Below are 576,716 nucleotides of genomic sequence, written 5' to 3' on the forward strand. Positions count from 1 at the left end.
AACGTCAGTTTGGGCCCTCTGAAGTGATTTTTAACATTGCAACTTGAAACTTTAAGAGAACATCAAAATTTTTAAGTATGGCCTAAAACAGCTTCAACACGCTGAGAAAACGTCAGTTTGGGCCCTCTGAAGTGATTTTTAACATTGCAACTTGAAACTTTAAGAGAACATCAAAATTTTTAAGTATGGCCTAAAACAGCTTCAACACGCTGAGAAAACGTCAGTTTGGGCCCTCTGAAGTGATTTTTAACATTGCAACTTGAAACTTTAAGAGAACAACAAAAATTTTTAGTATGGCCTAAAACAGCTTCAACACGCTGAGAAAACGTCAGTTTGGGCCCTCTGAAGTGATTTTTAACATTGCAACTTGAAACTTTAAGAGAACATCAAAATTTTTAAGTATGGCCTAAAACAGCTTCAACACGCTGAGAAAACGTCAGTTTGGGCCCTCTGAAGTGATTTTTAACATTGCAACTTGAAACTTTAAGAGAACATCAAAATTTTTAAGTATGGCCTAAAACAGCTTCAACACGCTGAGAAAACGTCAGTTTGGGCCCTCTGAAGTGATTTTTAACATTGCAACTTGAAACTTTAAGAGAACAACTACATTTGTTAGTATGGCCTAAAACAGCTTCAACACGCTGAGAAAACGTCAGTTTGGGCCCTCTGAAGTGATTTTTAACATTGCAACTTGAAACTTTAAGAGAACATCAAAATTTTTAAGTATGGCCTAAAACAGCTTCAACACGCTGAGAAAACGTCAGTTTGGGCCCTCTGAAGTGATTTTTAACATTGCAACTTGAAACTTTAAGAGAACAACTAAATTTTTTAGTATGGCCTAAAACAGCTTCAACACGCTGAGAAAACGTCAGTTTGGGCCCTCTGAAGTGATTTTTAACATTGCAACTTGAAACTTTAAGAGAACATCAAAATTTTTAAGTATGGCCTAAAACAGCTTCAACACGCTGAGAAAACGTCAGTTTGGGCCCTCTGAAGTGATTTTTAACATTGCAACTTGAAACTTTAAGAGAACAATCAAATTTTTAAGTATGGCCTAAAACAGCTTCAACACGCTGAGAAAACGTCAGTTTGGGCCCTCTGAAGTGATTTTTAACATTGCAACTTGAAACTTTAAGAGAACATCAAAATTTTTAAGTATGGCCTAAAACAGCTTCAACACGCTGAGAAAACGTCAGTTTGGGCCCTCTGAAGTGATTTTTAACATTGCAACTTGAAACTTTAAGAGAACATCAAAATTTTTAAGTATGGCCTAAAACAGCTTCAACACGCTGAGAAAACGTCAGTTTGGGCCCTCTGAAGTGATTTTTAACATTGCAACTTGAAACTTTCAGAGAACAACTACATTTGTTAGTATGGCCTAAAACAGCTTCAACACGCTGAGAAAACGTCAGTTTGGGCCCTCTGAAGTGATTTTTAACGTTGCAACTTGAAACTTTAAGAGAACATCAAAATTTTTAAGTATGGCCTAAAACAGCTTCAACACGCTGAGAAAACGTCAGTTTGGGCCCTCTGAAGTGATTTTTAACATTGCAACTTGAAACTTTAAGAAAACAACTTAATTTGTTAGTATGGCCTAAAACAGCTTCAACACGCTGAGAAAACATCAGTTTTCGCCATCTGAAGTGATTCTTAACATTGCTACTTGAAACGTTAGGAGAACAACTTAATTTTTTAATCTGGCCTAAAACAGCTTCAACACGCTGAGAAAACGTCAGTTTGGTCCCTCTGAAGTGATTTTTAACATTGCAACTTCAAACTTTAAGAGAACAACTTCATTTTTTAATATGGCTTAAAACAGCTTCAACACGCTGAGAAAATGTCAGTTTGGGCCCTCTGAAGTGATTTTTAACATTGCAACTTGAAACTTTAAGAGAACAACTTAATTTTTTAATGTGGCCTAAAACAGCTTCAACACACTGAGAAACCATCAGTTTGCGCCCTCTGAAGCGATTTTTAACATTGCAACTTGAAACTTTAAGTGAACAATTTGTTTTTTAAATATGGCCTAAAATTGCTTCCACACGCTGAGAAAACATCAGTTTGGGCCCTCTGAATTGATTTTTGACATTGCAACTTGAAATTTTAAGAGAACTTAAATTTTTACTTTCACCTAAAACAGCTTCAGCACGCTGAGAAAACATCAGTTTGGGACCCCTGAAGTGTTTTTTTTTATTATTGCAACTTGAAACTTTATGAGAACAACTTCATTGTTTCATATGGCCGAAAACAGCTTCTAGAGGCCGAGAAAACATCAGTTTGTGCCCCCTGAAGTTATTTTTAACATTGCAGCTTGAAAATTTAAGAGAACAACTTAATTTTTTTACTATGGCCTAAAACAGCTTTTAGAGGCTGAGAAAACATCAGTTTGTGCCCCCTGAAGTGATTTTTAAAATTGCTGCTTGAAACGTTAGGAGAACAACTTAATTTTTTAATGTGGCCTAAAACAGCTTCAACACGCTGAGAAAACATCAGTTTGGGCCCTCTGAAGTGATTTTTAACATTGCAACTTGAAACTTTAAGAAAACAACTTAATTTTTTAGTATGGCCTAAAATAGCTTCAACACGCTGAGAAAATGTCAGTTTGGGCCCTCTGAAGTGATTTTTAACATTGCAACTTGAAACTTTAAGAAAACAACTTAATTTTTTAGTATGGCCTAAAACAGCTTCAACACACTGAGAAAACATCAGTTTGGGCCATCTGAAGTGATTCTTAACATTGCTACTTGAAACGTTAGGAGAACAACTTAATTTTTTAATGTGGCCTAAAACAGCTTCAAAACGCTGAGAAAACATCAGTTTGGGCCCTCTGAAGTGATTTTTAACATTGCAACTTGAAACTTTAAGAAAACAACTTAATTTTTTAGTATGGCCTAAAATAGCTTCAACACGCTGAGAAAACGTCAGTTTGGGCCCTCTGAAGTGATTTTCAACATTGCAACTTGAAACTTTAAGAAAACAACTTAATTTTTAAATATGGCCTAAAATTGCTTCCACACGCTGAGAAAACATCAGTTTGGGCCCTCTGAAATGATTTTTGAGATTGCAACTTGAAATTTTAAGAGAACTTAAATTTTTACTTTCGCCTAAAACAGCTTCAGCACACTGAGAAAACATCAGTTTGGGACCACTGAAGTGTTTTTTAGCATTGCAACTTGAAACGTTATGAGAACAACTTCATTGTTTCATATGGCCGAAAACAGCTTCTAGAGGCCGAGAAAACATCAGTTTGTGCCCCCTGAAGTTATTTTTAACATTGCAGCTTGAAAATTTAAGAGAACAACTTAATTTTTTTACTATGGCCTAAAACAGCTTTTAGAGGCTGAGAAAACATCAGTTTGTGCCCCCTGAAGTGATTTTTAACATTGCTACTTGAAACGTTAGGAGAACAACTTAATTTTTTAATGTGGCCTAAAACAGCTTCAACACGCTGAGAAAACATCAGTTTGGGCCCTCTGAAGTGATTTTTAACATTGCAACTTGAAACTTTAAGAAAACAACTTAATTTTTTAGTATGGCCTAAAATAGCTTCAACACGCTGAGAAAACGTCAGTTTGGGCCATCTGAAGTGATTTTTAACATTGCAACTTGAAACTTTTAGAGAACAACTTAATTTTTTAGTATGGCCTAAAACAGCTTCAACACGCTGAGAAAATGTCAGTTTGGGCCCTCTGAAGTGATTTTTAACATTGCAACTTGAAACTTTAAGAAAACAACTTAATTTTTTAATGTGGCCTAAAACAGCTTCAACACGCTGAGAAAACATCAGTTTGGGCCCTCTGAAGTGATTTTTAACATTGCAACTTGAAACTTTAAGAAAACAACTTAATTCTTTAATGTGGCCTAAAACAGCTTCAACACGCTGAGAAAACGTCAGTTTGGGCCCTCTGAAGTGATTTTTAACATTGCAACTTGAAACTTTAAGAAAACAACTTAATTTTTTATTATGGCCTAAAACAGCTTCAACACGCTGAGAAAACATCAGTTTGGGCCCTCTGAAGTCATTTTTAACATTGCAACTTGAAACTTTAAGAGAACAACTTAATTTTTTAATATGGCCTAAAACAGCTTCAACACGCTGAGAAAACGTCAGTTTGGGCCCTCTGAAATGATATTTGACATTGCAACTTGAAATTTTAAGAGAACTTAAATTTTTATTTTCGCCTAAAACAGCTTCAGCACGTTGAGAAAACATCAGTTTGGGACCCCTGAAGTGTTTTTTAGCATTGCAACTTGAAACTTTATGAGAACAACTTCATTGTTTCATATGGCCTAAAACAGCTTCTAGAGGCCGAGAAAACATCAGTTTGTGCCCCCTGAAGTGATTTTTAACATTGCAGCTTGAAAGTTTAAGAGAACAACTTAATTTTTTTACTATGGCCTAAAACAGCTTTTAGAGGCTGAGAAAACATCAGTTTGTGCCCCCTGAAGTGATTTTTACCACTGCAGATTGAAAGTTTAAGAGAACAACTTTAATTTTTAATATGTTCTAAAACCGCTTCAACACGCTTCGAAAACATCAGTTTGGGCCCTCTAAAGTGATTTTTAACATTGCAGTTGGAAACTTTACAAGAACAATCTCATTTTTAGTATGGCCTAAAACAGCTTCAACACGGTGACATATTCTTTCAAAGGTAATTCAATATAGATTGCGAATATGCTTCGCAAAATTCGATTAGGTGCTGGGGACCCACTGCCATTTTTTCACCAAATTTCCATTAAAGTCGTTTTCTCATTTATTTGTGAGTCACTCCTGTACCATTCTCCTGATTGATACAGACCGATGAGCTATATATGAAAATTTGGAAGCTCTTTGTGGACTTTTGCCGGAGGATGGAACTAAGGGATAACCTTGGTTAAAGAATTGACAGACATCCCAGACTTGTTTTTAGGACAGTTTATTACAATGGTGAAAGTTTGCATCTACTCTTATTAAACAGGTTAAAACATTGAAATAAATCAAATCAGTATATACAAACATGTTCACACACTCAAGAAATTATTCAGAATTTATCCTTGCACAGTCTGCTCTGCATAACCAAATGTATACATATTAGAGTTATATTTTCTTAGTTTGTCTTTAGCATCAAGCCATAACTTTAATCTCAGTTGCCAGTATCCAGCAAACCCTCTGCTCACAGTCAGCCAATTCTTTAAGTATGCAACATTATTTCCGCAAACTTCAATGAGACAGGTAAGGAAATTGACCTGCAAGAAGAAAAGCCCTGAAAACACTATTTCCTTTTTTGCTATTTTGGTCCCTGATAAGTACTGGTACCAGACCATACTTTCCAAATGTGTTGGCAATATTTGACTGGGTGACTGACAAACTAGAAGCTTGTTGGCATTTTAGAATAACAAGTACCATCTGTACTAAGGCTGTGTTAAGACTGAGCAGTTGTTCTCAATCAAGAACAACGGAGCTCACATTTCTTACACCTACATAATCTTTCGCTCGGAAAGGAACAGTGAGAGGCTTTAACAAAATGTCTTTGAAATAGCACAATTAACACCTTGAGTCCATTATTGGGACTGTAAAATGAGCACTTTTACAAACTTCTAACACACTTGTAAAAATTTACTAAAAATGGAAAGACTGATCCATGATTTAAGACAGTAATTAAGAGAATAGACCTCAACAACAGAAAAAACACATTGATAAATGGGCTCTGCGTCACTTCTGATTTTCTGTTCAGGAACCTTTGCTTTACTTGTATAAACTGGGAAAACTATATGGGCACATCAATAATTTTTTTTTTAAACACAAAAACAAAAATGTCATAATAAATGTCCAAAATAGGTTAGACGACAAGTTTGCTAAATGTGGAGCATGTGAGTGTGGACAGTCAGTGTGGCCATGTGCCTCTTGTGAGAGAAGCGTAGTAGATTGAGGTACAGAGTAGCAATGACAATTGTTTTCATTCCAACTGCTGTACAAAAAGTATACACTGCTGCTTTTCTATTGCTCACCTCTTCATCTCTGTCACAGTGATCCCAAGATTTTACAGGATATAACATTTACAGCTCAAGTTAAAATTAAAATGAGCAAAATTAGTGTAAAAAAAATGCACTAAGCTTATAAATATTTGATAAGGTGCCTGACTAAGGATTAATACACCATTTAGGAAGCAGTTAAGTTTCAAAGGCAGAGCCTCTGCACTATAAAGACTCAATATAGTTTCAGTGGAATAGCTTGCTGTAACATTAAACGTAATGTTATAAAAGGATTAAATGGCGATAAGAGACAAAACATGGAGGCAGCTGCAGGAACCAGGATGGTAGTAGAGAAACTTAGTTTGTAGTGCATAAATACAAATCAGCATATGAAAGCCAACAGTATGACCCTTAAGGGAAAACAAAGCAATATAAACTTCTTAAAATACCCATAAAGTTTGTTGCAGTATTTAACATTACTTCCTTGTTATTGTGTTTAGTTTTTTTTTTAAGCTACTCAATGAGATCTGCTGTTTAAACACCTCTCCCAAGAAGACATATCCTACAATTCATGTATATGCAAACAGTAAGATTGGCAATGCATCATCAACAAGTGCACATCTTCATGGGGTGTCATTTTATTATAGCATTGCCAGTAGGGAAACAGGAGATTCAAAGTCCTGTCAGACTTTCGGTTAAGGTTGGCTGTGGAGTCTGAGAAATCAACCCTTGTTTTGGGCCAAAGAAACACTTCAGGGCGACCGTGGCTCAGGTGGTAGTGGGTCGTCTTCTGATCGAGAGGTTGGGGGTTCGATCCCAGTACCTGACTATGTGTCGAAGTGTCCTTGGGCAAGACACTGAACCCTAAGTTGCTCCCAGTGGTCGACTAGCGCCTTGCATGGCAGTCCTGTCCCACTGGTGTGTGAATGTGAGAGTGATTGTGTGAATGAGCTGTTATGTAAAAGCGTATTGACACTGCTTCAGTGTGGTGATAAAGCGCTATATAAAATCAAGTCCATTTACCATTCAGGTGAGTCTTTACTCTGGGTTTTGGGCTGCTGGGTTTCCTCACACCCTAATGCCTCTCAGTTACACAGAGAAACACAAACTTGCTTGCAGCCTTAATTCAGTCAATCCATCACTCCCATGCTATTATTCAATTTAGGAGGATTTCAATTAGTATTTCTTCATTCACCTCTCTCTAGCCAGCCATCACTAATACCTGTGTACTTTGTCACAAGTCAGTGACTTTATTTTCCACAGCTGCAGCAATCTGCTGCAGCCTGTATCCTAGTTGCATCTTCTGGGCGGTGGTGTCTTCCTCCAGCGCTGTGATGATCTATTGTCAAAATGGAAAGAAAGAACAGAAATATACTGTACATCAGTGACGTGCAGTCAGGGTAGGCAAGGTAGGCAGTGCCTACCCAAGGATGAATTGATATTTTGATAATTTGTTTTAATGATAATATAATTATAAATTATTTATTTTTCCATTTCCGATAGCCTACAGTACCCATAAGTTTGAAAATGTGAACATTTTGTGCTTTTCATAGCCCAACACAGCATAACGTGGATGGCTGTTCATCATAGGAATGGGATCCACACAAAGGTTCCTGCTGCTTAACAGAAGGTTTTCCTTGCCGCCATGATGAATTCATGTTGGGTGTGGGATACATATGTATGTGTATATACGTATATATGCATATGTGTGTATCCATAAAATGAAGAGTCCGTCCTTAAGACTGCTCTACTGTAAAGTGTCTTGAGATACCATTGGTTATGATTTGGCGCTATACAAATAAAGATTGATTGATTGATTGAAATGACTAATGTAGGGAACTAAACCCCCAAGTTGACCTGACTTAGAACACCGGCTTCACCAGTCCGTGGAGTCAGAGTGTCTACCTCTTGCTGTGAAATGCAAACGTGCCCCAAGGGGGGTCTTCTTCCCTTCCTGCCGAACAAAAAGATAGAAGGATCCCAGACCAGTCGTCTCCTGTTATCATCTCCCTGCTACATTACAATCAAAAGAAGAACACCCCTCTCCTTCCCCCTTTTTCAAACAGATACCTCTGGATGCTGTAACATCAAAGAACTGTCCCAATGACCCCTTTGACCCCCTGCAGATGTTGTCACCTCCCGAAACCAAACCAATGGTTACACAGGACAATGGAATAACCCCAGTTCTCCTGCTCAAATGAGAACAAAGGACATGTGCTGGACTGAAAAGTTACAAATGAAAACATTTTTGGAATGATTTCTACTATAATTGAAATTGCAAATGTGTCTGCACTCGTGTCATGTAATTTAACAACAACAGAATGCTATTTTAAAGTGTTTATCATTTAAAAGTGCTTAAAAATACCAGAAAACATCACAAAAGTTAGTTTGAGGTATTTACTGCAATCATATAGTTAAGAGGAGGCATAACATGATTTTTGACATTTATGTTTATGAATAATTACAGGTAAAATGCATTAATTAATTCCTAAAGTGATTCTAGGATATTTTCCAGTCATGTTTGGTATCAAACAATTTCGTAATTCATGATATTTCAGGATATGATGTTGAAAAGATGTTTTGAAATATGTGGAATTAATTATTAGGCATTCTTTTATGTTTAGAATCATCCCTTGTCGTCTGTCTCTGTCTTACACTCACACACACCCACAAGCTGAAAGCAGTGGCAGTGACCAATCACCGACATGATCACAGAATGATCACCCTAGACGCCTCCTCCAAAAGGCGTCGCAAAACTTCCTTTAAAAAAAAGACGCGCGTTCCTAACTTCAGTTTTGGACGCGGGCGTTCATGCTCACCCGTCTTCCCTCATGTTTCCAGTCTTTCATTTCATTTTTATTTTTAGTTGAAACAGTTAGATTTTGTAATCAACAGCTGCTTGGTTCGGACGAATTCCGCACCCAGTGACGTGCGTAACAGCCGAAAGGAAGCCCGGCCCGCGACCCATTGTGGTTAGCCAAGAGCCATTATCGAAGCCAGCTGCGAAGGCCTAACCGCCCGGATCGGCTGAAGGGGCTAAATTCTGTGGAACCGAAACAGAACCAACGGTGGCACGTCCTGCTACATTGCTTCAACAGCACCTCCAGGTCCAGCCTGACCTCACCTCCAAGGTACAAGAATGAACTCTCATCAGCAACTTTCATCTACAATAGATCACATACATATTTCCATAACTACAAACTTACACGCATTAACAACATGCTACACACACAGTACATCTCATTCATGTTTGTTCGTCTCCCCCTTGTCCGTCCTCCTCTCTTTGTTATGAGCTCTCTTTATTTTATTCTTTGATTTTATGATTTTATTATTGAATATGTATCCTGCATTTTTATTCAATATTTAGTAGATTAGCATCCTCCTAGATTAGTGATTTCACTTTATTACATATAATCCTCACTTTTATTAGCCTAGAAATGCATTTTATCATGATTTAATTATCCCATTTCAATTGATATTTTGACTGTGTTAATTGTTGACTTTTGAATAAAAGGTTAAACATAATATTTGATTCCTCTGATTCATTAAAGCTGTGACTATGGTGTAGATGTCTGGTAGAATTCACTTTTCCCTGGTTTCACATTGATGAGTTTAGTCTAAAAACTTAGACATATTTCTCCTGTTAAAAGGAGTGGCACCCCGCAAATTTGAAGTAATATTAATTATCATAATTAATATTCTTAGTTCTATAACCCATTAATAATAACTCATCTCATCTTCCTACATTATTTCTGGCACCCCAGATGGGACCAGCTGAAGCCATAAACACAGCGTTAATGAATAATCATTGGAATCAAAAGCCGGTCTAAAAACTGAACACTCGTGTTGCCAGATTGGTTCGGAAGCCGCCGTGCCCCGACCAATGTTTTATTCTAAGCAAAGCCGCCGCGCTAATGCTTAGAAACTGAATAAATAAGACCGCCGTGTCTCTGTGTTTAAAGCGCTAATGTTATGAAAGGCCGCCGCGCCAAAAGAAAAAGTTAAAATTAATCACTGCGCCGTCAGTGACTGTGACGTCAGAGGTAAACAGTAAGTTGCCAGAACCGGGAAAACCCCGTATAAAAGGAAAAGATACGCAGACAGCGCAAACTAGGACTTTGCTACCCCGAAGAGCTCTGAAACTCTGGTATCTACCGACGCAAACAAAGAGTAAGTCGTCTGAATCTTCCGTTCCTTAAAACGGACAAGCTATCGTTGTATTAGCTCATGTTAGCTCATTGTGGTTGGAACACATGTGTGTAGCTCCGGAAACCGGAAGCAAGTGTGTCAAGCCCTCGCTCATACACAAAGACAGGGCTTCCTGTCCCTTTTTGAGACGCGACTGCCCCTCGTGGCGAGCTCGCGAATAACAGGCTAACGAGAGCCTCAGCCTAGCAGCAGCAGCCTGCTACTAAGCGGTTAGCATCAAGCTAACCTATCGTGCCCAGTGAGACTTTAAACACATCTAAGTTACAGCGTGTCTTTAGACACGTTTTGCTTGACAACTGTGCATCGATACAGCTGTCTTTACTGTCACTTTGCTGAAATCGTGTGGTTTTAAATGTGCTCGATTTGATTTTGTCATCTCTCAGAAAAGCACGCGCACGCACACACAAGGCCCATAACTAAACGGAAGTTAAGCCATTAAAAGGGTAATCTTATTAAAACTAAGGTAACTCATTTAAATACAAGTGACGCACTAAAATCAAGGTTTAACAAGATTTAAACCAATTTGAAAAATAATTAAACTAAAACAGTTTAAATAAATAAACTAATGATTAAAGTAAAATACACATTTTACTAAATGATTAATCCAGTGTGATTAAAATCAAATCAATTTGATTAAAAACAATTAAATTGAATAGGAAGTTAATTAAATGAAAGCAACTAATTTAAGAAGGATTTATTAATTAAAATAAGTTTAATAAAGTTAAACCAGTTTTAATTAAGGTAATTAAATTCAACACAACCGAATTTAAACACAAACCATTCTTAAAAATCAACCTAAAGAAAATTACAACTGAAATAAAAACTGATAAATTAAAACAGAATTTAATTAATTAAAAATAACATTTATTGATTACAATAAATTCATTAAGATTTGAATTTAATTTCAAAAAAAAAAAAAAAAAAAAAAAATTTTTTTTTTTTTTTTTTTTTTCTTTTTCCAATTGATTAAAAACACCTGATTAATCTAAGGAAACTGAATCAAGGTAAAGCTAATTTAAACGAAAGTTTAAATTAATTGAGGAAAAACATTTATTGATTAAAATAAATTCAATAAGATTTGAATTTAATTTCAATAAAAACATTTTTTTAATTGATTAAAAATACCTGTTGATTAATTCAACGAAGTTGAATTAAAGTAAGGTTAATTTAAATAAAAGTCTTAAATCAGTAAGAACAAGTCTTAAATGAGTAAGAACAATTGTTTAAATTAAACAAACCACACCAAACTTTTTCAAGTTTACCACTCAGTTTTTATTTACCAAACAGTGAATTGCTAAGAACAAACAAAATAAGATAAAACAATTTACTATCATTGTAATTTTTAAACTTTGTTTGAAAAATTATTTGAAATTTTGAAATCCTTTAGATTTCTTCGTACGATTTTGACCCACAACAAATCAACATGTCGGTCTCCTCTGAAGACCATCCAGCCGAGAACTTAGAATTCCTCCTAACAGAAATCTTAGGGGATGGAAAATCCACAATTGATGCCAAAATCCGAGAATCTCCCCCTCAAGAATTAGGAGACCTTGTGGCCGATTGCGTCACTGCAGCCGTTTACAAAAAACTGAAGGATAAAGAGCTGGTTAAACAGCTTGGCTGTGTAATATCAGCATTCTCCGCCCAGTTAAAATACGAACAGAATCGGGTTAAAACCCTCGAGAGCGAACGCGACGCTCAACTCAAAGCCATCGAGGAACGCGAAGCCCGCTGCGCGAACCTCACGGTCCAGTATGAAGAAACACGTGAAGAAAATGGACTGCTCCAAATGCGTGTGAGTTACCTAGAAGAAGCGGAAGATCAAGTTAATCAATTAATCACTGAGAATAAAGAATTAGTAAAATGCAAAGTGCTACTCGGAGACAAAATACGCGTTCTCGAACATGAGTTCGACACCACAACCCGAGAATTAGACGCCCAACTACACGAGTCAAATGATGGGAAGAAACTCCTCCTTGAGGCAGAAGAGGCGATCAAAGCCTCAAGGGCCAAAACTAAACTGCTTTCTAAGGAATTAGACGCAAAACGAGAGAGGGTTAATGATTTATTACAACAAGTAGCTGACGGTAAAGTAGCTACTGCTAAGGTTCAACGACAATTGAACCTCACCAGGAGAGAGCTCCGAGACGCAAGACGTGAGCTCGGGCATGCTCTCTCATCATTGTCAATGTCGGAGGCCGATGGCGATCTTGACTCCGACGGCGAAGACGCCACTCGACAAGTCCTGCGCACAACCGACCCACCGGTACGTCCGCGTCACTTAAGGAGACCCAGGGATGCCTCCGCGGACCCTCCTATTGACGGCGGACCGACGCCCGCCAAGCCCTCTAATAGCAATCGACCGTCCAACCGCGACCTGGATAAAATCGCCAGAAACATTCCGAGATTTGAACCAAAGTTCGACGAACCCCAAAATGCTAGAGCATTTTTGAGAGACATTGATTTTTATCTAAAAAGTTATCCAATGGCTAATGTTGAAGATAAAATCTACCTAATCAAAGCAACCTCGAGCAGGCTTGTCAATGATTTCATTGAACGTCAACTACCTCAGATCAGAAATGATTACACAACACTGTGCCGCCTCCTGGTGGATGAATTTTCTGACGCACTTCACCAAACAGGTTTCGACTATGCCCACACCGTTAAACAGGGGAAAAACGAATCACCCCAACAATATTACCACACCTTGCTACAGGCATACTTTGGTAATCGCAACGACCCTGGTATGGAGGAAGAAGAGCAGTTCAAACAACTGTTCCTCAGAAACCTTCACCACAGCACGAGCACCCATCTCGGCGTCGCGGCAGATCCCTATACCATGTCCAGTAAGAAACTTCGCGATCTTGCAATCAGAGGCTTCCTCTTGTACAAACAAAATTCGGCAAAATCCACACCTCGCGAAATGTTCCCGATAAAGAATAACTCTCACTCGCTGCAATTGGAAAGCACAAAAAGGACACCCAACAGTCCTCCAATGCCTCCACCGCAAGCACCACAGACCCCTCCGCGGTACAACCAGCAACCGTACCATGGAATAAAGCCAAAACGATACCAAGACAACACCGATTATCGAGATTATGCGCCAAAACAAAACTTTCGGCACCAAAATTCTCGCCCTAACTCACACCACCAAGATCGCCGACCGCGACCACCGTGGTATGATTACAACCGTTCTGACCAGTGGAAAAGACACGACAACGACCGCCGAACACCTCCACCCAGAAACGAACACTCAAAACCTCGGTATCACAAAAATAACCAAAGGTCATACGACCAGCAGCCAAACAGATCAAGATCAGACGATGAATCTAATGAAATAGAAAGTTTAGAAATTAGGTTAGCTAACCAAATCACTAAAGAAATGGCATCCATCAAGAAAATGTTCGAACAAATGATAGATCACAAAACCTATGATAAACCAAGACAATCAAAATGCAAAGATGACGATGATTCGCCTAGTGCTGTCTTGCTGGTGCAAACACATGCACCAAACCACCGTTTTTCCAATGGACATCAGTCCATTGAGGGTGAACCACCAATTCACCAATTCTTGTGTGACCTCTACGAAAGAGGAATCGCCCGAAAGTTTTATATATCAGCCACTTTTGAAGGTGTGCTTACCAATGAAGCCTTACTTGACACTGGAGCAGACATATCCCTCATGTCCGCCCAACTGTTCAATGAGCTGCGCAGCCTAGCCAAGGAGACCAACCTAAGTTTGATACTCCAAGACTGCCACATGGACATTGAACCTTATGGCGACAACGCCACCGTTATCACGAAGAAGGCTCTCGTACAAGTCACCATAGGGCACCTGACCCTGGTGCACCCGTTTTACATCTCAGACCACAACCAGATTCCTCTTCTCATAGGTATCGATCTGCTCAACCGATTTGAGCCCCTGATCGACTTTCAAAACCTGAAAATCTGGGCACAAGTCAGGCAACCACTGCCGCTGCAGCATGACTCACTCGACGGAGTTCAGTGCTACCAACTGAACCACTCTCGGGCTCTAAAGGAGACCCCCAGCCGGTCTCCGGCCCAAATGCGTCCGGCTACTAAAACCGTAGACCGTACTCTAACGACCAAAAGTACCTCCCTGTGCGCGTTAACCAACAACCCCCTCGCTACCGATGGTCTTGCGTTTCAGAACCGACACATCAACGATGCTCTCGCCAAAGAAAGGGCGCTATCAGGAACACCCTGGTCCTTTGACCCCACCCAGCTCGCTGAGCCCCACCCGTTGTCAGTGAATGCTATTACGCGCTCTCGTGCAGCTGCCGAGACCGACACCCCAATGTCCTCGCAGGTCATCGCACCGGTAAAACCCGCTTTCACCGACAATGACCCAATAACGTTAAAAGTCTCCTCGGACTTTGCCTCCACATCCAGCCATCTGTTCGCTGCCCGTCGCTCATTACAGATAGTCAAGGGCACCTTGGTCCATGTTTCTGCGGACTCCCAAACGCATGCGTTCGTTGTCCCACAGAACCAAAGGGGGGTGATATTGGCACATGCCCATGACATGCCCTACGCCAGACACAGAGGAGTCAAAACCAAAACCAAGCTAACACCGCTACCGCTTACACCACCCACCAATACACGACCGATCTTGAGAACCACCTCCGAGCTACGTTCGCGTTCGCTCAAAAACATCTCAAAGAGAGTGCGAAAGGCCGTAAAACCTACTACGACCAAAAAGCCTCACAAGAGGAACTACAGGTGGGAGACCGCGTCTGGTATTATAGCGTTGCTCCGCCCGCCGGCAAAACCAATCATCATGCAACCAAACTGAAAAAATAAATAAATAAATAGAAGAAATTTCTTCCCAAATGAACAGGACCCTACCTGGTCACCGATAAACTGTCTCCAGTGGTGTACCAAATAAAGATTCCGAGCACAAAAACCGAATCAAAGCTCAAATGGGTCCACCGAAAACCAAATTAAGCTATACAGAACACTAAAATCAACAGACAAGCCATCAACTGCGAGCTGAATAAACCCTACGAACCGAGAGATAGCATTCCTAATTAACCTACCAGTCGTCACGTTCAATAACATCTACCACCTCAAGGACGACATAAACTCAGACCTAGGAACTAGAATCCACTACGCTATCTGGTCCCACCGAGGACACACCCGAGGGTCAGGACTTAACCGTGCTGGTTGATCCGTAAACTTCCAATCAGCCATCCCATTGATCAGGCCCCAAACATTAGCATATCTAACACCCTGCTACCGAGACCACAACGCGTCTCATTATATAGGCACAGGCCAAATTTAGCCAGAGCAAAAGAAAGCCCTTCTTTTGCTCTCATTTAGTTTAAGATCCCTTAGGGACTTCTTTTGTGTGTTTAGATGTGATTCTTTTATACCCTGCATGCTTTGTCTTTGTCTTACTGATATGCACCAGGAGTAACTGACCGATACCACGCTGTCTATGTGTTATGTGTACACTTTTATGTTACCCCATCCTGCTGATCCCAAATTACATGTTCGCACCGAGCATTGTTGAGGGACACATAGCAACATATAGTACACACACCTAGTCTGCCTTCCTGGTCTACGGGTGCCCACTGCCAAGCGGCACCTCAGAATCGACTCCATGGTCGCCCAACTCCTACCTCCATGGCCCACGGGCATTAACACCAGGCAATGCTCCAACGCCAGCCACCAGGGGCTCCAGGCTTCAACCTCCGGGGCTCCAGCCTTCAACCTCCCGGGCTCCAGCCTTCAACCTCCAGGGGCTCCAGCCTTCAACCTCCAGGGGCTCCAGTCTTCAACCACCAGGGCTCCAGTCTTCAACCTCCAGGGGCTCCAGTCTTCAACCGCCAGGGCTACAGTCTTCAACCTCCGGGGCTCCATCCTCAACCACCAGGGGCTCTAGCTTCAACCTCCCAGCGTTGCCTCCAGTATTGACTTCCTGGCAATGCTGCTCATCTCAACGTCAAGGTGAGAGTGATTTCCCTACCCTACAGGGGGAAACACCTCCAAGTTCCAACAAGGACGCTGGACTTTTGTCACTCCTGAACTTTCGTCAGGGTGTGTGAGGACCTCAACACACCTTTACCTGTTTCCAGTTTTCTTCAACTTGAAGGTTCGTTCCCTCTTTTGTTTCCTCAAAAGAACTTTTTGATAAGAGCTTCAAAGCATTGAAACCTTATCAACAGGGGGATTATGTAGGGAACTAAACCCCCAAGTTGACCTGACTTAGAACACCGGCTTCACCAGTCCGTGGAGTCAGAGTGTCTACCTCTTGCTGTGAAATGCAAACGTGCCCCAAGGGGGGTCTTCTTCCCTTCCTGCCGAACAAAAAGATAGAAGGATCCCAGACCAGTCGTCTCCTGTTATCATCTCCCTGCTACATTACAATCAAAAGAAGAACACCCCTCTCCTTCCCCCTTTTTCAAACAGATACCTCTGGATGCTGTAACATCAAAGAACTGTCCCAATGACCCCTTTGACCCCCTGCAGATGTTGTCACCTCCCGAAACCAAACCAATGGTTACACAGGACAATGGAATAACCCCAGTTCTCCTGCTCAAATGAGAACAAAGGACATGTGCTGGACTGAAAAGTTACAAATGAAAACATTTTTGGAATGATTTCTACTATAATTGAAATTGCAAATGTGTCTGCACTCGTGTCATGTAATTTAACAACAACAGAATGCTATTTTAAAGTGTTTATCATTTAAAAGTGCTTAAAAATACCAGAAAACATCACAAAAGTTAGTTTGAGGTATTTACTGCAATCATATAGTTAAGAGGAGGCATAACATGATTTTTGACATTTATGTTTATGAATAATTACAGGTAAAATGCATTAATTAATTCCTAAAGTGATTCTAGGATATTTTCCAGTCATGTTTGGTATCAAACAATTTCGTAATTCATGATATTTCAGGATATGATGTTGAAAAGATGTTTTGAAATATGTGGAATTAATTATTAGGCATTCTTTTATGTTTAGAATCATCCCTTGTCGTCTGTCTCTGTCTTACACTCACACACACCCACAAGCTGAAAGCAGTGGCAGTGACCAATCACCGACATGATCACAGAATGATCACCCTAGACGCCTCCTCCAAAAGGCGTCGCAAAACTTCCTTTAAAAAAAAGACGCGCGTTCCTAACTTCAGTTTTGGACGCGGGCGTTCATGCTCACCCGTCTTCCCTCATGTTTCCAGTCTTTCATTTCATTTTTATTTTTAGTTGAAACAGTTAGATTTTGTAATCAACAGCTGCTTGGTTCGGACGAATTCCGCACCCAGTGACGTGCGTAACAGCCGAAAGGAAGCCCGGCCCGCGACCCATTGTGGTTAGCCAAGAGCCATTATCGAAGCCAGCTGCGAAGGCCTAACCGCCCGGATCGGCTGAAGGGGCTAAATTCTGTGGAACCGAAACAGAACCAACGGTGGCACGTCCTGCTACATTGCTTCAACAGCACCTCCAGGTCCAGCCTGACCTCACCTCCAAGGTACAAGAATGAACTCTCATCAGCAACTTTCATCTACAATAGATCACATACATATTTCCATAACTACAAACTTACACGCATTAACAACATGCTACACACACAGTACATCTCATTCATGTTTGTTCGTCTCCCCCTTGTCCGTCCTCCTCTCTTTGTTATGAGCTCTCTTTATTTTATTCTTTGATTTTATGATTTTATTATTGAATATGTATCCTGCATTTTTATTCAATATTTAGTAGATTAGCATCCTCCTAGATTAGTGATTTCACTTTATTACATATAATCCTCACTTTTATTAGCCTAGAAATGCATTTTATCATGATTTAATTATCCCATTTCAATTGATATTTTGACTGTGTTAATTGTTGACTTTTGAATAAAAGGTTAAACATAATATTTGATTCCTCTGATTCATTAAAGCTGTGACTATGGTGTAGATGTCTGGTAGAATTCACTTTTCCCTGGTTTCACATTGATGAGTTTAGTCTAAAAACTTAGACATATTTCTCCTGTTAAAAGGAGTGGCACCCCGCAAATTTGAAGTAATATTAATTATCATAATTAATATTCTTAGTTCTATAACCCATTAATAATAACTCATCTCATCTTCCTACACTAAACATCACTATTTCCTGGTACGGCAGAGATGCTGCACAGTCTCACTTCTCTGTAAGGCAGGAGGAGGACACACCCTCTACCAAAAACACTTTGCTGCACTGCCTCTGTTCCCATAGCGTGTTTGCGCATACACAGTCAGTTCCCCAAGAATAAAACCATTTACGTAAAAAGGCAGCTCTCTATGCTGCCTTTGGACGAAACCGTGCTATGCTAAATGCTATACGTACCTACAGTGCATTAGTGAAGTGATACAAGGTGGCTGTTGCTAGCTCTCTAGCAAGTGAGCGGGATAACACTATTGGCAGGATGACAGCGCTAGAGATGATAAACAAACCTTTTTTTTGAGGAAAAACGACAGCTCAGCTACCAGACCTTCAGCAAAGGTAAGGTCAGAAAATTGTTTGTATTTTTTACAGTGAATGGTAGGATTGGCTTTGTGGATGCGCTTCACCGAGGCTGTTCCGAGTTGTTGTTTCATTTTCTCCGTGTTTCTGTGTTTCCAACAAAAACAATACATGCGCTGTCGTGTCATGAGATATATTTTGTTGGGAGAGTATGGAGGCTGCTATCGAATAATTGTTTATGTTTCTTTAATAGTGTTTTACAATCTTGATTTTGTGAGATGGCTTGTTGGTTTTTTTCTTTCTTATTATAAATTTTATATTTTGATAAGCGCATTGAGATGACTTTCTTGTAAATTGTGCTATACAAATAAAGTTGAATTGAATTGAATTAACACTTGCCAGCAGAAACATATGGAATTGTCATTGGTGTTGACATTGGTGGTCTCGATTTGCAATGCCCTGCCTAGCCAACCCTAGTGCTCAGGGCACGTCACTGAACATGGGCTAAAGCTAACCGCTGCCAGTACTTGTACTTGTGTGTAGGAACGTGCAGATTAAGGCACAACTCTTACCATGTGTACACGTATATACAAAACCTAGTGGCAGAAAAATGCAGAACAAAGAGGGTGCGGTGCATTCAATTAGTTTTGTTCAGCAATCTCAAACCTCACACGTTCTGTTTCTTCTAATCATAAAAGTTCTCAAATATTAATTTAGTGCACAATGGGAAAAAATGGGCTTATAAAGCACAGCTTTGACAAGACAAGCTGAAAAGAAAATTTGTAATGTGCGTTCTGTGGCTTTTCTTGCTCTATTGAGAAATTTGCAACTTCAAAGATGGTCTGTTCAGTGGTTCAGAGTGGCTTCTTGGCAGATACCACTTCGTCAAAAATATACTGATTAATTTATGCCATATTTTTCAACACATGTTGGAGCGAGAGACAAAATGCACCAAAGACATATTGCTCGTTTTTACAAGGATTTTACGGCATTGCTGTATTCCCAAACGATAATTGGAGCCATAGTACGTACCCACTCTGTGGGTGTATATCTGCAAGGAGGAGCTGTTGAGGATCGCTGGCTGATTGGCGAGTGTTATGAAATTTCAAAATAATTTTCTGGGCTTTGTATAGTTTATTACAACATCTTTATATGAGATAAGGGATAGTCACTGCAGCTGTAACCTTCTCCCAATCCGAATTTTGTTTATTTGCAGGTAGCAAATGAATTGTGAGCATTTCAAATCAGTGTTTTCTAGTTTTTTTTGTACTTCTACAAGTACAAACATGCTCAGTATCAGTGCTGGAGAAATTCCTCCTTTGCTCTCTTTGCCCTGATTCGGAGAGGAGAAAAGTACATTTATGCATTCCTAATAGGATTGCTGCTATTACATATGGTCAGTTGGAGGTGTATCTGAATACAAACAAGCCTGAACATTTGTGCATACGACTGGTGTCCATACATTTGATAAATAGTTGTGGGGTTTTTTTCACACATTCTACACTTCAGTTGCATGAAAGAATTTAATATCTTTTCTACACACATGTTGATAAATTAAGCCCCTGGTCCCTGGGGAACCGGTTCCGTGGCACTCTTCCGCTCTTTATCATTTCAAATGTTGATGCTTTAACCATTTACACTATATCTCCCTTTTTGCAGTCTGTTCCTTCAACTCTCTCTTCTCTTCCTTACTCTTACTTCTGGAGTTGGAGGTGACAGTTCCCAATGTGTATTTTATAGTTTAACCAGCGTGTGATAGTCTGATTTTCTTTCACTCTTAAATTTAAATTGTAAAAGAATATAAATATCTTGACTGTTTTCTCTTTCTGTCTTCTAACCCCAACCAGTCCAGGAGATGGCTGCACCTCTGAGTCTAGTTCTGCTGGTATTTTAAAAGGAATGCTAATTGCCAATGCATGCTCATGTAGAAACATTTTTTTTTCCATTAAAACAAAACTTCAATGTTTGTGAGAGACTAGTTGTATTTAGGGCTATATAATTATAGTTGAATTGAATTCACAAGCCAGACTACAAAAATGACTGAAGTTTGTTTAAACAATGGGAATAGACTGTGTTTTTGTTCTCTAATCACATGTCTACAATTAAATGCAACATATAGGTATATCCTGCTTGAAACTTCATGTTTGAATTGTGGTGTTGTATTTCTGCTGAATGCAGTCGGAGCTGGACATACCTGGTCGTAGTACTTGTTGATGTATTTGTAGAGTTCGTGCAGAGCTACCAGATAGTTGAGCTCCCCAGAGTAGTTCTGTGAAACAACCAATGAAATGAGATGCGACTGTGTGTTTCTACTTGTCACTAATCTTTTTCAAGGTTCCTGCACAGTTTACATGTACATGTACATACCCTGGAAAGCTCAGCCAAAGCAGAGTTCATCTCCTGATCACTGGCAGATATTGTCTGCCTGATGTCGGCATAGTACCTGAAACAGCCCCCAACAGTTTTTTAACTTTCAGAAAAGCCAATGAAACTCTTTGTAAGGGAAAAAAATATTATAAAGTTGAGCCCACCTTTCTACCATCTGTTTGTAACGAGGGATGTCTCGAGCATACAGCAGCTTGTTGATGGGTGAATCCTTGTCCAAAACCAAAATAGTATTAAACAAACACACAGAAAATACCAACTAGCTATCTCTCTCATTTTAACTGTCCTTCACAAATGTTTCATCTTCTATAAAACATTAAAGCAAATGCTCTGCTCCATACCCGCCCTAACTTGTGCTCTGCAATTGTGCAAGAGTCCATGAAGGTCTGTGCGATGACAGACAGCACAGCATCCACATGGTCCGATGCCTGGACATCAAAGATGAATTGAGGATTCTTCACGATGTTGATCCAGAAACGAAGCGGAAGGCTAGAGCAACAAAGGACATTTAACTAATTCTACCAACCCAATAGGTCCTCTAAAGTCTCTAAAATATCCTATTATGACTGGGTTTACCTGTTGGTCTTCCAAATATGGATTGTTTCTGGATCAGAGATGCCGCGCTGCCCTGCCTGGTCATCCAGCAGGTCAAAAAAGTATTTGACAGCAAGTGGTATGGGACGGCTGGTACTGAGGATCGCTGTAAACAGGTCATCTACAAACTTCTGTAGCGTCCCCTAAAGCCAAGAATAGAAAGAATTTTTAAGTTTGTCAACACATTATGGAAAAATGTATGATCATAGAAACAGTTCATGAAACACAGTGATTCCCCATTGCTGTTTTTTTTAGGTGCATCTTTATTTGTGTTTCAACAGCAAAACTAATCAGAATGTTGCCATTTCAACCCAATAAAAGAAGTACACAGGAACAAAGGGAAATATTCTTTTGAGCAGGAATGAAAAGAAAAATGGAGGTGGCGTCAGAGGCTTTAAACCAGTTTCTGTTCTGGTTCTCTTTCATTCGTACATTCGTTTCCCTGCTCTCACGCTCAGAATTACACACTTTCCACGGCTGTTGAAAGCTGACCGCTGACACCGCTGTCTTCGTCCCGGCTCACCGCTAACACTCGACACCCCTCACGGCTGTCGAACATCGGACCCAACACCCCAGTTGGTCGCCCTCGCCGCACGCTGTCACCAGGCGCAGGTTGTCGGCCCCCGTTAGCAGCTACAACCAGTGCTTTCCCTGTCCCCATGCTCGGGAATACACTGTCTCAACGCCCTCCACAGCTGTCGAAAGCCGACCACTGACACCCGTCTTTGGCTGGAACACGCCCATCGGGCCCCTGAGGACCCCAGCTCCTGCCAATACAACATTGTTTAATGGTAAAGCGCCTCAGTGGACGGCTAACGGGGGGGGGGAGATGATGATGTCGAATCTGAGGAGGGAGAGGGCACCCAGCTCCCCCTCTTGGACATGCTTGACGTGTGTGTATGTGCTGCTGCACGGCTGGTCCTCCTTAGGCCCGTTCCCCCCGTATTTCCAGAGCTGCTCGAAAACTTCCCCATCTGCAGCAGGAGCTCAGTGTCTCATCCATCGGATGCGAGGCAATGGAGAGCCTGGGTCTGCTCCTCTTGCCTCCAGTAGAGTCACTTGTCGCGGCGCACTCCATCTCCAGTCAATCCTGACTGAGAAGGCCTGCAAGGTCTGGAGGCTGTGCTGTGTGAGGTTTTTGGGCCGACTCAGGACACGGCCACATGGTTGGAGATGTCGGTCGTCACCGACCTGTGTCTGTGTCCAACGCTTCGGGGTCCAGGCCACAGGAAGAGTGATGGGGACTAAAAAGAAGGACAACAAGGCTCTCCGCCTCTGTCTCCCTCGTAAAGTCCCACCTCCATCCCCACCTGCGAGGCGCCAGGAGAAAATCGTTTTTATTACGTCACTTGTCTGACAATGTGTTTCGTGATAAACTCAGAATCAAATTGCCCTCAGCAGGATGTAACCCCCCAGGGGCTCTCCCTGTGCTTGATGCTCAGTAAGACGAAGGAGATGGTGATCGACTTCCGAAGGAGGTCTCTACCACACACCGGTGAACATCCAGGCCTCGGACATTGAGCAGGTGGACAGCTTTAAGTACCTGGATTTTCACCTCAACAATAAACTTGACCGGTCTCACAACATCGCCGCCGTGTACAGGAAGGGCCAGAGACACCTCCACCTCCTCAGGAGACTGAGGTTGTTTGGGGTCAGCAGACTCCTCCTTCGGACATTCTATGACTCTATGGTAGCCTCTTCTATCCGTTACACTGTGGTCTGCTGGTAAGCGGGCAGCACTGATCGGGACAGGAAGAGACTGAACAAACTGATCAAGAGGGGCAGTGATGTCCTGGGCTGCTCCCTGGAGGAGGTGGTTGAGAGGAAGATACTAGCAAAGCTGAAATCCATCATGGACAACACCTATCACCCCCTGCATCAGACTGTGGAAGGTCTGAGCAGCTCCTTCTGTGGCAGACTGAAACACCCACAGTGTAGGACTGAGCTCTACCAAATATTATCTCCACAGCTGTACGACTGTACAATAAAACAGTCTGAGGCATTGTACTGCCTGTAAATATGTATATACTGTCTCCTTGCCCCCGCCTGTTAATATGTATATATCTGTATCATTATTATTATTAATTAAATTATTATTATTATTATAATTATTAATATTAATATTATCGCCTGTTAATATGTATATATCTCTATCCTTTATTCTTTTTAGATGAATTTTTCTATCTATATTTCTATTTATGTATAGCTTCTATTATTGTTTTCTTTATTTCATTTTATCATCATTGCACTATTTTTCTGTTGTGTTTTTATTGAGCTGTCACGTCAGTAAATAAGAATCTCTATGCTGGAATTGGTCAAAGGTTGATAAATGAGGGCCATTCTGATTGGTAAGAGCACATATGGGTCTCTTGTAATTTAGATCAATCAGCTGCTACAAAAGTGCATATAACGTGATTAACAGAAAACCTGGCAAGGTAATGTTACTTTCAGCTCATCATCACCCCAACACGTTAGGCCTCTAAACTCACGAGGCCCCTCGGCTTCAGCCCAGGTAAACCCGTGTATTAAAGTGGCCTTGGTCGCAGTTAATCGAACATGTTTGAATTTTCTTGCTGGATCTAAATTCAGCTCGGTAAGATGGAAGTGATTTCAGTTAGATTGCAGTGATTACAGGCCTGAATGAAAACAAAAAACACCAAAGCCAATACTAATGGGTGATTGGGACACATTAACCGGTTTTCATTACCTTGATGTTGTGAGAGGCTGCTGATTTGCCGTACCTTCATTGAGAGCAGACGTGTCAGATAGATTTCTGGGATTGCCTTGGCTCTCTCTCTCTCCCTCAGACTGCCCCGGCGATGTTTGGGTAGATCTGGCTCCTCACTAGCCTTCACCAGGTGCCAAAGCCTAACACCACCTTCATCGGCATCCTCCAGCATTGGGGTTTCTGCAAACACAAGTTTATCTCTGATCTTTGAACAACACCAATCTGTTTTGGTCTCAGTAGTAACTCAGACATGTCTCCTGGCTTTTTCCGAGTGATGCTAAAAACATACTCAATATTTATATAAAACTTATACAAAACTTGTTTTTCTTCTGTAATGCAGCTCTTGGTTTTTATTTTCTCCTTATTCAGCTGAGCTGATCTGAATAAAGGCAGAAACATTGTTGTCATCTATACATTTCTTCAGTTGTGTGAAATATACTCCTTTCTGATTAAAGTGAAATAAATAGCTATATTGAGTTATTAGAGTGGAACTCACTTTCCCCAGCCACGTAGTCTTGGTTGTCTTGGTGAAGGTGTTTAGTGTGGCGAGGTACTAATGCGACTGTCGCACCATCAGGGACCTGATAAGCAAATTAGGGCACGTAATATTAATCTTGAACAGCCAGTCTTTTATTGACCATTTTATAGACTATGTTATTTCACAAAGCATCTGGCAACATGTCTTACTTTGTAATGCTGCAGGGTGTTGAGGCGCTTCCAGCTGCCCTGCACCACTGAAGTTAGGTCCTCATCTGACAGAACGAGATGTCCGGCCACTCCAGATCTCCACTCTAAATAGGAAACAAGACATTGTCCCAATGTGAACACTCTTTTATTCAATGTTTTCTTGCACCTTTCACCATGCAACAGATCATTGAATTGCCTTGTGTATTAAATACACTATACAAATAAATTTGCCTTGCCTCTATAGAACACCACTTTTCTGGTCTATTCAAGATTACCAAGGTCATGGTTATCTCGTTGAGCCCTCTCCGCTCTCCGACGGGGACGGATCCCCCTCACCCCCAGCATGGACTGTCCTCAATGCACCCCAACACATGGATCGGATCACAACAGTTGGCGCAAGGGGTCGGTGGCAATGTCTGCCACCCACCCAACCTGACCCGTCTAGAAACACGGACCGCTGTGTAACTGAACAGCAAAGCACAGTAAATGGATGCATGTTGATCAGCTCCGAGTCTACATCATGATGCCAGTTAACTCCGAGCATGGAAACTCCACCACAGTCAGCTGTGATCCACCCACAGGACGTTCCCGGTCATTATAATCGGCGCGCGCACACTCCTACCACTCTCTTCCCGCAAACTACACTCATCGGCAATAAAATAACGAGGAATATTAGATTATTTAATGCCATCACACATTGTATTCCAGGTGCTACAGTTCACACTATCTTAAACGTACTTAATTAAATGCTACCCATTCTGCCAGCAACTGTCACTAAAATAGTGTTACATATACAGATGAACTATACCACCCAATGTGAATTGATATGGACCACAATGAGTTTAACCTTCTCTTTAAAGTTCTAAAGGCATGTGGGAAATCAATATTCATTTCTGGTCCTCTTCCTACATCAAAGAGGGGTATAGGGGTATATATCGATTTAGCCGCCTATTACAGTAGCACAATTTCTTACAATCCTGCAGCAAACTCCATAATTTCAAGTTTATTGATAACGTATCTCTTTTGGAAACGTGCTGAACTACAAACAGAACACAAACAATATAAAAAACCATGAAATGTGGAGTATTAAATATCAGATCGCTTTCGTCTAAATATCTCTTTGTGAGTGATCTTATAACTGACCATCAATTAGTTTTATTATGCCTCACCACGACCTTCATCAAAAATTAAGATTTTGTTGCTCTTAATGAAGCTAGCCCTCCCAACTATGGTAATCACCAACCATTCCCCGTGAGAGTAGTCAGGGAAGGGGAGTTGCAGCAGTTTTTCACTCCAGCTTATCAGTTACCACAAAAACTAAACTTGACAAAAATTAATTCGAAAGCCTCTCACTTGAAATGTGTAATCCTAAAAAGAAAATAGAAAAACCCACTTTATTGGTTATAGTTTACCATCGTCCTGGTCCATATTCGGAGTTTCTCTCTGAATTCTCTGACTTTCTCCCTGATCTGGTGCTGAGCACTGACAAAGTTATCATAGTAGGTGACTAACATTCATGTTGATGATGAAAACAGCCTAAACAAATTATTTACCTCACTATTAGATTCAATTGGCTTCACACATGTAAACAAACCAACCATTATCTTAATCATGCCCTGGACCTTGTTCTAATATATGGTCTAGATATTGATCACTTGACAATATATATGATTAAAAAGAAGATGTTATGTCATAAAAGGGTTGCTTCCTGGGATAATTCTGAAATGGGTCTTTTAAAATTGGCATCACAAAAACTGGAAAGGAAGTGGCTCTCCTCAAACATGGTAGAAGTTCATATAGCCAGGAGAAAGAGTTTGCTAGCTTATAAAAAAGCTCTTCACAAAGCTAGAACTTCCAATTACTCAACTTTAATAGAGGAAAACAAGAATGATCCTCGGTTTCAATTCAGCACTATTGCCAGGCTAACTAAAAGCCACAGCTCTGTTGAACCCTCGCCCAGAGTGATGCTGAAAAACTAATCCATGCATTTGTTACATCTAACTTGGATTATTGTAACTCCCTACTGTCAGGGTGTCCTAGTAACTCACCAAAAAGTCTCCAGTTAATTCACACTGCTGTAGCCAGAATACTAACGGGTAAAAACAGGAGAGAGCATACAGTATTTCTCCAGTATTGGCTTCCCTTCATTGGCTTCCTGTAAAATGTAGAATAGAGTTTAAAATCCTCCTGTTAACCTACAAAGCTCTACATGATCAAGCTCCTTTATATCTTAGAGACCTGTTAGTGCCCTTTTGTCAGGGCAGAACACTCCGCTCTCAGTCTGCTGGTCTATTTGAAGTTCCTAAAGTGTCCAGAAGTAGAACAGAAGGCAGAGCTTTCCAGGCTCCTTGCCTTTGGAACCAGCTCCCAATCTTAGTACGGGAGGCCGCTACTGTCTCCACCTTTAAAAATAAACTCAAAACCCAATTATTTACTAAAGCATATATTGTATAGTAATAACCTAAAACGGACATGGTCCCGCTGTTTGGTCACAATCACAGGCCATTACACGTAAAGGGTTAACATCTCGGACAATTGCGAGAGACCATTACAATCATAACCTACTCATTTACTAAAGCGTACATCGTATAGTTGTGATAATTTAATGCAGGCAAGTGTCCCTACTGTAGTGATCGCTGAGATCACTGCGTGCGCCCATTACAAAACACAATTTCGTCTGTAATGGCTGCATACTCAGAGCATGGTGGATGGCCGTTAGACGTTTAAAATTAATATTAACCTAACCACTAGGAACGAGTGTATCATAGTGTATCATGTTTTTCCAGCAGTCTGTGCCTTCTCCTTGCCCTCCACTCTTTGTTCTGTTTCAGGTGTTTTGATGTTGGTGCTGGCGGTTCCTGAGCGATGGTTTGTGGCTCAACTAGTCTGAGACACTCAGATGGACTGATCAATGGTTCGCAGCTCAACTCGTCTGAGAAACTCAGATGGACTGATCATTGGTTCACGGCTCAACTTGCCTGGGACACTATGATGGACTGATCATTGGTTCACAGCTCAACTAGTCTAGGACATTTGATGGCCTATCCTTCTATCCCATTCTGTTCGCCCTTCTGTCTACTAACCCAACCATTGAACCACCTCTGAACCTGGTTCCGCTGGAGATTTCTTCCCATAAAAAGAGGGAGTTTTTTCTTCCCACTGTCGCTAAATGCTTGTTCATGTGAGTCTTGTTGGGTTCTTTCTTTCTTACTATGGACCATATATTTTGTTAAGCATGCTGAGATGACTTTGTAATTTGCGCTATATAAATAAAGTTGAGTTGAGTCTTCTTACAGGATTGTTTCAAAATGAAGACAGCAACAATGATGAGTAGCTGCACATTTGTCTCAGCACATACAGTCCCTGGCATTAATAATTCATTGTGTTTTTTATCCATTCACCTTTCATTTAAAAACCAAATTCCACAAGTGTTATGAGAGCTGATATTGTAGGTTTTATATGTTTTTAAAGCTGCTTTGATTGTGCACAAAAAAATGCTTAGTTTCTTGGGGGATTTATGATGCTCATTTAAGTTTTGTTTGGAAGTCTTTATTTTTACTGAATACGATTGTGTGTCAGATTGAATTAGCTGAACAAAGTAATTTTTTAGTTATTTCTAAATATATGTATTGGTGTTGTAATATGATTACTGTTGGATTTGGTGATTTTATATAAATGAAGATATAATGATACATTTGTTTAGTTACTTTATTGAATGGATACCGACACTTTTATACCTTGTTTAAAAGTATGAAATAGCCACAAAGTGAGGAAAAGAAAAAAGATGCATAAAAAATTGTGATAATCGTTAACATCATAGTAATTGTTTATTAATCGAATCGTAGCACCCTGAATCAAAATCCAATCGTGAGATGGCACACCCCTAAAAGTAAGGCAGTAACAAAGCTTTACTTCACTAATTTTGGCTCTCAAAGAGTTATAAATTTCAAAATTTTCCGCGCTGGCAACGCTCGCGCCACACCCCCCTATGCTGTGAAAAATTCCTGGTGAGAACCCTGAGATTACAGTTTTCCATTGTGTCTGTGGTAACAATTCAGAACATCCTTCAAATACTACTCAATCCAGCCTGTCATCATGGAATATCAGAGAGAAAACAAAGTACACCCTGAGGTCACAAATGTATTCTGATCTTAACACGTATACTTATGACCAAGTTACCGCAGGTAACATTGAGATGCTCTGATTGTCACATGTGTAATATAGTATGGGTGTACGTGTGGCATGTTTGTAATCTGACCTAGGTCCAGTGACTCTGCGTGGGGCCGGTGGGAGAAAGAGGTGCCTTTATGAACTTGATCCAGCAGTTTCTCTTTCACCTGTGTAATGGTGTCACAGTCCAGCACTTTAGAGGGCTGCAGCTGGGTCTCAATAACCACCCCATCCTGCACCAACACGTTCAGTGTCTACCGGAAGATAATAGATGAGAGAGTATATGATGCTCTATATGAATATGAGAACATTTTAGGCAGTGAAGTCCAGGCAGTGAAATTCACCAGGGTCTTGTACTCTACATCCTCCCGCAGCAGTCGGTTGTCATTAAGGGTGTACTTAGCCTTGCCTGTGACAGCATCTACTGGTCCTTTGTCTACCTGGTGTTTTATGGCTTTAAACAGCATGTACAGAGATTCCCCAGCTGAGTCCTGATCAAAAACAGAAAAGGAAACATCACACTTAAACAGGAGTTTCTGTATTTCATTGTGGAGCTTTAAATGTTCTTTGCGACTTTTTATCTGACCCTGAGAAATGCATAGAGGCAGATGGACATCCAGTTGGTTAGCAGCTTCTCAACAACTGTCTCAGTCCTAAAGACAAACAGCCGGACAGAGCTGAATTAATACACAAGATTTTTCAGTAACTAGACTTAATGAGTCCCATTTTTCATTCTTTACTCACCTCCTTAGCATCAGTTTCGGGTTCTTAGCCACATACTGATCTACCAGGTCATTTAGGAGAGTCTTGAGGATGTCTGTAAAATATTCCAATTTGCCATGAAGTGACACTGTCAGCAGGGAGGCAACATAGGCCCGGTCTCGCGGTGAAAAGGTTCGCTGGCTCTCCAGTGTGTGGATGAACTAAGAGGTAGATAGACAGTTAGTGAGAGTAAACATTTTATTTGTAAAGCTTTATTGTGAACCTGATGTTAGTGGTGATGGAAACTACCGTGGTAAGAAATAGTTTGCTGTTGAGCAGGTTGGACAGCTGCACTAGACCCTGTTCTACTGTACTGCGACGACACTCCTGGACATCAAGGTCCCGCCTGAGGGGAGACTCCCGGTGGCCAGGGAAGAAAATGCGCTCAGCATACATTTTGTAGTTCAGGAAGGGAATGCCTGAGCCTACCAGGTCACTGGACATATCCATCATCTCTGTCATCAGGTCTGTGTTGAAAGAAGAAATGTAGGGTGAAAGCTCAAAGAACACTTTATAATGACTTGTGAGGAACTGTGATTTCTCAGCATCTGCTGAGAGGAGAGTTTGTTGGTGAGTGAATGAAGTTTTTTCCCGGAAACTTTTAGTTTTTTAGTATTTTTCTCACGGGAGGTTTTTTCACAGTTTCCTACTGTTTGTCACAACTAGTGTAAGCACTGTGGGATTCACAGGGTTTATGTGCGGCAGCAGTCGGTGTTTGGCAGGGTGCCAGGGTATCAGTTCTCGTAGGTTTGAACGTCTTTTCCCGGAGACATGGCATCAAGGTCCCCGTAGATGCGGGTTAAGTGCGGGTTTGGCAGTAGGAAAGGTGATTGGGAATGGTGCCGTGAAAGCAGCAACCTGCATGAACGCGGTGGTTTTGTTTTTGGACTCCATTGATAAAGTTATTGAGAGAATAGTAGTGCTGAGGAGTACTCATGTTCGAGTTGTCCCACTTTTGAATCCTGCTCCTAGCAGAAGTAGGAGCAGTCCAGGGGCTCCTGGACAGCGGCCCGGAATGCAGGTGGGGCAGGGGCCCAGGAATCAGGCAAAGAGACTCCCAGCAGCTCTGCAGAAGCGCCCACAGAATCCAGTTAGACCAGTATGGTCAGTCAGATGACTGTGATGTTGAGCAGGAGGAGATAGAGATTTCTGTTTAATATATGAAGACGAAAAAATGTTTTAAAGTTCTAAAAGCAAATTAAAAAAAAACAGAAAAGAAGGGAAGCGTTCAAGACCCCAAAAAATGGTGGCACTGGGAAAAGCCGATCTGCTTTGATAACAATGATTAGTTATCTACATCGGGCAGTGAGTACAGAAGGTCAAAAGAAAAATGGCTACAGCCTGGAGCAGATATGGAGGTTTCTACAGTCAATGAAAGGGAAAAAGGAAGTAAATGTCGAGGATTTATGCCCAAATTGCATTATACGTTGGTTGTGTCAGCAGATTGGAAATCATGGGGGGTTGGCAAGAATAGAGTCTGATAGAGGTCTATCAGAGCACAACTCAATGAGGAATGAAAGAAAGTCTCAACAGATTAAAATGTGTTCCTTACTTTTTTACTTCTTTTTTTGTCGCATTTGTTTTTGATGAGTAGTTTTAGAATTTCATCTTTAATGAAGCAAGAAATGTTTAAAAAGATAGATTATTGCCTTTAAAAACAAAGAACATTGACATTGCTTTTGCTCAGGAAACCCAACATTGATAATGTGGAGTGGGATGGACACATTGGGGCAGATTCACTAAGATCTTGCAACAATTATTAGGGCACGTGCAGAAGTAGTGGAGAGTGCCCTATTTAAATGAGCATTTTGCTCGTTCAATGTGGAAACATGAGTGCACAGAAGCACACAATGACATTTAAAGAAGTTCAATTGAAGACAGATGGACTTTTCTCTGTCTGTTGCACAAGTATTTTACAATGTATAAAACTGAATAAACAAATAAAAACATTTAAAAAAAAAAAAAAAAAACCTAATGACATTTTTCTCCCTAATTTAATGTGGCTGCTCTGTCAGGTCCTGTAACTTTGCTCTGATCAGTCCATAAAAAATAGGCAGATTTGGACAGAAACCGTCCTATTGATCTACCATTGGTCTGAGTTAATACAGCAACACAGTCTGCACCATTGAAAGATGATCTACTGACCATCCTCCAGCAGATCTGAGCTCCAAATAGCGCTGTGTTACCACACTCTCATATGTGAACATCTGATCAGCTAATTCTGGCCTGATGCTCCTTCCATCAATGCGACATCAAAGATTGATGTTCTAAACATCACTATAGCATTGCGACCTTAGCTCGCAGAGCATTCTCTCTCCACCACAGCAGCACCAGACTATACATACTTTGCATGCACCTGCATGTCAGTCGTACTATTTTCCGGTGCTAAAAAAAATCATCGCAAACAGTTCCAGATTTGATGAATTGCATAGTGCCCTCTGCATTCATTTATTTGCATGTCGTCCTCCTATTTTTTTGCACCCCTTAAGAGATCCGACTACTTTACATATTCATCAGAGAGAAACGTGCTAAATGAATTGAGGGCGCATTCTGGCGAGTTGAAGACGTGCAGTCCCGATTCCCTTGTACTCCTTATTAGCGCGTGGAATGACGTTTACACACGTTTTAATACCCCTAACCTTTATTGAATCTGCTCCATTGTCTTCAGTCACAAGAGCACAGTGAGTGCAGGAGCAGCAATTCTCTTATCATAACCCTTTCTGCTGTTGTCCTCTGAGGTTAAGGAAGTTCTAGAAGGGATATTACTGAAAGTGAAAAAATCTACTTTTACTGTGTTGAATTTTTATGCTCCTGTTAACCCCAGTGAATGGTGCTTTTTTTTTTTTTTCTTTTAGCACCGGCAGCCTTTGCTTTAACAGACTTATTCACAAGTGGAGATGATTTAAATTTTACTGTAGGTGAGTTGGACAGGAATCATCTGGATCCCAATAATCAGTCAAGGAAGAAATTAAAGCGTATTATCAAGACCTTTGAGTTGTCCGATGTGACAAATCAGACAACTTCAAGTATGATGACAGCAGATAGTACTCATGGGCTTATACGTAAGACAATCAGATCTGAGCCACCGCTGCTGAATCTAGTTTATTTTATATCTGATAATGAATTACATAAAGTTATGGTTGATAAATATTTCACTGATTTACTATAATTAAACTAGATCAGACTGGATGATTTAATTATTAATATACTGAGAGCAGTACTAATGGGATATTCTGGTGTGATAATCACAATAGTTACATTACTGTCTATTGGGACCAGCTTTGTTTGTGAACACGTGAAATATAATTAAAAATATTGCTTTTCACAAGCCTGGACGGATGAATAGCGAGGATACTTTGATGCCAAAATGTATTTCACATGACGTGTGACATGTTAGCTTTTATCCTTCCATAACAGTGTTAAATCTGACCATTAATAAATCTGTGGCTCTTTGTGGTTTAATGTAAGATGTGGACATTTTACTAGTTTCTTCCTTTCATTAGGTGGTTAGCATTAACTCTTAGCTCAGTCTGTTAGCTTAGTTTAGTTAGCTTTTGTCCTGTTTCCAGTTGATCGGTGTTGCTGCAAGTTCATCTGTTCATATGTCACATTGTTTGTGGGAACTTTGGGTGGATCTGATGGAGGGATGTAGACTGATTCACTTTATTGGGTGTGTGTCTAGTCTTAGCCAAGTAGCGGTGCATGATGCATCACTGCTCGTCACAGCTTCAGGTAGACTGTGACGAGCAGCAACACAGGTAGACTGTGATGAGCAGAGCTACGTGCGTGAGCGGCGTCGACAGCGCTGAGCTCTCGACCAGTGGGAATGTTTTTGACAATATATCTCCCTCTAATCACATTCATAACATGCAAACAACTCTGAGCACAGATATATAGACGATGGGATGAGCCACTCCTCGTGAAAAAACAATGTCCAGCTGCATCCACAGCTTGAAGAAGACGGTGATGCCGTAACCGACGATTGTCGACAAATATATTTGTCGGTGACTAATTCTGTTATCAATTTTTGTCAACAATGTCGACTAATCGTTGCACCCTTACACTACAACAGTGCGTTGATTTGGCAATATGTGTATTGTAGACATATTGTTACTCATGTTTCTTCTTTTGTCTTGTCTTTGTTGTATCAACCCTAAAAGATGATCCAGAGTTTTCCAAGAAGAAGTCAGCCTTGGACCAGATAATGGGAGGTTTCCTAAGTCCTAGAGCACCAAAGAAGACCATGAGGGAGAGACCTAAGGAGGAAATAGCCAAATACAGGTGGGGGGATAGTTTAGCTCTTAATGGTAATGTGTTGCAGTGGTGGAAATAACAAGTGGATCTTCCACTGCTTTCAAAATTGTCCAGGAGCTACTTGTCCATCCCTGCAACAAGTGTTCCCTCTGAACAAGTGGTGATATTGAGAGCAGTGAAAGTGGCGTTTACAGACAGATCTGTTTTCAAAATAGTATTTTGTTTTTATTTATTTATTTTTTGTGTTATTTACATTGAATGACTCAGTAAGAGTCAGACACTCAGTGAGAGGGGACTGTTTACAGCAGTTCCGACTACCAAATATTAGTTTGCATTTTTATTTATTTTTTATTTTATTTTATTTTTTGCACAAACAGTTGTGAAAGACCTACCGTAATTGTGAAAGGTTATAATTTATTGTATTATTCATATTTTAACTCTTAGTTTAGTTTAGTTTAGACAGGAATATGAACATTGCACTATTTAAAGTGTCAATTTAAGCTACTCATCAAGAGTGATTGTTGTTGTTGTCTTTTTCTAAATCCCAACACTCTGAAAAGAATGAAAATGTCTGTTTTTTGTGTTGCAAAATGTGTACTTTTTGTTAAATATGCTGGTTATGAGAATTGGAACAAAGAATTAATCATCTGCCTCTCGTACTATACTGAATTGCAGCTTCTTATTTTGTATTTAATAAGTTGTAACGTATCACACCAAATCGTGTTGTATCACATTGTGTAGAATTGAATCGCCATCAAATCAATATCAAATCATATTGAATCGGGAACGGGGTGAATCGTATCGCCAGGGGATCCAATAAATTGCTAATGTATGGTATTGCTGGTAGTGAATCGAGATACTCTACGTACAAGCTTCCTTCGTTGGGTCCTTTAGAAATAGAGTGAGAATCAAAGAGGGGCTTGGAGTTTAAACTTCCCCTCCTTCCTCACTTTCTCTACCTCCTTGGCTTCTTGTGTCAGGTTCTCTACACAGGAATTTTTGGTGTTGGCAGACTTTGTACAAAAGCAGAGTGGAAATTCACTGACTCCGCCCCCAGCATCACAGGTTCTCACCGAAGCGACTGAAGCGAACATTCAGAACAATGCTTTCCACGCTTGGTAAGTCATTTTAATTTGAGATGTTTTTATTTGTCATTATTATTTTGGGCTGAGACCAACCTGTGTGACAGGCATTAGCCACATTGCTTGGTGATATCTGGTTTAGCACACCGAAGTTCATTGTTTGCGGGGAAAACTATAGTTTTAAAAAAAAGTGCAGGTGAACGTTCACATTTTTGGCTAATTTAAATACAGTAGTCCCTCATTTATCGCGGGGGTTACGTTCTAAAAATAACCCGCAACAGGCGAAATAGTCAGCTTTATTTTTTTTATATTTTTATACATATTTTAAGGCCGTAAAACCACATTTCTCTCTTGTTTAAACACTCTCACAGTTCAAAACTTTGTAGATTTTAAAACATAAACCTGTTTTCAAACATACAGCACTTCAGAGTCACACTGTTAGTGATCAGACATTGATGCTGAATTCAGAGTCTTTTTTGACGATGACGTCAGGCCATCAACACGGACACTGGTCTGTTCACCCATTCAACCATAGAGTAGAAGCTGTGTGTGACCACCTGGAGCTGTATGACACGGCGTTTATAATCATGACCGGACTAGGAAGGATTAGGTCTGGAGGAGAATCAGCGCGGAGGTGGTAAAAGCAGGTAAAAGTTCTCTCTGTAGCACTGAGCTAGCATAGCATTAGCCGCTAATCACACCGGCTTTTTTCACTGGTGGTTTATGAGAGGAGAAAAAGTAGCACAGCTCCTCACTACAGCAGACAGTGAAACTTACAGAGTTGGATGTGTCGCTGGTGGGTGAACGCAGCATTAGCCAATCAGGACACAGAACACAATGCGCGTTCAAACACTGTAAAAAAAAATGCATCCAAAATTGCACTGTAAAAAAATCAGTGAAACAGCGAGGGACTACTGTACACCTAAAGTAATTTTCAGATCGTGAAAGGTTGACATACAGTTATGCCACGACTTGAAGACAGATGTTCTGATTGGGTTCTACGTTAACATTTAGACCCCTTCAGATCTTTGTGCACACGGTTTAGGTAAAAATAAAAAGGGGTGAGGTTTTGTTTTTAATTCGGCACTAACTATTGTCTGTGTGCGTTCATTAAGAGAGCACAATTTTAACAAACAACTTCTGTTCTCTGTATTTGTTAAGCACTTTGTGATTTTTATCTGCGAAAAACACTATAAATAAATGTTATTTACTTACTTTTGAATATAAAATTGCCTTTAAAGATGGACGATAATATCTACAATTGTCTTCTTGTAAAATGCTTGGGCTTACACAACTTCTGGTTCATAATGGTTCTATTTTTTAATCTCCACGCAGGAGATGCAAAGGTGGAATATGGGGGAGTGCAGAAGTACATTAAAGTTCCACAAAGTGATGAATGCTTCCATTTCCTCCTGTTTCTTCAAGAGTGTTTGTATTTATGTGCTATTTAAATTGGTATAGACTAATTACCTGTAAGTGAACAACTTGAATTGGTGGTTTTAATAGTTAATGACATTTTAATTCTCCTAATTTCTTTCAGTTATGGAGAAATTCAGCTTTCAGTCTCAACTCTTCACAGAGGGTGTACTTATCCTGATCAACACTTCCATGCATAATGTATTGAAAAAATAATAACAATGAAAATGCTGTTATTTGCTTTTACCAGCTCACATATGACAGATAAACAATATTCTAATGAAAGTGAGAGCATGTACATTGTTCCACATTGTTACATGTTTTAGAAATTGTTTTCTAATTATGATGCATGTTTTGAAATAAATGTATTTCAGAAAATCATTGCCTCTTGAATATTTATTTCCCAAGGAAATTCTAAAAGTTAAAAACAAAATGTATACCTTTTTTTAGTATTATTTACAAATAACCCTTATGTAGTTAAAAGAAAAAAACTCTTGGAGAGTTAATATTTAGACTCTAACACTGAGTTAGTGTTAAATTATTAACTCCAGACAGATTTAGTATTTGACACTTAATTAGAGTTAAGGTACCAACTCTCCAAAAAGAGTTAAATTAACACTCTTTGGGGTGCACCCATATAGACACTTTAAAAGTGTTGAAATCAAATCTGACAGTGTTAATTTGGGCATGCTGGATTTGCTGTGTAGGATCTTTATTCTCTTCTTCTTGAGGAAGTAGGAGGTTCTGGAATTCCTCAAGATCTTATCCCGATGAGATTGAGACAGAAAACATACTATGATGAAGTGACTGAAGCGCTCGTTACCAGAGCATGACATCCACCGTAAGAGCCAACTAGTTCACAATGTCGAGGGAGATCTAGCCATGTAGGTCAATGATGATTTTCTTAATATTCTAATTATCTACTTAGGTATCCAAGCCACTCAGAGATTCCATGATCTCAGATAGACATCCATGTCATTGTATTTGTGCCAAAGCACTGTGTTTCTTCTCAACAGGGTTGCAGCTTTGGCCTCCACCCGTCCCCACAGAGCCTCCAAAGAATCTGTGACGCTTTTCATTGTTTCTGTGTTTTTCTTTAACTGTATCCACCAGGGACTGGAGCCCATGGAGATATTCAACTTCTTCTCAATTACATATCCGCAGTATGCTTAACGACTCCAGGTCAGAGTCCTCAGGTTCATCACTCACCATTTTTTTGATTTTCTTTGATTTTGGCTTTTTAAGAGCCTCAGTCACTTCACTTCCCTCATTAATGAGGTTGTCTATGACATTAATTTGGTAGTCCAGGCAGTCACATGCATAAGAGTACGATGTATCTATAAACTTTTTGTATATTTCCTTCAGAGAAATGTATCTCATTAACCCCGTTATCCCTCCGGTTCCCCAGCCCAAAGCAAAAAGTTGGTATCACATGTGGAGAAGGCGTTCCTCTACGATTAGTTCTTTGTCTTATGGAGGTCTATTACAACTTCTTTAACTAATTCCTACCCCTGGGCAGGTATATAGAAGCCTCACCCCCTATTTCCACTGGATGCATAATTAAAAAAATTATGGACTGTGTAATTAAAAAAAATCGGCGGGTAATAGGAGTGCAATTTCAAGGTGAAAAAGCACAAACAGAATTCCAACTAGGAAGAAGCATTTTGAAAAAGGCAGGCGTGCTGAGCCTAGGTGGCTGAGTGAATTTCCACCATCTACAAATCATTACGGCTCCAGCGCCCTCTGCAACACATACGCAGAGCGCATCAACTAGACAAGAATTTGTGCACAAAATAAAACATCCAGAATATTTTCAAAATAAAATACTTTGTGTTCAAGGCAAATCGTCCACCCTTTCATCAATTTCCTGACCCACTCCAGCTTTCTATGGGCACTAGGCAAGGGTACACCATGGACAGGGTGGCAGTGGATCATATCATATAAATTAGGGCATCAGGGCGCATGCTCATGCAGCGACCAATAGCAGACATGAGTGCAGCAGACTTGAGTATGTAGCTTACCTTCAAGCTTTTGACACGTCCTGTTTTATAGTGTGTTGGTGTGATCAGTTAAAAACTGAAAGCGCTCATGTGAATCGGTTTACCTCGTACACAAGATCAGAGCCACATTGCAAGCAGCAAGCCGTCCTCTTGTGACTTCAACCCCGTACGGAAGCTGGCAAGGGCAAAACCTAAATGCTAAAAACAAACCGCTCAGCTAAATGTTAACAGCAACTTCTAGGCATCTAGTTGCCCATCAACAAGACTTTGAACTCCCTTACGCACCAGGTGAGGCTAGTACCTTTCTGTGAGGTTGGACCCAACAAGGTACTCTATTTTTAAAGAGCATTTATGGATTTTTAAGGCGAATTTCTGACATGGCTAGTGTTCCACCTAGCCTGGTCCCTCGGACATACCTCCTGTCTCCTAATCTCGAATCCAGTATGGAAGAGAACAGCTTTTACAGTGGAACACCCATGACCCTCCAGCCAACCTCCAACCGGTGCGCTTAGACAGGTTCCAGACGCCCACCTCCTGAGGACTTCCCAGCGACCGAGCTCGTAGGACAAGGAAACGAGGCAGAAGAAGCGGCGCTCATCTGAGGCTGAAAAATCAATGACTTTCTCGAATCCCTCTACCATCGATAATGCTCTCTAACATCCAGTCCCTGTGGAATAAAACCGATGAGCTCCAAGCTCAAGCTCGCTACAGCCACGACATCCGGGATGCCTGCATCAAAGCCTTCACTGAGACCTGGTTGTCTGACAGGGATACAGAGAGACACCTGGTTATGGATGGATTTGGTGCTCCTATACAGCTGGAACAGGCAAGTCATCTGGCGGAAATGTGTGTTTATATATTAATCAGCGTTGGTGTAAATCTGTCACTGTCCAGGAGAAACTGTACTGCTGATGTTCCCCAGATATTTGTGACTCTTGTGTATATACACCCGAGGGCTAATGAAAGTAACACATGTGAGCTTATCCTTCAAGTAATGCAGAAGCTGTAATCAATTTCCCCTGATGCTTCTCACATCATCCTCTGTGACATGAACCACTGTACCCTGAAAACCATGCTGAGACTTCCATCAATACATCACATGCCCCACCAGACACAACAAAACCCTCGACCTCTGTTATGGCAACATTAAAGGTGCATACAAATCCATCCCCCTCCCACCTTTGGGCTCCTCGGATCACAACTGCATCCAGACTGGGAAATGTTCAAGAACTCCTCGAGGGACATCGACGACTTAACTGATGTTGTGAGCAGCTGGATCTCATACTTTGAAAACACGGTCATACCTGAAAAAACCTATCCCAATAATAAGCCATGGGTTATAAAGACTGTTAACTCATTCAGTGCCAGCCATTTTCAGATTTTCTAACCCCCTCTGTGCTAGCCGTTTTGAGCATTTTGACTGATTTTAAAGATCCACAGAATATTTTCTACTATGACTATCTGAAATCTGACAATTCTGAAAGATTGAAGCCTCTACTTTCATCAAAACAAAAGAATTTGTTTCTGGCTTGTTTCGTTCTTTTCTAATCAGCCGTTGAATAGAGCAAGTTTTACACAAATCTTCAGTTTCAGAGCAAACAGCTGAGAAGTATTTTTCTAAAAAAAAAACCCTGTCGGTGACTTTAAAGCTATTTTTTTTTTTTTTTTTGCTTTAGTGACAACTCCAACATCTGAACATTGTTTCCTTATATAAAACAAAAAAAAACACAGACCGGGCTTTTGATGGCAAAATTATTATTATTTATCTATCTGGGTCAGAGTTGAATGGATTTCTTACTGTATTTTGGCGTTCCTCCAAGTTTCTCTCCCGTCAGTCTGCACACACACAACTTCCTCTTCCTCCCGGACATGTAGTTTCACTGCAATTCCCCTTTTTTTTTTTTTGGTTTTATCTCACCATTGCCACACTATCCATGAGTTCCACACATGCTCTGGTCGAGTGCGCGCTGCTGGGAACGTCAACTCTCATATGTAGTGCCATTTTCTGTCTCGTAAATGAGAAATGAGTTTCCTCCTCTCCCTCTGAGCTCTGCTGAGCATTGATGATCTCTCATCCAAAGGTGCGCTGTTACCTCCTACATGTCACCACTTTTAACATGTCTATACTCGACAGATGGACTTATCTCACCTCCTGTTGGTCTTCAGCATGAATCAGGACCACCAGCCTCCAAACATCTCTTCATGTCGGTGGCGGCAGGCATGTTCCTCTGACGAGCCCTGGCGATGAAGGGGGCGGGAATGGCAGAACAGGTCCTGACATCCCCGTCTCAAACTCCGTCCTCTCAGAGCATGGAGTGCCGTCCAGGCCATGTCTTCAGCCTTGAGGCCTCTCCCCTTTTGGTGACACCCCAGTCGGGTGAACAAGTTCGGTCTTGCCAGCTCACTCCATTCTGTCCAGTGCTTGTCGACTTCACCTGTGCCAAGTGTAGCCCTTGAAGTCAGTCCTGAGCATGTCAGCCGGAGTGCACCGTCCCTCACACTCATCACGCCGTGGGGTCTCGAGCTCTTCTTGGCCATTTTTTTTACAGGCCAATCAACTTCAGGCCATCCATGAAACTTTGGGCCTTGTTGCCACCCTGACCCTTTGTTGAGCTCTTTCGGTGTTGCTTCCTTTATAACAATGTCTGATATATCGGGACTGACCTCAACTCCAGTCTTCTACTGGCCCAGCCTTCTGGATCTTGCCAACAAGGTTGGCAAGGAAGGTCTGGTAGCCATAACTGTCCTCACGGATTGCCCCATTCTGTCTAGCAGGTGTAGCAAGGCCAATGGGGCCGTAAAATCCAGCATTCTCGCTCAGTGGTACCCGACGGGTCAAAGGGTTTGGAGTGTTACTCCTGACTTCCCCTTCGTGCAAATCCAGTCCTGTCCACATCTTTCCTCTCATTTTGGAGAAATGTATTGGTGTCATCACGCGAAGTTGGTCTGTCTCTGATTCGCAATTGACTCCTAGAGCTTTGCTTTTCTCGTCTCGCATCCACTTGGGTAACACCAGAGTCTTCGGTCCAGGCTCAATTTTCAGACTGGTTGTAGCCTCTGATAGGGCCCACAGTTTAAGGGAGAAGCCTCCCGCCTTCGAGAGGCTTTCTACCTCTCTGGGGGGCAAACTGGCCGTGGCCTCAGCTTCCGCTTCAGGCCTCTCACTTTGGTCTGACAGGACGCAGGAAGCTCAACTGGGAGCCTCGGCAACTTAAAGGCTGTCTCATCTATCACCTAGTGTTATGCAGAGAGACGTTTCGTCCGTTTCTGAACTGGATCAATTCAAGGTCGTCACACGTTATCTGAATCTGACTGTTTTAAGAAATGGAGCGAGGGGATTATATTTATATCGTTGGCCGTCTTTCCGCCCTCCCTCCCCCTAAGCTATAGGAAAGGCGAGTGAAGTGCCCACAAGAGGCTGCGTGCGCGCCCCGCAGCGGCTAGCAATCCTTTTCTCTTCTCCGCCCTGGAAATTGTGCTACTCTGTAACATGTGCAATGACAAAAAAAAGTTTATTCTGGTCAAAACATCAAACGTTAGCTTCTGCATGTCATAACAACGAAAATGTCCATCTGTCTGGCCTTTCTTCCCCCGGTCTTTTTTTTTTTTTTTTTTTTTTTTTTACTTGTCTGCACATGCTGTCAAAGGTCAACACCACAGGAAGTGCAATCATTATGAGACAGCAATGCATATTTTGTTATTGCAATAAAATACATTGATTTATTGTATTGCTTAATTGTGACCATCACCAGCCCTTCCTAAGGAAGGGTAAGAAATCTTTTATTATAGGGAGGATATAAAAAGGGAGAGCAGTGTTACACCAAAGTGGAGGGGGAGGGGGAAGGGGAGGGGAGGGGAAAGGGAGCAGGGAGGAGAGACTCAAGGCAGGAAATAGAAAAGGTGGGGAAGAATAGACTGTTTTGCAGTGAGGGTGAGATGTGAGGTTGTAGAATATATTGTGCTTATTATGTTGTGTAATCCAGCCAGTATGGTGACAAGTGTGAAGCTTAGCTATAATGGTGGTGGCTGTGAACAGGGGGAATGAGTGAATGGTAGTACCTAAAGCAGGTATTTGGGAATAACGTGTCTAAGGTTAAGCCCAGTATGAGTTTTATCCCACATCCCAAGGCGTGCCAGTGCATCGTATACCAGTATATGTGCAAAAAAAAAAATCGCTACTGCAAGCCCAGCAGAGGAGCCAAGGCCCCCGCCCAGCAGACGGCCAGAGCCGCGCGGAACGGGCAGCCGGCGGACGCCCGCCGGTGGGCCCAGAACCAGCAGGGTCCGGACCCCAGGCCAGAAAGACCCGGAACGGAAGCAGCACCGAGAGCAGCGCCCCCAGGGACGACAACCACGCCCATAGTTGCCGAGGGCACCAAGGGGATGCTGCAAGCCGCCCCGCCGGCCCCCAGGCGCACCGACCAGGCACCCCAGAGCGCGCCAGATCGCCTTTCCTTGATGCTTCCCCCGGTCTTTATCCATAACATTGCACTGTTCCCGCTCTTACCAGTGAATTCTTTCTTGCAGCGGTCTCTCACACTGGTTTCAAGGTTTTCCAGTTGGATCTGGACCTTCTTGTAGTCCTTAAGGGCCTGCTTACTCTTTCTTCTACAAGAGAGCCATGCAGACAGGAGGTAAGTCATAGCCCACAGGGTAACAAAAAGCTGTATTTAATTAATGTCCACATTTAAAGATAACAATGTGATCCCGTTCTATGAATAGCATTCACACATGCAGATATCCATCAATATAGTAAGCACATGCACATCCACTGACCTATATATGAGTACAATGATAAGAACAATTAGTGCCACAATGGAGGCTCCCACACCAACTCCAATCTGAGCCTCCAGTGGAAAGGTAGACAAACTCAGGTTATCATAATGGACCTTCCCAAGAGAAAAGTTCAGGTTGCCCATTTGTACCTGAAACACATAAACATAGACCTTCACATAGCTTTCAAGCAGGCCCCCAAAAAGAAAATCATTAAAACGTATAGTAAGCCAAAAGGTACAAATACATTCTAAAATAATTCTAAGAAATCAAAGAACAAATCTTAAAAATTTCATCAATATTATGCCTACATTTAGTTGCTTGCAAACACTTACAGAACACAGTGGACTAGACAAATGGTGAAATGTAGGTCAAGTTAAACAATTAAGTATTTTAATTATCAGTTTGCATTATTGTAGATTTGCATGCATTTTTCCTTCAACATAGTAGTTGCAAATTGTTCCATGTGGGCTTGTAATCTTTTTTAAGGGGTCTTAGTAGATGGGAAAAAAGATCCTGATATTTTTTTTTTTCAATAAGAATACATTCATTATACTAATTAATGGCATTAAATATGAGCATTTTTTTTTAAAGAAAATGTATACATTTATTTTCACACACAAGCAGCAAATTATGATATTTTGCATGTTTTTTTAGCAGTATGCATTTTCTGAAAAGGATATCAAAAATTAATCTTCTTTAATCAAATCATAATCCTTTTTTAAAAAAACAAAAAACAACAACAACAATTTCAAAAACTACTGAACTGAATTTTTAGATGCAAAAAATCTAATAAATCAACAGCTAAAAGCATTTATTTCTCAGTAGCTGTGCCTTTTAACTTTTTGTTCGTAAGTGAAAGTGCTGTTGAGTATTGTTTTAAACCAAATTTCTTTAAGTCCGTCTTGCTATGTATTTTATGTTTGTTTTATAAAGTTAATAATGTTGAAAAGATACGGTATTTTCTTCTCTGGCATCCCAACATGCTAATTTTTGCTATTCAAAACAAAACGTTAATGAAACAATCCGAGAGCCTCTAGACTACATAGTGTTACCTTTACACAGTTCAGTAAAGGTATGCAAAACGGTGTAAGGTTGAAATGATAGAGCTTGTTGTCTCACTGTGAATTCGGGCAGATTGTCTGATTTTTCGTGTGTCTTTCCATTGGGTCCTGCTGCAGGTTGGTATGGGGGAGGCTCACAGTAAACATGGTTTCTGGTCACAGTCTTTACCGCACACACACCTTCTCCAACTAGCACCATCAGCTCATCTTTAGAGAAAGCCAGATCAAGGTTTTCCCCCTTAGAAAGAATAAAGAAACAAAATTTTCTGCATATGTACTTTCTGACAGGCTGGAAATAAGACACTTGAACGTAAAAACACAACACTTTTAGAACACTTCTCTAACCTCTAATTGGATGAAGCTGCCAGGATTGTAGCGGTAGGGCTTGAATGGGTCCTGTTGATTCAGGGGCTGCAGGACTGGGTTGGGCTCATAAGTGAAGACGTGGGGATTCAATCTGCTGAAGTCAAAGCGCAGGTTGTCCAGCAGAAACTCAACGGTAACCTTCGATCTCCAGACAGAGGAGTCCACCATGGGGGAGCGGCAGAGTATCAGGGAGGAGGAGTTCACCTCACAACGTTCAGTAAACTGATAAACAAAAATAACTTGTTTTGTTGCCAGAAAGGAAAGCTTTCTTGTTTAGTCGTAGTCCACTGGTGAGACAGACGCATGCACACACACCTGTTTGTTAAAGCAGTAAGTGTCTTCAGGGCAGGTGTGGTTGGAAAGCATCCTGGGCAGCCTTGCAGTTGTCTTCTTTTTCCCCCTCTGCTTGACGCTCCTCTTTTTTCTCCTGTTTTGGCTGACGGGCTCAAAAAAAGTGACTGTCACCACCATTCTTGGTTCCTGCACTACATCAAGGTTGTAGCCTGATACATAAATAAGTCGTCCACCACTGCAAAAAAAATAAAAAAATAAAAAAAATAACAGTGACAGGAAATCTGTTATTTATTCTTTCTTCGATTGGCAAAACCGCTTTTATTCCATAGCCTTAGGTTCACTGTTTTCTGTTACTACCAGTTGTTAAGGTATAAAGGCGATGGTAACTTACGCTAGGAAGCTCTTTGCTGGTGTGACAAAGGTGATGTTCGGGTTACGTGTGTAGCGAAAGGTCGAGGTGTGGAGGTGACGCTGACTAAGGCCATAATGTAGGGTGACACGATGGTTTCCTGTCTTATTACTACTGCCAGTCACACACTGAACAATGGATCTCTGTACCTTTGAAGCACTATAAACACATGACACACACACATACAGGTCAGTGTGACTAGAATTAGATAAATACTGCAAGAAGAAGACTCATAATTGCTTCATCACATCGAGCCTAAACTCAACCATGCCTCAACAGACCAGAGGGGTATTCCATGAAGGAGGGTCAACAAACTCTGAGTCTATCCATAAACTCTGGGTCAACATACCCCGCGATGGGAAACTCTGGGTATCGGATTCCATTACAGCTGGTATGAAGTGGGTTAATCAACCCTGAGTATGTAAACCTTGGGTTACTTACGTGCACGCGCGCGATAAAAAGCCATCATCAATGGATCGAAGATGAGTCGAGCTGCCATGACAACTACCCGGAAAATAGTGATTTATTCACCGTAATGGGTGAAATAAGCCGGTGTTTGAGGAATATGAGCCTGTTCTAAAGGTGCGTTCAGTCTTCAGTGATTATAGTGGCTTACATCGCCCGTAATTAGTCCCACTTTTTGGTCGCTTCATCATTTTATCGCTTCAGTGGCGTGACGAGCGGTGAATAATATGAATAAAATGTGTCAGAGGAGACCTGTCAGCAGAATAGGATGTCTGCATAGAGAGCCCTCCTGTTACACTGGATATAAAGACAGTAAATGCCGCTTGATATTGCATCATTTATATTGATTTTTAATGTAATATTGAGGCCAGAGTCATCTCGACGTCCTAAAAAATGTCATAAAAGAACACTGATGCGGGACGCGAACCCACGACCCGTCACTTTCAAGAGCAGCGTCACAATTCACTATGCCATCATATCTTCAAAGAGACATGAGTTACAATATAACAAACAATATAACAATATAAAAAAAACAATCGAGCCTTAAAAATGTATTCATTTAAATTGTCATCTCCTCTTTTATATTATCCACAGGTTAGTATTCAGTGAACTTTACTACAGACGTCAGTAAATGTTTTAATGCAGCTCAACCTCTCAGTGTCTGTCACTTAATGATCTGTATCCACAATGTTATAAAGAAAACTACCGTTTGCACAAAACAAACAAACAAAAAAAACGTAAAGCAACACAACAGTAATGATGTGAACACGTCTGTGGTGTGTGATGTGACTAATGTGTTTCAGAGAAGAGTATTAAGGTTAATTAAAGTGTTAAGAAACGGTGTTTAGGTGGGCGGAGCCAGGTAGAAACCCAGGGTTTCTTTGATAAAACCTGCCAGCGACCAGGTTTAGTTCATGGACAATGTTGCCATGGTAACATAATCAGAGAAGAACATACCTCGCGTTAAAGAATGGGATACTCAGAGTTTCCCTCATTTGAGCCTGAACATACTCAGAGTTTGAACATAACCCACTTTATGGAATACCCCTCAGGCATCATAACACCAATACAATCTGATTAATTGTTAATGTGTCTGTCTTACATGGCACAGGAAACCCCCCCGACAGTTATGGCAAGGTCAGCTTCACGACCAATTAGCAGGTGTCTGCCAGTGATGGTCAGGGATGTTCCCCCAGCTTTAGGGCCCTTTTCAGGTGACACCCCCATCACAAATGGGTCCTAGGTGGAGATTAGCACACAGAAGTTGAAAAAAACAATGGTAATGGTAAAGTAACTGTTACACGGTTTTGAATTGTGTAAGGTTGGTACTGCAGACCACTTACACAAATATATCCTTATTATCTGAATCACATGATGCTAGACTAATAATAAAGATAAATACATGAATAATTAAAGAAAAGAGTTTATCGGTCTGTGTTGTGTTGTTGTCTTTGTTCTTGTTCCTGTGATGGCCATTGTCTGATTGTTTTTGTGATGTTGAGAGAAAATAAGGAACATAATTGAAAAAAGGCAAATGGGAAAATAATTAGTTAAGAGCAGTGATGATGTCAGCATAAAAATTCATTAATAAATTTATTAGGAAAATATTGAACAAGACCCTGTTAACTGTGGAAATACCGTTTACTCTGTAAAATAATTATTATAACTAGCTACCATTAGTTAGAGTTTACTTTGGACATGAAAAATAAATAACTGTAGGGCTGTAGGTCTGGGGCCTGGTGTAGGGTTTTTATCAAAAACAAAACCAAACACGCTCACAGAGGTGAAAGTGTTTCTCTAGTAATCCAATAGCGATCCAAATACAGTTCCAAGTAATATTCAGTTCTTAGAAGTTGGAAGCCTAAGATAATGAATGTAACACAAGTAGACAAAATATTAAAAAAAACAAGAAATATGAATTAAAATAATAAGGAAAACAGTCTGACAAAATTTGGAAAATGCCACTGTTGAGGAGAAAAGAAAAGAAAAAAACAAAGATAAACACTCAACAGATTTAATAAATGGTTAGATGAAAAAAAAAAAGTTTCAGGTATAGAAATAGAAAAATATACTGTTAAAAAATGTTAAATATAGTTTTAGAAGCATTACAAGGTGAATTGGTGGGTAATTTATCAACAGAATGAGCAGTCGTAGGATGATTGTTAAGCAGATGCACTTCCATACATCACATTGAAATGTGGACGCTAAAATACTGTTTAAAACTGACTACTTTTTGTCCTGCTGTTCAAAGGCGAACTGAGACGGAGGACTAATAAGATGCTCGGAAAACACCTGTGAATTCTGTGCTGTTGGACTGTATGGAAAAAACACAAGTCACTGTGCTGAGAAAGAGGCAAACCAACTGAAAAGGAGTGAGTGGCTTAAAAGGCCAGTGATTTCAGAAAACACTGAGCCAACAGTTTTTTTTTCAACAAAGATGAACTAAGGCATTCTTATCCTTATGTTCCACTGACGATTTTAATTCATTTTGAATATAGCTGGGCTATTCTGAAATTCATGCCATTTCAACTGTAATACTTGATCAAAATCTGATTATAAATAGATCACAAACACGCCACTTTAGACTGAATGGGTAAATATATATATATATATATATATATATATATATATATTCATGGTTTCTATCCTAAAGAATCCTGGGAAACATCCGAGAAATTCCTCAGAGGGACGCAGTACTGTTAGATTTTTTGTGTGAATTTGAACAGTAAAAGTTTTTCTCGGGAAAAGATTATTCCTGTAACTATAGGTTGCAATATAACATCTAAAATAAAACTGATGTTTGGATTTAATTTATGAACTTTTGTCACAATGAATTGTAGCTGAGAGCAGCACAAGAGTCAAGGATTAAACAACAAAAGATTTTGACACAAAGATAATATTTAGACTATAGAGATTAGATCAGATGTTTTGCATCTGCAGTAAATAAGTGTGTGATAGCAGAAAGGGACAACTTGACAATTGGTTTGAGGAGGAGGAAAGGGAAAATAGAAGGCAAACATACTGTTTAGAGGGAGAATAAAGAGAAAAGAGAGAAGAAAAAATAGGAACGAGAGCGAAAAGGAAAAAGAGAAGAGGAAAGGGAAGAAGAAGGCATTATCAGTAGAGCTAAAGGTTTAAAACTCCTAGGGTAGTGTTGTCTAACCTGTAGATCTCCTGATAAGATGGTGTGGTGCAAAGATAAAAAATAAAAAAGAAGAGGGGAGGATTAAAGAAAGAGGAAAAATAAGATAAATGGGGGATTTAAAAGGATACAGTATTAGAATATTGATTGGGATATGAGTTTTTCCTCTTTTGTTTTTTCTTCTTTAAGTTTCTGGATCAGCAGAGACTTCACAGACGGTTCTCGTGTTCACATCACCAGCTCATGGCAAGGTCACTGCAGGACTAAGGGAAGTGTGGTGAAAACTGATTGAATAGAAATTTGAAACATTGTGATGTTGTAAAATTCATGCATATGTTTTCAGAGAAATGGGAAATTCCGAACTGGCGAAGACAAAGGAATCAATGGAAAAGACACTTTGGAGATACATTGCTGTATATCCCCCGCCCAGGCGCCCCTCATACATATTTTTTTGACGCTGGCGTACAACTAAAATCCAAGTCCAATCCTCCAATTTTTTGGACATTTCAACTCCATCTCTGCCCATACGAACACTCATACCTGTGGTGTTGCTTTGAAAGCAAGCTCCAGCTGAGATGGAAGAATGATCGACCAGGGTCTCAGTTTAAGGACTGAACTTTGCGAATGTCCAAACACAGGATACTTAGGTTAAAATGGGAAATGGAACAGACTATTACAGTATTGGGATTGATTGGAAGTAAGTGTGAGTGTTCAGTGTCTCTCTGGTGATTCTATAATTCATATATATATATATATATATATATATATATATATATATATATATATATATATATATATATATATACATATATATGACTGTATGTGTTAAAAACAATAGTTTTAACACATACATTGATTGATATGTGGTTACAGAGTCTCTCCTGGTCCTGGTCACACTGCCCTAAGCAGATGGCACATACCATCGTACACTGATAACATTTGCCAACGTCTCTTCTCAGCTACTCTGTCATTGTTATGCTTAGCACTATCAGCAACATACAAAACCCTAAGAGCACAGAACAACTGCAGATTCACTGGGACACATGAAAACCTCTGAATCCCAGACCGGTCTGCCTCTAAAACCCTTTGACCAAATAAATAGTATAGACTAGAGTGTACATACATGCTGAACTTGTGACTATTCAATAGCAAATAATAATAATTTTTAAAAAAAAACTGCACTATTCTTTATAATTTTAAACAAAGTTATTTCAGTACATTAAACAAACAGTACTTGAGTCTGTCCATTCTGTCCATGTGTGAACCTCTCTTAAGCCCCTTGAATACCTTACCCAAACTCAACTAACTTCACAAAGTGGAAACAGCAGCAGCAGCACACATTTGTGTGGCCTCTGTGACGGAGCGGCCTTTAGGCAGATTTTTCTTGTAAAATTGAAAAATTCTTGAAAAGCGGACAATTTCGCAGTGCGACCTATAGCCCAGAAAATACAGTATATATAAATTATGTCTTACTTTTAAAAAAAAAAAAAATATATATATATATATATATATATATATATATATATATATATATATATATATATATATGTTTTTAACTTATTCTTTTTAAATAGATAATTAACAGAACTTTCAAGCTTTGAAATAGTGACTGTGAAAAAAAATCTATTTTTTTAGTATGGATTCTTCTTTTTCTTATTTTACGCCACATTACTTTGATGTTTGAGGCCCTTCCCGGGGATGCAATTTCATGAAATTTGGCAGGGCAGTATAGTTTGGTGAAACATTTAAAGTGTATTGATCCAATTTCAGGACGTGTTAGCACCACCTAGTGTTTGGAACTTTTCACTGGTTTGAACTAGCTAAATGGCATTTGGTAGGTCAATGCATTATTGCAATTAATGCAAATTAACTTAGACCTACAACCTAAATTGCACACAAAATATTTAATTTAGCGGGCAATATTTTGCACTTTTTCTCAGTTTTTGACCAAACCACACTGTTTAAAAATGAGCTCCTCCTGGACCAAGTGTGTTCATAATTTCCTCTTTAAACTTTGGATTTATGTTCTTGACAAGTTGGACACCTGCTATTGTTGTTAAATCTGTCAGTTTTTAGCACATTGCCTGGCTTACAGGGGATGCTAACATTGCATCTATTGAAAAACTGGACATTTTTGGAATAACTCCTGGTGGTGATAGAAAAGCACTTTTTTTATTCTACTATGCATTGTGGTGACAGTTTTCAACACATACTTCCCTAATGTGTTCAGAAATGCTCTGGACAAGTGGATGATGAGCTTTTACGGAAAGCACTTCTTGTGGCAGAGCACCATTTGCCAAAAAACAGAATGTCTCAATTGAAGTACCGGTACTTGGAAATTTTTGAAAGTGACAGAACCTGCCTGTATGTTAAGGGGACTAAAACTTCAAATTTTATAAAAAACTTTTTAATTTGTTTTTCAAAATTAACTGTAGCATCTCTTAAACTTTTCAAATAAGCAGCTCTTTGCACACATTTGCATCCTAACATAAGCTTATAAAATGCACAAAAGGTATCTTGAAGCCAAATTCTAAAATCCAAAGGAAGTCTGCTGCTTTTGATTCCTGTACACAACTTGTACACATGTATTTCCATATCTCTAACAGTGTGGGCGTGGCAAGCCTTCAACTCTGGTCAAGATCGTCATTTTAACCCCTGAAACAGTAAATATGCAATATCTTTGCGGTACATCATAGAAAGGTCCGAGGATGCTGCAACCTGCCTCTCCTTAATCAGCATTCCATGGCTGACATTTTGACACACTGCAACCTATGGTCTACAAAGACATCAGAGGCCAAGAACAAACACATATAACATGTCACTGCCTTATGCAGGAACCACGCCATTTTTCCTGCTTATGGTACTGATTATGCTCTTACCAACAACATTCAAACAGTCCAGATTGGACCAACTGTTGAATTTATATGAATATTTTACTAAATCATATGCGATCAGCTCCCATCTTCTTATCGCGTGTAACAGATACATACAAAGTCATGATGAAAATACCATTAATCCGAGGCATAACAGAACCAATAACACGAGCAATCAGGAAGTACAAAATAAGCCTGCCCGTAAAACCATACACAGTGTCTTAGATCACTTAAATAGCTATCAATACCTTGTGATGTGTGAATTCTTGTCAAACTGTCTACTTTCCAATAACAAACCATGTTATTTTGCATGAACCACAGACAAATAGTAAAAGTAAATCAAACAAGCTAAACCTATTTACACAATAACCTAAAAGAGTGCTATGCTCACTAAGCTATGGATAAATGCTTGAGTATATAAAATATAAAAGTAAAAACCTTAGTAGAAGAAAGACAGAGAAATTGAACTCCACAGAGCATGATTTCATTGTCTGAATGTGTGCGTGTGTGTGAGAGAACTGTGATGAGATCAGTATGGAAATTAAAACCATCTGAGTGTAAGTACTTTTATGCCCAATTTCAATTTGAGATCCAGAGTGTACCTCAAATTTCGATAGAAAAGTCTGTAGTGTGCCTCTTTGGAAGACGGGTTGGTGAAGAGAGTTTGAGGCCGCAAGGCACGGTTCTGGACGTGGTCGACCTTTCGCTGGTTTCACGGCTGGTTTTAAGCCGGCAGGTTCAACACTGCTTCTAGGCTTGTAATTCACCACTGGTTGAAAAGTGACTTTGAGTAGACTTCTTCCAGGTCCAGCGTGCTTTGCTCTCGTGAAGACTTCAGTTGCTCAGCTCACAGCAGTGAAACCGGAGGTTTTTCTCTGAAGCGCGCAAGTTTAGTTAAAGTCTAATAAAACAAAACACTGTGATGTTACAAAGAAAATATAAAAGTAAAAAGTACCACAAAACATCATACACATCAAACATCAAAATCCAACGATTTTAGATTTGGCGGTAGCTTTTATCGTGATTGAAGCGTTCCTATTGGTCGGTTTTTGCGACAGCCAATCAGCTTGTTTTTAGCTGGTTCATGGGCTTGTGGCTTGTTCGTGGGTGTGTTCTATGAGTGGATGAAAAAGGTTCTTTGGAAAAAGAAATTTGAATATAACTCAGAACACAGTTAGATTATAACCTTCAAAGCAAGATGAGAGCAGAGATAATTTTTTTCTGGTCAGTTTAACATTAAACATGATATGTTACTTGCAAGGTTACTGAGGAATAATAAATAGGAACACTTAAACTGTAACTTTACTGCATGTAACCTTGTCCTAAGAATGTCCTGGTTTCCTGTGAATAAAAGAGTTAATGACACAGTGTAGGAATAATACATTTCAAAATTGTATCAAAACCTGTGTCCACTTTTTAAAGCATGTTCATTGTTAATTCTGGAGAAAAGCAGAGTGTCTCTGCCTTAGTTCTTAACAGGCAGGGGGAAGCACACAGGTTGTAAATCCCTGCAAGCACCCTTGTTCTCAGTCTGTGATAGCAAGGAGGGGGAAAGACAAATTATTCAATTCACTGTTACTGTAGTTGAAAAGGTGTGCTGTGGTATCTGTGATAGGACACAGGCATAGTCACCTACACTTGTTTACCCCAAAGATAAAACAGAAAAAGACAAAAAATAAAAAAATGAAACATCATACATGAATTGCTCATTTGCTGTTAAGCAAACATGTAAAGCACACCATTTTGAAGCTGAGAGAACAGGGAAAATTAATCAGAGCTACTGCACAAACATTGGGTATAGCCAATACAAAAATTTGGAATGTCCTGAAAATGAAAGAAACTACTTGTGTACTGAGCAACAGACATCGCTTCTGGAGCAGGCTCAATAGTCTTTATTGATGATGTAACTCATGATGGTAGCAGCAGAATGAATTCTGATGTCTACAAAACCATTTTGTCTGGGACTTCATCTGGAGGAAAAATTGGAAGGCCTTCAACTGGCCAAGTCAATCACTGGACCCAGTAGAGCATGCATTGAAAAGGTGACTGAAGGGAGAACCCCAAAAACAATTGAACTGCAGTGTTTTCTAGTAAGGCCTGGAAAAGCATTTTAAATGAAGAATGCAACAGTCTGGTGAAGTCAATGGGTCGCAGGCTCGATGCAGTAATTGCAAGTAAGGGTTATGCTACCAAATATATATATATATATATATATGGTTTTTTTTATTGCTCATTCAGTTCAGTTTTGTTACTACTGCAGCAGTAAAAAGGTAAATGACATGTGTGTGAACTTAATGTAACTACATGTGTACATATATACCCACATACACATAATAATAATAATACATTTTATTTGTAATTCAGCGCCTTTCATGTCACCCAAGGTCACTTAACAGTACATGATAAAACCACAACAGCAGATTATAAAACCACAGTAAAAATTTAAGCTAAACAGTGTAAAAACAACAGTAAGAATGAAGCTAAAACACAGGGACAGAGCAGGGGAGGGCTCGTCAGGTAGGAAATGCTGTTGTGAATAAGTGTGTTTTGAGTCCAGCTTTGAACTGTGTGAATGAGTCTATGTTCCTAAGATCTAGAGGTAGTGAGTTCCAGAGCCGGGGAGCAGAGTGGCTGAAAGCTCTGCTCCCCATGGTAAATGGTAAATGGAATGGTAAATGGACTTGATTTTATATAGTGCTTTATAACCACACTGAAGCAGTCTCAAAGCGCTTTACATATCAGCTCATTCACCCATTCACTCTCACATTCACACACCAGTGGGACAGGACTGCCATGCAAGGCGCTAGTCGACCACTGGGAGCAACTTAGGGTTCAGTGTCTTGCCCAAGGACACTTCGACACATAGTCAGGTACTGGGATCGAACCCCCAACCTCTCGATCAGAAGACGACCCTCTACCACCTGAGCCACGGTCGCCCATGGTGGTAAGGCGGGCTGCTGGAGTGGACAGATGAATGGAAGAAGATGATCTGAGGGAGCGAGATGGAGTGTAGACGTGGATGAGATCAGTCAGGTAAAGGCTGTGATACACTGTGCAATTTTTTCAATCATTGCACTCAGCTCCAGCTCAAACTGTGCGACACAGACGCAGAGCCTGAATGTGCGCAGCTCACGATGCATGTTCTCACACTGTACGGTCCGACACTCTGATACGATCTGACTGCTCACACTGTACGTTCATACACGACACGTCGGGGTCTTGTTTCTGGAAATGCAACATACAAATTAGAAGAAGAAGAAGAACACTAAAGCGTCACCATTAAAACAGACGAAGAAGAAAAACCCGGAAGTGGAGAGATGCTCGCAAATCTCAGCAAAAAGAGCTTTAAAAAAGAAAAGACGGTGATGTGATGGACCATGAGCTGGCTGGACAGATGTGGGCAGTACAGTCCGTCAATTTTACAGCGGTCCTACGGTGTTCACACATACACAGTGTGAGCGTTTACGGTAAGCCGGTCTGTGGCACTGCTTCAACTGTGCGATACCCTCACGAGGAGTGACTGGATTTCAAACATGTTTGAAATCAATCAATCAATCAATCAATCAATCAATCAATCTTTTATTTGTATAGCGCCAAATCATAACCAATGGTATCTCAAGACACTTTACAGTAGAGCAGTCTTAAGGACGGACTCTTCATTTTATGGATACACACACATGCATATATACGTATATACACATACATATGTATCCCACACCCAACATGAATTCATCATGGCGGCAAGGAAAACCTTCTGTTAAGCAGCAGGAACCTTGTGTGGATTCCCATTGAAATCCTTACAACCTACGATTGCTGATTGGGAGCTGGTCGTGAGGTGTTAATCGCTTCTCGTGACCCAATGTATACTATATGATGATGCAGGCAGCTGAGTTCTGGACTAACCGGAGTTTTGGAGGGATTTGCTGGGCAGACCAAAGAGAAGGGAATTGCAATAATCAAGCCGGGAAGTGACGAGACTGTGGACAAGGATAGCAGCAGTGTGAAGAGTGAGAGAGGGGCGGAGGCGATTAATGTTGCGGAGGAGGAAATATGCAGACCGGGTGATATTATTGATGTGGGATTTGTACGATAGAGTGCTGTCGAGGATAACACCCAGACTCTTAACCTGTGGGGAGGGGGAGACAGCGGAGTTGTCAAGTTGGATGCAGAGACTATTGGATTTGGAGAGTGTTGATTTTGTACCAATGAGGAGAACCTGTTTTGTCACTGTTGAGTTTTAGGAGATTATGATTAAGCCATGATTTAACCTCTGTGATACAGTTAGTAAGGGAAGGGGGTGGGAGTGTAGAAGATGGTTTACTGGTGAGGTAGAGCTGGGTGTCATCCGCGTAACAGTGAAAATGAATGGCAAATTTACAGAAGACATTGCCAAGGGGGAGAAGGTAAATAATGAAGAGAAGGAGCCTCCCCCGTAAAGGTATTGAGCTGGATGAACTGCTCACATATATACCGGTACATATACTTATAAGACATCTACCTACAGTATCTATACCTATATACCTGCATACATTTCACCATACCCCTCTTTCCCGCCATCTTCCCGTATTAGTATTTTCCCGTAAATATCCCGTATTTTAATGTAATAACAATTAAAAGATGCCTTACTAAACTGAACACCGTCACTAGCCTCGTGAGAACTGCCACCTGAAATGGCCTGAGTGGCAGTTCCGACAGCGGCAACAAACCCGGAAACAACTCAGAAAAGAGATGATGAATGAAGACGTTCCAGCGAAAAAAACGAAGAACTGGTGTAAATACATTGTGAAATGTGACATAGAGTTTACCTTCCTAAAAAGCAGCAGGATGGGACACAGTTACATGTTTTGTTAGGTTAGTAACTGAGATTTTAGCGTCTACCATGGGGAACAAACGACGTACATCACCATGAAAAATCAGCAAATCACAAGCGCCACAAATATACACTGCTTTCATAAAGTGCTAAAGGATGTAAAGTCTTTAATAAATGTGTCTAATAAGTCATTAGTGAATACCAGAGAACCACATGAGTGAGCATGAGAAATTATAAGAAAATATGTAATGAAAATAAAATGTGAATGTCTAACTTAAAGACAAGCAACGTGAAATAAACAGTAAATATGCAACTTGTTGACTTGTATATAAACTGTAAGTATATTAAATAAACACATGTGCTTCATATACACATTTATGTTTTTGTTTGGGCTGTTTTATAATTTAGAAATTAGGGCTGGGCAATATATTGGGATTCAAGATGTATCGAGTTTCCTATTTTGGTGATATAGAAAACTACAATATTTCATATATCAATACGTATGTATATATTACAGCTTATTATGTATCAAATACTAGTTTTAGGAATCGCTGCTTTTACTTCTCAGAACAACATGTAAAGCTCAGATAGATGGATTTCTGAGTGCACATATTTTGTTAATAAATCTGTTTGTTAATAAATGTCCCTGTGTAGCATTTTGCATCAGCAAATTTAACCAAGAATTGTCTTTCTGGTCAGACTTTATTTGATAAAATTAACTAGATTTATATCGTATATCACCATTTTGAGAAAAAAATATTGAGATATGAGTTTTGGTCCATATTGCCCAGTCCTAGTAGGAATGTTCACAGCATTTCAATGTTAATAAAGGTCGGCCTACCAGATTCTAATCACATAATTGTATTTAGTAAGTGGTTGATACATGGGTATTTTCGATTTCTTGTACACCTATCTTAAAATATAAGAGATACTGGAGCTTGGTTGGGCAGGTGGGACGGCTCGTAGTGGGCGTCAGAAAATTTCCCTTATTTTCAAATCTAAAACTTGACAGGTATGCATTTCACACATACATTAGAGCTGTCAAAAGCATTGACATCAGACATCGGTCAGTAGCATCAAAGTCAGACACAATTCAACAAACAATTCCAAAGCACTAGGATAAATAAAAATAAAAAAAAATCGTGACCACACAAAAAAGCTCAGAAGGGAGCATATCAAAAATCAGTATGATATCAAAATTATCATCATTTCCATTCATTAGCATCAAAACCAAGTCTGCAACTCCTGTACCAAGACAACTCCAGCATACATAAAAACATACTAGTGGGTCTAATTAAGAAAAAATAAACAAATAACTAAATAAAAAACATAAAAATAAAAAGTTAAATTGAAAAAAAAATAGATAAAATAAAAAACAATACAGCGTTACTGTAATATTATAATCGTCGAGACACCTAAACATTGGTTTTCCCATTTGTGATAATCTAAACTACAAGAAACGTATGATACAGTATTAAAAGTGTTACTGTGTTAACTTATAACTTATAACTGACTGACATGAGTTTTTTTGTTTATCTTCCCCCAATGTGCATCCACCCCACCCCTATAGTAACTCCACCAAGGCAGTCTAGAGCAAATACATTGTATTGAAATTGTTATATTAGGGATATTATTCAGTTTGTTTAAGGAAAGGCTTCCAAATATCATTAAATAATGTTAGCTTTCCATTTATCTTTTAAATAAGCCTCTCATAGGAAGCAGTCGTGTTGTGAACCACTCTGTGTATGTAGGACTCTGATGACTTCCAGTATTTCAGAATATCTAATATTTATCAAAATCTTAATGTTATGAGCATTTTCTCCATTCAACTTAATTTGCTTCACGATGCATATTGTTGGTGTAGGGTGAATTCCATCCTCTAAAGTGTTGATCAGTTTAGATGTAACTTGTTCCCAATAAGTTTTAATAAGTGGGCATAAAAATAGCATGTGTATTAAACTTCCACTTTCTGCATTGCATCTCCAGCATAAATTTGAATTTGAACAAGTTTAGATCTGGCATCCCTCATCGGAGTCAGCATATTTTTAACCAATGTGGTCCATTCTTTCCATTCAAAAATTTTGAGAGGAGTCCAGCTGCAGCTCCTCTACGCTCAGCTCCTCTTGTGAATTTTTTTGTAAATCGTTTTCATAGGCCTTCATTGAAGTTATTTACTTCTTCCATCAAAAAATATAGAAGGACCCCACTGAATGTGGCAGTGATTTATTTTTTGAAAAATTGATTTGAATAAATGCCTCAGCAGGGAAGGATGTATTTCACCTGGAAACTTTCTGCAAGCAATTTCTAATTTGTAAAAATGTCCAAAAGTCTTTGTTATTTAAGCCAAATTGTTGTTTTAAATCTTCAAATGATTTAAGTATTCCATTAGAATAGAGAACTTCTTTATTATTATGCTTTATTCCTTGAGAGAGCCAGACTTTCCAATAAAAGGTTCTTTCTCCAATCTTAAAAAGTGGGTTATGCCACACAGTTTCAGTTCTTGTTAAACATGAGGATATTCCTTTCATTTTATAGAGTTGTTGCCAACACTCAATTGTATGAGTAATGATTGGATTCTTAGTATAGAGAGCTGGACATTGACTTAGATATTCGGTTGGATCGAATGGTGTACAAATTTCTGCCTCCAGATTTACCCATGCCGGTCTATTTGTTTTTTCACTTAAAATAGATGCAATTTGGGGGCATGTAAATGATTGTTTTTATAATTGTGTATTTGAAACAGTCTGAAACAGTGAAGGGTACTTGAACTTTTGCTTTAGAGCTGATTAGAAAGAGTATGCTTTTTGACAGATTAATTTTATATCCCAATACTTTACTGAATTCCTATAGCATGATCATAATTTTTGTTAGAGACAAAGATGGATCTGAAATGTATAAAAGCAGATCGTCCGCATACAAGGATACTTTATGTTCTGGACCCTTTCTTACAATCCCCCCGCAGGAAAATAGCAAGACATTCTATGACCAGCGCAAACAACAAGGGAGACAGAGGGCAACCCTGTTATATTGAACGGTGGAGAGGGAACGAGCAGGAGTCCATATTATTTATGTGAACACACGCTTTAGGCTGAGCATAAAGTAACTGAATTAAAGAAGTATAGTAGGGGCCAAATCCGAACCTCGGCAGGGCCGAGAAGAGAAAATCCCACTCGACCATGTCGAAGGCCTTCTCGGCATCTAGTGAGAGCAATATTTCCGTTACTTCCTTATTTGGGTTTTGAGTGTAGATACTATTGAACAGTCGTCTGATGTTATAAAACAACTGCCTGTCTTTAACAAATCCTGTTTGGTCTGGTGACACAACGGTTGGAAGGACCTTTTCCAAACGCATGGCGAAGATCTTTGCCAATATTTTGTTGTCTACATTCAAGAGACTTATGGGTCTATATGAACCTGGTTCTAGTGGATCCTTGCCAGATTTATGGATTAAAGAAATGCATGCATCGTATAGTGTAGGAGGTAGAGAATCTATAGTCAGTGCTTCATTAAAAACACTTAAAAGAAGTGGTGAAATTTGATTTATAAAAGCCTTGTGAAATTCTACACTGTAACCGTCAGGTCCAGGGCATTTGGAGTTTTGCATACACTATATGGCTTGTTTTATTTCTAAGTTTGATATAGGTTGTTCTAATAACTTTTTGTTTTCCATACTTATAGTAGGTATCTGAATGTTACCAAAATGTGTTCTATTAAGTTTGGATCATTATTGAATTCTGAAGAGTACAATTTAGTATAGAAGTTCTTGAATGTATCATTTATTATTTTGGGATTTGTTGTTGTCTGACCAGTATCTATTTGTATCTCTGTTATTAACCTTGATGCTGCTGCTTCTTTAATTTGCTGGGCTAATAGTTTACCCGCTTTTTTCCCCCGTATTCAAAATTTTTGTCCTAATTGTGTCAAGAATTTAGTAGTTTCTGCTGTGTATAGTAAATTGAGTTCAGTTTGCACTGACTGATTTTTTTTTTATAAAGATCAGGTGTAGGAAAGTTAGCATAAACACTGTCAATTTCTTTAAGTTCTTGGGTCATTTTCAACTCCTTTTCCCTCCGTTGTTTATTTTTTAAGCTACTCTGGCAAATAATCTGGCCTCTCATATATGCCTTAAATGTTTCCCACAAAGTAGATCTTTTTATATCTGGATCATCATTTTTGTGAAAAAAATATCAATTTGTTTCTGCAATCCTTCGATTACTTCATCAAATAATAATCAAATAATTTATAGGTATTCATGAGTCTATGAAAGGTTTTAGCAGATTTTGATAAGTTAGATTGTTTTGTGATGATTTATCAATTGTTGGGTCTAACACCAGATTAAAATCCCCTCCAATAATTAATTTATGGGAGCCCATAATAGGTAATGCTGTAAAGAACGTACTAAAAAAAAGCCTCGTCATCAACATTGGGGGCGTATACACTAGCTAGAATAACTGATTTATTGTACAATTTTCCTGTAACAATAACATATTTTCGTCGAGGATCTTAATTTTGATGCTGAAAAGGGAATTGTCTCTTTAATAGTTATAGCTGCGCCTCTGTTTTTTACTGGGAAATTAGAATGATACACCTGTCCATTCCCTTTAGTTCGCAACCATTTATGATCCTGATCTCTCAAGTGTGTTTCTTGTAAAAACCCGATATCCATATCCAATTTTTTAAAGTGAGTCAATATATTCCCCCATTTAACAGGTACATTGAGTCATTTACAATTCGAGGAGATAATATTGACCAAGTTTTTCTGCGCAGATAAATACAAAATAATACTTTTTAGAAAAATTAAAAATTACCCAGTTGAATTTCCATATTTGAAATTCATTCTTAGAGCAGAGATTTGAAAGTGGCATTATTTCACATTTGTCCCAAATCATCATGTATCCAGATATGCTGGGAAATGAGTTAACTAATTCCAAGAGTGGTGGAACAGATTTTTTTTGGATCCGACAGTAAAACCAGCACATCGTCTGCAAATATTGACAATTTGTTTTCTATTCCTGCCATGTTAATACCTTGTATTTCATTTTTGGCCCTTATTGGTATGGCAAAGGGTTCCAGCACAATAATAAAAAGCGGGGGTGACAAAGGGTCCCCTTGTTGTGTACCAAGTTCAATTTAGAAGGGAGATAATCGGAGGCCATTTGTTGTAGCAATGGACTTTGAGTTATTATATAAGGAATGGATCATTTTCAGAAAAATAGTCCGAAAACCAAACCTGCCTAGCACATTGTGCAAATATCCCCAGCCAACCTGATCAAAGGCTTTCTGGGCATCGATAGAGCTCACCACAGTCAGGCTATCCAGATCTTTGGCCTTCCAAAATAGATGTAATCTCATGCTATCAAACAATTTCCTCCCTTTTATATACGGTCGGAGTGAATAAGTTCTGGTAAAATTTAGTCTATTTGCTAAATTTTTGTGAAAGGATTCCCATCACAGCACAATAGGCTGATTGGTCTGTAGTTGCTACATTCCAGAAGGTCTTTATCCTTTATTGGGATGAGCATGATTACATTTTCAGACATTGAATTAGGGAGCTGGCCAGAGGCTATACTGTTGTTAAATGTTGTAAGAAGTTCTGGTGCCGCGCCGCCTTGGGCGGGGTGTGGCTGGTGGCTGGGGCCCGCTGTCCTCCGGGCTGTGCTGGCATTGGGGGTGTCTCATGTCGGCGCGTGGGTGACCTCCGTGGGAGGGGGGTGCTCTGCTGGCGACGGTGTGGGGTTGCGGTGCCTGGCTGGGGGTGCATGGGTTCGCCTGCCTGTCGGTCCGTGGCTGGCGGGGTGGCCCTGCCTGGGTGGTTGGTGGCATCCTCTCTCGTCGGGGGGGCCGGGGCTGCCCACCTGTGGAGGGTGCTATGTCGTGGTGTCGTGCGGGCCTGCGCTGGCCCTGGTGTGTGGGCTGGCCTCTCTCCTGCTCGGCCGCCACTGCTTTGGCGGGGCGGGCCGCTCCGGGCCGGCTGGCGGCGGGGGTCGCCTCCTGGGCTGCTGGGGGATGTGGCTGGTGCCTGGCTCCGCCTGGGGGGGGGGGGGCGCCGTGCTCCATATGGCCGGCATGGTTTGGGGGGGTGCCGCGGGGGGTCTCCGGTTGTGCTGCTCGGCGCGTCCCTGTCTGCGCCATCTACCTTCTCCGGTGGCTCACCATGCGGACGGGCCGGTCTCCTACCAGACAGGCCTCCTACATGAGCACTTCACATCACTCACTCCCAGCTGGTCTGGCTCACCCACTTGTTGCACCACACTCTCATAGCCAACCCTTGGGGGGCTGGATGGTGGGGCTAGGGGTGGAGGGGGCCGCCGCCTGTGCTACTAAGTAGTGGCACGGGGGCGGCACTCCCACCTCTGGCTGCCCTACTAATCCCTCCAATTTTAATTACACCTCAACACACCACCCCCCGGAGGGTGGGACCACCACTTCCACCCTCCAGAGCTATTGCACCACATACACATATATACACCAAGGCTGGATGGGGAGCACTTCATACATTCACGAAACACATACATTCACTCAGGGGATAGGGAAGTGCCTCTCCATCGGCGATTATGGGCGTGGTAGCAGTCCCTGGGGGCGCTGCTCTTGGTGCTGCTTCCGTTCCGGGTCCTTCTGGCCTGGGGTCTGGTCCCTGCTGGCTCTGGGCCCGCCGGCGGGCGCCCGCTGGCTGCCTGTTCGGCGCGGCTCTGGCCGTCTGCTGGGCGTGAGCCTTGGCTCCGTTGCTGGGGTTTTGGGCGGGGGGCTCTCTGGGCCCTCCCCTCGGGGGTTGGGTGCTTGGGTGTGGGTGGGTGGGGATGATGGCGGGGGGGCCTTGGGGTTGGGGTCGGTGGCGGGATGCGCTGGGTGCTCGGCTGCTTAGGGCTTCTTCGGATGTGTGTGTGGGAGGCGGTGGCTGCCTCTCAGCCTGGGATCTTGGGGGCATCTGAGGGGTTGCTCGGCCGTGGGGGGGTGGCCTGGGGCTCCCTGGCCCCCACTCTTTCTGCTGGCCTGGCTGCATCTGCAGGCCCGGGGCAGTTCTTGGGTTTGCGGTCGCGGTTTTTTGCACATATACTGGTATACGATGCACTGGCACACCTTGGGATGTGGGATAAAACTCATACTGGGCTTAACCTTAGACACGTTATTCCCAAATACCTGCTTTAGGTACTACCATTCACTCATTCCCCCTGTCCACAGCCACCACCATTATAGCTAAGCTTCACACTTGTCACTATACTGGCTTGATTACGCAACATAATAAGCACAATATATTCTACTACTTCACAACTCACCCTCACTGTAAAACAATCTATTCTTCCCCACCCTTTCTATTTCCTACCTTGACTCTCTCCTCCCTGCTCCCTTTCCCCTCCCCCTCCCTCCCCACTTAGGTGTAACACTGCTCTCCCTTTTTATATCCTCCCTATAATAAAAGATTTCTTACCCTTCCTTAGGGAGGGCTGGTGAAGGTCACAATTAAGCAATAAAATAAATCAATGTATTTTATTGCAATAACAAAACATGCATTGCTGTCTCATAATGATTGTACTTCTTGTAGTGTTGACCTTTGACAGCATGTGCAGAGAAGAGAATAAAAAAAACAAAGAAAAGAAGTTCTGGACTCTGCTCTTCTATAAGTTTCCTGTCAAATTTGTTACTTATACCGTCAAAGCCTCACGATTTTCCTGTAGGCGAAGCAAGGATGTTTTTTTTTTACTTCTTCTAATGTCATTGGTCTTTCCAACTGAAAGTTTAGGGAGATTTAGTGTTTCTCTTCACTGTATAGGTGATTATAGAAATCACTGAAAATATTATTAATGTTCTTTAAATCAGTGACTATTTTGCCATCCTTGTCTCGTATTTCACTTTTTTTGTTAAGCTGATTGTTTTGATTTTTTTAATTGACTTGCAAAAAGCTAACTAGCTTTGTTACCTGACTCATACCACTTTTGTTTTAACCTATAGAAGGAATATTCAGCTTCTTGGGAGAATATACTATTTACTTCATATTTTGCAATGACTAGTCTGTTAAAAATTGTGTTATTAGGGCTCTTCCTGTATTCCTTTTTCAGGTGTTTTATTTCAGATTAATATCTATATATAAGATAAGACTCTTCTTCTTTTTTTTTAATTTTTTACAGTAAATGTGTTCAGTATACATATACAGTACCTTGAATAAATGGCTTAAACCCGTCCCAGACATGAACGTGCGCTGCGGTTCCATTATTATTTTTAAATAAGAAATGTATTTGATCATTAAAGGTCCCATGTCATGTTATTTTTCACCCTCTCCATTTGTTCTAAGAACCTCAAAAACATAGTATTTGAGGTTTTTTTTCCCCAAACTCGCCTGTTTTCCAGAGTTTTAGCCCTCTGAAAAGTCACTTTCTAAGCAACTCTATACAGGCTGATTTGCCACGTGTCTATAGACGGGACACTGACTGAGCATATCACCCTCTAACTTGAGGGAATCAATGAAAAATTGGGCATGTGTATGAAGCCCAAATAGCACTTTTATGATGTTTAAAGCACAGAAAAGTTGATTTAGCATTACATGGGCAATTTAAGATATCAAGAGAAATACTCCCTATTCAATAGGCTAATGTTCATTCTCCAAAAAGTATCTTTTTCTCTTTTCGATTCCAATGAAATGCATAGTTCAATTGAAGCATGGTCTGTGATACCTAACCCTAACCTAATTATGTCAATATTAGCCATAAATTCCAAAATGTATTTGGTTGACAAAACTGGCTCCTATATGTTCCCTATTAAAATGTATCCCTAGAAGCAAAAAAGGACTGGCTTGGCCTCTGTACCCCCCTCACTTCGGGGGGTACAGAATACTAGTGATTTCTACCATAATCGTTGTGATGTGCTTTTCTTGGGCTTGTCAGTAGGTGCCTCAGCATTGTTTAAATAAAAATATATATTTAAAAAAAACGATCTTTTCTGGAAAAAAAAAAAATATATATATATATATTAAAGATAGCAATAACATTTCAAATAAAGCCACGCCGCCTTCGCCGCATCGCCATTGCTGTGCAGCTTTTGCCGTGCTGTCTTCACTGTACTGCCTTCACCAAATTGCACAGCCTTTGGCAATCTGCGCTGCCGTTGCCATGCCGCCTTTGCTGTGCCTTCGATGCACTATATATATACAAAGACATAATATAACAGTGAATTTTATACTATCAGTGCATTATTATTGATTTGTTTAAACAGAAATGTACTATTGAGATATAAACTTTTACATATTTATGATTTTTGTTGTACAAACATATCCAAGAACAATGCTGGAGTTGTGATGGAAGTTATAGCTATCATATTTTGTTCAAGAAGATGATGACATTTGCCTTTAGACAATCATACAATCATTATTTTTTTCAATTGCGTTATGATACAGCCCAAACCCAATACACTATAGTCCTTTACAAACAGCGTATATGGAGCGGACACGGATAGGATCCGGCTACCCCAGCCACATCTTACACAGAGTTTTCCGTACAAACACCCAAGTTCAGGAGCAAGTTTGCCGTCATTTCCTGGGGTTACCCTTTCATTCACAACACAACATTTGTAGTAGTAGTAACAGTAATAGTACTTTTTGAGTACCATGAACTATACATTTTTGGAAAGCACGGGGGCATGCCTACGATGTGACAAGAGTTTCTGGTCACTGACGGGCACGTGGCGTTCGCATAGGCTCCGTCCCTTCCCTCGTAGAGTGGCCACTATGAGAACAAGAAGAACTCTGCCAGCTTGTGGCGTTCGGGCCTAAAAATAAATTAATAAACTGAATGAATCGGTAAAGAAAAAAAAGAGGGGTTATATGAATTCTTGATGTTTAAAAAGACAAAGAAAGAATATAATATACTGTATATATATATATATATGGCCTACCTCGACAACAATAACAAATATCAGTCAATTTTATTATGATAATGATTTGGTTCGATGAACTATGAGTCTTTTGACCATCATATTAAAATATGCAAAATTTCACTTACAGAGGTTAGTCCAGCTTTTATTTGTTGCTTTCCCCCTGCTGGTCTTTTACCGCTTTTTTCACAGTTAGGGGGTCTTCAAAGCGTTGGCGCTGTCCTCCCATGTTGATCCACAGTGCAGTAGGGAATTGCATTGAGTAGCACAGTTCTTTCTCCACACAGGCCCGTTTGACCTCAGTGAAGAGTCTTCTTTTCACTTGCACTTCTCTCGTGAAGTCGGGGAAAAGTCATGGTATTCCAGCGTGATAGTGAGATTTTGGAAAAAAAGATGTGAACTTGAAGGCAAACATGCTACCTGCTCAGCACGCTTCTGCTACCCGCGTCATCACCGGAAGTCCAATTATGCCACGAAATATTAAATGTTATTCACTTTAAGTTAATTCAATAATGCCAGTTCCAATACTTTTGCTCACTTGAAAATTGGGTGGGTTCAAACAAAAGGCACGCTGTCCTAAATTGTTTAACAAATCTAGATGTAAATACCATGAAATAAAAGCTGGAATTCAAAACTTTGTCTCATATTCATGTTTTGATCTGAAACCCAAATATCTTCAGTATACAACAAAAACAAAGAAAATTACCTTGCCGTTCCAATACTTTTGGAGGGGACTGTATGCAACTACCCCACTAAAACACAAGGACGCTTTCAGAATATAAGCATTATGTCAAACACAATACAAGGCAGGTTTTGGTTTTAGTGTTTGGAAGAGCACATCTTTGTACATTTAGTTTTCAGTAACAAAACTTACAGTTTCATTTAGGAGATGCTTTTGTCTAAAGCGATGTACAACACAGATAGGGTTAAGGAACTTGCTCAACATTCAATTACAAACTCGCTTGCCAGCCTAATGTCATTTAAAAGCTTCATATTCTGTGAGGTTCTAAAGAACAGGCATGTTGTCGTGCCCTCCATCAAGGAGATTATGCATTGCAAGCATTATTTAATATAATTCATTTGTCTGTGAACAGTCTAAAAAACTCTTTTTTAGTAACATGTTAATCAAGTACAAAACAAGTGCAAATGAGAGAGGAACATTTCTGATGTAGTTTGTCAACAAAACCCAGCACCCTCCCCCTCACAAGCCACATCTCAAATGAGGAAAATAAAAAAGTTTATATCAAGGTTAGCATATTTTACAAGTCAAAGCAAACTGATCCCTGCCTTTGATGCTCTCTGCTGCTGTCCCCCTAGCAGGGGATCCTTCTATCTGTCTACTGCCAGTCTGCGCTGGCTGCTGAGCAGCGAGAAACCAAAACTGCAACCGACAGCGTCGGTATGTGTGCAGCTCATCATGCGCTGATTGTTTGCAATATTTGTTTAATAATTTCAAAATTATGACAGAGAATAGTGGCTTTAGATGCCAAGCTATTGTTTGATCTTTTGTTTACTCTAAGCAGCACGTGTTAGGGAATTTTTCATTGTTAATATGCACTGGGCAGGGCTCTACACTAACTTTTTCCAGTGGTAGCACTGGTGCGACTAAACTTTCTCAGTTGGTCGCACCAGCACAGAATTTGGTCGCATCTTTTTTTTTTCCTTTTTTTTGAGTTGGGGTGGGGGGTGTACAGCATAGCCATGCATGCTGATGAATAGTTGACTGGCGTACCGTTGTTTTGTCTGAAGAAAAGATTGACAATGAATCGAGATATATTTGCTAAATATTTTAATGTTTTTGTGTCAATATTAAGTTTTTCTGCAACAAGCAGTGGCTGAAATAACAGGTAATTTATTTAATATAATTTTAAAAGAAGATATAACTTTTTTTTTTTAAATAACAGCAAAGCAAAACAACAGGTTTCATTTATTCTGTTTTTTTATTTTGCAGAAATGCTGTACTTAAATTAACTTAACAGTATCATAACCAACTTAGGATCTGCATTGCTTCACCCCATGGAATTAAATTCAGAGGATTCAGCTCTGATAGTCTCCTAACCCGCTTCCCCTGGTCAGCGGTCTGCAACCTTTACTGTACAAGGAGCCATTTAACCTCATCTTACATGGATTAAAATCCTCCTGGAGCCAAAAAATACCTTCTCAATTAAGACAATACAGTGCATTAAATTATATACAATTAAAATTATATAGAATAATGTTTGATTTCATTTGATGTAATTTATATTGATCATGTAAATGGAAACTTAAAAAAAGTTTAAAATAAAATAAATTGACATCAAGAAATACAACAGTATCTTGCATCTTCAAGTTCTTACACATCTCAATTTACATGAATACAATGTTATATACAGAGGTTTTTTTTTGTTTATGTATTTGAAAGGCTACAAAAAGTAACTTGAATTTGATAACACATGATCATGTGGTCAACACATGCTAATTGCTCATTCCTTGCCACACATAAAACATGCATATTTAACTGGCACATTGGTGGTTAAGTTAATCTGTTCTCACACAATTAAAATATCTATTTTCTTCCAGAATAGTGTTTTTGTTGGTTTAGTTATTTTACCAGGAATTTAAAACTCAGTCATTGCACAACGGTATTTTATTTTAGGTTAACAAATTGTTGTATCTTGATTTTATTTGTCATTAATCATTAATAGCCTCCGTAAAAAAGAACTTTATTTCAATAGTTTTTTTTAAGTTATAGAGAGCCATTGCAAAAGAGTCAAAGGGCCACATTAGGCCCCGGAGCCGCAAGTTGCAGACCCCTGCTCTGAGAGAACCACAGCTGAACATCTGGCCTGGCATCATAGTCCATCAGTTCTGGTCCCTCCATGATGATTCTGATGAGCGTGTACATTCTATCACTGAGCTCAGCACATTTTTCCTTTTTACTGCTGCTCTCAATGTGAGCGTACACTCAGTGTAGGACTTGTTATTCCTGGCTCCGTTTGCGGACCACGCGCACTCCAAAGGAGCACATTGGTGTTTATAGTTGGTGCATTTACCGTTGCATTACCCACAGCAAAGATGCGTGAGCGTGCACCATCTCCTCACCTGCAGCACTGCGGTCAAGCCAGCCTCCACTTCAAAATCCTCGGTCAACCTAGCCGCCAGCCAATTTGCAGTGCCTGTTTATAGATGGTTTTACAGTAATCCCGCAGCGCGAAGAAAGAGAGAAAGAGAAGTGTACTCTGTGGGACATGACAAAGTGCTCAGCTGCTACGAACTCGCACGGAGGCGACCAGATAAAATTTTCACAAGCACACATTGAAAATACACTCGCATATGCAACCATTTTGGTCACAGTCTCGAGCCCTGCTGGGTCAAACTAGGCTTTGCAGTCATGGCAAGGCCACACCAAACCTTGGGTTTAGAAGATCCTGAGTGGCATTGAATCAATGTTTTGTCAATAGACCAGTAGACTAAATTCTGTATATTGTAAATGTGTTGGTCCAACTCACAGCCTGGGAGTCCTTCAGGTGTGTTTTTGAAAACCCTATCCTGCCTTTCATGTGGTCTGAAACTTTCTCCATCTCCTCACAGGATCTATGGAGCTCAGTCAGTCATCTTTAGGTTCTTAGTTACCTCTCTCACCAAGGCCCTTCTCCCCAGCTGTTCAGATTGTTTGGACGGTCAGCTGTAGGAAGAGTCCTGGTTGACCCATATCAAAATTATGGAGACCACTGAGCTCTTAGAAAAAACACCAACAAACTGCCTTGTCCAGATCTGTGTCTTGCTACAGCAGTCTCCAAGCTCTTTTTCAGTTCTTTTGACCCCATGGATCTAATTTTTGTTCTGACATGAGCTGTAAGGCCATATTTATGATTACACGAACATCGAAACTGATGGCTCCATAGTAGAAACATGGGTCATATGCAGTGTTAACGTTACTTTTGACAGTAACTAATACTCTAATGCAATGTTTTCAAAAGAAATAATGCAGTTACCGTTACAATATGGTGAGTTTGCCCGTTGCTTTGCTAGCTGCAGTGTACTTCCTGTTTACAGTTGCACTACATTTTTTTGCGGGATGCCATGCCAACCACGGTAAAACAGAAAAAGAAGAAGTATTTTTGGCGTGTCTCTGTTTACATCTGTTTGCACCAATCATGGTGAGTCAATGCGAGAGCAGGAACAGCTTCTCAGAGTAGAAATACGCCCATCATTTTACCAATTTGTCTCCAAAAGATACATCAGTGAAGCTCTAAGCCCACGCTGCGTTGGTGGACGTGAGGGAAGCCTTTGGACCAAAACAACAGCGGCTGGATTTTAATGGACTGTGACTGTTATCCAGGGACAGATCAGCAAAGCTATTGCATGATAATGTTGTTGTAAATAAGCAGTCTGTCGCTACTGCTGAGTCACCGCTAACAGCAGCTCCTTAGACTGATATGTTTAACATTGTGTAGCTGAGAAAAATGCTGTGAATTAGTTTTTCCACATTTATTTTATTTTAATAATATTCAGGTTGTTTTGTGTTTTATTTATTTCACAATTCCTTGTAACATTTTCAATTTCTGCTGGTCTCAGGTAAATAAACTGGTATTGAAAGAATACTTAGTGTTTCAGTCAGATTGGTGTTTGTAAAGACTAATACTGAGCAGAGTTTAGTACTGTGAATGTAAATGATTAGAAACTGTAGGGTTGGATACAATAACATTTCATTTATCAGAGGCACTGATACGAAGCTGTACAGACACCAATAACCAAGTAACTCAAAAGTTACTTGTTCCAGTAGCGCATTACTTTTTGGTGTAAGTAATCAAAAATAGTAACTGAGTTACTTTGTGAATGAAGTAACTAGTAACGGTAACTAGTTAAATTTTTTCATAGCACAACACTGGTCATTCGTGGTTTGGCTTTTGATCAAGAATAACATCCTGCAATTCATCTTACTAACCAATTATCCGTTCCTTTATATTTGAAGATGTACAGTATGTAAACTCATTCCATGCTGCAGTCTTCTCCAAAATGAATGAGGCTTTATTAATTGGCTCCAATGCAAACACACCTCTTCCTATCAATAAATAAATAAATAACAGTTAATGAAAACGAGCATAATAAAAAAGTAAAATTATTAGATGAAAAATTTGAATTATGATAAAAATGACAATCATGAGGTGAAATTCCTAAGATCTGTTAACTCACTCATCAAATATCATCTCAACATTACTGTACAGATTCACAATATTTACTGTATTTCCTCAATTAAAAAATACATTCCTTTGTAAAAACATGGTGAAATTTGATCCTAAAACTGCTTTTGTCATGCCAATATTTAAAATCATGTAAAACTGTGATGTGACATACTGTATTTTACTGTATGACCTTGTATGTTTCACTCTGTCCTTATAAACCATAACTGGGCCACACACACACACAAGTATTTGTACTAAAGTATTGGTTCACACTGACTGTGTGTGACTGTCCTCATATGCCAAATACTGGTCTCATACACCATGATCATGTAAACACAAAAAACACACAAGCCATAGTGAATCTTAGTCATACACAGAAGCAGTGAGTCAGCATTGTTTCAGGTCATTTTAAAGCACTTCCTGTGTTTTAATCTTCACTGACACAGTGTACTGACAAACCTCTTTGAGTAAGACTGTGGTACCCGCAAAAAGTAGTTTATTCAAGTGTACTACAAGTATACCTATTTTATACTAAAACTGAGGCAGTAAACATGAAGTATACTTTTTATATACTATGTTTTATACACTTAAGAAAAGTATAGTGAAGTATACTTAGCTTATACTGAAAAGTATAAAGAATAGACTAAGACTAAGTACATTAATACTTAGACTTTAATACTAAAGCTTATACTTGTACTATAAGGTTATTTTATACTAAAACTGACACAGTATACTTGAAATATACTTTTTTATATACTATGTTTTATATAATTAAGAAAAGTATAATGAAGTATACTTAGACTATTCTTTATGCTTTTCAGTATAAGCTAAGACTAAGTACATTGAACTTAGACTTACAGTTGTATTTTAATACAAAAGCTTAAACTTTTACATTAGTATACTTTTTTTTTTAACTTCTATCTTGATCCAAGTACAGAATAAGGTCAAGTCATTTTGCTTATATTTCATTTAGCAGAATAAAAAAGTTTTTCACTACACACATTTACTTTGAGGTATTTCCCCTGTTATAAACTTACATGTTCAACATCATATAGTGGTGGAGTTTAAAAGTTTACAGTAAATAGTTTGTGTGCTCAACTGCATTGACTTTATGTACCTTAAAAACAGACTCAAAAACAGAGAAACATTTGACGTGACAATATTGATCAAGTTCATTGCAGTCGAGTGAACGTACAGTAAGTAGACTGCAATGAGTCAACTTTAAGAAGCATATTTCAAGTATATAGATAGTATGCTACAAATAATATGTTAAGCAAACTTATAAGTATGCTTAAAGTATAACAACAAGTAAACTAGTACAAAAATTCGTAGTTCATAAAAGTATACTTTAATAAACTAAAATGTGGACAAAAAAGATATGCTTAGTACACTAGTAGTATATAGATGAGTGTACTTGTCAACAGATGTACGCAGAGGCATGTGCACAGGTCTTGCAGTAAACAGTCACATGAACGACGAGTAAATAAATAATATTTACAGTTATAGTGTGGACCACATTTTCTTGTCCAAGTCTGACCCAACAGTAAAGAGCAGATTTTTTTTCTTAAAGAAATGACATAAGTACAGACCCTTTCCAAAAAATTAGAATATCATGGAAAAGTATTTTAGTTTCCAAAAACCCATTCAAAAAGTTAAACTTTCATATATTATAGATTCAGGGCCCACAATTTCAAGTATTTATTTGTTTATTTTTACATAATTTGGGCTTCCAGCTCATAAAATCCAAAAAAACAGGATTTCAAAAAATTAGAGTACTGTGAAGAAATCACCATTTATTTCTCAGTTTTTGCAGAAAAAAGAGGAAAAGAAGGACTGAACTGTTGGCCAGTCCTCTTTTCTGATGAAAGTAAAGTGTGCCTTTTATTCCGGTATCAAGGTCCAAGTGTTTGGAGGAAGACGGGTGAGGAACAGAACAGAACATTGCACCCAAAATCATGACTGACTGTGGATATTTCAGACTGGACCTGAAGCAGCTTGGGTTCTGTTTTTGTGTTTTTGTTTTTGAAGGGTCTGCACGTTTGCTAACTCATTCATCAAATGACTACTATTATACTATACAGATTCACAATATTTACTTTTTTTCATCAATGGCAAAAGGCATAACTTGATGAAAACATTTTGACGCACGGTCAAATTTTATACATCCACCAAAGTAAATGTATACAAAACAGTAATACACAAAATTACTCAGAAAAATATACAAAAATACAGAAAATGAGAAATAAATTACACAAAAATACTAGAAAAACACAAAAAATTACTCTGCAAACCCACAGTACTAACAAATAAGCAAAACGACAACAGAAATAAACAAAAATTACTCCAAAAAACACAAAATTATAGCACACAGACAATATGACTTAAAAAAAAAACATATAATAGATACAAAATATATTTTACAGGAAAAATACACAAAAGGATTACAGAAATGCACAAAATGCCTCAAAACGAGTATGCTAACAACAAACATACACTGGATGACATAAAAACACACAAACTTTATGTAAACAGTCTTTGTTCTTTCCTGTATTAATGCTCAGATTGCTCATTATACTAAATGCTGACATGAATGTTGATCATGTGGCCCTCCGATCAAACAAACACATTTTTGTGGCTCCGCTGTGATAAAAGTTGCCTACTTTTGTTATGCATCAATCGAATCAGCCAGACCTGGTCTAAAATACAGCTCAAATTAAAGCTGCGAGCGGCGTCTTAGGGTTCAAAGAAGTCGCCTGGATTGGTAACCCAGGGTCGCGTATCCGAATGTTAGGAATCGAGGTTCGGTCTGATCAAATTTGGTGCAAATTGGTAGAAAAACAGCTCATATATTGCATTCAAAATGTTTTAGCATTAGCATTAACCTAGCAATAGCATTAGCGTGACAATAGCATTAGACAGCAATAGCTTTGCATTAGCATAAATCTAGCATTAACATTAAGGTAGCATTAGCATTAACCTAACATTAACATTAATCTAGCATGAGACTTCCGGGAAGATGGCGTAATGGAGTAGAGGTGGTTGCTCACGTTCCCTGGACTTTATGACTTCTACTTGGTCTTCCACTCATTAACGCCGCTTTTGTGTGGTCACTTCTGATTCTGAACTATATTGGGTTCATTTCGTCCAGAAATAACCATGTCTAAGTCAACTAAAAGGAGTCACGAGCGAGATGAGGCGGCTAACATTAGCGCATTCACCGCGGTGCTAACTGATAAGCTAGCAGAGATGAAAGCAGAGCTGTTGGCGGAGATTAAGGACACATTCATGAGATAAGAGGCCAATTTGAACGCTGTCCAGGCCACTGTTGATGACTATACTACACGCATTGCCGGCCTAGAGTGGTTTTCAGATGCTACCACCACTGACGTAACGGAGATTCAGGACATGCTCTCGGCCCTGGTCGCAGACAATGCTAAACTAAATGCTAAGGTAATGGATTTTGAAGGCAGGAGTCGTCGTAACAATATCAGAATCGTCTGTCTGCCGGAAGATATTGAAGGCTCCAAGCCAACGGTCTTCTTTTCCCAACTACTGTTTGAGATGCTTGGTGCTGATACTTTGTTGTCGCCACCGAGGTTGGATAGGGCCCATCGCACACTAGCCGCTAAGCCGGGGCCCCTGGGTAGGCCATGGCCTGTCGTGGTATGCTTTCACCACTTTGAAATCCGGGAGCTGGTTGTGCGGGCGTCACGAAAACTACGGGGCAAGTTAAAATACAAGGACACTGTCATCCACATCTTTGAGGATTACATTCCCGAGGTTTTGGAGCAACGCACCCGATACAGAGACGTCATGAAGAAGCTTTACGAGTTGGGATTCAAGCCTGCTCTGAGGTACCCTGCTAAGCTAATTTGTTGTGCTTGAGGACGGCTCAAGGAAGCATCTCTCTTCCGTGAAAGAAGCGACTGACTTTGTCTCTCGTCGTCGACGGGATGCACAATCGGAGGCTGAATAGCTCATTTAACACGTACATGTTTGGCTGTAATGCTATGTTTCCAGGTTGGCCCACTTTGTGGTGTGGTTTTTGGTGCTACACACACTATTTGCGTGTCGAGCTTTTCATAATCGTGACTTTACATGTGTATCATAATATATTATTCTATGATGTGAACACTTGACACAAATTTTGTGTTAGTCCTTTTACACGTGATACATACTTTTAACGAAGCCATTGTTTGGATTTGTTATCTTTGTACGAGGCGTTAGTTTATTTTGTTGATATGGTTAAAAGAAAATTGAAATTTATATTCTGACATTTTTTCCTAAAAGCTTTTTACATTTAAACATTTACGCTTGTTTTAATTTAAATTTTAACTAAAGAGAGCTGTTATATGTGTATATATTGTATATGTATGTATATATATATATATATATATATAGATTTTTTTTTGTTGCTCTAAAAATATTTAAATATATTTTTTCAGTTTTAAGCGTGTAGTGCCAGATGGTTACTCTGGGCCAATTGCTAGTTTACCTGATGCATATTCAGGTGGTCCTAAATTTCTTTTTGGTCTATATTTTTGTTTTTTTTTCACCAAAAATTTTATTCATTCACCATTATTGTGTGCCTTCGCTCTTGGGGAATTGGTGCATTTAGGAGAAACGGAAGTTCTTTTTTTTTGGTTAGTTATTATAGGAGTGTTAGGTCTGGTTTTTTCAGGTCTTCTCCTGATTTTAGGTTTGTATTATTGTATTTCTTAATTTTTCTTTGTTCTTATGTGTGTTTGTTGCTCAGGTCCAGGGCATATGTTTTCTTTCTAAGAATTTTGTCCCTTAATGTAGGTGGATTGAATAGCCCAATAAAGAGGTCTGCCATTTTAAGTTATCTCCGGAGTCAAAAGATCCAAATCGCACTGCTATAAGAAACTCATTTAGTGAAACGTGATATAAACCGTTTTGCCAATAAGTTATTTAAGGTTGTTGCTTTCTCCTCTGCAACCAATAAATCCAAGGGTGTTGCAATTCTTACCCGCCGTAATCTGCAGTTGAAGCAATTGGATAGTTGGTCCGATGATAAAGGCAGGATTGTGGTTTTTAAATTGAACATAGAGAGGACAAATTTGGCTTTGATATCTTTGTTTTAGAGAAAGAATTTTATGATCAAATTACAAAAACAATACTTGAACTCTCCAGTTTTAAACTAATTGTGGGTGCGGATTTTAATGCCGTGATGAATCCTGCGCTTGACAGAACCAATTCCTCTCAAAATTATAATCAAACATGTGCGACAGAGGCACTCAACCGCTGGGCTAATGAGACCGGAGTTATTGATTTATGGCGTATGATGAATCCTGGTAGTCGAGATTATACACACAGATCAGCCAGACATAAATCATTTTCTAGAATCCGGGGGTTGCTTTCAGGGCATTTCTAAAGTTTTTCATAATATTGTTACCCTTTCTGACCACAAAGCGGTGATTGTGGATGCCTCATTGACATTTTTCCCTCCACGTGCTCCTCGCTGGCGCTTCAATACCACTTTACTAGATAATGACAATTTTAAATCTCAATTAATTTCAAGAGCTGAATGAATTTGTGATCATTAATAAGGGCTCTGTCGATGATGCCAGAATATTGTGGGAGGCAACTAAATGTTTTATTCGCAGCAATACTATTCGATATGCTTCACATGTTAAAAAATCCAGGACATCTACACTGCATATACTGCAAAGCAAACTGAAAGTGTATGATAATTTACTGCAATTATGTTTCGATGAAAAACTCTCGATTCAGTATGATTTGGTGAAGAAGGAAATTAACGATATTCTTAAGCGTCGTGCAGAATTTTTAATACATAAAACAAGACAATGCTATTATTTTAATGGGGCTAGACCAAGCCATTTACTTGCTCTTTAGCTTAAGGCTGATGAGCAATTCTCTGAAATCTCCTCTGTTAAAGATACCAATGGACAAGTTTTGGTTGAACCAACAAAGGTTAACTCTGCTTTTTCTTAATTTTATTCCAAATTATATAGTTCGGAGTTGGCACACACCGAACATGATTGCCAAAACTTTTTAGATGCTGCTCATTTACCCAAACTATCGGAAGACGATTTGATTAAACTTAATTGTCCCATTACGCGGATTGAACTTAAAGAAGCGGTTCAGGAAATGCGTGGAGGTAAAGCTCCTGGTGCTGATGGGATCCCACCTGAATTTTATGCTGCTTTTTGGGATCATCATGGCTCTTTGTTGTTTGACATGATTCAGGCATCCCTAGAGACTGGATCCTTTTTGAGAGACGTTAATGTTGCAATAATTTCATTATTACTCAAAAAAGATAAGGACCCACAGGAATCCTCCAGTTATAGGCCCCTCTCTCTGATGAACGCTGATCTGAAAGTCTTTGCTAAACTATTAGCCCGCAGACTCTAGCCTTTTATGACAAAATTAGTAAATTGCGACCAAACGGGTTTTATAAAGTCAAGGTCTGCTGCTGACAATATGAGGAGGTTACTGCATATAATTGATGGCACCTCAACAACTAAATTACAGGGAGGGTTTTTTTCACTCGATGCCATGAAGGCTGGAGTGGCAGTACCTGTGGTCTTTATTCAAATCTTTTGGCATAGGTACAAATTTCATAAAAATCGTTAAAACTAATTATGACGGTGCTTTCTCTAAAATTATGGCTGACCTTGAGAGGTGGTCTTCGCTACAAAATTCTCTTCGTTCTCGTGTTTCAACAGTTAAGATGAACTTGCTACCCCGCATATATTTTCTCAGTTTTATGATTCCACTTCCACCTCCAGCACGCTATTGGGACAGGCTTCACAGTGCTGTCACTAAATTTATCTGGAAGGGCAAACGCCCACGCCTTAAACTGTCCACAGTGCAACGTAACAGAGCTGCAGGCGGACTGTCACTTCCAAATTTTAAATCACTACGAACACCAATTTCTGGACAGAAATTTGTTGTAATACTTTTAAGATGACTAAAAACACAAATCTTCAGCTAATTCAATACAAGGTCCTCCACAGATCCCACATTACCCAACAGAAGATGTATAAAATGGGCTTCTCCCCAACAGACACCTGCTTTCAGTGCACCCAGGGAACAGCTGATTCATATTTACATGCCGTATGGTTTTGTTCGCCAGTTCAACTGTTTTGGTTTCTAATCACTGAAAAACTGTCCTCCATTTTGGACTGCAGGGTTCCTCTATCTCCAAATCTATGTCTGTTAGGAGACCTGACTATGCTTGATATTCCAGTAAACCAATCACAATCCATCCTTGCGGCACTCGCCATAGCAAAAAAAACAATATTACTGAATTGGAAAGACAAAAAATGGTTAAGCATAAAACCAATGGCGAAATCTCCTCACAGAATTTATTTCCATGAAAAAGATGTCTGCTCTCAGAAAAAATGTGTTAGTGTAAAATTACACCTTAACCCCACAGTGGAGCTGCTATGTTCAAGCTTCCCGCCACTTTTGGGCAACCATTAAATAAAAGTACAAAGCATGATATACAACACATGAAGTGCCTTTTTTCTATGAGGCAAAAGCAGCAACAACATACCAGGTAGCTGAATGTCTGGCGGGACAAGCCAAACTCTCCCCCATTCACTTTCACAGATACCTGGCCTGTCTTCTCTCCTCCACTGGCATTGGTTCTGCACACAATTCTGTCGGACAGATTTAAACTCCTCAATAATATTGTATCCTGCTAATTCTGCATAAACGTGCATACAAAATGCAAAACAAAGGGAGTTATTACCTGGATGAGACTTCGTACAAGCTGGGAAGGACAGAGCAGGGAACTCCAGCAACCAATACAGAGTAGAGGATGTCTGCAGGTTTTTGACCAAGGTTGGAGCCTGAGATAGTCACCAAGGTGCCTCCTTCCAACAATCCTGAGGTGGGCTCAATCTGAGGATAAGACAATCACCAAGTAGAAAAATTAATAAAGCTCAGCTCACAAGAATACTTCAAACAAAAAAGAAAATAAGAAGTTTTAATTTACAGATGATTATGATCTGACCCAGTGGTTCTAAGCATATTAGTGTTTGAAACCCAATTCTTTTCAATTTAAATTATTTCATTTATACAAACGGGCAGATTTACTAAAGGTTTGTGGCAGTAAAAACGTGTGCAATCAGGATTGCATCTGTCAAACACACAGCATAGTGTGCATGGTCCTTTCAGCGCATTTGTCTCTACTGAATATGTAATGTGGGCAAATCAGCTGTGGGGAGCCAAAAAATGGGAGGAGAAAAGCTAAATACATTAATGCAGTGCATAAATTAAATAAAACTATCAACAGCCACCAAAGAAACAGCAGAGTAAACTGTGTGAGGTACAGAAACAGAGCTGAACAGATGAGCTGGCCCATCGTGGCATCTGGTGGACACTCCGGTGCACGAAGAAGGAAAGGAGGACTGAGCACGAAGCGCACAGAGGATCATCACCTTTGCGCGCTCCTCTACTCTTCCGTGCGCTCTGGGGCATAAGTCGAGAGGTGCAAAAACTTCAACAAGCTCAGTTGGTCTGTTGACATTGCCAACCAAACAGTGTTTGTCATTTTAGTCCAGAAATCTTTAGTGCTTTAATAGTGTTTATATTATTCATATTATTTGTGCTGAGACCCCTTTCGGCTTGTTTCGAGCACATTTGAAAACTGATAGGAGCAGCAGTATTGAAGCAAGGGCCCTTGCTTCCACACTCCTTATCCCATTGATGGGACTTATTCTCTGAGCGACAAGCCCCAACTTCCAAGGGAAACAGCCGATCTGTTTCTGTTTCTATCCGGGAATGATGCCCATATTCGGACTTGGGGGTACCGGGGCATTCAGCTAATACCACTGTTACGACCCGAAAGGAATGAACATATTTATAAAGGACACGGGAAAACCAGGATACACAATTTTATCATTTTTATTTATGCATTGCCAGGATTGCTGGGTTTCCACTGTGTCCTGAAGAAAAAGGACAAACAAAGCCCTAAATCCCATGTCCCAAAACTAACAAAAAAAAAAACCAAAGAAAGACAAGGTAACAATTTACAAAGTAAGAACTGAAAGTTGGACCTGAGGAGTCAGCTAAACAGAACAAAAAGGTGCAGTTCAAGGTTAACCCTGTACAGGGCCACACCCAAACTAAGAAACAAAAACCTACCCCGTCTAAACCACCCAAAGAAAACATGAAAACAGTACTACCGATCCCGCCAGGTCTAAACCCAAAACATAACCTTGGAATCAAAAGGATCCAGCAGTGTCCAGCCAGTCAAGGCACGGCTGTGCCTGCGGCTGTCAAACTCTGAACAGACGAGCACGCACCCACAGATGAGGCGCGCCGCCGGCAGCTGAGTGGCTATCTGAAGATGGGGAGGGGCGAGTTACCCTACAGCCAGCCTATTTATGGGTAGGATAGGTGCGCTGTGCGTAACACCCCCACCCAGAGTTACTGGGTGGGTGTTTTTTGAACAGTGGCTCAAAAAAAACCCCACAAAAAGCCAAAAGCCACATACCTCCTCCTCAGTCTCCTGGTCCATATCACAGACGTGACAGCACATCAGCAATCACATTGTCCTTTCCCCGGATATGTTTGATAACAATATTAAACTGCTGTAATCTTAGGGACCAGTTCATAAGCCTCCGATTTCGATTGCACATGCGGTGCAAAAAAATCAGTGGATTATGATCGGTATAAACAATCACCGGCACACTGGAACCACCCACGTAAACCTCAAAGTGCTTCAAGGCCATAACCAAAGCCAGGGCCTCCTTCTCAATGACAGAATACCATCGCTGGTGCCTGTCCAATTTCTTTGAATAAAATGACACAGGATGTTCAATCCCCTCAGGATCATCCTGCAGGAGCACGGCACCCACCCCATAGTCCACGGCTACTTTAAAAGAACGCTCAAAACATGGGGCTGCAAGCACGGGAGCTTTAACAAGAAGCGCCTTTGTGGTCTCAAAGGCCAATTGGCACGTGTGAGACCAATAGAAATCCACGTTTGGACTCAGCAGTCCAGTCAGAGGGGCAACCACGGCTGAGAAATTCTTACAGAATCCCCTATAGTAGCCGACCATGCCCAAAAATCGGCGAAGCTCAATACGGTTGGTGGGGGGCAAAACAGCTAAGATTGACTCCACCTTAGCGTGAACTGGACGCACTTGGCCTCCTCCCACCTGCTTCCCCAAGTAGGTCACAGTCACTTTGCTAAACTCACACTTTGACAGGTTCACTGTCAAACTGGCTTCCTGCAGATGTGCAAAAACCGTGGTTACATGATTCACATGCTCTACCCATGATGACGAACAAATCACCAAATCATCAAGGTAGGCTTCACAAAAAGGTAACCCAGACATCACTATATTCATTAACCGTTGAAAGGTAGCTGGTGCGTTGCACATGCCAAAAGCCATTACCTTGTATTGCAGGAAGTCATCAGGGGTGACAAAGGCGGAGATTTCTTTTGTGCGCTCCGTTAATGGGACCTGCCAGTATCCTTTGAGCAGATCCAGTTTTGAAACGTACTTGGCTGCGTCCACGTAATCCACACAATCTTCCAGCCTGGGTAGTGGATAACAATCTGGTGTGGTCACCCTATTGACTTTCCTGAAATCGGTACAAAAACGATCTTCGCCATTGGCTTTAATTATTAAAAGGCATGGAGAGCTCCAAGCACTACAACTCCTTTATCCCATTTTGGACCATGTAATCCACTTGTCGTTTCAGAAGCTCACGTTTATCTGGGTTACAGCTACAGAGACACTGTCCTCCTCTGTGAATGTTGAATTGGACAGCTCCAGTACATTTGTCAACAAACTAACGTGCGACAGGGAGCATTCAGCACTAGGACCACTGGACAGGTCCTCAGGTGCAACAACAGGGACAGCTGATTCCACTGGAATGCAATCGGTACGCACATGATACGGCTTTAACATGTTAACATGGCACAGACGTGATGCACGTCGACGATCAGGGGTGGATATAAAATAATCTCTATCCCCACTTTTACTTTTAACCACATACGGAACACTGAACTGCGCCTGTAAACTAGAGCCAAGAATAGGCGATAAAACCAACACTTTCTCCCCAGATTTAAATTCTCTGGATTTGGCATTTCTATCAAACCAAGATTTCATTCTGGCTTGAGCTACACCAAGATTATCTCTAGCAATCGCACACGCTCTGTGCAGTTTGTGTCTAAATCGACACACAAAGTCCAATAAATTAAGCTCGTTCTTCCCACCCAGCCACTTATCTTTCAGTAGGTTCAACGGGCCTCGCACATTATGTGCAAAAACCAACCAAGCAGGATTGAATCCCAGCGACTCTTGCACTACTTCCCGTATGGCAAACATCTGGAAAAAGACCTCGTCATCCCAGTCCCTCTCAAACTCCAGACAGTACGTCCGTAAAATTGTTTTCAGTGTTTGATGAAAACGTTAAAGGGCACCCTGACTCTGAGGATGATATGCACTGGAATGAACATGCTCAATTTTCAGTTGTTTCAAAACCTGGGCAAACACTTTTGACATAAAATTCGAACCCTGGTCAGTTTGCACCACCCGAGGAAGCCCAAACAGTGAAAAAAACTTAATCAATGCTCGCACAACGACTGGAGTAGTGATTTTACGCACTGGGAAAACTTCAGGAAATCGGGTGGCTGCACACATCACAGGTATTAGAAATTTATTTCCCGATTTTGTACGCAACAGTGGGCCCACGCAGTCAACCAGAACTCATTCAAAACACTCACCAACAGCAGGTATCGGAAGCAAGGGAGCTGGTGGGATGGCCTGATTGGGTTTACCAGAAATCTGGCACCAATGACACGTATTACAGTGACGTACCACATCGCTTTTTAACCCGGGCCAAAAAAAATTACGCAGAACCCGATCATATGTTTTTTTAATTCCAAGATGACCGGAAAACGGGTTATCATGAGCGAGTTTCAGTATTTCGTTCCGATATCGAGTGGGAATAACAATTTGCGTAACGCCACTCCAATCCTCCACCGGAGAAACATTCAGTGGTCCAGTTACGCATCAACAACCCGTCACTAATATAGTAACCAGTAGACATGGATTTTCCTTTGTCCCCAGTCACGGCGTCATCAAACAAATATGTCAAACTCTCATCAGCCTTTTGATCAGCGATCATTTGCTGTCTAGACAGTGACATGCCACTCACCTCGGGCATGCTCGCTCTGACTTTCCCAGCTAGTGTGGAGCCAATATCAGACTTAGCGTCAAGGTTGCCCATAAAACTTTCACTCAAATCTACGTATATAAGGTTCTTTCTGCTCGAGTTTACGTATTGCAGCAGCCCACGTGACGGTACATGATGTAAAAACGCTTGGGTAAATATGTGCAAGGTTGTCAGGATGAGAACACTCAACAGGGACAAGTGTCACCTCCGGCGTTACAAACACTTTACCCCCTGCTAGATCATTCCCCATTATCATAGAAATCCCTTTTATAGGGAAATCAGGACGCACTCAATACATATTCATCAACAAGCATCGCCGCTTTAGACACCTCATTAACTTCAGATTCATTTAAATATGTGGTTACTTTTTCTGGAAGATTGTTCTTAAAGTCCTCCATTATTATTAACTGTTTGAGTTGAACAAACTCCGTAACATTCTGAGAAGAGCACCACCTGTCAAAAATAACTTCTTTCTCCCTCACATATTCCACATATGAAAAAAAGACTTTTTCAGTTTACGAAACCTCTGCCTATAAGCTTCCGGAACCAGCTCATAAGCTTGCATAACAGCTGCTTTAACTTTATCAAAGTCTTGGCACTCCTCCGGGGACAAGGATGCATAAGCTTCCTGTGCTTTCCCTACCAGTGAGCACTGCAACAACATGGGCCACGCGTCCTTTGGCCACCTAAGAGACAACATCCCTTTCATTGAATTGGGGGACAAGACGAATATTCTTACCGATATCAAACCGTGTCTCTAACTACAGTTGATTTTGCATGGCCAGCTCCAACTCCTGGAGACGAATCTGAGTTGCCTGCTCAACTTTTTTCTGTTCCAGAGAAAGTCGTTGAAAATAAAATAAAAAATATTTCGGCCCGGAAATTGTGTTTTTTGCCTCCAGTGGGCGCAATTCGGACTCTACTCAGGAATGATGCACTTATTCTGAATCGGGGGGACCATACCTTTCCGCTGATATTACTTTCTGCTCGACCCGAGCACATTTGAAAAACGATTGGAAAAGCAGTTTCAAAGCAAGAGACTCCTTCTCTCATTGATGGGCAAGTCCTCCTTTCCGCCTTACTGGTTTGTTTGAGTCCTAAGTGTTTTCCTTTGTTTAATTCAGCTTTTGGTGAGTTTTCCAGATGTTACTTCGCCGTTGTATAAATAGCAGCCTCTCAGAAAACACAAGATTTGGGTTTAATGCAGACAAAGTATTTGTGTGTTCTGATTCATTGCAAAGATTCGATTCTCTGAGCGACAATGCCCGACTTCCAGTGTTTAGTGTTTCCACACGCGAGATCTGGAGGAGAACAAGATTTCTGAGAGTGTGAAATTATGGCTGGGTGATTAATTGAATTTCGATTTCGATTTCGTTTTTGGCTGCCCTCGATCACAAAAACAAGATAATCGCTATAAAACGATCATTCTGCCGCCCGCACGGCGCGCCTTGTGTGGTAAATGCAGCGACCCTTCCAACTGTGCACTCCGCCCCGCCCCTTCCCAGTCTCCGGTGATAGTGAGTGTTTAGAAAAAACTTGTGGAAGGAGACGGTAGAAGATGGCAGAAAGGGAGCCTTTGGTCGTGAAGAAAGGAAAAGTGAATTCTGTGGTGTGGAAACACTTCGGTTTCGAGGAGTCTGACTCGGAACAAACTAAGCTATTGTGCAAGATACTGTATGTCACGCGACCGTGTCTGCACCTCAAGGAAACACAACCAATTTATTTAACCATTTAAAGTCCACACACAGAATAATATATGACCAAGCAGCGAAGGAACAAAACTCAAAAATGAAAAGCTCCTCGACTCCTGCCACCGCCACGCAGTCCTCAATTAAGGACACGCTTTATGATGCCACCGCATATCCACCCAGCTCCGGCAGGCATAAAGAAATAACTGATGCAGTCACATACATGATTGCCAAAGACATGAGCCCTATCAACACCGTTAACGACCCGGGGTTCATTAAACTGATGAACACAATGGACAAGCGGTATGTGTTACCATCACACCCAACACAGCATAACGTGGATGGCTGTTCATCATAGGAATGGGATCCACACAAGGTTCCTGCTGCTTAACAGAAGGTATTCCTTGCCGCCATGATGAATTCATGTTGGGTGTGGGATACATATGTATGTGTATATACGTATATATGCATATGTGTGTATCCATAACATGAAGAGTCCGTCCTTAAGACTGCTCTACTGTAATGTGCCTTGAGATACCATTGGTTATGATTTGGCGCTATACAAATAAAGATTGATTGATTGATTGATTGATTGATTGATTGATTGATTGATTGATTGATTGATCACGTCACCATTTTAGCAGAATTGTGCTGCCTGCACTTTATGACGAATGTCATGGAAAAGTTGCAAAAGAAGTGTCAACAGCAGTATATTTTGCCACCATGGAGCCATATATTAGCCTCACTTCATTGCATCAATGCGGGTTTCACCATAAAGGCGAATTGTCTCCAAACGGATTTTTTCCCCGAAGACCACACAGGGCAAAATATAGCCGATGGCCTGAGGCAAGCAATGGCTGCATGGGACTTGAACGAAGAGAAACTCGTCTGTATCACAACAGACAATGCCTCAAATATGAAGCTGGCAGCTGAACTCAATGGCTGGATGAGGCTGCAGTACTTCGGGCACAGACTCCACTTGGCCATAGGTGAGTAGTAGGTTTCCTTCTCCTGATTGTGTAATGCAATTTATTAATAGCTAAACAAATCATGTACAACAGTGGTTCTCAAACTTTTCACAGTCACAGACATGTAATCTTAAGCCATGTAGCCCCTACTTCTGCACACTTAAAAATTATAATAATGAAATGCAGTTTTTTTTCCAACCTTGGGGTCAGGACCCCATGTGGGGTCACCTGGAATTCAAATGGGGTCCCCTGAAAAGTCTAATAGTTTATAATAATAAAAAAAACAAAGATAATAATAATTTTCAAAAATGTTTTAATTAGTATTTTTCAAATTTTAACATCACACAACAATCTTATACTGTATTCTATACTTTCACTTCTCAAATATAAATCTAGTTCAAAATAAATTGCAGAATAAAAAACAAACAACAAAGATTATCAAAAGCTAATTCTAGAAAGAAAGAAAAAAGTCTCTGGAGATTAAAATGGGGTCACAACCCAAAAAAGTTGGGAACCACTGATGTAATGTCGTAAACAATGTAGCCCTACAGTGAAATGTGTCTCTGAATAATATATAATAATAATAATAATAATAATAATAATAATAACAATAATAATAATAATAATAAATTAAATAATAATAATATTCTGTAACCATGGGTTGTCTTACATCAGCTAATGTGTAATTTGTGGCAAAGCATGGAGGCTCCTGACTGCTGGTCGATTTATATTCTAGTTTCCATTTTTTTTTTTATTCACATACCCCCTATGACAATTTGCGTTCCCCACTTTGGGAACCTAGGATGTAGAATATATCATGTTAGCTATCTATCTATCCATCTATCACACACACATGATAATGTATTTAATTCCTAATAATAATTCATATTTCTCAGCCTACTGATACATTGATGAAGATTATGATGATGGTAATGATGATAAATGTTTATATTTATCGGACTTTTAGAGAATGCAATGAAGAACCACAGGATTGGCCGTGCAATGGGGGTCTGCAAAAAACTGGTCAGTGCCTTCTCCTACAGTTGGAAAAAAAGAGGGAGCTGACAGATGTACAGAAGAGGCTGAATTTGCCTGAACACTCTCTTACGACGGAGTGTCCAACGAGGTGGGGGTCTCGGCAGGCTATGATTGGCAGGGTCCTAGAGCAGCAGAAGGCCATTGCAGAGGTCCTCTACAACGACACAAGAAACAGACACCTCACCCCCTCATGGCAGGACATCGATGTACTGGAGGCCATCAACAAGTCACTAAGCCCTCTCGTTGAATTTACAGATGCACTTTCTGGGGAGCAATATGTGAGTGTGTCTTTTGTCAAGCCAACTCTCCACCTTTTCAACACATCCATATTGGCTGTGCAGGAGGATGACACAGACCTTGCAAAGTGCATCAAGAAGATCGTGGGCTATCTCAATGAGAAATATGATGATGCACCAACACAAGAGCTGTTGGACATGGCTTCAGCCCTGGACCCAAGGTTCAAGCTCACACATGTAAGTGAAGACAAGCATGGGTCAAATGAAGAAAGACTGTCATCTGAGATGAAGGCTGTCATGGTAATTATAATTATAATAATAATAACAATGCTATGGTACTAATAACCAGTAAATACAATGTAATTTAATGTAAACAAAAGTTGTTTAAGTTATACTTTATTATTTCTAGTTGTGAATAGCCATAACCATTTAGTCAGATTAAACATTTTAATCATTTCTCTTCACAATATTCTCCTCCTCCTTTTCCCAGGAGAAGGCCCCTGAGAGAGCAGTGACTCCTGCTGATGACACTGATGCCACCGCTGCTGGTGGTGCACGAAAGAAGAAAGCCCTGGGCAGCTTCTTCAAGCCGGTCATTGAAGGCACAGTTCCAAGATCCGCTGCTTTGCAACCGGACCAGGACCAGGACAAGGCCATAGCTTTTGAGCTACAGTCCTACCTTCAGGCAGGGACACTGGACACTGAAGCGGACCCACTAGAGTGGTGGAAGGTATCCCAGAAGTTCTACCCACGGCTCTCCAACCTGGCAAGGAAATATCTTTGTATTCCAGCCACAAGTGCCTCGTCAGAGAGGGTTTTCAGTACAGGTGGTAATGTCGTCACCTGCCTGCGCTCATCCTTGAAACCAGACCAAGTTAACAGACTGGTGTTCCTGGCTAAAAACCTTTAAGAGGTTGTAGGTGTCAGATTGCAGGGAGCCTGGATGAGGGAGTATGGGACTAGGTGTCAACTACTTTTGTTTTGTTTTTAAAAAGAGTTTAAAGTTCAATAAATACTTTTTCTCAAATCAATGAATAATCGTCTTTAATAATCGTGATTACAATATCAATCAAAATAATCGTGATTATGATTTTTGCCATAATCGAGCAGCCATATGTGAAATGGCTTATTCTGCTCTTTCACCCACACAGCTCTCCTCCATGTTGAACGTGCAAAATGCTCATTTAAATAGGACGTCCCAACCACTTCTGCAAGTGCACTGATTTGTTTTGCAATCTTAGTAAATTCCACACAATGGGTAAGGAAACAGCGCCACCAAAGTATTCAGGCATGGAAGTGGTTTAGCACCCTTTATTTGCGATCTTAGTAAATCTGCCCCATAGTCGGCCAGTCAGAAAATTAAAAAAAACAAAAAAAGAGAGAGAAGAAAATAACCAAAAAACAAATGAATGTTTTAACAATCTAGCCTCAGAATCTTTCTTCATGCATATCCAAATAAATGGAACTAATAGAGTAACCAGGGGCATGGCAAAAGGTACCTGTAAAATAGCACATTGTAAAACTACATTTAGGAACCCCGCTTTCTCCATAAAATGCTGTGAACCAAGAGTTTATCAGTATATACTGTTGGGCGGTAACACGTTACTTGTAATACGTTACATTTGACAGTAACTAGTACTCTAATGCAATATTATTTGAAGAAAAAGCAGTTACCATTACAATATGGTGCATTTGTCCATTACTTTACTAGCTGCACTGTACTTCCTGTTTACAGTGGCACTACATATTTTTGCGGGATGCCGTGCCAACCTCCGTAAAACAGCAGAGGAAGAAGCATTGTTGGCGTGTCTCTGTTTACAACACGTGCGCCAATCATGGCGAGTCACTGCGAGAGCAGAGTGGAAATACGCGCATTATTTAACCAATCTGCCTCCAAAAAATACATGCATCAGTGAAGCTCTAAGCTAATGCTGCATTGGTGGACGTGAAGGAAGCCTCTGCACCAAAACGACAACGGCTAAATTTTAACGGACTCTGACTGTTATCCAGAGACAGGTCAGCAAAGTTATTGCACGGTAGGTTGAAAAATTGCAGTTTTAATTTTTGAGCAGCTGTTTTGTTATATGCACATAATTTATAGCTGTTTCATAGCAGTTTTTGTAAAGCAGAGTTGGTCAAAATGTATTCCGAGTATTACTTCAGATTGCTTTCATTTATTTATTTTAGAAGGTTTTGTGTGTTTATGTTGTACATTGTTGCTAGTTTTTGTACTAAAGCAGTAAGGGAACATTCTAAGGGCTAAACACAACTGTTTTTATGAAGCTGAAGTCACTTTAAATTTTGATCTTTGATTCTGAATAAGATTCAGGTTGTTTTGTGTTATTTGTTTCAGAATTCCTTGTAACATTTTCAGTTTCTGCTGGTCTCAGGTAAATAAACTGGCATTAAAAAAATATTTAGTGTTTCAGTCAGATTTGTGTTTATAAAGACTAATACTGAGCAGAGTTTAGTACTGTGAATGTAAATGATTAGAAACTGTAGGATTGGATAGAATCACATTTCATTAATCAGAAGCTTTTATCCAAAGCAATGTTCATACAGGATCAGTAGGGGTAGGAGGGATTCAAACCACTGACCCTCTGATTACAAGCCAGCTTCCTAAACCACTATTCCTCCACCGCAAAGTTGATCAACAGTGGACTATTGTCTGATACAGCACTGATATGAAGCTGTACGGACACTAATGACCCAAAAAAATAATACATTCTTTAATTCTAAGTAACTCAAAAGTTACTTTTTCCAGTAACACATTACTTTTTGGTGTAAGTAATCAAAATAGTAACTGAGTTACTTTGTGAATGAAGTAACTAGTAATGGTAACTAGTTGCACTAATATTATACAGTACATAATGAATTCTTTGTTTTACTATTAGCGTGCAGAATCAAGTCCTCTTTGAACAGCAGACCGAATTAATCTTTAAAATGGAGACTGTCAAATGTTTTGCAGGCTTAAGTTTGCTCAGGAGTTTCAAATCAGGTTTTTCACATTGTAAAATTCATTCTGTAATAGCTAAAGGTGGTGTCCGCAATCCTGTTCAAAAACACTTCTTATTATACTGGGTGAAATGGTCATATATCCTAAGAGTGATCATTACATTATTTATACAGAACAATTAAACAAAAAGCAGCTGCAATCCTGTAAAAACCTTGACCAATCCCTGTCATTTGGTACATGTCTCATCCCACCTACATCCCCCTCTGTTGCTCCTTTTTTCTGCTTGCACACATCACGTGACACAGTTACCGGAAATATGAAGCACAAATGAGCCATCTGAAGGGCCTGAAATGTGATGCAGAGGTTGTTGTCTTTCTGTTGGCCTGGTAATTATTTGTTTTGTTTCAGGGGATTTGTTATTTTCATATCAGATGCGAGTTCAAGCTTCTGGGGGCAGAGCCCCAAGCGGCGCATACAGGAGGAGGAGGAGCTTAGAGAAGGTCTTGCTAGCTCAAATCTTGCTGGCTTTCCAACATTACAAACTGTACCTTTAAATGCTCTAAAAGTGAGAACAGGATTTATCTAGAAAATAAATATTTTCAGATTTCAGTGCTTAAGAAGTCAGGGGTTAGTACTCACAGAATGAATTACTGGGGCAGGGCAAGTCTCCTCTATAGTTTCACTGCATGAGTTGGAATACGAGCAGTGAGCCAGCAAACCACCACACCACACACAGCCGTATTTATGGTCAGCTGTGTGGCAGCGACTGCAGTCAGAACGTCCGACAGAGCAGTTGTATAAGGTCACTGAGGGTAGAGAACAGAGTTCACAAGTCATACCTCCTGCCTATCAGAAGGCTTAATTCAAAGCACACAATGAAGCAGACACCTCTGGCAGGTCTGCTCCTTATTGGAGCAATTATTTTACTTGTTTCCCCTTCTCTAAGGTCAGCTGACCAGGTGCCTAAACCTCCTTGACTTTGTATGTGATGTATTTTTAAACTTGCATAGGCACTTGAATTTAGTTGACAAATTATATTTTGTTTTATTTTATTAAATAAGAAACAACTATATAAATTATTTGAAAAATAATTCTAAATTACTTACTGCTCTCATGTTTGCATAAAGTGCATTATAAATAAAGCTGGATTGCATTGGCAATACTAATAATTCTGCCTATGTAGGATTGATTTCTTTAATGCATCATATCTTAGTGCGAAGGGGAATCAAATCTGTTACCATGAAAGAAAAAAGTAAAGCCCAGTTACTCTCACCATACAGATCAGGTGAACTATCTACATGGAAGGTGTCTCTCCTCTTCACATACACCATGGCATGGTATTCCTCTACTGGAGCAGAGTATGTATACTGCATAAAAAAAATAATGAAATTACAAAAAGAAATGAGACATCTGTCACCCTGTTTGAATTTCATTAAAAAATAAATTAATAAAATATATCTTTTGCTGTTAAACAAGAAACAAGCATGTCCAATGTGTCAAAAATGAGGGACACAAACAGTTTGCCGGGTCAGGAGGAAACCCAGCACCTCTACAGTCCCCTGTACAATCCTGTAAGTATGTGTAAAAGTCTTTGACTAGACTGTGGATTTTCTTGCAGGTAGTACATGGATAACAATTCTATTTTGCTAGAAAAAGAATGTCTCATTAATTTTAAATAAAAAGATAAAAAAATTGCTCATTTGCGATTAATTTTAATATTCAAAAAACAATGCAATACCTATTCCATAATCAATCTGACTCACTTACAAGCTGCTGCAGTACAAGTGCAACACCATGGTATCTTCTATGTTTCATGGAATCATACACAATGAAATGTAAAGAGTGTAGCATGGTGAGCAATCGCTTTGCATTGAATAAATGCTTAGTTTCAGACCTGGTGTAATTGGCATGTGATGTCATAGTAGAATGGGACTATGTCATCAATCTCCACGTACGCATCCACCACCACTGTTTGGCCCTCGATAACCAGCACACACTCGTAGTTCAGCTCTGTGTCCTAAACATATCACATAGTAAGTGTTAATTTGCAAGAATTTTAAAAAAAAAAAAGGAAAGAGGAGGCTGAGACAGGCTGTGTTTTACCTGGTAAAGGTGCAGGTTTCGTGCCAGTAAAGTAATTTTCCTTTCTACTTTGACAGGAAACAGTGATGAACCCTCAACCTTTTCCACACAGGGACAAGCAGAGGAGCCCCAACTGATGAAGGAACTTTCATCCTGCTGTAATTTCACACAAAGATAAACACACAGACATTTCACCATACTGGTTTCTCCGGCATCCCTTATGTATAGGTGTATAGTGAGGTGTATAGTAAAAATGATTTGTTTCTGCACCTTGTTAGAAATGAAACTTTAATATGCAAACTTACTGCCTAATGTTACTACTATAATATGATAGGACAGAGCTATAATGAGGCTGCAAAGAGCAGTTGTGTTGGTATTATGCAAACTCAGATTTGTGTACAAGACTACATATGTGTATTGTGGTTTTCAAATGCTATACTCAGGATTTCCCCCAGAAAACTTGCTAAGCCTGGTGGTAGAGAAGCCCAACGGTGGCCTACTGTGTTTTTGTAAAAAAATAAAAATAAAAGTTGAGAGGAATTTTGAAATTATGGCTATTATGTGTTATTATAAGCCATTTATTAACAATAATTAAATGTAGAGTCTTATGAAAAGGCAAACATGGCCAAGGGGTAAAACCAGGGAACTTGGAGGCTTCAGCGATTGACAAGCCTACAGCATGAAAAACTTAAAAGCTTTTAGTTATTTTCATAATAAATATTTCATTTTAGTCAGTGAACTGTATTTACATTATTTATTGGTTACTTTTGCTTGCTGCTAGTGTGATGGAGTAGAGTCTAAGGCTGCAACTAACAACTATTTTAATAGTCGACTAGTCATCGATTATTGAAACAATTAACCGACTAATCTGATGACAAATTGTATAATTATTTGCTCTATGTTGCAACAATATTATAAATTTGGCTACTTCAGGTGTAAACAGGTTAAACACAAATTAAATGGAAGACAATGACACTAGAAGTCTATCTGTGCTTGTCTTCTTAGCATTCTTTTTTATTTACGGTAGCGGGCCGCCTCTTCAAGACATTGAGAACGTGCACCAGCGTAATTTGACATCACGAACTGAACTCCTGTTCGTACCCGTAACAACAGTACAAAATGTATCACACAATCTTTTCAAGGCAATAGGTAGAAATATGTGTGGACTTTCTGTCTTTGGTTTTGAGGGCATTAAAAAAACGTAAAATTAATGTTTATTTTTTCTCAAATCCTGCCCTATGCTCCTTTAAGTTGAAGTAGAAAAAGAAAAAGGAAGCAGAGGAAATGTGAGAAGCAGTAAGACTAGGTGGTAGACGGCGGCAGCTGAACTCACCGAGAGAAATATCTCAGCTGGATCATATTGGTAGTCCAATTCCAAGTCAGTACCCAGCAGATGAGAATATCTTGGATAGTCTCTATTGACCTCTCCATCACCCGAGAGCACAGTAGCAGATGAGAAGGAAGCTGTATCATTTTCTAACAGGATACTATTCTCTGTGTGGTTGAATTCCTCTTCAGGGCTAAGGAGCAGCTCGTGTTTTATATCTAGGCTTTCTTCCTCAAAGTGGGCACTAAGTGTGGTGGGCAGAGAGGCAGTTTGGGGGAAGTCCAGGTGAAGAGGTGGCTCAGAGTCTGCCGTATCACCTTGAGAGAAAGCTGTGGGCAAGGGAAAGCCATATGAAGATATAGTGGGGGGCTCTATGAGGCCTGAAGCTCCTTCCATCTCATAAGTACTGGTGATGAGTGATTCCGTGTGAACCTCTTGGGGGTAGGAGTCCGGAATTATTAAAGGCGTTACAGGTTTTATGTCTTCACCTGGACCACTAGATGCTGTAACAGGTACCAGTGCTGGTGCTGTCATTAAAACACTGGAAGTGACCACATTTTTTTCAGAGTGTTCTTGAGTGAGTGCAAGCTCGCTTGCTTTACTTTCTATTGTACCTTCAACTGTGAGATACTGGGGTGAAGCAGTAGTCAATGACAATATGCTGGTGGGCTCAGGGTGAAGTGGAATGAGGGGAACACTAGGCTCAAGGCTGATGAAAGTTGTGGGGGGAGTTGAAGGTGGAAGAGGGGAAAGCATCTGAATTGATGCTACAGTTGGAGTTGGAGTTGGAGTTGAGGTTGCTGGTGGAGTAGAGGTGATTATTGTGGTAGAATGAGTTGTGATGGCTGTCACTGTTGTGAGTGTGGTAGTTGTGGCAGGCTTTGTAGAAGTTCCAATTGTCATGACTTTTACTGCCTTAATAGTGGGTTGAGAGGATATGGGCAGTTTAAACTGAAGAGGAGGGAGAAGGGGATATGGAGTGGTGGAAAAAAAACAAAAAAAGGCCAAAGTCTTTAGTCTTGAGTTAGTCGAGTACATTTCTGTCATTATAGCATATTAACAGACTTTAGTCACATTGTAGACATGTATGGGAATGTAGGCAGACCAATGCTTTAAACACTTTGTTTAGGGGCTGAATTATTTCTGAAAGTAAAATATTGATCATTTTTTGCTAACCAAATATTTATTAGTAAAAACCTATCCTAGGAAAGCTGCAACAATGTTGTGTAGGCGCAATAAAATCAGTCTTTACAAAAATATACAACAAGGACATGCTTACGTTAAAGGTACGTAATAGATGTCAATGTGTTGTGCCTGCAATTTTAACAGTATATTTACCAAAACATACATCACAAAGCTCTGGGTAAAAATTTACATATTTTCACCAGAATTATCACTTATTTGCCTAGTGCTGAGAGTTAACAACATGGTAATAATTAACCAGATGTCACTTTTAATTCTAAAAACAATAATTTACGGAAAAAAAACGATATTTCTTATATGACTTAGAGACACCGTACTTTGATATTGGAGGTCTACTCTACTTTCTCTTATAATTATGAGTGATGCAGCATATATTTCTTTTGCAATATAAAGCAAAACAAGGGCAATTTTTATGACATACATAAGCTGAGGATAATCTGTTCCATAGCAGGCCCTCTGCGTCTTGTCTCAGGATGGTGAGTTGTCAGATCCTAACCATTTACATTGTCATATTAATATATTACTAGTTTGTACAAATGTGAATGTCCAGTAGCAAAATAATCAACAGAGTATACAGTATATTGCATCAGTGTTTTCTCAATTAATTAAAACAAACATCAGCAAAATGAACAGTGACGTTTTAAAACACATAAAATATACTGTAACTGAGTAATTGCTGTCACTGCTCCAAGACTGAACTCTTGACTTACAACTTACTTTTTTGTCAGTCTTGTGTACAGTCACAGAATGATCGTTTTTAACAGCCACAAATTGCTCAGTATTTTACAGTTGGCGCTGTTGATCTGGTTTTTCTGGTTTACATTAATTAAAACCTTGGGAATTTTATATGTTTTTTTTAAAGATTACAAATTAGGTTGAAATGATTAAGTTCTATTTCATCCTTACTGACCGCCAGAGACAGTGCTTAAAGCTGGGGTTTGTAAAATTGTAAGGTGCTCTACACTCCCTCTCCCCTCCTGAATGAAACTCGAGTGCACGCGCACACTGTGGAACTCTTTGTGGCTGTTTACGTCATAGAGTTCTTTCCACCATAGATCATTTTTAATAAGCTATTTATTCTGTCTGTTCTCATTCTCTGACTCGGGGCGGACTGCGCTGACTGAAAGCGGATTGCTCGCAGTTTGCTGCACACACCGGCTCCATTTGCACGTCTTGGGTTGAATGAAGCTCCGGCCCCTACCTGAACAGCAAATGCTTTTTTTAGGCAGACCCCCAACCCCTCGGGCTTTGTTGTGCCTCCCTCTGACCCCTACATTGCGGAGCTCCGCAGATGCTGGCTGGACTTGAGGGTTCTCTCCTATCACACAATTTTTTGACTCGCAGTTAACATTGCTGCCCATATGGGACATCTAGGTAATTCCCTGACACACCTGGTACTGGCTTTGTCGAGTACCTTGCAGGATTCCAGGTCAGAGCCTGCGGCCCATTGCAGACATTTGCATTCATGACCAGGGAGCTGGGCAGGCTAATGTCGATGATAAAACTGACACATCGCCAGGTCGGGCTGGCACAGTCCCCTCTATCTGAGCCATGTTGCAGAACACTGTGTTCTCTTCCAGTTGTGCCGAGCCAGACCCATGACCCAGCAGCATTTCAGGCCTTGGAGCGTAGCATGCAAGGCCAAGCAAGGCAGCAGTTTGCCAGTCATGCCAGGCACCCCATGCCCCTCCTAGGCAAGGACATGTGGCAGGAGTGACTGACTGCTCGCCTGTCTGGGCGTTCTGGACCAAGTTGCCGCCCTTCCAGAACCCCAAGGGGCAAGGAGGGCGACAGGATGCCCTGGCGCATACCTGGCCAGACTGCGTATTTTATGCATTCCCTCCACTCCGTGGCGTCTTCAAATGTTTCATTTTTTCCCAAGTAGTCACCCCCTCATCATGTGAACCAGCCTATCAAGTTGGTTGCCTCAGTCCTCTGGGCTCCTCAGGGGGGAAGGGCAAGCCATCAACGCTGTTGCGCCCAGTGCGGATGCTTAAGGCTTACATGGATGAGACAGCTAGCCTACAAACAACAAACAGCCTTTTCGTCTGTCATTGAGGCTGTAGAAGAGGGGCCACACTTTCTAAACAGAGACTCTCTCACTGGGTAGTGGAGGTCGTTCAGTATGCCTATCGTGCACTAAGCATTCCGGTGCCTCAGGGCATAAAGTGTCACTCTACCAGAGGCATGGCTGCATCATGAGCCGCTTTGAGGGGCGTTCCCCTGCAGGACATCTGTGCTGCAGCTACCTGGTCCTCATCATGCACCTCGGGACCTTTCTACAGGGTGAATGTTGCTGGTGTCCAGCCGGTGGCAAGGGCCATGCTGTCCGCAGCTTCAGGCTTTGAGTAGGTGAGGATTATTTTGTGACCTTTTTGGTACAGTATAAGTCATCCAGTGCTTTAAACACCGCCTCTGGCGGTCAGTAAATATAAAATACAACAAAAGTTATGTATGCAACTACGGTTCTATGAATCCTGGTTGACCGCCAGAACATCTTGTTACTCAGGATTTTTGTGTCCTCGCAAGAAGATTTTGGCAGGAAAAGATCACCTGATGGCACCTGTAGATATAGACGCTCCCGGTCATCCAGGAGTCACAGGTGACTTTGTTGATATAATTACTCGACCTGCACATGCACAAGATGGAACATCCAGTGCTTTAAGCACCGCCTCTGGCGGTCATCCAGCATTCATAGAACCGTAGTTACATACGTAACTTTTGTTTCTGTCATTCATAAATAATTTGTTAAAAACACTTCAAAGAACAAACACGGAGCATAAATGCTTAAATAAAATCTATAGTCTGTGATTCACAACTCCACACGCGCATGACTAGCTGAGAATAAAGCGGCCGTTACAAGAAACACTTCCATAGATGAGCACTTTACTCAAAACACTGAGCAAATATACCCCATAAACACTGTGCTGAGCAGTACAGAGCAACATGCAACACAAACTAAAGCCCACAATTGAGGAGTTAACCATAGAAATCTCATCAAAATTAAAACTACAAACAGAACACAACACAATGACAAAACATTAAATGTGGACTATTAAATATCAGATCCCTTTCGTCTAAATCCCTCTTAGTGAGTGATCTTATAACTGACCATCAATTAGGTGTATTATGCCTCACGGAGACTTGGCTCAAAAATGAAGATTTTATTGCTCTTATTGAAGCCAGCCCTCACAATTATGGTAATCACCATATTCCCCGTGAGAGTGGTCGGGGAGGAGGAGTGGCAGCAGTTTTTCACTCAAGCTTATCAGTTACCCCAAAAACCAAACTTAACCAAAATTTATTCGAAAGCCTCTCACTTGAAATTTGTATTCCCAAAAACAAGATAGAAAAACTCACTTTACTGGTTATAGTTTACCGTCCTCCTAGTCCATATTCGGAGTTTCTCTCTGAATTCTCTGACTTTCTCACTGATCTGGCGCTGAGCACAGATAAAGCTATCATAGTAGGTGACTTTAACATTCATGTTGATGATGAAAACAACAACCTAAATACATTATTTACCTCACTATTAGATTAAATCGGCTTTATACAAAATGTAAAAAAACAACTCATCATCTAATCATGCCCTGGACCTTGTTCTAACATTTGGTTTAAATATTGATCACCTGACAATACATCCTCAAAATCCTGTCCTTTCAGATCACTTCCTGTTATCCACTGATTTCAAAATATCAGCCAGCTTAAATTTTGAGAGGAGAGTACACTATAGTAGATCACTGTCTGAAAAAGCTGAAGCTAGATTTAAAGATTTTGTTCCATCACTGCTTACCTCTGATCCATATGATATCGCAACAGAAAGTAGCTAACACAGCTCTGGATGCTGTTGCTCCACTTAAAAAGAAGATATGTCAGAAAGAGGTTGCTCCCTGGTATAATTCTGAATTGCTTCTTTTAAAACAGGCATCAAGAAAATTGGAAAATTGTCTCTTTTCAAACATGGTAGAAGTTCATAATGCTTGGAGAAAAAGTTTGTTAACTTGTAAAAAAGCTCTTCACAAAGCTAGAGCTTCCAATTACTCAACTTTAATAGAGGAAAACAAAAATAATCCTTAGTTTCTATTCAACACTGTAGCCAGGCTCACCAAAAGCCACAGCTCCGTCAAACCCTCTATTCCTGTCAACCTGAGCAGTGATGACTTCATCAACTTCTTTACTGATAAAATTCTAACAATTAGAAACAAAGCTAATGTCCCCCCTGCAGGAGTGTTCAATAATTTCTTAAAGCAGTTCCTGAAATTACAGTACACCAATATGCAGCTTTTATTTACATAGTTTTACTCCAATTGGTCTATTTGGACTGACCTCAATAGTTATGTTGTTCCACTAATTAGCACTAATATGGTGAACTGGATTAACACATCTCTAGCAATGGGTTATGCACCACAGGCCTTTAAAACTGCTGTAATCAAACCTCTCCTTAAAAATGATGATTCACAGCTCTACTTGTCAATGAAATCAGTTGTAACTTATCAGTTATTAAAACTCCAGGTCTGTCTTAAAGATATCACTTCCTGGATGAGCTGCAACTTTCTCCTTCTTAACCAGGATAAAACCAAAGTGATTTTATTTGGTCCACCTCAGAGAGAAATTATAAGAGCAAATAGTGTCTCTGGGTGGCATTACTCTGTCACTCAGCACCACAGTAAAAAAATTGTCATTATCTTTGATACTGATTATCCTTTAATTCTCATATTAAACAGAACTCAAGGACAGCTTTCTTCCACCTCCGTAATATCTCTAAAATCAAGAATATCTTGGCCAAGAGTGATGCTGAAAAAGTCATCCATGCATTTGTTACAACTAGACTAGATTATTGTAACTCTCTACTTTCAGGATGTCCCAAGAGCTTACTAAAAGTCCCCAGTTAATTCAGAATGCTGCAGCCAGAATACTAACTGGAACAAACCAGATAGAGCATATTTCTCCAGTATTGGCTTCCCTTCATTGGCTTCCTGTAAAATCTAGTATATAGTTTAAAATCCTCCTGTTAGCATACAAAGCTCTGCATAGTCAAGCTCCTGTATATTTTAGAGACCTATTAGTGCCCTATCGTTCGGGCAGATCACTCCGCTCTCAGTTTGCTGGCCTTCTGGAAGTTCCTAACGTGTCTAGAAGTAGAACAGGAGCTATCAGCTATCAGGCCCCTTGCCTTTGGAACCAGCTTCGAGTCTTAGTACGGGAGGCTGCTACTCTCTCTACTTTTAAGGCTAAACTCAAAACCTACTTATATGCTGAAGCGTATACAGCATAATAGCATTAACTTAACCGCAAAAGCGGACATGGGACAAGCGGTCCTTGGAGTCGCTGTTAGACTTTGTATAAACGGGAAGAGATTCAAATTCTGATGTAGCTGTGATGATTTACAGTCCACATAAACTGGACTGAATCATAACAGAATTTAATCGCTAGAGTGGACATGGGCTCGTCTGTAAACGGTCGCATTTACTGGTTCAATAAACGGGAAGAGATTCGTCACCTTTATAATAAGTGTTGACTAGGCCACTGGGAGAGAGGCCCAAGGCCAAGGCAGGCTGACTTGACAATACTGTATCATGTTTTTCTGCAGTCAGTGCCTTCTTCTCACCCTTCTCTCTCTGCTCTATTTCAAGTGTCGTGAAGCTGATGATGGCAGTTTCTGATCTGCTCAACTAGTCTGGGACACTCTGATGTACTATCTCTCTATCCTGTTCTGTTGGTCCTTCTGTCCACTAACCCCAACCAGTTGAGGCAGATAACTGCCACCTCTGAACCTGGTTTTTGCTGGAGATTTCTTCCTGTTAAAAGGGAGTTGTTTTCCCACTGTCGCTAAATGCTTGTTCATGTGGGTCTTGTTAAGTTTTTTCTTTCTTATTATGAATTTTATATTTTGATGAGTGCATTGATGTCTTTGTTGTAAATTGTGCTATACAAATAAAGTTGAATTGAATTGAACTAGGATTATGGCCATAAGTATTTCATGGCAGCGTTGTGATATTAAATTCAATCTGTCCTTGTTCTGATTTAAAGTAAATGACAAGGTAACACTTATTGCATGTTGCCATTTTTTCTATTTTGGTTCCTCTTACTGATTTGTAAAAACACTTAAACACATTTTTGGTGTACGTAATATTTTGCTACAAACAAAAGTTTTGACCATGTGCACTAACTTACATGTTGGTTGTAGATGATCACCCCCTCCTCACAGGCGGGCTTGTGGGTACACAGATGTTGGTGAACACACCAGTTGCAGCCCCATCGACTCAGAACACAACCTTGGCAACTGAACACAAATCCAGCAGTAAGCACTAGTCATGATTACAAAAAAAAACAATTCAGAAAAAAAGTAAACAATGATGTAAAGTCATCTTCTCAGAAAATACAAGTGTACAAAGGTCCTGGTAGGTCCATAAGACATTTTTTGTGGTCTAAAAATGTGTATAAAATGACTTACAGTACATGAAGGTTGAAGTACTCAGACGTAAAAGCCAAAGAGGGTTGGAAAATAGCTATTCTGTATTATTAGTATGGTTTACTGAATAACTGAAACAAAATGTTTGATAAATCCATCAAATGACAACCAATGGACATATTAAGTCTCAATAGGCTGGCTTGATAAATAGTGTTGAGTAAAATACATCCAGAAAATAAAATGAGCGTCATGTAGGAAATAATTGAATACAAAAATGTCTGGTTAAAATAACTATTAAACTATACATTTAAATTAATTGTGACTGGAGCATAAAGAAGAAAATAAGATAGATAGCAGGAGTGAAAGGCTTTAATGAGCAGTAGTAGTTTATCAATTATGGGGAGCAACTCACGGAATGCTGCCGGAAAGCTGCTTTACAGCTGTGCAGTCAAAGAAAGTGAAATCTTTTCCTGTAATCATGACATCACCAAAACGAAGAGATAGTGTGACAGTGACAAAATCTGAAAACACAAACAGGCAGACAGCATGATAATGAGATGGACACAACATCTTATACAACATCTTAAAGATATCTGACAAAACATTTAAGTTCAAAGTTAGGATGTGTAATCAAGACCTTTTAGCTTTGTCAGATTGTGTAAAGAGGGCACACCAGGTTCATATGCAAATAAGCAAATACATGCTCTGCATTTAATCAGGTTTGATGTTCAAATGTCTGATGTGTTCAAAATATTGGGGGAAAAAACAAACAAACAAACAAAAAAAGCCAAAACCAACAATTCATTAGGATTTGAAAAAGCAATTCCAGGTAAAAACTTGATTGGGCCAAAACAAGTCAAAACAGGCAGAAGGAATTACTTATATTCAAAGCTGAACGCGCAGAACCGTAAGGCTCGCAAAATGTTTTAGATTGTGACTAATCACACAAGTTTGCTGCCACAATAGCTCATAGCTTTTGGTCCTGTAATGTACAGATGAGCCTGGCCTTAGTTTCTACAAAGAAATAATATATTTGCTCAAGGTTAAATTACCCTATAGGTCACATGCCAATACACAACAATTTCCTCACCATGTCCTGGAGGTACCAAGGGTATGTTGATGCTGTCAGGAGAATGACAGGCGACTCCAGTTTCAATTACAGTGGCATGACTGTAGCTGTCATGGAAGAAGCACGAGTAGAACTCGCCTTTCTCCAACACTGGAAGTCCTGAGATGGAGAGAGACACCTGAGGAGGAACAACCACATTTTGGCCAATTCTTAGAGCATGCATGAACATTTTCAGAAACCAACTGATTACTTGACCATCATACATAACTTGTAAGAGCAAACAGGAAGAAGAAACTCAAGAGCATGCATTAGCTAGTAGTGGCCTAATGGTTCAGGAAACAGGCATGTAAACTAGAGGGTGGCTGGACCAAATCCACTGTGGGCTATCACCGTCAGACCTTGAGCAAATCCCTCAAACTTAACTGCATCCAGTACTCTCTTAGAGATTACATTATTTGTCTCAATAAGAAAAAAAGTGTAGTGAGACCCATTTCACCACTGGAATGTTCCCCATCTGTGCCAATGCTGGTGTTAGGTACAGCTCACCTATCCTGCCTATAAATAGGCTGGCTGTCGGGTAACTGGCCTACCCCCATCTTCAGATAGCCACTCAGCTGCACTTCGCTCTGCTGCCGGCGGCGTGCCTCGTCTGTGGGCGCATGTTCGCCTCTTCGGAGTTTGATAGCCGCAGGCACAGCCACGCCTTGACTGGTTGGATACTGCTGGATCATTTTGATTCCAAGGATATGTTTTGGGTTTAGACCTGGCGGGATTAGTAGTACTGTTTTCATGTTTTCTTTGGGTGGGTTTAGACTTGATTGGTTTTTGTTTCTTAGTTTGGGTGTGGCCTCAGCTCCGCGGACCCTGTACAGGGTTAACCTGGAACTGTACCATTTTGTTCTGTTTAGCTGACTCGTCAGATCCAACTTTCAGTTCTTACTTTGTAAATTGTTACCTTGTCTTTCCTTGTTTTTTTTGTTAGTTTTGGGACATGGGATTTAGGGCTTTGTTGATTGCTCCTTTTTCCTCAGGAAACAGTGGCAACTCAGAAATCCTGGCAATGCATAAATAAAAACGTTAAAATTGTATATCCTCGTTTCCAGTGTCCTTTATAAATATGTTCGTTCCTTTCAGGTCGTAACATATTTATGTAGGTCAATATAACCGCAGTTGATTAAGCTGTAGGAGCATATTAATCTGATCTGTTCATTTGAAAATGCCAAGTTGGAATAACTCAACTGAAGCATAATGACATTTTCCTGTTCTCAGTCAAGGTTTTGTGTGTGTGTGCATGCCATTCTCTAAATTGCTGTCAGTCTGTTACATTGCAATCGTTCATATCACAATCATAATCCAACTTCCACAGAAAACCCTGCTGATTCCACCTGATCATTTGCACCTCTTAGCCATCTAAAGATTCCAGTATCCTGTATTTTTGTACTTTTACATTAAATTGAGCCCCTGTGAGATCTACATCTGAGTCTCTCCTCACTCTGATGGTGTTTCAACAGTCACACCACCAAAGCCCAAAAGCTCTAATCTGATTGGTATGTGTTCAACCTGCTGTTTGCTGGTCATTCATTAATGAGCTGACATACTTCTGTGTGAAGTTCATAGTCTTTCAAAAAAGAAGCATTTCATAAACAGTGAGGTCTTCACATTAAATAGTTACTTTTAGGAACTGAATGCTGGGTAAAAGGGGCAAACGTATTGGCTTCCTGTTTAGGTTGGGGTACTGAGCAACCTAATTCTACTTAACCTTATAACATCATCATATCGTTGCAGATGGAAATGGAAGTTCAATTTACAATTTATGCTACGAAAATGACATTCCTAACGTTTAAACCGACTCGAAGCACCTTTTTATCAACCTATACACTCGCTAGGGCAATTAAAACAGAGCTAGTCACGACCAAACATAGTGTAAAGATTCCACCTCACTCGCTCTAATTTTTCCTCCTAATAAGAAATCAGCACACCACAATCAGTTCCAGTATTTACTTACCATAACTAGGGATTGGTACCTTTCATATTTAAACCAATTACGGTACCGATACTCTGTACCTGTGAATCAGTATTGGTACTCATCGGTACCAATTTTCAGTACTTTTGTATGCATTTGTGTGGTAATAAATGGTAAATAAAATCTCAAAATGTTCCAATTTATCATATGTATTTCTCAAAAATGGCTACTAAGCAGTGTTCTTTTGTAATAATCCTAAGAACCAAGTGTGCCGAGGAGCTTGTTTTGTTTATTCGGCCCGTGCAGCCGCTAGATGAGACCGGGCTTTCGATGGCAAAATTATTATTATTTTGTTATCTGTCTCTCACCCCCTCAGTCTGCACACACGCAACTTCCTCCTTCTCCCGGACATGCCGAGTGTCACAGCGTACCCAGGTTTATTGATTGTTTTCTCTCACGATCGCGACACTGTCAATAGTCCACTTAGTTCCACACATGCTCTGGTCTTCTTTCCTCTTCCTCTGACCATCATGGCTAATCTCTCATCCAAAGGTGCGCTGCTGCCACCAACATGCCACCATTTGCTCACTACATCATAGTACAAGCTCCTAGCAACCCCAGTCGAAAAACACAATTGAAGTATAATTACGTGCCATTGACGTATAATTACGTCAATAGCAGCGAGCATTTGGATTTGAAATTACGTATTTTTACATCAATGGCAGTGATTGGGTTAATATTTTATATGTGTAGCAGGCATATTTGAATGTTTTATAGTTCTCAAAGGATAAGATGTATTTGTGAAAAATATGACAGCAGTGATACAAGTAGCTTTTTCTGTCAAAGATTTTGAAGGCCTTTTTGGTCAGAGATTCAATGGGTTTGAGGGCAGTGTCTCCTGTGATTGACCAGTTTCTGAAGCAATAATCAATATGAGATATTTGATAATTTGATATTTTTTTTATACGTTTTTTGAAGGCGAAGGTTTAGAAAAAATTCAATGGTCAGAGGGGGGCAGAATTTTTTTTTAGAGGTGGCAACATATAGCAGACATACACAAAGCATACTGAATTATAGGGCCGGGTATCGCCAGGTAGTGTCGTGTTCAAGACCACACTATCCGAGACCAAGACTTGCCCGAGACCAGAATGCACCGAGACCAAGACAAGACCAAGACTTTCCGGAGCCGAGACCGAGTCAAGACCAAGACCGAGACCAGCCGAGACCAAGACCAAGACAAAGACCATAAACATTTTTTTTTTCAATTTAAAAAAATATATAAATAAATAAAATTATGACAAGGTTCGACAGTTAAATAACATTCTCTCTTTAATTTTAGTTTATTTTAAATATATTTGACGGACAAAAAAGGTGCCTGCAAAAAAATGTACTAAAATATTAAAACTACTACTACTACTGATAAATTCACAATTATTCTACATATTTGAAAACAAGATTTTTATGTCAACTGAATGTACAGCAAGTGTTTAAAAGCATTTCTGTCAAGAAATAATGATTCTTGATTCTGATTCTTTGAGTTGTGCAGGTCAACAGGTCACAGATTTCACAAGATAATTTTTTTAGTTTGAAAAAGCCTTTACACAGGCCATTTTTATTAATTCACTTAGTTGATATAGTTTAATTTGGTTGCTGTAATGTAACTAGGATATTCAATTAACAAAGGTTTCCAGCTGTAACTGTAAAAGTGAAACTTTCTGAAATAAAACTACAAACAAGTTGTCATCAGTCTAAAAAACATAGAGCTACAGGTAGATGTGAATCTAAATAAAACAAACTCAAACCCTGGAACAGTCATGTGACAAATCAATTAATAGTTCTTTAGCTGAGAATTATTATTATTATTCTGGATACAGTGGAAACAGAAACTATAAAAAATAGTTATATTGTGAACCTGTTTATATTGTGGGGAACATATTATATACATACATGTAATTGAGTCTAAAGCCACAAAAAAACAGCACTTTAAAAAGATAATAGACTAATATAAGACCTCTTTACAGTTATTTGAGTCATTCTTGTGCGAACAGGCTTCACCGGCAGGATGGCATTAGGACCCAGTGAGTAAGTGCGTCCCCTGTCCTACATGTACAGGCTGTAATATCACCAGTTTATCATTTTACCAGTTGTTAGAGCTACCATCTTTACCAGGGAGATAATATTTATTCATGGTGATTGTTTTCTGGAGTTTTACTGGGATTTTTACCGGTGATTAGTTCATATCTCCCTCGCGCTCCGCGGTCCAAACTGACACCGTAGCCAGACACACACACACACACACGAGTGTGTCACACACGTCACTCAGTCACATTAAGGAAGGTTGCGGTCATTATACGGGGTGGATTAAAGAATGAATAAAAGATTGTTTAATCCCGTTCTTCTCTGTGTTATTATCACATTATAAAAAAGTTTTAAAATAGCAGGAATTAGTGCTGGTCTCTAACGGTCTTGAGAGAAAATCCCGAGTCCGGGCAGCCCGAGTCCGAGACAAGACCGAGTCAAAATGTTTCAGAGTCCGAGACCTTTAAAACTTGGTCTCGAGACCAAGACCGGTCTCGACTACCACAACACTATCGCCAGGTACCTCGCAATGCGATATATCACAATATTGATTACGATATTGCGATAATCACTATATTGTAGGAAAATTAATCCACGATACATCACAATAACTGCACTGAATCCATTTCACAGGAATTACAAAACATTGTCAATCAATTTCACTTGAATGACAGCCAAGTGTATACAGCATAGTATAAGAAGTCTGAATGCAGTTTCAAGGCATGGGTAAAATGAGCCTGTGCAATATTTGCAGTTAAAAAAAACCCACTGCAACAGTGACTCTTCTTAACACACACTGACCACAACTAGGGACATGTCCTTATGTTATGTTTAAGTCTTTAAGGAAAGCCTGATACAAAATATTGCTTCACCAAAATATTGTTAATGTTTGTGCAAATTAACGTTAAATCATTAAAAACAAAATGAATGCAGAAAATACTCATTTCAGTGCTAATATTATCAACTTCTCTGTAAACATGGACACATATCAGTGCTGCTTAACAAGCACAATGATTATATCCTCTTCATTTCTGTGAGATTCACAAAAAAGGAAAACAGATTTCATAGCGTACTGAAGATTGTTGTTCACAAAGGTGAGAAATGTAAAAATCTCACAGAACAATGTTGTGAAAAGTGGATTTTAAACCTACGCCTGCGGTTGGGAGGAGCGGAGTCTGCTGATGCCCGTGTCTGTAGCGACCACTTGGTCAGAGGTACGATAGCAAGCTAACTTTGTTTTTGTGGCTGTATTTATACAGCATTAGGTTGTCGTTAAATGCTCATTTCATATTATTTACCTTCTTTCTTTCACCCCTGCTGCACACTGTGCACAGTAAAAGCTGAACACCCTAATGCTATTTCACTACATGTCATAAGGTACTATTCAGTAGTAGTATATAATGTAAAGTATGTGACAAACAAACTTCATGTATCCTTGACTGTCGTCATTAAGATGTTTTGTATGTTTGTTTACATTATAGTCGTTACTGCTGAGGAGGTTGTGAACCCACCCGCTCAGAAGTGCGCAGATTTTGGGAGGTGGGGGGGTTGTGTGCGACTCAGAGCGGAGTGTTTTTGTGCCGCCCGAAGTTTTCTTAATGCCCCCCATTTAATAATGCCTGGCGTCGATTCTGGCCTCCCGTGCGCCTCATCCTCCAGCAGTGACAGATAAGCCACTGTGCGTCTTTACGCATTGTGCGCGCGTTCCTTTTTATAACAGCTAAAGGTGTTGCAGCCAATTGATCAGCAGTTTTGCGCAATGATCATGTGATTTTAATTACAACCTAGAACTGCAAACAGTTATGAAGGGGGGCCAAGCCTTCCCGCGCAACTCAGCACCCAGGTTTCGCAGAGCACATGGAAGTTCCTCACAAAGGATGACGGCTTGTGGCGAGCGTCAGGACATAGGCCAACGTGCCATTTGCTGTGAACAGTTGGATATGAAGTTTTAGGGGATGTGATTTAAATTGTGAAAGTTACAGGCCAAAATGCGTTTGCACCATTAAAGCGCCACCTAGTGGCGCACATTTTGGTATGAGTGATCTGTGTACTCATATATGTATCCTATAAATTTCACAGCCCTTAACATAATACTTCAGCTGATATAAAGGTTTGTTTATTTATATGTTATGTTGTAATAAGCCACACCCACTTTGACCAATCGCAATTAACTTCGAGATACGGCCCCAGGAATGAACCAAGGTCATACCCACCAAATTTGGTAAAAATTGGTCTTGCCATTTATGAGATAAACATTTCCCATATTGCAGCGCCCCCTAGTGGTGTAAATTATGAAAATTTTGCTTATACCCTTACAGTCACGTGCTAACCAAGGATCTCAGATTTGGTGTTGTTAGCATTTATTTTGACCGAGATATGCAACAGTTATGCATTTTTATAGCTAGCTAGAAAAATTTACTCAGTAATTATTCCCGCATATTTTGAGCCAACAAAATTAATTTATCAACTTTAGATCAAGTCCAACTGAAGACTCTATGTGCCAAGTTTCATGCTGATTAGACTAAACCCCAAGGAGTAATTCAAAAACGTAGGTTTCTGATATGTAATGACTTACAAAAAGCAATATGCTGTGGGAGTGAGTGTGGCCTATGTCAGAATATGTGAATCTATATAGGGAACTATGGGATATGAAGTTTTTGAAGATTTGAAAGGCCAAAATGTGTTTGCAATTATAGGCCCACCTAGTGGCGCAAATTTTGGTATGGGTGGTCTGTGTTGTCTTCTATATCTACCCTGTAAATTTTACAGCCCTCAAGATAATAATTCAGCTGAAATAAATGTTTGTTTATTTATATGTTATGATGTAATAAGCCATGCCCACTTTGACCAATCGCAAATAAATTTGAGAGATATGGCCTCAGGAGCGACCCAAGATCATACCCACCAAATCTAGTAAAAATTGGTCTTGCCATTTAAGAGATATAAATATTCCGTATTTAGAGCGTCCCCTAGTTCATATCTCCCTCGCGCTCCGCGGTCCAAACTGACACCGTAGCCAGACACACACACACACACACGAGTGTGTCACACACGTCACTCAGTCACATTAAGGAAGGTTGCGGTCATTATACGGGGTGGATTAAAGAATGAATAAAAGATTGTTTAATCCCGTTCTTCTCTGTGTTATTATCACATTATAAAAAAGTTTTAAAATAGCAGGAATTAGTGCTGGTCTCTAACGGTCTTGAGAGAAAATCCCGAGTCCGGGCAGCCCGAGTCCGAGACAAGACCGAGTCAAAATGTTTCAGAGTCCGAGACCTTTAAAACTTGGTCTCGAGACCAAGACCGGTCTCGACTACCACAACACTATCGCCAGGTACCTCGCAATGCGATATATCACAATATTGATTACGATATTGCGATAATCACTATATTGTAGGAAAATTAATCCACGATACATCACAATAACTGCACTGAATCCATTTCACAGGAATTACAAAACATTGTCAATCAATTTCACTTGAATGACAGCCAAGTGTATACAGCATAGTATAAGAAGTCTGAATGCAGTTTCAAGGCATGGGTAAAATGAGCCTGTGCAATATTTGCAGTTAAAAAAAACCCACTGCAACAGTGACTCTTCTTAACACACACTGACCACAACTAGGGACATGTCCTTATGTTATGTTTAAGTCTTTAAGGAAAGCCTGATACAAAATATTGCTTCACCAAAATATTGTTAATGTTTGTGCAAATTAACGTTAAATCATTAAAAACAAAATGAATGCAGAAAATACTCATTTCAGTGCTAATATTATCAACTTCTCTGTAAACATGGACACATATCAGTGCTGCTTAACAAGCACAATGATTATATCCTCTTCATTTCTGTGAGATTCACAAAGTAGCTTCACCATGTTTTCTTTGACAGACATTGATTTATAGACGCACAGAAGTGAATGGACATGAGCCTCTTAGCCCAGCGGTCTGCAACCTTTACTCTTAAAGGACCCATTTTATCTAATCTCACCTGGATTAAAGTCTTTCCGGAGGCGAAAAAAATACCTCCTCAATTAAAACAGTAGTGTGTGTAAAATTCTATACAGTTATGTTTATATTGAATAATGTTACATGAACAACATTTTTTGAGTAAATGTATTTGAAGGGCTACAAATATAACTTGAATTAGATAACATGTGATCATGTCGTCAACACATGCTAATTGCTAATTTATTGCAACATATCAAGCATGCATATAAAGCTGACGTGTTGGCAGTTACTTGTAAATAAAATTTTTCACACATAAAATCTCTATTTTCATCCAGAATAGCCTTTTTGTTAGTTTAGTTATATAATATAATTATATTTGAAGTTAATGTCATTAATCATCAATACCCACTGTAAGAAATAACAATTCCTTATTTTAATATATTTTTGAAAACTATAGGGAGTCAACACAAAAAGAGTCAAAGAGCCACATGAGGTTCCAGAGCTGCAGGTTGCAGACCCCTGGACCAGCCAGTAGCTCAACATTGTTAATATTTACTGGAGCGGAGACTAACATCCGCATCACAGAAAAACAGCTTCTGTCCATGAAAATAAACAGGACAATTGTCAAATCCATCACATTGAAGGACCATTCTGTAAAGTGTAAGACTTGAAATGGTGTGAGTGATAAAAAAGTGTCTAGTAGTATTATTTAAATTACTACGGTGCAATATGTTTGTAATTTCTACAAAAATATGGCTTTAAATCAGTTGTTTTCACTGTAAATGGACTAAATGGACTTGATTTTATATAGCACTTTATCACCACACTGAAGCAGTCTCAAAGCACTTTACACATCAGCTCATTCACCCATTCACTCTCACATTCACACACCAGTGGGACAGGACTGCCATGCAAGGCGCTAGTCGACCACTGGGAGCAATTTAGGGTTCAGTGTCTTGCCCAAGGACACTTCAACACATAGTGAGGTACTGGGATCGAACCCCCAACCTCTCAATCAGAAGACGACCCACTACCACCTGAGCCACGGTCGCCCCGTGGCTCAGGCTGTAACAAACTGTAAGCAGATGAGGAAAAGGTGTCACTGGCATGTTGTTCAGCACACACCGGATAAACTCATGTCAGTGCACATTACCTCACACACACTCAAATCTACACAATCTGTGAACACACAAGCTGCAGCGCAGAAAACGCACTCAAACGATCAAAACCTGAGCACACACATTCACCGATGTCTGAAGGAAGTGGAACGTCAGTCACGGAGGGAGGGAGGAGAGAGACAGTCCGGGGCTGTTTCAGAACGACTTTGTTTCTAATGCAAATGTGTGCTCACTGCTCACGGCAAATACGTAAGTGTTGGTAGCTATGTTTTTTACCTTTTTCCTCTCGTGTGCCATCATAAACAACGCACTTCCGTGCCGCTCTCGCGATACTTCCGCGTCTTCTTTGTTGGTGTTTTAAAACATTTGCTCCGCAGTCAGGAAGCGGCAGCGGGGTATTACCGGTCGGCGGACCGCGGTCGTATAGTTCCGTACCCGTGTGTACAATGGGGCAAGGCTTTGTTAAGGGGTGGCACCTGCCACCCTATGCCACCCGGGTAGATCTGCCCCTGGGGGTTGTGTTGAGGTAGAGGAGGTATGCTGAGAGAAGGAGCAGAGATGGGTGCACTGAGCGAGAGGGTGGGGGAGGGGCATGGGTTGGTTGAACTGGTTGAAAAAGTAATTTAGTTTGTTTGCCTCTATTGTGCCCCCCATGCTTCTGGTACTTGTGTTGTGGCCTGTTATGTTATTCACACTTTTGAAGTAGCTTTGAAGTAAATCTGTAACCAAAACACCATCTTAACCTCTTTCATAAATTTTTAGTTTGAAACCTGAATGCTCGGCTGGCAGGTGGCTGTTCAGAGCCAATTAGATGGCCTGAGAATGGTCAGCCCTTAAGGTCCACCACTGGTAATTTGCAACTTACTGTTTTACTCTCCTCTCTGCTGATGTTTGAGGGGTTCAGGTCCTGTATGTCCAAACATTGCTGCTCCATGTCGAAGCTCCACAGCCATTGACCTGGCCTCCTCCCACGACCACACTGTGATTTCAACCCACACCTGCAAATTACACACCAGCATTAGACACGTCCATGGTACCAGATAAGTTCCTTAAAGGCACACTGCAGACTTTTTGACCTAAAGAGTTGACCCATATGGGTTATTTTAAATGATTCCTCAGGCCAATATACAGCGCTTGACAGTATCAATGCTCCGAGCGGGGCTTCCCTCTTGAAGTACCGACCTTGTAAGTTTGGAGAGATGGACCGCCTTTGGCCATGTCATGTGACCTGGAAAATGCCTGGAGGACGTATCACTTTACGGCAGTCATGTGACCACAGGCTCGGATGGGCTAAGGCTTTTGCTAGTATTTTTCCGCCTGTTAGACTCCTGGTCATGACCGAGACAAGCAAAAAGTTTAAAACTGAGCAGGGGTAAAAAGTAACAAATTACATTTACTCTCATTACTGTAATTGAGTAACTTTTGTGTCTTTCTACATTTTTGAGTGCTTTCTAAAATCTGTAATTTTACTTTTACTTAAGTAAATTTTGTTTCAAGTAACAGTACTTAATTACATTTGAAATAGATTCCGTTACAGAGTAAAACAAATCTTGCACGCGGACGGGAGTCTGCTCCATATACAATACTGTGGTGTACAGTAATTGTTTTACATTTGTGCTATTGAACATACCCAAGAGCTGTTGTTAGGATCAGCCAATAGAATGTGTACACATCTATGGCCTGCTCTGTTGATTCACGTGACGTCACTCACATTGCTGCATCATGACAATGAGAGCGCAAAATTGAGATGGAGAGCAGGAAGTGAAGCTTGAGAATCTGCCGTCTGAAATAATCAAAATGCCTATGTTTGGTGGAGTTTACGGCTGCTCTAATCATTCTAACCAAAAAAAGGAAAACAGATTTCATAGCGTACTGAAGATTGTTGTTCACAAAGGTGAGAAATGTAAAAATCTCACAGAACAATGTTGTGAAAAGTGGATTTTAAACCTACGCCTGCGGTTGGGAGGAGCGGAGTCTGCTGATGCCCGTGTCTGTAGCGACCACTTGGTCAGAGGTACGATAGCAAGCTAACTTTGTTTTTGTGGCTGTATTTATACAGCATTAGGTTGTCGTTAAATGCTCATTTCATATTATTTACCTTCTTTCTTTCACCCCTGCTGCACACTGTGCACAGTAAAAGCTGAACACCCTAATGCTATTTCACTACATGTCATAAGGTACTATTCAGTAGTAGTATATAATGTAAAGTATGTGACAAACAAACTTCATGTATCCTTGACTGTCGTCATTAAGATGTTTTGTATGTTTGTTTACATTATAGTCGTTACTGCTGAGGAGGTTGTGAACCCACCCGCTCAGAAGTGCGCAGATTTTGGGAGGTGGGGGGGTTGTGTGCGACTCAGAGCGGAGTGTTTTTGTGCCGCCCGAAGTTTTCTTAATGCCCCCCATTTAATAATGCCTGGCGTCGATTCTGGCCTCCCGTGCGCCTCATCCTCCAGCAGTGACAGATAAGCCACTGTGCGTCTTTACGCATTGTGCGCGCGTTCCTTTTTATAACAGCTAAAGGTGTTGCAGCCAATTGATCAGCAGTTTTGCGCAATGATCATGTGATTTTAATTACAACCTAGAACTGCAAACAGTTATGAAGGGGGGCCAAGCCTTCCCGCGCAACTCAGCACCCAGGTTTCGCAGAGCACATGGAAGTTCCTCACAAAGGATGACGGCTTGTGGCGAGCGTCAGGACATAGGCCAACGTGCCATTTGCTGTGAACAGTTGGATATGAAGTTTTAGGGGATGTGATTTAAATTGTGAAAGTTACAGGCCAAAATGCGTTTGCACCATTAAAGCGCCACCTAGTGGCGCACATTTTGGTATGAGTGATCTGTGTACTCATATATGTATCCTATAAATTTCACAGCCCTTAACATAATACTTCAGCTGATATAAAGGTTTGTTTATTTATATGTTATGTTGTAATAAGCCACACCCACTTTGACCAATCGCAATTAACTTCGAGATACGGCCCCAGGAATGAACCAAGGTCATACCCACCAAATTTGGTAAAAATTGGTCTTGCCATTTATGAGATAAACATTTCCCATATTGCAGCGCCCCCTAGTGGTGTAAATTATGAAAATTTTGCTTATACCCTTACAGTCACGTGCTAACCAAGGATCTCAGATTTGGTGTTGTTAGCATTTATTTTGACCGAGATATGCAACAGTTATGCATTTTTATAGCTAGCTAGAAAAATTTACTCAGTAATTATTCCCGCATATTTTGAGCCAACAAAATTAATTTATCAACTTTAGATCAAGTCCAACTGAAGACTCTATGTGCCAAGTTTCATGCTGATTAGACTAAACCCCAAGGAGTAATTCAAAAACGTAGGTTTCTGATATGTAATGACTTACAAAAAGCAATATGCTGTGGGAGTGAGTGTGGCCTATGTCAGAATATGTGAATCTATATAGGGAACTATGGGATATGAAGTTTTTGAAGATTTGAAAGGCCAAAATGTGTTTGCAATTATAGGCCCACCTAGTGGCGCAAATTTTGGTATGGGTGGTCTGTGTTGTCTTCTATATCTACCCTGTAAATTTTACAGCCCTCAAGATAATAATTCAGCTGAAATAAATGTTTGTTTATTTATATGTTATGATGTAATAAGCCATGCCCACTTTGACCAATCGCAAATAAATTTGAGAGATATGGCCTCAGGAGCGACCCAAGATCATACCCACCAAATCTAGTAAAAATTGGTCTTGCCATTTAAGAGATATAAATATTCCGTATTTAGAGCGTCCCCTAGTTAACCACATTATTCAAATTTGCCGTGTAGCCCCAAAGTCACAAGCCAACCAAGGATCTCAGTTTTCGTGTTGTTAGCATTTATTTTGACCGAGATATGTACCAGTTTGCGTTTTCATAGCTAGCTAGAAAACTTTACTCATTAATAATTTGCGCATATTTTGCCCGAACAAAATTATTTTGATAACTTTAGACCAAGTCTAACTGAAGACTCTACGTGCCAAGTGTTACGCTGATTGGACAAAACTCCAAGGAGGAGTTCAAAAAGTAACTTTTCCAGTTTTTGCAATTTTGCTCAGAGAAAAGTTTAGGCGGAAATTGGCATGGCCTAGCCCAGGTGATTCAGTGCTATTCAAGGAATCTGTTATGAAGTTTTTGAATGTGCAACAAACAATGTGGGCGTTATAGGCCAAAACACGTTGACCTTGGTTATAGCACCACCTGCTGGGGGACATATGTGAGTTTTTGCATCCAAGGTACGCGGGGTGGTCTGGACCCACACCCCAAAAGGGCATCGTCCTACCTTGCACGGTTTAGCCTGCAATACCACTTTTACCGGGGGAAACATAATAATAAAAATCCTTCTGATTACAATAGGGTTCCTAGCACCGCTGGTACTACGGGCTTGGCCCCCTAATAAAAATCCTTACGATTACAATAGGGTTCCTAGCACCGCGGGCTTGGCCTCCTAATAATCATCGGAACGATTACAATAGGGTTCCTAGCACTGCTGGTCCGAGGAATTACAAGGCGCGCACACGTCACCCTGGGGCGTCAGGCCCCCTCCACTGACCCGCCTTCTGTCCCGCGCAAGCCGGGTCACTCGTCCCCCATGCAGAACGTGAAACGCGTTCCACATGCAATGACATGACATGTGAGAAATCTTACTGCACTTTTTTTATTCTACTATGCATTGTGTTGACAGTTTTCAACTCACACTTCCCAAATGTGCTCAGAAATGCTCTGGACAAGTTTATGATAATTTGTCAGGAAGATGATGAGATTTTATGGAATGCACTTCCAGTGGCAAAGCACCAATCGCCAAAAAATGGAATGTCTCAATTGGAGTAGTTAGAAATGACCAAACCTGCCATGTAGGTTAAGGGTACCAAAACATCAAATTTCAAAACATTTTTGTAATTACTTTTTCAAAATTTACCCTCTAGCGCACCTTGAATTTTTAAATAGCAGCCCCTATTGCATTTGCAGTAGACATCCCAAAATTTACTGACTCTTGAAGCCATATTCCAAAACCCATAGGAAATCTGCTATTTTTGATCACATATTATTTGTAATCATATTTAAGGGCCTCACATTTTAGCCCCTAGCTCCAAGAGGAATAACCATAGAGGCCTGAAACTTGTGCACAACACTAAAGGACGGACTGATGAGAAGTCAATAGGTCTTGAAAGTATTTCCATATCTCACACAGTGTGGGCGTGACAAGCCTTCAACTCTGGTCGAGATCGCCATTTTAACCCCTGAAATAACAGTAAATATGTAATATCTTTGCTGTACATGGTCTTATCAATCTGAAACTTCACACAAATTATCACTTTATGACAACTAACACATACCAAAAAAAAAATAACTGACTGTAGACATAGCGCCACCTACTTGTGAGGATGAGATGTTTTTTTACAAAATGTTTAAAAAATTTAAAAAATCATAGGAATGTCCGGAGGCTTAAACCATCAGCTTTCTATGGCCGACATTACATACTCCGCCACTCTAACTTTTTACAGATATGTTACACATAGCCATTAGTAATATTTCATATCACTGCTTCATGCAGAAAACACACAATTTTACATCCTTATAGCCCAAATTAGTAGCTTACCAACAACGTTGAACGATCCAGATCTGACTAAAAGTTGAATTTCGATTAATATTTTACTAAACATAAGTCCTCTGTGATCACTTCCTGTCTTCTTAAGCACGGCTAAAAAGCATTTAATCTCCTTGTTGGATTGTTATATTAATATGAGGTTTTAAAATGTTGCCATTTAGGTACTTGACCCTAATATAGCAAATTTTGGTCAAAAAATTCCCAGCGGTTATGCTTTTATCTAGGGCTGGGCGGTACCGGTTCATAGCAAATACCAGTACATATTTTTGTTATGATATGAATTTTTTAATATACCGCCGTATCGGTGTATTTGATTACACAACTTTCGGAATGCTCTCACACTCACAGACACGGAGGCACGGTTAGCTTAGCATATCCGCAGTAATACACAAAAAAAGAGGGCAAGGGATTGCAATTTGTAATTCCTATAACACGGAAATAAGTCCTACATCATTAAAATGGAAGGCACTCACATGGGGAGAGGCGACGTTCTGAGTAACCGTGCGTCTCAACTTCCGGATTGAAAGAAAATAAGACATATTTATTAATAAAATTTAATTTTGCAAAATGTAAAATATTACCCTTATGTGGCCGTAGGTAATTTTGGAAGGTCTTAATATGGCAAGATTTAGGACCTTTAAGCCCGTGTTTGTTTGAGGTAATAAATGCAAGAGTCCTTGCATTTATAATTTATAATAATTTATTATTATTATTATTATTATTAATAATAATAATAATAATAATAATAATAATAATAATAATAATAATAATAATAATAATAATAAAATTACAAAAATTTAAATTAACAAATTTAATAGAAAAATTATATACACTACCAATCAAAAGTTTTAGAACACCCTAATCTTTCCAGTTATTTATTGCAGTTCAAGTCGTGCAAGTCCAATGAATAGCTTGAAATGGTAGAAAGGTAAGTACTGAACAGCCAGAGGTTAAAAAAAAAGGTTTGGTTACTAGTGTTGTGGTAGTCGAGACCGGTCTTGGTCTCGAGACCAAATTTTAAGGGTCTCGGTCTCGTCTCGGACTCTGAAGCATTTTGACTTGGTCTTGTCTCGGACTCGGGCTGCCCGGACTCAGGATTTTCTCTCAAGACCGTTCGAGACCAGCACTAATTCCTGCTATTTTTAAACTTTTTTATAATGTGATAATAACACAGAGAAGAACGGGATAAAACAATCCTTTATTCATTCTTTAATCCACCCCGTATAATGACCGCAACCTTCCTTATTGTAACTGAGTGACGTGTGTGACACACTCGTGTGTGCGTGTGTGTGTGTGTGTGTGTGTGTCTGGCTACGGCGTCAGTTTGGACTGCGGAGCGCAAGGGAGATATGAACTAATCACCAGTAAAAATCCCAGTAAAACTCCAGAAAACAATCACCATGAATAAATATTATCTCCCTGGTAAAGACAGTAGCTCTAACAACTGGTAAAAAGATAAACTGGTGATACAGCCTGCGAATGCAATACAGGGAACGCACTTACTCTGCCTCTGGGTCATAGTGCCAGCCGGCTGGTGAAGCCTGTTCTGTTTACCGATGTCCGTGTGTGTTTAATAAGTCTGTGTGTGTCTGTGTGAAAGTCTGCATGTTTATGCCTCTGTCCATCCACTCTTTTCATTATAGCCATGTCTTTTAAGGCTTTTATTACATAGTATCGGCTGTAGTCTGTGCCGCCGCCATCTTGGATTGTGTCGTCACCAGCGCGTCATCACCACAAGTTGCACAAGCCAGAATGACTCAAATAACTGTAAAGAGGTCTTATATTAGTCTATTATCTTTTTAAAGTGGTGTTTTTTTGTGGCTTTAGACTCCAATTACATTTATGTATATAATATGTTCCCCACAACAAAAACAGGTTCACAATATAATTATTTTTTCCACTGTATCCAGAATAATAATAATAATTCTCAACAAGAACTGTTGATTGATTTGTCACATGACTGTTCCAGGGTTTGAGTTTGTTTTATTTAGTTTCACATCTACCTGTAGCTCTATGTTTTTTAGACTGTGTAGGAGGTCATGTCTATGACAGATACCACGGCACACTTCTTGACCACTTTGGTCAGAAACAGTTTCTTCCTTTTTCCCTTTCAAACAGAGACAAAGAAGCTGAGAACAGGAATTTACGACTTATTGTTTTCCCCCCACTGCTCCTTGAAGCACATGGCAGAATATTTTCCCTTTGTGCTCTACTTTTCCCCAAGAATTAACAATGAAACATCCTAAAAGGACACAAATTTTTGATAAAAGTTAGAAAGGTATTTTTCTACACTGTCAATAAAGTATATATTATATACTTATAATCATGACATTAAGTATATCATATTTGGTGCCAGAATAACCGGGAAAATATGATCTCTACTTTCGTCTCGTTTTGGAAGTTATAATCTAACTGGTTTCTGAGTTATATTCATATTTCTTGTCCCAAAATGTTTCTCATTCATTCATCTTTTATCACACATACAGGATAGCCACAACCCACAAAACATCCAAAGCAATCTAATTGGCTCTCAAAAACACGTCGACCAATAGAATCGCTTAGACCGCGATAAAACCAAAGCGCAAAATTAAAATCATTGGATTTTGGTGCTGGCCACTAAGATGCCCACTGCAGTGTTATGTACGTCTTCTTTAATCTTTGATTTTCTTTGTAGCAAAGTGTTTTCTTTCATTAGACCTTTTAAACAAGCTTGCGCGTCCCAGAGATAAAACCTCCTGTTCCAACTGAAGATGCTGAACCAAGAACCAAGAACCTAGCCTGAAGGAGTTGAACCAACACAAGAACCTAGCTTGAAGGAGCTGAAAACTGAACAACAAGAACAAAGCCTGCACACGCTGAACAAAGGCCAGACAGGCCTAACACAGGTCAGAACCAGTGGAAACCTGATGAGTGAATGAGCTGTGAAACCCGCTGAACAAGGAACAGAACCGACCAGCCTAACACAGGCCAGAACCAGGTGCAGGAAAAGACCCTTTCGGACACACTCCAGCGGTCCAGAGCCACGCTTTGCTGCTTCAGACTCCTCTCGCCAGTCCGCTCTGCCACAAGAGAAGGACCACCAACCACGGACCCATCAGAACCGAGGCACTCTGGACCTCAAATTCTAATCGGGCCTAAATAATTGCAGCCACATGGTTCACACTGATCTTATCAAAGCTCACACACACACACACACACACACACACACACACACACACACACACACACACACACACACACACCCACACGCACACACACACACACACACACACACACACACACACACACACACACACTGAAATCATGCTACTTCTCTTTCCTTCCTTCTTTTTTTTTTTCTCTACTAAGCTTTTACCTTTAAAGTGTAAATACATTTATCCTTAGTTTAGTGAGCGTAGTACTCTTTCAGCTTTATTGTGTTAGTAGGTTTTAACTTGTTTTGATTAATAAATGTTTATACTTTGAGAAGTTGTCTGTGGTTTATGAAAATATTACAATCATAAGGTTTGTTATATGGAGAGTAGATAGTCTTGACAAAAGTTCACAACCCTGGATGACAAGGTATTAATAACTAATTAAGTGATCTGAAACACTTTAACTCGATTTCAGATGGCACCTCTTGGCAAATTACTGTAATATTAATAATTAATATTATATTTCTTATCACTCCTTGTCCAAGCTCATCCTCCTACAACTGATTACAACTTGTTTGTCGTTTTATTTCAGAAAGTTTCACTTTTAGTTACATCTGGAAACCTTTGTAATTGAATATCCTAGTTACATTACAGCAACCAAATTAAACTATATCAACTAAGTGAATTAATAAAAATGGCCTGTGTAAAGGCTTTTTCAAACTAAAAAATTATCTTGTGAAATCTGTGACCTGTTGACCTGCACAACTCAAAGAATCAGAATCGAGAATCATTATTTCTTGGCAGAAATACTATTGATATTTCTGTATTATTTTTGCCACTAAACAAATTCCTTGTACATGCCAATATACATGTTATAAACTTTCTGAATCTGATTTAGAGATTATTTTATCATGTTTTTTGTGTGCTCTTACAGCAATTCAGTGCAATCAGGCAGTCCAATTATAACTTGGCTTCTATATACACACACAGTATATACTTTTATTATTATTTTTTATTGGAAAACTGACCTAGTAATGTTTAATAAGAACAAAGTCACTGGTAGAAAAAATCTCACCTTCCCTCCAGGATGCACCAGCCACAATAGGGGTCATGAGCCTGTAGACAGGAGTGACAGTCTGTGTGCTGTTGGCACTCAGCCACTGGCCTCTTCTGCAGCTGGAATTAAAACAGTTTTTAATTTATTTAAACCATCCACACTAAGCTGTTAAAGTCATGGTCCAAAATAATAGGTGGACCATGTTTCTCAGCACGATAATGTAAATTGAAATATGGTCAGAATGCATTATGAAAATGGGAGAATAAGGGTAGAATCACAGCCAAAAGGATTTGGCTGGGTGTCGTGGGTTTGTGTTCACCATGTTATGCGTCATTAGGAAGAGATGCTCCTCTTTCGAGTCCAGGATGAGGTCAGAGCTGATAGCCGCATTGTGTTGTATGGGGATAACAGAGTACTCCTCCACTTCTCCATTTGGACCCAGGAACACCTAATCAAATGCATATATTAAAGTCACTGGGATTAAATTGGATTAATTTGAAATGGGTATCTTGTTAGTGACTCAGATGTTGGTCTGCCCCACATCTGTATTTTATTTAAATACCTTGTTAACCAGAGGTTTTTAATAGGTAACTGAAAGATTGGTTACTGCACCTGAGTGTGATGGGCAGCAACACCACTAGTATATGTGATAGACTTGAAACAAATGTGTGTTTAGTCCATCTTCAAGATTGATTTGATTTCACTTTCAGAGAGAGAGAGAGAGAGAGAGAGAGATACCTTATTCTGTAAATACAGAAACCTCTATTTAAGCATTTGTGAATATTTAACTCTACTCTTTCTTGTCTTGGTGGGTTTTCTTTTCCGTTTTTTTGATTCTCTTTTACTTTTCAGAAGAGCGTGAGGGGTCTATTCGGGTAAGGTTGTTTATGAAGGTGTTAAATTTAGATAGGGAAGGTGTGCTGTTTGTTCCTGCGGCTAGTTTCACCGAAGGGGTTCTGGGAAGGTTTGAAAGCATTGTCACTGGGATTAAGCCAAAACTGTTAAAATGAAATTAATGTTATTAGCCAGGACAATTTGATGGCTTGTTCATTAAACATGGTTATCTGGAATGTTAAAGGTTTGAACCATCCTGTGAAGAGAAAGAAGGCTCTTACACATGTAACCCATGTGAACGAGAGGCCAACTTCCTGCCATGGTTTTATTGTGACGAGCCCGCGCTACACCTTTAAAGTCCCTGGCTCCTCCCCCTTCACTCTTGTTTGCTCCACTGAATGCTGTGATGGTTGCTCTCACTCTGGCGTCTGCATGGTCGGCTTACTGATTGAAAATCAGCACTGAAACAAAACCTCCATAAGAAATACCTGGATGAACATCTTCTTCTATAACCTAGACATCTCTCCACTCACCGGTGAGTCGTTTCACCTTGTACTTCAATGTGTTTCACTAAGTATTTTGCGGATTTGTGGTGTACCAGACTCCATTGAAATTCCTGCAAAATTAAGCCAACATTAGCTGCGGAACACACATGGTCAGTTTGACCATTTGCACTTTTATTTAAGTAATCCTTTTATTTTCTAATTTATAATCAAAGCCGAATTGTTAAATGGACAGTATTATAGTAAGATAATACTTCGCTTTTTGTAGTTTTGATTGATTTTGACCATTTCTGTTACTTTTTGAAAGAAATGACCATTCGGCTATGTGGTTTTGAATAGGCTTTGACCTACAAAATGAAATGATCTGTTGTGCTACAACAATGATTTATTTGAAGAATCTATTTAAAACATGCATGTTTAATTTATATGATATGACTTAGCTTTACAGCTAATGATGTTGATTTAAAAGTGCACTTTATTCCCTTTGATCTCTGAATATATAGAATGAAGCTTCAATTTGATTTACCTTGATAAGAATTTTTCTGCTATGATTTATAGCATTTATTTATAACTGTTTATTTATTTAACAATGACAAATTGTTTAAATGTGCTAAGGTGAATGTATTTTCTGTTTTAAAATATACTTAAGTTAATTCCTTTTTGACTGATTGTTGTTGGCCTTGTTTTATAGGTCAGGTTTTTATGTTAGTCCTGGATCACCTACCACTCTCGACCACTAGATGGCGAGCCACCACCCAACCGCACCATTGCTGCATCGCGGTAGGAATATTTGATCTTTTTGTTTCCTCGGACACTCGAACCTAATACTTGGATTATACCCTGGGGACCTTTTTCTGTTTTGTATTTTTTTCCCCCCAATGCGAAAGAACTTTGCGAAACCCTTCGCTTTCCAACTTAGTGAAATCGAACAAACTGAACTCACCAAAGGAAATGAACCTTGAACTGAACTTTGACTACAAGTTTTGAAAGAAGAAAATATTGTCTTTGTTTTGTAATTGTATTTTGTTTGTTTGTTTATTGCCTATACCTGATTATTAATAACAACTAAATAATATATATCAATATAAATTGACTCCAAATATCTTTACTATATATAATATCTTTAATATACATATACTAAAACGAAATCCTTGTGTCTGTGTCCAATTATTCACACACCTTGGCTCTACAGCCGAACCTATTTCTGTTGACCTTTTTCCCAGTCAGTTCCTGAGCCCTAGTGTGTTATTTATTTGTTACACACACTTGAAAAGTCTAAATGCTGGAATTGCATTTATTCAGGAAACTCATCTTGACTCTCTGATAATGCTTGCTTAAAAAGTGGATGAGGTGGCCAGCTTTTTCATTCGACTTTTCAAGGCAAGGGATGTGGCAATATTGATCAGCAAGCAAATATCTTTTGATCCACATATTATTATTACCACTCCCAATGGTCGCTATTGTCATAGTCACTGGTAAACTCTTCAACTTTAAAGTGGTTCTAGCTAATATACATGCCCCAAATATTTGATGACCCACAACGTTTTCCTCAGGTGTTTGGAAAACTTCCTTGCTTGGACTCACATCTACTCATCAAGGGGGAGGCGGTTAACTTATGTATGGATGCTGGAATGGACAGATCGTCTGTCAGGTCGGGGTATACATCAAAAACTGCATCCTATATTTTCGAATTTTGGCATTTCAGATATTTGGCGTTTTTACACCCTCGAGACCGACAATATTCCTTTTTTTGGCATCCCCACCATAGTTACAGCAGAACTTATTTTTTATTGATAATAAACTGACTTCAGACATGCTGCTGTGCAAATACCAACCCATAGTTTTTTCTGACCATGCTCCTCTTCTACTTAAACTACAGCTACCTGATGTTGCAGATCCTAGGCGGCATTGGAGGTTTAACTCTCTTTTTACTGCCCGATGATGACTTTATAACTTTTATGTCAGACCACATATCTATGTTTTTAGGAATCACTATGACCCCAGATATTTCAATTTCAACAGTATGGGAGGCTCTTAAAGCATATATAAGGGGGCAGGTGATATCATATGTCTCTAACAAGAAAAAAGTTTGCAGGTCAAAACAAGCGGAGCTAGAACAACAAATAGCTGACATAGATCAGAGGAATTCACAAACCTCTCATGAACTATATAAGGAACGCCCTAAACTTAGTGCAGAGCACAACTTACTTCCATCTCGTGTCGTAGAAAATCTGCTACTTAAAAATAGGAGCAATATTCATGAACATGGGGACATGGCTGGAGAGTGGGATCAATTCCCAAAATTGGGAAGTAATTACTGATCAGCAAGGAATAAATGATGTTTTCCAATACTATTATAATAATTTGTACACCTCTGAGAACTCTGGTAACCCTTATCTTCTGATAATTTCTTTCACAGATTTAGAAATCCCAGTTTTGTTTTCTGACAAGGTTGCGGCCTTGGATGCACCATTATCACAGCAGGAGGTCATGGCGGCGATTAAATCATTACACCTGGTCCAAATGGTCTGCCTAGTGAGTTTTATGCATCTTTTTCTGGAAAATTACCTTCCATCCTAACAGTAACGTGCCGTGACCACTAGGGTAGGGTAGGCACGTTGCAAATCGAGACCACAAATAACAATTTTGTATGTTTCTCCTGGCAAGTGTTAATTCGATTCAAATCAATTTTGTTTGTATAAAGCAATTTCCAACAAAGTCATCTCAATGCGCTTATCAAAATATAAAATTCATAAGAAAGAAAAAAAACCCAACAAGGTCCACATGAACACGCATTTATCCATCTAAAAAAATCAACATTATAAACACCATTAAAGAAACATAGACAATTATTTAATATAGCCTCCATACTCTCCCAACAAGGACACTTTCAAATGTACTGTAGGCTATTGGAAATGGAAAAATAAATAATTTATAATTCTATTATAATTAAAACAAATAATCAAAATATCAATTCACCCTTGGGTAGGCACTGCCTACCTTGCCTACCCTGATGGTACGTCACTGCATCCTAACTACCGTATACTCAGATTTATTTTATTTATTTATTCAGTTTATTTCCGACATGGTTACATTCACTTTTTTTTTTTTTTTTTTACATTTTTTTGTACATGCCGAAAAAGGAGACGAGAGAAGCAGTTTGCTTATCCGGGTCCCGTCCCCTGTTTTACCATCGCAGATTTACATGGGTTTACATGTCTCTCTGGTCAAAACATTCTTGATTTCTTCTGAACGTCCATCTGTAGTCAGTGTTGTCCTCTCTATCTTTGTTTTTGTTGGCCTTGTTCCCTGCCAGACGTTGTTAGCATTCCTCCAGTTCAAGAATAGTTCCTCTTTCGAAGGTGTTTGGAAGGTTCTTCCCTTTTCATCCACAATGTCACCTTGTTTTGTCTCTACATCAAGGGTAATCCAGCTGTTGTTAGTTCTATTGGCAGTGTTGTATTTTCCACTGTCTGATGATGGGATCAGATCCAACTTGTATAAACACATCACCACATCCCAGTTCACAAGCAAAGTAGTATTTTAATGTAATATATCTTAGTTCATAAGCGTGTTTCTAACTGCTGTTGTTAGTTTTATTGGCAGTGTTGTATTTTCCACTGTTAGATTTAACTTGTATAAACACATTATTATATCTTAGTTCATAAGCAAGGTAGTAATTTCATTGTATATAAAAAAAATCGTGTTTCTAACTGCACATATGACAATAAACACTTTGAATTTAAATTTAATGTAATCCTTAATCACCCCACCACCTAGCAATTAAAATGAATAAATGACAGACCTTTTTTACTCTTGGTTTCCACATTTAATTCGGTCTCCGTAAAATAATCACAGTCTGAGTTTTGTTTCCAGTGTTTATATAGATCTGGGTCCATATCCATGATTACCATCAGTAATGTTGTTGTTTAGGTGGATCCTTCGTATTTTCCCAGGTTGTCCATCGTTTTGATGAGAACTGGTTTTCCGTCCTCTTCTTCCAGGATGTAAATCCTGCAGTTTTTTGACCACGTCTTCAAAATCTTTCCTTCTTTTTTTATTTGGCGTGCTTTCCATGCAATGCTTGCATTTTGTTTCGTCAGGTTTTCATTGATGTACACCTTCGTTCCCTTGAGTTTGTTTCCTTGCTTGATTATTTCTCCTTTGAATTTTATATTCATGAAGGTTATTTTTACAGCTCTGGTATCATTTCTCTTTGGCAGGAGATGGCAGGAGTTGATGTTGTCAGGGTTCAGGACAATGTCCTTCGACTTCAGGTAGTCAATGACCTGTTGTTCAATCGATTTTGTTTCTTCGTCACTCCTGGGTTTTATCTTTAGGCCTGTGATGATGACATCTTTCTCTCTTTCCTTTTGTTCCAGCTGTTCAACCCTCGCGTTCAACAATTTTATCTCTTCAGCATTTCTTTCATTCTTTTCTTTCAGTACCTTTGTTTCGCTTTGTAGTCTTTCCAGTGAATTTTCCAGCGTCTTTTCCAACGACTTTATCTCGGCAGATAGGTTTTGTAGACCCTCGCGTATCATCTCCTTGACCTCTTCCAAACCCGAATTGGGTTCTGAAGGGCCTCCCTGCGGTTTTTTCACCATTTTCCTTCAGTCTTGGGCCCAGTTTTTCAGGCTGTTCAGGCTGTTCAGCTGTAGCCAGCTGTAGCCAAGGTCGTGTTATCGGAGCAAACGAAAACACGTCTGCTCTCACCAAAGACCAGAGAATATTGATTCTCTTAAGATGTGTTCTCTCCCTGCTACTTTAAATCAAGCCTGTAAAACACTACTTTTGAAAAAAGACAAAATCCCTTTAGAATGTGCATCATATAGGCCAATTTCTCTCTTGCACAGTGACTATAAAATCTTGGCCAAAATCTTAGTCCGCCGTTTGGAAGGGGTGTTGCCCAGAATTATATCTCCTGATCAGACGGGCTTTGTCAAAAATAGGCAATCTTTTTTCAGTGTTAGACGCTTACTTAATATCATATACACCCCTGCCAGTCTGACTTCGAGTGCCTTCTCTGCATGGACGTGGAGAAGGCTTTTGATAGAGTGGAGTTGGACTATCTTCTTGAGACTCTCTAAAGATTTGGATTTGTATTAAATTGATGTATGCTTACCCCTCAGCTATGGTACTCACTACTGATAGATAATCAAAACCATTTAAATTACAGCGTGGAACCCGCCAGGGTTGCCCCCTGAGCCCCCTACCTGTTCATATTAGCCATTGAGCCCTTTGCCATAACTGTGAGAAATAACAATTCAGGGTATTTCTAGATTCGGTACCGAAGATAAATTATCCCTTTATGCTGATGACCTATTGCTTTTTGTGTCTGTGGCAGATACAACTACTCCCTCTATTTTGGAACTTTTTTCTAAATTTGGGGAAATTTCCTGGTATAAATTGAATTTGCACAAGAGCAAACTATTTCCACTTAGCATGCCTGATGCCGCCCTGCGATGGACTGGCGCCCTGTCCAGGGTGTACCCCCGCCCAGCACCCAATGAGAGCCGGAAATTGGCACCGGCAGACCCCCGCGACCCTGTTAAATGGGAATTAGCGGGTTTGAAGATGGATGGATGCCTGATGCCATTTTCACAACTATTAAGGTTCCCTTTAGGATTGCAGGAGATAATTTTACTCATCTTGGCATTAAGATGACCAAAAAATTTGCTGATCTCCTTAAGAACAACTTCAATAAATTATTCCATCAACTTTGACAAGATCAAGCTAGGTGGTCACCCCTCCCACTCTCACTGATTGGAAAAGTTAATGTAATCAAAATGTCGGTGCTTCCAAGATATTTATACCTGTTCCAATGGCTTATTTCAAGAAACTAGATTCTGCTAACTCCTTTTACATCTGGAGCGGCAAAGAGCCACGCTTGCGTTAAGACCATCTACAAAAGTCTAAACAGAATTGTGGTTTGGCTCTTCCCAACTTCCAACATAATTATTGGGAAAATAATTTGTGCTGCCTCTCTTATTGGGTGCAACACAACTCTCACAATTGTGGACTCCTTTGGGGTGAGATGAAAAGATTATTGAGTGGCATTTTATCACAATCAGCTCTCATCGGAGCTTCAATCCCTTTTTCTTTAAACTTAAAAATAACCAACCCTGTCGTTCAGAATTCGGTCAAAATCTACAGTGTATTTAGTATTATTATTATATAAGTATTTAGTCAGCCACCGATTGTGCAAGTTATCCCACTTAAAAAGATGAGAGAGGCCTGTAACTTTCATCATAGGTATACTTCAACTATGAGAGACAAAATGAGAAGAAAAAAAATCCAGGAAATCAAATTGTAGGATTTTTAATGAATTTATTTGCAACTTGTGGTGGAACATAAGTATTTGGTCAATAACAAAAGTTAATCTCAATACTTTGTAATGTACTCTTTGTTGGCAAAGACAGAGATCAAACGTTTTCTGTAAGTCTTCATAAGGTTTTCACACACTGTTGCTGGTATTTTGGCCCATTCCTCCATACAGATCTCCTCTAGAGCAGTGATGCTTTGGGGCTGTCGCTGGGCAACACGGACTTTCAATTTCCTCTAAAGATTTTCTATGGAGTTGAGATCGAGAGACTGGCTAGGCCACTCCAGGACATTAAAATGCTACTTACGAAGCCACTCCTTCGTTGCCCGGGCGGTGTGTTTGGGATCATTATTTTGCTGAAAGACCCAGCCACGTTTCATCTTCAATGCCCTTACTGATGGAAGGAGGTTTTCACTCAAAATCTCACAATACATGGCCCCATTTATTCTTTCCTTTACACGGATCAGTCGTCCTGGTCCCTTTGCAGAGAAACATCCCCAAAGCATAATGTTACCAGCCCCATGCTTTAGAGTAGGTATGGTGTTCTTTCTCCTCCAAACACGAGTTGAGTTTTTACCAAAAATTTCTATTTTGGTTTCATCTGACCATATGACATTCGCCCAATCCTCTTCTGGATCATCCAAATGCTCTCTAGCAAACTTCAAACGGGCCCGGACATGTACTGGCTTAAGCAGGAGGACACGTCTGGCACTGCAGGATTTGAATCCCTGGCAGCATAATGTGTTACTGATGGTAGCCTTTGTTACTTTGGTCCCAGCTTTCTGCAGGTCATTCACTAGGTTCCCCCGTGTGGTTCTGCAATTTTGCCTACCGTTCTTGTGATCATTTTGACCCCACGAGGTGAGATCTTGCATGAAGCCCCAGATCGAAGGAGATTATCAGTGGTCTTGTATGTCTTCCATTTTCTAATAATTGCTCCCACAGTTGATTTCTTCACACCAAGCTGCATACCTATTGCAGATTCAGTCTTCCCAGTCTGGTGCAGGTCTACAATTTTGTTTCTGGTGTCCTTTGACAGCTCTTTGGTCTTGACCAATGTGGAGTTTGGAGTGTGACTGTTTGAGGTTCTGGACAGGTGTCTTTTATACTGATAACGAGTTCAAACAGGTGCCATTAATACAGGTAACGAGTGGAGGACAGAGGAGTCTCTTAAAGAAGAAGTTACAGGTCTGTAAGAGCCAGAAATCTTGCTTGTTTGTAGGTGACCAACTACTTATTTTACTGAGAGATTTACCAATGAATTCATTAAAAATCCTACAATGTGATTTTCTGGATTTTTTTTTCTCATTTTGTCTCCCATAGTTGAGGTTTACCTATGATGGAAATTACAGGCCTCTCTCATCTTTTTAAGTGGGAGTACTTGCACAATTGGTGGCTGACTAAATACTTTTTTGCCCCACTGTATGTGACTGGGGGTGTAGAGGCGAGCTGTATGCGACAGCTCTAGCCTTTATAATTTGTTTGTTCCTTGTATGGTAATATATGGGGTTCGAGTCACATGGTGGTGGTAAAGTTAGCTGTTCACCTGTCATTTTGTTTGTTTGAATGGAGAGAAGGTGAAAGGAGAAAGTCCTAGCTTTTGCTGACCGCTTTTGCTTGTCACCTCAGTCTTTGCTTGTCGCACATAGAATCACTGTCCTCCATGTAAATAGCCTACTTAATTTTTACTAACAACAATAAATCTTCACCCAATCCTCTTCTGGATCATCCAAATGCTCTCTAGCAAACTTCAGACAAGTACTGGCACAATTGTTGCTGATAGAGGTGGGCATAGATTAATTTTTTTAATCTAGATTAATCTCACTGTAATCTTCAAATTAATCTAGATTAAAATGGGTAATTTTAATTCTCCCAAAGGCATGCGGAATATGTGTGCAACCCAAATAATGACTAAAAGGAAGTCTTTGAGAACGGGTTTATTAGACCAGGGGCTCATCTCCTGTTTCCAAAATGCATCACAAACTGATTGAGAAAGCAGTTCTATTATAATAAATGATGATGAAAATAAATCATGTTCAATAAGAAGAACTTGTGCTTACTAACTGTTTATTCTGTTTAACATTAATTTTGAACTGAACATAATAGGTCATGATGAAGTGATTACAGTCACTAGATTTGTGTCCATCAGCTGACTGAAAGACATCTTCTGCCTCCATTTATCTGTTCACTACAGTGTGTTGGATTCATGTTAATGTGTATTTAAAGACATTTCAATTTATTGAAAAAATTGCGGGGGGGAATATTAAAAAATGTCTAATTATTTTTATTATTATTATTATTATTATTTATTTATTTTTTTTAAATGTCTAATTAACCAAAACTTTCGCGACCCCCCCTGCAGTACCTCCGCGGACCCCCTAGGGGTCGCGGACCCCCTGTTGAAGACCCCTGGATTAAGTAATTCAATTAAATAATGTAATTTAAATTCACATGACGTATCTTACCTAAAGCGAAGGAGTGAAGTTCCCAGCTGGCATCGATGAGGTGTACAGTAACGCCGAGGTAGTTATCGTTGTTGACAGATGTCCAATGATCCCCCGTGACTGCTACCCACCTCGCCTCGACAATCTTCGCATCCTTTGCGGCTTTCTTTGCGGCGTACTGGTCATCTATTCTCCTCATAATAGTTCGCCTCGCAGGTAGCTTGTAAGATGGGTCACCTGTGGCAGCCTGGAGAACGAGCTCGAGCCCATCATCTTCAACCACGCTGATGGGCCGGCAGCTAGTGGCAATCCACTGAGCGAGGAGATTCGTTAGCTTGGCTGATAGAGCTGTGCTGATGGGCTTGCCTCGGTTGCACTCAAACATAGTAGTTTGACGACGACTCTTCCCTTGCGCTCTATCAGCGCTTGACCCGGCATTAGCTAAGGGATGCTTTGCATTTAGGTGGTACTTTAGACTGGTAGAACTCCTACAATAAACTAATTCGGCATTGCACAAGGTGCAAACAACCTTTGACTTGTCGAAGTTTCCATTGGGAAGCGTTTTAAAAATAAATTTTCCCTGAAGCAAACCCGGTGGCTTCATAGCTGCATCCATGTTAGCATGTCACGTTGGATGTGGTAATTTACACAGGTTCGAAGACTCGTTATCCTCCCCTACAGTGCAATTCGGCTCCGTGCTGTATACATCCGCGGTGAAAGACATCATAGCTTGCGTAGTATAGACCCAGCTCCCAACTTTGAGAATAGATTAACGGCGATATTTTTTTTATCGCCCGATAAGAGGCTCGCGTTAACGCAGCAAGTTAACGCCGATAACGGCGCGCCATCAGTTGCTGACTAAATACTTTTTTGCCCCACTGTATGTGCAGTTCAGGAAACACTTCAACCTTGAAACTATGTCTATTGTTATGGCAATTTTTATATTCATCATCATATCGTCAAATGTGTGTTCATGTGTACAATTTGTCATGTTTTAATACATGATGACTCCATTACTCTTTGCACTTTTGAACAGCTGAATCATGTTAGATTAAACAGTACAGATCGGATTGTACTCAGTGCAACACAGAGTCTCTGCTGAAGGCCAAACTCACATGCAGATATACACGCACACACACACTATCAAGCATAGATAAGAGTGGTGCCCAATCTTCCTCATAATATACACGTCTTCATCATCCCAACGTTTTCCACTGTTGGGCATCTGACCCCCTCTTTCTCCTCACCTCAGGGTGGAACTTTTTCTGTTATCTGTATAAAAGCTTAAGCTGTGAAACTGTTAGTGAGAGTTAGTCTTGCCTTTTTGCTCTGCCACAAGCCTTTTGCCTTTCATTCTTTCAGGATGGAAGCTTCTTTTTTACTCCTTTTTATTTAATTTTATAATAAATCTTTTTTATAAAATCATCAATGCCTCGACTGGACTCCATCATTCAACCAGAGCAATAAATCATGTCTCCAAATGAGGTCAACCGCAAATTTGCCGTGACACTATCCAACCCAATAGCATTAAATTTTTCCCCCTTCACTACATGATGCTACATTTAATGTTTGGCAGAGAAGGGGTACAAAAAGTTTCAACGATTTGTTTATTGGAGATAAGTTTGCCTCTTTTCAACAACTTAGTTAAATTATTACAAGTTCTATTCCAGGGTTCCCTGACAAACCTTCCAATGAAGTAATTGATCAGCTGATGTCTTTCAATCCACTTAAGAAAAAGGCAATATCGCTTATGCTACAACTGGTAGCTCAGTTGGAATCTACCTCAGGCGTAGCTATCAAACAATCTTGGGAGCAGGACCTACAGAAGAATATCTGAGGTTTTGAAAGGGATACATTCATCTTCAATGTGTGCAAGACACTCTCTGATCTAATTTAAAATAGTACATCGGACACACCTTTCTAAAACCAAATTGGCAAAGATGTATTCTCAAATTGATCCAACTTGTAATAGAAAATGGCAGAAGCCACTTTGGTTCTAATGTTTTGGCTCAGTCCAAAAATTCAGGAACACTGGGTTGGTGTTTGCGATGCGCTTTCTGCTGTGCTTGGATCAAATATAACTCCAGATCCTTTTATGTTGCTTTTCGGGGGTCACTTCGGGGAGGTTACCGATCGAGGAATGCAAACAAATTGTCTTTTCAACCTTTTTAGCTCGAAGTTTAATTCTTTTGAAATGGAAAGATGATGCTCCTCCAGCAGTGGCACACTGGATTAAGGATGTGATATCTACTCTTAATTTGGAAAAATTAAGATGTGTGAATTTCCCTGCGCAGTTGAGTGTTCCTAGAAGACAATGTCAGATGCTCTCCCTGCACTTGAGAAGATGGGGGTGAAGGTGAGCGTGGATGAGAGGGAGAGGCTGGAAACGGAGCTGTCCCAGCGCAGATGGAGCACTGCTGGAGTGAAAGCACGGCGCGGTCCCGCGACACTTTCATATGCAGGAATTGAGTCATTCTTCAGCACAAAGGAGTGAGCAGCTTCATCTTCTCATTTGTTTCTTCGCAGAGTTCATTTGATATTTATGATATTTATAATTAAAGTAAGCATTTTGTTTTCCCGCAGAGGATCGGTCACCACCCTCCATCCAGGATACATCAGGGACTGGGTTTCTCAGGTTTGATAACGGTCTGATCTAGTCTTGTTTTCAATTGTTAATGTTCTTTATGTTCTGAGATTAAAAATGGGTGAATACTTTATCTGTACTGAATCTTTGCTGTGTGAATCAATACAGGGTTAAGATGAATAAAAAAAAAAAAAAAACAACTCTTCCTCACCCTCCGCCGGCGGTCTCTTTTTTTTTCCTCCAAGCTCGGGTCCTCTACCATAGGCCTGGGAGCTTGAGGGTTCTGCGCAGTATCTTTGCTGTTCCTAGAACTGCACTTTTCTGGATGGAGATGTCTGATGTATTTCCTGGGATCTGCTGGAGCCACTCCTCCAGTTTGGGGGTCACTGCCGCGAGTGCCCCAATGACCACGGGCACCACTGATGCCTTCACCCTCCGGGTTTTCTCCAACTCTTCTCTGAGCCCCTGGTATTTCTCTAGTTTCTCGTGTTCCTTTTTCCTGATGTTGAAGTCGCTTGGTATTGCTATGTCGATCACAACGGCTTTCCTCTGCTCTTTGTCCACCACCACAAGCACAGTCTACACCTGGGGTCATGTCTGGTGTGATAGATCTGCGCATCTATTGCTCTGGTGCTCAAGGCCTGCTCCTGTGCAGCCATGATGAGTGCCTCTGTGCTGTCCTTTAGTCCAGCTCTGTCTCACCATTGGTAGGATTTCTTGATATCCGCCACTTCAGTTATGTTTCGGTGGTACATCCCGTGTAGGGGCTTGTCCTCCCATGACAGAACCTCCTGCACCTCATCTTCTGTTCCCCATTGTCTGAGACATTCACTGAGCACGTCATCTGTTGGATCCTTGTCCCTGATGTACTTATGGATCTTGGATGTTTCATCCTGGATAGTGGCTCTCACACTCACTAGTCCTCGGCCTCCTTCCTTCCGGCTAGCGTACAGTCTCAGAGTGCTGGATTTGGGGTGGAATCCTCCGTGCATGGTTAGGAGCTTTCGCGTCTTGACATCTGTGGTCTGTATCTCATCCTTTGGCCAGCTTATTATTCCTGCAGGATATCTGATTACTGGCAGGGCGTAGCTGTTTATTGCCCGGGACTTGTTCTTGCCATTGAGCTGGCTTCTTAGGACCTGCCGTACTCGTTGGAGGTATTTGGCCGTAGCCGCTTTCCTTGTCACCTCTTCGAGGTTGCCATTTGCTTGTGGGATTCCGAGGTACTTGTAACTGTCCTCAATGTCTGCTATTGTTCCTTCTGGGAGTGAGACCCCTTCTGTGTGGACTACCTTCCCTCTCTTAGTCACCATCCGACCACACTTCTCTAGTCCGAATGACATCCCAATGTCTGCACTGTATATCCGGGTGGTATGGATCAGTGAGTCGATGTCTCGCTCATTCTTAGCGTACAGTTTGATGTCATCCATGTAGAGGAGGTGACTGATGGTGGCCCCATTCCTGAGTCGGTATCCAAAGCCAGTCTTGTTGATTATTTGGCTGAGGGGGTTCAGACCTATGCAGAACAGCGGTGGGGACAGGGCGTCTCTTTAAAATATGCCACATTTGATGGAGACTTGTGCAAGTGGCTTGCCATTGGCTTCAAGGGTGGTTTTCCACAGCCTCGAGTTTGCAATGAAGGCTCTTAAAGTCCTGTTGATGTTGTATAGCTCCAGGCATTCAATGATCCAAGTATGTGGCATTGAGTCGTAGGCCTTCTTGTAATCAATCCAGGCAGTGCTCAGGTTAGTATGTCGGGTTCTGCAGTCTCGAGGAACTGTTCTGTCTACCAGGAGCTGGTGTTTGGCACCTCTGGTATCTTTACCGATTCCCTTCTGAGTTGTGCTCATGTATTGATTCATGTGCTCGCTTATATTAGCCGCTATGGTGCCGGACATGAGCTTCCACGTTGTGGAGAGGCAGGTTATTGGGCGATAGTTGGATGGGACTGTACCCTTTGAGGGATCCTTCAGGATCAGGATTGTGCGCCCTTCGGTTAACCATTCAGGGTGATTCCCATCTCTCAGCAGCAGGTTCATTTGTGCTGCCAAGCGCTCATGGAGTGCCTTGAGTTTCTTAAGCCAGTAGGCGTGTATCATGTCAGGGCCTGGTGCTGTCCAGTTTTTCATACCTGAGGCTCTTTCTTGGACGTCTGCCACTGTGATGGTAACTGGATTCTGTTCAGGGAGGTTGCTGTGGTCCTCTCTCAGAGCCAACAGCCACTGTCCATCACTGTTGTGTGCTGCCTCCTTCTCCCATATGCCTTTCCAGTACTGTTCGGTTTCCAGCCTTGGTGGGTCTGCTCTGTTATTGTTACCCTGTCCATTATTTTTTTTTTTACCCTAGACAAATAATTAACAACAAATAAATAACAAGTAAGTTACTAATTTACAGTAGATTAACATCTCTATTTGGTGATATATAAGCTCTTCAATACTAAGAGGCATAGCTTAATGTTATGTTAAAATGTCTTTCAGTTCGCAGAATGTCTCTTGAAAAAGGAAGATGCAAGTTTTCCTTCCATGAAAGAGGTGATAAACAGACAGGCTGGAAATTGTTGTTAATCTTCTCCTGGAAACTGGTAGGAGCTATTTTGGTATTTCATAGACTTGTCCATAAAAATCCTGTAAAAATGTGTTTACCTAAATATTGTGACAATTTGATTCATGACATTATCACACATGTTCTTTAACAGATAACCTGACAGACAAATGTCACTTTTGTGCAGAACAAGAAAATGATACAGATGTGAACAGGGTAACTTAAGCAGTTCAGTAACCGTGATATCTAAATCTGAAATTGAATAGTTTTTTCATAAAGGGAATTGTCTTTAATGCTTATGTTAGATTCTTCTGGTGTACCTAGGGCTATTGTTTTAGTTATACTTTCGTTCCACTTCAAATATTTGTGAATTGATTACAAAAATAACAATAACAATGTACAGCTTCTTGAAAGACATCTTTTTTAAAACCTAGATTCTATGTCTTTCAGATTCAGTGTGATGTTTGTTCGCGGTGGTTCCACCAAATGTGTGTTCAAGGCCCACCAGCAAAACAGGATTTCATTTGTCCTGCTTGTTAAAGTCCTTAGATGGATATAAACTATGTAGAGTGGTTATTGTTAAACGGTTGGACCAGAATTTTGTTGTTTGTTATCTTTGTCCTTTATCTTCAGCTGTACTGTATATACTTTTTGCCTAAAAACAAATTGTGGTTGAGTTATTTATATAAATCATTGGTAAAATAAGTATTTTAAGAGGCATTGTTGTTTTAACTGTATCACATTAAATTTGTATTACCTCTTTTCTGCAAGATGTATCTTTTTTATATGAATACTTATATATTTCATTGTTTTTTAAGTTGAGCATTTCATAAAACAATTCTTGCAAAAAAAAAAAAAAAAGCAGGCTGAAATAATTTGTATCCCCATATAACTTTACCTGCGTTTGATGAAACTAGTCCCAATTCCCAGTTTTGTTATGCATGATCAGAAATGTCTAGAAAATAAACCAGATGATGTTAGTACATCACCTGAGGATTATAGAGGAGGATACATTTTCTGGCAGGCACAGTGTTGCAGGCTGAAATCATTTGTATCCCCCTGATAACATGTACTGGTCGACAGACCTGAATCGCCATTTGTCTGTGTTCAGAATTTCTGAATTAAAATAAGATACCCTCTAGAAAGGAAAGTAAGTTACAGCAACAGCTATTGTTGGCAGTACTGCAGTAAGTTCATTAGAGCCTATAATTTGAGTCAAAAAGGTGTTAAAAAACGCTCAGTGGTGTTGGTTTTACTGTACCAGAAGTTGGACAGATTGATCATAAAGATTGAATTACAGCATGTTTGAATCTAATACCCAGAGAGTATTTAGCCAACGTTTAGTTAGCAGGCTGATCGCCTAGCAATATTACACTTTAATAGAAAAAGGAGAAGAATATGACATTGTCAAGAATTCCTTTCATTAGAAGATGTTTTTACATTTAAAAAACAAATGATCAGTTATTGTAGTTAATTAAATATGACATTTACTGCTGATATAAAGCAATAGAAATTGTGTTCAAAATTATTGAGTCATTATGTATCAATTAGGGGTTTACTGTGTCTGCTTTATTTGATTTATTAAGTGTATGTATATTAGTTGTTTAATGTGCATTAAGTTCAATACTTAAATTTTGTCTTTTTAGTGTTAATCTTACTGTCTGGGGATCATATCTGTTTTGTCTCTACAAACATGGTTTTGCTGTTAGATTAAGTTGAAATTAGATGTTCTTAAACTGTTTGTCCTTGTCTCTGAAAATGATAGCTAATAAGTTCTCCTGAATATATTTCATGAATAAAATTATTGAGCTATTGGACATTTAATTATAGTATGTTAAAAAAAAATTAATCATGAATAATAATCCATATTTTCACAATCAAAGCATCGTTGTAACAATCCACATTAGTTTTATTAATAAGCTACACTGATATCTGAAGATGGAATTGTAGCTCCGCCCTTCCGAATACATGCAAACAGTCACAGCAGGAGGTACACTTTCTATTAGGGGTAACTACTTTGGCACACCACCGGCCCCAATTAAGCTCTGGCAAAACCAAACATTCAGTTAATAAATAAATCAAATAAACAAAGTTGGTCTGGATTAGACCAAATTAACTTTAACTACATCAAAGTAATTCAAATTAGGCCAAATTAAACCATATTAGATATTTACATCATGGAGTGTGTATATCACTAGAGTCAGTAGCCTAAAATGTGCAGGAGTGAAGATAATGTGACTGTTGTAGGGTGTAAACAAAGCTAAAACCTAATCTAACCCAACATATCTAAGTCAAACTTCAGTGTGGTGTGTACATGTGTGGAGGCCAGAGCAGACAGTGAATGAAAGGCTGCGTCCGGATAGTCCCCCCATCTACTTTCCTATCCACTGTTCCTTCACCCCCAGAAGTGTTTAAGTGGTGGCCATGATAAAGAACGTACAAGTTCTCTTTAAGCTCAGGAAAAGAGGCTAAATGCTTTCTTTTTACCTCCTTTAGCCTACGAAACACTGATGCATCCTTTACCAAAGGAGACGAGATAATGCTGACCCACAATTCGTTGTTGCGACAACATTTAAACAGACTTGCACACCCGAGCGCTCATGGAAGCTCACGATGACCGACAAGCGACGGAGTCGGAGATCATGTAAGTTACCAATGCAATAATACACTTTGAAAAACTTTAAATAATCTAAAACCCATATCTTATGATAGGTAAGCCATATTTTCAGATTATAACTGACATAAAACAGAGCACTAAGTTGTTCATAAAAAAAGGGATCAGTTTAGCCACATGTTTTATTCACCATAATTTATATTTCTGAGTGGAAGGTGAGTGTGAGCAACCATTCGCAATGTGTTTGTTCCTCTTGGTCTGGTAGCCTCTATTCCTTTGATTTACATTCAAACCGTGTGATTTTTTAGATTATATCAGGGACATTTTTTTAGTTTTTTAACCACGGCAGATGTCACTAACCTTCGCGGCCATCAGATTATTACGTCACCTAGAGAAAGTGTGTCTGATTGTCAAAACAAACATGATGGTCGTTTCCTAACTCCTCTCCTAACACCTTTCCTTAACCCCGTGACATCATCCACGGTGTTAAGTAAGAGTGGATGGAAAGGAGGGACTATTCGGAAGCAGCCAAAGAGTCTGGGAGCTTAAGTAACTTCAACACACTGGGCCCAGGTGTGTGACATTACTCAATCAGCAGGCTGGAACACTCAGCAATCTGCACATGATGCCATGGGCATGTCCGTTTACCTCATGATCAAGTGAATTTCTAACACTCATGTCATAATGCTCATTTGCAATGTGTGTGCATTTAAATTTTGCCTATTTATTGCCTTTACCTTGAACTATTTTCTTAATCTTTTTGTATTTACTTCCTTAAATTCTTACTTCTATTTCATTTGCCTTTTAATGTGTATATATTTTAGAGAGTATTGTTGGGATTCATTCTTTTGAATTCTTTATTTTATGAATTTACAATATGCTGTTGTAATGAAGACATTTCACTTTAGGATTTAAAAAGCATTATCCATTTATCAGTCAATTGACGCCTCCAGCCGGAATCCTGTATGCACTGTGAGTACAATTTTTTTTAAGGTGTGTTTTAAAACAGAAACCAAAACTCAACCTCCGTTACCAGTATATTTTGTGAATGCTTTTAGCAACTATTTCTCAATAGAGACATAGTGACAAGTGTGTAGACTTTATCTTGTGTTAGTGGAATTTTTTCTGGTGTTTTATAGACTCTGACATAAATGCAAGTATCACTGTAGTTCAGGCCCGTCGCTATCACCCAGCACAAGCATTGTCCCCACCAACTTGACAGTTTCTTTTTTTGTTTTTTTTTTAAATAGGATATTACTGTATTTTTTGTCTGCATTTATTATTATCATAAAAAAATATAAAGAAACAATAGTGTTTGTGTGTGATCTTTTTTTGTTGATGTAACTGTACACAGCAACAGCCGAGTCAAAAAGGAAGTGACGTCAATTTATTTAGCGCGTATGTTTGAAATTATCTACTTACCGGCGTATATTCCATCTAACAGACAACTACAAGCCAAAAATATGAACTTCTACACAGCGGTGATGCTAGTGAACATTTATTCAAACTGTATGAAGACGCACAGAAAAAGGCTTTGACGCACTTTGGGACCTCAACTCCTCCAGGTACGGATGCTGATCTGATCCAGTGACAGGTACTGACCCTTGTTAACGCAAGGCCCAGCTGATTGAGTTAGCTTTTGAAAAGGAGCTCATTCTAGTTTACCTCTGAGTGGAAGGAAATGCTGATGAGGAGGTGCAATGCATAGAAACACGGCATTAACTGGAGAGAGGACAAGCGCGCATGGTGCTGTGATGGACTGGCACTATTGTATCAGTCTATCTGTCTCAGGTTAGCCTGGAGAACTTGGTTTGATTGGTTTTTGTTCTCCTTCAAATTCCACGAATTAAAACATGTGCAAACGTCACTTCACGCGCTGATAAGGGGTACAAACCCCAGGGAATCAGGACTGAGCATGTTCAGCGAGTAACAATGTGCTCACAATCCATTTAGCGCATATCCCTCTGATGAATATGTAATGTCGGCGGACCACATAAGGGGAGCAAAAAAATGGGAGAGGGAATGCAAATAAATTAATGCTGTGGATGCAATGCAATTCATCAAATCTAGAACTGTTTGTGGTGACTATTTATGCGCCGGAAAATAGCACGACTCAGGCAGGTACAAACTCACAGCTTTATACGCAAAGATCATAGCTGCATTGAATGGTGACACAATACACAGCGAAAATGAAAAACGCTCCAGTTAACCTTTCTAGTATAAGAAATTAATTCGAGTAAAACAATTATAGTCAATATTAACAGTCACTGAAAGAATATGCAGAGTAAAGTGTGTGTGTGGGGGAGAAAAACAGCTGAGGCAGCCCGTGTGGAATCCGGTGTGTCACACTGCGGTGCAGAGAGGAGGCCGTGCATGGAGATCCATAAATATCGCACCTTTCCTCGTCATGTTTTGACCGCCAAACTCTCGTGTTGCATTGATGGCAAGGAACGTCAGGCCAGAATTAAATGACCAGCTACGTAATTTATGCAACAATGGCACATGGTTCCCATCTGAGCACTACTGAGGAGCTCAGACCTGCTGGATGATGCTCAGTAGATCATCTTCAAGTGCTACAGACTATTTTTTTCGGTTGCTGCAGCAACTCAGATCAATGACTTCAACAGATGTATAGAATGGTTTCTGTCCAAAGCTGCCTTTCCATGGAGTGATATAAGCAAGTTACAGGAACTGATGAAGCAGCTACATTCAATACGTTTTAATAATAGGTTTTAAAGTTTATTAAACAGCAGTTTTCTTTGTTTATTTTGTTTTCTACATTATTGAATGTTTGTGCAACAGACAGAAGTACACCTGCCTCCAATATAACTTCTTCAAATGTCATTTTGGATTCATTTCTCAATGAAAGAGTGCTGTGGTATCTGCCCTCTTTATTGTCCTGTGCCACAAGCCTGATAGCAGCTGGGAAAATAGGGCGGCCTCAACCACGTCAACACGTGCACCAATTTTCACCGCAATCTTAGTGAATTCCCTTTAGCAGGTGAGGAAACAGCGCAATCAAAGGATTTTACTATCCTTTATTTCAGATCTTAGTGAATCCCCTGAAGTCTTACTGCATCTTAACCTGCTGTACATTGTTACAGTATTTACACTCCAAGAAAGCTCTGCCAAGCATGACCCTTAGGTGACTAAGATGGGGCACATTAATTGTTGGAAAGAGTACTGTGGGCACATCGCAGATGCTTGAAATGAGACAACAATGAAAGCAATTCTGATAACTGCTAAAAATACTCTGACTTTTGGTGCATACTCAGCAGGTCCACAACAACCATCATCAGATTTACTGATGATGATTTACTTCAAGCCTGAAGGCTTGAAGTAAATCTGAAGTGCATAAAGCAGTCAACACACTTCAACCACATTTTCCAAGTATAGTCTGAAAATAAAAAAAATTACTAAAGCTGTCAAGCATGTAAGTAAGATCTGACCGATCCTTGCAAAAAAAAACCTGACTGAGCATGTGTGGCAACTTGTTGAATCATGCCATTTATTTTTACCTTGTGCAGGTTTCCTTTGGAGTCTCCCAGAAAGGCAATGGTATGTCCTGCCTTCACGCTCACAGCCACAGCTGTAAGACGGGCTGACGGACTGTCAAATATGGTTTCCACTTTTACAGGTAGACGGCTAGCCATTGGGCTAGGGGTATGGTCTGACCCACAGGGATAGGTCTCTAGGGTATTCTGGTTAGACAGAGAAAAAAATTAGTACAGATACATCTAAGTTCATAGTAGAAGTTGATTTCCACTGAATAGCCTGATTTATAACTATTTGATTCATTCTTTGGAAGCTGAAGCTTGTTTTTACATTTGTTCTTTTAAATTAGTATAAAAGAATGGAAATACGTTTTAATCAATTCACATCTGCATTAAGGGGTACATAGCTTTTAAAAGATTAGGAAGTTTGTAGCCGCAAAACAGTGGTTATAAATCAGCAATCTTACAGCAAGGAGAAGCAATAAACGTTAAAACAATAAACATTGCTTGTGGAAGACCACTAGTTTTTGATGGAATGCATGTTGTTGACCAATGTTCTCATGAACAAACCTGAACATAAACAAAAAACTATTTAAGGACTAGCTCTGCAGTGCTCCTCCCTGCTCCATAGAGCAATTTGAGTATAAGGTTATTTGTTGATCATTCTAGAAAAATAATATTGTTTAAAGTAGCAGTATTTGGAAAAATAAATGATAAAAATGTGATATTTCAGTATGTAGGTCCTCCTGAATGGCCAATGGTCATCATATATATATATATATATATATATATATATATATATACATATATATATATATTACACCTACATACTGATATATCAAATGTTAAGTGAAAAAATGTATCATTTAGAGACAACAGGTTAAAATGGTTCAAAATGCATGAACTCTAGTCCTAATTAAGCACACTGCTTTTGTACAGCACTATAATTAAGGCTTAGGTTCCTTGGGTTACTAGTGACACTTATTTAACTAAGGTATGTTCAAAGCTATAGCTTTAGAAAATTGCTCATTCAATTTGTTGGTCTTACCTCTGGCAGGTTGGCACAGTTGGATTTTACTTCATATTCGATATATGCTGCTTCAATACTTCCTTCCTTTCCCATTTGCGTATAGCACAGATCTCTTGTGTAGTCAATCCTGTGGTTCACATCCTCCAGGCTAAACATACAAAGAGCAGATTCTTCACTGGGTTCAGTTGATGAAGCCAACCGCGTAGAAAAAACACCAAGAAGAGCCCCAGAACTTTGGCTTTCTCTTCCATCTTTTGGAATCCCAAGTTGGACAGCCTGCAGAAGGTTGTACGTTTTACCAGCTCTGGAACGGCATGTCAAAGGTACTTCCACGTAAGAGTAATAAGCTTGGTCATCCAGACATACGCGAGAAATGTAGGTACAAAACTCTCGTGACTGCGATTTTAGATCCCGTCTGTAGAAGAGGAAGTACACATGCTGACCATGAGCAAATGATGCTACAAAATGATGATCATATTCTGACAAACGTCCAGCAACGGCCAACTTGGCAGTTTCCTCATAGGAAAAGACTGGATCCTGGGCAAGGTTTCGTGTGGAAATTGGTGGATGACTGTTGGTGTAACCCCGACCCACAAACAGTACAGGCTTCCTGTTAGGATGAGAGCGAACTACAAGGCCAACTGTACTGACATTTGGATGGTTAGCTGCAACATACTGAGTATCAACAGGCCTCTGAGTCGAAAACAGCACCTTATTCACCGAATCCAAACTTCGTTTTTGGCAGATTCCTTGGAAAATGCTACCACAGGTAATAAGTTCCATAGAGTAGGGGTCCACTAGCAGGAGCTTGTTGTAGTTGCTGGTCTCTTTAGCTTGAGGACAGTTATTTAATGTTACTGGAGGCAAACATTCCAGATTGTCCGTGACAGGGCCAGTGTTATCTTGAAGTTCTAGTCGAAGAAACCGATCCAACTGGTACAAGTGGTCTCGGGCCCCAATGTAGACCCAACCTACACTGGGGTCAGGATGCAAAACCACGTGCTCAAACATTGTATCATTTTGGATAAAAGTAGGATAAAGTTCATCAGTAAGAGGAAGTACGCCTTGAATTACACTACCATGGAATAAATTCAGTTGGCAGCAAAGGATTATTAGGAGTTTTTGCACTGCTGATGTTGAAAGACGATGCACCATCCCCAGTGGCATTGCAGCAAACCTAAAAGAAAAATAGACAATACAATAAATAAAGATTTCATCCTCCTCTGTGATAGGATCTCATATTTGTTCTTGTTTTAATGACTGCTTTAGTTATTACTTTAAATTAATGTTGTGTCTTACAATTTCATAAAATAAGATGTTAGTGCTGACATTATCCAACACACCAATCAAACAAGGTTGTTTGCTGAATAGGAAAGAGGCCCTGGGATCCGTTATTCTTTTGGCAATTAGGAATTTCTTGTAGATAAAAAAGCATTAAAAAAAAAAAAAACACATTTTTATGAATAGTATTTTAACAGGGTTCAAGCCAGTCTCTCTCTTTTTTTTTTTTTTACCTTTTAGAAGATATTAATACATCATAGATTATTCAGTAGTTGAACATAACTGAGCCCCTAATTCCTTACCATTTGTTTCCAAAGGCAGTTTTAAAGAGGCAGGACACCTCTATACATCTCAGGGCCTTTACACCCTCATATTCTGGATATGACCTGCAACACGAAAATAGGGAGAAATCTGCTATTAAAGTATTTAATGCTAAAAGAAGGTTCAACAAAAAATACTGTGAACAATATATAAATGAATGATTAAAGGGGAGGTATGATGAAAAAAATCACTTTATAATGGTTTTGCTACAGTAATATGCATCCCTTTAGCCTCAATCAAAGGGCCAAAGTTGAAAAAGTTCTGTTTCCTCCCTCCCTTGATATTCCACATTTTGTAAAAGGTCATCTTGAAGTTTAATTTTGCCCGGTGTGTGACGTCACCAACCGTAAAGTCCTCCTCCTGACAATCCTCTCTCCTATGATGGACATGATACACGCCTCCTACCCTACCATTCAAAAATGTAAGCTTCTCCCTCTCAAAACTATCTTACAGCTAAAACAAACACTGAGGTTTAATATAGAATATACATTATACTATTATATTAGCCGGGAGCCAAGTCTGCTGATGTTTACGGAGTCATAGCTCACAGCGCTAACACAAGACTTGGTTGTGGAATTGGACAGCTTCCAACTTTTACACGGTGGCAGGACGAGGGAGAGCGGTAAAAAAAAAGGGGGGTGGGGGGTTTGGCTATGTTGGTGAATGATAGATGGTGTAATTCGGGGCATATCTCCATCAAGGTGCAGTTTTGCAGTAATGTCGTGTGTGCAGTGCACGGCGCACACACATCAAATCACACACACACACAACTCCTCTGCTTCTGCAGCGGCACGCAAACACTTTTCTGACTCAAAATCACAATAGCCGCTTAAATAGTCATGTTTTTTAACTGTAATATGACTGAAAACAATAACAAGAGTGTGTGGATAGTGTCTACAGACACGCGTACTCATGAACATGCAAAAGTAGGCCGCAAATCAGCCCATTTTTAAAAAAGTGCTGAGAAAGTCAGTTTCAGAGGGTTAAAACTGCAGAAAACAGGCACGTTTGGGGGAAACAAACTCAAATACTATTTTGTTGGGGTTCTTAGAACAAATGGAGATGAGTAAAATATAGCATAATACTGGACCTTTAAAAAATAGTATAACAATACACTGAATATTTATGAAGAATGTATAAATGACTGATAGAATGAATGAATGGATACCACACATTCAGCTCTTAAAGCTGTAGTATGTACGCATTGACGCAAGAAAATTACATCAGCGTATTTATGACATTAAGTTGACGACATTGACACTTTGTTCCAGCTCTAATGCTAGGCGGCTAACCAAGGCCAAGGGGCGCATCGGAGACACAGAAGATAGCCTGGAAAGCAAGATAATGGAGCTGGCTAATGCTGCTAAACGCATTGCCAGAGAAGGAACTTAAGACTTGTAAGGCTCCCTAAAAATGCTGAAAAGAGTCATCCAATGATTTAAAACATCCAGCACATGTTGCCTAATTGGCTGGGGCTTGACGCCAATAAGTCGTTCACTTTGGAAAGAGCGCACCGCACTCAGTTGAGACCAAAACCAGGTAAGAGCAGAGCTGTAATCATTGATTTTCTACTATTTCAGAACCGTGAAGTTGTCTTTAACACATGCAAACAGAGCTTGCTCACTCACGATGGTCACAAGATCCTCTTTGCTCAAAATGTATCAGTGGAAACTATGAAGACAGAGCCCATTCAATGCCATGAGGAAAAAGTTCATCAAAGCTGGAACTCTTCAGTAATTCACCCTACGTCCTTGCAAGATGCAGATTCTACACAATGGGAAAATTATTTTCTCCACACACTTCTACATGGCCAAGGAGTATAGGTAACCTTAGAAGAGCTGAGATGTACATTAATAGAGTTTGATATAATCTAATATTAAAAAAGGATACTTTGTTGTATTTTAATACACATTTTGCACCTTATAATTTATTTTGATTATATGCAGAGCTACATATTGCCCATATTAGCACCACATTTGGTGAACATTTTATGTTATGCATCTATTGTAGGCCTAATTATGTTTATTTAACGTAGGATTATTTTTTGTCACTCCTTTTTTCAGCTGGTGCAGGCTATTGATTTATTATGCAATTGTTTTATTGACAAAGGCTATTGAATAAATTAAGATGACAATGGTGATGAGACTTTGCCACATATCTTATTGTGGGACAATAAAGGTCATGTTTTAATGTCCAGGTGGGGTTGGGTGGACCATACGGGTTGTCTGATAGATGCATCTAGAGTGAAGCCACTCCTCATCAGTGTGGATTGGCATTGCCCTTACAATGTTCAGTTTAAATAAGGGTTTTTGCATGTGGTTCAGTTCTTTTCAGTTCTTTTTTTTTTGTCTCACAACATAAGATGCATTTCCATTTCATTACTCTTGGAGATGCGCAAAATCAAAAATAGCATAATAAAAATTGGTAATAGAAAGACCTGAATTTTAAATAACCCCCCCCCTTCTCATCCAAGGGTGCCTGGTGGAATGGGTCAGTGACTTCAGGTTTCTGGGAATGTACATTTCACAGGACCCCATCTGGGGCACCGACACCAATGTCCTGGTAAAAAACTGTACTTTTTAAGGTCACTGTGAAGGGTCAATGTGTCCCGAGACCTGTTGCTGTCCTACTAGTGCTCTGTAGAGAGCATCCTCACCCACAACATCCTGGTGTGGTTCAGGTGCAGCTCTCAGCCTGAAAGGAAGGCTCTGAAGAGGGTCAGAAAGTCAGCACAGAACATCATAGGAGTGCAGCTGTCGTCTCTGTCAGACATCTACAACACCAGATGTCTGCGCAGGGCCAGAAGCATAACCTGTGACAGTTCACATCCCGGGCACACCCTGTTCTCACTGCTGCCCTCAGAGAAGAGGTACAGGTCCATCAAGGCCCACACTTTCAGATTCACAAACACTTTTTATCTGAGTGTAATCAGGGTACTGAACACAGTAATCACACCCTGTTCCATTGTCTCAGTCCCTCTTCAATGTGCAATATATATATTATTCCCATTGCTGCTATAATGCTCTCCTATTGTACATTTTATTTTATTTCATTTGTTTACTAGCTTATTGTGCTTTTATTTTATTATATACTCTTGCACTACCAGATTTGTTCTTTAATTTTGTCGTACATTGTGTATGATGACAATAAAAGCCTTCTATTATATTGTTCCGCAATTACACTTCACAGAACGTGACGTACCTGGTCACATGACCACTTCTCTCAGAACATGGTGCGATACGTGTAATACAATAGTAATGCGTGGCCACGCATATTTTTTTTTTCTTCCAATGGCCACGGTTACATGATGTTTTTTAATTCGGAATTATGTATACCGAATTAAATCATTCGAAATTAAAGTGTTCTGCTTCGTGTTTACATGGAAATGGTCATTGCTGAACAAGGTTTACATGGAAAACTGGTTTATTCCGCTTTAGGTCTGGGGGTTGGGAAGGCTCTGATTGGACAGGGGGAGAACGTGACGTATCACGTCTATCAAAAACACACAACCAACCTTTTATTGTCAGCTGGAACACAGAAGACCACATGAGAACTGTTTTCACCTTTATTTTGATTGTAGTTTTGAAGCAGCAGCTCGACAATAACACACAGTTTCAGTTTGGGCAGTGGAGCGTAAGGAAGATAGGAGCTAATCACCAGTAAAAAGCCCAGTACTGTTGTTGTCTGGAAAACAATCACCAGGAATAAATATTTTTTATAACATGGCTTTGGCCTGTTTTAATGTTGATTTCTACCTTAAGACTGATGTCCTCACCTCCATGCTAGCGGCTCTCCCTGCACTGTGGCCTCCTAATGCTAGTTTTAATTAACCAGAAATTAAAAATAAAAACTAACAAGCATTTTGACAAAATACAATTATTTGTCAATCTTTGATTTCAACCAACTCTACATCATTTAGCTGGGGACATGTCTCATTTTGTAGGTGTTTGTCTCAGATTTTGATGCCTTGATGACAGAGGCATGGGGCTCCCACTTAAAACACTGTGGCCCAAGGCAGCGCTACCTTTACCTCAGCTCTCCTTGTCTGCAACAGAAAGGTCATTAAAAAGCAAATTATGTAAATAACATTAAAACATCAAGTGATTTTTGATTGAATGAATGTCTTAGCAGCAGACTCAACGTCCATAGAAAGACACTATTACATACAAAAATAATCAAATACGAACATTTCAAATGAACATTAGATTAGACAAGGCATTTGTTTCATTTACTATTTATTTATGCTGATATAACCTACAAGTGCAATTCAGCTACTATCAGTGTTCATAACACTGGCAGTAGCTGAATAATTTAAGTTAATGTCTAGCACAGACACAAACACACGTAGGAGTGGGCGATATGGGGGGAAAAAAAATCATATGATTTATTCTTTGTAAAATCACATCACAGTTTTTTTCATTCAAACCACTGAGACTATTTTAAAGCTATTTACCAATAAAACAAACCAATTCACCTACTTATAATCATCGCCCTAAATGGAAAAAAAGGAATAAAAGATAATTTAAGACAAGGTACTTTTCATATTTTTTTAAATTGCATGTATGCAGTTTATCAAACTGGTTCCAAGTAGAATTAACGTCAAACAAAAGGGCTGCCCAGTTCTTTTAGTCACAGTCTTTTTTCTTTGTTTAACTAAAGTGGTGTAGCATTAGCAAAACTTGCTACATAACAAGGCAGCATATCAGTCTAGTGATTTCCATTTGCTTTTTAGGTAACACACATGTTAATAAAATCCTACTTTAAACGGTGTGTGAACCCCTTATTTCACACAAGCAATAATATCCTTTACAAGATCAAATGTTACTGTTTTGGTTACATTAGGCCTGGGTAATATGGACCAATGCTCCATCCATCCATCCATTTTCATACCCGCTTATTCCCGTTTAACAGGGTCGCGGGGGTCTGCCGGTGCCAATTTCCGGCTCTCATAGGGCGCTTGGCGGGGGTACACCCTGGACAGGGCGCCAGTCCATCACAGGGCAACACAGACACAGACAACCATTCACTCTCTCATTCACTCCTATGGGCAATTTAGAGACTCCAATCAACCTTACAGTCATGTTTTTGGATTGTGGGAGGAAGCCGGAGTACCCGGAGGAAACCCACGCAGCACGGGGAGAACATGCAAACTCCACACAGAAAGGACCCAAGTCCACCCCAGGGCTTGAACCCAGGACCTTCTTGCTGTGAGGCAGACGTGCTAACCACTAATCCACCGTGCGCCCGGACCAATACTCATATCTCTATATTTTTCCTCAAAATGGCAATAAGCAATGTAAATCATTAATTTTTTAAGACTAACTAATTATTAATAATTCTATCAAGTTAAGAATACTAATATCAGCACTTTGATTGTTTAATTAATAAAAAAAAAATATATATATATATATATATATATATTTTTTTTTTAACACCCCCTATGATGGCCGGCGCCCCTAGCATTTGCCTATACTGCCTATGCCACGGGCCGGGCCTGTTGATGGCCCAGGGGAGATTCGAACCAGTGACCCTCTGATTACAAGCCCACTTCCTTAAACCAATGATGTATGCCTGTATGTATGCCTAGAGAAAATAATTTTGAATGAATTGATATAACGGCTACTGCTAATTGAATAAATTGATTTAAATAGTGTTGACGGTTTTCCCAAGATTATTTACTGTAAATTAATACGTGAGTTTGGTCATTTGTTTTTTTTAAATGATGTAACACTCAGAAAATGTTGAAGCAAAATAAATGATGAAATTGTGAGGTTACAGCAAGGTGACCAACCATGTTGCTACATAGACAAAACAACAGGGTAGAGTCCCTTAAAACACACCCAAATATAGCAACTCCAAGCACAAGGGAAAAATCCAGGAAGGAACATTTAATTAAGGTTTCATTTAAGTGAATTGAGTTCAGCCTTTTAGTCATTTATTTTAGTTCCCCAACAATTAAAATTAGATGAGAGGGGTTACAGGAGGGGCAGAACACATTTGGAGAGAAAAAGCAATCAAACAGAAATTGAGGTTACAAAAAGATAATAGTCAAAGATGCAACAATGAACGAGGAGAAAAACAATGGGGAGTGACGACCACAAAAGAGCCAACAAGCTTCACTGCTCACTGAGACCTGATGGAATGTGACTAACAATAATAAACCTCAGTGTAAAAACTGAGCCAAGGATGGCAGTGGGTGGGTGAATGTTGTGGGCAGGCAAGTCGGGGGATTCATTATGGTGGATATCATTCAACCCCCACTCATTTGTCAAAAAAGGGGGAAAGAAAATAAAGCAAGTTTCTGAAAAAGAAAACTAAAAACAGTCAAAATACATGCACAGTTGTATCTGTTAATATAATAACTATACTTTCATGAAAAGGACATTGGGAACCAGAAGGTTGTCATTCAGCACAAATGCAACAGAAGGTGAACCAACCCATTCTCAGATATACTTAGTCTATCTTAGCTTATTGTAAGGGAGTTTATCAAAGCCATTCAACGTTCAAGTTAAAAATGCATTCCTCAAAGCATTAACATCAGGCTATAGCCCTTATCCTTCCTTCATTAAAAAAAATAATACAAATACGCATAGATAGTCTGTTGACTATCAAAAAGAAGTTGGAACTGTTAAACAAAAGAAACTTTTAGCTTATGACTTCCAACAAATGTATTGGTTATTCAAGTTATTTTGTAAACCATAAAAATCCCCTTTCATTAATTTAAACCAGGGAAATGCAATTTGTAGTAAACTATTCCAAATTGAAACATAACTATTTTAAGTGTTTTTTGTTTTTAAATAATGGAGCGTAAAACAAACTTCAAATCAGTAAATACGCCTACTTAACGTGGACTTATTGCAAACAATCAACTTTTTGAGCATTTTTTTCTAGGTATTATTTTAAAACATGAAAAATTAGGATTAATCATCACTATTGGTTACTCTCTAAACAACCTTTTTTAGACTAGAATGAATAAAAAAGTGGGGTTTTTTTTGTTTTCTTTTTCAGTCCAAAAAACCCCTGACGACATTTAAATAATGCATGTGATAGAAGTTTTGCAATTGCATGAAAAGAATATATTTTGATTTGGAAAAAATAATTTACATATAGTCATGAATATGTTTTGAATTAAGTAGACAAGAATGTGTTGATAAGAAGACATATAACCCAAAGCGCTATTTCAATTTTAAAAGTAAAAAATAATAATAATAATAATGCATCAGTTTTATATAGCGCTTTATCATAGACACTCAAAGTCGCTTTCACAAAATTAAGGCATTATTCTTTCACTCCACACTTAGTGGTGGTAAGCTACTATTGTAGCCACAGCTGCCCTGGGGCAGACTGACGGAAGCGAGGCTGCCATAGTGCGCCATCGGCCCCTCCGACCACCACCAACACTCACTCACACACTACATTCATACTAGGCAATGTAGGTGAAGTGCCTTGCCCAAGGACACAATGACAGATACCACTGGGTTGACTGCCACCCCACTGTGGCACCTGGAATTCTCAGTGGTCTCCCATCCAACTACTAACCAGGCCCAGATGTGCTTAGCTTCCGAGATCTAATGGGATCGGGCAATGACAGACTGGTATGGCCACAAACAAAAATGTTATACTCTTATTGTAAAAGGCAAAAGTCAGACGTTGCTGTCAAGAATGGGGCCTTAAAGGTGCCGTCCGCAACTCTCAGATCCCTCCCTCCCCTCCCTCCCTGCTGCTCTCTTGCCCTGCCTTCAAACTTTTCTAAAGTCCCCCGATTTAATTTCATTTAATTTAAATATGTATGTAATGTATACATGATTTAACAATAGAAATTATGTAATCAGTTTTGAATGTGATAAGTTATTTTAATCCGTGTAGCCTAAAACCAAAATAACAAATAAGCAGTGCAGTTATTTTGTTTTTCTGCTTTAAAACCAAAACAGAAATACAGAAAAACCAGGCGGCCCTGGTGTGGGGTTGCGGTGCCTGGCTGGGGGGTCTTGGGGTTGCCTGCCTATCGGTCCGTGGCTGGCGGGGTGGCCCTGCTTGGGCGGTTGGTGGCGTCCTCTCTCGTTGGGGGGCCCGGGGCCACCCCCCTGTGAAGGGTGCTATGTTGTGGTGTCGTGGGGGCCTGTGCTGGCCATGGTGCGGGCGCTGGCCTCTCTCCTGCTTGGCTGCCACCTGCTTTGGAGGGGCGGGCCACTCTGGGCCGGCGGGGGTCGCCTCCTAGACTGCTGGGGGATGTGCCTGGTGCCTGGCTCCGCCTGGGGGGGGGGGGGTCCCGCCGTGCTACGTGTGGTTGGCATGGTTCGGGGGGGTGCCGCGGGGGTCTCCGGTTGTGCTGCTCGGCGCATCCCTGGGGCCCGCAGTGCCGCGTGCCCGTCTGCGCCATCTACCCTCTACGGTGGCTCGCCATGCGGACGGGCCGGGCTCATACCAGACAGGCCTCCTACATGGACACTTCACGTCACTCACTCCCAGCTGGTCTGGCTCACCCACTTGTTACACCAAACTCACATACCCAACCCTTGGGGGGCTGGTTGGTGGGGCTGGGGGTGGAGGGGGCCGCCGCCTGTGCTACCAAGTAGTGGCACTCCCTACTCCCTCCAATTTTAATTACACCTCAACACACCACCCCCCGGAGGGTGGGATCACCACTTCCACCCTCCAGAGCTATTGCACCACATACACATATATACACATAGGTTGGATGGGGAGCACTGCTCCCCTCCATCCACCTTTTTTTTTTTTTTAATTGCACTTCATACAGTCACTAAACACACACATTCACTCAGGGGATAGGCACCATAACGGGTGGTGGGTAGCCTCACAGCTTTGGGTATGTTGGGTGGAGGCCCAGCCCCTCTGTTGATTGCTGGGCCGCCGTGTAGAGATTGGGAGGGTGCAGTCGGGAGTGGCGGGGCGGTGGGTCCCGGGGGTGTGGAGGGGTGTTGCTGGGGGCTCTCTTTGCGGGGTCTCTCCGGGCGTAGCTGGCCTGGTGGGGTGTGGGGGTGCCTCTTCCCTACGGGTGGGGCTTGGTGCTTGTCTCCTGGTTGCCTTGGGGGTGCGCCTTGCGGCGTGTGGGTTTGGGGCGGCCTGCCGCGCGGGTGTGGGGGGTGGGCGCGCTGGGGGGTGCTGGCGTCTACGCCGGGGTTTGGGCGGGATTGCTTGGCGCTCCGGGTGGTGCTCTTTGCTGGGGGGCGGCTCTAGCTGTTCCAGTGGTTGAGGTTGGCATCAGCCACTTGGTAGGTCAATCCTGCTATCTGCGGGCTGGCAGGTGGGTTGGTTCTACGCCTTTGGCTGGGGGCTGCTCCTCTGCATTGGTTGTGTGCCATTGGGGTGCCTCTCTCCCACGGTGGTGGCTTCCGTTCCGGGTCCTTCTGGCCTGGGGTCTGGTCCCTGCTGGCTCTGGGCCCACCCGGCTGCCCATTCGGCGTGGCTCTGGCCGCCTGCTGGGCATGGGCCTTGGCTCCTCTGCTGGGGTCTTGGCGGGGGGCTCTCTGAGCCCTCCCCTCGGGGGGTTGGGTGCTCGGGTGTGGGGGGCGGGATGATGGCGGGGGGCCTTGGGGTTGGGGGTTGAGGTCAGTGGCGGGATGCACTGGGCGCTCGGCAGCTTGGGGCTTCCTCGGATGTGTGTGTGGGGGGCGGTGGCTGCCTCTCGGCCTGGGATCTTGGGGGCATCTGGGGGGGCTGCTCGGCCGTGGGGAGGTGGCCTGGGGCTCCCTGGCCCCCGCTCTTTCTGCTGGCCTGGCTGCATCCGCGGGCCCATGGCAGTTCCTGGGTTTGCGGTAGCGGTTTTTGCACATATACTGGTATACGATGCACTGGCACGCCTTGGGATGTGGGATAGAACTCATACTGGGCTTAACTTTAGACACATTAATCCCAAATACCTGCTTTAGGTACTACCACTCACTCCTTCTCTCTGTCCACAGCCATCAACCTTATAGCTAAGCTTCACACTTGTCACTATACTGGCTTGATTACACAACATAAAAAACACAATATGTTCTACAACTTCACATCTCACCCTCACTGTAAAATAATCTATTCCTCCCAACCCTTTCTAAAAAAAAATTTAAAAAAAAGAAAAGAACTTCTACCATTTGACACTTTTGCAAAAAAATTGCAGCTTCTTTTTGAGGGCAGCAAAAAAAAAAAGAAACATTTTGCACGTTATAAATACAGCTAACGGCAGCCGTCAAAACATGCAGAAGTTGATCTTACAAAACGATTCATTACACCACCTCTGGTTCCACACTGGCATTTTCTTAACATCCATTTTTTGGTTTTGATTTATTCATGTATTAATAACGTTTCAATTCACCAGTAATGTAACTTATGCATTGCTTCTTTTTATGTCCGGACCGGGAACAAAAGTCTACCCAGTCATCAGTTTATCTGGATACTATTTGGACCGAAACACTGTTCAGTAAAGTTGGCAGATATTCACAGTTTCAGACTTCCAGCATCATTAACTCTTTAACAAAATGTCATCAACACACAAATTACACCTCTGCCATCAGTGTGAGGTGGACATCATGATACAAGATAATTTTTTGTCAAACACAGCAGAGTAAAAGTCTGTCGGTCGTTCTGTGTGGTGAGATTAAAACATATGAAGCTCTCGTCCTAGTTTCCACGTAAATATCCAAATATCACACAAACAGAACCAGATTTAATTTCAAAACAGAAAAGCACTGCTTGTTTGGTTTTTGGTTTTTCTATTTCTGGTTTTAAATTAATAAAACCATCCCGTTATTTAAATTTTTCAATGTGGTTTTGAAACAAAATAACCAAAGAACGGTAGGTACATGGGTGCATTTTCTTTCAGAATGTACTGTATATTTTATCTTTACAGCTATTTCCCAATGTTGCTAAATATGAAAAGCTGCTTACTTATTATGTTAATCATTTTCAGTACCAAGTCAAGTACTTATTAGAGCCTGACCAATTAATCGTCGGGCCGATTAATCGGGCGGATTTTGGCATGTCGACTTCTCCCACGCATCACAGCAGCTATGCACGTGCTGCCCCCCTCCTCCTTCTCACACATGAAGCAGAAGTGCAGCCCCACCCCCCGCCCGCACTCATACATCAGCACAGCGGCAAAGAAACAGAATCAGCATTTTTTGTTCCTCAAAACAATGGTAAGTTGTGACTTTCTAAAACTCTACACTTTAGTGGCCCATGTCAATAATGTCCTCACACAAACAAAGTTAGAGCATGTTAAGGAGAGCATTACTGCTTTATTCACTCAACCTTTAAAAAGCGCTTTATTGGTGAATTTGTTTTTTTGCATACTTTAAATAACAGTACTGAAGGTTTGAAAACAGTAAACTTGCTGTTGAATTTGCCAGCTTTCTTTAACTGTTCACACCTAATTCACACGTTTTGATATTGGTTTAGGTTCAGGCGATGCGATCTAACAATATTAGAACGTTAAGGATTAAAACATGAGGACGATCTGCCAAATCACAGAGATCGTAGAACCATCTGCAGGGCTCTACACTAATTTTTCCAGTGATTGCATGGTGTGACCAACTATCTCAGTTGGTCGCACCAGCACAAAATTTGGTCGCACCTTTTTCTCCTTTTTTTTTGGAGCAGGGGTGGTGAGAGTGTACAGCATAGCCACGCATGCTTATAAATAGTTGACTTAACTAACGTATCGTAGTTTTGTATGAAGTAAAGATTGACAATGACTCCAGATATATTTGCTAAATGTTTTAATGTTTTAGTGTCAATATTAAGTTTTTCTGCAACCAGCAGTGACTGAAATAACAGGTCATTTATTTTATACATTTTTAAAAGAAGACATAACAATTTTTTTTATTTTTTAATAACAGCAAAGCATAACAACAGGTTACATGTATTCTTAGCATCTGCATTGCTTCACCCCATGGATTTCAATTCAGTGGGGCCACTTCTTATAGTGGGGTCTCCTAACCCTCTTCCCCTGGTCAGGGGTCTGCAACCTTTACTCTACAAGGAGCCATTTTGCCTCATCTCACCTGGATTAAAGTCCTCCTGGAGGCAAAAAAAATACCTTCTCAATGAAGACAATACAGTGAATTAAATTATATACAGTTAAAAATATATAGAATAATGTTTAATTTAATTTGATTTAGTAATCATGTAAATGGAAACTTAAAAACTGTTTAAAATAAAATAAAATAAATTGACATCAAGAAATACAACAGTATCTTGCATCTTTAAATTCTTACGCATCTCAGTTTACATGAACACAGTGTTATATATTTGATTTTTTTTTTTTTTAGTTAAAGGGCCCAAGAGAGAGATAGTACCCACTTTCAATCAAACTTTCGACAGGTGTGACATCACATCCGTTGTCCCGCCCCCCCAAACGGAAGTCCTGCCTTATAGTCCCCGCCCATAATGAAAAAAAAAAAATGATTTAATCCATCCCGCCAAATTACACCTGTTGGTGTGTGTGAGATATTACTATAAGACTGCTGCTCAATAGCAATATAACCGTGTCTGGCCTAAAAAAAAAAATGCAGAGAAGAGTGCTTTAAACATACGATGTCTGAACGCACCTCTAAGCTTGCAGCAGCTGTCATAGTATTGTGACCTTGTCTGGCCTCAAAAAATGCAGAGACGAGTGCTTTGAACATACGGTCTCTGAACTTTAAGCTTGTCACACACACACACACACACGCACGCACACACACGCACACACACACGCACACACAGGCTTTACCATGTCTACAGGTATCATTAGTGAAACTGTTGTGACAATTCTACAAGAATCAAAGTGTATTGCCGGTCAACAGGAAAAGTCTTTGGTGTTTTTGCAAAGAATTCAGACACCTCCTCTGTGCTGCCCCTTGTGGGAAGAGTTATTTACGTTTTGAGTTTCTTGTGTTTTGTCCACACAGGGCTACCATAGTTCTTGTGTTTTTGTCCACATAGAGCTTCCGTAGTTCAGTCATGCTCCTAACAGTCTCACAGCAAGTCACACTTCACAGTGTTTAAGCCTGTAACATCCCATTTTGGCTCTACAAAAATATCTGTCTGAAAGTATTTGAATGATAGTAATCTTAGCTTCTATTAGATACCAACATTAGTCATTTTAGCATGTCTACAATTCATAATTTGTAAGAAAATATTCGGCGCTAATACCGTTAGCATCCCTATGGCAGTTTCCATGTAAATTAGCATTGTGCTAATCGCTTGTTAATGCTGCTGTTTTTTGAGGGTTTTTGTTAATTCTAAGCTACTTATTTTATGTTGCAATGTATATTTGCCCATTAAGATTGTAATATGCATTGTCTTTGTTTCTGTATGTTACAGTTTTACAGTCTATCCAGTAAAACACACCAAAACAGCAAGACGCTTCCTGGTCCTTTATTGGAGACTGTTCACTATCTGTAAAGCTAGTTCACACAGAATAGTAAAAAGACATGATGGAAGGCCAACCAAAAGTCGAAAAAGATGACAACACTGCTGTCCCTGACCACCTAAGTACAGTCAGCAATGTTGGTGCAATCACCAAAGTATAACACCATCAGTGGAGAAGATCCTTCCTTTAACCAAAGCTCATCCAAAAATGCCATTTTCACATCTCACCCGCAGTACCCAACCCCAGTTACTAACGACCAAAGATTTCATCCACGCTCTATGGGTCAGTCAGCCAACTTCCAGCCCAGATTATCTCCCACACAACCTGTTGTCAGTGCTAACGAGTCCGATTCCCCAGCCACATCAGACTTAGCCAAGTATTTGGTTCGCAGAGAATTGGTTAGCTCAGGGCTTTTGACGTTTGATGATAAGCCCAAAAATTACTGGGCCTGGAAAGCATCTTTTTTAAATGCCATAGAAGGGCTTTATTTATCCCCAAGAGAGGAGTTAGATCTCCTCTGCAAGTGGTTAGGCCCCAAATCCACAGAGCAAGCAAAAAGATTAAGGTCTGTTCACATCTATGATGCCACAGCTGGTGTCAGGATGGTGTGGCAAAGATTGGAGGACGTCTATGGGTCCCCTGAAGCTATAGAGAATGCTCTCCTCAAAAAGTTGGAAGTTTTTCCCAAAATAGCCAACAGAGAAAATCACAAGTTGAGGGAGCTAGGTGATCTCCTCACAGAGCTGGATGCTGCCCATGTAGATGGTTTCCTACCTGGTCTCAGTTACTTACAGTAGATACATCCCGGGGCATCACTCCTATTGTTCAAAAACTCCCATTCCACCTACAAGAGAAATGGATCACTTCAGCATCCTACTACAAAGAGCAACATCATGCTTCTTACCCACCATTCCCAGTCTAAGCTAAAACTCTCAACGACCCAAGCTTTGACCCCTTGCTCTCTACTGGTGGCCCAAGTGTTTATAGGCCTGAAAGACTGAACAAACACAACTTTAAAAGTGCAGTATCTGTCCGTAAAACTGAAATAGCTGCTCCAAAAGGCTTTCGTGACTCCCCTGACCAAAAGGTGGTTGACCCAGATAAACAGTGCCCGCTTCATAACAAACCACACTCCCTCCGCAAGTGTCGTGGTTTCAGAGCAAAGACTTTGGATGAGAGAAAAGCCATTCTGAAAGAAAAGAACATTTGTTACAAGTGCTATTCCTCCGTCAACCACATGGCAAAAGACTGTGACATAAGTGTACATTGCAATGAGTGTAAAAGCGACCACCATGTCACTGCGCTGCACCCTGGACCAGCACCGTGGAAAACTCAAGCTCCAGACTCTGCAGCCCCAAACGAGCATGGCGGGGAGCAACCAGAAAACTCCACCCAAACCATTGTGTCCAAATGTACAGAGATCTGCGGCAAAGGTAACAGCTCACGCTCATGCTCCAAAATCTGTCTAGTAAACATCTATCCTGTTGGACACAAAGAAAAGGCAGTGAAAGCCTATGCTGTGTTAGATGAGCAAAGCAATAGATCTTTAGCAAAGACAGAATTCTTTGAGATCTTTAACATTAATACATGCACTAAAGTTTACACTTTCAAAACCTGCTCAGGTGTAGGTGAGACAAGGGCACGCCAAGCTGACGGTTTCGTAGTAGAGTCTCTAGACGGCAACACTAGTGTCCGGCTTCCCACCTTAATTGAGTGTGACATGCTCCCAGATGATCGATCTGAAATCCCGACACCAGAGGTCGCAAAGCACCACACTCATCTTAAGCACTTGGCAGGCAAGATTCCAGATTTGGACCCAAATGCTTCAATACTGGTCCTCCTTGGTCGGGACATACCAAGAGTGCACAAAGTCAGAGAACATTACAACGGCCCCCACAACGCTCCGTACGCCCAGCGCCTCGACCTTGGCTGGGTCATAATCGGTGAGGTCTGCCTAGGGGGTGCTCACGTACCAAGCAAAGTCAGTGTTTACCGCACAACAGTGTTGAACAACGGTTGCACACTACTGGACTCCTTCCCTAACTCATTCCATGTAAAAGAAAAGGTCCTGGCCTCTGACTTTCCATTTAATTCTTTGAACATGACCAGCTTGATTGGCATAGATGAAAATGATTGTCTCAACAAGAAATTGTTTATGAGAACCCCACATGATGACAAACCCGCCATGTCAGTGGATGATAAACTCTTCCTGGAGATCATGGATGAGCAAGTCTTTATGGATGAGTCCAACAGTTGGGTAACGCCACTACCCTTCAAAACAAACAGGCACAGACTGCCCAACAACCGAGACCAAGCAGTGAAACGTCTCAATTCGCTGTGTCGCATGCTTGACAAAAAGCCCCACATGAAAAAACAGTTCTTCAACTTCATGCAGAAAATGTTTGAGTCAGGACACGCAGAACCCGTCTCGCCACTCAACGAAGACCAAGAGTGTTGGTACCTCCCGTTTTTTGGTGTCTACCATCCTCGGAAACCTACCCAGATACGTGTAGTATTTGACTCTAGTGCCACTCATGAAGACACATCCTTGAACAATGTTTTGTTAATTCTAAGCTACTTATTTTATGTTGCAATGTATATTTGCCCATTAAAGCAGTTTTTAGATGACACAAACGTAGACCGTTTCGGATCCATCACTATCGCAGGTGCTTGCATGAAGGTGTTCCGCACTAATTATCTGCAAGCTAAAACCCTAGCGATACCCCACCCAGCCAACTACAAACAAAATCACAAAAGCTACTCTAACGCCTCAATTCAGTGGTTAGAGTGGATGCGCTACGATCAAAAGATCTTCATCCAGCGCGCTCTAAACATAGGAGAGAAACAGATTGGAAGTTTTTTCGTCGACAGGTACGCAGAGTGTAACGGTGTGAAAAAGGCATGGGAATTTCACGGTTGTTTCTACCACGGATGTTTGCAATGTTTTAACCCCGCAGAGACATATCCGATGAGGAGGGTTAGATTCGTTCAACTGCACCCGCGCAGTGAGGAACGACTGGAAAAGTTAAAGACAGAACACGACGTCGATGTCGTATTAATGAGCGAGCAAGAATGGGATGAAATTAAAAAATCACACACCGAAGTTAAAGAGTTTATCCAAAGGTATAATGCTCCCGAGCCTCTTTATCCCCGCGACGCGCTTTATGGTGGTAGAACGAGCGCTTTAAAGCTGAGATACACAGCGGGTTCTGATGAAACTGTCCACTATGTAGACGTGACATCATCATACCCTTATGTAAACAGCACTTGCTCTTATCCAATAGGTCATCCTACAGTCATCTACAAAGATTTTGACGACCCTTTGGTCTACTACGGTCTGATCAAGGCCAGTGTACCCACCCCACCGTCTTTTCTTCCCTGTGTTGCCTTACAAAAGTTAAACTGCAAAGATATCTGGCCTTTATGAAGCAGGGTCAGAGAGAGGAATGTAGAGTGACAATGACCCAGCACCCGGAGCAGGTGGATGTTCCGTATGTCGCCAAAGCTCAAACATCCTCTCACAAACCACAAACATCCGACGATGTAAATCTTGACCGTACGGACGAAGATCTTTTGAAAAACCTCCCCCAGCGAGATCGCAAGAGCGCAGAGTACGTCTTAAAAAAAATATTGGAGAGTCATGAAGGCTGGAATTCCCAGAGGGAATTCATTTTCAGGAGCAACGCTGTGCAAGGTTCTCATGTGACTGATTTGTTAAAGTATCTCACCCACCCTTTTAAGAAAAAAACCAGGGAGCCATCGCCTGCGGGGTGGACAGTTTTTAAATACTCAGAACTAAACATCCCCTTATCCACCATAAATAACCCGCATGCTCGCGATCAATACAGTCTGCTCAAGAGGGAGGCCGGTGGTTTCCGTGATAAAGAATTTGAAACCCCTCGGGAAGCGCCTGAAGGAAAAAGAAGAAAAAAGGCGTTCCGTACGCTATCCCCAAAATGGATTACTCCCGAGAGAGAATGAACTGCCGAACGGACTGTTGGTAAACAAATTACTTTATCATCGCCATGGATTAACATTTCATCTTAAATAATTGTGATGCATAACACATTTTTTTGTCTTTCATCAATAAAAATGTTTATTGAGCATATTTTGTGAGTGTACATTTTTAAAGCAAAATACACGTGGGTAATGGCATAAAAAAAGTAACATTTTTTATTTATGACAATCTTTAAGCATTTGTAAAGAACAATTCCCCTGTTTCGAATTGCGATTGAATTCATTTTTAACACACCGCTGATATTTTCTGACATAATCGTACACCGTAAGATCATTCTTTATCACATCGTCATCGTACAGAGACAGTGTCTGTCCATAAGATAACCCGCACGCCCGATGGCAGAGATAATAGACACAGTGATGTCCGCAAACCGATGACAATGGGTGTTGCAACTGCTTGTCGTGGTATTCTATGTTTTGTGAGCGATCTTCCAAAAACTGTAAGATGGTCGCTGGGTAGTGTGCAAAGTACGGGGAGGAATCCATAAGAGTCGAAAAAGGTAGCTTTGCGGTTCTTTTCCAAGGTCAGAGCTAACCAGTGTTCTCCGGGCCTGTGACCGGGGTGTGTGTTCACTATAAAGTAGGCGGGTGGTTTAAAAGACGGATTCAGTGAGAGAAGTTGATCGATGCCCACACACCGCAGAATACATCCCCCAACAGATTATGCAATAGAGTCTCTAGTTGAATGTTATCCATCTTCTTAATAATAATCCACCAGAACCTGCCTCTTAGCGTTGATCTCCAAAATAGAATCGTAACAGGCGTAGACGACAAGCGTAGTGGTGTTTGGTAGGGGAACTCTAAATCTCATCTCCACGTATTTGGGCATGGAACCCAGAAACAGATTCTCCTGGGTGCATATCCCAGAGTTCTCCGGTATGGAGTATGTTTTTACATTGACCCGCGAGAGGGGGTAGAGAGCGTTACCATTCATTAAGGCTACGGCGTGACCAAACCGCACGGCCGGGGACACAGAGACTTTTTTTGCAAACAGAGAGGCTCCCAATAATTTCAGACAAAACATAGAGTCGCGGACTCCGGTGAGGCAAAAAGCGTTGCTAGCTCTGGTCAGTTTAATTCTCAAATCAACCGAATTCAGCAAAAGTCTCCTGCAGAAAAATATATCTCCTGTAAGAGGGCCGAGCAGGTGCACTTCTCTGGAAATGTTTGTGAAAGCCGCTCTCTTATTCAATCCTTTATTCGGTCTGTTAATGGTCACTGTAGAGTTCATAGCACCGGCAGTATCTTTGTAAAAAAAGGCCTGTGCTAAACTGACTTTTCAGAGTGTTCTCTGAAAAGTTAAGAGTCTCAATCATAGCGCGGTAGGGATGTGTAGCGCTAGACTGTGAAATCAGCCTATCCCCCAAAGTAACGTCACACTGACTGAATATTGTATTTAGAAGATAATTGATGAGGGCTACAGATGCGTCGTTGGCCAGGTCCGTACCGTCGTCATTGGTGATTTTCACGCGGAGATGTAACAATGTATCGTTCAGGTCCCGATACTTGTCCCCATCTCCAGGGATGAAAAACTCTATAGGTCCTCCGTCGGCGATCGCCAACAAGGGAGAGATTTCAGTGTAGATTTGATCATCAATCGAAAGCTGCGTCATCGAAATAGCGAATATATCTAATTCTGCGAGGGTGCACTCTGGAGATTTCTGGTGCAACAGGGCCATATTTGATTTAATTAAAAAATATCGGAGCTCCGGGTAGACTTGTTCTTCGCGCACCTGCTTTTTGCAACTGGTTTCCTCTTCTTACCGCGTGATTGTTTATTAGAGTTTGAAGGGGCTCGTTTTCCGGGAGGTCGCTTTCTCGATCTACGTGACATGACCATAATACCACCCCTCCCCTTGCTTTGAATCACTGCTTCGTGCCATTGCACGGGCGAACACGTCCGAGGCAATGTTGCTGGCTGCCTCTTTAAGATGCGGTTTAGCTATGGCAAAACCCTTCTTCACCAGAGGACTAATAAAACGAAATAATTTAGAAAACAAAGATCCTATCCCACGCCCATACATTACCGGGGCTCCGTAAAAGCCGGGCAAATCCCCGCCGACCTGACTCTCATAATAAGATACAAAACGGTGAGGGTCCTCTCTCAAGCTGACCCTAACCATTTTCTTTTGGATGTACCAAAAAAACAATGTACCTTATCGTACGATGTTCGCGAAAGGACACCCCCCTTAGGCTAATGGGTAGTTACCTTTGCTCAACGTCTCAACACTGAATGACACTGTCTTAGACGGATGGTTTAAATAAGCTGACGGCTTCATGCTTCGGGTCTAAAGTGAAGCGTTACGATAGTCTTACCGTAGGTAAAATCTACCGGTTTGTTTTGATATGATTTTATCTCAATTTTAATGTTTTCAATGTGATGTTTGGCTACCGGTAAGTAATAAGAGGGATTGAAATATTGCGTGATAATGTCACCGTACGTTCCTTTAATATTGAACGTTCTCAAAAGCGGTGCATATACATCGCCAACCATCTGCAGACTTACAATGTCGCAGTAACAATACATGTGGTAAAACCCTGCGCGTATATCGGCTGGGTAGTGTGCAAACTTTTGGTCAAACTCAAACCATTCCCCCGGTTTTAGGCCCAGCAGGTAAGCTTGACCTCCTGCTTGGAAATCCATCTTTTTTTGAATAGCGCTATAGACGAGATAAATATCAGAATTGATTTTTCTAAAAAAAACTATTCAGCTCATTCATAAAGGCTGATATGTTATTGTAATAGCCTCCTCTAAATCTCTGCTGATATACGACGCTTTCTTTCGCTGGTTCTTTGGGTTTTTCCCTTCAATAAAAATAGGCATCATTCTGCGCTATGATAAAGAAGGTGTGCGGATATGAAATTTGCGTCATGGCTACCTCCCAGCGTCCATCTAAATTTATATGTTGAGGTAAATTCACCCGGTAACTGGAACTCTTGTTGCCTTTAAAAATGTTGAGGCTGGCGTTGGAGGGAAGGGTGATGAAAAACCCTTCATCCTTTGGGCCGTACATGGTAAATGATGATTTTTGCCATCTTGTGTAGATCTTTTATACATGTTTCAAATCAGATTCCTTGATCCAACTGTTAAATTTCTCGGGCCAATTTTTCCACTGTACAAAAAACGATTCAGAATCTTCTCTACATGGTAGACTCTGTCTTTGTCCATCGTTACTTTTTGCAACTCTGCCTCGTAAAATGAACCTTGGATGGCTTCTCCGTCATAATCAGTTAGTTTGTACACAGTTGGTCTGCGGGGTATACAATGTGATATTGTAAACATTTCGTCCGTAAAACTCTGTTCATATTTTTTTATCAAACACTCCCCTCAACTTTGAGATCCTGACTATGTCACCCTTCTTAAATTTCATCTTTGGAAGATGTGTTTGAGGTGTACCGTACAAGTTTTGAAACACTTTGATCGGTGTTGTCCGAGTAGTGGTGTGATAGCTGTGATTATAACCTTTCACCAAGTCTTGTAGGACATCAAGGTATCGCAAAGTGTTGTTTGCTGTAAAATATCTCCACATTCTACCCTTTAAAGTATGATTGAATCTTTCCACCACAGAAGCTTTGAGATCGCTGGCTGTGGAAAAATGAAAGATTCCGTATTTTTTCATCAAAACCTCAAAACTTTTATTAAAAAATTTTTTCCCCGCGTCGGTTTGAATTTTTTTGGGCGTCTGACTTTCGACAAAAATGGATTCAAAGGCATTCACCACTTCCTTTGCGGTTTTTCTTTTCAGAGTCCTCACGTAAGCTTTCTTGGAAAATACATCATTGACCGTTAATAAATAATTGTCCCCATCATTGTGCTCAGACAGGGCCTGCATATCGCACAGGTCAGCCTGAAATTGATTTAGCGGGCGCGACACAAAAACCCAATTTCTCGGAAAATCTATTCTGATGGGTTTGTGTAGAGTATATGCATCTTGCGTTGATAGGAATTTCTTAACATTTTCTACAGGGACAGTCTTTCCCATTTCATCTTGCAAACCCCTACGGAGTCGCTCTACACCGCCAAAGCTACCGTGGTGAGTTGGGGTGTAGTATACTTTTTTCATGAAACATATCTCAGACATGATAAGGAAGAATGAGCAGAAAAAAGAGGGTTTAGAGTATTTATTCATTTTTATTAGCGATGCATCAGTCATTTTAAGTATATATATAAAACAATTGCAAACAAAATGCTTTTCAAAAACCTACAACTAACATGAATGAATAATTAAAACATCACACAACATACAAAACTCTAAATCTACCGTTTTATCGTTGTTAAAATCTGAGCCAGTACAGAATGATCCACAGTACGGTAAATGACATTGTGTATTTTTTCAAGCTCAAACATTATATTTACAGAATGGTTTTTTTAGCACAAGTTTGGTGGCAACATCAACGAGCAGAGCACAAAATGCAAGCAGATGAGATGGTCTCACTACATGATTAGCCAGGTCTTTTAAAATTTCTTTAAAGCATTCAGACAAACCAGATTGGCACAAAAATACTGTGTCGCAGATCATAGCCCTCCAAAGTACTGGAGTGGGGTGGGATCTTGTTATTTCCTTCCAGGTGCTCAATTGTAACCCCTTTTTCGCCTACCAGCGTGTCATACATGTCAAAGATGCTGTCGTGGATTTTGGAACGTTGATCTCAAAGGTAGCACAAGAATCTGCACGGCGGCTCTGACTTTGCGTTCCTCCATCGGAATGTTGTAGAGGTTCAAGAGACGTTTGATGGCTGGAATGAACTTGGGGGTGTAGAGTTTTTTCATCAGTCCGTGAAAGTTGTCGTTGTAGAATTCGTGCTCGAGGACATCCAAGCGTTCATGCTGCCTCTGGCGAGGATGCTCGATTTTGCATCCGTTGCACGTTTCTCGCTTGTACTTGTCCAGAACGTAGCTGAGAAGATGAAGCACCCCCGCTTTAATCGTTTTGGCGAAGTCGAGGGACCCACTGTCAATCACATCCCCGACGCTACTGCCTGATCTGGGCGGGGTCTGAGCCTCAGCACTACTTCCTGCTCCGGGTGGAGTCTGATCTGGCTCGATACCTCCTGAATAATTGTCTTCTGACATTGTCGATTCAGAAGAGGAGGTGGTGGTTGTGGATGATTGACAAGGAGTCGGTGATGTGTGAGCAGGGCGCAACCACGATGCAGCAATCTTCCGGTATAGGCGATAAGGACCGAGGGTACGGCGATAGACCTCTGCGGTTCGGTGTGGTTAAAGTCATGTCGGAGAAGAGATCCTCCGTGTCAGGCAAGGTGGGGGGAGACTCGGGTGTGTCCATAAACACAGCATCCTGGCACTGACTGTCGGCAAAGAATTCCTGCATGTCTGGCGATGCCGGAGATGTGGCGGTGCGCTCAGACACACGTCGTCCTGGAGTTGCGGATCAGAGAGAAGCTCCTGCGAGTCTGATGACTCCAGGTGGAGGTTCGTCCGAACACTTTGCATCCTGGGGTTGCTGGTCAGTTTCTGCGGTTAGAGTTTTAGAGTAAGGCCCCCAAAACTTTGAAAGGTCTTTAGGAGTCAGGCGGTTGCTTCTGGTGTTTCTCTTGGTAGAAGGCATGGTTCTTCCAGTGGCTTTTTCTTTCCGTAGTGGATAACTTATGGTTTGGACCGATGTATTTTATAGACTGTAAAAGTAAGCCCCTCCTATTTAAAAGGAGGGGGCTAGGGAGGGGGTTGGGTCTAAAATGAAATATGGTTATTTTTTGACCATCAAAGTATCGTTCCAACTGTGAAAAAGAAGGGTAATTTTATCATTGATTTCTTCCATTTTTTCTGACCATGCTACTGCTGGCAGAGTCAAAATGTTGCAAAAAACTCCACATTCTGAGTTGAAAAGATCCAGAACAAAGTAATGTCTTCATCTCTGCTGAGTGGTATTGTCTTTCTGCATCTTATAACTTGCGCGGTAGAACCAACGGGCTGTGCCTGATGGTTTTGTCAACCAAATACTCACAAATGGTTCTTTTAGCTCACATAGATCGATGGTTGTGGGAAAAGGACTCAGGTTTTGCTTTTTTGCAGGATCAGAAGCAGATTCTTATTTTTTTATATTTCTAGGGTTGGCTAGTTTTAATACACCCCAGTCATTTGACGTCAAATCTGCCGCAGACATTTGCGGGGTTTCACAAACATTCTACTGATAAAGACAGAGTTCACCCGTCTCATACTTGAAAAAATACCCCCAGCTCCCGCGTCCGTCATAACTTTCAAGAGACCACTCTTGATGCAAAGGAAATGGAGGTGGTGTCTGAATTCTTTGCAAAAACACCAAAGACTTTTCCTGTTGACCGGCAATACACTTTGATTCTTGTAGAATTGTCACAACAGTTTCACTAATGATACCTGGAGACATGGTAAAGCGTGTGTGTGTGTGTGTGTGCATGTGTGCGTGTGTGTGACAAGCTTAAAGTTCAGAGACCGTATGTTCAAAGCACTCTTCTCTGCGTTTTTTGAGGCCAGACAAGGTCACAATACTATCACAGCTGCTGCAAGCTTAGAGGTGCGTTCAGACATCGTATGTTTAAAGCACTCTTCCCTGCACACTCTTCTCTGCATTTTTTTTTTAGGCCAGACACGGTCATATTACTGTTGAGCAGCTGTCTTATAGTAATATCACACACACACCAACAGGTGTAATTTGGCGGGATGGATTAAATCATTTTTTTTTCTTTTTTCATTATGGGCGGGACTTCCGGTTAGGGGGCGGTACAACAGATGTGACGTCACACCTGTCAAAAGTTTGATTGAAAGTGGGTACTATCTCTCTCTGGCCCATGTTATGCCAAATCAACTTTTCTGTGCTTTAAACATCATCAAAGTGGTATTTGGGCTTCATACACATGCCTAAAGTGTTTTTTTCATTGATTCCCTCAATCGTTAGTTAGAGGGTGATTTCCTCCTTTCTTACTGCACGGCGAGCCCAAACACCTCGCTCCAATTTGATGAGGCGTTCCCACTTTGATGACGAATTTGACGTGGCACTGAGCTGGAGAAGCCACGCCTCCAGGAAGCTCTCTGCCGTGATTAACATGCAAATAGACATGCCCACGAAGGTGAGCATTTCAGCGTCCTTCACGCAGTGCTATGTATGTATTTTCTACAGTCTATGTATGTCCCGACGAACGCCCAGCCCTCACGCTCTGTCTCGTGTTTATAAAGCAGCATGAACTCGGCTACGGAGTGGGTGGGAGGAGGTCGGGCTGTCCTCTGGCCCTATGTCACCGTGCAGGGAGGAAGAAGTCAGTGTCCTATCTATAGACCCGCCCACTCATGAATATGCATAAGTGGGACGCAAATCAGCTCGTTTGAGTAGAGTTGCTGAGAAAATCATTTTTCAGAGGCTAAAACTCTGAAAAATAGTCGAGTTTGGGAAAATAAACCTCAAATACTATGTTTTTCAGGTTCTTAGAACAAATGGAGATGGGTGAAAAATAGCATGACATGGGACCTTTAATGTATTTGAAAGGCTTTTATTTGATCATTAATCATTAATAGCCTCTGTAAAAAAATAACTTTTTATTTCAATACTTTTTTTAAAGATATAGGGAGCAATTGCAAAAGAGTCAAAGAGCCACATGCAGATTGCAGACCCCTGCCCTGGGAGAACCACATCTAACCATTTGTCCTGGCATCATAGTCCATCAGCTCTGGCCCCTCGATGCTGATTCTGATGAGCATGTACGCTCTATCGCTAAGCTCGGCACGTTCTTCCTTTTTACTGCTGCAATCAATGTGAGCGTACACTCAGTGAAGGGCTCGTTATGCCTGGCTCCGTACACGGACTGCACGCACTCCAAAGGAGTGCGTAGGTGTTTATACTCGGCGCATTCACCGATGCATTAACCATAGCCAAGTTGCGTGAGCGCGCACCTCACCCATCTCCTCATTCGCAGCACGGAGAGAGAGACAGAGAGAAGTGCACTCTGGGATGTGACGAGGCGATCAGCCGCTCTGTCACAAAATAAGGTCACCCATACGCACTCGCACAGATGCGACTTTTTCACTTGCACACACTAAAAAAAATGGACCAATTTGGTCGCAGTCTCGAGCCCTGGTCTGTAGTGCACATTTTTACTCTTGCGGTGCCTTGTCTGCACTATATGTCTGTGGTCAAACACAGCACATCCAAAGGTTTTTTCTTCGCGCTATCCCTCCGAGCAGCTCTGGGAAAACTGGAGGGGGGAATGGGGATGGCCAGCCGGGCAGCAGCGTGTGCACGCACATCGAGCATGTCCGAGCTGGGGTGGGGGGGAGCTAAGTGCCCCCCTCATCTCCATCCCAAGAGGCAACGGAGGCCATCACTGGGCCAGAGTAATGAAGATATCGTTTTCCTCTTCCTCCTCATATATGAGGAGTTCAGGGAGACACCATCATCTCCCCCACTGTGTCAGCCATCCATGGAGGCTTTTTTACCATAAAACGGCGCTGTGGCAGGAGCCGGGGGCGTCAGGGGCCTGCTGGGTGCTTTCCAGCCCAAAGCACCCTGAGCAGACCTGGCTGTGCTTCAGCCCCCTTGGTGTGTGGGTCTTTTCCCTCCTTTCTGCTCTCTGTGCTGGTTTTGTGCAGGCAGGAGGGAGAAGCCAGTTAGCGCTGGCAAGTTGGCTGCTAGCCACTAAGCTAAAGAAGGGCCGACAACCGGAGCGTGGTGACCGCGTGGAGCTGCAAGGGCGGTGTCGTCATCGGGCTGCCAACTGGTGTGTTGGGTCCGGTGCTCGAGAGCCGTATGTGGGGGTCGAGTGGAGCGGTGTGCCAAGCCGAAGACAGGGGTGTCAGCGTTCGGCTTTCGACAGCCATTGAATGTGTTGAAACAGTGTATTCCCGAGTGTGCGGACAGGGAAAACATTGGTTGTGGTGTGGTCAAAAAAAAAAAAAAAAAAAAAACTCACCAACAGCAGCATCCGGCAGCAGAATCCAGCTTTTTCCTTTTTCTTTCCCTCCCTAGCCACTAAGGGAGTGCCGACGACCCGCGCCTGGTGACCGCGTGCGGCGGCGGTGTCATAACCCAGTAATGGGGGGTGTCGAGTGTTAACTGTGTGTATGTTGGCTGCCTCTCGGCTTTAGATCTGCGCCTGGGGGACTGCTCGGTCATGCGGGGGGTTTTGCCTGGGGCTCCTTGGCCCCCGCTCTTTCTGCTAGCCTGGCTCCTCTTCGGGCCCAGAGCGGTGCTTGGGTTTGCAGTAACGGTTCTTGCACATACATTAGTTTTGGATGCACTGGCATGCCTTGGGTTGTGGGACAAAACTTGTACTGGGCTTAGACACGTTGATCCCAAATACCTGTTTTAGGTATAACCACTCACTCCTTCCCTCTGTTCACAGCCACCACCATTATACCTAAGCTTCACACTTATCACCAGACTGGCTTGATTACACAACACAATAAGCACAATATGTACATCACATCACATCTCATTCTCACTTTAAAATAATAAAACTTTTCCCCACCCTTTTCATTTCGTATCTTGATTCTCTCCTCCCTCACTAAGGTGTAACACTGCGCTCTCTTCTTATATCCTCCCTATAATAAAGTGTTTGTTACCCTTCCTTAGGGAGGGCTGGTGATGGTCACAATTATGTAATAAAATAAATTAATTTATTTAATTGCAATAAATATCCATTGCTGTCTTAAAAAGTTTGCACTTCTTGTAGTGTTGACAGGTTCCAAATGTGAGGAACCCATTCCAGTTCTTTAATGTTGAATCTGGTTCAAAATCCCAACACTACTGGTGAAAAGGCCTGTTTTTTGTTGTGCTTTTTAAGAAGCCAAAAATAAGTTGCATAAAGTGATGCTTAGTACTAGTAGAGCAAAATCTGCACTTTTTTTTGTCAAATGTGCTGCTTATGAGGAAATCAATAAATCATCCGCCTCTAGTACTACACTGAATTGCAGCTTCGTCTTTTCTAATTACATTTTTGGTATAATTTATTTGCATCATGTTGCATCGTAACACACAAAATCGCATTGTATTGCATTGTGTAGTATTGAATCGCCATCAAATCAATATCAAATAGTATCGAAATCGGGAAAAGGGGTGAATCGCAACGCATCGTATCATCAGGGGAGTCAATGTATTGCCAACGTATCGAATCGCCGGAAGTGTATGCGTATCTAATCGTTGTCAATAATGGAGACTCACATGCCTCCTCTGTATATATCCGAGCCCATTTGATTGAGTATGGAATTGTGACAGTGATGCTAAAAAAAGAAAAAGTAGACTCAATAATTGTGCCCACCCATGCTTTTTACATGCCCCCCTAAAGACATATGTCTGGCGACGGGTGTATGAACAGACAGCCTATTTGTGTAAATGCATGTCTGATATCATTGCTAATAAACATGGCTTTAAATACCTTATTCTCCATGTTTTATTTAATGCCTTTTTTTCCTTCTATTCGTTATAGATCTGCTTATTTGCCGTTGCAACCTACATTGCAGTGATATTTTCCATTGAAAATTACAAACTAAAGTACAACTACAAACTTTTTTTTACACTAAAGAGCTTTCCAAGGCAAATATAAGGGGCTGACTGTGGCATCTTCATGTTGATGGTAGGTTACATTTGTTAGATTTATTTCGTACATTTTGCAGCACAAATAAAACTATTGTTTCTCTTGAGGAAATCAAAACGGTTGAAACCATTGGAGGTGCTGATCAATTTATATGATGTTGATGAGGTGCATTATACTTTGTTTTTCAATGCAACACTGCTGAGGAATCGGGTAAACAAAGGTATTAAAATGCAGAAAAACCTTGCTGAAGTGACGAGCCAACGTGACTTTAAAGGCTATGCTATCGATTTTATTTGGTTGTTTTTGTTTGTTTTTTTTAAATTCATATACTTCTGATATCACTTCCCTGCTGAGCGTAGAGGAGCTGAGTGTAGAGGTATGAAGCAAGACTCTCTTGGCCTGGAAGGGTCAAATGAGAGGTGTGTAAACAAAGCTCAGTTAGCTGCCATGAAGCAACTCACAGTGTTTTTACTGTTATCTTTACAAAAGAGAAATATATGCACTATTTGCTTAAAAGTCTCTCCGTGCTTCCAACACACAGAACTGAAGTAGTGTTATAGAAAACAAACCGACATCTGCACTGAGCCTCCAACAGCCGCTAACACGGAGAAAGCAGAACAGCTCCTCAAACTCTGCGTGTCCGTGCACTGGAAGGGAGGGGGAGCGGGTGATCTGATTTATTCTTCAGTGTCTCTAGCCCTGACATGGACCAGGGCTAGACTACAAAGTCATAACAACATGATCAAGCATGATCTTTTCTGTTTTTACCCCAGGTAGCAGCAGCCTACTATATACCTGGTTAGAGGTTGTCATCCTCACATTTTCCCTTTCTTCTTCTCCTACGTGTAATTATGTTTGCCACAATTCTTTCTGATTTATATTTTATCACATGTTGCCAGTGCCACAAGGAAAGCTTGCATGGCCACGTGCACCATAGTGATGCCGTTTTTCGATCCTTCGATGTTGGTTCTTCCCGTGAAGCATAATTCCCCAACAGTGAGTTCATCCACTAAGAGCTAGGGATGTAGAAATTAATCGTAAGGCAGTTATTAATCGATTCACAGGTTTCACAGTTTATATTGATACTCTGAAAATTGAATCACAATACTTTTTAAAACTACTAATTTTTCTATTTATCCTCGTTTGAACTACATAACTCACACGTGACGTGAGCGTCGGTGCCACAAATGGCCGGCTCAGCCTATATTCAGACAAAGCGGCTGCTTAGGCTGCATTAGAGGGCCCTGAAAGTGGCAACCCCACTTGCATGTTACTGGTACTGCTGTGTGTTGCGCGCATCAAAACTGCAGGGCGCATTTCCAGTAATCTATCCAGCCATGCATTTTTTTGTAATTACAAACTGGCAACCTAGAGAGTGACGTAGGACCTGACCTTGCCACGATTGGTCAGCTCATTGTAAGCAAGTAGCGTGGAAGAAAATGCCTGATACAAACAACAGCACTCGTCATGTTGAAGACAATTTATCCATCCAGAAGCATAGGCGGCAGGCAGATTCGCCTACTATTAAACATGTTCATAAATGATTCATTACCCCTTTAGCACCAAAAGAATATCTGTAATATTACTTGAATATCTGTAAATGTGACATTTCATTTTTCTATTAGCTCTGTCTGCTAGTGCATAGCATCTCTTCTTCACTGCTAGAATAGCTGCATGCCAACCGACCACTGGGTTACCAGCGCCCTCTGCTGGTCGAAACAAATATCTGATGTAAATACAGTACACTGAGTGTTCTTTTTTTTAAATCCACTTCTTAAGGCACAAAATAAGTTTTCAGTTGCACTTTTAAAAAGAAAAGTAACTGTTATGCAGTTTTGCATTGTTTACTGTAAAGCCAGAATTTAAATTAATAGGCTTCTTCTACATTTGTATTATTTCTTTATTTATTTCATACAGGATTCATTTTTAGTTAAATTGCATTGTTTTGAATAGTTTATCAAGGCATTCTTTTGACAATGAAAGATAAAGGAAATTAGTTCATCATTTGTCTACGGTCTCATTTTGTAAAATAAATCATGAATCGTATTGTAAACTCGTTACATCCCTACTAATAGCATGGTTTCCCCAGAAGGTCCACTTTGTTTAGGCCTATTTTAACACACAACTCAAAGTCTAGAGTGCATCAGGAATATTAATTCTATTTCGATTGACTTCATTTGTCTCAAAACATTTCAAATTTACAACACTGACATAGAACTGACTGACAGGCAGCAGCACTGCAGCTCGAATAAGGCTGTTGAAACATACGGACAGTCCCAGAGACGGACTGTATAGGTGGGTAATATTTTGACCTTGATTTGAGTTTACAACTCAGTTTTTTTTTGTTTTTTTTTTTTTAAATCGCTCCAAACTGACAGGTTACAGAGCTGCTTTCTTTTTTTTCATTGGTTTATTTGAAAGGGGACAGTGCAATTTCATATAACCCATGAACAAACATGGTTAAAAAAAGCCAGAATTACCCAGAAGGCTATTTTTCATCTGTAGTCCCCTGGCCAAGATGTGAAAAGGCATTAAAATACAAGCATGACAATACATGTACAAGTCAATAACAACAATAACAGTACCTATTACAATATTAAAACACACAAAAAACCTGTTACAATATTAAAACACACAAGAAGCACGTGTTCAAAAGGCTACGTTATCTAGTACAATACAATGCAGCGCAACATGCTCGACTTTTAATGTTGGCAGACGTACATGTTAATAAGACAAATTTTCAATTTTTTTGTAAAGGCCTTGTAAGTGGTTAGCTGTTTAACCTCCTCAGGTATCGAGTTCCACTCAGCAGCGCCCCTAACTGACCAGGCCAAGCGACTGAAAGCACTCCTGCGCAGAGGGATGACACAATCCCCTCTTACAGAGCCTCGAGTGACACGCTCAGAGCTGTTTCTTTGGCTGATGAACTCTTCCAGAGGAGCTGGGGCCAAATCATGTGTTACTTTGTACATGAGACTCAGATCTGCAAATCTATGGAGACTGTCCCAATTTAAAAGGTGGTAGTTTTTTAGGATTGCACAGTGATGATAGTGCCTTGGTTTTCTATCCAAGACTTTAATGGCTTGTTTGTATAATGTTTCCAAAGGTCTTTTTGCACTCTGTCTTGCCTGAGACCAACTTGTTAGGCAGTAGTTAAAGTGGCTGAAAATCATGGAATGTAGAAAAATTATTGCAGCTTCGGTTGACATTTCATTTCGGATTGAGCGGAAATTTGCTAGATTAAACTTGATATTTTTACATAATTTGTCAATATGGGCTTTAAAGGAGAGGTGAGAATCTATTACTAACCGTGAACAAATACAACGGTGTCATCTGAATACATCAAACATTCAACTTCAGAGCAGACAGTCGCCAAATCATTAATATAAAGGCTAAATAAGAGGGGCCCTAATACAGTATTGAGCCCTGAGGAACCCTGCATGCATGCATAATCAAATTGTATGGTGTAGACATGATTTTCAGCAATAAAAAACAAAAAACAAGGTAAAGCAAGTTAGTGAATCCCCGCCTTGCTTCTCATCAGCATGTCAGAGAGCTGTGTGTTCTCCAAAACCTCATCTTCATTCATGTTAAAACCATGTTTTTCCATTGAATTCTGCAAACATCCACACACACCTTTTCCTCCTCTCTGATTTATGTCTGCATAAGTCATTTTTAATTTCTTATGGATTTTTTTTTTTTCTCGCATTCACGCAGGTGAATCCTAGAGTGTTTTGACTATGTTTCAATGATTGAAGGAAAACAGCGCAAGTAAATAAAAAATGGCTCTTAAGCAGATATAAGCTGTTCTTCACTGATTTCGCAGAGTCTGGGACTATCCATATGTGATAGCAGCCGAACGCAGAACGTGAGCTGAAATTAGTGTTGGTGCAAAAGTAATCCTGCTCAAGACCTATTGGTTAATAGTCAATGTGTCGAGAGTATCTGTCTACACTGTTCAACATCAAACATTTATTATTGAAGCACTCACTTGGACATTTAACGGCCTGCAGTCTGAGTTCAGTGGCCAAAATGAGCTTTAGACACCTCAGCACATTGAACTGAAGGGGAGGCAATTTCCTTGAAAGCATGCATGATATGAGGTGTGTAAAATAAAAGTGACACACATGGGTGAGTACTGAACGTAGGGATCGTGACTGCAACCAAAACAGTCGCACATGTGAGTATTTTTTCAGTGTGTGCGAGTGAAAATTTTATCTAGTCGCATCCGTGCAAGTGCGTATACGGGTGACCTTATTTTGGACGTAGCGGCTGAGCGCTTCGTCACATCCCACAGAGTGCTCTGCGTTATCAAATTCAAGTTACTTTTTTTTAGCCTTTCAAATACATTATCTAAAAAAAAAATCTTCTTTATATAGCATTGTGTTTATGTAAACTGAGATGCGTAAGAATTTGAAGTTGCAAGATACTGTTTTATTTCTTGATGTCAATTTATTTAATTTTAATTTTTAAACTGTTTTTAAGTTGCCATTTATATGATCAATATAAATCAAATCAAATTAAATCAAACATTATTCTATATAATTTTAACTGTATAGAATTTAATACACTGTATTGTCTTTATTGAGATGGTATTTAGGAGGGTTATGCTACTGCTTATTTCAAGTACAGACTTTCTGCAAAATAAAAAAACAGAATACATGTAACCTGTTGTTGTGCTTTGCTGTTATTTTTTTTTTTAATTGTTACGTCTTCTTTTAAAATTGTATAAAAGAAATAACCTGTTATTTCAGCCACTGCGTGTTGTAGAAAAACTTAATATTGACACTAAAATATTTAGCAAATATATCTCGAGTCATTGTCAATCTTTACTTCATACAAAACTACGGGACACCAAAGTCCACTATTCCATGCTATGCAGTACACTCTCCACCTCTGCTCAAAAAAAATAAAGGAAAAAAGGGTGCGACCAGATTCTGTGCTGCTGCGACCAACTCAGAAAGTTAGTTGCACCAGTGCCACCACTGGAAAAGTTAGTGTAGAGCCCTGGAATGTCATTGGTTTGACAAGCGCCAAGGCTCAAAGACAAACCACAACATCAGGCTTATATGATTACATGGCTGTAGAAAAGCAAGTGCCTATTTATTTGATCCGACTGGGTCAGTGTATATAACTGGGTCTGTCTGGAATTTGCACTGGTGTCTGGTTTACAATGTGGGTTTTCCTCCATTCATTTACTCCCCACAAGACTTAGCAAATATAAAATTGGCATTAATACATTATGTATTTATAGCACAATGACTGTGAATGAAAACTTCACAATGATTGTTGCATTGGCTGAAAAGCAGTGGCATGTCCAGGTGTGAGTGGAAAGGTGGGATGTTGACATGTCAGAAAAATGTTTCCCATTGCATTGTGAGATGTGGAGTCCTGTAGACAGAAGCATGTTTTTACTTCATTCAACCATAGTTTCTTTTGTTTGCGTCACTGCCAAAATGACTTCCCAGCACATTTCTGTAATTTTAGTGACTTAAAGGAGCATAGGGCAGGATCAAGAAAAAAGACTTCATACAGGTTTACTTATTCCATAAAGCTCAACTCAACTTCATTTATAGTCCTTTAAGGCAGCCACAGCTGGCACAAAGTGAAGTACACAATAAATACAAACAGCAAAACAATAAAATAAACTAAATAAAACAATAATTAAAACTGATGTAATTATTAAGCACAACAGTTAATAAAGCCAAACAACAGGAGACTAAAACAAGAGCAGAGTCTCATACAGTGATGGGGTATTTCTTATGTGTAATGGTAGCTCAATCCATTGCTTAGGAGCTGCAACAGAGAAAGCTCTGCCCCCTCTGTGCTTCTGTTTGGACCTCAATACCTCCAGGAGAAGCAGGTCAGCTGACCTGAGGGACCGAGGACAGGGGGTTGAGGACAGGGCTCTACACTGACTTTTCCAGTGGTGTCACTGCACAGCGCAGAATTTGGTTGCACCCTTTTTTTGAGCAGGGGGGGTACAGCATAGCATGCTGTTGAATACTTGACTGGCGTACCGTAGCTTTGTATGAAGTAATGATTGACAATGACTTGAGATATTTGCACAATGTTTTCAGGTTTTAGTGACAACAATATTAAGTTTTTCTGCAGCAAGCAGTGGCTGAAATAACTGGTCATTTATTTTATATAATTTTAAATAACAGCAAAGCATAACAACAGGTTACATGTATTCTGCTTTTTTATTTTTGCAGAAATGCTGTACTTGAAATAAGTTAAAGCTAGGGTAGGCGACTTTCTCTAGATACACTTTTTAAGTTTTTGGTTGAAATTGTCTTAATGTTCTGACAGAAAATAAGATATTGTGAGCTCTGAAAATGGAACGAAGAAAATCTGTCAACTGTAGCAGCTGTAAATCTGTAATAACTTCGACCAATGGAAGGTGTACAATGGAATGCTTTTTCACAATGAAAGCGTGTCACCGTTGAAAAAGTTTAAACAGAGTTTTTCGTCACATTTTTTAACATATATAATGGTAAAGTTTATTGTTTACTTACTGCTGAATGAGACACGAGACAACAGAGTTTCTCCACAATACAAGCAATGAGCTGAGGTCTGCTGCTGGAGCAGCTGTGCGCATGCATGTGAATGAGACAGCACAGAGGGGAGGGGCGAGGGCGGTAAAGGCGAAACAGTCGGGGAGGCTACATTCAAAATCATGCTAGCTTTTGAAAATCGCCTACCCTACCTTTAAGAGTAGCATAACCAACCAGTAGCATCTGCATTGCTTCACCCCATGATATTCAATTCAGAGGGTCCAGCTCTTATAGTGGGGTCTGCAACTTTTACTCTACAAGGAACCATTTGACCTCATCTCACCTGGATTAAAGTAAAAAAAAAATACCTTCTCAATGATGACAATACAGTGTATTAAATTATATACAGTTAAAATTATATAGAATAATTTTTTATTTAATTTGATTTGATTTATATTGATCATGTAAATGGAAACTTAAAAACAGTATCTTGCATCTTCAAATTCTTACACATCTCATTTTACATGAACACAATGTCATTTAAAGATTTTTTTTTTAGTAAACGTATTTGAAAGGCTACAAAAAGTAACTTGTATTTGACAGCGCATGATCATGTGGTCAAGACATGCTAATTACTAATTTCCTGCCACACATAAAGCATGCATATTTAACCGGCACATTGGTGGTTAAATGAATCTGTCCCCACACAATTAAAATCTCTATTTTCTTCCAGAATAGTGTTTTTGTTGGTTTAGTTACCTTACCAGGGATTTGAAACTTAAGGTTAGCCACAGGTGCTAGGAAAGTTAATGGTCTGCAGATGGTGCAGGAGGTGAAGTAGGCAAGTGGCAGTCATTGCACAATGTGATTTATTTTAGGTTAACAAATTGTTATATATTGATATTATTTGTCATTAATCATTAATAGCTTCTGTAAATAAAAAAAAAAAACTGTATTTCAATAGTTTTTTTTTTTTTTTTAAAGCTATAGGGAGCTATTGCAAAAGAGTCAAAGAGCCACAGATTGCAGACCCCTGCTCTTGGAGAACCACAGCTGAACATCTGGCCTGGCATCATAGTCCATCAGTTCTGGTCCCTCCATGCTGATTCGTATAAGCGTGTACACTCTATCACTGCGCTCGGCACGTTCTTCCTTTTTACTGCTGCCCTCAATGTGAGCGCGCACTTTGTGAAGGGCTCGTTATGCCTAACTTTGTTCATGGACTGCGCGCACTCCAAAGGAGCGCATTGGTGTTTATACTCTGCGCATTCACTGTTGCGCGGTGAATGCGCAACGTTGAATTACGTATTCACCGTTACGCAATTCACAGCGCAACGGTGAATGCAGCCAAGTTGCACCGCCTCTTCACCCGCAGCGCGGAGCGAGAGAAAGAGAGAGAGAGAGAAGTGCACTCTGTGGGACGTGACGAGACGCTCAGCCGCTCCGTCGAAAATAAGGTCACCCATACGCACTTGCACGGATGCGACCAGATAAAGTTTTTACTCGCACACACTGAAAATATGCTTGCATATGCAACTATTTTGGTCGCAGTCTCCAGCCCTGTGAGGAACTCAGAGAGGTAAAGGAAAGCGAGACCATTTAAAGATTTAAGAACAAATAAAATTATTTTAAACTGGATTCTAAAATGCACAGGCAGCCAATAGTGGAGGGAGGCTGGGATGGGAGTATGTGCTCGCTCTTATGTACTCCAGTTAGGAGGCGAGCGGCTGCGTTTTGCATCAACTGGAAACGGGTGAGGGATGACAGGCCGACTCTAAAATAAAGTGTAACACAGTTATCCAGCCAAGATGTAATAAAGGCATGGATTACTGTTTCTAAGTGATGCTGTGAGAAGAAAGGCTTAACCTTTGCCAGCTGCCTAATATGGAAAAAGCCAGATTTTACTAGAGCACTAATTTGTAAGTCTAATTTAAAATCACTGTCCATCTTAAAACCCAAATTTAAGACTGTTGGCTTTGCATAATTTGCCAAAAGGCCCAAGTCAAAAGGAGGGCAATCCCAAGGACCACTGTGGCCAATCACCACTACTTCTGTTTTTTATGTTTTTCATTGAATTTAAAAAGTTTAAGGCCATCCAGGCTTTGATGTCTTCAAGACATGCCAGAAGTGGTGTAAGAGAGAAAGCATTTTTCTTTTTCAGTGGCACATTTATTTGGCTGTCATTGGCATAGCAATGGAAAGAGGTGCCATGCTTTCTCAGGATGGAGCCCAAAGGCAATAAGTACAAAGAAAAAAGCAGGGGCCCTACAATCGACCCCTGTGGAACCCCATATGACAGTGGAGCAGGGCTGGACACTGAATTTCCAAGGCTAACACTCATGCTACTGTAAGCCAGATAAGACTTGAACCACTCTAATGCCTAACCAGAAATGCACACTAGGTGATGCAACCAAGCCACTAGCATATTGTGGTCCATGGTGTGAAAGGCTGCCGTAAGGTCCAAAAGGACAGGAATGACATGGTCACCCGAGTCATTTGCCTGGAGAATACAATTAAAAACTCTTAACGCTGACTCTGTGCAATGTCGAGTTTTAAAGCCTGAACTTGACTGAAAGACCTAAAGGACACTATGCTTATCCAGAAATGATTTCAACTGGGCATGAGCAACTTTCTCCAGGATTTGGCCAGCAAGGTCAGATTTTTTTTAAGTAGGGGCTGTACCACTACAACTTAGGGGAATAACACCAGAAGACAGACTCCTGTTAATAATAGCTAAAACCGACTGCCCTGTACTAGGGAAAACCTCTTTAAAGATACGAGGGGTGTGTGTGTCACAGGGAAAGCTTAATATTGCTAGCCAGATATTCTAAAAACAACCAACACAAGTTCAAGCTTGTCAAAAGTTGCAAAACAGGGAACCAGGTCAGATGGGTCAGCTGGAGGCGCTGAGATGAGGGCCATAGCAGTAGTGACCTAGTCAATAAAAACAGTGCAGGAAACTATTGCACATTCCAGGATATGCCTCTAAGCTCTGAGTCAATAGTTTTAAATAGCACATGTGACAATTGCACTCAATTATGTTTGATAGGTATTATTTTCTTAACTCTTTAGTCATTTAAAATTTGGAAGGAAACCTGCTGCTCCTCCTGTTTCTACTTACGCTCAGCTTTGCGGCACTCTTGTTTAGCTTCGCGAGTTCGCTCATTTGACCAGGGCTCAAAGTTAGCTTTGGGCTGTACAGCTTTTAAAGGAGCCACAGAGACAAGTATGACTCGGCAGGAGGAGTAAAACCAATAGCTGGGCTCTTTATTAACAGAGGAAGGGCGGTCACAGAGCTTATCAAAAGCCACAGAGGGGTGACCAGCAGTCAAGATTTGACGTCTCTGAGCAGGAGTGCCAGATTTAACCACACCACAGGAAAAAGTAACATCAGACAATACAGGCATGTGATCAGAAATCACATTGTCACAGACCTCCAACTCTGACACAGATACCCCATAAGAGAGGGCAAGATCTAATGTGTGTCTATCTTCATGTGTAGAACCAGACACACACTGCACCAAATTAAAGGAGTCAATAAGGCTTAAAAAGTCCTTTACCAACTGCCTATCAGGACAGCACACGAAAATGTTAAAATCCCAGAAAAGAAGGGCACAGTCATACCTAATCATACTTTCAGCCAGAAAACTGGAAAAGTCATTCTTGAAAAACTTGTAATATTTGGGTAGTCGGCAGATGACCATAAAGCAGAATGACTCACCTCAAATAAAGTCACTTCAAAGCTGCTGCTTACATTTGAAATTATTTTTAAAAACTGTCGCCGTTTCACCACTATGACCCGATGTCCTCGGGGAGTTATACAAACAGTCAGCAGGTAGAAGTTCAACCAAAGCGCTGCACTTATCCGGACTGATCCAAGTCTCTGTCACACAGAGGAAATCCAAGCCATGGGCACTGAAGAAATCGGTCGCCATCATGCTTTTATCATAACACTGCTTTAACCCACACTACTCAGTGAGCTGCTCTATGTGACAGCATTCGGCTCCAGACTGACTTGTTTGAGCTTTTTAACTTCATTTATTCATGTGCCAGAGGCCAGCCTTCAATTCACCTCCTTAGCATCCAGTAAAATGATAGAAATTAAGCCTGAACCCGACCCAGTCCTGAGCAAAGATTTACAGCTCTGGTATGCATGTTTTTCTAAGATTGTACTTCAAAAAGTGAGCACCACGCAACAACCTTATGGTGTTCTCCTGAACACCATGTCAAAAAATGTATGCCCACCCATGATTATGGTATAGCATTAAAAATCAGAGCTGTTGTTTGTTTATGCATTTTCTTTTTTTAGGAAATGAAGTCCTGCAATGTGAGCAATAAGACAAAAGTAATTTGTTGTTATCCTGTTATGACCACAGTATGTTTATGTTATGGCAATTATTATATTCATCATCATATCGTCAAATGTGTGTTCAGGTGTACAATTTGTCATGTTTTAATACATGATGACTGCATTACTCTTTGCACTTTTGAACAGCTGAGTCATGTTAGATTAAACAGTACAGATCGTATTGTATCCACAGTGCAACACAGTCTCTACTGAAGGCCAAACTCAAACTCACATGCAGATATACACGCACACACACACTATCAAGGACAGATAAGAGTGGCGCCCAACCTTCCTCATAATATACACGTCTTCATCATCCTCAAACGTTTCCACTGTTTGGCATCTGACTCCCTCCTTCTACTCACCTCAGGGTGGAACTTTTTCTGTTATCTGTATAAAAGCTTAAGCTGTGAAACTGTTAGTGGGTCTTGCTTTTTGCTCTGCCAGGAGCCTTTTGACCATCCTTGTTGGGGCCTGCCTTTCATTCTACAGGATGGAAGCTTCTTTTTTTTTTACTCCTTTTTTATTTAATTCTATAATAAATCTTTTTTATAAAATCATGCTTCGACTGGACTCCATCATTCAACCAGAGCAATAAATCATGTCTCCAAATGAGGTCAACCGCAAATTTGCCGTGACATTTATGTTTTCAAACTGCAGGCATACTGTATATAGTCACCCAGTGCTGACTCCCCCACTTATAGGAGTCTGGATATTTTTTAATGTTTTTTTTTATGTTTTTTTTTTTTAATCCACAGGGAGATTCATTAAGTAAACCGTGTACAGCTAAAATTAATCCTGGTTGACTACCACACTGTTTAATTTTTCCCAAATCAATGATGAACAGGAAACATCTTCTAACACGTTGCTAGCAAATAAAGAGAGTCATGTTGGAGGTACAAAAACACAGACTGGGAGGGAACAACACAAAACTGTCACTTAGAGCTGAAAAACCATGACTGCATGACTGGTCAGCATTAAAGCTTAAGAACAAAAAACAAAAAAAAAACAAGCTATTATTAGACTGAGTAGAGGGAGAGAGACTGCACTTAGGCATCCAGGCAGGGACCGACAGATGGGTGGTGTGAGTGTTAAAGGTAAGGCTCTGCCTGTCTCAGCGACAAAGTGGAAATTTTGAATAAGCTACTAATAACATGTTGGAAATACCATGCATAATGGCAGATGAAAATGCCCAAGTTAAAACCAAAAGGCCTACAGGACTCGGCAAAGGTTTACTGTTAATTAACTTTACAGGAGATTAAAAATACAAGTCAAAAATAGATCTACTGTGCAGGTTTACCATAATTTGATCTGAAAGTACAGCGTATTATTGCAGTGGTGTCTAACATTATTTGTGTCACGGCATTTTTTTTTTTTTTAAATAAAACAAATCCTGCTCCACATTAACATTTAAAACTTACAATAGGACACAGGGTAGCCACAGCTGGCATTGACCTGCACTGCTTACAAACAAGATGCAACAGAATGTACTGCACCACACGGAAGATTAGGAGAAAGAGTGAACTTACCAGAGGAAGAAAAGAAAAATATGTGTCACAGAGTTACCAGCAGCGCTAACTGCAAGAGCCCTATATTACTTCCAGCATCAAAGGTGAGCATAATAGTGGTCACCATGTCTCATGGACGAGCAGGTTTTTTTTTCCTCCTGGGTGCTCCAACTAAACATCTTTTGATAGAGCTTACAATCAAAATTCCCTACCGGTATACTTTAAAGCAGCACATTGGATAACAATATCATTTGTTAATCTCTGACCTTAACAGTATCTGTCAAGCCACGGTGTCTCACGGCCACCTATTTGTAGGTTTTGACCTAAAGCTGGAACTCAGGTCCTGAACTGTCTTATTCATCAGCCTGAACATGTTGGCTGGTTCAGTCATAAACCAATGTGTCTGTTAAATTACTGTTGCTCGTTTATATTCTCAGACATAACTGCTGTCTGGTGCAAGCCAGTCAAACAAATGCAGTTGCTGGGTTTTGTCCGTCATGTCTTTGTCGGCGCTCAGATTCTTCATGATCGCAACTCCAACAGTGTCTGTGAGAGAACATTCCTTCCCCTAAAGACAAACAAAACCCTGAAAAAACGATTTACTGGTAAAAGTCATTTTGTTCTTATTTAGAATAAGAGCAAAATGAATTTTCCCATGAAGTTCCATACCAATCTATACACATAATCAATGTTTCGTCATTCAGGCATTGTAATTGATTTATTTATTTAGTGCTTTCACTTTTCGCACAAATGTTGTCAGACACAAATGGAAAAAAAACATCTAACTTTTTATGGTTTCACAAAAATACTGCTAGGAAAATGACAACAGCTGATGTATATCACTATTATGCTCATATGTTAACCACTATGATGTTTAAATGGGTTTCCAAAAAAAATGGATAAGAGTAAGTTATAATGGAATGGGCAATTTGTAATTATTTTCTCTTTACTGAGCCAAGTCAGTGATTGAATGGCATTAAAATAAATCTAAATCAATCATTGTTGACCAAATATGATCAATTAAATCTCCAACTAAAAAGGACAATACCTTTTGAGATTTTAACATTTACTCTTTCCATTTACCTTTTTACAAATGCAGGAAAAACTTAATGTTGACATCAGGTTAAGATTATATGTATCAATATAACCCACACCCTACACAGATTGCCAGGTATGAAATCAATACGGTAAGTAACAATGATTATATAAGATAAAAATTTACACTGTGCATGCTTCTAAAAGGACAGTGGCTATGTTGTTGAATTAACAGAACTAGTCTTCTTTGGGGTACCAGTTGGTGTTGCGAACTTTAGATAACTCTAGGAGGTTCATCTGTAGCTCAGCTTGTTTTCATTTCAGAACAAATACAGTTAGATTCATTAATTCTATGCAAATATCAACATGTACAATATTATCTGTTGGTCCATCCTGAAATATCATTATACACCATTTACTTGAATTTACATTTGTTTATGAATAAATGAAACTATTATTAAGAACTAATATTTTCTATTCCTGGACAAAACAAGGCTCACAATCAAAAAGCATTGCACTCTCTATTATACACTTGTTTTACCATATCTGAGTTACTATCTAGAAGTTTGGGGAAATACATACATGACGAACATCCAACCGTTATTCATAACGTTAAAAAAAATCCATCAGACTTAGACATAACGCAGGATACAGAGAACACACACATGAATTATTGTTAAAAACACTAGATTTAAAACTCCAGATCTCATCAAACTCAAAACTCCCAAAAGATTTATAAAGCAAGTAAAGGTTTACTTCCAAAAGCGTTGCAGAAAATGTTTATTTTAGAGAGAAGGGGAATATAATTTAAGAGAACTACATTTCAAGATGAAAAATGCTAGAACAGTCAAAAGGATGAATATAACAATATCAGGGGTTAAATTATGTAACAGCGTAAGTGATGAAATAAAACATAAACCAGTTTAAAAAGATTTTTAAATCATATATTGTTAGTAAATATAAGAAAGAGTAACAATTTTACCAAGAACATGTCATATATACATTTATGTGTATATATGTTTGATGTGAATGTATAAACTGTATATAAAACTTGTGTAGATTATATATTGTTAAAATAGTAATACAAGCTAAATATTTTTGTGTGATTATCTAGAGAGCCTTGTTTAGTTTTATTGTGATAAGGTAGGTTTGTATAAGCTTTGCTTCAACCTACACACTTTGGCTTAAGGATTACACAACTGTTTGTTTTTGTATTTTCTTATCGTGGAGACTGCTGAAATAAATAATAAATTCAAATATTTTTAATGCTTCTATGCAGGAAAAAAAGGAGGAAGATGTTAATGCAGATTTTCTTCCATGGCGCAGTCAGGGACACGGTTCATGGACCAGAACCAGGACCAGGACCACGTCCATGGTCCATAACCTCCAGCTCATGATGAACTCCACAGCACTGGTTGGACTGTTGTTGGTTCTAGAGCAGATAGAGGCAGACTTTGGTCCTTTCGAATAGAAAACCCACAATCCTTTTTTAAGTCAATGTTAATATATATTGAGTTGGTTTATATATCCATTTTTACTTTGTGTAAATAAAGTTACTTATTTTGTATTCTACAAGGACTATGTTCATTATTTGTTGTCTACTTGTAAGCACACACATGTATTTTATTTTTATTCAGATAATTTAATTACTCTTTTACATCCACTTTTTGTAATATAGAAACATAACCTGCTGTAGCACACACTATTAGGTTTGTATTTTTTTTTTTTATTTTGATACATTTATGGAATTGAAAAGTTCATACAACACTCACCTAATGAGTAGTACATTTAAATACAATGCAGTGGAGATTTCCTCAAAACAAAATGTATTGAAACAAATCAAACAGCAGCAATAGGTATAAAACAAACGTGGATTAATAAAGTGTTGTTGACCATAAATAACAAGTTGAACAGCATGATGAGGACACAAGCATTTAAATACAGCATCCCTTCAGTCACACACACACTCAGTAGGTTCTCGGTCCAAACACAGATGAATAAATGACATCAGGACACGTTAGTTTGACACAAACTTGCGCTGATTCTGGTCGTATTGAGTCACGGACGTGCACAGTCAGCATTAAGAGCATCTATAATGATAAACAAACATATCAAAATCAACTTATTGCCTTTATCTGTTGTACTTATGCAGGTGTAGTTGAAGCTAAGAAGCTTAGCAAAGGCTAAGACTAACTGTCATTGTTAAGCAATATAACGTCTTTGATAATTCCCTGTGTTCACAAATGTCACAGATTCCTGTGACTCCGATGAAGACGGTAGAGTTGTTCAGCTGAATATTTACATAGGATAGGATAGTATTCATACAATGTAGTCAAAACATGGGCTTCATTATGGGACAAGCGCTCATGGGTAAACTTCTACGTAATCAGTGACGTACTGACGTATTGAGGTGACGCAAGGACATGGCTCCAACTTGCCGCTGCTGCGGTGGAAAACCAAACCGGTTCTTCAGCTAAACAGGACTAGCTCTGAAGTAGCTCGAGCTCCAACTATAGCTCCGAACGAAAAGCCCGTGCTCTTGGTGGAAAAGCCCTAAGAGAGCAAGAGCTCATGGCTAGGGCGGGCCAGACAAACACAAATTCTAAAAGCTCTTCTTTGTGCCTGTCAGTGCAATAACATGGGAAGTGAAAGGTGAATTTGAGTATGACTGCTGCATTGCCAGCTCCACTCTAAATGCTGTAGAACATACACTGACACACACACAGTGTCTTTGTAGAGCTTTTGCTGCATGATTCCCCCAGAAGACATTAGGGCAGCTGTTGCTTATGGAACAAGGTTTACCACATAATAAATGGAGGTGAAAATGTAGCTTTTAATTTAAAAAGAGGTTGTAACCAGGCAGGAAGGTGTAGGAAGGAAAGTAAACAAAAAAAAAACAAACTACAAAGGTAACTTTTCTGAGCAGCACTTACAGTGAAAATGTACTATAAGTATAGATACAGTATTTCAGCTGTATGATAAATTAAAAAAATCAACTAATAATATTAAATAAAAATAACTTCAATAAATAAATAAAAAGTGACAAAGTGACTAAACATGCATGTGTGCCTTTTACAGCCTGTTCAGCATCTTGTGTGCATTTGTAGTGATGGTGATTGGTCAGATGTTGACTGCTGTCATTCATTGCAGGGATGCATGCGCATTCAGATTACAGCTCTTTTCTCTCCTTCTCCGAAAGTAACCTAAACTGATTGTCCTTTGCGTGTGCGTATGCGCACAATGCATCCGTTGTGCATCTGCGACCCTTGGGCAAAATGTGGTCTCCCCTAAGAGGTGAGCCCAACGCACAGCGTGTGTTCTCCCTTTAAGGTCTGATTTGCTGAACCTACGCCTTGGATACGGTGTCAACGTGACGCAGAGGTTGGCCAATAGCACTTCTGCGTCGAGGGAACTCATTGCTATGCAGTTGGCTGCCATTCCACAAGGAGGTTGTGGTCCGGTCTGGGCTCGAGCGCTTTTTTTATGCGCTGTATTCTTTGGTCCAAGCTCCTGACACGCCCACCGCACGTAAATCGACCAAAAGCTCGTAGTCTGTCAATGAAGGAGGTCTAAAGCCAAGAAGTCGGACAGGGCCATGATGTCATTTTGTTTGGGTTGTCTAGAAATCATTGAACATGGAGTTTTCCCAATTCTTTTAAATATCATTGAAATCCGTAAAAATGATAAAGCACACTTTTAATTTGAAATGCCTTTGTTGAAAAACAATGTAACAGATTGGTTTGATGAGATTATTGCAGTGTGAGGATCGGCCGCATTTTTCTGTCCGAACCACAGTTAAACTGGACCACAACCTAGACAAAGACCAATACCAAGACCGAAATGGGCATGAAGACCCATGCAAGGAAATAGAATTACAGATAGATTTGTTGACTTTCCAAAATGGATTTGGCGAGGGCTAATACTGGCACAAGGTGCAACAGGTAGCATACTAAGTAAAACCGACACCCCCGCCATGTTCACAAACCGCCACTAGATTGCCGTGTTTTTGGCTGTACCAATCGGTCGGACCGTGACAAACGAACAATGTCTGCATTTTATAGTCAGTAGTTCATATCAGGAGAGCAGTGACATGAGACTAGCTCACCAGCAGCAGCCATACATTTGGGAAAATCTCTTGTAATCAATGATCTTGATATGTGATGATGTTTCTGTTGATACATGTCAGGGCTGGATCAGACACACTAGGTCTTTTTTCCTTGTTGCCTGGCCAGAGCAAACAGCTTGTGATGTTGACGAAGTCCTGTGGCCTGACCACACTGAAATAATTGATGCAGATGTGGTGTAAAATGTTTCATACTGTACTGTGTACAATACACTGTACAGTCAGGCACTGCTATGGTTTCCTCTGTTTCATTCATAGGATGCATTTGTGTTTACTGTAAGTTGTCATTTTTGAGGACTACCTTTTTTTATACTTCATTTGAACACAGTGGGGGCACAGTAGTATTTAGCAGTGCGCTATTTTTGCTCTGTGTAGGGTAATTTTGTAAACAAATATCAAATTTGACAATGCAAAGTGTGTAGTGCTTTGCAAATTGTGTCATAATGAAGAAAATTGGTTTCAGTGTTTATATTATTTTTCAGGAAGTGTCATCAATTGAGATAAAATGTAATGTTTCTTTGTGTTGAAACCCTGCTTACATTCCTGCATTCAGAAATGATCAGCGTGCATTAGTCGTCATTATCATCTGTCATCAAAGTTTCACTTATTATTTACTCTTGTAGTGTGATCAAACAGTGGCTTTAAGTTGGACACAGTGTTAAAATATTTGGACATTAGCTGCAGCAAAAGCGAGGTGCACATAGCTGATCACCTCCACGACACAGCACCCACCGCCCTCCCAGGAAAATGAGTGGTCGGCACGGGTAAAACATAATGAAATGTAACACATTTTGTCCCGTCCAGAACATATTAGAAATGCTGATGGTCAATCCTTTGGTATGCTTGTGTGGCAAGATTGTATTACTTTAGATGGCATTATGTTTTAAGAACCGGAATTTGGGCGGAAATGCTACACAGAAAAAAAACCTGTCACACAATGGTTTTAGTAAAGAAAGGATTAGGACAAAAAACTGATCTCCTTAAGGACTTCTCCTTAAAGTTGTAGTATGTGGAATTGTGAGACTGGAATGAAAACAACCACGCTCCCCCCTCTACTCCTTGTTTTGAATCTAATGGTATCCTTGTAAAAGTGCAATGACACTATTTTTGGCAACTTTCCATCTCCTCTTAGCGACTTCATCTTGTGTTATTGAATAGTTTTCTGATGTTGACATTAAAGCTTATTTCACTCTGTAGTTACTTTCCTCAATGAAGAGTAGGTGCTGCCATGAGCCCCTCCCCCACCCCAAAGCTCACAGGTGGCCAGAGCCACTCTCAAAGCACAAAAAAAACTTTGAGTGCATATTTTGCAAGTCTGTGATGTGACCAAAAAAAAACTGAATGTGGCATTGAAATATTGTGTGACGATAAAGAGACAGTCGTTATTTTGAGATGAGTCATATTTATGATTAAAAGTTTGATTGCAATATATTACAAAGTTTATAATTACTACTACAATGCCCATCGGAAGTATATATTCATGTCGGAGTTTAAGTAGAGTTGTCAATTATGGCCAAATAAGTATGTGTGTGAAGGTTGGATGTACAAAGAGGTGTACATACTCTGTAGTGTTATAAAGGGGTATATTTGTGGGCACAAAGTAAAATAGCGTGTGCGATTTCCCTGGATGTATTCTATGGGACATGCGCATGATAAATTGATAAATGAAGTTTGCACCAATGCAGCGGCTTAGGTAGAATCTGATAAAAGACACATGAGTTTGTACAAATAAAACTATTTATTTAGCATTTGACATGTTTGAGTGTAGGGATGCTTATCATCCAAGGTTAGTAATTAATATACAAACAGATGTAACTTAGCGAGCAGACTATGAATAACTTCATCTATAAATCATATGTGTGGCTCACACTTCCAGAGGAAACATGGTGTGTGTGTGTGTGTGTGTGTCTGTGTGTGTGTCAGATACAGATATTATGGTTAGTGCTGTTTATTGCAGGTGTTAAAGTGCTGTTAAAACCTGTTCTCTTTTTGGTTGTGGTACCGCGTAGAAAGAACAAGCCACACTCTCACACATGCGCATCTGCCGTGTGCATGCACCCACGTGTGTGTGTGAAGTAGTAGAAATTGTGGCTGAAAGAGACCATCGTCCACCCGCCCTCATATCCCCGTCCATCCACAACAAGAGCAAAACCGTGGCTCAGGTGGTAGTGGGTCGTCTACTGATCGAGAGGTTGGGGGTTCGATCCCAGTACCCGACTATGTGCCGAAGTGTCCTTGGGCAAGACACTGAACCCTAAGTTGCTCCCAGTGGTCGACTAGCACCTTGCATGGCAGTCCTGTCCCACAGGTGTGTGAATGTGAGAGTGATTGGGTGAATGAGCTGATATGTAAAGCGCTTTGAGACTGCTTCAGTGTGGGGATAAAGCGCTAAATAAAATCAAGTCCAAGTCCAAAACAGCCAAAAGGAAGAAAAAGCAAGCCGGTAATGCAATGTTTCCCTCTTCAGGCACGCTGCTGTTGCTTACCGTGCTCTCTCTCTCTCCCACCGTGGTAAGTTTAAAATAAAATAAAAATAAACGTTTTGCAACACCAAATAAGTCCAAAATAACACATGCACACACACAACCTATTTGAAGGCAGTCCATAAAAGTTTTGGGTCAAAAAGACACCGCATCGGTGAGAAATTTGCTCCACAAACACACACACACGAAAGCAGAGATTAGAATGTTAAAAATCTTAAGACACGTCATATTTGATAAAAATCCAAAACTATTAGATATAAATTGAGAATAATGATACAAATGTCAGTCATTATAAATAGTCATGATTACGAGATAAAGTCTTGATTATGCTTTAGATAAGTTGAAACTGGAATCTATTTTATTTAGGGCATTGGCTCCTCTTCCTTTGTTTCTGTAAATTTTGTCCACACCATCATCTTGTATTTAGTTCTTAAAAATTTATTTGTGGCTAATTTTACCAATAAATTATCACTTTACATCATCCTGCATGTGCCACAGGACAACAATGATGTGCAGAGCTTCACTAATGTCTCTACTACAATGCTGGCATTCAAAAACAGGTATTCTTGCTCTTACACAATACTGCATTCAGTATTTCTGTTTTTTTTGGGGGGCATTCTTGGCTAAATTGAGGAACAAATGGCTCGTGGCCCTCGCTAATTTCCGACATGAGAATTTATTGTTTATATCATGGGATGACATATTCTTACCGGTGAGAATGTTTTTGACAATAAATCATCCATCCAGCCATCCATCTTTTTCCGCTTTATCCGGGGCCAGGTCGCGGAGGCAGCAGTCTCAGCAGAGATGCCCAGACCTCCCGATCCACGCACACCTCCTCCAGCCGTTCTGGGGGGACTCCGAGGCGACACCAGGCCAGCTCAGAGACATAGTCCCTCCAACGTGTCCTGGGCCTTCCACGAGGCCTCTTCCCAATAGGACATGTCTGAAATACCTCCCGAGGGAGGCGACCAGGAGGCATCCGAAACAGATGCCCGAGCCACCTCAGCTGGCTCCTTTCGACGTGAAGGAGCAGCGACTCTACTCCGAGCTCCTCCCGGGTGACTGAGCTTCTCACCCTATCTCGAAGGGTGCGCCCAGCCACCCTGCAAAGGAAACTCATTTCGGCCGCCTGTATCCGCGATCTTGTCCTTTCGGTCATGACCCAAATCTCATGACCATAGGTGAGGGTAGGAACGTAGATCGATCGGTAAATTGAGAGCTTTGCCCCCTGACTCAGCACCCTCTTCACCACAACAGTCCGATACAGCGACCGCATCACTGCTGATGCCGCACCAATCCGTCTATCGATCTCACGCTCCATCCTACCCTCACTCGTGAACAAGACCCCGAGATACTTGAACTCCTCCACTTGAGGCAAGGACTTTCCACCGACCCAGAGAGGGGAAGCCACCTTTTTCCGGTGGAGAATAACGATAAATCATAAACGATAAATTATCGCACATTCCTAATAGGTATTTATATATAAATTAGGGGTGTCCCGATCCGATATCGAAATCGGATATCGGCCTGATGTCAGCCTGAAAACAAATATCGGATTCAAATTTCATTTTTTATTCAATTGTAGAATACTGTAGATATTATGTTGAAGATTAAAATGTATGTAATCAATTGGTTACAAATACTGTAAATGGAACTCCAAACTTTATTTTCCATTCACCACACTTCCCTATAGCCCTCTAACATCACAGTGCACACACTGAGTCACACCAAAATACATCCGACCGGAAACACCACCTTCTCAAAATGAGTTTTTGACATATCTACTGTTGCTGACTATTGTTCTCTGTTTGAGTAACATCACTTGATCAAGCCTTTTCTAACATTCCACACTACAAAATAAGTTAATCATTATTTTATTTTATTTTTCATATATAATTTTTTTTTTTTTTTAAATAACAAAAGTATGTATGATTCATGCTTATATCGGATCGGATCAATATCGGTACTGGCCGATACTCAAGGCTGCAATATCGGTATCATATCCATTCATTATTAAACACTAGGCACTCACTGTTGACTCTTCTTTTCTTTGGGCCACTCATTGTTGTAGATGTGTATAGCTGTGTCAGCGCCACGGTTTTGCTCCGGTTTTGCGAGCCAGGTGTATTCACGCGACACCATGAAATCCCGCAATAAAACAACAACAACAAACAGTTTACTTTGATTATCCGCCGTGGAAGAACTGTTTGTCTGGCCAGCTGCTTTCTGCTTTCTTCCTCATCATACATTTTTCGTCCATACTTAGTAGGATACCAGGCATTACAGGACTAAGTCAAATGAATGCAGTCATGATTATGATATTGTAACGGACTGGGTCCTAATGTTCCACATGTAGTTTACTCAACAGATGTTGTGGTTTCCCATGGCCTTGAAGGCATCATTGTTACATGCAGCTTTCTTTGCCAATGTTCGTCTTTGTTTACATGTGCACAAAAACCAAAAAAGTATTGATTAAATATCTAAAAAACAAAAAAAAAAAATCTATTTTCTAAATAAAAAATCGTTTTAAAATCCGCACCCAAAAAAATTCCTGAATTTTTCACACTCCTAGTGTGTGTGCGTGAGAGAGCTTTCAGATTCTACAACAGCTTATAGTTGCAATGGAGAAACGTCAACACACCCACATGCTCAGCACTTAGGCTTGCCCTACGTTTTGAGGCAATGTTCCCAGCAACAGAGAACAAGCGCTCTGAGGGTGCTGATGTTGGTGGAATCCCCAAGAAAGCCTTTGCCAGCTGTGCCAAAGTCAGATATTTTGCTTGATTTATTCTCCACCGTTGCAGTGGACTCTCCTTCTTGGAAATTGGCTGTTCACCAAAATACTCCAAGACCTCCCTCCGCACCGCTCTGCTCATCTGTTCACCCTCATCCTCTCCTTCATCCTCATCCTCCTCTGATGATGATCCCAGAATACTTGCTACACACACTACAGATGGATCACATCAGAAGAATTGTGATGTGATCCACCTGTAGTGTGTGTAGCTGATATGGTCGTGGCAGTCACAGTGGCTTCCTCTACCCTTACTTGTGTCTGTTTTGAGTCCTTTTTGGCAGCTAGTGCCATTGATTGAATAATAGTTAGCTTAGGCATTAGCTTGATTTCTAGCTTTAAATGCTGCACACTCAGTGGCGTGGTGGTTTCTTATGGTGAATAAGGGTGTACTCATACTGCCAGCTCGGGCCTTTCCAAGTTCACAGCAGGAACGCCCCCCTCCCTTTTCTGGCACTGTAGAACGGACATGATCCAGCTCAATTTCATATCTTCTGTTGCGTAGGGTAACTATACATCAATATTTACCCAGACACGTGCTCTTTTCACAGCTGGATTATAGGAACGGACTGGGTTTCCTAGGGCCCCTGAACACATCATGTTAATTTAAATGACCGTAACTCTGCTCATATTTGCTCTATTGGAGAAATTCCGCCAGTTTATGAAAGATAAGCAGTTGCTCTTTAGAGCCAGTGTTGGTAAATTTCGGTCATTTTACTCACACGTAACGGAAACATTACGTTCTCAAGGAGCACCACTGCGCTACATGAAAAACGGACCAAGTTTTCAGGGGGGAGGGGGGTTCACTTAATAAGCGGTCCCAGGAAACATTTTGAAATGAAATCCGCGTTAACTAGCTAGTTGGCTAAACTAGCATGTACTCAATGGGATCATGTCTGAGCTAATGCGTAAAGGGGTCAGCTGACGGCTAGGTTTCTTTTGCTAGTTACTGTGATTTTAAACATAAGTTGTTCACAATGTGTATGTTCATGGGAAAAATGAGGTGCGTAGTGGATTTAATGCATCCTTTCAGATTTTTATGCGTCAGGGACGCAGGACGAGTACCTAGCAACATCACTGCAATAAAGCAACGTAGCAGCTCCGGTAAGTGTTTGAAGCAGCCTAAACAGCTGCTGTTGCTGAATGGTGCATACACTTCATAAAACAGTGTCATAAGAGTGTGAATAGCAAAAGAAAGTCACTAGTGATCAACTGTTGTGTGGAGTCATATGTGGAGTTCGCGTCTATAGACACGCCCACTCACACAGTCTGGTTTTAGAATTGGACAGAAAGTGACTTTTCAGAGGCTAAAACTCTAGAAAACAGGCAGGTTTGGGAAAATAAACCTCAAATACTATGTTGTTGGGGTTCTTAGAACAAATGGAGATGGGTGAAAAATAGCATAATATGGGACCTTTAAATTTGGTGGTCAGTTGCTGCTGCCGCCTCAGCTGCAGCTGAGCTACACTAGTAAAAGTTAAAAGGAGTATGAACAGTAGGCTAGTGTCATAGGCATGGGTGTGTGGAAATGTGGGTTGGAGTGTATTGGTGATGACTGGCAAAGTTAATGTGCCATTTGTTATTGATCCAATGTAATGTTTAAAGATGGGTCAAATTTGGCAATTTTTTCAAAAACCATTTTTTTTTTTTTTACTAATTCCTACTGGTTATTCAGTCACGTGGCTTATTGTTGGATTACTTTATTCTGGCACTCATTTTCACTCACTCATTTAGGCCAACTTGGCCTGGCCTTCTTTTATTTGGTATGTAAGCATACGCGGTTCCTAGGACCAGCGGTGCTCGGAACCCTGTTGTAATCGAAAGGATCGGAACCCTATTGTAATCGTAAGGATTTTTATTATTATTATATATATTACGTTTCCTTGGGTAAAGTGGTGCTGCAGAATAAACCGTGCAAGGTAGGGCGGTGCCCTTTGGTGGTTGGGTCCAAAACCCCCATAGGACCTTGGACGCAAAAATTCACATATGTCCGCCAGCAGGTGGCGCTATAACAAAAGTCAACGCGCTTTGGCCAATAACTCCCACACCGTTTGTTGCAAATTTAAAACCTTCATATCCACAGATTCCTTGAATAGCACTGAATCACCTGGGCTAGGCCCCGCCCATTTCCGCCTGAACTTTTCTCGGAGCAAAACCGCAAAAACTGGAAAACCTACTTTTTTGAACTCCTCCTTGGGTTTTGTCCAATCAGCATGAAACTTGGCACGTAGAGTTTTCAGTTGGACGTGATATACAGTTAACAAAATGAGTTTGTCCGTGTAAATAATGCGCAAATTAGTAAAATTTTCTAGCCAGCGATAAAAATGCGAACTGGCGCATATCTCGGTCAAAATAAATGCTAACACCAAATCTGAGATCCATAGTTGGCATGTGACTGTGAGGAAATGCGCCAAATTTGAATGATGTAGACCACTAGGGGGCGCTACAAATAACGAATATTTATATCTCTTAAATGGCAGGATCAATTTTTACCAAATTTAAAGGGTATGATCTTGGGTCCCTCCTGAGGTGATATCGCAAAGTTATTCGCGATTGGTAAAAGTGGGCGTGGCTTATTACTACATAACATAAAATAAACCTTTATTTCAGCTGAAGTATTATGTTGAGGGCTGTGAAATTTACAGGGTAACTATAGAAGAGCACACAGATCACCCATAACAAAAATTGCACCACTAGGTGGCGCTATAATGGGTGCAAACACATTTTGGCATGTAACTTTCACACTTTAAATCACATCTTCCAAAACTTCATATCCACCTGTTCACAGCAAATGGCACGTTGACCTGTGTCCTGACGCTCGCCACAAGTCCGTCATCCTTCGTGATGTACTTCCACAGGCTCCGCGAAACCTGGGGGCTGAGTCGCGCGGGAAGGCTTGGCCCCCTTTCATAACTGCTTGCAGTTCTATTTATTACTATGTTTCCCCGGTAAAAGTGGTGCTGCAGGCTAAACCGTGCAAGGTAGGGTGATGCCCTTCGGGGATTGGGTCCCGACCACCTCGCGTACCTTGGACGCAAAAATTCACATGTCCGCCAGCAGGTGGCGCTAAAACAAAAGTCAACGCGTTTTGGCCAATAACTCCCACACCGTTTGTTGCAAATTTAAAACCTTCATAGCCACAGATTCCTTGAATAGCACTGAATCACCTGGGCGAGGCCACGCCCATTTCCACTTAAACTTTTCTCGGAGCAAAATCGCAAAAACTGGAAAACCTACTTTTTTGAACTCCTCCTTGGGTTTTGTCCAATCAGCATGAAACTTGGCACGTAGAGTTTTCAGTTGGATGTGATATACAGTTAACAAAATGAGTTTGTCCATGTAAATTATGCGCAAATTAGTAAAATTTTCAAGCTAGCGATAAAAATGCGAACTGGTGCATATCTCGGTCAAAATAAATGCTAACAACACCAAATCTGAGATCCATAGTTGGCATGTGACTGTGAGGAAATGCGCCAAATTTGAATGATGTAGACCACTAGGGGGCGCTACAAATAATGAATATTTATATCTCTTAAATGGCAGGACCAATTTTTACCAAATTTAAAGGGTATGATCTTGGGTCCCTCCTGAGGCGATATCTCAAAGTTATTCGCGATTGGTAAAAGTGGGCGTGGCTTATTACTACATAACATAAAACAAAACAAACCTTTATTTCAGCTGAAGTATTATGTTGAGGGCTGTGAAATTTACAGGGTAACTATAGAAGAGCACACAGATCACCCAAACCAAAAATTTCACCACTAGGTGGCGCTATAATGGGTGCAAACACATTTTGGCCTGTAACTTTCACACTTTAAATCACATCTTCCAAAACTTCATATCCACCTGTTCACAGCAAATGGCACGTTGACCTGTGTCCTGACACTCGCCACAAGTCCATCATCCTTCGTGACGTACTTCCACAGACTCCGCAAAAACTGGGGGCCGAGTCGCGCGGGAAGGCTTGGCCACCTTTCATAACTGCTTGCAGTTCTAGTTATGCATTGGCATCTTTTCATGTGCAAGCCTTCAATAAATATGATCAGAGTAATTTACAGTTTACATTTGTGTTATTTATAGGAAATGTGTTTTGTCTATTTTGTTACATTTCTAATTTATAAGGTTGCTTGCATGGCTGGAACAATGCTATGTTTTTCGAGGGTAACGTGCTTTAGGCTAATACGTAATTGTCGGCCTCATTGTGAGGCTATTGTGGAGCCAATGATATTTCTTTTTAATGTGTAGGCCTTTATGAATAATTTCAAGCAGCATTTTCATGTGTTGAGTCAGTGTTTGGTCTTTCAGGGTGAAAGTGTAATTCGGCCCCGAGGTCTCACTTGAAAAAAAATTGGCCCCCTGACCAATTTCACCCTGGCACCCTGGTCTAATGGGACCAGCTCTGTCTTGTAAACACGTGAAATATAATTAAAAAATATTGAATACGGACATTAGTATTTATGCCAACATTTATTTCACACAACATGTGACATGTTTAGCTTTCATCCTTCCATATAAGAGGTAAATCTGACCATAAACAAATCGGTGGCTCACTGTGGTTTGATGACAGTAAGACGTGTGCTTTTTACTTGGCCTATTCCTGGTTAGCGTTTAGCCCAGTCAGTGTGTCGGAGGGTTAGATTAACATAGTTAGCTTTAGTTGAGTTTCCAGTTCCTAATCGTTGCTACAGGTTCATCTCTGTACCTGTGTTTGTGGAAACTTTGGGTGGACATGACAGAGGAACTCGGATTGGTTCACTTTGTTCGATGGTTGTCTGGTCTTAACCAAGTAGCGATCCGTGTTGTATCGCAGCTCGGCAGCTTCAGGTAGCCGTGACGAGCACCGCCGTCTGTGTGTGGTGTGAGGGGCGGGAGCGGCGGTGGTGCGCACCGTGGAGGCTCTATTGCAGAGAACAGCGTTCCACTCAAGAGAATAATACGTTGTTGACAACAAAGTTGTGGGAAATTTTGGCCCCTGGAACAAGGCTTTTTTGGGCATTCTTGGCTAAACTGAGGAACAAATGGCCCGTGGCCCTCACTAATTTCGGACATGGGTATTGATAGTTTCTATCGTGGGATTACATATTCTTACCGGTGAGAATGTTTTATGATATATTGTGAACGACGATATATCGCACATTCTTATCCAGAGCGCTACTGTTTACATTCCTATTTAGAAGTGCAACCAAGAAAAGGGTTCTGACTGAAACGCAAGTAGCGTTCCGATTGTTGTGTGCAAGTTCCAATGTATTATTTTTGAGCAACAACATGCTGTTGGACAACAATAGACATTGACTTGCCACACACACAATACCACTGCCACAGAATATAAAACATTGCTTTGTTTGCTTTTGTCCATGATCTGTCTGAACCTAAAATTACAGCTCTCAACTCAATAACAGCAACTGCATAAGCTATGATTCTTACTTCTGCCTAGTTTGTTTTTTAGATGTACACAAACACTGGTTTTGACAATGTAACATGAATTACAGTTGTGATGCACTATATAATCAACCAGTTATCGCCCAATATCGGCTTACTTACTGCGCCAACAGCCCCTTCAACCACCACTAACACCCACACAAAACAATCATATGTAGATGCCTCATCTCCCCTAGAGAGGGGTGACTAAGCACCACCATCTTGTGAGTGGAGCAGACTGCGTAAGTGCTCGTAAATCATCGGATGTACGAGCCAATCAACAATCTCAAAGTAGAATTATCCACTGAATTAACTGATTTCTAAATGGTTTGATTTATTTTCTCGTGGCTATGACACAGAATGCTTGGATCTTGTGAAAATGCTGTTTTTAACACTAAAACTACAAAATGTAATAAGTAGTAACTGTTGTAAGTGGCACAGGCTGTAAGTATCTTGTTTGGTTTAAAAATAATTGTCATGAACAACACAGAACGTAAGTTCAGTATTTTTCTTATTTAGCACAAGGAATGATCATACTGATTATTATTTTTAGTTTTGTCTAATGTCTGCGTTTTCCAGCGGGCCAATGTGAATAAAAGTCTGCAAAATAATTATTTTTGTTAATTCCAGTACATAAACTAGGTGATCACTGCAATTAGATGTGAAGGGGAAAAAAATATCCAACGGTATCAACATCGGTTATTGGCCAAATGAGTCCAATCCAAATCCAACATCATGCATCACTAAATTCCTATTAAGTTGCTGATGATGTGACTCATCAATCACAGTGGACAAGATTTTGTGACCTACAAACATACAAAGTTTTACTGCTTGTCCTCCCAGTCGGAATATTATGAATCTGTTTACACCTCTAATCAGTGATCTCATTAGTGGCTACCCATCCAATCCAAAATATACACTGAGATTAAATCAATTTTTATAATGACATCACATGGACTATATTTAGCAAAATGAAAATTAATGTTCCAAAACTTAAAATGTACTTAATATTACAATTTGTTACAATGTATTGTCTATTTCAAGTTCATCTGTGGCTCTTAATTTAGACAAGTAAATACTTCTACAGTTACACTACATTAAATTTGGGATAGCCCTAACCCTGTGACATAGAGCAGCTGAATATCGCAACGATGGGAGACGGAATATTAGGGGGAGAGTTTTACTTAAAAAAGTTGCCTGATGGCTTGTTGGAGAAAGCAAAAGTCATTTGCACAAATGGCAAAGCAGAATTGAACTACCGCAGAAGTAATTCATCCTTGGCAGATCATCTCAAAGCAAAACCCCTGACTGAAACTATATCTACAAAAGTTTGCAACTTGTGGGTGAATATCACAACCAGTATGTGACAAGTTAACCAATTCTTTGGTTACTTGGATAGTTACAAACTGCCGCCCAATTAAATAATAGAAGATGATGGACAGAGAAAAGTCATTCGGGAGATGCATTTTATAATCTACCTTTGAGAGTAACCACTGTGTCAAAAATACACACTTTGTACGAGGGCGAGAGGGTTCGGCGGAGGAAGATGCTTACATTGCTTTCACATGGGGCCACTGGACTTCTGTGAACAATGAAAACTACCTGGTTATCAGGCGCATTTTGTAGATAAAGACAGGACTCTGCGGTAATCTGTACTAACTGACTAAAATCGAGGAGCGACATTATGTCGAGGCATGTGCTGACCATTTTCTGGATATTGCAAACAAATGGGAAATCAAGGAAAAGTTAACCACATTTGCCAATAATAGCGGGGCTACACGATTATGGCCAAAATTATAATAATATTTATTTTGATTAATATTGTAATAACAATTATAATCACGTAATTTATGATGCCCAAGCATGTGTGAGAGCTGATTTGCTCAGTGAAATGACAATTCCAGACCAAGCTGCAAAAACTGTGATAAAAAAAAAAATATATATTTCTACATTTGAATTAACATAAACCAAGGATAAAAGAGGACTGATTATTGAATGACGACTTGTGGCCTCAAACGAAAAAAGCGCACAGGCATGAACTTGTGTAATGTGCGTGATATGGATGTAAAAATTGTTTGGTTTGAGAACTTTGAGAGGGATCATCGATATAGTCTAATGACTTCCACCTCAAAACATTTCCATTATGGTAAGATAGTTAAGAGACATTGTGGTTGGAGAGGCACACCATATATATAAGACAGTGATTATGGGTTACAAAGCAGAGGATGCATACAGGAGAGCATTATTTGGGCCAAAAAAAGAAGACTTGATTTGCCCGAGCCTGACAGAACAGGGCCCAAACCCATCAACCCGACAGTAATCACATCTGTGCAAGCGCATGTGGAATGATACATTGCGAGTTATAAACATGACAAGCAGCTTATATTGGACGGTGTTACCAAGCGGAGGATGCACACAGTCACAGGGCTCAAAACAGAGACCAAATTTTTCAGTGTGAGTGAAAATTTCATATGGTCGAATCTGTCCGAGTGTGAAGGATGAACTTATTTTGAACGGAGCGGCTGAGCGCTTCATCACGTCTCACAGAATGCACTTCTATCTCTCTCTCTCTTTCTCTCTCAGTCAAGCAAAGGCTCCCTATAGCTATAAAAAAAATATATTGAAAAAGTTATTTTTTTTTTCCAGAAGCTATCTATACTATAATTCAAGGGACATCTGTGTGGAGCAAATATCTCCCCGACGCGGTGAGAGTTCGACCTGAAACTCGGTCGATGGGTTCCAAATACCCCAAGAGTACACACTCTTGGGGTATTTGGAGTAAGTTGGTCATTTTAAATGTCATTTCAAAATGTTTATTTTAATATTATTTCACTTCTGGACGGCCCCGAAATGAAACCTATTCAGCTTTTGACCTCAGGGTGTGAGGGGGCGCTAGCACACCATCTATATCTATTTCACTGCACAGCTCCTCACACGAGCAAGAGTGCAGCCAGAGCCAATCGCTGCGCACACAGCCAAGCAGACACGGACTGTAAACACACGAGTGAGAGAGCAGAAGATAGTTTTATACCGGAGAGGGGAGAGGAGCGTCTAAGCAGCCGTGCTTGCACTGATAAACTAACAAAGCTCTTAAGTCTCACTTATTGGGCCTGATGTTAGTCACTGATGTTCGTGTGTGTGAGCCACTGCCGACTCCACTTCCTCCTGTGCCATGCTATCGTTAGCTTCTCAAACACGGGAGCTCTCTGAAAAGATGGTGAGTCTTTTGCAGACACATTTCCTATTAGAGATGCAACGATTAATCGTAAGGCAGTTAAAAATCGATTCATAGGTATCACGGTTGATATCGATTTTCTGAAAATTGAATCGCTATCCACAAGTGTAGGTGGCGGGCGGAGTGTGCTAATACTTTCTTTCTGGCCGCATTCTACTCTTAAATATGTTAATAAATGATTCCTTACCCCTTTAGCACCGAAAGAATATCTGTAATATTACTTGAATATCTGTAAAAGTCACGTTTTTCTATTAGCTGTCTGCTAGCACAGCTTCTTTTCTTCACTGCGAGATATCTGCATGCCAACCGACCACTGTGTTACCAGCGCCCTCTGCTGGTCCAAACAAATATGATGTAAATCAGTGCAATCACGGTTTTTTTTTTTTTTTTTTTTTTAATAGTCCAATTGTTAAGGCACAAAATACATTTTCAGTTGCACTTTTAAAAAGAAAAAGAACTATTATGCAGTTTTGCATTGTTTATTATAGAACCAGAATTTAAATTAATAGGCTTCATTTTCATTTGTATTATTCTTTTATTTATTTCAATCAAGATTTATTTTTAGTTAAATTGCATTGTTTTGAATAGTTTATCAAGGAATTATTTTGACAATGAAAAATAAAATGAAAATAGTACCGTATTTTCTAGTTTTTTTTCCCAAAAAAAAAATTTGTCTACAGTCCCATTTTGTAAAATAAATCGTGAGAGAATCGTATCGTAAACCCAGTATCGTGAATCGAATCATATCGGGAGTTGAGTGAATCGTTACATCCCTACTTGATACAAAACTATGGTACGCCAGTTAAGTCAACCATCAGCATGCGTGGCTATGCTATGTTATTTGAATATCCCATATCGGTCGACCTCTAATGCAAATCCACTCTTCATTCTTCCATTTCCTACCTAAAGTCAAATGAAGTTCAAACAGAAAATGCAGCCAGAAAAAGAAAGTAAGAAAGGAAACAGCAGACAATAGACATTATTAGTATATTTAGTTGACCTTGATAGGAATTTATGTTGCTTTGCTTTAGCAGAGTCACCTTGTCATGCACAAAGTAAAGATATTTTTTTGGCATTACATCACCGAGAGACAGAAATATGCAACCTTGTCGCACCTTGTCTTCCCTCACGACAAGATGTGCATACCAATAGGAAATAAACCAAACAAAAACAATGTAATGCATAGATGCACTAAATATTGCATATAATTAGTGTACTGTATGGTTCATTCCTTCATTTCAGAACCAAATGGGAAAAAAACAAATGAACGGTAGGTCATTCCATGTAATTTCAACAAATTTTCAGGACATCCCATGTACTTCAGTCTCAAAGGAGGCCACAATGGCCTCAAGTAAAGCATTTTCAATATTTGTGTGTGTTGAAATAGCCCCAAAGTTGGAGTCCAAAATAAAAAGTTGCATAAAGAAAAACTGTTTCAAATTGCAAGAAAGAGTGATCTTCATACTATAAATTAAAACTTTTATTACAATCCCACATGCAGTTATGGGCCGTTTAAAAGTATTTTTTTTGGATTTCAACAGACTTGTTACCTCAGAACCAATGCATATATCTGACTAATCATTAGTGATTTGAACAATCTATGTACAAGCCCAAAGCTGATCAAATTACAGGGAAGAGGCATATGGAAAGTTGTTTACTGAAGGTCCAAACATGTTTGAGCTCGAAGCTTTTTTTCCAAATTTGAGGGGCTGGCAGCATGTCCACCAGATAGTATCCACAGGGCTCTCCAGTAACTTTTCCAGTGGTGGCACTGGTGCACAGGGTCAGTTGGTCGCACCAGCACAGAATTTGGTCGCACCCTTTTTTTTTTTTTTTTCAAGCCATCCATGCTGATGAATAGTCAACCAGATTAAATTTTTACTTGCACACACTAAAAAAATAGTCGCATATGCTACCAATTTACTCGCAGTCTCGAGCCCTGAATGGAGAGCAAAAAAATAAAGGAAGCATTTGATCATCTCATACCCACAGCAAGCATTCCCCCGCATTTTTGGCATCCCAAAAATACATAAAGGGGACTCCTCTCTACGACTCTTAGTAAACAGTATCAGTTCAGTAACAAAACTCATCAAAAGCACTGGTAAAAATCAGCAAACCCTTCCTAGGACTCACAAAACACCACTGCAATAACTCAAAAGAACTGGTTAAAGAACTCAGCAACATAGAAAAAGATGCAATCCTTATTTCTCACGATCTGGTATAACTTTTCACCAAAACCCCAGTAAACGTCACCCTGCAAATTGTACAGGAACGACTGAATAAAGACAAAAAACTCCATAAACACATACACCTCACAGTTGATGAGTTTGTTGCCAAATGGACTTACGTCCTATTCAACAACATAATTTACAATCAAAAAGAGGGATTTGCCATGGGTGACCCCTCTCTGCCATAATGAGCAATTTATTTATGGAGGACCTGGAGCAAAGAGCGATTACCACAGGACCATCACCACTCCAGCCCACCCATTGTAAACAATACGTAGATGACATACTGGAAAAAAAAAAATCAAGATTGGACACACCCAACTCCTCACCGACCACTTCAACACTATGGACACTATGGATGGGCGATATGAACTAAAACAATTATCCCGATAATTTCTGGTATTTATCACAATAACGATAAACATCATGATAAATAAAAAACTATAAATAAATAAAACAATTCCCAACTTAAAGTGTAAACAGGTTCCTTACAAACACAAATACATTTGAATACATCAACACTAGACACATTAAAAAAAGCTACAATAGCTGCTTGACTCAAATAGTTCATGAGCTGATATTTTATGGAATATATTAGTGCATGTGGATCACTCTATTAGTGTTATTGTTTGTAATTCATTTATTTCCTCACTTAAAATGAAATTATTTTCTAAAGAAAAAAAAGCACATGAAAAGGAAAAAATAACTCCAGTGTTTTTACTGTTGCTGAATCTTGTTTCATTTATCTGATAATGAGTTACATAAAGTTATGGTTGATCAATAACTCTCTGATTTCCTATAATTAAACAAGATCAAGTAGATTATTTAATCATTCAGTATACAGTATGTTGGTCTAATAATCTCAATAGTTACATTAGTCTAATGCACTTGTGTCAAACTCAAGGCCCAGGGGCCAAATCTGGCCCTTTAGAGCATCTAATTTGGCCCGCAGGAGAAAGTAACAATGACAGAAAAAACATGTATTATTGTGTAAATTACAAAATAATTCAGTTGTATATCTCAGTCCCTCCAAATACACATAGATACAAAGTTAGAAATTTCCCATGCGTATATCACATGATGGCAGTAATTTTTTAATCTCAAATTAAAAATCATGCAAAATATCCTCAAATTATTCTACTAAATTAAATATCAATTGTTAATAATATCAAGGAAACGTAAGTGAATTTAAGTTTAAGGTCACTTAATGCTCGGATATTGTTGGTCTCTTATATTTTATATATAATTTATACCTGGAAGTGCAAACTATGACACATTAATGTTTTTCCTCCCACTTCAAATCTGCTGCCCTCTTCAGATCAAACTGGTCCATCTTTGGCCCCAGAACTAAAATGAGTTTGACACCCCTGGTCTAATGGGACCAGCTTTGTCTTGTGAGCACGTGAAATATAATTAAAAGATATTGCGTTTCACAAGTTGGGACGGGTGAAGAGTGACATTAATATTATGCTAACATTTATTTCACACAACGTGTGACATGTTTATATTTTATCCTTCCATACAAGTGTTAACTCTTACTATAAACAAATCGGTGGCTCTCTGTCTATTCCTTATATGGAGTGGTTAGCGTTAGCTCTTAGCCCAGTCTGTGTGTCAGTGGGTTAGCTTAGCTTAGCTAGCTTTAGTTGAGTTTCCAGTTCATAATCGATGCTGCGAGTTCATCTCTGTCCCCGTGTTTGTGGAACTTTGGGTGGACATGATGGAGGAACTTGGACTGGTTCACTTTGTTGGATGGTTGTCTGGTCTTAACCAAGTAGCGCTCCATGATGTATCGCTGCTCGGCAGCTTCAGGTAGCCGTGACGAGCACTGCCGTTTGTGTGTGCGAGAGAGCTGGGGCGGGAGCGGTGGTGGTGCACACCTTACATACACGGTCCCCAGGCCCTGTGTGCGGCCGCGGTGGCTTTGCCGATGTGAACAGCGCACCGCTCCATAGAATAATAAGTTGACAACTAACAGGGAGAGCTTTGGCCCGTGGAACAAGGTTTTTAGGAGCATTCTTGGCTAAATTGAGGGACAAATGGCCCGTGGCCCTCACTAATTTCCAACATGGGAATTTATCGTTTATATCGTGGGATGACATATTCTTACCGCTGAGAATATTTTTGACAATAAATCATAAACGATAAAATATCGCACATTCCTAATGGACACCACAGAACCATAGTTTGCTTGTTTGCTCCACACCAGAGTTCCAGTGACCTTTCACATATCACAAACACAACGCAAATCGCAAACAAAATGCTACCTTATTCACCATAAGAAATCACCACAACACTGAGTATGCAGCATTTAAAGCTAGAAATCAAGCTAATGCTAAAGCTAAGCTAGCGTAGCAAAGAGCCATTGAGCTGCTGTTGCAAACTTGTATTACTACTAGTGTGAAATTATTCTACAATATTCATTTGTGACAGTAAAATAGACCATTCTAAGACAATCTTCTGCAGTAATTCCTCAACCAGCAGTGAACACCTGATTATGGATGAAAAAAAAAATACAGTCATACCGTGAAACCATTACAATTTTGAAAAATACGGTGATATACATTTTTGGTCATAACGCCCAGCCCTAAGGTGCATTATCAACCTCATCTGCTGCTCTCAATGACCTCCATATTTTTGTAACTCTGTTGCGGTACACAGAAGGTTGATGGCGAAAGCTAGACTGGGAGCGGTAAGTGATGACGACGAGCAAGCTAAGCTAACAACGGGCCTAACGGAAAGTGAGTCTGAGGTGTCCAGCAAGCGGAGAAACTATTACCCGAAACAACCAAAGTACACGGAAGTGTTTATTAAAAGACTTGGTAAAAGGACAAGACCAAAAAAGGTCACAAGGACCCCCGTTAGATGAAGAAATCCAGTGTGTTCCTTTTTACATTCTTGTGTTTATCACTGTTCATTGGTTTTCAGTTGTTGTAGCATATTAGGTAAAAACTGTTTGGTTTGTTAACAGAGTTTTGGTGAAAGAAATTGATCACGTGAAAGTAGCCTATTATAAAGTTTATGGATTGTGTAACCCAATCAAAAGAAGCAAGGTATTATGCAAAATGAAAAAAAGAAGGTGTCAGGGTAATCTTCCTACAGGAAAAGGCACTTAACCAACAGGGAACACAAAGAATTAGATATGGCTACAATCAGGAGTACTCATCTTATAGATCTGGTCATAGAAGAGGTGGGTCGATACTGATTTCAAACAAAATACATTTTGAAAAATTTAAGCTATTCTAAGATGAAGAGGGGGGATAAATTTTGGTAGTAGGAAGATTGGACAGAGAACGTGTTTCATTATTGAATGTTTATGCACCCCTCAGCTTAGATTGTACTTTTTTTTAAACACATCTTTGCTATGGTGGCAAAAAAGGGACAGGGGATGATAATGGGAGAGGCGGTCTCAAACAGAGGTTTAATCCACATCTGGATTAATCAGGAAAAGCACAGCAGAAAAATTATATAGCAATCAAATTCAAAAAGCAATGCATTTGGGAACTGTGGACATATGGAGGGAACTTAATCAATCTAAAAGAGACTACTTTGGGACATACGTTCTGGAATTGTGAATCGTTGAAAAATTTCTGGTCAAGTATTTTCAAAGTTATTTCTAATGTCTGCAAGGGGAGAAAATTCCACATTCCACAGTTGTATCCATCTTTGAAATTCTTCCCCCTGAAATCAACTGTTTCCAAATTACAAAGGAAAGCATTTGGTTTTACAACTTTAATAGCCAGGAGAGCCATTCTTCTTCAGCGGAAATGGCTGGATAAAGGAAATGTTCTCTGTGCTGCAGCTGGAGAAGCTGAAATACAGCAAAGAAAAGTCTCCCGAAAAAATGTATCTGGTCTCATTTCTTTGACTATGTTAAAAATCTGAGTCTATACCAAAGCTAATTGTCTACTCTACACTTTAAAGGAGTTAGATGCATTTATTTTTATAAAATTATTTGGTTCTTGTTTAGTTTTTATGTCATAACTTTTGTTTTTATTTTCTTTATTTGAGTTGTCAATGTATACAGGGCTGCGAGTATAATTTCAGTGTGTGCGAGTGAAAAGTTTATCTGGTCGCATCCATGCGAGTGCGTATGGATGAAATTATTTTGGACAGAGTGGCTGAACGTCACTGTGTATTCAGTAGTTAACTGATGCTGAGATTTCCCATGGCCAAGAAGGTATCATGGTTACGTGCAGCTTCCTCTGCCAATGTGTGTCTTTATTTACATGTGTTCTGAGTGTTGATTGGCTGGGAGCCTGGGGGAAAGGGCGGGTGTAAGCGGGGACAAGAGGGAACAATTCTGTTCCCACCGTAGTGTGAGTGTATGACGGTGTAAAATGGTTCTTTGTGTGTTTGGTTGTTTATTTTTGGCGTGTTACTATGACCTTCATTAAAGCCTGTAAAACTGTAATAACGGCCCAAGTTACGTCATTACAATACCTTTTGGGCTACAGTGTGTGTGCGCGCGCCCCCTCCTCTCGCCCCCCTTGCTGCACGAGGCACCGCGCTAATAATCTACCGGCTGCAATACGTTCAATAAAATAATAATTTACGTCGGGTTAGCTTCTGGCTCGGACCTACAATTTAAGTTAATGGGTCAGGCTCGGGTCGGGCTTTATGCCCGCGGGCCCGGGTGAGGAGACGGTGCACGCTCACACAACTTGGCTGCAGGTAATTGAAAGGTGAATGCACCGAGTATAATGCGCGCATTCCGCGAACAGAGCCACATAACGAGCCCTTCAGTGCGCGCTCAAATTGAGGGCAGCAGTAAAAAGGAAAAACATGCCGAGAGCAGAGATAGAGCGTACACGCTCATCAGAATCAGCATGGAGGGGTCAGAACTGATGAACTATGATGCCAGGCCAGATGTTCAGCTGTGGTTCTCCCAGAGCAGGGGTCTGCAACTAGAGGTGGGAGAAAAAATTGATTCTTAGATGTATTGAGATTCGGAGGTGGACGATTCTGAATCGATTCTTTAAATTCCAGTAATCGAAAATCAAAATTTTAGAGGTCGTTTAAAAGTCTGAATAAAAAGGCAGCGGAACTGTGGCGTGAAGCGCGTTTCCAGAGGGACACTTTAAAGAAAGTACCACAACAAGGAAGCATGGACGCGCGGGAGCTAAGACCAGCCCCGTGCAGCTTAAAATCTGATGTTTCTTTAATGTCCACAGTGGAAATGAACTGGACAAGTGCCACACTGTATGTAAGCTCTGTTACACTAAAATTAAGTACTTTGGGAACACAGACATGAGAAGCCATATAGCACGCTTTCACCCGGAGGAGGCTGCAAAGTCGGCTGCTGCTGAGGCTAAAAGTTCCTCTGCTAACCAGAGAACAATCGAACAAGTCACAACAACAAAGCTTCCATCCTCTTCGGAAAAGGCAAAGTGGATTAACAAGTCGATTGCAACATTCATTGCTAAGGATTTACGTCCTTACTAGGTCGTGGAAAACCAGGGCTTTCATTCGCTGCAGCAGACTTTGGAGCCGAGATATACCATCTCTTCTTGACGGTAGTTTATTGATACGGCCATCCCGAAGCTTTAAAACCAACCAAAACAGAAGTCATAGCATCGCTGCAGAAAGCGGGTTGGATAGCAGTGAGATGTGACGCGTGGACATCTTATAACCGTGCACTTTCTCTCTAATGACTGGAAGCTAATGACATACGTCATTTTTTTTTTTTTTTTTTCAATTGAAGTTATGTTACAAAGAAGGCTGCTGCTCTCTTTGCTTCAAAAACTTGTACATTTTCAGTTCACATACTTCTTCCATTAGTGTAATAAAGGATAATGAATGATAATGTCTCTTTTTTTCTAATTACAAATATTATATATATATTTTATACAGTGCGTGGACAGTGAATTCAACAGATATTTTGTAAATAAAACATGCATCAAAACACATTAATAATCAATTTAGAATCGAATCAAAGCCCCTTCAAAGCGACCGTGGCTCAGGTGGTAGTGGGTCGTCTTCTGATTGAGAGGTTGGGGGTTTGATCCCAGTACCTGACTATGTGTCGAAGTGTCCTTGGGCAAGACACTGAACCCTAAGTTGCTCCCAGTGGTTGACTAGCGCCTTGTGTGGCAGTTCTGTCCCACTGGAATGTGAGAGTGATTGGGTGAATGAGCTGATATGTAAAGCGCTTTGAGACTGCTTCAGTGTGGGGATAAAGCGCTATATAAATCAAGTCCATTTACCATTTACCATTTACCTTGAATCGTAATCGAATCGAATCGTGAGGTGCCTAAAGATTATCACCCCAATCTGCAACCTGCGGCTCTGGGGCCTAATGTGGCCCTTTGACTCTTTTGCAATGGCTCTCTATAGCTTTAAATAAGACTATTGAAATGAGTTATTTTTTTTTAACAGAGGCTCTCAATGATCAAGATACAACAATCTGTTAACTTAAAATAAATCACGTTGTGCAATGACTCAGCACCTTCCTACTTCACCTCCTGCAACATCTACAGACCATCAACTTTCATGAACCTGTGGCTAACCTTAAGTTTTAAATCCCTGGTAAAATAATGAAACCAAAAAAAATACCATTTTGGAAGAAAATAGAGATTTTAATTGTGTGGGAACAGATTCATTTAACCACGAATGTGCCGGTTAAATATGCATGCTTTATGTGTGACAAGAAATGAGCAATTAGCATGTGTTGATCACATGATCATGTGTTATCAAATTACTTTTGTAGCCTTTCAAATACATAAACTAAAAAAATCTTCTTCATGAAATATTGTTCATGTAAACTGAGAATTTGAAGATTCAAGATACAGTTTTATTTCTGATGTCAATTTATTTAATTTTATTTTAAACTGTTTTTAAGTTTCCATTTACATCATCAATATAAATCAAATCAAACATTATTCTATATAATTTTAACTGTATAGAATTTAATACACTATTGTCTTCATTGAGAAGATATTTTTCTGGCTCCAGAAAGACTTTAATCCAGGTGAAATGAGGTAAAATGGCTCCTTGTAGAGTTAAGGTTGCTGACCCCTGACCAGGGGAAGAGGGTTAGGAGACCCCACTATAAGAGCTGGACCTTCTGAATATAATTCCATGGGGTGAAGCAATGCAGATGTTAAGTTGGTTATGATACTGTTAAGTTAATTCAAGTACAGCCTTTCTGCTAAATAAAAAAAAGAATACATGTAACCGGTTGTTATGCTTTGCTGTTATTTTTTTTAAAAAATTGTTACGTCGCCTTTTAAATTTATATAAAATAATTGACCTGTTATTTCAGCCACCGCTTGTTGCATAAAAACTTAATATTGGACACTAAAACATTGAAACATTTAGCAAATATCTCAATTCATTCTCAATCTCCGCTCAAGGCGGTCTGGCTTGGCCCTTGGAGGGGGCCCTGGCTTTAAAAAAACTGAAGCCCGTGGCGCGGGCGGCATCAACAAAAGGTGATTTGGGGCGCCATGGGGGGCTAGGTTGGGGTGCCTGGGGGTCGGCGGGGAGACTCCCGGCGGCCCCCTGGTGCCTTATGCGGCTTGGGGTGTGGTCGTCCTCCCTGGGCGGGCTGCTCCTGGTGCTGCGTCCGTTCCGGGTCCCTCTGGCCTGGGGTCGGGTCCCTGCTGGCTCTGGGCTCGGCGGCGGGTGCCCGCCGGCTGCCCGTTCGGCGTGGCTCTGGTCGTCTGCTGGGCGTGGGCTTCGGCTCCTCCGCTGGGGTCTCGGGCGGGGAGCTCTCTGGGCCCTCCCCTCGGGGGGTTGGGCGCGGGGGTGTGGGGGGGTGGGGGGTCTGGGGGTTGGGGGTTGGATCGGTGGTGTGGTGCGCTGGGTCCTTGGCTCCTTGGGGCTTTCTCGGGTGTGTATGGGGGGGGCGATGGTTGCCTCTCGGCTTGGGATCTTGGGGGCCTTCGGGGGGCTGCTTGGCCGTGGGGTGGTCGCCGGGGGCCCCTAGATTGCCCGCTCTTGCTGCTGGCCTGACTGCTTCTTCAGGCCCGGGGGCGGCTCGTGGGTTTTGCAGTGGCGGTTCTTGGAAATACATTTGTCATGGATGCACTGGCCTTGGGCTGTGGGATAACACTCATACTGGGCTCAACCATAGACACGTTGTTCCCAAATACCTGTTTTATGGAATTTCCACTCACTTCTTCCTCTGTTCACAGCCACCACCATTATTCCTAAGCCACACACTGGTCACCAGACTGGCTTGATAACACAACAATAAGCACAATATACACAACCACAATTTCACATCGCATCACTTGAAACCTATCGACTACTCCCCACCCATTCCATTTCCTATCTTGTATCCCTCTTCCCTGTTAACTTCCCCACCCCCCTCCACCCCCTCACCTTGGTGTAACACTGCCCTCTCTTTTTTACATCCTCCCTTTAATAAAGTATTTCTTACCCTTCCCTAGGGAGGGCTGGTGATGGTCACAATTATGCAATGAAATAAATACATTTATTTAATTGCAATAACAAAATATGCATTGCTGTTAAAAGATTGCACTTCTTGTAGTGTTAACCTTCAACAGAATGTGCAGACAAAAGAAAAGAAAAAAAAAAAATTCTGTGCTCCCACTGAAATAGTTAGTGTTGAGCCCTGGTATATTCACCGTCTTGTATTTTACTTTACTTTTCTCTGTGTTGTTGTGTTTGTGTGGCATGGTAGGTTCGGTGAATGTATGTGTTTATACTTGTTAAATGAAAAATCTATAAATTTAGTCTTGGAAAAAAAAGAAGAAAAAAAAAAGCATACACACCTGGAAGTCCGTTTTGCATCTAATTGTGTAACAATTATCACGACAGTACCAATAAAAAAAGGGAAAAAAAACAACTGAAAAGCCCTGTACACTGGTTTGAAAAAACAACGTAGGGTGGCAACATTACAACATAGGGGATCAAAATCAAAGCATTGGGGCCCCAACGTTTAACCGTAAGTACCATGTTTTTACTTGCCTGCAATATACTCAATTTACACAAAATCTAATTTAATTTAAATGGATATGAAAAATTTAGATTTGATTAGATTACTGTTGTGATTATCCATCAATCCATAGGAACACTTTTTGGTTGTTAGAGAACCCACTAACAGCCAACTAAGGTCCTGGGTCCTGGACTTTAGCACAACAGCTATACATTCATCTGCTTGCTACCATAGCAACCCCCCCCCCCCCCCATTCAAAGAAGAATATCCCCCTTCCCCCAAGAGAGGAGAAAGGGTGAGATTTAGGGGTTGCTGTCATGACCAAAGAAGTTTGTTCCTAGGGAAACTGAGTGCTCACTGTGTTTCAGAAGCTTTCATTGTTGCCACTTGGCAACAGTTGACTGTCGGAATTCAGGGCTCCACACTGACATTTTTCCCAAGGAGCCATATGCTCCTAAAGTAAAAATTTGGGAGCACAGAAAATATTTGTTCATAGACACAAACATATGCAGCACCTCACGCATTCTTTAATTGCATTTGGATTACTCATTTCTTTCCTCTGTGAGGTAAATGGTAAAATAACTTAATTTATGAACATTTTATTACCACTGAAGTAGTCCCAAAGTACCTCAAAATGTCAGCTCATTCACACACCAATGGGACAGAGCTGCCATGTAATGCGCTGGGAGTAACTTAGGGCTCAGTGTCTTGTCCAAGGACACATAGAAGTTTAGCCCGGGATTAAGCCTGGAATGATAATCAATAAATCAATTTATCGAACAATAAATAAAAGAACTTGATAACTTATTGGCCTCAATAAATCTCCCTGTGTATGCACGTTTGTTTTCCTCATCTCCTGCCTTCAAACAGGCTGGATGAGATCAGTCTCAGCACCTGTGTGCGTTTGTTCCATAGCAGAAAGAACAGAGTGAACTGTTTTGTCATTCATCCAGTGGAGGAGGTGGGGCCACAAGGTAACTGGTGCACGGCTCAGCTACATGTTAGCTCCCAGCCCCAAAGCTGCATTAGCACTCGTATAGCCAGAGCAAAACCACCTGTGTGAAGCCGCGTTGGCGTGACGTGAGCAGTCATGCCCTCTTTGTGCTTCTTCGTAAAACGGGCACTCATGTCGCCGCGGAGGTAAAACAGGTGCTCACACAGCTTCAAAAAGAAGCTGTATCCTCGAAGCTTATTCTTGAAGTTGTTAAAGGCCATAGCTGCAACAGCCTGAGCGTAATTCTATCCAATGGGTGCTGTAATGTGACCTAAACAGGTAGTTCATGCTCAAAGACCCTCAAATGCGGCTGAGTTGAAACCATTTTGCAAAGAAGAGTGGGCCAAAATTCCTTCATAGCAATGCAAAAGACTTGTCATCACTTATTACAAATGCTTGATTTCAGTTATTGCTACAAACGGGAACACAACCAGCTATTAGGTTCAGGGGGCAATTACTTTTTTACATCAGACAACATAGGTTTGTAATCTGATTTTTTTTTTCACCCTTAATAAAAAAACCTATAATTTAGAAACTGCAATTTATATTTACTCGAGTTGTCTTTGTGAGATGCTAAAATTGGCTTGATGATCCGAGACATTTAAAGCTGCAATATGTCACGTTTTTTGGCATCATTTGCTCAAAAATCCAGTGTTCTGAGTGGACAGTGAATCTGTTCTCCTTCTCCTGACCCTGTAAAACGACATTTATAAATCCAGGAGGGTGACGCTCCTGGAATCTGGATGTCAGCCAATCATAGATTTCTACAAACATGTGCTTTATGAGCTGTTTATGGTGTTACTATTGGCTGCTTGACTGAAGTCAGTCGCATTCACGTACCCTTGGTAGTAAAAGTATGACGACGGACGTCCCAGCAAAAGTCTCCATCGCGGCATTAGAAACAATAGTTACACAGCAAATCAAGGCAGACCGAAGTAGAGAAGGAACAGTTTAAAGCCACAAACATACTGATGAGGAACTAGGGCTGCATGATTTTGACAAAAAACTTAATTGCGATTTATCTGACAGATATTGCGATTTGGATTCGATTTTACGATTTTTAAAAATATTGTATACATTTAAATGCATATGCATTTTTTTTTTCAAATTCTGTTGTCAACATACATTTTTTTAAATTCAGGTTTTTTTTATTTAATAGTTCTTTTTTTTTTCAGAAAATATTATTTTTTAACTCCTGTGAGGAAACAAAATACTAATAAATAAAAAATCCATAAATAAACAAAAATGTATGTAAGAAATAAAGTAAAATACAATTAAGGAAGATATACTTTGTACTGTGAGGAAACAAAATAAATACTAATAAAAAAGAAAACTATAATCAAACAAAAATGTATGTAAAAAATAAAAATGTAATTTAAAATAATAGTAAGATACAATTAAATGGTAGGTATAAGTTGTACCGACATGGATTATTCTAACTGCTCCTTTTTAAATATTCATGTCATATAAAGATGTAACAGAGCAGCATTGTCACTCAATTTACCCTCAGGGATCAATGGTTTACTGAATCTGAGCAGCTTTATTGATTAAGTTTTGATCCACTTAATTTAAATTAACCTAATTTAAATGTTCCTGATGACATAATTCCAGACTGTAATGATTAAACAGAAATAAATGTGAAAAACACTTCTCACGTGTAAGAAGTTTTTTTTTTCACCACTAGGGACTAGAATATTTAAAGTATCAGAAGTTATCATTAACCAAAGATGTTTAAGAAATTACAATCCTGGCATCGATGGTCCCGTCAACAACAACAGAACAACTTTTACCACAGATCTTGCGTAGCTCTGATGAGTTGTTTAAATGCTCTGAGCTGGTAAAAATAAGGGTGTGCCATCTGACGATATTAGATTGTTAAGGATTACAACATGAAAACAATCTCCCAAATCATGGAGATCGTAAAACCGTCTGTAGTTCACATTTTAACAATTGCGGTGCCGCGTCTGCGTCATATGTCTGTGGTCCATACACAGAACATCCAATGGTTTTTTTCTCTGCCAAATCACACCATTTGCTAATCAGCATTACAAACATTACAGATTAATTAAGCACTTAAATGGAGCAGAAGTACGCTCCGCTCCGCAGCAGAGATCTGCTACTGTAGCTCACGGGGATGTTTCTATGGGAAAAATATCATATCATGATTTTTTCTTTCTGAAATCACAATAACAATTTTATCACAATTTTTTTTCATTCAAATCATTTAGACTATTTTAAAGTTATTAACCAATAAAAAAACCAAATCACCTACTTAACATAATTGCCCTAAATGGAAAAAAGGAATAAAGATCATTTAGGACAAGGTAATAAACATTTTTTTTTAATTGTATGTAAGCAATTTATTAAAGATTTTGTTTCCCCAATTTAATTAAAACTTCCCCATTTTTGTGCCATTTCCGTGTCAGTTTACCATTTTCCTTTTGTTTCCGTTTCATTGGCTTTCCCTAAATAGAGGCCATTACTATGGAGTCACAGGAGTGCCAAAATTAAAAGGAAATGCAAGTGGAAATATAAAGCGAATTGATAATACAAATGTGGAAATATAATGAAAAAATATACAAATGTAGTATATTCTTTTTCCATTTAGTTTTTGCTTTTTCCATTTTGTCATTGCTTTTTCTGTTTTGTCTTTGCTTTTTCCATTTTGTCATCGTTTTTCTGTTTTGTCTTTGTTTTTTCAATTTTTGTCATTGCTTTTTCTGTTTTGTCTTTGTCTTTTCCATTTGCGTTTTGACATTGCTTTTGCTTTATGACTCAAGCTGTTGTTAAAAGCAAAGTCAAATCAATGACAGCAAGGGCTGTGGGCAGGTCTTCCTGTCCAGACTGACTAGTTGATACTTGTTCACACGATACCTGCTTGCAGTCGCTATGTATTAGCAGGCTCGGGGAGTAACACTGTTACGTAATCAGTATACAAAAAAACATGTAACTGTAATCTGTGACAGTATATTAAAAAACGTGTAATTAGGGGTGGGCGATATGGGAGAAATATATCAATTTTTTATTTGTAAAATCTCGATCACGATTTCATCACAAATTTTTTCATTCAAATCATTTAGACTATTTTAAAAAAAATTACTAATAAAACAAACCAATTCACCTAATTAAAATGGTCGCCCTAAATGGAAAAAAGGAATAAAAGATCATTTAAGACAAGGTAATATTCAAATAATTTTTAAAAATGTATGTAAGCAATTCATCAAACTGGTTCCTCGTAAAATTAAAATCAAACAAAAAGGCTGACAAGTCATTTTAGTCACAGTCTTTTTACTTTGTTTAACTAGTGTAGCATTAGCATTAGCAACGTTTGCTACATAACAAGGCAGCATATCAGTCTTGTGATTTCTATTTGTTATTGAGGTAACACACTCATTAATAAAATCCTACTTTAAGCAGTGTTTGAACCCCTCATTTCACACAGTTTAGACAATCATATCCTTTACAAGATAAAACGTTACTGATTTGGTTACATTAGGCCTGGGTGATATGGACCAATGTTCATATCTCTATATTTTTCCTCAAAATGGCAATGGTGATATAAACTCCATTTATTTCATTATTTTTTCAATAGTTTTACAAGAAAAACAATAATGGGTCAAAATCAGTAGAGAAAAATGCCACAAAGACCCTTTTATGAATCACGAGCAGCACAATATCAACATTTTGTATCACTTTTGACTGTTTCCTTCATTAAGGCTGACATGATTAAATTAAGTAGTGTTGCTTCTTTCAGGGCAGCTCTGAGTTGATGAAAGCAGTTTTTAAAGTAAATCACTTTCAGGACACTGTCTCTTTAAGAATACTCGTACAGTGCCCGTTGGAAGTATGCATTCATGTGGTAGCAAAAGGGGTATATTTGTGGGTCCAATTTTCCTGGTTTAATTCTATGGGACATGTGCATGACTTCATCATCACTTTTATATTTTTTCTTTGGTGTATTTTTCTGTAACGTATGATTTTTGGATTCATGTGTATTTGTGTATCTTTCTGTTGTCTTTTTGTGCATTTTTTGTATAATTATTGTTTTGTTGCCATTGATTCAGGAGTCATTTTATGTATTTTTTTGTGTAAATATTTAGTTGCATGTATTTTTAGTATAAATATTTAGTTTTATGTATATTTAGTATAAATATTAAGTTTTGTGTATTCTGAACCATTTTCATATTTTTGTTGTATTTTTCTGTAATGTATGTTTTTTTAAGTCATCATTATGTGTATTTTTTTTAATCTTTCTGTTGTGTTTTTGTGAATTTTTTGTATAATTATTCTTTTTTGTTGCCATTGTAGTGTATTTAGTGTATTTTGAAGTCATTTTCATATTTTTGTTGTCGTTTGGTGTATTTTTCTGTGTTATATGTTTTTTCTCTCACACACGCGCTGCAGAGAAAGGTGTAGCTTTCAACACAGCAGCCATTGCCGTCAATCACTTCCGGGTGAGATCTGTCCGGTCTAAATAGCATACGGTCAAACTAACGTTTTGAAACGACATCATCTCCAAATAAGAAAAGGGGTTTATTTTCGGGTGCAAAATAAAATAGCATGTGCGATTTCCTTGGTTTAATTCTATGGGACATGAACATGATAAATGTGTGCAAAAGAAAAGTAAAGCTCCAAACTACATGAGTGAGTAAGTAAATTAAAGTATTACCTTCAATTCGGCTGCCTTTTTTTAAAAAAACAAAAATAATTTTCTACCTTCGAACAGAGTGGTCAGAGTTTAGCTTCCATGCACGGCACCACACAGAATCTGCAGTTTTCCAGATGGAGTATTGAACAGGTTGAGGTCAAAACCGACTCTAGTGAAACAGCGCGTTATTGAGCAACAGTTATATGGTTTAAACAATGGGAAAGTTGTCTGCAAAAGACTCACCAGTGGCTGATGGTTTCAAATGATCTTTTCAGAGAGCTCCCGTGTTTGAGAAGCTAACTATAGCATGGCACAGGAGGAAGTGGAGTCGGCAGTGGCTCACACACACGAACATCAGTGACTAACATCAGGCCCAATAAGTGAGACTTAAGAGCTTTGTTAGTTTATCAGTGCAATCACGGCTGCTTAGACGCTCCTCTCCGGTATAAAACTATCTTCTCTCTCACTCGTGTGTTTACAGTCCGTGTCTGCTTGGCTATGTGCGCAGCGATTGGCTCTGGCTGCACACGTGACTCTTGCTTGTGTGAGGAGCTGTGCAGGTGTTTGCAGGTGCAAAGTAAAATAACGTGTGCAATTTCCCTGGTTTAAGTCTATGAGACATGCGTTGGTTTATTTTTTTTTTTTTTTTTGTTTTAATTATTGTTTGTTGTTGCAATTGTAGTGATATTCTGAGGGGTATTCCATAAAGCGGGTTATGTTCAAACTCTGAGTATGTTCAGGCTCAAATGAGGGAAACTCTGAGTATCTCATTCCTAAATGCAAGGTATGTTCCTCTCTGAGTATGTTACCATGGCAACATTGTCCGTGAACTAAACCTGGTCGCTGGCAGGTTTTATCAAAGAAACCCTGGGTTTCTACCTGGCTCCGCCCACCTAAACACCGTTTCTTAACACTTTAATGAACCTTAATACTCTTCTCTGAAACACATTAGTCACATCACACACCACAGACGTGTTCACATCATTAATGTTGTGTTACTTTACGTTTTTTTTGTTTGTTTGTTTTGTGCAAACGGTAGTTTTCTTTATAACCTTGTGGATACAGATCATTAAGTTAAAGTTGATCTGCATTAAAACATCTACTGACGTCTGTAGTAAAGTTCTCTGAATACTAACCTGTGGATAATATAAAGGAGGAGATGACAAATTAAATTAATACATTTTTAAGGCTCGATTGTTTTTTCATATTGTTATACAGTTAAATCTGTAACTCACGTCTCTTTGAAGGTATGATGGCACAGTGAATTGTGACGCTGCTCTTGAAAGTGACGGGTCCCGCATTAGTGTTCTTTTATGACATTTTTTAGGACGTCGAGATGACTCTGGCCACAGTATTACATTAAAAACCAACATAAATGATGCAATATCAAGCGGCATTTACTGTCTTAATATCCAGTGTAACAGGAGGGCTCTCTATGCAGACATCCTATGCTGCTGCCACATCTCCTCAGACACATTTTATTCGTATTATTCACCGCTCATCACGTCACTGAAGCGATAAAGTGATGAAGCGACCAAAAAGTGTGACTAATTAAGGGTGATGTAAGCCACTATAATCACTGAAGACTGAACGCACCTTTAGAACAGGCTCATATTCATCAAACACCGGCTTATTTCACCCAATACGGTGAATAAATCACTATTTTCCGAGTGGTTGTCATGGCAGCTCAAGTCATCTCTGATCCATTGATGATGGATTTTTATCACGTGTGTGCACGTCAGTAACCCAAGGTATACATACTCAGGGTTGATTAACCCACTTCATACCAGCTGTAATGGAATCAGATACCCAGAGTTTCCCATTGTGGGGTATGTTGACCCAGAGTTTATGGACAGACTCAGAGTTTGTTAACCCTCCTTTATGGAATACCCCTCTGGAGTCATTTTGTGGGATATGAGCATGATAAATGTGTTTGTTGTTTTTTGTTTTTTTACTCACTTTTATATTTTTTTGTTTGGTGTATTTTTCTGTATTGTATGTTTTTTGGAGTCATTACGTGTATTTTTGTAACTTTCTGTTGTGTTTTTGTGCATTATTTGTATAATTATTGTTTTTGTTGCCATTTTAGTGATTCTGGAATCATTTTGTGTATTTTTTGTATAAATATTGTTTAGTTTTTGTTATTTTACTCATTTAGTATATTTTTATTATAAATACTGTGTGTGTATGTGTGTGTGTGTGTGTGTGTGTGTGTGTGTGTGTGTGTGTGTGTGTGTGTGTGTGTGTGTGTGTGTGTGTGTGTGTGTGTGTGTCTACATCCATCTCCTCCGTGCACGCGCATCAGCCGCGTGTGTGTGTGTCTACATCCGACTCCGTGAACACGCATCAAATAAATAAATACCTTGTGTGTTCCCGTGAATGTTTGAGACACTGATAACAAAACCGCGCAAAACAAAACGTAAAGCTCCAAACTACATGAGTGAGTAAGCAAATTAAAGTATTATCTACAATTCGGCTGTCTTTTTTTAAAAAACCAAAAACATTTTTTACCTTTGAACCGAGTGGTCAGAGCTTAGCTTCCATGCATGGCACCACAGAGAATCCGCAGTTTTCCAGATGGAGAATTGAACGGGTTGGGAAACGTGTCTCTAAAAGACTCACCAGTGGCTGACGGTTTCAAACGATCTATTCAGAGCTCCGTGTCTCGGTCTAAACTATCTTCTTCTCTATAGCTCGTGTGTTTACAGCTGCTTAGGCGAGCGATTGGCTCTGGCCGGTGAAGATGGTGCACTAGCGCCCCCTCACACCCTGAGGTCAAAAGTTGAATAGGTTTCATTTCGGGGCCGTCCAGAAGTGAAATAAAATTAAAATAAACTTTTTGAAATGACCAAATTACTCCAAAATAACAGATACACACACTCGGGGTATTTGGAACCCGTCGACCGAGTTTCAGGTCGAACTGGCACCGCGTCCGGGAGATATTTGCTCCACACACACACATCCACACACACACACACACACATCCCCACATCCACACAGACCTCCGTTGAATTATAGTATAGATGGAAACAGCCCCGTGAGCTACAGCTACAGTAGCAGATCTCTGCTACAGAGCAGCAACAGAGCGTTAGTTATAGAAGAAAAACACATGCAGTGTTTTCTCAAGCATATTTCAGTGCTTCAACACTTAGAACTGATGGACTTTAACAGACATCTGCACTGAGCCTCTGACAGACAGTCGCTAACACGGAGGAAGAAGCACAACTAACTGTGTGTCCGTGCACTGGGGGGGAGGGGAGCGGAGCGTACTTCTGCTCTGTTTAAGCGCTTAATTAATGTGTAATGTCTGTAATGCTGACATGCTGACTAGCAAATGGTGTGATTTGGCAGGGAAAAAAACCATTGGATGTTCTGTGTATGGACGACAGACATGACACAGACACGGCACCGCAAGGGTTAAAATGTGAACTACAGACGGTTCTACGATCTCCGTGATTTGGGAGATCGTCGTCATATTGTAATCCTTAACGATCTAATATCGTCAGATTCGGAGTGGAGGCTGGCTTGACCGCAGTCAGTGCGCGCTGATGTAACTTTGCTGCGGGTAATGCAGCGGTGAATGCGCCAAGTATAAACAACAATGTGCTCCTTTGGAGTGTGCACGGTCCGCAAATGGAGCCAGGCATAACGAGTCCTTCACATTGAGGGCAGCAGTTAAAAGTAAAAACGTGCCGGCGCAGTGATAGAACATACACGCTCATCAAAATCAGCATGGAGGGACCACAACTGATGGACTATGATGCCAGGACAGATGTTCAGCTGTGGTTCTTCCAGAGCCGGGGTCTGCAACCTGTGGCTCTGGGGCCTAATGTGGCTCTTTGAATCTTTTGCAATGACTCCCTATAGCATTAAAAATTAAATAAACAAATATTTAAATAAATACTTATTTTTTTACATAAGTAAACTCCAAAAAAAAAAACATACATTACAGAAAAATACGCCAAACGAAAAAAATTATAAAAAATGAGTAAAAAAAAAAGAAAAACCAAAACACATTTATCATGCGCTTGTCCAAAAGAATTATACCAGGGAAATCGCACACGCTATTTTACTTTGCACCCGCAAATATACCCCTTTATAACACTACAGAGTACAGAGTATGTACACCTCTTTGTACATCCAACCTTCAAACACAAACTCATCTGGCCATAATTAACAACTCTACTTAAGCCCCCCCTATATGAATACATACTTCCAACGGGCACTGTACCAGAGGTATTTATAATAAAAAATATACTAAATGAGCAAAATAAAACAAAAAACTAAACAATATTTATACAAAAAGCACACAAACCCACAACAGAAATGAACAAAAATATACAAAAAGGCTCCAAAAACATACAAAAATACACATAATGACTACAAAAAACATACATCACAGAAAAATACACCAAACAAGAAAATCATAAAAATTAGCAAAAAACTAGCACATTTATCTTGCGTATGTCGCATAGAATTATACCAGTTAAATTGCACACGCTATTTTACTTTGCACCCGCAAATATACCCCTTTATAATGCTACTAAATATGTTATTATTATTATGCCCATAATTGACAACTCTACTTACTCCATACTTACGAGGGGCACTGTACTAGTCTATCTATAAAAGCTAAGGAGGTCTGTGTGCGTGTGTGTATGTGTGCATGTGTGTGTGTGTGTAGCAAATATCTCCCCGATGTGGTATGAGTTCGACCTGAAACTTTGTCCACGGCTTCCAAATACCTCGAGTGTGTGCATCTGTTATTTGGGAGTAATTTGGTCATTTCCAAATGTTTATTTTATTTCATTTTGGCTTGACGGCACATTCACATTCACCCAAAAGTGAAACCTATTCAGCTTTTGATCTCAGTGTGTATATCTATTTCACTGCACAGCTCCTCACCCGAGCTAGAGTCACGTGTGCACCAGAGCCAATCGCTGCCCACACAGCCAAGCAGACACGGACTGCAAACACAGGAGTGAAAGAGGAAGGTAGTTTAGACCGGAGAGGGGGGAGGGGCGTCCTAGCATACGCACGCGCACGCGCACACGCACACGCACACACACACACACACGCACACACACAGGGAGGTAGAAAATGGAACAGCACATGTGCATGTGTGCGTAATAAGTACGTGTGAATGTCGTCATGCCTCCTCCATCCATGTCTTTTAAAGCTCTTATTAAATAAATATTAGCTCTAGTCCAGATAGCCATCCTTGACTATTGTAGGAATTTGAAATTATAAACTCAGATCTGCTTTTTTTTCTTCTTTCATTTTTTTTTGATGATGTGGGCATAGGGTAGTTTTTAATTCACTCTCCATGTTTAAAAAAAGGTGTCAACTTGTTTTTTTTTTCTCCATACACTTAAGTGTATGGTAATTACAGCTAATTACCTGTTTAAAAGATGAAGGTATCATGCCTTATATTGCACTTTAATTTGTTTTTATATGATTCTAAATGTTATTTAAGCATTGGATTGACACCTCAAGTTTAATTGGCTCATTTAATGAGCAGAAAAAGGTTGCACTAAGTGTTCTACAAAATAAATGGAGAGCAAAGTTATTTGTCTGGTCTTTGTCGTTTTTTTCTGCTGATCAGAGTTTTTTTAATCCGTTGCACCACTGCTAGTCATCATTTCAGCATTACAGACACCGAAGAATCAATAAGCGCTTAAGGCAGGCATACACTGTGCGATTTTTGGCCCATTTTGAGCCGATTTTCGACTCGTGCGACTATTTTGTGGGATCGTGCAAGTCTCTGCTAGATCGTGTGTTGTGCATCGTGTAGTATACATAGGGTCACGAGAAGCAATTAACACCTCACGACCAGCTCCCGATAAGCAATCATAGGGTCGTAAGGATTTCAAACGTCGTGAGGGTATAGCACAGTTAAAGCAGTGCCACGGACCAGTTCACCGTAGGGCCGCTGTAAAATTGACGCACTGTACTGCCCACGTCTGTCCAGTAGGAATGTGCGATATTTTATCGTTTATGATTTATTGTCAAAAATATATAGTATGTGTCATCCCACGATATATAAATTCCCATCTCGGAAATTAGCGAGAGCCACGGGCCATTTGTCCCTCAATTTAGCCAAGAATGCCCATAAAATCCTTGTTCCACAGGCCTAAACTGTCCCTGTATGTTGTCAACTTATTATTCTCTGGAGTGGAACGCTGTTTACGCGAGCTCCGTGGCCGCGGTGTGCACCACCAGCTCTCACACCCACAGACATCGGTGCTCGTCACGGCTACCTGAAGCTGCGATACATCATGGACCGCTACTTGGTTAAGACCAGATAACCATCCAACAAAGTGAACCAATCCAAGTTCCACAAACACAGGTACAGAGATGAACCTGTAGCAACGATTATGAACTGGAAACTCAACTAAAGCTAACTATGCTAAGCTAACCCACTGACACACAGACTGGGCTAAGAGCCAACGCTAACCACTCCATATAAGGAATAGGCCGAATAAAAAGAACATGTCTTACTGTCATAAAGCCACAGAGAACCATCGATTTGTTTATGGTCAGATTTAACACTTTTATGGAAGGATAAAAGCTAAACATGTCACACGTTGTGAGAAATAAATGTTAGCATAATATTATTATTATGTCACTATGCATCCGTCCAAACTTGTGAAACGCAATATTTTTTAATTATTTTTCACGTGTTCACAGGACAAAGCTGGTCCCAATAGACCTATTGAGATTACACCAAAATATACTGAATGATTAAATCATCAGCTTGATCTGGTTTAATTATAGGAAATGTAGAGAGTTATTTATTAACCATAACTTTATGTAACTCATGAGATGAATGAAACAAAATTCAGCAACAATAAAAAAAACTGATGGAGTTATTTGTGCTTTTCATGTGCTTATCAGCTCATGAGCTCTTTGAGTCAGCAGTTATTGTAGCCTTTTTTAATGTGTTGATGTATTCAAATGTATTTGTGTTTGTAAGGAACCGGTTTACACTTTAAGTTGGGAATTGTTCTATTTATTTCTAGTTTTTTTATTTATTTGTGATTTATCGTTATTGTGATAAATACCAGAAATTATTGGGATAATTTTTTTAGTCCAAATCACTCATCCCTACTGTCCAGCCAGCTCCTGGTCCATTACATCACTGTCTTTTCTTTTTTAAAGCTCTTTTTGCTGAGATTTGCAAGTGTTCTTCTTCTTCTAATTTGTACTTTGCATTTCCGGAAACAAGACCCCGACGTGTCGTGTATGAACGTGCAGTGTGAGCAGTCAGATCGTGTCAGAGTGTTGTCCGTACAGAACATGAATCATGAGCTGCGCACATTTGGGCTCTGCATCTGAGTCGCACAGTTTGAGTTGGAGCTGAGTGCAACAATTGAGAAAGAAAAAAAAATCGCACAGTGTATCACAGCCCTTAAACAGGGCAGAAGTATGCACCGTAATATCACCCAGGCCTAATGTAACCAAAGCAGTAACGTTTTATCTTGTTATTGGATGTTATTGTCTAAACTGAGTGAAATGAGGGGTTCAAACACTGTTGAAAGTAGGATTTTATTAATATGAGTGTGTTGCCTCAAAAACAAATGGAAATCACTAGACTGATATGCTGCCTTGTTATGTAGCAAGTGTTGCTAATGCTAATGCTACACCAAGTTAGTTAAAAAAAAAGTAAAAAGATTGTGTGACTAAAATAACTTGTCAGCCTTTTTGTTTGATGTTAATTGTACATGGAACCAGTTTGATGAATTGCTTACATACATTTTTAAAAATTAATTGAAAATTACCTTGTCTTAAATGATCTTTTATTCCTTTTTTCCCATTTAGGGCGACCATTTTAATTAGGTGAATTGGTTTGTTTTATTAGTAAAAAAAAATATAAAATAGTCTAAATGATTTGAATGAAAAAATTTGTGATGAAATCGTGATCGTGATTTTACAAATAAAAAATTGTGATATATTTCTCCCATATCGCCCACCCCTAATTACACATTTTTTAATATACTGTCACAGATTACAGATACATGTTGTTTTTTTGTATACTGATTACGTAACATCATGCATTTCCTTTTAATTTTGGCACTCCTGAGACTCCATAGTAATGGCCTCTATTTAGGGAAAGCCAATGAAACGGAAACAAAAGGAAAATGGTAAACTGACACAGAAATGGCACAAAAATGGGGAAGTTTTAATTAAATTGGGGAAACAAAATCTGAGTATCTAGCTCTTTTTTCCCCCACTTTCTTCTAAATGTTCTCCCACTTAAGTTGTCAGAGTTTTCCTCACTCTTTTTTAACAAAGGAACAAAGGCAGCATCACTAACAACCCATTCCCCTTTCATTGAGAAGGAGAAAGACCTGCAGACCCTCTTTTAAATTAAGCACAGAAAAGAAAAAGGGGAAGAAAAAAAACATGCTTCTGTTTTTTGTGTTCTGGCAAAAATGCCTTTTCTTTTGCATAATCCTATCACATTCCTCCCTGGGATGCTGGGAAATGCAAACAAAATGCTCAGGTACCCATGTTGCAATACTTGCATATTCTGAATCAGGTCTTAGAGTGTGCTTAATGAAATGTTCTTGCTTGTTGTAACTCTAATAATATTAATAAATGTAAAACCCTTTTATCAAAATAAAAAAAAACGTCAAAAAAGTAATTTTGCTCATGTTTTCTCCCTGTGTAAAGCATCTTTGTGGGGATAATGAAGACCACTATAGAATAGGAGTGTGACGATATCTCGATATGGCGATATAATTACTGGTACAGTGCCTGTCGGACATATGTATTCATATAGTGGGAGCTTAAGTAGAGTTGTCAATTATGGGCACAATAACATACTCTCTTATAAAGGTGTATATTTGCAGGTGAAAAGTAAAATAGAGTGTGCAATTTCCCTGGTTTAATTCTATGGGACATGCGCATGATAAATGTGTTGTTTTTTTTTTACTAATTTTTATATTGTTTTCATTTGATGTATTTTTTTGTAATGTATGTTTTTTGGAGCCATGTGTATTTTCGTATCTTTGTTGTTTTTTGTGCATTTTTTGTATAAATATTTAGTGTAGTGTATTTTGAGTCATTTTCATATTTTTGTTGTCGTTTGGTGTATTTTTCTGTAATATATGTTATTTGGAGTCATTTTGTGTGTTTTTGGAGCCTTTTTGTACATTTTTGTGCATTTCTGTTTGTTTTGTGTACTTCCTGTATGAATATTGTTTAGTTTTACGTCATATTTATATTTATTTCACACAACGTGGGACATGTTTAGCGTTTATCCTTCCATACAAGTGTTAAATCTGACCATAAACAAATTGGTGGCTCTCTGTGGTTTTATCACAGTAAGATGTGTTCTTTTAATCTTTCTACTTGGTCTATTCTTTATATGGAGGTAAGCGTTAGCACTTAGCTCAGTCTGTGTGTCGGTGGGTTAGCTTAGCATAGTTAGCTTTAGTTGACTTTCCAGTTCATAATTGATGCTGCGGGTTCATCTCTGTCCCCGTGTTTGTGGAACTTTGGGTGGATCTGACAGAAGAACTTGAATCGGTTCCCTTTGTTGGATGGTTATCTGGTTTTAACCAAGTAGCGGCCCATGTCGTATTGCAGCATAGTAGCTTCAGGTAGCTGTGACGAACACACACACAGACGGCGATGTGTGCGGGGGACGGTGCACACCGTGCAGAGCTTCCGTAAACAATAGGGATGTAACGATTCACTCAACTCCCGGTACGATTCGATTCACGATACTGGGTTCACGATACGATTTATTTTACAAAATGGGACTGTAGTCAAATGATGACTGAAAAATATTCCTTTATTTTTAGAAAATATAGAAAATACTGTATTATTTTTCATTGTCAAAAGAATCCCTTAATAAACTATTCAAAACAATGCAATTAAACTAAAAATAAACCCTGAATGAAATAAATAAAGGAATAATACAAATGAAGAAGAATCCTATTAATTTAAATCTGGTTCCAGAGTAAACAATGCAAAACTGCATAATAGTTAGTTTTCTTTTTAAAAGTGCAACTGAAAATGTATTTTGTGCCTTAACAATTGGTATAAAAAAAAAAAAAAAAGTCATTGCACTGATTTTACGGCAGATATTTCTTTGCACCAGCAGACGGCACTGGTAACCCAGTGGTCGGTTGGCATGCAGAAATTCTTGCAGTGAAGAAGAGATGCTACGGTAGCAGACAAAGCTAATAGAAAAACGTGACTTTTACAGATATTCACGTAATATTACAGATATTATTTTGGCGCTAAAGGGGTAAGGAATCATTTATTAACAAGTAACATTAACAGGTAAAAGTGTGCGGGGTGTGGCTGTGGGTTGCTCCGTTGGCCCTTGCGGGTCCTTGGCTTGGCTCCCTGGGGCGCACCTTTGCTAGGGATGTCGCTTGCGCGGCGAGCCAGGCGGGGCCCCCTCGGGGGCTTTTTGTACGACCGCGATGGCCGGGGTGTGGACGTTATGGCTAGGGGGTGGGGTGAGGGGTGCTATGGGGCCTCCCCGGGGGTCGTATTGGGCGGGTGTGCGGGGGCGCGGCGCGTGGTTCCTGGCCCGGTGGATCCGCGTTGGGATTGGCTGGTCTGCTGGCTGGGTGCACCGGGCGCCGTGGGCGCGATTCCGGGGCGGGGGTGCCCCGGGGGCGGATCCTTGGGCTACGTGTCCGGGGAGGTGCTCTCCGGCCATCTGCCCGGGGACCGGCCGCGGCTCGTGGCGGCGCTGCGCAGCCTTGGGCGGGGCGGGGCTGGTGGCCTTGGGCCCGCTGTTGTTCGGGGTGTGCTGGCGTCGGGGGGGTGTCTCGTGCCGGTGTGTGGGTCGTCGGGGATTGCCTCCGTGGGGGGGGGGGGGCTCTATTGGCGCCGTTGGTGTGGGGGGGCGGTTCCGGGCTGGGGGTGCTTCGGTACTCTGGCTTGCCGGTCCGTGGCTGGCGGGATGGCCCTGCTTGGCGGTGGATGGCGTCCTCTCTCGTCGGGGGGGCCGGGGCCGCCTCCCGGTGGAGAGTGTTGTATCGTGGCGCCGGGTGGGCCTGTGCTGGCCCTGGTGCGGGCATGGGCCTCCCCCCTGCTCGGCCGCTCCCCTTGGTGGCGGGGTGGCGTTGCTCCGGGCCGGCGGGCGGCGGGGGTCGCCCCCTGGGGCGCCGGGGGATGTTGTTGGTGCCTGGCTGTACCCGGGGGTGGGGGGTGTCGCCGTGCTCCGCGGGGCCGGCGCGGTCTGGGGGGTGCCGTGGGGGGGGGTCTCCGGCTGTGCTGTTCCGGGGCCCGCAGTGCCACTTGCCCGTCTGCGCCATCTACCCTCTCGCGTGGCCCGCCACGCGGACGGGCCCGGCTCACACTGGACAGGCCTCCTACATGTTCACTTCACCCCACTCCCAGCTGGTCTGGCTCACTCACTAAATGCACCACACACCAATACCCAACCCTTGGGGGGCTGGATGGTGGGGCTGGGGGTGGAGGGGCCCGCCACCTGTGTTACTATGTAGTGGCGTGGGGGCGGCCCTCCCACCTCTAGTTGCCCTACTAATCCCTCCAATTTTAATCGCATCTCAACATGTCACCCCCCGGAGGGTGTATCATCATTTACACCCTCCGGCCTATTACACCACATACACATAAATCCACAGAGGCTGGAGGGGGAGCACCGCTCCCCTCCATCCCCCTTCTTTTAATTACACCCCATACATTCACCAAACACACACATTCACACAGGGGATCGGGAAGTGCCTCTCCATTGGGGAATGGAGAGGCACCATAACAGGGTGGTGGGTTGGTACACATATTTGGGCCTCTCCGGTGGGGGCCTGGCCCCTCTGTTGGTGGCTGGGCCACTGCATAGAGTAAAAGCACATCAAGATGGTGCGGTCGGGCGTGGCGGTGGGTCTCGGGGGGGCTTTGCCGGGGTTTCTCCTTGCGGGGTCTTTCCGGGCTGTGTCGGCCGGGTGGGGCGCGGGGGTGCCTCTCCCCCTTGGGTGTGGCTTGGTGCTTGCTTTGTCTCCTGGTGGCCTTGGGGGCGGGCCCCGCGGTGTGCGGGCCCGGGGCGGCCTGCCTCGCCGGTTTGGGGGGTGGGTGTGCTGGGGGGGTGCTGGTGTCCTCACCGGGGTTGGGGCAGGGTTGTTTGGCGCCTCGGGATGATGCTGTTTACTGGGGGGGCGGCGTTAGCTGTTCCGATGGTTGAGGTTGCTTTCGGCCGCCTGGTGGGTATGTCCTGCCATCTGCGGACTGGTGGGTGGGTCCGGGGCATCTTTGGCTGGGGGCTGCTGTCCCGCGCTGGATGTGTGCCGATGGGGTGCCTCCGTCCCCGCGGTGGGGGTCGCCGGTTGCTCGCGGGCCGGCGGGGGGCGCTGCCCCGTGGCTTGCGCTGTCCGGGGGGCGGCGGGCCCTGGGCTGCTGGCCTTGTGCCGTCTGGGGCTGTGCGGTCCTGCTGGGCTGTGGCCGGGACCTGGGCTGGGGTGGGGGGCGCGTCCCGGGGGGCTTGGCCCGGGGGCTTGCCCTTGGGGGGTCCTGGTCCCTGGGGGTACTCCTGGGGCCCGGGGTGCTTGGCCGGCTGGCCGGGCCGGTCCTGGCGGGGGTCCTCTGGGGCGGGTGGCGCGTGCCGCGCCCTTGCATACCTTCTGGTGCGGCCCCTGCTTGGGCAGTCCCCCGTGAGGCAGAGTGTCGGGGTGGGATTAGGGGGCCACATCCCGGCGGGGCGGTCTGGCTTGGCCTCTGGAGGGGGCCCTGGCTTTAAAGAACTGAAGCTCGTGGCGCGGGCGGCATCAGCATCTGGGGCGCCCGGGGGGGCTGGGTTGGGGTGCCTGGGGACTGGCGGGGGGACTCCCAGCGGCCCCCTGGTGCCTTATGCGGCTTGGGGTGTGGTCGTTCGCCCTGGGCGGGCTGCTCCTGGTGCTGCATCCATTCCGGGTCCTCCTGGCCTGGGGTCGGGTCCTTGCTGGCTCTGGGCTCACCGGCGGGTGCCCGCCGGCTGCCTGTTCGGCGTGGCTCTGGTCGTCTGCTGGGCGTGGGCTTTGGCTCCTCCGCTGGGGTCTCGGGCGGGGGGCTCTCTGGGCCCTCCCCTCGGGGGGCTGGGCGCGGGGGTGTGGGTGGTGGTGGGGGGGTGGGGGGCTGGGGGGCCTGGGGGTTGGGGGTTGGAGTCGGTGGCGTGGTGCGCTTGGTCCTTGGCTCCTTGGGGGCTTTTCGGGTGTGTATGGGGGGGGCAATGGCAGCCTCTCGGCTTGGGACCTTGGGGGCGTTCGGGGGGCTGCTTGGCCGTGGGGTGGTCGCCGGGGGCCCCTAGATCTCTCGCTCTTTCTGCTGGCCCGACTGCTTCTTCGGGCCCGGGGGCGGCTCATGGGTTTTGCAGTAGCGGCTCTTGGAATCACATTTGTCATGGACGCACTGGCCTCGGGCTGTGGGATAACACTCATACTGGGCTCAACCATAGACACGTTGTTCCCAAATACCTGTTTTATGTAACTTCCACTCACTTCCTCCTCTGCTCACAGCCACCACCATTATTCCTAAGCCGCACACTGGTCACCAGACTGGCTTGATAACACAACAATAAGCACAATATACACAACCACAATTTCACATCACATCACTTGAAACTTATTGATTATTCCCCACCCATTCGTTTTCCTATCTTGTATCCCTCCTCCCTGTTAACTCCCCCCCCCCCCACCCCCCTCACCCTGGTGTAACACTGCCCTCTCTCTTTTACATCCTCCCTTTAATAAAGTATTTACCCTTCCCTAGGGAGGGCTGGTGATGGTCACAATTATGCAATGAAATAAACTCATTTATTTAATTGCAATAATAAAATATGCATTGCTGTTAAAAGATTGCACTTCTTGTAGTGTTAACCTTCAACAGCATGTGCAAACAAGGTGAAGAAAAAAAAAAAAAAAAAAAAAAAAAAAAAAAAAAAAAAACAGGTAAAAGTAGACAGCGGCCAGAAAGAAAGTAGTAGCAGATTCTGCCCGACAACTGCTGGACAAGAGAAGGGATAAATATATAGCGCCCTCTGCTGTTTAAATTTTTTTTCAAAGTATCAATGTCAATCGTGATACCTATAAATCGATTTTTAACTGCCTTACAATAAATTGTTACATCCCTAGTAAAAAATGTTCCGCTCCAGAGAATAATAAGTTGTTGACAACTAACGGGGCAGTTTTGGCCCGTGGAACACAGTTTTTTGGGGCATTCTTGGCTAAATTGAGGGACAAATGGCCCGTGGCACTCGCTAATTTCCGACATGGGAATTTATTGTTTATATCGAGGGATGACAAATTCTTACCGGTGAGAATGTTTTTGACAATAAAATATCGCACATTCCTGGAGTGTAATATTGTTTTTGCAGTTTAACACCATATATACATGTATTCAGTACTTTTAAAGGCCAAATTTGCACAATTATCAATGTAAAAAAATTTGCAAAAAAAAAAAACAGTTTTTTTCCTACCTACCTACCCTATTTCAAACATCTATGTAATTGGAAGCACAACTATTGTTCTTTTTTTGGCCTAATACAAGGACATTGGACTAGTTGTGATCAGTGTGTGTTAAGAAGAGCCACTGTGCAGTATACACTTGGCTGTCATTCATGTGAAATTGATTGACAATGTTTTGTAATTCCTGTGAAATAGATTCAGTGCAGTAGAAAAATTCTGAATTTCTTCAGTGACAGTTATCCTGATTTTATTTTATTTTGATTTTCCTGTGATATATTATCGCAATAATATCGTTTTTGAGAGTAAAAATAACGTGATATATCGGATCGAGCGGTGTCTGGCAATGCCCAGCACTATAATTCAGTATGCTTTATGTTGCCAACTCTAAAAAATTCCTTCCCCCCTCTTGTCACATCATTTATTTTTTTTTCTAGATCCGCCCCTGTGGGTGACTATCCAGGTACAAAAGAGGGAACACGCCATCATTGGATGCATGTTTTGGGACTACGCTGGAGAAAATTAGTCACTGAGCTCATAGGCGTCAGTTTAGGTGTGGAGGAGGGGGGATGTGTTCCCCCTTTTTGCAGAGGGTAATTTTGTCTCCGCCACACACAAATCACGTGTGGACCATTTAACCCTGTTTGTTTACGTAGTATAGAAAAATCTGATGTTCTTGAAGACACCACCAAGACATTGATTTCTTTAAGAAACATCTTACAGTGTAAGGTATAATAACAAATTCAAAAACCGGTGCATCACAACTTCTATCTCACCAGAGCACTCCCTTCGTCAGCTTTCCTCCGTAGGTGAGGATAGAAGCGCAATGCTAAAGTCACTTTTGCAGAAGTAATTGTCACCCTCACTTTTCAAAACAAACTGAATCCATTGACTGAGCTTCAGAATACCTCACTGAGCGTCAGATGAAGAGAGAGCTCCACCTGAACTATATTTCCAAGAGCTCCAACCTGTTGCCTCTGTGGTCTTTTCACCCAGCTGAGAGTCCTTGTAAATGTTGCAGGTCAAAATACTTTCCCAAAAAAGGTGGTGGTGGACAGGAAAAAGTTGACGAGTATCCAGTACACCGAAACTCCAAGTAAGAAAAATCTATCAAAAACGAGCAGACTCAGAGCAAGGGGCAAAAGAAACGCGTCAACACAAAGTATTCGCGTTTCTACCCTAATGCCAAGATTCTGTCACCACGGTGGGTTCCACATTTCTGTGGGAACGTAGACTGGCCTCTGGGTCTAACAGAATTAAACCAAGGAGCAGCTCTTAAAGCAACGCAGACGGATCCAACGGCTCTGCCCGGTGCTTACCTTTCTCAGAGCGTCGATCCTCCACCGCCAATAGACACACTTTAACTTTCTGCAGCTTTGAGCTCTATCCTCCGCCGGTCCGTAGACAGTAATGCTAGTCCTCCACAGTTCTTGTATCCCATGAAATGCAGTTCACACTGTCGAACATAGTCCGAAGATTCGAGGATCTTTTTTTTTTTTTTTTAACAGCGCGCGGTGGGGGAGACGGGACCAGTTTAGATGAATGCCTCTCTAGTTTCTCCCCGTAACGCCCGGCACCTCACGTGTAGCTGGTGTGACGTTAGGTGCCGATGTGCTCTCCAGCTCCACAGGCGGAGTGAGAGGGGTGATATCATGCTGCCTTCAGGTGCTCCTCGGACATATTAAAATACATTGTTCAGTTCTTATAGACTTCATTCATGGTTGCAAGTGGTAGAAGCTACGTATTTGAATGGATGCATTATCACTAGAACAAAATACATTGTCAATATATTTAAATAAATAAATAAAAACTTGTTGAATAGTCATACTATGTATGTTTGCTAGATTTAATGTGCATCTGATCACTTTGACCTCTTTGAGTGGTAAACTTCATTGTACTTTACACTACTGCGACCCTGGTTAAGGCAACAACAGCAATAAAAGCCCCTGTTGATAGTTCTGACTAAGTTGTCGAATTTTCTATATAAGATTCCTTGGGGTCCTGAATGCAACAGAATCTTGGGATAAGTCAATTGATGCACCTCTGACCCCTCCTGGCCAAAAGGAACCACGCATCTCACGCAACGTGTGTGTGTGTGTGTGTGTGTGTGTGTGTGTGTGTGTGTGTGTGTGTGTGTGTGTGTGTGTGTGTGTGTGTGTGTGTGTGTGTGTGTGTGTGTGTGCGCGCGTGCGCGTGTGTGTAGGTAGACACTAAGAGGTGCTAAAGCACCTGCCCTTTGCCCTCTGGACCAAGCAAGTGCCCTTTTGAAAGTTCTTTTTTTTTGTGGCCCAAGCTGACATGATCATCTGTAAGTGCTCGTCGATTAAAAGCGTGTGATAATAATGCCCCAATTATTATACCTTCCACCTCCAGAGGTGCGTTGTTGTAGCAGCTGACAGAAACACACCTCCTCCCCTATGGATACTCCCCTGCCCACCAGCCAGGTAACACATCAATTAATCGAGTCAAGTGTGTTGTTTGCCCTTAAGCCTCAGTTGCCAAGCTATAACTTGCATTTATTTGTCTATGCTGTGAAGTAGCCCGTCTCAACGCCACACAGCTGGGTATAAATTAGCTGATTGCTCACCTGCTTACAACCTAAACGCTACCCAAAATCAATAATAGATATGACGTGATGATGACCAGCGCTAGTAGCCTACAGCATGTTAATCTACCAGTATACTTACTTAAGATGAATATTTAGTAGGCTATTGTGTAGGTTTACATTAGGCTACATAATTAACACTTGCGGTAATTTATTTGCTAAATGACAAACAGGCAATTCCCAATTGCCTGCAGAAAAAGTAGCCCTGTGCCTTGTTGAAATATAACCAAACAGTCTTATTCATATTGTTGGTCTCTTTTTATTTATCAATTATAGAGGAAGATGAAAATGAAAGGTCAAAATCAAGAGTCATGTTCACTGTTTAGGGCGTTTTAAAGCTCAGATTTTAAAAATGAACTGTTCCTCTAATTTTACTTAAATATCTTAAAAGCTGTCCACATTTTATTTTAACTACACAAAGTGGTTTGCTGTACTAAATTAAGCATTGAGCTATTTTAGCTAATTATATTATTTTGTACCAACAAGTTATTTCTATGTTTCAAGACATAGAGTAATCTTGTATTTACCTTAATAGGCTATATTCAACCTTTTTTTACCTTGTCTGCACATGCTGTCAAAGGTCAACACAACAAGAAGTGCAATCTTTTTTTAGACAGCAATGCATGTTTTGTTATTGCAATTAAATAAATGAATTTATTTTATTGCATAATTGTGACCATCACAAGCCCTCCCTAAGGAAGGGCAAGAAAAACTTTATTAAGGGGAGAATATAAAAAGCTGGGGCAGTGTTACACCTGGGTGAGGGGGTGGGGGGAGGTGGAGGGGGAAGGGAGCAGGGAGGAGGGATTCAAAGTAGAAAAATGGAAGGTGGGGAAGAGTTGATTATTGTAAAGTGAGAGTGAGATGTGAAGTTGTAGGCGTGAGGGTTAGGTATAATGAGTGGTAGTGAGTGGTAATACCTAAAACAGGTATTTGGGTGTCTAAAGTTAAGCCCACTACGAGTTTCATCCCACAGTCCAAGGCATGCCAGTGCATCGTAGACCGATGTATGTGCAAGAACCGCCACTGCAAACCCAAGTGCTGCCCCGGACCTGAAGATGCAGCCAGGCTAGCAGGAAGAGCGGGGGCCAGGGAGCCCAGGCAACCCCCCACGGCCGAGCAGCCCTCCAGATGCCCCCAAGACACCAAGCCGAGAGGCAGCCACTGCCCCCCACATACACACCCGAGAAAGCACCAAAGAGCCGAGGACCCAGCACACTCCGCCACCAACCCCAACCTGGTCTGCGGCTCGCGAAGACCAGAGGCGGTACATCTTCAGACCCCTGCCTCACCGGGTACCTCCCAAGCAAGGGCCATCCAATGCCGCACCCACTGACATGCAAGAGCACGGCCTGCACCACCCACCCCGGAAGACCCCCGCCAGAACCGGCCAAGCCCGCTGGTCCCCAAGAGCACCCCCCGAGACCGGGAACCCCCAAGTGTGAGCACCCGGGCGAAGCCCCTCGGAGAGCGCCCCCCCACCCCAGCCCACAAACCGGCCACAGTCCAGCAGTACCGCACAGCCCCAGACGGCGTAAGGACAGTAGCCCAGGCCCTGCCGCCCACCGGACAGCGCAAGCCACAAGGCAATGCCACCCACTGGCGCACAAGCCACCCGCGGCTGCCACCGCAGGAAGGAGGCACTCCAACGGCACCCACCCGGTGCGGAACAGCAGTCCCCAACCAAGGGCGCCCCGGACCCACCCACCGGGTCCGCAGATAGCAGGACAGACCTATCAGGCAGCTTACAGCAACTGCAACCACCGGAACAGCTAGCGCCGCCCCCCAGCAAACAGCATCATCTCGCGCCCCCCAGGCGTGGCCAGGCACCAGCCGGGCAGGAGAGGAGCCCATGTCCCCATCAGGGCCAGCACAGGCCCGCAGGGCACCATGATACAACGCCCTCTACAGGGAGGTGGCCCCAGCCCCCCCGACAAGACAGGACCCTATCAGCCGCCCAAGCAGGGCAATCCCACCACCCACCAACCGATAAGTAGGCGAACCCAAGCACCCCCAGCCAGGCCCCGCCACCCCACACTAAGTGCCGCCAGCAGAGCTCCCCCTCCCCATGGAGGCCACCCCCGGCCACCCAAGCTCATACACGAGACACCCCCCCGACGCCAGCACAGCCCAGAGGACGGCGGGCCTCAGGCCACTAGCCCCACCCCACCAAATGCAGCACGGTGCTACACCGAACCGCAACCAGTTCCCGGGCGGATGGCAGGAGAACGCGCCCCAGAACGCCCCACCCAAAGACCTACCCCCGGGACATTTGCAATTATATTCAACATGTGTCTGTAATGTTTATTTATTTTTTAAATCTCAGACTGCTATAATAAGGCAGCCATCAGTTCTACATGCCGCATAAAGTGCCCTTATTTTTCACTGAGGTGTGCAAAGCAAAACCTCTGACTATGTCTCTCTGTATACAATCTCAGGTACTGAACATGGGAGCTCAAAACTCTAACAGTGGCCAGAGTGTCCCATCCAACCATCCATCCATTTTCTTCCGCTTTTATCCTGGGCCGGGTCGCGGAGGCAGCAGTCTCAGCAGAGATGCCCAGACCTCCCGATCCACGCACACCTCTTCCAGCCGTTCTGGGGGGACCCCGAGGCGACACCAGGCCAGCTCAGAGACATAGTCCCTCCAATGTGTCCTGGGCCTTCCACGAGGCCTCTTCCCAATAGGACATGCCTGAAACACCTCCCGAGGGAGGTGACCAGGAGGCATCCGAAACAGATGCCCGAGCCACCTCAGCTGGCTCTTTTCAACGTGAAGGAGCAGCGGCTCTACTCCGAGCTCCTTCCTAGTGACTTCTCACCCTATCTCGAAGGGTGCACCCAGCCACCCTGCGAAGGAAACTCATTTCGGCCGCCTTTATCCGCGATCTTGTCCTTTCGGTCATTGCCCATAGGTGAGGTTAGGAACGTAGATCGATCGGACTCTCAACCGACTCAGAGAGGGGAAGCCACCTTTTTCCGGTGGAGAACCATGGCCTCAGATTTGGAGGTGCTGATCCTCATCCAGGCCGCTTCGCACTCGGCTGCAAACCGCTCCAGTGCATGCTGAAGGTCCTGATTTGATGAAGCCAATAGAACAACATCATCTGCAAACAGCAGAGATGAAATCCTATGATTCCCAAATCAGACTCCCTCCGGTCCCTGGCTGCACCTAGAAATTCTGTCCATAAAAGTAATGAACAGAACCGGTGACAAAGGGCAGCCCTGGCGGAGACCAACATGCCCTGGGAACAGGTCTGACTTACTGCCGGCAATGCAAACCAGGCTCCTGCTGCGGTCATACAGGGAATATACAGCCCTTAGCAAAGAGCCCCGGACCCCATACTCCCAGAGCACCTCCCACAGGGCACCACAAGGGACACGGTCGAATGCCTTCTCCAGATCCACAAAGCACATGTGGACTGGTTGGGCGAACTCCCACGAACCCTCGAGCACCCGATGAAGGGTATAGAGCTGGTCCAGTGTGCCACGACCGGGACGAAAACCGCAATGTTCCTCATGAATCCGAGGGTAGACTATTGGCCGGATCCTCCTCCCCAGCACCCTGGAGTAGACCTTGCCGGGGAGGCTGAGGAGTGTGATCCCTCTGTAGTTGGAGCACACCCTCCGATCCCCCTTCTTAAAGAGAGGGACCACCACCCCGGTCTGCCAATCCAGAGGCACTGTCCCCAACTGCCACGCGATGTTGCAGAGACGTGTCAACCAAGACAGTCCTACAACATCCAGAGACTTAAGGTACTCAGGACAAATCTCATCCACCCCTGGAACCCTGCCCCCGAGGAGCTTTCCAACCACCTCGGTGACTTCAGCCCGGGTGATGGGCGAGTCCACCTCTGAGTCCCCAGCTTCTGCTTCCTCATCGGAAAACGTGGCAGTGGGATTGAGGAGACCCTCAAAGTACTGCCAGCGGATCCAGCTCACCACCAGGTGGTCATCGGTTGACAGCTCAGCCCCTCTCTTCAGCCGAGTGTCCGAGACACGTGGCCAGAGTCCCCAGTCGGGACAATGTCTAGTACCCTTCCCAGGGACTCCAAGAAGGCAGGGTACTCTGCACCGCTGTTGGGCCCGTAGGCCGAGACAATGGTGAGAGACCTGTCCCCAACCCGAAGGCATAGGGACGCGAACCTCTTGTTCACTGGGGTGAACTCCAACACGTGGTGATTGAGCTGGGGGGCAATAAGCAAGCCCATCCCAGCCCGCCGCCTCTCCCCGCAGGCAACGCCAGAGAAGTGGAGCATCCGACCTCTCCAGGACTTGGGATCCAGAGCCCAAGCTGTGCGTGGAGGTGAGCCTGACTATATTTAGCCAGTACACACAATATTTGATAATTCAAGAGCTTTAACCCTCAGAATCTTGGCATTTCTCCATTGTTGAACCCATTTAGTCCTCAGTAGTAACAGCTGCAGCTTTCACCCCTACACTAAATTTCAATAGTTTTTTAAACCTAGAAGCATACCTGTCAAGTATCCCTTTTTGGCCGGGCAAATCCCGTATTTTACCCCTCTTTCCCGCCATCTTCTCGTATTAGAATTTTCCCGTAAATATCCTGTATTTTAATGTAATAATAATTAAAATATGCCTTACTAAACTGAACGGCGTCACTAGCCTCGCGAGAACTGCCACCTGAAATGGCCTGAGTGGCAGCTCTCGTGAGATTAGTGCGGACAGCGACAACAAACCCGGAAACAACTCAGAAGAGAGATGGATGAATGAAGACGTTCCGGCAAAAAAACAAAAAACTGGTGTAAATACCTTGTAAAATGAGACACAGAGTTTACCTTCCTAAAGAGCAGCAGGATGGGACACAGTTACACTTTCTGTAAGGTTAATAACTGAAATTTTGGCATCTTCCACAGCGGAAGTACACGTAAGTCACCATGAAGAATCAGCCAATCACAAGCGCCACAAATATACACTGCGTTCAAAAAGTGTCAAAGAATGCAAAGTCTGCAACAAATGTGTCTAATAAGACATTAGTGAATACCAGAGAACCACATGAGTGAGCATGAGAAATTATAAGAAAATATATAATGAAAATAAAATGTTAATGTCTAACTTAAAGAAAAGCAATGTGAAATTAACAGTAAATAGTATATTAAATAAACGTGCTTCATATACCCGTTTATCTTTTTATTTAGGCTGTTTTATAATTTAGGAATTAGGGCTGGGCGATATATCGAGATTCAAGATGTATCGAGTTTACTATAATATATATATATATATATATATATACACATATATAAAAAATACTAGTTTTAGGAGTCGCTGCTTTTACTTCTCAGAACAACATGTAAAGCTCAGTTAGATGGATTATTGAGTGCACATATTGTGCAGCTGTTTGTTAATAAACGTCCCTGTGTAGCATTTTGCATCAGCAAATTTAACCCAGAATAAAGGTCAACCTACTAGATACTAATCACATAATTGTATTCAGTAAGTGGTTGACAAGTGGGTATTTATGATTTCTTGTACACCTACCTTAAAATATAAGTAATACTGGAGCTTAGTTGGGCGCGTGGGACGGCTCGTAGTGGGCGCCTGAAAATTTCCCTTATTTTCAAATCCAAAACTTGACAGGTATGCCTCGAAGTACTTCACATCTGATTCCATTTTAGTTAATTCTAAAAGGGAACCTAAAAAAAACAAAATTCGTAAAATATGCCATGGCAAATTCTACAAACAAATTGCAATTGCAATAGTGATCCCCTCAAGGTGACCATTCTAAACTGCAGCACACTGGAGTCCCTCAAGGTTCTGGTTTGGGAAAGATCCTCCAAATGTTGAGTGATGTTTCTTACCACCTATTTGCTGATGATATCCAGCTTTACTGCTCCTTTAAGCCGTCTGTGATCCAGAAGCTTAACTTTATACTAAATTGTTTAGTTGAAATAAAACAATGGCTAAGCAATCACTCTCTGCAGCTCAATGCAGACAAAATGAAAATATTGTTTATTGCCCCTGATGACTCAGTTCCATGGATTATACAGTACTTAGGCCAGTCTGCTAAACCAAGCCTTAGAAACTTGGGAGTTACCTTTGACAAAGACCAATCATTAGTGCAGCAATGTAAGCAGCTAACAAGGAACTGCTTCTTTCAACTAAGGAAAATCTCTAAACTCAGGAAAATGGTGTCACCGAATGATTTGGAGCTTATCATTCATGCTTTTTGTCTTCACGTTTAGACTGTTGTATTAGTTTGTTTTCCTGTCTGAACAAGAAGGAGCTGTCTTGACTGCAATTAGTGCAAAACGGTGCAGCGAGAATTCTGACCCATACAAATAGGAGGACTCGCATATCCTCTTTTCTAAAAGAACACCACTGGCTGCCAGTGTCTTACAGGATCAATTTTGAAATTATGCTTCTAGCTTTCAGAGCCTTGCAGGGTCAGGCTCCTTCTTACATTAGTGATCTGATCCAGCCTTACACCCCTGCTCGGGCTCTGAGGTCTGTGGATCAGAATCTACTGATTGTTCCTTGCACCAGTTTTTGGACCAGAGGAGACCGATCCCTCCAGGCTGTTGCTCCCAGGCTTTGGAATGTTCTTCCGCTCTCTCTGCATTCGATTCACTCTGTTGACACTTTGAAAAGCCAACTTAAGACCTAGTTATTAGTTTAAGCTTTTAATTAGCTACTCTTGGGCTGCTATGATTTTGTGTTGTCCTGGCCTTTTATATTGTGTGTACTTTTTGATTGTAAACTGTGTTGTGAAACACCTTGTGGCTTTTTGTCTGTGAAAGGTGCTATATAAATAAACATTACTTACTTACTTACTTACTTACTTACTTACTTACTTACTTACTTAAACAAAAAAATGGATTTGCAAAAAAAAAAAAAAAAGATTTGCAGAAAAAAATGCAAACAAAATAATGGATTTGCCATTAAAATAATGGATTTGTAATTTGTTTTGATTGCGGCTCAACTTCAACTTGTGGGCAGGAAGTTATGTTAGAAGTCTTTTTATTGGTCAGTTAAGAACGAGACTGGTTCTTAATAGCAATTTGCACATGCGCCGCGACCCTTCGACGTCACGGGCCGCGGGGTCATCTGGACAAAATTACACGACTCCCATTCACTCCCCTCACTGAAAAAAGTGAAAGAAAGAAGATGATTAAGGATTTTTCAGTTACAACACCATTCAAACAAAGTGTCAGAGGCAATGTAAGTCGCTTTTCGCTTTTGTCGTGTGGAGTTTGTGCGTAATTTTTGTGTTTGTTTCCGTGTTGTGTTACACAGTAAAATAGCATTCTTAGGCTTGGTTTTACACACATTATCAATCAATCAATCAATCTTTTATTTGTATAGCGCCAAATTATAACCAATGGTATCTCAAGACACTTTACAGTAGAGCAGTCTTAAGGACGGACTCTTCATTTTATGGATATACACATATGCATATATACGTATATACACATACATATGTATCCCACACCCAACATGAATTCATCATGGCGGCAAGGAAAACCTTCTGTTAAGCAGCAGGAACCTTGTGTGGATCCCATTCCTATGATAAACAGCCATCCACGTTATGCTGTGTTGGGTGTGTGCAGAGGAAAGGGTGGAGACAGAGTTGCTGAGACTCTGTAACTCCACACTGAGGATCCCACGGACCTGCAAGACAAAAGCCAGAAGGAGTACAGGAGCAAACACACAAGGGAAAAAGCAGACATAGAGGGAGTGTTAGAGAGAGGAATGGGACCCTCTCCGGTCCCTCTAACCTACTGTAAATGACCTCTCTCTTAACGCCCTCTTGAACCTCTCTCCAACCGAGCATGCCAGACCCCCTAATACAGGAGTAATGTGATCTCTTCTCCTAGTACACGTGCTGCAGCATTTTGAACCAGCTGAAGTGTCTTAAGCGACTTGCTCGGGCAGCCTACTAAAAGAGAATTACAATAATCCAGTCTAGAGGTAACAAAAGCATGGACTAGCTTTTCGGCGTCGCTCTGAGACAGGATAGATCTGATTTTAGCAATGTTACGAAGATGAAAGAAGGCAGTTCTTGAAGTTTGTTTTATGTGAGAGTTGAAGGATAAATCCTGATCAAATAGAACCCCAAGGTTTCTAACAGTTGTGCTTCGTGCCAGAGTAATGTACGGTGGCTGGGAAGTGTCAGGTGAATGCATTTACAGAAACGAACACAAATGCAAACAGGTCACAACACGAATGCAAACAGGTCACAACACAAATGCAAACAGGTCACAACACGAATGCAAACCGGCCACAACGGAAGTGTTTCCGACGGACCGGTATTACAGACGGACACATTTCTGGCGGATGTTTTTAACCCACCAGAACAGAGAAGAACAAGAAGAAGACATCGAAACGCGTATGAAAGTAAGTGAAAGTTGATTAGGATACTCTTATATTTTTCATATCAGGCTATCATATCATAATACCCGTCCGACTGCCGACTGTAATACCGGTCCGTCGGAAACACTTCCGTTGTGGCCGGTTTGCATTCGTGTTGTGACCTGTTTGAATTCGTGTTTGTTTCTGTAAATGCATTTACCTGACACTTCCCAGCCACCGTAGTAATGCCATCTAGGGCAGTTAGGCTAGCATAGGTTTCCCTAAGGTGTCGTGGGCCCAGTACAATGACCCCAGTCTTGTCTGAGTTAAGAAGAAGAAAATTTTGGTCCATCCAGGCCCTAATGTCCTTTAGACAGGCCTCAAGTTTAGATAGCTGATTTGTCTCACCTGGCTTCATTGATACATACAGTTGGGTATCATCAGCATAGCAGTGAAAGTTAACAGAGTATTTTCTCATAACATTACCAAGGGGGAGCATATAGATGCAGAAGAGGATTGGACCTAGCACAGAGCCCTGAGGAACCCCGTAGCTTACTTTAGTGTACACAGAAGACTTATTATTCACGTGTACAAACTGGTACCTATCAGATAGGTAGGACTTAAACCAGTTTAGGGCAGTCCCTGTGATTCCAAGTAATTCCTCTAATCTCTCTAGTAGAATATAGTGATCTTTAGTGTCAAAAGCTGCACTAAGATCTAATAAAACCAGTACTGAGAATCGTCCTTCATCTGAAGCCCAGAGTAGATCATTAGTTACTTTACGTTATCAAGTGAACTAGATGATAAAATGGGAAAATGTTTGTAATTCATCACATAAGTTATATGTGGTCCAACTTACTGCTTAACATGCTAGAATCAGTGCTACATGCAGTTATACAGTGTGAATATGAGCTAATGATGCTAATGATGATGAACAGCTACAGAATGGTAATCAGCATATATAACAAAAAGAGCAAGGAAGTTTTGTGTCCAGACCATACCTGTCAAGTTTTGGATTTGAAAATAAGGGAAACTCTCTGGCTCCCACTTCCAGCCGTCCCACCCGCCCAACCAAGCTCCAGTATCCCTTATATTTTAAGACAGGTGTACAGGAAATCTAAAATACCCACTTATCAACAAGTTACTGAATACGATTATGTGATTAGAATCTGATAGGTTGACCTTTATTTACAGTGAACATTCCTACAAGGGCTGGGTGATATGGACCAAAACTCATATCTTTATTTATTGGTCATTTCAAAATGTTTATTTTAATTTTATTTCACTTCTGGACGGCCCCGAAATGGGTGTGATGGGGCGCTAGCGCACCATCTATATCTATTTCACTGCACGAGCAAGAGTCACGTGTGCGGCCACTCCTCCTCCACTTCCTCCTGTGCCATGATATCGTTAGCTTCTCAAACACGGGAGCTCTCTGAATAGATCATTTTAAATTGTCAGCCACTGGTGAGTCTTTTACAGACACGTTTCCCATTGTTTAAACCATATATAACTGTTGCTCAATAACGCGTTGTTTCACTAGAGTCGGTTTTGACCTCAACCTGTTCAATACTCCATCTGGAAAACTGCAGATTCTGTGTGGTGCTGTGCATGGAAGCTAAGCTCTGACCACTCAGTTCGAAGGTAAAAAATTATTTTTGTTTTTTAAAAAAAAGGCAGCCGAATTGTAGATAATACTTTAATTTACTTACTCACTCGTGTAGTGTCACAGCAAATTTGCGGTTGACCTCATTTGGACACATGATTTATTGCTCTGGTTGAATGATGGAGTCCAGTCGAAGCGTGATGATTTTATGAAAAAAGGATTTATTATAAAACTAAATGAAAAAGAGCACAAAAAAGAGAGTCCTATCCTGTGGGAAGTAAAGGCGGCCAGGTACTAAGCAGGATGGTCCAAAAGGTCTTGTCCCCGGCTCAGGATACTGTGAACAGTTTTCACAGTTTTAAGCTTTATACAGATATGAGAAAAAGTCCCAACCCCGAAAGAAAGAAAAGGAGGGAGTCAGATGCTCCTAACAGTGGAAGTGGAGGAAAGGTTGGCGCCACTGTTATCTGTCCTTGATAGTGTGTGTGCGTGTATATCTGCATGTGAGTTTGGCAGACTGTGAGTTGCACTGTGGATACAATACGATCTGTACTGTTTAATCTAACATGACTCAGCTGTTCAAAAGTGCAAAGAGTAATGCAGTCATCATGTATTAAAACATGACAATTGTACACATGAACACACATTTGACGATATGATGATGAATATAATAATTGCCATAACAGTAGTTTGGAGCTTTACGTTCTGTTTTGCGCAGTTTTGTTGTTTTTCTGACTGGCGCTACAATCACTATGGAGTTTGGTTATCAGCGTCTCAAACATTTCACAGAACAAACACACCGGTATTTATTTATTTATAATCAAAATATACTAAATGAGTAAAATAAAACACAAAAAATGCACAAAAAGACAACTGAAAGAATAAAAAATACACGACTCCAAAAAATATACATCACAGAAAAATACAATGCCGGTGCACGAAGGAGATGGAGGTCGAGACACACACACACACACACACACACACACACAGTATTTATAATAAAAATATACTAAATGTGTAAAATAAAACAAAAAACAACACAATATTTATACAAAAAGTTCACACAATTAAAAATATAAAAGTGAGTAGAAAAAAAACAGCAAACACATTTATCATGTTCATGTCCCAGGGAAATAGCACACGCTGTTTTATTAAATAAACCCCTTTATGACACTACAGAGTATGTACACCTCTTTGTACATCCAACCTTCAAACACATACTCATTTGGCCATAATTAACTCTACTGAAGGTCCCACATGGCACAAGGTTATACACGTAGACGCCACATCGACTGCTGCAGCCAAAGACGGAGCGATGAATGATGTGACTACATATTAGTCTTTCTTTTTATTGTTTTATCATATAGTTACTGGTATTCAGTACATTACTATTATTACTACTTTCACTATTAATATTATCTCCATCTAATCGTACTACTACTGAATTATTGTTATTGCTAATCTTACGGTATTCTGATTTTATTTTTATTATTGCTATTACCTTATTATTTTATATTATTGTATTATAGTTACTGGATTTTTATTATAATATTTTGTTATAGTTTTTAGCATATTATATTTTGTTATTGCTATTACCTTATTATTTTATGTTATTGTATTATAGTTACTGGATTTTTATTATAATATGTTATAGTTTTTAGCATATTATATTATTTTGTTTGGACATTTATTACTATTACTACTTTCACTATTAATATTATATTCGTATCATTATCTTTATTATTATTGATATTATTTATTCTTTTTTTTATTATTCTTTTATCTTATGGGTACTGGTATTCTCATTGTATTATTAGCATTGCTCTATTATCATCATATTTATTATCATTGTATTATTAGCATTGCGATACTATCATCAGATTTATTATCATTGTATTAGCATTGCTATATTATTATCATATTTATTGTCAATGTATTATTACCATTGCTATATTATCATATTACCTTATCATTATTTAATATTGTTTTTTTATTGTATTATTGTTACTAGATTCTTATTATATTACTTTGTTATTGATATTATTACTATTATTATTAATATGACCATTGCTATTATTACTATTACTATTTTCACTAATAATATTATATCCGTATCATTATATTTATTATTATCAGGGCTCTACACAAACTTATCCAGTGGTGGCACTGGTGTGACCAACTTTTTCTGTTCGTCGAGGGAGTGTACAGCATAGATATACATGATGATGAATAGTTGACTTAACTGGTGTACTGTAGTTTTGTATGAGGTAAAGATTGACAGTGACTCAAAATATATTTGCACAATGTTTTAGTGTCAATGTTAAGTTTTTCTGTAACAAGCAGTGGCTGAAGTAATTATAATAATACAAATATAATTTTAAAAGACATATCAAAGACTTTTATTAACAGCAAAGCATAACAGGCCTTTTATTAGGTCTCATAACATCGGTTTTGTCCGGCATGTCAACATTTTTGTCATTATAGCTATAACAACCTTCTTATCCCTTACATGTCCATGCACAGCTGCCATTGCAAGATGGCTGCGCTGTAGATGCGTCCCTCCACAGTATGCGTCTATGTATGTTATGTTTATAGTTAAGAAGGCTATGGTAAAGCTAATCGCATGGTGCCCGAGGTAGTCTCGCAAGAATTCGTCAGCAAGCTTTGCGGCATTTCCATAAAACTATGTTTTTTTCAGTAGTCTGTGTGGTTAATAAACATTGACATTTTCTATCTTTGACCTGGTTTGATTCTGGATTGATAACAGTAGTTAAAAAAAAACTGTTGGCATACTTTTTAACTTATAAACTTTTGTACTTATACTTTTTCACTTTTTAACAGAATTGTAAGCAGCAACCAAGGAGTTAAATCAAGATTTAACCCCGGGAACTCCTGCGCCTGGAGCAATGGTAAGCTTTATGCATTTAACATTCAGTCTCTAACACACTCTCACACTCACACAAAGGGAGATCAGAGAGTTTAATATGTTTGCAGTCTAGCTGTTCTATTTCTAGCCAGGTGTTGAAGTATTCTTTTGGTTTTAGCCATTCTGTTAAGTATAATATTTGGTTTGCTAAGTAATAATGCATGAAATTAGGGGCTTCCAACCCACCCTCGCTATTATTTTTTGGGAGGGTTGAAAGACTTATTTTAGGTTTTTTATTCCTCGCATAGAATTCTGTAATTGCAGAATCTAATCTTTGGAACCATTGTGTTGGTGGTTTTAGCAGGATCATAGAAAACAGATTTATTTTAGGTAAGATTTTCATTTTAACTGCGACATTGTAAGTCCGCAGATGGTTGGCGATGTATATGCACCGCTTTTGAGAAGGTTCGATATTAAAGGAACGTAAGTAAGTAAGTAGTTTATTTATAAAGCGCTTTTTGCAGATAAAATCACAAAGTGCTGTACAGAGTGGTGACATGCTGACGTGTCGATCATTTCCTGTTTACGCTCTACCGCTGCTTGCAGCGCTCTACTACTGTGTTCTGCTAACGCCAATCAAACTTGTTGTCATTGATATTTTAGCCTTGAAAACACTTGTTTTAATTTTTTTACCGTACAATTAAACGTACGAAGGTTAAGTAAAAAGCAATCTCGCCTCTTAGAGGCAGTGTAATCTCCTTTAAACTTCCTTTTGTCCTTAGCTTAGCTTAGCTTAGCTTAAATTTAGCACCCATGGCTTCTCTCTCTTCCCCTCCGCTCTCCTGCCCGGTGTGTCAGATGTTTAGTTACTCCTCGTCCTCCTTTAGGGACAATGGTAGTTGCATAAAGTGTAGCGTACTGTTAGATATGGAGGCGAGGATCAACAATCTGGAGAAGCGGTTCCGCACCCCTGATACCAAAACCGAAGCTAGCAAGCAGGACCTAGCCGGTGCAGACCGTCCTAGCTCTAGCTTAGCTTCCCCCCCGGCCAGCAATGACTGGGTTACTGTCCATGGTAAGCATAGTCGAAGGTCAAAAAGCCACTCGAGACACCACCATGTTCACGTCTCAAACAGGTTCTCCCCCCTCCGTGAGGACAACACACTCACCGGGGAACAAACTCTGATAATTGGCGACTCCATAGTGAGAAACGTGAAGTTAGCGAAGTCAGCGGGCATCGTGAGGTGCATCCCAGGGGCCAGAGCGGGCAACATAGAATCAAATCTAAAGTTGCTGGCAAAGAGTAATCGTAAGTTTGATAGGATAGTCCTCCATGTCGGCACTAATGACTCCCGACGTCGTCAGTCGGAAGCAACCAAAGTGAACATTGAATCAGTTTGTGCTTATGCTAAAACAATGTCGGACTCCGTAATTTTCTCTGGTCCCTTACCAAATCTGACCAGTGATGACATGTATAGCCGCATGTCATCATTTAACCGCTGGCTATCGAGGTGGTGTCCAGAAAACGAGGTGGGCTTCATTGATAATTGGAGATCCTTCTGGGGAAAACGGAATCTGGTAGGAAGAGATGGAATCCACCCTACTTTGGCGGGAGCATCTCTACTATCAGAAAACATGGCACAGTCACTGTTATGACATCTCATGAATGAGACCATGTTACAGAGGTGGAGTCCTCCACACCCCTCTGCGCTTGCCTTAGGACAGTTTCCCTCCCATTGGTATTATGATAGCTGGGTTCATCGCCATGACAACTGTTGTGATGGTGGTGAATATTATTTTATGGAGACGGTGTCTGTCCCTCGACCCAAATTTCACAATGATTTTAACATAAAATCAAATAAAAGAGCTATCAATTATAAAAATCTGAAAACTCTAGAAACACCAAGCATGCCAAGTTTTTCGGCGTCGCCCTGAGACAGGATAGATCTGATTTTAGCAATGTTACGGGGGGCAGACACCCTCTCTACCTTTAAGGTTAGGCTCAAAACATTCCTCTTTGGTAAAGCTTTTAGTTAGGAACCAGCTCATAGCTCATAGTTAAGATGCAATAGGCATAGACTTCCGGTGGGGGGTCTGGCATGCTCGGTTGGAGAGAGGTTGGAGAGGGCATTAAGAGAGAGGTCATTTAGGTTAGAGAGGGACCGGAGAGGGTCCCATTCCTCTCTCTAACACTCCCTCTATGTCTGCTTCTTCCCTTGTGTGTTTGCTCCTGTACTCCTTCTGGCTTTTGTCTTGCAGGTCCGTGGGATCCTCAGTGTGGAGTTACAGAGTCTCAACAACTCTGTCTCCACCCTTTCCTCTGCACACACCCAACACAGCATAACGTGGATGGCTGTTCATCATAGGAATGGGATCCACACAAGGTTCCTGCTGCTAAACAGAAGGTTTTCCTTGCCGCCATGATGAATTCATGTTGGGTGTGGGATACATATGTATGTGTATATACGTATATATGCATATGTGTGTATCCATAAAATGAAGAGTCCGTCCTTAAGACTGCTCTACTGTAAAGTGTCTTGAGATACCATTGGTTATGATTTGGCGCTATACAAATAAAAGATTGATTGATTGATTGATTGATTGATTGAGAGTTGTGATAAAAGTACAAGTGCAACACAATAGAATAATAAAACAAGAGTGCATAAATATCATAAGAACAGCAACATTAAAGGACAAATAAAAATTAAAATCCAGTTAACTAAAAGCTTTACTGTAAAGTGTAGTCTTCAGCAGTGTTTTAAAAGTGTCCACACAGTTGAGCTCCCTGAGAGACTGGTGCAGGTTATTCCAGAGTCTGGGAGCTACAGCCTGGAACGCCAGGTCTCCTCTGGTCTTAAATTTAGTTTTTGGGGTCTTTAGGAGACCCTGACCTGAAGACCGAAGGCATCGCCCTGATGAGTAGGGGCACAACAAGTCCGAGATATATTTAGGGGCCTGACCATGTAATGCTCGGAACGTGAGAACCAATATTTTATATTCTATGCAAAACTTAACTGGAAACCAGTGCAGAGTAGCAAGAATGGGGGTAATATGGGATGTTCTAGAAGCACCAGTTAAAAGTCTGGCAGCAGCGTTCTGAACCATCTGGAGTCTGTTTAGGGTCGACTTATTAAAACAAGTAAAAACAGAATTACAGTAGTCAGTACGAGATGATATAAATGCGTGTATGACCAGTTCCAGATCTGATTTTGATAAAAGATGCCTCACTTTAGAGATATTTCTCAGGTGGTAAAAACAGTTTTTAGTCAATTTACGACAATGTCCCTCCAAAGACATGGACTGATCAAAAACAACCCCAAGGTTTCTGACGTACGGTATTTCAATCCAGTTTATTTTAGGTAAGATTTTCATTTTAACTGAAGCTATTCTGCCAAGGAGTGAGATGGGGAGATTGTTCCATCTTCGCAGATCATCTGTGACTTTATCCAACAGCGGATCCAGGTTTAGTTTAATTAATTCATTTAAGTTTGGTGATATATTTAAGCCTAGATATTTAATTGTATTTGTGGGGGAGGGATATTGTGGGTTTTGGCTTTCTGGGTTCCATGATTTTTTTGTTATTGGGAGGATTGATGATTTTGACCAGTTAATGGAATAATCTGATAGTTTAGAGAAGCTGTTTATTAGTTTAAATGCTTTTTCTAATGAGGATTGGGGTTCTTCCAAATAGAGTAATATATCATCCGCATAAAGATTTATTTTGTGTTCTGAGATGGATGAGTGGATTCCTTTATTAACAGTTTTGACGTACAGCTGCTGCGAGAGGTTCAACGAATATTGCAAAAAGCAAGGGTAGAGTGGACAACCTTGTCTCGTTCCCCTCTGCAGTGTGAAGCTTTGGGATGTTATTTTGTTTGTGGTTACTGAGGCCTTAGGTTTAGAGTATAGGGTGGAGATCCATTGTATGAATGATTCTCCAAAGCCAAATTTGCCAAGGACAGCTAGGAGGAACGACCAGTTGACTTTATCCAATGCTTTTTCTGCGTCGAGTGACAAGATTATTGTTTTCGTTTTAGAGTTCTGTGCCATGTTGATCAAATTAAACAGTCTTCTCACATTGTCTGTGGAGTGTCTATTTTTAATGAATCCTGTCTGGTCTTGGTATATAATTGACTGTACTACTGTCTCTAACCTGGAAGTGAGTGCTTTGGAAATAATTTTTAGGTCTGTGTTAATAAGTGAAATTGGACGGTGGCTTGAGGGTAACATGGGGTTTTTGTCTGGTTTAAGTAATAATATAATGTTAGCTGTATTTATGTGGCCTCCTACGTAACCTTTATTTTTAATCTCTGTTACAACTCTGAAAAAAAGCGGAGCCAGCATTGACCAGAAATGTTTTAAACCATTTGGACCGGGTGCTTTGCCTGTTGACATGCTATCCAAAGCATTTTGTAGTTCTTATAGGGTTAATGGTGAGTCTAAGGTGGTTTTCTGATCTATGGTGAGCTGTGGTAGGTTTAAGTTATTGAGGAAGGTTTTAATGTCTTCAGGGTCAGGGTTTAAGTTAGATGAGTATAGGTTTTGATAATAATCATGAAAAATCTGGTTTGGTCGTTGATATGGCAATTATTATATTAATCATTGTATCATCAAATGTGTGTTCATGTGTACAATTTGTCATGTATTTATACACTGACTGTATTATACTGTATCATTATACTTTTGAACAGAGTGTTGCTCCTTTGCCAAACTCAAACTCACATCCGGACTCAGATGCAGATACACACACGCACACGCACACGCACACGCACACACACACACACACATATACACAGACACATTATCAAGACAGATATCATTGCTCCAACGTCTCCACCGTTGGGGCATCTGACCCCCTCCTTTTTCTCTCATCAGGGTGGGACTTTTCTTTATCTGTATAAAGTTTAAGCTGTGGAACTTTCCATTTAGTTGCTGGCCACTTGCCCTTCCTATGGGATGGAAGACCTTTTTTGTACTCTTGCTCATTTAGTTTATAATAAATGTTTTTTTATAAAATCATCATGCTTTGACTGGACTTCATCATTCAATCAGAGTACAAATCATGTTTCCAAATGAGGGAAACAGCAAATTTGCCGTGACAGAGGCCACAGTGCAGGGAGAGCCGCTGGCATGGAGGTGAGGACATCAGTCTTAAGGTAAATCAATGTTAAAACAGGTCAAAGCCATGGTAAAATAGGCCACATTTTTATTCCGCCGGAACGCATCATGTCACTAAAGTCTCACTCTTCTCATTTTCTGAAACTTGGCAGCCCTGCACTTATGTGATAACACCACAGGGTAAGGGGCTGAATCGAAAAGGTTAGTGAAATGCACAAACATACAACCACAACTGGTATCCAAAGAATAAGTCAATCAAGGGAAAGTTGTGTGAGGTTTAGGAGGGGGTGTGTTATGGGTGTTGAGTGAATGTGAAACAAAAAAGGGTTAGGGGTTGTAGAAGAAAGAGTTGACATGAGGGTAGAGAGTGTCTTGTTCTCGAGACTGTGCGCGCCTATACATGTTTACCAACATCTGTAAAAAAGATATATATATATATATATACATAAAACATGCATATCTACATACACATATATACATCATTAGTTAATTTTTATTATAACTTATTTTTTATATTTATATTATTGTTGTTTTAATTATATTATTTTTTTCTTCCATTGTTGTTTTTTTTTTGTTTTGTTATTTTAATTTTTAATTTGAATTAATTAACTTATTTTACCCTTAAAATAGTGCTACCTTAAGTTCATCATAGAGATTTAACGGAAAAGTTATTCTTTAAATATTAATTCATACATCGCCTGGTTTTTTTTTTTTTTCCCTAGTAGAGCCAGGGGTTGTCAGAATCCTTAAACATGTAAAGTTTGTCTACAACCATTTTTTAATGTCTGTCTTTGTCATCGATAGGCCATTTCATTTAAGCGGTTGGAGGAACAGAGTAGAGCTGAGGCCACATTTCCAGGTGCAGACCAAAGTGTATTTATTAATGACTTCAAAATAGAAAATAATTTATGAGAAAATAGGCAAAAACAAGATTAAAACATGTGCAGCGCTCCAACCATAGCTCACTTAATGCAGCACCCTCCCCCAACAATGCAGCTGAGCAGCTTTTATAGGCTGACAGATGATTAAGCCCCAGCCTATTCTGAAGCACAGGAAAGTTCTTAAAAACAACAATTTTATTCTTCCACACTATACATTACAAATCTAACAATGTAAAAACATTCCATAACCTCTACCAAATATGTTTTATTAAGTTTACTGTATCTATATTAAAAACAAACATCTAATTTAGCACATTTAAAATAAACACCCCTCCTGCTCCTCACACAATGGTCCCTCCTGGAACCTTCTTAAGGTAAATGGTAAATGGACTTGATTTTATATAACGCTTTATCACCACACTGAAGCAGTCTCAAAGCGCTCTTACATATCAGGGTGTTCCGGCTCTCTGGGGAATCTTTTAGCCGGAACACCTGGGGCCAGACCAGAGATACAAAGTAAGTTCATTTTTCACACAATTATATATTTTACATTTAGTTTCACTCATACTTTACTCTCTGTTGCAGGTCCACAACCATGGGAAAGACAATCAATAAACATTTGTTTAAAAAGATAATATGCATGCGTCTTTTGTCCAACAAGTAATGGACTTGCTTCATTACAGTCTTTGTCAGTTTTCTTTAAAACAGGATACAGGATTTTCCATCGTTCGTTTATCTCTCCAGGGAATTGACCATTCATGCTGAACTGCGTACCTTTAAGTTCCCGACATTTACTTTTAACTTTTAATCTGTTGAAAGTGCTCAATTTTGGCAAAGATGGGGCGTGGGTGTATGTGGTCCGAGTCTATGGAAAGTGGTGAAGTGGTGAAGACGGTTTCTGCCAGGATTTTTAGCGCAGATGACATTAAGTTTTCCAGCAGAGCCTCTGGTTCATCATTGGGGCTTTCTGGAATACCTGAAAAGATCACATTTTCTCAGATACTGCGAGATTGGACATCCAGAACTGTCTCTTTAAGAAGTTTGTTTTCATTTTTCAGCTCTCTTAAGTAGTAAGTAAGTAAATTTTATTTCTATAGCGCTTTTCACAGATACAGTAAAATCACAAAGTGCTGTACAGGCAAAAATGAAACTAAAACAAACATCACAAAAGGATAATAAAACACAATATAATCTAAAACAACAGTAGGAACATCATAAAAACATAATGAAATTAAAAATAATTTAAAAGCTTTTCTGAAAAGTGCGATCTTCAGATGTTTTTCAAAAGAGTCCACACAGTAAAGCTCACGGAGGGACTGGTGTAGGCTATTCCAGAGCCTTGGCGCCACCGCCTGGAACGCTAGGTACCCCAGGTTTTAAACTAAGTTTTTGGGATCATAAGGAGACCCTGACCTGATGACCGAAGGGTGCGCCCTGAAGAGTAGGGGCACAAGTCAGTAACGTAGTGAGGGGCCTGACCATGCAATGCATGGAAAGTGAGGACTTGAATTTTAAACTCAATACAAAAATTAACTGGAAGCCAATGAAGACCGGAAAGAATGGGGGTAATGTGGGCTGTTCTGGGAGCACCGGTCAAAAGTCTGGCAGCAACATTCTGAACAATCTGAAGTCTCTTTAGAGTCGACTTGTTAAATCAGGAGAAAACCGAATTACAGTAATCAATGCGTGACGAGTTGATCATTTCGAGATCTGATTTGGACAGCAAATTCCTCACTTTGGAGATATTTCTCAGATGATAAAAACAGTTTTTAGTCAGTTGACGACAGTGACCCACCAAAGACATTGATTTATCAAAAACAACCCCAAGGTTTCCGAGACAGTTTTTCATAGATGTGCCCAGATCACCAAGGGAATTCTTGATCAAAGGGATCTTTTTATCAGGAGCGATGATCAGAGTTTCTGTTTTGCCAGAGTTTATCTGCAGAAAAATTAATGTCAACCAGTTTTTGATAGCAGATACACAGTTCGTGCCAATGTAAATGATAGATTGAATAAAATACAGCAGTGGTCCCTTATTTGTAAATCTTCAATGCTTTGTTGGTCAATTTTTAAACCAAAAGTAAAGACTAAATCCAAAGTATGACCTTTAGTGTGCATTGGACTCGACACATGATGCACAAAGTGAAAAGAATCCATGAGACACAAACTCGACTGCCATAGTACAGGAGGAGTTATCAACATGGAGATTAAAATCACCAATAATAATACACTCTCCAGCTTAACAATAGATGACATGAACTCAGTATATTCGTCTAGAAATGAACAAGCAGGACCAGGTGGTCGGTAAATTAAAACACAGTAAAGAGTGTTAATTTCCAACCTTCCACGTCTGGAGCTTGAAGGAGTTGAAAGTGTCCGTGTCTATCAGTCTGCAGGAGAAAGAATTCCGGCACACGAGCGCCAAACCACCACCATGACGCGTGAAAACGAGGAGTCCCAAACACGTAGCAGTCCGGAGGGCACAGCTCATTCAGATGAACAAACTCATTCTCCCACTGCCAGGCCTCCAAGAGGCCCACCAAATCCAGCTTGCGGGACATAAAGAGGAGATGAGCTTTGTTTGCTAGCAATCTAACGTTCTGAAAGCACAGGCATAGAGTCACTTCTTCATTAACCTGTGGAAAGCAGCGGCCGAAGGGAATGGCATCCGTGCTAAGACGCTGCCAGCGGCAGATGACAAAGGCCGGCATTCAGACGCACGGTAGCCACAGGCTGGATTTGTGAGCTTCCTGGAAACCAGGAACAGTCCTCGGATTGGACCTCCAAAACGCCTTGATCCTCACCAGGAAACCACCGCGTCGACCCCGTCTTTTGGCACGCTTCCTCCGTGGGACAGATGTGCGCAACAGGTAAGCAGGAACCGAGGCTAAGTGAGGAGGAAGTCTGGATGCTTGGTCCTCAAAATTGTGATTAAAACGTACCTTATGCGAATGATTTAGGTCCATACGTGCCTGACGGTCAAAAACCAGCAACGCAGTGACTGGTACAATAATCCACAAAATTCAGCAATAAGGAACAGCTCCAGCAGAGCAGGCAGAGCAGCTGGAACACGCTGGCACCATCTTGGCTCAATCACCTAAGGGAGCTGGCCTGCAATGGACCTCACCTCCAATGTTACTGCAGATAAAGCCGAATGGACGTCATTTTTCTCTTTTTGTAAGTCCTGAATTTATTGGTAGGCAAATTCCAGGCTGACCTTCATTTCCGTCTAGTGATTTCTATTTGTTTTTGAGGTAACACACATATTAATAAAATCCTACTTTAAGCAGTGTTTGAACCCCTCCTTCCACACAGTTTGAACAATAATATCCTTTACAAGATAACACTTTGCTTTGGTTACATTAGGACCGGGTAATATGGACCAATACTCATATCTCTATATTTTTCCTCAAAAAGGCAATAGGTGATATAAACCTTTTATTTTTTATCAATAGTTTTACAAGAAAAACAATAATGGGTCAAAGTCAGTGGAGCCACAAAGACCGTATTACTACTACTTTATTATCACGAAATGTGACTGTCACACTCAAAGGGTGAGGCTTGGCAGCTCTGCATCTAACTCTCACTATAAATCAATAAACTCTTTCCCACCCTTTCCAATTCCTACCCTGACTTAATTTATTTAATTGCAATAACAAAACATACATTGCTGTCTTTAAAAGATTGCACTTTTTGTAGTGTTGACCTTTGACATCATGTGCAGTCAAAAAAAATAATATTTGAAGATGTTTTACATTTAGAAATCAAACAGATTTTGTGGAATTTGGTCAAGTGTCCTAGTTATTTATATCTGATTTGTCTCATCGCTTACGTACTTGCTTGTGTGATTGTTAGATTTAGATCAGATGTCCTAAAACTGTTTGTTCTGTAGGCTTTGTGAAAGTTGACCTGAATATATTTTATTATCTGTAAATAAGAGTTATTGGACATTTAATTATAGTATGTTAAAAAAGAAATTCACTTCAGTTTTAAATATGTATTCAATATAACGCAGCTATTTTGATCCATTACACTAGTACAGTAACACTGCCATGTTATCTGTACACGTAGATCAGCGACCAGTGTTTTTAGAAAGTCTTTGTAGCCCTTCAGGCTGCAACGCAGCAGACTGGATGGCGACGTGTTTGTTTGCATATCTTTTCACTGAATTTGATAGGGCGTGTTTTGTGTAATTATGTAAAATTGCTGCAGTGAATCCAGTTGAAAATTGGCCTAAGGGCCTGTAGAACAAGAATCTGGAGCAGTTTGCTAAAAACAATTTGATTTTTTTAATGAATTTGTAGTGCAATATCTCTGTACTGTGCTGTATGTATTGGGTGCAAATTCAGTGTGTAATTATGAGAAAATGCTAAAGAGAATCCAGTTGAAAATGGCACAGATATACCTGAGGGCCAGTAGAACAAGAATGTGGAGGAGTTTGCTAAAAACAATTTGATTTTCGATTAATTTTTGGCTTCTGATGACTTTACCGTAATACACAATGTAAACGGGCATTTTAGTTATAAACCGCTGATGGCGTTTCCGCAGTCTTTGACCTGGCCCCTCCAAAAACTTAATTTGGTTTTATTTTAGCCATTCAGAGGTGGATTAGCTAGAATGTTTTGGTTCATTGTCCTGCTGCACAATCTGAGAATGCTCGAACTTGGAGGCATAAACTGATGGCCAGACATTCACCCTGAGGATTTTCTGGTAAATGGCACAATTCTTTGTTTTTGATGGCGAGCAAGAAATACTGAACAACGGAACACAAAACTCAGAGCCATTGAATCAGTTCGGCCTGCATGCACTTACCTTTGAATGCAAAGTAGCCCTACAATGAAATTAGTCTTTGAAATTTACCTATCCTGTTGAGAAATATGTAATTTAAAAAAAAGAATAAAAATCTGTAAGGAAACAATATAACATCTAATTAAGTATTGTCACTGGATTTATTTCTCTTTTTCATCCCCCTGTAACTGTGTAATAAGACTCACTACAACTTTAATGAGAAGTGTGAGATAGAGTGGCTGCACATCACTACAGTGTTTGGCGAATTTGAGAGTGAATCTCTATTTTATCTCTTGAGAATGTTTGTCAAAGCTAGAAATCCACTTTCATACAAGTATGTTGTTGCAAAGGGCATCAAAGTCTTAATAGCACGTTTGGCTAGTGCAAAGCAATTCGTGACATTTGCACATTTTTGATGAGATTGGTTTCTGTCACCATGGGTGGTCTTACATAGGCCAATGTGTAATTTGTGGCAATGCTTGGAGGCTTCTGACTGCTGGCTTATTTATATTCTAGTTTCCAATTTTTCTTCACGTACCAATATGACAATTTGCACAACCCCTAAGGGTACCCGGACCCCACTTTAATAACCTAGGGTAGTGGTTCCTAAACTTTTTGTGCCTAAGACACACTAGGACAAGTAAAAATCTGAAGACACGCCTATTGTGCAAAATAGCCTTTATAACATGTTATCACTGATATCATGTACAATATCACATGTAGCTGTACAAGAAAGCGCTACACTTTCCCTCTCGCTGTTTCTCTGTTAATGTTGTTCTACAGCCTTTGTCACAGTCTTATAATTCCTGCCTGTGCAACCATGGCAATAATGTGTTCTTTTTTGGGTGGGGTGGGGGTTAGGTATAAAGTTTGCCTCTGTGCATACAAAGTAGTAAATTAAAATATTATTTTGTGTAGTTGTATATTATAATAATAATGTATGCGTCAAGTGTCTTTATAACATCATGGCTTCCAACACTTGAAAAAGGAAGGACTTGACCAGACTCAGGATTTCACTCATTCTTACTTTTAGTCTTTAAAGTGACAAGAAAGGTGAAAAACCTTTGAACACAAAGCAAATAAGTTAATAATTTTTCATCAAACAAGGTAAGTACAAATAAACAATTTCAGTTAAGTACATTTAATTTGGTAAAACTATATTTTAAACTTGTATTCATTCAATGCAGGTAAATGATCTGTAAAAATTAGGCATTACCCAAACAGAAAACTAGGTTTACTTGTATAACCTGAAACCATTTTCCTTATGTTTATATCAATTATAGATATTACAATTTAAATTTAACAATTTCTCAACAGAAATACTTTTACCTAACTATTTTCATAGATAGTATTTCTATATTAAAAATATAACAAATTTCAATAACTTATTTTATGCTTTAAATACATAAACAAGGTTTTAAGCAAATTTTAAATTATTTTCCTCTTCTCAAATGAACAATAATTAACTCAGCAAATGAAATGAGAAAATTAATTATACAATGATGAGTTCACATTTTAACAGTCCAGTCATTATGAGCCCTTTTGCTTTCAATCCTTTTCCCATGTGTATTGTGCAGCGCTTGTTTCAGGTGTTCTCAGTTTCGTGGCCCACAACCAAAGGCTGTTCATATGGTCACTCAGTATGAATGCGCTCACCTGTTGAGGTGCGCTGCAGAGAATCATGCGCGCACCCAGCATTACGCGCTCGGAGCACTCAGGCAGATCGTAACAACAATACGGTTGTCACAAAATCTCACGGCACACCTGGACTTGCCTTACGGCACACCAATGTGCCATGGCACACCATTTGGGAACCCCTGACCTAGGATATAGTTGATTCAATAATTATATAGCAGCCACAGCTATGACATGAAACCTTTTGAGTATATTAATTAAACAAATCCATTGAATTTAAAACTAAAAAAATCATTGACAGGGTTTTGAAGAAGTAATTTGTTAAGAACACTTCAATGTATCCTACCCATCGTGTGCACATTCATTTTTGTATAAAAATGACAGATGTACAAAAAAAAACTAACTGCATAAAGTGTCTTTATTATTTAGTCACTTCCACAGTGGAAGCAAATTATTAAAGACAGTAAAAAGGAAAGCATGAAGAGCATAGTGAACCCAGACAAACCACAGCAACAGCACGGGACCTGCTGAGCAAACAGCACCTAGATTGTTCATTTTATTCATATTTTCTTGGTTCATATTATTGTTCTCAAATCCAAATCAGAAAGTATTGGAAATTAGGAAATATGTAACTTTTTAGAATAAAGCAATATGCTACAAACAAACCAACTCCCACAATCACAGTCCCTCAAACCAAGAAATAAGTCAGGCAGCTCAAGTTAGTAGAGTTACAACTAATCACAGGAATGTAACCCAAAAAGGTTTTATTTCTTTCAAATACATTTCTGCCGATTTCATCACTTTTTTGAGTGTAGAATCCTGATGGGTCATTTAAATAATCCCAGTTGGGTTTCCACATTTGGAATGATGAGTTTTACACAATTTTATAAATTCATCACACACATAAGTAAAAGCACTTATAGTGACATCAGCTTTTTGCTTTCATGGAAAATACATCAAAGAGACATGAATGATCTGATTTGTAGGATTGCCCCCACCAAAAACATTTACACTTTAGCATTTTTAAGCAAATGAAAACATTGCTCAGATATTGAAAGAACCTGTTGTGAAAGAAACCATTGAAGTCTTTTAATAGTCCTTGTTCCTGGAGGTGTAGCGCTCCTGTCTATTTGCAGTTCAGAATAGAATAGTCCACACCTTGACAGAAGCATCATGGGAGGTAGTCACAAGAGTATGTGGATCTATCCAGGCAAGAGCGCTGACATGATGTAACCGATGGGCATCTGCAGAAATGGTTAGTGACAAATTGGGATAATGCTATTCTATATTTTAGAGTAAAGTTATAGAAAAGATTGTCAAGAAGTGTTTTTAATCATTTCTGTTCAAGAGCCACAGACCGTCCAAACTGATCGTCTCTGGATGTGTTCATACTGTTGCTTTAAAATCCAATTTGATTATTTTCTCCTCTTTTAGGGAACGTTAACCAAATACATAAGGTGCATTACTACAGATGTAGTAATGTACATATCTGCAAAATCAAGTCCAGCGCTAAAATACACTATTCTGTCACAGCTGAACAATAAAGAATTTGGCCCATAGGCTTTGTTTGCTAAGTTTTAAAATGTTCCTTTTTTTAACTGTTTAAAACAATGGTCATGATTAGTTACATTACAATGCATGGGATCAGTAAACCAAGAAATACAAAATGATCCTATCTGCATGCATTTGTAAAATTAGATATTGTATGACTAACCTGCTATTTTGATCCTCCATTCTGAATCCTGAACAGTCCAGACATACACCATCATGTCCATCCCAGCAGATGCAAAGTGTTCATTGTCCGGTGACCATGCTAAGGTCACAGGTCTGGCATGATGACCATGGTATTGATTTTTAACCTTTAGAAAAGAAAAAAAATATTTTCATACAATAATGATACAAAAAAATCTAAGGCAGCCAGTTTTCATTACCACATAGTTATCTGCCACAGAAAAGACTGTGACAACTTTCATGCCATCACCAACAGCCAGATAGGCCCCATCGTTTGAGAAGCTCATGTCTGTGACTGGTTCTTGAACAACCAGAATTTTACCCTCATCCTTTAGGGTGTTGCTCTGCAGAGAGTAAAGTCGAATCTTTCCATCCTGATGAGCAAAAGCAAATTAAAGATTAATACAGCTATACAAAGTTTGTGTGCTGGGTTCATAAATGCAGATCAAGGCTAAAGCAAACAATTTATGCTGATCAAATAGATTTTTTTTTAATCAAATGTATTTTTAAATTACTTTATAGTCAGTGTTGGGTAAGTTACTTTGGAAAAGTAATTAATGCAACTTCGTTACTTTCTTGAGACTGTAACTAATAATGTAACTACTTGTGTCACAAATATGTATTTTTTTATGCTTTACTGAAGCTATTTAAATAAAAATCAACTAAAGAAATTTGTTCAGACCATTAACAGGAAAGTTAATTATTTAATCAGCCAGGACAATTAAATTAGGGCAATTTAATCTTCAAACTTTATTATTTATTTATTTTTTTAAATGTCTTGATTTCAAACTAGGCAATAAAACAAACAAAAAGTTTGTAAGAAAAAAAGGAAATACATTCAGTGCAAATCAAGTCTGTAAAATACATAATGTTTAAAAATGCTCAAAGATTTTTTTCTGCCTCGAGGCTTAGTTAAAAAAAATGTTTACAGTGCAAAGCCTGGTAAGTCCTGGGTAATTTTCATGTGATACACACACTGATGTCACAAGCAAAGAAACTTAGGGTGGAGCTATGGACGGAGTTTTACTATGTGGTCCGAGAAGAGTGTCAAGGTAAATTAAAGTGTTCCTTGAGAAGCGGTGTTCGGGTGGATGGAGCCATGTAGAAACCCAGGGTTTCTTATACAAAACCTGCCAGCGAGCAGGTTCAGTTCACGAAGAATGTCACCGTGGTGACAGGCCGGAGTGGCGTACGCGCCCCCTCCCTCTGTTGAGCTGGAATACCTGTGTTGAAATTAGTGGCTTCTCAGTGCAGCTACAATGGATGGCTCTCATATCTGCACATCCTGTTGTTTGCAGCCAGAGGATGGCCACGACCTATGCCCCCATGCCTTGGTCCAGAGCACCTACAGGAGGCGCTGTCAGACAAACCATGCATGAACTGCAGCTACTTGCCTCGGGCAGCCAGGGTTGCCAGGTTGGCGGGGGTGGGAGGCTCAGTAGCCAAAGTCAACCTCCCCCCGGGCCAGCCAACTCCGGCCCGTCAGACGCTCTAAGAGGCGGGCAGAGGCTACGGCAGCTGCTCCTTCCAGGAAGAGAATGAAGTCTGGCCAAAGTGGGTTATCATCTAGAGTCGAGCAGCTATCTGCTCAATTGGCTCAGATGAGATCCCTGCTGGCCAACAGCCAGCCGGTTATTCCCCTGGTGCTGAAGCGGCACTCTCTCCCCCAATGCCAACGCTGCTGCCCTAAGAGGATACACTCTTTGGCGGTTTTGGCTGGCCATTTCTGTGATTATGGGGAGACTTTGGATGTCGGATCCCAGATGTCTGAGCAGGGCTCCAACTCCTCAGATCAGAGTTCAGGGGCCGAGGTGGAAGACATCTCCATGTGCGCTGTCATGCGCCTGGCTCTACAGCAGCTGCACACAGCTGTCCCACAGCAGGCAGAGACGGCACCTGCAAGCACCTTCTTCAGGCGCAGGCCTGTCCCCACAGCCTTCGCTATTCCACATTCGGAGGATTATCTGAAGGAGTTACAGTCCTGTTGGAGGGACAGTAAGGCTTGCTCCGGTCTCTCTGCAGATGGGCGGACCCTGGCAGCCATGCATAATGCAGTGGGGGCTGGCCTGGATCACACTCCATCCATCGAGCTTGGGTGAATAATGTCCATCTTGGTCCAAGCTCGTCGTCAGGTTTGGCCGTCCCAGTCAATCTTAACGGAGGCAGCCAGGAGAATGCTGCACAGCCTTCCAGTCGAACTGGGGGAGATATTTGGTCCAGCAGCCCAGGAAGCGCTGCAACGAACCATCCAAGGCGGGGCAAACCAGGCAGCAGCTTGCCAGGCTTAGCCTCCACCTGAGAGACCCCCGGCCGGCAGGCTTAGGGGTCCCCCGGCTGTTTCTCGCACCCACGTGCCACCAACAACCCACTCCACTGGTCGTTGTGATGCCCAGCGTCCCGCACGGAGACCGGTCCGGGATTTTCGGGGCTCTGCTTGCCTGCCCCCCCCAAGACAGTTTCGAGCTCCGGAGCCTGTCCGCCCTCCCACTAGGGCCCTGAGGGGCAGATATTGAGGCCTTGGGGCCGGCGGTCGGATATTTTTCGCATCAGCAGCTCTAACAGTGGGCTACTCATCCGGCCAAGGCTCTCACATTAGACCAGGAGCTGTCCACCCTCCTGGGCAAAGGCGCCATAGAGCCTGTAGACCCACGGTCAGGTCACAGAGGGTTCTACTCAATTACTAGTGGCAAAAAATCCAAGCTTTCACTTGGATGCCAAGCAGCACAGGAGCAGGTAACTCAAGGTCTCTCAACAGTGTCTTTGCGCCCTGGCTCCGTGGAGGGACAGGGCTTACTAGCTCAGAAGCGTCCCTATAGGCTCTGTTCCATCTCGCAGGGAGACCGTCACCACAGACGCATGCCCCTCAGGATGGGGTGCAGTGTGGCAGAGCAGGACGGCTCATGGGCGTTGGCCTGTGGAAGACCGAGGTGCACACATCAATGTGTTGGAGCTGCATGCGGTTCACTTAGCTCTCAGGCACTTCTTGCCACATCTGAGGGACAAGCATGTCCTTGTGCGGTCAGACAACACGTCAACAGTGTATCATATAAACCATCAGGGCAGTACCAAGTCTGCACGGCTGCTGGAAGTGGCAAGGGATCTCCTCACATGGGCAGCCCCCTGCTTGATCAGCATACGAGCAATGCATATACCAGGAGAGCAGACCAACTTGGCAGACTTCCTCTCCTGTCGGAAACCTCCGTCAGGGGAGTGGCACCTCCACCCGAAGATAACAAACATTATATGGAGCATATTCGGCAGGGCAAAGGTGGACTTCTTCGCTTTGGAGCAGTCGACTCACTGCCCTCTGTGGTTCTCCTTGGTCGAGACGACCAGTCCTCGAGGCCAGGACACATTGACTCATCCTTTGCCGGATGGCCGCTTGTATGCCTTCCCTCCATTTCCTCTGATTCAGCTGGTACTCCACAGAGTTTTTCAGGAGGGCCACAGGATCCTGCTTGTCCTGCTGGCCAGGAAGGCGCTGGTTCCCACTGCTGCACAGCCTCTGTCACGGTGCACCGTGGCGCCTTCCCGACAGGAGGGACCAACTGGCCGGGCAGACTTGGCACCCCAATCTGCAATGCCTTCAACTGTGCGTTTGGCCATTGGGGGCCCGAGACACTCCTAAGTGTCTGTGCCGACCCAGTTAGATATACTATAATGAATGCAAGGGCGCCGTCTACTCGCCTCCAGTATGACAACAGATGGAAACAGTTTTCCCACTGCCCTGTGCCAACTATTCTGGACTTCCTCCAGTCCCTCCTCGACAAAGGGCTTTCTCCTTCAACGCTGAGAGTCTATGCTGCAGCAATATCTTGCCGACATATGATGGTCGACAATGGCACGATTCGTAGCCACAAGCTGGTGTCCCTTTTCTTGAGAGGAGCTTTTTTTTCTCCGAGAGCCACAAGGTCTCCAGCATGGGATCTTCCCCTGGTGCTGGAGGCATTGCGCCTTCCCCCATTTGAACCCTTGGCACAAGCAGCGCTGAAGTGGGTTACCCTCAAGTCAGCGTTCCTTCAGGCCATTTCCTCCGCAAAGTATGTCAGTGAGCTGCACGCCCTGTCAGTCAGCGACACATGTCTGAGGTGGAATTCAGATTACTCAGGAGTCACTCTGTGGCCGAACACAGCTTTTCTCCCTAAGGTGCTGTCCCGCACTCACCTCAACCACCCCATTCGGCTGGCACGGTTCAACCCTTCTTCCATGGAGCCAGAGGTCCAGCCTGACCTGTTGTGCCCAGTGCGTGCCCTGAGAGCCTACATTGCAGCTACTGTAGGCTTTTGGGGGTCTGACCAGCTCTTTCTCTGTTCTCTCCAAACAGCGCCTGTCCCACTGGATTGTCGATGTGATTGCCCATGCATTTCGGGCAAGTAACAGTCTCCTCCCATCTGGTGTACGGTGCCACTCTACCAGGAGTGTTGCTACGTCATGGGCTGCCCTGAGGGGAGTGCCCCTGGAGGACATCTGTGCAACGGCCTCATGGGCGTCACCGGACACTTTCTCCAGATTCTACAGGGTGAATGTTGCCACACCCCATCCATTGGCTGTGGTCCTTCGGCCAGAGTCCTCTGATCCTACACACTGAAGGGTGGTAAGCTGAATTCTTCGTGACTTTTCTGGTATAAGTCATTCAGTGCTTAAAGCACCGCCTCTGGTGGTCAGCAGGGATGAAATAGAACAAAGAGTTGTGACTATGGTTCTATGAATCCCGAATGACCGCTGGAGCTCTTGGTCACTCAGAATCCTTGTGTGCTTGCGAGAAGATTCTATAGGAAAGTGCCCTGGAGTGATACCTGAAGATATAAACTTCCTCCGGGTCATCCAGGGGTCACGGGTGACATTTTTGGTATACATACTCACACTGCGCATGCGCGAAGGGGAATATTCAGTGCTTAAAGCACCACCTCTGGCGGTCATTCGGGATTCATAGAACCATAGTTCCATTCGTAACTCTTCGTTTGAACATTACCCGCTTTCTGGAGTACCCATCTCTGTCAAAAAAACAAAACAAAAAATAGCTGCTGCAACATCTACTGCCATCCCTACACATGCACGTAAAATCCCTCCTGCAACCAAAGCAAAATAAGTAAATTTATACCAAAACACACGACCCCAGCCAAATAGTACAGTACTGATGATGAGTTTGATCAAATGGTGAATACTGATTTCAAACCCTTTTCCATTGAGGAGGACAAAGATTTTATAAAATTAGGCAATTATAAGGCTTCTCCTAAAAACTCTGAGCACAAAACCTTTAATTTTTGTAAAGCAAATGTAAACCATTAGGCTACAAAAGTTCCTAAATTAAGAAAGTTCAGGAGTCGAAAAAGTCTGGTACTCATCTGTTAACTTGATTTTGCCTCAGCCTACACTTAGTTTGATTGAAAAGTTTATTTTGAATTTAAAAAAAGTTTATACAAGTTTAAATGTGTAGCTGTCTGTCTACATCTTTGAAATGTTGTGGCAGCTCCTTTGTTGTGATATATCATTAAAAAAAAAAAAAAAAAAAAAAATCACAACATATACAGTGAAGAAAATAAGTATTTGAACACCCTGGACAATCTCAATCGGAGTGGAGCCCCATGCAAGATATCACCTCGTGGGGTCTCAATGATGCTAAGAAAGGTGAGGAATCAGCCCAGGACTACACGGCAGGACATGGTCAATGACCTGAAAAGAGCTGGGACCACTGTTTCCATGGTCACTGTTGGTAATACACTAAGACGTCATGGTTTGAAATCATGCATGGCACGGAAGGTTCCCCTGCTTAAACCAGCACATGTTAAGGCCCGTCTTAAGTTTGCCAATGACCATTTGGATGATCCAGAGGAGTCATGGGAGAAAGTTTTGTGGTCAGATGAGACCAAGATTGACCTTTTTGATCATAATTCCACTATGCGTGTTTGGAGGAAGAAGAATGATGCGTACCATCCCAAGAACACCATCCCTACTGTGAAGCATGGGGGTGGTAGCATCATGCTTTGGGGGTGTTTTTCTGCTCATGGGACAGGACGACTGTACTGTATTAAGGAGAGGATGACTGCAGCCATGTATTGTGAGATATTGGCCAAAAACCTCCTTCCCTCAGTCAGATCATTGAAGATGAGTCGTGGCTGGATCTTCCAACATGACAATGACCCAAAGCACACAGCCAGGAAAACCAAGGAGTGGCTTCGTAAGAAGCATATCAAGGTTCTGGAGTGGCCTAGCCAGTCTCCAGACCTAAATCCAATTGAAAATCTTTGGAGGGAGCTGAAAGTCCGTGTTACTCAGCGACAGCCCAGAAAGCTGACTGATCTAGAGAAGATCTGTGTGGAGGAGTGGGCCAAAATCCCTCCTGCAGTCTGTGCAAACCTGGTGAAGAACTACAGGAAACGTTTAACCTCTGTAATTGCAAACAAAGGCTACACTACCAAATATTAACGTTGGTGTTCAAATACTTATTTTCAGCTGTATCACACGAATAAATTGTTAAAAAAATCATAGATTGTGATTTCTGGATTTTTCTTTTTAGGTTATCTCTCATACAGTGGACATGCACCTTCCATGAAAATTCCAGACCCCTCCCTGATTTCTAAGTGGGAGAACTTGCAAAATAGCAGGGTGTTCAAATACTTATTTTCTTCACTGTATAGTACAGTGCATTCACGCACAAATTACAAATTCTTACGTGTGCCGTGTGTTAATTTAAACTTAACAGAACTGGAATATTCTTCCATGTCAGGTAAATTCACAAGGGTACATATTTTGATCCGTCTTTTGAAGAGCAGGACATGGTTTAGCTAATTTGTAGTTAAATGAGTGAGATACTTACTGATCCACCCACAGCAACAGTGGTGCCACTTGGATGAATGGCTCCAGTCTCAGGTTCAAACCCAAGATTATCCAGAGTGAACACTTTTTTCTTATCTTTCAGCAACACGACCTAACATAGGCAACCAAAGAAACATGTTCAAACTTTTAACATTCCGGTATAGTTAAGCTTTGGTCGATCTGAATCAAATGTGACATGACAATCTCCATAAAAACAGGTCCATCAGAATTCCCATGAAAGCTGAACATTTCTATTGTAAAGACAGAGTTTATGTTATTACTGGCTGTACAACAGTTAGTTCCGACCAAGTAATTTAATTGGATAACAGACATTACAAGAGTGCTGATATAGAGTAAAAACAGCACCGGGACTCTGCTGTACAGCTGATCCAAATACTGTTACATCTTGGGTTAACTACACCACAATGCACTGCATGCTCTCCACATGCGAAACTACAGTATATTGTTGGCAAATGATTAAATTAACTTTGTCATTTATTACTGTTGACTAACAAACTACACATGTAGAACTGTTACGTAATGGCAATTTCACACTGAAGGTCGTGCTGAAATATCAGCACTGGTATAATTATCTACGGCACTCTGTGCGACTCATACCAGTGCTGATATTTCAGCACAACAATACTCCCTCATGTGATATCGCTTAATTTTCAAATTCATTGCTAAAATGGCATCGCCAGTTTAATTTAAAAAAAATTATTCACAGTTTGCTTGTTGAAAGTAGGATAACGCTACACAGATGTAATACTGTCACTTTATTAATAATTGTTCTTGTTAAATGTAGAGAATAGTACCCTACTTGCTGACTGCAAACAAAATATAAGGGCTACAGTCAAAATATGGTTTAAGTCTGAAGTTTTTTTGTATTTGATCTGCTTCTTTGGTAAATATCATTTTTGTGGCTTTGTCTGTCTTACTTGTCTAAAATAGTTAAATGAAAAATGGATAGAATATGGATAACCTAATACATTATGTGATCATTAATTGGTATTAGCCGTTACCACCAATGGTAATTGGCTATAACAACCCTGATCAAAGCATCACTTATAATGCCCCACAACCTCACTCAGTCAGCATTAGTGGACATTACCTGCCCAATGCAGACAGCGAGCGACACTCCTCCTACAGCGACAGACACACTTTTTGGCTGGAAATCCATCTTTAGCACATCAGAAGCACTGAAAACCAAAACTAAGTTACTTATGAGCTGTGTGTGGGAATTAGGGGGGACCTGTATCACCAAGCCAAAGAACCCCCAAGGACCAGATACTGAAAATCAATGTTTTACCTTTACCGACCTTGATAATACTTATATTCACATTGCTAACCTGTACTCCTTTTTGATGTTGGTGTAGCGAAGAGTGTCATCCATGCTGCATGTCACCAACTCCTCGGAGTCATTTATCACCATTTTGGTCACCTGGTTGGTGTGGCCTTTTCCTAAGAAACAGTCATTATCTCCAGTGTCTGCATCCCAGTAATGTGAAGCCGAAGGTTGAGGAAAACCTCTCACAGGTAAGAGGTGACAGCCTGTACTATAAAAACAAAGCCAGCTGCACCAACAAATCAGAGTAACACTTAAAAAATCCTTCAATAATGTTTGTTGTTTAAATTATATCAATTAACTCAATTATTTTGCTTTTAAAAATAATGTAGTTATCTGCCATTTGTCTTAAAAAACTTGAAATATTTTTTACAAATCCTCTTCAGTGGTTTAAAGAACAAGAACTTTGCATTGAGCAGCTTAAGGATATTGATATGTCCATCGCTACTCCCAGAGTAGATGTAAGATTTTCCATCCCTTTTGTGAACCGTCAGACACTGGATGGCTTTGCTGTGGCCCTAAAAGAAGAAAGTTAAGCTCGTAAAATAAATATTTCTTTTTCAGTTTATACAATCTACTTTTTACTTTGTCAAGTCTGCTGCTTTAAATAGATCCTCCTAAACCTAGCTACGAAAAGCTAAAAAAGCATTACAATAAACACAGTACATTGTGATCTCTTGTTCATCCCACACTTTCAGTTCCTTTTCAGTAAATTTTTGCTGCTTTTTCCGCAAAATGTTCTGTATTTTTCATGCAGCCCGCAAAGTGATCTTTACCAGGCAACTGTTCTATGGTGGAAGTAGATAAGACAAGTTGTCCGGGGGAAGTAACAGTGGCTCCAGTAACACAAATTAAACAAGACTTGTTTTCATTAATCTGTTTGATCAACAAATCCTGTTTTAAATCTAAAACTTTAAAGTAAAAACATTTAGAAAATACATGTGTGCCATGAGCACTGATTTGAATGACAAAACCAAAAATCCAAACATTTTACAAAAAGCATATTTCCAATACTACCTCACTGTTTTTGCACTATTCCGTGCATTTTGAGTGCTAAATTTTGTGAAGTAAAGCTCAAGTTTGTTACAAATTAGGCATTATTACGACAGTACTGATTAAAAAAGAAAAAAAAACTGAAAAGCCAAATTTGCTGGTTGAAACACAGCGCAGGGGCCGAAATCACAGCGTTGGGGGCCTCCACGCTCAACTGCACGTGATTACTTGCTAATCCTAGCCACTAGAGCGTCAACCGCTCTGTTTAAAGCAGTGCTTTCAAAGTGTGTGGCACACCCCCCAGGAGTGGAATGAAGACATGACAGGAGGATATTTTCAATTTAATTCTAATCTTCTTAAAATCCAAATGGTATGATAAAACAAGTTGATTTTAATAGAAAATAGATTCCAGCGATCATTAATGCTCTTAATAGGGTTGGGCATGGAGCATCGATTGGTCCAGGGACTTTCCAATTCTCCCGGAATCGTTCAAATCTTCCCATTTCGATTCCTACTTTCGATACCCAGTCCATTGAACGAAAGAAGAAGCCGCCAAACACCAACAAAGATAAATTTCACCCTTTCCTCACAGACAGATTTGGCCTCCGCCACGCCCCTTGGGCAGTAGGCCTCCCCCGCCAAGTGACATCTCACGGCCTGCTCCAAGTCGGCAGGTAGACTGGGTGAAATAATTTCCCCCTGATGTGATCATCAAGGTATATTATCATCATTATTATTATTAACCATGAACAGTGTGCAGCGGAACCATTTCTGATTTTACACAGTACCTGGTGCTACTCTGGACTGAGTTGTACAGTTCCTTTTTGTTTGGTATTCTGCACCAGGTTAGCATCAGTGGGAGCACAGTAACATGTTCAAGTACCTGCAGCATCAGACACTCAGGATATGAAAATGTGTTTAAAAAAATAAATAAAGCTCTTGTGAAATGTTTTATACACTAGTTGAAAACCACCCTGTGAGAAAAGCTCATAAAAACTTCAAAGGAATAAAATTAATGTAGAGGTTCAGACTATTTCATCCAGAAACTCCTCTTGTTAGCTAGCTCATTTTAACTTTTTGACCCTGCCTCTTAAAATAATCGGAATTTGTAATCGGAACTGGAATCGTTCAAATTCAAACAATGGTCAACCCTAGCTCTTAAACTGTAAAATAGTCATTTTTTAAAAAAAGCTAATGATATGAATATCATGCATAATAATGCATTTTGTTAGGCACAGTATATCTTCTAATCTGTACGTTTAAAAGATTTTAGGTCAGATTTGTGAAAACAGTGGAGGATCCATTTAAGAACTTCTAAATATAACATGAATTTGACCCTAAAGTCATTTCTGAATTAATAACCAACCCAAAATAAATTGCAATGTCCAGCTTTAAACCTTGTGAGTCTGACCTTGATAACGCGTATGAGCCGATCAGGTTTGTTCTTGTCCAGATAGTTGATATACCCGGACAAGGAGATGCTGACGAGATGATCTTTCTGCCACAAGCAGCCCAGTTGCTGGTCTGTCACATCAGTACCCATGTCAAAGGTGGTGACACTTGTACCTGTGCCCACGTCCCACAGCTTTACTGTCTTGTCCCCTGAGGCAGAGATCAGCTGGGCGCTGTCAGGGCTCCAACTGACCTGTAAGTTGTTGGGCACAAGTCATCTGACTTAAGACTGTCTAAACTTTACAGGAAATCCAAATAGAAACTGAGCAGATATTCTACTTTAAAGGTGTACTTACAGCATAGATTCCTCCTTTGTGAGCCTTCTCACCACCCAGTGAACCAATGCGCTCACCAGTTTTGCCATCAAAAACAAGGATCTATGGAGCACATAAGTACAGAAGACCAAAATTTAGATTTTATCTAATGAAAATTATATGATAAATGTGATATTATCCTATGATATTCCCATTCCTATAACCTGCCCACATATCACATTCCAAAATGTACCTGGCCATCAGCACCAGCTGTAACAAAGTGATTGCCATCAGGAGAGAAACGAACACAGTTGACAAACTGGTTGTGTTCCTGTGAAAATCAGAAAGGTGTAGACAGTTATTGTTCAGTGATAACACTGCATTAAAAATGACTACAATTTATTATGTTCAGAAGTTTTACTTTCTTACATACACTTGTAGAGACAGTATAGAGTGCAAAAAAATAATTTGCAATTTCAATGCATTTAGCCCATCCCGAAGGAGCAGTGGGCAGCAACAGAGCAGACACACAGACCCATAGCAAATTTGAGCCTACAACCCCCTGGTTAGAAGTCTGCTTTTTTTTAACCATTAGGCTGGCTCTTTATATGCAATACATAGTAATTGACTTTGCGTATAACAGTTTGACAGATTTAGATCATTTTATTTTTTTTAATGGGATTGATCAATTCAAAATGAGGAACACATACTGCAATCTTTAAGGTAGAAACTAAGCCCTTATCATTGTTTCTTTATCAAGGCTAAACAAATTCCTTCTTTAAAAGAGGCTTAAAAAGAAACCGGATTCTCAACTATCAGGGAACTTATTGTGTTCGCGGGCTCCAGGCAAAATGTGTGAAATCAAAAAATACAATAACGTCTTCCCGATAACACAAATAAATGATGCATGGACATTTGGAGGACTCTGGAGCCTAAACATGATTACGAACGCAAAAGCCTGAATGGCTTGACAAGATTTTACAAGTTAGAATGGACTTCTTTCACTTTAAAGTTTTGCATAAACAAATGTAAAATAGTAACTAGAGAAGCTCAAATGTTAATTATTTTTGATACAGAAAGCTAAGACGTTTGCCTCCATCTTAAGCTCCAAAATGACGCTAGTGACGTCATTACATAACGCTACATGCAGTGTAATACCCGCACTTGCCACACCACCACAGAGTAGCGTCAAAGTTTTGTTCCAGCAGTATAGAAGCAGGACGTGCAGTGAGAGAGCATAAATACGGATGGATAGTTTGCAATAATGTGTGCATGTATAAGAGATTGAAAGATAGTGTGTGGTCGCTGTGAGTAAATATGAGGACATTTTGGCATTTTACTCTTCATGTATGCTACCTATTTTAACCATATATATATATACACACACGTTTGTTTTCATTTACATTCACAAAGCTAAACTTGGAGTGAAACAATACATCAAAAACAAACAGCATCAAGCTTTTTGTCTTAGCTGACCCAAGTAGTTATATTTGCTTCGAACAATTGCACTAGCAAAAGCAAAACAGTCAGTGGGATGGGGCTTTCATTTGATTGCATCACTAGTAAAAAAGGAATGCCTGGGGTCTGGGCGATATGCCCTAAAAATGTATCACAATATACAGTAAGTGTTTCAATTCAGTCGATATCAATTATCGATTATTGATCGATTTATTAAAAATAAGTGAATGAGTGAAGTCAGATTATTCTGTAACTTTTCAGTGTTGGTGTTTTATTAATAAGGAAAATATTCCTTATAAACCATCTGCCTTCTCACTTTAATTGCTCAAATCTTGTTTTTATACATGTTCTTTTTCTCTTTATATATAAACTATGATCATAAAAAATATTAAAAGCAAAAGTCAACAGACAAATGAAATGACTAATATTTGGGTGAAGAACCCATTATTATTAAAAACCCATGGACATTCAGTAAAACACTAATTTCTCACAGCACTGACAGCAGAGCCACTTTTATCCTGGTTGCTAACCTTCTTTGCAGCATGTTAGCTGTAGAGGCTAAATGACCATGGAACTTGTCCTGGATAAACTTGACCGGCTTTCGTTCAACCGACTTGGGGATTAGTTTATCCAGGATAGCCGATTTTTCCAGGCTTTATCCCCTAACCTGGTTTTGTGCCATACCCCCAGGAGACGGCCAATGCTAGTCTCGTGAACTTTTACTGAGGTTAGAAAACTAAAATAAAGCTATGAAATTAAGATAAAGAGGTGTCAGAATTGATTAATCTTTAATCCTCCAATTTGATTAAAACTGAAAAGGATTCCAGGAAGAGTAGCCACAGTTAAAGTGATCTAACCTGCAATTAACCTGCGCACTCAGCTCAGCACCTTTTATCGGCTGACTACTCTGTTCAATATTTTGGTCTTAGTTTTTCTTACAGACACATAAAAAAAAAAAGAAGGGACAAACTAAAGCTGCAAGACATTGTCTTGGTACTTTTGTTTGTTTTAGTCATTTGTCTTTAAAATGTATACCCTTGCCTTGACATTTATGTTTTGTGAGCAGTTCTCAGGGCTCGTCAAGATAAAGGAATAAACATTGTTTTTTGCTAAACCTCATGTCATGCTTGAACTACATCTGGAGGGTGCTACAATATACACTACCTGTCAAAAGTTTTCGAACACCACACTTTTTCCAGTTTTTTTACTGAAAATTATTCAGTTTATTGTGTCATTGCACTCTGAAATGAAAGCATACAACAAATAAGCAATTTGAGTTGAAAAAGATAATGGAATCCATTAACGATACTGTTCACCTGATGCTTATGAGGGTCTGGTACCACAGTGTGTTCCAACACTGCATTTTTGCAGACAGTAAGTAACCAAGAAAAGTTAGAACACCTGTAGGAATTAGTAGGACCAGCTTTCAAGGCTGATTGAACCATCATTGCTGCAGAACAGCTTTAAATTGTTAACCCACTTTGTGTAACCAAACCTTTTTTTTTAACCTCTGGTTGTTCAGTACTTACCTTTCTACCATTTCAAGCTATTCATTGACTTCCACGACTTGAATTGCAATAAATAACTGGAAAAATTAGGGTGTCCTGAAACTTTTGACCGGTAGTGTTTATATTTATACAGTTAGTTCCGACCAAGTGATTTGATTGGATGACAGACATTCCAAGAGTGCTGATAAAGGGCGGCAGCCAAACAGCTATCGAAATACCATTTATTACTGTCACTTCTTGGGTCACACACACGACATTCACATTGCAGCACTACTTGATTTTTGAATCATGACAGAGGGGCATGGCTGAATTTGAACCGTAAATCCCATCCCCCACTCTGATAATCCCTCCCAGTCTCCTCCTCTCATGCAAGAGCACAAAATCATGCACGAGAGCTGAACATGCAGTACCGGTAAAAATGTAGCCACGCAAAAGGATGCACATAAAATATAGGAAACTGGAACATTAGATTACCTGTCTAGAAGGAACAAAACCACTTGCGTGTCCAAAATTAGTCCAAGACTGAAAACAAGTTCACACCGTGCACGCGCTTCACTATATATCGCGGCAGCCAATGAGAAGGCTCCTTCGTGGGCTCTGCTCACCACTCCTTTCTCTAAATCCTGTGATTGGAGCTCGAGGGGGTGACCGCCAAGATGTTGTCTTCTGGGTTTTTTTATTAACTAAAATACTTAATTATAAGGCACAGCCAGCACGCAGATGCACGATTTTCTCAGAAATGATTGCTTTTACGATATACAGTACTATATGACGCTAATCTTTTTTTTTTTAACAAAAGAAAATAAATTAAGTATCCCTGCTTTAAAGCACAATTGAGATTTTTCTTTAAAAACTCAGATTTGCTTGTGTGTGATCGTTCATATTTATATATTAATTGCGTCTTCAATCAGTTTGGAGTAAGAACAGAATGCAAGCCTGAAGTAGTTTTTAAGAAGGTAAATATGGAGGCCTCCAATGTAGGACTGTGTATCGTACTGAGAAAGTTTCTTTCCAACAGAAGTCAGCAATACATAACTTTAAGGAGACTGAAAAAAGAAGAGAGCAAGGATTATCGCTCTAGCAGTTAGCTGTGTGATAACATCTGTAGAACAGACTGTTTGGATGCCGAGTCGGTGTTAACAGTGGTGGGATAGGGATGTTAACGGCGTCAATGATCCAGAGTCCATTAAAACCAGAATTGTGTTGCTCAGACTGTCTGTAACAGATCGAAATACAGGTCGCATATGGGCTGTGATTATCTACAGCAGGCCTTCGGCCTTGTGTCTACGACTGAATCACACCAGTGCTGACTCCCTCTTGTGTGATTGCGTAAATATATATATTGTAGCACCCTCCAGTAGTAGTGTGCTACACATATACTGTAGTTTAAGCATGACATGAGGTTTAGCGAAGAACAGTTTATTTCTCATCTTGACTAGCCCTGAGAGCTGGTCACATAACGTAACAAATGTATATATACACATGACAAATGTATATATACATTTTAGATTTTAAACAATATCATTGTTGAGAAATATTTTGTTCAGGTTTCTATATTCAGTATTGTTTTGGTTGGCAGTAATTAAACTGGAAAAATATCTCTCCACTAAATTAAAAATGATCATATCTCAAAAAGTAAAATGGGTAAAGTGTTCAGAAAAGTTTTGTTAATTGTTTTATGTTTGGCCTCAAAGCATTTTGTTTATTTACTAAATATGAGAAAAAAAAAAAACATTTTCCAATTTTTGTATTCATAACACAATTTTAACATCCTACCATTAATGGTTATTCTAAATGTATACCCTTCTGGCTTAGATTGTAAGGATTCTGGGGATAAAACGTACTTGAAGATACTCCAATTAATGACATTAGAATGAGCAAACATACTAATTTAGGTTCCGGTGAACCCTTACCATTGCAGTCCTCAGGTCTGAAAAGTATTAGTTTTAAACTTTTTCATTTGGCTTAAACCCCTTAGTGAATGCAGTCCTACTTTGAGTCACATATGTTAAAACATTTAAAAAAAAAAAAAAAATGTCTGTCATTTTTCCTGAGGAGCAGTGGGCAGGCACAGTGTAGCACCCAGTGAGCAGTTAGGGTTAAGGGACTTGCTTAACATTCCATAATAGCTCCGTTTCAATTACCCTTGGAAATGCACTAATTCTAAATAGCGCAATAAAACACCTGAATTTAAAAAAAAAAAAAAAAAAAAAAAACACTCAAATATCAATAAAAAGTTTATACGCTTTCATGAGGAGGTATTTCAGAATTTTTGATATTGAGATGCATCCCAAAAGCGCTATGGAAACACTTTCCGCAATTATACGTCACAGAATGTGACGTACCTGGTCACATGACCACTTCTCTCCGAATAAACATGACGCGATACGTGTAGACAGAAGAGAAGACCAGGACATTTCGTAGCATACTTAAAAAATTTATATTGCCACATTAAACGTAAACCAGCAAAGAAATACGGAGTGTTAGGAGGTTTGGAGCATTCGTCTTTCTGCGGCGAAGTCTCACGGGAGTTACGAGGCACCTATTGAAAACAACCTTCAATGGAAACAAGTTCAAAGCGCAATTATACTGCGTCGACATTTAGAAATATCACTTTTATTTTGTGAAAATCTGTAATGGAAATCCAGCTACTGATGGCCCAGGTGAGAATCGAACCAGTGACCCTCCGATTACAAGAATGCTTCCCTAAGTATGATTCCCACAATGCTCATCTCATTGTTAAAGTCAGTGTAAGAAACATAGGGAAGTCAGCATCTACTTGACTCAAACAGTGAATGCACCAGGATTTAGCTTTTACTGACCTTTATTGTGAACTTAAACTTGAAAGGAGGTCCCTCAAAAAAGCACCCACAAGTATCATCACTGGCAGTGGCGAGGCGGTAAGGACGCTGCTGCCTGATGTCAACGCTGTTGATCAATTTTGAATGACCAGAGACATCTCCAACTGAGGAACCAGTATCCCACAAGAAAACTGCTCCAAACCTACAGGAGAAGGTAAGCACACAGAGGGTTGGTCCAAGTTTGTTGGGCACAAATTTTCACTAGTTACTAAGTTTTAGTCTAAAATCTAAATACAGTAATGGTTTTCCTTCTCCAACTTCGTTGGGACCGTTGCCATATTAGGAGACCTGCATACTGTATTTGCCATAAAAAGAAATTTGTTTTTAAGCCTGAGTGTAAGCAGGAACCCTGGGCTGAAAAACGGAAATGCCTCATCAGATTCAACTGTGCAAAGCTGGTTAGTGCATTAAAAGCAGAACAATGTGAAGTCATCTGCGACCCTCTGTGCTTGAAACCACTGTTTTCCAACCTAACTGCTTCCAGCTCTCTCTTGGAAAAAAGATTCCTGGGACTTTACTGGTAAAATAACATTTTAAAAAAAAAAAAATGTGACATGTCTTAACCCTCTACATATATGCTCAGCCCAATGTCTTTAATTGTGTTCTACTTAAAACCACCAGTTTATTAAACTACTAGTTATTGCAACAGTACATCTATAGGATGTTACTATATGAACACCATTTTCTCCTTAGAGAAAAAAGTCAAATTAATTGGCAGACTCATTGGATTGTAAAACTGTGTGTAAAATGGACAATTGTGCATTAATTATTCAATCTTTACTACTTACATTTTTCAAAGAAAGGTAATGAGTGAACATTACTCAGGTAAACCTGCCAGTGAGCAAGGTGGGTTTAAAGACCAAATAATCAAAGTAACAGTCAGAAATGAACTATCATTTCAAACAAAGAAAGAAAAAGGCTCGAATCAAGTTTGCAATTTGTTCATTTTAGTAAGCCATACAGTACACTGACCAATGCCATCACATCAGAATGATACAAATGAATAAATAAATCACACATTTAACTAGGACATGCAGAATGAGTTCATGCGTTTATTTTTTTTGGTTTGGAAGACAAACAAAAAGCAAACATACTTCCCTCGGCCTTCTCCAACGACAGCCAGTCTCTTGCTGTCCTCCGTCCATGCGATGTCCTTGATTTTGCCCGAAAAAGGAGTATACTCATATTTGAGCAAGTGCTCCTTTTGGGTCGTGTCCCAGATCCGGATCTTTCCTGCGACATCTAAACAGTTTTAGAAAAAACATGTTTTATAAAAGCCCAAACCTTATTTTAAATTGTATTCAGTTTCACATTGTAAGTCCAATGTATCATGAATCTCCTACCTCCCGATGCAATGTAGAATCCACTTGGTGCATACTTGGCCACAGTAACTTGATGGCCATGCTCAGTGTAAATTTCTGCAATTGCAGGGTTCTTTTGGGAGAGGGGAAAATGACAAAAGAACAACCAAAACAAAGACCTAAGCATTTCCATCTCAAATAAAATTTGTATTACAAATTAGTTATATTTAAAAGAGTTCTGGTCTGCAAAAAGACCACAAAAAAGTGTGCTTATACACTGATAAAAGTAGTTATACAAGTTAATTTCCCTGTTGTTGGATTAATAAGTAAAAATAATCAAACCATAAACACTATGCAGACAGGCAAAGTGATGTTTTATGGCTATGATGTTTGTCCATGTCTCTACACGGTAGGATCTCTCGTCTCATAAATTAAGAAAAGTTAAAGTAAAGTAACAAGTAGTGATTGAAGTTACTTTTCAAATGCAATAAGTAGAGTAATCTTACTACAATTTCCAGAAGTATAGTAATGAGTAACTGAGTAAATGAGTAATTTTGCCGACAGTGATCCAAGCTTAGAAGACGCTCTAGTGCTCGAATGCACTAATATTGCCGCTCCGTTGAGACGTTGGCCCGTATCCAAACAAGTGGGTGCTGACCAGGGTGTTTGCTCACATCATGAAAACATGTGGATGCCAGAATCTTTTTATCAAGTCCATTTTCTTTATATTCAACCAAAATGTCAGGAAAACACCAATAATAATTTAATTAAAACGTATACTTAATTGTCAAGTATACATAATGTGTTCTCTGCATTTAACCCATCCCTGAGGAGCAGTGGTCAGCCCCAGTGTAGTGCCCCATATTTACCTTCACTTGCATGAAGGAAAGTATGTTGCAAAATGGGAGAGCTTGTAGAATGTGATGTGAGCTTGTGTATAAAAAATCCACATGTGAAATAAATGCAATGTCACAATGTCACAAAAAACATTTACATACTGATATTTACACAAATAAAATGACAGCTGCAAACTTGTAATCCAACATTTATTCACGTTTTTTTAATTACTTGCATTTCTACAAGCACAAATCAGTTTTACTACAGACGTCTTGCAAAATGTGTTGCAAAACTCACGCGAGAAAAGTAGTTTGTGTTTCAGTAGCAGCAGATTTGAGAAGTTGTAAAAAGAAAGTTGTGGATATAAATGATAATTTATGCAAGTATTTAAAAAAAGTGAATGAATGTTGGATTACAAATTGGCAGCTGTAAATGTATTTGTGTAAATATCAGTCCATACATTTTTTTCCCATCATTTGTGACATTAAATTTATTTCACGTGTGGATTTTTTATACACAAGCTCACATCACATTCTACAAGCTCTCCCATTTTGCAACATATTTACCTTAATATACTTGCTCAACATCCCAGAATGATGCCCCAATAGGTCATCACTACCAACTTTCTCAGTTGGTCACAACAGTAATACGACTGGGAAAGTTAGTGTAGAGCCCTGTGCCTATTGGCATGTAGGCCTATTGTCCAAACGTTAGTAGTTTGGTGCCTCACTAAATGGAAATGGCACACATTAGTTGGAGTGACCATTCTTTTCAGTGCAATTTGTTTACCTTTATTAACTACCAAGGTGATACTTTGATGTTCAATTTGTCATTTGTCTTGCAGTGTGCACACATTTCAGTCGTATTGCTTTGCAACTAATAATTTGGAATGCAGATGTTTTTCAGGTGATATTAAATACACACTGTTTTTAAAGGCGTTGTTTTGCTAATATTGTTTGTTTTGTGCTTAAAGTGTACTGTTTTAGAGAAACAGACAAGTCAATCAGGAAATGGTGTAATTGACAAGGAAAAAAAGTTTGTTAGCATCAATTTTGGAAACAATAAAAATATCACCTCAATGTTCCTGATGATGACCGACTTCCCGTTGGTGTAGAGGAAGTTGTTACCCTTCGGATCACCACCAATCACTTTTGCAACCCCTCTTTCCATTTGAGGGAGACTAGCAAATACTTGTCCTGCAAAGACATTTTTTTAGTCCAATTTTACCCAGAACACACTTCAAAACCCATTAAGCATAACATAAAACTTAATAGACTGGTAATACAAATAAGGCGTGGCTCTGAATGGACCTGAGGAACCATAGACCACGCTGAAGTTGATTTCATGTTGGATATTCACCTCCAACACCAACTGTGGTGGCTTCACTTAAATGCGTCCTGCCCGCTCTGTCATGGCTCCGCTATGAACTCATGTTGTTCGACCGTCAATTAATTACTGTCTGAGAAAAGCGTGGGTTTAACAAAAAATGTTTCAATTGATAAAATAATGCAAAAACAGCTCTAATAAATGGAGAAAGACTAAAAAGTTTTGTGAAGGTATATTTTATACAACATTTGAACTTCTATTGTATTTTATGACAATTGTTTTTTCATATTTTTCAAAACCTCTGAAGTCAAGTGACTTAACGTCAATCCAATTTATAATAGTAGTCTGTTTTCATGTTTTGAAAAATCATAATGTGGGAAAATGCTAGAAAATCCAGGATTTTTAATAGTAGTCCTAGTCCCAGGCTATCATGCACACCTTTTTGTTTCCCTGTTTCAATGTTTGAAATTTTTGAAAAATTATAATGTGAGAAAATGCTAGAAAATCCAGGATTTTTTCAATAGCTTTGAGGTCATGTGACCAAGTGACCTCATAGGGTGACCACCCTTGTCACCCCATGCGGTCACCAGGTGTTGGCTGTCGCGACTAGCTCCCACACAGTAGCACTAGCTAGCTTGTCCGTCTGCTGCACCGAGGGAGAAAATGGAGGAGAAATAAGGTTGTAACAAAACATGGATTTGTATTGAACCGTTTCGGTACAGGACGTTCGGTTCGGGTAAGGGGTTGTGCACGGGTGAGTTTCCAGAACGGAATTTGCATATGTTTACTTCCGCCTGCAGCCCGTGCATGTCATGGTAAACGCTAGCCAGAGCTGGAGGACCCTCCCATGTCACTAAAGTCTCCTGCTTTGGAATACTTTGGCTTCCAGGTGAATGACTGCAACGGAGAAAGACCAGTGAATAAAACAAGGTCAGTGTGCCGACATTGTTCAGCTGAGATCGGATATGTTTCTGGGAACACGACGAACATGCTAACTCACTTGAAACAGCACCACTCGAGTACGAATATCACTGCGACAAGAAAGAAAACATCCTCAGTGCAAATGCAGCTGATTGGCCAATGCTATAACAACTGCCATCGGAGTCTTTATAGCAGCGGATAAAAGCTGTTAAGCAGTGACAAGTTTTTTTTTTTTTTCTTAAATAATATTTTATGTGTTTTTTGTTTAAGAATATTATCATTACCAGGCAGCACTTTACAACAGTACAGTATTTTTTTTTTTTTAAACTTTCATATTCTGTATAATGTTAAATACATTGCTGGTTTACTCAAGTTTTGAATGAACAAGCAAATTTATGTTTTGCATTTGCATCTGTCAGCAGATCTGCACTTACTGCAGATAATGTGGACAAGTACATTTTTCTGGCCAAAAATATGAAGGTCTAAACCAAGGGCTACATGCTGGAACTGTGCTGTAGTCTTTGTTAAAAGCTGTGAGCTTATTTCTATAATATTTAATGTATTTTGTTTGAGAATATTATTATCAGGCAGCACTTTACAAATATTGTATTTTTTTAAAACTTCATTTTCATATTCTGTATAATGTTAAATACATTGTTGGTTTACTAAAGTTTCTAATAAACAAGCAAATTTATGTTTTGCATTTTGTTCTATACAGTACCAAAAATAAACCAAACCATGACCTCAAAACGAGGTACGTATTGAACCGTGATTTTTGCGTATCGTTACACCTCTAAGGAGAAAGCCCTACGCATTGGAGGACATGCACCAAGTCTGATCCAGGTGCCTTGGATTGGAACACATTCCCGGAACCTTCAACACTGCGTCGGCTTCACCATGAAGAGCCTCTGCAGACAGCTGGTGCATCAGGTGAGCCTTTCGGAGGAGGTAAAAATCCCTCCCCCAATCAATCAATCAATCTTTATTTGTATAGCGCCAAATCATAACCAATGGTATCTCAAGACACTTTACAGTAGAGCAGTCTTAAGGACGGACTCTTCATTTTATGGATACACACATATGCATATATACGTATATACATATACATATGTATCCCACACCCAACATGAATTCATCATGGCGGCAAGGAAAACCTTCTGTTAAGCAGCAGGAACCTTGTGTGGATCCCATTCCTATGATGAACAGCCATCCACGTTATGCTGTGTTGGGTGTGTGCAAAAGGCTTCCAGTTCTGCAATATTCCTAGGACATCTTGCATGCACAGCTCTTAAGATCTACCCACAGATTTTCGATAATGTTTAAGTCGGGAGACTGTGAAGGCCATTCCAAAACCTTCAGCTTGCGTTTCTTGAAGTAGTCCATGGTGGATTTGGAGGTATGTTTAGGATCATTATCCTGTTGTAGAAGCCATCCTCTTTTCAGCTTTAGCTTTTTTACAGATGCTGTGATATTTGCCTCCAGAATTTGCTGGTATTTAATTGAATCCATTCTTCCCTCCACCCGAGCAATGTTTCCTGTCCCACTGGCTGCAACACAACCCCAAAGCATGATGGATCCACCCCCATATTTAACAGTTGGCAAGGTGTTCTTTTCATGAAATGCTGCTCCTTTATTTCTCCAAACATACCTTTGCTTATTGTGGCCAAAGAGTTCTATTTTAACTTCATCAGTCCACAGCACTTGTTTCCAAAAGTCATCAGGCTTCTGTAGATGTTCTGTTGCATATTTTTGACGTATTTTATGATGAGATCGTAGATAAGGTTTTTTTCTACAGACTCTTCCATGAAGGTCTTGTTTGTGCAAGTATCGGCGCACAGTGGAAGGGTGCACCACCACTCCTGAGTCTGCTAAATCTTCCTGGAGGTCTTTTGAAGTCAAATGTGGGTTTTGGTTTACCTTTCTGACCAGACTACGAGCTGTTCTCTCCGAGAGTTTCCTTGGTCTTCCAGATCTCTTCTTGACCTCCACAGTTCCCCTCACCTGCCATCTCTTAAATATGCCTCGCACTGTGGAAACTGCAAGCTGAAAACGCTTTGCTATCTTCTCTTTTTCTGTCTTACACAGCTTCTTAGAGGAACCCATGGTTGCTGAGTGTTTGTACAAGGTTTGTGGAGTCGCCGTATTTAAGAGACCCTCAAATTGGCACCAACTGGCACTCCCTAATGACAATTGTTGACACATGCTTCAGGACCAATGAGCTGGTAGAGGTCTGAGCTTGTAAAAAGAATCTGACACTTTGAAACTCTCAGGGTGCCCCGACTTTTGCACATGCCAAAATTATGTTTTTCATTTTTGTAATTTTGTTCAATTCATAAAATAAAATGTAACTATGCATTAATGTTTCCTGACAATATTGTCTTTTTTTCACATATACCAGAGAGACAGTAAATATGAATATAACTTTTTAAATATATAAAATATGCTGTTTTTAAAGGGGTGCCCTGACTTTCGCACACAACTGCATACGTATATATGCATATGCGTGTATCCATAAAATGAAGAGTCTGTCCTTAAGACTGCTCTACTGTAAAGTGTCTTGAGATACCATTGGTTATGATTTGGCGCTACACAAATAAAAGATTGATTGATTGGGAACGATGACAACATTTTCTTCACCTCGGCTCGGGCTGATGAGCCCACGGCCTCTGCCACCTCCATGGAGGGGGTAAGCATCCCAGCCTCTCCTCTCCATGGCTCTGACATATTGGATGTCTGCAGACGTGTCGCTGCCCGAATGTCCATCCCGTGGTCCGCTGTTGTAGCCGAGGAGACCCGGTCCAAGGGGAAGCAGCTCCCCGCAGCCAGGGGTACAACAAAGCAGATGCTCCCCGTCTTCTCAGAGTTGTTGGATGAAGTTCTCCGACAAGAGTGCGGTCCCAAGTGCCTTGTCCATGGACTGCGAGGACGTCGAGGGCCTGGGCCTACTCTGTATGCCTGCAGTGATGTCACTGGTCACCACACACCTGCTCCCTAGGGTTCCTGTTGTTGCTCCTAAGAATCAGGCCCGTCTGAGCGCGCCTACAAGGCTTCGGCGCTCACCACCAAGGCGTTCAATGTCATGTCCCTGCTCACAGCCTACCAGGTAGAGCAGTGCAAGGACTATGGGTCAACTCAGGACCAAGCCTCCTGGGAAGAAATGTCAGTGGTCACAGACCTGGCCTCCAGCGCTGTGCAGTTCAGGCCACCGGGAGAGCAATGGGGGCCACAGTCCTCCTGGAACAGGCCCACTGGTTTGACCTGGCGAACTTGTCAGAAGCAGAGTAGGGGGGCATCCTGGACATGCCCGTTGTGCCAGAAGGAATCTTTGGCTCAGCACTGGCCTTCATGCAGAGGTGCTGCGAGGCCAAGAAAAGATGACAAAGCTTTTGAACCTCCTCAAGGAGCTCAGTCTAAAGGTCCTAAACCTTCAGCACCCTGGGCTGCCCAACCGTCAGGACACTGCTCCTACGGCTGGCCCAGAAAGCCCACTGTACCGGCTGCAGCCGCGCACTCCACCATGACCAAGAAAAAGAAGAGGACGGTCTCTCCTCCGGTGATGCGGCTGGTCATTCCCCGTTCACCAGCCCTACCTGTTCTGTGCTCCCTGGGGTCACCCACACCCCTACCTCCTCGCCACCACAGTCCGTCCCAATGGCTGCCAGGAGGGAAGGACTGTTTTCCACAGAAGTTCCAGCTGTTACCCCCCTAGATGTGAAAACAGCAGCAACAAGCACACACCCACATTCACACTGTTTTTCAATAAAAATGAAATGTGCCCCACTGACACACCCAGGCTGAAGGCAAAGGGCACAGCAAATAAAAAAAAAACAGGGGGGCGATTTCTGTTGTTTCTCCCATACTGTGTCAGAGCAGGTTTTACTCCAGGTATTGTCTGGTCCACAAACGGGAGGGGAGTCCGGGATTCGCCCTACCCTGGATGCTTACACATGCCTCCATGTTAGATGCTCTTAATGCTGACTGTACACGTCCGTGATCGCACTGCTGCGACTCAATACGACCAGAATCAGCGCAAGTTTGTGTCAAACTAACGTGTCCTGATGTCATTCAGGACATCATATAGACGAATGCGTCTATATTTGGACCGAGGACCTACTGTGTGTGACTGAAGGGATGATGTATTTAAATAGGTTTGTGTCCTCATCATGCTGTTCAACGACACCTTATTGATCCACAGTTTGCTGCCGTTTGATTTGTTTCAATAAATTTAGATTTGAGGAAATCTCCATTGCATCCTTTTTAAATGTCCTACTCATTAGGTGAGTATTGTATGAACTTTTCAATTCTATAATTGTATCAAAATAAAGAATAGAATAGAATAGTCTTTTATTGTCACGGTACTTGCTGGTACAGTGAAATTTGAGAGATGCTCGCATAGAGCTACAGTACACCACAGAGCATAGAATTAAAAGACAGGAGCGAAAACAACAACAAGGCATTGAATATGTACAAAGATGATAAAAAATTTTTAAAAACGAGACATCGGTGAATAATTTACAGAATAAATAACAGTTTAAAGTGCTGTAGTGTTTAGTGCTAAAGTGTGTGTGTGTCTGTGTGTGTGGGGGGGGGGTTTATGGGAGATTGTTCCTGAAAGAGTGTGTGTGTGTGTATCCATGGGTGTTTGCAGTCCGTATGGCCCAGGGGAAGAAGCTGTTTGTCAGTCTGCGTGTGTGAGATTTTGTTGACCTGTAGCGTCTTCCAGAGGGCAGCAGGTCGGAACAGGGGGTGAGCAGGGTGTAAGGGGTCTCCTGTGATGGCCTTGGTTCTCCTGAGGCAGCAGGATGTGGCGATGTCTTCCAGGCTGGGCAGAGGGCAGCCGATGATTTTTTGGGCAGTGTTAATGACCCTCTGCACTGCCTTCCTGTCCTTGACTGTTGAGCCTGCGTACCACACACCCAGACAGTATGTCAGCACGCTCTCCACAGAGGAGTGATAAAAGGCCAACAGCAGCTTCGTGTCCAGATGGTTCTTCCTGAGGACACGCAGGAAGTGTAGCCACTGCTGAGCCTTCTTGACTAGGGCCCTGATGTTGTCAGTCCAGGAGTGGTCAGCAGAGATGTGGGTGTCCAGAAACCTGAAGGTGGTGACAGTCTCCACCTGTTCTCCATTTATGAGGAGGGGGGTGTGGTCCTGTCTGATCTTCCTGAAGTCCATGATCAGTTCTTTTGTTTCTGGATATTCAGGGTCAGGTTGTTTGCTGAGCACCAGCGTGATAGTTCCTCTACCTCGGCCCTGTACGCTGTCTCATCCTCGCCTCGGATGAGTCCCACCACAGTGGTGTCGTCCGCATATTTAATAATGCGGTTGGTTGGGTGAGTTGAAGAGCAGTCATAGGTGTACAGGGCGTACAGTAGAGGGCTCAAGACGCAGCCTTGCGGGGAACCAGTGCTGAGTGTGATGGTGGAGGAGTGGTGGGGGCCGAGTCTGACAGACTGTGGGCGGCTCGTCAGAAAGTTTTTAATCCAGTTGCAGGTGGGGAGAGGTATCTGTAATTTCAACAGTTTGGTGATTAGGATGTCCGGAATGATTGTGTTGAACACTGAGCTGTAGTCCACGAAAAGCATCCTCACATAGCTCTTCTTGTTCTCCAGATGACTCAGCGCTGTGTGAAGTGTGATGGCGATGGCGTCCTCTGTGGATTGGTTTGCCCTGTAGGCAAACTGGTGTGGGTCGAAGGTGGGAGGGAGGCAGTCTCTGATGTGCTGAGAAACTGATCGCTCCATTCACTTCGTGATTACAGACGTCAGAGTGATCGGTCTGTAATCGTTTAGGCTGTCTATGGCAGGTTTTTTGGGGATGGGGACGATGGTGGAGGCCTTCAGACATGTGGGGACGGTGGCATGTGTCAGGGAGAGGTTGAAGAGTGTGGTGAGGATCCCTGTCAGTTGGTCTGCACATGCTTTAATCACAGCCCCTGGGATGCCGTCAGGACCAGCAGCTTTCCTGGGGTTCACTGCTCTTAAGTTTTTCCTCACCTCATGCTCCTGGAGAGAGAGAGCTGGGGTGCTGGAACCAGGAGGGGGCAGTGACTGCAGGTGTGTGGTGGTGGTCTCGAACCGGGCAAAGAAGCTGTTCAGCTCCTCTGTCAGTGTGCTGCTGCGGCTGGAGGATGTGGGAGGGGGGTTTCCTTTATAGTTGGTTAGGGCCTGGATGCCCCTCCACATCTGGCGCGGGTTGTTGTCTGTCAGGTATCTCTCTATTTTATTCTTGTAGGAGACCTTGGCCTGTTTGATGCTCCTCCTCAGGTCTGCTCTGGCGGTGCTGTAGAGGGCTCTGTCCCTCGTCCTGAAGGCCGAGTTACGGGCTCTGATCAGGGTCTGGACTTCCCTAGTCATCCAGGGCTTCCTATTTGGAAAGACCCGGATGCGTCTGTCCTCGGTGACGTTCTCTACACAGCACCTGATGTAGAAGAGGACAGACTCGGTGTGTGTGTCCAAGTCCTGATCTTCAAAAATACTCCACTCCGTGCAGGCAAAGCAGTCCTGCAGCTGGTTGAGAGCATTTTCAGGCCAGGCTTTGATGGTCTGAAAGGCTGGCTTAGTTTGCCTTCTGAGGGGGGTGTAGGCAGGGAAGAGGAGCAGAGAGAGGTGGTCTGATTGTCCAAGATGGGGGGGGGGGGGGGGGGTCGCCCTATATGCATGCTTTATATTTGAGTAAACATGATCCAGTGTGTTTTCTCCCCTGGTTGCACACTTGACGTGCTGGTAAAATTTGGGGAGAACAGTCTTGATATACAAACCAAAAAAAATACAAACCTAATAGTGTGTGCTTCAGCAGGGCAGGTTATGTTTCTATCTTACAAAAAGTGGATAAGAAAATACAAAACAAAACAATTGTGTAATCCTTAAGCCAAAAGTGTGTCAGTTGAAGCAAAGTTTATACAAACCTACCTTATCACAACAAAACTAAACAAGGCTCTCTAGATAATCACACAAAAAATATTTAGCTTGTATTACTATTTTAACAATATATATTCTACACAAGTTGTATATACAGTTTATACATTCACATCAAACATATATACACATGAATGTATATATTACATGAACTTGGTAAAATTGTTTCTCTTCTTTCTTATATTTACCAATAATGGTTAATGTAATGGTTAAAATAATACCAATATGGTTGAAAAAGCTTTTTAAACTGGTTTATGTTTTATTTCATCCCTTACACAGTTCCATAATTTAACCCCTGAGACTGTTATACTCATCATTTTGACTGTTGTTCTAGCATTTTTCATCTTTAAATGTAGTTCTCCTCTTACATTATATTCCCCTTCTCTCTCTAAAAATATTTTCTGCAACGCTTAAGGAAGTGAACTTTTACTCATTTTATAAATCATTTGGACAGTTTTGCGTTTTATGCGATCTGGAGTTTTAAAATCTGGTGTTTAACAATAAACCATGTGTGTGTTCTCTGTATCCTGTGTTATGTATCAGTCTGATGGATCTTTTTTTGCATTATGAACAATGGTTGGATGTTCGTCATGTATGTATTTCCCCAAACTTGTAGATAGTAAATCAAATATGGTCAAACAAGTGTATAATAAAGAGTGTGCAATGCTTTTTGAATAATAATGAGCCTTGTTTTGTCCAGGAATAGAAAATAGTATTAGTTCTTAGTAATAGTTTCATTCATTCATAAACAAATATAAATTCAAGTAAATGGTGTATAATGATATTTCAGGATGGACCAACAGATAATATTGTACATGTTGATATTTGCATAGAATTAATGAATCTAACTGGATTTGTTCGGAGATGAAGACGAGCTGAGCTACAGAGGAACCTCCAAATACAACTCTGAAATGCACAGAAACGTTGTTACCACATAGATCAAAAATATTATTACATGATCATTGTGTAACAATAAGATGAGTTCTGAATACCAATCAGTGAAATATTGCTGCTGCTTTCAGGAATATTAAAGTATTGTTATGGTTTCCTAGCTAACTGGCTAGCCTGCACCATGTTAGACGTAACGTTCATAATATTGATGAGGGAATATTGTAGCAAGAATATTGATAGTAGGTAAACAACAGGGTGAAATAAAACTTACCAGGATTAGTAACAGTTCTACAGGACGAGCTCCTCCATGGCTGTAGTTCTGTTCGGTCCGTGGGGCTACGTCCACTTTCCCTGAACCTCTTCAGACACCCACAGTACCAGAAAACAATTTTCTCCTCCTCTGACCACTGCTCTGTCTTCTTGGACTCCCTTTTATAATTCTATATATATATTCTGTATAAATCAAGTCCATTTACTTTTAAATGTTTTGTCGGATTTGCACTAACGTGACCAGCTGCTCTCCAGCTTAAAAAAATTGGCTGCTTTTCGTTTTTGGAGGACCGTCGATAACCCCGCCTACCACCCGCCCACTTCAGAGCTGAGCTGTAGCCCAGAAGCTTTATGGGGCCAGCGTTGCTCTGGTTTTCGGCTCCGAGAGCTGGAGCTATGTTGATGGAAACAGAATGGCTCGGAGCCAAAACACGCGCAAGCTCCAAGTTAGCTCCAGCTCCTGCCTGGTGGAAAAGCCCTATGTGTCACATGACCTCAAAGCTATTGAAAAAAATAATGGATTATTTAGCATTTTCACACATTATGATTTCATAATGACTTCTACCATTGATATTGTTGGATTTTCCAATATTATGATTTTTCAAAAATTTCAAAACCTCAAATCAGGGAAACTAAAATGTGTGCACGATAGCCTGAGACTAGGACTACCATTATAAATTAATTTGAGGTACTGGTCACATGATCTCAAAGCTATTGAAAAAATGATGGATTATTTAGCATTTTCCTACATTATGATTTTTCAAAAATGTCAAAACCCTAAAACAGGGAAACTAAATATGTGTGTGATAGCCTAGGACAGGGGTCACCAACGCGGTGCCCGCGGGCACCAGGTCGCCCGTAAGGACCAGATGAGTCGCCCGCTGGCCTGTTCTAAAAATAGCTCAAATAGCAGCACTTACCAGTGAGCTTTTATATATATAGATTTATTTATTTAGCTATTCTTGTTTAAATCACACTTACATGTAACTTAGAAATGACAATACATATATATAAACACTTAAAATGTAAAGTGTTTTTTGTGTTTAATACATACTTGCCAACCCTCCCGATTTTCTCCTGATTTCTGCCCGACATTGTCCGGGCGGACCATCCTTCACTGAGCGTCGTTTCCAGCCGGACAATAATAACGATTACACCGCATAAGAAGAGGAAGAAGACTCTTCTTCCTCTTCTTATGCGGTGTAATTATATTATTGTAATAATAATATTGTTGTAATAATAATAACGATTACACCGCATAAGAAGAGGTGTAATCGTTATTATTGTCCGGCCGGAAACGAAGCTCAGTGAAGGATGGTCGGCCCGGACAATGTCAGTGAGGAAATCGGGAGAAAAATCAAATCCAACCATGTGTAGGGAAGTGTTTCTGTTATGGTTATAGCCGTTGTTGTATAGGCTATGTTTAATTTTCCTTTTGTTGATTATTTTTATTTCAAGCATACATTGCATAGATTGATGGATAATTTATGCAATGTATGCCTTTTTTGTTTAATTTTATGTTATTTATTTTATTTATTCTACTACTACCACCATTTACCATTTGCACGGGTACTGTGGAATTTGTTCTTTACTTTATGTGTTTTTCAAATAAAAGAACACTGTGAAATTGAATTATTTCATTTTCTCTTTAAAAAGCAAACTACGCCCCCCCCACCCCCCCCACCCCCACACCCCCGCTCTTTTGAAAATCTCCCTAATTATTATTTAAGTGTGTATCAAACTGGTAGCCCTTCGCATTAATCAGTACCCAAGAAGTAGCTCTTGGTTTCAAAAATGTTGGTGACCCCTGGCCTAGGACTACTATTATAAATATGTAGAAAAAAAATCCATTTTCATAAAATACAATAAAAGCTCAAATGTTGTATAAAATATACCTGAACATAACTTTTCAGTCTATCCCCGTTAATTAGAAGTCTTTTTGCATTATATTATTGATTGAAACACTTATTTTGAACCCACGCTTTCCTCAAAGACAATAATTAATTGACGGCCCCTAAATTCGAACGCCATGAGTTCATAGCAGAGCCTTCAGCGTGTTCCTCCCCGAACCATGACATAGCGGGCGGGACGCATTTAAGAGAAGCCACTGCTGTTTGTGTTGGAGGCGTGAAATCAACTTCACCGCGGTGAACCACCGTACATCCTGCATGTTTATTTCTGCAGCTCTCTAGTAGCCATTACAAATCATGTGCCTTCCCTCAAGCGAAGCAATAAGTCCATAATTTCCTTCAGTAATCAACAATGACATGTTTAGAATAGCAGTCCGCTTTTCCTGGTGCAAATAAACATGAGGAATATATAATTTGTTTCTCAAATACAGACTAAACAAACCCCGATCTCCTGCATTGTTGCTATAGCCGAAGTGGACAGTCAGCTGAGGGTGACTTCCGGCTGCCTAGCAGGCAGACAGCCTCTGTCTGGACCTGTAATATCATCGAAATGTGCGCTTAACTAGTTCCTCTGCCTGACGTTAGCTCCGCCATGCTAATGCATATATAGTGATAGATCAGCTTCAACGAAGCCTGTGCCTGGTGTCAGGGTTCACTTTCAACAAACCGTGTTGCCGAAACGTACCTTGGTGTTTGCTCAGATATAACACAAACTTAAAAAACATTTGCCTTCACTGTGTGCGATGAAGAGTAACAATGAAGCTATGGGCGAGGCTTAGCTAGGCTGGGTTCACCAAAACGATCGACTGACTGGCTTCTCTGAGTTATAAGACAACTGTTTCTGCAACCCTATAGAGGCTGACATTAAAAAGCGAGAATACTTACTCAGCTCAAATGGACTCTTCCTCGCAGACATCTTGCCGTGAGCTGTTTTCTCTAGATGAATGAAGTAGTAACAGAGGCGCTCTTTGTGACACTGCGCTGCCCACTTTGAGTACAAACACGGAAGCACAGTGACAGTGCCTGAGCCTGACTATGCCCATATATAGTCAACTCAGACACCACGCCGCAGCTTCCAGCCAGTAGGCGAATCCCGAGAGCACAAGAAAACCTTATTCCCTAAACATGGTCTTACAGGCTCTCCACTCCTAAAGCTCCACCTATCCTCAAAGAAGGATGTTTGAAAATCTGACCCCTTCCTCCAAAATAACACCATTCATATATGAGCCCTGTTACATTTAAAAGCCTGTAAAAAGTGTGCCGTGTTGTTCAGGTTTGATATTGTTGTTCAACCAAAAAGCCAATAATCCTCCAAGCCATGCTTTTCAAGAGTTTTCTAAAGTTGTAGTTTATAACTTATTTTTTATGGGGTGAGCAAACCAGGAGAAGCATGTGAACACATTAATTGTGGTATTTATTTGCTGACATTTATTTATAATCATGATTTTTTCCATGCATTGTGGTCACCTTTTGCTTGACAAAGCCACTTTCTTTGGGATAAGGTTAAGGACCACTTAAACTATGTCATTATTTATTCATTGCTATTATTTAGTTATTTAGTGAGCATTGGACTTTTTGAATCTGATGGATTAACAATGTCTTGTTCCTTATAGGGCTTGGTTCTTGGATATTTTTCTATTCAGCCTTTATATGCTTCCTCTAGGCCAAATTCTGCAGAACTGTAAAGCTGATTATCAGAGCTACAGAGATGACATACAACTACAGTATATTCATCATTGAACCCAGATGACTATGGTGCTATAGCAGTATTGTATGACTGCTCAGAAAAGGTAAACTTCTGAATGAGTGAAAACTTCCTTCAAGTAAATCATGACAAGATGTGAGACGGAGTCTAGCTTTAGGGTTGCTAGTCAAATGCGGACACTGGGTTTATTTTTATTTTGTCAAAAGGTTTGAGTCGAACAGATCGTTCTGGGATTCTCAGGCCAACCAGCTAGCCTGTGTCCCTGTGAATCTGCTGCTGCTTAGTGCACTCTCTGTTTATGAGTGTTGCTGATAATGTTAAACATGGAATAGTCTCCCAAAGCAGAAACCTTGGTGCTTGCTATCACTGTGTTGTGGTAGCTGACCAGAAGAGAGAGTTCTGTAATTTACACATCAGAGGTGATTGTCTTTGGTGGCTAATAGGGATAGGAGGACTGCTGTAGCTTAAGGGAGAATAGGGCAGAACCAAGAAATAAGACTCAATGGTCTGTGTATCATTGGATAATCCCAAATTCATCTGTAAACCAAAATTAAATAACCGTTTTTCTTCCTCTCCTTTTCAAACAAAAAACAAAAAAAACCGTTTTACCGTTTTAATCAAAAAACCATAAAACAAATCCAAATTGGCCCAATTTTCGATTTTCCCGTGTCCTTTTCTCCTTTTCCCTTTTACAATTGAACATTGAAAAACAGCAGTTTCCCTTTTCCATTCTCCTTTCCCCGTTTAGAATGGAAAATAGAAAATCAGCTGTTTCCTTTTTCCGTTCTGAACGCTGAAACGAAAAACGAAGTCACGTGGTCTGGCTTTTTTTTCAGCCGACATGCGGAAGTGATGGTGTCAGAATAAAAGCATACAGGGAGAGAGAATATAAAGCAGGTACATGATCTATCACAGAGAGTGATACATCATTAAAAGCTTTACAAAAGCTACATAAAAATCAAGTTTTGGTGTTTTTTTAATTTCGACATGAAATTGCTTAGCAGGCCTGTCGTGTTTGAAAAACATAATCCAAAATGACCAGCAGAGGTCCCCACCTCCCAACAAACAATATGAGACACCAAATCCCTCCTGAAATATGATCAGACTAAGATTAACGTTTTATGGCTTGCAGTGTTTACTTACATTACATGTTTATTCAAACACACACTTTTATGAACCCATATCAGGATGAGAGTGGTGATGTGGAGACATGCAAGAGATGTCTCTAAAAGGTAAAAAAGAGCTGTGTCCACATTGCAGCAATTCTGTACTGCATTTGTATCCCGAATCAGATGATCAGTCATTCCTCAAACTCTTTGCACGTTGTGACGGTCTGATGCGCTCTCTTCTGAAGGCATCGGCTGTAATTTCTTTCAGCAAGGCTGGATCTTTACACTTCTTGAGAAGTAAATCACAATCATGTATATGTTCCCCTCATACACTTCAATAGGCTACAATTAATCAACTGGTTTTCGTGACATATATATTTCATGGTAGTATTAGTAAGAGTGGTCAAAGATTAGATCCAATATTTTATATTACAAAGTATTTATATCTTTTGACATTTCTATGAACAAAAAAGTGCCACAATAACAATTAGAAAAAATATCAGACACATTTAAAATATTGTATATACAGTAACTGACATTATGTAAAATAGTACATTAGCAAGTTTTAAAATCATAATTACAAAGTAAAATGTTAAAATCAACATAAATGCTTGTTTTTTTTAGACAACAGTCGCAACTATAGCATAGAGGAACATAGACATCACCTGAGCAAGTTACTCAATGTGTGTATTCACATCATGCAAAGGTCCCTTACTGTAAATGCTACTCGTCTCTCATTCAAGGCATAAGCCACAATAAAAGCAAATTTCAATGTTACTGTCACCAATAGAGACAAATAGTCAAGCAGATGAAGTGGGATTTCAAAAGATGTCATGGTTCGCCCTTTCTAAAATGTATAAATATTCGTCTAATTTCATTCTTGTTAGTGTTTAAATCAAGTGTGAGTCAATATATTTAAAATGTACCATATGTCAAAATTGAGAATTGCTCCTACCACTAGGGTGTTCTTGTTGTCCCCTCACACAATATGCACATGATGACATGGAGCATTACTTCCAGGTTCCTTGGGAAAACAATGTCAGAATAATCCCGTCTATAATTCAAAGCCACACTGTTGCAGTGTCATTTTAGCCTCTTCTGTGTTGTGTTAATGCAGACTTGACTCATACAGTCAATTTCCCATCTGTGAACTTTGACCAAGGTCTTTCACTGAGTTGTTACAGTAATTTAATTTCCCATTTAAAGTCAGTGATACATTGATTATTGGTTTAAAGCATATGAATGTGCATGTCCAAAAATTTATTTTGAAAGACTATGTTCATTTCTTTTAGTAGTTTGTTGAACAAACACTCTTCACAACATATAGAACTATTTCCTCTTAACTCATATACTCCAAATTCTGCTGACTCTAATGCTTTTGGTTGGAAAAACACTGAAAAATAAACAACCTGCACTCGGCCACTAACATCTTTTTTATCCTTTGTCTGTATTAAATTAAACTAGACAGAAAGTCGGTTTGGAAATACATGACTCTGATTTGGAGGGGAGTACGTTTCAGAAAGAGAGTTGTCCCCTTGTGTATTGAAGAGCTTAACTTTAACTCCCACAATGACTGTTGTATTGGTTACTATGGTTACTGTTTGTGTTCCTACCTGTGTTAAGTGTTTATATAATGTGAGTCCATGTAACAACTGCACAAGCTGAGGACAAGTATTGTATGTATACTCAACATTTCCTGGACTTCATGAATGGAATACAAATGTCTAATTACTTAACTTAATATCAGAGTACACGCACAGAAAAAGTATCTTGGCTGTTCTGATCTGGTAACTCAATACCAACAAAATTCATACACCACAACACATTTGTCACATTACAAAATGTCACAAACTATCTTCAAGTACAATTACAGTCACAAACCATTTCACTTCCTGGGAGATCTTGGGTGACCTTGGTTCCTGTGGGTTGTTGCTGCAGTTGACCTACTTTTGTTTAGCATCATTGTAGGAGGCGTGGTTAGAAGAATTAAGTGTAAGACACAATTTTTACCAGCAAATGTCGCCTTTCGGTAAAGGTGATACTCATTATTGGTAGACACTTTCACGGGTTTTTGGTGTGTTGCTACGGAGAGCACATAGGTCCTACACCTTTTTGACTGCTGTACGCCATGTTATGAAGTAATAGAGATTTATAATGGAAATATGTGGACTATTAATTGAATACTGTAATTATGGCATTAATGAAGACAGTCATTGAATGAGAAATAAATACTCTGTGAACAAAGAACATATTGGACTGTCTTAATTCACAATCTTACGCTCAGGAGAAAACCAGCAAGCTTGTCAATTAATAGGATAGAGTCTATACAGTCCCTCAGTGGCTTTACGTTTATTACAATTATACTGCTGATGTTGATCCGAAAATTGCGACGTTCATATAATCAGTCCTAACAATATCTGAATTAGCCTATCTATAAAAGCAAGGAATCTCTTTCTGTGTGTGTGTGTGTGTGTGTGTGCGTGTGCGATTTGCTGTGACGTGTAGAAGCCAGCAGCCCTTGCCTGCTCACTCCAGCGAGCCTTTATCTGTCAGCTGAGTTGAGGTTTATAAACTGCAGGATATACGGAAGGATTTGTTTTTGTGTTGAATGTTTCTATACTACAAGACTTATTTCCTCATACAAAAGTATTTTTGTTTATACATGAATTAGGGGTTTGGATGTGTATCATTATAACAGTATTATTTTTTATTTACTTGGTCTTGGTTTCATCAGGTTGCTGTGTCAGACTAGGTCACTGTACACAGCAGATACACAAAATAAATAAACTATCATGATGTCATTAAGCATGCATACTGTACATAACAGTTGATTGTGGCCAGCAATGTCACGGCTGGTATTCAGAGGCTCAAGTGCAGGACAACAAGACACGACAATCAATGATCTTTTGCAGTATTTAATTCAACTTAGATATAAACTTACAAACAGAACTGGGGCACTAATCTTAACGTGCCAAACTCAACTAAAACTACTTCTCTGCGCCCGCAGAGAATAGGGAACAGAGCGGGCGGTTTGGGTGATGGAGAGATGGTGACAGAGGATCAGGAAACAGGCTGACTGAGGTAGTGGAGGATGATGGCTGAGCAGAGCCGTGTGAGGAAATCCAGTCCAGAGGAGAAGCAGAGGCAGATGGTTGAGTTGATCCTGGGAGATGTGAAGCAGTGGTTACTCTGGCAGATGATCTTGCAGTTTCCAGGCAAGTGGGTAGAGAAACAAAACTGGAGACACAAAGAATGAGGTGAGAGGCTGGCAGCAGAAAGCGGCGCGGCAGAACAGCAATCGTACTGACTCTATAGTTGTTAACAGTCTGACACCAGAAAACACACTGCCTGCAGCTTTTATGTGAGGACCAATGACTCCTGCTGCAGCTCACTCCCAGGTGTGTCTCATCCACTGATTAAGGATCTGCAGCAGCCAAGGTAAACGCCCACCTAAGGAGAAGGGAGGGGAAGGAAAAAAAAAGGAAGAGGGGGAAAAGGACTGCCACTACCTAGATGCACCACCTGGTGCACAAGGCATCCGGTCCGGCCGACGGCGGTGGAAGTCTCTAACAAGAGTGTTATCCAGAATGGACCGTCGCGGTACCCAGCTGCGTTCTTCCGGACCATACCCTTCCCAGTCGACCAGATATTGGAGGCCACGTCCCCGCCGACGAACATCAATCAGACGTCGGACAGTGTACACCGGGGCGTCATCCACCATCCTTGGAGGAGGAGGGGGACGGACTGGGGGGGCCAAGGGACTCTCCCTAGTAGGCTTTATCTGTGACACGTGAAAAGTAGGGTGGATCCTCATAGAGGAGGGAAGATTAAGACGGACGGCACTGGGACCAACTAAACGTTCAATAGAAAAGGGTCCAACAAAACGGGGAGCCAACTTCCTAGATTCAACCCTTAAAGGCAGGTCCTTAGCCCGAAGCCAAACTCTCTGACCTGGTACGTAGACTGGGGCAGGAGAGCGATGGCGATTGGCCTGTTGTGCCATTCTACGACCAGCCTTTAATAAAGAGGTTCTCGCTCTCTTCCAGGTCCTCTCACAGCGTCTCAGGAAGGATTGCAAAGAAGGGATGGCAATCTCCCCTTCCTGAGATGGGAACAAGGGTGGTTGGTAGCCCAGGGAACACTGAAAGGGAGAGAGGCCGGAAGAAGAATTAGTCAGGGAGTTATGCGCATATTCGACCCAGGGCAAGACGTTACTCCATGCAGTGGGGTTGTCAGAGGTCATGCATCTTAGATAGGTCTCAAGGGACTGATTAGCTCTCTCCGTCTGGCCATTGGACTGGGGATGGAATCCAGAGGAGAGACTGACCTTAACTCCCAACGCAGAACAGAATGACCGCCAAACCTCCAAAGTAAACTGGGGCCCACGATCCGAAACAACATCCACTGGAATGCCATGGAGTCTGAAGACATGCAGGATGAGGAGATCCGCTGTCTCCCTAGCAGAGGGAAGCTTGGGGATGGCAACAAAATGAGCAGCCTTTGAAAAACGATCAACAATTGTAAGAATGGTTGTGTTACCTTGGGACGGTGGTAGACCAGTAACAAAGTCAATGGCGATATGGGACCAGGGCCGATGAGGCACAGGCAGGGGCTGGAGCAACCCCGCCGTAGGCTTATTGGAGGTTTTATTAGCAGATCAAACAGAGCAGGCGGCAACAAACTCACGGGTGTCTTTGTCCAAGGACGGCCACCAGAACTTCTTTTTCAACACCTCCAGATTGCGTGCGGTACCAGGGTGACATGTAAGCCGAGAGGAATGGGCCCAGACGAGAACGAACAGAGTCAGGTACGTACAGTAGATTTGGTGGTCCGTTACCTGGATGAGGGTGAAGCTCCAGTGCCTCTTGCACCCTTGACTCAATCTCCCATGTCCAGGATGCCACCACACAATACTTGGGGAGAATCGGCTCGGGTTCACCAGCAGATTCCCCTGCCGCAAACTGTCGGGACAGGGCATCCGGCTTGATATTTCTGGATCCAGGACGGTATGACAGAGTAAACTTAAACCTTCCAAAGAAGAGAGTCCAGCGGGCTTGACGGGCGTTGAGTCTCTTAGCGGAGCGAATGTACTCTAAATTTCTGTGGTCAGTCCAAACGATGAATGGTTGTTCTGCTCCTTCCAACCAGTGCCGCCATTCTTCAAGAGCCAGTTTCACGGCAAGCAATTCACGGTTAGCCACGTCATAATTTCTTTCCGCAGAGGAGAGGCGACGGGAGAAAAATGCACAGGGGTGTAGCTTTTGGTCCACAGGGGACCGCTGGGACAGAACTGCTCCAACTCCCGTATCAGATGCATCCACCTCTACCACAAACTGCAAACTGGGGTCAGGTTGGGTCAGAATGGGGGCAGAGACAAAACGTTGCTTTAGATCCTGAAAAGCACGATCCGCCTCAGGGGTCCACGAGAATGGCCTATTGACAGATGTGAGAGAGGTTAATGGAACAGCAATCTTGCTATAATTTCTAATGAACCTGCGATAGAAATTAGCAAAACCTAAGAACCGCTGCAACTGCTTCCTATCCTCGGGTGTGGGCCAGTATTTGACAGCAGAAACCTTCTTCGGGTCCATCTTTACCTCCCCCGGGGCAATGATAAAACCGAGGAAAGAAACTGTGGAAGCGTGGAACTCACATTTTTCGGCTTTGACGAACAGACGATTCTTCAGGAGGCGTTCCAAAACCTGACGAACATGGTGAGTATGTTCCACCTCATTTCTGGAATAGATTAGAATGTCATCAATATAAACAAAGACGAACCGATTAATCATATCCCGAAGAACATCGTTGATGAGATGTTGGAACACCGCTGGGGCGTTGGTAAGGCCAAAGGGCATGACAAGATACTCAAAATGTCCTAAGGGGGTATTAAAAGCCGTCTTCCACTCATCTCCCTGACGGATGCGGATGAGGTGATAGGCATTCCGAAGATCCAACTTGGTGAAGATGGTGGCATCATGAAGTGCAGTAAAAGCAGAGTTGATCAGTGGCAGAGGGTGAGAGTTCTTAATGGTGATATCATTCATTCTGCGGAAGTCAATGCATGGACGGAGAGTCTTGTCCTTCTTGTCCACAAAGAAAAAACCAGCTGCAACGGGTGATGATGATGGTCTGATGATCCCTGCGGCCAAGGAGTCTCTAATGTAGGACTCCATAGCTACTTGTTCCGGTTTAGAGAGATTATAGAGGCGACTGGAAGGAAGAGTGGCACCGGGAATGAGATCAATTGCGCAGTCGTATGGACGATGTGGGGGCAGGGACAAGGCATCTTCCTTACTGAATACAGGTGCTAGGTCATGATATTCTCGTGGAACTAACCTAAGGTCGATGAACGGGGCAGGGCTGGTTGGAGAGGGACTTGAAGGAGTCAAGGCGGAATGCAGACAGGTTTCATGACAGACAGGATCCCATGAGAGAATCTCCTTCTTCTTCCAATCCAACCGGGGGTTATGACGCTGGAGCCAGGAGAAGCCAAGGACCAAAGGAGGATTCGAGTGGTTCATGATGTAGAAGGAGGTGGTCTCACGGTGATTACCAGCTAGAATCAATGTTACAGGAACAGTTCTATGACAGACTTGAGAAAACAGTAACCCATTAAGGGCACATACCTTAAGAGGGGTCTTCAGTGGAACCAATGGAATCTTTAACTGCTGGGCTAACCGGCTGTCCAGAAAATTTTCCTCAGCTCCTGAATCAATGAGGGTCTGGATGGAGACTGAGCTAGATTGCCAGCAAAGAGAAGCAGAGACTTGCAGACGAGGAGGACTTCCTAAAGATGTGGCTTGGCTCACCAGTACCTCCCCTACTACTGGTGAGCCTGGTCTTTTCCTGACTTCATTGGGCAGGCTGCAATGAAGTGTCCTGGTTTACCACAATACATGCACTTGTTGGTGTCCCGTCGATGTTGTCTCTCCTGAAGGGAAAGCAGGGTGCGGCCAAGCTGCATGGGTTCTGGTTCAGGTAAAAGACAGGGCAGAGCTGGGGGGTCCTGACGTCCCCCAAGAACGGATCGGACTGATTCGGGTCGAGAGCCCTTCTCTCTGCGGCGTTCTCTCATTCTGTTGTCTATCCGGATGGCAAGAGCGATGGTCTCATCCAGACTGCAGGTTTCGTCGCGTGTGGCTAACTCATCCTTAATGGAGTCCTGGAGCGCCGTATAGAATGCTCCCTGAAGGGCCTCACCATTCCAACCACTAGCTGCTGCCAAGGTGCGGAACTCCACAGAGAACGCTGACACGCTTCGGTTACCCTGGCGGATAGACAATAGACGGTGACCTGCATCCCTTCCCTGAACTGGGTGGTCAAAAACCTTCTTCATCTCCTCTACGAATGCCGAGTATGCATTGCAGACAGGCTCCTGTCGGCTCCACACAGCCGTTCCCCATTCTCGTGCTGGACCAGAAAGCAGACTAATTAGGAATGCTACCCTAGCCCTTTCTGAGGAGTACGAGAGAGGTTGTAGGTCAAAAATGAGCGATACTTGCGTTAGAAAGGCCTGACATGAGCTACCATCACCGTTATAACGTTCCGGTAATGGAACGTGAGGTTCGCGTACTGGCTGGGACAAGGCAGGGTCAATGTTGGCCAAAGTACTTGCAGCAGGAGTAGAAACAGCCGCTGCTGCGGCAGGCGAAGCAATTGAAGTGGCTATTTGATTAACTTTGCTGGTTAAAGAGGAAACTTGTCTCAGTAAGGCATGATTACTCTCCACTAGACTTTGTAGTAACGCCGCGTGTTGCTCAAGAGTAGAACCTTGATTAACAACGGCTTGTTGCAAAGAAATTTCACCTGGCGCTGCATTAATGCCGGTCTCATTGCCTGCTGAGCTCATGTTGGGTCAGACTGTACTGTCACGGCTGGTATTCAGAGGCTCAAGTGCAGGACAACAAGACACGACAATCAATGATCTTTTGCAGTATTTAATTCAACTTAGATATAAACTTACAAACAGAACTGGGGCACTAATCTTAACGTGCCAAACTCAACTAAAACTACTTCTCTGCGCCCGCAGAGAATAGGGAACAGAGCGGGCGGTTTGGGTGATGGAGAGATGGTGACAGAGGATCAGGAAACAGGCTGACTGAGGTAGTGGAGGATGATGGCTGAGCAGAGCCGTGTGAGGAAATCCAGTCCAGAGGAGAAGCAGAGGCAGATGGTTGAGTTGATCCTGGGAGATGTGAAGCAGTGGTTACTCTGGCAGATGATCTTGCAGTTTCCAGGCAAGTGGGTAGAGAAACAAAACTGGAGACACAAAGAATGAGGTGAGAGGCTGGCAGCAGAAAGCGGCACGGCAGAACAGCAATCGTACTGACTCTATAGTTGTTAACAGTCTGACACCAGAAAACACACTGCCTGCAGCTTTTATGTGAGGACCAATGACTCCTGCTGCAGCTCACTCCCAGGTGTGTCTCATCCACTGATTAAGGATCTGCAGCAGCCAAGGTAAACGCCCACCTAAGGAGAAGGGAGGGGAAGGAAAAAAAAAGGAAGAGGGGGAAAAGGACTGCCACTACTTGGTGCTCCCTGTAGTGGCTGTGACAAGCAAGCTGAATGAAAATCAGAGGCTGCTGTAGACATGTACCTGCTTAACTAAGCTGCTAAAAATGTTTATTGATTAAAACATACAGTGTAATGGGTTGACTTAACTTTTACATTTTTATGGGCTATAATTGGAGAAAAGCTTGGTTTGCATCTACCTCTGTGTATGATTTGAAAATAAACTACTGTCTCTAAATAAACACAAACTATAGTATTGATATAACATTATTTGGCAGCGAAACAGTAAAAATAATAATAATAATTACTTCAAAACCACACTGGCTACTGGGAATTATTTTTGAAGAATTGAGACAAAGTAAAAAACAATGCAAAAGTTATAATTTGCTGTACTACAAACAGATAACTATCCACTGCATCAATTTATGAATAATTAAATAACAACTCAGGTTGTTTTTTTTAACAGTTTGCAAAATAAAAAAACAAAAATGTGGATTTAATAATATGGTAAATGGACTTGGTAAATGGACTTGATTTTATATAGCGCTTTATCACCACACTGAAGCAGTCTCAAAGCGCTTTACATATCGCTCATTCACCCAATCACTCTCACATTCACACACCAGTGGGACAGGACTGCCATGCAAGGCGCTAGTCGACCACTGGGAGCAACTTAGGGTTCAGTGTCTTGCCCAGAAGACGACCCACTACCACCTGAGCCATGGTCGCCGCTAAAAAGAAAAACATGAACAACTACATATACAATATAAAACTAGACTCAAAGCAACTTATTTTTAAACGCCTCAAGCCATTCATTTTTTGAAATAGTCTCTGTACCAGTTGTATGTCTCAATGTACCAGTTGTATACAAGTTGTGACAGCAGATGATGTGGTAAATGGGACTCGAGGCAATGGATGCAATCATCTTTCAGGAGGGATTTGGTGTCTCATATTGTTTGTTGGGACGTGGGGACCTCTGCTGGTCATTTAAAATCATGTTTTTCAAACACGACAGGCCAGCTAAGCAATTTCATGTCGAAATTAAAAAAAACACCAAAACTTGATCTTTATGTAGCTTTTGTAAAGCTTTTAATGATGTATCACTCTCTGTGATAGATCATGTGCCTGCTTTATATTCTCTCTCCCTGTATGCTTTTATTCTGACACCATCACTTCCGCATGTCGGCTGAAAAAAAAAAAGCCAGCCCACGTGACCTCGGTCACGTGATTTCGTTTTTCGTTTCAGCGTTCAGAACGGAAAAAGGAAACAGCTGATTTTCTATTTTCAATTCTAAACGGGGAAAGGAGAATGGAAAAGGGAAACTGCTGTTTTTCAATGTTCAATTCTAAAAGGGAAAAGGAGAAAAGGACACGGGAAAATCGAAAATCGGGACAATTTGGATTTGTTTTATAGTTTTTTGATTAAAACGGTAAAACGTTTTTTTTGTTTTTTGTTTGAAAAGGAGAGGAAAAGAAACGGTTATTTAATTTTGGTTTACAGATGAATTTGGGATTATCCAATGATACCCAGACCCATTGATTCCTAGTGACATAACTGGGATTTTCGGTAATTTGTCGTCAACGACTGCATTGATTTACAGTATTTATACAAAGGTTTGGTGACGTGCTGGTGACGTGTGACGTGCTGACGTGGTGACGTATCGATCATTTCCTGTTTACGCTCTACCGCTGCTTGCAGCGCTCTACTACTGTGTTCTGCTAACTCTAATCAAACTTGTTGTCATTGATATTTTAGCCTTGAAAACATTTGTTTTAATTTTTTACCGTAGAGTTAAATGTACGAAGGTTAAGTAAAAAGCAATCTCGCCTCTTATAGGCAGTGTAATCTCCTTTAAACTTCCTTTTGTCCTTAGCTTAGCTTAGCTTAAATTTAGCACCTATGGCTTCTCTCTCCTCCCCTCCGCTCTCCTGCCCGGTGTGTCAGATGTTTAGTTACTCCTCGTCCTCCTTTAGGGACAATGGTAGTTGCATAAAGTGTAGCGTACTGTTAGATATGGAGGCGAGGATCAACAATCTGGAGAAGCGGTTCCGCACCCCTGATACCAAAACCGAAGCTAGCAAGCAGGACCTAGCCGGTGCGGACCGTGCTAGCTCTAGCTTAGCCTCCCCCCCGGCCAGCAATGAGTGGGTTACTGTCCGTGGTAAGCATAGTCGAAGGTCAAAAAGCCGCTCGGGACACCACCATGTTCACGTCTCAAACAGGTTCTCCCCCCTCCGTGAGGACAACACACTCACCGGGGAACAAACTCTGATAATTGGCGACTCCATAGTGAGAAACGTGAAGCTAGCGAAGTCAGCGGGCATTGTGAGGTGCATCCCAGGGGCCAGAGCGGGCGACATAGAATCAAATCTAAAGTTGCTGGCAAAGAGTAATCGTAAGTTTGATAGGATAGTCCTCCATGTCGGCACTAATGACTCCCGACGTCGTCAGTCGGAAGCAACCAAAGTGAACATTGAATCAGTTTGTGCTTATGCTAAAACAATGTCGGACTCCGTAATTTTCTCTGGTCCCTTACCAAATCTGACCAGTGATGACATGTATAGCCGCATGTCATCATTTAACCGCTGGCTATCGAGGTGGTGTCCAGAAAACGAGGTGGGCTTCATTGATAATTGGAGATCCTTCTGGGGAAAACCGAACCTGATAGGAAGAGATGGAATCCATCCTACTTTGGAGGGAGCATCTCTACTATCAGAAAACATGGCACAGTCACTGTTATGACATCTCATGAATGAGACCATGTTACAGAGGGGGAGTCCTCCACGCCCCTCTGCGCTTGCCTTAGGACAGTTTCCCTCCCATTGCTATTATGATAGCTGTGTTCATCGCCATGGCAACTGTTGTGATGGTGGTGAATATTATTTTATGGAGACGGTGTCTGTCCCTCGACCCATATTTCACAATGATTTTAACATAAAATCAAATAAAAGAGCTATCAATTATAAAAATCTGAAAAAAATTAAAATCTCAAATCTAGAAACACCAAAACATAAAACCATTAGATGTGCTCTATTAAATATTAGATCACTGAGATCCAAATCTCTACTAGTAAATGACCTTATCTCAGAAAATAACTTTGATTTATTCTGTTTAACTGAAACATGGCTGTATCAAGATGAATATGTTAGTTTAAATGAAGCCACTCCTTCCAGTCATTTAAATACTCATATGCCACGAGACATAGGCCGTGGAGGTGGTGTAGCAGCTATTTATCATTCCTCTCTCCTAATCTATCCTAAACCAAAGGCCAACTACACTTCCTTTGAAAGCCTGGTTCTAAATTTATCTCATACCAAATCAAAAACCTGCCAGCCAGTCTTATTTGCGATAATTTACCGTCCTCCAGGCCCTTATTCTGAATTTCTATCAGAATTCTCTGAGTTTATATCAAACTTAGTCCTCAGTTCTGATAAAATACTGATAGTAGGAGATTTTAATATCCATGTGGACAAAGATAGTGATAGCCTGAGCTCAGCCTTTATGTCCCTAATAGACTCAGTTGGCTTTTTTCAAACTATTAATGAAGCTACTCATCGTTTAAATCATACTCTTGATCTTGTTCTAACATATGGCCTTGATATTAATGAACTAAAAGTCTACCCTGAAAATCCTCTGCTATCAGATCACTTTTTAATATCTTTTAACATTATCCTAGAGGATCTCGCACTGTGCAATAAAATAGTTACGAGTAGAAATCTGTCCAATAGTGCTGTGGCTAAATTTAAAGAAGCCATTCCTGCTGCCTTAAACTCAGTGCACCATCCAATAAATAACTATGATATTAATTATAACCCCTCTCAACTGGATCTGCTTGTCGATAGCTCTGCTAGTCTACTAAAATCCACCTTGGACTCAATTGCCCCATTGAGGGAAAAAACTATTAAATGTCAGAGGAAAGCTCCGTGGTTTAGCTCTGAAACTCACACACTCAAACAAACAACCCGTAAATTAGAGAGAATGTGGCGCTCCAATAAAACAGAGGAGTCACGAATACTCTGGCAAGAAAGCCATAGTAAATACATGACAGCCTTACGACATAGTCGATCTACATACTATTCCTCACTAATTGAAGAAAATAAAAATAATCCGAGGTACCTTTTCAGCACTGTAGCCAGGCTAACACAAAGTCAGAGCTCTATTGAGCCCATGATTCCTCTAGCCCTCAGCTGTGAGGACTTTATGACATTTTTTAACGATAAAATTCATAAGATTAGAGATAAAATTAGCCACTCCCTGCCTTCACCTGGGCCTGCTGTACCATTAAATGTAAATAGGCCTAACCTAAACTGTTTCACACATATAGGACTTCAGGAACTTAACTCTATTATTTCATCCTCCAAACCATCGACCTGCCTTTCAGATCCGATCCCAACTAAGCTGTTTAAAGAAGTTATTCCCCTAGTCTGCCCATCTTTGTTGGAGACAATAAATTTATCCCTATCAATAGGCTACGTGCCACAGTCCTTTAAAGTAGCTGTAATCAAACCCCTTCTCAAAAAACCTACTCTTGATTCCAGCACTTTAGCAAACTACAGGCCAATATCTAATCTTCCTTTTATTTCAAAGATTCTTGAGAAAGTTGTGGCGGCTCAGCTCTGTGAATTTCTTCAAAACAACAGCCTGTTCAAGGACTTCCAGTCAGGTTTTAGAGCTCAACACAGCACAGAGACTGCTTTAGTTAAAGTAACTAATGATCTACTCTGGGCTTCAGATGAAGGACGACTCTCAGTGCTGGTTTTATTAGATCTTAGTGCAGCTTTTGACACTATAGATCACTATATTCTACTAGAGAGATTAGAGAAATTACTTGGAATCACAGGGACTGCCCTAAACTGGTTTAAGTCCTACCTATCTGACCAGTTTGTACACGTGAATAATAGGTCTTCTGTGTACACTAAAGTAAGCTACGGGGTTCCCCAGGGCTCTGTGCTAGGTCCAATCCTCTTCTGTATCTATATGCTCCCCCTTGGTAATGTTATGAGAAAATACTCTGTTAACTTTCACTGCTATGCTGATGATACCCAACTGTATGTATCAATGAAGCCAGGTGAGACAAATCAGCTATCTAAACTTGAGGTCTGTTTAAAGGACATTAGGGCCTGGATGGACCAAAATTTTCTTCTTCTCAACTCAGACAAGACTGAGGTCATTGTACTGGGCCCACGACACCTTAGAGAAACCTATGCTAGCCTAACTGCCCTAGATGGCATTACTCTGGCACGAAGCACAACTGTTAGAAACCTTGGGGTTCTATTTGATCAGGACTTATCCTTCAACTCTCACATAAAACAAACTTCAAGAACTGCCTTCTTTCATCTCCGTAACATTGCTAAAATCAGATCTATCCTGTCTCAGGGCGACGCCGAAAAACTAGTCCATGCTTTTGTTACCTCTAGACTGGATTATTGTAATTCTCTTTTAGCAGGCTGCCCGAGCAAGTCGCTTAAGACACTTCAGCTGGTTCAAAATGCTGCAGCACGTGTACTGACTAAAACTAGGAGAAGAGATCACATCACTCCTGAATTAGCCTCTCTGCATTGGCTTCCCATAAAATATAGAATAGAATTCAAGATTCTTCTTCTCACTTATAAAGCCCTAAATGGACAGGCACCAGTCTATCTCAAGGAGCTTGTAGTGCCATACAATCCCCCCAGAACACTACGCTCTCAAAATGCTGGACTACTCGTTGTTCCATTTGTCTCTAAAAGTAGTATAGGAGGAAGAGCTTTCATTTATCAGGCGCCACTTCTCTGGAACCATCTACCAACCACGGTTCGGGGGGCAGACACCCTCTCTACCTTTAAGGTTAGGCTCAAAACATTCCTCTTTGGTAAAGCTTTTAGTTAGGAACCAGCTCATAGCTCATAATTAAGATGCAATAGGCATAGACTTCCGGGGGGGGGGGTCTGGCATGCTCGGTTGGAGAGAGGTTGGAGAGGGCTTTAAGAGAGAGGTCATTTAGGCTAGAGAGGGACCGGAGAGGGTCCCATTCCTCTCTCAAACACTCCCTCTATGTCTGCTTCTTCCCTTGTGTGTTTGCTCCTGTACTCCTTCTGGCTTTTGTCTTGCAGGTCTGTGGGATCCTCAGTGTGGAGTCTCAACAACTCTATCTCCACCCTCTCCTCTGCACACACCCAACACAGCATAACGTGGATGGCTGTTCATCATAGGAATGGGATCCACACAAGGTTCCTGCTGCTTAACAGAAGGTTTTCCTTGCCGCCATGATGAATTCATGTTGGGTGTGGGATACATATGTATGTGTATATACGTATATATGCATATGTGTGTATCCATAAAATGAAGAGTCCGTCCTTAAGACTGCTCTACTGTAAAGTGCCTTGAGATACCATTGGTTATGATTTGGCGCTATACAAATAAAGATTGATTGATTGATTGATTGATACAGTACACCATCATATGGATGTGTATATACAGTATATGTTTATGTAGTTCCATTAATATTTTTTTTCCTAGCATAGATTTGTATTTATGATTTGTGTAAACAGTTGACATGATTTTTTTGACGTAGTTAAGGCCAACATTAATTTGGTTAAAAAATGTGTTAATACAGTATGTATTGCTTTGGATTTTCTTTAATATTCTGTAAAAAAAAAAGAAAAAAGAGGGTCTTAAAAACACCACATTAAGACAGGACACATTGATTACATATTTATTATGTTCATCCATATATAAAAATAGACATTAGATTTTTAGTATGCACTTATGTACCAAGATAAATTCATTAAATAAATGTCTAACAAAGTCAGAAACATTAATAACTTGTCATGCAGTTTGCTGTGCTGTATGCGGATGCTCCACCCGTTCCGACAAAGGAACGAAAATGTATGGTTTTCCAACTGAACCAGAGAGGAGAAAGAAATCGTTAGCCAGCAGGAGCAATCTTAAAAAAAAAAAAAAAAAAAAAAAAAAAAAATCAGGATTATAACAATAAAAAAATCTGTGAGGCAATCATGTTCAAACTCTTCATTTGCATTTTTTCCACAAATAACACAATTGAAAAACCTATTTTTTGATAAAAAAAAAAACTTTTTCTTTTGAAAATGAACACAACAGTGTATCTCACAATGAAAAAAAAATTTAAATAATAATAAAATTAATAATAATAAAAAAGTTAAAGTACTAAAAATTAAAATCTACTAGTTTAGCGGGGGATAATCTACTAACATGCTTTAATGCACACGTTAATGGGTTTAGATACGCTGATGATAATAATAATAACTAGAACTGCAAGCAGTAATGAAAGGGGGCCAAGCCTTCCCACGCGACTCGGCCCCCAGGTTTTGCGGAGCCCATGGAAGTACGTCACGAAGGATGACGGGCTTGGGGCGAGAGTCAGGATACAGGCCAACGTGCCATTTGCTGTGAAAAGATGGATATGTAGTTTTGGGAAAGTTACAGGCCAAAATGCATTTGCACCTATTATAGCGCCACTAGGTGGCGCCCATAGTGGCCGAGGGCACCAAGGAGTTGCTGCAAGTTGGTATGGGTGATCTGCGTGCTCTTATATATGTACCCTGTAAGTATCACAGCCCTCAACATAATACTTCAGCTGAAATAAAGGCTTGTTTAATTATATGTTATGTTGTAATAAGCCACACCCACTTTGACCAATCGCAATTAATTTTGAGATACGGCCCCAGCAGTGAACCAAGGTCATACCTACCAAATTTAGTAAAAATCGGTGTGCCATTTAAGAGATATAAATTTCCCATATTTGCAGCGCCCCCTAGTGGCGTAAATTATAAAAATTTTGCTTATACCCTTACAGTCACATGCCAACCAAGGATCTCATATTTAGTGTTGTTAGCATTTATTTTGATCGAGATATGCAACATTTTTATAGTTAGCTAGAAAAAATTTACTCAGTAATTATTCACGCATATTTTGAGCAAACAAATTTCTTTCATCAACTTTAGATCAGGTCCAACTGAAGACTCTACGTGCCAAATTTCATGCTGATTAGACAAAACCCCAAGGAGTAATTCGAAAAAGTAGGTTTTTGATATGTAGTGACTTACAAAGAGCAATGTGTTATGGGAGTGGGTGTGGCCTATGTCAGAAGATGCGACTCTATATAGGGAACATGTGGATATAAAGTTTTTGAAGATGCGAATTAAAATGTGAAAGTTAGAGGCCAAAAAGTGTTTGCAATTATAGCGCCACCTTGTGGCGCAATTTTTGGTATGGGTGGTCTTTGTGGTCTTCTATATTTACACTATAAATTTCACTGCCCTCAACATAATAATTCAGCTGAAATAAATGTTTGTTTATTTATATGTTATGATGTAATAAGCCACGCCCACTTAAACCAATCGTGAATAAATTTGAGATATGGCCTCAGGAGGGCCCCAAGATCATACCCACCAAATTTGGTAAAAATTGGTCTGGCCATTTAAGAGATGTAAATATCCCTTATTTGCAGCGCCACCTAGTGGCCTACAGTATTCAAATTTGGCGTATACTCTCACAGTCACATGACAACTAAGGATCTCAGATTTAGTTAGCATTAATTTTGACCGAGATATGCACCAGTTCGGGTTTTTATAGCTCGCTAGAAAAAATTAACTCCTTTACAAGTTGAGTATATTTTGCCCGAACAAAATTCTTTGCAGAACTTTCGATCAGGTCCATCTGAAGACTCTACGTGCCAAGTTTCATGCTGATTGGACAAAATCCCAAGGAGTAGTTTGAAAAAATAGGTTTTACAGTTTTTGTGATTTTGCTCCGACAAAAGATTAGGCGGAAATGGGCGTGGCCTAGCCCAGGTGATTGAAAATACTGTTGCATATCTCTGTGAAAATAAATGTTAACAACACTAAATCTGAGATCCTTGGTTGGCATGTGACTGTAAGGGTATGAGCAAATTTGTAATAATTTACGCCACTAGGGGGCGCTGCAAATATGGGAAATTTATATCTCCTAAAGGGTACATATCATGCTAAATCCACTTTTTTATCCTTTAAATGCATTTTGTTGTATATTTAGAGTGTTTAGAAGTACAGAAAAGTTCAAATTAGTCTCTTCAGGTGCTCCGTTGATATCTTTATATTCTGTTTTGGTCATATTTTTCAATCTGTTTCGATTTTTCGTTTCTCTATTACATTTTTTGAACAATAAAGTCACAGCATTTGCAGCGGAACTGCCAAATTAGGACATCGACTCCAGGCCCAACACTTCGAGCAATTTTTATTTCTCGCTTTTATTTTGTAGTCCAAGCTCAAGGATGCCGAAGTTACGAGAGGATAAGTCAAAATGTTCAGTTGTTGGATGTAGTAACCCACACGCTTCATTAAACCGTCTCCCAGCATCAGAACCTTTTTGAAGTGCCTGGTTGAGTTTTATTTTTCACGGAAATGTACCCACATCTGTGGGTAAGGTCATTTTTGTGTGCGCAAAGCACTTCAAGGATGACTGCTTCGCCAGTATAAAGAAGGATTTGCCAAACGGCTGCTGGGGGCTCTCTTTGCGGGGTCTCTCTGGGCGGTGCCAGCCTGGTGGGGCGTGGGGGTGTCCCTTCCCTATGGGTGGGGCTTGGTGCTTTTCTCGTCTCCTGGTTGCCTTGGGGGCGCGCCTCGCGGCGTGTGGGTCTGGGGTGGCCTGCCGCGCCGGGGGCGCGCTGGGGGGTGCTGGCCTCTGCGCCGGGGTTGGGGCGGGGTTGCTTGGCACTCCGGGATGGTGCTTTTTGCTGGGGGGCGGCTCTAGCTGTTCCGGTGGTTAAGGTCGGTATCGGCCGCTTGGTAGGTCTGTTCTGCTATCTGCGGGCTGGTAGGTGGGTGGGTTCTGCGCCTTTGGCGGGGGGCTGCTGCTCTTCATCAGTTGTGTGTTGTTGGGGTGCCCCGCTCCCGCGGTGGTGGCCACCGGCCGCCCTTGCGCCGGGGGGGCATTGCCCCGTGGCTTGCGCTGTCCGTTGGGGGGTGGGGCCTGGGCTGCTGTTCTTGCACCGCCTGGGGCAAGAACAGCCCCAGGCAAGACCGCACAGGTCTTGCTGGGTTGTGGCCTGTTCATGGGCTGGGGTGGGGGGGCGCCCCCCACGAGGGTTTGGCCTGGGGGCTTGCCCTTTGCGGGTTCCCTGTCCTGCAGTGGTGCCCTTGGGGTTCGGCGGGGGTCTTCCGGGGCGGGTGGTGCGGGCCGTGCCCTACCATGCCTGTGGGTGCGGCGCCGGGTGGCGCCTTGTGAGCCGGGCTCTGCGGTGTGGCTGGGCCCTTTGGTGGGGGGGGCTTTCTAGGGCTCATCGCGCGGACGGCATCAAGGAAAGGCGATCTGACGCGCTCTGGGGTGCCTGGTCGGTGTGCCTGGGGGCCGGCGGGGCAACTTGCAGCATCCCCTTGGTGCCCTCGGCCACTATGGACGTGGTCGCTGTCCCTGGGGGCGCTGCTCTTGGTGCTGCTTCCGTTCCGAGTCCTTCTGGCCTGGGGTCTGGGCCCGCCGGCGAGTGCCAGCGGGCTGCCCGTTCGGCGCGGCTCTGGCCGTCTGCTGGGCCCTCCCCTCAGGGGTTGGGTGCTTGGGTGTGGGTGGGTCGGGGGGGGGTGGGATGCTGGCGGGGGGCCTTGGGGTTGGGGGTTGGGGTCGGTGGCGGGATGCGCTGGGTGCTCGACTGCTTGGGGCTTCCTCGGATGTGTGTGTGGGGGGCGGTGGCTGCCTCTCAGCTTGGGATCTTGGGGCGTCTGGGGGGCTGCTCGGCCGTGGGGGGTGGCCTGGGGCTTCCTGGCCCCCACTCTTTCTGCTGGCCTGGCTGCATCTGCGGGGCCAGGGCAGTTCCTGGGTTTGCGGTAGCGGTGTTTTGCACATATACAGGTATACGATGCACTGGCACGCCTTGGGATGTAGGATAAAACTCATACTGGGCTTAACTTTAGACACGTTAATCCCAAATACCTGCTTTAGATACTACCACTCACTCATTCCCCCTGTCCACAGCCACCACCATTATAGCTAAGCTTCACACTATACTGGCTTGATTAAGCAACATAATAAGCACAATATATTCTACAACTTCACATCTCACCCTCTGGAAAACAATATATTTTTCCCCACCCTTTCTATTTCCTACCTTGAGTCTCTCTTCCCTGCTTCCCTCCCTCTACACTTAGGTGTAACACTGCTCTCCCTTTTTATATCCTCCCTATAATAAAATATTTCTTACCCTTCCTTAGGGAGGGCTGGTGATGGTCACAATTAAGCAATAAAATAAATAAATTTATTAAATAAATAAATTTATTTTATTGCAATAACAAAACATGCATTGCTGTCTCATAATGATTGCACTTCTTGTAGTGTTGACCTTTGACAGCATGTGCAGACAAGAGAAGAAAAAAAAAAAAAAAGCATTAGCAGTTGCACCGTCTTCATATGTTAGCGCTGTGTGCTCGTTTTAGATCCTTGATGATATGGCCTACGTGATTTAATTTAAGTCTAAAGTTTTCATTAGTCATTTCATTTTGCCGTTTTTGTCTCTGAAAAGATTGTATTAAAATGCATTTTGTGACGTTAGCTTGGTGCTTGCGTTAGCTTGGCGCTAACGTTAGCTTGACGCTAGCGTTAGCTTGACGCTAGCGTTAGCTTGGTGCTAGCTTGTGCTTGTGTTAGCTCACTTGTTAGGGTTCTGCAGGTTCATCATCATCATTTTCATCTTGCTCCGCCGGGTCCGACTCTGGCTCGAACATGTAAGGCTGGATGGGGTCCGTTGTTGACATTTTGTAAATAACATGTGAATAAACATTTTCAGCACCGCTAGACTTTAAAAGGCACAACCGATTTTACCAAGCTAGGTGGATATGACCTTGGGTCGCTGCTGAGGCTATATCTTGAAGTTATTCGAGATTGGTCAAAGTGGGCATGGCTTAATGCAACATAAATTCTAAATTAAAAAAATATTTGTTTCAGCTGAAGTGTTATGTTGAGGGCTGTGAAATTTACAGGGTATATATACCAAAGCACCCAGGCCACCCATACCAAATAGTGTGCCACTAGGTGGTGCTATAATGGTTGCAAATACATTTTGGCCTGTAACTTTCACATTTTAAATCACATCTTCCTAAACCTCATATCCACCTTTTCACAGCAAATGGCACGTCGGCCTGTGTCCCGAGGCTCGCCACAAGCCCATCATCCTTCATGACGTACTTCCATGGGCTTTGTAAAACCTGGGGACCGAGTCACGTGGGAAGGCTTGGCCCCCTTTCTTAACTGCTTGCAGTTCTCGTTATTATTATTATTAGGGGGCCAAGTCCGCGGGGCCAGGGAACCGCGTATACTTACATACGCGGTTCCTCGGACCAGCGGTGCTAGGAACCCTATTGTAATCGTTCCGATTATTGTTACCTTTTACAGTTCCGTTGGTAAAAGTGTTGCTACAGACTAAACCAAGGGAGGGAGGTGCCCTTGGAGGGTGGCTCTAAAACCCCCAGGGGATCTTGGCCCATAACTCCCATACCGTTTGTTGCACATTCAAAAACTTCAAATCCACAGATTATTTGAGTAGCACTGAATCACCTTGGCTAGGCCACAAAAACATACTTTTTCTTTTTTTCTTTTTTTCTTTTTTTTTTACAAAGGTCAACACCACAGGAAGTGCAATCATTATGAGACAGCAATGCATATTTTGTTATTGCAATAAAATACATTGATTTCTTTTATTGCTTAATTGTGACCATCACCAGCCCTCCCTAAGGAAGGGTAGGAAATCTTTTATTATGGGGAGGATATAAAAAGGGAGAGCAGTGTTACACCTAAGTGGAGGGGGAGGGGAAAGGGAGCAGGGAGGAGAGACTCAAGGTAGGAAATAGAAAAGGTGGGGAAGAATAGATTGTTTTGCAGTGAGAGTGAGATGTGAGGTTGTACAATATATTGTGCTTATTGTGTTGTGTAATCCAGCCAGTATGGTGACAAGTGTGCAGCTTAGCTATAATGGTGGTGGCTGTGAACAGGGGGAATGAGTAACTGGTAGTACCAAAAGCAGGTATTTGGGATTAACGTGTCCAAGGTTAAGCTCAGTATGAGTTTTATCCCACCTCCCAAGGCGTGCCAGTGCATCGTATACCAGTATATGTGCAAAAAAAAAAACGCTACTGCAAACCCAGGAACTACTCTGGGCCCGCAGATGCAGCCAGGCCAGCAGAAAGAGCGGGGGCCAGGGAGCCCTAGGCAACCCCCCCGCGGCCGAGCAACCCCCCAGATGCCCCCAAGATCAGCCACTGCCCCCCCCACACACATCCGAGGAAGCCCCAAGCAGCCGAGCACCCAGCGCATCCCCCCACCGACCCCAACCCCCAACCCCAAGGCCCCCCGCCAGCATCCAGCAACCCCCACCCACCCACACCCAAGCACCCAACCCCCCGAGGAAAGGGCCCAGAGAGCCCCCCGCCCGAGACCCCAGCAGAGGAGCCAAGGCCCCCGCCCAGCAGACGGCCAGAGCCGCGCGGAACGGGCAGCCGGCGGACGCCAACCAGCGGGCCCAGAGCCTTCAGGGTCTGGACCCCAGGCCAGAAGGACCCGGAACGGAAGCAGCACCGAGAGCAGCGCCCCCAGGGACGACAACCACGCCCATAGTCGCCGAGGGCACCAAGGGGATGCTGCAAGCCGCCCCGCCGGCCCCCAGGCGCACCAACCAGGTGCCCCAGAGTGCGCCAGATCGCCTTTCCTGGATGCCGCCCGCGCGATGCGCCCCAGACAGCCCCCCCCCCACCACCACCACCGCAGAGCCCGGCTCACAGGGCGCCGCCCAACCCGGGGCCGCACCCGCAGGTATGGCAGGGCGCGGCCCGCACCACCCGCCCCGGAAGACCCCCGCCAGGACCGGCCCGGCCAGCCGGCCAGACCCGCTGGACCAAAGGGCACCACCGCAGGACAGGGAACCCCCAAGGGCGAGCCCCCGGGCCAGACCTCCGCGGGGGGCACTCCCCCACCCCCCAGCCCACAAACAGGCCACAACCCAGCAAGACCGCGCAGCCCCAGACGGCACAAAGACAGCTGCCCAGGTCCCGCCCCCCACCGGACAGCGCAAGTCACGGGGCAAAGCCCCCCCTGGCGCAAGAGCGACCAGCGGCCGCCACCACATTAGAGAGGGACCCCAACAGCACACAACCGATGCGGAGCAGCAGCCCCCCGCCAAAGGCGCAGAACCCACCCACCCGCCAGCCCGCAGATAGCAGGACAGACCTACCGAGTGGCCGATACCGACCTCAACCCCCGGAACAGCTCGAGCCGCCCCCCAGCAAAGAGCACCACCCCGGAGCGCCAAGCTACCCCAGCGTAGACGCCGGCACCCCCCAGGGCGCCCACCCCCCACACCGGTGCATATCTCGGTCAAAATAAATGCTAACTCCACCAAATCTGACATCCTTAGTTGGCCTGTGACTGTAAGGGTATGCGCCAAATTTGAATAATGTAGGCCACTAGGGGGTTCTGAAAATATGGGATATTTATATCTCTTAAATGGTAAGAACGATTTTTACCAAATTTGCTGGGTATGACCTTGGGTCGCTCCCGTGGTCGTATCTCGAAGTTACTTGCGATTGGTCAAAGTGGATGCGGCTTATTACAACATAACATAAATAAACAAACCTTTATTTCAGCTGAAGTATTTTGTTGAGGGCTGTGAAATTTACAGGGTACATATATAAGAGCACACATATCACCCTTACCAAAATGTGCACCGCAAGGTGGCGCTATAATGGGTACAAACGCATTTTGGCCTGTAACTTTCACATTTTAAATCACATTTTCCAAAACTTCATATCCACCTGTATACAAATGGCATGTTGGCCTATGCCCTGACGCTCACCCCAAGCCCGTCATCCTCTGTCACATACTTCCATGGGCACCGCGAAAGCTGGGGGCCGAGTCGCGCGGGAAGGCTTGGCCACTTTTCCTAACTGCTTACAGTTCTAGTTTCAAATTAAATCTGACCAGAAAGACAATTCAATCAATCAATCAATCTTTTATTTGTATAGCGCCAAATCATAACCAATGGTATCTCAAGACACTTTACAGTAGAGCAGTCTTAAGGACAGACTCTTCATTTTATGGATACACACATATGCATATATACGTATATACACATACATATGTATCCCACACCACACATGAATTCATCATGGCGGCAAGGAAAACCTTCTGTTAAGCAGCAGGAACCTTGTGTGGATCCCATTCCTATGATGAACAGCCATCCACGTTATGCTGTGTTGGGTGTGTGCCGAGGAAAGGGTGGATCCCACGGACCTGCAAGACAAAAGCCAGAAGGAGTACAGGAGCAAACACACAAGGGAAGAAGCAGACATAGAGGGAGTGTTAGAGAGAGGAATGGGACCCTCTCCGGTCCCTCTCTAACCTAAATGACCTCTCTCTTAATGCCCTCTCCAACCTCTCTCCAACCGAGCATGCCAGACCCCCCCGGCAGTCTATGCCTATTGTATCTTAACTATGAGCTATGAGCTGGTTCCCAACTAAAAGCTTTACCAAAGAGGAATGTTTTGAGCTTAATCTTAAAGGTAGAGAGGGTGTCTGCCCCCCGAACTGTGGTTAGTAGATGGTTCCAAAGAAGTGGGGCCTGATAACTGAAAGCTCTTCCTCCTATACTATTCTAGAGACAAATGGAACAACGAGTAGTCCAGCATTTTGAGAGCGTAGTGTTCTGGGGGGATTGTATGGCACTACAAGCTCCTTGAGATAGACTGGTGCCTGTCCGTTTAGGGCTTTATAAGTGGGAAGAAGAATCTTGAAATCTATTCTATATTTTATGGGAAGCCAATGCAGAGAGGCTAATACAGGAGTAATGTGATCTCTTCTCCTAGTTTTAGTCAGTACACGTGCTGCAGCATTTTGAACCAGCTTTAGTGTCTTAAGCGACTTGCTCGGGCAGCCTGCTAAAAGAGAATTACAATAATCCAGTCTAGAGGTAACAAAAGCATGGACTAGTTTTTCGGCGTCGCCCTGAGACAGGATAGCTCTGATTTTAGCAATGTTACGGAGATGAAAGAAGGCAGTTCTTGAAGTTTGTTTTATGTGAGAGTTGAAGGATAAGTCCTGATCAAATAGAACCCCAAGGTTTCTAACAGTTGTGCTTTGTGCCAGAGTAATGCCATCTAGGGCAGTTAGGCTAGCATAGGTTTCTCTAAGGTATCGCGGGCCCAGTACAATGACCTCAGTCTTGTCTGAGTTGAGAAGAAGAAAATTTTGGTCCATCCAGGCCCTAATGTCCTTTAGACAGGCCTCAAGTTTAGATAGCTGATTTGTCTCACCTGGCTTCATTGATACATACAGTTGGGTATCATCAGCATAGCAGTGGAAGTTAACAGAGTATTTTCTCATAACATTACCAAGGGGGATCATATAGATACAGAAGAGGATTGGACCTAGCACAGAGCCCTGAGGAACCCCGTAGCTTACTTTAGTGTACACAGAAGACTTATTATTCACGTGTACAAACTGGTACCTATCAGATAGGTAGGACTTAAACCAGTTTAGGGCAGTCCCTGTGATTCCAAGTAATTTCTCTAATCTCTCTAGTAGAATATAGTGATCTATAGTGTCAAAAGCTGCACTAAGATCTAATAAAACCAGCACTGAGAGTCGTCCTTCATCTGAAGCCCAGAGTAGATCATTAGTTACTTTAACTAAAGCAGTCTCTGTGCTGTGTTGAGCTCTAAAGCCTGACTGGAAGTCCTCGAACAGGCTGTTGTTTTGAAGAAATTCACAGAGCTGAGCTGCCACAACTTTCTCAAGAATCTTTGAAATAAAAGGAAGATTAGATATAGGCCTGTAGTTTGCTAAAGTGCTGGAATCAAGAGTAGGTTTTTTGAGAAGGGGTTTGATTACAGCTACTTTAAAGGACTGTGGCACGTAGCCTATTGATAGGGATATATTTATTGTCTCCAACAAAGATGGGCAGACTAGGGGAATAACTTGCATGCGAAGATTTTGAGACATTTCTTCTGGTGACAAATCTTCGCCCGAATACTCATCTATTACTGGTGATGTTTTCACATTATCTGTCTCACCGCAGTCGTTATCAGCCTCCTCATCTAATGGCTCTTTAGAACTGTCCTCACTATTATTCAACCTAGCATTCAACTGTTCAATAGACTGTTGAGTTGTATTTATAGACTTTGTAAGAAATTGGGATGTAATGTCTGGTGTTTTATCTTCAGGCTCTGTCGGCACCAAAAAAGTTGCGAACGGGTTATTTGTTGTATAACTCATTTCCACAACCGCACTTGTATGATTATTAAAAATTATAGAATTAGCTGTTGTCACCACTGCTATTGAAACATTTTTATCTATCACTGTTGGATTCGTAGTAGAAACTATCTTTGATGCATTAATACCACTAGCTATAGCCCCAGCTAAAATAGTGGACATATTTTGCTCTACAGTCATTGTTGATGTAACTCGTTGCTATTGACCTTTTTGCTTTGGAATTCACTTGAACGACATACCCTTAATGCTAGCGGAAGTACCTCAACCCAATTAAGACCTGTGTGCTGACAGATTTTAACAATGCAGTTTTTTAGCACACCATTCATTTTTTCACACCTTGGCTTTGTGGGTGATAGACAGCTCCTAAGCGTTGTTTGATTCCTAATTTTTTCTTAGAATTAACCTTACTGTTTTATCCACAAATTCTTTCCCGTTGTCTAAAGATATGCGATCGGGTAAACCCCATCTACTTTTAACTTTGCAACACAAAAACTTAGCGGCAGACTGAGCATCTTTACGTTTGGTTGGACATGCTTCAGGCCATTGTGAAAATCTATCCACAACTGGTTTTATCATGTCAACATAATCTATAAACAAAACCCCACACTCTTTTGCAATCTTTCTCCTAACTTCCCCTTTGCCACATGGGCTAACCCATGGGCTTCCTGAATCATTAGGCCCAATAGGTCTGAAGGCACTACCATCAGTCCTTCATGAGTTCTTGACATGTCCTGTTTGTGAGCTGCACACTTAGCTACAGCTATTTCTTCCGGCTTCATCATTGCATGCAATCATTTCAGTATCTGTGTATGATCTAAGAACCATCGGTTTTCTTAAAACCGCAATTTTCTACACAATCATGTGGTTCCCCATCTTCTGGAGTTGGCAAATTTTCAGCCAAATTTACCGTAGCGCATCTCACTAAGGTAATATCTTCCTGCTCTAAAAGTCTGTGATATCAATAAATGTCCATTGGAAAACCATTGAAACTTCAGAAGAACATTTTTTGGTGACCATGGACATTGAATCACTATATACACATGTCCCGTTTCAAGGCGGGCTCAGTGCCTCTGAATTCTTCTTGAACCACTGTATTCCAAGCACCACTTGAATTGTTGAACTGATTAATTTAGTTCTGACCTCCAATTATTTTGTGTTTCAGTCTGATTTTTTCCTTCAGTTGTCTGGCACCAACATGGGCTCCAAAATGGCTCCAAGTTTTGCCTCCCTCTTTGTTGGACACTTTGAACACAACATCATCTTCAATGAGAGCTTGAACCCACACCTTGTGAACATCATGAATTGGAAGAGGTACATCGATGACATTTTTTTCATTTGGAAAGACTCCATTCAACAACTCAAGGAGTTCCACAGTTTTATAAACACTAACAATTATAACCTTAAATTCACCATGGAACATAATGTCAATCAAATGAACTTCTTGGACATTCTTACATATAAAGAGGGTAACACACTTGGCTCTAACCTATTTAGAAAGAGTACTGACAGGAACTCAATTCTACATGGACGCTCTTTTCACCCAGTGCCCTTAAAAAGGAGCCTACCCATTTCACAATTCAATCGGATTCGCCGGATATGCAGTACAGACTGACTATCAAACACAAGCAAATGATCTGATCAGACGTTTCAAAGAAAGACAATATAAAGATGAATGGATTTCCAGAGCTCGTAAAAAATTTGACTCACTTTCTCAAAAGGATTGCTTACATGTAAAAAATAAAACAACTCCCAAAGTCAACTGCATAATTGAATATTCTCCTTTAAGCAAAGACTTCAAACAAATTATCAATAAACACGGGCATGTCATTCAGTCCGATCCGAACTTAAAAGACCTCTCCGAACCCCCTCGCATTGTCTTAAAAAGACCACTCAATTTAAAAAACATGCTGGTAAGAGCGGACTTACCTTCACTCACCCAACCCCATTTTCTCTCACAAATACCAGAAGGGAATTATCGCTGCGGCCATTGCACTCAATGCAACTTTACCCAAAAAACAAAGACGTTCAACCATCTGAGGACAGGAAAAGTGTTTCGTATCAGAGGGATTATCAGATTGCAGCACCAGCAACGTGATATATATGCTGAAGTGCCCTTGTGGCTTCGCATATATTGGAAAAACAACAAGACTTTTAAAGAGTAGAATCTCCGAACATCGCTCCAATATCCGCAATCATGATCAAAGAAGTCCTGTGGCAATCCATTTCACTCAAGCACAACATAATGTCAGTACTCTTAAATACACTGGTATTGAACAAGTCCATTTACCCAAAAGAGGTGGTAACATCAACACTCTCCTGCTAAGGAGAGAAGCTTTCTGGATCTTTACCCTGGATACTCTTAGTCCTAAGGGTCTCAATGAAGATTTTGATTTAAGACCCTTTCTATAATCTACGTTCATTATAAGCATTCATACTCCGGTGTTATGTTGTCTCTTTTCTGTTGGACCATCACTGCAGTGTTCATGTTTACTTTGTAATTCACTAATCTTTTTTTGTATTTGCAACTGTGGATATAACACCATATTAAGTTTAGTTTAGGACACACCTACATAAGGTATAATACTTCCATACAATATTACGGGTACCCTGATGTTTGTATGATCATATATATAAAATTGTATCTTAAGAATGTTAGATTTATAAATAGTACAAAAAGTATTTAAATATACAGTTTATTTTTTTATAGATATATATTTGTATATAGTAGTGTATATATTTTTGTATATATTTATATAGTGTATATAGTTTGTACACATGACAATTGTAAATACAGTATATGCAAGACAAATGACCACTCGCCTCCACTGAAATGTATCATGCAACCACCCTGCCCAATCATGTACACTATAAAACAGGTGTGCTGGAAAGTTACAACCTATGTCTGATGAAGGGCGGTCAGCCCGAAACGTCACGTCTTTTGGTGTCTTATTAAAGACTGAATTTAGGAGCAAAATATGCAGTGGTGCGGACCTTCGTTTCTTCATCAATAAATGACATCATTTCCCTGACTGTTCTAGGTTTTAGTGCTGTCCAAATAGCTTATAAATGACTTTCAGAGATGCTTCTGTGTTCATGAGTTATCATCTGACCTAGATAAATTACTAATCGTTAATGTTTATCTTCATAGCTGCTCCTTGTGGTCCCAATAATATATAGTACAAAGTCAGCTTAACATCTTTGGGTTGATTACTCAATCATTGTTCTGGATTTGCTTGGTCAGTGTTCTTGAAATATTTGAGTGTGCAATGCTATGAATACTCTGGCAGCTTTGTGTTAGGCATGTTTGCCACAATTAACTTTTCCCACATATTAGCTGGTTTTAACAGTTCTGGATCTAGATCTCCAATCCAGTATACTGACGAGGTCTCTGATTTTTGTAGCAGAGCTTGATTGGGTTTGTGAGAGGAATCAGCTGTTTCACGCCCTCATACCCCAATTGTCCATAATAGTTGTCCAGACATGGGAAGATGTATAGCGTCCTTTGGCCGAATACAGGTGAAAGCAGCTTCACAATAAGCCATTACTTCCAATGGTTGATTGTTTATTTTCTGCTCTATTGTTGATTGTTGCTCCGGCCCTGACACTACCAGCTGACACCTCCCCTTTGAGTTCTCTGGGCACCTCTAGAAACCAGGTGCCGGGCCCCTAAATGGGTTTACCCGTCTCCTGGCTGGCTGTTGTTGACCTCTGTAGCCTCCTTTGAAGCTATTCCTGAAACCTCCTCTGAAGTTTCCTCTGAAGCTTCCTCTGGAGCAGTAGCAATCACGAGCAAAGTGGCCCCTCTGTCCACAATTATGACATGCTCCTGGTAACTGTTGGTAGTATCCTCCTCTTCCTCTTCCAAAATGTGCTTGGTCTCTTCCTCTCCATATTTGTGGTTGGTCAAACGATGGCTGTGGGAAAGACACAATGGGAACCTCGGGTGGCTGTTGCCGGATCTGTTGTTGGGGTTGTGGTTGCACTTGAGTCGGTTGTGGCTGACTCCGCGTGACAATTGCTTGGTTCTCTTCTTTCTTCTTTAAATCGATCAACTGTATTTGGGTGAGTTTTCTGAGAGTATCTTGATCTTGTTCCTTCTTCCGATACAGGTCCACCTGATGTGCGATGTGATCTGTATCTGTGCTTTTGGTCATACTTCCAAGACCAAATACTTCAGCCAACTTGCTCCTCACCGTCAGGGGCAGTCCCTTCTGGATTTTGGCTCTTAAAATTGATTTCTCCATTTGGTTCAATTCGGGATCATTTCCCGTGACGTTTTTCCACATTTGATGAGCTCTCGACACATATGCTCTTGGGTTCTCTTGGTGGCCAAGTGGCTCAATGAAAATGTTGTCAGGATGTACGTTTGTTGGGAAAAGGTCTCTCAAGGTTCCCCACATCCGTCTTCGACTTGCAGCAAACAGTTCTGGATCATTGATAGATGTCGTCACATATTTGTTTCGGCCTGCTGTTTGCAGAATCTTTTCCATTGCTGGAACTCCAATAAGGCTGGCCAAAAGCCTCTTAATATCTCCCATCGCTGGCTGTGTTCCCACCAGAACCTCTTCCAGCTTTGAGATCCAGGGTTGTGCACCATCTTGAAGCGTCGGTAATTTTTCGAGTATGTCAGACATGTCAGTATTCTGCCAAGGCTTGTACTCCAGATTTTGTCCTTGGACTATCACTGGGCACATTTTGTCGTCCTTCGTTTCTGTTCTTGGACTTAGTGCATATTTCCAGGTGTCTGACTTTTGAGACTTTTTCTTCTCTTTTGTAGGTAAACTCCATTGGAGAAATTTTTCTCCTTCCACTTCCACTTCCTCTTCACTTTCATCTTTTTCACTTTCATTCGTGTCATCTTTCTCTGACATCAATTGCTTTGTTGATCGATCTCCTCTTCTTTCTACTTTTGCCAACATTCGTCTGATTTCCGGATCATATCCTCCAATTGCTTCGTCGGGTTCACTCACAGGCTCATCTCCAATTTTCAGACGTCTGAACTGTCGTCTGCTTAAGCCACTCAAGCAAGACCTTCTCTTCGAAGTGTTGGAAATTGAGTACATTTTTATGCTTGTCTTAGCAGTTCCCATCTCCATTACTTGTTCATCTTCATCTTTGATGTTATAGTTGCCTTCTTGAGTTATCATTGGCAGCTGGGGATAGACATCAGTGAAACGTACTTCTCTTTCATATGGTGGTGGCTTCTTTGCTGATGTTGCATGAGAGAAAGATGTTAGTTTTCTTTGTCAACTTGCTTGTGGTCTTCTCCTTTTTCTTAATGTCTCGTGTGCTTTGCATCTTTTTGTCATTTGCCAGATTGGACAAACTTTGCCCTACGATCTCAAAGAGCTGCAGTATACCAAGTTCAATTTGTATTTTTTCTTCACTTAATTTCTTTCCCTTTTTTCCTCTCCTCTGACTTGCTCTATAAGTAGACACTAGGACTTGCAAGGTGTTAACTACATCTGGATTAAAAGTACCCTCAACTGGCCATGGCTGTGTAATGTAAGGACTCGACATTACAAAGAACTTCTCTTAATTTTACCTTTACTCTAAATTTAATGTCAAACGCAAAATTGTGTGCTATACTTAATTTATGGTCACCGAACTTTGCCAACCGCAGAAGAAGTGATGTGAGAATAAATCCACTCGAATCGTAATGATATCATTGATCAAACCTTAAATCGCCTCCAAACTGGAATATCAATATCCCCAATCAAAGTAAAGTTTAAGCACAGACACTGAAATTATTATTCACCATATTCACTTGATAGTTTAAACAGATTATCTAATTCGCAGATAACTAATTAAATTAGTAATACTAAATTATCAAAGCTAATCAATCAATGAGTGATTGTTAATCAATGATGCTCAATGAAGTAAACAAATTCAATATTCAGTCCACTGCCAAGTCTTTTCATGTATCATATATACCACTGTAAAGCCATATATAAGTGAATGAATTGTGTATTTATTGTATGTGTAAAGTAATGTGTCGTTATAAATGTGTAAAAAAAGAAACAAAGACAAATGTTCTATTTGAGTAATGTGAATAAACGCACCACTTTCTCTCGATAGGAATTCAAGTATCGTGTCATCCACAAAGTCAAAGCCACCAGGTATATTTCAGTGCCTTCGGCGTTGTGATTCAGACATTCCTCCTCTCAACTCCTTATGTAAAAAATAAAAATAAAAATTCTATTTCACGACAACAGTCATCACCATTTGTAAATCCAAAGCTAAAAAATGAAACCTTGAAAAATATCTGTAAATCTTAATCATAGTTCAAATTTATGGAACAATTATAATTATAATTAATAACAATGCATAAATATTAAAGAATAAACTGTATTTAAATGAACGAGCAATTTATATATAATTGTTAACTTCATGTCACCAGCAGAGAGCGACATTGCTTCCACTAAAGCATGCAGTTTCCCATATGTACCGCTAGAGGGAGATATTTAACCACATTAGAGTAAAAATTGTGCAGTTCACCACCTATTCAACTAGATGGCGCCATTTAACCACAACAGATCATCCTCCCCCCTTGGGCGGACGTAGTCCGTCCACTCCATGACGTAACTTGTAGCTCCGCCTCTCAAAAACAAATAAACTTCCAGTAGCAAAGTTAACAACGAAGAGGCGACACCACCAGAACACAAACAGACGCCAAAAAAAAACAACAAAAAAAAACGGGGAAACAATCAAAAGACACAACACATTCACATTATACCGGACTTAATCTACAACGAAAGTACAACACTAACCGGGACAGCTCAACAAAAAGACACATTTATTGTAAACATCCACGTCAGAGCACAGATAACAAAGTCCCAATAACCAAAACCCCGAACCCGGCATCCCAGGCCATTCATATTCACGCACAGAGACACAGCTAGCAGACACAAAGACAAAAATACGAGATAGTTAAAAGAAAAAAACAAAACAACATGGCATGTTCACAATTATTCTACGTTGACTAATATTCTAATGGTCACATACAAGCACTTAACCAAGATACCTGCCCGCCGGTAAAGACAGCAAGTTGCTACCACCAAATACACAGTTTACCACATTATTAACCTAAACAGCTTACACATAAACACACACGACAAACAGAGGCACAAACCACAGAATCACAACAAACGCACAAAAAGAAAGGCACGATCGATCCGAGACAGTTCACACCGATCCCTGCAGCGGAACGCTGTGAACAATTCCTACACTGTAAAATACACGTCCATGAAATAAGGAAATTACAACGGATAAACCAGATCCATAAACACATAAAACACAGCTGAAAAATAACATTATTCAGCAAACAATGCCATGAACCGGCAAAGCAAATAAGCGATCATATAATTGAGAAAAACCGCACGTTAATCCAACCAGATTGCTATTTAATAGTCAAAAGCAGCATCGAACATTTAATTATTATTATTATTATTATTATTATTATTATTATTATTAAATCAGGCCTTTGTCCGGAACGTATTTTACCACAATTAAATGAATGCTGATATTGTATTTAATTTGATCCATTATAATAAATCAATCCAGTAATATAATTCTGTAACCAGAACAGCAACACTGGATTAAAGAATGCATGTAACTGTAGCGGATGCCGGCTTCATGTCTCAGACACTGCTAGAAGTGTAAAATCTACATGTTGTGTATGTAACCGTTGTAGCTATAGAAATAGTTAAAAAACTAGTTCAGATCAAATCATTGACCTAGATCATACTATATTATACGTAATTTTTTTTAACTCATGGAGCATCAATCGTTCTCAATCGTTTATTATTATTAATAATAATAATAATAATAATAATAATAATAATAATAATAATAATAATAATAATAATAATAATAATAATAATAATGAACATTATACACAAACATAGGCACATATTCATAAACAACTTAAGCATGCCATCTTCACAGGTTGAACATATTGCTCTGACAGTGTACAGTTTCAGTGCAGACTCATTTTCCAAAATTTTCAGGGATTTTTTCAGGGATTTTAAATAAGAAACTATGAAGTTTTTTTTTTTTTTTTTTTTTTTTAAATCGGCATTTATGTATGGATAATTTGGTTGTCAATTACAAATTATTAACAGCAAAGTCTATATTTTTATTTTTAGAAAAATAACCAAATTTAATACATACGTGTATTCCCTTGAGTTGCAGCCACCTCCACAATTCCTCCCAAAATGTATGAACCACAGTACACTTAAAAAAAAGATGCTCCAAATCTTCCATTTCACTGATACAGAAGGTACAGCCCTGCACCTATCCATTTAATTTAGGTCTGATAAAAGGTTTTATCGAATAAATTTTATTTAAAATTTTAAAGTTTAATTCTTTAACTTTTGGAGGGAGTGGACATTTTAAATATTTAGTTCTAATTAAAGTTACATGGCCAGCTTCAAAATCTGTCAATATATTATGTATTTTAGTCTGATTAGGGAAAATATTTTTGTTAGTAATTGTCTGATTAATTTGTAAGTTTTTTTTTTATCGCAAAAAAAATAAAAAAAAATATTGTCAATGTGACATCATTTCCGGGAAGTGAGCGGTTGACTTTGCAGCCAATAATGCCAGATCGGATTAGACACTTTTGAATGGTAAAATGTTTAAATAATCATTTTATATATTATTATTACTCATCAGGGCGATGCCTTCGGTCTTCAGGTCAAGGTCTCCTAAAGACCCCCAAAACTAAATTTAAAACCAGAGGAGACCTGGCGTTCCAGGCTGTAGCTCCCAGACTCTGGAATAACCTGCACCAGTCTCTCAGGGAGCTCAACTGTGTGGACACTTTTAAAAAACTGCTGAAGACTACACTTTACAGTAAAGCTTTTAGTTAACTGGATTTTAATTTTTATTCGTCCTTTAATGTTGCTGTTCTTATGATATTTATGCACTCTTGTTTTATTATTCTATTGTGTTGCACTTGTACTCTTACCACAACTCTGTACAGCACTTTGTGATTTTATCTGCAAAAAGCGCTTTATAAATAAACTACTTACTTACTTATTATTATCAGCGTATCTAAACCGATTAACGTGTGCATTAAAGAATGCTAGTGGATTATCCCTATATATTAATAATAATAATAATAATAATAATACGGCTACATATCTTAATTTTTCTTTTAATTAAACAGTAAGCTTTTCAATTGTATTTGTGAAAAAGTGCAAATTAAGTTTTTGAATATGATTACCTCAGATTTTTTTAAGTTATAATCCTGATTTTTAAAAAAAAAAAAAAAAAAAAAAATGAGATCGCTCCTGCTGACTTTTGCTATCAATTTCTTTCTCCTCCCTGGTTCGGTTGGGAAGCATATACATGTTCACTCCTTTTCAATGCAGTTATTGATGACAAATTACCGAAAATTCCAGTTATGTCACTCGGAATCAATGGATTCGAATGGCAGGCCAATAACTTCCGGGGAACAAATTAGTCTACATGAATCACGTGACGGTCAAGCATTTTGGACCTTCCCGCAGGCTGCAGCGGTTACTACTTGGGCTCTATACGGCTGATCCGACCCAGCGGCTCACCGGGAAATTCCCCGGTGTCCCCATACGCCAGTCCACCCTTGGTTTCCGCATTTCCTCTGCAAGTAAATCCATAAATTAGTTCCGTCACCCTGATCCTCTCACTGTCAGCTACTATGATTATTTGGAAAGAGGAGACATTCGTTTCCCACAATGTTTTAATTTGGACTGCCCATATGGTTCATCGTGCCTCATTACTGAATTCGAAGCTCCGTCCACAGTTAGTAGTTGAGCTTAAACCAACAAAAACCCAATAATAGTCCAACTAACGAGTAGAACGGTTCCACAGCACTTAATTTCTTAGACACTTCCCAGAGTTTAGGTGTAAAGATCCACTTGTGAAAAATGGTTTCTCGTTTCCAGCCTTGCAGTCTCCACAGAACACAACTAGCTCTCAATACTGTGAATCCTAAATCTCTTTCTCAACACACAGAAGGCCCGCCCTGTGGAACGACCTTAACTGAAACGAAGAGTCAGTCTCACAAATATCCAATGACAGACGCGAATTTTTGTACGTAATATGATTGACATGTCGCAGTCGAATTGTTGCCGGAATAAAATAGCGATGATCCCTCCTCCACAGTCCCTGCGTTGTCACTAGGGAAACCCCGTGGCTAGGTTGTGTGCCATTATCGTTGAGACCCACGGTCGAAGCCGGCCAGGGTGGGGGGATGGGCGCTTCTGTAGACCCGACTAAGAATCAGATCCCGGTATCACATTCAGCAGCGTATACTCCATTATAAACTGGATTCGTAATTATACAACATAACAGAATAAGATTATGTATCGACCATTGATTTAACGTTGTTATTTTATTAATATAGTGCATTCGAAGACAAGCAAGCTATTCCGCTTCCAGCTAAGACGGAGGTGACACAGAAGTTTTTTTTTTCCCCCGAACCCCGAAGAGGAGCTACTTTTAAAGGCAGAGGATATAGGAGACTCCGAGGGCCAAATTCAGGCCTATAGGTCTGATTGGACTTAATGTTGGGATATCCCAGGGACCTTTTTCCTACAAAAATCAACTTTGCCTGTACAACTTTGGAATGCCCCTTTAGGTGAGTAGAGTACGATGGTGTAGCATAATGTTTTGGATTTTTCTGTTGTGATTAGATGTGTTACCAACCATGTTTTAAGCGTTACCCGCAACTAGGAAGCTAATGCGTAGTTAAGACCCTGATGTTTACAAAGTTTAATTGAATGTACGGTATTTCCCTACATTTGACTTTATTGGCTTTCATGCCACATTAACAGCCGTCGTTGAGGATATTTTGCTTTACAGGACGCTTTGGGTAATGTCTAGGCTGGTCCACCGTACCTTTTCGGTCAGTGTTCTTTGGTCACTAGCTTTTTGTTGTTTGGTAAAGGAATAATTTACAACAATCGCGAAAATGAATTACCGAAATGAGTGCTAATTTATAGAACAGCACTAAATGTTCAGCGAGATTCCTGGAGATTGATTTGGATTAGGTTTTTCACGTTTTTTTAGTGTCTTGTGTAAATATCTTACACATTACAATTTTATTTTTTTCATCATTAAATTGGGATATCGCTTAATAATTTGCAATTTCAGCCCTAAATATGATCATATGGGTTGAATCATTATACATCTTTATTGGCAGTAGTTATATAGACCTAACGTTAGCGAGGCACGACTGGGATCATATCCATGTGTGCTTCCTACACGTTAGAATTTAATAGTGCAATGTAGTTTGCTTGGTTTAGAAGTTCACATTAACAACACAGAGGGTAAACTACTAACATACAGTGTTCGTATCCAGTGAATACAGGCGTATTTACGGCAGCCGCTTTAATGTTTTTGTGAAGCCAGAAATAGGTACATTTAAACGAAATTTACATATCTGGGTTGAATTCTGTTGAGTGTTGGCTAAGCCCTCAGCTGCAAAGTTGGTTACATTAGCATGTAGGCCAAAGGCAACCATTACTATGCTAGCATTAAGCTAACCTGTAAATATTTTCTGTTGATTCTGCAAGCAATTTAATGTTGAATTCGTACTCTGCGAATTGTGTTGCTTGTGTACACTTACAATTTCATAAATGTCTTAATGGGTTTGTGAATAAACAAATACTCCCTGAAGCTAAAGGTAACTTCCCACGTCTATATATATTGCACTGACAACGCTTCCATGTAAATGTATTTGCTTAGCTGCCAATGAAGCAGAGCTGCTGGCTTGTGACTTGCTGTTATTCACCTCCCCCACCTACCAAACCCCAGTCTTGGTGGCGGTTTAGAGAAAGGGCTGGTTTTTGTGGGGGCACTTGTTTCCTTTTTTAGCCTCCATTTTATTTCGAAATATGGCCAACTGTGAGCAGCAGTGTTATGTCAATACAGAGCATTTAAAATATATATCAGAGTTTCAAAGTAATTATTGTTTTCTGCACGCTTGTGTTTGTGATTGAAGAAGACACCTCTTCCAAATGGGACCTATAATATAACATGTCAAATTATGGTGTCAAATGATCTCTTTGACACGTTTGTTCCAATAATTTTGCTGTTATTTCATTGTGTGTTAAGCAACAAATGGAAATAAAATAAGTTTACCATGGGAGATGCAGAATTGAACACTGCTACCCCCAATTGATTTGATTTCCCTGAGGTTTTGTGGAAGAGCTTGCCTTTTTCTCAACACAAATGGCTTCAACAACCATTGATCGCTGCAGGCTTGGACACAAGAAAAACAGAGGGATTTATTATTATTATTTTTTGTAATAGTAGGTAGTTGCATAGTATGGATACTAGGAGTTACACGATCAGAATTTTTTTTGGCCGATCTCCAATCATGTGAGGAGGGATCGGTACCAAAGTTGGTACTTTTTTTTTTACTGCCTGGTACCGATTTACGTAAAATCAAACAGTACCATGTTTTGATTTTGACTGTGTGGGAGTGGAGGAGTAAATTTCCCTCTTCACAGGTGCATAGCGGATGTGGGGCGTGCACACGCACTTGTGTCCACCAACCCCCCTGAAATGTTATAAAGAGAAAATATGCGTGAGCGCCAATGCTTCGCTGTCCGCTCTTTAGTCAGACTCTCCTTTCACCCCGCGGCTGCACTGACTGAGTTGCGTTAATGGCACACGCTGACTTTCCTTTCATAGCCAGCGGACCCAGGCCCAGTGCTCCGCTCCGACCGACAGATGCGAGTGAAATACTATAGAGCAGTGTTTCTCAAATGGGGGTACGTGTATCCCTAGGGGTACACGATGGCACTGCAGGGGGTACCGTATTTTCCGGGCAATTGAATGCACAGCTGTATTGGCCTCATTCCAATAATTTAGCAATTTTTCAAGATAAATCCACGTAAAGGCTACTCCGTTACATAGGCCGCACCCTATTGGCTGATGAGGGTGCCCATCCAACCAATCAGAACGGGCAGGTAGGCTGGCTGCTGTACTCCGGTTCACGGAGGTTTCCGTGTATTTTGATCAGTTTACATCTCTACATTAATTTAATTTTAATTTTAATTACTTTATTAATCCCTGAAGGGAAATTGTTACATATTTTAGGGACATGCTTCTCACGGACACAGGCCCGAATCACACACATGCACAAACAGGACCTGTGAACATTAGGGATGTAACGATTCGCTCAACTCCCGATACAATTCGATTCACGATACTGGGTTCACGATATGATTCTCTCATGATTTATTTTGCAAAATGGGACTGTAGAAAAATGATGACTGAAAAATATTCCTTTATTTTTTTTGAGTTCAAAACTATAAAAAAAAACTATACTGTTTTCCTTTTGATTTTCATTGTCAAAAGTATCCCTTGATAAACTATTCAAAACATTGCAATTTAACTAAAAATAAATCTTGAATGAAATAAATAAAGGAATAATACAAATGAAGAAGCCTATTAATTTAAATTCTGGTTCTATAGTAAACAATGCAGAACTGCATAATAGTTCTTCTTAAAAGTGCAACTGAAAATGTATTTGGCCCTTAACAATTGGACTTAAAAAAAAAAAAAGTCATTGCATTGTATTTAGGTCAGATATTTGTTTGGACCAGCAGAGGGCGCTGGTAACCCAGTTGTCAGTTGGCATGCAGGTATCTTGCAGTGAAGGAGATGCTATGCTAGCAGACAGAGCTAATAGAAAAATGTGACTTTTACAGATATTCATGTAATATTACAGATATTTTTCGGTGCTAAAGGGGTAAGGAATCATTTAAGAACATGTTTAAAAGTATGAGGAGGCCAGAAAGAAAGTATTAGCAGATTCCGCCCGACGCCAACACTTCTGGATAAAAAAAGTACTGCGATTCAATTTTCACAGTATCGATGTGAGTCGTGATACCTATGAATCGATTTTTAACTGCCGTACGATTAATCATTACATCCCTAGTGAACATGCATCAATGGAGAGATGTCAGAGTGGGGCTGCTTCCACAATGAAGGGAGCGCACCAGAGCAGTGCTGGGGTTTGATGCCTTGCTCAAGGGCACCTCGACAGTGCTCGAGATGTGCCCTGGCACCTCTCCAGCTACCAGAACAACTTCTGTATTTTGGTCCGCATTGGGACTTAAACCGGCCACCCTCCGGTTTCCAACCCATGTCTCTACGGACTGAGTTACTGCCTCTTCACTGCTCTATGTCTGCATATCAGTCCATTTACAGCTTTTTATGGTCAGTTTTTACTGAAACCAATCCGATCCACACATCCCTTCACTCCCCGTGCATATTGCCTCAGCAGTGATCACGTTGATTGGACTCTGAGTCAGAATACGGACACGATCGCTTCTGAACAAACATAACGTGGTTATTTGGAAACTTTTTGCTATTTCCTTTTTTTTTTCTATCATTAACCGGCTGATCTTTATTTTATCCGAACTGTTTCAGCGCTAGAATTGTCTCCATGACCAAAATGATTAACCCCTATACTATACCAGACAAGTATCACAGTTCTAGGTAATATACTGAAGCCTTTTTAAAAAAATATTTTTATGAACTGCAATGTATTTGTACAAGTTAGAAATATTTATTAATTACTTATAGTGTTGTTTGGTGCATGATAAGAGTATATGAACAAAAGCATATAAGCAATTAAAAACTAATAAATGTAGTTAGAATTTATATGGTTAAAATAAAAAAATTCAGTTTCCTTTGCACATCAATTTATGTTTAACTAATATAAATAATCAACTTAGGATAACAAATCCACTGTCTTTTTTTGAAAAAACAATTTGACAATAATGCTTCTTCTCCAGCATAATAAACCATAGAGGATAAAGTACAATAAACAGCAGTTGATTCTCTGTAAAAACTATATTTGAATGTATTTCCTGGGTGACGTCACTGGTGTTTTGAGATTGAATGTGATCCCTCCTTTGTATGTGTATAATTTGTAAATATTGCTTGTACATTGTAAATATCTCTGAAAAAAAAAAAAAACAATAAAAGAAAAAAGATCGCTCTGAGTCCGTGCGGAAAAAAACTAACAAAAAAGTGTTCCCTTCTTTGGCTCCTATAGCTTGGTGGCAGCATCTGCACAGTGGATCTCCTATTGCTTTACTGTCTCTGCCTTGTTTAAAGCCAAAATAGTTCCAAATGTAGGGCCCTATAAAATCCATTTAAATTTTTTCCAAATTCAGTTTTTTCCACTTTATTTTTTTAGTTTTTAACTCCTGTGAGGAAACAAAATAAATAATAATAAATACAAAAACTCATAATTAAACAAAAATGTATGTCAAAAATAAGTACACACAATTAAAAGGTAGATATAAGTTGTAGTGTCATGGACTATTCTGACTGCTCCTTTTTAATATTTATGTCATATAAAGATGTATTAGAACAGCATTAATGTCACCTGATTTCCTTTCAGGGATCAATGGTTTACTGAATCTGATCCAGTTTATTAATTAAGTTTTGATCAACTTAGTTTATATTAACCTAATTTAAATGATCCTATCTTCTGTGTAATGTGGAATTTGACGTTGACTAAATGTTGCACTTTGTTATTTTGTCCCCCATAGTCAGGACAAAAGTAACACCACGCAATACACTGAAGTTAAAAAAACAAAAGAAAACAAAACAATGTTCTGGCTAATAAGCCATGCACTCTCTCAATAGAAAAAAATATAAAATTTTTCTTTGCTTAATTAAGAAAAAAGAATCAATTAAGTATAAACCTATATTGTTTACATTATTGTGTTTCATTAGTAAATTTTTTATTAATTCATTATTTCAACATGCATTTTACTGTAGCTCTGATGAGATGTTAGAATGTAACATTCTAATAACATTGCTCCAACTGACTTTTATTTTGTAGACTGGAAGTTCCCACTGAAATGGTTGCACTTGAGGTAGCTTGCTGACTGGGAAAGTGTACTTAGGAGGCACGGACAAAAAGCTGGAATAAAAAGAACTAAAGGACAACACGGACTGAGTTATTCTTAGTTAGCCAGGCATAACAGTTGAAACACTGAGCAGGTGAAGATGGTTAAAGCTGATCACGTTCTCACGGAGCACTGCTGCGCTACACGAAACACGGACGGCGCTTTACAGGCACAGCAAAGTTAAACTGGCACTAGAGGTTCTGTAGTTAGCAGTCAGTGATGATTTGCGTTGTTTTAGAGGGTGTTTGTGGTGATTAAGGATGAGTTTAATGCAGCCAGGACAGGAGGAGGGAGGGCGGTGAACCTAATAAGCGGTCCTCGGAAACATTTCTTCTTAAAAAATGTTTTTTGCCCCACGGTGACAGCGTTTCATGCCGATTTTGCCCATTTACGCATTTAAACGCTTTTATTGGTTGATTCCGTGATTCCCTCTGCGATTCCATTAAGTTGGATTTTATAGGGCCCTACATAAGTGAGCATGAGAAAATATGTAAGGAAAATAAAATGTTAACTAACTTAAAAGACAAGCAGCGTGAAATTAACACTAAATATGCAATGTGTTGACTTGTATATGAACTGTAAATGTATTAAATAAACAAATGTGCTTCAAATACCTATTTATGTTTTAATTTAGGCTGTATTATAATGTAGGAATTAGAGCTGGGCAATATGTCGAGATTCAAGATGTATCGAGTTTTCTATTTTGGCGATATAGAAAACTACAATATCACATATCTTATTTTGTATAAAAATACTTTGCTTTTAATTCTCAGAACAACATGTAAAGCTCAGTTAGATGGATTAATGAGTGCATTCTAAGTCAGTGTGGAATGTTAGAAAAGGCTTGATCAAGTGATGTTACTCAAACAGTAGTCAGCAACTGTAGGTATGAGAAAAACTGACCCATTTATGATTAACCATTTGGTTACATGCATTTTAACCTTCAACATAATATCTACAGTATTATACATTTGAAATAATGTAATATATATTGGAGATTTTAGATGCAGTCCGATAAAATCCGATATTCATTTTCTGGCTGATATTGGACCGATATCAATATTGGATTGGGACACCCCTAGTTTTAGCTTTAATGATAGACATTTTACCTAGCAGGATAATCATATTCAAAAAGTGTGTACATTTATCTTCAAAAACACATAACAAAATATTCTGTGGTGTGATTCGCACAATAATATCCATAGACCCTAACCATGACTTTACACTGACCCAAAACAGCCATGTGGACAAAACAAATCAAATGCATCAGCCACTGCTTGTTGCAGAAATACTTAATATTGACACAAACATTAAAACATTTTTCAAATATCATATCTCGACTATTCATCAGCATGCATGGCTATGCTGTACCCCCCCCCCCCCGCCAAAAAGAAAGGCTGCGACCAAATTCTGTGCCTGTGCGACTAACTTTTCCAGTTTCTCACAGGTCTGTGAGAGTCATACATCTTGCTTGTTTGTAGGTGCCCAAATAATTATTTTACTGAGGGATTTACTAATTAATTCATCAAAAATCCTACAATGTGATTTTGTGGATTTTTTTTTTTTCATTTTAGTTCACAGTTGAGGTATACTTATGATGAAAGTTACAGGCCTCTCATCTTTTTAAGTGGGAGAACTTGCACCATTGGTGGCTGACTAAATCCTTTTTTGCCCCACTGTAGGTGAAAACCTATGCGTGTGTGCTTCAGGGGAATAGTCGACACAGAAGCGTGTGTGCACCCCACATCTGTGTTCCCTTGAACATGGACTAATAACAGCAGGTTTTCTGATGCCACGGAACTGGGAAATATCGCTGTACTCCGTTGATGGAGGTTTCACACTAGGTCCAGGAAATATATCGAGATTCAAGATAAGGCTGGGCGATATATCGAGTTTTTAAAAAATATCTATATATTTATTTAAGACATGTAGCATAGGACTATATCGTAATATCGATATAATTTATGTAACACTAAAAGTTTTTTCAGTAGAGCCGCCAGTATGCGTTTTTCTCCTCTATCTTAACACAGGACTCAAAACAACTCGTTACCATCACAATGTAAATGGTAAAATGGTAAATGGACTTGATTTTATATAGCGCTTTATCACCACACTGAAGGAGTCTCAAAGCGCTTTACATAACAGCTCATTCACCCAATCACTCTCACATTCACACACCAGTGGGACAGGACTGCCATGCTAGGCGCTAGTCGACCACTGGGAGCAACTTAGGGTTCAGTGTCTTGCCCAAGGACACTTCGACACATAGTCAGGTACTGGGATCGAACCCCCAACCTCTCGATCAGAAGACGACCCACTACCACCTGAGCCACGGTCGCCCCACAATGTACATTTATTGTATGCAGGGAAAGCTCAAACACTGCTTCTATGTTGTTTCAGAGGTCTGACTCAACTCTGACCTTACGTTACCATACCTTAAAGGGACAGTCCTCAGGCGATCATTACAGTGTACGTGTGTGTGCGTTAGGGATGTAACGATTCACTCAACTCCCGATACCATTCGATTCACGATACTGGGTTCACGATACGATTCTCTCACGATTTATTTTACAAAATGGGACTGTAGACAAATGATGACTGAAAAATATTCCTTTATTTTTTTTGGGAAAAAAACTAGAAAACACGGTACTTATTTCCTTATTTTTCATTGTCAAAAGAATTGCTTGATAAGCTATTCAAAACAATGCAATTTCACCAAAAATAAATCTTGAATGAAATAAATAAAGGAATAATACAAATGAAGAAGCCTATTAATTTAAATTCTGGTTCTATAATAAACAATGCAAAACTGCATAATAGTTCTTTTTCCTTTTAAAAGTACAACTGAAAATGTATTTTGTGCCTTAACAATTGGACTTTTAAAAAAAAAAAAACAGTCATTGCACTGATATACGTCCTATTTGTTTGGACCAGCAGAGGGCGCTGGTAACCCAGTGGTCGGTTGGCATGCAGATATCTTGCAGTGAAGAAGAGAAGCTATGCTAGCAGACAGAGTTAATAGAAAAATGTGAGTTTTACAGATATTCAAGTGAAATTACAGATATTCTTTCAGTGCTAAAGGGGTAAGGAATCATTTATTAACATATTTAAGAGTAGAAGCCAGCCAGAAAGAAAGTATTAGCAGACTCTGCCCGCCGCCTACACTTGTGGATAGCGCCCTCTGCTGGTTAAAAAAAGTACCGTGATTCAATTTTCAGAAAATCGATATCAACCGTGATACCGATGAATCAATTAATCGTTACATCCCTAGTGTGCGTGCATGCCTGTGCGTGTGTTAGTAGTGGTAACTGTTATGTTATAATACTTTGGCTAATAGTATCCGATAAATTCACCATTGTCAGTAATAATAAATTATTTATAGGTAATTGTAATAATAAAAAAAACTGCACAGCACTTTGGTCAGCTGAAGCTGTTTTTAAAATGTGCACAAATGCACATAATTTGTTTTTATAGATGATGTTATTGTTCTCTACATGTAGGTTAATAAAGGTCCCTGTGTGACATTTGGCATGTGGCTTTCACTGACTTACCTGAAATATTGTAAAAAATAATGTTTTATTGCTTAATTAAATTAATGGTTTATAAGATTTACTATGGGGTTTGACTCTGAAAAAAAAAAAACTAACAGGTATGCTATGCTATACTAGTTGGTAGATACCCCAATTACATCACAGGAAAACATCAATATATATTGAGTATTGCCATTCTGGTTTGATTGTATGTCTCAAAGCATCGTCTCAAGGCAAGGGCAAAATATCGAGAGATATATCGTACATTGTGATATAGCTTGAAAATATCAAGATATTAAAAAAAAGGCCTTATCACCCAGCCCTAATTCAAGATATATCAAGTTCACTATTTTGATGATGTTGAAAATTACAATATCGCCAGTAACGATATATTTTTTTTATATTTTATAGCTTATTCCGTATTAAATTACTTGTTTTAGGAGTCGCTGCTTTCACTACTTCTCAGAACAGCATGAAAAGCACAGTTGGATTGATTTCTGAGGGTGTCCTAATCCAGACCTTCCCCTAAACAAGCCACATGAAAGAACTCACTCACACATGTTGTCTAGGGCCCTATAAAATCTACATTGCTGGAATCATAGACGAAATCACGAAATTGACCAATTAAAATGCAGTCCACTGTTGAATGCAGAAATTGACAGAATGTGGATGAAATGACGTTTTTTTATGGGGAATTGTTTCCAGGGACTGCTCATTAGATGCACCACTCGGTGCTCGCCCCCCTCATGTCCTGGCTGCTTCAAACATTGTCTAAACCACCCAAACTGCCAAAAAACTACGCAACTCATCATTCACTCCAAAATATGGAGCCTAAAGTTCCCGCTAGGGATGTAACGATTCACTCAACTCCCGATTCGATTCACGATACTGGGTTCACGATACGATTCTCTCACGATTTATTTTACAAAATGGGACTGTAGACAAATTTTTTTTTTGGGAAAAAAACTAGAAAATACTGTATTATTTTCCTTTTATATTTCATTGTCAAAAGAATTCCTTGATAAACTATTCAAAACAATGTAATTTAACTAAAAATAAATAAAGGAATAATAGAAATGAAAATGAAGCCTTTTAATTTAAATTCTGGTTCTATAATAAACAATGCAAAACTGCATAATAGTTCTTTTTCTTTTAAAAGTGCAACTGAAAATGTATTTTGTGCCTTAACAATTGGACTTTAAAAAAAAAAAAAAACGTGATTACACTGATTTACGTCATATTTGTTTGGACCAGCAGAGGGCGCTGGTAACACAGTGGTCGGTTGGCATGCAGATATCTTGCAGTGAAGAAGAGAAGCTATGCTAGCAGACAGAGCTAATAGAAAAACGTGACTTTTACAGATATTCAAGTAATATTACAGATATTCTTTCGGTGCTAAAGGGGTAATTAATCATTTATTAACATATTTAAGAGTAGAAGGCGGCCAGAAAGAAAGTATTAGCAGACTCCGCCCGCCGCCAACACTTGTGGATAGCTCCCTCTGCTGGTTAAAAAAAGTACTGCGATTCAATTGTCAGAAAATCGATATCAACCGTGATACCTATGAATCGATTTTTAACTGCCTTACGATTAATCGTTACATCCCTAGTTATCTTACCAGGAATTTAAAGCTTAAAGTTAGCCACAGGTGCAAGGAAAGTTGATGGTCTGTAGATGTTGCAGGTGGTGAAATAGGAAGGTGGCCGAGTCATTGCACAACGTGATTTATTTTTAGGTTAACAAAATGCTATATCTTGATTTTATTTGTCATTATTCATTAATAGCCTCTGTAAAAAGAAATAACTATTTCAATAGTTTTTATTTTTAAAGCATTAGGGAGCCATTGCATAAGAATCAAAGAGCCACATTAGGCTCCAAAGCCGCTGGTTGCAAATCCCTGCCCTGGGGGAACCACAGCTGAACATCTGGCCTGATTCTGATGAGGTCCTCCTCTTTGGTGTGGAATCGTGTATGCGCTGCGCATGTACAGCGCTGCGTATGAGCAGCGTTAATAAGAGCCTTAAAAGACATGGATAGATTGAAAAGAGTGGATGGACAGAGGCATGAACATGCAGACTTTCACATGGACACACACGAACCTCGGTAAACGAAACAGGCTTCACCAGACGCTGGCACTAGGATCCAGAGGCGGAGTAAATGTGTCCCTGTACTGCATTCACAGGCTGTAATATCACCACTTTATCATTTTACCTGTTGTTAGAACTACTATCTTTACCAGGGAGCAAATATTTATTCCTGATGATTGTTTTTCAGAGTTTTATTGGGCTTTTTACTGGTGATTAGTTTCTATCTCCCTTCCGCTCCACGGTCCAAACTGAAACCGTAGCCAGACACACACAATCGCAGCAGCGAATACCCGAACAAATAAACTTGACAAGGGGTATAAGGTCTTCCATGAAGAATATATCCACAGCTATCAGGATAATAAAAGTACCAGCTTCGTGAACTACTGTAACTGCTATTTACAACATATGAAGTATAAACATTGTAATAAAGAAACCTAATTTAGTCTGCTAAAATATTCAGAATTTTTAAAGAGAGGCATGTTATAGACCTTTAAATTATATTTTAACAATCTGATGTGTTTGTCAAACCTGTGGGTGGATGTGCCGTAGCAGCTCCATAGCTTTAGCATGGCTAGCTTGCTGTGAGAGGACAAGCTGTCGTTTCTGAGCAATCTCGAAGGCAGACTCGCTCTACGGTGGTGTGATAAAAATATTCCATGGGAAGAGAGATGGAACAGCTCCGCTTTTAAGGCGTCTGATGGTGACAGGATCCGCCGACAAAATCCTCCTGAGTGAACTGCCCGTGTAGTGTAGAATACAGGTTCCGGACCGTAATCCCTCGTAACTGCTTTGATCCACCGCCTCCTTTGGTCTCGGTCCATCGGAAAAGTGTGGTTAAACGGGTACGGCTGTTTTCTTGCCCCACAAGAGCAACCAGGAACATAACAAGAGCAACCATGCTGAGAATCAGCATTTTTGTCACTGTTTAAAGCTATAGCCACAGGAAGTTGTTACACACCACTTCTGGTGTAAAATGTGGAAGTGTGAAAAAGGTATATACCTAGCCACTGCAAGCAATAATTGTGTGATCGGGTATTGACTAGTCACCCTGGACATAAAGACCCGCCCACAGCAATACACTGCTTTTACTTGACAGCTTGAGCCATCAAGTAAAAGCAATGTCAAAACGCAAATGGAAAAGACAAAGACAAAACAGAAAAAGCAACGACAAAATGGAACTAGAACTGCAAGCAGTTATTAAATATGGCCAAGCCTCGGGCCCCAGGTTTTGCGGAGTCCATGGAAGTACATCACGAAGGATGACGGGCTTGTAGCGACCGTCAGGACACAGGCCAACGTGCCATTTGCTGTGAACAGGTGGATATGAATCAGAATCAGAATCAAAACCAGCTTTATTGCCCAGGTACAGTTTAGAACAATACGAGGAATTTGACTTGGTAGTTGCAGTGAAAGAAGACGCATCAACACACTGGAGCAGCCATTTGCGGTGTCCACATATTTAGGTGAAAAAGGAATCAACAACAGAAGGAGAGGAGGGGTGAGTGGAAAAAAACTGCCTGTTTGAGACTGATTTCCCTAACAGAGAAAGCAGTGTGGAACCAGGAAAGAAACCGCCTCCGCAAACATAAATGTAAGCATGACACAGTCAAACAACTCGAGACAAGGCACGTGGGAAGAGTTGGGTGGGAGGCTCGCTGGGGGAGGGGGTCGGGTGGGTAGAACAACAGGATTCCAGCCATTTGGGGACATGGGCGTGCTGCCAATGGGCGCTGCTACCACGCCTCCATGCAGCGCGGATGGGAGGGGGGGCGGGAAGATGGCCGACGAGGGCATTTGAAATTGAAGACCTGTAGCTGCGCTACTGACAACAGCCAGATGACCTGTGGCAACAGTTCAGCGTCACAGTTCCAGGTGGGAATGTAGGGAAGGAGTGGGGGTAAGAGTCGCCGTCTGCAGAAGCTTCCCGGTGATAAGAGATGAGATAACCTTGGCTTTAGCCTTGCTGGCTGGGGAGCCGAAAGGGAGATAAGCAATGTGTTTTTGATACAGGCTATGTCAAATTTCAATAGCCTTCTGTCCTGGGTCTCTCTGCTGTAATCTCCATCCTTCAGAAATCACTGACAGCTTTTCCAAAACAGTCGCCAGCGTAGTACGGACTTTTCGAGAGATTAGAAAGCCACCAGCTTTGATCAGCAGCATGTCTACTATCATTATTCCAATCATGTAGATGTCCTCCACGTCTTCCACGGAAAGGATGGACAGACACACAACTCGCCACTTATTCCAAGGGTCAAGTGCGTATCCAGCCGCAAACGTCCCGCTTGGACATGCGGGTTCACCACCCCCGGTTCTTTTTGTTGAAAAAATCTGGTCGATAGCACTGAGAGACCAACTAATTAATTTCATTATTCTGGTTTTGGATGAGTTGCAGAGAGACGCTCTTTTAGGCTCACAGGACCAGACAAAGCAGCAGAAGGGAGAGTTAAGAACGAAAGGGAGGGAGAAACAGAGGGTGTGACTGTCCTCGTCGAGATTAGCAAGAAGAAGTTGATGAAGATGTGATTTAAAATGTGAAAGTTACAGGCCAAAATGCATTTTCACCCATTAAAGCGTCACCTCGTGGTGCACATTTTGGTATGGGTGATTTGTGTGCTCTGCTATATATACCCTGCAAATTTCACAGGCCTCAACATATTAGCTTCAGCTAAAATAAAGGTTTGTTTATTTATAGGTTATGTTGTAATAAGTCACGCCCAGTTTGACCAATCACGATTAACCAGCTATGGCCTCAAAAGCAACCCAAGATCATACCCACCAAATTTGTTAAAAATCGTTCTTGCCATTTAAGAGATATAAATATCCCATATTTTCAGCGCCCCCTAGATGCCTACATTATTCAAATTTGGCACATACCCCCACAGTCACATGCCAACCAAGGATCTCAGATTTGGTGGTTTTGGCATTTATTTTGACCGAGATATGCACCAGTTCGGTTTTATATAGCTGGCTTGAAAACTTTACTCGTTAATAATTTTGCTCGAACAAAATTATTGGCTGAAATTTAGACCAGGTCCAACTGAAGACTCTACGTGCCAAGTTTCACACTGATTGGACAAAACCCCATGGAGCAGTTTGAAAAAGTAGGTTTTGCGATTTTGCTCTGATAAATGTTGAGGCAGAAATGGGCGTGGCCTAGCCCAGGTGATTCAGTGTTATTCAGGGAATCTGTGGATATGAAGTTTTTGAATGTGCGACATACCGTGTGGGAGTTACAGGTCAAAACAAGTCAAGCTTAGTATAGCACCATCTGCTGGCGGACATATGTGAATTTTTGCATCCAAGGTAAACTGGGGGTTTTGGACCCACCCTCCAAAGAAGCCTGCAGCACCACTTTTACCAATGCAAAAACAAAAGGTAACTATAATAATAATAATAATCCTAACAAATACAATATGGTTCCTAGCATCGCTGGACCTAGGAACCTCCTATGCTTACATACGCGGTCCCTAGGCCACGCAGCCTTGGCCCCCTATTAAGTAAAAGCAAAATGGAAAAAGCAAAGGCAAAATGGAAAAAGAATATGACCACATTTGGAAAAAGCAAAGATAAAATGGAAAAAGAATAACTAGATTTGTATATTGTTTTATTATTGATTCTCTTTATATTTCCACTTTTATTTCTTTTTAATTTTGGCACTCCTGTGATTCCATACATGATAAGAGTACATGAACAAAAGCATGTAAGCAATACAAAACAAATAAATTAAGTTAGAATTAGGGCTGAACGATTTTGGAAAATAATCTATTTGCGATTTTTTTCCACCTCAATATTGCGATTGCGATTTAATATGTAATTATTTTTTTCAAGGACCTCTTGTCATGTATTTTTCAATGAACACAAGCAATAAATCAGTATGTTCCACAATAAACAATTTCAGATTTATTTAAACTTTAAAGCACAGATTACAACAATAAAGCAAACAAATCTGTGTCTTTTCCTCTTCAGCATTAGGGATGTAACACTATTACTTTATTTAAATCAATGGAAAAACACAAAATAACAAAAATCAAATAATAATGATAATACTGAACATCAATCTGTTTATTTTTGAACATTTTTAACAATATGGCACAAAATAATTGAAAAATACAAAATAGTTCTAAATAAAACACTATAAATGTAAAAATAAAACAGTAAAAAATACCGTATAAATAACTTTTTTATATTAACAAAACTTTAAACCGACTATCTAAACAAAACAAATATTCAAATGAAGCATATCAAACATAACTGAAAAAATGTGCAAAAGGTGAATTAGTGAGCTGTACCTCTGATGGCTGCTGCACTGGCTCGTGACAACAAGGCTAACTATGTTGATTTATCCATTTTGCCATATTAACTCAACGTTTTAGCTGCAAGATAATATTTGATTGCAAGTCACTACTACAACTTTAACGTTGCCAGCAGCTGAGGCACGGTAGTGGCCGATGTGCGGGGACTGATGGGATGTCCCTCCCATCAGTCAGCTCCACATGTGGGTTCTTAAGGTGGACTGACGGGCAGCACGGTAGTATCAATGCTTGACTGAGGCATTGAGGATTAACGTCACCTTAAAAATACCGGTAACAGGACTGATAAGGATGTATTTGTCGGTCCAAAAAAAAAATAAAAAATTGCAGCCTTTGCGATTAGATAATCACGTTTTATGATATCGCGAGAATATCGCAAATTCGATTAATCGTTCAGCCTTAGTTAGAATTTATATGGTTGATTTAAAAATAATCATTCAGTTTCCTTTGCACATCAATTTATGTTTAACTAATAAAAATAATAAACTTAGGATAACATATCCACTGTCTTTGAAAAAAAAATTTGACGATAATGCTTTTTCTCCAACATAATAAGGACAAAATACAATGTGAAAACTACATTTGTATGCATTTTCTAGGTGCTTTGTACTTTGACATCCTTTATCTCTTCATTCCTCAGCCTGTACTTGGAGCATACAGCCTAATATTAGCCAATGAGAAAATAAACACTGCATAGTGAATACTGATACTATCGTGGTATTCAACATATATCTGGGTGATGTCACTGGTGTTTTGAGGTTGGATGTGTTCCCTCCTTTGGCTCCTACGTATAACTTGGTGGCAGTGCTTGCACAGTGGAAGACCATCACCTATTGCTTTACAGTCTCTGCCTCGTTTAAAGCCAAAATAGTTCCAAATGGGACATTTGGAGTTTGGATTATTGAGGAAAATTAGTGATGCCACTGACGACGACGTCGTGGCAGACTCGCCGCTCAGGTCCGATGCTTTTGCCATGGCGAGTGTGTTGTCTCGTGTTTGTGACTGTAAGTCGTGCAGCATCCGGGCTAGACAGAACTTTTGCTTGTTTGTTTGTTTTGAAGCGAGTTTCTATTGAAGCGGAGCTGTCTTCACTTCGTTCATGCCAGGGTGGAAACACACAAACAGCCAATCATATCCCCGGATGTCACCAGTAACAGGCAAACAGCCAATCATTCAGCAGCTGTGTAGTTCGATTGCAGCAGTTGCCATGTTGGTTTGTTTTCAAGTGAGTAGTATGCAATGAGCTTAGACTGTGCAGTGAGAAGCCGGGAGGAGTGTAGAAGCTGCAGCTATGCAGTGGAAACTGGCACTGGTAGTATAGTAATCCACGATACCGTCATGTAGAATTTCTAGTATAGTAGGAACCATTACAATTTGACACCACGGGGTACCATGGGTGTTGTGCAACTATTTCCACAACAAATGAATTATTGTCCTCTTCACCGCTTCACTGCACGCCGTTTGATTGTGTCATTGCGTCACACGCTACTATTCGGCCTTGCTTTCAACTCACTCCACCGAAGGCCAAATGTGGCTTTTTTTTGCAATAATCGGCTGAATATATTCTGTTACTGCATCAGTTGGTTGCACCAGCACAGAATTTGGTCACACACTTTTTTAATCTTTAATAGCTTCTGAAAAAAAAAAACTATTTATTTCAATAGTTTTTTTAAGCTATAGGAGCCATTGCAAAAGAGACAAAGAGCTACATTTGGCCCCAGAGCCGCAGGTTGCAGACCCCTGCCCTGGGAGACCCACAGCTGAACATCTGGCCTGGCATCATAGTCCATCAGTTCTGGCCCCTTGATGCTGATTGTGATGAGGTCCTCCTCTTTGGTGTGGAATCGTGTCCGATAAGCACGCCCCACATGCGGTCAGTCACTGTTCAATCAATCAATCAATCAATCTTTATTTGTATAGCGCCAAATCATAACCAATGGTATCTCAAGGCACTTTACAGTAGAGTAGTCTTACGGACGGACTCTTCATTTTATGGATACACACATATGCATATATACGTATATACACATACATATGTATCCCACACCCAACATGAATTCATCATGGCGGCAAGGAAAACCTTCTGTTAAGCAGCAGGAACCTTGTGTGGATCCCATTCCTATGATGAACAGCCATCCACATTATGCTGTGTTGGGTGTGTGCAGAGGAAAGGGTGGAGACAGAGCCGCTGAGTCTCTGTAACTCCACACTGGGGATCCCACGGACCTGCAAGACAAAAGCCAGAAGGAGTACAGGAGCAAACACACAAGGGAAGAAGCAGACATAGAGGGAGTGTTTGAAAGAGGAATGGGACCCTCTCCGGTCCCTCTCTAGCCTAAATGACCTCTCTCTGTTGGTGAGCTCAGCCCACTAGTTGGAATTTGGAAAACCTAAAATGGATTTTATAGGGCCTTAGCTGTCCCTTACAGGAGAAAAAGTCAAAAATGGAACATTTTGTGCATCCGTTTCTTAAAATATAAATCTGTGTGGCATTTTGCATCAGAAAATTTAAATCAGATTTGTCTTTCTTTTAAGACTTTATTGAGACATATATTGTATATTACCATTTTGAGAACAAATATCAAGATATGAATTTTGGTCCATATTGCCCATCACACAGGTAGTTCCAGTTTTGTTTATTTGATATGGACATAACAACTGCATTGGACAAACCAGATACATCGTTTTCAGTGTTATAGCAAAACTGCTAATTTGCAACACCTGTCCATAGGAGGCAACACATTTCACAATACACAATGCAATACAATACACATTACACTATTTAAAAGGTAAACAATACACATCAGGATACATTTCATAAAGCGTTACCATGTGAGCAGCTTTGACTTGACTTCAGCCATTGTTTCAGACCTCCGTAAAACCTGTTCATGTCAGTCCACAGTTTTAAATCAGTGGGCAGAGAGTTCCACAGGCTGGATCCATTAAAAGAGAAACTGGACTGTCCAAAAGATTTTGTAAATTTTGGGAGAACACAGTCCCCACTGACCGAGGCTCTGGTGTTGGGTCTACGGGAGTCCTGACGCCGAACAATGAGAGCTGAGAACAGCGGCGACACATGACTGTTCAAACATTTAAAGACCAATTTCAGAGTACTAAAATTTATAAAGTTTTCGAAAGTAAAAAGATTATGTCTATGAATGATGTCACAGTGATGCCATCTCATAGGTTTTCTATCAAATACCTTGACTGCCTGTTTGTACAATGAAACAACTGGCTTGAGTGTGGACGGGGAGGTTTGTGACCAGGATGTGATGCAGTAGGACAGATGTGAAAAAATCATTGCATAGCAGGGCGGCCTGATGGGACAGATCCCTCCTGATGAAGCGAAAACAGTTCAAGTTGGATTTGACCTTTTTACACACATTTTTGACTTGACTTTGAAATTTAAGGTTGTTATCAATAATAATTCCAAGATATTTGGTCTCTTTTACTACTTGTATGATTTCATTGTTTATGCTGACTTCAAAGGTGCTGTTAGAGGGTCTTGTTTTAATTGAGAAACAGACAGCAATGGTTTTCTTCACATTTAAGGTTAGGTGAGACAGCTCGAGCCATTTAGAGATGTTTACTAGGGCCAGTGTCAACTGCTGCGCTGCCAGAGCTGGAGTTTTAGCAGACAGATGGATTACTGTATCATCTGCGTACAGCTGGCAGTTGACACCTTGGCAGCTATCAGGGAGGTCATTGATGTACATTGTGAACAACAATGGCCCCAGTACTGATCCTTGAGGAACCCCCATGTTGTTAGGGAAGAGAGCTGACATCACCCCAATAACCTTAACGCACTGCTGTCTTCCCTCCAAATATGATTTTAACCATGCTAAAGAGCTTGGTGACATTTTAAAGAGCTGGAGTTTGTTAAACAGAACGCTGTGATCCACAGTGTCAAAGGCTTTTTTTAGGTCTAGAAATACTGCACCGACTACTTGCCCTTTGTCTAGAGGCCCTTTGGTCTTCTCTAGCAGGAAACAGTTAGCTGTTTCGGTGCTGTATTTGCACCTAAAACCAAAACCAGTGTCACCTGCCTTAGCATCTTGATATCGAACTCTCTTTTAGTCTACACAGTTTGCTGTTTAGGGCAGTGGTTCCCAACCAGGGGTACTTGAACACATTGTATGGGGTACGTTTACAATGACGGACTGGTGCAGACTCTGCATCACTGCAGACGCCGCACCAATCTGCCTGTCGATCTCTCGCTCCATCCTTCCCTCACTCGTGAACAAGACCCCGAGGTACTTGAACTCCTCCACCTGGGGCAGAACCTCATCTCCAACCCGGAGAAGGCACTCCACCTTTTTCCGGTCGAGAACCATGGACTCGGATTTGGAGGTGCTGATTCTCATTCCGGCCGCTTCACACTCGGCTGCGAACCGATCCAGTGAGAGTTGAAGGTCACATCATCTGCAAAAAGCAGTGATGCAATACTGAGGCCCCCGAACCGGACCCCCTCAATGCCCTGACTGCGCCTAGAAATTCTGTCCATAAAAGTTATGAACAGAATCGGTGACAAAGGGCAGCCCTGGCGGAGTCCAACCCTCACCGGAAACGATTTCGACTTACTGCCGGCAATGCGGACCAGACTCTGACTCCGGTCATACAGGGAACGAACAGCTCCTATCAGGAGGTTCGATACCCCATACTCCCGGAGGACCCCCCACAGGAATCCCCGAGGGATACGGTCAAATGCCTTTTCCAAGTCCACAAAACACATGTGGACTGGTTGGGCAAATTCCCATGACCCCTCAAGGACCCTGCTGAGGGTGTAGAGCTGGTCCACAGTTCCACGGCCAGGACGAAAACCACATTGCTCCTCCTGAATCCGAGGTTCAACTATCCGGCGGACCCTCCTCTCCAGTACCCCTGAATAGACCTTACCGGGGAGGCTGAGGAGTGTGATCCCTCTATAATTGGAACACACCCTCCGGTCCCCCTTCTTAAAAAGGGGGACCACCACCCCGGTCTGCCAATCCAGAGGCACTGCCCCCGATGTCCACGCAATGTTGCAGAGTCGTGTCAGCCATGACAGCCCCACAACATCCAGGGCCTTGAGGAACTCCGGGCGGATCTCATCCACCCCCGGAGCCCTGCCACCGAGGAGCTTTTTAACCACCTCGGCAACCTCAGCCCCAGAGATAGGAGATCCCACTCTCGGGTCCCTGGGCCCTGCTTCCTGATTGGAAGGCGTGTCGGTGGGATTGAGGAGGTCTTCGAAGTATTCCCCCCACCGATCCACAACGTCTCGAGTCGAGGTCAGCAGCGCACCATCCGCACCATACATAGTGTTGACGGTGCACTGCTTCCCCCTCCTGAGACGCCGGATAGTGGTCCAGAATCTCTTCGAAGCCGTCCGGAAGTCGTTCTCCATGGCCTCACCAAACTCCTCCCATGTCCGGGCTTTTGCCTCGGCGACCGCCGTGGCTGCACTCCGCTTGGCCCGTCGGTACCTGTCTGCTGCCTCCGGAGTCCCACAGGCCAAAAAGGCCCGGTAGGACTCCTTCTTCAGCTTGACGGCATCCCTCACCCCCGGTGTCCACCAACGGGTTCGGGTATTGCCGCCACGACAGGCACCGACTACCTTGCGGCCACAGCACCGATCAGCCGCCTCAGCAACAGAGGCACGGAACATGGCCCACTCGGACTCAATGTCCCCCGCCTCCTCCAAGACATGGTTGAAGTTTTCCCGGAGGTGGGAGTTGAAGCTCCTTCTGACGGGAGACTCTGCCAGGCGTTCCCAGCAGACCCTCACTATACGTTTGGGTCTGCCGGGTCTAACCGGCATCCTCCCCCGCCATCGGAGCCAACTCACCACCAGGTGGTGATCAGTTGACAGCTCCGCCCCTCTCTTTACCCGAGTGTCCAAGACATGCGGCCGCAAGTCCGATGACACGACTACGAAGTCGATCATCGAACTGCGGCCTAGGGTGTCCTGGTGCCAAGTGCACATATGGACACCCTTATGCTTGAACATGGTGTTTGTTATGGACAATCTGTGGCGAGCACAGAAGTCCAACAACAAAACACCGCTCGGGTTCCGATCAGGGGGGCCGTTCCTCCCAATCACGCCCCTCCAGGTCTCACTGTCGCTGCCAACGTGAGCGTTGAAGTCCCCCAGCAGAACGAAGGAATCCCCAGAAGGAGCACTCTCCAGTACTCCCTCTAAGGAATCCAAGAAGGGTGGATACTCCGAGCTGCTGTTTGGCCCATAGGCACAAACAACAGTCATGATCCGTCCCCTCACCCGAAGGCGGAGGGAGGCTACCCTCTCGTCTACCGGGGTAAACTCCAACGTACAGGCACTAAGTCGGGGGGCAAGAGGTATAGCCACCCCGGCCCGGCGCCTCTCACCATTGGCGACTCCAGAGAACCTGTCGAGAAGGCTGGTTCCAGAGCCCTTGTTATGTGTCGAGGTGAGACCGACTATATCTAGTCCGAACTTCTCCACCTCGCACACAAGTTTAGGCTCCTTCCCCGCCAGAGAGGTGACATTCCACGTCCCTAACGCTAGCTTCTGTAGCTGGGGATCAGATCGCCAAGGCCCCCGCCCTGGACGACTGCCCGATCCACACAGCACCGGCCCCATATGATCCCTCCTGCGGGTGGTGGGCCTACGGGAGGGCGGGCCCATGTCGTCCTTTCGGGCTCTGCCCGGCCGGGGCCCGTGGGCAAAGCCCCGGCCACCAGGCGCTCGCACTCGAGCCCCAACACCGGGCCTGGCTCCAAGGTGGGGCCCCGGTAGCGCCAATCCGGGCGACGTGAACTGCCTTTGATATTTGTCTTTCATATATGGCTATTGAAACGTTGCTAAATTGGAGTGACGAAGGGAGTCTCCTCCTATGAAGAGAGGCCTCGGGGGGTACATGAGACAAAAAATGTTGGGAAACACTGGTTTAGGGGACTAAATTAAATGATTTTCAACATACTGGAGTGAAGCTCACATTTACACCTGTCGTGTTTTTTGCAAGTGCTCGGTCTGTATTGCTTTTTTAAAGGTGAAGACATACTTTGGACTGCTTTTTTATCAGCCATGTTTACTCATATCGCAGCTACTGACATCATGACGCTCTTGTGAACTGTTGACCTGCACAAATCGGAATTGAGAATCGTTAAGAACAGGAATCGAAATTGAGAATCACTATAGAGTACTGAGTATGTACACCTCTTAATACATCCAACTTTTAAACCCATACTCATTTGGCCATAATTGACAACTGTACTTAAGCTCCCACTATATGAATACATATAGTGAATATGAATATGACGGGCATTCATATCCTGAACCAACAGAATTCAAGATTTATGTTGGAAACATATAGGCCTAGCTTACTGAAAAAAGTGCATCTTTTAATTCTTCATTCACATGAAAATAAAAACAACCTAAAGTAACACACTATGCCACTCACATTTTTCTTCAACTCAAAATTCCAAATGCTAAAACAGAAAGTGCTTTTCCAACAAAAAATAAACTTTCCTTTTAACTTGCGTGTTGCGTCTTTAATTTTAATTGATATAATTTACAATAGGTGACATTAACAAAGCAAGAGGCTTGAGTTATGTACTGTTCATTTACAAACGTCGACTCTCACATCAATTATTGTGTTGCGTGTTGCCGCTGATGTCACGGCGGGTGTTTTCTTTTTCGTCGTGTCAATGTCATTACAAGCTTGTGTCCTGTATCCATCTCTGATTGGCCAGCAGCCCAGGAAGGCGGTTCTCAGCATTTTTGATTGGTGAACATGCAGTATATATCACCTAAATGATGAAGACGGAAGAAAGAAACCCCAGCGTCTGAGGTTGTTACAGTAGTGAAAACCTTAATATCGATGCGATTAAGGTTAATCATTCAGCCTTAGCTGATACTAGATTTTATTCTGAACAGTAAACCTCTTGAATTTATTATCAACTATGTTCATTAATGCTCATTAATTAGATATTTCTTAACTTGTAAGGATTCTTTCAAACAATATGTTATTTATTCTTTTATTTTATGGACTTAATTTAAATAAAACAGGGCTTGAGACTGTGACCAAATTTGTCGCATATGCAACTCTTTTTTTAAGTGTGCGAGTGAAAATTTCATCTGGTCGCATCTGTGCGAGTGAAAATCCTAAAGGAGGAAACTTCCTCGTTCTGTGACTCAGGGTCCGACATGGACACTAGACACACTGCCATGTCCCCAAACACACAGCTGCTGCTGCACCAACATTTATTTTATATAATTTTAAAAGAAGAAGAATTTAAATAACAGCAAAGCATACCAACAGGTTACATGTATTCTGTTTTTTTTTTTTTTTTTTTGCAGAAAGGCTTAACTTGAATTAACTTAACAGTAGCATAACCAATTTAGCATCTGCATTACTTCACCCCATGGAATTAAAATCAGAGGGTCCAGCTCTTATAGTGGGGTCTCCTAACCCTCTTCCCCTGGGTCAGGGGTCTGAAACCTTTACTGTACAAGGAGCCATTTTGCCTCATCTCACCTGGATTAAAGTCCTCCTGGAGCCGAAAAAAATACCTTCTCAATGAAGACAATACAGTGTATTAAATTCTATACAATTAAAATTATATAGAATAATGTTTGATTTAATTTGATTTCAATTGATCATGTAAATGAAACCTAAAAACAGTTTAAAATAAAATTGAATTGACATCAAGAAATAAACAGTATCTAACGTCTTCAAATTCTTTCACATCTCAGTTTACATGAACACAATGTCATATAAAGAAGATATTTTTTAGTTAATGTATTTGAAAGGCTACAAAAAGTAACTTGAATTTGATAATGCATGATCATGTGGTCAACACATGCTAATTGCTATTTTCTTGCCACACATAAAGCTTGCATATTTAACCGGCACATTGGCGGTGAAATGAATCTGTTCCCACTAGGGATGTAACGATTCACTCAACTCCCGATACGATTTGATTCACGATACTGGGTTCACGATACGATTCTCTCACGATTTATTTTACAAATTGGGACTGTAGACAAATTTTTTTTTTCGGGAAAAAAACTAGAAAATACTGTACTATTTTCCTTTTATTTTTCTTTGTCAAAAGAATTCCTTGATAAACTACACAAAACAATGCAATTTAACTAAAAAATAAATCTTGAATGAAATAAATAAAGGAATAATACAAATGAAAATGAAGCCTATTAATTTAAATTCTGGTTCTATAATAAACAATGCAAAACTGCATAATAGTTCTTTTTCTTTTTAAAAGTGCAACTGAAAATGTATTTTGTGCCTTAACAATTGGACTTTAAAAAAAAAAAAAAAAAAAAAAACCATGATTGCACTGATTTACGTCATATTTGTTTGGACCAGCAGAGGGCGCTGGTAACACAGTGGTCGGTTGGCATGCAGATATCTTGCAGTGAAGATGAGAAGCTATGCTAGCAGACAGAGCTAATAGAAAAACGTGACTTTTACAGATATTCAAGTAATATTACAGATATTCTTTTGGTGCTAAAGGGGTAAGGAATCATTTATTAACAGAAAGTATTAGCAGATTCCACCCGCCGCCTACACTTGTGGATAGTGCCCTCTGCTGGTTAAAAAAAGTACTGCGATTCAATTTTCAGAAAATCGATATCAACCGTGATACCTATGAATCGATTTTTAACTGCCTTACGATTAATCGTTACATATCTAGTTCCCACACAATTAAAATCTCTATTTTCTTCCAGAATAGCGTTTTTGTTGGTTTAGTTATCTTACCAGGAATTTAAAACTTAAGCTTAGCCACAGGTGCTGGAAAGTTGATGGTCTGTAGATGTTGCAGGAGGTGAAGTAGGAACTTGGCCGAGTCATTGCACAACGTGATTTGTTTTAGGTTCACAAATTGTTATATCTTGATTTTATTTGTAGTTAATGATTAATAGCCTCTGTAAAAAATTAACTCTATTTCAATAGTTTTCTTTTTCTTTTAAGCATTAAGGAGCCATTGCAAAAGAGTCAAAGGGCCACATTAGGCCCCAGAGCCTTAGGTTGCAGACCCTGCCCTGGGAGAACCACAGGTGACCATCTGGCCTGTCATCATAGTCCATCAGTTCTGGTCCCTCCACGCTGAGCGTGTACGTTCTATTGCTGCGCTCGGACCATTCTTCCTTTACTGCTGCCCTCAATGTGAGCGCGCACTCAGTGAAGGGCTCGTTATGCCTGTCTCCGTTTGCGAACTGTGCACACTCCAAAGGAGAGCATTGGTGTTTATACTCGGCACATTTGCATTACTCGCAGTCTCGAGCCCTGTAGTTACTTATAATATTAAAAAAAAAACCTGTACAGCACTTTGGTTAATTGAAGTTGTTTTTAAAATGTGCACAAATGCACATAATTTGTTTTCTATATATTGATATTGTTCTTTACACCTCTGTTAATAAAGGTGTTTGTTTCTTTTTTCAGAGGCAAACCCTTAAAATAACAGGTACGCTATGCTATAATAGTTAGGGGAAAACCCAGTTACATCACAGAGAAAACATCTATATATATATTGAGTATTGCCATTCTGGTTCAGTTAAGGCAAGGACAAAATATCAAGATATATTTATTAAATCATGATGTATAGAGATGTAACGATTAATCGTAAGGCAGTTAAAAATCGATTCATAGGTACCACGGTTCACATCGATGCTCTGAAAATTGAATCGCAGTACTTTTTTTAATATATTAATTCTCCCAGAAGCGGACGTGACGGGTGGAATCTGCTACTATTTTCTTTCTGTTCGCCATTTACTGTTAAACATGCTCATAAATGATTCTTTACTCCTTTAGCACCGAAAGAATATCTGTAATATTACGTGAATATCTGTCAAAGTCACGTTTTTCTATTAACTCTGTCTGCTAGCATAGCTTCTCTTCTTCACTGGTGGAATAACTGCATGCCAACCGACCACTGGGTTACCAGCGCCCTCTGCTGGTCTAAACAAATATCTTGCGTAAATACAGTAAAATGACTGTTTTTTTTTGTTTGGTTTTTTTAAAAAGTCCAATTGTTAAGGCACAAAATACATTTTCAGTTGCACTTTTAAAAAGAATAAGAACTATTATGCAGTTTTGAATTGTTTACTATAGAACCAGAATTTAAATTAATAGGTTTCTTCTTCATTTGTATTATTCCTTTATTTATTTCATTCAAGATTTATTTTTAGTTAAATTGCATCATTTTGAATAGTTTATCAAGGGATTCTTTTGACAATGAAAAATAAAAAGAAAATAGTATAGTATTTTCCCCAAAAAAATAAAGGAATATTTTTCAATCATTTGTCAACATTCCCTTTTTGTAAAATAAATCGTGAGAAAATCGTATCGTGAACCCAGTATCGTGAATCGAATCGTATCGGGAGTTGAGTGAATCGTTACATCCCTAATGATGTAGCTTGAAAATATTGAGATATTAAAAAAGGCCATATTGTCCAGCGCTATGTGCGTGTAGTTATTGTTGCGTGTGCGTCTTTGTGTGTCTGTGTAAGTGTGGTTCCTGTTTAGTAAGTAGTAGTAATGATTAGTCAACATAATCAATCATGTTAACTACAAAAATTTGTCAACGCAGATTTTATAGCGTCGACGCGTCATTTAATTTCATATATTAATAAAATCCAGCCCGCTTTTTCTTTCTTTTTGCTGCAGTACCTTACATTGACTGCTAGGGACAGTGTGACGGCACCAACTTTGTGCAAGTAAACAGTATAGAAGAATGGTGGTAAAAGAGGAAAGCACAGAAGAAGCTTAACGCGACATAAGCTTTCTAAAGTTCAAGAACGTTTCACCAAAAACAAAGCAGTGAAACACTTGGGGGTGGATTCACCGAAGGTTTAGGAGTATCAAAAGGTGCACACATCACTCCACGCGCAATTAAGGGGTACACATACCAGGGAATCAGGACTGCGCTTGTTCAGTGAGTCACAATGCGCCCACAATCCATTTAGCGCGTTTCCCTCTGAATATGTATAGTAGGCAGATCTAATAAGGGGCACAAAACAATGGGAGGGGGAATTGCAAATAAATTAATGCAGAGTGCAATGCAATTCATCAAATCTGGAACTGTTTGCGGTGACTGTTTTCTGCGCTGAAAATAGTGCGACCCACAAGCAGGTGCAAATTCACTCAGATATCATGGCTGCAGTAAATGTTGACAGTTGTTGAATACACAGCAGAGATAAAAAAAAAAAAGGCTCCAGTTAACCTTTCTAATATAAGAAAATAATTAAAATAAAACAATAGGTGATATTAACAGCCACTGAATGAGAAAATTAGCTCCTGTGTCTTCCTTTACATGTTTTGACCGTGTCTCGTGTCGCGTTGATGGTAAGGGGCATCAGACCTGCTGGATGATGTTTTCCATGGACCAGAGAGCAAAGTTACAAAAACTGACAGAGCAGTCACATTCAATTATGAGGGAAAAATAACATTAGGTTTTAAAGTTTATTAAACAGCATTTTTATTTGTTTATTTAGTTTTCTACATCATTCAATGTTTGTGCAGCAGACAGAGAAGTCCATTTGCCTTCGATTTTACTTCTTTAAATGTCATTTTGTGCTTTTGTGCACCACTACGAGCAAAATGATCATTTAAATAGGGAGGTCTCAACCACGTTCATATACTCAGCTCTAAGTGCTGCAATGTCAGGCTACGTTCACACTACATGCCTTAATGCTCAATTTCGATTTCTTGCTCAGATCCGATTTTTCGTTTGTCCGTTCACATTACCATTTAAAATTTGACTTGTATCAGCTTCCAGTGTGAACGGTTTGTGGCTCCAATCAGACCCGCATCTGCATTGACGGGTGCATTTGTCTCAAAGTTTTTGTGCAGTGGAGCCAGAGAATGAATGAGTAGGTGCAGAGGAGGATGAGAAGAAAGAAAAAGAGACATGTTTTGGCTTTTTGTGGTGCCGATTTGCTCTTAAACACAGACCATTTATGATATAACCCTAACCGTGGCTCAGGTGGTAGAGCGTCGTCTTCTGATCGAGAGGTTGGGGGTTCGATCCCAGTACCTGACTATGTGTCGAAGTGTCCTTGGGCAAGACACTGAACCCTAAGTTGCTCCCAGTGGTCGACTAGCACCTTGCATGGCAGTTCTGTCCCACTGGTGTGTGAATGTGAGTGATTGGGTGAATGAGCTGATATGTAAAGCGCTTTGAGAATGCTTCAGTGTGGTGATAAAGCGCTACATAAATCAAGTCCATTTGCCATTTACCATATGAACCCGACAGAGCAAAAATTAGACTGACACATATTTATATCAGAGCCCAACCTGAAACAGACAGTTAAAACCTATTATTTTTCTCGCACAAATGACATATGCTTGTTTTAATGGTAAGCATTGCTTTTATTAACAAACAACTGTTAATGTCACAGAACAGATCAGCGTACGTCAAACACACAGAGGTGCGCAGTGTGCTCATGTGAGACAGTAGATCCATTTACATAATCCATGTATCAAATTTAAGGATATTCCACGTTCTTGTGCAGAAAAAGGATTGATTCAACAGTGGATGCTTCAAGCCTGCCCCTATTCTGTCTCTTTCCCTCTCTGGTTCATGGTGAGCAGAGGACAGCGCACAGCCTGCAGTGCAGCACGCTTACCTCCTCCGCAGGTTGGTGAAGCGCAGAGCACGTCAAACGGCTTTCCACACTGCAGTGTGTTACAGACGCACAGACACCTCAGTGTGTCACAGGAACACAGACACTGCTGTGCGTCAACTCAGGATACATGGATCATGTGTTAATACTACCAGTTTCTTTGACTATATTCACATTTTATGGTTCATGTACCAGTAATGCATTCATTTTCATTCAGAGCCTTATTATGAACATTTAAATACATGACCTATTGTCTCACTGTTCACATTATATATGTAACCAATTGGTTAACTCATTCAGTGCCAGCCATTCTCAGATTTTCTACCCCCCCTCAGTGCCAGCCGTTTTTGAGCATTTTGACTGATTTTAAAGACCCACAGAATATTTTCTACTATGACTATCTGAAATCTGACACCAGATTCTGAAAGATACTTTCATCAAAAAAAAAAAAAAAACATTTGTTTCTGGCTCGTTTCATTCTTTTGTAATCAGCTGTTGAATAGAGCAAGTTTTACACAAATCTTCAGTTTCAGAGCAAAAAGCTGAGAAAAAAGCCTTTTTGTAAAAAAAAAACCCTGTCAGTGACTTTAAAGCTTTTTTTTTTTTTTTTTGCTTTAATGACAACTCTAACATCTGAACATCGTTTCCTTATATAAAACAAAACAAAAAAAAACCACAGACCGGGCTTTTGATGGCAAAATTATTATTATTTATCTATCTGGGTTAGAGTTGAATTGATTTCTTACTGTATTTTGGTGTTCCTCCAACTTTCTCTCCCGTCAGTCTGCACACACATAACTTCCTCTTCCTCTCAGAGATGCAGAATGTCACTGCTTGTGCCGTTTTTTATGGTTTTATCACACAATCGCCACATCATCCATGAGTTCCACACATAGTCTGGTCGGAGTGTGCGCTACTGGGAACGTCAGCTCTGTATGTAGCGCCATTTTCTGTTTCGTAAACTCCTTTCCTCTCTCCTTCTGAGCTCTGAAGAGCATGGATCCAAAGGTGTGCTGCTACCTCCTACATGTCACCTATTATTTTGCTATCTGGCTCACAGGCTGGGGGTATTTGGTACCCACCTCCACACACCCCCTCCTCCCCCTCCCCCCACACGCAGGGATGACCCGTTTGGCCCGGTTAGTTGATGGTTTTATCTCACGATCACAACATTATCAATAATCCACTCAAATAAAGATCATTACTAGGCAAATTTGGAATCCTAAAATGTATCAGAAATTAAAAGAACATTCAAAAAAGACTGCATTAGATATGTGACTGGGATCAAAATGTAACGTGGAACTAAAATGCAAACAATGATTTACGCATGTGAAGTGGAGCAGAAACAGAAACAAACTTTTATTATCTGATTTAAAACATTTATTTACTTTTTTGTTTTCTTTAGCTTTTTGGCACATATTGCAAACAAAGTGTTGTTGTTTCCTGAATATTTGGACTGCTGTACTTTTACATTTGTTTTTTATGCAGGTAAATCATATCATTTCGTTTTTCAGTTTTGATTTATTTATGAAATATACTTGCATTATGAAACATGATGATACTTATTCCCTGTTAGTTCATTTCATACTTGTACTGAATTTTTTTCTTTTTTTTTTGGTTTTCTACTGCACTTTTTACATTTGTTTTTTTTTTTTTTTAATTCAGATAATGAGTTTAATTTAGTTTTTGATTTATTATGAAATATTATATTACTTGTTCCCTGTTGGTTCAACACATTTTAACATGTGTTATTTGTCAGGATTGTTTGGGGGCAATGGGCACAGGTGGGACTTGAAAGTTCACATAACACACACACAACATATATATATATATATATATATATATATATATATATAGTGTGTGTGTAAAAGTAGCTCAGTTAAATAAAAAGTATTTGCATAAAAACTCCCTCCAACATAATTTGTCAATAATGGTTATTAGCATAATTAGCAGCATGTTTGGAGGAAAAGTGACAGTGGATGTTGTATTCCTTTAAAACGCAACAGTTTCTTTGCCAATAATAAGGCAAACAGCCTTTGACTGGACTTCAGTGAAAAGTATTTACTTGTTCATTCATTATTAAACACTCAGCACTCACTGTCGACTCTTCCTTTCTTTAGGCCACTCATTGTTGTAGATGTGTATCGCTGTGTCAGCGCCGCGGTTTTGCTCCGTCAATCTCCACCTGGGGTGTGTTATGGCGGTGACCAATCTAACTCTGCTTTCTTCCTCATCTTACATTTTCTGTCCATACCGAGTAGGATGTCAGGCATCACAGGACTAAGTCAAAGGAATGCAGTCATAATTATGATATTGTAACGGACTGAGACCCAGTGTAGTTTATTCAACGAGTGTTGTGGTTTCCCATGGCCGTGAAGGCATCATTGTTATGTGTGCAGCTTTCTCTGCCAATGTTCGTCTTTGTTTACGTGTTCTGCGTGTTGATTGGCTGGAAGTCTGGAAAAGGGCGGGTGTAAGCGGAGAACGGGAGAACCTTTTTTTCCCACGGGCGTTGAGATAAATGATTGAGCAAGACGATTCATTTTGTGTTTTAATTGTTTATTTTGGCTTCGGCGGGCCGGATTAAAAAAACCAACGGGCCGGATGTGGCCCGCGGGCCGTAGTTTGCCCACCTATGCTATAGATGATGTAGCTCAATAGCATTGAGACACAGCGTTCTGCGAATGCAAAGGATGAAAAATTTTACGCACCTGCAGTTACGTATTACGCATATCATATTGTCCGGTCCAGGCTCCTTACGGCCCAGAAGTGAAACCGATTCAGCTTTTGACCTCAGAATATGAGGGGGCGCTAGCGCACCATCTATATCTATTTCACTACACAGCTCACTTCCGGTGTGGGCCAGAGCTCCTGTGGGCTTCTCTTTTGAGGAAACATACGTTTTTACTGTTCCTTATTTGGTGATGACGTTTCAAAACGTTTATTTTCATGTTAGTTTGACCGTTCGCTATTTAGACCGGACAGACCTCACCCGGAAGTTATTAACGGCAATGGCTGCTGTGTTGAAAGCTGCACATTTCTCCACCATGCGTGTGTGAGAGAGAACCAACGGAGGAGATTAGAGTCCCAGGTAGAGAGTCTCACACACGCCGATCAGGTGCACTTCACTGTCGATCACCGTCTAATTGACATGCGTGCAGGTGTGTGAGTGTGATTGTATACCACTGTAGACCACCATTTTGTCCGGTTACAGTCTGTGTCACGACACCCGTTCATAGCGTGGTAGTAACTGTAGTGTTACGCTCTGAGTCAGATCTAAGTGTTTACAAGGTACGTAGACAGTGCTACATAGTGAAGATCACCTGATTACTGCAGCTTCACTCAAGTCACACCTGCCACTATAGGCAAGTACACGTGGATGGACTGGTGTGCATTAGTTTAGAATACACACACACACCAAACCTCAACAAAATTATGAAAATGACTCAAATTACTCAAAACTAAATATTTATACAAAAAACACACAAAAGACAACAGAAATGTAAAAAAACTACACTAAAAAAAGATACAAAATGACTCCAGAATCACACTACAAAGGCAGCAAAAAACAATAACTATACAAAAAATGCACAAATGACATAAAAACAAAAAATTAAACAATTATATACAGGAAGTACACAAAACAACAGAAATGCACAAAAATATACAAAAGCCTCCAAAAACACAGAAAATGACTCCAAAAAACATAATTTACAGAAAAAAAACACCAAACGATGACAAAAGATATGAAAATGACAAAATACACTAAACTAAATAGTTACACAAAAAATACACTAAAATGACAACAGAAATGCACAAAACTACACCAAACCAAAAAACCTAAAATACTCAAAATAACCCCAGAATCACACTACAATGGCAACAAAAAACAATAATTATACAAAAAATGCACAACAGGACAACAGAAAGATACAAAAATACACACAATGATTCCAAAAATCATACATTACAGAAAAATACACCAAGCAAAAAAAAAATGAGTAAAAAAAAAAACACATTTATCTAGCGCATGTCTCATAGAATTAAACCAGGGAAATTGCACATGCTATTTTACTTTGCACCTGCAAATATACCTCTTTATAATGCTACAGGGTATGTCATTATTATTATGCCCATAATTGACAACTCTACTTAAGCTCCCCTTATTTGAATACATACTTCCGACGGGCACTGTACTAGTATACATAAATGTAATTGGAGTATAAAGCCACAAAAATTGCACCACTTTAAAAAGAAAATAGACTAATATAAGACATCTTTACATGGAGTATAAGACAAAAGAGAAGTGGAAACTTTGGACATTTTTGAGTACCCCAAGTATTTTTTTTCTTTATGTACATATGTAAATTGTGTTGGGCTTTTGGAGTTGGGCACAATGCCGAGGTGCTCCATGGTGGAGAACTCCTCCCTGGTGCCTGCGAGTTTGGTAGAGTCGAGGCGCCGAGCTCAAGTGTAGACTGGGGGGCCCTCCATGGTGATGTAGTGCTCCACGTCATGCTTAGCCACCGCCAATGAAAACGAGGGCGTGGTGATATCAGGGAACTCAGCAAGCAGGCGTGTTCGGCAGACAAAGTGCCCCAACCCCTTCCAGCGCACAGGAGTATGAAACAAAAGAGAAGGTGTCAATCAGGCGGCAGTTAATTAATTGAATTGAGTTGAATCGAATCGAATCAGGGTCTTTCGCCTTTATTGGTCATATATGTTGTTACATATATAAATTTTGTCATCTGCATTTTAACCCATCCCTGAGGAGCAGTCGGCTGCCATTTGCGGCACCTGGGGAGCAGTTAGGGTTCAAGGGACAGTGATTAACCACTGCGCCACAAATAGTCTGTAAGTGCAGAGGAAAGCCGCCCCCAGGAGCAGCGAAGACACATTGGCCACGACGAAGTCCCAACCAAAAAGCTGCTTGCCGAAACACACTTCCACGTGCCATAGATATAAATTGGCGTGCCATTGGCGGCGTCCATTGGGGGGCCATGCCCGCTGGCCATGGTGGTCACAGGCTTTGTCAGCAGGATGCTGCACTGAGCCCCAAAATCGACCGGCAGCTGCTGGCCGAACAAGACCAGCGCCCATAGCTGCTAATGAGCGCCACCCCTGGCTTTTTTCTGGGCCCCAAAACTGCAAGGCTGTCAACAATGCTTGGCCTTGACCACTTATCTTTGCTCTGTTGGCGGGCCGTCACAGCAGCTGCAGTGTCTGGGTCGTCTTATAGGGGTAAAAAACAGGGCAGATGCCTTCTGTGGGGGCAACAGCGCATTTACAAACTGCTGCTGATTGGCGAGGAAAACCCTGTCTACCTCTACAGCCAGCGCCCGGTGGTCTCTGGAGGAACAGGCCAGTGCGGTGTGTACGGGTGCAGGAAGCTGCCGCAGGAAAATGTGGGTCAAGAGGAATGAGGGATATGCCGCACCCAGTACAGCCGGTATCCACTCAATTAACTCGGACGGCTTGCTGTTGCTAAGGCCATTTAGGTATAGCAGGTGTTCGGCTTTCACCAGCTTCGACAGTTCAAAAAGGCTCAATAAAGATTTGAGCATGTCATTCTTGCCGGTAGCAGGAGGAGCCTCTAACATCGCCAATGCCCTGGCCGTCATCGAGGCATCCAAGGCTGCTACAGTGTGGAACTACCTCGTAACATCTTGTGTTATTCCTTTCAGCTGGAACTGTGCTTTGATGTGTTGAAACCACATCCGTGGATTGTGCTGCCAAAAGTCTGGCAGCTTAATGGTGGCAGTGTAGATGGCACCGACATTAGCCGCGCCGCTAGCAAAGACGGCCGCAACAGTACATCTACCACCGTCGTCGTGTGACATACAGTAATCCAGCCGTATTCAACTTGCGCCAGGGGTCACCAATTGTGGAGTGAGGTAAGTGAGAAGACAAGAGACGGAGATGCGTTGAATCACTTTACTCTCCACTTCATATGTGAATGCAAACTCAGCACCGTTATATCTCTCCCTTAAAGGTACAGACCTTTGGTGAATGTCTCTTCAGTCTACTTGTGGGTCACCACACTACAATCCCTGGCATCAGTGATCTATACCAACAGCCAACTTTTTCCACGGCTCTTATGTAGCACTGATGAGATGTTGTTCAAATACTCTGAGCAGGTGAAGCTGAAGAAGGTTGTGCCCCTCCGTCCCAATTTGCATAGCTTCACGAGAAACGGGTGGAGTTTCACGACACAAAAAGTTCAGCGGGAACTGGTTGACTCCATATTTTGAGTGAGTGATGAGTTGCGTAGTTGTTTTGGCAGTTTAGACGATGTTTGAAGCGGCCAGGATGGCAGGTACACCTAATGAACATTCCTTGGTGTCATGTACTCGGTGCACATCGTACCTTTCTGATTTTCTGGATTTTTTTCTCATTTCAAAGCGCTTTGAGACTGCTTCAGTGTTGGAATAAAGCGCTATATAAATCAAGTCCATTTACCATTTACCATGGAAATTACAGACCTCTCTCATCTTTTGAAGTGGGAGTACTTAAACAGTTGGTGGCTGACTAAATACTTTTTCGCCCCACTGTATATAAACTAGCTATTATGACACCAGCAATGTGGACCAGGCAGGTATTACAGTTCTCACTTTGAAAATGTACATTTATGAGGCATATCATTCTTTACCAGGTCCATATGATTATTTTTTGTTAAGTTATTGTATTATTTAAATTTACAAATTCGAAGAAAAGGCACGATGGAGAGGTCATTTCATTTGCACATTTTCTTTGTGTAGTCTTGCTCCTTTTTTCTGCATGTATAATTATCAACATTAGTGTTGTTTTTTTAATACACCGCTCTTTGCTGTTTATACTATACTTATACTTTATTAAACCCCTCGGTGTTTAATAAAGTATTTTCTGATTATGATTTAGTGAAACAGCACTGATCAGCCGATTCGTGTTTACAAAATTTTACTATAACCTGGGTTACTGTTGAAACGTCAGGGAAAACCGGAACATTTTGCTCGTGTGCAGCATTAGCTTTAACAGCTAACTCGGTCTTTCTGCCCTGGAGGCTGATGCCACATTTGGGCAAAAAATGTTTTAAGGAATTAACGCTCCAATGGCAAAAATAATCAAAATCTCTGCCAGACTCGCTTCCTACACCATCAGCCTTGGCGAGTATATCCCTCTTGACCTTTGACCTAATGTGGTTACAAGCACGGCAAAAGATTGACCGTTAGCATTTCTATTATGTTCACATTTATCAGTTGTAGACGGGACAAAATGTGACATTTCACTTGTTACAATGAAACTCTGACAGTCATAACACTGTGCATAATGTAAAGCCACAGTTTGATCACACTACAAAAGTAAATAAGTGAAACACTGATAGCAGATAATGATGACTAATGCGCGCTGATAAATTCTGAATGCAGGAATGTAAGAAGTTAATAAAATCAGTAGGGATGTAACGATTAATCGTAAGGCAGTTAAAAATCGATTCATAGGTATCACGGTTGATATCGATTTTCTGAAAATTGAATCGCAGTACTTTTTTTAACCAGCAGAGGGCAAGTGTACAAGTGTAGGCGGCGGGCGGAGTCTGCTAATACTTTCTTTCTGGCCGCCTTCTACTCTTAAATATGTTAATAAATGATTCATTGCCCCTTTAGCACCGAAAGAATATCTGTAATATTACTTTAATATCTGTAAAAGTCACGTTTTTCTATTAGCTCTGTCTGCTAGCATAGCTTCTCTTCTTCACTGCAAGAATTTCTGCATGCCAACCGACCACTGTGTTACCAGCGCCCTCTGCTGGTCCAAAAAAATCTGACGTAAATCAGTGTAATCACGGTTTTTTTTTTTTTAAAGTCCAATTGTTAAGGCACAAAATACATTTTCAGTTGCACTTTTAAAAAGAAAAAGAACTATTATGCAGTTTTGCATTGTTTATTATAGAACCAGAATTTAAATTAATAGGCTTCATTTTCATTTCTATTATTCCTTTATTTATTTAATTCAAGAATTATTTTTAGTTAAATTGCATTGTTTTGAATAGTTTATCAAGGGATTCTTTTGACAATGAAATATAAAAGGAAAATAATACAGTATTTTCTAGTTTTTTCCCAAAAAAAAAATTGTCTACATTCCCATTTTGTAAAATAAATCGTGAGAGAATCGTATCGTGAACCCAGTATCGTGAATCGAATCGTATCGGGAGTTGAGTGAATCGTTACATCCCTAAAAATCAGGCTTTCCAGACAAACACACATTAATCTGTCATTAGTATGAGGGGGAAAAAAGTGATTTTAACCGTGGTCCGGACAGAAGAATAGGGCCTATCTTCACCCTGCAGTTATCTGATGAAATCAACCTGTTACATTTTTTATCAATGAAGGCATATCAAATTAAGTGTGAGTTGTCATTTTCACAGATTTTCATGACATTTACAAGCGTTGGGAAAAATCCATGTTTCGTGATGTCTAGACTGCCCAAAAAGATTACATCATGATCATGGCCCAGTCTTCCTCCTTTGCTTCAGACCGCCTTCATTGACAGATTATGCACTTTTGGTGGATTTACGTGCGGTGAGCGTGTCAGGAACCTTGACTGGAGAAAACAAGCAGGAGAGAGGCGCGTAACTGCAGGCCCATAGCGAATGTTGCCCCGGGTTTTCACCGATCAAAGCTTTTTGGGAGAGTGGCAATGAGGAAGCCAGTGATGAAGAAAACTCATAATAGATTCACCAAAAAGATTGTGTATGACCCCATGGCCAAATGGAAGAAGGGTCTTCGGTCTGATGAGTACAAAAATGTACTTTTTTGCCATCAGACAAGATCTTATGTTTGGCTGAAACCAAACACTGCACATCACCAAAAACACACCATCCCCACTGTGAGGTATGCTGTGGGGATTTCCCTTAGCCATTGTCCCTGGAAGGCTTTTAAAGGTAAAGGGGGAAAATGAATGCTGCAAAATATACTGACATCCTGGGGGGAAATCTTATTCTGTCTTCAAGAAAACTACAGTGGGGCAAAAAAAGATTTCAGTCAGCCACCAATTGTGCAAGTTCCCACCTAAAAAATTTGAGAGGCCTGTAACTTTCATCATAACTTCACATTGTAGGATTTTTAATGAATTTATTTGCAAATTATGGTGGAAAATATGTATTTGGTCAATAACAAAAGTTCATCTCAATACTTTGTAATGTACCCTTTGTTGGCAATGACAGAGGTCAAACGTTTTCTGTAAGTCTTCACACACTGTTGCTGGTATTTTGGCCAATTCCTCCATGCAGATCTCCTCTAGAACAGTGATGTTTTGGGGCTGGTGCTGGGCAACACGGACTTTAAACTCCCTCCAAATATTTTCTATGGGGTTGCGATCTGGAGACTGGCTAGGCCACTCCAGGACCTTGAAGTGCTTCTTACAAAGCCACACCTTTGTTGAGCGTCCGGTGTGTTTGGGATCATTGTCGTGCTGAAAGACCCAGCCACGTTTCATCTTCAATGCCCTTGCTGATGGAAGGAGGTTTTCACTCAAAATCTCACGATACATGGCCCCATTCATTATTTCCTTTACACAGAACAGTCGTCCTGGTCCCTTTGCAGAGAAACAGCCCCAAAGCATGATGTTACCATCCCCATGCATTACAGTAGGTATGGTGTTATTTCGCCTCCAAACACGATGAGTTGAGTTTTTACCAAAAAGTTCTATTTTGGTTTCATCTGACCATATGACATTCACCCAATCCTCTTCTGGATCATCCAAATGCTCTCAAGCAAATTTCAGACAGGCCCGGACATGTACTGCCTTAAGCAGGGGAACACGTCTGGCACTGTAGTGTGTTACTGATGGTAGCCTTTGTTACTTTCATCGCAGCTCTCTGCAGGTCATTCACTAGGTCCTCCCGAGTGGTTCTGGGATTTTTGCTCTCCGTTCTTGTGATCATTTTGACCCCACAGGGCGAGATCTTGCGTGGAGCCCCAGATCAAGGGAGATTATCAGTGGTCTTGTATGTCTTCCATTTTCTAATAATTGCTCCCACAGTTGATTTCTGCATACCAAGCTGCTTACCTATTGCAGATTCAGTCCACAATTTTGTTTCTGCTGTCGTTAGACTGCTCTTTGGTCTTGGCCATTGTGGAGTTTGGAGTGTGACTGTTTAAGGTTGTGAACAGGTGTCTTTTATACGGATAACGAGTTCAAACAGGCGCAATTAATACAGGTAACGAGTAGAGGACAGAGGAACCTCTTAAAGAAGAAGTTACAGGTCTGTGAGAGCCAAAAATCTTGCTTGTTTGTAGGTGACCAAATACCTATTTTACCAAGGGATTTACCAATTAATTCATTAAAAATCCTTCAATGTGATTTTCTGGATTTTTTTTTTCTCATCTTGTTTCTCATAGTTGAGGTATACCAATGATGAAAATTACAGGCCTCTCTCATCTTTTTAAGTGGGAGTACTTGCACAATTGGTGGGTGACTAAATAAATTTTTGCCCCACTGTATATCTTGGGAGATTATTTTTTTTCAATAAGACAAAGGTGCATCTACTAAATACTGACTTCTAGGGGGTGAATAACTATGCAATTATATTTCTTTAAATATTTTTGTTTATTTGTCATTACTTTGTATAATAAACAAATGTGTATATATATCCGTTTCTGTTTTTCCAATATATATATTTTTTTAATTTCACCTTGATATATTTATTAAATACTGTACTGTATAAATGTTGCTGTTGACCACTTCTATTTACACTTTTTAGATCTCCATGACTGAGCCGTGGGCTGCGGCTCAGTGCCATCCCACCTTTCGAGTGGATTGATTCTGCGGACAGGAACCTGCGAACCCTCACCACTTCTTGTACTCCCCTGATCCCACATTGCCCCCCCCCCCCCTCCCCCTCCCCCCCCCCACACACTCCTCTTCCCCTTCTTCCCCCTTTCCCCAGCTTCTTTGTGTATGACGTCATGAGCATAATAATTGCTCTTGGAGTGAACACACCTGAAACCTCCTACTCAGATATGGCTGCTGGATCCGAGTAAGTAGCTTGTATAGCCAGATTATTCTAGTGTAATTTGTTGCCTTCATTGTGTTTAAGTATTTTGCTTTTGGAAATGTTTTTTTCATTCAGGGAAGCACCTAAAAGGATATTATTAGTCAAAATTGAGAAAACCAAGGCCGAAAACCTAAATACTGTGCAAATTAATAATATTGCTTAAAGGCACACATCGACTTTTGACTTAAAGAGTTCACCCATATGAGTTATTTTAAATGATTCCTCAGGCCAATATACAGTGCTTGACAGTATCAATGCTCAAAGCGGGGCTTCCCTCTTGAAATACTGACTATGTAAGTTTGGAGGAGACGGACCATCTTTCACCAGGTCATGTGACCTGGAGAATGCCTGGAGAACGTTTCACTTTACGGCAGTCACGTGACCACAGGCTTAGATATATATAGTTCCCCTAACATACGGGCATTTCCCGACCCGGCACCATTGCTGTGAGCAACTGAAACGAGTTAGCCTCCATTTACAGCCAAAAGAGCACAATTTGGTAGTTTTGTGTTGGGTTAATGGTGGACAATCGCTGCGATAGTTGAGTTAAACGTGGATTCCATAGTAAGGTGTCACGGCAAATTTCCGATTGACCTCATTTGGAGACGTGATTTGTGCCCTGGTTGAATGATGATGTCCAGTCAAAGCATGATTTTATAAAAAAGGATTTATTATAAACTAAATGAAAAATAGTACAAAAATAAAGTTTTCCATCCTGTTGGAAGGAAAGGCGGCCAGCAACAACTAACTGGGAAAGTTCTACAGCTTAAGCTTTATACAGATAGAGAATAAAGTTCCACCCTGATGAGAGGAAAGGAGGGGTTCAGATGCTCCCAGCAGTGGAGATGTTGGAGACTGAAGAAGAGGTGGATGTATTGAGGAAGGTTGGCGCCACTGATATCTGTCTTTGATAGTGCGTGTGCGTCAGCATGTCAGCCCGTCTTTGGCTTTGAAGGTTCAGGCTGGTGTCTTATCTGTGTGCTAACATGACTCAGCTGTTCAAAAGTGCAAAGAGTAATGCAGTCATCGTGTTTCAACACATGACAAATTGTACACATTAATACACATTTGATGATATAATGATTAATATAATAATTGCCATAACAAAGGGAAGTCAGTAAGTTAGATATGTAACGTCGGGATAAGGATTGGCTCTCAGGGCTGGGCTTGCACCGCTGCTACAGTCTACGGGCTGGAGTAGCAGCTGCCACCGCCGCACTCATCTCTCCGCTGCCGGAGAAGCGGGCCAGCCTCGCCGCGTCAGTCCGCCTCGCCTGTGGCTCTCCCACCTACTTCCTGGCTTCGCCGCCGTTGTCAGCCCCCTTCGCCGGGGGTTTGAGGGGACGGACGGCCCTGCGCACACTGCCCATCATCTCGCTACCCCGACCCTCTGCGAAGTGGGCTGACGACTGCAGCGAGGCCAGGGAGTGGCGGGAGAGCACCACCAACGCAGCGAGGAAAGCCGAGTGCCGGGACTCCAGCGGCGGGGAGAGAAGGGCGTTGGTGGCGGCGGCTGCTCCAGCCTATAGACTGTAGCCGTGGCACAATCCCAGCCCTTAGAGCCAATCCTTAACCCGAAGTTACAGGTCAACTACTGTCTGCATACACAATCAAAAGACAAGGGAGGCTGGCCCGACTGACTGTTTGTTGATTTTTGCGACAGTGCTGCAGCGCTTGTGGCCACGAGGGGTGCTTGTGTGAAAGTAACCGGTCTAGCGCTCCTAGTGGCCAAAAGTTGCACGGTGTGCCTTTAAATGAATAAATTAAATAAAAATATATGACAATCTTTTAGTCGTGACATTCCAACAATGCACAATATAAAATGAAATAAATAAGATATTTAACTTATACAATAAATAATAATGTACAACTGACTGGGCTGCCGAAAAATTGAATATTTTCTCTCATAATACAAAGTGCATTTCAGTTTTTAATGAACAGCAACTTCTCTGCTTTAACAGTTTGTGAAGTCTGACCCTGACTCTGTCAACACTCTGCTTTCCTGCTCTGACCACTTCTTAGTCTCCAAGCAGGTTCTCTGCATTCATTGCGTCATGTATAATTTTTTGTGCCTGCAGCTTTAATCCCATCCACTTAATGATCTCTTTAACGTGGACCAAGTACAGATGTGATAAAGTGCAGTGGATATCTGTGAAATGTGTGCAGCAACATGTCACAGTGAATAGGGTCCGTCTGTCGACGTGACAGAAACATAAATCACGCTTGAGTGTGAAGTTTTCATTGTTTCACTCTTTGCAAACCTCTGCTCAGAAGACACTCAGGTGCGTCGAAACATGACTGCTCCACGGACACATGGGCTCGTATACAGACACATACTGACTGTGGTGTTTGCTTGGGTCATTAGATCTTGTTTCGGCTGGGTTGTTTTGGTGAATAAAAGGGTTTCAGCCGAAAAACCGCAAACGCACTTTTGGGCCATTTTCGGCCCAAAATTTTTGGTGGCCAAATTTTTGGTGCATCATTACTCTCATGGGTTGGTGGAGGTAGCAGATATTGTGTCCGAATGAATTTCATGGCCTATGGGGCTCTGTACTTATGCCAGGGATGATGATCAATAAATCAATTAACCACACGGAAATTGAAATTGAACTTTGCCGAACTAAATAAATTGCCGTGCATGGGCGTTTGTTTTTCTCGTCTCCTGCCTCCAAACATTGCGGGCCGCTCCAAATAGATTTAGGCGCTGTGTGTCCTTGCTCTATGAATATAGCATGTCATTACAACTCCTGTACACTTGGTGGTGATGTGCATCCCCTCTGCCAATAAAACCAAAGAATGTGTTTTTTTTTTTTTTTTAATATATATGTGAATATGTGCTTCTTAAGGCACTTCGTCTGCCAAAGAAGATGATGTTTCCAAAGCAGGAGACAAGGTGACTGAAACATTTTTCCCACCGAAACAACCTGGCAGAAATGGAATGTTGGGATGATGCGACCACCAAACACAGTGGTCAGCGCACTCGTGTCTGAAAATGGGCCAATGTGTCCGTGGAGCGGCTGTAGGTTGAGACGGGGTGAAAACAATGAAAGTTACACTCTCAAGGCAGGGCTCGAGACTGCGACCAAAATGGTCACATATGCGAGGGTATTTTCAATGTGTGCGAGTGAAAATTTTATCTGGTCGCATCTGTGTGAGTGCGCATGGATGACCTTATTTTGAACGGAGCGGCTGAACGCTGCCACGTCCCACAGAGTGCACTTCTCTCTCTTTCTCTCCGCGCTGTGGGTGAGCCGAGGAGACTGTGCGCGGTCACGCAACGTGGCTGCGGGCAATGTAACTGTGATTGTGCCGATTATAAACACCAATGTGCTCCTTTGGAGTGCGCGCGGCCCGTGAACGGAGCCAGACAAGAAGAGCCCTTCACATTGAGGGCAGCAGTAAAAAAGAAGAACGTGCCGAGCTCAGCGATGAAGCTTACACATCAGAATCAGCATGGAGGGACCAGAACTGATGGACTATGATGTTCAGCTGTGGTTCTCTCAGGGCAGGGGTCTGCAACTCTGGGGCCTATTGTGGCCCTTTGACTCTTTTGCAATAAAACTATCAAAATTGAGAGTAACAAATACTCTCAATCAACACGTCTATAAAGAAGGCGATAAGGAAAGAATACAGACTGAAAAAAGAAACAAACTCAATTAAATATCTGGGAACTTGGATTACACAAGACACAAACAAACTTTATGAAACAAACTACACTAAAATAAATGACAAAATACAAAATGACTTATCACAATGGACGGCACTATCCTTAGATTTCAGCGCTAGAATTGAAACTATAAAAATGAATGTGCTGCCAAGGTTATTGTTTCTTTTTTCAGCATTACCAATTAAGATACCAGAATCTCAATTTATAGCCTGGAATAAACAAATCTCAAAATTTATTTGGGCAAGAAAGAAACCAAGGGTTAAATTCACAACTTTACATCTGAACAAAGATAGAGGCGGACTGTCACTACCAAACCTGAAGGAGTATTATTTAGCTGCTCAGATGAGATATATTGTCTGCTGGTGTTCTCCAGATTATCAGGCTAAATGGAAACAAATTGAGTTAAACATTGGCCAATCCCAACCACAAACCCTGATAGGTGAGACAGAAATAAAATTAATGGGTGCTAATGGTATTGTAGAACACACACTAAAATTATGGAAAATGATAAGGAAAAAATATAACTTGGAAAATGACTCTAAACTACTAATCTGGCCTTCCCAAACACTTCGATTCACAACAGCAAAAATAGATGATACTTTTAATCAATGGAGAGATAAAGGGATAACTGCGTTATGCACAATGATGGAAGATAGAACACCTAAAACATTAAAATCATTTGACAAACTTAAAAAAGAATTTGATTTAGAAAATGGCGATTTCTATACTGTAGATATCTACAGATAAGAAATTTTTTTGATACTGAAATCAGAAAAGAGCTTTCAGCAGGAAACGAATTAGTAGAAATCATAATACAAGCATACAAAGCCACTCCCTTTAAGATAGTCTCAAAACTGTATAAAAGCCTAAAACAAAATGGATCCAACACTTTTTATATAAAACAAAAGTGGGAAAGGGAGTTAAATATGACGATATCTGTGGATGAGTGGTACAGCATGTGCGATACGCAGCACACCTCCACCAGCTCAAGGAGATGGCGGGAATTTGGCTGGAAGAACTTGGTACGTTTCTTTATAACACCACAAATTTTAAAGAGAACACTGGAATGTGAACAGCTGTGCTGGAGGGGCTGTGGGCAGGCGGATGCTGACCACTCACACATCTTCTGGTTATGTCCAAAAATAAAAGCATTTTGGAGGGAAGTTATACAAGTAATGGGAGATGTACTGTGTTGTACTATACCTGTGGACCCTGTCGTTTACCTTGGCCTTGTACCGGTTGAAGTCATCTCCAAAAGTGATATCTATCTTTTTAAAATAATGACAATTGCAGCGAGAAAGAACATTACCAAAAACTGGATGAAAGTTGACCCACCAACAGTGACTCAATGGACAAATACACTGGAGGAAATATACGTAATGGAGAAATGGACTCACTATCTAAGAAACCAGTTGAGACATTTTGGGAAACGCTGGACAAAATGGATTGATTACAGGATAAAGGACTGAATCTTCACAAGGAGCACTACCCCCCTAATCTATTTATTTTCTTTTTCTTTAATTATTTATTTAAAATTATTATTATTATTAAATTATTTTTTTATTATTATTATTATTATTTTTTATTTTTTTTTAATTTATTTATTTGTTTATTTATTTATTCATTTTTTTTCTTCCTTGTTGTCCATGTAATATAAAATTGTAAATAAAAAGTATATATATAAAAAAAAAAAACTATCAAAATAAAGTCATTTTTTATTGAGGCTATTAATGATTAATGACAAATAAAATCTAACAATTTGTTAACGTAAAACAAATCATGTTGTGCAATGACTCAGCACCTTCTTACTTCACCTCCTGCAACATCTACAGACCATTAACTTTCCTGTGACTAACATTAAGTTTTAAATCCCTGGTAAGATAACTAAACCGACAAAAACACAATTCTGGAAGAAAATAAAGATTTTAATTGTGTTTGAACAGATTAATTTAACTGCCAATGTGCCAGTTAAATATGCATGCTTTATGTGTGGCAAGAAATGAGCAATTAGCATGTGTTGATCACATTATTATGTGTTATCAAATTCAAGTTACTTTTTGTAGCCCTTTAAATACATTAACTAAAAAAAATATTTTTTATATAACATTGAGTTCATGTAAACAATACTGTTTTATTTATTGATGTCAATTTATTTTATTTTAAACTGTTTTTAAGTTCCCATTTGCATAATCAATTGAAATCAAATTAAATCAAACGTTATTCTATATCATTTTAATTGTATAGAATTTAATACACTGTATTGTCTTCATTGAGAAGGTATTTTTTTTGGATCCAGGAGGACTTTAATCCAGGTGAGATGAGGCAATATGGCTCCTTGTAGAGTAAAGGTTGCAGACCCCTCACCAGGGGAAGAGGGTTAGGAGACCCCACTATAAGAACTGGACCTTCTGAATTTAATTCCATGGGGGGAAGCAATGCAGATGTTGAGTTGGTTATGATACTGTTAAGTACATGTAACCTGTTATGCTTTAGTGATATATCTCATTGTCAATCTTTATTTCATACAAAATCGTCAATCTTTATTTCATACAAAACTACGGTATGCCAGTTAAGTCAACTGTTCATCGGCATGCATGGCTATGGCTATGCTGTATTCAACCTTATTATTATTATTATTATTAGCGACACTGGAGGCACACTTTCTTTCAGTGGCTATTAATATTGACTTGTTTTATTTGAATAATTTTTTTTATACTAAAAGGGTTAACTAGAGCTTGTTTTCCCCATCTCCACTATGTATTGTGTCAACATTCCCTGCAGCCACAATCTCTGCACAATCTATGGGTCGTACTTTTTTCGGCATAGCAATGGTCAACGCAAATTGTATTGCATTAATTTATTTGTATTTGCCCCTCCCATTTTTTTGCGTCCCATAATGAGATCCGCCTACATTACATATTCAAAGGGAAACACCCGAAATGGATTTCGGGTGCATTGTGACGCGCTCAACACACGGAGTCCTTATACTAACTTAAATATGATTGCAGATAATTTAAATCAAACAGTTGATTATCAACTGTGTAATTGAGATAATATTAATTATATGTATTATGTTTTTGAAGCTGACCAATGCCTCCCAGTGCACATCCCAGTTTGTTTGTGAATTTATAATTTATAAGAGAGGTATTATGTAAACTTATTTGCTTGAAACTAAATATTTCAATCGATCAATCTTTTATTTGTATAGCGCCAAATCATAACCAATGGTATCTCAAGACACTTTACAGTAGAGCAGTCTTAAGGACGGACTCTTCATTTTATGGATACACATATGCATATATACGTATATACACATACATATGTATCCCACACCCAACATGAATTCATCATGGCGGCAAGGAAAACCTTCTGTTAAGCAGCAGGAATCTTATATCCTTCTTCTTGCTTCTCTCGACGAGGTCAGTCGCACTCTCTGTTTCTCCCTCCCTTCCGTCTTATCTCTCTCCTAGCTGCTGCTTTGTCAGGTCTTGTGAAACTAACAAGAGCCTCTCTCTGCAACTCATCCAAAACCGGAATAATGGAATTAATTAGTTGGTCTCTCAGTGCTATCGATCAGATTTTTTCGACGCAAAGAACCAGGGGTGGTGACCCCGCATGTCCAAGCGGGACGTTTGCGGCTGGATACACACTTGACCCTTGGAACAAGTGGCGAGTTGTGTGTCTGTCCATCCTTTCCGTGGAAGACGTGGAGGACATCTACATGATTGGAATAATGATAGTAGGCATGCTGCTGATCGGAGCTGGTGGCTTCCTAATCTATCGAAAAGTCCGTACTACGCTGGTGACTGTTTTGGAAAAGCTGCCAGTGATTTCTGAAGGATGTAGCTGCTTTTGGATCGTCTACGCGTTATGGATAACAACTGGGAGAAGTTGGAGCAGGGCTCTGAACACTCAGACTCATGTGTTGATCGATATCAAAAGCAAGCTTGGAAGTGGAAACTAGGCCACTCATTGGATTACAGCAGAGAGACCCAGGACAGAAGGCTATTGGAAATTAACATAGCCTGTATCAAATCACATTGCTTATCTCCCTTTCGGCTCCCCAGCTAGCCAAGGCTAAAGCCAAGGTTGTCTCAACTCTTATCACCAGGAAGTTTCTGCAGACGGCGGCTCTTACCCCCACTCCCTCCCCCCGCTCCTTCCCTACATTCCTCCTGGAACTGTTGATGCTGAACTTTTCCACACGTCATCTGGTTGTCAGTAACGCAGCTACAGGTCTTCAACTTCAAATGCCTCGTCGGCCATCTTTCCCCACCTCCCATCCGCAGCTGCATGGAGGCGTGGTTGCAGCGCCGACTGGCAGCACGCCCATGTCCCCAAACGGCTGGACTCCTGTTGTTCTTCCCACCTGACCCCCTCCCCCAGCCAACCTCCCACCCAACCCTTCCTACATGCCTTGTCTCGAGTTGTTTGACTGTGTCATGCTTACATTATGTTTGCAGAGGCGGTTTTTTTTCCTGGTTTCACACTGCTTTCTCTGTTTAGGGAAATCAGTTTCAAACTGGCAGTTTTTTTCCCCTCAACCCTCCTCTCCTCCTGTTATTGATCCCTTTTCACCTAAATATGTGGGCGCCGCAAATGGCTGCTCCGGTGTGTTGATGTGTCTCCTTTCACTGCAACTACCTAGTCAAATTCCTCGTATTGTTCTAAACTGTACCTGGTCAATAAAAGATTCTGATTCTGATTCTGATGTGGATCCCATTCCTATGATGAACAGCCATCCACGTTATGCTGTATTGGGTGTGTGCAAATATGCATATTTGACAAGACAAATAAAGAATCTTTAGTGGTGAGCAAGGTATTAGTGCCATCTAGTGATGAACTCTTTAGCATTGTGAAAAGTTGTTCACTCAGCACATCAAAAAGAAAAATCAAGATGATCAGTGCTTTTGTCCATTTTTAAAGGTTCTTTTCTTCTTTTTTTTTTTTTTTTTGAAAGCCCTGAATCGGTTGAAGCCAGCCCTGCAGTGAATGAGAACAAGCACAACCAAAGCTGTGGAAGTACACAGAGTCATGGGTATCGGGGTCTTCCTTATGCTGTAAGTTCATATCATTCTCTAATTATCATATTTAATCCTTGCATGTCTTATTGCATACATTTGTATTTCTGTAATTAAAAACATTAATAATATGCATTGCTCAAGTATATACTTAGTTTAATATTTACAATCTTTCTTTTTAGTTTCTAATCTTCTTGAAAAATGGAAATTGACAAAACAAAATAATTTTAATACTTATATTTCTTGACTGGTTTTACCTTTGTGTCCCAAACTACTTCTCGTATTAACAGTACTGTTTCACATAGCCTACCTGTTTTTTGCCCTCATTTTCATTCGTCTCCATTTTCCATTTCCCTTTTTTTTTTTTTTTGCCTGAACACCCGTTGTTTGAAGATGCATCAGTCTTCCGTTGTGTGTTGTCAGGATCACAACTATGGCGCTCCCCCTCCCCCCACACCACCTGCTTCCCCTTTTTCCCAAACTATCATTCCCCGCATGGATCTCAACGATGTGGTACGCAGCTCCCGCTACCACGGAACTGCCGAAAACAACTCGGCTGACAGTGACAGCTCCTCTGAGGAGGATGGGACCAGCTGGTGTCATTGCAGCCTGACACCGGATGGCCTGCTCATCAAATGTGACAACTGCAGGTGGGTTTTGAATCCTCTCTAAAATTAATCAGTCTTATTACTTAAGTACAGGTTCTTTGGCATTTTTATCTTGTTTCTAGAGTCAGCATATAATAAACATTGTACTTTGAATTATGTATATTTACTATGTCTTTAATGACATTTGAACCATTGGAAATATTGTTTGCTCAAGTTTGAAAAAAATTAAAAATAAAGGAGGCATAGCATCTATTAGGCTGCATCTTTACACATTTCAGGGTTAAATAAGACCTAGTTAAAAAGTATTTCCTTTTGTCATAACAGAATAAAATAGTTTCATTAAATACAGTGTTGAGCATTTGGCACTGTATCAAAACAGGTAGTCAAAAAATGAAGTTTAAAAATCACAAGACCATTAAACTAATTGTGCAATCTGTATTTTAAGTGTTTATAAAATAACAATTTCAGCCAAATAAAAGTGTAAATGTAAAATTAATTTGCCTTGCCTCAGTCCCGGATTTCTTTCGGCACCCCAGGAGTAAAGAAGACTGCCAAAGAAACTGAAACATGTAATGAGCTGTGTGGTGCCATGTATTTTACCCGTGATTGAAGATAATTTTGATTGAAAATAATCTTAGGTGTTATTATGAAAAGCATTCTAGTAATAGCTTCACAATTTCTTCCAAATAAAGTACCTTTACCATATTAAAAAGGCTGAAGAAGGCCAGAAGGTGTTTTAGCTTTGATAACATAGTTTCTGGTTGAGATTAAGCCCATGATGTCACATAAAAAAATTAGTATTGTAAATCCCTTGTCCAAATTGTCTTTCATTTTAGATCATACAATGATGTAGTTTGTTTTTTTTGTAGGGGACTTGACCAAAGAAAAAGAAAACAAGATCAACACAGGAAGTCAGAAAATGTATCAGGTACAAAAAGTTGTTTTTAAGAAGTTAAAGTAAATTGATTGTCTCATGTTATATGACAATTATAGGTCTCTTTTTGTAGCTGGTGAGAGCAGCGAAACAGAAAGTGGTGATGAAGAGGTGTCTCCTGCAACGGTCTCATACACCGCCACCCAACACACCCCTACCAGCATTAAGCTCACTGTCAATCGAGTCAAAAGAAGCAAATCAAAAAAAAGAAAAAAGAGCACAGAGAAAGGACGCGGAACACCAAAGGGCAAGAAAGTTAAGGCGAGTATAAAACCATATGTATCTTTCTACAAGCATGGGCCATTACATACCCTTTAGGAAAACATACCGGTAATTTGTGAGCTTTGAGAATACAGATTCTTCAATTGTTAATAAAAGTCCATAACACTTAAAATTTCACTTTTGTTGCTTTAGGCATTTCGGGAGGGTTCAAGGAAGTCTATGCGAATGAAGGTGAGATCAGCCATATTTTGTGTATAGTTTGAGCATATATTACGGTACTTATATTTAAAGGAAGAAAATCTATATTCCTTTTCAATGTCCACTCCAGATGTAATAGTAATGATCACAGCTATATTCATAACCAAAAGAGGATTTAGTTTTCTCTTAATAACATAATCTCATTATACATAAATCCCTTTTGCTACAACTAGCAGCATTTTTTAAACCAGTTTAAGATACTGCATTTTCCATGTACTGGAAAAAAGGACAATTTTTCATTTGGATTTTTCTTCTTTTTTCATGACGTCTCTTCCATCGTTTGTTGTATATAGATATCAACTGCTGAGGCCAACATTCTTGATGAGAACACAGCAGAGGGATGGGAGAGCAAAATCCGGCTGTGGACAGATCAGTACGAGGAGGCTCATGCCAACCAGTACAGTGCAGACATCCAGAAATTGCTTCAGCTTCCCCGAGCTACCAGGAACACTGCTTTAAAGACAGATAATTCTACCACAACGCAACTTACTACAGCACCGAGCCTTGCATCAGTCGATTCAATGGACACCATCAACCACTCAGAGTTGTCCTGTAACAACACAGTGCTAGGTTCACGGATGCAGGTCAGTCTGAGTTTAGTTAGTTATTTGGATTGCACTGGGTTTATTTAAATGTCAGTATCAGCAGTAGTGGGCGATGTTTTACAATATGCTAAAATTTTGTATTATATTGCTGCATCATTACAAAAATCTGGTCCAGCTTTGCAACTTCCTCTTTAAAGAGCAATATTATTGGTTGTTTTTTCATCTACTTTAAAATGTGCCTTTTTCAACGTTCTGTCTGCAGGTCCAGTTGGGGCGTGTGACTCGTGTCCAGAAACACAGAAAAATTTTACGTGCAGCCAAAAAACTTGAGCCCGACACGCTCATTATTGAATACCGTGGGAAGGTCATGCTCAAACAACAGTTTGAAGTCAATGGTCACTTCTTCAAAAAGTAAGTTTCTAAAATATTGGATTGACTGATTAACATGTATCTAAAGAGCGTTTTGACAAAAGATTGTTGCATCCTTCTATTTCCCCAGACCCTACCCTTTTGTTCTGTTCTACTCAAAATTTAACAATGTAGAGATGTGCATTGATGCAAGGACCTTTGGAAATGATGCTCGATTTGTCAGAAGGTCTTGTATTCCCAATGCTGAGGTCAGATATTTATATTTTCTTACCCAATTTTACCTGTTTATGACTTTGGTTGGTGGTTTAAGCATTAAGCCAGTGTTTTTCAACCTTGGGGTTGTGACCCCATGTGGGGTCACCTGAAGTCTCTAGTAATTGATAAAAACTATAATTACTGATTAAAAAAAATTGTTGCTAAAGGTCTCATATCATGCATTTTTCAACCATCTCCATTTGTTCGAAGAACCCCAAAAACATAGTCTTTGAGGTTTTTTTTCTCAAACTCACCTGTTTTCCAGAGTTTTAGCCCTCTTAAAAAGTGACTTTCTGATCAATGGGCTGTTTGCTGCCTGCTTATGCATATTCATGAGTGGGCGTATCTATACACTGATTTGCCTGCTAGGCTCCTGCATGACTCCTTCTGAGGCAGATCAGTGATCACTAAAGCGATTTTATCTTGCTATCCACACACTGTTTTTATTGTTCAGCCAAAAAACTTCACATTACAGTAAAACACATAGCTATTTAAGCGGCTATTGTGTGAGTTCGTCTTGGCACTGTGTGTTCATCCAGCAGCAGCAGTCAGCAGCTTCAAACACTCATCGGAGTTTTAAGCTGCTAATTCACTTTCTCTTTATCTTTATTAAATAGAATAATAGTGCATTTAAGGTGATAATCATTTGTTTATCACCTCACGTTGCATTCGGTCACAAACATGTCAAATGAAGTCAAAGGCGATGCGATGTCTGCTCCCTGGGTGCCTACACTGCAGTGTTCACCGTGGAGGCGCGGCACTGGCAGCAGGCCCTCTCTGAAGGGGATGGTTCAGAATTGTAGTGACGTCACTAGCATTTGAACCTCTCGTTTTTAAGAAGAGGCCAGAAAAGCAGCTCAGAGAGCAGGATCAATGAGGATTTCTCAGAGATGCAGGAAGGAATTTTTGATGAGGAATTAACATTGTAACAAGGTTAAAAGCTCAAAAAAGTTGATTTGCATGATATAGGATCTTTAAATCTTTTTTTTTTTTTCAAATTAAAACAGTCTTTAACAACAGTATTCTATACTTTCACTTTCTCAAATATATATCTAGTTCAAATGAAATGCAGTTTAAAGAAAAGCAAGAGAAAAATGGTGAATAATAAATAAATAAAATAGTGCAGGATAAGAATATCTGAGCTGGCGTATCTTGTCACTTTGTGCACTAATCCTGGCTACTCTGTATTTTTTTACACATCCAACCCAAAATGATAAAAAACTTAAAAAAAACTAGAAAAAAAGTCTTTTAGGTCGCAAGAAATTTGTGATATCAAAAGTTATTAAGCTGTCTCAAAAATAACGCTGAAATATAGATGTGGAGCTATTATCAAAAAAATTTGCATTATGTTCATTTATAATCAAAATCAAGGTCTTTTGTAAATTTGTAAAAGTAGTAACTGTTTGATGCCAATACTTTTATTTATTATGTGCCTTGAAAAAACCCTACTTTGTTAGATTTTTTAAGCAAAGTGGTAACGACAATTATTTGACTCCAGAAGTGACTGACATAAAAAAAAAAAGCTGAGCTTTAGTCTTAAGCACATACTCAAAATTTTTATTGTATTTAATCAAAGTCTTACCATTAATCCTAGCCAATAACTTCCCTACTTGCCTCAGGTTCGTCATAATATTGCTGAGGGGATGATTCATTTATGTATCTATGCCATTGGCCAAATCACAAAGGATGCTGAGGTCACTATTGGATTTGACTATGAGTTTAAGAGCTGGTAAGTCATGCCATGATTTTTTTTATTTTTTGTTTGATTTGACTTTGTCTGAATGTGTTCTAAAGTTATAGATCTTTAAAAAAAAAAAAAAAATTTTATAAAGGATGTACTCTACCAGTCAAAAGTTTTAGAACACCCTAATTTTTCCAGTTATTTATTGCAATTCAAGTCATGCAAGTCCAATAAATTGTACTGAACAGCCAGAGGTTAAAAAAAGGTTTCGTTACCCAAAACTAAAAAAAAAAATTACATTTCAGAATTGTACAAATAGTCTTTTTTCAGGGACCATGAAGTGGGTTAACAATTTAAAGCTGTTCTGCAGCAATGAAGGTTGAATCAGCTTTGAAACCTGGTGCTACTAATTCCTACAGGTGTTCCAACTGCATAAAAGCATTGGAACACACTGTGGTACCAGACCCTCATGAGCATCAGGTGAACAGCATTGTTCATGGATTCCATGATTTATTTTTCAACTGAAATTGCTTATTTGTTCTATGCTTTCATTTCAGAGTGCAATGACACAATAAACTGAATAAGTTTCAGTAAAAAACTAGAAAGAGTGTGGTGTTCTAAAGCTTTTCGACCGGTAGTGTATATGAAGATATATATGCCACTAATTGAAGAGGATTGCATAACGACCAATTTACATGTGTCAGAGAAGTTAGATTAAAATAATTTCTTAATCCATCAGGTGGTAATTTGGCCTTGTTTTGGCTGGTGTATTTGCTTTTAGCATGCCGTATAAATGTGAGAAGCTGCAGTTAAATTGTGATTTAATGACTTCTTGACCCAGGGCAAATTAGGCATTTAAATTTGTGTTTACTTGTGATATAGCATCATTATGCTAAAATAGAAACAGGAATGAGGCAAATATTCTTTACAGGATGTATGCAGAAGTTACAATTGGCTATTGTCAGCTATATTTGCTACACATACACTAAATGTTTTTTTCTTCTTTTTATCAAAATCCTAGCCATTATAAAGTGGACTGTGCCTGTCACAAGGAAAACCAGAACTGCCCGGTGCAAAAGCATAACCTAAGCCCAACGGGCAACTTGGTGAGCTCACTGTTGATGCTTGCTCCATCGCCGCTAATGGGGGCTGAAACCCGCCGAAGAAAAGCTCGGAGAAGAGAGCTTGAGGGAACCGTGGATGATGACAGTAATCAGACCCTAGACCAACAACAAGAGGGCACAGATCTTCAGGGGACCAGTGACACACAGGTGTCTGTGTCTGTGTGGTGTGTGTGTCTTGCATAGACATTTGAAGGCGGATTCACTAAAGGTTTAGTGGTATTAAAACATGAATAAACGTCACTCCACACGCTGAATATGCATAGTAGGCGGATCTCCAAGGGGGAGCAAAATATGGGAGGAGGAAATACAAATAAAATTATACTGGGGGAGCAATACGATTCATGAAATCTGGAACTGTTTGCGGTGATAATTTTAGTACCAGAAAATAATACGACTGACTAGAAGGTGCAAACACACAGGTGTGTGTGTGTGTGTGTCAATCCTCTGCGGGTCACTGTCTCACACACACGATCAGCCGCGTGCCTGCACATCTCTCCTCTGTGGGTCACTGTCTCACACACACACGATCAGCCGCGTGCCTGCATATCTCTCCTCTGCGGGTCACTGTCTCACACACACACGATCAGGCGCGTGCCTGCACATCTCTCCTCTGCGGGTAACTGTCTCTCACACACATGCAGGCGATCGATGGTTGCGCATGCACCACTCACAGTCGCATCCATGCACATTTCTCCACTGCGGGATTATTAAAGAATATCTATTTATTTATCTGCAGTAATTCATCCATGTTTTTATTTGTTTCCTCTCCTAACACCTCCAGTTCTGCTGCTTAATTCTTATTTTTGCTTTCGCGCACTTATGTTCACCCTCCATGTTCAACACAACACGTACAAAATGCTCATTTAAAAAAGGGTGGTCTGCACCAGTTCTGCACGTGCACTAATCATTGCTGCAATTTTAGTGAAGGTGTAGAAACTGCGTCACTAAAGGATTTAGGGAAGCAACTGCTTTACCGCCATTTATTTTAGATCTTAGTGAATCCCCCCTCAAGGCGCTTTGCATTGCATTATTCTTTCTCTCGCCACACAGTGGTGGTAAGCTAGTATATTAGCCACAGCTGCTAAGATCTGTGGTAAAACCAGGGAGGGGGTGTTTGAATGTGATCATTTTAAGAAACATTTTTATTCAGAAAAAATACAATGCAACAGTGGCCAACAGTATAGGCCCGCAGTTGAAAACTGTTGTTTCTTGAGAAAACTTTACACCTACTGTACGTAGGTAGTATGTCTATTTTGCATGGGAACTGAGCAACTGCATTCGTAAGAATCTTTTCTCATATAGTTTTTAAATGTACCAAATAAAAAATAGATACAATTTTGATTCTTTGCCAATATCAGCTTAACATAAAATGTTTTTTTTTCGTGGTTAATGGGGTATAGGTCAGCGTCTGACCTTCAGAATACAAAAAGAGTGCTCTGATGATGAACTGCAGCCTTTTTTTCTTCTTTTTGTTTGGTGGGATCAAATCATTATTTAGGGCCGGGTTGATAAACCTGCCTGACTGAAGCGGCAGAGATGAAGCTTTGTTTCTCATTAAGAGCTCATTCAAGCATCTCCCAAGGACAACTTACAGTTTGTGCCCGGACTGTGCCTGTCCATTGTGCTTGAGTTGTTTGTGTGAGTTGGAGAGATGTTTGTGGATTCTGTTTTTTAACATGTATGCCTCGCAGTCATAGGCTGGCTGGTCTGTACCTCTCTGTGCTGTCAACTTTACGCACAGGCTTGCTGAAGCTATGGCAGTTAATGATTCACGTCTGCAGCCAATGTAAGCTGTAAAGATGAGAACTTCACCTCTCAGCTGAGGGTAGGAGTTGTAAACCAGATGGGGTGAAATCCCCACCATCCCCACAGGCAAATCGCACACTGGGTATATGTGACACGCAATAGGAAAACCATTACAAGTCGCCCAGGGGGTGTTTTGAGTTATTTCCAGTTTCTGAAAGTACGGTTTCTAAGCTTTGCAATGATGACACTTACTTGGATATCAAAGAATATTTGAAGAAGTTATGGCGATTTAAATGTTGGCAGTCTCCAAATTATTGTACATAAGGGGATAAATCAATTTAAAAATAGGTTTCTCACATATACTGGAGCAGCCATGTGGTGGGCAGTTACAAAAACTGTGCATTTGTATTACTTTACATTAACTCAGTGGTTATCAAACTTTTTGAGTATTCCCGACTTTGAACGAAGGTGAACTTTGAAGTCCCACCTGTGCCAATTGCAACTAAATAATGATGACAAATAACACATTTTCAAATTAATTGAACTAACAGGCAACGAGTACCATCATATTGCATAATCAATAAAAAATGAAGTGAAACTAGTTACCTGCACAAATGTTTTTTTTTAAAAAAGTGCAGTAGTCAAAAATACAGGTAATAACGTAACATTGTTTGTAATCTGTGCCGAAAAGCATAGGAAAACTTAAAGGTAGGGTAGGATATTTTTGAAAAGTCGCATGATTTTGAATGTAGCTTTCCGGTTGGCTCCGCCTTCATCCTCCTCCCCCCTCCCCTTTGTGCTCCGTCCTTCACTCACGTGCAGGAGCAGGGCTACTGCTGCGCATCTAAGCTCATCGTTTGTGTTGTGTCGGAACTTTGTCGTCTCATGTCTCATTCAGCAGTAAGTAAACACTAAATTTTCTCATATGTCATAAAACGTGACAAAAATCGCAGTTTTAAGTTCGTCACCGGTGACATGCTTTGAGTGTGGGCTCGTGCACGCGAGGTGTTGAGAACGAACAGGGAGGCGTGATTGGAAAAAAAAACGGTTCGTTTTTTTCCATTGGTCGAAGTTATTACAGGTTTACAGCTGCTGCAGTTGACATATTTTATTTTATAATCATCATCAATCTTTTATTGCAGACTTAGTCCAGCATTCTAAAAAAGAAAAGAAAAAGGAAATGCACCACTGTTTACAACAAACAGCTGTACCAAGGTCTCCACAGTTCAGACTGGTACTGGTAAATAAACAGCCATGAATTCCAATTAACCCAATCATCCTTAATTCATTTCCAAAGTGAAAATCAGTTTTTTTTGTTTGTTTTTATTAAAGCTTGATCTTTTTTATTTTTTATTTTTTTTGTTCAAAGTGTTTTTATTGTAGGCATGATATAAAACAGAAGAAAAGGAAATACAACAATCTTTTTTTTTAAATATATATATATATATATATTATATATTATATATATATATTATATATATATATAACCCCCCTCCCGCAGAACACTCCCACCCTGTTGCACCTAAAAGAAGAAAAAAAAATAAAATATTTTAACCAATAGAGTAGAGATATGAATACGACATCATTCTGATAGAATAAGTGAGGGATCCACCTGTTTGATTTCATCCAAGATGGGTTGCCAGAGAGTAAAAAACTTACTGACACAACCTCTTATAGAATATCGTATCTTCTCCAGTGTTAGATGAGACAAAAGATCAGCAAACCAGATTCTAAGCGATGGAGGGCGTTTGTCTTTCCATTTAAGCAGTATAAGCCTTCGGGCAATAAGTGTAGTAAACACGATCACATCTTTTTGTTCTTGATTAAATTTAGAAAATTGAGGTACAATACCAAATATTGCAAGTGTGTCAGTTTTGAGCAGGACCAAAACATGTGAGATAAAGTCGCTAGCTCAGTTTCACAGCGATCACAATGGGGGTCTAGGTTAGATTTAAATTTTGTCAGTTTCACTTTTGACCAATGTAATCTGTGAACAATTTTGAATTGAATTACCCTATGTCTTAAACAAATTGAAGAAAAATATATATTATCTATCACAGATTGCCATACATCTTCAGGGATTACAGTTGTAAGTTCCTCCTCCCACTTCTCCCAATGGGATCATTGTTTGAAAGGCATTTCTGTTCTAATGTGTATGGCTATACTAAAGTGAGTATGATCATCCTAATAGCAAAGTATAAGGCACCTCATCCCACCAAGGCTAAAGATAACAACTAAAAGTGTCTCAATCTATACTGTGAAGGCTCCTAGAAGATCATATAAACAGGCCACTGATGTTGATGATGAGCAAAAGGTAAAAAGAGAAGATCAATATGAATAAGGAAAGACAATTAAAACACAGGTTTTATTATAGAGTAACAATTAATTAAATGTATTATTAAACCAAAGTATTTATGTAAAACAGATTTCCAGCAGAGCAAGTCCTAAAACGCGACCTGCTCCCTAGCTCCCCCAATAGCAATTTGTGATTTAATTATTTATTATCATTATTATTTACATGATTTACATTTGAATATATCGATACACCTTTTTTTTTTTTAAGTGTTTGAAACCTTACATTGGTAAATGGACTTGATTTATGTAGCACTTTATTACCACTGAGTTCCACAGCTTTATACAATATCAGCTCATTCAACCTTTCACACACTAATGGAGCACAGCTGCCTTGCAAAGCGCTAGTCGCCCATTGGGAGCAACTCAGGGTTCATTGTCTTGCCCAAGGATGCTTCAGCACATAGACTGTTATAGCCCTCGGATAGAACCATAACCTTTTGATCACAAGACAACCTCTCTACCACCTGATCCACAGCTGCCCTGTGATTTAAATGTCTGCGAGTCTGGTTTACCACAGATACAGTAGATGTGATGTGCTGAAAATGTACTCAAAGTGCAATTTCTGTTTTTGTCCGAAACAGGATGATGTGATGACGTGAGCAAACATTGCGGTCAGTTGTAGTAGTGTCTGGATATGGGCTTACGTGTCAGCGGAGCAACTGTATTTCAGTATCTAGGCACTAAAGTCTCTTCTAAATAATGAAAAGTTTCAGTTTCAGAATCGGTTATTATCGAGTCGATTCGGGTTAATGTTGTTAAAACCGTTTTTTGGAGCGGTTACCTGAACTGACTGAAAAGTTATGCAACATATTATTACTAGTATTATATTGACATTCAACAGTAAATTAATGAAGTATTGGTAGTTAATGATGACTGTAAGGACCAATCCCCCTCCCAGAATGTCTGCACAGCTCCTTTTCCTTTCTGCGGATTTTCGATTAGAGCAGAGCGTTAGAGATTGCAGGTTGCTGCCCCAAAAAGCGTTCCACCAGGTCACAACATCAATTGTGAGCTTGTGTGCTTTCAGCTGCAGTAGCTCCTGCTTTTCTTTGAGGACGTGGGTGGCTGTTGTACTGCGATGAAAGAACTTTTCGATGTGCCTCACTATATATATATATATATATATATATATATATATATATATATATACACCCACACACACACACACACAGTGGGGTAAAATGTATTTAGTCAGCCACCAATTGTGCAAGTACTCCTACTTAACCACTTAATAAGATGAAAGAGGCCTGTAATTTTCATCATAGGTATACCTCAACTACGAGAGACAAAATGAGAAACAAAATTCAGAAAATCCCATTGTAGTATTTGTAATGAATTAATTGGTAAATCCCTCTGTAAAATAAGTATTTGGTCACCTACAAACAAGCAAGATTTCTGGCTCTCACAGACCTGTAACTTCTTCTTTAAGAGGCTCCTTTGTCCTCCACTCGTTACCTGTATTAATAACATAGTATAAAATACACCTGTCCACAACCTCACAGTCACACTCCAAACTCCACTATGGCCAAGACCAAAGAGCTGTCAAAGGACACTATAAACAAAATTGTAGACCTGCACCAGGCTGGGAAGACTGAATCTGCAATATTACCTATCAGCAGCGTAGTGTGAAGAAATCAACTGTGGGAGCAATTCTTAGAAAATGGAAGACATACAAGACCATTGATAATCTCCCTCGATTTGGGGCTCCACGCAAGATCTCACCCCGTGTGGTCAAAATGATCACAAGAACGGTGAGCAAAAATCCCAGAACCACATGGGGGGACCTAGTGAATCACCTGCAGAGAGCTGGGTCCAAACTAACAAAGGCTACCATCAGTAATACACAACGCGGTCAGGGACTCAAATCCTACAGTGCCAGACGTGTCCCCCTGCTTAAGCCAGTACATGTCCAGGCCCGTCTGAACTTTGCTAGAGAGCATTTGGGTGATCCAGAAGAGGATTGGGTGAATGTCATATGGTCAGATGAAACTAAAATAGAACTTTTTGGTAAAAACTCAACTCGTGTTTGGAGGAGAAAGAACACCATACCTACTGTAAAGCATGAGGGTGGTAACAACATGCTTTGGGGCATTGAAGATGAAACGTGGCTGGGTCTTTCAGCACGACAATGATCCCAAACACACCGCCCGGGCAACGAAGGAGTGGCGGTCTTGGAGTGGCCTAGCCAGTCTCCAGATCTAGGCCCCATAGAAAATCTTTGGAGGGAGTTGAAAGTCTGTGTTGCCCAGCGACATCCCCGAAATATGACTGCTCTAGAGGAGATCTGCATGGAGGAATGTGCCAAAATACCAGCAACAGTGTGTGAAGACTTACAGAAAACGTTTGACCTCTGTCATTGCCAACAAAGGGTACATTACAAAGTATTGAGATTAACTTTTGTTATTGACCAAATAAATATTTTCCACCATAATTTACAAATAAATTCAATAAAAATCCTACAATGAGATTTTCTGGATTTTTTTTTAATTTTCATTTTGTCTCTCATAGTTGAAGTATACCTATGATGAAAATTACAGGCCTCTCTCATCTTTTTAAGTGGGAGAACGTGCACAATTGGTGGCTGACTTAATACTTTTTTGCCCCAATAAGTTTGAGACTGGCTTGCGAGGCAAGGTTGATGATGTGTGCAAAGCAGCCGACGTGGGTTAGCCGGGCCTCATCATCCCAACCGCACGGACCATATTTGCTGCATTGTCAGTCACAATAGCTGGGTCTTTTCTTATCAGCCCCCACTCCTCTATCGCCACTGTCATCATTTCAGCTAGGCTGGCGGAACGATGGTCAGTTTCAACTTCTGTCTGTAGTAGTACGTACAAGATGAGGTTCCACTCCTCGGCTTGGCTAACGCATAGGCTGACTTTAACCACTGTCTGACGCCATGTTCATTGAGATCTTCTTCTTCTTTTAAGGTTTTTAAGGCAAACAATGATTTTGTGCATTCACCACCATCTACTGGATTATAAGTGAACCAAGATTTAAGTGGACCAACTAACTTGAGCTTTTTCTCCTTCTTTTTGAGTGTTTATGGAGGTTGGCAAACTATGATTTAGTGCATTACCGCCACCCACTGGATTACAAGTGAACCAGGATTCAAGAGGACCAAATAAAAAGAGAGCTTAATTTCACGTTCACCAGGGGAAAATGCATTAAAAAATTAAAAAGTAAAAAAATTGATCCTGTACGTCTAAATCGATCTTAATGAATTAATATGCGAATCAATTCAGAATCAGAATATCTTTTTTTCAACACACCCCTAGTACACAAATATAGCAATGGTACTATTACGATGTACAAGTACAATCATCCTAATAATAATGGTACTAATAATTGGCATAATAATTTCTTTCAGTGTTTCATTTTTCAGTCTTATTTTACTCATTTTCGGTGTCTGTCAAGAATGTTCATCTCAGTGAAATCCCTAGTAAATAGCCCTGACTGACAGTGTTTCCTTCTGCCACATCAGCTAAGCGCATCAGCTCTGTAACAATCTCCTGACTTGAAGTGGTTTTGCTTGCGTTGGCTCCTGCCTGCCATTAGTGTGCTCGCCAATCAACCAATAGGCGAAAAGTTGAACAGCCCCCTCACAATGTGTGCGCATCTAGTATTTATTTATTTAAAAGGGACAATGCATATTAATTAACATTTAAATGTAAATATGTCAGAATTAGCCAAAGGCTACTTTCCATCTGCAGTCCCTGGCAGGTCAGAAGGAATCACATTATCACAACAATCCAAATGATAACATCTGATTAATATAGGTTGTACCTGTGCGGTACTGCACAGTCACCTCTAGTGGAGGCTCTGGTTATTCTCCCACTGGTGCTGGATCTGAGCATAATGAACTCACCCAAAGGCGGTGGCGCAAGTCCATGCAGGATCTTATATACATACAGTGCAAGCAAGTTTAAACTTTCTAAAACTATCAAAACTTTAAATATTGTATTTCTGGAGAATGGCAGTAATGGGAGGAAAATGATTTCCTATCCAATATTTTTTCAGCTTTTTTTAAGAGGGACTATTGGTTTTAACATACTTAAGCTTGCCAGTGACCAGTTGGTGACACATTATTCTATGTGAGAAAAAAATCATACAATGAAAAAACAATTTTGCAGCCTTCTCTGGGAGTAATGAGCTGATTTACCTAAAATTGTTAAGAGAAAGTTTTCATTTAAAATAATACCTTAGTAGCAGAAGATGTTTTCAGATGCTTAGTAAATGCACACAATATTATTAAAGGCAATGACTTGCACTTTAAGATTAATTTGTGCTTAAATTAAACTGTAAAGAAAAACTTGTGTGATAGGAGAAGACTCAAGTTGGCCGTGATGCTGTGGGTCATGGTTTTGTTTTCCTTTATTGAGTCTGGTGTTACAGAAGATGTTCTCAGTCGATTACCAAGTGTAGTCCTTCAATCACTGATGGGATAGTGAAGCAATGTTTTACAGTTTGGCTTGTCTTTGCAATTAGGAGAAACTGCTGGATGAAGTCAATGAGGAAGAGGGGGAGAATGGAGCAGCTGATGAAAATGGAGTCGTACACAAAAAAGTATGTTTATGCTTTTATCTGTACAGTATTTTTAAAAAATCCTTACTATTATGATAGTATTCTGATAATGAAAAACTTATATTTACCTTGCGGTTTTCCAATGTTTGTCTTTATGAAGGAGGAGAAAAGGAAAAGGAGAGGTGGTGGTGGTGGAGGAGAGATAAAAGAGGATAGTGGAGACGCTGAGAGTGGGGCAGGAAGCTCTACAGTGAACACCCCTTTACTCCACAACACTGGAGTTGGGGTCAGCACACGGCGTACCACCTATGTCATGGTCAGTAAAAAAAACAAGTTGTTTATATTGTCTATTATAAGAAGAGTTAAGTCATGTAACTGGTTAATATATTTTCCTCTTTACAGGAAGCTTCATTAGCTGATGAAAAGTCCTTAGTACCAAATCTGCCAGGCCCACTTGCTCCTCCCAAACCAGCCAGATCCACCAAGCCTCGGCCGAAAAGCCGGATATCTCGCTATCGATCAAATTCCTCTCTGCGTGCTAGGCGTCAACGTCAAGCACTTGCTCAACAAGCTGCAGTGGCAGCGGCTGCAGCAGCAGTTTTAACGTCAACATGTGTTGATCATAGCGTTGCTCTAGATGAGGAGGGATCACAGGGTCCTTTCAGCACTGAACATGTCTCTGGAGAGAGTGGACTTGGGACTGATCTTCTAGATGGAGATGGTCAGGGGCTGAACTGTATGAACAGGAATAGTTTGCGCTTCCCTAAGACCAAGAAGGTTGGGTTTTTTTCTCCTTCGTTTTAACCTCTTTTACAGTTGCGTTTGGCATTTTGTCAAGTCTAAACCAATGCAGAGGGAACCATTGACATATACCTTTTTTTCTAGTATCTGGTGACAGAGTGGTTAAATGACAAGATTCCTGGAGGGGAGAAAGTTCATCAAGAAATGCCTGTTGAGCGACCGCTGCGGATAACCACTGACCCCACTGTGCTGGCCACAACCCTCAATATGCTTCCAGGCCTCTCCCACTCATCACTTATCTGCACCACACCCAGGCACTATGTTCGATTTGGCTCTCCCTTCAATCCTGAAAGACGCCGCCCGCGTCCACTTCAAATGGATGGTACTTATGGCTGCTACAAAAAGGTAACACACAAGACATTAAAACTTTAAAGCTTTTATGTACCGGTACTGATGAAAATATATATAATGATGGTAGTGCGTATCTGTGTAGCTGCTTCTTGATCTCACAGGGTTAAGCCCACTTTTATAGTCTTTGATAGCCAAACAGAACTTAAAAATATGGGATGGTTTTGCAATAACGGGCTCAACAGTCTGTTACTGCTGTTGAGCTACAGCTCCTAAAAACACCAGACTGGTGTAGCAAAGTGCAATTTTGGAGGCAAGAGCAAATGCTGTGTTAGCAGGCAGTCTAGAGGCAAGCAAAGTGAATTGTCGGCAAGGCTGAGGGTGAATGCTCACCTCTATCAATCCCCATCCCTTTTTCTGGCCAATGTCTGCTCCCTGGACAACAAATTGGACCTGCTGAGGCTGGGTGCGTCTCATGAGATGATTCACAGAAACCTGGCCAAGCAACAAAATTTCCAGAGCCCTATACTATGAAGTTGTTAAGCCTGTGTCCTGTACGACACCTCTGGTTAACTTACAGGGGTAATCTTTTGCTGAACGGCTTAACTGCTCCAGAGCAGGTCATGTTCTGGATTAGAGACCAGGGAGTACGCAAACAATCAGTTATTTTGGAAAATGGCTTGCTCATTCTTAACCCATTGAGTGCCATTCACGTCTATAGACGTGCCCATACCAGCCTGTCATTGCCCGATCCCATTAGATCTCGGAAGCTAAGCAGGTCTGGGCCTGGTTAGTAGTTGGATGGGAGACCACAGAGAATTCCATTTGCCACAGTGAGGTGGCAGTCACCAAGACCGGTCTCGACTACCACAACACTAGAGATAGCGTCTGTGTTGACGCTCCAATCCAGATGATGATTGAGACGCATAAAAAAGTATTTATAACCCATGTTCTAAAACCTGTTATTTTTAATCAGAATTAATTTTTAATCCAATTTAATGGACTCACATTTTAGCTTCTAGCTCCAGAAGGAATCACCACAGAGGCCTGAAACTTGTGCACATCACCAAAGAACTGATAAGTCAATAGATCTTGAAAGTATCTCACACAGTGTGGGCGTGGCAAGCCTTCGACTCTGGTTGAGATCGCCATTTTAATCCTGAAACAGTAAATATGTAATATCTTTGCTGTACATGGTCTAATTGATGTGAAACTTGATGATCACTTTACCACAACTAAGACATACCAGTAAAAAAAAATAACTGACTGTAGACACAGTACCACCTACTTGTGAGCATGAGATTTTTTTTCACACAATTTCAAAAAAGCATAAAAATTATAGGAAGGTCCGAGGAGGCTGAAACTTGTCTCTACGTAATCGGCTTTTCTATGACTGACATTTCATACACTGCTAGCTATGGTCTACCAAGAAGTCCGTCACTCTAACTTTTTAAAGATATGTCACACATGAAAAAGGCTTGTGTATATGTAAATAAAGGTTGGTACACAAACTTTTGGTAAGGAAGAGCCACTGCTTCAAAGCTACTGATTTAGTGTTAAATGACACACTCACTGTCTGCCTCATGAGTGGGATCCTCAGCATTCAAACACCTGGAGAGCAAGTACTCTTATATCCGACTACTCTGCGGTTTTCAACATTGTATTCTGCACCTTAAAGGTCCCATATCGTGCAATTTTCCACCTATCTCCATTTGTTCTAGGAACCCCACAAACATAGTATTTGAGGTTTATTTTCCCAAAGGGCTAAAACTCTGGAAAACAGGACACACAGCAACTCTACACAAACAGGCTGATTTGCGGCCTACTTATGCATATTCATGAGTAGGCGTGTCTATAGACAGGACACTGACTTCCTCCTCACCTCACGGTGACATAGGGCCAGAGAGGACGGCCCGCCTTCCTCCCACCTACTCCATAGCCGAGCTCATGCTGCTTTATAAACACAAACAGAGCGTGGGGACTGGGTGCTTTCTGGTACGTACATAGACTGTAGAAAATATATACATAACACAGGACGCCGAAATGCTTCAAAGTCGTCATCAAAATGGGAATGCATGTGTATGAAGCCCAAATAACACTTTTATGATGTTTAAAGCACAGAAAAGTCGATTTAGCTTAACATGGGCCCTTTATTGCCGCAGACGCACTCTTGACTCTTGACACCCCCTCCCCTCAGAAAGATGGCTGTAGAACATCACAACTTGACCACTCTTATTAGGAACAGCTTTTTTTCCTGAAGCTGTTACTTATCTATTTTATTACATTCTTTATATATTTTTAAGAGCGTAACACGAATAATTTAGTTCTGTCCATGTACAATGACAATAAAACAAAATCATTGAATCCATGATTTTGAATCTTGATAGGCCAAATTGCTGGTCTCATGGATCTTAATTTTTTAGTAAAAACAGAAAACTTTAGTTTATGCATATAACCCCGGTTCTGAGTAGAATAAGTGAGATGTCTCACAATGGGATACACAGTCCCTGTTGCCCTCAGAAGCACTTTTCTTCTTAACAGGGTGGTGGGTATCTTCACGCATTCAGGCCTGTCAGGTGGGGCCCCGCCCCTCTTTTGATGGCTGGGTCGCCGTGTAGAGATCGGGAGGGTGTGGTCGGGCTTGGCGGGGTGGTGGGTCTCTGGGGGGCATGGGGGCTCTCTTTGCGGGCCCCACCATGCCTGCGGTTGCGGTGCCAGGTGGCCCCGGCTTGGGCGGCGCCCTGTGAGCCGGGCTTTGCGGTGTGGCTGGGTCCTTTGGTGGAGGGGTGGGTCAGGCTGTCTAGGGCTCAGCGCATGGGCCGCATCAAGGAAAGGCATTCTGGCGCGCTCCGGGGTGCTTGGTCGATGCGCCTGGGGGCCGGCAGGGCAACTTGCAGCATCCCCTTGGTGCCCTCGGCGACTATGGGCATGGTCGTCGTCCCTGTTTCCGTTCCGGGTCCTTCTGGCCTGGGGTCCGGTCCCTGCTGGCTCTGGGCCCGCCGGCTGCCCATTCGGTGCGGCTCTGGCCGTCTGCTGGGCGTGGGCCTTGGCTCCTCTGCGGGGGTCTCGAGCGGGGGGCTCTCTGGGCCCTCCGCTCGGAGGGTTGAGTTCTTGTGGGTGGGTGGGGTGGGCGAGATGCTGGCGGGGGGCCTTGGGGTTGGGGGTTGGGGTCGGTGGCGGGATGCGCTGGGTGCTCGGCTGCTTGGGGCTTCCTCGGATGTGTGTGTTGGGGGCGGTGGCTGCCTCTCGGCCTGGGGTCTCGGAGGCGTCTGGTGGGCTGCTCGGCCATGGGGGGGTGGCCTGGGGCTCCTTGGCCCCCGCTCTTTCTGCTGGCCTGGCTGCATCTGCGGGCCCAGGGCAGTTCCTGGGTTTGCGGTAGCAGTTTTTGCATATATACTGGTCTACGATGCACTGGCACACCTTGGGATGTGGGATAAAACTCATACTGGGCTTAACTTTAGACACGTTTATCCCAAATACCTGCTTTAGGTATTATCACTCACTCATTCCCCCTGTCCACAGCCACCACCATTAAAAAAAAAATAAGAAAGAAGCACTTTTCTCAATCCGCCAAGCCCTGATTGGCTGGAAAGAACTGTCTACCCGCCAGGGACACTCTCACCCTCTATAAGAGAGAGGGCGGATGTGCTGTTCCTGATTCAAAATAAACACCTCTTCTCACTTGTTCGAGCAAGAAGGGTTGTCTGGTGAGACATGTCAATCATATTACTCATAGAACCGGGGTTATATGCTTAACCTAAAGTTCCATTTCATAATATTTCGTGAGATGTCTCACTATTAGATATGGCAGATCCTGTACTTGCTTATCGAGCGAATACCAGCCCGCAAGGTAGAGTCCGTTATACATCAGGACAGTAGAAAAGTCCAGCATGTAAAACCGGACAAATGTGAGAAGTGAGGTCCAACTCGCCACGCCAATGTCCAGAACAGACACTCTCCTGAACAAGGTCCAGGACGTGGCAAGACCTTGACTCGAGTGTGCATGCATGCAGACCGTCAGGCAGCCGCAGACCTCGACTCTTGCAAGCCAAAGCACCGGCATGCAGGCATTGCTTAGTAACTTTGGGATAAGGATTGGCTCTAAGCGCTGGAGTGTGAAGCGGGGCTCGGCTCGCGCCTCGGCTGGAGGAGCAGCCACCGCCGCCGCCCTCCTCTCCCTGCCACCAGAGGCCTGTCGTTCGGCCCTCCTTGCTGTGTCGATGGTGCTCCCCCTCTACTCCCTGGCCTTGTCGCCATTGTTGCCCCCTTCACCAGGGGACGGCCGATCCAACGTGCACGGTGCGGTGTCCGGCACCAGGTGAAAGGTGGGTTGGCGGAGGTGGCCGGCTCAATGGCATCTTTTTAGCCTCCTCAGAAGTAGTTTTAAACTTTTTGCTTGCCTCGGCCATGACCAGGAGTCGAACAGGCGAAAAAATACTAGCAAGAGCCTTAGCTTAATGAGTAGATCTGAGCTTGTGGTCACGTGACTGCCATAAAGTGATACATTCTCCAGGTCACATGACCTGGCCAAAGACCTTCCGTCTCTCCAAACTTACATGGGCGGTATTTCAAGAGGGAAGCCCCGCTCGGAGCATTGATACTGTCAAGCGCTGTATATTGGCATGAGGAATCATGTAAAATAACTCATACGGGTCAACTCTTTAGGTCAGAAAGTTTGTAGTCTGCCTTTAATTAATAATAATTCATTATTACGAAGCATTTATGAGAATCACCACCAGAACTCACGGTGAAACCAGTGGTCAGGACATGGGGTGAAGCCTGTGTGCTGCCTTCATAAAACGGCCGATCAGCAGGTTTATCCCCAAAGCCCACATGGCAGGCTGCGATTGCTGCCAAATGCACTTTCACAGCTTTGCGCTTGTCAATCAGGCCCTGCAGGAATTATATCACCCTCACCAGGCACTGAAAAAGGACGTGACACTCCTGGAGGCACCAGCCCTCGAAGAACTTTAGGTTATACACATTACCCCGGTTCCATGAGTAATATGAGTGAGATGTTTCACTCATAATATGAAATGGAACCCTCCACTTGCAGTCATACAACGATCTAGTGGAAGAGGCCCGGGCACTCTGTATGATGGAGATCACACTCTGTGAGAGTCCCACCTCTGACAGACGGAGCCATTCAGGGGCTAAGCCCACAGCTCCATTCACTCTGGGTGTGCGTGGATGATTGTTCCCCCCGCCTGTGACAGCAGCACCCTGCACAGTGGGAGCCACCACAGACAAGCGCACAGCAGCTGGTAAATCTCTGCCAGCCAGTGCATGGCTGGCCAATGTGGAGCCATCAGGATCAGCGCATGACCTTGCTCCCTCACCCTGGATAGAGTGGGGGGTATGAGGGCCAATAGGGGAAACACATAAAGCAATAACACACGCGGCCAGGCGTGTGCTAATGCATCTACGCAAAGGGGAGTATACACTCCGCACACGGAGAAAAACAATGCGCACTGCGTGTTTTTCTCCGCAGCGAACAGATCCACCTCGGCCCGTCCGTAACGGGCCCACAACTGTTGTACCACCATGGGTGAAACCTCCATTCCCCTCAGAGAGAAGAGATGATCACATCCTCAGTTCGCGTGCCAGCAGCAGTCAACGGGAGCATTAGCCGCCCTGGCGGTTGATATACGCTACCATCGTGGTACTGTCTGTCCTCACCAAGACATGATGTCCCCTGAGAGAAGTGGATCAGCGAGAGGCACAGCGCTGACATCTCCAAATAATTCATGTGATAGCGACGGAGGTCTGTGCCCCAGCAGCCCCTCACAGACCTACCCTCACACACTCCACCCCAGTCCGTCAGGCTGGAGATCACTTTCCTGGAAGTCACAGTCCCCATGGAGACACTGCGCATCAGGAAATTTGAGGTCCGCCAGCGGCACAGAGCTGCGCTGCACTCCGGCGTAACTAGCACCCTCCGTGCGCCATGACGCACAGGGCTGAGCCCATGAGAGGCCACTCACAGCTGGAATTCACTCATGTGGAGGCGGCCAAGGCGGATATGTGGATGGCCAAAGCCATCAGCCGAGTAGCCAAAGACACAATCTGAGCTGAACAGATTTACCAGTTCAAAACAGCACAAGTTATGTCCTGAATGTCTCCACCCGCTGCGCCGAGAGGTATGCGGTGAGAGCACAGGGACAGTCCCAGAAAGACAGTTTCCTTTGTAGGGGACAACATGCTCTTTTCTGCGTTTATTACAAATCCTAGATCAGATAGGTGACGTAACAGATTGCGCGTGTCCTCTGCGGCCTCCGATTTTGATTGTGCCAATCATCCAAATTGGTGGCCAAGTGGATGCCCCGCCTCCTCAACGGGGCTATTGCTGGGAGCATACGGTATTCATAGCATATCCTCAGGAAAGCAAACCTTAGGTACTTTCTGTGAGGGGGATATATATCGGCATGTAAAAATATGCATCCTTCAGGTTGACAAACGTGAACCAATCTCCCTGACGCACCAGGTGCAAAAGGCAGGCGTGCCTAAGCGTCCTGAACTTCTACCTCCTGAGAAAGCTGTTCAGAGCCCGCAAATCCAGAATAGGTTGAATGCCTGTCCCACCTCGTTTGGGGACCAGAAAATACCTGGAGTAGAACCCACTCTGGGACTGTGTGGGCGGAATAGTATAGACTGCTCCTCTGCTCAGCAGAGAGCCAATCACCTCCTGTAATACACGGGCTGAGTCCCCCTGGGCCTGAGTGTGTATTACACCGGCAAACCGGGGAGGGACAGCCGCAAACTGTGGACAGACAGACCGCCTTTTCCTTCCTCCTTGTCTGTGTATGCTGAGCAGGCTGTGCCGGCGCAGCAGCGTCCGAGGCTGGGAGCTTTCCGGGCCAGCCGGGCGGGCCTTGCTGAGGCTGCATCAAGGCGGGGCTGATCGCGGTGTCTTGTACAGCGGACCCTGGGGGGCAGTTTGAGACAATCTCTTCCATGCTGAGCCATGGGCAGCAGCAGAGCCCAGAAGGGTCGTGTCCTCTTCGCTCGCTGCAACAGAAGCACCGTAAGGAGGAAGAAAGGGGTCCTGGGCAGCATATTAGTCCAAGACAGCAGCTGGCTCGCTTGTGTCTGGAGGCAAAGATACTGGTGGTATGGAGCTTTTGGCCAGGCTGTTCACTGTTGTGAGCGCTCGAGAGGATGGCCGACATGCCGGGGAGCCTGGAGACATCAAGGGCAGGGCAGCCTGGGGCGACAGCTAGTGTGCTGAGGCCGTGGAGCTCTGGACCTGTACAGAGCTCGGAGCGGGGCGGTCATCAGAGTGAGAGCACCTCAGAAGGCCAACGTGCCCAGGAGCCCAGAGGCGTCGAGGGCAGGGTTGGGCCTGATACTACAGCAGTTGTGCTGATGTCTGGGAGCTCTGGACCTGGCTCGGTGCAGAGCTCGGGAACTCTGGCAGAGAGCTGCTTGAGGACCAACGCGGCAGTGTTGAAGAAGAGCCGGCAGTCGGAGCTGGGGCTCTGAGGTTTACTTACCTGTTAGTGGAGCAGCACTTAACCAAGCAGAGCAAGGTAAGCACTGGTTGCTTTTTTGACCTGTTGTGGTCCACGCAATGCATCTATACTTACCAGCGACTGTCGAAGAGGTTTTTGAATGAGGAACTGCACGTCCGCCCTCCCTCTTTTAAAGGGTGAGAGTGTCGCTGGCGGATGGACAGTTCTTTCCAGCCAATCAGGGCTTGGCGAATTGAGAAAAATGCTTCTGAGGGCTACAGGGAATGTGTCCCCCATAGTGAGACATCTCATGAAATATTATAAAATAGAACTTTATTTTTGCTTTAAAGAACAGGAACCATTTTTTTTCCTTCTGGGATAATAATGTTTTAAAACTGCTTGCAAACAAAAATACCCACTTCCGATACCTACTAGACATGGAAATTTCAAGTGATAATTTGGGGTTCAGTTTATTGGTTTTTAATTTGATTCAGTTGTCCTACAATGACAGTGTATTTAAAAACAGGTGTGCACCTGCAATGTGTTACCGTATTTTTCGGACTATAAGGCGCACCGGATTATAAGGCGCACTATCAATGAATGGACCTGACTGGGTGTATTTTAATACATAAGGCGCGCCGGACTATAAGGCGCACCGGTTTGTTATTATTAATATTATTATTATTAAGACGCATTAAGCGAAAAAAAATAGTCAGATAAGTCAAACTTTACTCAACTCATTAACAATAACTCTCAACATTGTTCAGGTTTAACACAAAATACAGAACAATACACTCACTTTTTCAGTTCAGTATGTTGAAGCACAGTAGTTAATTTCATACATAAGGCGCACTGTCGATTTTTGAGAAAATTAAAGGATTTTAAGTGCGCCTTATAGTCCGAAAAATACGGCAATACATGCTTTTAGAGAGAAACCTTGCTTTTGTGGCACATATAATACATTCTGCTGGAGAGGGATTTTGTATTTGTTTTACATGGAGCCGACGTTGCCACACAGTTTTAAAAGTAACTAACAGTGTGCCCGCGGTTAAAAAGTATTAAATTGTCTTAAATTTTGTTCAGATAGGTCTTAAATGTGCTTTAGTCACATCACCACAGGAATTTCTGCTGAGCACGATCTGAACGCTCCTCTCATCCCATTCCATCTTGCCCCGTCATTTATTCACGTGACGCAATAAGTCTGTTGCCAATTTGATGACAAATGGCTTGAATACCCGGTCTAGTTATTTACATTTTTTTAGAAGGCCTAATTTTAGATCAAAGCTCCACATATGGCATTACACGGTTAAGGATCTGATAAAAGCACTTGGCGTTTGGTTTGCTCACAGGTTCCAGTCAATTTTGATTTCTGGGTTATTGTCCACTGATAATAAATGTTGTGAGAATTGTGTTACAATGAATATCATTTAGGACAATGTTGATATTTTTGTTATCTTTCCACATTAACAAAAACATTTGAAGAATGTTCTTGAACAAGTGATTATTTTAATTTTACCTTATTGTATATTATTGACTGACATCAATGCCTTTATTTGTAAAATTATATATTTTCCCTATGGTCTGCATTTCCATCGTCAGTTTGGTCTTACATTTTCCTTAAGGTGGTATTAAAATGTCTTTAAAAGTCTTAAATATAACTTCTTCCTTCCTGTAGTCACCCTGTTTAATAGTGACACTAATACCAGTGTATCAAAAATGTATTTCTCCCCATTTGGAACCAGCAGAGGTAATATTTTCTTTATTGTATAGCCCAAGTAAAAACATGCATTTGTCTTATTTTGATGCAGAGGTGGATCAAACAGGTAGAGGATGAGAGCTGCTCAGCCAGCATGGAGGATGGCACAGACTCTACTTCCTCACAGCAAAGTAACAGTAGCAGATCTACCCCTAACCCACCATCTTGTGGTATAAACCTCTACTATCTCATATAATCATAAAGCAATTCAGTTTTAACTGCTATTGTTTGTTTTACAACCTTTTGTACTTTTCTTTGATAGTGGAGGGAAATCTGTTTTTTTTTTCCAAGTGCTAATTTTATCTCTCATCCTTTGTTTGTAAAACCACAGATGTAAATGCACCATTCAAAAAGCGCCGCTCCAAGTATAAAACCGAATTTACACAAGCACCCTTGGACCTACTGCTTCGCCCCTTATCACCTATCACACCACCACTTCCCGAGGACTCTCTCCACCCCTTGCTCCATACTCAATGTGGCCTACTGCTACCCGATGGCCTCAATTACTCACCTTTGCCCTCGCTCTCTGCCAGTCGCTGCAACACACCCCTGCAGTTTGAAGTAAGGCCACAACATCTTTGTACCCTATATGTATAGTAAAACTTTTGTTCTGACGGAAGTCAGCATCATGGCAAACTTTTTCTTTGGAAAGTGTTACATTCCTTTTTTGCAAAACACATTTTCAAGCTATACAATATAGCCAAGGCGTTCAAACAAAGATAACAAAAGTGGATTCAGAAATCAGGAGCAGAGCAAGTATACTTTTTTATTGAACATTTATAAGTTATTTGACAACTTTTAGACCAACATTCCCTTGCTATCGCTAGGTGCTTGACAACTTTTAGATCAACATACCCTTGCTATCGCTAGGTGCTTATATGCTTTGTATTTCTTGGTAGAATATATCATCCCCTGAAGCCTCTCCTGTCCATAGGCCAGACTCAATTTCTCCAGAGGTTTGTCCTTCATTATATCAGTTTACAAATACAAAATGATCCTACATTGTGGAATTCAACTAAACAATAATTTTCTTCTCACCTTCTCTTTCTGTGTTTGTTATATTCAGCCATGTAATCAGACATACTATGAATCTTCTCGGCCTCAGTTCACAGACCTATCACTTCCCTCCAGCTTGGAGAGTCCTGTGGGGATGACATCAGATGACCTTTCCTTTCCTGGTGCTGCCTCAGGACAAGATTCCCTTAATTCGTTTTCTGTAGCGACCAACGTTTTAAATCAACTCCTTCCTCCTTCAAGTCCTTCCTTAGACTCTAATCCCCAAAACAAGGAACAGGCTTTCAGGACAGAGTTTAACCTGATATACACCTGCTCTCCCCTTAATGCAAATCTGAACAACCCTGCTACGTCTGACCACCGGCAATCTGTGTCCGAAAGAGCATTGTCTCCAGCTGAGTCTTTTCTCAATTCCGTCAGTGGCCAGGGATTGCTCGGAGATATGGGCGCTGATTCCCTGTCACCATATGGGGAGCCTCTTTATAGAGGATGCTGTGCAGACAGTGGCACACCTTCTCACACCAGCTCACACCAGCCGCAAAGAAAGAAGGCAAGTTCTCTTTGCATCTGAATATCTTGATTTATTATGGTCTGGTGGGGGGGCTTTGTGAGAAATAACGCTATGTTTACGAGTTCTGTTTTTTCAGCCAAGAATGTCATTATTTAAACGGGAGCCAAACTTTCTAAAGTGCTTTTATCATCACAATGTTTAGTCAATCACTTTGAATCAGCTGCTAGTTGGTCCTTTGTGTCAAGCTAAGGAGGGAACCTTTTCCTATTATTTTCCTGTATACCTGAAGTGATGTCAACTCATGCCCAACCCGACCTCTTTTCCTCACTCTTGATGCTTTTTGCCAAGTGTGTCTTCCACTTTCCTTCCAAGGCAGAGAGCCAACCAGCATACCAATAGTCTCCTGACAGGGAAGCCAGATTACCAGGCTATAGCTCTAAGAAGCGAATACAAGCCAGTACAAAATATGGTGAATATGCCCCCATGACTATATATTTAGAAGTGTGCATGTAAATATTGTCTTTGCATCTGCATTCAATGCTCATCACTTGTGCAAACAACCATGTCCTCTTTTTCTTCTTCCAAACCAACATTACATTTTCAATTGTCATGGAAAGTTAGTTTGCAGCATAATGTATTTTACTACAATTTATTACAGGGCCTATATTATAAAATTCAGAAGGAACATTTACAGAACGTATCTTTCCCTAAGATAAATGATACATTTTGTCCATCTGATATAACTGTTTTGTTTTGTAAAGTTCTCATTCAATCTAGGTTAGATCTCGTCAGTTATAAAGGAAAAAAACTCATTCAGTTGGTTAATTGTAAAAACGAATCCTCAATTCTTCTGAATGAATAGGTTGTTCTCACATAATATTTGTCTTAACTAAGTTCAGATTTTTTTTCTGATGCTACAGAAACTGTTGGACCTTTTTTCCTGTTAAAATATATATTTGTTTATTTCTTGTCAATCATGTTGTTATTTTCATAAAACGTTTTGATGTCATGTTGTTTCATTAGAGTGAATGTGATGTATTTGAAATTGCGTATTAATAGTAAATCATTAAATAAACTGGCAAATCTTTACAAACTCATTCTTTTATCCAAAAACGTGTTTGTTGGTATCTTTTTTTTTTTTCTTTTTTCATTTTGATGACCAAAATGCAATCATATCATCTGATCTGTATAAGCAGAAGCAGAGCTTTGCTGAATGTATAGAATTTTTGCAAAGAATTAGCTACTGTGTCATCATTGCAGTTCTCCTCAATTGACGATTTTTTTGGTAAAATGTGCAGATGTGCAAAAATATACTGCAGGCGAAGTCTGTTTCAGTTTTTTTTCTAGATTGATAATTCAAATTTAACATTGGTATTTGTCAATACAGGACACTTTTCTCTTCTTCTGTTAAAATGGTTGGTTGCAAATGTTGCAGTATGTAACCTTAAAATGCGCACATACTTGCACACAAAATTTAATTTTTGTTCCCTCCTGTTTATATAACAAGATAGATGTTCCCTCATTCTTGTTGACAACAGTTGAAGCGTGTGTTTATGTTCTGTGTGTTTGCTTGATCCTTTTGTACATTGTATGCTTGTTGCTCTGCATCATGGTGTGGTGCATTTAAAGTTTTTTTTTCCCCCTCTCTCAACATTCAGAAAAAGCAAGTCAAGTTACTAACAGTAAAGATTATAGTAATATTAAAGCGATATTACTGAATTCAAATTTTAACAGTCTCAAACTTTTAATATTTGAAATTATTTCATACCATTTTTTTTTTTTATTTGAGATATCTCAAGTAGGACCACTCTCCTTTGGTGCATGCAGTCTGCCCATACTGTGTAGTTTTGGTGACCAATGTGATCCAATCAACACTGTGTCATGACATTGTATGATTGTGCCATTTGTTACACCTCACACTGCTAAATAGGTTCTCTTTGTTATTTATTGCCTTAGGTATCTTTGCTAGAATATCGTAAAAGGAAGCAAGGTAGCAGTCGTGCCAAGGAAACTATTGGCAGCAACTCCTCTCAGGGCAACACCCCCACTCAGCCTCATCGATCAAATTACCATCATCAGATGCACACCTTGCCCCCCCCCCATGGTTCTTTTCTACATGCTGCCTCAATTCCACAGATGGAGGATGTTATCCCCTCAGATCTCAATGGTGCACTACTGCAATCCCCACATCAGGAAAAAAAAAACCAATGGTGAGAAGCCAGAATCTTTGGAAACGTTTCTTTAGCTGAAAATTTTAACATTTTCTTTACAATGCTGATCTTTTTTGGGTGTTTTTAGGATGGTTCCCACCACTGTAGAACGCCTAAGGGAAGGTCAAGGGGTTCTAGAGCGAGTGCTGCGAAGCATCAAGATGGAGGGCATTTACAATAGCAATGACTGCTCGACTGAGAAGGAATGCGGTAAGAATGGGTTGAAAGCCTGCAAGACTGATTCTGAAAAACATCTGCTAATAAGAACTTTGTAAATGTGCAGTTCTTAGTTTTGTGCCTCTCTTGTATTGACTCATATTTCTCTTGATTTTTTTTAGATCTAAATTTGTTTGAGATGAAGGCAACAACCAGGTCACCCATGAAAAGTTCACTCAGTTCCAGCCCTGCTCTTTTTGCTCACCAGGTAGCCAATTTAATGTTAACATGGCTCAACAGGCTATTTGTGTACGCATCATGATGTTAAGAGGGGGCAGTGCAGCTACAGTGCCTCTCAAAAGTACTAATACACCTTGAATTTTTGCACATTTTGTCATGTTTACAACCATAAACATAAAGATTTTATTTAGATTTTTTTACTGAAAGTTCACACACAAGTAACAAACAACTGTGAAGTGAAAGTAAAATGATACGTGATTCTGTTATTTTTCAAAAAATAGAAAACCGGAAAGTTGGGCATGCACAAGTATTCATACAGCATGACTTAATACTTTGTGGAACCCCCTTTTGCTGCAATAACAGCAGCAAGTCTTTTGGGGTATGACTCTACAAGATTTGCACATCTAGAGACAGGATGTTTAGCTCATTCCTTTTTACAAAACAACTTGACCTCTGTCAAATTAGATGGAGAGCGTTTGTGAACAGCAGTTTTCAGGTCTTTCTACAGATTTTCTGTTGGATTTAGGTCTGGACTTTGACTGGGCTATTCTAACACATGAATATGTTTTGTTTTAAACCATTCCATTGTAGATTTAGCTTTGTGTTTAGGGTCATTGTCCTGCTGGAAGGTGAATCTTCGCCCCAGCCTCAATTCTCTTGCTGACTTTAGCAGGTTTTCCTCCAAAATGTCCCTGTATTTGGCTCCATCCATCTTCCTAGCTATTCTTACAGTCTTCCCAGTCCCTGCTGAAGAAAAGCAGCCCCATAGCATAATGCTCCCCCCACCATATTTGACACTGGGGATGGTGCACTCAGGACTATGAGCAGTGTTAAGTTTGCGCCATACATAACGTTTTGCGTTTGGGCCAAAGGGTAAAATTTTTGTCTCATCTGACCAAAGCACCTTCTTCCACATGGTAGTATGACTTCTGGCAAACTCCAAAAAGGTTTCTTATGGCCTCCTTTCAATAATGACTTTCTTCTTGCCACTCGTCCATAAAGGCCAGATTTGTGTAGAGTACGATTCCCCCATCTCAGTGGCAGTACTTCGCAGCTCCTCCAGAGTCATCTTGGGGCACTTGGTTGCCTTTCTGACCAGTGCTCTCCTTGTTCAATCTGTTAGTTTAGGTGGGCGGCCGTGTCTTGGTAAGTTTGCAGTGGTGCCATACTCTTTCTATTTCCGAATGATGGATTGAACAGTGCGCCGTGAGATGTTCAAATCTTGGGAAATCTTGGTATAACTTAACGCTGCTTTAAACTTCTCCACAACTTTATCCCTGACCTCTCTGGTGTGCTCCTTGGCCTTCATGATGTTGTTTAGTGACCAATACACTCCGACCATAGCTCTGAGGCCCTCACAGAACAGCTGTATTTATACTAAGAGTAGATTACACACAGGTAGCCTCTATTTAATCATTAGGGCAAGGTGTGAACATTCAGCAGTCATTAGGAATGTTTTATAGGCAATTTAATGCACTCAGAAAAATGCTGTATGAATACTTGTGCACGCCCTACTTTTCACTTTTCTATTTTTAAAATAACAGAATCATGTATCATTTTACTTTCACTTCACAGTTGTCTGTTACTTGTGTGAACTTTCAATAAAAAATTCAAATTAAATCTTTGTTTATGCTTGTAAACATGACAAAATGTGCAAAAGTTCAAGGTGTATTAGTACTTTTGAGAGGCACTGTAGTTACCAGGGTTAAGTTTAGTATTTCTTTTTTTGGTACTCAAGGGTGCAAATTGTAATTTAAGTCTTGCATATACACAGCGCTTGGAGAGTGATGTGTATACGCAGGTATCGTAAAACTGAAACCTTGTCTCAGTGGAATTATCTTTATAAAGGTTATTAATACAAATAAATGTTTTAGGCTATCTTTTACAATGTACTGATTGTTTGTGTGTGTCTGTGTATAGGTCAAGTCAACAGAAAGTCATGATCAGGCTCTCAGTCCATCTTTTCTCCAGGAGACATCCAGCTCTCCATTCCGAGGTCCCTCAGGCCAGGGCCTCCACCCTTGTCTCTCACTGCAAAGACAGTCACAGGATTGCTGCGGGCCATCCCACCCAAGTCATACCCATACAATATTGTCAGACTCCAGGCCATTAGCAAGTTCTCTGCACCAGCCTAGTGGCAGCAGTGATGGGGACAGAGATGATACTTGTTGGCACAACTTGAAAGAAAGCTTTCAGAACAGCTGTAGTCCAACAGGGCTTCTAACTATGGGATCCAGGAACCATAGGAAGACAAAAATAGAGTCAAATCTCCTGACCACTCAAGAGAGTCAACATCAGTTGTCCTGTGGCCTTAAGTCAAGTGGCCAAAGCCAGGCAGGGCTTCAAGTAAGCACCAGGCTTTTGTCAACTTCCAGAGCCTCACACTATCCACAACGAGGGACTGGCCATAGTCAATTCCAGCACTCTCCTCTTCAGGGACCTGGAGTAAGGACACAGTCAGGAAGCTTTTAACACCAAGTATGCAAATGTAAGCTATATGTTGGCTTCCTCCTCAAACCCAGAAGCTGCAGTGAAATGAGAATACGGGAGTAGAGGACTCGAGGACTACTTCATGGTTTTTGCTTCTTCTTTTTGTTCGTTCCTTCTTTACTTTAACAAGAATTTGTTTTTTACAAAATATATATAGAAAAGCAGAAATCAAGAGCAAGTTTAAACTGTCCCTGTTTCCTCCTGCAGTCTTTACCAGCCGGTTTTTTATAATATCACTAGGTCTTATCTTCTCCACCTGCACAACTGTCAAACAGCTGCTTTATACTGTAATGCATAAATTCAGGTTTTCTTTTTTTATATTTTTTGTCATTTGTTGCCTCAGTTAGTAATGCTTTTAAGATTTGGTTTGTGCCACATTTTCTGCAGTTAAAATTTCAATGTTTAAGTTGTAACTGAGGAGCCAGGATTCCACCTCGTATTGGGCCATTCCATGTTATAGCCAGTTTCCCTGTTTTTATATAACATATGAAGTCAGCATCTGTTTTTGCTCTGCCTCAATCTGTGTAGGCTTTACTTTTTTAGATGACTCGACTGTAGAAAACAAATAGTGTACTTGAGAAAAAAGGGCCTTGGAAATATTAGTACTGTCCAATAAATCAAATTCTCTATATTCTGTTAGGCTGCACTACAGTTTAGTCATTATTTCATTTAAAATCTGCATTTGTATCAAGATTAATTACTGAGGTTTTGGAAGGAATTTTAGAATTTGTTTTCAAACCGAGAATAAAAAAAGCTGCTATGTTTTGCTGTGGGAGCTGCTCACTTCCTAGAGAATGCTGTATTTTTCTCTTTTGGAACTCCTTACCAACTGAGCACTACAGTTCATTGAAAACTTGAATTCAGGGAATGAAGGCTGCCTTTGGTAGGATTATTTAAAGAACCACTTATCTGACCCTCTATTATGTTGCTACAACTCACATTCTCTTCTAGCCAACAAACTGTAGGGTACTTATGTTACATGAATGTTAAACAGACAATAAAACTGCCAGGATCCAAAATTTTCCAGCACCTTAAGTGAAAGATATTTTGTGCTCTCAAAAGAAATGTGATATAGACATATGAAGAAAATATAGTACACTGAATTTGTTGCATGTTTGTCTAGTCAGTGACCAACTTCTGTCAGATGGTTGCAAGCTGTTTCATGCACCTCCAAAAACCAGGCGCTGTTTTCTGTTGTTTTTCTGATGTTTTATATTTACACAGATCACAGTAGTAACTATTTCAGTTGTTCACCTCCAGAAGATTAATGAGGCAAGAGATGTATTGCATTTTGATAATAAAATCATATTTGATTTTTAAACACTGGCATGCAAGAAATGAACTTCTCTCCATGTGCCTTGACAGCTAAAATAAACCCTAAAATATTCATTGATTTTTATTTTTCTCAAACTTGAAGATAAAATAAAGAACGAAAAAGAAACCCACCAGGATCGAGACATTTCATATGCATGTTTAACATATATATTACCGTGGTTCAATATAAGCAACTAATCACGCATACACTGTATGAACACATCTAGTTTGAGAAGGGATGAAATGAAGCAAAGTGCATCTAATTCTGCCAAATCTTTATAGTGTCCCAAAAAATAATGCAGGGGCAAATTATGATTAGTTAGGGCGACCGTGGCTCACGTGGTAGTGAGTCGTCTTCTGATCGAGAGGTTGGGAGTTCGATCCCAGTACCTGACTATGTGTCGAAGTGTCCTTGGGCAAGACACTGAACCCTAAGTTGCTCCCAGTGGTCGACTAGCGCCTTGCATGGCAGTCCTGTCCCACTGGTGTGTGAATGTGAGAGTGATTGGGTGAATGAGCTGATATGTAAAGCTCTTTGAGACTGCTTCAGTGTGGTGATAAGGCGCTATATAAAATCAAGTCCATTTACCATTTAGTTCAACTTCCATTTTCATAATAATCTTTAAAGTGTAACATCCATCATAGAAAAAATTTGACTACAAACACCTGGATGTGTGATCACTCTTCATATATTGTGTGAATTATGTGTACATGACACAAACGTGCATATTGACAACTATATATTTATACAATCTTACAACAATAGTTTCTTATCTTTCTCTTGGCAATGCCCCATATATTCTCTATAGCAGGGGTTTTCAAAGGTATTTATAAGGCTTTCTGTCTTTTTCTCTATAGCTGAGTTGGTTGAGGTGTTGTCTATGGTGGCTTTCTCAAACATCTGACTACTGTAAGAGTGCACTTCACACTGGAGGTTGTGCTGTTGTGTTGTCAAAAACTCATCTCACTGGGGAATTTTGGTGGAATCAATTGCATCGAATAATGGTTTGATTTAACTTCCACACCACACCTTGCCAAGATACAGGTGCACTCAGAGCTATGATGGATTTACGTGCCTGCGGACCAACATCCCTCCATATAACTACAACATAAACACACCCAGGCATTTAAAACTTTGTATTTATTACAATTCTAAGCAAACAAGCCATTAAATGCCAAGAAAGGCAATTTTCCTGTTTTCATTCGATGATTGGATCTTGAATGAAACCCACTCCTCTATGGTCAGTTTGGCCACTCGTTTTTCTGTCGAGATCCCAGTTGCTTTGACGGCTATGCAAACTGGACAACCTGAAAGTACATCAAAACATGTTTGACAAAAAAAAAAAAACTGTTATACAATTTTAAATTAACACACTATTTGCACATTTAAAGCTACAACTTGAATACCAGATCTTTGGAAGCTATTCTTAGAATTACTCTTAACATCAATTCATTAGTGATAACTTGTATTAAAAATAATAAATTACCTACAAACATATGCTACACTTTAAACACATCTGACGATTCATTGTTCTGTAGTGACTTTCGGTCCACAGTGCTGGCCAGCAATTCACATCTAGAAATAAATAAATAGTAGCATTTCTGATAATATTATATCCACATCCACACGCACACGTGTCTTTATTGGATCCACAGATATTTAAACATTACACGCAATTCACGAGTTTAGCCTGACTAGATGCAAAACCAGCTGGCGTTGGAAGACTACTTACGCATCACACACGTAGCTGGCGAGATACATGGGTCCGCCGAAAACATTTGCGGGGTGTAAGAGAGAATATTGTCACCTGTACATTCAGTGGTCAGGACCGGATGTGGCGGAAGTGTCGATTTTTCTCAGTATATGCCACCTAGTGGTGGCAGAAATTGCTTGCAAATCTCACATATTGCACCTTTTAAGTCAGGGTATTTTTCAAAAAAATGTTTAAATGTATGTAAGCAATTAGTCAAACTGGTTCCAAGTACAATTAACATCAAACAACAAGGCTGACATGCAAAACTTCATGTTCTTTTTGTCACACACAATCTTTTTATCTAAAGTTGTGTAGCATTAGCAACACTTGCTACATAACAAGGGGCAGCATATCAGTCTTGTGGTTTCAATTTGTTTTTGAGGTAACACACTGATGTTATTAAAATCCAACTTCAAGCAGTGTTTTGACCCCCTCATTTCCCACAGTTTGGACAATCATATCCTTTACAAAATAAAACGTTACTGCTTTGGTAACATTTGGCCTGGGTGATATGGACCAATATTATTATCTCAAAATGACGATAGACAATTTAATTTATGTATTTATTTTTTCAATACAGTTTTTCAATAAAAAATCATAATGTGTCAAAGTGGATAAAAATGCCGCAAAGACCCTATTATTAATCACTAGCAGCACAATATCAACATTTTGTTCCACTTTTGACTTTTTTCTTCATTAAAGCTGAAATGCATGTTGCTTATTTCAGGCCAGCTCTGAGTTGCTGAAAGTTGCTTTAAGAAAATCAGCTGAGTTGCTGTGCAGCGAGTTAAAATTGTTACAAAAAAGAAGTACATGCGCTGTCTGCTCAAACATCTCTCAGTGCTTCCAATACTCAGAACTGATGAAGTTTTACAGAAGACAGAATGACATCTGCACTGAGAATCCAACTGGCAGCCACTAACACAGAAAAAGCAGAACAAACTCTGTGTCCGTGCATTGGGAGAGAGGGGAAGGGAGGGTGATAACAGAGCTTACTTCTCCACTTGTTGAGCTCTGATTCAGTGTCTGTACTGCTGATATGAGCCTGATTAGCAAATTGTGTGATTTGGTAGAGAAAAAAAACTTTGGATGTGCTATGTATGTATAGGCCACAGACACATGACACACAGATAAGGCATCACGAGGGATAAAACATGAACTACAGATGGTTCTACGATCTCTGTGACTTGGCAGATCGTCATGTTTTAATCCTACACGATCTAATATACATCATGCTTTGCGTATGCCGCCTGTCGCTTGCTTTCTTGTTTCTCCCTCCACCCACTTTCCAGAATCATCCAATCAAAACACACTAATCTGTGGAACTCTGGAAGGCCGTGGTGGCTGGCTGCTTTCTGCTTTTGAAAAAACGGCGGAAACTAGTGAGCGCTCGGTTTTAACCACGGTTAAGGCTGGGATACACTGTGCGATTTTTTTTTTTTTTTTAATCTTACTCAGCTCCAGCTCAAACTGTGCAACTCCTGTGCAGAGCCCGAATGTACGCACATCACGATTCATGTTCTCACAATATAAGGACCGACACTCTGACACGATCTGACTGCTCACACTATACGTCCATATTCGGCACGTTGGGGTCTTGTTTCCGGAAATGCAACGTACAAATTAGAGGAACTCTGAAGTGTCGCTATTAAAACAGATGAAGAAGAAGAACCCAGAAGTGGAGAGACACTCGCAAATCTCAGCAAAAAGAGCTTTTAAAAAAGAAAAGATGGGGATTAAATAAACCAGGATCTGGCTGGACAGACGTTGGCAGTACAATCCGTCAATTTTACAGCGGTCATATGGTGTTCGCGCATCTGCAGTGTTGAGGGTTTAAGGTAAGCCGGTCTGTGGCACTGCTTCAGCAGTGCGATACCCTCATGAGAAGCGACTGGATTTCAAACGTTTGATTTCCTTACGACCATACAATTGCTGATCGAGAGCTGGTCGTGAGGTGTTCATTGCTTCTCGTGCCCCCATGTATGCTACACGATGTACGACACACAATCTAGCAGAGACTTGCACAATCCCAAAAATAGACACACAAGTTGTAAATCGGCTCAAAATTGCCCAAAAATCTCACAGTGTATGCCTGCTTTTCAGTGGTTATACGGCGTATACCTGCGTATCACGTAGACTACACCACAGCCTGAGACATTGATTGACCCTTGCAAATTGCGTGACTTGTAAACGCTAATTTCCACCACATCTCATATTAACACTTGTTAGAATAGTGAAGTTACTCTAGTTGTTCAAACCTGAGAAACAATCAGAGAGACAGTCAAAAGTTTAGCTTTGCTTGAATCAATCAATCTAGAGATTTTAAATGAACAGAATGAACCAGACTATCAAGTTAATAGGAAAACAAGCAGCTGTGGTCTAAAATCTATATGTGCCAAAACATTTGTCCAAACCAACAGGCCTCAGTGTCAGCTGACTCCAGCCCAGAATGTAATTCTTCTCAGAGTTTTATCCTGGAGTTATTTGGTGTCCCTCCTCCCTTTGGCCTGGAGCATGCTTCTGCCATGTGTTATGTTACGTAAAACATTTCCGATTGTCAGAGTCGAAACATTAGCTGTCGCACATTAAGAGATAAAGACATACATGATACACATTTTATTTGAGCCAGGCAGAAATTAAAAACTTTATATTTAACATTAGTCTTTAATTAGAAGGCTTTTAGATTTAGAAATCAAACTTTAAATTTATTTGGTATACTGTATGTATATGAGTTGTTTAAAGGAGCATAGGGCAAGATTTGTGAAAAGCTAAACATTCATTTTCAGTCTTTTAATGCAAATGGGTGATGAAACCTTCAAAACCAAAGAGAATGAGCCCACACACATAGCTCTCTATTACCTTAAACAAACTTTGTGATGCATTTTGTACTGCAAATTAGTGCACTCTTGCGAACGAGACATCAAATAGCGCTGAATGCGCATTCTTGACAGCTTGGAGAGACCTCCACTCTGCCTGAAATAAAGTAGAAGAAGAAGAAAACGGCTTGGAGGCTGGAAGAAGACAAGGACGGTGGACCAAATTACTGTTTGGTTCTGCGGAAGCATGCACAGAGGTCTTGCAGTAAATCACGTAAACAGCGAATAAATAAATAACCGTGTCACAATATCAGTGTCACGACCCGGCAAAGCCGGTGTTATGCCAAAATCTTAATGAATTATTATTAAATACTAATTATTTAATAATATCTCTGTAAATAAAAAATGAAAAAAATGAAACAAAAAAAGTGTTCCCTCCTATAGCTTGGTGGCAGCGCCTGCACAGTGGATCTTCTATTGCTTTACCGTCTCTGCTTCGTTTAAAGTCAAAATAGTTCCAAATGAGACTTTTGGAGTTTGGTTTTTTGAGCAAAATTCGTGATGCCACTGACAAAGTCGCGGCAGACTCGCCGCTTAAGCCCGTTGCTTCCATCTGCGTGACCAGTTTACAAGAGAAATTCAAAAATGGGTAATCAACAAGTTAAAATGGTTTCTGTGTGTCCCCTTTTTAGTACAATTTTAATTAATTTTGATAAGATAAGGGATTCTGTGTGTCCTCTTATCTAGACTTGTATAAATTCCAAAATGGGCAATGAAAACAAAAGATGTGCAGACAATGAGGACACCCATAATTACAGATATGACAAAAATATACGGATCTGAGTGCACCAGGTGCCTAAAAGTGTGGGTGAAGGATTTGGGGTTTCCTAAAAATGGCAGTACACAGTAAAACATATAATATACATATAAGTAGCAAAAAAGACTAAGTAGGTAGAAATGTGTGAGGCACATGAGAAGTGTCTATCAGTATATGAACAAGAAAGCAAGCGCAGGGAAAGTCACTCAAAGAAGCAAACCGCTGAAAAGGAAAAAAAAATAAAAAGCAGAAAAGATACAAGAAAAGAATGCCATTTTGTCTCAACTTCATTAAAGGTTGCGTTTCAATCACTGTTCAACCAAAATCTTCCTACAGGCCACACAAGCAACAATGTATTTTGCGTCAGGAATGGCGTTTTGTTCAGGACCTCCAAATAGTTAACTCAGCCATTATCCCTCCTGCACCACACGTCCCTAATCCACACACTATTCTTTTTCTGTGGTTGACCTGTCCATTGCTTTTTTCAGCTTTACTTTCCACAAGGACAGCCAGTTTTGGTTCTCCTTTATCTTTCAGGAAAAGCATGGGGACTACAGCTGGACATTGACCGGAGAACCAAAATAATAACCTAATAACCTAACAGACTAACAAACTATAACTTCTAACCCTCTTTCTAATTCCCTCCACCCCAACCTGATCTGCACACACCTCTGTCAACATGAACGTGAAGAGCGGACACAAAAGGAGGCGCGTTGTAGCAGCAGACAGTTTCTGTTGTGAAGTAGCCTGTCTCAACACCACACAGCTGGGTATATATTAGCCGATTGTTAATTCCCAATTGCCTGCAGAAAAAGTAGCCCTGTGCCTTGTTGAAATACAACCAAACAGTCTTATTCTTATTGTTGGTCTCTTTTTATTCAACAATTGCAGTATAATGCCTAGAAAGGAGAGGATAAGAAAGGAAAAGAAAGGAAGCTACAACAGGCAGCCCAGTGGTGCAGGTCTCTGTTCTCCTGGATAAAAGCATCCACCAGCAGCAAGGAGGAAGATGAAGATGAGAGGTCAGAGTCAAGAGTCATGTTCACTGTTTAGGGCATCTTAAAGCTCAGATTTTAAAGTTAACTGTTCCTCTTCCTTTTACTGAAATATCTTAAAAGCTGTCCACATTTTATTTTAATTACACAAAGTAGTTTGGCTGTACTAAATTAGGCATTAAGCTATTTTAGCTAATTATATTAATTTGTACCAACAAGTTATTTCTACATTATAAGACTTGCAGTAATCTTGTATTTGCCTTAATAGGCTATATTCAACCTTAAAAAATAGGCTATTACTAAAACTATTATTCTATTCTAGGCAGCTACAGTAGGGAAGCAGTAGGCCATCAACCAGTGTGGGGGGCAAAATTATTAGTTAAGCTTAATAATACATTTACTCATATATTTTAATCCTTAAGCCTTGGGTAACTTTCCATTGTCTGATTTTCATGTCTTCAACTTTGCTGGGTCAGACTGCCTTGTTCAGAGCACACGATATCTCCCCTCAAAACAATAATCGCACAAGGACGCATAGGCACTCTGTGTGCGCACTCACATGCTCACACAGTCACATGTCACACATACACACGCCATACACATTCATTCACACACCCCTCCGTCTCTATGACAACCGGCAGATAACAGAACTGGTTGTTTAGACCCAAAGAAGCACCCTCTGTCCTCACCTCCTCCCTCTCTCTCTATCTCTATCTCCTGGGGGGAGGAGGGAGGGGGACTGAGGGGAATATACGTGTTGGATCAGAACTGTGTGGCACTGAATCATCGGACCTCCGGCCGGGACGGTCACTTCTTTTGTTCCATCTTGTACCTTTTTACTTAGCAATAGAATAAACTTTTTTTTATATAAAATCATCAATGCTTCTCCTGGACTCCATCATTCAACCAGAGCAATAAATCATGTCTCCAAATGAGGTCAACCGTAAATTCAGCCGTAACAATTGGCGATCACGAACAAGGACCATCTTCTGTCCACCCCTCGGACAGAGACTGGATCACGAACCATCGGTTGAACCTCAAACACCAATTCGGACTAAGGTAAAGCTGCCTTTATAAACATATATATATATAAATTTTCATTTACATATATATTCGCTCTGTGTTGATTTTTTTGGAACCAGTCAAGCATTGTATTGATTTTTAGGTTTGAGCTTTGATTTTGATCCTCAGCTGTTCTGTGTTTTGACAGTGAATAGACTGCCATGAGAAGGGCTCAAATGGTTGAGGTTCTTTGCCTTTTTGCTGTGGGTTCACCTCTGTACCGTAAGCAAAATAGATTAAAACCCCAAACCTAACCTGAATTGTAGTAAAACACTGATAATGGCATACGCATATACAATCTTGGTATGATGTGAACTCAGATCATGCTTTCGGTGAGTTTTACTTCTTTTTTTTATCTTTGTTTTTATTTTGTTTAAACGTGAAATCAGATTTCTCCCTTTGGCTTGGCTTTAATGCTTTCATTTGGACGAGTGTCAGCTTCTGTGCGCTTTGGTTTTTTTCTCTCGCAGGGTCTCACCACACACACACACACACACACACACACACACACACACACACACACACACACACACACACACACACACACACACACACACACACACACACACACACACACAAGAGAGAGAGGGAAGCGCGCGCACGCACAGGCACGCGCACGCACAAGAGAGAGAGAGCCAAACACACACACACGGGCTGCTGTGTTTCTCGTTTTTTTTCCCTCTCAGAACGAGGAACCACACACACTCAAAGGAAAGAGAGAGGGAAGCACGCGCACGGGCGCACACGCACACGCACAGCCACACCCACGCACAGAGAGGGAGGGAGAAGACACACACACACACAAGAGAGAGAGGTGGCGCCCCTCACTGGCCAGTTTAGTGCACTACACACTTGTGACACAACATTGTGATTTCTCACTTCTCCCCCTGCCTACAGAATAGTGCCATTACACACAGACACTATTTTTATTTTAATTTTAAATTTTATTTTGATTTCATGTTTGATGGGTTCACTCTAAAATGAATATGAGCAACACACACTCAAACACACACACAGATTAATACAGTATTTCATTTTATTTTATTTTAATATTACTGTTATCATCATTATCATTTTTTTTTTTTTTTTAATTATTCTATTGTTAGTTTCTGTTGGCTTTGTGGTTGCCCCCCTGAAGAAACGACATCTTCAATGAAAGAATGAAATCACCTTCAACTCTTATGCTAATGAAATGTCAACATCATTCAAAGGACCAAGCATCAGAAGGAAATGGACTATCAAAGGTCTGTGACCTTTCAGGACTCAAGGACTCAACTCCCATTCAGCAAAGCAATGCTGAAATAACTCGCTCAGTCCCAAGTCAACTCTTCATCGTCTATGAATGGGCCGCATGCCAATGCTGGGATTAACACATCCTGCCCTATCATCAAAGACTGAGAACCTGTGGGCGTCGGAGTGGACACTCCCCCACCAATGAGTTGCGAGTTAAACGCCACGACTACTGCCTGAATGATGAGCAGCAACTGCAGACTGGTCACACGTCTGCTGGAATATCTTCACCAAAAAAGACACTGTTTCAAAAGCCACAAGGATACCAAGCCACAAGAAGTCCACCACAGCCTTTGGTGGTAGTGCTAAATCACTTTAGCCTTGAACTTTGGCATGGAGGGGGACAACTAGCAAATAGCCAACAAGCTTCTCCTTCGATAGCACAATACTAACCCCTCTATCTTCTGACTGTGCACTAGATTATTTTGTTTTCATTTATTCTCTCACACGCAGACAGACCAGACATACAGTCACACACCCACATTCATAACTATGAGAAACACAGGACCACCAGAACTTCACACAGAACCCTTCTGTTTGCCACATGAGACCATGTGTGCCCATCATTTATCTTTGCTTTTATTCATTATGTTGCTCATTTATTTACACTGCTTTTGCCTTTATGAGAAAAGAACAAACAAAAGGGAAGAAAATAATGTTACTGATAAGGTTGTTTTTGTTTGCTTTTCTTTCATTTTATTTTCTTGTTGAGGGGAGGCCCCCCCACAATGCAAGATATGGTTACATCCGCTAAAGAAAGAGCCCTCTGTTGCCTCAGCTTTTGGAGCTGAAGTTTTAATTTCTTATTTTATTGGCCATGATTTTTTTTGAGCTCACACGTTTTTTTTCTCCTTTGTTATTTCTGAACGATTCTTCTTTTTCTCTTTTGTTTTTACTCAATTTCAGGAAAATTGAGACAGAGATTGAGGACTGCAGCCTCAACCAAGTTTACATTTTGACATTTTTGACCGATACCCTCGTAAACAATCTGTACCTTACCCTTTTTGAAGCTGCTTGCGACAGACAGCCTAGTTCAACATTCATTGTTTTCATTTTGCGCGCCTCCCCCTTACCGCGTTGGACTGTCTGGCCGGCCCAAAGCCACTCGACAGCAGGGAGGGGTACCAAATTTTTCCTGAGAAAAAATGTCCCATTAGTTGCTATGAGTACATAGGCAATTACTTTTCAAACAAGAAGTCCTGGTTTAATGTGCAGAAAAAGGATAAACCTTGCTAGGGAAAGCACTCTTCGGGGGATAGTGGTCCACCTGATTTGATACATGCTTGGTAACCGAATACCGTTCTGAACAAATTTCTACGTTCCCTTAGAGTGAGGGTTATTAGAGGTTGCGTACTCCGTTCAATCTTAGAGGTGCCCAATAAAGTCCTGACAGTTCTGCTTTGGTGGTGTTTATAATTCTCCTGCTAATTCGGAGGGTTTTTATATCTCCGGAGTAACGAGTGGTCGAGTTTGAAATTCTCCCAGCTTTATATTTTAAATAAAGTCACAGGTTGAGAGGTTACCCTTCCCCCATACTCCTCCCAGCTTTATATTTTTCTTAAAGTCAGAAGTTGGAAGGTTCCCCTGGAAATTCTCCCAGTTTTATATTTTCATAAGGCCAGGTTGAGAGGGTCTCCGGCTAATTCAGATATTTGTTTTAAGTTTCTGGAATTTGCAGCTGTTGAGAGTTTCCCCCAGGTTCGGTACCGGGGTTGAGTTTGTTATTGAGGCACGGCCGTGCGAGTTCTGCCTGATCAGCAGCTAGTAGACTGTCAGTACTACCAGGGGCAATAATCTAAGTGTAGACTCCGCAAAGGCGGAAGTAAAAAGGAGCGTACCTCTTAGTAATCAGATGATACCAGTAAAAAGCAATTAATTAACACTAAAAGGTTGCCAAGCATGGGGGGGCAATAAGAGCTCATTGACCCCGAGAGAGGAGGTGGACTGGCTATCGCCGCTGGTGGGTTAGATGAGACCTATATTCTACTTAGACACTATGCAACAAAACCTTGTGAATGCATGGACGTGAAAATTGAGGCATGAACGTGTGTGGTGCATGAGTGACTGAATGATGACACGTTACGTATGCCTGAGAGAACCGTGTGAGTGCGAATGTGCCGTGGACGTGTCATTGAGTGATTGACCGATGAATGGCTGTTTGACTACACATGTTCCTCTGTTTCACCTTCCTTTCCTCCTGGGTTTTGATGCACTAGATCTTCTCCCTGTTTTTGCCAATTATGTAGTGGGGTGTTCAGAAAACACTGCTGCTTGTTAAAAGAACTATGGTTTTAGGCCTTGGGCCTTCTAAAAAGTTTACCAGGTTTTAAAGGTTATTTTTCTGGGTGTTTAAAAACACCAAACGACGTTTTTTTATATATGATACCACTTTCAGTGGAATGACTGGCTTTGACCTTGACTGACCTTACTGTTCATGTTCAGTGTCCATGTTTTTTTTGTTGTTATATGTGTATACTCGTTGTTGTGTGCACTTGTCTATGTCTTCGTCTTAGTTGTTGTTATTGTGTAGCTTTTTCCAAAATACAGGTTGCTGGCTGTATACTCAAAGGAGACGAAGCAAATCCAACTAAAGAAAAGAGATATTTTAAATTATTCATTTAAGTCTTAATGTTTTCCTCTCTTTCTGTTTCTGAGTGTTTCCTAACAGACAATGCCACCACCTTCTCGACTCCGATCCTGCCTCCCCCAGCCGCCATGCCTGATCACTGCTCTTATGATGAAGGATGAGAATTAAAGGGAAGTATTGTCCATAACTGTAACTGGGAAACAGAGGGGAAATAGATTGAAATAGACACGTGACAATATGACATATTGTGGATGTTCTAACATAATATCTATTCCAGAGACTACAGAGACTTCCAATCCAACTGCAAAAGTGGGGACAGATCTTCAAATTTCCAAAGGGAGCGTACAATTGACCCTGGCTTTGACCTTTTAAGGCTGAGGAGGAGGAGGTCGAGGAGGCTGGAGGGCACAAAGGCAGGCGGACACAAGAGAGAGGAAAATCAATCAATCAATCAATCAATCTTTATTTGTATAGCGCCAAATCATAACCAATGGTATCTCAAGGCACTTTACAGTAGAGCAGTCTTAAGGACGGACTCTTCATTTTATGGATACACACATATGCATATATACGTATATACACATACATATGTATCCCACACCCAACATGAATTCATCATGGCGGCAAGGAAAACCTTCTGTTAAGCAGCAGGAACCTTGTGTGGATCCCATTCCTATGATGAACAGCCATCCACGTTATGCTGTGTTGGGTGTGTGCAGAGAAAAGGGTGGAGACAGAGCCGCTGAGTCTCTGTAACTCCACACTGAGGATCCCACGGACCTGCAAGACAAAAGCCAGAAGGAGTACAGGAGCAAACACACAAGGGAGTAAGCAGACATAGAGGGAGTGTTTGAAAGAGGAATGGGACCCTCTCCGGTCCCTCTCTAACCTAAATGACCTCTCTCTTAACGCCCTCTCCAACCTCTCTCCAACCGAGCATGCCAGACCCCCCCCCCCGGCAGTCTATGCCTATTGCATCTTAATTATGAGCTATGAGCTGGTTCCTAACTAAAAGCTTTATCAAAGAGGAATGTTTTGAGCCTAACCTTAAAGGTAGAGAGGGTGTCTGCCCCCCGAACCGTGGTTGGTAGATGGTTCCAGAGAAGTGGGGCCTGATAACTGAAAGCTCTTCCTCCTATACTACTTTTAGAGATGAATGGAACAACGAGTAGTCCAGCATTTTGAGAGCGTAGTGTTCTGGGGGGATTGTATGGCACTACAAGCTCCTTGAGATAGACTGGTGCCTGTCCATTTAGGGCTTTATAAGTGAGAAGAAGAATCTTGAATTCTATTCTATATTTTATGGGAAGCCAATGCAGAGAGGCTAATACAGGAGTAATGTGATCTCTTCTCCTAGTTTTAGTCAGTACACGTGCTGCAGCATTTTGAACCAGCTGAAGTGTCTTAAGCGACTTGCTCGGGCAGCCTGCTAAAAGAGAATTACAATAATCCAGTCTAGAGGTAACAAAAGCATGGACTAGTTTTTCGGCGTCGCCCTGAGACAGGATAGATCTGATTTTAGCAATGTTACGGAGATGAAAGAAGGCAGTTCTTGAAGTTTGTTTTATGTGAGAGTTGAAGGATAAGTCCTGATCAAATAGAATCCCAAGGTTTCTAACAGTTGTGCTTTGTGCCAGAGTAATGCCATCTAGGGCAGTTAGGCTAGCATAGGTTTCTCTAAGGTGTCGCGGGCCCAGTACAATGACCTCAGTCTTGTCTGAGTTGAGAAGAAGAAAATTTTGGTCCATCCGGGCCCTAATGTCCTTTAGACAGGCCTCAAGTTTAGATAGCTGATTTGTCTCACCTGACTTCATTGATACATACAGTTGGGTATCATCAGCATAGCAGTGGAAGTTAACAGAGTATTTTCTCATAACATTACCAAGGGGGATCATATAGATACAGAAGAGGATTGGACCTAGCACAGAGCCCTGAGGAACCCCGTAGCTTACTTTAGTGTACACAGAAGACTTATTATTCACGTGTACAAACTGGTACCTATCAGATAGGTAGGACTTAAACCAGTTTAGGGCAGTCCCTGTGATTCCAAGTAATTTCTCTAATCTCTCTAGTAGAATATAGTGATCTATAGTGTCAAAAGCTGCACTAAGATCTAATAAAACCAGCACTGAGAGTCGTCCTTCATCTGAAGCCCAGAGTAGATCATTAGTTACTTTAACTAAAGCAGTCTCTGTGCTGTGTTGAGCTCTAAAACCTGACTGGAAGTCCTCGAACAGGTTGTTGTTTTGAAGAAATTCACAGAGCTGAGCTGCCACAACTTTCTCAAGAATCTTTGAAATAAAAGGAAGATTAGATATAGGCCTGTAGTTTGCTAAAGTGCTGGAATCAAGAGTAGGTTTTTTGAGAAGGGGTTTGATTACAGCTACTTTAAAGGACTGTGGCACGTAGCCTATTGATAGGGATATATTTATTGTCTCCAACAAAGATGGGCAGACTAGGGGAACAACTTCTTTAAACAGCTTAGTTGGGATCGGATCTGAAAGGCAGGTCGATGGTTTGGAGGATGAAATAATAGAGTTAAGTTCCTGAAGTCCTATATGTGTGAAACAGTTTAGGTTAGGCCTATTTACATTTAATGGTACAGCAGGCCCAGGTGAAGGCAGGGAGTGGCTAATTTTATCTCTAATCTTGTGAATTTTATCGTTAAAAAATGTCATAAAGTCCTAACAGCTGAGGGCTAGAGGAATCATGGGCTCAATAGAGCTCTGACTTTGTGTTAGCCTGGCTACAGTGCTGAAAAGGTACCTCGGATTATTTTTATTTTCTTCAATTAGTGAGGAGTAGTATGTAGATCGACTATGTCGTAAGGCTGTCATGTATTTACTATGGCTTTCTTGCCAAAGTATTCGTGACTCCTCTGTTTTATTGGAGCGCCACATTCTCTCTAATTTACGGGTTGTTTGTTTGAGTGTGTGAGTTTCAGAGCTAAACCACGGAGCTTTCCTCTGACGTTTACTAGTTTTTTCCCTCAATGGGGCAATTGAGTCCAAGGTGGATTTTAGTAGACTAGCAGAGCTATCGACAAGCAGATCCAGTTGAGAGGGGTTATAATTAATATCATAGTTATTTATTGGATGGTGCACTGAGTTTAAGGTAGCAGGAATGGCCTCTTTAAATTTAGCCACAGCACTGTTGGATAGATTTCTACTTGTAACTATTTTATTGCACAGTGCGAGATCCTCTAGGATAATGTTAAAAGATATTAAAAAGTGATCTGATAGCAGAGGATTTTCAGGGTAGACTTTTAGTTCATTAATATCAAGGCCATATGTTAGAACAAGATCAAGAGTATGATTTAAACGATGAGTAGCTTCATTAATAGTTTGAAAAAAGCCAACTGAGTCTATTAGGGACATAAAGGCTGAGCTCAGGCTATCACTATCTTTGTCCACATGGATATTAAAATCTCCTACTATCAGTATTTTATCAGAACTGAGGACTAAGTTTGATATAAACTCAGAGAATTCTGATAGAAATTCAGAATAAGGGCCTGGAGGATGGTAAATTATCACAAATAAGACTGGCTGGCAGGTTTTTGATTCGATATGAGATAAATTTAGAACCAGGCTTTCAAAGGAAGTGTAACTGGCCTTTGGTTTAGGATAGATTAGGAGAGAGGAATGATAAATAGCTGCTACACCACCTCCACGGCCTATGTCTCGTGGCATATGAGTATTTAAATGACTGGGAGGAGTGGCTTCATTTAAACTAACATATTCATCTTGATACAGCCATGTTTCAGTTAAACAGAATAAATCAAAGTTATTTTCTGAGATAAGGTCATTTACTAGTAGAGATTTGGATCTCAGTGATCTAATATTTAATAGAGCACATCTAATGGTTTTATGTTTTGGTGTTTCTAGATTTGAGATTTTAATTTTTTTCAGATTTTTATAATTGATAGCTCTTTTATTTGATTTTATGTTAAAATCATTGTGAAATATGGGTCGGGGGACTGACACCGTCTCCATAAAATAATATTTATCACCATCACAACAGTTGTCATGGCGATGAACACAGCTATCCTGATAGCAATGGGAGGGAAACTGTCCTAAGGCAAGCGCAGAGGGGCGTGGAGGACTCCCCCTCTGTAACATGGTCTCATTCATGAGATGTCATAAATGTGCCATGTTTTCTGATAGTAGAGATGCTCCCTCCAAAGTAGGATGGATTCCATCTCTTCCTATCAGGTTCGGTTTTCCCCAGAAGGATCTCCAATTATCAATGAAGCCCACCTCGTTTTCTGGACACCACCTCGATAGCCAGCGGTTAAATGATGACATGCGGCTATACATGTCATCACTGGTCAGATTTGGTAAGGGACCAGAGAAAATTACGGAGTCCGACATTGTTTTAGCATAAGCACAAACTGATTCAATGTTCACTTTGGTTGCTTCCGACTGGCGACGTCGGGAGTCATTAGTGCCGACATGGAGGACTATCCTATCAAACTTACGATTACTCTTTGCCAGCAACTAATGGAGACACATCCAAAATGATCAGATAAGTGATTTTCCAATGATATTTATCATATGGTTTTAAGAATCCAAATGTATTCTTATGTAAAAAAGGGAAGGGAGCGGGCCAACGTCCCTCTGATTTCTTGATTTATATTTTATCATAGGAAAATATACCTCAAACCCTCCAACCATTTTCTTCTTGTTCCACCAGCACTTAGCGTGCAAGACCATAAAACACCTTCACTGGGTGTAGACACTTTTAAGGGAAAAATTAAGTGTTCTCAACATTGGGTTGGTGGCCCAATCTGGGTCGCCTGAGATTTAAAAAGGGTCCTCCTGAAATTCTTGATAATTGATTGAAATAAGAGATAGTTTAAAGTTAAGTAACTTCCAAGCATTTAAAGAAGCTCTCCAAACCGTGCTGGGGCTCGTCACCCCTACGAATGGGATAAATACAGAGAGCAAAAGACAATATGATTGTTCGACTCAACTTAACTTTAATTCTGTCTAACCTTAAAGGGCCAATAATCTTGCTATGTAATTAGGTGTGGAGTGTTAACGTTATTCAGAATAAATAAAGGATAGAATAAGATTTCTCCTTCACAAATAAGAGATAGAAAAATAAAACAAACAATTTAAATAAATAAATAACATTATTTATTTATTTGGTTAAACTTATTTAGCTTTCTCACATCTCCATGTCTCCCAATTGTATGTATTCATCTTGAGAAGACATGTAACCACACTCCACACTTGTCCGACTTGCATGTCCTTCTCCGTCCGACTTGCATGTCCTTCTCCGTCCGACTTGCATGTCCTTGTAAGCAGTGGTTCTCAAATTGTTGCTTCTCACCAGGTAAGTAGACGTACCACAGATAATCACTGCAACTCCAGCTATGCTTCTTCTTGCTCCAGGAAAAGAGAATCGAATTAATACTTCCCACTTTTCTTTCAGCCTCATATTTTCCCACTCGCGTGCGAATGGGCTACAGAGCTAGCATGGCTAAAAGCTCACTAACCCACACCTAACCATTGTGTGATTCTTTTAGGATCTGAAAAGTTTTGGTTTTGTTTTGGTGTTTTTTCCCCCCCCTTCTGTTCAGGTACCAGCTAAAGCCTACCAGGTACCAGGTACCAGCTAAAGCCTCAGTAGTGGGATCGCGCCTGTGTTCAGGTACCAGCCAATCCCAAGAGTTCTGTTTTGGTGTTTTTCCCCCTCTTCTGTTCAGATACCAGCCGATCCCAAGAGAGGTTGCCAGGTGTGTGGACACTACCCTTCCTCAGACAACAACCAATCATCTACAACGCCGACCTAGAAATGAACGACCGAAGGTGGACCGACACTTTCCGAATTCAACTTACGACCCACACGGCAGTGAAGGTCGCGGAGCGAGCCACGTGGATTCACGCATCACACTCCAGGAAGGTGCCAACAACACCACTGATCGTGGAACCGCAGTAAGGAGCGTTTCCTCTTTTCTGGATTAGGAGCAGTGTTTTGAGGAGCCTTTGTTTGCCTTGAAAGTTGCAACGAAAGGCAGAAAAAAAGACCCCGGGGTTACAAGCTAATCTTTCTAACGGGGCATATGGTCTGTTGAAACCTTTGAAATCTAACCTTGAGGACATCGTGGGAGATCACAAGCATTTTCCCACTGTGATTGAAGAGGTCACGAGCCCCTCTGTTTATGCCCCGGGAGCAGGCTGGAATTATGCCACTATTCTGTCGTTTCATGTCACTCGTGTTCTGGTCATCGATTGGCACGATGGTCCTGTCCGCAAGTCCAGTACTCCTCTGGCTCCTGGCCTCCAAGGGGGCAATCGAGGACACTGGACTTGAACCAATGAATACAAGTGTTGTTCCTAATGTGAATGTTTCTTTTTACAGGGTGACTAATGCAAGCAGAAATAAACGTTGGATAAACGACATCGTCCTGCACGACACTTTAAATGCGACCGATGTCACTCATCCGTTTTTCACGAACACCTGGTACCGATACGCGCACTATCAAGCTAAAAGTAGAGGCCTATCCAACTGTTATGTTTGTCATCAACACACCCCCGCTTAACCGCGATACCAATGGATGCTTCTTACTCTAACTTCGGCATGGGGGACCCCAACCGTTGTTCTAAACCGCCAGTAAAAAACTGACTACACTACGCGATGACACATCTTCCGCTATGTATGTAGATTGCACGCGATCCACACTTTTTCCCTTCTGTTTCGCCAGAAACGGAACTCGCAAACTAGGCCAGATTCCCGGTCACAATTGCAATTTTATTTAGTCCTGAATGCGACACCGCACATAATTCGCACACATGTGCCCACGTTCATACACCCGGGACTAATAGTACGTTTCATTTAGCAAACGGTTTTGACTATGCTCAACTATTCCCCTTTTGTCACGAAGTAAATGCAAATCACACACTCCTTTGGACTTTAATCCACACGACGATCTGGGGTACGGCTGCGCGTCGAAACCTTAGAATACAGGTTTAAGTCCTCCGTTAACGCGTCATTTTTGGCCCTTACTTTGTCCAAAAAGAGTGGATTGTGGGGGGCGAAATTATTAGTTAGGCTTAATAATACATTTACTCATATATTTTAATCCTTAAGCCTTGGGTAACTTTCCATTGTCTGATTTTCATGTCTTCAACTTTGCTGGGTCAGACTGCCTTGTTCAGAGCACACGATATCTCCCCTCAAAACAATAATCGCACAAGGACGCATAGGCACTCTGTGTGCGCACTCACATGCTCACACAGTCACATGTCACACATACACACCCCTCCGTCTCTATGACAACCGGCAGATAACAGAACTGGTTGTTTAGACCCAAAGAAGCACCCTCTGTCCTCACCTCCTCCCTCTCTCTCTATCTCTATCTCCTGGGGGGAGGAGGGAGGGGGACTGAGGGGAATATACGTGTTGGATCAGAACTGTGTGGCACTGAATCATCGGACCTCCGGCCGGGACAGTCACTTCTTTTGTTCCATCTTGTACCTTTTTACTTAGCAATAGAATAAACTTTTTTTATATAAAATCATCAATGCTTCTCCTGGACTCCATCATTCAACCAGAGCAATAAATCATGTCTCCAAATGAGGTCAACCGTAAATTCAGCCGTAACACCAGCAAAGAAGTTGAGATAGATGAATCTCCAGATTCTAAAGCAGAGTCCATAGCAGTACCAAGTCTATGCACAGTTACAGAATCAGAAGTGCTGTCTGATGACCAAAATGAGGGAGAACAAGAAAGGCATGATGTAGCAGCTGTATGTGAAAGAGGTGACACAATTAAAAAGATAGCAGCTATGCAATATCCAACAGCTTGCCATAGAGAAAGACATCCAGGTAAATCATAGTGAGGTCATCAGACTCTTTAAAAACATGGCACCAAGGAGGATGCTGATTTAGAGTGGTAACGCTCACTCATCACTTCAAAATGACACTTTCTACACTTCTTGTTTTGACAGGGTAAAAAGACTACATTAATCTATCATTGTAGCTGGTAACTTGCTTAAAATCCCTATATGTGAGTTAATTCCAAAGAAATAAAACAATAGTGAATGACTGATCAGTGCTATAGTGTGAAACTGTACCAGTTCAAAGGTCAAGTAATTTTATTAAGATATTGACATATATAAATATGCAATTACATTCAACATGTGCTGTAATTTTTATTTATTTATTTAAATCTCACACTGCTATAATAAGGCAGCCGTCAGTTCTACGTTCTCGCGTAAAGTGCCCTTATTTTTCACTGAGCACCTGCCCCCAATATGTCTGTGCACGCCACTGCAAAGACATGCAGGGAAGGACTTGGTCAGCAGGAAAAGACACGTTATTTGGAAAAAATATAGGTTATTGGTGGTGCAGATCCATACAAGTTGGCTCCCTCGTCTTCGATCAATGACGACCCGGAGAGTCTTCCGTCTATTATGTATCCTGATATCCTCAACTACCTGGATTTCACCAAGTCCATACACAGCAGAATACCTTAAATCTTCTAGAAGTTTGAAGATCGGCTGCGGCTGTACAGGCTCACTTTAACAATGGATTAAGTCATTTCTAATAATTTCACAGTGAACCTGCAGCATACTTAATCTAAAATAGTATACGACTGACAGGCAAGCTTAGATTTAGACAAATCAAACAGTTATAGGCAAGGCAAATTTATTTGTATAGTGCATTTCATACACAAGGCAACTCAATGTGCTTTACATGATAAAACATTCAATTGTTTAAAATCAATAAGAACATTTAAAATCATCAGTAAAATCAATTCAAATCATCAACAAACACAACATGACCAAAAATCTCTCTCTCAATCATATGCAGTAGAGAAAAAAAGTGCCTTTAACTTTGATTTAAAAATGTTCACATTGGATGCTGACTTCAGCTCTGCTGGCAGTTTGTTCCACTTCTTTGCAGCATAACAACTAAACGCAGCATCACCATGTTTACTGTGAACTCAGGGCCTCGGATTGCTATGCCGGTTACATCCAGCGACGCATCGTACCTGCGGTGTCCGCCAGTGGTGTGATCGGAAGCAGGAGCAACGGCGCTTCCCTCCATCCATCCTGCTAATCCCTTGAGAACAAACTGGACTACCTGAAGCTGGATTTAAATGCAAGATGGGAGATGAGTGTTTGCATATACACCAATAACAACTGGTTAACAACGGTGAGCTTGTCTCATGTCACTGCTCTGCTGATGTAGAACTACTAAAATGCAGACATTGTTCTCCCTGATTTGTTATAACTTTTGGTTTCGTTTTTCACGGACTGACCTATTAGTACAGCCAAAAACACGGCAATAGTTCACCATTTCCTCTCAAAATTTGGGATTTGCTTGTGTGTGCTGTTTGTAAACCTGCTGCTTATTTCCAAAATGGTGACTTCCGGGTTGATGACGTGCCGTGAAAACCCTCTATAACCTGGGTCACTGTTGAAACGTCAAGCAAAACTGCAATTTTCAGCTCGTGTGCAGCATTAGCTTTAGCAGCTAAGCTGGTCTTTCTGCCTTGGAGACTGATGCCACATTTGTGCAAAGAATCAACGCTCCAACAGCTAAAATAATCCAAATCTCTGACAGACTCGCTTCCTACACCGGCAGTCATGGTGAGTATATCCCTCTTGACCTTTGACCTAATGCAGAAGAACTGAACCAGAGCGAGAGTGTGAAAAGGCTTATAAGCACTGCGTAATTGCTATTCTCACTTTGAGGCACTATTCAACGATGTGAGGTCATAGCTTGGAGGGTATGATGGAAAATACTAAAGCTTTGATTTCAAAACAAACTAAAGATTTATTTTGAATAGCTTTAGAGTTTTGTCCTCACTTAGCAGCTGCTAAGTGTTTCAGTAATTTCATTGTTTATTTCATTTTGCATTTTACCAGCTGAATATACCATTTAAAAAAAACTGAGGACAGACTTGGAATACTGACTAATACATCCTTTGAACTCAATTACTATTGCATTCATAACATATATTCTGAACAACAGTTAAAAATTCAAATTCCCCAAGCCAACCAATGTAATTTTGCCTTGAAGACACGAAAATATATTTAGATTCCATGGATGTGGATGAGTGAGTACAGTAGCCCCCTCGTTTATCGCGGGGTTCTAAAAATAACCCACAATAGATGAAATCAGCGAAGTAGTCAGCTTTATTTTTTACAATTATGATGCATGTTTTAAGGCTGTAAAATCCCTCACCACACACTTTATACACTTTTCTCAGACAGGAATGAACATTTCTCTCTTGTTTAAACACTCAAAATTCAAACCTTCATAGATTTTAAAACAAAAACTTGGTTTCAAACATACAGCACTTCAGAGTCACACTGCTAGTGTGACTGTTATTTTATGTTATTATGTTTATATGTGCACTATTTACAAGTTCACTATTTAATGCGTCCTGTAGACTATGGGTCCTACTTACCCCAGTTTCAGGGGAACAGGTTTAAGAGTAACTCAGAAAGCGGACCACGAGGTGAAGTAGAGGGAGTGACTTTTATGCTGAGCTGTATCGCCGTGTTGGTGTGCACCCGAGTGGAGGAAATAAAGAAAACTCTGGAGTTAAGACTATTGTAGCCCGTGTTTACTCAACGCCAGAAGGACTGGAGGGGTGAACAAGAAAAGAGGGTTACAGACTGATGGCAGCTGTGTTCTTTTTCCCCATGCTCTCGGGTTGCCGTGGCTTCCAACGTGCTATGTCAGTGAGGATACTTGGACAGCGGCTGCAAACGGGTGGGCGCCGTGTTATTAAAAGTTTTTGGACTTTAATCTCAGTGTGCACTGCAGCCAGGATAAGAGCAGACCGGAGTTTCTTTTCCTCCTCGACGTTGCTTCAGTTGGACAGTGTTTCAGTATGTTACTGCATTCATTAGTGGACGACGTGGTGGATAACGAGTTGCTAGCTGACAATGGGAATGCACAGCCCTCAGCCCAACGTGACACGACAAAGACTGTGATTCACTACAGAGTGGAATTGCCACCATTTTTCCATGGTGATGGTAAGGACAAAGAAAGTTTTTCTTTATGGAGGAAGAGGCTTGAGCATGCAGTTAAAGTGTGTGCAGATGGACAGCAGCAAGATATAGCTACAATACTCCCGACCCGCCTTAGTGGGGATGCATTAGCATTCTGGCTGTCCTTATCACCTGATGTGCAGCAGGACTATAAAGACTAAGGACTAAGCTAAATGAAGTGTATGGGAGGAGAGTTTTTGTTGCACTTCCAGACTTTTGTGAATGCTAGACAGCGTTCACCAAAAGAGCCATTGGAGGTCTATGCTGCAGAAATTACGAGATTAGTGTTGGAAGCTTTCCCTGACTACGACCAGCCAGCTATTACGATGGAGCGCTTCAGGAGATTCGTTGCTGGTTTGGATCCCATTCTTCAGGCTAAATGTCACGAGCATGGAGCTGCTACTTTAGAAGACGCCTTAGCTGTCGCATGTAAGTGGGAACGTGCACAAGAGCCAACCATTTCTTCCCAGGCTACACAATATGCTGCTGTTCCAGTCCCACAAGATATGACACTGTCAGCTATGGTTTCTACTAAATGTGAAAAATCACCCACAGATGCCTCTGCTGGACTCATTGAGGTTGTCATACAACTCGCCCAAGATGTTCAAGCACTGAGACTTGAAGTTGCTCAGTGAGCTAGTCACCGCTTATCTCATGCTGAATTTTCCAGTCGCAGGCATGACATTCCAGGTGGATGGCAAGAGCAACGTGGCAGGGACAGAAACCATCGTTCTCCATCAGCTTCTCCTGACCGTGGTGTAGACGACTCAACCCCTTCTCTTCAGCGATCCAGCGGGCCACGCAGCGGGTACCATCATCGCAGATCCCCTCCTGGTTATCGTGGCAGACACAAGTCGCCGACTCCTCCATCTTCGCCACATTGTCGACAGGATCACTACTCCACCATAAATTGTGATGGCTTCCGGCGCTACAGTCCAAGCAGACACCGCTCTCCTGACCATTACAATGTAGAATTCACTAATCAAAATGACTCTTACAGACACAGGTCCTACTCTCCCCCAGATGGCACCACTGAGCCCAGGCCTGACACATACTACAGCCATCCTGGCAGAGAACAAAATCCCCCACACAGGGAGAGGAGCCATCACATGAGTTTCAAAAGTGAGCCCTCCTATCAGGAAACGACTGGTAGCAGATTCTACGGGCCGAGTGTCTGCTGCTGCTGTCGATGATGAGGCTCAACTAAAGGTGCAGTCATCCGCACACGAGAAACCTACACGCTACATAGTGAGAACTTTGCTGCCAAACTTTACATTGACTCAGGCTCTGACATATCACTCATTAGCGAAGCCTTTAGGATTCCATCCCTGAAAACAAAAACTATGCAACACTCTGAACTTTTTCCTAGGGCAGTGACTGGTGACTATTTGGACATTTTTGGGACACTTCCTATTACCATCAGGATCGGTAGCGAGGTTGCCACCCACACTGTTTATGTAGTCAGGAATGTTACAGAACCAGTGATAATAGGTTGGGACTTTCTACTTGCACACCGCACAGTTTTAAATTTGAGGGATAATACTTTCAAGGTTGGTACTAATGCTTCTGTTCCTCTCCTTTGTGCTGCTGGAATTGCCCCCTCATGCTGTGATGCTGTCACCTTATCTCCTGTTATAGTTCCTGCTATGTCACACATGAATGTTTTAGCTAAAGTACAGCCTACTACTGGTGTTCCGGATCCCCAGACTGACTACAAAGGTATTTTAGAACCAGGACCACCAGCTTTTCTAGGTCTTTTGGCAGCACGTACATTAGCTCCTGTACAGGCTGGACTTATTTATGTTAGAGTGCTGAACCCAATTACACTAAGCTGGGAGACTTCCGTCCTCTAGGGGGAGACAAAGATGATGACTATCATATAGCAGACACGGCCACAGTTGGTATGGTAGCTGACACCCCCTCACGACAGTTGTTACCTAATGTTGACATTGACCACTCTGTACTTTCCAGTGAACAGCGGACAAAGCTAGAGGCTTTGCTGCTAGCATATTCTGATGTTTTCAGTGCTCATGACCAAGACTACGGACGAACTGACAGTCAGGCACAGTATAAATACCTCAGATACTCCACCTATCAGACAGACAGCATACAGAACATCTCCCAGTGTAAGAGCAGAGATAGACAGGCAGGTTCAACAGCTCCTCTCACAAGATGTAATCGAAGACAGTTGCAGCCCTTGGTCCTCACCTGTTGTCCTTGTGAGAGAAAAAAAGATGGCAGCAACCGGTTCTGTATTGATTATCGAAAACTGAACGCAGCCACCGTCAAAGACTCATACCCCTACCCTGCAGATGCCCTTGACAGCTTATCTGGTGCATGCTGGTTCAGCACAATGGACTTATCCAGTGGATATTGGCAGGTTGAGCTTAACCCATGTGACAGGGAGAAAACTGCTTTTAGCACAGGCAGTGCTCTTTACCAGTTTAAAGTCACGCCTATGGGTTTAACTAATGCCCCACCAACGTTCCAAAGGTTGATGGAGCTGGTGCTTCATGGACTACACTGGAAGGGGTGTTTGATTTATTTGGATGATGATTTGGTTTTCAACCGCTCTTTTTCAGATCACATTAAGAGCCTGGAAGATGTGTTCAGCAGGTTTCGCTCAGCTGGCCTCAAGTTAAAACCCAGTAAGTGTCAGCTTGCACAGAGACAGGTGACTTTTCTTGGACTTGTCGTTTCCAACAATCGACTCCAGCCTGATGAAAAGAATCTTGGAAAAGTTCATGGATGGCCTACACCCAGAACAACAACAGAGGTGAGGTCATTTGTGGGACTGTGCTCATATTACCGCCGGTTTGTCAGGAACTTTTCAATCATCGCTGCGCCGTTGCATGCAGTTACACAGAAGGGAGCAGTGTTCAAGTGGACAATTGAATGTGAAGATGCTTTTCAGTCACTTAAACATGCTTTGACTCACCGATTGTGGCTCATCCCATCTTCACACAGCCCTTTCTGTTGTACACTGATGCTTCGCATGAGAGCATTGGCTCTGTGCTGGCTCAACGTCAAGACAACAAGGTGCGTGTTGTTGCATATGCCAGCCACACACTCAGGCCGCCTGAAAGGAAGTGGTCCACCTTTGACCGGGAGCTCTGGGCTGTTGTGTGGTCAGTAAGACATTTTAAACACTTTCTTTCAGGTTGCCCGTTTACTGTGATCACAGATCATAAGCCCCTGGATAATGAGCCTACAGGCCGGCGCAGTCGTTGGATTCTGGAGCTGGATGTTTATGATTACAAACTGCTGCACAGGGAAGGTAAACAACACGCTAATGCAGATGCCATGTCTCGGCGTCCCATTGTTGACACTCACCAAGCAGTTCAATGCGTCATTGCTTCCGTCACTCCTACAGACAGCCAGGGTGATGAAAATGTTGATGACAGTGTTCCTGAGCTCAGTCACACACTGTCAGTTCAGTTGGATGAACTGAGTGTAAAACAAAAACAGGATGAATGTCTCAGCACAGTTATTGCATGGTTGGAAGACGGTTCTCAGAGACCACCAACAGGTCGCCTTAAACATTCTTCTCCCACACTGAGAAAATAATGGCATGAATACCCTAAGTCGACTATTTGTCATGGCCTTCTCTGCAGAAAAGCAAAACAACACTCACACACGATGACGATCTTTCAAGTTGTTTTACCTAAAAGTCTTATCACTGTAGCTTTGTCTGCATTACATGGAAATCCTTTCAGTGGTCATTTGAGTGCTGAGCACACACTGCAAAGAGCCCGACGCATTTGTTATCGGCCTCCGACCCATCCTCATGTGCCTCCAAGGGATGGGAGGGAGACTCTTCCTACCCCTTCTGGTGCAGCTTCTCGGGACTGTGCGACCGTGCCTCCACGTCCCCTCAGCCAATCTCTTTCCTTCTAATCCTCAATGGTCGGTCCTCCGCAGGTCACATCTCGTTATGGGCGCCCCGTGAGGTTTCCACAGAAATACCAAGATTACGTAACGTAAAATGGAGTTTAAAAAAAAAAAAAAAAAAAAAAAAAAGAAGAAAATGGCCGTTTCATGTTGGCCCCTACATGTTGTACTACTGTTGTGACTTGTTTGGGTTATATGTTTTTGTTGTATTGTATTTGCATTTATCTTCTTGTTTTGCATTTTCAAATGAGGGTATTACTAAGCATGTGTTTAAGCCGCTTCGTTCAAATGTTTGTTCATTATATTTTATGCCCTCAGCAGGTAATGGGTTTCTATTGTATGGTTGTTTATATTTGTTTGGAATGAAGACATTTCTACTTGTGGCAGGGGAAGGTTGTGACTGTTATTTTATGTTATTATGTTTATTTGTGCACTATTTATGAGTTCACTATTTGATGCGTGCTGTAGACTATGGTTCCTACTTACCCCAGTTTCAGGGGGACAGGTTTAGGAGTAGCTCAGAAAGCGAACCGCGAGGTGAAGTAGAGGGAATTACTTTTTTGCTGAGCTGTATCACCGTGTTGGTGTGTACCCGAGCGGAGGAAATAAAGAGAACTCTGGAGTTAAGACTATTGTAGCCCGTGTTTACTCAACGCCAGAAGGACTGGAGGGGTGAACAAGAAAAGAGGGTTACACTAGTGATCAGACATTGATGCCGAACGCATTCAGAGTCTTTGTTCACTCATTCAAACATGCAGTAGAAGCTGTGTGAGACCACTTGGAGCTATAACCGGAACCGGACTAGGAAGGATTTGGCATGCATCAGCAAAGAGGTGGTAGTAGCAGGTAAAAGTTCTCTCTGTAATTTTCATCTTTAAAAGTCGGCACTGAGTTAGGATGGCATTAGCCGCTAATCACACTGGCTTTTTTCACTGGTGGTTTATGTTTGTGAGAGGAGAAAAAGGAGCACAGCTCCTCACTTCAACAGGCAGTGAAACTCACCGAGTTGGATGTGTCGCTGGTGGGCTGGTGGGTGAATTAACCAATTCGTTAACCAAACAGGACACAGAACACAATGCATGCAAAATTGCACTGTAATAAAAATCTGCAAAACACAGAGGCCGTAAAAGGTGAACCACGTTATAGTGAGGGACAACTGTATACTGATTTTGCATCCTCCTTTAAAGGCACACTGTGTAACTTTTGCCCACTTGGGGTCAAGCGCCCCTAGTGGCCACAAGCGTCTTTTGATTGTGTATGCAGACAGTAATTAAACTGTAACTTCGGGATAAGGATTGGCTTTAAGGGCTGGGTTGGTCAAACGGGGGTGCGAAGCGGGGCTGGACTCGCCTCGTGGCTGGAGGAGCAGCTGCCGCCGCCCTCCTCTCCCCGTTGCTGCGTCGGTGGCACTCCCCCCTTACTCCCTGGCCTCGCCAGGAGTAAGTCTGCGGTGTGCCTTTCAGTTTCTTTTAACCACTTTTGTCTGATTTCTTCAAGAGGGAATTTTAATGTTCCTAACAGCATGCCTTGTCCATTTATGCACCAATAAATGCCAGTGCAAATATGGTAGTTAATTGCAGTCATCTAATTTTGATTCCAAGTCAGATACATAATTGATGGTCGTCTGGACTCCTTTGAGAATCCAACAACTCATGAAATCTCTGTAATTAATGAAAGCATAGATAGAGACAATTTTTTGACATATGAAAAACACTTGAATATTACCCAAACAAAAGTATGCCATCATAATTTCAGTAAGAAGAAAAACATAAACCCTACCTGCAGTATAAACAGAGCACTCGTTTACGCACTTGTATTTTTTTTTTTATAAATACTGTAATGAGATTCTCTTTCTAAACACATAAAATCTACACTTGGGGGAAAAATATATATAATTAAGCCCTTCATAAGATAAAAAAGAAAAAGTGAATAGCAATGTTTGTCAGTTTATTTAGAGAGGAGTCAAGATGTGCTGTAACATTGAAAAGGATCAGACAATAGCATTCGTGCCACGGAGACCAACTCCTCGTGCAATCTGTTCCAGGAGGCCAGAGATGGCACCTGTGGGGCTAGGTGCTGAAGACTTCAGACCTATTGTGGAGCTGTAAGCAGCCAGGAAAATTTCTCGCACAGCTTCGAGACGGACCTGACGCTCAGAGGGAAAAGGACGCCTGTGGAGAAGAGAGAACAATATAGGAGAGAGAGAAAAAGGTTAGGAAAAGTTATTATTCACAGGCAAAGGTTCTTGCTCCAGACTGCTGTTATGGCAATTTTTATATTCATCATCATATCGTCAAATGTATGTTCATGTGTACAATTTGTCATGTTTTAATACATGATGACTCCATTACTCTTTGCACTTTTGAACAGCTGAATCATGTTAGATTAAACAGTACAGATCGTATTGTACTCAGTGCAACACAGAGTCTCTGCTGAAGGCCAAAACTCAAACTCACATGCAGATATACACGAACGCACACACTATCAAGGATAGATAAGAGTGGCGCCCAATCTTCCTCATAATATACACGTCTTCATCATCCTCAAATATTTCCACTGTTGGGCATCTGACTCCCCCCTTCTCCTTACCTCAGGGTGGAACTTCTTATGTTATCTGTATAAAAGCTTAAGCTGTGAAACTGTTAGAGAGAGCGGGTCTCTGTCTTCGGATCGCCTGGCCGGACGGTCACCAATTTTTGTTCCACTTTGTACTCTTTTTTACTTAGTTTTATAATAAACCTTTTTTATAAAATCATCAATGCCTCGCCTGGACTCCATCACTCAACCAGAGCAATAAATCATGTCTCCAAATGAGGTCAACCGCAAATTTGCCGTGACACTGCACAGAGGTGCATACAGAGGTGTGAATGCACAGGCAGGTCTGGGACTTAAGAATAGCCTACGCTGTGACATAGCTTAGCAGGTTTGGACCTTTTGAACCTAAAAGCCCAAACATGCTCGGGCGCAAAAAACGCAAAGCGGACTCTGCGTGGACTGTTGGCACTCCTCTCCTTAGAGCTTTCATACTCCAGCGCACCTGCGCGCACTGCTGCGTAGGTGTTTTCTTCGAAATTTCCTTAAAATCCTAGTTTTCTTCTGGTTATGTCCAAAAATACAATCCTTTTGGAGGGAGGTCATACAAGTAATGGAAGACGTTCTGTTGTACTATACCTGTGGACCCTCTTGTTTACCTTGGCCTTGTACCAGTAGATGTCATCTCCAAAAGTGATGTTCATCTTTTTAAAATAATGACAATTGCAGCAAAAAAGAGCATCACAAAAAACTGGATGAAAGTTGACCCACCAACAGTGATAGACAAATATACTAGAGGAAATATACTTAATGGAGAAATGGACCCATTACCTGAGAACCCAGCTGAGAGATTTTGGGAAATGCTGGACAAAATGGATTTACTATAGGATAATGGACTGAATATTCACAAGGAGCGGGTTGGGTCGGAGCACAATGGGGCCTTGCCCATGCAGGGGCCTTCCCTGGGTGGGTGTGTGGGGGCACGGCCTATGGTTCTTGCCCTGGCGGATCCGCGTCGGGAGTGGTCGGTCTGCTGGCTGGGTACGCCGGGCCCCGTGGTCCCTGTGCTGAGACCGGGGTATCCCGGGGGTGGGTCTTTGGGAGGGCCATCTCGGGACGCCTTCTCCTGCCGTCTGCCGGGAGCTGGCTGCGGTTTGGTGCGGCGCCGCGCTGCCTTTGGCAGGGTGGGGCTAGTGGCTTGGGGTCCTCCAGGCTGTGCTCACGTCAGGGGGTGTCTTGTGTCGGAGCGTGGGTGATCGGGGATGGCCTCTATGAGGGGGGGGGGGGTCTCTGCTGGCAGCACTTGGTGTGGGGTGGCGGTGCCTGGCTGGGGATTCACACAGGGAATAGGGAAGTGCCATCACATCACATATTCAGGCCTGTCGGGTGGGGGCCCGGCCCCTCTTTGATTGCTGGGCCACCGTGTAGAGTACAAATACATCAAGATGGTGCGGTTGGGCATGGCGGGTCAGTGGGTCTCGGGGGGGGGGTGTTGCTGGGGGCTCTTTCGTGGGGTTTCTCTGGCCCATGTCGGCCCGGCGGGGTGTGGGGGTGCCTCTTCCCTTTGGGTGTGGCTTGGTGCTTGTCTCGTTTCCTGGTTGCCTTAAGGCCGGTCCTCGGCATGTGTGGGCCCGGGGCGGCCTGTCGCGCTGGTGTGGGGGGCATTGCCCTGTGGCTTGCGCTGTCCGGTGGGCGGTGGGGCCTGGGCTGGGGGGGCTATCCCCGGGGGGGCTTTGCCCTTGGGGTTTCCTGGTTTCGGGGGGGGTGCTCTTGGGGTCCGGCGGGTTTGGCCAGCTGGCTTGGCAGGTCCTGGTGGGGGTCTTTCGGGGCGGGTGGCGCAGGCTGCGCCCTTGCATGTCGGTGGGTGCGGCGTGGGGTGGCCCCTGCTTGGGTGTGCCCTGTGAGGCCGGGGTCTGCGGCTCTACCGCCTCGGGTCTGCATGCGCCGAATACCGGTGTGGCGGTCTGGCTGGGCCCTTGGGGAGACACATCTCACTCTAACTTTACAATATTCAACTCTTCCCCACCCTTCCATTTTCTACCTTGAATCTCTCCTCCCTGCTCCCTTCCCCTCCACCTCCCCCCACCCCTTCACCAAGGTGTAACACTGCCCTCTCTTTTTATATTAAGTGTTTCTTACCCTTCCTTAGGGAAGGCTGGTGATGGTCACGATTATGCCATGAAATAAATTCATTTATTTTATTGCAATAACAAAACATGCATTGCTGTCTTAAAAAGACTGCACTTCTTGTAGTGTTGACCTTTGACAGCATGTGCAGGTAAAAAAAAGCAAGAAAAAAAAGTCATGGTAATTAAAAAAGATTTTGAATTGATTTCAGGAAGGTAAATGCAAAATTTGAATTTGATGCTTATCCTTTACCAAGGCTGGATGATCTTCAAGGAGAGGAAGGAGAGCAGAGGCCAGTAGCCTACACCAGTAGAAAGTAGTTTCAACGTGAAACCAGGTACTCTGCAGTGGAGCTGGAGTGCTTAGCCATCAAGTGGGCCATCGACTCATTTAAGTATTATTTGCTGGGAAGGGAGTTTAGGCTAGAAACTGACCATCGAGACCTGCAATGGCTGGAGCAAATGAAGGACACAAACAGTCGCATAACCCGCTGGTCCCTGTCTCTTCAACCATAGAGCAGAAGACTTTGTCCCCCATGGTTCGAAGCTTGGTGGTAGGAAGGTGGAGGCTATTGGATGACCTGAGGGTACGGGTGGAGGGTTGCCGTGATGCATTTGTGAATGAGTAGCAATATTTACTACTGGATCCTGGCAGTGACCGTAAGCCAGTGCAGTGAAAAGAGAATGGGTGTGATGTGGTCATACTTCCTGGCTTGAACAAGTATTCTAGCTGCACTGTTCTGAAGAAGTTGAAGCCTTTGCAGCTCTTTGGCAGGAAGCTCAATAAAAGTCAGTTACAGTAGTCCAGCTTTGAGGAAATAAAAGCATGGACAAGTTTATCTGCCTCAAGAACGATTAAAAAACGACAGAGTTTGTTAATATTTCGGAGATGAAAAAAATACATTTTATTGAAATCTTGAGAGAAAGTTAGCTGAGGGTGAAACCGGATGCCCAGGTTTGTAACTGCAGAGGAGAGATTTAGGGTCTTATTGTCAAAGATGAGCTGTAATATGGATGAGGGGTGAGTCTGATGAGATGTGCCAACAAGTATTGCCTCAGTTTTGGTGCTGTTGAGTTGGAGGAAATTTAAGTGCATCTATGCCTTTATCTCCTCAAGGCATGCCATGACTTTTGCCAGCGTTGCAGATGGACTTGGGGCAGTACGGATATTAAGTTGCATGTCATTGGCATAATAGTGGTAGGATATCCCATTTTTGCTGATGACGTTACCGAGGGGGGACATGTAGGTTGTGAATAGCAGCAGCCTGCATTATTTCTCCCCTGGCATTTACCTTGGCAATGGAGATGAATATTTGTGCATCACGATGCGTGATTAGTGGCAAAACGCTTGGAGAATGGGCTACGTCCACCGGGAGTATTGAAAAAAAATGTTTTTTCAATGCATTGTGAAAGGTGCAGAAGGTGGACGATTCTGCATCGATGCAGGGACGAAACATAATTGATTATAGCGTTGTAATGTTGCAGCCTTATTTTGTGTTCGTGTGATTATAAAAAAAAGCCAAGTATCTTAAAAGCGGATATCTTGACACATTTTGGATTTTATGAACAGAACAGGAGAAGCCCATGCTTCACTACCTGTTACAGACGCTGCAGCCTTGGTATGAGCGTCATCACGAAACAGCTTCACAGAAAAGTTAATGCCTGCCCTCAGTGATGAAGCCATGCCCAGGTAAGAGCTTTAATGAGCCAAGCCAGTTGAGGTGCACGTACGTGTTCGTGAAGTTTGTTAGAGTGACACCGAGTGCAGCCTGTTGGAGAGCAGAGGATGAAGCTGCAGCTACTGCACAATGATTTGTTTACGAAGGGCTTTATCTTACAGCTGCTCTATGGAAAATTCATTTACTATATTATATGTGTCAACAAAGCTGTAATACACTGCTATGTTGTAGGATTGATGATTAGTTTTGTGAACAATATGTGCAGTAGCTACGCTAGGCATGTTGTTTGGTAACATTTAACTGTCTTTTATTAAGAAGAACACTACAATGTAAAAACCTCTGAGAGGTTTGAGCTAATGTTAGTATGATTTGTTAGTGTTAGTTTGAAGTGAGGAAAGAAGCATTTGTCAGAAACACAAGTGTAGCAAATACAGTCGGTGTCCTGTGTCACGGATACCACAGCACACCTCTTGTAAGAGAACTGCAGAAACTTTGTAATCTGCCATTTGCCATGTTTACAAGACGTTTGGCTTCTATTTCTGTTTTTTTCTTTTCCAAAAATTTTGGCAGGGTTTTCAAAACGTTTACATGAGACAGCAATAAGCGTAGAAAACAATGTAGTATATATGCCAGGTCAATGGTTGATGGTATGATTTATACGCAGACACTTCCGCCGAACACAAGAAGCAGGTTGCTGAGCAGTAAACCTCTGTAGCATCACACAAAGGTGCTTGTTATATTTACAGTTGTATGCTAAATGAGTGGCTATTAAATAAAGAAACTCACCTACATGTGCACGCTGCACATAGATGCCAATAGTGTCAGGTAGCAATGGCTTCAGGATTAAAGACAGATCGGCTTTATTTGGGTTCGGGACGTATTCTGATGACTATGGGCCGGGTCAGGTCTAACTTTGTAGGTCTGATTACAGCTCAATAATAAATGACAATTAAAAAATAACTAAATGCATAAATAACTCGTTCTTGACTCGTTGTGTTGCTGTGTGTCACATATATAAAGAGCAGGTTGCTGAGTTGTGTGTGTTGCAGCATTAAACCGGTACGTAGCATGTAAGATACATGAAGTTGCTTGTCTTGTTTGCAGTTGTATGCACAACACGTGGCTATAAAATAAAGCTGAGTTATTAAATAAACTCACATCACTGATGTGAATAGTGTCAGGTAGCAATGGCTTAAAGAGATATCGGCTTTATTAGGGTTTGGGCTTATTCTGATGGCTGTGGGCCGGGTCAGGTTAAACTTTGTAGGTCCAATTAAAGCTTGCCTCTGAGGGACTGCAGCCTCAGTGAACATGCCCGTGATTCAGAAAGTGTCATTTCCCTGTTTACACGGACACTGAGAGGGATGTGTTGTCAAAAACTTCCACTCTCGGGAGTTTTTAAAATGTTCCTTTTTAAGCACCAAAACACAGTTGCCGTGTAAATGCAGAGCCAAAACAAAACTTTTGTTTTCACTAGAAAATGTTCTTGTGTAAACAGGGCCTAAGACAAAGACAGTCACAAAATTCCTGAAACTTTTTTTTTTACATATGTACTGTATCAAAGGCTAGCGAACAGATGCTGTGGCACCTTCTCGCTGAAGAGCGTCGGATTACAGTGGGAACAAACTTGTGTGACTTTTGCTTCCTCCAAAGTGTTAACAATGAACATCTATCTATCTACTAATAAAAGCAAGAAAGGTCTGTGTGTGTGTGAGCGTGCGTGTGTGTGTTTGTGTGTGGAGCAAATATCTCCTCGACACGATGTGAGTTCGACCTGTCAACGCCTTCCAAATACCCCAAGTGTATGCATCCGTTACTTTGGAGTAATTTGGTCATTTCAAAATGTTTATTTTAATTTTATTTCACTTCTGGACGGCCCAGAAGGGAAACCTATTCAGCCTTTGACCTCAGTGTGTGAGGGGGTGCTAGCGCACCATCTATATCTATTTCACTGCACAGGCTCCTCACCCGAGCAAGAGTCACGTGTGCGACCAGAGCCAATCGCTGCGCACACAGCCAAGCAGACACGGACTGCAAACACGAGTGAGAGAGAGGAAGATAGTTTAGACCGGAGAGGGGGAAGGGGTGTCTGAGCAGCCGCGCTGATATACTAGCAAAGCTCTCAAGTCTCACTGATTGGGCCTGATGTGAGTCACTGATGTGCGTGCATGCATGTGCTCCTGTGTGTGTGAGCCACGCACGCACGCACGCACACACACACACACACACACACACACACACACACACACACACACACACACACACACACACACACACACACACACACACACACACACACACACACACACACACACACACACACACACACACACACACAACAACAAAAATATTAAAATGATTCAAAATACTCAAAACTAAATATTTATACAAAAAATACACAAAATGACAAACAAAAATGCACAAAACTACATTACAAAAGACACAAAAATTCACAAAATGATTCCAGAATCACACCAAAATGGCAACAAAAGACAATAATTATACAAAAAATGCACAACGTCGGGGAGAAATTCACTCAACACACACACACACATGCAAACACAAACACGCACGCGCATATGCAGGTGGTCCTGAATTACTAGATAGATGACTAAAAAAAACCTCATAAATCACAGCTTTTTGTTTCAAGGGATGGACACCAAGACTAGTGTTACGTATGGTTAATGTGAGTTTCCCCTGAAAGTTTAACAGATGAGCAATAACTGAAACTTACATTGCTCCATTTGGGCCTTCATCCTGAAAACTAAAGGGCAAAGGGGAGTCATATGCCGCTGTTCCAGCAGACGAGGTGGAGAGGGTGGAAGCTAAAGGTGGATGGAACTGGGTGGGGTCATGGATGCTGCCACAACCAGAGACTATCTGCCAACTGCCATATTCCGTGGAGAGGGAGGACCCTGACTTTGTGTAGTCAGCTGCTAACCTGTGAGAGACAGAATTAAGTGGGGGATTAAAAACAACTTTAAAGAGTAACTAAACCCCAAAACCATTTTTTTTTGCTGAAAACAAATGTATTTGGGTTTGAATAAGTGTTGTCGATTGATCCTAGCCTGACTCTTGACATTTTAGTCGAATTTAGCGTATTTTTTGTGACTGCTATCTATATGTTGAAACCTAGCTATTGCTATAAAATTTTGCTATTGACTTAGAATGGTAGTTTGTGACGTTTTGGTGGATTTTTACATCACTGTTAGCCCAGCCCCTCCTATAAAAATAGCACTTGTGGACTCTGCAATTTGTAGTGAGTAGGTTGGATTATTATTATCTGTGAATAGAGCGATATTGAGTAGATACACTAGGTAAACACTGAACACCTTATATTTTTTCTCAGTAAATATATTTCTATAGGTGCTATTGACATGAATTTTTTCTTAGATGTTAATAACAAACTGTATGTAGGTCACACATGCATATGCTTCTCCTCCTCACAAGATTTTTGACAGAGGAGTGAAAATAATTATTGTAAGAGTTGTCCAAGAGCCAAGGATCAATTGTGGAGAGCTTCAGAAATACATGGAAACAACAGATGTAATTGTTTCAAAGGACACAATAAATGCACTTAACCACCATGGCCTGTATGCACGCTCACCACGGAAGACTCCATTGCTGAAGGAAAGCATGTTGAAGCTCGTTTAAAGATTCCTGCACATTTGGACAAGCCTGTGAAATACTTGGAGAATATACTGTGGTCAGATAAGGCCAAAATATAACTCTTTGGATGCCATAGTACACCACGTTTGGAGAACAAGTGACACTACATCACCTCAAAAACTCCATACCAACAGTAGAATTTGGAGGTGGGAACATCATGGTGTGGGGCTGTTTTACAGCACACGGTACTGGCAAACTTCTTACAATTGAAAGAAAGGATGAATGGAAAAATGTAATGAGATATTCTTGATAAGAATCTGTTGCCATCTACGAGGATGATAAAGATGAAATGTGGATGGACATTTCAGAAAGACAATGATTCCAAACACACAGCCAAGGAAACTCTCAATTGGTTTCAGATAAAGAAGTTACAGCTGCTAGACTGGCCCAGTCAATCACCTGACTATTCCAATTAAAAATCTATGGAAAGAACTAAAGATCAAAGTCTAGAAGAGGCCCACAGAACCTTCAAGATCTGAAGACTGTTGGTGTGTGTAAGGTTTTCTCTCCATTCTTCCCGATTATTTTAATTGAACAGTTTCAAGGACAGATGACAAGAGTAGTATAATTTCAATGAGGTTTATTGAAGTTTAGTAGACCAAGACCACATGCACGCGCAAGATGGAGGAAGACGTCTGTGTTTCTCCACGTCTGTGTCTGTGCCTTTGCTCCTCCGCTGGGATCTCAGGCGGGGAGCTCTCTGGGCCCTCCCCTTGGGGGGTTGGGTGCTGGGGCTTGGGTCGGATTGGGGGGGTGGGCGTTGGCGGGGGGCCTTGGGTCAGTGGCGGCGTGCAGTGGATCCTCGGCTTCTTGGGGCTTTCTCGGGTGTGTGTGTGTGAGGGGTGGTGGCTACCTTTCGGCCTTAGATCTCTGGGGCGTCTGCTCTGCTGTGGGGGGTGGCTACCATTGTTTCTGCCAGCCTGGCTGCATCTTCAGGCCCGGGGTGGCGCTTGGGTTCGCAGAAACGGTTATTGCACAAACATCGTCATGGATGCTTAAATGGACACTTGGTCTTATACAACATGTGACTGGTATGACATACACTCAAGGTCACACTTTGGATCTGATTATCTCTAAAGGTGTTGATATCGCTGCTGTCGATGTAAGAGACTCAGCTCTATCTGATCATTTCTGTATCTTTTTTTACTTAGAGACTGTCCCTCCTACTTCTGTGTTTAAAGAAAAGATACATAAACGACAACATGTGCACAGTTTATGGAAGCTATAGCGATGACACCAACCACCAAGTCTGTAATGTCATAGATGTGGTGGTTCCAATCAAAACTAAGAGAAAAGCAAATACACAGAAAACAACTTGTAGGAGGACTGAGATAATGCAGAATTTGAAATCTGATTGTAGAAGAGCTGAGTGTAAATGGAGATCAATAAAACTCCAAATTCATCTAGAACTGTACAAAATAAGTCTGTGTAAAATCAATGATGGCTTGTTCAAAGCGAGGCAGCAATACTTGCTAAAAATGTTAACAACTCTCGCACATTGTGTTCTGTAATTGAAAAGCTTACAACTCCCAGATCAGATAGCTCCTAATTTACTATCAACTGGAAATTAATTTGCTGTATATTTATATTTATTATAATGATTGGACAGCTTCAACCACTGAGGGATGAGTCATGTTCATTACAGTGAACCCAAAAACAATAGAAGCAACAATTCAGCAGCTGAATCCATCAACGTGTTAAATTGCAATTAAATTGGGCTTTAAGCCTTTATTGGTCATGTATATATTGTTACACATATATTGAAATTTTAACACATTCCTGGGGAGCAGACGGCAGCCATTTTGCGGCGCCTGGGGAGCAGTTAGGGGACTTGCTCAACATCCCACAGTGATGGCCCAGGTGAGGTTTGAACCGGGAACCCTCTGATTACAAGGCCTTGACACAATACCCTTAAACTTCTTTAAAACTGTTGTGGCTGGGCCTGTCCTGGCGGGGGGTCTTGCATGGTGTGGCCCCTGCTTGGGCGTTGCCCTGCGAGTATTTCTTACCCTTCCTTAGGGAGGGCTGGTGATGATCAATTATGCACTAAAATAAATTAATTTATTTAATTGCAATAACAAAACATGCATTGTTTGCTTGTAGTGTTGGCCTTTGACAGCATGTGCAGACAAGGTAAAAAAATTAAAATAAAACTTGTGAAGTCAATTGTCAGTGATTTGTGTCAGATAATGAACTGCTCATTCCAATCAGGCACGGTACCAAAATCCCTGAAAGTAGCTGCTGTGAAACCTCTGTTAAAAAAGAGTACACTGGTCCCGCTTCCGGTCTCATGGCGTAAGCAGAGTAAGGGACCAGCTCCGTGTAAAATTGATTAAAAGTTTACTTTCCGGACCAGCCAACTTCAAATAAATCGAGCCACAACATCAGTGAGATCAGAATGTCTCAAAGGAGGGGCAGGCAATACACGCAGACAATTCTGGAGGTTGAATCTCACGCCACCACCGCAGAAAAAAGTGAAGGTGCTAAAGCTAGCGGCACTACGGGCTAACAGAAGAAAGCCCAATATCACTCGGCATTTTGCGTGCCGAGCTGAGATCAGAATTCAACTCGTACAGAGACACCATGCGATCATTTCTTAAAACAGAGATGGAGGGTCTCGGCAAAGAAATACGCGTCGAGATATCATCCTTACAGGAGACAACTAATGCAGAGATGAAAACTATCCGTGATGAGCTAAAGGAAAAAGTTGAGAGACTATCTTCAATGCAGGCGGAAGCGGCTGACACACAGACGAGCATGGAGCAGTCCCTCAGTGACACTTCTGACAGACTTACAGCTCTGGAGAATTCCTACCAATCTCTGTCTGCTGATCATAAGAAACTTCAAGACAAATGCATCGATTTGGAGAATAGGAGCCGCCGTCAAAACATCAGGATATTAAATATTCCAGAGGGATCCGAAAAGCAGAACCCATCCACGTTTGTGACTAAGTTTCTGTCCACAATGCTTGGTGAAGAAAACTATGACCGTCCCATCCTGGTTGATCGTGCCCACAGGAGCCTTGCCCCAAAACCACATAGTGGTGAACGACCCCGACCTATGATCGCCCACCTCCACTACTATTCGGATGAAGAAAAGATCATGTCGCTGTCTCGGACTAAAGGCAAGCTGTTCTTTGAAGGAGCACAGGTACACTACTTCCCAGATATGAGCCCAGATGTAGGACGACAACGAGCAGCCTTCAATCAAGTGAAAACTAAAATCCAATGCAGAATGTTTTTTCCTGCCAAATTGGAGATTGCAGTCGACGTCTCCAAAAAAACATTCATCGACCCACGGGAAGTGGAGAGGTTTATTGACAACAACAAGGTACCTTCACTGGAGGAGCAACAAAAGAGCACTAATTTTGACACTTGTGGTAATACTGTGGCCTACAAGAACTGTGTAACGGACTGAACCAGGTACCCAAAGAATGTGAATATTTTTACTTTTTATTTATTATATTATTATTATTTTTTTTTTTTATTATTTACTTGTTCCTACATTTCCCCACTATGAATGTATGTGCATATGTTGGCACACAGGTATACATAAATATGTTTATAAGCATATGGGTGTGTATGGAGGTATATACATGTATATTTGTACACAATGTTATTCATTTATTTAATTATATAATTTTTTACAAATACATTCATGTATATAATTACAACACGCTTTTGTTTTGTTTTTTCTAAGATTTTTTTTTATTTATTTGCTTTAAATTTAAGGAACTGTTTTGATTTGATAGATATTGGCCAAGTAATGTTAAGAAGGTCTGAAAAGGAAAAAAAAAAAGAAAAGGAGCTTAGTGGTAAGTCAAACGTTAACACACCTCTCTGAGTGCATAAATAACCTTTGTTTTGGGAACATGCATTCTCTCTGTATAAGTTTTGACAGAGTAGCTAGTTCAGGGAGGGGGCAGGGCTTGGTGTATTTAGAGATTTTGGTTTACATTTTTGTTTGTTCTGTGTTTTCACCTGCACTACTATTTAATATGATTTCTACCTTTATTGGAGGCCGTCCAAAAAAACAAAACTGAGTAATTTTTCATTTTTCCCGAATAAACAGTTATGGCTAAAAATAATATTTTGCATTTATCTGGGCATAAAAATTTGGTCAATATTATCTCCTGGAATTGTAAAGGACTCAATGAACCTGTTAAACGAGGGAATATATTGACTCACCTTAAAAAATTAGACATGGATATTGGGTTTTTACAAGAAACACACTGAAAAGAGATCATAAATGGTTGCGAACTAAATGGATTGGACAATCCATTGGACAAACAATTAAGGAATTGTTCAAAAGTAATATCTGATGCTCGAGGAAGATATGTTATTGTTACAGGAAAATTGCACAACAAATCAGTTACTCTAGCTAGTGTATACGCCCCCAATGTTGATGAAGTGACTTTTTTTTTAGTTCTTTCTGTACAGCATTAATAATTAATAATTAATAATAATTAATAATTGGAGGGGATTTTAACCCTTCTCTCCGGTTCATCATTCGTTTTCTAGAATAGATTTCTTTTTAATCGATTATACATATTTAAAACATTAAATATTGTGATTACAAAGCAATTGTGTTATCTGACCATAGTTCGGTGTCATTCCAAATAGAGATGGAATATGGCCCGATAACCAAAAAATGGAGGTTTAATAATGCAATTCTATCAGATGATAAAATAATTGCAGAATATGCTATTATGCTAACTCTCCTACACCTGATCTATGTAAAAGAAAGCGGTCAGTGCAAACTGAACTCAATTTACTATATACAGCAGAAACCATTAAATCCTTGACACAATTAAGGTACAAAAATTATGAATATGGGGAAAAACAGGTAAACTATTAGCCCAGCAAATTAAAGAAGAAGCAGCGTCAAGGTTAATAACAGAGATACGAATAGATACTGGTCAGACAAAAGCAAATCCTAAAATAATAAATGATACTTTCAAGAACTTCTATACGAAATTGTATTCTTCAGAATTGAATAATGATCCAAACTTAATAGAACATTTTTTTGATAACCTTCAAATACCTACTATAAGTTTGGAAAACAAAAAGATATTAGAACAAAGTATATCAAACTTAGAAATAAAACAAGCCATATAGTGTATGGAAAACTCTAAATGCCCTGGACCTGACGGTTACAGTGTTGAATTTTATAGACCAAATATCACCACTTCTTTTAAGTGTTTATAATGAAGCACTGGCTATAGATTCTCTACCTCCTACACTATGCGATGCATGCATTTCTTTGATTCATAAATCTGGCAAGGATCCACTAGAACCAGGTTCATATAGACCCATAAGTCTCTTGAATGTAGACCACAAAATATTGGCAAAGATCTTCGCCATGCATTTGGAAAAGGTCCTTCCAACTGTTGTGTCACCAGACCAAACAGGATTTGTTAAAGACAGGCAGTTGTTTTATAACATCAGACGACTGTTCAATATTATCTACACTCAAAACCCAAATAAGGAAGTAACGGAAATATTGCTCTCACTAGATGCCGAGAAGGCCTTCGACATGGTCGAGTGGGATTTTCTCTTCTCGGTCCTGCCGAGGTTCGGATTTGGTCCCTACTATACTTCTTTAATTCACTTACTTTACGCTCAGCCTAAAGCGTGTGTTCACACAAATAATATGGATTCTTGCTCTTTCCCTCTCCACCGTTCAACACGACAGGGTTGTCCTTGTTGTTTGCGTTGGTCATAGAACCTCTTGCTATTTTGCTGCGCTCTGCGGGCAATTACAAGGGGATTGTAAGAGAGGGTACAGAACATAAAGTATCCTTGTATGCAGACGATCTGCTTTTATACTTTTCAGATCCAACTTTGTCTCTACCAAAAATTATGACCATGCTATCAGATTTCAGTAAAGTATCGGGATATAAAATTAATCAGTCAAAAAGCATACTGTTTTCAATTAGCTCTAAAGCAAAAATTCAAATACACATGCTCATCCCTTTTTCCTTCACTGTTTCAGGCTGTTTCAGATATCTCGGAATAAACATCATGCAGGAAATGTCTGGCCTCTTCAGCAAAAACTTTGTAAATCTTTACAAACAAACGGAGCTACAGATCGAGAAGTGGTCTAATCAGTCTTTCCTGAGTCTTGGAAGAGAACAGACGTGTTTCAGATGCTCTGTGCAGGATGGACGAGAAGCTGACTTGGAAAAAACATATACAAATAGTTAAAAACAAAGTTGCCAAAAGCAGTTACATCCTATGGAAGCTTCAACAAATCCTACATACCAAATCACTTAGAACAATCTATTCTTCACTCATAGCAACGCATTTAAATTACTGCTCCGAAATATGGGGAAATAACTACAAAACGTATCTTGAACCATTATTTAAACTACAAAAAAAAGCTATAAGAATTTTATAAGAATTTTACCACACCACACAACGCACACACAAACTAATTATTTGAAAAGGCAAAATACCTAAAACTGCAAGAAATAATACACTACAACACACAAATACATGCATTTTGGGCTTCATTTAAAAAACTACCACATCAGATACAAAAACGTTTCACATACAAACAAAATGCCTATGACTTCAGACATAATAATGTGTTTAGACTAGACAGGGTTAAATCCAACATTGGGAAACACAGTACTGTGTATAGAGCTATCAACCACTGGAATAACCTTGATGCAGGGACAAAACAATCCGAAAATCTGACAAGATTTAAAGAGAAGACACAGAGGATATTCCCACACACATACAAGATCAACACAGCGATGACATGGAACTCATCAACTGGTCATTGAGCGCCATCGACTCAATCTTCACGAAGAGACGATCACCACAGCACGAACCAGCGTGTCCGAAAGACACATACCCAAGTGGATATGTCATGGAAGGGAAGAAGCCAGATGCTCTGTCTCTCTCTGCTGTCAGTGGAAGATGTGGAGGACATCTATCTGTTAGGGGTCATGATCTTTGGCCTGCTAATGATAGGGGTATGTGCCTTTCTGATGTGTCGTATGCTGAGGCGGCTTTCCGAGGATATCAAGGTACTTCGAAAGAAGAAGAACTTTTCGTTTGGAGAGCTGGAGGAATGTAAACAACGTCTGGAAAAGAAAGCCTGAGGGGATACGGATAACAACGAGAGTGAGGAGGAGTAATAACAGGAACAATGACTGCAGATGAGAACACATTCAACACAAAAAAGGGAGAAAAAAAAAAAAAAAACATAAATGAAAAGATGAAATTGTGGTATGAAGAAGATAAGAATGTTGGAAATGACCAGGAAAGAAACGAGCTTTGATGTAAAATTTTCTGTGTTCAAAGCAGGGGATGGATTTAGATAAGCAAACTGCTTTTTTCCGTCGCCCTTTCCGGCATGCAAAAAAATAAAATAAACGGTGACGATGTGATTTCTGCTCTGAATGTCAAAGTGAATTTCTGTGATTGCAACCATGTCAGAAATGAACTGAATAAATAAAAATAAAATAAAAATCTCCCGATCTCTCTCGCTGGTCGAATTAATATCATCAGAATGAATGTTCTGCCAAAATATTTATTTTTATTTCAGTGTGTTCCAATTTTGATTAATAAGAACTTTTTTACCAAAATAAACTCTTTAATTATGTCCTTTATTTGGACTAGAAAGACTAGAATTAAAAAAATAGTTTTTACAAAGACCCAAACCCATAGGAGGAATGGATTGCCCAACTTCCGGCTGTATTATTGGTCCTGCAATATTCGATGTATGTCATTTTGGAATGGATCTCTCAAACCTAAATGGGAACAGATGGAAAATCAAGCTTTCTCCCCTAATACATTGAGATCATTGATATACTATACCTCCGACCTTTCTAAATTTAAGAGTCAAAATCCAGTTGTGTCTCATTCATTAAAAATCTGGTCTCAGTTCAGAAGACACTTTCAGTGGAATCAATGTTCAGTCCTTACACCAATAACTGGTAATCAAGCACATAAGTTGTTTTCAGGTCAAACATTTCAATGATGGTACCTCAAATGAGTGCATGCAATTATAGACCTTTTCATTGATAAATTATTTCCAACATTTGAACAATTAAAACATAAATTTAATATTGATAACAAAAACTTTTTAAAAATATTTACAAATACGTAATTTTACTAAGACAACATTTTCCTCTTTTCCCAATCAACCTGAAGCTTGTCCTATGAACAATGTATTACTGAATAACCCACTTAAAAAAGGATCCATTTCTAAAATATATAATAACCTTTCACAGATAGATTGTATAACTACACTTGACAATATAAAAGCTGCCTGGAATGAAGACTTGGGAATAAATGTCACAGACGACCAAAAGACTGAAGCTCAAAAACAGATCTACTCTTCTTCAGTTTGTATCAAACACGGTCTCTGCAGTTAAAAATCCTAAAAATCGATTGCACTTCTCCAAACAAAGACTGTCCAGGATGTTTCCGGAAGTGGATGCTTCTTGTGAACGTTGTGGCTATGCCCCTGCTTCATTGTCTCACACATTTTGGAACTGTCCATACATCACCTTCTACTGGTACAAAATAATTGAGACTTTGTCAGTCATTTTCAATGTTAAACTTCCAGCCGATCCAGTAATGTCATTATTTGGTGTTGTACCTACAGATACACGTTTGAACAGTTTGCAAAGTAATGTATTATGTTTTGTGATGTTGCTAGCCAGACGTCTAATTTTGCTAAACTGGAAAAATAAAATCCCTCCTACTCATCAACACCTTCTCAGAGCTGTATTGCAATATTTACAATTGGAGAAAATTAAATATTCTTTAAGGAAAAAAGAACAAATATTTTACTCAATCTGGCAACCCTTTATTAATTATTATGATGATATGTAAATTTAGACAGACCTCCTAATACTTAATTTGACCTAGTTATTTATTTTGTACTTAAGGCTTCAAGTGTGTGCAGGATTATTTTTTTTTGTCTTTGTTTTTCTTTTCTTTTTCTTTTCTTCTCAGTTTACATTCAATGTATACATGTAAATGATTTGTATAAAACTGTTGGAAAAAAGTAATAAAAATAATTTGGGAAAAAAAAAGACTACACTGGATGCCTCTATACTGGCTAACTATAGACCAATCAGCAACCTTCCATTCATAGCCAAGATCATTGGTCTTCAACCAACTGAGTCAATCCTTAACATTCAACAAAATATTTGATACATTTCAGTCAGGCTTGTGCTCTTATTAAAGTGATCAATGACATAAGGGTGACCACTGATTCAGGAAAAGTATCTGTTCTCTTTCTATTGGATCTTCTGTAAGTGCTGCATTTAACACTGTAGACCAGGGGTGGCCAATCCTGTTCCTCAAGATCCAGCATTTTTTAGACGTTTCCCTCTTCCAACACACTTGATTGAAATGACCAGGATTGTTATCAGGCTTCTGCAGAGCTTGATGATGAGTTAATCATTTGAATCAGGTGTGTTGGAAGAGGGAAACATCTAAAACATGCTGGATAGTGGCTCTTGAGGACCAGGATTGGCCACCCCTGCTGTCGACCATACAATTTTGTTGCACAGATTACAAACATCCGTTGTACTAAATGGAAAAGTAATGCAATGGTTTAGGTCCTACTTGGAGGAGCGAAGTTATTTTGTAAGCATTGGAAACTTTGAATTTGACAGATTATCAATGTCCTGTGGGGTTCCTCAGGGCTCTGTTCTTGGACCCCTTCTGTTTAACCTTTATATGCTTCCTCTCGGACAAATTTTACAGAACCGTAAGGTTGATTATCAGAGCTACACAGATGACACACAACTATATCACTGAACCCAGATGACTATGGTCCCATAGAGGTGTTATGTGACTGCTTAGAAAAAGTAAACTGCTGGATGAGTGAAAACTTTCGTCAACTAAATAATGACAAGATGGAGGTGATTGTCTTTGGAAACAAGGAAAAGAGGCATACCTGTCAAGTTTTGGATTTAAAAATAAGGGAAATTTTCTGGCGCCCGCTACGAGCCGTCCCACCCGCCCAACCAAGCTCCAGTATTCCTTATATTTTAAGATAGGTGTGCAAGAATTCTAAAATACCCACTTGTCAATCACTTACTAAATAAAATTATGTGATTAGAGTCTGGTAGGTCTATCTTTATTAACATTAAAATGCTGTGAACATTCCTACTAGAGCTGGGCGATATGGACCAAAACTCATATCTCAATATATTTTCTCAAAATGGTGATATACGATATAAATCTAGTTAATTTTATTAAATAAAGTCTGACCAGAAAGACAATTCTGGGTTAAATTTGTTGATGCTAAATACCACACAGGGTCATTTATTAACAAACAGCTGCACAATATGTGCAGTCAGAAATCCATCTAACTGAGCTTCACATGCTGTTCTGAGAAGTAAAAGCAGCGACTCCTAAAACTAGTATTTTGTTTCATATGATATATGAAATATTATAGTTTTTAAAAAAAATAGAAAACTTGATTAATCTTGAATCTCAATATATCGCCCAGCCCTAATTCCTAAATTATAAAACAGCCTAAATAAAAACATAAATGTGTATATGAAGCACATGTGTTTATTTAATATACAAGTCAACACGTTGCATATTTACTGTTTATTTCACATTGCTTGTCTTTAAGTTAAAGATTAACATTTTATTTTCATTATATATTTTATTTAAATTTCTCATGCTCACTCATGTGGTTCTCTGGTATTCACTAATGACTTATTAGACGCATTTGTGGCAGACTTCACATTCTTTAACACTTTTTGAAAGCGGTGTATATTTGTGGCGCTTATGATTGGCTGATTTTTCATGGTGACTTACGTCGTTCCTTCCGCTGTGGGAGACACTAAAATCTCAGTTACTAATCTAACAAAACGTGTAACTGTGTCCCATCCTGCAGCTCTTTAGGAAGGTAAACTCTCTTTAACATTTCACAATGTATTTACACGAGTTCTTTGTTTTTTTTCTCGCTGGAACGTCTTCATTCATCCATCTCTTTTCTGAGTTGTTTGTTGCCACTGTCAGCACTAATCTCGCGAGGACTGACACCCAGGTCATTTCAGATGGCAGTTTTCGCGAGGCTAGTGACGGTGTTCATTATTTAATTACATTAAAATACGGGATATTTACGGGAAAATACTAATACGGGAAGATGGCGGGAAAGAGGGGTAAAATACGGGAGTTTCCCGGCCAAACGGGATACTTGACAGGTATGAAAAGAGGACTGCTATCAGCAAGTATCTTGAGTCTCAATCTTTAAAAGCTAAAGACCAAGTCAAAAACCTTGGTGTTCTGATTGACTCAGATCTGACATTCAGCAGTCATATCAAATCTATCACAAAAACGGCCTTCTACCACCTAAAGAACATCTCCAGAGTGAAAGGTTTAATGACTCAGAAAGACTGGATTATTATAATGGTTTTCTGACAGGAATCCCCCAAAAGAGCATCAAACACTTACAGCTGGTTCAGAACACTGCAGCTCGGGTCTTAACCAGAACAAAGAGGTCAGAGCACATTACTCCAGTTTTAAAATCTTTAAACTGGCTCCCAGTCAGCATCAGAATAGACTTTAAAGTTCTGCTGCTGGTGTATACATCTGTGAATGGGTTTGGTCCAGAATACATCAGTGAGATGTTAGTCAGGTATGGACTCAGACGGTCTCTCAGATCTATGAACACAGGTCAGAAGTGGAGCCCAGACTATGATTGAGAGGCAGATTTTTGGTCATGTTGTTGATGTAATGTGTTTGTTGAAGATTTTAAGTTATTTTACTGGTGATTAAAAAAAATCTTTTGCCGACTTTAATGTTCTTACAGATTGTAAGCTGTTGAATGTTTACTGTTACACTTTTTGATCATGTAAAGCACATCGAGTTGCCTTGTGTATGAAATGCACTATACAAATACATTTGCATTGCCTTGCCTAAAGCAATACTTGAAAAAAAAAAAAAAATCTTGGGATATTTTTAATTTCTTTAATCCTTGAACTAAGATTGAGGAATGGGATTGCATTGTTTTATAATGTATTTTTATAAGTATATACCCAGGCACTTTATTGCATCCACATCCCATTTAGTTTGTAGTTTTTCTAGCGATAGTTGGCTCATAGTTAAATGTGTTTTCAAAACATTATTTTTAAACTGATCCCAAGCCAAGTGTCTGGGATTGAATACAAATAAATAAAAATTTATAGTCAACATGGATCTACCAGGGCATTTTAAATAAAATCAAATTATCGGTAAACTAAGGTCAAGATGAAAAATAGCCATTGGCTAACTCTGGTAAATTTACTGCATGTAAAGTTAATGAATGTACATTGTCCCTGTCAAATAAACTGAAAAAAAAAACAAGTTATTTTGGACTATCACCTCCCTGTCTTGTTACTTTACAACAGGAGAAAGTGTGTTTCCTCAACCCTCACCCATAAGCTGTATGTTAAGAGTACAGGCTAAAATTCTAGTTCAAAAGCTCAGAAGCTAAAGGCCAGGAATCTCCTGGATATTTTGTTGGTGTAAAAATGAATATCCCACCTACTGGGATGACTGTAAAAGTTGAGGAAAATTTCCTCACCTCCGGCTGGGGACAGCCAAGGGGCTGCTGCCTGTTCGTATGACATCTTGTTCAGACTGGCATGATGAGGAGCTAGAAGATCTGGCCTCACTGAGTGGATGGGCGAGTTGCTCATCCAGAGGGTTTGTCTTATTCCAAACTACCATTTGAGGAGATGAGGTGATGCTTTTTCTCCTGCAATTAGAAAAACATCCCATTGGCAATAACAGAAAATAACTTTATAGTAATATCAGACCTAAAGGCTCAAAGCCGCAAACATACTCGGGCAAACATCCAGAGTCTGCCAAGCCAATTAAGTGCAAAACTCAAATTTTACCAATGCGCGGCGTCTGCTGTGTCACACAAATCACAGTGAAAAAAGAATAATTATGAATAATATTTTACCTTCTTTCAAGTACCTACAGCACAATAAAAATGTGTTCAATCAATCAATCTTAATATATAAAAGTGCTCTTTATACAAAGAAAGCAGCCCAAAGTGCGTTACAAAGTTGTTATTTTAAAGAAAGCAAATTATATGCACCACACTCAGAAACACAGATTAAAATAAAGACAATGGCGTATGACACATACTCTAGACGAGGGGTGCCTGGGTGAAATTGATCAGGGGGCCAAATTTTTTTCAAGTGAGACCTCAGGGGGCCTAATTACACTTTCGGCCTTAAAGACCAAAAAAAAGACTCAACATATGGATATGCTGCTTGAAATTGTTGATCAAAGCCTACACATCAAAAAACAAGTTGCATTGGCACCACAATAGCCTCACAATGAGGCCTATAATAATTACATAGCAAGTTACCCTTCAAAAACTTAACAAATATGGCCATTTCCCCACCTTCGTCTGCCTGTTCGTATGGCATCTTGTAGCCTACATTTATAAATTAGAAATGCGACAGAATAGACAAAACACCTTTTCCTATAAATAACACAAGTGTAAAATGTAAATTACTTTGATCATATTTATTGAAGGCTTGAAATCATGAAATCATGCCAATGCATAATTAGGCCAATTAAAAGAAAGCTAGGCCAAGCAGGCCTAAACAAGTCATGGAAAGTAAATGCCAGAACAAAGTAATCCAGCAATAGGCCAAGTGGCTGAATATCCAGTAAGAATTAGTAAAACAAAAATGTTCTTGAAAAAAATATCCAAATATTACCTATCTTAAAACAATACATTGGCTCAATAACAGAGGGTAAATGGTAAATGGACTTGATTTTATATAGCGCTTTATCACCACACTGAAGCAGTCTCAAAGCGCTTTACATATCAGCTCATTCACCCAATCACTCTCACATTCACACACCAGTGGGACAGGACTGCAAGGCAAGGCGCTAGTCGACCACTGGGAGCAACTTAGGGTTCAGTGTCTTGCCCAAGGACACTTCGACACATAGTCAGGTACTGGGATCGAACCCCCAACCTCTCGATCAGAAGACGACCCACTACCACCTGAGCCACGGTCGCCCGTGATGGCACATTCACTTTGTCAGTCATCACATTTCCACACACCCATGCTTATGGCATGAGCCTATTGTAGAGCCTACATCAGTCAACCCCAAGTCCCAACCCCTTTCATTCCCACCCACCCATATCACACTGGATTATGTTAAATGGGGAGACAAGCCATCTTCAGCTACATTTTACTTGTCGAAGCCAGACACCTTTTCACTTTCACCAGCTTAGCTCAGCTGCAGCTGAGGCGGGCAGCAGCACCAGACCACCAGACCAACTGACCAATTTTAACCTTATTATAATGTTAATTCCTTATCAAAAACATCCCCAGAATATTATTGGGCTTCCTTCCTCATCTCTGAGAAATCCTCAATAATCCTGCTCTCTGAGCTGCTTCTTTGCCCTCTTCTGAAAAACGAGCTGTTCAAATTCTAGTGACGTCACTAGAATTATGAACCGCCCCCTCCAGGCCTGCCGCCAAGTGCCTGCTGCTGGTGCTGCACCTCCACGGTAATAAAGATGAGGAGCAGAAGAAAGTGAATTAGCAGCTTAAAACTTTCTGACCAATTCTAAAACCGGGCTGTGTGAGCGGGCGTGTTTATAGACGCGGACTCCACATGACTCCACACAACAGTTGATCACATTTGCTATTCACACATTCTTGTTGTTGTTTTCAACCAAAAAACTGCACACTACAGTAAAACACAGTTATTTAAGCAGATATTAGGATTTTGAGTCAGAAAAACACTGTTTTATGAAGTGTATGCACTGTGCAGCAACAGCAGCTTCAACAGCAAAAGCAGCTGTTTCAGCCGCTTCAAACACTTACGGAGCTGCTACGTTGCTTCATTGTCATCATCTCATGTAGAGATTACAGGAATACTTCATTCAAGGTGATAGTCCAAACCGCTGTGTCGCATTGTGTCACAAACACAGTGTTGTCAGATTCGTGGTTCATATTTGGGCTGTTCTAAGACATGATTGGGCTGGAAATTGTCTGATATGGCAACACTGATTACCGATTTCACGTGTGACGTCACAAATGTAGAAAGTTTGAAATGGGGCAATTTCCTCTGTGTTATAAGACTTACACAGACCACAAACAAATGACTGGATGGGTCTATTTCACATTTTGTGTGCTGGTTGACACAAAAAAAATTAAAACATGAGATAAAAAATTATAATAATAAATGCTCTCCCCTCTCCCATATCAACCACGGGACAGATGTGATATACAATCAGGCCAGGTCCGGCCCTCGGGCTGTAACCATGGCACCCCTGCTCTTGACAAATTGACCCCATCATGATGTAATGATTGTATAAACTAACTTAGAAATTAATAATTATGTAACACCCTGGGCAAAGCAAGGTAAATGTATTTGTATAGCACATTTCATGCAGAAGGCAAATCAATGTGCTTTACATGTTTAAAAAAAAAACATTTAACAGTTTAGAAATCAATAAGAACATTAAAATCAGTACTAAAAACATTAAATCAACAAAAAAATGATTAAAAATCTCCTTCTCAGTCACATAGAGTCGAGAAAACTAAACTTCATGATAATATCTTATTAGTTTTGCTGTGATGGAAACTATACTAAAGATTTTTCTATCCAAATTTGTCTTGTGGATTGCATCCAAGCCAAGTGTCGCATACATGTCAAGCTGCCTCAGAGGCTCACATGTTGTTTTTTCTCTAGTTTTCAACAAATGTTTGTATTCATGGTTATTAGGCGGCAGCAAGCCGGCCAGGATATCTATGCAGATATAGTGATGCATACCACTTTTTTGTAATGCCCTTGACCAAAGTGTCTTGTTTGCCAAAGTGATTCAGCCTAAAGATGCGTTTACACCGAACGTGACTGAAATGACTAGATTACATTCAAAATCAATAACGCGACCTGAGGCGACCTCCCTTCAAGCAACACGACTTGTGCAATTCCGTTGACCAACCTAGTCACTCAAAGTTAAAAAATTTGAACTTTTCGAGCAACAACTACCTGTCTGTAGAGCCGAGGCAGCAGCCATTGCCTACCGCTATAGCTAGAAGGCTGCAGCCGGAGGGCTGTACACTTCTTCAACTTACCAGGGCAAAATTTCAGCGTTTAACGCCTTGAATGAGCCTACATTCTGAGTGAACTCATCCTTTAGTCATTTCGGTAAACAAATTAGGTTTTTTAACTTGTACAGATTTTTAGAGCAACCCAAAGCAGCACAAGTTGTCATTTTGGTTTCCGCCCCTCCCACAGTACAGAAACAGAGTCACAAATGACCTGCTGATGACCTCCAACTCCGGTTCCACATCCCTCCTCATTCTTCTCAACCTCTCTGCTGCCTTTGACACCATCGACCACAACATCCTTCTCTACCGTCTCCAGCACATTGGTCTCTCTGACACCGTCCTTCACTGGTTCCGTTCCTTCCTCACTGACAGGACCGAGTACGTGGTCTTGGGGAATGCTAAATCCCGCCTCCACACTGTCACCTGTGGGGTCCCCCAGGGCTCCGTGCTCGGCCCCACCCTCTTCACTATTTACATGCTTCCCCTCGGGTGTGTCGTCGGCAGGCACAGAATTAACTTCCACTGCTATGCTGACGACACACAACTCTACCTCAAGGTCTCCCCCTCTGGGTCCCCCTCTGCCACCCTCACTCGTCTCAGCTCCTGCCTGGAGGAGATAAACGCATGGATGAGACAAAACAGAAGCCATCCAAACTGGTACCCCTCAACAATTCCGTGCCTCCCCCATCGCTTCAGTTTCAATTTTTGGCCACAGCATTCCCCTCTCTCCCTCCATTACCAACCTTGGGATGAAGTGTGACCCCCACCTCTCCTTCGACAACCATGTCACCCACATATGCAAAACCTCTTTCTTTCACCTCCGTAACATCTCAAAACTCCGTCCTTTCCTCTTCCTTTCGGCTGCAGAGAGGCTCATCCATGCGTTTGTCTCCTCCAGGTTGGACTACTGTAACGCACTCCTCATCGGGATCCCTGGCAGGAACATCCAAAAACTCCAGTATGTCCAAAACAGCGCTGCCAGGGTCCTGATGAGGGTGCGGAAATACGATCACATCACCCCCATCTCCGCCCGCATAGAGTACAAGGTCCTCCTGCACACCCACCACTGTCTGCACGGTGATGCCCCTACTTACCTCACTGACCTCCTCACACCACACACCTCAACCAGGACCCGGTCAGGCCAACAGCACCGTCTGCTCACGCCCAGGACGCGGCTCATGACCATGGGGGACAGGGCTTTCGAAGCTGCCGCTCCTCGTCTGTGGAACGCCCTTCCTGACCACCTTAGGTCTCCACAGACGGTGGATGCTTTTAAAAAAGGACTAAAGACCTTCCTTTTTAAAAAAGCCTATAGCTAATTTTAACTTGTCCTGCTTTTATTGTTGTATTGTATTGTATTTTTATCCTGTTTTACTATGTAGCACTTTGAGATTTTATTTGAAATGTAAAGTGCATTATAAATAAAATTCATTATTATTATTATTATTTTGACTGAAAAATCTGCTAAATGATCCTGAATGTCTTCTCTCCTATAGAACTCAATGGACAAAAGGGGAAATTTGCGTCATCAAGGACGTCTTTTCAACATGGCGGTGCACAGGCTCTCAAACGGTAAAGTAGTCCCATTCTCAAGAGTTAATAAAATGAATATGGTGCAAAATAATGCGTTTAGTGACAGACATTTCAACAATTTTAGGCCACATTTGTAAAAACAATGGAGGATCCCTTTAAGTGAGACAACTCGTGCAAATTTTGAACAGCGACGCTGTGTTGCAACATCCAATGGGCAATGAGTTTCTGCCCACGTCACTCACCTAGTTGTCATTGTCCGCAACAGTGTCCCGCAACATCTATCAGCGTGTGCCGCATAGTGGTGTTTGCACATTTTTTAACAGAAACAGACCCTTAGTATATCAATGGGCTTTCTACAGGCAGTTCACCCATGTGATGTCATCACCCCATGGCAGATAACAGACTTTAAATAAGGCTCATCTTAAAAGGCATTAAAATGAAAATGGTATGGAATAAGGTGTTTTCTTAAGCACAAATCTTCCAATATTTGCTTAGACCTGTCAACTGCCAGTATTCATCAGAAGAGTTCTGTTGATTGCCTTTGAACATGTCATGAGATAAAAAAAACATTCCTGAAAAACCTTGGCTGAATAAACATCTCAACTTAACATACTGTTTTTTTTTTATTTTATTTTTTTACTTGTCTGCACATGCTGTCAAAGGTCAACACTACAAGAAGTGCAATCTTTTTTTAGACAGCAATGCATTTTTTTTTTTTTTTTTTTGTGTTATTGCAATTAAATAAATTGCATTATTTTATTGCATAATTGTGACCATCACCAGCACTCCCTAAGGAAGGGTAAGAAACACTTTATTAAAGGAAGAGGGAAGGAGTGAGTGGTAATACCTGAAACAGGTATTTGGGATCGACGTGTCTAAAGTTAAGCCCACTACAAGTTTTATCCCACAGTCCAAGGCATGCTTGTGCATCGTAGACTGATGTATGTGCAAGAAACTGCCACTGTAAACCCAAGCGCTGCTCCGGACTCGAGGACACAGCCAGAATAGCAGAAAGAGTGGGGGCCAGCGAGCCCAGGCTACCCCCCTGGCCGAGCAGCCCCCCAGACGCCCCCAAGACACCAAGCCGAGAGGCAGCCACTGCCCCCCACATACACACCCGAGAAGGCACCTAGAAGCCGAGGAGCCAGCGCACTCCGCCACCGCCCCCAACCCCAAGGCCCCCCACCGACATCCACCCCACCACCCCCGCACCCAATCCCCCAAGGGGAGGGCCCAGAGAGCCCCCCGCCCGAGATCCCAGCAGAGGGGCCAAGGCCCACGCCCATCAGACGGCCAGAGCCGCGATGAACGGGCAGCCAGCGGGCAACCCGCCAGTGGGCCCAGAGCCAGCAGGGACCGGACCCCAGGCCAGAAGGACCTGGAAAATCTCGCTGGAAACATTACATGGAAGTCAAATGAAACTTCAAAAGTGATCAGCAGAACTCCTCTGACGAAGACTAGCAGTTAACAGTCGAAGCATGTGAGGAGATAAAAATTCCCTAAAAAACCTTACCTGAATAAACAAAACCTCAACTTAACTTCCAGCATGGTGAAAAGGATTAACCAGTGCCTCTAATTATTGAGGAAGCTGAGGTGTGCTGGTCTGGGGGGCTCAGTCCTGACCTCGTTTTACAGATGTGTGGTGGAGAGTGTCTTGTGCTCCCGCATCATTGTGTAGCAGAGAAGAAGTATCTGCAGAGAGTGACAAAGGCCACACAGAAGACTGTGGGAGGCAGCCTATGCACCACAATTGACATCTACACCTCCAGATACAGGAAGATTGCCTCCTGCATTATGAAGGACCCTAACATTCATACAAACACACATACAAACTCCTTAGCTCCTCCTCTCAAAAAGACGTCTGCAGAGCATAAAAAGCAGGACACAATAAGGAACAGCTTCTTCACTGAATCTGTTAAGACTAGGGCTTAAGTTCAGGAGCCCGACCCCTCCTTTTCTTATTTGCACGTCTACACTCACATCCACAATCTGCTGCTGCTTGCCAGTACTTGTTCATTTATAAAAGGGCTCTGTAGTGTTATAAAGGGGTATACTTGCTGGTGCAAAGTAAAATAGTGTGCCATTTCCCTGGTTTAATTGATAAATGTGTTTGTTGTTACTTTTACTCATTTTTATGTATATATTTTTTGTTTGGTGTATTTTTCTGTAATGTATGTTTTTGGAGTTATGTGTAATTTTGTATCTTTCTGTTGTGTTTTTGTGTCCTTTTTGTATAATTATTGTATAGTTATCATGTTCTACCTGTCCTCCGAGTTGCCGTGTGGGACGATCTCCATCTCCTCCGTGGGTTCTCTCTCACACACACGCTCGCACATCAGCTGCGAGCATTCACATACTCCGTCACAGGTTGTTGAAATGCGTATGTAGGGAAAAAAAAACGGACCTGCGGGAACTATTTGAAACTTCCGGGAACTCTTTCGTTGTCGCAACTCTCTCTCTAAACGGCTCTGTGTGCATTCAGCATGTAAATCCATGCTGCGCATTTGGTTATATAGCACGTGGTGAAAATATCAGCATTTAAAATGTTTAAAATTTGCATTTTTCACCGTTTGCTTTCAACACAGTCGCGGCCAATGCCCGCCAATAACTTCCGGGTCCTGTCATAACTTCTGGGTCCCGTCTGTCCAGTCTAAACAGCGAATGGTCAAACAAACATGAAAATAAATGGTTTGAAATATAATCACCAAATAAGGAACAGTCAAAAACTATGTTTCCTCAAAAGAGAAGTCCACAGGAGCTCAAAACTCTGGCACGCACCGCAGCGGAGCTGTGCAGTGAAAGAGATATAGATGATGCGCTTGCGCCCCCTCACACTGAGGTCAAAAGCTGAACAGGTTTCACTTCTTGGGCAAACTTGAATGTGCTGTCCGGGCAAAACAGAATTAAAATCAACGTTTTGAAATCACCAACTTACTCCAAAATAATGGGTGCACACACGGGGTATTTCGAAGCCATTGACAAGGTTTCAGGTTGAACAGATACTGCGTCGGGGAGATATTCGCTCCACACACACGCACACTCACACACACACACAGAGAGAACTTTCTTGCTTTTATAGGTAGAGACTTTTACTCAAATATCATTTTTCAATACTTTCTGCAAGACTAGTTTTATTTCATTTTCACGTATGCTCAGACCACTAACCATTACATTTTGTCTTTCAACAAAATTTACATTTACGTTTTTGGAAATATAAAGTGGCGGTAACTATTACATTTTTAACAAAAAAAAAAACACTATTACATGGACTACTGGAAAGTTTATCCCCAAAGTAGCATAAAATAAAGAATCAAAACGCCCCAAGTACCTGGCCCTGACCAAAGAATAACTTCACGTCAAGACATTTGCAGTCTGTTTTGATGCCTACCAGCTTGAAGCCTGTGGTTGGTTGGCAAAAACTTCAAGAGAATCATTGGGGAGAATGGAAGCCCCACCAACCTCTTCACTGATGAGGGAGAATTCACTGCTAAGACTTGTCTCACTGCCTCGATCCCGGACCTCTGAAGGAAAAGAGAAAATAGAGGTCACCTCCCTATGTTTTGCTGTGTTTTTACAGTAGTCTTTGACAGGATGGAAAAAAGTTAGGCAGCATCACAGGAGACACTTTAACCTCTTAAGCCCCATCCACTTTTCATGGAAAATCACATACCCATAGCAAATAATGTTTTTCTAAGCTTCTACATGACCTATATGGCTAATTTTTCAATTTAGATTGAAGTAGGGCCATTAGTGGTTACAGATGATGTGACATTTTTGAAATATGTGATACTGAGTGACAATAAATCACGTTTTAAATACAGAAAACTGTAGTCTGCCCAAAGAAAACTAGAGATTTACATCAAATATAAAGTCAATTATCATTATCAAAGTCTGTAAAGCAGGAGTAATATAACTAATGTATGGATATCAACTGCAGCAAGTTTGGTGATAATAATAAATATTAGACAAATGATACAATGTTTTTGTACAAAAAAGTTCAAGCGGAAGCTGACTTTGCCACAACTGTGCCAAAGATTTTCACACTTTGGAAACAACTTTGTAACAGTAATAAGTCAGTCAAATTGATTCCAATCGTTGTTAGTCTTGTGTTTGGCCATTAGGTGTTGCAATTTGGCTTGAAATAAACACACATCCATTTTTATTCAGGTCTCCACGGTGCCATGCGCAATATTAATTTTGGTTCCACTCTTTGGTGCTGTTACGCATGTGTCTGCAATGCTTTAACCTATTAGAATGATTGACACAACATTGCAATGCTGAGAGCCTGTAAAAATTGGTGTTATAAAACACTAAGGAGCCAAGTTTTTTTTTTTTTTTTTTTTTTTACAATTTTTAGATTTTAAACCAATCGTGAAAATGTAATTTATTCTTTATGCTGAGAAAGAAAAGCTACTTGTACTTAGTATTACAGTTCCAAATAAGATCAATCAAAGGTATAGTCTGCAATCCTGTTTGGAAACACTGTTTTCTTGAGCACAAATCTGCCTGTTGATTTCCTGCCCCATCCTTGCCTCACTCGTGAACAAGACCCCGATGTACTTGTAGGCTACTCCTCCACTTGGGGTAGGATCTCATTCCCAACCCGAAGAAGACACTCCACCTTGTCAAGGACTATGGACTCGGATTTGGAGGTGGCTGTGAATCGATCCAGAGGGAGCTGAAGGTCACGGCCTGATAAAGCCAAATGTATCAGATATTCTTCAAAAAGCAGTGACCCAAACCTGAGGTCACCAAACTGGACCCCTGCAGAGCCCTGGCTGCGCATAGACATTCTGATGCAGAGTCTGCATTGATCCAACATGGCGAAGAGGGAACTCAGTCCAAAGGTAAAGCTCTCGATTTACCAGTCAATCTTCGTTCCTACCCTCACCTATAATCATGAGCTGTGGGTCAAAAACCAGATAAGACTTGATGATTTAATAAATAATCTACTGAGAGCAGTACCAACAAGATATTTAGGTGTAATAATCAAAAAAGTTACATTACTGTTACTGCTGGTGTCTCATGGCCTCTCAGCCTGCCCTTCCTCCTCTTCCACCTGACTCACATCAGCAATCAGGTAGGAGAGGGAGGAGGAGCTGTATAAAACGTTGCGAGGACAAGAAGGAGTGAGGCACAACAACTGACCGACAGCAGACGTGTGGGGAGAGTTCTTCAGCTCCCCACTGGACATCTTGTAAGTTTGTTATTTTAGTTTCTGGTAGTCCTGTTTTTCGTGTTCCTGTAGTTTAGTGTTTTGTATGTTTTTGTAGTTTAGAGGGTGGACACTGGGATGACAACCCTGTATAGGGTTGGCCGAGTGTCCTCCCTACTTTTGTTCAGTTTGGCCAGGGTCTCCAATTCCTTTTAGTTTGTTCTGTTGCTACTTTTAGGATTTTTTAATAAATACTTTTGATAATCGTTGCTTTCTGTGTGCATCCTATTTATGTTGCGGCCTCTCAAGCCTTGATATAACATCCTAGAGGGGGTTGTAACAATTACTGTTTAATGGAACCAGCTATGTCTGTGAAAATGTGAAACGTAATTACAAAATATTGTGTATCACAAGTTAAGACGTGTTAGCTTTTAGCCTTTTTACACAAGTGTTAAATCTTGTCATAAGTCAATCGATGGCTCTTTGTGGTTTGATGACATTAAGCTGTGTACTTTTACTTGGTCTCTTCCTTTTATGAGGTAGCTAGTGTTAGTGCTTAGCTTTTAAAATGTAATTCCCTTAAATAATCCCTGTTTTTTTAACTCATTCAGTGCCAGCCATTTTCAGACTTTCTACCCCCCTCAGTGCCAGCTGTTTTTGAGCATTTTGACTGATTTTAAAGATTAAAAAAAAAAAAAAAAAAAAAAATTGTTTCTGGCTCATTTTGTTCTTTTGTAATCAGCTGTTGAATAGAGCAAGTTTTACACAAATCTTCAGTTTCAGAGCAAAAAGCTGAGAAAACAGCCTTTTTGTAAAGAAAAAAAAAAAACCCTGTCAGTGACTTTAAAGCTATTTTTTTTGCCTTAGTGACAACTCTAGCATCTGAACATTGTTTCCTTATATAAAACGAAAGAAGAAAAAAAACACTGAGACAGGGCTTTTGATGGCAAAATTATTATTATTTTGCTATCTATGTCAGAGTTGAATGAATTATTTAGTGTATTTTGGCGCAACTTCCTCTTCCTCCCGGACATACAGAGTGTCACTGCTTGCCCCGTTTTTTAATTGTTTTATATCACCATCGCCACATTATCCATGAGTTCCACACATGCTCTGGTCGAGTGTGCGCTGCTGGGAATAACAACTCTGTACATAGCGCCATTTTCTGTCCCCTAAACTCCTTTTCTCTCGCCCTCTTAGCTCTGCTGAGCATGGATGATCTCTCATCCAAAGGTGCGCTGCTACCTCCTACGTGTCACCTATTATTTTTCTATCTGGCTCACAGGCTCCTCCCCCCTCCTCCCGACACGCAGGGATGACCCGTTTAGCCCGGTTAGTTGATGGTTTTATCTCACGATCACAACGTTATCAATAATCAACTCAGGTCCACACATGTTCTGTGTTAGTATGTGGAGCTGTAAGCTATTATTAACAAATTATGTTGGAGGGTTTTTTCATGCAAATACTTTTTATTTAACCTGGCAACTTTTACACACACACACACACACACACACATATATATATATTGTGTGTGTTATGTGAACTTTCCAGTCCCACCTGTGCCCATTGCCCCCCAAATAATCCTGACAACTAACACATGTTAAAATGTGCTGAACCAACAGAACAAGTAATATAATATTTCATAATAAATCAAAAACTAAATTAAACTCATTATCTGAATTAAAAAAAACAAATGTAAAAAGTGCAGTAGAAAACCAAAAAAAGGATAAACATTCAGTATAAGTATGAAATGAACGAACAGGGAACAAGTATCATCATGTTTCATAATGCAAGTATATTTCATAAATAAATCAAAACTGAAAAACAAAATGAAATCTGCAATATGTGCCAAAAAGCTCAAGAAAACAAAAAAGTAAATGAATGTTCTAAATCAGCTAATAAAAGTTTGTTTCTGGTTCCGCTCCATTTCACATGCCGACGTAAATCATTGTTTGCATTTTAGTTCCACGTTACATTTTGATCCCAGTCGCATATCTAATGCAGTCTTAATTGAATGCTTTTTTAACTTCTGATACATATTTGGATTCTAAATTTGTCGTGTAATGATCTTTATTGTTGACGAAGAAAGAGTTTTTGAGAAGATTGGCATGAAATTGAAAATTTCAACCTGTCATGTCTCCATTCTCTACCACACACTTTGAGAACCACTGCTCTACTAACAGGCCTGTCTTTCCTTAAATGTACAAACATTTCTTTAGAATTGGGGCTAAATTTGGGTGAAAGTTGCAAATCTGTAATGCATATGGTTTATTTGTTATGAAGTTTTATAAATTTGAACTTTAGACAAGAAGAAGAATGTATGTATGCATCGGGTGCTGGCAAAAAAGTTTGCCCACCCCTGCTCTAGCGGCATGGCAGCCAATTACAGAGTGATGCATTCCCTCGTCGTAGGTCCTTACGCAGTAACATATATCACGCTTTAATAGTTATAATGTGAAGCTCTATGACCACAGCCAGACCGGGGATATGCTACAGTTCTCATGTCATGCTATTTTTCACCCATCTCCATTTGTTCTAAGAACCCCAAAAACATAGTATTTCGGGTATAGGTTTATTTTCCCAAACTCGCCGGTTTTCCAGAGATTTAGCCTCTGAAAAGTCACTTTCTGAGAAACTCTATCAGGCTGATTTGCGGCCTTCTTATGCATATTCATGAGTGGGCGTGTCTATAGACGGGACGCTGACTTCCTCCTCCCCGCACGATGACGTAGGGCCAGAGGACGGCCCGCCCTCCTCCCAAATACTCCATAGCTATGCTCATGCTGCTTTAGAAATACGAGACAGAGCATGGGGGCTGGGTGTTCACTGGTACATACATAGACTGTAGAAAACACATACATAGCTAAAAGCATACATAGGACGCTGAAATGCTCACCTTTGTGGGCGTGTCTGTTTACAAGTCAATCACGGCAGTGAGCTTCCTGGAGGCACGGCTTCTCCATCTCAGTGCCGCGTCAAATTTGTCATCAAAGTGGGAACGCGTCATCAAATTGGAGCGAGGTGTTTGGGCTCGCCCTGCAGTAAGAAAGGAGCAAACCACCCTCTAACTAACGATTGAGGGAATTAATGAAAAAAACACTTTGGGCATGTTTATTAAGCCTAAATAGCACTTTTATGTTTAAAGCACAGAAAAGATGATTTAGTGTAACATGGGCCCTTTAAGGTATTCATAAATATAATTAACTCCTGCAGTGTTCATTCACAAACACTGTTTCACTTTTAGTAACCACATTGCGCTGAGTGTGCTGTTATATCATGTGTTTTACTTTAACATACAGCTGATTGACTGAAACCAAGAACATAAACATGTGAAAAGTGAAACAAAACTGGTATTTAATCAGCGGCGCAAATTAATCTCCCTGCACCTAAAACCAGGGATTTAACATTTAAAAAACTGAATTCAACACAAACTTTACCGTTTTAAAACTATTTATACTGTTATTTAAAGAATGGAATGGTTTCTTCATGACTTTAACAACAAATGACCGGAAAACCATCTCTCATTATTGCAATGTGTGAGTGGGGGCGGGGCTGTACTACTGTGTGTGTGTGAGAGGGAGAAATGACTTGGAGAGGACTGCTGCTGCGTCTTTTTAACAGATGTTGATTATCTGTGACATGCCAAAACGGGCTCTAGTTTTTTAGTTAAAAAAACCCTTTGTGTAAAGTACTGTATACTTACTGAGCTGGCAAAACTCTTCCACAGCAAAATCAGTCTCTTTCTGGTGGGAGTTCTTCCTTCTGCAAAAATAAATGGAAATGCATGTAATCAAAGATATAAGCCATTGTCACAATATTTGCACAGTGAAACGTGAAAAAAGTGGGGACAACGATTTAGCATGAGAAAAGCATAACTCCCAAAACATACCTCTGTTTTTTAACAGCAGAAAACTTCTCTGAGACAATGTGCTTCAAAAAATTGAAGCAAAAAAAGAAAATCTGAGGGAAACAAAGAAGTCAAAATCAAAGAGAAAAATGTAAATTGGCTCACATTAATTATTATATACATTTGAAATATTATATATATATTTATATACTTTTTTAATTACATATTTTTCCCCATCATACACTTTGTTAATTCCTGCCAGAAAGCCCATAGAAAAAAAGTGATTATTTAAAAAATAATAAATAGTAGCTGTTGCTGAATCCTAACAGACCAGTTAGAAATGCTCACCTTTCAATCAAAATTTATTTTGAAGTTCACTGAATGGTTTAGTTTTAATATTAAAACTGTGAAAAGTTTTAATATTATACAGATAGACCCCTAGTGGTGTTCAAGCCCTGCCTTTTTGCCATGCAAGAGAAAAGTGCCCTTTTCCGCTGGAGCCTAGACATAAAACAATTAGTCAAATAAACCACCAAAATAGATTCAGAAAAGGAATTCAAACAATCTATGTGAGTCAATGTATCGTTTTTATTTTAGACCAAATGGGTCTGGTTTTTGCTCTATGACTGCTTTTAATGAAACACCATTGCCTCACTTCCGCTACTTTGGCGATAAAAGTGGTGAAAAATCATCCATCCACTTTCTGACCTACTTTGTCCTATTTCAGGGTCGCGGGGGTCTGCCGGTGCCTATCTACGGCTCACAATGAGCTGTAGGTGGGGGTACACCCTGGACAGGGCGTCAGTCCATTGCAGAGCACACAGACAAACAACCTATAGTCATGTTTTTGGATTGTGGGAGGAAGCTGGAGTACCCAGAGGAAACCCACGGAGCACGGAGAAAACATGCAAACTCTACACAGAAGGGACCCAAGTGTCCACCCCAGGGCTTGAATCCTGGGGTCTTGACCTTGTTGTTGTGAGGCGGACATGCGAACCACTAAAATGAGTTGGATCATTACACACTGAACTGTGTGGTGTGTTAATTGTAAAACAGTTTCAGCATTTCATAGCAGCATCTAAAGATAAAGATAACCTTTATTTGTCCCACAAAGGGGAAATTTGCAGAGTTTCAGCAGCAGATAACTAGGAATATATATATACATGGGTCTGTACACAGTACAGATAGAAAGAGGATAGACATGTTGCAAGAAATGGAAAAAAAAAACCCAATAAAACAGAATATATACATATACACATTAGAATTTCTGACTGTTGTCTGTGGATTGGCTACAAAAATGTTTTAATTGTACACTCTGACAGCTGCAGGCAGATCTAGAGGATCTATTCAAAAGGCGGGCCTATCAAAGAGTAACTTTAGGTTTATTATTAATCTTTGCGAATATGGGTCTCAAATCATTAATTGCATATAAAACTAATGTGACCATTCGTAAAGACATAATCACCTGTACCTTCTCGTAATTTTAAACATTTCAAAGTTCACATATTATATGTTGGTATATGAAAATTAATAAAAAATATAAACAAATTGCATAAATATGAATATCTACATAAAAATAAATAGCAATATTACTTAAAAAATACAGTAATGTTTTCTGGTTTTCCTCCATTTCCTCCTTAATTTGAATATAAGTGAAACACTGTAGCGTTTCTTGTTAGATTCTTCTATTTTTTGTGTGGAACAAGTACAAGAAGCATTAAACAAAATGTGTGATTTCTCGTATATGTTTAATTGATTAATAATTGATAGATTTTTTTATCACTAAAATTATTGTTTACTGTAACCCTACTGGGGCCCATTTTTTCCCATTCATTTAGGAATACAAACTACTTTCTCGTAATTATTGAGATTGTGGTGGCGAAATTAATAAATCATATTTACTTGTGTATCTTACTCATTGAATGTATGCTTTCTTATAAGATGTAACCTTCTACCTCAATGTGCCTTTCTTTGTCTTTCTTTTGAGAGACGTCAGATGCTCTCTCATGCCCCTCATCCCCCATAAGATAACCACCAGCTGCATCCCAAGGCTACAGAACACCATACACACACTACACACACACATACACATACACACACACACATTTATACACACATCCACACACACACACTTACGCACATCATACGCATATGACAATCATCGGATAGATACCGGTGGCGCCAAGCTCACGGGATCATCTGACACCCTCCCTTTTGTTTCCTCCTTGGGTGGGGTTTTGGATATCTGTAAAAGTGTTTTCATTTAGTTTACAATAAATCATTTTTTTTATTACTTCATCACCTTTTAGTCGGTTCTCATCATTTTTCAACACAGAGCATCCACAACTGGTTAAAGACGAGGTAACCATAAATTTGGCCCAGACAATTGGCATCACAAACAGGATCCTTCTTCTGTGTCGTGTGGTGTCTGCTGGGCTGTTCCGGGGGTCGTGGACGCGCGTTTGAGCCCTAAGCTCATAGTTGATGAGCTGGGTACCCCCGTCCCACGGCCGGAGACCTGAACACGGACCTTCGGTTGACCTCTACACAATTCGGGATAATCAAGGTAAGAAGCTGTTTTTTATGTTTTTTTCACACAAAACCTCTCTGCCCTTCTCTGCTCTGTGGTGATTTATGAGATTAGAGGCTGTCGCTCCACTCCTGTCGTTATATGTACCCATACGTCTCGGCAGTCATATACTGAGGCTCCTAGATGCTATTTTACTTTCTGGTTGAGTAGTGTTTGTGTTCCGGACGGCGTTCCGAAGACTCCCGAGTATAGACATTTAGTGTAAAGTACGGTTGAGTAGTGTGTTCCGGACGGCGTTCTGAAGACTCCTGAGTATAGACATTTAGTCTAAAGCATGGTTGAGGAGTGTGTTCCGGACGGCGTTCCGAAGATTCCCGAGCGATAGGCGCTCAGCCTGTGTGCGGTTGAGTAGTGTTTGTGTTTGATACGGATGGTGTTCCAAAGCACTGGCCAGTGTACAATGACTGATCACCGCTAAACAGACTGCAAAGAAATAATGGGAAACAGAGTACACTGTCTCCTAAGGATGACATGGAGTGGATCGCGCCGCTTATTAACCAGATGAAACCGAAATATGGTGATGAATGTTGTGAAAAACTCCCCATTTCGGTAGGCTGCTTCGGTTTCCCTGCCAAGGACAGTCTGAGCAAACAGCAACTAACACAACTTAAAGAAAGCTTGTTAGAGCAGAAACAGAAACTCTTAGCAAAGAAAAAGGTGAAAAGTGATTATGTTCAGGAAACAATGGCACATGAACGATGCCTACAATTTTGGATCAGGGAAAGTTCATATCGGGCTGCAAAGGAAAAGAAAGACACTGCCTTGGCAGCCAAGGAGAAAGAGAAAAACATTATTGAACCATTTAAACACAGTAATAATCCATTCATTACTGATTCAGCTGCTCCTTCCATTCCCCCTCCCCTGACTACAAACACACACTCAACTTTCCCCCTTAACTACTCCCTTCGTGTCTCTGTACCCGGCAGTTTCATTGGGAGAAACATGTCATGGCCACCGCCGCACTCATCACTCAGACATTCACCGTACGCATGGATATGGGACAAATCCAAGCTTGCAGGCAGAAAACTGGAGAACTCGTCAAAGACTACAGTCGCAGATTGACTGCGTGCGTCAACTCCTTCAGCGGTCATGTCAAGCTACAACAGGGCTCTGGGTCGGCCGATGAATCATCCTATGAGGCTCTTGCCAAGAGCTTCTTTGTGTCTGGGCTCCGCCCATCCCTTCGCGCCATAGTCGAAAGAACGCTGATTGGTGGCTGGCAAAATACGCCTTACACGATAAGGGCCTAGAAACAGATGCACGTGAGAACACCAATGGACTGATGCTGTCTAATGCAGGCGTCCCCTCACATTGTTTCAACACAATCAGGACTGCGGTCAACGATATAAGGGTAATGGCAGACCACGATACCAACCCGAACACCCCCCAGAGGCCAACGGAAGAGGGATGAATGCTTCACTTGTGGCTCACCACACCACTGGTCCAATAGGTGTCCCCACAAAACCCATCACACCGGACGACGTGCCAAACGCAACAATAAAAACAGATTCCATGCTAGACAGGGTGGTGAAGGTCATCCACCCAGGGACGACCACCTTCAGGCAGACTGACTGGTGGACGTGGGTCTGGGGGAAGCCGTGGATGTCCAACCGATAGGTACAATGCTTAAACCACCAACTAATAATGCACCGGGCACATCCATTTTAGCTCCAGACACACAATTGCCAGAACTGATCGACACAAAGACATACGCGTTGCAACACCCAGAACAATTCTCTGAGGATCATTTTTTTAGGTTTTTTCCTGATTTAGCTGAAGAAATGCAAGCTCAGAGGGAAACCCAAAGGGATTTGTTACATAAGCATTTGCTTTTGGACTCCGAGGCCTCCCTTGATGAGCCGAAGTCGTGTCGGTTCATGAAGGCCGACGCCTACAGAAGGTTACCGGTAACCACCATCATTGTCAACGGGACCCCGCTCAAATTTTTGGTCGACACTGGCGCCACCAATTCGGTGCTTAGATCTTACGAACGCTGCCGTATACAGCTCACCCCATCTTTCGTTGCCAACGGTGCCACTTCTTGCTAACCTGTTTCTAGACCTGCTTATTGAATTTGGCCAACAGGAAACACACATTTTTCTCATCAATTTGTGGTTTCGAACAACTGTCCAGTGAACCTTTTGGGCAGAGACCTGCAGTTTTTGTTTCCAACTGGTGGGTTAATTTTGATGATGCTTGCAAGCTTAGTGATTGGGCCACTGCACAGTACATGTCTCACACAATCCAGACCATTCCTTTAGTGCTGAATTTTACGGTGACCCCCTTTTGGGTGACGCTGTGAACGACCACCTAACCACTGACCTCATTTACTTTGACCAACACCATGCTGCAGTCTCTGTGCAGCTTACAGCACTCCAGTTGCCTTTTTTTGACGTTCCTGACTCCTTCCCTCACATTTTGGTCGCGAAAGCCCCCGAAATTCAGTGGAAGGATCTGGGACCTTTTGTCCTACGCTGTCATTTAGCCAATGATTGGCAGCCGACTTCAATCCCTTTGACGTGGTTTTCACCCGCCGTGAATGCCTACTGGGTTAAAGTTCCCCGATTGACAGTGGAGTGTCTCCGCTCTCTTTTTGCCATCAGTCTGTCCACAGGCTACAGGATGGCTTTGGTTCCAGCACCACAACCTGGGGACGTCTCACCCCTGTTGCGGTCGGTGCCCCCTGGACTGTGGGCCAAGCACAAGTATGACGTTGGCCTCATCAGAGATTGCGCCCCGTGGTGATCACACCTAAGTCCTCTTACATGCCCCACAGGAAGCAGTACCCCATTCAACGGGATGCCTTGGATGGAATCCAACCCTTTGACTCTCTCTTGAAAGAGAAAGTGATCGCGCCGTGCGCCGACTCACTTGTTTTGCCTCCCATCTTTCCGGTGATGAAAATTCGCCAGGAAGGCCAACCAACCGAGTGGCGGTTTGTGCAGGACTTACAGGCCGTTTATTCGGCCATCATCCCTCCTGCCCCTTAGACTCCAAACCCACACAACATTCTCTCGCTAATCCCATCATCTGCGAAGTATTTCAGTATTGTTGATTTGGCTAATGCCTTCTTCAGCATCCCAGTCCACCCTGACTCATGTTTTGGTTTGCCTTCATGTTTTAGGGAAAACAATACCCATGGACCAGGTTACTGCAGGGCCTCACGTGTAGCCCTCACATTTACTGTTCTGCCATTGAGAAGAGCCTCTGTTCCCTTAAACTCTCACTGGGCTCTTCCCTCCTGCAGTATGTCAACAACATACTCCATGCTATCCCATCAAGGGAACAATGTGAGCGAGACACTTTGTCTCTACTACACCACCTCCATGCGGAGGGCCACAAGGCTTCGCTTTCCAAACTCCAGTTTGTCCAGGAAGTTGTCCAATTTATTGGTCACTCCATTTCCTGTGAGGGCAAGACTCTGTCCCTCAACCGAGTGGCTTCCATTGTCACCCTTCCAAAGCCTTTGACTAAGAAGCAAATTTTGTCCTTCTTGGGCATGTGTTCTTTCTGCCGAAATTTCATCCCTGATTTTTCTGGCTATGAATGCCATTTGAGAGCTGTGGTAAAAAACTCACTTGGTCTTGGTCTGGACTCCTGAAGCCCTTCGCACCTTTGAGGACTTAAAAGCGGTCCTCCAAACAGCCCTGACCCTGGCTATCCCTGATCTCCAGCGTCCTTTCACCCCGTTTGTTGATGAAAAAGAAGGTTGCATGACTTCCGTCTTGTGTCAACAGCACGGGGACAAACTGAAGCCTTGTAGTTACTTGTAGAAACTTGACCCAGTGGCCACAGCCTTTCCGCCCTGTCTGCGCTCCATAATTTAGCGAATGGGTTTTGGCTATGCGGTTACCAGCTATACACACATCTTACCCCACAGTGGGACGGTGCGTATGTGTCCGTGCATGTAACCGATCACTCTTAGATAGTCTCGACTATCCCTCTCTCGTTACGAAGGAAACGCAAATCTTACACTCCTTTGGGTTTCGATCCACATGACGCTATCTGGGGTACGAATGTTCCACCAGAACACAAGCTGTGGACGACTGGACAAAAAGTGGCTTATTCGTTGTTCCCTTGGCCAGGCATTAGTAAAAGGTCGCTACGCGTTGAAACCTTAGATTACAGATTTAAATCCTTTAACTCGACGTACGCAGCCCTTACTGGTTTCTCGGGGGAAATCACGAACATGCGCTTATTGGTTATGCAAAATAGAATGGTCCTTGACCTACAGACAGCTGCCAAGAGGGGAGTTTGCGTAATGGTGGGTGCCTCCTGCTGCAGTTTCATTCCAGACAACACCACAGACGGTCAGATTATCGCAGAGGTGGTCAAAAACATCTCCAGGCTGAACAAAGACCAATTGGGAGGCCCTGATTGGTTTTTCAACTTGCTCGCTGGCTGGCGTCCTCTCTTGGCTTAGCTGTACTCTTAATCCTCCGTTGCGGTATTCCCATTTTACGCCGTCGAGTAGAAGGATTCGTGCAGAGTGCTTTCTCCGACAGACACGCCCACATAACCCTAACACAGTCGGAGCTACAGCCTGAAATATTTTTGATGCGTGTGTTTGATGATTCTGCTCATTGATCTTTTACCTCCAACTGTTTCTTTTAGCCATGCTTTGCTGATAAATATTTTTTACTGTGTGTGATTTTGCTGATAGTGATATGTTCCATATTCATTGGCGTGATTGCCAATGATTTTAGTTACTAGTAGTTGGTTTTTTTTATTGTGTTTTGACCTTTTCTCACATAGTTTCCATTATGTGTTTATGGGGTTTTTGCCTTCTTCCTCCTTTACTCTTGCTCTATCTTTGGAGATGCCTTGGTCTCAGAAAAAAAAATGCATAAATCCATAATGTATAGGTGGTATCGCCAGTGCTTGTCCGTAGGACATCAATTGTTGAACTAATGTTTCACTACTGTACTAAGATTATGAGTTTGTTTTTTGCTATACTTGCTAAGGTTATTTTTTTTTTTAAATGATTGTTAATTTTGCTTTATTGTTCGACGTAAGAGTCCAAAAGTGGGGAATTGTGGTGGCAAAATTAATAAAGCATATTTACTAGTGTATCTTACTCAATGACTGTATGCTTACTTATAAGATATAACCTTCTACCTAGATGTGCCTTTCTTTGTCTTTCTTTTGGAAGAAGTCAGATGCTCTCACATGCCTCTCATCCCCCATAAACATGAGATAACCACCAGCTGCATCCCGAGGCCCCACACACACACACACACACACACACACACACACACACACACACACACACACACACACACACACACACACACACACACACACACACACACACACACACACACACACACACACACGTCAATCATCAGATAGATACCGGTGGCACCAAGCTCATGGGATCATATGACACCCTCCCTTCTTTTTCCTCCTTGGGTGGAGTTTTGTAAAAGTGTAGATTTTTGATCGTGCTCCTTTGTACCTTTTCATTTAGTTCAGAATAAATGATTTTTTTATTACTTCATTACCTTTTAGTCTGGTTCAACACAGAGCATCCACAACTGGTTAAAGATGAGGTAACTGTAAATTTGGCCCTGACAATATGAAAGCTCTGTCTTAATTTGAGCTACTGACAGTGTGGTGAGGTATATTGTGGAATGTGGTATAATATTAGTGTGATGATGCTTCTACTTCAACTAAGGAGGATGCTTCTGTGAAGGAGCTGAACTGATAATCCCGCTCCCTTCAGGAGAGCCTTCCCTCCTATGTAAATAGTTGTATTTTATACAAAGTATTGGAAGCTTCATTCTTATTTAATTTCTTGTGAGCAGAGTTTTGATTAGTTTTAAGTTAGGATATGTTTTGATTGTTTAATATATCATTTCGTTTGTTTTGTCTGTTTTTGTTATTAATTTATTCAATTTGATCATTGGAGTTAGTATTGTTATTTTAAGTAAAATAATTGTATGCAAGTGGAAAATGTCCTACTGTTATTTGTTTTTTACAATTTTAATAATTTTATGAATCATTTTCACAATGGTTGCCTTTTTCTCTGGTTTGAGCGCCTGCCCCCCCAAATGTCTGTGCAAGTGCTTCTCTCTCTTTCACTCTCTCTCTCTCTCTCTCTCTCTCTCTCTCTCTCTATATATATATATATATATATATGAAGTGAAGATATATAACAGCATAATATGATACCTCTTCTCCCTTGGAAAGTCGATCGGGCAACATGTGACTGAAAAAAACAAAAACAAAAACATATTAAATGGTAAAATGGTAAATGGACTTGATTTATATAGCACTTTATAACCACACTGAAGCAGTCCCAAAGCGCTTTACATATCAGCTCATTCACCCAATCACTCTCACATTCACACACCAGTGGGACAGGACTGCCATGCAAGGCGCTAGTCAACCACTGGGAGCAACTTAGGGTTCAGTGTCTTGCCCAAGGACACTTCGACACATAGTCAGGTACTGGGATCGAACCCCCAACCTCTCGATCAGAAGACGACCCTCTACCACCTGTTCCACGGTCGCCCCGTTAAGACAACAACTCTCAATAAAAAATATGTACAGTAAATCTAAAAGGCAACGATAAAAGGGATAAAGCCAAAATAAAAATTTATTTTGGCTTTGTACATTTTTAGATTATCTCATTATTGCTCTACTAAAGAAATATATTTCAGATACAATCAATAACATTGGTTGTAACAGTGGCTGCAAACCAGACAAAAAAGTTCAAACTGTGGGTGTGTAACAAATAATTTAAAATAAAATAAATCTAATAATTAGTTTCAGAAATTTCAGGATTTATTCAGAACATTATTATTTATTGAAATATGATAATATAGAAATATATAAAACTGGTTTACTCTTAGGTTCTGTTTACATGACAACATTTTGCTTCTGTTTTCATTTTTGTTTCCAAAAAGTTCTGCATTAACACAAAAACGTTTTCAAAATGATCTCTGTTTACATGATGGAAGCATAAAAACGAGGTAGTATACATGCCAGGCCAATAGATGGCGGTGTAGTTTTGCAATGAGCAGAGACACTTCTGCCGAAAACAAACAATCGTTGATTTAGTTCACCATCACTTGGATCAGCTGAGACATGCCATCACCAGATTCTGATATCAATTACAGTGCTTCAATCCTACTAAGAGCTATTAGACTGTGAATGGATGGCTGTCCTATGGTACATAAATACATTATGTTAATGCATAAATGACTTGTGGAGCTGTCACATACTGTATGTAGAGAGCAGGTTGCTGAGTTGCGTGTGTTGCAGCAGTAAATATTGCGAGACCTCCTCTGTCTCGTGACGTCAGTCGTCCGAGACCGGACTGCGCCGTGGCCCACTCAACACGCAACCAGTGAGGAGAACCGGACAGCGGACAGCGGTGCAAAACCAAATCGGAGCCGTAACATAGCGGAAACGTATCCAGTGGAAACCCTGGGTGAGACACTGCAGCCTCAATGAGCATGCCGGGACACAGAAATTGTCGGTTCCCTGTTTACACAGAGACCAAGAGGGAGGCGTTTTCAAAAACCTCCACTCTGGAGGCCGTTTTTTGAAAGTTCCGTTTTCAAGCACAATGCCGTTGTCATGTCAATGGAACGCCAAAACAAAACAAAATGTTGCGTTTTCACAAAAAAAAACATTCTTGTGTAAACAGGGCCTTATAGCCTCTAAACTAACATGACAGTGACACTGCCACCCATTGCCTACTAGGCTAAATGTTAAACTACTTGAAAATCTTGAATGCCATTTACCATTTCCATTTGTAAATACACAGTTGTTTGCTTCTTCTTCTTTCTTTCTTTTTAGGATACTTTACACAATTGATGAAACATGAATAACAAGGAAACTGTGGAAACCAAATATTCACATACAATATGTAAACAGACATACAGATAATTTTTCTCACTGCGTGGCATGAAATCAAAATAAACTTTCCCATTTTGCAATTGCACACATGGACAAAGATCTTAATCTTTGAAGACGTCCTGTGGTCTGATGAAACTAAAATAGAACTGGCCATAATGACCATTGTTATTGGTGGTAGCATCATGTTGTGAGTTGTTTTGCTGCAGGAGGGACTAGTGCACTTCACAAAAAATATGGCATCATGAGGAAAGAACATTATGTGGAAATACTGAAACAACATCTCAAGACATCAGCCAGAAAGTTAAAGTTTGGGCGTAAATGGGTCTTCCAAATGGACAATGAGCCAAAGCATTCTGCCAAACTGGTTACAAAGTGGATCGAGGACAACAAAGTAAATATTTTGGAGTGGCCATCACATAGCCCTGGGGGGTATTTCATCAAAGTGTTCTCAGCAGAGCCAAGCTTATGGTTTAAACTTGGTTTAGCTGAACGTCTGTGACCATGCTGGTTTTTATCATTTCATCAAACTCTCCTCAGCTTGAAGCTCTCCAGCTGAGCCGAGTCGCTGACAGTGTTTAGCTTAAGTGCATGTCCTCATAAGACCAAAGCGGTCGATCACATATTTAATGATTAGAGAGTGAAGGCGCAAGCGTTGCAGCTTTTACGATGAATAAGAAGCCAACAGGAACCAATGCTGAGACCAACAGGACCTGACGTCATCTGTTACTAAGCAGTGAAAAAAAATGACGGACACGTTAAAAGGACCGACTGTAGTTTGAACATTTTAAAAGTAGTAAAGGGTTAAAGAAGGTGTTTTTAACACCTGTCAGCGTTTAATAAAAGAGATGATGTAACTCAATTAAATAATATGTAATTTATGAGACTTGTGAGTGTTTCATGAATAGTTTGTTGAACTCAGCACTAAATGAACTGCGGGAGCAGGCAGCGGTGCTGTTGGATGTCACATCCCGAAAAGCGAAAGTGTATCTTTGTCATTGGGAGCCTTAGTGCTCTGCCCTGTGACTGTCCCTGAAGCCCCTCCCTCTCTTTATAATCACAGCTTTCTCATTATTAATCTCTGATCAATGAATGGACATTTATACCGTGAGGTAAACGGAGGCAATGAATACACACGCATCCTTATTGGGCCCGAGCGCCACGAGCTGGCGAAGGGCCTCTTGCTCTTGCAGTGGCCACACTATGAGGGAAGGGGCAAACAACCCGTAAATTAGAGCGAATGTGGCACTCCAATAAAACAGAGGAGTCACGAATACTCTGGCAAGAAAGCCATAGTAAATACATGACAGCCTTACAACATACTCGATCTACATACTACTCCTCACTAATTGAAGAAAATAAAAATAATTCGAGGTACCTTTTCAGCACTGTAGCCAGGCTAACACAAAGTCAGAGCTCTATTGAGCCCATGATTCCTCTAGCCCTCAGCTGTGAGGACTTTATGACATTTTTTAATGATAAAATTGATAAGATTAGAGATAAAATTAGCCACTTCCTGGCTTCACCTGGGCCTGCTGTACCAATAAATGTAAATAGGCCTAACCTAAACTGTTTCACACATATAGGACTTCAGGAACTTAACTCTATTATTTCATCCTCCAAACCATCGACCTGCCTTTCAGATCCGATCCCAACTAAGCTGTTTAAAGAAGTTGTTCCCTGGTACGCCCATCTTTGTTGGAAACAGTAAATATATTCCTATCAATAGGCTACGTGCCACAGTCCTTTAAAGTAACTGTAATCAAACCCCTTCTCAAAAAACCTACCCTTGATTCCAGCACTTTAGCAAACTACAGGCCTATATCTAAACTTCCAATTATTTCAAAGATTCTTGAGAAAGTTGTGGCGGCTCAGCTCTGTGACTTCCTTCAAAACAACAGCCTGTTCGAGGACTTCCAGTCAGGTTTTAGAGCTCAACACAGCACAGAGACTGCTTTAGTTAAAGTAACTAATGATCTACTCTGGGCTTCAGATGAAGGACGACTCTCAGTGCTGGTTTTATTAGATCTTAGTGCAGCTTTTGATACTATAGATCACTATATTCTACTAGAGAGATTAGAGAAATTACTTGGAATCACAGGGACTGCCCTAAACTGGTTTAAGTCCTACCTATCTGATAGGTACCAGTTTGTACACGTGAATAATAAGTCTTCTGTGTACACTAAAGTAAGCTACGGGGTTCCTCAGGGCTCTGTGCTACGTCCAATCCTCTTCTGCATCTATATGCTCCCCCTTGGTAATGTTATGAGAAAATACTCTATTAACTTTCACTGCTATGCTGATGATACCCAACTGTATGTATCAATGAAGCCAGGTGAGACAAATCAGCTATCTAAACTTGAGGCCTGTCTAAAGGACATGAGGGCCTGGATGGACCAAAATTTTCTTCTTCTTAACTCAGACAAGACTGAGGTCATTGTACTGGGCCCATGACACCTTAGAGAAACCTATGCTTGCCTAACTGCCCTAGATGGCATTACTCTGGCACGAAGCACAACTGTTAGAAACCTTGGGGTTCTATTTGATCAGGATTTATCCTTCAACTCTCACATAAAACAAACTTCAAGAACTGCCTTCTTTCATCTCCGTAACATTGCTAAAATCAGACCTATCCTGTCTCAGAGCGATGCCGAAATGCTAGTCCATGCCCGAGCAAGTCGCTTAAGACACTTCAGCTGGTTCAAAATGCTGCAGCACGTGTACTGACTAAAACTAGGAGAAGAGATCACATTATTCCTGTATTAGCCTCTCTGCATTGGCTTCCCATAAAATATAGAATAGACTTCAAGATTCTTCTTCTCACTTATAAAGCCCTAAATGGACAGGCACCAGTCTATCTCAAGGAGCTTGTAGTGCCATACAATCCCCCCAGAACACAACGCTCTCAAAATGCTGGCCTACTCGTTGTTCCATTTGTCTCTAGAAGTAGTATAGGAGGAAGAGCTTTCAGTTATCAGGCCCCACTTCTCTGGAACCACCTACCAACCACGGTTCGGGGTGAAGACACCCTCTCTCCCTTTAAGGTTAGGCTCAAAACATTCCTCTTTGGTAAAGATTTTTGTTGGGAACCAGCTCATAGCTCATAGTTAAGATGCAATAGGCATAGACTGCCGGGGGGGTCTGGCATGCTCGGTTGGAGAGGGCGTTAAGAGAGAGGTCATTTAGGTTGGAGAAGGACCGGAGAGGGTCCCATTCCTCTCTCTAACACTCCCTCTATGTCTGCTTCTTCCCTTGTGTGTTTGCTCCTGTACTCCTTCTGGCTTTTGTCTTGCAGGTCCAAATGTAGCTCAAACTATAACACATTCCTCCTGGAGCTACTATTAGTACTACTACTACTACCACAACTACAACTCCAGCATTGCTCTTGGATGTGTTAGTACAACAACAAAAATCATAAATATGTCTAAGTTTATATGTCAATAGTACATTTCTGTTTAAACAAATCATTATTAATGCATTGATAGTATAAAATTCACTGTTAAATTATGTCTTTGTATGAACTTGAGGCAGTGCATCGAAAGCGGTGCCGCGAAGGCGGCACCGCTTTCGAGAAAATCTGTATTGAGTGTTTTGAAGCATCACTAAATGAGTTTTTTCATAATGATTGAATGGTTTCGTGAGAGTGCGTCTGCAGCTTAAGCCAAGCTGCTTAAACCTGGTCTGGAGCAGGTTTGACCCACGGACTGTGTTACTATGAAAACTAAGGTTTCTCGTTGATGAAACCGCCATTCCAGCTAGAAGCCGGCTTAACGGAGCCGGACTCTCAGGTTAAACCTGGACTTAACTCTGAGATGGGTTTGATGAAATACCCCCCTGACCTCAAGCTGAAAAGGTATGTTAGAGCAAGGCGGTTTACAAACTTGTCTGGGTTACGTCAGGAGGAATATGCCAAAATTCCTGCCAACTACTGTCAGAAGCTTGTGGAAGGATATCCCAAATGTTTGACCCAAGTCATATTTTAAAGTCAACAGCACAAAGTACTAATGTAATGTATGTAAACTTCTGATTTTGCAAAAAGTAATTAAAATTAAAATAATGAGGTGCACAGTTTGAGCTGGAGCTGAAAGAGAGCTACTCGTTTCAATTTAAACCTTTTTATTTGACTTTGAAGCAAAACAAAATTCATATATATATTCCTGTCTATGGTGTATTGTATGATATAAAATAAACAAAAATAATGTATAAAATACATATAAAATAAAACAACACTTCCAAAGGACAAGTGCTCAACCCTGGCAGCCCACAACTGTTGCTACCCAATACACAAATGAGGGAAATAATTAAAAAACCAAATAAATAATAACAAAAACAAAAATTCACTACTTTCAATAAATAAATAAACCTGTAGTTCAGTAAACTACAGGTTTATGTGGCCTACATTAAGTTTGTAAAGTGCACTATCAATTTAGTCAGATCTTTACTTCAAGGTTCTTCTGCTTGTCCACATTCTCTGCATTAAGGCAGGAGCGATTTGCACTTACAATGTCACCTGTAGTGGAGAAAATTCTCTCACTTGCAATAGAGGTTCCGGGACACAGAGGTGGTGGTGTGCAAGTTTTGCTACATGGGGTACTTGCATTTGTTTGTTTTTTCACCAAAATGCATCCACATGAATAGAGTTTACCAACTTGTATGTGGTTGCTTCCTCCTCAATGATCTGGGCAATGGGCCTCATTTGTTCCTCTGCTCTGAAAAGCTCCCCAAAAAGCTCTGCCCCTGCGGTCTTCTTCTTGGGAGAGCGAGAGGATGTATTTTCTTCCCTTACGTATAGCACAGAACTATTTGCTTGACCCTGTATTAGAAAGAGAATGACACTTTAATATTGTAATGACCATTGAGTTCATTATGTGTTGCGTTCACTGTGCAGGGCCAGCCTAGCCACAAGAAGGCAGCACAGGGTTGGGAGTATGGCTGCGAGTTAGTTAAGCGTGTTGAATGTGTTAGAGGCATGTGTTGGTCTGCTACTGTTAGGACATCAGTGGCGTGGGTTACGGCCATAACAGTAGCCCTGTATGCAACTGTGTTTAACCCTGCAAGCCAAATAAAGCCTGTTTGGTTCAACCTGACCCGTTCGGTGATTAGTAGAAGACGTTACAATGGTGTCAGAAGTGGGATTAAAGCCGGATCGACGCAAGACGTTAACCACTAGCTCAAACTACCCACGACAGAGAGAGCAGCCCTCAGCCGGCCAGGACACACAGCGGCCCGGTATGTCTACCAGGATTAAAATTGAGCAGCCGGAGGGTGATACGCAGCCATGGTCCCCTGCTTCCACCGTCAGAGAGGCTGCAACGCTGATGGCTGCTGAGGCCGAATTTCCAGCGGGGGAAGCTAGAAGCGGCGCGCTATGCCCAGCTTGGGCAGGAAAGGACCGGCATGCAACGCCATGTCACGTGACGTAAACAAAGATGGCGGCGCCCATGGATCTGAAGCACCGGGGATAATCAAAACACCAATATTCTCCGGTAAGACAGCTTGGGAGGTGTTCAAGGCCCAATTTGGACTGTTAGCTGTAGCTGCTGGCTGGACAGAGAAGTATAAAGCACTGCAGCTGGCTCTGTGCCTCACTGATGAAGCAGCCACCTGCCTCCTACTCCTGTCCCCTGAGGAGCGGATGGACTATGGTGCATTGGTGGGAGCCCTACAGAGGCGTTTTGGACAGCTCAATCAGCCTGCACTGCTGCGTTCTGAGTTCAACAGCAGGCGCAGATGGCCCAGTGAGCCCCTTCGCATCCTGGCTAATGAAATCGAGTGCTTGTGCAGATGTGCCTATGCTGACATGCCACCATCAGTGAGGAAGGAGCTTGCCAGGGACCAGTTCATACAAGCTCTCAGCCCCAAGGAGCTGCGCATCCAGACAATCAATCAATCAATCAATCTTTATTTGTATAGCGCCAAATCATAACCAATGGTATCTCAAGGCACTTTACAGTAGAGCAGTCTTAAGGACGGACTCTTCATTTTATGGATACACACATATGCATATATACGTATATACACATACATATGTATCCCACACCCAACATGAATTCATCATGGCGGCAAGGAAAACCTTCTGTTAAGCAGCAGGAACCTTGTGTGGATCCCATTCCTATGATGAACAGCCATCCACGTTATTGGCCAGACAATTGGCCCACTTGTCCACACTGAGTGAGGCACTGGAGCTGGCTGTGCAGAGAGAGATGGTGAGTGGAGGGACTGAACAATGTGAGGACTCACCGGTGGTGAGAGCTGCGAGGATGACAGGGCCTTGGGCAGAGGGACCGGTGGCCATGCAGGACGCAGCTCGAGTAGCCTTGCCTCATCCACTCAATCCGGATGAGGGCACACAGCGCCGCCCAAGGCTTTGTTGGGGATGTGGCCAGCCCGGTCACCTCCTCAGACAGTGCTCCAAGTTTACACCTGTGCAGGGAAACGACCTAGGTGTTGGAGTGCGGGCCCGTGAAGCAGACGACCACCGTTGCCATTACCACCAGCCGCAATGGAGATAACTCTGGGCTGGATGCAGGTTGGGGGCTTCTGCCACATTCCTGTGACGGTGGCAGGTGTACAGCCCTGCTGGACACAGGGTCGAATGCAACCTTGGTGCGCCCGGACATCCTCCCAATGGGGGTTGCGATGGAGCCGACTTCGGTTCAGTTAAAAACAGTGACTTGCGATCTAGCTCCAATACAAGGCAGAGGAGTGTTTCTAATTACAGTGGGGAGCCTCTCAACGTTATTTACTGCGTGGGTGGCTGATATTCAAGACCTATGCATCCTCGGACTAGACTTTCTGCAAGCCATTGGTGGCATGCTGGACTTTGGCAAGGGTTCACTAATCCTTCCAGGAGGGCAGACTGTGCTGCTAACCCCCCTGACACAATCTCAAACCCCCCAACTGCTACAGTGGCTGCTGCAGGACTAAAAACTCACATAACAGCTGCTCTTGTTTCAGACCCCACAAGGCTGTCTACACTCACCAATGTTTCCTCCCTGACCAGCGCCCACCAGTCAGTGGACAGCCTTGCACCACAGCTTTTTCCTGTGCAGCCCACCTCAACACCCAGCACCCCTCCCCCGAGCCTCAGCAGAGCCAGACTACAGGAGAAGAGGAGAGGCTTTCTACGTTGCAGAACATTTGGTTCAAGAATGGTGAGGGGCTGAACAACCTGCAGCAAGAGTTTGTGGCAGATGCTGCTGGAATTTAAAGACATTTTTGCCCTCAGTGACGATGAGGTGGGCCTAACACACCTGGTGAAACACGAGATTGACACTGGCGATGCCCGACCAGTTAAAGTAAGCCCATGTCGACTCCCACTGGCACATCAGGGTGCCGCAGACAGTGAGCTGGAGGAGATGCTGAGAGCAGGAATAGTGGAACCCTCAGACAGTCTGTGGGCCTCTGCAGTGGTTATGGTGCATAAAAAGAAGGGCTCCAGGATGCGGTTTTGTGTGGATTACAGAGCACTGAAAAAGGTTACTAAAAAGGACTCTTACCCCCTCCTCAGGATTGACGAGAAGTTCATTATGTGTTGCGTTCACTGTGCAGGGACAGCCTAGCCACAAGGAAGCAGCACAGGGTTGGGAGTGTGGCTGCGAGTTAGTTAAGCGTGTTGCCTGTGTTAGAGGCGTGTGTTAGTCTGCTACTGTTAGGACATTAGTGGCGGGACCAGATTTTTTTTTTTTTTTTTAAATCTAATTAATTTGAGAATTTGTAATTAATGAATCTTGATTAATGTAAATGAATGGCATTGCAATATGTGACACGAGAAGCAACATTTTTTTTATTTTTTTTAAAACAATTTTGGTATATAACTGAATCAATGGAAACAATAAATAAGCTTAAACAACAAAATCTTGTTTATTATTTTTATCACTGAGTGCTAACATAATATGCAGTATGAATAAAGCAATATTATGATTGCATTGTTCACAAAGTACAATCTAAATTTAAGTAAGCTATATTCATGCTTTTCCGTATTTTTCTTTGAAAAACAAATGTGTTTCTGTGTATTAAAATAAAATACAGCCCTTAGTACAGTACATTCCAGAGAAGTGGAAGCCAAACACTGCAAAATAAATGGCATGAATAAATAGACCAACTCATAAAGCTGATGAATTTTGTTTGAAATTGTCTTTCTACATAGCAGTTAATAAGTTGGGTCAAACGATGACATCTGTAGCACCGCTTCTAGCCCCACATCCTCTACTACCGAGAGTGGTCAACTGTCCACTACAATAATTTATCCAGTAAGTTTGTTAATTTGTCAGTCTTATTTATTTTGGCTCTGAACTCTGTCATCTTGATTGTGGATTGGCAACATGGTGTACTTGGAGCTGCCTGCTCGGACCATGTTGCAGCTAGCACTGTCCATGTCCGAGTTAGCCGTAACATGTTTAGCATTAAGTGAAGGCTGCAACAACTCCGGTGATCTGCAAACTCTTTCTTACAACTGGGCTTCTGTTTTTCATCTGGTGTTGTTATAAATTAAAATTAACGCACATAAAACAGCAACAACTTCTAATTGGGGTCTACTATTCTTGTATGTTGTCTGTCCATAGTATTGGTATACCAGGAACTCGTGAAATGAGAAAGGTTCTGCGCTGTTTGGAATAAAAAAAAAAAAAAAAACGACTAACTGCATTTTTTTTTGTGCGTTATTTTTTGTAATTAATCAACAACAATAAAGGGGTTAAAGTTCGAGGTCTAATATTTACCCAACTCTACAGTGTGCAACACAATTGTTAAAATATTAGTGACAGGGACACACTTAATTAGATGTAAAAATAATCAAACTACAATCTTTAAATAAAAACATAGTCCAGAATTACATTGATGAGAATCCGGAAGAGCCTGTTACGAATGTTGTCATCAAGGTAAGGCAGAGATTTAAACCTGGGGGCCAGGGCTGTGGCCTTGGGATGATCATGAAGATGAGGGTGAATGTACCTCCTTTCCATTTCTTTTGGCTGATTTGGCTTCCTTGACTGGTGCACTGTCATCATCTCCTGATGACATAGATTTGAGAATCATCCCTTTAAGAAAGAGGATCATCGATATGGTGGGGGTTGTTTCAATGCTCATGAGCGTTGTCACTCTTCTCAGTCATTTGAGAAGTTGAATCAGTGCTTCTGCTCCTTATCATTCAACAAGGTTATGTCTTTGACAGACATTTTCAGACTTTTTTTCCAGTAAGGCAGAGTAGATGGAGGGCTCCTGGTCTGTGTATCTTTCCAACATGTCACGTATTGTATTCCTCCTAGTTGTGACATCATGAATTAACCGGTGTCTTGGCAAGTTTAAAATGCTTTGCTTCACAGTCAAAACGTGGTGGGCAGTAGAGCTTTGGTGTAGAATCAAGTCACAACTCCTCTGATTTTCCCCGGGAGACAGAGTTGATTGACACGGCTTTCTTGGTTGCGAGGTTGACAACGTGTGCAATGCATTCATTTCCCAATCACACAAATAATGAACGGTCACAGTGAGGTAACTCTCTGTAGCAGGTGAGATCCAACTGTCTGTCAGGGGAATAAGGCTCTGTGTTTTAGCAAGTTTGTTTTCAATAACTTTTTGCGTTGTTTCATAACGGCCAGGAACTACCTCTGGGCTGAAACATGTAAAGGAGGGTATTTTTTAATGTAGATCCAGCATATTTAAAAGATGACAAAAACCCACATCTCCAACCACCGAAAATGGCTGCAAATCTGTGGCAATGAATACTCAACTTTATTAATAAAGCGCAAATTACAACAAAAACATTTCAGCGTGCTTAACAAAATATATGGTCCATAGTAAAAAAAAAAGAAAAACCCAACAAGATCCACATGAACAAGCATTTAACGACAGTGGGAAGAAAAAACTCCCTCTTTTTATGGGAAGAAATCTCCAGCAAAACCAGATTCAGAGGTGGCAGCCATCCGCTTTGACTAGTTGGGTTAGTGGACAGAAGGGCGAACAGAAAATGATAGGCCATCCAAATGTTCCAGACTAGTTGAGCCGAGAACCAATCATCATTCCATCCAAGTTTCTCAGACTAATAGTGCCGTGAACCATTGATCAGTCCATACGAGTGTCCCAGACTAGTTGAGCCGCGAACCATCAATCAAGAACCGCCAGCTCCAACATCAAGACATCTGAAACAGAAAAGAGAGCCCTCGGAGAGCGAGGAGAAGGCACAGACTGCAAAAAAAAAAAACCCTATACACTATGATACGCTCGTTCCTAGTGGTTAGGTTAATATTAATATTAAACGTCTAGCGGCCATCCACCATGCTCTGAGTATGCAACCACTACAGACAAGATTTTGTCTTGTAATGGGCGCACATAGTGATCTCAACAATCACTACAGTAGGGACACTTGCCTACATTTAAATTATCGCAACAATACGATGTACGCTTTAGTGAATTAGTAGGTTATGATTGTAACGGTCTCTCGCAATGGTCTGAGATGTAGACTATTTATGTGTAATGGTCTGTGATTGTGACAAAACAAGACCATATACGTTTTAGGTTATTGCTATTATTCAATATATGCTTTAGCAAATAAATAGGTTTTTAGTTTATTTTTAGGGATGGAGTGAGTAGCAGCCTCCCATACAAAGACTGGGAGTTGGTTCCAAAGGCGAGGAGCCTGGTAGCTGAAAGTTCTGCCTCCTGTTCTACTTCTGGACACTTTAAGAACTTCAAGAAGACCAGCAAACTGAAAGCAAAGTTTTCTACCCTAACGATAGGGCACTAACAGGTCTCTAAGATATACAGGAGCTTTGTCATATAAAGCTTTGTAGGTTAACAGGAGGATTTTAAACTCTATTCTAGATTTTACAGGAAGCCAATGAAGGGAAACCAATTCTGGAGAAATATGCTCTCTCCTGTTTGTACCCATTAGTACTCTGGCTGCAGTATTCTGAATTAACTGGATACTTTTTAGTGAGTTACTAGGACATCCTGACAGTAAGGAGTTACAATAATCCAATCTAGATGTAACAAATGCATGGACTAGTTTTTCAGCATCACTCTGGGCCATGATGTTCTTAATTTTAGAGATATTACAGAGGCTGTCCTTGTGATTTATTTAATATGACCTGCACTGAGATCTAAGAGCACCAGAAATGAGACCAACCCTCTGTCTGAGGATAAGAGGAGATCATTGGTTACTTTTACTAAGGCAGTCTCTGTGCTGTGATGGGCTCTAAAGCCAGACTGAAAGCACTCTGAACAAGTGGGGTATGTCTGAACGAAAGCACTGGCAAGGGACTGTTGCTGCTTCCAGACAATGACATTGCTGGGTGATGGCACCACAGTTGTGAAGTCATGTTGGAAGTGTTTAAATAAGCGATACGTGTAAAACAGTGTTTACCGTTTTCTCTTCCTTGTCATACTCGACAATGAAAGTGAAATGTTCCCACACTGCTGACTTTAAAGATAGTGCTTCTGCAAGCTACTCCTCACTACTCACCATGCTAAGAGTAAATAACATTGTTGTCAGTGTCACCAAACTTCAGCTCATTGTGATTAGCTATTCACTCGGTGCTTTCTCGCGGGCTTTCCTCATCAATGCGCGCTGACTCACAAGCACACTCAAGCAAAGCCAATTTAAAGAGACATACAATGCATGGAACCTAGTTAAATCCAAGCCGTAAAAAACGCAGTTTACAAGTCATACTTGAACCGTGGATGGCGTACCAAATGGTTCAATATGTTACTGAGAATTGTTCAATGCCTAATAAATATATATGCACAATATAAATATAATATTTAAAATGTGAGCAGTGATACGTATGGTATTGACAGAGGTGTGGGTCTGTTGTCAGTGGAGGTCCTGTTTGTTGCAGAGTCTTACAGCAGCAGGAAGGAATATTTTGTGGTCCCGCTCCTATACACACTTTGAGTGGAGCGGACGGCCACTAAATGAGCTCTCTAGTTACGCCAGTGTGTCCCAGGATGGGAATCATTGTCACTCTACCACCTTCTCCACTGTACTTAGGGGGCATCCAAGGCAAAGCTAGCCTTTTTAATCAGTCTGTCCTGTCGCTTCCTGCCTTCCATTGTGAAGCTGCTCCCTAACAGACCACTCCTATATCATGGAAAGACTTATGGAGCATAGGTGATATAATTGGCTTGTGGACTAAAAATATCATTACCCAAAGAGGAACCAGTCATAAGCGATGGTCAGATACAGCATCTCAGCAGGCTCTAGGCTGACATGCACTGCCCCATCCTGTAAAAGAAAGTATCCAAAGTCAATCCACATTCCTATCCTACAAAGAACTTTACAACATTTGAGGGAGTCACACACTTTTTTTATTATCCCTTAAATATTATATCCAAGTCTATTACTTGATGCAGCCAGCCCACCACCACAGACACCTTTACCACCAGATGCAGGAGATTAGCAGCAGCACAGGCATACAACGTTTGTCCCCTTCTCCTCACGCAGGACGTGACGGAGCATTCAATCTTTTTTTTTTTTTTTTTAATCTTTTATTTGTATAGCGCCAAATCATAACCAATGGTATCTCAAGACACTTTACAGTAGAGCAGTCTTAAGGACGGACTCTTCATTTTATGGATACACACATATGCATATATGGTAAATGGTAAATGGACTTGATTTATATAGCGCTTTATCACCACACTGAAGCAGTCCCAAAGCGCTTTACATATCAGCTCATTCACCCAATCACTCTCACATTCACACACCAGTGGGACAGGACTGCAATGCAAGGCGCTAGTCGACCACTGGGAGCAACTTAGGGTTCAGTGTCTTGCCCAAGGACACTTCGACACGTAGTAAGGTACTGGGATCGAACCCCCAACCTCTCGATCGGAAGACGACCCTCTACCACCTGAGCCACGGTATACGTATATACACATACATATGTATCCCACACCCAACATGAATTCATCATGGCGGCAAGGAAAACCTTCTGCATTAAGTGCAGTACTACTAGAATGAGTAAACAGCTTCCACTCTGAGGCTGTGAGACTGCTTGACTCTGGTGGAGCTCTGTAACCTACTGCCCATTAACACACAAGCACTTTAAATTGCAGTAAAATTATTGACCGTGTATTATATGACTGATTTGACACAGGCTGCTGTATGTACCTTTTTATTTTCTTACAAATAATTTAGGTTTCACTGATACTGAATTTACACTCCATTTTCTGTAGCTACATCTAGTTACGTGTAAAGGTTATGATAATAAAAGGGTGACCATATGTCAGGATTTACCCAGATATGTCCTCTTTTCATGTCTTTTCTGGGCTGGAAGTGGATATTTTACAATACCATGAATGCACCTCGGGGAACACGTTGCTAATACCCAAGCGTCCACCCCAGGACTTTCTTGCTGTGAGGTGCACATCTTTTTTTTCAATTACACAATTGTTCTGTGCATTTTACCATGCAGTCATTTTTTTAGGAATAGAGTTTCTATTGAAACATTCAGTAGCGACTCTTCTTTTTGTTGTCAAATTTTCATTTTTCTATAATACACACACATACGCACAATATCACACACATATACTTAATGCATAAACTTACTGCCCACAAGGAGAGTCTGAGGAGGGACACAAATAGAGGTGTTCTATCCCATCCTGATATGCAGTGCACCAGGAGCCCGCTGTCATCTGGAAAAACACACCCACAAACTTCAAATGTAATTACAGCTGTCAAAACTTTCCCTTTAATACTTGTTACAATCTTGAAGCACTAAAAGTTTTCACAATTCTTCACTCTTAAAAGCCTAAAGCAGGGATGCCCAAATTCTTTTAATTGAAGGGCCGAAAATTGATCTTGTTCGAGAGCCGCAGGCTCAACATTCAATAACATGACATATGACATGCAAAATAAGTCAGTAGTTTTGAAATTAAAGAATGCTTTTCTTTATTGTGTTTCATGTCATAAAAGTATGAAACAACTAAATGTCTTCAAAGACATTGAGGGGCAGATTCACTAAGATCTGAAATAAAGGGTTGTAAAGCAGTTGCGTCCCTAAATCCTTTGGTGACGCAGTTTCTTCACCTGTTGTGAGGAATTCACTAAGATTGCAGCAATGATTAGCGAGCGTGCAGAACGTCCTAATTTAATGAGGACGTTCTGCTTGTTCAATGTGGAGACATAAGGGCACAGAAGCACACAATGACATTTGAGGAAGTTAAATTGGAAGCAGATGGACTTCTCTGTCTGCTGCACAAACATTTAATAATGTAAAAAACGAAATAAAGAAATGAAAATGTGTTTTTTTTTTAAATAAACATCTTTAAAAATTAATTATATTTTTTCCCCTTAATTTATTGTGGCTGCTCCGTTAGGTCCTGTTACTTTGCTCTGATCAGTCTATGAAAAATAGGCACACTTGGACATGAACTGTCCTATTGATCTGCCATTGAACTGAGTTATTGCAGCAGCACAGTCTGTCAATCAGTCTGCATCATTTGAATTTGATCTACAACATGTCGGAGCTCCTGAGTAGCGCTGTGTCACGCACACTCTCATATGTGAACATTGTGCAATCAGTGATCACTGCGTAAGTTACGCATCTGATAAGCTGATTCTGGCTTGACATCAATGCGACACAAGACTGACGGTCAAAACATGGAGAGAAAGACACACAGCTCACTGGAGCTGTGCGTCTGAAGTGACATCGATCCATGATCATATCCATGGATCTCTGCGCACAGCGACCCTCTGCACCGCAGCGGACACATACGGGCTTCAGGCATCCCACTGTCTCTCTCCCTCACACACACTTTACTCAAACGTTATTTTCTTATTCAATGGTTGTTAAACATTGACTATTATTTTAGTCAAATTATTGTCTTCTACTAGAAAGATTAACTGGAGCCTTTTTTCCATCTCAGCTGAGTTTTGTATCAACATTTACGGCAGCGGATTTAAGCTTGTGTGTTTGCACCTCCCATTTTCCAGTGCTAAAAAAATCCCCGCAATCTGGAGTCGGGGGTGACTTCAGAATTGATGAATTGCATTGAGGCCACTGCCTCAATTTATTTGCATTTCCTTCTCCCATTTATTTGCTCCCTTTGTGAGATCAGCCTACTTTACATATTCATTAGAGGGAAAAGTGCTAAATGGATTGAGGCCGCATTCAGACATGTAGCAGCCACGCACACCCGATTCCCTGTGGTTTGTACCCTTTATTAGCGCGTGGAGTGACGTTTGCACACGTTTTAATACCCCTAAACCTTTAGTGAATCTGCCCCTGTGCAATATAAATTCAACAAAATGGTACACAATACACCCCGGCTATGCAGTCTAAACACTACATTTTCTACAGCCGAGAACAATTCTTTATTTTTTAAATTTATTTCTTCTTCTTCTTTCTGCGTGGTATCACCGTTAACGAGCGTGAGGTCTAACCACGATTAGAAGATGAAAACAGAAAGAATTTTAACAAAAGAATGACAACATCCAACTCGGTCCGTTAAAGGATATTAATCTGCTTTAAATGAGTAATTTTTTGGTGTCCATAGGTTGTCATAGCAACCACAGAAGACTGTCCGCCATAACGGAAAAAAAAACTGCAGATTGTTTGCATAAACTGATTCGATAGCCGAGGTTTGTCATTTGAAATGTGGGCGGGGTGGGGCTGATGGCTTGGGCCCGCTGTCCTGTGCTAGCGTCGGGGGTGTCTCATGTCATTGCGTGGGTGATTGGGGGTGGCCTCCGTGGGAGGGGGGTGCTCTGCTGGCAACGTTGGTGTGGCTGGCCCTGCCTGGGTGGTTGGTGGCGTCCTCTCTTGTCGGGGGGGTCGGGGCCGCCCACCGTGGGGGCCTACGCTGGCCCTGGTGTGGAGGCTGGCCTCTCTCCTGCTCGGCTGGTGCAGCTTTGGCGGGGTGGGCCGCTCCGGGCCGGCTGGCGGCGGGGGTCGCCTCCTGGGCTGCTGGGGGATGTGGCTGATGCCTGGGGGGGGGGGTTCCCCCGCCGTGCTCTGTATGGCCGGCATGGTTCGGGGGGTGCCGCAGGGGGTCTCCGGTTGTGCTGCTCGGCACGTCCCTGGGGCCCGCATTGCCACGTGCCTGTCTGCGCCATCTACCCTCTCCGGTGGCTTGCCATGCGGACGGGCCGGGCTCCTACCAGACAGGCCTCCTACATGAGCACTTCACATCACTCACTCCCAGCTGGTCTGGCTCACCCACTTGTTGCACCACACTCACATACCCAACCCTTGGGGGGCTGGATGGTGTGGCTGGGGGTGGAGGGGGCCACCGCCTGTGCTACCAAGTAGTGGCACGGGGGCGGCACTCCCACCTCTGGCTGCCCTACTAATCCCTCCAATTTTAATTACACCTCAACACACCACCCCCGGAGGGTGGGACCACCACTTCCATCCTCCGGAGCTATTGCACCACATACACATATATACACATAGGCTGGATGGGGAGCACCTCTCCCCTACATCCACCCTTTTTTAATAGCACTTCATACATTCACTAAACACATACATTCACTCAGGGGATAGGGATACGATGCACTGGCACGCCTTGGGATGTGGGATAAAACTCATACTGGGCTTAACTTTAGACACGTTAATCCCAAATACCTGCTTTAGGTACTACCACTCACTCATTCCCCCTGTCCACAGCCACCACCATTATAGCTAAGCTTAACACTTGTCACTATACTGGCTTGATTACGCACCATAATAAGCACAATATATTCTACTACTTCACATTTCACCCTCACTGTAAAACAATCTATTCTTCCCCACACTTTCTATTTCCTACCTTGACTCCCTGCTCCCTTTCCCCTCCCCCTCCCTCTCCACTTAGGTGTAACACTGCTCTCCCTTTTTATCAATCAATCAATCAATCAATCTTTATTTGTATAGCGCCAAATCATAACCAATGGTATCTCAAGGCACTTTACAGTAGAGCAGTCTTAAGGACGGACTCTTCATTTTATGGATACACACATATGCATATATACGTATATACACATACATATGTATCCCACACCCAACATGAATTCATCATGGCGGCAAGGAAAACCTTCTGTTAAGCAGCAGGAACCTTGTGTGGATCCCATTCCTATGATGAACAGCCATCCACGTTATGCTGTGTTGGGTGTGTGCAGAGGAGAGGGTGGAGACAGAGCCGCTGAGACTCTGTAACTCCACACTAAGGATCCCACGGACCTGCAAGACAAAAGCCAGAAGGAGTACAGGAGCAAACACACAAGGGAAGAAGCAGACATAGAGGGAGTGTTTGAGAGAGGAATGGGACCCTCTCCGGTCCCTCTCTAGCCTAAATGACCTCTCTCTTAACGCCCTCTCCAACCTCTCTCCAACCGAGCATGCCAGACCCCCCCCCCCCCGGCAGTCTATGCCTATTGCATCTTAATTATGAGCTATGAGCTGGTTCCTAACTAAAAGCTTTACCAAAGAGGAATGTTTTGAGCCTAACCTTAAAGGTAGAGAGGGTGTCTGCCCCCCGAACCGTGGTTGGTAGATGGTTCCAGAGAAGTGAGGCCTGATAACTGAAAGCTCTTCCTCCTATACTACTTTTAGAGACAAATGGAACAACGAGTAGTCCAGCATTTTGAGAGAGTAGTGTTCTGGGGGGATTGTATGGCACTACAAGCTCCTTGAGATAGGCTGGTGCCTGTCCATTTAGGGCTTTATAAGTGAGAAGAAGAATCTTGAATTCTATTCTATATTTTATGGGAAGCCAATGCAGAGAGGCTAATACAGGAGTAATGTGATCTCTTCTCCTAGTTTTAGTCAGTACACGTGCGGCAGCATTTTGAACCAGCTGAAGTGTCTTAAGCGACTTGCTCGGGCAGCCTGCTAAAAGAGAATTACAATAATCCAGTCTAGAGGTAACAAAAGCATGGACTAGTTTTTCGGCGTCGCCCTGAGACAGGATAGATCTGATTTTAGCAATGTTACGGAGATGAAAGAAGGCAGTTCTTGAAGTTTGTTTTATGTGAGAGTTGAAGGATAAATCCTGATCAAATAGAACCCCAAGGTTTCTAACAGTTGTGCTTCGTGCCAGAGTAATGCCATCTAGGGCAGTTAGGCTAGCATAGGTTTCTCTAAGGTGTCGTGGGCCCTTATCCTCCCTATAATAAAATATTTCTTACCCTTCCTTAGGGAGGGCTGGTGATGGTCACAATTAAGCAATAAAATAAATTAATGTATTTTATTGCAATAACAAAACATGCATTGCTGTCTCATAATGATTGCACTTCTTGTAGTGTTGACCTTTGACGGCATGTGCAGAGAAGAGGAGAAAAAAAAGAAAAAAAAGGAATGTATTTATTTATTTTTTTAAAACTTTACTGTATTTTACAAGGCACTTCACCTACATTGCCTAGTATGAATGTAGTGTGTGAGTGAGTGTTGGTGGTGGTCGGAGAGTCCGATGGCGCACTATGGCAGCCTCGCTTCCGTCAGTCTGTCCCAGGGCAGCTGTGGCTACAACAGTAGTTTGCCACCACTAAGTGTGGAGTGAAAGAATAATGCCTTAATTCTGTAAAGTGTCTTTGAGTGTCTATGATAAAGCTCTATATAAAATTGATGCCTTATTGTTATTAGATCTGAGCTGACGGGGGCTCAACAGAACTACTCTACTGCTAATGTAAAACAATAGGAATTTGTGGTAATGGGGAGGAAGTGCAAAAAAAATACATTTAGACAGCTGGCAATGGGGGGAAAAAATTAAAATAACTTCAAATATGGGCAGCGGGCCAAAACCATTCGCCCCACATTGGATGGCCCCGGCCAATATCCCTTTCCAACTATTCTGCGAGCAGCCTCTTCTCCTTTTCCCCGGCGGTTTTTAGATAAGAGGCTGCCCAGTGATGTTGTTTGCAAGCTTCCATCGAGTGTCCTATCCATCACCACTTCCACCTATTTATCTGTCGTGCCATTGGCTCCTCCCTGGCAAGCTTCCATAAATCCACATTGGTGACTTTATCCCTCCAATAGATACCAGAAATTAGTCTCAAAGAGGTGTTGACAAAGGTCTGGATTTTGTTCTGTATCTCCTTGGTTGAAGCTCATGTTTCTGAACAAGCAGGACCGACTTTACATTAGATGTAAATATGCAAAGCTTACTTTTTATTGTGAGCTGTTTTGACACCCAGATGTTCAACATGAGATATGCTGCTCTTTCAATCCCCATCCTTGTTAGGGCATCCTTATTGGTACCTCTGAGGATGTTCATGATACTCCCAAGGTATGTAAACTCATCCACATCCTCCAGTTGTTGTCCTTCCAACTACTTCAGATACCTCTTTTGGCATTCATCCTAAGCACCTGTGTCTTCTTCTTGTTGATCATCAGACCATTCTTAGCTGACGTTTTCTTCTCCTGCATCGGGTGAATTATGTGAAAAAGGGCTAGGTCATTTGCCTAATCAAGGTCTTCAAAATAACTTCAACAAATTTTGATAATTGACCCTTGTGTGCAACGTGGCAAGACATTCCCTTGTAGATGTGTTACGAGACAAGCCCGTATGGGTCGGTATTGGTTGCCCTGCCACTGCTTCTTCTCTGTGCAGGTCCTGCACCTGGATCCGGGGGCGCCCCGCCTACCTGCTGCTGAGCGCCTATAAAAGTTGGGCGTTCCTGTGGGCTTGCTCTCGCTCTATGCGCGCTCCCGCTGGGACTGTCAGTGTCTGCCTCGCCACCGCTTCAACCGTGCACTCTTGAGTTTGAGCTTATTTTGATGCACCACACTCACTTCACACACACACACACACATCTTGCACCCACCATACATCACTTGCCTTCACTACCAATATTAACATACTCATGACCCCACATCTTATTTTCTGTTAATATTTATCTTATTTGAGAATTAAATCCTGTTTTGAGCATGTTAATTCTGATGTGGTCTCCCTCCTTGTTATGGCCCTGAGCCAGTCATAACAGATGGCTTTAATTAGGGTCACAAATTTATCTGGAAGTTCATATAAGCAAAGTAAGCGCAACAAGCATTTTCTGCTGTGAATAGGGCGGGCCATGCCGGGTACTTGGAGATTAAAGCTGCAGGTCTTAAAGTGTACGAAATGGTCCCCAAGGCTTATAGGCAGCGTTTTCTTGGTGCTAAGTGGAGATAATTCGCACTGAGTTCATGCGTGATTTGGTCACACATTTTGATAGCTGGTGTTCTTCAACTGGTGTGGAAACAAATTACTTAAAGGAACTTATACTGTTGAAACAGTTTAAAAACTATTTCAGAGCATATAGACATTTTAAAAGGTGAACATGGAGTTAAAACTGTTGCTGATGCTGCTGTGCTCGCAGACGATTACCATTTGACTCATTCTGTGAACAATAGTTTTTATTCTCGTGAAAATAGACTGATGTCTGGGAACCAGTTGGACATGGAGTTTAAAAGGGGTCGGTTTTCACTGGACTCTGATCAAATCTGTAATTATTGTCACAAGCGTGGACAAGTGACTGCTATGCACTCAAGCCTCGTGCTAAAAAACAGGCTTCTCCTAATAGCAAACCTGCTATGTGCACCGCATCTGTCATGGTCCTGTGGTGTCTGAGGTTGCACCTGAGTTATAGTCCTTTCTGCCATTCATTACTGAGGGCTATGTCTCTCTGGTTGGGGTGGTGAGCGTGTGTATGTAAAAATTTTGCGTGACACTGGTGCAGTGGACTTGTTTATTGTTGCTTCTCTGTTACCCTTTTGTGAGCAGACTTTTGGGGGCTCAAATATTCCTGTTGTGGGGATGGGCCTTAATGTTTTGCAGGTACCGCAACATAAAATTATGCTGCATTGTGATTTCTTTCAGGGCATAGTGTCGATAGGTGTGCGTCCAGCATTGCCAGTGGATGGAGTCACAATGATCTTAGGGAAAGACATCGCTGGTAGCTGGGTTTGCATTGACATTCCTCCTCCAGCTCAGGTGACCAGTGTTCCTTTAGTGCCCAGTAAGCCAGATGAAAATGAAGTTTCAGTTGCCTGATGTTTTTGGTGCCTGTGCCATTAGCCGTTCTAAGCAGTTGAAAGCTAAGTGTGAGGATGCTGTTGCTTTTAACTGTGATCTTTCAGTTCCTGTTCTTCCTTGGTCAATTTCTCACAGTGATTTAGTGAAGAAGCAGAAGAGTGACAGTACCTTGCAGGAACTGGTGGATATTGTTTGTTCTCATACTGAGGTTGGTAATCACTGTTATCTTTTGCACAATGAAGTGTTAATTAGAAAGTGGAGGCCTCAGCTAGAAAGTTTTGTTGGTGATCCTGTTTACCAGGTGGTGGTGCCTTTAAAGTTTCGTGATGCTGTATTGCAGATCTCACATGATCTTGGTGTAAGGAAGACTTATGATCGGGTCATGAGGTACTTCTTTTGGCCTCGGCTGAAGAAAGATGTATCTGAATCAGAATCAACTTTATTGGCCATGTAATTTATGTTATACACACGAGGAATTTGACTTTGTGAACTGTGCTCTCTAACAATGTAAACATTAAATAATAACAATCAACTAGAAAAAAATATAAACAGTAGTTAAAAACTAATATGAGCAAAACTAAATAGGATAATAATAATAATAATAATAATAATAATAATAATAATAATAATAATAATAGTGCAGTGATGAGTAGTGCAGGTGAACATTTAAATTAAATAGTATACGTATATGTGCATGAACATTTAAGTGACAGTTTGTTCCAGGGTTGTTACATGTTTAGTTCCAGGGGTTATTTCACAGCAACAGGTCTGACACTCTTTGACTGTTTTGCATTGGTCAGAGTGACAGCCTGGGGGAAGAAATTGTTCTTATGGCGGGTTATTTTGGCGTACAGTGATCTGTAACGTCTGCCGGAGGGGAGGAGTTTGAACAAATTGTGTACAGGGTATGAGGGGTCTGCAGTGATGTTACCTGCGGCAGTTTGACACTGATGATCTTTTCTGCGGACCTGATTATCCAATGCATATTGAAAGTCCTGTCATGTATGCCAGTTGACTAGTAAGCCGAACCACACACTACAGCCGGTGCCACTTAGTCCTATAACAGCTATTGGACAGCCATTTGAACATTTAATTATAGACTGTGTTGATCTGCTCCCACCAGCCAGGTCTGGTGCTATGTATGTACTAACTGTGATGGGTCAAAGCACTGGATACCCAGCTGCATATCCTTTACGCAGTATTACTGTTAAGAATGTAGTCCGTGCATTGACCCAGTTCATTTCTGTTTTTGGTGTACCACGTATTAGTCAGATGAATCAAGGATCTAATTATTGCTCCAAGTTGTTTGCACAAGTTATGAAAGAGTTAAAAATAAAACATAACTTCTCATCTGCACATCATCCACAGAGTTAAGGAGCTTTAGAGAGGTTTCATCAGACGCTTAAGTCTATGCTGCATGCTTTTTGTGCCCAGATGCATGGCTGAGGCATTACCATGGATGCCATTGACTGTTACCTTTCACCGACAACCAAAAAAGAGCTTATCAGAATCAGAAATGCTTTATTGGCCAAGGGGCTGTGTTCATGTGGATGGTGGCAGAGGGAAAGAAGCTGTTTTTGTGTCTGGAAGTTCTGGTCCTGATGGACCGAAACCTCCTTCCAGAGGGGAGAGATTGAAACACTTTGTGAACGGGGTGGGAGGGGTCAGCCACAATCTCTCCTGCACGCCTCAGAATCCTGGAGGAGTACAGGTCCTGGAGGGAGGGCAGATTGCAGCCGATTATCTTCTCTGCAGCTGTAGCTGCAGCGTACCAGATGATGATGGAGGAGCAGAGGATGGATTGGATGATGGAGCTGTAGAAGTTCACCATAATCTTTGTTGGCATACTGATCTTCTTCAGCTGCCGTAGGAAGTACATCCTCTGCTGAGCTTTTTTGATGAGGGAGCTGATGTTCAGCTATTCCAACTTGAGGTTCTGGGTGATGATGGTCCCCAGGAAGCAGAAGAACTCCACAGAGCTCACTGTAGAGTCTCCTGGGGTGAGTGGGGCTGGGTTCTTCCTTAAGTCTGCTATCATCTACACTGTCTTTAAGGCATTGAGCTCCAGGTTGTTCTGGCTGCACCAGGACACCAGCCGGTCTGTCTCCCATCTGTAGTAAGACTCGTCTCCATCAGAGATGACTCCGATGATGATCGTGTCGTCTGCAAACTTCAGGAGTTTGACCGACGGTGATAGGAGGTGCAGCTGTTGGTGTACAGGGAGAAGAGCAGAGGAGAAAGAACACAGCCCTGAGGAGATCCAGTGCTGATGGTCCGGGACGCAGAGATGGTTTTTCCCAGCTTCACGTGCTGCCTCCTGTCAGACAGGAAGTCTGTGATCCACCTGCAGGTGGAGTGTGGCACATTCAGCTGAGAAAGCTTGTCCTGAAGGAGAGCTGGGATTATTGTATTAAAAGCAAAGCTGAAGTCCACAAACAGGATCCTGGCATAGGAGCCTGGGGAGTCCAGGTGCTGGAGGATGTAGTGAAGAGCCAGGTTTACAGCATCGTCTACAGACCTGTTGAATCTGTAGGCGAACTGCAGGGGGTCCAGGTGGGGGTCATTGATGTCCTTGATGTGGGAGAGCATGAGGCGTTCGAAGGACTTCATGACCACATATGTCAGAGCGACGGGTCTGTAGTCATTAAGTCCTTTGTGCAGTTCAAATGCTAGTGAACTGCACCGTCCCCTCCACGAACTGCCTGCTGCCGGTGCCGTGCCTCCATAGTGAACACTGCAGTGTAGGCACCCAGGGAGCAGACTTCTTATCGCCTTTAACTTGATCTGACATGTTTGTGACCCAATGCGACCCAACGGTTGAGGTGATAAACAAATGACTATCACCTTAAAGGCACTATTCCTGTATTTAATAAAGATGAATTAATCAAAGATTAGATTTAATTATAGGAAATCAGAGAGATATTTATCAACCATAACTTTATGTAACTCATTATCAGATATAAAATAAATAATTCAGCAGCAGTAAAAACACTATTTTTGCTTTTCATGTGCCTTTTTCTTTTTTTACAAAACAATTTAAGTTTAACTGAGGAAATAAATTAATTCCATACAACAACACTAAAACAGTGACCCACATGCAAAAATATATTGCATAAAATATTGGAATCCGTGTATCATTCATTTTTTCATAGCGTAACAAAAACATGAAAAAACGAAAAAAACACTCATTATTTGATATTTGTTTCCAGAAGCAAAATGAAAAGACGGATAACGCCTTGTTTTTCAAATTCAAGCTCTTTTGCTTCCGTACAAAATACCAAAAACTAACACCTTTATCTGTTTTCTTCATTACCGATTGGCCAGTCAGTCAAAAAAAAAAAAAGAGCTTCAAAACTTTTTTCAATTTAATCAGGGAAAAAGTGTTCAAATTCAATTTTGGGGGGCACATATTATTTTTGCGTATAAACACTTTTTCATTGATTGAAAGTATTTTTTTCTTTGATTGAAATGTTTTATTTTTGGTTGAATAATAAATTCACTAATGTACTACCTATAATATGGCCCAAATACAAAAAAGATGACTTCAATAAAAAAAATTAAAAAAATCCTTTTCATTGGAAAAAAATAATAATAATTCATACAAAGAACAAGAGGGTTCAAATGCAATAATTTGGGTCTCAAATGTTTTTTTTTTTTGCATTTGAACACTTTTTTCCTTTAATTGAAAATATTTATTTTTGATTGAGGTAAAAAAAAAAAAATAGATTGAAAGTGAAACATTTTTGATTGAAGTGATTATTTTTAAATTGAAAATTATGTTTTTGATTGAATAATAAAGACACAAATCAACCTTTTGGTTTAATACTGTATATTTGTCTGTTTTAGTAGGTTGGTGGATACAGGAGGGTGTGTGTGTGCGCACCACTATATAGGAACTTTAAACGTAGAACCTGTAAATAGCTCTGCACTTTATAGAGACTTTATATGTATTTTAGGTGCGTCCTAGCAACATCTAAAGCGTAGAAACACTCACCTTCCTGTAGTCATTATACAGCGTGCAGTTTAGGGGAGTAAATTACATGGTTTTAGTGATTCTCAAGTGCCGGGAGACACTCTCATTAATACCGATCAAAAAAAAAACATTTGCAAAGTAAGGTCTTTATTTTAAAACCACTTTCCTAAAATTACACGAAATTACTAATAGCAGATGGGTTCAGGAAAAACTTGAGATTAGGGATTTAACGATTCACTCAAGTCCCGATACGATTCGGTTCACGATACTGGGTTCACGATATGATTCTCTCACGATTTATTTTACAAAATGGGACTGTAAAAAAATGATGACTGAAAAATATTCCTTTATTTTTTTGGGGGAAAAAACTATAAAAAATTGTACCGTTTTACTTTTATTTTTCATTGTCAAAAAAATCCCTTGATAAACGATTCAAAACAATGCAATTTAACTAAAAATAAATCTTGAAATAAATAAATAAATAAATAAGACAAATGAAGAAGAAGCCTATTAATTTAAATTCTGGTTCTATAGTAAACAATGCAAAACTGCATAATAGTTCTTTTTTTTTTAAAGTGCAACTGAAAATGTATTTTGTGTCTTAACAATTGGACTTAAATTTTCACAGTATCAATGTGAATCGTGATACCGATGAATCGATTTTGAAATGGCTTACGACTAATGTTACATCCCTACTTGAGATTGATACTAGTTATTTACTATAGCTCTGACGCCAACATATGATTCAGTCAAAAGCATCTTATGAGAAAGTAGTGTTGTGTTTAAGACCACACTATCCGAGACCAAGACTTGCCTGAGACCAGAATGCACCAAGACCAAGACAAGACCAAGACTTCCCGGAGCCGAGACCAGTGTTTGGAATAACGGCGTTTAAAATAACCGTTTTTGTTTTTCAGTAACGGGGTAATCTAGCCAATTACTTTTTACGCCGTTACAACGCCGTTATCGTTACTGAACGTTAAATGCGGTGCATTACATGCATTGATTAAATAAAATGTTATCCGAAAGCATCCCGGGCTTCTGACTCAGCTGTTGTGAGGAGGCGGGTTAAAAACAAGGTGAGCGATTATGATTGGCGAAGGCCACGTGCAAGCACATGCGACACACACACACACACACACACACACACACACACACACACACACACACACACACACACACACACACACACACACACACACACACACACACACACACACACACACACACACACACACACACACACACACACACACACAGAGCAGATTGGATGAAGCACCAGAGATGGCGAGCGTGGAGCAATCTGATGAAAAGTTGACATTTTTAAGGTGACGATACAAACATTACTTTAAATTAATTGTGGTCAAAGGCAAGAACGTGCATGTGAAGTGTTCATTATATCCAGGATAGAAGACTTTGTCGACATCCGATGTAAGCAACTCAAAATTAATGAAGCACCTCACGACACACGCATCTAAAAAATGTGAATTATTTGACATAGAGCAACTTTTTTTTTTTTTTTTTTAAATAGTAACGCAAATAGTTACTTTCCTTGGGAATGAGTTACTTTTATTATAGAGTAATTTAGTTACTAACGCAGTTACTTTTTTGAACAAGTAGTGAGTCACTATAACTAATTACTTTTTTAAAGTAACGTTCCCAACACTGGTCGAGACCGAGTCAAGACCAAGACAAGCCGAGACCGAGACCAAGAAAATAAACATTTTTTTTTAAATTTAAAAAAAAAATATGAATAAATAAAATTATGACAAGGTTCGACAGTTAAATAACATTCTCTCTTTAATTTTAGTTTCTTTTAAATACATTTGATGGAGAAAAAAAGTGCCTGCAAAAAATTAACCAAAATATTACTACTACTGCTACTGATGAATTCACAATTATTCTACATATTTGAAAACAAGATGTTTATGTGAGCTGAATGTACAGCAAGTGTTTAAAAGTATTTCTGCCAAGAAATAACATAGCTTGTCACCTACACACCGCAGAGTGTTTCCTCTTTGCTAGGGTTGGGCAGCGTTTGGATTTTAACAATTCTGATTCCAACAGTTCTTGTTGAGAAAGATTATTATTATTCTGGATACAGTGGAAACAGAAACTATGAAAAAAATAGTTGTATTGTGAACCTATTTATATAGGGAACATATATACAAATATATAATTGGAGTCTAAAGCCACATAAAAACACCACTTTAAAAAGATAATAGACTAATATAAGACCTCTTTACAGTTATTTGAGTCCAGGCGATGACGCGCTGGTGACGACATAATCCAAGATGGCGGCGGCCCGGATTATAGCCGACACTATGTAATAAAGCCTTAAAAGACATGGATATAATGAAAAGAGTGGATGGACAGAGGCATACACATGCAGACTTTCACACAGACTTATTAAACACACACAGACCTCGGTAAACGGAACAGGCTTCACCGGACGGCAGGCACTAGGACCCAGAGGTGGAGTAAATGAGTTCCCGTAGTTTATCATTTTACCAGTTGTTAGCGCTACTATCTTTACCAGGGAGCAAATATTTATTCCTGGTCATTGTTTCCCAGAGTTTTACTGGGATTTTTACCAGTGATTAGTTTCAATCTCCCTTCCGCTCCGCGGCCCAAACTGAAATCGTAGCCCCACGCACACGCACACACACACAAAAATGCTTCCGACACAAGAGTGAGACCTTTAAAATTTTGTCTCGAGACCAAAACCAGTCTCGACTACTACAACGCTATGAAATAGTCCAAAAACATCCACCCTGGCAAACACTTACCATTACGGTTGATGATATGGAGAAGGAGCTTCAAGTAATTCTGCGTCTGTTCCACCAGGTCCCATGACTAAACAGACAAAACATGAAAATACATCACTGTTGGTACACGTCAGGTTCAAAGTCAGATTTAACCAGGGGTGGAAAGAGTACAGAAAAAATCTACTTAAGTAGAAGTAAAGTTACTGGTCTAAAAATTTACTCGAGTAAAAGTAAAAAGCAGATCACTTAAAATGTACTCAGAGTAAAAGTTACTTCGTTACTTTTTTTTTCTTCTTTTTTGTTGGGGGGGTATCCTTCATCCCTCCCATGCAATAAAAAAGTACAAAGACGTGTATAAAGATCAAACTAGGTTCTTTTTTATAATTATTAAAGAACACCATTTCAAAATAATGTGCATGGGAACAAGACATGGTGTTGCTAACCTGGATAAATAAAATAAAATAAATATCAATTTGACGAGGTAAGTCCTTGTGTCAATACATCCAATGTGTCAGAGCATCCAATAAAACATGTTCCAGTAAGAGAACAATTCCTATCTTTAGTAATCTCTTAAAGCAAGAAATGCGTACAGTACATATAAATAAGGTCTATAAAACATTGTAGGTGGAATGTCAAAAACTTTGTACACAGTAAAATCAGCAGCATCAGTAGTATTTTTTTTTTTTTACAACTACTCAGAGTAGCTAGTCTGCCACTGTCCTAAAAATACAAATCTGTTTACATATGTATATATACTTTACTTTATTTTTTTATTCATTATTATTATTTTTATTTTTTATTTATACATAAGCATTTGGCACCTTAATTCATTTGCACCTTGTTGCTCAGTTTACCTTACAACCTCCTTGTTTTCTGCGTGTGTGTATAATAATAATAATAATAATAATTATTATTGTTTCTTTAATTTTCTTTATATGCCACTCATTGCCTTTTTAATTATCCAATGGGGATAAATATAGTTTTTTTCAGATTCTGATGATGTTAAAAATAAATAACTCTGAAAGCCATGAAGTACTCTGAGAAGACACACCCACTCCCCACTCGTGTTTCAAACCGACCAGGAGTATCACGTTGTCATTTTCTTGTCGTCGAAAGACTGCGGTAAGTTGCTCCCGAGTTTACTGAGTGAATGGCTAGCCGAAGTGTGTAATACTAATGTGCACTAAAGCAAAGCTCGACAATATCATCAAGAGGTAATGTAAAGTATGCTAATTGAGAGAGTTGAACGGGTTTTATTCTTTGGAAAGCCACACATTCAAGTCAATTAGCTGATGCAGGTAAGCTCAACCATGTGCGGGTAGTACAGGTGAACACGACCGTAAACCAACCATATGAGCACCGACAGATAGAATTTATTAATGAATAGGTTCATTTGACTTGTTTAGCCGAATATGAATTCGTCAGATTAGCATTACGTGAACGCTAACTCTAAATGTTATGGAGCTTTGCCTAACTTGTGACAGCATTGTTGGAGCATTTCAATTTAACTTAAGTGTTGTTTGTTAATCTAAGACTACAACAGTTCTAGGCTAAGGCTGCAATGACCATGTCGACTGCAAAAATTTGTCGACGCAGATTTAATAGCGTCGACGCGATCATTTAATCTTGTAAATAAATGATAAAATCCAGCCCGCGGCTGCTGCAGTATTTCACATTGATCGCTAGGAGTGCTCGTGTTAGTTCAGCTAGTGTCGCCCCACTAACTTTGTGCAAGTAAACAGAGAAGAAGAATGGCGGAGAGAGGAAAACACCAAAGACGCTTAACATGACCTAAAGTTTCTAAAGCTTCAGAACTTTTCACCAAAAACAAACCGGTAAAAAACTTGAATTGTAAACCCTAAAGTTCAGCTGTCAATCATTAAAGCGTGACAGAGAGACACGGAGGGAGGGAGGGACGGACACCCGATACAGAAACAGCAGAGCCCCGGTGTCATGGTCTGAGCTCACATTGGTCTGAGATCGGTTATGAGCATGTGCACAACCGAAAAATTAATTTATGCTACTTCTGCTTAGTTTTTTTTTCTACTTCCGCCGTGCTGAGATAAAAAACTTAATTTCAAAGCTAACGTTTTATAATTTATTCTATGCAGTTTTTATGATTACATGTATTGAGTTTGTATTAAAAATGTGTTTTATAATTTATTCAATGCAGTTTATTAGTATTACTAATATACTGTTTGAATAAAATTAAAGCACATGTTGGAAAAAAAAACATGATTATAATAAAACTCCAAATGAAAATAATTTGTTTTCCAAAAATACATGATTAAAATATACATTGCAGTAAAAAAAAAGTTAACCTAATGTAACTTAAATTTTTTTTTTTAAATCAGTACAACCCAGTACGGGTACATCTCAGTATGTAGCAGTCACGTACTGAGATTTTAAGAGGAACTCAGTACGATGTGAACTCAGACTGTGACACCTGTTTCTACACGGACCGAGAGAGGAGTGACAACACTACCGCTGATATTAATCCAATCTTTCATTTCTAATCACATGTAAATGTGTTTGTTAGCCGACAGACTGTGATTCAAATAGGCATAAATTAATAATAGGGTTTATTAGGTCTGTGTGTCTGAAAGCATGTTTAACACCACTCATCAGTGAGTTAGTGACGTGATCACTTTGAAATATTATTTTCTGCTACTAGTGTTTATTCTGAACAATAAACCTCTTAATTTATGTAAGTATGTGTGTAAATCTCAAATCAACCAATACAATTTGCCTTTCTAAGCTGATGTTATAGTCAGTATCTTTGTGTTGTAGATAAATACTGTATAAGGATTCAGTTTCACTGTTTTTCCAGATACCATCATGTTGATTAAAACAAAAATCGACAACAAACAGAAGTAGTAGAAGTCTGAATGAGTTATGAACTCTGGTAAGCCATCAGTCACACAAACAATAGCAAATTGGATAGTTTTTTAATATTTAGAAATGCAAATAATTTTTGTATCAATTGGATAAGTTCTACATATCTCATTCACCATAATTGAGGGCTGATTTTATTTAGTCAGTTGAGTTAAGTTTTGTTTCTCACTTATTATTGTGACATCCATAGACCACTGTTTTTTTGCTTGGTAGGATAGATGGTGTGACCATATTAGCATGACATGTGCTAACAGTATCACTGAGGAGGTGGCAGAGGTATACCATATATTATATCTTAAACATTTCATATTAGGTGTCTCCCTGTTTGTTTTTTCCCCAAAGCTTTCACAAAGTTCTCCATCCCTCCTGTCACTGAAGGTGTCAGAGTTCTTGATGAGACAGGAACTGAAATCGTTGCAGACGTCTTTGAAGAAGTTGTACAGCAACCCAATGCTGGCATATTTACTATCAGATTTGACAACGGTACACTTGCTCTTTTCTGATTCCCATTTCTTTCAGTGTAGTACACTTTTAGATTGTGAAAAGCCAACAAACGGTAGCTGTACTTTTTTCTCAATTTTCTCTCCTGAACAACGTTTAGGTTCTCAGGGGACAGCCTTCTCCATTTGTTCACCAGGAACAACTTCATCTGCCAGTGAATTGCTTACTGTTGTAAGCAAATCATTGTTTGAAAGCTCTGCATCTGATGTCACAATCATCTTGGAAATTTCAACCTGCAGCTCGAATGATACAGTCAACGTGGATGAAGATGTCAGCCCTGCCAGAAAACGGCAGAGGCCAGATGATGATGCCAAAAAAGTAAGTTACAGCTTCCTTTAGGGGTCGCCCTTTTTTTGATAGTTCATATTACTAGGTGTGTTTACTGTCAATTGTCCAAGATTACTATATTCTAAATTACTTTTGTCGGTCACTTTACAGATAGTTGAAGCTGCAATGACCAAGAAACCTGGTGGAGACCGTATTGTCAAGGAATACAACCAGACCAAAGGTCTGACTGACTCATCACAGCGACAAATGGTTAACATTCTCACTGCAGACATGACTGAAACTTATGGGTAATTCGCATGGCCTTTTCAAGTGGAATATTTCTTCAGTGATTGTGACATTTGACCGCTCAAACAATATCGCCCTGGTTTGCTACTGAGTGTTGAGGTAGCTGATGAGATGCCGGTTTTTTATAAGATCAAAACTATTATTGTCAAGGATGAGCAAGTTATACTTACTGACTCGGGCATACAAACAATTTGTTTTGAACATTACCATGCATTTTAAAATCTTGTCAAGGCCTTTTCAGGCACTTGAGGTGTTTGACGTTCAAGACTTTTTCTATTTCAAACCTGTGGATGTTCAGATGTCATATGCACCAACAGATTCCTCCCTTTTTGTTGTTCCAAAATGTCATTTCATGCAACTTTGACGTATGTGTTTAGTGTCAAAGCAATGTTGACAGTGTTTTACAGTGACCTTATGTATTTCTGTAGTGGAGATTTTTTCAAAATTTCAAAATGTTTACATTACGCTTAATGAAATTATGAGAGGTAATGGTGCTTGTGTCAGGCCTAATTTATAAACAATGTTTGGAAGTTGTAAATAAAAAAAAAACTGGTGAGATAATGTGCGTACCTCCATGGCAGCTCTGACCCTGCCATACAAACAAATCATGAGAAACGGGAAACTCTGACCCAACCGAAGGTTGAAATAAATGACAGCTCTGTGAAATTGATACATTTGTGTAAAATAATGGAACATTGCACATTTCACAACACATATCATATATGAATAGAGATGTAATGATTCACTCAACTCCCGATACGATTCGATTCACAAAACTGGGTTCACGATACGATTCTCTCACGATTTATTTTACAAAATGGGACTGTAGACAAATGAAGACTGAAAAATATTCCTTTCTTTTTTTGGGGGAAAAAAATAGAAAATACTGTATTTTTTCCTTTTATTTTTAATTGTCAAAAGAATCCCTTGATAAACTATTCAAAACAATGCAATTTAACTAAAAATAAATCTTGAATGAAATAAATAAAGGAATAATGCAAATGAAGAAGAAGCTTATTCATTTCAATTCTGGTTCTATAGTAAACAATACAAAACTGCATAATAGTTCTTTTCTTTTTTTTAAGTGCAACTGAAAATGTATTTTATGCCTTAACAATTGGACTTTTAAAGAAAAAAAACCGTCATTGCACTGATTTACGTCAGATATTTGTTTGGACCAGCAGAGGGCACTGGTAACCCAGTGGTCGGTTGGCATGCAGCAAATGTAGCAGTGAAGAAGAGATGCTATGCTAGCAGACAGAGCTAATAGAAAAACGTGACTTTTACATATATTCACATAATATTACCGATATTCTTTCGGTGCTAAAGGGGCAAGGAATAATTTATTAACATGTAACATTAACATGTAAGAGTAGAAGGCGGCCAAAAAGAAAATAGTAGCAGATTCCGCCCGCCGGTACACTGCTGGACAAGAGAAGGGATAAATATAGTGCGCCCTCTGCTGTTTAAAAAAAGTACTGCGATTCAATTTTCAAAGTATCGATGTCAATCGTGATACCTATGAATCGATTTTTAACTGCCTTACGATTAATCGTTACATCCCTATATATGAAGGATGTAGTTGCCAAAAACAAAGGAGGAAAAAATTATACTGATGCGCGCACCTACAAGTACAGTTTTATATAATAATTAGGGGGCCAAGCCCGCGGGGCCAGGGAACCGTTCCTAGGACCAGCGGTGCTAGGAACACTATTGTAATCGCAAAGATTTTTATTATTATTATTATATATATTATTATATTTATTATGTTTCCCCCGGTAAAAGTAGTGCTGCAGGCTAAACCGTGCAAGGTAGGGCGGTGCCTTTTGGGGGTTGGGTCCAGACCACCCCGTGTACCTTGGACGCAAAAATTCACATATGTCCGCCAGCAGGTGGCGCTATAACAAAGATCAACGCGTTTTGGCCAATATCTCCCACACCGTTTGTTGCAAATTTAAAAACTTCATATCCACAGATTCCTTGAATAGCACTGAATCACCTGGGCTAGGCCACGCCCATTTCCGCCTAAACTTTTCTCGGAGCAAAATTGCAAAAACTGGAGAACCTACTTTTTCTAACTCCTCCTTGGGGTTTTTACCAATCAGCGTGAAACTTGGCACGTAGAGTCTTCAGTTGGACGTAATCTCCAGTTAACCCTATGAGTTTGTTCGGGTAAATTATGCGCAAATTATTAGCGAGTAAAGTTTTCTAGCCAGCTATAAAAATGCAAACTGGCGCATATCTCGGTCAAAATAAATGCTAACAACACCAAATCTGAGATCCTTAGTTGGCATGTGACTGTGAGTGTATGCGCCAAATTTGAATGATGTAGGCCACTAGGGGGCGCTACAAATAACGAATATTTATCTCTTAATTGGCACGACCAATTGTTACCAAATTTTGAGGGAATGATGTTGGGTCCCTCCGGAGGCGATATCTCAAAGTAATTCACGATTGGTCAAAGTGGGCATGGCTAATGACATAAAAACTCATAAATAAACAAACAATTATTTCTGCTGAATTATTATGTTGAGGGCTGTAAAATTTACAGGGTAGATATAGAAGACCAAACAAACCACCCATAGCAAAAATTGCGCCACTAGGTGGCGCTATAATTGCAAAAACATTTTTGCCTCTAACTTTCACAATTTATTTCACATCTTTATAAACTTCATATCCACACGTTCCTTACAAAGAGTTTCATCATCTGACATAGGCCATGCCCACTCCCACAGCACATTGCTCTTTGTAAGTCACGACATATAAAAAAGATACTTTTTCAAATTCCTCTTTGGGGTTTTGTCCAATCAGCGTGAAACTTGTTACGTATAGTCTTCAGTTGGACCTGATCTAAAGTTGATAAAATAATTTTGTTGGCTCAAAATATGCGCGAATAATTACTGAGTAAATTTTTCTAGCTAACTATAAAAATGAAAAACTGTTGCATATCTCGGTCAAAATAAATGCTAACAACACCAAATCTGAGATCCTTGGTTGGCATGTGACTGTAAGGGTATAAGCAAAATTTTATTAATTTACGCCACAAGGGGGCGCTGCAAATATGGGAAATGTATATCTCATAAATGGCATGACCAATTTTTACCAACTTTAGTGGGTATGACCTTGAGCCACTCCTGGGACCGTATCTCGAAGTTAATCACGATTGGTCAAAATGGGCGTGGCTTATTACTACATAACATATAAATAAACAAACGTTTATTTCAGCTGAAGTAATATGATGAGGGCTGTGAAATTTACAGGGTAACCATAGAAGAGCACACAGATCACCCATACCAAAAAGTGCACCACTAGGTGGCGCTATAATGGGTGCAAACGCATTTTGTCTTGTAACTTTCACATTTTAAAACATCTCCCAAAACTTCACATCCACCTGTTCACATCAAATGGCACGTTGCCCTGTGTCCTGACGCTCGCCACAAGCCCGTCATCCTTCGTGACGTACTTCCACGGGCTCCACGGAACCCGGGGGTCGAGTCGCGCGGGAAGGCTTGGCCCCCTTTCATAACTGCTTGCAGTTCTAGTTATTATATTTATGTTTCCCCCGGTAAAAGTGGTGCTGCAGGCTAAACCGTGCAAGGTAGGGCGATGCCCCTTGGGGTTTGGGTCCAGACCACCCCCTGTACCTTGGACGCAAAAATTCACATGTGTTTGCCAGCATGTGGCGCTATAACAAAGGTCAACGCGTTTTGGCCAATAACTCCCACATCGTTTGTTGCAAATTTAAAACCTTCATATCCACAGATTCCTTGAATAGCATTGAATCACCAAGGCTAGGCCACGCCCATTTCCGCCTAAACTTTTCTTGGAGCAAAATCGCAAAAACTCGAAAACCTACTTTTTCAAACTCCTCCTTGGGGTTTTGTCCAATCAGCGTGAAACTTGGCACGTAGAGTCTTCAGTTGGACGTAATCTCCAGTTAACCCTATGAGTTTGTTCGGGTAAATTATGCGCAAATTATTAGCGAGTAAAGTTTTCTAGCCAGCTATAAAAATGCAAACTGGTGCATATCTTGGACAAAATAAATGCTAACAACACCAAATCTGAGATCCACAGTTGGCATGTGACTGTGAGAAAATGTGCCAATTTTGAATGATCTAGGGGGCGCTACAAATAATGAGTATTTATATCTCTTCAATGGCAGGACCAATTTTTACCAAATTTGGAGGGTATGATCTTGGGTCCCTCCTGAGGCGATATCTCAAAGTTATTCGCGATTGGTAAAAGTGGGCGTGGCTTATTACATCATAACACATAAATAAACAAACATTTATTTCTGCTGAATTATTATGTTGAGGGCAGTGAAATTTACAGGGTAGATATAGAAGACCACACAGACCACCCATATCCACAATTGCGCCACTAGGTGGCGCTATAATTGCAAAAACATTTTGGCCTTTAACGTTCATGATTTAATTCATATCTTTAAAAACTTCATATCCACATGTTCCCTACATAAAGTTGCATCTTCTGACATAGGCCACGCACACTTCCACAGCACATTGCTCTTTGTAAGTCACGACATATCAAAAACCTACTTTTTCAAATTCCTCTTTCGGGTTTTTTCCAATCAGCGTGAAACTTGGCACGCAGAGTCTTCCCTTGGACCTGTTCTACAGATCAGCAAAAACAATTATTCGGGCAAAATATGCGCAAAATATTAATGAGTAAACTTTTCTAGCTAGCAATTAAAACGCAAGCTGTTGCATATCTTGGTCAAAATATTTGCTAACACCACCAATTCTGAGATCCTTGGTTGCCATGAGACTGTAGGGGTATGAGCCAAATTTGAATAACATAGGCCTCTAGGGGGCACTGCAATTATGAGAAAATTATATCTCCTAAATGGCACAACCGATTTTTACCAAATTTGGTGGGTATAACCTTGAGTCACTCCTGGGACCGTATCTCCAAGTTAATCACGATTGGTCAAAGTGGGCGTGGCTTATTACTACATAACATATAAATAAACAAACCTTTATTTCAGCTGAAGTAATATGATGAGGGCTGTGAAATTTACAGGGTGACTATAGAAGAGCACAGAGATCACCCGTACCAAAAAGTGCACCACTAGGTGGCGCTATAATGGGTGCAAACGCATTTTAGCCTGTAACTTTCACACTTTAAATCACATCTTCCAAAACTTCATAGCTACCTGTTCACAGCGAATGGCACATTGGCCTGTGTCCTGACGCTCGCCACGAGCCCGTCATCCTTCATGACGTACTTTCAGGGGCTCCGCGAAACCTGGGGGCCGAGTCGCGCGGGAAGGCTTGGCCCCCTTTCATAACTGCTTGCAGTTCTAGTTGTAATTAAAATCACATGATTGTGCAAAACTGCTGATCAATTGGCTGCAACACCTGTAGCTGTCATAAAAAGGAATGCACTCACAATGCGTAAAGATGCACGGTGGCTTATCTGGCACTGCTGGAGGACGAGGCGCACGGGAGACTCCGGAAGGAGACAATCAACAGAGATCAGCGAGACCTATAGGCAGGACCCCCCCGTGAGGACGATGTGCTGCGGGAGGGCGGAAGAGGCTGCGGTGGGAGCGAAGACAAGGTGCAGAGTCCCCGACCTGCACTCACCAGTAAAACACCCGGGGACTGATGAAAAATATGGTTTTACTTGAAATTAAATATTGTAATTTATGTAACGGAAACAGGTGTGGGATTTATTTTACTCTGCAACTGAATCTTTTTCCAATGTAGCAAAGTACTGTTTCTTGAAACAAAATTGACTTAAGTAAAAGTAAAATTACAGATTTTAGAAAGTACTCAAAAAAGTATAAGTACTACTCAATTACAGTAACGAGAGTAAATGTATCTTGTTACTTTCCACCCCTGGATTTAACATTTGGCTTGCCGTTGTTGTTCATTTTCTACCTTTATGAAACTGTTCTCCCTGTTATCCATAAACAGTAAAACTGAATGGCATAGAATCCTTCCTTTGTAATGCAATTTTGCAACACAAATCTGAAAGTTAGGCTATGCCTCCACCTTACTTGTTACTGCTGTCTAGACCTTGTGAAGAAGTCCTTCCTTGCTCATGAATATGGCAGTGAAGTTTAGAATCATGGGATGATGTGGATGTTACCTAAATTCCTGTTTTTGGCCTGATGTGCAAACTTGTGTTTCCACATTTACATTTTAGGTCGGTTAATCATTTCATTTCATTTATTTGAATTAGAACATTACATATTAATCAATGTGTCAGCAAAAAGCATCAATATAAACATGCCAGAGTTAGTTCAATAGCTAAATTTCATCCATTGTCTTAAGGGAGGTAAACGTGATGTAACATACAATTGAACAATAAGATTTAACATACAGTTAAGCAACATGGCACAATGCAAAAAACATTAAACCTGTTGACAGAAACCATGATACCATAAATATTATCCGTCCATCCATTTTCAGACACACTTTGTCCTATTGTCCTACGGAAAGGAAAACTGCTGCCAGCGAATAGCTTGAGTCGTGATCTTTAAAAGCTGAATACCAAGTTAAAAACCTTGGTGTTCTGATTGACTCAGATCTGACATTCATCCAGTCAGATCAAATCTATCATAAAACAGCCTTCTACCATCTAAAGAACATCTCCAGAGGAAAAGGTTTAATGACTAAGAAAGATCAGGAGAAACTGGTACAAGCTTTTATCTCCAGACTGGAATATTGCAATGGTCTTCTGACAGGAATCCCCCAAAAGAGCATCAAACAGCTACAGCTGGTTCAGAACGCTGCAGCTCAGGCCTTAAACAGAACATAGAGGTCAGAACACATTAGTCCAATTTTAAAGTCTTTACACTGGCTCCCAGTCAGCCTCAGAATAGATATTAAATTTCTGCTGTTGGTGTATATATCTGTGACCGGGTTTGGTCCAGAACACATCAGTGAGATGTTAGTCAGGTATGAACCCAGCAGGTCTTTCGGATCTATTGACACAGGTCAGATAGTGGAGCCTAGAGCTCACAGTAAACATGGTGATGCTGCGTTTAGTTGTAATGCTGCACAAACTTCCACCAGAGCTGAAGTCAGCATCCAATGTGAACATTTTTCAATCAAAGTTAAAGGCACTCTTTTTCTTTACTGCGTATGATTGAGAGGGAAACTTTTGGTCATAATGCTGTTGTAATGTGATTGTTGATGATTTTAAATGTTTTTTTTTTTTTTTTTTTTTTAAATAATAATACATTTTATTTGTGAAATCAAATCAGCACCTTTCAAGGTCACCCAAGGTCACTTTACAGTACATAATAAAACCACAACAGTGCATAGTAAAAACCACAATAAAAGTTAAGCTGAAACAGTATAAAAACAACAGTATTGCAACCTGCGGTTCTGGGGGCCTAATGTGGCTCTTTGACTCTTATGCAATGGCTCCCTATAGCTTTAAAAAAAACTATCAAAATAAATACTTATTTATTTATTTTTTACAGAGGCTATTAATGATTAATGACAAATAAAATCAAAATATAACAATTTGTTTGGCTAAAATAAATCACGTTGTGCAATGACTCAGCCACCTTCCTACTTCACCTCCTGCAACATCTGCAGACCATCAACTTTTTCCCTGCACCTGTGGCTAACCTCAAGTTTTAAATCTCTGGTAAAATAACTAAACCAACAAAAACACTATTATGGAAGAAAATAGAGATTTTAATTGTGTGGGAACAGATTCATTTAACCGCCAATGTGCCGGTTAAATATGTATGCTTTATGTGTGGCAAGAAATTAGCAATTAGCATGTGTTGACTACATGATCATACATTACCAAATTCAAGCTACTTTTAGTAGCCTTCCAAATAAAAAAAGAATATTCTTTATATGACATAGTGTTCATGTAAACTGAGATCCATAAGAATTTCATTATACAAGATACTGTTTTATTTCTTGATTTAAATTTCAATTTCAAACTGTTTTTAAGTCTCCATTTACATGATCAATATAAATCAAGTCAAATTAAATAAAACATTATTCTATATAATTTTATCTGTATATAATTTATTACACTGTATTGTCTACAATGAGAAGGTATTTGTCGGCTCCAGGAGGACTTTAATCCAGGTGAGATGAGGCAAAATGGTTCCTTGTAGAGTAAAAGTTGCAGCCTCCTGACCAGGCGAAGAGGGTTAGGAGACCCCACTATAAGAGTTGGACCCTCTGAATTGAATTCATGGGGTGAAGCAATGCAGATGCTAAGTTGGTTATGCTACTGTTAAGTTAATTCAGGTACAGCCAGTTCAGTCAACTATTCATCAGCATGCATGGCTTGAAAAAAAAGAAAAAAAGGGTGCGACCAAATTCTGTGCTGGTGCGACCAACTGAGAAAGTTAGTCAAACAATCAAAGGGTTTATATTAATGTGAATTACAACGAAGCTATCATTGTAATCTCAGTATGACAATTTGGGCATGGCAATTCCAGCACAGGTACAATTGCAGTACATGACTGCTGAATGCTCAGATTGTCTTACAATCACAGTACGTGACAACGTAACCGACCATGTAATTTAAGTAGAGTTGGGCATCAAGCATTGATTGGTCCTGGGACTACCTTTCCAATTCTTCCGAAATTGTTCAAATTTTTTGATATCCAGTCCTCCAAATGTAAGAAGAAGCCGTCTAACACCAACAAAGAAGAATCCACCGCAGGTTTTTGCGTTACCACATAACTGAAAAGGATGGGGGTCCGCAGAGTTATGCCTTTTCTGAATACTGCAATCTTTTTTTCTTTATTCCGGATTCTTTTATTATGCTCTCCTCTACTTCTCTGCTGAGTCACAATCTATGGTGAAGCATAAACCTGATTGGTTGATTGGAGCTACCACTTCGTCAGAGGTATGTTAGCGAGCTAACTTTGTTTTTGTGGTTGTGTTTATATAGCATTAGGTAGTCGTTAAACGCTCATTTACTACTCAGAGAGTGTTTTTGTGCCTTGTGGTGGCTCAATGAAAATGCTGTAAATTGTTTATCATTGTTGAGAGAAAGCTGTCAGATTTCAAAATATTTACATTGCACCACTTGATTGTCCTTTTGAATTCTGCGGTAACAGGGTGATTTCTGTTTAAAATGAGCCAAGGAACAAAAAAGGACTTGATCTTATCAGTTTACGGGTTTTTACTTTGTGTCTTGTCTGTGGACTTCCTCTGTGGTGGCTCTATCAATTCAATACATTTGTGTTGGCAATAAGCATTGTTAAATAAATACCGGATGCTTTGAAAGTGGTTGCTTATTTATTTTTTGGGAAAATGGAGGACACTTCCTCCCTCTAATGTAGTGGGTCAATTTTGCCAGATTATATTGATGCTGATGTGTTTTATTTTCAGAGCATCATATGTGAGTGAGTGGCTTTGACAAGAGGAGATAGTGGTGCAGTTGTATTTCTATGAGCATTTGCACATCTGTACATCAAAATGCACTTGATGACAGTTAGATATTGGTGTATTGAGTATACTGTATTTATGTATTACTGGAATTTATTTATTGTTTTGTCATATTATAGTAATCTTGGGTTCGTGATGATGGGGCCCTTGAATATTGTTGCCCAGGGTACAGCGAAGTGTTAATCTGGCCCTGCATAAGGTGACCCGTGAACTAGACTCAAACACTAAACAACCACTAATATAAAAAGACAGTTGGAGTAATTATAGATCAAAGAAAAGTTGTGCAACCTGGTATTGAGTCCAGTCAATGTTCAAATTCTGGCTGAAGCAAAGAGGAATTGTCAAAGGGGCGTCAACATAGTCCTGTTACGGGAACAAAAAGGAAGTAATTAAGAGAGAACTAAACTCTGATTTTAAGACTCAAAGCTAAATCCGCTCTAACTTTGTACCTGATTCCAGTTGAAAATCAGCCCCTCAGCTGTGTAGTCCCTGTCTTTATACTCTTTAAAAAACTCGCATCCTAAAAAAAAAAACAGAAAAATGTAGATCACATTAGTTTTACTTACTAATATGAAGTGCTGTTGCTCATTTCATACAAATGAATAGCAACACTGCTGGTTTTATTTGATAATAAATATTAAGTATTTTGGCGCATTTTGATATATTTTGGTCACATCAATAAAGCACACGGGCGACCGTGGCTCAGGTGGTCGTGGGTCGTCTTCTGATCGAGAGGTTGGGGGTTCGATCCCAGTACCTGACTATGTGTCGAAGTGTCCTTGGGCAAGACACTGAACCCTAAGTTGCTCCCAGTGGTCGACTAGCGCCTTGCATGGCAGTCCTGTCCCACTGGTGTGTGAATGTGAGAGTGATTGGGTGAATGAGCTGTTATGTAAAGCGCTTTGAGACTGCTTCAGTGTGGGGATAAAGCGCTATATAAAATGAAGTCCATTTACCATTTACAACAAAAGTGCTAACTGTTCAGTCGTCCTTTTAGAAGCCACTAAATTCAAATTCCTGTGCATTTGGCTTATATCTATAGAGCCACTGACTTTTGATTTTTAAATTTCCTAAATTCCCTTTCAGAGTATACCCATTACCATGTCAGTTCTGCATCTGTTAACATATTTTTGTTTAATTTAAGTTTAATCAGCTTTCCTATATCAGATATCATTGCAGGCTATTAAACGTCCCAAAATTGTGCCAAACATGCTTACAGTAGGTATCAAAAGTATTCAGACCCCGTATCCCCATCTTGACAGTAAAAAACAAAAATGTAGAAATTTTTGCAAATTTATTAAAAAGAAAAACTGAAATATCACATGGTCATAAGTTTTCAGACCCTTTGATCAGTATTGAGTAGAAACACACTTTTGAACTAGTAAAGCCATGAGTCTTGGGAAGGATGCAACAAGTTTTTCACACCTGCATTTGTGGATCTTTTGCCACTCTTCCTTTCAGATCCTCTCTAGTTCTGTCAGGTTGAATGCGGACAGCCATTTTCAGGTCTCATCAGACCAATAAATCTTATTTCTCATAGACTAGGAGTCCTTCACGTGTTTTTTGGCAAACTCTATGCGGGCTTTCGTATGTCTTGCACTGAGGAGAGGCTTCCATCAGGCCACTCTGCCATAAAGCCCCGACTGGTGGAGATCTGCAGTGATAGTTGACTTTGTGGAACTTTCTCCCATCTCCCTACTCCATCTCTGGAGCTCAGCAACAGTGATCTTTGGTTTCTTCTTTACCTCTCTCACCAAGGCTCTTCTCCCACGATTGCTCAGTTTGGCTGAACGGCCAGGTCTGGGAAAAGTTCTGGTCGTCCCAAACTTCTTCCATTTAAGGAATTATGGAGGCCACTGTGCTCTTAGGATCCTTGCGTGCTGCAGAAATTATTTTTTAACCTTGGCCAGATTTGTGCCTTGCCACATCAAGTGCCTTTCCTAATCAAGTCCAATCAGTTTAATTAAACAGCTGGACTCCAATGAAGGAGCAGAACCATCTCAAGGAGGATCAGAAGAAATGGACAGCATGTGAATTAAATGAGTGCCACAGCAAAGGGTCTGAATACTTATGACCGTGTGATGTTTCAGTTTTTCTTTTATAATACATTTGCAAAAATTTCTAAATTTCTGTTTTTTTCTGTCAAGATGGGATGCTGAGTGTACATTAATGAGAAATAAAATTAACTTTTTTTGATTTTAGCAAATGGCTGCAATGAAACAAAGTGTGAAAAATTTAAAGGGGTCTGAATACTTTCCATCCCACTGTAATAGATTTTGTACGAAATTTGACATCCAGCCATTTGCTACTCTTTCTAGAGCAAGACATTATACTACCTGTTTTGTGGCAAAAAGGGAAAATGCATAATGTTGTCTCTGCATGTCGGTAAGGATTGAGTCTAAATAATTAAAAAAAGGGAAACCAGGCATTAAATCATTATAGGATTTAGTCTGTCATATTGCCATTTCAATATCAGAAGTTAAAGTCTGTCAAACATAATAATAATAATAATAATAATAATAATAATAATAATAATAATTTCCCAAAACATGCATGTGAGGGTATATTCAGTATATTGCAATTTCCACTTGATTTGGTTTGAAAAAATATAGTTAAAAAAAAAAAAAAAATATCAGGGCAAAATTGCCCTTTTTGTTTTAGGAAGTGAATTCCGTATTTTCTGTCCGTTTTCTGCTATCATGAAAAAATGTAGGCTCTATTATTTTTTGCTAACTGCAATCATGCTGCTGACTACCTGGGTAAGGCACAGAGAGAAGAGTGAAATCTGCATAGCGTTGGGCCTTGTCAACCTTCTCAGATGAGGTCACACTGAAAGAAAAAAAAAAAAAAAAAAACTCATTACATGTGCACATGCTTTAGTGCATGTACACAAGGCTTTTTCAGAGGGCCATGCAATATTCAGTTGATACACAGAATAGCACTGTGCAAAAGGTTTACAGAGGCATGAAAAAATTAACAGTATGATGAAGGTGTACCAACCAGTTAAAAAACATTCCAATTTTAGTTAATGAAGTGAGGTTATAAACGACAAATTAACGCAGAACTCAGTAACTTGCGCTTAGCGTTCCCCCTAAAGGTCCCTTCTAGTTATAATCACTGTCGTAAAAACTCCGCACCCCCCGCCGACTGCTCCATCTCACAGCTACATGTGCACCTTTGCTCTCTTAAGATGGTAGCAACTTATCACTGAAAAATCCTAATACAACAGTGACACTAATGGTGCTTTCACACATACAGTCCCATATGACCATGTGAACAGTATGAGGAAGAGAGACAAGTAAAAAAAATTAATGATGTGGGAGTAATGTGGAAATTTGTGTGCTGACAAAGCAGTTCTGAAAATGGATGGTTGGATAGGTATTTGTGTGTGCTGCCTGATGGAGCGCTAGGTTGTGAGTGTGTGTGCGTGCCTGTTGTGCGTTTTCTGGCCAGAGACAGCAGGGAGAGATGAAAGACCCCCCAATCACCACATAAACATTTGTATCACCCTCACAGGGACTACGAGATGTATTTATTCAAGTGAAAAAGTTACTGAGTTTTGCTTTAATATCAACGGTTATGTACATAAACAAGACTATTACCAGCAACATCATTGCATTTGTACTCCTACTGCATAAACAAGAAAAAACATCTTTTAAAGGTAGGGTAGGTGATTTTCAAAAGCTAGCATGATTTTGAATATAGCCTCCACAATGACTCCGCCTTTACCCCTCTCCCTTCTGTGCTACGTCTCACTCACATGCATGCGTACAGGTGCTGCTGAAGAGGACCTCAGCTCATCGCTTGTATTGTATAGAAACTGTTGTCTCATGTCTCATTCAGCAGTAAGTAAACACTAAACTTTATCATTATATATGTTAAAAAACGTGACCAAAAACTGTTTTAACTCTGTCAGCAGTGACACACTTTGAGTGTGGCTTGTGCATTGCGAGAGATCGAGAACGAGCAGGGAGACAGGGAAATGTGATTGGTTTAAAAAACAGTTCGTTTTTTTCCATTGGTCGAAGTTATTGCAGCTGAAAGCTGCTACAAATGATGGATTTTCTTCGTTCCTTTTTCAGAACACATAAGATCTTAATTTCTGTCAGGACATACAGTTGTGTGCGAAAGTAGGGCACCCCTTTAAAAACAGCATATTTTATATATTTAAAAAGTTATATTCATATTTACTGTCTCTCTGGTATATGGGAAAAAAAGACAATATTGTCAGGAAACATTAATGCATAGTTACATTTTATTTTATAAATTGAACAAAATTACAAAAATGAAAAACATAATTTTGGCATGTGCAAAAGTCGGGGCACCCTGAAAGTTTCAAAGTGTCAGATTCTTTTTACAAGCTCAGACCTCTACCAGCTCATTGGTCCTGAAGCATGTGTCAACAATTGTCATTAGGGAGTGCCAGCTGGTGCCAATTTGAGGGTTTCTTAAATACGGCGACTCCACAAACCTTGTACAAACACTCAGCAACCATGGGTTCCTCTAAGAAGCTGTGTAAGACAGAAAAATGAAAGTAATTGATGCCCACAATGCCGGGGAGGGTTACAAGAAGATAGCAAAGCGTTTTCAGCTTGCAGTTTCCACAGTGCGAGGCATAATTAAGAGATGGCAGGTGAGGGGAACTGTGGAGGTCAAGAAGAGATCTGGAAGACCAAGGAAACTCTCGGAGAGAACAGCTCGTAGTCTGGTCAGAAAGGTAAACCAAAACCCACATTTGACTTCAAAAGACCTCCAGGAAGATTTAGCAGACTCAGGAGTGGTGGTGCACCCTTCCACTGTGCGCCGATACTTGCACAAACAAGACCTTCATGGAAGAGTCTGCAGAAAAAAACCTTATCTACGACCTCATCATAAAATACGTCAAAAATATGCAACAGAACATCTACAGAAGCCTGATGACTTTTGGAAACAAGTGCTGTGGACTGATGAAGTTAAAATAGAACTCTTTGGCCACAATAAGCAAAGGTATGTTTGGAGAAAAAAAGGAACAGCATTTCATGAAAAGAACACCTTGCCAACTGTTAAATATGGGGGTGGATCCATCATGCTTTGGGGTTGTGTTGCAGCCAGTGGGACAGGAAACATTGCTCGGGTGGAGGGAAGAATGGATTCAATTAAATATCAGCAAATTCTGGAGGCAAATATCACAGCATCTGTAAAAAAGCTAAAGCTGAAAAGAGGATGGCTTCTACAACAGGATAATGATCCTAAACATACCTCCAAATCCACCATGGACTACTTCAAGAAACGCAAGCTGAAGGTTTTGGAATGGCCTTCACAGTCTCCCGACTTAAACATTATCGAAAATCTGTGAGTAGATCTTAAAAGAGCTTTGCATGCAAGACGTCCTAGGAATATTGCAGAACTGGAAGCCTTTTGCAAGGAAGAATGGGGAAAAATCCCAAATAATAGAATCCAGAGACTTGTTGTTGGCTATAAGAAGCGTTTACAAGCTGTGATATCTGCCAAAGGGGGTGTTACTAAGTACTGAAGGTACTGATGCTGTAGGGTGCCCCGACTTTTGCACATGCCAAAATTATGTTTTTCATTTTTGTAATGTTGTTCAATTTATAAAATAAAATGTAACTATGCATTAATGTTTCCTGACAATATTGTCTTTTTTTCCCATATACCAGAGAGACAGTAAATATGAATATAACTTTTTAAATATATAAAATATGCTGTTTTTAAAGGGGTGCCCTGACTTTCGCACACAACTGTAAATACAATTTTAACCAAAAACTTAAAGTGTATCTAGAGAAAATCACCTACCCTAGCTTTAAAGCAGAAAGGGTTATCAAAGTTCAAGCACATTGAAAATATCTTTGTTACCTCCGGCAAGGAGATAATGTTTTCACCGGCGTTTGTCTGTCTGTCTGTTAATGTGGATGTTTTTAGCAGGATATCTCAAAAACTTCTAAACAGATTTTAAAATAAATTTAGTGAGCTAGATAGACAATGTCAAAAGGAAGAACAAGTCTGATTTTGGAGATGGTCTAGAAGGTACTGTTAGATACCGTAACCAAAAGAATTTATTGAGCAAGGATATTTCAAAAGCTTGTGAACTGATTTAAAATAAATTGTTTTACAGCAAGGAGACCACACACAAGGTTATGAAGCTCTGAGAAAAAGTGCGTGAAAAATTAAATGACTTGCTTTATCTTTGTTCAGTCTTCTGCTTCTAATCATTTATAATCATAATGCTAAATGATTTAAGTAATAGTGTATAAAATTAGCATGATGCAAATAAATTATACCAAACATTTTAATAGTAAACAAGTAGCTGCAATTCAGTATGGTAATAGAGGCAGATCATTTATTGTATTCCTTATAAGCAACAAATTTAACAAAAAAAAAAAATGCACATTTTGCTTATAATCTACTAGTACTTTGCATCACTTTATGCAACTTATTTTTGGCCTCTTAAAATGCACATCAACAAAAAAAACAGGCCTTTTCACAAGTAGCGTTAGGATTTGGAACCTGATTTAACTTAAGGAACAGGAATGGGTTCCTCACATTTACCTCTCTGGCACCACCATCTAGTCTCGACCAGGTTAGCCATTCAGTGTAACCCCCAATTTCCATTGGATGAGTAACTGCTGCATATCTGCTGCGTAACCACAACAGAGCTGATACGTATTCATTAAAGTCAATGTGCCAATTTCCACCGCACAGCTACGTAACTGTTCTGTCTCCGCAACAAATATGCAGCCCTTCTATTTTTGCCGGACGCCAGGGCACTGCTGCATAAATTCAGCAAAGACAAGCCTGTGAAGGACAAGAAGTAGTGCACAGACACATAATAAAATATCCGGTTTTCAAAAAAAAATATATAATGTTCAAGGCGGATCGCATGTCCATTCATTTTCTGACCCGCTTGATCCCTTTCAGAGTCACGAGGGTCTGATGGTGTTTATATCAAGCTTTCTTTATGTGCTAGGCTGGGGTACACTCTGGACAGGGCAGCGGTGGATCGTATTTTGCATATAAATATTGCATTTATCCATGGTTGAATCAAAATAATCTCCACAAAAGTGGAGGATCTACACATAGGTGGATTATCGCATAAGCAAAATGTACCCAAGGCCCGAGAGCCAATGAGGGCCCTTGACAATGAGTTTTTTTTATTTTTACATAAATTTTAAAAATATACTTGTATTAGAATATATGTGGTTTTGAAGATGTAGTATGATAATAAAAATAATATGAATGTTGAACAAGGGCACACGGTGCCTTAGTGGTTAGCATGTCCGCCTCACACCAAGAAGGTCCTCATTAAAGTATGATAACACAATGACGTATGCACGTCGACCGAAACAGTCTATTTTCAAAAAGGAAAAGTCAGTGCACAGATTACATGCAAAGCACTGCTATCAAGTTTGGGAAAAATGCATCTCTCTGGGATGACCTGCAGCAGGAGGATGCTAAAACAGCAAGCAACTGATGGCAGGCAGTTCCCAGATGACTTAGCTAAGTCACCCTGGGGTGAGTTCACTCCAACCGTCAGCAAGGGATGACAAGACAAACGCATTGTGAGGGTCTGTTGGGAACGCCAGGCAAAGTCTGTCGTCAGAAGGAGCTTTAACTCCCACCTCCAGGAGAGCCATGTCTCAAAGTAAGCAGGGGACATCAAGTCTGAACCATGTTCCTTGCCTTTTTAGTTGAGGTGGAAGACCAGTGCTGTGGCTGTAGGTAGCCTGTGCCTGTTGTGGTGGAAACACCTGAACCCATTGGTGAATACCCCGGGTGAGGGATGCCATCAAGATGAAGAAGTCCTATCGTGCCTTCTTGGTTTGTGGGACTCTGGAGGAAGCAGACAGGTGCCATCACTGAGGCAAAAAACTGGACATGGATGGATTTTGGTGAGACCATGAAAAACGACTAACAGGCGGCTAAGAAGAGGTTCTGGACCAACATCCAACGTCTCAGGAAAGGGAAGCGGTGCACTGTCAACACTGTGTATAGTGGGGATGGCGCACTGCTGACCTCAACCCAAGACGTTGTAGATCGGTAGAAGAAATACTTCAAAAACCTCCCTCCGAACTCCACCAACACTCCTTCCGGTGAGGAAGCAGAATCTGGGGAGCCAGGAGTAGACTTTCCCATCTCTGGGGCAGAGGTTACCAAGGTGGTTAAAAAGCTCCTTGGCGGGGGTGGATGAGATCTGCCCGGAGTTCTTCAAGTGCCCTCCAAGGAAGACCCAGGACATGCTGGACAGACAATGTCTCTCGACTGACCTGGGAATGCCTCGGGATCCCCCGGGAAGAGCTGGACAAAGTGGCCGGGGAGACGGAAATCTGAACTTCCTTGCTAAAGATGCTTCCCTCGCAACCCAACTACGGATAATCGATAGAAGATGAATGGATGAATGGACGGTAACAGGCTGTAGCATTACAAAGTTGTAAACATCCTGGAAGAAAAAAACAATCTTTTTTTTTTACAATACTGTAAAATAAGTTTTTGGTCATACTTCCTAACCTAGCACTTGTGACAAACAAGCGTTGTCAGATTTTTTGTCTCTTTAGGTTGAACTTTAAACCAGCAATTAAAGGAGGATGACAAAATCGTGTCACTTTTTAGGGTTGATAATAATATAGGAGAATTTGTTTGTGCAAAGGCCATGTTAAATAAGTGCACTGTATAACCAGAGGCAGAATAAAGAAAAGTATCCCAGTAGTTTCTTGCGGGTGCTTATCCTTACTTGAGTCCGAACTTAACCTTCTTGTTTTCCACCATCAAATCACAGATGTAGTGAACTGAAAGGTAGCGTAGCAGCTTGATGTCATGGCCTCGAACCTTATCAAAAAGCTGTGAGTCCCGGTTCCTGAGGAAAAAAAAAAAAATTGATTAATTTTATTATGTGCCCTTTTATTGACATCCAGTTTGATATTTTGGAGTTTTGAGAAATGTTGACATTGCAGTTTGTATGGCTGCATTGATAAAACATTTGGCATTAGATTAAAACATGATGCAGTCCAATTTCAAGATAAACTGCTGCTCAGAGATTGCTTACATTACGAGAAAAATAAAGACTAAAGAGACTTTTACCAAAATATCATAAAGAAATGTAAAACATCACACTCCCACCTCTATCCTAAGTAAAAACAATATTTCTGTTTTTGCTAAAAAAATGACCAGACCAAACTTTGGAAATGTCTAGAGTCTCAACCTCTTTACCTTGAAGTTTTAATTCTTTCTTTCAAGGAAGTAATAGTAATGCACCTAATTTCTCTTTTTTCCAACCTACTTTTACAGAAGCCATTTATTTACCCCAAGAAATGTTATACACCCTAATTATTGAAAATTAGAAAATATTGTATCCTGATTTAGTTTGTTCAAAATTGCATTTAAACGTGTTCGTAAGTTAGTAGGATCGAGTTGAACTTGACACCTGACATCGTTGTCTTCCTCTGGAAGTTCCTCATTCTCTGTCAACTTGTCATCACTTCCTCCTACAAAGACCAGAGCAGTGGGTAAAGAAAAGCACTGAAATTCAGAAAGCGTATGACAGATCCAACAAATATTTACCATTAAACCCTGTATGAAATTAATCAAATTAAAACTGGCTGGTTAAAATATTCAAATAAAACACTTAAAAATGTATATGTGGTAAGTACGATAAAACGAGTACAAATAGTGGCAAGTTAATTCTGCATCGCAGCTCGTTAGCGTCTTTACCTGAGAAGATATAGTTGTACCCAGTGCGCCCATAGAGCTCCCCCCAACCTGCCAGAGTGGAAGACCGACAAACGTGCTGCAATAACAGAAATGGCTGCAGTCATGCTTTTATAATCACCATTGTAAGGCCTCGATTTTCACTGATCATGGAAAATGGACAGCAATCACAGAACTCGCTTCCTGTCACGGACATGGACATGTATTTTATTTATTTATTTTCAAATTTAAATCAGGAGGAAAGGTGATATCACACAGAATAAACTGAATACTGATTGAGATTTCCAGAATTTATTTGATTATGGATATTTCTGTCACTGTACCAATTTTACTTGAATATGGAAAAAGAGATCCAATGCTGTAAATAGAAGAAAGTAACTCCAACTTGGTGCAGTATTAAAAATTTGTTTACATTAAGAGTTGAGCCCACAGGGTAAAAAAGGCACATTAATGATGGTGCCGAAAATGGCCAACGTGGTGTGTCGATGTGTGTTCTTTCTGCTGCAACTACCAAGTTAAATTCCTTGTACTGTTCTAAACTGTACCTGGCGAATAAAATCCTTTCTGATTCTGATTCTAAATAATTAATTTTGGAATTTCATGAACTGATCTTGGGCCAAAGGAAAATCGATTCAAGAATAAACCTTCACGGGCAGGTTTTAGAACAATATCACACATTTACAAACTATTATTCCTCGTAAGAAGTTGGCTTAATGTTTCGCAAGTGTGGCAAAAAGATGGATATCAAATCTCAAGCAAAATCTTGTGCTACGTAATCTTGCATAATATCTTTGAATATCTGAAGTAGAAAAGCATTAAAACCAACAATAATCAACTCAATTAACCCTATGAAAGCATGTTTCGCAAGATTTCAGGAAGTTCAGTAGCCTGTACTGATCTAATTTGGAAAAGCGGACCGTGAGCTGATAATTAGGGAAACTATGAAATTGGGTCAACTGAAACAAAAATGACACGGAAATGGGAATACTCTGAAACAAACAGAGGAAAGTTGTTTCGTCTGCTAAGTATAACTACCTACTGCATATATCACAAGGAAGAACTTTTTATAAATTTCTCAATAATGTGTGTAACATTGAGCAACTTAGTTGACTAAATTGACAGAGAAAAATTGTACTACCATCATTATTACGATTGTTCTATGTCCATTTGTCAGTTTTATGTTTATGAATATTTTTTGGAAAAAACACTCCCTCTCTCCTGGTCCCTGCATGATGTGTTGTCCCCCTCCGATTGATAGAGAACACCCAATTTCCTACCTTTGCTGAAGGGTGTATTTAGGGAATTTAAACGCATACAGACACAAACACATCATGCTCAAAAAAAATTACTTTGCATATGTAGGGCCTTCAATATTCTGTGATCACAGAAAGCAGAAACAAATCACATAATTTACTTTCTTAAACGGAAAAAGCTATATGAGATGGAATATAGAATATACCCCAACCAACATGCTTTAGGAATATATCCTGGATTTCAACTTTTTTTCCCCCAACAAGCGATTGGCTAAATGAGTAACAGGTGGATAAGATTAACAGACCACATGGTTGATTTAAGCTTACGGTTTTGCCGTGCACTAAAATAATGTTTTGTGTCTTTCTGGGAATGTGGGTAAATAAATACCTTTCCATTGTAAAGGATGACAGGGCAGACAAACCTCCCTCTGCAGCGAGCCAGCTTACTTCGGTTTACTAAATCCTGCAGCTTATTGATCTGCGCTTTAGTTCCAGACCTGCATGCACAAAGCATCCTCGATTTCAAATCCCTTACCATGTAATAAAAATTATGTACTACAGTTTTCAGGTAAAAACAAACATTTAATTTTCAATTAATACAATTAAGAGAATGTCAATATTTCGTCGATAAATAGTTGATTAGAAATTACATTACAATGCGTAAAAAATTGATTTGATACATGTGGCAAGTGTAAGTCAGTTACTGTAATTGGAAGGTTTTCTGCATGAGATTTTGGTACACGAAAACCCTTAAGGAAAACTTGTTTGTTATCATCACTACGGTTTTCCGGGTACCAGTAATAGTAATACAAGTCACATGTCTAATTTTTATTTTTGGTTTTCAGCGCATTCTCAAATTAGTCATAAAATCTCTTAAATTAAACCAAACCACAGAATATATTCAATTAAAACTATATGAATGTCCTAATGAACCAAAGCCCTCATTGGAAGGATAATAAATCTTCTAAATAACCAGTACACAGTATTCAGTCAGATTAAATAGGTACGACAAAAAAACAATTCGACAAGCTACAGGTTCAAACAGAGTACTGCAGCCTGCCAAAGCAACTTTGAGTGATTTGATTCCGTGCAAGTATTTTAAAGTTTTAATAACCTCTGCACATTCACAGTAAGAGAGAAAATATTTCCCCCGTTGTCTTTGAATGTGACATGGACTACAATTTCCACCTGTACATTGCTCCCTGCATATCATGAGTACTAAAGACACAAACAAGAAGTGATTGGTAACTAAATGGTCTTGACTTTGTACTGGGAAATAATGGGATTGACTTAATAGTGCAGTGATACCTGTCTCTTTCGACATCTGTCCGTTCAAACTCCAAGAATACTATTTGGCGTGGGTAGTGTCCACACACCTCTCCATTAGAGTTGTGGATTATGCTGTATTTGTAATCTCTTCCAAACAACTCGAGGCAATGCTTCTCAATTCTCTTCATCTGAAAAACAGACAAACATACTGGTCATGTACATAAAAGATATTAAAGATTAGGAACTTAATCAATAGACGTTTAGTGCTACACAGGGGCATAGCACCACATTTTGGGCCCTGGGTACAAACCATCTTGTTGGGCCCCTACTGTAAGTTACTGTATGTACACTTTTTTTTGCCCATAAACTATAGTACTATTCTTGCATTATTATATAAGCTTTCTTTATCTTCACAAGAACCTAATGATTCCATTTCCATAGCTTGTATTTTATAAATCTGTTTTACTGTATTTTCGTGGTTTATTGAAAATTGTGTTTGTGACAATTTAGTGGTGGCTGGTATTTTTTTTAAATTTTATTTATTTTTTGGGTATATATATATATATGTGGCCATGAATGTAAATGTACAAAATGACAGAAAAATACACAAAAGAAGAGCAAGAATACATAAAAAAAATACAAAGAATTATAACATTGAAGGAAAATACAGTAAAAGATAAAAACACAAAACTACTACAAAAATAAACAAAATGGCAACCGTAATATACAAAATTACTCCAGAAAAATATACAAAATTACTGATAATGACAACAAAAGTACACATCAAGACAAGAAAAACACAAAAAATGACTGCAAACTCACAGTACGAACCAACAAGCAAAACGACAACAGAAATACAAAAAAAAATTCCCCAAAAAACAAAAACAAAATGACACACACAAATAAACAATATGACTCCAAAAAACATTTCAAAGGAAAAATACACAAAAGGACGACAGAAATACACAAAATGCTTCACAACGAGCAAAACAGCAACACTAAATGACAGAAAACCCCACAAAATTACTATAGAAACTATTTGTTATTTCCTGTATTATTTAGTGTTTATTCGCACTTTAGTCATCAAGTCAATGGTCTTCCAACAGTGCCAAACAGCTCTGCTGCTCTACGTTCATACATTACACACGATGAACAATGAATGAGATGTCACATTTTCCTTCTTACCCGAGTGGTGACTTCCTTTGCTCTGTACTGCGTTTTAGAAAACAAGTCAATCAGATCCATTATTTCTTCGCTTTTTTTCCCTGGCAGTCTGGCAGCAGAAATGCTGTCAGCAACGGAAGGGGGTGCGGCCATCAATGCGCCTTGACCTGCTGTGAGTGATTTAAACCGTACCCAGCCTCCTTCAAAAACCGCAGAATCGTTTCCTTTGGAACGGGAAGAGCGAGCAACCCATCCCCTATCAGTCAACTTTTTCCTGGCTGCACAACTGAGGGGGTCATTGCAGGGGATCCTTTCTGAATTCACTCCACACACGAGCGGTCGGCCTACTCGCCGCTGCTACTAGCGGCTATACTGTTTGCTAGCTGCTATCTGGCAAGGCTGGCCGCGCTTCTTCTTAACAACTGTGAATACAGAAACGCAAAATCCGGAACATTAATAAACAAAACAAATACAGTCGTTTACAGTCCTCAACTTCAACGCTTGTTGTAAAAAGAAAAGCAGTACCTCCTCCTCCACACCAGTTCCGCGATCCCTGGACACATAAAGGCGACAAGATTATCGGACGCCCCTGCTTGAGCCTGTCCTCACTTTTTCCACTCTGTTAGCACACCTCGGCCTCGGGAGCAATAATGATCATGTTAAGTATATGATTGGAGTTCCGCTTTCATTTCTGTGAATGACATTAGCTCTGAGATGACGAGGACAAGTAATAAACAGGAAGTACTTTGCCCACGTGACGGTGCAGTGGGAATTAATTTAATTAAAAAGTGCATTACCGCCACCTACTGGATTCTAGGTGGACCAGAATTTAAGAGGACCAAAACTTGCAAAAAAATAAATAATAAGATAAAGTAAATAACCCTCCCCCTCCCATTAGACCCCCAGAAATTTATCACAGTCATGTAGTGATTCTCCAGGAGTCCAACAGGGCCCTACACCCTCCCTCCACTCGCTTTGCTTTCACTCTCTAACATGTTTTTAACTTCCTTCCACGACAGCTCCTTCATATTTAAGAACTTTTCTGCTCCTTTCACAATTTTATTTTTTCCATCTTTTGTTGAGCCTGGTCAGTGCAGTTGATCACATATGCTATAAATAATACTTGCCTATCCAACAAAATGTTCCACTGATATTCGTTCTCTGTTCGACCACCACTGTTGGTTTGTTCCCTCTCCTCTCTCTGCACCTGCGCTGCTCACTTTGCTTTTGTTACCATCTTTTCCATTTTCTCTCTCTCTTCCTTTTCTCTCTGTACTCTTTTTACTGCCCCAGCATAACTGATGTCATTAGATCTTTTTACTTTCTCCCTTTCTCTTTCATCCTCACCTCACATTTCCTGTCCATTACTCGGTGTTCACCCCCACAGTTACTGCAATTCAGCTGCAAGTCTTCACTACACTCCTCCAACCTGTGTTCTTCACTACACTTTGGACATTTCTGTCTTCCTCTGCATACAGCCGCCACGTGTCTAAACCTATGACATTTGTAACATCTATGTGAAGGGGGTACATACACCCTCACTAGATAGCTCATGTATCCTATCATTATTCTCTGCAGTAGAACCACTCCTTCAAACTCAATCATCATCTACTGACTGTTGAGGCTACCAGATTACGAGGAACAAAAGTGAAACTAAAAGAATGTCACATTGAGATTGGTTGCTCACACTCACCTTCCACTCAAAAATAAGAATTTAATAAAAACACTCACCTTCCACTCACAAATATGAATTATGATGAATAAAACATAATGTGGCTAAAAATGTCTTTGATTTCTTATTCATGAACCAGAGACTGTCTGTTTTGTCAGTTATAATCGGATATGTTTTACGTATAATAAAATATGGGTTTTAGATAATTTATTTAAAGTTGTTCAATAGCTTAATAAAAATAATCAAGGACCTGGTTAGTGAATGGTGTACCTCATTAATTTACCTATTCAAAGTGAGAACTCATACTGTCCTTTTCACACTCGGAAATCTCTCGATTTCAATAATAATAATATATTTTATTTATGAGTGCTTTTCAAAAACTCTAAAATAATTACACAAGTCAGAAAAAGAAACCAGCAACAATTAAGTAAATACAGAAAAAAATTCTGAGAAAATACATAATCAAAAGTTAAAAGCTTGTAAAAGGAGTGTGGAAACAGAGGAGGTCTGTCGCTATGATACTGTTTCTCCAATCGGTTTTACTAAAGTGCTCGGATATGTGCATCATTCCCAGGTAGAGTCCGAATCCACCCGCTGGAGACCCAGGTAATCAGTGTTTTTATTCACCAGGGGAGGCAGGGGGATTGCACTAGCTTCCACACTGCTGCTCTCATCGGTTTTTAAAAGTTCTCGGTTCAGCCGAAATCGTCATCAGCTGAAAACTTTGGACAACTCCTCGACTCCGAATATGTTTAATATTAATAATATAAACACTATATATAACACTAACAATCTCTGGAATAACATTAAAAACGCAGTTAGGTTGGAAATATCAACAGAGTAAACAAGCTTGTTTACGTTTATATCCCTCTCGACCTATGACCCCTCAGGTCGCACATGCATAGTTCCAGCGTTTGAAAAGGCGTATACGTAGGCTGCGTCCGAATAGTCCCTCCTATCTCCTTTACCATCCACTGTTCCTTCACCCCCGGAAGTGTTTAAGTGGCTGCCGCGATAAAGAGTGTCCGAGTTCTCTTTAAGATCAGGAAAATAGGCTCAATGCTTTGATTTTTACATCCTTTAGCCTAGAAAACGCTGTAGTTTTTTTCACCACGGCAGACGTCACTAACCTCCGCAGCCGTCAGATTATTACGTCACCTCGTGGAAGTGCGTCTGATTCTCAAAACAAACGTTTTGCAGTCTGCGTCTGAATGTTCCCTCCCAGAACCGTATAGAGAGAGTTGCAACTTGCGACAACTCCGTTCACTCCAATGGCTAGTTTTTTTTTGTTCTTTTTAATATACAGCAATGGCGGTTCATGGAGCTGAGTGAGCAGTTGACTATTGCAGCGCGTTGATGCTAGAGCAGATGAGACAGGTTGTGATGCACTTTTGAACAGTAAGACATTTAAATAATCATGTTGGATATTATTATTATCAGAGTATCTAAACCCATTAACATGTGCATTAGACCATGTTATTGGATTATCCCCCTTTAAACTAGTAGAATAAAGGATCATTAGCAGATAACAGATGATGATATGATAACATTACTGGATAAAGTTAGCAACACACAGCCTTAACCGCAAGGTTCAGTTATATTAATGCCATTTCACCCAACGATGTGGAATTAGAGAAAACACGTTTAACTGTGATTTATTTTGCTGTAGTAAATTAAATTAAGTAATAATAATAATAATAAATAAATTAATGCCTGAAAATGTGCCTGCAGAATAACTTCAGTTTACACACACACACACACACACACACACACACACACACACACACACACACACACACACACACACACACACACACACACACACTAAGGAAGGTTGCATCATTATACTGGGTGGATTAAAGAATGAATAAAGGATTGTTTTATCCCGTTCTTCTCCTTGTTATCACATTATGAAAAAGTTTAAAAATAGTAGGAATTAGTGCTGGTCTTGAACGGTCTTGAGGGAAAATCACAAGTCCGGGCAGCCCGAGTCCGAGACAAGACTGAGTCAAAATGCTTCCGAGACAAGACCGAGACCTTTAAAATTTTGCCTCGAGACCAAAACCGGTCTCGACTACTACAACACTATGAAATAGTCCAAAAACATTAAAAAAAAAAATCAAACAGTAAGCTTTTCAATTGTGTTATTTATGAAAAAGTGTAAATGAAGTGTTTGAATATGAATACCTCACAGATTTTTTTTTTTTTATCAGTTTCTAAACGATTGGAACATCCCCATGCAGCACAGCAAACCATGGTGGCGACTACATGCAAGGACACCACGTATGAAAGGCACAGGCAAACGGCATGACAAGTTATTAATGTTTCTGACTTTGACATTTATTTAATTAATTAATCTTAGTACAAGTGCATAATAAAAATTTAATGTCTATTTTTCTATATGTATGAACATAATAAATATGTTTTCAATATGTCCTGTCTGGATGTGGTTAGTTTTTAATGACCCCTTTTTTCAGATTTCTGCACAAGCAAGCCAAAGATATATTTCTTCCTTTTACAAAACAAAAAGTAGACAGTGAAGTTATTCTGAATTTGTAATTATTATGTATTCATGTATTAGTGTTATGAAGGGCAGGGTTGCATACAAATTGTAAACAACGATTTAATTCAATGTATTTGCAATGGAGTTCCTGGACAACGCAACAGCATCATGCCTGTGACACTAATCCTCCTCTGACCCGTTGTGCTGTCAGTTGACGATCATTGATAGTCACCTGTCAGACTCCTTTTTTCCAAGTCTGTCCCAGAGCTCTTTCAAGAGTATATAGTATATAGTATATAGATATCATTAAGATTACATAGGTCCTTAATTACCATGGGGTTACTGAAATGGAAGAAAATAAGCTGGTATGAATTTTCAAACACCCCCTCTTCTAAATAGAAGTTGGTTGCATGTGTTACGGTTATTAAAATTGTTTGTTCTACCGGGGGAGAGCGACTCTGTCAGTGGTCAAGGAGAGAGACAATAATGGTACAGATTCATATTCCGCCCAGGGTTTATTAAAAACCACACAGATAAATGAAACAATAAATAGAATATCCTAATTTAAAATATCGTTAACAAACTATTAAAATGTGTCCTTCACAGTCTAAAACATCTATAAATATTGGTTAAAAAGGTGTTCCCACACACAGTCTAAAAGGGGATAAAACTATTTAAAAGGGCTGAATAAACTGATTAAAAAAATTATGGTATCTGAATCTTTTGCCCCTTGTAATCAGTCCTCTCCCTCCGAATCCTCCGTGGTGGCGTTCAGTCCAGTCGGCTTCTTCCACCTGTCAACAGATAACAGTCTGCGGCAGCACCTTGCTACATCAGAGATGACGCTGGACGCTCTCGTTACCAAGTAACGGAGTGCCACAAAATTACTGCCGTCTACTCACACTGCAGGCAGAGCTTCCCACTCTGCCGCTGAGTATGATTCGCGCTGTGACACTCCTCGCCCACTTGTCGCCGTGTTCCTCGTGTGCGTCCCTCTTGCGCCCGTGTCTCCAGCGTCCGTGTCTCCAGCGTCTACGATACTGGCACCTTCGCTCCAGCGTCCGCGCTTCCAGTGTGCTGCCACCGTCCACCTTTTCTTCCGTGTTGAGTGTCTTTTATTCTAGGTGTCTCCTTTCTTTGGCTGTCGATTGGCTGCCAGAGTCTCTGATCGGCAGTCTGATTGGCTGTACAGGGCTCGTGCAGCCCAGAGGGAACCCAATTATTAATTACTGCGAGTGGAAGTGCATAATAATAAAAATCAATAAAAGTCACACACAGGAAATCAAAACAGCAAAGAGTAAAATCATGCAAAATACTAAAATCCATTCATGTCTAAAAACACAGTTCAGCACACAAATAAAAACACAATAAATTGCACTTCCACCTTATAACATCTCCCCTCACTTTAACGTTAGCAGTCCCTGCGACAGCATTAGTCCCTATAACGTATTGAGAGTTGTCCCAAGTTCACCCTTTCCGAACGCCGCATAACGTTAGCTTCCCTGTCTTCTACAGGCATTGCCACTGGTACAGGGGGAAAGCTATAAATCAGTGGAGGAGTAAGTTCTGTGGTCTCTGTAACTGGCTCCACCACTGTTAGAGGTTCTGCACGAGGAACTGTGCACATTTTCAGGGAGTTTTGGTGTATGGTCAGTGTTCTGCCGTCTTTCTCTGGTCAAACCTGATACACCACTCCTGTGTCTCCTACTGTCTCTAAGATCACATATGGTTCTGGACTCCACCATGTACATAACTTTGCCCTCCCTTGTCTGTTCCTGTCACGTACGTACACTCTTTCCCCTGGTAGTAGTGGTAAAGCTTTTGCCTTCCTGTCGTAAGCCTTTTTTGTTCGGGATGTTGTTCGTTCTACCCTCTGTCTGACGAGGTGGTATGCCTTTCCTGGTGATCTTTCACCCACCCACCTACATCATGCCTTTCCTGTTTTGGATCTACACCCAACCCTACATCCACAGGGAGTTGCAAGTGTCGCCTAAACATGAGGTAGGAAGGGGAGTTACCAGTTACACTATGTGTTGTGTTGTTGTACGCTAGCACTAGCTCGGGCAGATACTCTGGCCAATGGTTCGTTTTAGATACCTCTAGGAAGCGAAGCATGCCCAACAAGGTCTGGTTAAAACGCTCTACACTACCATTGCCTGCAGGATGATATGCTGTAGTGCGCGTTTTAGAAATGCCGTAAGTGTCACATAACTGTTTCATGAGTGCTGACTCAAAATTGGGTCCCTGATCTGAGTGGAACCGGGCCAGACAACCAAAGGGTTGGATAATATGGGTCCAGAGGGCTTTAACTGTGGTCTGAGCAGTCTGGTCATGTGTAGGGATGGCCCAAGCAAAGCGATTAAACAGGTCGGTGGCTAAGAGGATGTTCCGGTAAGCATCTGTGGGCCTACCCAAGGACAAAAAATCTATTCCTACCATTTCTAGGGGATAAGACACTGTAATGGGGTTTAAAGGGGCCCTAGGCTCCACCCTCTATTTTTGCAAGCTACAGGCAACACAATCCAAATGGAAGTGACGAACCTCTTTATCCATGTTTGGCCAGAAGAACTGCTGACGAATCCGGGAAAGGGTCCTTTCAACACCAGCATGTGCCGCGGCTTTTTGCACCTTCCTCCACACCTCTTGGCTCCGAGAGCTTGGACACACAATCTGGGAACATAACTCTTGCATGCATGGGTCAATCACCTCACGACAGAGTATGTTATTCTGGAGTTTCAATTTCTTGTGTTGTTGGAGCAATCTCTGGGCTCTGAGGGTCATTGCTTGACGTTCGGGTTTGTTAGGTGCGGTTTGGGTTTCAACATACCTCCTGACTGCTTGTATATTGGGGTCTGCAGCTTGTGCCTCCTCCCATTGACATCCTTCCTAGGCTAACTCAATGGCCAATGTCACTGGGGTCACCTCCTCCTCCACCTTTTTACTTGGGGTCTCTGTGGACAGGTGGTTAGTTGGAAACCTAAATAGTGCATCTGCATTGACATTACTCCTGCCAGTGCGATACTTATCATCGTAGTCGAAGGAGGAGGAAAGTTGCGCGACCCATCTTTGCTCTACCGCCCCCAAGCGTGCCATCTGCAAGTGAGCAACAGGATTGTGTTCAGTGAACACTGTAAACTTCACTGCAGTCAGGTAGTCCTTAAACTTTTCTGTCACTGCCCACTTGAGGGCCAAAAGTTCCAGTTTGAATGAGCTATAATTTGCATCATTGCGTTTGGTTGGGTGAAGGCTGCGACTAGCATAGGCTATCACCCGTTCTCGTCCATCTTGAACCTGGGCCAAGACTGCTCCTAATCCCTGGTTGCTGGCGTCGGTGTAGACGATAAAAGGGAGGGAATAATCGGCGTATTCCAAGACAGGGGCTTGAGTTAAAGCGGCTTTTAACGTGTCAAATGATTGTTAGCAATCAGTTGACCACTGTACTGCCTTGGACTCCGATTTTCTGTCAGCCAAGATGCCAGTCAGTAAGTGGTTTAAAGGGCGTGCGATCTTGACAAAGTTATAATAATAATAATAATAATAATAATAATACATTTTATTTAAAAGCGCCTTTCAGAACACCCAAGGACACTGTACAGGGCAGTCATTAAAATAAACACAATAAAAACAGCAGAATAAAACAGATAAAAGGGCGACCGTGGCTCAGGTGGTAGTGGGTCGTCTTCTGATCGAGAGGTTGGGGGTTCAATCCCAGTACCTAACTATGTGTCGAAGTGTCCTTGGGCAAGACACTGAACCCTAAGTTGCTCCCAGTGGTCGACTAGCGCCTTGCATGGCAGTCCTGTCCCACTGGTGTGTGAATGTGAGAGTGATTGGGTGAATGAGCTGATATGTAAAGCGCTTTGAGACTGCTTCAGTGTGGTGATAAAGCACTATATAAAATCAAGTCCATTTACCATTTACCAAGTCCATAAAAACAAGTACAACGGAATAAAACAGGGTACAGTGTTGGTGTGGTGAATGTGTGACTAGATGCAGAAGGAATGTCTGAAGAGGTGAGTTTTGAGTTGTGATTTGAAGAGTGGGAGGGAGTCTATGGTACGGAGGTTAGTGGGGAGCGAATTCCAGAGCTGGGGGGCACAGTAGCTGAATGCTCTGTGCCCCATGGTGATGAGTTTGGCTGGAGGTACAGAGAGTTGGAGAGTGGAGGAAGAGCGGAGTGTGCGGGCAGGGGTGGCGATGTGGAGGAGGTCAGATATGTACGGAGGGGCCAGGTTATGAAGTGCTTTGAAGGTGATCCTTTGTTTTATGGGAAGCCAGTGAAGTTGTTGTAGGACGGGGGTGATGTGGTGAGTGGAGGGGGTCCGTGTGATAATTCGTGCTGCAGAGTTCTGGAGGAGCTGCAGTTTCTGGAGGGATTTGTTGGGGAGGCCGAAGAGAAGTGAATTACAATAATCAATGCGGGAGGTGACAAGGCTGTGGATAAGGATGGCGGTGGTGTGGGGGGTGAGAGAGGAGCGGAGACGAGAAATGTTCCGCAGGTGAAAATAGGCGGACCGGGTGATGTTGTTAATGTGTGAGTGGAAGGAAAGTGTACTGTCGAGGATGACACCCAGACTCTTAACCTGAGGGGAAGGAAGGAGAGAAGAGTTGTTGAAGGAAATATGGAAACTGTTGGATTTTGAGAGAGTGGATGAGGTGCCTACAAGGAGGACTTCTGTTTTGGAACTATTGAGTTTAAGGAAGTTGGAAGAGAACCAAGAATTAATGTCTTGTAAACAGAGGGTAAGGGAGGAAGGAGGAAGAGAAGAAGATGGTTTGGTAGAGAGGTAGAGTTGGGTGTCATCCGCATAGCAGTGGAAATGGATATTATGTTTACGGAGGATGTGACCAAGTGGGAGAATGTAGATGATGAAGAGAAGGGGCCCCAGGACAGACCCCTGAGGCACGCCAGCAGGGACAGGGAAAGTGTTGGACTTGTGAGAGTTGAGTTGGATGAATTGTGTATGGCCAGAAAGATAGGAAGTGAACCAGGCGAGGGGGGTGTGAGTGATGCCAATTGAGGAGAGTCTGTCAAGGAGAATGGAGTGAGAAATCGTATCGAAAGCTGCGGTGAGGTCGAGGAGAATGAGAATGGAGAGTAAACCAGAGTCTGAAGCTATGAGGAGGTCATTGGTAATTTTCAGGAGGGCTGTTTCAGTGCTGTGAAGGGGACGGAAACCGGATTGAAACTGCTCGTAAATATTGTTCGTGATGAGATGATTGTGGAGTTGGGCGGCGACAGATTTTTCAAGTATTTTGGAGATGAAGGGGAGATTTGAAATGGGACGGAGGTTGTTGAAGTTGGTGGGATCCAGACCAGGTTTTTTTAGGATGGGTGTGACGATGGCGGTTTTGAATGAGAGAGGGACAGTACCAGTGATGAGAGAAGAGTGAATGATATTGGTGATAAGGGGGGCAAGTGAAGGGAGGCAGGATTTAACAATGACTGTAGGGAGGGGGTCGAGCTGACAGGTTGAGGGTTTAGATTTGACAATAAAATCGGAAATGGCTTGGATGGTGGGGAGGATGAAGCCGGAGAATGTAGTTGCCAGGGATGAGTGGGGGGCTGAGGAATCCACTCCAGAAATTGCAGCGCCGTGTGAGGTCAGTTGTTGATGGATGTTGGATATCTTGGAGACGAAGAAGGACATGAGTGAGTTGCAGAAGTCAGCAGATTGCATGTGGTGGGGGAGAGAGTCGGGGGGTCTTGTAATATTGGTGAGGAGAGAGAAGAGAGTTTTAGAGTTATGTTGATTGGAGTGAATTAGACCAGAGTAGTAGACGGATTTAGCAGAGGAGAGATGATCTTTGTATTGTATGATGTGGTTATTGTACATTTGTTCGTGTATGGAGAGTCCAGTTTTGTTACAAAGCCGTTCGAGTTGTCGACCTTGAGATTTGAGCAGACGGAGGGCGGGGGTGAACCAGGGTGCTGAGCGGGTGAAGGAGACAGGTCGAGTTTTGAGTGGAGCGTGAATTTCCAGAAGGTTATGGAGATTATGGTTGTAGTGGGAAACCAGGTCGTCAGGTGGACTAATGGGATTGATGATGGGGAAATTATTAATGTCTGAGGAAAAGGTGTGTATGTTTATGTTTTTGATTTTACGGAAGGAAATGGTTCGGGGGAGAATGAGTTTGGAGAGAGAGAGGTTTATGTTGAATGTGATGAGCGTATGGTCAGAGTATGGGAGTGAATGGGGTTTACAGTCAGTGGGAGTGAGACCAGAGCAGCAGACTAGATCCAGGATGTGACCTTTACAGTGAGTAGGGAAGTGGATGTGTTGTTGTAAGCCAAAACTATTTAAACAAGATGAGAAGTCTTTGGAGAGAGCATTAATGTTATTGTCCATATGGATTTTGAAGTCACCAAGGAGGATTATGTTTTGAGATATGGATGAAAAATGTGTCAGTAGGTGAGAGAAATCATTTAAAAACTCCTTGTTAGGTTTTGGTGGGCGGTAGATGGTGGCAACAGCTGTAGGAGAAGGTCCAGGCAGCAGTGAGGCGGAGTACTCAAAGGAAGAGAAGACAGGAGCAGCAGGCAGAGGCACGACCTTCCAACTCTCGCGGTGAAGCATCGCGAGACCTCCGCCCCGCCGGCCGGAAGTGCAGGGCTGGCAGATGTAAACAAACCCCGGCGGAGTGGACTCGTTCAAAGAGGCGAAGTCATTTGGCTGTTGCCATGTTTCGGTCAGACAGAGGAAGTCCAGCTTTCGGTCCAGAATGACATCGCGGATCAGATGCCCTTTGGTGCTGAGTGAGCGGATGTTGAGGAGGCTAAAGCTGATGGTGGTAGAGCTGGTCTTAGCCGCCGCGGAGTTAGCCGACCTAGCCGGGCTGGCTAGGACGCTGCGGTCAACATCCCGGGCAGCGTTGCGGGAACGGCGACGTGCGGTGGACCACATTGACTTTATCTGATGAGAGTCATTGAACTGGAACTTACGGCGAGAGCCACGGTGGACGTACCTCCGACGGGGCTGGAAAGCAATGTCCGGGGGGATGTCGAGCCCGAGCCCAGGCAGCAGAGGAGGAGTGGAGACATGGAGCCGAAGTTTTAAAAGTACAGTGGCTGAGTATTGGAGGAGTGCATCGGTTTGCAGGTGGACGAGGGACACGATGAACCAGATGACAGCAAACCAGCGGGCTGATTGGTAGATCAGCATCTTTTACCTAAGTAGGAATATGAGAGCCGGTGGTCCCAGGTAAGAATGTGACAAAAACAGCCACTGATGCGACTGACAGCAGCAAACTAACAGAGATTTGGGTTGTAGGCCGACAATCCTTTAGTCACTGTGTGATCACAACGTCCAACACTGTAGAAAACAGTGTTTTAATCCGTAGTTTGTTTGGTTGAGCAGCGGCTGCAAGACGCGCCAGCGTTCACTCAACCGGAAGCCCGGAAGTTGAACACAAAGCGCCTGTTGTAGCCAGCTAGTCCAAGGAAGGCTTGTACCTGTTTGATGGTGGTACGGGTGGGCCAATCCCGTACAGCAGAGAGTTTATCCAAGTCTGGCCTAACTCCTTGTTTATCCACCATGTGACCCAGGAACTTCACTTCCTGCTGAAAGAGTTTGCATTTGTCCAGACGCAGTTTCAAGCCATGTCACCACACTTGTTCAAACACCCCTTCTAAGTGCTGCAGATGGGAAGGAAAGTCAGGTGAGTAAATTATTATGTCATCTAAATACACCAGCAGGGACTGCCCACTCGAACACTGCTGCATTAAAAGTTGAAATGTAGCTGGTGCATTACAGAGTCCAAAAGGCATACCCTCAAACTCAAAGAGCCCGAGCGGTGTGGTAAAAGCAGTCTTTGGGGTCCATCTCAACCTGCCAGTAACCACTAGCCAGGTCGAGAGTGGAGAACCACTCTGCCCTCGTCAGATTAGTGGGAGTCTCTTCAATCCTGGGTAAGTCCTTGTGGGTGATGGCATTCAGCTTCCTGTAATCCACACAGAATCGTAAGCTGCCATCTTTTTTCCTCACCAACACAATAGGAGCAGCCCATGGACTACAGCTCTCCCGGACCACTCCCTTCTCCAGCATGTCTGCAAGTACTTCATCTCTTTGTACATTGCAGGAGGAAGAGGTCGATGGCGTTCTTTGACGGGTGGGGCGTCGGCCGTATGGTTGCCATGTTGCACCAAGTCAGTGCGTCTGAAGTCCTCGTCATGCTGTGCGAACACCTTCCTCCATTTTTGCAGCAGGGTCCGTAGGTCCGCCTGCTGTTTCTTTGTAAGAGCAGACTGGTTAGCAAGAGCGCTCACCTCTTTTGGCAGGTTCTTGTCCTCTTTGTCAAGAGCAGTGTCCACCAAGGGAACTTCGCTAATAGAACCCTCTTTCAAATCTAGGTTCAGGTCATGTGGTCCGTGCACATCCACGTATTTCCAGGCAACGCTTCCAACAAGGTGCAGTAGTCAGTCCGCCGTGAACATGCATAAATGGCTATTAGTCCCACAGCCAGAATTCTCACGAATCAGACTGCATCAGTGCAGTTCAAGTTCGATAGAGGCACAAGACAAGGATGTGTACTCATTCCCCTGTTGTTTGCTCTAGAACCCATGACAGAAACAATTCGTTATGACCCTGAAATACATGGGTATAATACATTATACACGACAAATAAGACATCATTGTATTGTTGACATTTTATTGTGTGTATCACAGCCTCCAACTTCGTTTCCAGCGATTCTTTCTGTTATCAGTGATTTTGGTACATTTGCAGGACACAGGATTAACTGGGACAAAAGTGAAATAATGCCTGTAAAATTATAAATTTTTGATTGGCTTACAATTTTCCCCTTTAAGGTGACCCTGGAAAAGATTACTTATTTGGGTATAATAATAACAAAAAAATACGCCTCCCTTCTAAAAGAGAATTTTAACCCACTTTTTGAGAAGCTAAATGTCATGGTTTGTGGATGGTGTGGACCCAAATGCAGAGAGAGATGGAGGCAGAATGCAGGCATAGCATTCATGGAACCAGTCCATATTTATTCCCAAACGTAACTTAAATCCAAAAAGCAAGGAACAAACACAGCAGGACACGAGGAGAGTTGACAATACATTGACAATGACACAGCACCCATACTGTGTCCAAGTACTCAGCTAAATAGTGAGGGAAGCTTGATTGGGAACGGGCCACACCTGGGTGGAAAGTATGAGGGAGATAATCAGTCATAAACCAAGCACACAGACATCACTGCAGTGGAGCCAGAAGCAGGAGTACCTGAAATATGTGTATATGTATATGTCTATGGCCTGCTCTGTTGATTCACGTGACGTCACTCACATTACTGCATCGTGACAAAGCGAGAGTGCTTAATTCTGATGGAGAGCAGGAAACTTGAGAATCTGCCATCTGAAATCATCAAAATGCCCATATTTTGTGTAGTTTACAGCTGCTCCAATCATTCTAACCGAGAAAAGGAAAAGAGATTTTATAGAGTACTCAAGATTGTCGTTCACAAAGGTGAGAAATGTGTACAAAGCTCACAGAACAATGCCGTAAAAAGTGGATTTTAAACCTACTAATGCTGTTGGGAGGAGCAGAGTCTGCTGATGCCCATGACTGTAGCGACCACTTCATCAAAGGTATGTTAGTGAGCTAACTTTATTTTTGTGGCAGTGTTTGTATAGCATTAGGAATCCGTGTACCCTTTGTTCTTTGGTTATTTTGTTTTAAAACCAAATCAAGAAAACAAATAAACAGTGTGGTTATTTTGTTTATCTGATTTAAGACCAAAACAGAACTACAGAAAAACCAAAAACCAGATACGCAGCGTTTTTCTGTTTATTTTAAATTTTTTAAACTTGTTTTGTTTGTGTGATATTTATGGAGAAATTAGAGCAAGAACTGAAGTCCGCTGCACCTGGTTTCCCTCCCCGGGTCCTGGACCAGGTCTCCTCACACAATAGGAGTGTTGAGGATTTAGGAGCAGTTTTCTGGTCCTGCTCACGTTTTCATTCAGTCTGTGGATGTTTTAGCTCGTAAAAGCTGCTCACGTTTATGTATTGTTTTGCGGCGTTACAGTCCAAATAGTATCTAAATAAACTGGTGACTGGCTATTCACTGTGAGGAACAATAGATGTTAGAACTTCTACCATTTGACACTTTTGCAAAAAAAATGTACAGCTTTTTTAGGGTAGTAAAAAAATATTTTGCATGTTATAAATACCGCTAACAGCAGCCGTCAACACACACGGAAGCTGATCATAAGAAACGAGGGGCACCAGTAGATTAATTTCATCACCTCTGGTTCCACACATGTGCATATTTTACGTAACATTCATTTTTTTTGGTTTTGATTTATCATTGTATTAATAACGTTTCAATTCACCAGTAATGTGACTTGTGCGTTGCTTCTTTTTATGATTGGACCGGGAGCAAATGTCCGCCCAGTCACCAGTTTATCTTGATACTTTTTGGACCGTAACACTGTTCGGTAAAGTTGGCAGATATTCACAGATTCAGACTTCCAGGATCAATAACTCTTTAACGACACACAAATGACACCTCTGCCATCAGTGTGAGGTGGACAACATGATACAAGATCATTTTTTATCAAACGCAGCAGAATAAAAGTCAGTCTGTGTGTCCCCTCTGTGTGGTGAGAATAAAACATGAAGCTCTCGTCCTAGTTTCCCCGTAAATATCCAAATATCACACAAACAGAACCAGATTTAATTTTAAAACAGAAAAATGGTGCTTGTTTGGTTTTTTTGTTTTTCTGTTTCTGGTTTTGAATGAATAAAACCAAAAAATCAACCTGATTTTTCAATTTGGTTTTGAAACAAAATAACCAAAGAACGAAAGGTATTACGGATTCATTACGTTGTCGTTAAATGCTCATTTACTATTATTTACCTTCTTTCTTTCACCCCTGCACACTGTGCACATAAAGCTGAACACCCTAATGCTATTTCATTACATGTCATAAAGTACTATTCAGGAATAGTATATATGTATGTGTCAAACAAAGCGGTTGTATCCTTGACAGTCAGGCATGGATATGTTTGTTTACAATATAGCCATTATTGCTGAGGAGGTTGTGGACCCACCCGCTCACAAAAAAGTTATATGCCTTCATACTTTTATACGCTTTCATATGCTGTTTGGTGTAGTAGGGTCATGTTTAAATGATGAATGGTCTTTCATTTTATATTCACAATATGCAAAAGTGTGCAGATTTTGGTGTGCCGCGGAGTGTTTTTGTGCCCCCCGTGGTTTTCTTAATGCCATCCCATTGAATACTGCCTGGCGCCGACTCTAAGAAAAAACAAAAAAACAGAATAACTGAAAGAGAACCACAAGGGCTAAATAACAAAACTAAACAGAACCTGACACCAAAAAGTAATATTGAGTTCTAAAGACACTCCCAATTTCTCTAATCGGTAGAGTGAATGCAATGAAGATGGTATTTCTTTCACAATATCTGTATTTGCCTCAAAATTTACCGTTTTTTCTAACAAAATCCTTCTTTAAAAAGTTGGATTCAATTACCATGCCCTTTATATGGAATCTCAAATTGCACCAAATCAGAAAGGAACATTTGATCAAACATACATAACTGCAATGATTATCATTGCCAAATTTTCTGTATTACTATTGGGCTTCCAATGTAACAATAATTTCCCTGTTACTTGATACATTTTTACTTCCTAAAGGGCTGCAGATGCAGCAAGTGGACTGCCTTCCTTATTAAATTAGCTTGGTGCTGTTATCACTCAGAACTTTAGCCAGTTCCCTCTATAACAATAATCCTATATTTTCATAGTATAAGAATTGTAAAACAAATATTTAACAATTTCAAACTTGAACCATTATCACCGCGTTTACCCATTTCATCTAATCCTTTGTCACGGCAAATTGCGGTTGACCTCATTTGGAGACATGATTTATGCTCTGGTTGAATGATGGAGTCCAGTCGAAGCATTGATGATTTTATAAAAAAAGATTTATTATAAAAACTAAATGAAAAAGAGTACAAAGATGGACAAAAATGAGTGACCGTCCGGCCGGACGTTCGAAGGACAGAGTGGAACACAGTTCTAACCCTTCACGTATTATTCCCCCTCAGTCCCCCTTCCTCCTCACCCCAGGAGATAAAGAAGAGAGAGAGGAGGAGGTGAAGGAAGAGGGTGAAAAGAGACAGTTTCTTCTTAGGTCAAAACAACCAGTTCTCTGGTATCTCCTGATTGTCATTGAGTGCAGCTGTGCTGGAGGTGTGTGCGTGTATGGTGTTTGTGTGTATGAATGGATGTGTATTGGGTGTGTATGTGTGACTATGTGAGTGTGTGATAATAGAGGATGCCTCTGTGTCTGGCCTTGATGATTCCATATGTTTTGGGGAAGTTGACCTGACCAGAGAAGAAGTAGAGCTGAAGTCATGAAAAGCACACAATGGAAAGTTACAACCTAAGCCTTAAAGGAACAAGGTATATGAGTAAATATATTAATAAACATAACTAACAATTTTTGCCATAACACCTTCCTTCCACCCATCTTGTGTCAATGGCGCTTTTAAATTGTGGAGAGAATCGGGATTATATGCTCTGAAAGACTTAGATTTAAATGACACCTTTATGACATTTCAACAATTGCAAGAAAGGTTTGCTTTACCAAACAGAATTTTTTTTTTAGATATCTTCAGATACGAAATTATGTCCATTCATATTTGCCACAATATCAGAGGACTAAACGTGATCTATTGGATCATTGTTTGAGTGAATGCCTAGAACCACAACAGAGGACTTCACTTGCTTACAATTCATTGCTTGAGTCAACCACTCCATCTACTGCTCAAATTAAAGAAGATTGGGAAAAAAGCTTGGTACCCCTTTACATGATGATGTCTGGCAACAAGCTTTACACAAAAGACCACCTCCATAAATGCACGTCATTGCCTAATCCAATACAAAATTGTGGTGGGTTCGATACAAGAAAATGATATGGCTTAGTCAGACTCGTGTTTGGGTGAATTTATTGTGCAGGTCCACCCAAAAAGTGTAGACAAAAAGATGACTTTGCCAACACCAGATCCAAGTGCAATTCTTTGTATAATATTTACAATATTTACAGCCTGCTTCGTCTTTGCCAAGAGTTGGTACCTTCCATGTACTCAGCTCCCCTTCAAGCACACACACTCCTCCTGTAGTGCTGAAGGCCCCTTATTATATAGCCTGAGGCCCCGCCCCCAACACAATGAAAAGAAAGAAACCAACAGTCTCTCTCCACACAGAAACCAAATCACAAGATACGTAATTTTTAAAAATTACAAAAAGAACTAACCACAATAATATATTTACTAAAGACTCAAAACTTCCCCATAAGAGAAAATGAAATAATTCTGTACTAAAACCGTAAAGTCACCTGACGTCCCGTGACGTCACTGATGCGCGCCCTGCATATGACGCAATATAATGCGGAAGACGTATTCACTCAGATTGGCTGGGTGAGGGTATGAATGAGTGGTGTATACCGCCGAAATGTTTGCAACTCGGAGAAAACTATGGATGGGAAAGGAGTTGAGCAGCGGCCAAGTGTACACCCATGGCGGCTGTGGTGGCTGATGAAAAGAAACCCGAAGACCGTGGTAAACGGATGAAGCGGTAAGGAAAAGCTGGTCTGAGTGAGTGTGCATGTATACAGTATGTGTGCGTTAGCGTCGTGGCCCCCCGCACTAGCTGACGGGGCTAGCCCAGATGGGATCCAATTATTAATCACTGCTAGTGGGAAGTGCATAACAATAATAACCAATAAAAGTCACACATGCAGGAATTCATCACACCAACAAAACAAAGCAAAATGAATAAAACCATGCAAAACACTAAAATCCATTCACGTCTAAAAAACACAATTCAGCACACAAATAAAACAACAATTAATAGCACTTCCACCTTATAACATGTGCAGTCTATGAGAGGGCGTGGGAGGGCAATTATTTTATTTGTTTAGTTTTGTTATATTGCAACAAGGACACAAGTATTTCTAGTGAAAGCTACAGTTCATGTTCCTTTTCTGTTTGTTTTTTGTGCATTTTTCTGTTTGTTTTTTCTGTATGTGTATAAAATCACAATTAAAAAAAAAAGCAGAAATTTGACTTGAATGGCTTATATCCTGTTGTAATACATTCAATAAATATATTTAAAACAGATAGCCACCAGTCAGACTAATTTTTTCCAAGTCTGTCCCCGAGCTCTTTCAAGGGTATATAATATATAGATATTTTTTAAAATTACATAGGCCCTTAATTACCATGGAATTACTAATATTAAAGAAAAAAAAACCTAGTATGAATTATTAACCCCCCCCCCCAATTGAAGTTGGTTGTATGCATAAAAGTTGTATGGCTATTAGTATGCCAATAAACATTGGGATGTGATTGCTCTTAATACCATACAAGTTTAGGAACATTAAAGAAAATTCAAAGCAATATATCCTGTATATTATACATATCAACACAGATTTTAATAAAATTAATGTTGGCCTTAACTACATCAAAAAAGCTGGTGAGATAGCTGTTTAAACTAATCTTTAAAACAAATTTACGTTAGGAAAAAAAAAAACAATTCATGGAACTACATGAACATATATTACATATGACGGTGTCCTGCATAAATATTGTAAATCAATGCAGTTATTGATGACAAATTACCAAAAATCCCATTTATGTCCATGGACTAGAATTGCCTGCCAATAACTTCCTGGGAACAAATTCAGTCGACATAAACTACGTGACGATCAAGCATTTTGGACTTCCATTGTCGCAGCACTCTCTCTATACAGCTCTGGTCCCTCTTATCTCTTTTACTATCCACTGTTCCTTCACCCCCGGAAGTGTTTAAGTGGTGGCCATGAAAAAGAACGTCGAGTTATCTCAGGAAAAGAGGCTCAATGCTTCCTTTTTTTTAACCTCATTTAGCCTAGGAAACTCTGATGCCTTCTTTACAAACAAAATTGTCGCAGAAGAAGGATTTTTGGCGTTAAGTTTTTCGGCACGGAGGGGAGGCGTGGGTCGGCCTGTGTTGGAGAAACTGTTGGCCCAAGGGTAGCCATTTTGGCTCAAGTTTGAAATCAACAATAACTACTTTGAGGGTCACCGAATGAGCCTAAATTGGGATGCTTTTTTGAACAAGAGATGTGAGCGAGCTGAACAAGGACATGGTCTCGGCTGGGGTGAACATGCTGGCGAGTGACATGGCGGCATGTGGGGTCTCCATGTCGGAATTTGATTCACAGGAGGTAGCAATAACAGACTCAGACCGGTCTGAAGTAGGGAAAGGAGGAAAGAGAAACTGAGGAAGAAATCAATCAATCAATTAATCAATCTTTTATTTGTATAGCGCCAAATCATAACCAATGGTATCTCAAGACACTTTACAGTACACTGTAAAAAGTTTGACTATTAGATACTTAAAAAAATTAAGGCAACAAAGTTACACGTAACTTTATTAAGTAGATTTAAAGTTCTTCAAATGTAAATAAAAACTACAGAATTATTTAACCAAATTTAAAAAAAAACAATGAGTACATACTATTTTTAAAATGTGTTTACATGTATTGTATTTAGTAATATGAAGCCAAAAGATGAATTATATGGCAAAAAAAAATTAAGTAAATCAAACACAATTTCTCAAAAAAGTTAATTATATTTATGGAGAAATTTAAGTTTTTTAAATTATATATTTGGTGGAAATTAATTAAAATCTACTGAAAATACAGAGCAAACTTATTAATATGTACTTAATATTTGGTAGAAATTTATTTTAATTTACTAATTGTTGAATCAAAATTGAATTCTTTTTATTGATAATCTAAATAAAGAATATTTGGAATCACTTAGTAACATTAATATAAATAATCATTTCAACACATTTATACGGCATTTCCTAATTATTTTTACCAGGAATAATTGATCAAATTTATGATTCATCACATATAACATTGCTTTAAATCTATTCAATACATTTGATTGTCACTTTGTTGCCATACATCTTTTAAGCACAATCTACTCAATACGTTGGCTTTTTTGTAGTAAGCTTTACTTAATACCACAACAACATGAGAACAGTGCATTAAAGGACAATACAAAAACATGTACTAGTGCAGGTTTCTCTAAACAAGCTTATAAAACTTTTTTAGTACTATATGCAAATGTGAAACATTGGGAGGAGCTTCAAAAAAAGGCTGTAAAACATGTGCACTTCAGGCAAAGAACATCCACTAGCCTTATGGTGTATAATGTTGGTAAACTATGCTTAATGTAGGATCTTGTTCACATAGTTACTAGGCTCCCATCAGTGTATTAACAAAGACCCGTTATTACTCAAAGATTCAAAAGCTCATAAACATTTAACAACACTGCACAATAAATTGTCCATCACAAGCACTTGGCTATTTTTAAGTACTTAGCATTTGAACAATATTTCTGAACTGCAAGTATATGTTCTTATCTTTGTACTTATGACATTTTGTGTAAAACATACACAAATGGAAATCCTCTGAAAATTTGTTTTTATCAACAAGTAACTGATCAGATTTTCATTGAGCAGGAAGCTTCAAAAAGGTCGGGTGACCTTAGGAGAGTTACCTTGCATTTTGCTATAACTTGGAATACTTATCATTTGCTTACATTCATCTGCAATCTGCATTTAACAAGAACTTCAACATCTGAGCAGCACTTGACAGAGACTTTAACATCCACCTCATTCTTCAATAGTCCCTTTTTTCAAGCTAACAGTTTATTCTTGAGGCTGGTAACTTTTGGGGACAGCTTTGAACTATCCAGCTCAAGAAGGAGTTTTTGAAAAACTTCAAATGTGTATCTTAGCTGCTTTGGATAGGCAAGATCCACTACATATGTCAGCCCAACAAGCATGGAGCAGGCTCTGGCGAAGTTCTTCAAAGCAGTAAGAGCTTTGACACCGTCAACCACAATTCCAATGTCTTCAGGGTCCTCTGAGACGTTGCTCTTTATTCTGTAAATCTTCATGCTTTGTACAGTCAGGTCCTGTGCCACGCTGTCTTCATCAGCATCCTGGAATTGCAAATATATTGCGTATATCAGACTGTACAGCCATAGACAAAAGGTCACTATCATAAACTCAGGTGATCAAGCTAATGAACTCTAATAAGAGTCCATCCTGTCTGTAAAAGAAAGGCCACTGCATGACTGACACAGCTATGTTACTTTTTACTGCATGTTTTGGCACGTTATTTCAGATAGTTTTTTACCCAAGCAGACACAGAGCAAAGAGGATGTGGGTACAAGATAAGATCCATAGAAGACTAAAATACCGGGAATGACATACATTTTGAGAAGAGCGCTCGTGCATTTCTGAAAAGTCGAAAGATTTTTAAAGATTTTTTTGTCGCACAGAAAAAACAGCTTGTTAAAAAGATGTTGGGCGCTTCACTTTTTCTTCAGGCGGCTGTGAACGCTCTTTACTTATTGAAAATTACTGAAGAAAGACGCTGGTGCAGAGAAGGTTTGATTGTTGTTCTACACCTACTCACTAATGTCTGCGTAATGAACACATGCAGTTCCGTTTTTAGAGGAACTGCTCTTTCATTTTTGAAATGTTGGACAATAGAGCCAATGCAGAAGTCCAAAATCTGTAGAAATACATAGAATTACCTGAACCCCCACACAGCCTTAAAAAAATGTTGCATCAAGGTCTCTGAATAAATCACAACTTGCATTATCATTGACAGCACTTGCATTTTTTTTTTTAAGATGGACTTAAACTTACATCATACTCTTTCAGGAGCTGATCAGTAGATTCCCCAAGATAAGCCAACAAACAATGAATGACAGCCTCTCTACTCTCATCAATGGTGGGACTGCTGGGAACCTAAAATAAAAAAAACAATCAACTTTATGATTTAATATCATCATTTAACATTGAAGCTGTTTACACTGCATTTTTATAATAGCTTAATAGTTTGTTAGCTGGCTAACTGGAATAGAATTCATGTACTAAAAGTATAAGACAACAATGCATCATTTAAAAAATAACACATTGACGGAGTCAGAAGTTCAAGCGAGAGAGATTTCCTTTACAGCTGCATGCATCTGCTCACATTCAGCATGAAGAGCAGTCAGTTCTCTGTGTGATCAGGTTGCACATGTGTGATATTAGACCTTTTTGTTATCATTATTCATGGTTAAAAATAAACTGATGAGTTAATTCAAATGATTCAACAGATAAATGGCAACATAACTTGTTCCTGGTCACATGACTGACATTGCATACCCTTGCAATGTGTTTCCAAATCCTAAAATTGTTAATACTGGAGTCATTCGACCACAAAATGTTAGAACTTCAATTTGGCATAACATAAACAGTGTTTGAGGATACCTTGAGTAGGATGGACTTCAACTTCAAACCCATACTTCCGCCCTTTGGAGTGGAAGATTTTCAGCAGTCTGGGAGTGTATTCATCAAACTTGAACATGAACTGGGATTCAAGGCTGACCATCGTGATCCTTAGAAACTCATCCTGAAGCTGAGAGACAAATAAGAAATCAGTTTTAAACCCTAAATTATTTCAAGTGTAAATATTGTCCTCACAATCCTTTAAACAACATGAAATCACCAATGTTGTCAATATATGTATGATTTGTATTAAAACTTATAACAGAAAAAATAATTTCTTAATGGCACGTGCAACTCACATGAGATGGCTCAAAAAGAGCGAGGACTGCTACTGCTGATGGAGCTGGGATGGACCTCCACAGGATTGGTGGATGGCTACGCCCGGTGTGGCCCCACGCCTAGCTCTGATGTCTTTATATAGTGATCACAGATGACCGGACGGTCCCGAGTGCGCATCCGCTCTGACTCTGTTCACCTCCACCTCCAGCTCCAGCCCAGCATCCACCAGCAGAACCAATGGCCCCGCAGAGCCTCCTCCTCACCCTCTGCGTCATGCTGCTCGGCATCATCTGCACAGACGCGACCTACTACCATCACGACCGCTACATCCTGCACTTCTACCGCTACCGGGAGCACCCCGACCACCTCCCGGAGGTGTCCAACCCGGCTCCCGTGGTGCCGCAGCCCGCCGTGCCCGCACACCCCCGGATCCCTGAAGTCTTCCATCCGGTGCCAGAAATAATCCAACCCTTGCCCGAAGCTTTATCACCCGGTGCCCGAAGTGGTGCACCCTGAGTCATAGGACTCGGACTATGAGCTAAAAAAGCCTGATCAGGACATCCCTAAGCGCGCCATATAGACTGTTGGCGCACGCGTGTGTGCGATGGGGGAGGGGGTTACGTTAAGAGTTAAAAGTAGCCTTTTGGGACTCCGGTAATATGTGTGCATTAAAATTTTACAAAATTCAGCGATAACTTTCACAGTCCTTATTGTGTAGGGCAGTGTTTTTCAACCACTGTGCCGCGGCACACTAGTGTGCCGCGAGAGATCGTCAGGTGTGCCGTGGGAAATTATCCAATTTCACCTAATTGGTCTAAAAAAATTTTTGAAAACATATTAATTATTATCTGCAAATAATATACCATTGTCGAGTGTCCGTGCTGCAGTAGTGACTAAAGGTCACACCGAACGCGACGGAAGCGATGACGTTGCCTTAAATCGTCCCTGATCGGTAGTTTGCACATAGTGGTGCTTTTTTGTCAGTCCATCATTTCATCGCTCCAGCGACGCGATCACTAGGGAGCTATGTGTATGTGTATGTATGTGTGTGTGTGTGTGTGTGTGTGTGTGTGTGTGTGTGTGTGTGTGTGTGTGTGTGTGCGCGTGTGCGTGTGCGTGTGTGTGTGTGTGTGTGTGTGTGGCCCCGGTAACAGAGTAGAGACAGAGAGAGAGAGAGTGTTGATGACGTCTTTTTTTTTCCTTCTTGCTCCGCTTCTACGGTTAAATGATCAACTTAACGGAGATATTAAAGGATGACTTCACTCAGAATGTGTTTGATCAGTAGTTACTGTGGTTTTAAAGAAATTTACCGCTTTAATTTTGAACCTGATACTTTGAGGAAGTAGAACAGCCTCCGCTGCAGCCGTCAGCACTGAAGCGGGAGCGGGAGGGAGGGGCTGCTGCCTCCGCTCTACAGACAGTGGAGGACGGGAGATATCGCTTCACGTCGCTTAAAAAGTTAAAATTTTTCAACTTTGATCATGCAAGTCGCGTCGCTGAGGGGGGGATAAATTTTGTACATGGAACTCTTCATATTTCTCAGTGTAGAACAGTGAAATCTTTCCCAAATATTATTGCTTCTGTCATAATAAGCACGATATTTCTGTATTCCTGGTAATTAATAATTTTGGACAGAATTAGAGTTTGCAAAACACTTTGACGTTTTCTACTACCTTTAAGACCACATTGTTGTTTCATTTGTTATGTTCAAGCTGTATTTTTGAAGTGGACATGTTAAGTGCACTTTTTATTTGAAAGAAGAAATACAAATGATGATAAAGTCCTTTATTCTTTGTGTTTATTTGATTCCTATTCAAGACACTTTGATGAGAATGGCTATATTGTTAATATAGGCCATAGGCTACAGAGTATCATTTTTTAACATGTTTGGCTGGTGGTGTGCCTCGTGATTTTTTCAATGAAAAAAATGTGCCTTGGCTCAAAAAAGGTTGAAAAACACTGGTGTAGGGGTGTTTCAGCAATAACCTATGGTGAAATAATGCTGACGAAGATTGTTTGCTAACTCCTTAAGGTTCAGCTACCCATGCTTCAGCTCGTGTCTAAACGGGTAATTCAAGTTGTAGGCTAATATTTAGAAGCCTAACTCGCAGCAGCCCTAAATATATTAAACTTCTACAAGCACATGGTATCAAACAGTTAACTTAACATCAGAAAAGCAGGTCTTACCTTAAGAAAAAGTAGCCAAGTCCTCAATGTGTGGCAACTGACGATGAACGTGACTCCGTGAAGAGAAAATAAGTGGGAGGAAGTCTACAGAGACTAAAATTAAAGACCTCTTCTTAATTAAAATTAATCAATTTTTTGCATTTATGTTCCGATCCAAAAATAATTACATTTCACATAAATTTTCTAAGTTGGTTTTACACACAGAAACACGCACCCAATCACTGTAAAATTTTACTAATTTCTTGGTATTTGTTTAGTTTAACAAACCATTCATCAAAACAGCCCAGAGTTTGTTTTTTTTTTATGTATATTTTACTTGAATTTATTTGGTGAATATTAATTAACCCCAGTCTCAGTTTTTACAGTGTAGAGCAGTCTTAAGGACGGACTCTTCATTTTATGGATACACACATATGCATATATACGTATATACACATACATATGTATCCCACACCCAACATGAATTCATCATGGCGGCAAGGAAAACCTTCTGTTAAGCAGCAGGAACCTTGTGTGGATCCCATTCCTATGATGAACAGCCATCCACGTCATGCTGTGTTGGGTGTGTGCAGAGGAAAGGGTGGAGACAGAGTTGTTGAGACTCTGTAACTCCACACTGAGGATCCTACGGACCTGCAAGACAAAAGCCAGAAGGAGTACAGGAGCAAACACACAAGGGAAGAAGCAGACATAGAGGGAGTGTTTGAGAGAGGAATGGAACCCTCTCCGGTCTCTCTCTAACCTAAATGACCTCTCTCTTAACGCCCTCTCCAACCGAGCATGCCAGACCCCCCCACCGGCAGTCTATGCCTATTGCATCTTAACTATGAGCTATGAGCTGGTTAATAACTAAAAGCTTTACCAAAGAGGAATGTTTTGAGCCTAACCTTAAAGGTAGAGAGGGTGTCTGCCCCCCGAACCGTGGTTGGTAGATGGTTCCAGAGAAGTGGGGCCTGATAACTGAAAGCTCTTCCTCCTATACTACTTTTAGAGACAAATGGAACAACGAGTAGGCCAGCATTTTGAGAGCGTAGTGTTCTGGGGGGATTGTATGGCACTACAAGCTCATTGAGATAGACGGGTGCCTGTCCATTTAGGGCTTTATAAGTAAGAAGATAAGTAAAATGATGGCACAGCAGGGATAAAGAATAAACAAGAGTTGGAGAAAAGCAGTGGTGAGGATAAAGAAAGGGTGGTAAACTTGAGTCAAAATATTATGGCGTTTTATTGTGTCCTATTGTGTTAAAAATGGGAAAGTTTGCGATGGCGAGATTTGTGAGGGATGGTAGTTTGCTAGTTATCTGTAAAACGAAAGAACAAAAAGAAAGGGCAATGAAAATAAAGTGTGTGTGTGGGAGGAAGGTGTGCGACAGGTTTGTGTATGGAGAGCATTAAGTAACACAAAAAGTGATAACTGGGATTTCAAATGAGGAAAATTTGGATAACTTGGAAAAAGAGATTAAAGAAGTGAAATAACTGAAGAGGTTATACAGAACAGAGGAAGGAAGGAGGGTAAAAAAACTTTTCTATAAAGGTTGAGTTTGAAGGAGTGGTTCTCCCTCAAAGAGTAATGATAGGGTACATGAGTTACCCAGTGAGGGCTTATGTACCTCTTGCACTCAGATGTTACAAGTGCCAGGTGTTGGACACGTGGCAGCAGTATGCATAGGTAAACAGAGATGTCCTATTTGTAGTGAGAAACACATGTTGGGTGCGTGCAGTGAAGGCATGAAGCCCAAATGCTGCAACTGTAGAGGAGAGCACTGAGTTATGGATAAAAATGGAAGAGAAGAAAGAAAGCAGAGAAAGTAAAAATGTTTAATGACATCAGCTATGCTGAAGCAGTGAAAAGTGTACAGAAGGAAAAAGAAGAGAGTTAATGGTCATTCCTCTGGGCTTTCACAAAAGTGTGCAGCCCGGCTCCAGCTCTACATACCACAGTATCCGAGCTCTCGGACGCTGATAAGCCAGATGACGTCTCCAAAACCAACGCTGTCCTCGAGGACATTTCCAGCACACGTTGGCCTGCATCCCTGCTAGCACTTGTGTTAGCTGCCTCATGGTAGCGGAAGCTAATCCACCTGCTTTGCACCTTTAAAAATAAACTCAAAACCTACTTATTTGCTAAAGTGTATACCGTAATATAGCATTAACCTAACAACTAGGAACAAAGCCTTAAACCTAAAAATAGGAACTAAAAACTAAGATTATATTATAGAACACCAACATTATATTCAAACACAATCCACCATCTACACAAAGCTCTAATGGGTTGCAATTTGCGATCTCCACAAAGACACAGTTGTGCCGGTTGTAGCCAATCCCCCACTTCTGCACTACGTTGTATACCCATTACACTGCTCACACTGCTTACAAACCATTTACACTGATGTCCACCCCATATTTATTCTCATTCCACTGTATTCCTGTATCGTGTTTTTCAGCAGTCTGTGCCATCTCCTCACCCTTCTCTCTCTTTTCTGTTTCAGGTGTCTTGAAGCTGGAGTTGACAGTTCCCGATCTGTGGTTCATGGCTCAACTAGTCTGGGACATTCTGATGTTCTATCTCTCTATCCTGTCCTGTTTGTCCTCCTGTCTACAAACCCCAACCAGTCGCAGCAGATGACTGCCACCTCTGAACCTGAATCTGCTGGAGATTTCTTCCTGTCAAAAATTGAGTTGTTTCTTCCCACTGTCGCTAAATGCTTGTTCATGTGGTTCTTGTTAGGTTTTTTCTTTCTTATTATGAATTTTATATTTTGATAAGCGCATTGAGATGACTGTTGTAATTTGCAAATAAAATTATAAAATTGAATATAATTGAGAAAAATAACATTTCAATAACGTACCCTTGATCACTCACCTATACGCAGCCCTTCTCGGAGTCTTTGATAAATTGTAGTCAATGCTTGCTTCATCAAAAAAATTAATCACTCTGCTCGCCATCGACTACTTCCTTTAGACCGACCGGAACTTTCAGCATGTTGCTGCCTCCTAGGGGGGAGGGATCATAAAGTTATAAAGGGAGGTGTCACTGCCTGATTCCCGAAGCTGCCCGACTTGTGGTATATATCTAATTATTTCTAAACATGGTTGGCATGATCTTATGCGTAAAGTTAAAAAAACTTAATAGTTTAAACCTGGTCTAAATCTAGACATTAATTGAATCTCTAAATCAAGGCTAAATCTAAACTATTATATTGATCAATGGCAATTCAAATTATTTAAAGGGGACATATTACAAATAAAATTTGGCCTTTTAAAACAGTTTCCTGTGGTCTAAATTATATATCTGTGCTGGTGTTTGGTCAAAAACATAACATGAATTAAGCAACAGAAGAGGTTTAAAACTCTGTAAAAACGAGTTCTGTGACAGTGCTCTGTTTAGGGGGGCGTGTCCCTGGATGTGCATAAACCAGAGCCATACAGAGAGAGAGTCGCGACAACTCCGTTCACTCCAGTGGTTAATTTTTTTTTTTTTTACAGCAATGGCGGCTCATGGAGCCTCAATCGTTCCCCGGATATGAGCGGTTGACTTTGCAGTCAATGAAGCTAGAGCGGAATTAGACAGTTTGTGATGTGGTTTTGAATGGTAAGACGTTTAAAAAATCATTTTGGATATTATTATTAGGGGGCCAAGCCCGTGGGGCCTGGGGACCGCGTATGTAAGCATACGTGGTTCCTAGGACCAGCGGTGCTAGGAACCCTATTGTAATCGTAAGGATTTTTATTAGGGGGCCAATCCAACGGGGCCAGGAACCGCCTATGTAGGCATACACGGTTCCTAGGACCAGCGGTGCTAAGAATCCTATTGTAATCGTTCCGATTATAGTTACATTTTATTTTTCTCCCGATAAAAGTGGTGCTGCAGGCTAAACCGTGCAAGGGAAGGCAGTGCCCTTTGGACGGTAGGTCCAAGATCCCCAAGGGACCTTGGATGCAAAAACTCACATATATGCCAGCACGTGGCGTTATAACAACGGTCAACGCGTTTTGACCTATAACTCCCACACCGTTTGTTGCACATTCAAAAACTTCATATCCACAGATTCCTTGAATAGCACTGAATCACCTGGGCTAGGCCACGGCCATTTCCGCCTTAACTTTTGTCGGAGCAAAAATCGCAAAAACTGTAAAAAACCGCGTATGTAGCCCCCTAATGATAATAAATTAATTAATGCCTGAAAATGTGCCTGCAGAATAACTTGAGTTTACTTCACACACACAACTATCTGCCCACTGTTGGGGCAAAATTAATATATCATATAGTCTCATACATATCAATGCTTAACAAATGCAATACTCATGCTGGATAATTTGTTATATTGTACATGGAGTGAGTTCTTCTGTGTTCTCAGGATGCTATAGCTTAGAGGTCGCCTTGTACCTGCAGATTAGCACTCGGAGCCAAGCTCCAAGGTTACACACAGCCAGCTCAGTTAAGATAGAAGGCACACACACACACGCACACACACTCCTCTTAGCAGCCTGTGTACTTGGATGGTGTGCTATGCTTATGGAAGTTATTAAGAGTTTGTAGAACTAATTTTGCATGCCAAAAAAAGGAATTATGGTTTAATCCAACCGTTATCCATAGTCATATTGGTAAAAGGAAATCATAGGCATTATATTTGCACAGAACATTGCAGGGAAGTTTGTGATATAATCCTTGAAAATGGTCAGCTACGTTTTTACACTTGCAACACACCTCAACTTGCGCCACTTCCTGACATGCGTGTGGTTGTGAAGGCCCGTTCAACGCTGCTTGCAGCTTTAATTAGGGTCCGAAGGTCAGAATGGCCTAGGAACCTTTTGTAATTGCTTTTATTAGGGTCCAAAGGCCATACTGGTCGTAGGAACCTATTGTTCTTGCTCTTCTTGGGTATTATTAGGGGGCCAAGCCCGCGGGGCCAGGGAACCGCGTATGTAACCATACGCAGTTCCTAGGACCAGCGGTGCTAGGAACCCTATTGTAATCGTAAGGATTATTGTTACCTTTTATTTTTCCCCCGGTAAAAGTAGTACTGCAGGCTAAACCGTGCAAGGTGGGGCGATGCTCCTTGGGGGTTGGGTCCAGACCACCACGTGTACCTTGGATGCAAAAATTCACATATATTCGCCAGCAGGTGGCTCTAACAAAGGTCAACGCGTTTTGGCCAATAACTCCCACACCGTTTGTTGCAAATTTAAAACCTTCATATCCACAGATTCCTTGAATAGCACTGAATCACCTGGGCTAGGCCACGCCCGTTTCCGCCTGAACTTTTCTGGAAGCAAAATCGCAAAAACTGGAAAACCTACTTTTTCAAACTCCTCCTTGGGGTTTTGTCCAATCAGCGTGAAACTTGGCACGTAGAGTCTTCAGTTGGACGTAATCTCCAGTTAACCCTATGAGTTTGTTCGGGTAAATTATGCGCAAATTATTAGCGAGTAAAGTTTTCTAGCGAGCTATAAAAATGCAAACTGGCGCATATCTCGGTCAAAAATAAATGCTAATAACACCAAATCTGAGATCCTTAGTTGGCATGTGACTGTGAGGGTATGCGCCAAATTTGAATGATGTAGACCACTAGGGGGCGCTACAAATAATGAATATTTATATCTCTTAATTGTCACGACCAATTGTTACCAAATTTGGAGGGTATGATCTTGGGTCCCTCCTGAGGCGATATCGCAAAGTTATTCACGATTGGTCAAAGTGGGCGTGGCTAATGACATAACATAAATAAACAAACATTTATTTCTGTTGAATTATTATGTTGAGGGCAGTGAAATTTACAGGGTAGATATAGAAGACCACACAGACCACCCATACCAAAAATTGCCCCACTAGGTGGCGCTATAATTGCAAAAATGTTTTGGCCTTTAACTTTCACAATTTAATTCACATCTTCAAAAAATTCATATCCACATGTTCCCTACATGGAGTCGCATTTTCTGACATAGGCCACGCCCACTCCCACAGCACATTGCTCTTTGTAAGTCACTACATATCACAAACTTACTTTTTCAAATTACTCCTTGGGGTTTTGTCCAATCGGCATGAAACTTGGCACATAGAGTCTTCATTTGGACCTGATCTAGAGTTTAGCAAAAAAAATTGTTCGGGCAAAATATGCGCAAAATATTAACGGGTAAAGTTTTCTTGCGAGCTATAAAAACACAAACTGTTGCATATCTTGGTCAAAATAATTGCTAACACCACCAACTCTTAGATTCTTGGTTGCCATGAGACTGTGAGTGTATGAACCAAATTTAAAAAAATTAG

At 41.0% G+C, this 576,716-nt stretch overlaps 5 protein-coding genes and 1 pseudogene across 16 annotated transcripts; 2 read left to right on the forward strand and 4 right to left on the reverse strand.

Moving 5' to 3' along the window:
• Positions 1 to 6,855: 6,855 nt before the first annotated feature.
• plxnb1b (plexin b1b) lies at positions 6,856 to 238,110 on the reverse strand. 6 transcript variants are annotated; one of them, XM_028445816.1, is made up of 40 exons: positions 237,830 to 238,110; positions 157,985 to 158,000; positions 145,964 to 146,047; positions 145,460 to 145,557; positions 144,399 to 145,356; positions 143,375 to 143,557; positions 122,331 to 122,459; positions 122,030 to 122,130; positions 113,065 to 113,197; positions 103,110 to 103,266; positions 102,432 to 102,540; positions 101,782 to 101,890; positions 94,411 to 95,355; positions 93,099 to 93,233; positions 92,890 to 93,012; positions 92,269 to 92,362; positions 91,635 to 91,801; positions 79,665 to 79,816; positions 79,467 to 79,572; positions 47,175 to 47,311; positions 45,590 to 45,766; positions 45,220 to 45,433; positions 44,884 to 45,126; positions 44,597 to 44,776; positions 43,478 to 43,626; positions 43,209 to 43,309; positions 30,199 to 30,416; positions 29,932 to 30,110; positions 29,774 to 29,840; positions 29,532 to 29,678; positions 29,276 to 29,441; positions 25,018 to 25,121; positions 24,827 to 24,911; positions 24,344 to 24,510; positions 21,585 to 21,745; positions 21,350 to 21,497; positions 21,155 to 21,219; positions 20,991 to 21,066; positions 20,818 to 20,892; positions 6,856 to 7,291 (listed from the first exon to the last, which is right to left on the reverse strand). In XM_028445816.1, the coding sequence occupies exons 3-40, from the start codon at positions 145,964 to 145,966 to the stop codon at positions 7,187 to 7,189; spliced, it is 6,666 nt and encodes a 2,221-aa protein (XP_028301617.1). In that variant the 5' UTR covers positions 145,967 to 146,047; positions 157,985 to 158,000; positions 237,830 to 238,110; the 3' UTR covers positions 6,856 to 7,186. The 6 variants fall into 6 exon arrangements, 5 of the variants coding, with proteins under 5 accessions (XP_028301617.1, XP_028301616.1, XP_028301614.1 ...); XM_028445815.1 differs by lacking the exon at positions 157,985 to 158,000; XM_028445813.1 differs by lacking the exon at positions 157,985 to 158,000 and having other exon boundaries at positions 144,399 to 145,557.
• Positions 153,474 to 153,591, reverse strand: LOC114464119 (uncharacterized; annotated as a pseudogene).
• Positions 238,111 to 240,435: 2,325 nt separating the features above from the next.
• On the forward strand, positions 240,436 to 241,416 carry LOC114463420 (proline-rich protein 2-like). The gene is made up of 2 exons (XM_028446968.1): positions 240,436 to 240,826; positions 240,932 to 241,416. Exons 1-2 carry the CDS (start codon positions 240,436 to 240,438, stop codon positions 241,414 to 241,416), a joined length of 876 nt encoding a protein of 291 aa, XP_028302769.1.
• Positions 241,417 to 265,033: 23,617 nt separating this feature from the next.
• Positions 265,034 to 298,145, reverse strand: wdr1 (WD repeat domain 1). The gene is made up of 15 exons (XM_028446605.1): positions 297,996 to 298,145; positions 285,950 to 286,071; positions 284,081 to 284,171; positions 283,832 to 283,979; positions 282,699 to 282,879; positions 277,164 to 277,241; positions 276,953 to 277,033; positions 276,616 to 276,849; positions 274,642 to 274,729; positions 274,216 to 274,369; positions 273,978 to 274,065; positions 272,868 to 272,978; positions 266,251 to 266,424; positions 266,034 to 266,178; positions 265,034 to 265,563 (listed from the first exon to the last, which is right to left on the reverse strand). Exons 1-15 carry the CDS (start codon positions 298,024 to 298,026, stop codon positions 265,457 to 265,459), a joined length of 1,833 nt encoding a protein of 610 aa, XP_028302406.1. The 5' UTR covers positions 298,027 to 298,145; the 3' UTR covers positions 265,034 to 265,456.
• A 37,699-nt stretch (positions 298,146 to 335,844) lies between these two features.
• setd5 (SET domain containing 5) lies at positions 335,845 to 417,838 on the forward strand. 5 transcript variants are annotated; one of them, XM_028447726.1, is made up of 26 exons: positions 335,845 to 335,956; positions 336,071 to 336,304; positions 375,878 to 376,153; positions 384,799 to 384,898; positions 385,253 to 385,509; positions 386,337 to 386,395; positions 386,475 to 386,662; positions 386,816 to 386,854; positions 387,175 to 387,465; positions 387,689 to 387,837; positions 387,926 to 388,043; positions 389,670 to 389,779; positions 390,753 to 391,002; positions 399,445 to 399,522; positions 399,641 to 399,796; positions 399,883 to 400,257; positions 400,366 to 400,626; positions 409,829 to 409,946; positions 410,108 to 410,337; positions 410,676 to 410,732; positions 410,843 to 411,340; positions 411,678 to 411,770; positions 413,258 to 413,511; positions 413,600 to 413,721; positions 413,850 to 413,935; positions 415,828 to 417,838. In XM_028447726.1, exons 3-26 carry the CDS (start codon positions 376,083 to 376,085, stop codon positions 416,377 to 416,379), a joined length of 4,512 nt encoding a protein of 1,503 aa, XP_028303527.1. In that variant the 5' UTR covers positions 335,845 to 335,956; positions 336,071 to 336,304; positions 375,878 to 376,082; the 3' UTR covers positions 416,380 to 417,838. The 5 variants fall into 5 exon arrangements, with proteins under 5 accessions (XP_028303527.1, XP_028303530.1, XP_028303528.1 ...); XM_028447729.1 differs by having other exon boundaries at positions 335,856 to 336,304; positions 390,753 to 390,837; XM_028447727.1 differs by having other exon boundaries at positions 335,856 to 336,304; positions 385,283 to 385,509.
• Positions 417,839 to 445,871: 28,033 nt separating this feature from the next.
• mtmr14 (myotubularin related protein 14) lies at positions 445,872 to 546,176 on the reverse strand. 3 transcript variants are annotated; one of them, XM_028447072.1, is made up of 20 exons: positions 545,953 to 546,176; positions 545,449 to 545,849; positions 544,303 to 544,451; positions 543,383 to 543,491; positions 541,745 to 541,820; positions 541,458 to 541,518; positions 540,768 to 540,890; positions 534,798 to 534,871; positions 532,492 to 532,562; positions 532,331 to 532,405; positions 518,694 to 518,760; positions 504,547 to 504,632; positions 503,144 to 503,220; positions 489,309 to 489,345; positions 480,587 to 480,657; positions 480,401 to 480,459; positions 474,931 to 475,063; positions 466,496 to 466,669; positions 453,009 to 453,215; positions 445,872 to 446,108 (listed from the first exon to the last, which is right to left on the reverse strand). In XM_028447072.1, the coding sequence occupies exons 2-20, from the start codon at positions 545,578 to 545,580 to the stop codon at positions 445,928 to 445,930; spliced, it is 1,962 nt and encodes a 653-aa protein (XP_028302873.1). In that variant the 5' UTR covers positions 545,581 to 545,849; positions 545,953 to 546,176; the 3' UTR covers positions 445,872 to 445,927. The 3 variants fall into 3 exon arrangements, with proteins under 3 accessions (XP_028302873.1, XP_028302874.1, XP_028302875.1); XM_028447073.1 differs by lacking the exon at positions 466,496 to 466,669; XM_028447074.1 differs by lacking the exons at positions 445,872 to 446,108; positions 453,009 to 453,215 and adding an exon at positions 460,438 to 461,050.
• Positions 546,177 to 576,716: the final 30,540 nt, after the last annotated feature.

Source organism: Gouania willdenowi, chromosome 5, assembly GCF_900634775.1.
Source record: "Gouania willdenowi chromosome 5, fGouWil2.1, whole genome shotgun sequence".
In the NCBI taxonomy this organism is placed as follows: Eukaryota; Metazoa; Chordata; class Actinopteri; order Blenniiformes; family Gobiesocidae; genus Gouania; species Gouania willdenowi.

Excerpts from the sequence above, each read along its gene's own strand:
- wdr1 (XM_028446605.1), bottom strand. The coding sequence starts at position 298,026 with ATGTCTGCGAGGAAGAGTCCATTTGAGCTGA. Across the intron at positions 286,072-297,995 it reads GAAGAGTCCATTTGAGCTGA|GACAAGTATTTGCTAGTCTC; the intron begins GTAAGTATTCTC and ends ATGTCTTTGCAG. Across the intron at positions 277,242-282,698 it reads AGTTTAAGTTCACAATAAAG|GAACACAACCAGTTTGTCAA; the intron begins GTCAGTAAAAGC and ends TGATTTTCACAG.
- LOC114463420 (XM_028446968.1), top strand. The coding sequence starts at position 240,436 with ATGCCGCACCCACTGACATGCAAGAGCACGGCCTGCACCACCCACCCC. Across the intron at positions 240,827-240,931 it reads GCCCCGGACCCACCCACCGG|GCGTGGCCAGGCACCAGCCG; the intron begins GTCCGCAGATAG and ends CGCGCCCCCCAG.
- setd5 (XM_028447726.1), top strand. The coding sequence starts at position 376,083 with ATGAGCATAATAATTGCTCTTGGAGTGAACACACCTGAAACCTCCTAC. Across the intron at positions 386,663-386,815 it reads CAAAGGGCAAGAAAGTTAAG|GCATTTCGGGAGGGTTCAAG; the intron begins GCGAGTATAAAA and ends TTGTTGCTTTAG. Across the intron at positions 388,044-389,669 it reads CTTGTATTCCCAATGCTGAG|GTTCGTCATAATATTGCTGA; the intron begins GTCAGATATTTA and ends TACTTGCCTCAG.
- mtmr14 (XM_028447072.1), bottom strand. The coding sequence starts at position 545,580 with ATGGCCGCACCCCCTTCCGTTGCTGACAGCATTTCTGCTGCCAGACTG. Across the intron at positions 503,221-504,546 it reads TCAGACTCTCCTTGTGGGCA|GATGGGGCAGTGCATGTCAG; the intron begins GTAAGTTTATGC and ends TTTCTTTTACAG. Across the intron at positions 480,460-480,586 it reads TCTGCTGTTAAAAAACAGAG|AAGGAAGAACTCCCACCAGA; the intron begins GTATGTTTTGGG and ends TTATTTTTGCAG.
- plxnb1b (XM_028445814.1), bottom strand. The coding sequence starts at position 145,547 with ATGCCACTGGGGATGGTGCATCGTCTTTCAACATCAGCAGTGCAAAAA. Across the intron at positions 122,460-143,374 it reads CCAAAGGAAACCTGCACAAG|GTGTTCCTGGGTCCAAATGG; the intron begins GTAAAAATAAAT and ends GCATTTGATTAG. Across the intron at positions 122,131-122,330 it reads TCCTAATGACGCATAACATG|CTGCAGAAGAGGCCAGTGGC; the intron begins GTGAACACAAAC and ends TTTTAATTCCAG.